The 535,358-nt window shown below is 48.9% G+C and overlaps 6 protein-coding genes and 1 long non-coding RNA gene across 7 annotated transcripts; 3 read left to right on the top strand and 4 right to left on the bottom strand.

Moving 5' to 3' along the window:
* The first annotated feature begins 32,925 nt into the window (after nucleotides 1-32,925).
* Nucleotides 32,926-42,741, top strand: LOC140424146 (uncharacterized). Its single transcript, XM_072507845.1, has 5 exons — nucleotides 32,926-33,028; nucleotides 34,353-34,703; nucleotides 35,796-36,140; nucleotides 37,090-37,431; nucleotides 39,965-42,741. Exons 1-5 carry the CDS (start codon nucleotides 32,926-32,928, stop codon nucleotides 40,069-40,071), a joined length of 1,248 nt encoding a protein of 415 aa, XP_072363946.1. The 3' UTR covers nucleotides 40,072-42,741.
* A 23,527-nt stretch (nucleotides 42,742-66,268) lies between these two features.
* Nucleotides 66,269-73,622, bottom strand: LOC140411526 (neuronal acetylcholine receptor subunit alpha-2-like). Its single transcript, XM_072500641.1, has 2 exons — nucleotides 73,497-73,622; nucleotides 66,269-67,388 (listed from the first exon to the last, which is right to left on the bottom strand). The coding sequence occupies exon 2, from the start codon at nucleotides 67,358-67,360 to the stop codon at nucleotides 66,731-66,733; it is 630 nt and encodes a 209-aa protein (XP_072356742.1). The 5' UTR covers nucleotides 67,361-67,388; nucleotides 73,497-73,622; the 3' UTR covers nucleotides 66,269-66,730.
* Nucleotides 73,623-78,489: 4,867 nt separating this feature from the next.
* LOC140424302 (uncharacterized) lies at nucleotides 78,490-275,030 on the top strand. The gene is made up of 8 exons (XM_072507858.1): nucleotides 78,490-78,580; nucleotides 90,376-90,651; nucleotides 253,415-253,759; nucleotides 257,874-258,218; nucleotides 261,347-261,497; nucleotides 262,899-262,942; nucleotides 264,592-264,644; nucleotides 272,886-275,030. The coding sequence occupies exons 1-8, from the start codon at nucleotides 78,490-78,492 to the stop codon at nucleotides 273,000-273,002; spliced, it is 1,422 nt and encodes a 473-aa protein (XP_072363959.1). The 3' UTR covers nucleotides 273,003-275,030.
* A 54,854-nt stretch (nucleotides 275,031-329,884) lies between these two features.
* On the top strand, nucleotides 329,885-336,622 carry LOC140424459 (neuronal acetylcholine receptor subunit alpha-2-like). The gene is made up of 3 exons (XM_072507871.1): nucleotides 329,885-330,433; nucleotides 335,052-335,127; nucleotides 336,438-336,622. The coding sequence occupies exons 1-3, from the start codon at nucleotides 329,885-329,887 to the stop codon at nucleotides 336,620-336,622; spliced, it is 810 nt and encodes a 269-aa protein (XP_072363972.1).
* Nucleotides 336,623-356,133: 19,511 nt separating this feature from the next.
* Nucleotides 356,134-359,112, bottom strand: LOC140411629 (uncharacterized). The gene is made up of 2 exons (XR_011940948.1): nucleotides 358,791-359,112; nucleotides 356,134-356,265 (listed from the first exon to the last, which is right to left on the bottom strand). It is a non-coding gene; the product is annotated as an uncharacterized lncRNA (long non-coding RNA).
* A 72,810-nt stretch (nucleotides 359,113-431,922) lies between these two features.
* LOC140424615 (titin-like) lies at nucleotides 431,923-451,805 on the bottom strand. The gene is made up of 5 exons (XM_072507899.1): nucleotides 451,693-451,805; nucleotides 437,065-437,432; nucleotides 435,495-435,839; nucleotides 434,198-434,539; nucleotides 431,923-432,054 (listed from the first exon to the last, which is right to left on the bottom strand). Exons 1-5 carry the CDS (start codon nucleotides 451,803-451,805, stop codon nucleotides 431,948-431,950), a joined length of 1,275 nt encoding a protein of 424 aa, XP_072364000.1. The 3' UTR covers nucleotides 431,923-431,947.
* A 15,654-nt stretch (nucleotides 451,806-467,459) lies between these two features.
* Nucleotides 467,460-472,534, bottom strand: LOC140428496 (immunoglobulin kappa light chain-like). The gene is made up of 4 exons (XM_072515046.1): nucleotides 472,405-472,534; nucleotides 471,314-471,658; nucleotides 470,027-470,368; nucleotides 467,460-467,894 (listed from the first exon to the last, which is right to left on the bottom strand). The coding sequence occupies exons 1-4, from the start codon at nucleotides 472,511-472,513 to the stop codon at nucleotides 467,788-467,790; spliced, it is 903 nt and encodes a 300-aa protein (XP_072371147.1). The 5' UTR covers nucleotides 472,514-472,534; the 3' UTR covers nucleotides 467,460-467,787.
* Nucleotides 472,535-535,358: the final 62,824 nt, after the last annotated feature.

Raw genomic sequence — 535,358 nt, forward strand, 5'->3', positions numbered from 1 at the left:
TCTAGTGCGTTGTGTTAACCTTTGAACAGTCGGCATTTTGGCACCCAAGGGAGATTGGAGGGATTCAGCTCGATTGGTTGCTTGGTGGCCAATGAATTGGCAAAAGGCTGTATTCTGCCCGGCGACAGGTGGTGATTGGATCCTATCCGAGAGAGATGGTTCCCAGAGAACCAAGGAAAGGACAGTCAGGCTGTGAACACTCAGAGAAGAAACTGTGTAAGTCTCTCTCTCTCTCCCTTTCCTCAGAAATGCTGCACAGCTGCTGTATTTCTGAATCTACAGAGAACCTGGATGAATCTGCAGTGCAAACCCTTAGAGACTGAAAGCAGAAACCTCGAACTGAAAGCCTGGACTGAAGGAAGGTGGGAGAGAAGACAACCATCTGCAACAAGGACTCTTATCCTTTAACTGTCACCATTACTTATACACCCCTCTTTTCCCTCTGTGTTTGTTTGTCTTGTGTATGTGTGTGTAGAGGGTGGGGTGAATTAAAGTGGGGGGATGAGGAATTATATATTTGTTAGCCTGTTGTACTTGCTGCATATTTAATTATAGTTATTGTCATTGATAAAAATTAATGTTTTGGGATTTACAAACCTGGTGACTGTAATTATTGGGCAGTCAAAAATTTGGGAGTTTTTCGAAGAATTATTGTTTAATTTCAATTGTGTTGCGACTCCAGGTCCAGTGGGGCTGGAATTGACCGCACACTAGCTCAGGGGGTGGTAATACTACATTCCTATTTTCCTGTGTAAATATATTTAATTGTCTGCGAATCGTGTTTGGACACCCTGAAGTTGTGATAGGTGATTTAGAAACAATTGTTTCATTCCTTTTCTGCTCAATGTAATTGTCCTAAAATAACAAGGCAAGGCTGGGACAAGGCAACCCGAATCTGAGAGTAATGTCCAGCTCCCGCATGCACCCTGACTAAAGTGATGGCAGCAGTGTGTGCAGATGGCTGTGCCCAGCACCATGTCCTCAGAGAGACAGGCAGACAATGGGGGAGGCTCGGTGTGATGACACAATCAGATTTTGTCGCACTGGTTAATTTTCAGCAAGAGGGGACATGAGCAAGATTTTTAAATATTTAAAATGGGCTCGAGTAGAGGAGGCAGAATTTCCCAGTGAACAGCTCCCTCCAATTTCAGGAATGTCGGGAAGAGTGAGATGCACAGTGTCAGGTTCCGGGGAATATTGACAGAACGGTGAAATAGGTAGAGTCGGGACAGATGAAATTTATCACAAAGAAGTGGAAAGTGACTCAGTTTGGTAAAGATGAGGAGAGGCAATGTGAATGAGTTGGTACAATTTTAAACAGGGTGCAGGGGCTGAGAGAGCTCGGTCGGTACGGGCACATTCCTTCAAACCTGTAGGACAAGTTAAGAAGGCTGTTTAATAACGTACACAGACCTGATGTTGTTGGGGGTGAACTAGTGATGTATTCGGGGAGGTTATGGTACCTGCATCAGCGATGGTCACTCATGTATTAATGTTTTGCAATGTCCAATTTGTAACTTTTTTGGAATTCTCAAAGCCGACCTGAATAACAGAAATAACGTTTTGGGGTTACCACCTCTATTCAGAGCTGATATGGGGACAGGAGAAAGATTTTACAATGCCATGCTCCCAGGGAGGAGTCACAGTCCCATGGAATATTGGGTTATAACATCACAATGGCAATTCCCCAGCCCATTCTCCTCTTCACTGGGAATGTTTGGTTACAGGATTCCCCTCTATGGAGTGATGTCATTGTGAATGCACTTACTGGTTACATTCAGCTGTGATCCATTCCCACTGATATCTCCCCACACGGAGCAGTAATAGACGGCAGTGTCACTGGGCTGCACGTTGCTGATTGTCAGCATGAAGGTTTTATTGGACGTGTCTCGGGAAGGATGGAAACGCTCAGTGAAACCTGGACTCCGTCGTGTGTTGTTCTTTATATCATGTGTTAAAACCTTCTCCATATCTTTCCCTGGCAGCTCCCGGTTCCAGTGAACATCGGTGTGTGTCACTGCGGCGTGAAAAATGCCAATCCAGGTGCAGTGGTGAGCTTGGTTTTCAGCTCCAACCACTCTGCTTGATGAGCTGCCTGCCACTCAAAGGCAGGAGACTTTTTCACCAGGTGTCTGAGGGCCGTGGTGTGTGAGGCCAGGTTAGGGATGAACTTGCCCAAAAAGTTTACCATGCCTAGGAAGCGCAGCACCGCCTTCTTGTCTTCAGGGGTCTTCATGGCTTCGATGGCCTAGACCTTATCTGTGTCCGGGCGCTCACCCTGCTGAGATATCTGGTCACTTAAGAACTTAAGTGTCGACATGCCAAAGCAACACTTGGCCCTGTTCAGCTTGAGGCCATTGGCATGGACACGGCGGAATACCTGCTGGAGACGAGAGATGTGCTCTTCGGGGGTTGTGGACCATATGATAACGTCGTCCACATACACACGAACCCCTTCAATGCCCTCCATCATCTGCTCCATGATTCTATGGAAGATCTCTGAGGCCGAGACAATGCTGAACAGCATACGGTTATAGCAGTACCTGCCAAAGGGTGTGTTGAAGGTGCAGAGCCTTCTGATGTGTTGGGTGTTCTGGATCACATACAGGTCACCAACACTTGAAATAGTGCAACACTATTTTATTGAATCATTAACTGTTCAAACATACTTAGACTGTGGGTTAATACGATACTAGCTTTAACTAAAGACCTTTGCCTTGTCCCAACCAGTCGATGCACTCAGCACATGGTGAATGTCTGTGTTACAGGCTGTGAGCTCTGTCCTCCTAGCGAGCGGCAACTCGAATGAGCGGAAACTCTGATGGTCCCTGTCTTGACAGTGCGTGTGCTCTCACTGGTGATTGGCTGCTGTGTTGTGTGTGTTGATTGGTCCCACTGTGTGTCCATCAGTGTGTGTCTGCACCATGATATACTGGTGTATATTATGACATCCCCCCTTTTATCAAAATGTACCTGCGTGGCAATAAATAGTGTATGGTGAATGTTCGTGACTACGTGTGTGCGAAATATTTACCGGACTATGTACGTAAAAACTAAGCTATTTACATGGGAAGGTGCCTGGTGCAGAAAAAAACAGTGTGTCACAAGAATAACGAGATGAACACTATATACAAACCAATGAATGATTAAACGGAAGAACAGAACGAATCAGAAAGTCCATAAATCCACAAAGTTCACAAATTAAGTCTCTGAGGTGGGCGACGAATTCTGGTTGACTGTCAGGGTGGCACACCACTCATCGTCTGGGTCGATGCTGTATACCGACAGCGGCTGGTGTCTTTGCTTCGGGGACAGCCTGTTTTTCGTTACGACACCGACTCAAAAAGGCGCCTTCTGGTCCTCGGTGTCACTGCTGTGTGGGAGGTCCGCATCGGACTCGGTGACCGCGGGTTGAATTGCCCGAACAGCACGGTAGCATTGTGGATAGCACAATTGCTTCACAGCTCAAGGGTCCCAGGTTCGATTCTGGCTTGGGTCACTGTTTGTGTGGAGTCTGCACATCCTCCCCGTGTGTGCGTGGGTTTCCTCCGGGTGCTCCGGTTTCCTCCCACAGTCCAAAGATGTGCGGGTTAGGTGGATTGGCCATGATAAACTGCACTTAGTGACCAAAATTGCCCTTAGTGTTGGGTGGGGTTACTGGGTTATGGGGATAGGGTGGCGGTGTTGACCTTGGGTAGGGTGCTCTTTCCAAGAGCCGGTGCAGACTCGATGGGCTGAATGGTCCCCTTCTGCACTGTAAATTCTATGATAATCTATGATAAAAAAAACATTCCTGCGAGGCTGGCTGAAGTGATGAGTTGGCAGGCTGAGCTGCTCGACAGAAGGCAGCATAGTGGCCAAGTCTTCCACATCGTAGACATGGACGAGATTTTGCGGGGCATTGCCGCTTTAAATGGGCAGAGCCACAGTTGCCACACGTTGTGACGTCATCACGTTCGCTGCACCACCGCGCATGCGTGGTGCGGTCGTGCGTGGTGCGCGCCTGCGCATTACGTCCCTCAACGTCGCCGTCACCTCGTTTGGTGCATACAAGCGCGGGAGGCTGTGAAAAGCGCGCGAAATAGACATAGAACATAGAACGATACAGCACAGTACAGGCCCTTCGGCCCACGATGTTGCACCGAAACAAAAGCCATCTAACCTACACTATGCCATTATCATCCATATGCTTATCCAATAAACTTTTAAATGGCCTCAATGTTGGCAAGTTCACTACTGTTGCAGGTAGGGCATTCCACGGCCTCACCACTCTTTGCGTAAAGAACTTACCTCTGACCGCTGTCCTATATCTATTACCCCTCAGTTTAAAGCTATGTCCCCTCGTGCCAGCCATTTCCATCCGCGGGAGAAGGCTCTCACTGTCCACCCTATCTAACCCCCTGATCATTTTGTATGCCTCTATTAAGTCTCCTCTTAACCTTCTTCTCTCCAACGAAAACAACCTCAAGTCCATCAGCCTTTCCTCATAAGATTTTCCCTCCATACCAGGCAACATCCTGGTAAATCTCCTCTGCACCCGCTCCAAAGCCTCCACGTCCTTCCTATAATGCGGTGACCGGAACTGTACGCAATACTCCAAATGCAGCCGTACCAGAGTTTTGTACAGCTGCAACATGACCTCCTGACTCCGGAAATGACCGCCCTCATCCAGGCTGAGGCCTTGGAGGTGCTCAATCACTTGGACCCATTCCGCCTCGCAGGGACCTTGCCGCGCCGTTTCAGTCGCTTGTTTCTGGGAATACCGACTTGTGGCGTTTTCATGTAAGACACAGGTCTCGAGGGCGGTCGCTAGGGTGATTTGCTTTACTTTGAGGAGCTGCTGACATAGGGGGTCCGACTGAACACCGAAAACGATCAGGTCGCATATCATGGAGTCGGACGTGGGCCCTAAGGTTTGAAATCATCAAGCCAGACATGGCCTCCCTGCCCGACGCATGTGCATGCAAGCAGCTAAACCTTGTGCAGCGGGTCTACACAATGCCCTCCCAGTCGTAGCTGCAAGATTGCGTAAGGATGCGGAGGTGCGTGAGAAAAGATTGGAAATGTTCATCCTTATCCTACAAATGCAACTGGAACACGTAGCATTCAAAACTTTCATTCACCTCTACGCTGCAGTGAGTGTCAAACTTGAGGAGGACCGTCTTGAACTTCATCTTATCTTCATCATCTGCAAAGGTGAAAGAGTTGAAAATGTGGGTGGCATAGTCCCCGGCCGTGGAGAGGAGAAGAGCAGTCTTTCTGGTGTCCGAGGCGCCCTCCCTGTCCGTGGCTTCGAGGAAGAGCTGGAAGCGCTGTTTGAAAATCTTCCAGTTGGCCCCAAGGTTGCCGGCGATGCGGAGCGCCGGCGGCGGGCTGATGTTGTCCATGTTGCAGGATGATGGAATGCTGGCGGAAGGCAGTTCACTTGCAGGTTGGTCTAAGAAGTGCTAGTATCCCACCACCCCTGGTATCATGATGTGTTGGGTGTTCTGGATCACATACAGGTCACCAACACTTGAAATAGTGCAACACTATTTTATTGAATCATGAACTGTTTAAACATACTTAGACTGTGGGTTAATAAGATACTAGCTTGAACTAAAAACCTTTGCCTTGTTCTAACCAGTCAATGCACTCAGCACATGGTGAATGTCTGTGTTGCAGGCTGTGAGCTCTGTCCTCCTAGCTAGCTGCAACTCGAATGAGCGGGAACTCTGATGCCCCCTGTCTTTACAGTGCGTGTGCTCTCACTGGTGATTGGCTGCGGTGTTGTGTGTGTTGATTGGTCCCACTGTGTGTCCATCAGTGTGTGTCTGCACCATGATATACTGGTGTATATTATGACACCTTCTGCTGGACTCAGCCAGCTGGATTTGCCAGAATCCATGTGACGCATCTAACTTTGTGAAAAACTGGGCGTGTGCATCTCACCTGTCAGTGTCCTCCCGCTCCGGGATGGGGTAGTGTTCCCGCATTATATTCTGATTGAGATCTTTGGGATCAATGCAGATGCGCAGCTCCCCCGAAGGCTTTTTTACACATATCATCGAGCTGACTCAGTCAGTCGGTTCTGTAACTTTGGAGATGCCGCCCTGGTCCTGAAGATCCTTTAGCTGAGCCTTCAGACGCTCCTTCAGTGGAGCCGGGACCCGGCGTGGTGCGTGGGCCACAGGCGTGGCATCAGGCCGTAGCAGGATCTTGTACCGATGTGGCAGAATGCCCATCCCGTCAAACACACCCGGATACTGAGCGAGGATGTCGTCAATGCCGGCTTGAAGATCCACGTTGGGGGAGGGCATTGTATAGACCCGCTGCCAAGGTTTAGCTGCTTGCATGCACATGCGTCGGGCAGGGAGGCCATGTCTGGCTTGATGATTTCAAACCTTAACCTTGCGCGAATGCTCCTGTTGGAGACGAGCAGATGGCAGGATCCCAGTGCTGTGATGGCATTGCCGTTATAGTCCAGGAGCTGGCAGACTGCTGAAAGGAGCTTGGGTGGCTTCTTGATGCGGTTGAAATCTGCCTGTGAAAGGAGATTGGCAGAAGGACCTGTGTCCAGCTGTAACTGGATAGAGCATTGATTTACTTGCATCACCGCTCGCCATTGGTCCGCAGAATCCGCAGTGAGGATGGGCAGGCACCGTGATGATGTTGGTCAGGCATGTTCACGTGTGGTAATGATGCCCACATGGCAGGGGAACTCGAGGCAATCGTCCCCTGGATCCGTTGGACTGCCAGGATCAGAATCCTGTAAACCTTGTTGGACACTCCGAACGCGCCTGCGTTGGAATTGGGAGTGCTGGCCCTTGACTGGTGGTGCAGACCTGCACAAGGCTGCATAGTGTCCAGGCTCTCCGCAATTTAAACAGCACCTGCTTCTTGCAGGGCAGTGTTTCTTTAAGTGGGCAGTGCTGCAGTTCGGGCACGTCATGACGTTGTTACGCTCCGTGCGTCGTCGCACATGCGCAGTGCGGTCGGCAGACATCAGCACCTGCGCAGTGTGGGTGTCGGCCGCTTCGTTAACCCGTTCGCATCACGCATGCGTGGGGCTCCAGGGAAAGCGCGCGAGATGGCCGCTGTCTTCAATGCTGAGGTGCTGCATCCGGGCGATGACCTGTACACTCTCTGCCTCGTGGGAGGCAAGTTTCTCATTTTCAGCCGATTTGTATTGGGAATACCGATTTTTGGCATGCTCATGCACTGTATATGTTTCAATCGCGACTGACAGGGTCAAATGCTTGATTTTCAAGAGCTGCTCTCTCAGAGGATCAGAGTGAACTCCAAACACGATTTGGTCTCTGATCATGGAGTCGGCAATATCACCAAAGTTGCAGGACAGCGCTAGTAGACGGAGATTAGTTAAGAAGGAGATGAAAGATTCATCTTTACCTTGTAGGCGTTGTTTGAATCTCTAGCGCTCGAAGATTTCATTGGAGTCCACTTCACAATGACTATCAAACTTGTCCAGGATGGTCTGAAACTTTGTCTTGTACTGGCCTTCGGTGAAGTTAAACAAGTTAAAGAGTTGGATGGCTTGATCCCCCGCAGTTGAGAGGAGAAGCGCGATCTTTCTTGTATCAGGCGCACCCTCGAGGTCTGAGGCTTCGATGTACAGCAGAAACCTTTGCTTGAAAGTCCGTCAATTGGCACTGAGATTGCTGGAGGTCCGCAGCTGTTGAGGAGCCTGGATCTTCTCCATGGTGCCGGGATACATTTGCTGGTCGTCACGGAACAGATTGTGGTAAACAACCTAGGGATAGCAGTCTTCTGGTACCATGTTGTGTTAAGCACACTGAGGTAACACGGGCTGCAACTGGTGCAGCTATAACTGAAATATACTCCAGACCTTGAAGTTAGTTCAATTTGATTTATTGAACCTGTCACACAGTTAGCTCAGTTCTCTGTGAGTTCAACTCTCTGCTAACCTAAATGTGATTACTCTGTCTGACTGAACCAGACTGGCTCTTAGCCATGTGCTGTAGGTGTTATGTGATATATACACCTGACTCACTCTATAGATGTCCCCAGTTGAAAGAGGTGGAGTGTGAGTGCCTCGTGCCTTTTATAGTGGGAAACCACCCCCAAGTGTTCTGCCTGCTGATTGGTTATGTCCTGTTCTCTGTGTTCATTAGCTGCCTGTCTGTATCTCATTATGTGCATGTCTGCATATCGTGACAAAGTCCAGCAGTCTGACACACGCCGATAACTGGGCTGGGGACTCAGTCTTATCTCCGACTTTCCCATCGAACCGCGAGGAATCCCAAACTATTACCTTCCAAAACAGAAATATCTGACCCAAATTACACGTCGCCCACCAATAACCAGCAAATCGAATTCCAAAACATAACCACACCAAACAAAGTCAACCCTGGGTGTTTACTTACTGATTGTGAGACCGAGGGCCAGAGTCAGCGCTGAGAGAATCCAGTCAAACATTTCAAACAAGCTGATTTTTCAAAGGTGAAATTCCTGGGGCGTCAGTCTCTGATCCCCCCTCCGGGTTGGAGAATAGCCGGGGGCTGCCGTGAATCCCGCCCCCGCCGGTTGCCGAAGTCTCCGGCACCGGATATTCGGCGGGGGCGGGAATCGGGCCGCGCCGGTTGGCGGGCCCCCCCGCTCGATTCTCCGGCTCGGATGGGCCGAAGTCCCGCCGATAAATTGCCTGTCCCGCCGGCGTGGATTAAACCACCTTTTGAACGGCGGGACAAGGCGGCGTGGGAGGGCTCCGGGGTCCTGGGGGGGGGGCGCGGGGCATTCTGGCCCCGGGGGGTACCCCCACGGTGGCCTGGCCCGCGATCGGGGCCCACCGATCCGCGGGCGGGCCTGTGCCGTGGGGGCACTCTTTCCCTTCCGCCTCCGCCACGGTCTCCACCATGGCGGAGGCGGAAGAGACTCCCTCCACTGCGCATGCGTGGGAAACTGTCAGCGGCCGCCGACGCTCCCGCGCATGCGCTGCCCGTGGATGTGATTTCCGCGCCAGCTGGCGGGGCAACAAAGGCCGTTTCCGCCAGCTGGCGGGTTGGAAATTCCTCCGGCGTCGGCCTAGCCCCTCAATGTTGGGGCTCAGCCCCCAAAGATGCGGAGCATTCCGCACCTTTGGGGCGGCGCGAAGCCCGTCTGATTGGCGCCGTTTTGTGCACCAGTCGGCGGACATCGTCCCGTTTCGGGAGAATTTCTCCCCTGATCTTTCACACTGAGTATAATCTGATACTGCTGAAGTTTCAGATGTAACTGACTCTCACTACGGTTCACGTAACTCGAATACCAGTCACAGAAAGAGGAAGGAATAACAAGAGAAAGAGGGACTGCGCTCTGATATACAATTCACAAATCAGGAACAAGAGGGCAAACAGATTGGCACCAATCAACCTTCAATGTCTCTTTTATTGAATCTAGTGACTCCTACTCAAGTCCAGGTCCACAGGCACTGTGTAAACTTCAGGCTGTGGAACCAATTCACCCAAAACGGGATAGGGCGGGGAGTGGGCCTAGGTAGAGTGATCAGACAGAGGCTAGGTACAGACTCGATGGGCCGAATGGTCTCCTTGTGCACTGCAGCAATTCTATGACAATTTAAAACCTGCCATTGTGATACCGTTGGGTGAAAATGAGCGGCTGAATTTCCTACTTTACTCGGCAGACAGCGGCTGTGATGTACTGGGACAAGTCCAGCTGATGTGAAAGGTGCTACAGAAATGTAACTGTTTTTTTTTGGCTCTTTATTCAGGTACCTTCCTTCCAGAATAGCAACTTTGATATGAAATACATCCGAGTTTGTTGCTGACTCAGTTTTCAGTGCTGGCCGTATATGGAAAGGACACAAACCCCTTCTTGATGGAAATGTCACTGAGGAAGCTGTAAAAGGAGAAGTTGAACTTTAAACAATACCACAGGAGTTTATTTTTGAATAAAGAACAAAGAACAAAGAAAAGTACAGCACAGGAACAGGCCTCACATTTGCCCTGATTAAACTCCACCTGTCATCTCTCCGCCCAAGTCTCCAAACGATTTAAATCCTGCTGTATCCTCTGAAAGTCCTCATCGCTATCCGCAATTCCACCAAACTTTGTGTCGTCTGCAAAGTTACTAATCAGACCAGTTACATTTTCCTCTAAATCATTTATATATGCTACGAACAGCAAAGTTCCCAGCACTGATCCCTGCGAAACACCACTCGTCACAGCCCTCCAATTTGAAAAGCACCCTTCCATTGCTACTCTCTGCCTTCTATGACCTAACCAGTTCTGTACCCATCTTACCAGCTCACCTCTGACCCGTGTGACTTCACCTTTTGTACTAGTCTGCCATGAGGGACCTTGTCAAAGGCCTTACTGAAGTCCATATAGACAACATCCACTGCCCTACCTGCATCAATCATCCTTGTGACCTTCTCGGATTGAACATGTCTCAATGCGCGCTTTTGTTTGTGGAGTTGTGGCCTCTGCACATTTGACTGTCCAATAGCAGGGTGCACAATGCTGCTGGCCTTGTCACTTCTCCACTGAAGTCTGCGTTGAAACATTTAAGGAAGTCATTTAAAAAATATACAATCATTGCAGTCTGTCTGGCAACAGGTTTTTTATTCCACAGGATGTGGGCGGGGCAGGCCGGGCCAGCATTTATTGATTAATTGCCCTTGAGGGGGCAGTAAAGAATCAACCACAGTACTGTGGGTCTGGAGCCACATGTAGGCCAGACCAGGTAAGGACGGCAGATTTCCTTCCCTTGAGGACATTAGTGAACCCAATGGGTTTTTATGATAATCGACAATGGTTTCATAGACATCTTTCGATTTTTAATTCCAGATTTATTTCCTTCAATTCAAATTTCTCCATCTGGTGGGATTCGAACCTGTGTCTCCACAGTATTACTCTGGGTGTCTGGTTTACTAGTCCAGTGACAATACCACTACACCACTGCCTCCTGAAGAGAAATACAAGGACAAATAGGCTTGACAGAGATCCTCTTTTTATTTACAGATTGTCCCAATTGTGGTGCAAAGGAAAATGTGATGTTGTAAACTGAGGACATACTTTGGCTGCCTCCCCCGAATCCCCCAACAACCCCCATCCATCTGAAACCCTCGTCATTGCTCACTTTCAAATAGAACGCCCCTAATGCTCTCCAAGCCAGCCTCACATCTTCCACCCTTCATCAACCTGAACTCACCCGAAACTCAGTCCCGATATTCTACTTCTCACCATGGGGAAGTATGCTTGAAATGAAATGAATGAAATGAAAATGAAATGAAATGAAAATGAAATGAGATTGGGAAGTATGCTTTGGAGCATACCCAAGCCGGGCAGGAAAATCCCTGGCTGGGAAGCCATTATCTCTCTTTGACTGAATAAGCAATCGCTGTTGCTATTTTGAAACTCCTCTCCACGTGAAAACTCCTCGAGTGGAACCATCCTCTCCAAGTCCACTCTATCCAGGCCCCGCAGTATCTTGTAAGTTTCAATGAGATCCTCCCTCATCCTTCTAAACTCTGAGTGTAGACCGAGAGTCCTCAACCATTCTTCATATGACAAGCTCTTCATTCCCGGGAACATTCTTATGAACCTCCGCTGGACCCTTTCCAAGGCCGGCACATCCTTCCTTAGATACGGGGCCCAAAACTGCTCACAATACTCCAAATGGGGTCTGACCAGAGCCTGAGATAGCCTCAGACGAACACCCCTGGTCTTGTATTCTAGCCCTCTTGACATGAATGCTAACATTTTATTTGCCTTCTTAACTGCCAACTGAAGATGCACATTGACCTTAAGAGAATCATGAACAAGGACTCCCAAGTCCCTTTGTGCTTCTGATTTCCGAAGCATCTCCCTATTTCGAAATAGTCTATGCCTCCATTCTTCCTACCAAAATGCATAACCTCTTTTCTAGATTGTTTTCCACCTGCCACTTCTTTGCCCACTCTCCCAGCCTGTCCAAGTCCATCAGCAGCCCCCCTGCTTCCTCAATACGACCTGTCCCTCGACATATCTTTGTATCATCTGCAGACTTGGCAAAAGTGCCTTCAGTTCCTTCTTCCAGATCGTTCATGTATATTGTGATGTCGACTAAAAGCAAGGATGGTCTAGTGAACCTTTATAAATGACGGGTCCAGTCTCAATGGAGGTTTGCGTCTAGCTCTGGGCACCACACTTTAGAAAGGATGTGAAGGCATTGGAGAAAATGCAGAAAAGATTGACAGAAATGGTTTGAGGATGAGGAACTTCACTGGGGGGTGGGGGCAGGGGGGTGTGGGGAAGAGCTTGGGGGCATTGCCCAGATAGGCCCAATGGGGCATAAAGGAGGAGCCCCCTCGCTCGCCAGCAGCCCACCCAATGAAATCTGCACGGCTGCAGGTCAGCTTTGGATTTCTCCTGCTGCTGGTTCAATGCCAGTGGTGGCAAAATGTTTGGCCAATTAATGGCCTCTATTGGCCCAGTGGACAGGTCGGCCTCCCGATATTACCCTTGCCATGGGTACAATTGTGACGGGGTCAGGGTGGGTGGGCAGGTGGTGGGCACGGTGCCCATGGACTACAAACAGAAAATGCTGGATAACCTCAGCAAGTCTGGCAGTGTATTTGGAGAGGGAAACACGTTTCGGATCTAAATGACCTTTTTACAGAACTGGAATGTGGATCTGATTCCAGAGGAGTACATCTCTGTGAGGGCCTCCTCCAGGAACCACAGACAGCACACGCATAACTCTGGATACCAAAGGAGATATGGAAAATGCTCCCTGAACAACCAGCATGGATAAGGCTACCTGCTACGAGACTTTCTGTCTCAAAGCACCCAGCACTTCCGGAAACTCGGAGTCAGGAGAAAATAAGCAGCAATTAATTAGTCAATGATTGTTGAACCCAATCATTGTCTCTGGTGGTGATTGAAGGAGTCTTCCTGTTGTTGAACCCATGTTCAGCACCTCCTGCGGAGGAGGTGGTCCGGATTGGTTCTGCCAGCTGGGCATTGGAGTGGTCCTTCTGGCCTCCGCTGATGACATGTCCTCATGTTCATGAACCCTGCTGACCTGCAGAGGAAGCTGCGTCTCCTCCCTGGATCCACTGGGCCGAGTGCTCCCGACTCCGTGTCAGTCTGGGGCGGATGGACATCCCTCCCAGAGGAGATCAGGCCTTTCACCTGGAGCAGGACCAGCCTCCTCTACTTGGGCGTTCATCTTTGTCCGGCTGAGGAATCCTGGCCGGCTAACTGGCAGGAGCTGGAGGACAAGGCCACCGCTCGCCTGAGAGAGTGGACAGGACTGCTCCGAGTGCTGTCTTACAGGGGCCGAGTTCTGGTCATAAACCAGCTGATTGCCTCCATGTTGTGGTACCGGCTGGTCACATTGGCCCCTCCCCCTGACTCTGTCACAGAAATCCAGAGAATGTTCATACAGTTCCTCTGGGACAAACACTGAGGATTCCCGGACACCTAAATCCCGACTGTATACCACGGCACCACCACCTCTGCTGGGTGTGACCTGTCGGTGAGACAGGTCATATTGAAGGATGGTGACAGTGTCTGGGGTCTGTCAGTATCACCGTGTCAGGCTGCTGTTTGACTAGTCTGTCAATTCCCTCTCCCAATTTTGGCTCCTGAATGTTAGGAAGGGGATTTTGTGGTGCCGGGGTCGATGCCGGGGTCGATGGCGGGTGCCGGGGTCGATGCCGGGTGCCGGGGTCGACGCCGGGTGCCGGGGTCGATGCCGGGTGCCGGGGTCGATGCCGGGTGCCGGGGTCGATGCCGGGTGCCGGGGTCGATGCCGGGTGCCGGGGTCGATGCCGGGTACCGGGGTCGTTGCCGGGTGCCGGGGTCGATGCCAGGTGTCGGGGTCGATGCCGGGTGCCAGAGTCGTTGCCGGGTGCCGGGGTCGATGCCGGGTGCCGGGGTCGATGCCGGGTGCCGGGGTCGATGCCGGGTGCCGGGGTCGATGCCGGCTGCCGGGGTCGATGCCGGGTGCCGGGGTCGTTGCCGGGTGCCGGGGTCGATGCCGCGTGCCGGGGTCGATGCCGGGTGCCGGGGTCGATGCCGGGTGCCGGGGTCCATGCCGGGTGCGGGGGTCCATGCCGGGTGCCGGGGTCGATGCCGGGTGCCGGGGTCCATGCCGGGTGCCGGGGTCCATGCCGGGTGCCGGGGTCGATGCCGGGTGCCGGGGTCGATGCCGGGTGCCGGGGTCGATGCCGGGTGCCGGGGTCGATGCCGGGTGCCGGGGTCGATGCCGGGTGCCGGGGTCGATGCCGTGTGCCGGGGTCGGTGCCGGGTGCCGGGGTGGATGCCGGGTGAATGTTTGGCACCACGTTTACCCCTTTGCGTCTCAGATATGCTGATCAAACACCCAGCTCTCTGAAATCATGTTCACGGTGCTCCACCGACAGATAATTCAACCGGTCCCATTCAACACTGGACACCAGAGGGAGGGCCTCACCTGGCGAGCCGCACTTCACTCACAACTTTGGGGTTGGGGATTTCGATGTTTTTATATTTATTTACGGGGCATCGCTGGTTAGGCCGGCATTTATTGCCCATCCCTAGTTACCCTTCAGAAGGTGGGGGTGAGTTGCCTTCTTGAATCACTGCAGTCCCTGGCATGTAGGTGCACCCACTGTGCTGCTAGGGAGGGAATTCCAGGATGTTACCCCAGTGACAGTGAAGGAACGACGATATATTTCCAAGTCAGGGTGGTGAGTGACTTGGAGGGGAACCTCCAGCTGGTGGGGTTCCCAGGTATTGTGGACATGTTTTGGGGGTCAGGAGGTGAGTTACTCACCATAGGATTCCTAGCCATTGACCTGTCCTGGTAGCCACAATATCAATATGGCTAGTCCAGTTCAGATTCTGATGAATGGTAACCCCCAGGATGTTGACTGTGGGGGATTCAGCGATAGTAATGCCATTGAATGTCCAGGACCGATGGTTAGATCCTCTCTTGTAGGAGACGGTCATTGCCTGGCACTTGTGTAGCGCAAATGTTATTTCCCAATTGTCAGCCCATTTAACCTGAGGATCACCACACCTCAGGCGAGGGCAAGGTTGAGAAGGCGAGGCCTGAATGTATAACCTCAGCTGGTACAGGAATTGAACCCGCGCTGCTGGCCTCGCTTGGGTAAGAGGACCAATCTCTGTCTTACAAAGGAAATTAGGGATAGTATCCGATCCAAGGAAGAAGCACACAGATTGGCCAAGAAAAATAATAAGTCTGAGGATTGGGGGCAGTAAAGAATTCAAGAAAAAAGGATCAAGAGATTGATTAATAAGGGGAAAATACAGTCCGAAAGTAAGCTTGCAGGGAACATAAAGACAGACTATAACTGTTTCTATAATACATAAAGAGAAAGAGATTGGTAAAGACAAATGTCGGCCCCCTACAGACAGAAATGGGGGAATGTATAATTGGTGACAAAGAAATGGCTGAGCAATGGAATACATACTTTGGTTCTATCTTCACAAAAGAGGACAAATTAGATACCAGAAATGTTGGAGATTGAAAGGCTGAGTGAGAGGGAAGAACTGAGGGAGATCAATATTAGGAGAGAAATGGTGTTGGGGAAATTGATGGAACTGAAGGTGGATAAATCCCCAGGGTCTGATAATCTACATCCCAGAATACTGAAGGAAGTGGCTCAGGAAATAGTGGATGCATTGGTGGTCATCTTCCAGGATTCTATAGACTCTGGAGCAGCCCCTGCTGATTGGAGGGTGGCTAATGTCACTCCAATATTCAAAAAGGGAGACAGAGAGAAAGCAGGGAATTATAGACCAGTAATCCTAACATTGGCAGTGGGGAAAATTCTCAATTCCATTATCAAGGACTTTGTAGCGGGACATTTAGAAAGCTGTGGCAGGATCAGTCAGAGTCAGCATGGATTTATGAAGGGGAAATCATGCTTGACAAATCGAATGGAATTCTTTGAAAATGTATGTAGTAGAGTTGACAAGGGGCCTGTCGATGTGGTATATTTGGACTTTCAGAAGACATTTGACAAAGTCCCGCATCAGAAATTATCGTGCAATGTTAAAGTGCATGGAATTGGGGAAGTGTATTGAGGTGGATAGAAAACTGGTTGGGAGAGCAGAAACAAAGAGCACAGATTATTGGGTCCTTTTCAAATTGGCAGGCAGTGTAAGGTTTTCGGGCAATTCGGCCCTTTTTGGACTGCCCAAGGATAAAACCCAGAGACTGTAAACTGGACACTTTTCAGCCAAGGGAACGTAACCAAACTTCCCAGCAGGCTTGGTCCGCTGAGCTGAGTAGGGGCATAGGTATTTACAAACCCCCCCAGGAGCTACAAGGAAGAAGGAGCCAGACAACTAGATGAGATTAAAACACAGACAAAGGGGCATGGTAATGCTGTAAGGGGCCTGCCTGCAAGCAGGACAATGGGATGGTCATAGCCCCATGCAGATGTAAATGACTTGGCCTCCACCAGAGCAGAATCCAATTAACACCCCATCAACATAGCAAGGTGAGAATAGCAGCCATCTCCGGAGCAGCTGGAAGACTTTGAAAATCTTCACTAGAGAGCTTAACCTTGTTATCCCAAAAAGCAGACTGTCTGGGCTCAGTATATTGCGCTGGAAAAGCCCCTTGAAGATAAACGGTAGAAAAAACCAAGTTGGAGGCGGACCTGGGGGAGGTACTCCAATCCTGACAGAAGCCACCGGCAGGAACTCACTGGGTGGAGGGGGCGGAGTCGGCGCCAAATTCAAATCGCGGCAGGTCTGCCTGGCTGGAGGAGCGGACCTGCGAGGAGAACCCGGAAGCGAACAGCTCTGACCGGCTCAAAGGGGGCGGGACCAGCGGGAACTTTAAACTTGGACCGATACAACGCAAAGGGGGAGGAAAACCCGGAAGCGAAAAGCTCTGACCGGCTCAAAGGGGGCGGGACCAGCGGGAACTTTAAGCCTTACCAATTCAATGCAAAAGGGGCTGGCCGAACACAGGAAAAAGCCAGGTAAAACGGATATAAAAGGGGCTGTGTTTCGATTGAGGGTCTCTTGGCTTGACCTCTCCACCTTTGACTTGACCTCCTGCAGCCTGTGACTGTAAGTCCCCTGCAGCAGCTTGCGAAACTCCCTTGACCTTGATAGTGGTTGAGGCTTTGGGGAAGGGGACTTGATTTGTGTTCTGTGTCATTGCTAAAACTGTGTAATAATAAGATTTTTTGTTGTGTCCGTTATAGTACTTTCTGAATAGACTTAGTTTGTGTTAGAGTTTAAGATTTTATTATAATTTCTTCTGTTTGATGATTTTGACCTGGGTTTTGCAATAAACCTTGATTTGCTGATAATTGGAGTCGTTTAAATTCTTCAATCTCTCACCAGCGATCTCTGACCAAGTCATTGTTAAGATATTCCTCACCTTAATTCCGGGTTCAAGAATCTAGGGTCATCTTGAGCGATTCACTCAGGACAGGCTGCTGGTTAGGTAATAAACAGCAGTGTCCTATTCTCTCTCTTGGGAAAGCTACTCCAGCGAAGTAGGAACCGGGTGGGTGTTGCACCACCGGCAAGAGAGAGAATCACCTGGGCATTGGTAGGGGTCTGGATATCTGTGTGATATAAGCCTCAGGCTTCCGGTTAGGGATAAACGGCAGGCTTGATTCAGTGCTCTCTTCCGTGGAGGTGTCCCAGTGCGGCATCCCCTGGCCTCTGAAGTTTCAGTGCCAGCTGGAGAGAGACACACACAGATACTCAAACCCCAGATATCGGCCCAGTAGTGGAGTAGCAGAGATGGCACCCTCTACAATGGCGACCGCGGCAGGACCCCGGTGGCGTGGAGTATGTGACTTGGCAGAGGGGGTGAGGGAACGAAGTAAAATGGAGGAGAGAATCTTCTCGTATATGTGGCAAAAGGTCAACCTCACCAAACCTTGGGTCTCAGAACTAATCAATGCGGAGCAACCGGTAATGGCAGCGGCTGCATGGACAGAAAGTAAGGCGCACAAAAGGCACTTGGAGAAGGCAGTTTGGCTGGTCTGCCTGTCCCAGCAGGTAGTCAAAACAGAGCAAAGGGTCGAAGAATTAGAGCAGGAGTTGGGAGAAGTGAGGGCCAGCGCAGGGGACAGCGCTAGCGCAGCGGAACGACTGCGGGAGGAATTGGCAGAAATTAAACGGGGCAGCCTACAGGAAAGCGAGTCTAACCGGTGCGAGAAGGACTATCTCCACTGCCAGATAGTGGAGGGTAAAGAAAAGGAACGGAGGCTCCAGGAACTCTATGCTCGGAGTACAGAGCAGTGTAGGAAGCTGGAGGGGAAGTCCCGGGACATCCAGGCAGCGTACCGAGTGGCTCGCGAGGAAGTAGGGGACTGTGCTCATGGGCCGTGCCAGGCACGAATAACGGAGTTGGAGGAGACCTTGTCCAAGGTCAGGGGACAGGTACACCTGGTAGGTCCAGGGGGGTTCCCTAGGGGCAAGGTGTTCCTCGCAGCGGATGATTCCCCAAAGGCCAAGGGGAATAGACCGCCTCCTGAGGCACCGGGATCGTGCCCGGGTCGGCAGGCGGGGAACGGGGAGTCCAGGAAGGGACGGGCCCAAGGGGGAGCAGAGAGGGATCCCCAGGTAACAGCATCTCCTGTGTGGGTAGTTAACCCAGGGGTGGTAGGGCGAGAGGACACAGGAGAAGAAGAGTCAGACAGTGGGGAGGAGGAGCAGGAACCCCAGGTAGGGCAGATGTGCCCTGTCAGACAAAGAAGGTATGGTCCCCCGGCGGGGCTGGCGAATAGGGGACCGGTCGAGGGCGACATTATCATTCCTCATGGGGCACCCGCGCTCAGGGGGATGGTGGCCCACGTTCCCAGGCTAACTTCAAAAGGGGATCCGTCGCTTCATTTTATGGAGGTGGAGCAGGCAGCCAGCATTAATGACTGCGACGAGGGGGAGCAAATAAGGATGCTCCTGATGACCCTAGATCCCCAACTATGCAGGGCAGTGACCTCCAGGAATGGGGGACGACCTGACACATGGGTGGCAGCACGGACTGCTGTTCTGGAGGCAATGGGCTTGAATCTGGGTAGCCCTTTCATGAGGGTGGGGGAAACCAAGCAGCAGCTAGGGGAATCGCCAAATATGTTCGCAGACAGGCTGTGGACTGTCTATGTGGAGGCGTGTGGGACTCCCGCGGATAGGCAGAATTTAGATGAGAGAACAGCCCACTGGCTGAAGACCCTCGTAGCTAACTGTCTCCCTCACGTTAGGGCAAAGGCCGAACACTGGTTCGACCCGCAGAGTCCGGACCTTAATGAGGCAGAGGTCCTTAGAAAACTCACCCTTGCATATCGTAATGGGGAGAGGGGTGAGGACAAGCCCCTTAAGGGTAGGGTGCATGAAATCGCGCCAGCAGCCCCTAAGAGAGAGTGGAAGCATGAGGGCACCCGGACCTCCGACAAGAAACCGGTATGCTACGGGTGTGGGAAGGCCGGGCATTTCAAGAGGGAATGTAAAAACCCTAGCAAGCAGGAGAGGGCTCCCGCAGTAGAGAGTCAGACCCCGGCGGCAGGAGCAGCTGCCCCGGAAACCATCGAGGTAAGTAAAATTTTAGCCCTTTTGCAAGGCTCAGGACAGGTGGCAATGGCAACGGGCCAGGGCCTGCCCGCACCCACACCACAAGAACCCGTATGACTACCCAGGGAGCAGCCTCAGGAAAAAGGGAGCGCAGGGGTAGTTCTAGCCCCAGACCCTGGTCCGGTCCAGGTGCAGGGTCCCATTCTGGAGGCTTCCTCAGCGGCTATTTGCAGTTTAAATCCCTTAAGGTGGGACCCATGCGAACGCCACATCAGTCAATTTAAATTGTTCCACCCCATAAGGGCAAGAAAGAGCAAGGTGGGGGGAAGACTGGGGGTGGTAGTGGAGAAACCCCCCGTAGAATTAACGACGGTGGGGGAGGTCCCTGACTCCACGGTCACACAACCGGTGACAAGGTGCTGTCCCGAAGGGAAAGTCCCAAAGAAACCGACAGTGCTGCAAGCACCCAGCCCAGGGACAGTAACGATTCCCAAGCCCTTACCTGTGGGTCAGGTAGCCTGCCTTAGTATAGAGGCTAAGGAGGCGGAGGAAGTGGAGGTATCACCTTGGGCTTGGGAACCAGTCAGGGGACGAAGGAGCAATCTGGTCTCCAAGCCCCCGGTAAGATGGTCCCCATCACACCTCCCTAGAACCCGGTCCCGCAGTAAGGGGGCCCGAGTAGAAGGGAGCGCTGAGGGATCACCGAACCCTGTTGGGGAAGGAGAGGCAAGGGGCAGCCCGAACCCCCAGGAGGGGGAGGTCTGGCCCGAGCCGTTGGTCCAAACAGGTGAACTGCCCCAGTATAGCGGGGCCCAGTTTTAATTTGGCCACCCGGAGACGGGTGGCATTGTATATAGCATTCCCCCCCTGTTAGTTCTAATTAGTGTTTAGTGGTGTGTGGGTTATTTAGGATCGTGGGATCACAGAAGCGCCTAGTGCAATGGTATAATGATGGAGCAGCAGGCACTAGGACCCTGGTGGAGCCGGGCTGTGGACACAGAACCACAGACAGGCTGCGGCAACTTCAAAGCGGGAGCTGCTGCTGCCGCCGGATAGCAGCAGGCACTAGGACCCTGGTGGAGCCGGGCTGTGGACACAGAACCACAGACAGGTTGCGGCAATTTCATGTTGATTTATGCTGTTGCCTCAGTTGGACTGAACCTCTCAGCTGCAGGTATCGACGACGGAGGAAAAATGAAGAGTCTTCAACGGGAAGAAGCGAAGTGCAGCCCAGAAAAGAGGATCCTTAGTGAAATAAATAGAGTCACATGTAAATAGTTGTATGGATTCGCGGGTTTCAGTTACTTGATTGTGATATATGTACAGGGACCCTTACGTTTGGGGTTCCGGTAAAATGTGTGTATGTTACTGTGTGTTTGAATTAAGTATGGTCTTGTCTTTCCCTTTCAATGAAATCAGGGGTAGCCTAGATTAAGGGAACTGTCTTGGGACTTGTAGTTTCGCATGTTGTTGAGGGGGGGCCTACGGTCCACACAAAAGGAAATGATTGCCCTTCACCTGTGTCGATACGGTCCAAGCAGGTAGGGACGTATCGAAGGGGCATCTGTAAGGTTTTCGGGCAATTCGGCCCTTTTTGGACTGCCCAAGGATAAAACCCAGAGACTGTAAACTGGACACTTTTCAGCCAAGGGAACGTAACCAAACTTCCCAGCAGGCTTGGTCCGCTGAGCTGAGTAGGGGCATAGGTATTTACAAACCCCCCCAGGAGCTACAAGGAAGAAGGAGCCAGACAACTAGATGAGATTAAAACACAGACAAAGGGGCATGGTAATGCTGTAAGGGGCCTGCCTGCAAGCAGGACAATGGGATGGTCATAACCCCATGCAGATGTAAATGACTTGGCCTCCACCAGAGCAGAATCCAATTAACACCCCATCAACATAGCAAGGTGAGAATAGCAGCCATCTCCGGAGCAGCTGGAAGACTTTGAAAATCTTCACAAGAGAGCTTAACCTTGTTATCCCAAAAAGCAGACTGTCTGGGCTCAGTATATTGCGCTGGAAAAGCCCCTTGAAGATAAACGGTAGAAAAAACCAAGTTGGAGGCGGACCTGGGGGAGGTACTCCAATCCTGACAGAAGCCACCGGCAGGAACTCACTGGGTGGAGGGGGCGGAGTCGGCGCCAAATTCAAATCGCGGCAGGTCTGCCTGGCTGGAGGAGCGGACCTGCGAGGAGAACCCGGAAGCGAACAGCTCTGACCGGCTCAAAGGGGGCGGGACCAGCGGGAACTTTAAACTTGGACCGATACAACGCAAAGGGGGAGGAAAACCCGGAAGCGAACAGCTCTGACCGGCTCAAAGGGGGCGGGACCAGCGGGAACTTTAAACCTTACCAATTCAATGCAAAAGGGGCTGGCCGAACACAGGAAAAAGCCAGGTAAAACGGATATAAAAGGGGCTGTGTTTCGATTGAGGGTCTCTTGGCTTGACCTCTCCACCTTTGACTTGACCTCCTGCAGCCTGTGACTGTAAGTCCCCTGCAGCAGCTTGCGAAACTCCCTTGACCTTGATAGTGGTTGAGGCTTTGGGGAAGGGGACTTGATTTGTGTTCTGTGTCATTGCTAAAACTGTGTAATAATAAGATTTTTCGTTGTGTCCGTTATAGTACTTTCTGAATAGACTTAGTTTGTGTTAGAGTTTAAGATTTTATTATAATTTCTTCTGTTTGATGATTTTGACCTGGGTTTTGCAATAAACCTTGATTTGCTGATAATTGGAGTCGTTTAAATTCTTCAATCTCTCACCAGCGATCTCTGACCAAGTCATTGTTAAGATATTCCTCACCTTAATTCCGGGTTCAAGAATCTAGGGTCATCTTGAGCGATTCACTCAGGACAGGCTGCTGGTTAGGTAATAAACAGCAGTGTCCTATTCTCTCTCTTGGGAAAGCTACTCCAGCGAAGTAGGAACCGGGTGGGTGTTGCACCACCGGCAAGAGAGAGAATCACCTGGGCATTGGTAGGGGTCTGGATATCTGTGTGATATAAGCCTCAGGCTTCCGGTTAGGGATAAACGGCAGGCTTGATTCAGTGCTCTCATCCGTGGAGGTGTCCCTGTGCGGCATCCCCTGGCCTCTGAAGTTTCAGTGCCAGCTGGAGAGAGACGCACACAGATACTCAAACCCCAGATATCGGCCCAGTAGTGGAGTAGCAGAGATGGCACCCTCTACAGCAGTAACCACACGGATCGATACTGGGACCCCAGCTATTCACAAGAGATATTGATGATTTGGATGAGGGAACAAAATGTAACATCTCAATGTTTGTAGGTGACACCAAGTTGGGTGGGAGGGTGAACTGTGATTAGGATGCAGGGATCCTCCAGCATGATCCGGACAGGTTGGGCGAGTGGGCAAATCATTGGCAGATGCAGGAGCGGGAGATAGAGTACCAGATAGGTAGACAGATTTTGGAAAAGTGTAAAAACAACAGGGTTGTGGTGATGGGAGACTTCAACTTCCCCAATATTGACTGGGACTCACTTAGTGCCAGGGGCTTAGACGGGGCGGAGTTTGTAAGGAGCATCCAGGAGGGCTTCTTAAAACAATATGTAGACAGTCCAACTAGGGAAGGGGCGGTACTGGACCTGGTATTAGGGAATGAGCCCGGCCAGGTGGTAGATGTTTCAGTAGGGGAGCATTTCGGTAACAGTGACCACAATTCAGTAAGTTTTAAAGTACTGGTGGACAAGGATAAGAGTGGTCCTAGAATGAATGTGCTAAATTGGGGGAAGGCTAATTATAACAATATTAGGCGGGAACTGAAGAACATAGATTGGGGGCGGATGTTTGAGGGCAAATCAACATCTGACATGTGGGAGGCTTTCAAGTGGGAGTTGAAAGGAATTCAGGACCGGCATGTTCCTGTGAGGAAGAAGGATAAATACAGCAATTTTCGGGAACCATGGATGACGAGAGATATTGTAGGCCTCGTCAAAAAGAAAAAGGAGGCATTTGTCAGGGCTAAAAGGATGGGAACAGACGAAGCCTGCGTGGAATATAAGGAAAGTAGGAAGGAACTTAAGCAAGGAGTCAGGAGGGCTAGAAGGGGTCACGAAAAGTCATTGGCAAATAGGGTTAAGGAAAATCCCAAGGCTTTTTACACGTACATAAAAAGCAAGAGGGTAGCCAGGGAAAGGGTTGGCCCACTGAAGGATAGGCAAGGGAATCTATGTGTGGAGCCAGAGGAAATGGGCGAGGTACTAAATGAATACTTTGCATCAGTATTCACCAAAGAGAAGAAATTGGTAGATGTTGAGTCTGGAGAAGGGTGTGTAGATAGCCTGGGTCACATTGAGATCCAAAAAGACGAGGTGTTGGGTGTCTTAAAAAATATTAAGGTAGATAAGTCCCCAGGGCCGGATGGAATCTTCCCCAGAATACTGAAGGAGGCTGGAGAGGAAATTGCTGAGGCATTGACAGAAATCTTTGGATCCTCGCTGTCTTCAGGGGATGTCCCGGAGGACTGGAGAATAGCCAATGTTGTTCCTCTGTTTAAGAAGGGTAGCAAGGATAATCCCGGGAACTACAGGCTGGTGAGCCTTACTTCAGTGGTAGGGAAACTACTGGAGAGAATTCTTCGAGACAGGATCTACTCCCATTTGGAAGCAAATGAACGTATTAGTGAGAGGCAGCACGGTTTTGTGAATGGGAGGTTGTGTCTCACTAACTTGATAGAGTTTTTCGAGGAGGTCACTAAGATGATTGATGCAGGTAGGGCAGTGGATGTTGTCTATATGGACTTCAGTAAGGCCTTTGACAAGGTCCCTCATGGTAGACTAGTACAAAAGGTGAAGTCACACGGGATCAGGGGTGAGCTGGCAAGGTGGATACAGAACTGGCTAGGCCATAGAAGGCAGAGAGTAGCAATGGAAGGATGCTTTTCTCATTGGAGGGCTGTGACCAGTGGTGTTCCACAGGGTTCAGTGCTGGGACCTTTGCTCTTTGTAGTATATATAAATGATTTGGAGGAAAATGTAACTAGTCTGATTAGTAAGTTTGCAGACGACACAAAGGTTGGTGGAATTGCGGATAGCGATGAGGACTGTCGGAGGATACAGCAGGATTTAGATTGTTTGGAGACTTGGGCAGAGAGATGGCAGATGGAGTTTAATCCGGACAAATGTGAGGTAGTGCATTTTGGAAGGTCTAATGCAGGCAGGGAATATACAGTGAATGGTAGAACCCTCAAGAGTATTGAAAGTCAAAGAGATCTAGGAGTACAGGTCCACAGGTCATTGAAAGGGGCAACACAGGTGGAGAAGGTAGTCAAGAAGGCATACGGCATGCTTGCCTTCATTGGACGGGGCATTGAGTATAAGAATTGGCAAGTCATGTTGCAGCTGTATAGAACCTTAGTTAGGCCACACTTGGAGTATAGTGTTCAATTCTGGTCGCCACACTACCAGAAGGATGTGGAGGCTTTAGAGAGGGTGCAGAAGAGATTTACCAGAATGTTGCCTGGTATGGAGGGCATTAGCTATGAGGAGCGGTTGAATAAACTCGGTTTGTTCTCACTGGCACGAAGGAGGTTGAGGGGAGACCTGATGGAGGTATACAAAATTATGAGGGGCATAGACAGAGTGGATAGTCAGAGGCTTTTCCCCAGGGTAGAGGGGTCAATTACTAGGACGCATAGGTTTAAGGTGAGAGGGGCAAGGTTTAGAGTAGATGTACGAGGCAAGTTTTTTACGCAGAGGGTAGTGGGTGCCTGGAACTCGCTACCGGAGGAGGTGGTGGAAGCAGGGACGATAGTGACATTTAAGGGGCATCTTGACAAATACATGAATAGGATGGGAATAGAGGGATACGGACCCAGGAAGTGTAGAAGATTGTAGTTTAGTCGGGCAGCATGGCCGGCACGGGCTTGGAAGGCCGAAGGGCCTGTTCCTGTGCTGTACATTTCTTTGTTCTTTGTTCTTTGTTCAGTGGAGTGGCTATTTTGGTCAGTAAATGAGTGGCGGTTGAGACGGGGAGTATCATGGCGGACAAGGGGGGCAGGTATATATTGGTGAGTGGCAAGCTGCAGGGGGCTCGGGTGGTGTTACTGAATATATATGCCCGGAACTGGGTCGATGCGGACTTTATGAGGCACGTACTGGGTAGGATCCCGGACTTGGAGATAAGTCACCTGATTATGGGAGGGGACTTTAAAACGGTCTTGGATCCGGGCTTGGATCGTTCCAAATCCAGAACGGGAAAGAGGCCGGCGGCGGCCAGGGCCTTGTGGGAGTTCATGGACCAGATGGGGGGAGTGGACCCCTGGAGGTTTACACGGCCAAGGATGAAGCAGTTTTCCTTTTTCTCCCATGTCCATAAAGTGTATTCGCGAATAGACTTCTTTGTGTTGAGTTAATCCCGAGGGTGGAGGGGGTAGAAAGATCGGCCATTGCAGTCTCGGACCATGCCCCGCACTGGGTGGACCTGCGACTGTGGCGGAACGGGGTCAGCGCCCTCTCTGGCGATTGGATGTGGGGCTGCTGGTGGACGAAGAGGTGTGCGGGTGGATAAGGAGGAGTATTGAGAATTATGTGGGAACGAATGACACAGGAGTGGTGACGGTGGCAGTGGTTTGGGAGGCTCTGAAGGCGGTCAGTAGGGGAGAGTTAATCTCCATTAGGTCCCACAGAGAGAAGAAGGAGAGGGCGGAGAGGGAGAGACTGGTGGGAGAGATACTCAGGGTAGATAGGAGGTAAGCGGAGGCCCCAGAGGGGGCTGTTGAACGAGCGCCTGAAATTACAGGCGGAGTTTGACTTGCTGTCCACGGGGAAGGCGGAGGTGCAGCTGAGGAAAGCGAAGGGGGCAGTTTATGAGTATGGGGAGAAGGCGAGTAGGATGCTGGCGCACCAGCTGCGCAGGAGGGAGGCGGCCAGAGAGATTGGGGGAGTGCGGGATAGGGAAGGCAACATAGTGCTGAGCCCAGAGAGGGTCAATGAAGTCTTCAGGGAGTTCTACGGAAGGTTATACAAGTCGGAACCCCCCGGGGAGGGGGAAGGGATGAGGCGGTTCATGGACCGGTTGAGGTTCCCAAGGGTGGAAGCAGAGCGGGTGCAGGGACTGGGGGCCCCGATTGGGTTGGAGGAGGTAGTCAGGGGGCTGGCAGGCATGCAGGCAGGCAAGGCCCCGGGCCCGGGCGGCTTCCCCGTAGAAGTTTATAAGAAGTTCTCGGAGCTGTTGAGCCCGCTCCTGATGAGAACCTTCAATGAGGCAAAGGAGAAAGGGATCCTCCCTCCGACAATGTCGCAGGCATTGATCTCGCTTATCCTGAAGAAGGAGAAGGATCCGCTTCAGTGTGGGTCCTACAGGCCGAGATCGCTCCTGAACGTGGGTGCCAAGCTGTTGGCAAAAATTCTGGCCACCAGAATAGAGGACTGTGTCCCGGGAGTGATTGGGGAGGACCAGACAGGGTTTGTTAAGGGCAGGCAGCTGAACGCGAATGTGAGGAGGTTCCTGAATATTATCATGATGCCCTCGGTGGGGGGGGGAGGTGGAGGTGGTGGCTGCGATGGACGCGGACAAGGCCTTTGACAGGGTGGAGTGGGAGTATCTGTGGGAGGCGCTAGGCAGGTTTGGATTTGGGGAGGGATTTATAGGGTGTGTCAAGTTGCTGTATCAGGCCCCTGCAGCGAGTGTGTCCACAAACCGGCTAAGGTCGGAATATTTCAGGCTGCACCGGGGGACGAGACAGGGGTGTCCCCTGTCCCCGTTGCTGTTTGCCCCGGCAACTGAGCCATTGGCCATCGCGCTCAGGACTTTGGGGGTTTGGAGGGTGCTTGTACGCGGAGGGGAGGAGCACCAGGTCTCCCTCTACGTGGATGACCTGCTGTTGTATATTTCGGACCCGTTAGAGGGGATGGGGGATGTCATGCGGATCCTGGGGGACTTCGGGAGGTTCTCGGGGTATAAGTTGAACGTGGGGAAGAGTGAGCTGTTCGTGGTCCACGGTAGGGGCCAGGAGGAGAGACTGAGGGAGCTCCCGCTCAGGTTAGTGGAGAGGAGCTTTCGGTCCTTGGGGATACAAGTGGCCAGGAACTGGGATGCCCTGCACAGTCTCAACTTAACCCGGCTAGTGGAGCAGATGGAGGGAGAGTTTAAAAGGTGGGATATGCTCCCACTTTCCTTGGCGAGATGCGTGCAGACTGTGAAGATGACGGTTCTCCCCAGGTTCCTCTTCGTATTTCAGTGCTACCCCATTTTCATCCCCAAGTCCTTCTTTAAGCGGATGAATAGGATTGTGACGGGATTTGTGTGGGTGAATAAAACCCTGCGAGTCACAAGGGTATTCTTGGAGCGTAGCCGGGGCGGGGGGGGGGGGGGGGCGGGGGGGAGGTGGGGGTGGGTGGGTGGACTGGCTCTGCCAAACTTCTGCAGTTATAACTGGACGGCCAATGTGGCCTTGATCAGGAAATGGATGATGGAAGAGGGGGCGACGTGGGGGCGGTTGGAGGTGGTGTCGTGTAGAGGCACCAGTCTAGGGGCACATGTTACGGTTCCGCTGCCGTTCTCGCCAGCGCGATACACCACTCGTCCGGTGGTGACGGCAGCAATGAGGATCTGGGAGCAGTGGAGGAGACACAGGGGAGAGGAGGGGGCCTCGGTGTGTACCCCGATACGGAATAACCACAGTTTTGCTCTGGGTAGGTTGGATGGGGGATACCAAGGCTGATATAGGGCAGGTATTAGGAGGATGGGGGACCTGTTTATAGATGGGACTTTCCCTAGCATGCAGGTGCTGGAGGAGAAGTTCGGCCTGCCCCCGGGGAATGCGTTCAGGTACCTCCAGGTTCAAGACTTTCTTAGAAAACAGGTGGGGACATTTCCGCTGCTACCCCCTCGTAGGATCCAGGACAGGGTGGTGTCTGGCATCTGGGTAGGGGAGGGGAAGGTGTCGGACATATATCAGGAGCTGCAGGAGGTGGAGGAAGCCTCAGAGGAGGATTTGAAGAGCAAGTGGGAGGAGGAGCTGGGTGAGGGGCTGGATGAGGGTCTGTGGGACGGCGCGCTGAGCAGGGTGAACTCCTCCTCATCATGTACCAGGCTCGGATTATTCCAGTTTAAGGTGGTGCATCGGGCGCATATAAAGGCGGGAAGAATGAGTAAGTTTTTTGGGATGGAGGACAGTTGCTCGAGATGTGCAGGGAGTCCGGCGAACCATGCCCATATGTTTTGGGCATGCCCGGCACTTAAAGAACTCTGGCAGGGGTTTGCGAGGGTGATGTCCAGGATTTTGAACACTCGGGTGAAGGCGAGTCCAACAGTAGCGATATTTGGGGTGTCGGAGGATCCGGGAGTGCAGGAAGCGAAAGAGGCCGAGGTACTGGCCTTTGCCTCCCTGGTAGCCCGGTGACGGATCTTGCTAATGTGGAGGGACTCGAATCCCCCGGGTGTGGAGACCTGGGTTAGCGATATGGCGGGGTTCCTCAGTCTGGAGCGAATAAAGTTCACCTTGAGAGGGTCCTTGATGGGGTTCTCCCGGCGGTGGCAACCTTTCCTTGACTTTCGAGGGGAGCCGTAAGTGTCAGCAGCAGCAGCATCCTGGGGGGGAGGGGCGGGGGGTTCAGGTGGGGGTACTGTTGATACAATGTGAGTTGGGCCTGGAGACAAAACCCACCTTGTTCTGTTTTTTTTTAATTCTGTTGTGTCAGTAGTTTCACTGTAAACTTTGGGATATGTTTCTTGTTATTGTTTATTACTATCTGTATTCCTATTTTTGTAATGTAAAACGTTCATTGGAAAACTTTAATGAAACATTTATTAAATATTGTGTGTAGTTTTGGCCTCCTTTTCTGAGGAAGGATGTTCTTGCTCTCGAGGGTGAGCAGTAAAGGTTTACCAGACTGATTCCAGGGAGTTTTTTTCAAATAAACTTTTAAAACCCACACAAACACAGGAAGAATGTACAAACTCCACACGGACAGTGACCCAGAGTCGGGATCGAACCCGGGTCCTTGGCGCCGTCAGGCAACAGTGCTAACCCACTGTGATACCGTGCTGTCCCTCACCCTGATGGTGTTGACCTCACTGTGGGGAGTGATCCCACAGGTGGCATCAGTCTTCCAATAACTCTTTTCAATAACTGTTCCTCGTCACTGAACCGGGACAATGTGATGTTTTGAACATGAAGACTGAGACAATTGTATCTGTGGATTGCCGCCCGCTTGTGTTTCAGAGCGGGATCACTGGACTGGGGGCTCAGTGTTGTCTCTGACACTGTATTTTCCCATTGAACCATGAGAACCCCAAACTATCCCAACTCTTAAACAGGAAAATCTGACTAAAAATACACATCACCCCCAATATCCAGAAAATCAACTCAAAAACATAACGATGTGCAAGCAGCCCCAGGTTACTTACCCACCGCCATACAGAGGGTGAGAGTCAGAGCTGAGAGAGCTGGGCAAAACATTCCAAACAATGTCCTTTTGCAAATGTACAATTCTATTCATTCTTCCTGTATTCTCGGGTCAGTGGTTCACAGGTAGCTCATTGTCACGCACTTCCTTGTGTTCAAGTTCAAGGTGGACCACAGAAAGGGAAGGTGAGGGGGTAATGGTCGGGTTAAAAGGTCTCGGGTGTTTACTCATTTGCGGACTCTCCGCGCAGAAGTAGTCTTCTTGCAGGAGACATATTTGCCAATTAGGGATCAGACGAGACTGAGGAAAGGGTGGGAGGGGCAGAGGTTCCATTCAAATATTCATTCAAGGTTCAGAGGAGTTCCGATCTCGATCAATAAGATGGCATTTACGGCGACTAGAATTAGATGAATAGAATTTTATAAGTCTCTATGAGATCCCCCCTCATTCGTCTGAACTCCAGCGAAAACAATCCTAACCTAATCAATCTCTCCTCATACGTCAGTCCTGCCATCCCTGGAATCAGGAGGGCAGCACGGTGGCGCAGTGGTTAGCACGTTGCCGAGGTCCCAGGTTCGATCCCGGCTCTGGAGTTTGCACATTCTCCCTGTGTTTGCGTGGGTTTCACTCCCACAACCCAAAGATGTGCAGGGTAGGTGGATTGGCCACACAAAATTGCCCCTTTATTGGAAAAAATGAATTGGGTTCTCGAAATTTATTTTTAAAAAACACCATCAGAGTGAGGGTATGGAGACCATTGTCCATAGAATAAAATGGAGCCATTTCCACTGGTCAGTACTGACGAGCTCTCCGACTATCTGTGGAGACGCAGGGTGAACCTTGCTGAAGTCTGCTGCTGGGGCTCCTGAATTATCATCCCCAAAACCACTTGAATGTCCCTCAGTGACCCAATCTGTCCCATGGGAATGAATCAGAGAATCACAGAAACATTCCCGACAGTGCAGGAGGAGGCCATTGGGCCCATTGAGTCTATACTGACCCTGTGAACGAGCCCCCCGCCAAGGCCCACTCCTCCACACTTAATTTTGTTTTTTAATAATCTTTATTGTCCCAAGTAGGTTTACGTTAACACTAGTCGCCACATTCCGGCACCTGTCCGGGTACACAGAGGGAGAATTCAGAATGTCCAATTCACCAACAACACGTTTTCGCGGCTTGTGGGAGGAAACCGGAGCACCTGGAGGAAACCCACGCAGACACTGGGAAAACGTGCAGACTCCGCACAGTCAGTGACCCAAGCCGGGAATCGAACGTGGGACCCTGGAGCTGTGAAGCAACAGTGCTAACCACTGTGCTACCGTGCCGCCCAACATCTATCCCCATGTCACCATGTAAGCTTTTGAATAGTACGGGCAATTTAGCATGGCCAATCCACCTAACCTGCACATCTTTAGACACTGAGAGATAATTTAGCATGGCCAATCCACCAAAACTGCATAGCCTTGGACACTAAGGGACAATTCAGCATGACCAATCCACCTAACCTGTGCATCTTTTCTCTGTGGAATTAAACCGGAGCACCCGGAAGAAACCCACGCAGACACGGGGAGAATGTACAAATTCCACACAGTCACCCAAGACTGGAATTGAACTTGTGTCCCTGGCGCTGTGAGACAGCCGTGCTGACCCGGGTCCCAGGCACTGTGAGACAGCCGTGCTGACCCGGGTCCATGGCACTGTGAGACAGCAGTCCTGACCCGGGTCCTTGGCACTGTGAGATAGCAGCTGACCCGGGTCCTTGGCACTGTGAGATAGCATTGCTAACCCGGGTGACTGGCGCTGTGAGGCAGCAGTCATAACCTCAATGTTACCGTGCTGTCACACCTCTAGAAGTAAAAATAGGAAGTAATGTTGAGACATCCCGCAATCTTTCACAGCAACATCGAATAGAAGAGTGTGTGAAAGAAACAAGAATTGTGTGTTTGCAAAAGGACTTTGTTTGGAATGTTTTGCCCAGCTCTCTCTGTTCTGACTCTCACCCTCTGTATGGCGGTGGGTAAGTAACCTGGGGCTGCTTGCACATCGTTATGTTTTTGAGTTGATTTTCTGGTTATTGGGGGTGATGTGAATTTTTAGTCAGATTTTCCTGTTTAAGAGTTGGGATAGTTTGGGGTTCTCATGGTTCAATGGGAAAATACAGGGTCAGAGACAACACTGAGCCCCCAGCTCAGTGATCCCACTCTGAAACTCCAGCGGCCGGCAATCCACAGACACAATTGTCTCACTCTTCATGTTTAAAACATCGTTGGACGGCACGGTGGCACAGTGGTTAGCACTGCTGCCTAGGGAGCTGAGGACCTGGGTTAAAACCTGGCCCCGGGTCACTGTCTGTGTGGAGTTTGCTCATTCTCCCCGTGTCTGCGTGGGTTTCACCCCCACAACTCAAAGATTTGCAGGGTAGGTGGATTGTCCATTCCAAATTGCTCCTTGGGTACTCTAAATTTAATTCAAAAATTAACAAAACCTCGTTAATTCTTTAATTCCCATTTCTCCTGATTTGCGTGATGATTTTCATTGGATTATTTTCCATCCTAGAATGTTAAATGGAGGGAATTAATTTGCCAGCGGATTTCTTCCTCAAATCCACCATTCATAAACTGCTCCTGAATTATCATCCCAAAATCCTTCAGACCCCTTTCATGTCCGTGAGGAGCCTGATCCGTCTCATAGGAACAGTCACCCCCTTGAAGCCTTTCCCCCAAACTTGTGTGCCCCTATTTACTGCTGTCTGTGTGAATGGGAATGGGAGGTGTAGGGATAGCTGAGGGGGTCAGCACACTGAGGAGGATGTTTAATGTACAGATGCTGAAGGCTGAAGTGACTCTGACACAACTCCAGGCATTTTTCTGTGTCAATGCTTCAGTCAGGAATTTTGTGAGCATGTTTCCTGATCTAATTAGTGTGAGTGATCCGAGCTTCCCAATGGGAATCCTGTGGTGATGTTGAGGGGGATGTGAAGAGGTCCCACTCGGTGCCTCAGCAGAGTTGACAATCTCAGAAAGCCACCTTGGAATGTTCTGCCCACCAGAGGGTCTGAACCATGCCCCTTGCGTTGAGGCTCCTGAATCCAGTAACGTTGCCGCAGGCTGCAGGGGGCGTTGGGAACTCAAAGGGGTCAGAAATTCTCGAGATCCAGTTTGATTGTTGGACGATCGTTGGGTCAGGAGATCAGTTTACCCAGCGTGCCCAATGGGAGATGATTATTTTATCAGTTTTCATAGACTTTTGGATTTTATCTTTCTCAGCTTCTGATAGGATCCTTGATGCGAAACCACAAGAAGCCAGGAAAGAGAGTGAAGTCAGACAGGAAATGACATCCAACAATGTGATTAGAAATCTCAATTAAAATAAAATTAAGAGAAATGTTGCACTTAAGAAAGGAAATATAACATGTCCTGGGAATTATAGACAAGTTGGTTTCACATAAGTTTTATGAAACATAATGGAATTCCGACTAAAATAATCTAGACTCTAAAAAACAAACAGAAGAATGAATAGTCAACAAGGACTTGAAATGGACGTGTCATTCTTGACCAAATCAATTCATAGACTCAGAGAATCCCCACAGTGCAGAAGGAGGCCATTCAGCCCATCCAGCCTGCACCGACCCTCTGAAAGAGCACATGACACAGGGTCAGGCCCCCACCCTATCCCCGTAACCGAACACTAAGGGGCAATTTTCCATGGTCAATCTATCTAACCTGTATATCTTTATACTGTGGGAGGAAACCGGAGCACCCGGAGGAAACCAAACAGACACGGGGAGATGATGCAAACTCCATACAGACAGTCACCCGAGGCCAAAATTGAACCTGGGTCCCTGGTGCTGTGAGGCAGTAGTGCTAACCTCTGTGTTACCATGCCACTGAACAGAATTCTTTGAAGAGCTAACTAAGAGAATAGACATAGGTAAACTTGTAGATGTTATATATTTAGATTTCCTTTGATAAGGTAATAAACAAATGAATGAGACATGATGGGAATTGGAGCTCGACAATGTTCTGTGCTGGGATGACTCTTGTTTACCATTTATATCAATAATTTAAACTTGGACCACGCTTAACAGAGGAAACTGCACTGCTCCTGGCTGAATACATTCTGTTCCTGGCTCTAAGGCCTGCAGGCAGCCATTCACAACACCAGCACACATTTGGTCAATCTGACCCACCTCCAACACATCGTTCTATCCCTCAAATCCTCCCCACTGTGTCCATCTTGGCTCAGTTCAAATCCCACTTGAGACGCGAGGCTTTGAGCACAAAATGCTGGGCTGACATTATTGGTCAGTACAGTGCGATGTGAGACAGTGAAGTTCAGGGTGTGGATAAAGCAACTGGGCTACAAGTTACTGATGACAATGCACAATATTAATTCCTGATCTACACGGGATTTTATAATAACTTGTGTTTCAGCTTCTATTTTGTATTTTCTTATTTGTTCTGATCTTCAGTTATTTTCTGTTCACAGGTCATGTGACAGGGGCGGTTCTTATCCAATCCCCTCAAGTTGTGAAAGTGGCTGAGGGTGGAACAGTGACGTTTCTGTGTGACTTACAGAGCAAGCATGTAGGGCACACTGTGGATAAATACACTTTACATTGGTACCGCTCACAAAGTAAGGAATGGATTTTGAGTCATGATATAAATGGCGAAGTTTCCCGGGTGACAGGTCTGTATGATCGGTTTCAGCCTTCCAGAGATGTTCCCGGTAACAGCTACATTCTGACAGTCAGAGATGTGAAGCTCGGTGACTCCGCTGTCTATATCTGTGGGATTTGGGGGAAAATCTTTGGGAATGGAACCCGGCTGAATGTAACCAGTGAGTAATGTCTATGCTTTATTACTTTTATTCCAAATAATGTTATTACACATAGACTGAGTTGACCGCCCAGAACTTGAATCAGGTTGCAGGGGGGGGGGCGGGGAGCACAGCACCGGGGTAGGGGGGTAGCAGAGCACCGGGGGGGCGGGTAGAGAATGGGAACGGGTCTGTCGCCCGGCGCCGATCCCAGCGGGTTTCCCGATCTCAGCGGCCTCGAGCGCAGAATACCGGCCGATGTCCCCGTGGATTGATCCTAAAATGAAGGAATTTGGGAAATTTGTAACGAGTGCATTCTCTAAATCTGCAGCGATCTCTTTTAGAATCACAGGGTGTGGGCCATCAGGTGTGTGAGATTTTCCAGCTTGCTGTCTTTGCCCTCCCCTCCCGGAGGTGGGAATTCTTCCTGAGCTTTGTTCCCTGCAGTCCTGGCCACACAGATTGGTGGCATCGACAATGATTTATTAAACTATTGAGCAGCTCAATGCTCACTTTCCAATCATCAATGAGAATTGCTGGAATGTGGACTAAAGAAACAAAGGTTTGTTCTTGAATTGAGCAACTCCTTCAGCTAATAGGACAAGGGCCACAAAATAGTTGCCCCAGACTTTGAATGTGAGTGAGGAACACATTAACTGGCGGCTTCAGTGCGGCCGGGACAATGGGTGGAATCTTGTGGAGGTGATGGGAACTCAGCGGGTGGCTGGAGAGGCAGCAACACCCCCACATCATTTCTTTTTGGGAAGCTCCATTGGATTATGTGAGCATGGAGGGATTGACAGGTCAATAATGGGTCTGACCCTGTGATCGAGGACCCCCGAGTCTCTGATCGGAGGGTGGCACTTCTACTAAAAGCAGAAAGAAAGGCTGCAATTCTCTGGCCGTGGCGATTGCCGCCGGCAGTGCCCCCTCGCCCGGGGCTTTCCCTGTGGCGTGGCTTCAATGGGAAATCCCATTGACAAGCGGGAAGGCAGAATCGCGCTGCCTGGGAACAGCGCGCCACCGAGAAACACGCGGCTGGGGAAGCGGAGAATCAGCCCAGACTGCAACCTCAGCACCTGTTTATAAATTGTTGATATTTTTCTCTTAAAGGTGAGAAACCTCCAGTCCTTATCCAGTCTCCGAGTGTGGAACGTGTCCCAGAGGGTCAGACTGCACGGTTCCACTGCTCCATGCAGAACGCCGCAGTGAGATACACAAACGTTTATTGGTACCGGGAGCTGCCAGGGAAAGAGAGGGAGAGGATTTTAGCACTTGATACAAAGAATTATGTAGACCGGGATTCGGGTTTCTCTGAGCGTTTCCTGCCTGCCAGACACATCAGCTCCAACAGCTTCATCCTGACAATCAGCAACGTGCAGCCCAATGACACTGCCGTCTATTACTGCTCCGTGTGGGGACATATCAGTGGGGATGGGTCACAGCTGAATGTAACCAGTAAGTACAGTTTCCATGATTCTCATTAATCTTCACCACATGTTCTGTCTTGTGGTTCTCAGAAGTCTCAAATGTTCACACTTTTTTGGACACAAAGCCCGCTTCTTGATACAGGTGATGGGGTCTCTCACTCACTGGTCTGAGGTCCAGGGAGAGGCCCATGTTGCTTCCTTTGTGAAGGATCAGGCACATACATAGACATCAGTGGGCCTTCCACATGACCATGGTGCCTGAGACAGGCAGCTGCACATTGCAAACACCAGTCAAACCAGTGGCCCACAACAAGGTCAGGCTGAGGGATTCGGACCAAAGGTGATTGTGGGAGGGTTTGGGGTCATAGGTTGAGATTGTGGGAAGAGGGGTTAGCAACCTGGACATGGTGGTAGCTCTACACAGGCCCCCCTCCCCCTTCCTGATGTCATGGCAACCAGTACTTGACAATGAGGAACTCCCCCAGGTCACCATTAGAAACACGAAGTGGGTTAGTTTTTATCCAAATGGGGAGACCCCCTCCTGATGCTGGTGGTGGAATGCGGTCTTCAAATGGGTATTGGTGCCAATTTAAGGATTTTGTTTGGATGGTGGGGGAGTGGCCGAGGAAGGGTGCTCTTCCAGAGGGTTGGTGCAGACTGGATGGGCTGAATGGCCTCTTTCTCCACTTCAGTGACTCTGTGTTTTTTTTTACAATTTCAAGTACCCAATTCATTTTTTCCAATTAAGGGCCAATTTGGCGTGGCCAATCCACCTACCCTGCACATCTTTGGGTTGTGGGGGTGAAACCCACGCAGACACGGGGAGAATGTACAAACTCCACACGGACAGTGACCCAAAGCTGGGATCGCACCTGGGACCTCGGCGCCGTGAGGCACCAACGATTCTATGTTTAACTACCAGAGCTACTTTGTAAATCCAGATACTCTTTTAAGTTATGAATATTGTTTCTCCAAAGGTGCAGATGCCCCAGTGGTTATCCAGTCTCCTGCTCCAGAATCTATCAGACAGGGTCAGAGTGCACGGTTACAGTGCACCCTGTATAACGCCTCTGTGAGATACGCTGATGTTCATTGGTACCGACAACAACCAGCTTACATCGAGTGGATTTTAACAGATGAGATACTGAACAACACACGATGGGGTCCTGGCTTCTCCGAGCGTTTCCAGTCTTCTCGAAACATGTCCAGTAACAGCTTCATTCTGACAATCAGCAACATTCAGCCCAGTGACGCTGCCATCTACTATTGTGAAGTGAGGGGAGATATCGATTGGAATGGAACCCAGCTCACTGTAATAAGTAAGGACAAGTTACATTATCCAACTTCACAGACTCGAGCACATAATCTAGTGCAGGACACACTGATTGATGGATTTCTAGGTGCCAATGATATTGAGGGTTATGGGGATAATGAGGGAAAATGGTGTTGAGGTCAACACTCAGCCATAGCCCAGTTGAATAACGCAGAGGGCTAGAGGGGCTGAATGGCCTACTCCTGCTGCTCTGCTCTGACAAAGGGAATTGCCCACAATGCCCATACAGAGTGAGTTAGAGTGAACAATGCCTAGTGTCCACCTTGATTCATCGACTTAATAGGCCAGAATTTGCTCGGGGTGGGAGGAGCATCTCACAGAGTGACCCCCCCATGAGATAATTCAATGATATATGAGGTCACTGTGTCCCACATTTCCGGTTACTGGGAACAAATGTCCCTTCCTGTTTTCCTCCACCTCCACCAGTCAGGATGTCAGGATTCATCCTGAAACCAAGAAACCTTTTCTTAAATTGAGGATTCAGCATCCAAATTTCCTTTTTCCTACATCCATGACTCAAATTTGACCATTTGTGATGTGATCATAAAATGTGGCAATGTGGTCCCCGTCCCCCGCGTCTCCCACCCCCCGCCCCCCCGGCCCCACCGCCCAATGCGGGGGGAGTGATTATCCTGAGATGCGGAGTGGATATATGCAAAACCAATGTCGCAAAGTGGTGTGAGAACAGGTGTTAATTTTTCGAGATTCCTTAAGGAGCATTGTGTTATTGTATAAAGAAGGATGTGTGAGAGTGTCCCGAATAGAGCACCAGGCTCGGCAATCTGGTGTCAGGCAGTTTCTGAAGGTCTTTAATTTTCACATTTGAGTGAAACGTGGTTTGAGAGATCATGTGGGATACATTTAGTCAGGTTACAGCAGTTGTGCCTTGGTTAATATTAACTGGATTTTGATAGTTAAACATATATTAGGGAGTATTGCCTGGAAGAATTTTATTTATGAGTCTGATCAATTAGGGAGTCTTTTGGGGGAACATATTGTGAAATCAATTTTAACTGTGTAATTGTAATTGTGTGTGGTTAAATTTTCTTTTCTTCTCAATAAATCTTTGAGGTTTAAATTTAAAAACTCCAAAATCGCCACTGGACTGTCCCTTTCTGGGAACACTGCCACTTACCATCAATGCAGTTCCTGGAACATTGTCTCAGGCACAGTGCTGCAGTACCTCTTACAGCCACTGTAGCGCTGTGCATGGAGGGACTGGGACTTCTTTCCAAATGCGGACCCGAGTTAATTTGAGCAGGAAATGGCAGCAATGCTGTCGAGTCGTCCCCGCCGACTCTCCGAATGATGAGCAAGGTACTCTCACCATCCATAAAATCCAGGCCATAATGACCTTTACTGACATCTCCAGTTGTCCCAAAGTGCTTTACAACCAATTAAACCCTTTGTAAAGCTTGGGCCCTATTTAAATGTAGGAAATGTATCGGCCAATTTGTGCACAGCAAGCTCCCTAAATAGCAATGTGATAATGGCCCGATAATATCTTCTTTGTCGTGTTGAAGAATGAATATCACAAGTCGGAATAGTTTGTCTCAATTTGCTTCAGCAAAATGATTGAGAATTCGGAACAATTCTATCAGAGGATGATCAGACGAGACTTTAAACCAAGCCCTGGTCCACTCTCTCTGGGAGATGCAGGAGGCCACATGACAGTAGCTTAAGAAGAGCAGGAGAGTTCACCCCAGTCAGTAACTCGAGGGAATAAACTAAACAAAACCCATCCCATTAGCTCCCTTTCAGCCTGGCACGCTGCCCATCACAGCCAACATTGGCAATGACCTGAATCAACACAATTACTCTGAACTTTAGTCCCAATCCCACTCACACATTTAAGGCACTTTTTTGAATGGGTTAATTCTCTTTGGAGGGTGTTCCATTAATCTAAAACTCTCTACATTCTTCCTTGTTAATTTTGCAATCACAATCTTTTAGACAAACTCCATCTTGCTAACTGATGTGTCATTGACATTTCCTCTTCCAATATAGAGAACTTTACCTTCATCTCAGTCCCCATTGCTCTGCCTTTCCTCAACTCAACTCCTCCATGTTTAAAAACAAACTTCATCTTGTTTATACGGATCGCCTGGTCACATTAGTGGTATCGGCCACACAATACACACCACCTATCCAAAAGTCACTCCCCTACAGTGTAATGTTGGTGTGGACGGAGGAGGATACAGAACGGAACCCACTGGGGATCTGTTGGTGGTTTTCTTTCCATCTGTGGGACTTTGCTGCACTGTTACCAAGTCAGCCAGAATGGCCAGCAAGTGGTCAGAGTGCGATATAAGATTGGCCTGCCGCATTATCAATAAATCAAATTGATCTGTGTTTAAACTGACATTGTTATTCCAGGTGTCCAGCAGATAGAAATATCTGCTCAGTTTGAATTCCACCTGCTTTCATTTCTCTACTTTACCATTTCAAATGTCACCGACTGACGAGAATCAAATCCATTCCCCGTCCTTTAACCGTAAACATGTGATTTCCTTTCACAGACACGGCTGACGCTGAGAAGATGAAGCTTGTCTGGATCATTGTGGGAACTCTTTCGGGATTTGCAGGACTTAGTTTGCTCATCGGATTCATACTGCTTCGGAAATAACAATCCCGTAATTTTGACAGAATAATTCCGTTTCTCTCGGTTATTGTGTATAGTTTGTTTTGTTTGTTTATGGGATGTGGGCATTGTTGGCAAGAGCAGCATTTATTGCCAATCCCTAATTTCCCTAGCGAGCAATTAACAGTCAACCCCATTGCTGAGGATCTGATGTTACAATCCTGGCCAGACGAAAACAGTGGATGAGATATGCAACAGAAACCCCAATATTTTATTTTAATTTGGTAAAACTGTGATGAAATGACACCTCACTCCAGGAGTGATTTGGGGAAAAATAGGGATATGGTGTATGAAACAAACTTGATTACTTACAGAGTATTAAATTATATTTTACATCACACCAGGAAATATCTGACAATCTCCACGTAAACAATGCTAATCAATACAGTGAATACAGTAACCCTTAACTGCTATCTTTGTTCTCACTCAAACAATTAAAAATCCCATCTCAGCTCTCATTCCACTGTTAAATACAGTTAGCCCTCAAGAATACCTGCTTCACAGAGATGTTCTTTGAAGAAGAGCGATCATTTGAAGACAAGATCTGAAACCTGTCAGAACCATGCAGAAAGTCTGGCTGTATTTCTTCAGAAGATACTTCAGCTTGTTTTAGCTCACCTTCTGATTACACTCTTCTGAACTGCTTGGAAAGAAAGTGCTCATCTAGTCACAGACATAAATCTTTGAACTGAACTGAGATGCTTGCTGCCTGCTCACATCTCCATCTGAAACTCAACTGAACTCTGCTGCTCCGCAAAATGCCTGATATCTTGGCTCCTCCCAGAAATGACATTATTTTACCAAGCTAAAATATAATTACCTCCACAGGGAATCTCCTTAATCCAAACAAAAATCCATTAGCCCAAGGTTTTTATGATGCTTTAATTGCACCCATGGCTCCAAAACCAGGATTTATAAAAACATGACTGCAGCAGTCACACACACTAACCCTTATTGCACCAAATACCCACAGTACAACATGTCTGAAATTCCTACATTCACCACACTGCAGTCACATGTCGGCCAGACTAGGTAAGGACGGCAGACTTCCTTCCCTAAAGGACATCAGAGAATCAGATGGATTTTACAACAGTCACAGATGGTTTCAGGGTCACCACTGAGGAGAATAGCTTTATATTCCAGAGTCTGTATTAATTAAAAACTTGAATTTAAATCTCAACGGAAGCCATGGTGGAATTTGAAACCAATGAGCCTGGGCCTCAGCAATGACTCATCGCTGTGTCAGTGCGTCCCCCACCCCATTATAAAAGGAAAGTAATTGGTGAGGACAGAAATGTTGTCAGCTGATAAATGTGATGAATATTGTGGCTGATGTTGGTGCGAGTTTATAATTCATTTCCCAGCAGCCCCGGGAGCAGCTGATGGTCAGAACACGGCTGCAGATTTTGAGAAAGTTGGACTCACTCGCTGAGTTCAGTTGGTTTTTGAGGATGTTACTTTCTCTCATGTGAAGGATCCTGTGTTTCTAACTCCACATTTAATTGGCTGCTACGTGGGTGTTTATTTCCAATCATTTCACTTCATAAAACCAGTCTTCACAACTTTGCTGAGAAGCACTGTGATAGAACCTGGACTCCATCCACATGTTGCTCCCACCCAGATTGCCGCAACGCCTGGCTCAGTTTGGAGATTACAATAACGAGACTTTTTGGTTTTACGAAACATAACCTGTGAAGGTTTTGACAAACGGGTTCATGAAAAACAAAGGCCCCGAACCCCATGTCTCACAATGTGTTGAATTTCTTCACCTGTATGAGGTGGTTTGCAAAGGTCTCCAATCTAATCCGTCACATCCACAGTTCTGACACATTTGAAGTGACTGACGTTTCCTGTTGTGGTGTGGGTCACAGACTGGGAAAGTGAAATCTGCTCCCAGTCTGCTCCTCCCTCTCTCTGCTGACTGGGTTTTATCTGCAGATGTGAGCACCCTTCTTTCTCAGCTGCGTTTTGACATGTTCCCAGTGACAGGACTGTGTTTCATCAAGTTCAGGATTGTCCTTGATCTTGTGTTTTTTAACATAAACTTTGATTGATTTGCTCTGACTGTGATGTTCCCTGTGAGTCTCTCAAAATGGTTTGAAGTCGTAGTGCTGACAAAGAACATCAAGCTGTGTATTACAAACAAAGCTAGTTTATTTACACTACTTCAAAATGATTCGCACACCTTTCTAAGTGATAGATAAGGAAATAACAGTATTTAATATTTGCTACAGAAATCTAGAATATCTAACTACATTGTCTTATCTCTCACACAATGAACACCCGATCTCAACCTTTCACTAACACCTTCTCCCAGAATCCCAGGAGCCACATTATATTTATATGACTACACTGTGGTGCCACCTAGGGTTGAGATACATGAACATCATCTTGTTAACCCTTTACACTCCCTATACTATGCATATCATTACACTGATTATTTTTCGAAGAATGATTTAAGCAAAATGTGAAAATTACTGAGGTGATAGCTGACGCTGGAACAGTCATGCCAGTGAATTCTTCAACTGACAATATCAATATTTTAGACAATAGCTTCCAATTTATTGCAGTATTCTGAGATGTCAGCTGGGAGATTCCAACGCCATGTACATGGTAAGAAATTCTAATTTCAGGATAATAAAAGATTTCAAACAATATTTCATTCTACCCGTGTGACTAGATTCTGCTCACTAAAACCTCTCTATTTTCTGTTAGACAAGCCAGCCACGTACTCTGTCCATATACTGTGATCTCAATGGTATGTTTCTGTAAGACATATCATGGATTTGGGAAAAGCAGCTGATTTCTGTCACTTTCTGGATAAACGGTGAAACATTCACTCAAAATGGACCAAAAACAGCAACGCTGCATAGAATGTTTTTAGAACATGGAACAAAGAACATAGAACGATACAGCGCAGTACATGCCCTTCAGCCCATGATGTTGCACCGAAACAAAAGCCATCTAACCTACACTATGCCATTATCATCCTTATGCTTATCCAATAAACTTTTAAATGCCCTCAATGTTGGCGAGTTCACTACTGTTGCAGGTAGGGCATTCCACGGCCTCACCACTCTTTGCGTAAAGAACCTACCTCTGACCTCTGTCCTATATCTATTACCTCTCAGTTTAAAGCTATGTCCCCTCGTGCCAGCCATATCCATCCGCGGGAGAAGGCTCTCACCGTCCACCCTATCTAACCCCCTGATCATTTGGTATGCCTCTATTAAGTCTCCTCGAAACCTTCTTCTCTCCAACGAAAACAACCTCAAGTCCATCAGCCTTTCCTCATAAGATTTTCCCTCCATACCAGGCAACATCCTGGTAAATCTCCTCTGCACCCGCTCCAAAGACTCTACGACCTTCCTATGATGCGGCGACCAGAACTGTACGCAATACTCCAAATGCGGCCGTACCAGAGTTTTGTACAGCTGCAACATGACCTCCTGACTCCGGAACTCAATCCCTCTGCCAATAAAGGCCAACACTCCATAGGCCTTCTTCACAATCCTATCAACCTGGGTGGCAACTTTCAGGGATCTATGCACATGGACACCTGGATCCCTCTGCTCATCCACACTTCCAAGAACTGAATCACCTCACACTTCTCTACATTAAACTCCATTTGCCACATCTCAGCCCAGCTCTGCAGCTTATCTATATCCATCTGTAACCTGCTACATCCTTCCACACTATCGACAACACCACCGACTTTAGTATCGTCTGCAAATTTACTCACCCACCCTTCTGCGCCTTCCTCTAAGTCATTGATAAAAATGACAAACAGCAACGGCCCCAGAACAGATCCTTGTGGTACTCCACTTGTAACTGAACTCCATTCTGAACATTTCCCATCAACCACCACCCTCTGTCTTCTTTCAGCTAGCCAATTTCTGATCCACATCTCTAAATCACCCTCAATCCCCAGCCTCCGTATTTTCTGCAATAGTCTACTGTGGGGAACCTTATCAAACGCTTTACTGAAATCCAGATACACCACATCAACTGCTCTACCCTCGTCTACCTGTTCAGTCACCTTCACAAAGAACTCGATAAGGTTTGTGAGGCATGACCTACCCTTTACAAAGCCATGCTGACTATCCCTGATCATATCATTCCTATCTAGATGATTATAAATCTTGTCTCTTATAATCCCCTCCAAGACTTTACCCACTACAGACATGAGGCTCACCGGTCTATAGTTGCCGGGGTTGTCTCTGCTCCCCTTTTTGAACAACGGGACCATATTTGCTATCCTCCAGTCCTCTGGCACTATTCCTGTAGCTAATGATGATATAAAAATCAAAGCCAAAGGTCCAGCAATCTCTTCCCTGGCCTCCCAGAGAATCCTAGGATAAATCCCATCAGGCCCCGGGGACTTATCTATTTTCAGCCTGTCCAGAATTGCCAACACCTCTTCCCTACGTACCTCAATGCCATCTATTCTAATAGCCTGGGTCTCAGCATTCTCCTCCACAACATTATCTTTTTCCTGAGTGAATACTGACGAAAAGTATTCATTTGGTATCTCGCCTATCTCTTCAGACTCCACACACAACTTCCCATCCCTGTCCTTGACTGGTCCTACTCTTACCCTAGTCATTCGCCTATTCCTGACATACCTATAGAAAACTTTTGGGTTTTCCTTGATCCTACCTGTCAAATACTTCTCATGTCCCCTCCTTGCTCGTCTTAGCTCTCTCTTTAGATCATGCCTCGCTACCTTGTAACTATCCATCGCCCCAACCGAAACTTCACACCTCATCTTCACATAGGCCTCCTTCTTCCTCTTAACAAGAGATTCCGCTTCTTTGGTAAACCACGGTTCCCTCGCACTAAGCCTTCCTCCCTGCCTGACCGGTACGTACTTATCAAGAACACGCAGTAGCTGATCCTTGAACAAGCTCCACTTATCCAGTGTGCCCAACACTTGCAGTCTACTTCTCCAACCTATCCCCCCCAAGTCACGTCTAATGGCATCATAATTGCCCTTCCCCCAGCTATAACTCTTGCCCTGCGGTGTATACTTATCCCTTTCCATCACTAGCGTAAAGGTCACCGAATTGTGGTCACTGTCCCCAAAGTGCTCTCCTACCTCCAAATGCAACACCTGGCCAGGTTCATTACCCAAAACCAAATCCAGTGTGGCCTCGCCTCTTGTTGGCCTGTCAACATATTGTGTCAGGAAACCCTCCTGCACACACTGTTCAAAAAATGACCCATCTAATGTACTCGAACTATCTCTTTTCCAGTCAATATTTGGAAAGTTAAAGTCTCCCATAATAACTACCCTGTTACTTTCGCTCTTATCCAGGATCATCCTCGACATCCTTTCCTCTACATCCCTAGAACTATTTGGAGGCCTATAGAAAACTCCCAACAGGGTGACCTCTCCTTACCTGTTTCTAACCTCAGCCCATACTACCTCGGAAGATGAGTCCCCATCTAGCATCCTCTCCGCCACCGTAATACTGCTCTTGACTAGCAGCGCCACACCTCCCCTCTTTTGCCTCCTTCTCTGAGCTTACTAAAACACCTAAACCCCGGAACCTGCAACATCCATTCCTGTCCCTGCTCTATCCATGTCTCCGAAATGGCCACAACATCGAAGTCCCAGGTACCAACCCATGCTGCCAGTTCCCCTACCTTATTTCGTATACTCCTGGCATTGAAGTAGACACACTTCAAACAACCTACCTGCACACTGGCCCCCTCCTGCGACGTCAAATCTGTGCTCCTGACCTCTAAACTCTCATTCTCCCGTACCCTAAAACTACAATCCAGGTTCCCATGCCCTTGCTGCATTAGTTTAAACCCCCCCAGAGAGCACTAACAAATCCCCCCCCCAGGATATTTGTGCCCCTCAGGTTCAGATGTAGACCATCCTGTCTGTAGAGGTCCCACCTTCCCCAGAAAGAGCCCCAGTTATCCAGAAATCTGAATCCCTCCCGCCTGCACCATCCCTGTAGCCACGTGTTTAATTGCTCTCTCTCCCTATTCCTCATCTCATTATCACGTGGCACGGGCAACAACCCAGAGATAACAACTCTGTTTGTTCTCGTTCTGAGCTTCCATCCTTGCTCCCTGAAAGCCTGCCTGACATCCTTGTCCCCTTTCCTACCTATGTCGTTAGTGCCAATGTGGACCACGACTTCGGGCTGCTCCCCCTCCCCCTTAAGGACCCGGAAAACACGATCCGAGACATCACGTACCCTTGCACCTGGGAGGCAACATACCAAACGTGAGTCTCTCACGCTCCCACAAAATCTCCTATCTGTGCCCCTGACTATCGAGTCCCCAATTACTAATGCTCTGCTCCTCTCCCCCCTTCCCTTCTGAGCAACAGGGACAGACTCCGTGCCAGGGGCCCGTACCCCATGGCTTACCCCTGGTAAGTCCCCCCCCCACAAGTATCCAAAGCTGTGTACTTTTTTCTCAGGGGAACGACCGCAGGGGATCCCTGCACTGACGGCTTCTTCCCAGTCCCTCTTACAGTTATCCATCTATCTCCAATCTTTGGTGTAACTAATTCCCTGAAGCTGCTATCTATGACCCCCTCTGCCTCCCGAATGATCCAAAGTTCTTCCAACTCCAGCTCCAGTTCCCTAACTCGGTCTTGGAGGAGCTGGAGATGGCAGCACTTCCTGCAGGTAAAATCAGCAGGGACACTAACGGCATCCCTCACCTCAAACATCCTGCAGGAGGAACATTGCACTCCCTTCCCTGCCATCCCTCTAACTTTCAACCAAGATCTGACTAACAACTAAATTTTTTTTAAAAATAATAATAATAATCATACAATATGGTACTTACCTCACACCAGTGGGTTTTATTATTAGGTTAGAGGAGGAGACACTACACGTGTAGTGTCTCGGATTTCCTCTCCACCAGAATTTATTGGTGAGGGACTTCCCAGAAGTCCGCGGGTCGAACTTCCTGTTCCCGCCTTAAAAAATATAAAATTTAAAAACAATACAACAGCAGCAAAGAGGAACAGAAACGGGACCAGGTAAGTGTTTACTTAAATACTCACCCAGCAGCAGCCCCCGCACTCCACTCCCGCTGAAACTCCAAGAGATGCTCCTGTAAGGTAAGTTACTTGAAACTTAAATACTCACCCAGCAGCAGCCCCCGCTTCCCTGGGATGTTGGTGTCTTCCCTGGGATGTTGGTGTCACTGGCTGGGTCCAGCATTTATTCCCCGTCTATAGTTACTCTGGGACTTAGTGCCTCGCTCGGCCATTTCAGAGGGTGTTTCAGAGTCAACCACATTGCTGTGGGGCCTGGAGTCACATGCAGGCCAGACCGGGAAAAGGTGGCAGATTTCCTTCACGAATAAGTGAACCAGATGGATTTTCAAAATGATCAACAATGGTTTCATGGTGATCATTCGACACACACAAACATTCACAAACACACACACTCAGAAACACACACACACTCATACACACACACACACATAGAAACACATGTACACACACTCAGACAAACACACACACACACACACTCACAGAAACACACACACACACTCCCTCACAGGAACACACACTACAGAGAATAACACGTGCACATACGCTCACAGAAATACATAGCGACGCATATACTCAGGAAAACACACACACTCACAGAAGCACACACCACAGGGAAAAACACGTGCACAATACATTCCCCGCTGTTACCAGACTCCTAAATGACCCTCTTATGGACTGACCTCATTAACACTGCACCCTGTACGCTTCATCTGATGCCGGTGCTTATGTATTTCCATTGTATACCTTGTGTTGCCCTATTATATATTTTCTTTTATTCCCTTTTCTTCCCATGTACTGAATGATCTGTTGAGCTGCTTGCAGAAAAATACTTTGCACTTTACCTCGGTACACATGACATAAACAAATCCAATCCAATCACATCCCCCCAGAAATACACAGAGTGCCTCACAAACACTCAGAGACACACACACACTCATTCTCACTGTTACTAACTTTTGGTTGGTTCTTAATTTGGCTCAGACACAGCAGTAAATGTTGCTCGTTGTGTCTTTACTTAATTTGCTCTGTTTTATATCCTTTGCTCTCGAGTCGCCAGGTAACTTTATGATACCACCACGAGGTTCAGGTTCAAGTACTGATCAATAATTCAATACACCAGTTAGTAAGTTTCAAATCAAAACACATTTATTATACACAGTCAATCACTACTCATGCATAAACTCTATTTCCTAGACTATCTCTAACACTATAGGCCTATACTTAGCTTTGGAACTGGCCCACCAGGTCAGGGGAACAAATGGCCTTTTGTTCGATTCTGAGTCTGCAGGCTTCAAAGCTGGTATGGATTGGTAGCTAGGAGCGCCTATCTCGTAGCGTGTGTTGACTGGAGACTTACTTGGTTGGTGCGGCAGCTAGGCAGGTCACTGTCAAGGGTTGGTTCGAGCTGCTGAGTGACCCTGCCTAGAAGGACGAATTGAACTTGGGGACTCTATTTTATAGTCCCCAGGGGCTTCCTGTCCCTTTGGGCGGACCCCGTACCTGGTTCCAAGTGATTGGACTACGTAACAATCACTTGGATCGATTCCTCCAATACTGGAGCAGTTCCCTTATCGCTGGGCAGTCCCTAGGTGTCCGTTGGCCTTCCTTTGTCTTGGCTCCTGCTGGCGCCGAGGAGTCTGGCTTGACCTTGTTTATTCTAACTGTTTCCAATTGTTCCTGGGGATCGCTCATTAATATGCAGATGGCTGTTAGTTTCAGTGCTGTCTGGGTTTCTGTAACTTCTGATACACAGGAAACTTTGCACCTGCTTGTTGTGCCTGTGTTGACTGAATTACCCTGTAGTCTTTGCGGGTCACCATTTTAAAGTCGGGAAGTGGCCAACCCAGGTGGCTACACACCCTCCTTGTGATCCCCAATGCTAAGTGTGAAGGATCACATAACTGCGTCATCTTCACTCCCTGACCCAGCGAGCACTCTTCCATGGACTCTCCACTGACCATAACTATGTAAGAAAATTTTAACTGACAATTCTAAGTGGCACTATGTCACAACAGGGCATGCAGTACAACATAAAAAAAACGGTACCTCTAATTATCTTTCATAAACTACACTCACTTGAACATCCAATCATACTAACTTCCTAACAATACAAAAATAATAGCAGCATTCACATTTTCCTCTGGCTTGGAGGTCAAGCACAGAGTTGCACAATCTTTCTTTATTCACAAATGACGCAAACGAATGTCCTTTATTGTAGATCCAGGGGTTCGGGGGCCTGGTGAAAACCGAAAATAGGGGATCTTATTCTGTATACCGGGGTGTGAGAGCGGTAGGCTCTCCTTCGCCATTTTCTCATGCGGATAGTCTGCACGATGCTGCAGAATATCGCCAATGCTAAAAGGGATTCAATTACGTATGAAAGGGAGTACCATGTTATAAACCTATCACACCATGATGGTGTGTTGTTACTTGTCACTGGGCTCTGGGTGCTATGGGGAAGTGAATCATTGACGGCCGGTGGGGTTGGGGTCAGGGGGTTCGCGTCCGCATGTAATTGAATATACATTATAACGAAAAACACGTATGCCGTCTTCATTGTTCTCTTCTTTTCCTTTCTTCTCTTCCTTTTTGTCTCTTCTCTTTTTGTCTCCTCTTTTCCTGGAGCTTCTGGAATTCTGGGGATCAAGCATAGTCTCTGTTACCATCTTGTTTAATATCTTGTACGTTAGCATGTCTGTCTTTTCAGTGCCAATTTCCCTTTATAATTTGTCACCATGTGTGACTCCATCATTTTTTTTTTAAACCGAATATTTGGACGAGATATCTGAGAAAATACTGCCGTACTGCGAGCCGTCTCGCAGCCTGTGTGATTTACCACCCCAGTGTTTGAGGATGTAAATAGCATAGGGAAGCAATCCTAAGGGTTGCTAAACCAAACAAAAGAATTTTGAACGTAATCAAGCCAGAATGAGGTGCGTATGGGCCGCGGCGGGTAAGATTTGGATGGAATCCCCGGGTAGGACGGTGATCAATGCTGTATGTGCTCTACCCGAGAGTAGCTGACCAGAGGGGGGTCCTCAGGCAGGGCGGAGACCAATGCCATTTCTCCGCTGCCTGAGCAACCGGCAAGAACGGGTAAGAATGTGGGGGCTGTCTCTCGTGATTACCTTCGAATCAGGAGAGTAGTTATGATTGTTGTCTGCCGACAGACTAGTTCCGCTGAACTATTGTCTGGGACACACTTGTACCTTTACCAATTGTCTGTCAACAGACTTGTTCCTCTGAACTATTGTCTGGGACAAACTACACATAACGATAACATTAACGAACAAACATTGAACAAACATGCTGCAGATTCCATTAAAAAGGACACCGTTTCTCCCAAGCGGTTCCTTTTTAAAACATCATCTGGACACCTCAATTGTCAGTTGCGAACAGGGTCGCAAAGGGGTTCTCGTTTTGGGAGTCAGACTCAATGTCATTATCTTCTCCCGGATGCCATACTCCTGAATGGATGAGGGTTGCTAAAGCTGCGATGTGACTTAGGGTCCATCTCGTCATTTCGGGCGAGCCTGTACGAATTGTCACAGTGCCAAAAAGTGGTGTCTAATTCTGTGGGGACAGTCGTCTTCGTAGGGCGGTGGTCTTTGGTGAGGTTTGTTAAGGAATTTGATCAGGAATTTGATCAGGAAGGGATCACTCGAATCGTGTTCAGATTCACTGGGTGTGGGGTTAGTAGGGAGGCGTGCTGTGGCTATCGTCTGTGTCACAGTCACTGTCGCTGCTGCTGCAGTCTGTGGGCATTCCGGGGCGGAGTCTAGAGTTCGGGGGTGGAGTCGAGGTCGAGTCCGTGGATGGGGTGGACATGTTGGGGGAGGGTAGGGATACGTTGGTTGTGGGCAGGGCATGGTCTGCTGCGTCGAGCATGACGTGGTGTGCGTGGGTAGACTGCGAGCCATATGCCTTGAGCTGGTTAATATGAAACCACGCGGTCTTCCCGTTGGGGTACTTAATCTTATAAACAGAGTGGCTCACTTTGTCCGCAATGGAGTACGGACCCGAATACTTAGGTGACAGGAACGTGCCTGGGTTGTAAATGGAGAGCATGACCTGCTGTCCTACATCAAACTCAGTCGCAGGCACTGTCTTGTCGAAACATGCCTTGCTCTGTTTCTTCCTGGTGCCTAATCTTACTGCGGCTGCTGGCTGAGCCGTTTCTACATTTTCAACCAATTGTTTCACTGCGTTCTCGTGTGTGAGAGCCGTCACTTCGGGGCTGGTCAAGTCAAGTCCTAATAAAAATTCTGTGCCTTTCATGGGGCGTCCGGTCATGAGCGTGTGTGGGGTGTATCCTGTGGATGTCGAAACAGTGTTACGCAAAAACATTAGTGCAAAAGGGAGGACTGAATCCCAAGTGGTGCTGTTCTGTTGGACCATTTTCCTGAGTGTTGCTTTTCGGGTCCGATTCATTCGCTCCACGATACCACTTGACTGGGGGTTGTATGCGATGTGGAATTTTTGGGTAATGCCAAATATCGTGAGGACGTTCTTCATGACACGTCCCATAAAATGGGAACCTTGGTCGGATTCAATGCTGCGGGGGAGTCCCCATCTCGTAAAGATGTGGTGGGTTAACATCTTTGCGGTAGTCTTTGCCGTGTTTGTTCTAGATGGGAATGCTTCTACCCATTTTGTAAACGTGTCTATAATGACTAAGACATACTTGTAACCATTCCTGGAAGGGGGCAATGGTCCTATAAAATCAATCTGGAGGTTAGTCCAGGGGCCATTAACGGGGCGGGTGTGGCTAAGCTGAGCTTTCTTTGCATATCTGTCCGGGTTGTTTTGGGCACAGATAAGGCAATATTCCACATAGTGCGTGACGTCTTCCTTTAAATTCGGCCACCAACAGAGCTGCCTGAGGTGGGCTGTAGTGGGGTCAATTCCCTATTGCCCATGACTGTCATGGAACAAACAGATAAGCTGATTCCTGTCCTGTTCAGGAACCACATAAAGGATGTCTTTTAGGATCACACCGTGATGTGTGGTCAGTGCATTTTTAAACCTATCGTATGGGGCTGGAAATTTTCCTTTTAGAATCTCCCTGAGATTACCATCTTGCTTCTGGGCCTGCTCTAAATCTTCGATGTTGGTCTATGAGACCTGAACTGCATTCACTGGGGCTCTTTCGGGGCGGGGGGAGGGGGGGTCCAAAAATGGGGCTGAAGGGAGGGGTTTTCCGTCCGCGGAAACAAATCCTCTTGCTTTCCACAGGGGTAGGAATTCTGTGAGGCTGTTACAGACAGAGAGGCTGTCCGAGTACATGTCTGCTGGGCTGGGGAATGAATCTGGGTGATCTATGATGTACGCAATGGCTGCTAGTTCTGCCGCCCGCGCGCCTAAGTGTCCTGTTAGTTTTAACGAGATCTCTTCTAGGGCACATCCCTGCCCGTCCTCAACATAGATGCTGCATCCTGTAATGCGCTTCCCGTTTAATATGGTGGAAGAACCATCCACATATGCTCTCAAGGGTGCACACGTGTCTGTGTGCTGGGGGCTCTGGGGTGAACTACCTATCCTTTTGGGGGGGGGGTGGTTTCGCGATAAAGGGGCCTGTGTTGTGGTGCGGTGTGATGATTTCACATTCGTGGGGGGTGCCTGGGTACTGAAGGTTGCCGGCTAGGAAAGTGTGGGTTTTGGTAATTTTAACAGTGATGTCCCGTCCCTGCCAAAGAAGGGTCCATCTGGCTGCTCTGATCTGGCTTACTGTACCGTCCTTAAGTCGTCTGTCTAGTAAAAGTTGGGTGGGGGTGTGTTCCGTGAGAATTGTGATGGGATTTAGTCCGGTGATGTATGAAAAGTATTGCACTGCCCAGAAAGCTGCGAGCAGGTGCCTTTCACAGGTCAAAAATCCCTGCTCCACAGGATCTAAAACTCTGGAGGCATAAGCCACGGGTCTTAACTGTTTGTGCCGTTCCTGGAGGAGCACGGCCGAAAGGGTACGATCTGTGCTAGCTATCTCTTGCATATGGGGGAAAGCGGGTCTGGAACCTGTAGTACGGGGGCTGCAATGACTGTGGGCTTTAAAACATCTACAGCCTCCGTGTGCTCTGGAAGCCATTCCCAAGGGGCTCCTTTCTTTAGGAGTTCCGAGAGGGGTGCTGCTTTGGTGGTGAAACCGTCAATATGGTTTCGGCAGTAGCCAACCAGTCCTAAAAACGACCGGAGGGCTGAAACATTCTGGGGAAGGGGCAATTTGACAATCAAGTCAATTCTTTTATGCTCGATCTCGCGTTTACAATGCGTGATAATCGTTCCCAAATATACCACTTTGTTTTCCAAAATGTGGGCTTTTTGGGGGTTTACTTTGCATCCAATTTGCTGTTGGAGTTCCAGGAGTTCGGACAGAAGCTCGATGTGTTCTGCCTTGGTGTCTGTCTGCAGTAAGAGGTCGTCTACATACTGGACCAGACATTCGGGGCGAGAAAATTTTGATAAACCATTTGCCAGCTGTCGGTGGAAAATGGAGGGGGAGTTGTGGAATCCTTGTGGAAGGCATGTCCACGTGTACTGCTGACCTTTAAAAGTGAAGGCAAATTTGTATTGGCACGCTTTTGCCAATGGAATGGACCAGAATCCGTTACTGATGTCCAAAATCGTAAAATATCGTGAGTTGAGTCCCAGTTTGAGCATGGTCTCGGGACTTGTGGCTACCATGGGGGCTGCTGCGGGGGTGACTTTGTTGAGTTCCCGGTAATCGATGGTCAGTCGCCATGATCCATTGGGCTTTCTCACTGGCCAAATCGGGGCATTATTAGTAGAGGCTACCGATCTAAGTACGCACTGCTATAATAAGCTGTCAGTAACCTTTGAGATTTCTCCCTCTGCCTCTTGGAGAAATCTGGATTGCTTCTGGGGTCTAGGGTCAGGTCCTGTTATTTGAACCGGACCAGCCATCCTGCCACAGTCATGTTTATGGCTTGCAAATGCGGTCCTGTTCTTTTGGAGAACTGCCCTAACCTGTTTGTCTGTGCTAATCGTGGTCGGGTCAAACCAAAATTCGCCAACTGCGCTAATCTTGTTTGCATACTCACCTACTGTGAGCGTTGCGGGGGCTCTTGCTGACTTCATCATTTTCCAGACACATTGATTTACTGGGTCAAAGGACAGGTTGTGGGAGTCCATGAAATCAATGCCCAAAATGTGTTCTGCTGTGTGGGGCAGATCGACAAAAATTATGCGGTGTCTTGTAATATTGCCAATTTGAATGGGTACAGGGGCTGTGATGTGTCCCTGTTGTGAGTGGCCTGTGAAGCCGCTGAGGGTGATTGTGGCTGTAGTGGGCTACGTGTCTTTTTGGAACATTGTGGAGGAATTAATTGTGGTGCAGGACCCTCCTGTGTCCCAGAGAAGTTTGATGGGCTGTCCCCATATTTTCGCTGCAACTACTGGTCGGCCGGACCTAACCCAAAGGGTGTCACAGACCCAAGTGGGGAAGCCTGAACACCGTCAGTCAGTTCCGTTCATGCCTGTCTGGTCTGAACGGGTGCACACACTATGTATGGGCTTTGTCCTGTTCTTATTCAGAGTGCCTGCCTGCTGGGCTCTCTGTGGCTTTCGTGGGGCATTGCACTCTCGTGCAAAGTGACCTAATTGTCCACAGTTGTAACACTCCTGTTGTTTCTGTGGGGGGCTGTTCATGCCTTCGTTCACCCATGCGGGGTTCTGGTGCGCTTTAACTGCTTGAATATCTGCCTCTGCCTGCTGTTCTTCGGGTTTCCTAATTGCGGGTTTGTTGTGGACAGATTGCTCCCAGGGCGGGACAACCTTTTTAAAACACACTTTTCGTTGTGCGTTTCTTCTGAGGGGTCATAATTAGTACAAAGCTTTTAGTCCTGCCTCTGTGGCATGGGAGATAAGGGTGCGGGTCCATTTGGTCACGTTGTCTGGGGACAAATGGGCACGGTCTAAGTTTCCGAAAACGGCTGTAAAATGGATGCACAGGCGTCCAGCAAACGCTGTGGGGTGTTCTGTTTTCTTCTGCTGCACTTATTCAGGCCTTCTACTGGGTCACCTCTGTTATAGCCGATCTGGTCTAGGATTGCCGTGTGCATCTCTGCAAGGGTGCTTCCTCCTACACTCTGTGGGTCAGGAAGGGCTGCTACAACCGAAGGGTCTAAGCTTAAAACTGTGAGCTTCACTTGCTCACGCTCATCCAGGCCGTACATGGTCGCCTGCTGCTTCACTCTCGCAAAGAAGTGGTGGGGGTCTGAGGTGGGCAGGAATCGTGTGATCTTTTCGCACATGTCCCATAATTGGGTCACCGTTAAGGAGGTGGTGTAAAGGAATTCCGCGTCTCCTTCCGATGTGACTGTGCGGTGGGTGGTTACTGGATTCATGGGTGCCTGATCTATCTGTTGTGTGGGGGGTTGGGGTGCTTTTCTCTTGTGGGGCTTTCCTTGCGCACACGTTCCCTGAACATACCTATGCGCGGTTTTGTTTAATTCCTGCCAATCAGGGCCATCTTCCTCATCTAATTGGGATCCAAAGGTTCTCTGAAACCCATTTTGTACTGAAAGCAAAGTCTGCAGTTCCGCAATCTGCTTCCTGCATTTTGAATGACCCACTGAGCTTTGTCTGTGCTCCGTGGTGGCAGCATGGAGTGCTCTTGATGCTGCTTTTAAATCGCTGCACTGCCTTTGCAATGCCTCTTCCTGTTTCTCTGTCTCTTCTCTTACCAGGACTGCATGTTGCATGTCCTGATAGGCCTTTTCATATTGGGTTTGGAAGCTGCTCAGATGCACTAGACAAGACTGGTGTGCCCACTTGGCATCATCCACCTTTCCGTCCTTTGCTGCCAACTTCCTTCTTAATTCAATGTTCTCTCTCTCGATCTCACTAACATCGACCTTGCTCATTTTATGTCTCTCTTCTATCTCTTTGCAGAGCGTCCGAACGACCTCCTCTGTGCCTCGCAATTGTGCCAGACAGGACACGATTGCCATCGGCTTGCGAGCTTTCCCTACGCTCTTCTTATGGATTTCGCTCAGGTTCTCCCACCAAGTATATCCTATACTCCCGGGACCTGTTTCCTCATTATCACAGAATTCACTCCAAAGGGGCCATCCTTTCCCTTTGAGATATTTCCTGATCTCTTCTTCCCAAACGGGACATTGTCCTTCTCTGCTGCTGGTTGCTGCGACCACAAATTCTTGAGGGTTCATGAGGCGTTCCATTGCCTTCATTGCCATTTTTCCTATCTGAATGCTCTTTTAAAATTTGGAACGGGGGTACTAAGGCGGTGCTGTAAACACGGGTATGGCGTTCGCTACTTTCTGGAATACAAACTCCCGACAGTTTTTCGCAACAAAAATCTATCAATTTTACCTTATAGCCCTGTTAGTTACGCATGCATTAACACGCTTCCGAATTATGAGGATTGATCAGAACTGCTTGAACACTTGTGACTGTTTCTGTTCCCAATTGGATTCTTAATTCAAATTTTGGGTTCCCCCGGAGTGGTTAGGCCACCTCTAAGTCGGGTCCCGTCAGATGTCGCCACTAAATGTTGCTAACTTTTGGTTGGTTCTTAATTTGGCTCAGACACAGCAGTAAATGTTGCTCGTTGTGTCTTTACTTAATTTGCTCTGTTTTATAACCTTTGCTCTCGAGTCACCAGGTATCTTTATGATACCACCACGATGTACTAGTTCAAGTACTGATCAATAATTCAATACACCAGTTAGTAAGTTTCAAATCAAAACACATTTATTATACACAGTCAATCACTACTCATGCATAAACTCTACTTACTAGACTATCTCTAACACTATAGGCCTATACTTAGCTTTGGAACTGGCCCACCAGGTCAGGGGAACAAATGGCCTTTTGTTCGATTCTGAGTCTGCAGGCTTCAAAGCTGGTATGGACTGGTAGCTAGGAGCGCCTATCTCGTAGCGTGCGTTGACTGGAGACTTACTTGGTTGATGTAGCAGCTAGGCACGTCACTGTCAAGGGTTGGTTCGAGCTGCTGAGTGACCCTCAGGGAAGAGGGAGTGAGGGAAGAGGGAGTGAGGGAGGGTGGGTGGAGAATGGGAGAGAGTGGGGAGGGAGGGTGGAGGGAGGGAGGGGGAGAGTGAGGGAAGAGGGAGTGAGGGATGTGTGAGCTGATGGGGATCAGACTTGTTCCGTTCAGTAAACGTTGCTGCTCAGAATGTTCATCATATCTTCCAGCTCCCAGAACCGGCATTTCGCTCACTCTCCCCCTCCCTCCCTCCACCCTCACTCCCTCACTCTGTCACCCCTCTCTCACTCCCTCTTCCCTCACTCTCCCCCTCACTCCACTCTCCCTCCCTCACTCCCTCTTTCCTCACTCTCCCCCTCCCTCCGCCCTCCCTCCCTCACTCTCCCCCTCCCTCCCTCCACCCTCCCTCCCTCACTCTCCCCCTCCCTCCCTCCACCCTCCCTCCCTCCATCTGCCCCTCCCACACTCCCACCCTCATTCTCCCCTCCCACACTCCCTCCCTCACTCTCCCCTCCCACACTCCCTCCCTCACTCTACCCCTCCCACACTCCCTCCCTCACTCTGCCCCTCCCACACTCCCTCCCTCACTCTCCCCTTCCACACTCCCTCCCTCACTCTGCCCCTCCCACGCTCCCTCCCTCGCTCTCCCCTCCCACACTCACTCTGTCCCTCCCACACACCCTCCCTCACTTTCCCCTCCCACACTCCCTCCCTCACTCTGCCCATCCAACACTCCCTCCCTCACCCTGCCCTCCCACACTTCCTCCCTCACTCTGCCCTCCCTCACTCTCCCCTCCCACACTCCCTCCGTCACTCTCCCCATCCCACACTCCCTCCCTCACTCTGCCCATCCCACACTTCCTCCCTCACTCTCCCCTCCCACACTCCCTCCCTCATTCTCCCCATCCCTCACTGGTCCCCTCCCACATGCTACCCCTCCCTCACTGAATCCCTCCCACACTCCCTCTCAGACTCTGCCACTCCCACACTCTCCTCCTCCCTCACTCACCCCCTCCCTTCCTCACTCCTTCGCTCACTCTGCTCCTCCATCACTCTCCCCTCCAACACTCCCTCCCTCACTCTCCCCTCCCTCACTCTCCGCTTCCCTCACTGCCTCCCTCACGCTTCCCTCCCACACTCCCTCCCTCACTCTCTCCCTCACTCTCCCTCTCCCTCACTCGCCCCCTCTCTCCCTCCCTCACTCTCTCCCTCACTCTGTCCTTTCCTCACTCTCCCCTCCCTCACTCTCCCCCTCTCCCCCTCCCTCATTCTCTCCGTTCTCCCTCACTCTCTCCCTCCCTCACTCCCCCTCCTTCCTCACTTTCCCCCCCTCACTCTCTCCCACCCTCACTCTCCACCCTCCCTCACTCTCCCCCTCCCTCACTCTCCCCCTCTCTCCTTCCAACACTCCCTCCCTCTCTCCCTCCCTCACTCTCCCCCTCGCTCACTCTCTGCTTCCCTCACTGCCTCCCTCACTTTTCCCTCCCACACTCCCTCCCTCACACTCTCCCTCACTCTCCCCCCTCAATCTCCGCTTCCCTCACTGCCTCCCTCACTCTTCCCTCCCACACTCCCTCCATCACTCTCTCCCTCACTCTCCCCCTCCCTCACTCTCCCCCTCTCTCCCTCCCTCACTCTCTCCCTTCACCCTCACTCTCTCCCTCCCTCACTCCCCCTCCTTCCTCACTTCCCCCCCTCACTCTCTCCCACCCTCACTCTCCACACTCCCTCCCTCTCTTCCTCCCTCACTCTCCCCCTCGCTCACTCTCCGCTTCCCTCACTGCCTCCCTCACGCTTCCCTCCCACACTCCCTCCCTCACTCTCTCCCTCACTCTGTCCTTTCCTCACTCTCCCCCTCTCTCCCTCTCTCACTCCCTCACTCTCCCCCCTCCCTCACTCTCCCCCTCTCTCCCTCCCTCATTCTCTCCCTCACTATGTCCTTTCCTCACTCGCCCCATCCCTCACTGGCCCCCTCCCACACGCTACCCCTTCCTCACTCAATCCCTCCCACACTCCCTCTCACACTCTGCCACTCCCACACTCTCCCCCTCCCTCACTCTCTCTCTCCCTCAGTTTCCCCCTTCCTCACTCTCCCCTTCCACCCTCTCCCTCCCTTACTCTCTACCCTCACTCACTCTCTCCCTCCTCCCTCACTCTGTCCCCTCTCCCTCACTCTCCCCCTCCCTCCACCCTACCTCACTCTCCCCCTCCCTCCCTCCACCCTCTCACTCTCTCCCTCCCTCACTCTCCCCCTCCCTCCCTCTACCCTCCCTCACTCTCCCCCCTCCCTCCCTCCCTCCCCCCCCGGGCAGTCCATCGCAGTAGCCATGGGGGAGTTTTCACAGTGGCTCCGAGAGGGGCACCGAGCCCCTCGCCCTGGGTCTCCCTCCAGGTGCCCCTTCCCCCCCCCCGGAGTCAGACAGGGACCCTCGGGGACACAGAGGGAGGGGGGAGGGACTGTTCCACACAGAGGAGGGTGAGTGAGACCCGGAGATTGGAGATTGTTTCTCTGGATTTCAGCAAAGATCCCACACGACAGACTGACCACAAAAGTAAATGTCCCTGTGATCCCGGACAACAGTGAAAGTTCCAACAGGGACTCCCTCCCCCTCTGTGTTCCTGGCCGTTGAGCCGTTTTGCTTTGCCTTTGGCGATGTGTCATTGTTGTCATTTTGTTGTGTTTTGGGCTGAAAGGTAAAACCTGAACAAACATACTTTTAAAAAAGGAATTAGCAATGGAAGCAATTTTGCAGCCAGCGAATGGGCAGGGTCTGGAATGCAGACCCTTGGATGTGTGGGGGAGGCAGCTTCCAGGAAGCTTTGAAAGGGGAATGATTCCCGTTCTGGGAAAAGGAAGAATATTCCGGGTGGACGGGGAGGAGGTGGGGGAATGGGGGAGTTGCTGATTCGGAGGGACAGCACACACACACAATGGGCCAAATGGCCTCCTGTGTTGTCCCAATTCTGTGATTGCCCCTTCCCCAAACCCCTCCTCCACTCCATTTCTCTGTCCCAGTTGAAGATACTGTTTTCAGCCCCTCCTCTCCCGTCCAGGGATTAAAGGGCAAAGAGAAAAATGCCATTGCGGCGTTGGGGGAAATGTTGATGGTGTAGAATGTGCAGTGTAGCAGCAGAGGGCACTGATGTTCCATGTAGCTCATACTAACAGGCCTTAACCTGCCTGCACTCAGGGTTCCTGGCACCGGCTCACCCAAAACAACCCTGAACACAAGGTGGCTCAGTGAAATATTTCAGGGGGAATCCCATGTGGGGAGAGTGCGGGGGAGGGGTGGGGGGAGGGGGTACAGAGGGAAGGATTGGAGGGGGCTGCGGAGGGGGGTACGAGGGGAGCGGTGGAGGCGGGGAGAGAATATGGGGTAGGGGTGTGTGGGGGAGGGGTGGGGGAGGGGGGAGGAGATGAGGGAGGGGTGGGGAGAGTGGTATGGGGGCGGGTAGGGAGGGGGTGTGGGGGGTAGGGGCAGGTCAAGGAAAAGGGGGGAGGGGTGGATAATGGGAGGTCCGGGGTAGAGGGGTGGGTAAGGGGAGGTCTTGTGGGGAGGGGTGGGGTAAGGGGAGGTCCGGGGGGGAGGGGTTGGGTAAGGGGAAGTCCGGAGGAGTGGGTAAGGGAGGGGGTCGGGGGGAGCGGTGGGTAAGGGGAGGTCCGGGGGGAGGGAGGGGTGGTAAGGCGGGGTCCGGGGGGAGGGGTGGGTAAGGGGGGGGGGTAAGGGGAGGTACGTGGGAGGGGATGAGTAAGGGGAGGTACGGGGGGATGGTGGCTAAGCGGGGTCCGGGGGGGAGGGTGGGTAAGGGGGGTCCGGGGGGAGGGGTGGGTAAGGGGAGGTCCGGGGGGAGGAGTGGGTAAGGGGAGATCCGGGGGAGGGGTGGGGAGAGTGGTGTGGGGAGGGGTGCGGAGGGGTGTGGTGGGTAGGGGCAGGTCAAGGGAGGGGGAGGGTGGGTAAGGGGAGGTCCGGGGTGGAGGAGTGGGTAAGGGGGGTCCGGGGGGGAGGTGGGTAAGGGGAGGTCCGGGGGGGAGGGGGGATAAGGGGAGGTCCGCGGGGAGGGTGGGTAAGGGGGTGTCCGGGGTGGTGGGAGGGTAAGGGGGGGGTCCGGAGGGAGGGGTGGGTAAGGGGGGTCCGAGGGGAGGGGTGGGTAAGGGGGGGTCCGGTGGGAGGGGTGGGTAATGGGAGGTCCGGGGGTTGGGGTGGGTATGGGGGGGGAGGGGGGATAAGGGGAGGGCCGGGGGGGAGGGGTGGGTAAGGGGAAGACCGGAGGAGCGGGAATGTCAGCATGGTTCTGGATGTTGCTCACTGAGTGTTGACTCACTCCCTGACCACAGGCTCACTCTCCTCGAGCAGCCTGAGATTCGCTGGCAGTGAAATATCCTCACTGAGAAATGAAGACAGACTGTATAAAAACCAGGATATATAAATGGAGCGTATGCACCGGGGCATCCTGTGTGTGTTGGGCGAGCGATGATGAACATTGGGGATAAAGACGGTGATGACTGTCATAATGTACATCTACATATATAATGGAGTGCAGACAGGCAATGATTGACACACAGGATGACCAATAAGCACACAGAACAGAGCAGCCAATCACCAGACAGGACACGACCACTATAAAGCAGTTGTCCCGCTCTCTCGGGACCCAGCCTCTGAGACAGTCAGAGTTCGTGAGCTGGCCAGTGCAAATATGATGTGGCAGCTATTAAGTCTGGTTAGGCTAGTATCAGGTCTCCAGTCATGTCAGCATAGTGTCAACCCACAGTTTCATCGATTTCATAGAATTTGCAGTGCAGAAGGAGGCCATTCGGCCCATCGAGTCTGCACCGGCTCTTGGAAAGAGCACCCTACCCAAGGTCCACACCTCCACCCTATCCCTTTAACCCAGTAACCCCATCCAACACTCAGGGCAATTTTGGACACTAAGGCAATTTAGCATGGCCAATCCACCTAACCTGCTCATTTTTGGACTGTGGGAGGAAACCGGAGCACCCGGAGGAAACCCACGCACACACGGGGAGGATGTGCAGACTCCGCACAGACAGTGACCCAAGCCGGGAATCGAACCTGGGACCCTGGAGCTGTGAAGCAATTGTGCTAACCACAATGCTACCGTGCTGCCCGTTGAACATGATGAACATGTATAATAGTTTAGATGTTAAATAAAATCGTGTTGCATCTTATCAAGTGTTGGAGGTCAATCTCTCGCTACACTGCATCAAGTGCAGTCCACATCGACCCAGCCTACCCAACACATCATGGTGCCAGTGAGTGATGCTGAAAATTGACGGATCTACCTTGAGTGAATCAGCGTTAACCAGCAAACAGCGATCCGGTGACGTGGAAAACATCCGCCCTCCTCCGCAGCTCCGCATCGCCGGCAACCTCGGTGCAAATTGGAAGATCTTCAAACAAAAGTTCCAACTCTATCTAGAAGCCACCGACCTCGAGGCCGCATCGGACACCAGGAAGGTCGCACTATTCCTCTCCACAGCCGGGGACCACGCCATCCACATCTACAACTCCCTCACATTCGCTGAAGGCGAAGACAAGACAAAATTTAAAACAGTCCCACTGAAGTTCGACAGCCACTGCGACATTGAGGTGAATGAGAGCTTTGAACGGTACGTTATCCAGCAGAGGCTTCAGGGTAAGGATGAACCTTTTCAATCCTTTCCGACACATCTCCGCATCCTCGTGCAGTCATGTAACGATGACTCGACCACTGATTCCATGATCCTGGATCAGATCGTTTTCGGGGTCCACTCCGTTTCCCTTCGGCAGCAGCTCCTGAAAGTCAAGCAGCTCACCCCCACCATCGCCATTGAAACGTGCGTTCTCCACGAACATGCTAACAATCGGTACTCCCACATCAGGGCTGCAGAAACGGCAAAGCTAACCTCCCACGAGGTGGAACGGGCGCAGGCCATCGCACAAATGCAGGGCCTCAGTATCGACGAGAGTGGCCATTCCGCGCGCTTTTCCCAGGCCCCTGCACATGCGCTCCACGACTGAGGGGACGGCGAGACCGACGACCAGACTGCGCAGGTTCGTACGTCGTTCGACCGCACTGCGCATGCGCGATGGTGCACGGAACGTGCTGACGTTGGCGTCATGACGTGTCCGAATTGTGGCACCGCCCATTTAAAGCGGCAATGTCCGGCAAAATCACGACGGTGTCTACAGTGTGGCAAGCTTGGCCACCACGCAGCCCTTTGCAGATCTGCTCCACTGCCCAGCATCCAGCGATCCCAGCCGCGGCGCAGAAGCATCTGTTCAATACAGCAGGCCATGCCAGACTCTGACCCCGACAGCCCAACTGATCCTGATGCTGCGTGCCTGAAATCTCCATACCGGGTGGGCATCATTACAAAGCATGCACTGCCTTTCTCCAAGACAGCGACGCACCTCCCGATCCTCAGCGTGGATCCCGACGATGAGTGGTGTGCTGTCCTCACAGTCAACAAAACTTGCATCAGGTTCCAACTGGACACCAGCGCATTGGCGAACCTCATCTCCAAATCCGATCTCGACACCATCCGCGTCAGACCAAGCATTCAAAGAACAAAGAACAAAGAAATGTACAGCACAGGAACAGGCCCTTCGGCCCTCCAAGCCCGTGCCGACCATACTGCCCGACTAAACTACAATCTTCTACACTTCCTGGGTCCGTATCCTTCTATTCCCATCCTATTCATATATTTGTCAAGATGCCCCTTAAATGTCCCTATCGTCCCTGCCTCCACTACCTCCTCCGGTAGTGAGTTCCAGGCACCCACTACCCTCTGCGTAAAAAACTTGCCTCGTACATCTACTCTAAACTTTGCCCCTCTCACCTTAAACCTATGCCCCCTAGTAATTGACCCCTCTACCCTGGGGAAAAGCCTCTGACTATCCACTCTGTCTATGCCCCTCATAATTTTGTATACCTCTATCAGGTCGCCCCTCAACCTCCTTCGTTCCAGTGAGAACAAACCGAGTTTATTCAATCGCTCCTCATAGCTTATGCCCTCCATACCAGGCAACATTCTGGTAAATCTCTTCTGCACCCTCTCTAAAGCCTCCACATCCTTCTGGTAGTGTGGCGACCAGAATTGAACACTATACTCCAAGTGTGGCCTAACTAAGGTTCTATACAGCTGCAACCGGCCTGCCAGCTCCTTGACTACAATGGCAATGCCATAGCTGCCAGTGGCTCATGCCAACTGTGATTTTCCAATAAGTAATTTAAAGCGACACTGCGATTTGAGATCGTGGGACCTGACAGAGCATCCCTGCTCGGTGCTCGGGCCTGCAAACTCCTGAACTTGGTTCAATGAGTCCACACCACGTCATCCTCACAGGCGACGGCCTCACCTGATGAGAACTTCCAGGCTGAAATTGATGACATCATCACACAGTACCACAGCGTGTTCGATGGAATGGGCACACTCCCATACCGATACAAAATCCTGCTCAAGCCAAACGCCACCCCTGTGATCCACGCACCATGTAGGGTGCCGGCACCCCTCAAGGACCACCTCAAGCAGCAGTTACAGGACCTCCAGGACCAGGGCATCATATCAAAGGTCACAGTACCCATGGACTGGGTCAGCTCCATGGTCTGCGTCAAGAAGCCGTCAGGGGAGCTTCGAATCTGCATCGACCCCAAGGATTTAAACCGCAACATCATGAGGGAACATTACCCGCTACCAAAACGAGAAGAGTTGACCAGCGAGATGGCTCATGCCAAACTCTTTACGAAGCTGGACGCCTCCAAGGGGTTCTGGCAAATAGAGCTGGAGGCATCCAGTCGCAAGCTGTGCACATTCAATACCCCGCTCGGTCGCTACTGCTACAACCGGATGCCTTTTGGCATCATCCCTGCCTCAGAGGTATTTCACCGCATCATGGAACAGATGATGGAGGGTATTGAGGGGGTGCGCGTGTATGTTGACAATGTCATAATCTGGTCTACAACTCCTCAAGAACACATCGATCGCCTCAAGCAGGTATTCCACAGAACCCATGAGCATGGCCTCCGACTCAACAGAGCAAAGTGCTCGTTCGGTCAATCAGAAATCAAATTCCTTGGTGACCGCATATCGCAGCAAGGCGTGCGGCTAGATGCTGACAAGGTCTCGCCGATCAACGCCATGAAGAACCCAGAGGACAAGAAGGCGGTCCTCCACTTTCTAGGGATGGTCAACTTCCTCGGGAAGTTCATTCCCAACATGGCGGCACACACCACAGCCCTCCGCCATCTTGTCAAAAAGTCGACGGAATTCCAGTGGCTGCCCGCTCATGAGAACGAATGGAGTGAGCTGAGGGCAAAACTCACCACAGCCCCGGTTCTGGCGTTCTTCGACCCTACCAAAGAGACCAAAATATCCACTGACCCGAGCCAGGACCTCACGTAACCTCCAGCCCCCACTACCCGCAGTCAAACGGGAAGGCCGAAAAAGGGGTCCATATCGTCAAGAGATTACTATGCAAGGCTGCAGACTCAGGCTCCGACTTCAACTTGGCGCTGCTGGCATACAGAGCATCCCCTCTGTCCACTGGGTTGTCTCCCGCACAAATGCTCATGAATCGCACTCTGCGAACAACGGTTCTAGACATCCATGTTCCAGACCTTGACCACCTCACGGTCACACAAAAGATGCAGCAGTCTCGGGCCCAACAGAAATCAGCAGACGACGCTCATGCCACGGATCTCCCCGAGCTGGTCCCAACTGATCGTGTTCGTGTGCAGTTGCCTGACGGTGGCTGGTCCACCACAGCTGTGGTGGTCAAGCAAGTGGCCCCGAGATCGTTCCTCGTCCGCATGGCTGGTGGCTCCTTCCTACAACGCAACAGACGGGCGCTGCGCAGAGTTCCACGCCCGCCACCTAACCATGATGTCCCGCCTCACACAATTCTTCCTCCGGACGTGCCCGACCACGAGGCCACCGATCTACCAGCAATTCTGCCGACCCCTGTGACCACCGCATTGGCGGCAGTCTCGCCTATCCAGGTGCAGGCGGCCCCTGCTCCACCCTTGAGGCGGTCAACCAGAATTCGTCGCCCGCCGCAGAGACTAAACTTATAGACTGACCTTTTGCACAACTGTGTTACCTTATCGTTTTGACCTCTGTAAATATCGTTTTTTACCATTTCATCTGCCCTACATCTGCTCTAGCGACACCTTCCTGTGTACATAAGGTCATTTTAGCACATTCTGTATATAGTCACACACATATACACATCCACACGCACAAGCACCTTAATATTTATTATCTCAACACACACAATACAAAAAAAAAGCGGGAAGATGTCATAATATACATCTGTGTATACAATGGAGTGCAGACAGGCTGTGATTGACACACAGGATGACCAGTAAGCACACAGAACAGAGCAGCCAATCACCAGACAGGACACGACCACTATAAAGCCAGAGGGCACCAGTTTTCCCCACTCTCTCGGGACCCAGCCTCTGAGACAGTCAGAGTTTGTGAGCTGGCCAGTGCAAACACCATGTGGTAGCTACTAAGCCTGGTTAGGCTAATATCAGGTCTCCAGTCAAGTCAGCATAGTGTCAACCCACAGTTGAACATCCTATAATAGTTTAGATGTTAAATAAAATCGTGTTGCATCTTATCAAGTGTTGGAGGTCTGTCTCTTGCTACACTGCATCAAGTGCAGTCCACATCGACCCAGCCTACCCAACACATCAATGACAATGGAGAGGGTGACGAGGATCATGGTGAAGAGCAGGTATTTGCCGATTAAAGGGATGAGCAGGGAGGTGGAGGGGATGATCTCTGTTATAAGCAGCAGGAAGACAGTGAGGGAGAGCAACACTGATATACAAAGTGTGATCTCTCCACAGCCCGATGGTGAATAGAAGACCAGAACAGTTAGACAGGAGATGAGCAAACAGGGAATGATGAGGTTAATGATGTAGAAGAGGGGGAGCCTCCGTATAATGAAAGAGTATGTGATATCGACATACACCTCCGAGCAACAGTCAGACTTATTGCTGTTGTAAATCCCCACAGCGTTGACTATTGCCCACTCGCCACTCTCCCAATAGTCCCTAAGATCCACGTTCCTGTCCATGCTCCTCAAATCAGTCTTGGACTTGTCGTGGGTCCAGGAGACAAATTTCATTTTGCAATTCTGCTGGTCGAATGGGAAGAATGTGACGTCAATGCTGCAGGAGCTCTTGTAGATGGCTGGGGGCACCCACTGAACTCTGCCCATGGAGTAGAGGTGAGCCTTTGTCATGTGTGTCACAGCAAACTTCCCGTCTGCACTGAAACAAGCAAACACAACAGGTTTGTGTAGTTGTCAGGACCAGAGAGTACTATCATTAAGACACTGCTGGTACTTTAACTTTCAGAGAATGAATCCTTGCTGAATACAATCTATCCGTCTCCCTCTACGGTGCAATCCTTGCAGTTTATGCAATCAATCTGAATTAATGAGCTGTTAATTTTGCATTGATTAAAATGGATATAACTGAGATAGTTTGCCCTGTGAAATCAGTGCCGATTCGGACTATTGAGCAAGATGTGCCTGGGGTTAATGTGCTGTTTCCACTGAGTCAAATCTCCGCTATCAAAGCTGATCTCTGCATTTCAGCAAAAATGGACCAACAGGATAATAGGTCCATAAAAATGAAATTAAATCTTTCAATCTGTCAAACAAGCATGAAATCTCTTGAGACAAAAGGAAGTAATTGACTTGCAATTCATTTTGAAACCATTCTCAGGGTGTGGGGTTTGGAGAGAAGATTGACATTTCTCATGTGGTTGGACATGTGGTTGACTCTGAAATGGCCGAGCAAGCCGCTCAGTTGTATTCAACCGCTGGGCTCAATATAAGAGAGAGGCATAAAGCGCACACTCAGTAAGCTTTGCGCACATGACGTGGAGACAGCCTGAGTGAGTGAGAGAGCCCGAATGAGGATTGAAATTTGGTAATTTCGAGCAGTGTGGTAATTTGGTGAAAAGTGGGAGGAGGTGCTTTTTCCCTTTCGTTTTGTTTTCTTTCTTCTGGCTTTGTAACTGTTAATCTGCAGGGAGAAATCCAGAGAGCATCCTGGGAAGGTAAGTGATCTAACGACCTTTTCAAATTGTGGGGGGAAAACTGATGTGACATCACAGTAAAGCTGTGACCTGATTGGCTGGTAGGGAATCTGTTAAATTTGAAGAAAAAAAGTTGGAAAAATCTATAAAACTAGTTGATTAATGAGGTAGAGGAGTAACTAAACCTGAGGGCAGAGATTAGTACTTAGCATTTAATTTTGCAGTAAATATCGAGCGCCAGGGCCATGTTGTTAATTGTAACTTATTCTAAAAACAACTTCAAGTGTTTATTTTGAATTAATTAACTAGTGCATAAATGTCACTCAGCTGGGTGCTGTGCTCTAACTGAGAGATGTGGCAGACCTGTGACACTTCCAGCGTTCCAGCCGACTACATTTGCAGCAAGTGTAACCAATGACAGCTCCTTACAGACTGCGTGGTTCGGTTGGAGTGGCAGGTGGGTGCACTTGGAGCATGAAGGTGGCAGAAAGCATCATAGATAGGAGTTATAGAGACATGGTCACACCCAAGATGCAGGCAGACAGAATGGTGACCAATAGAAAGGGCAGGCAGTCAGTACAGGAATCCCCTCTCTAACAGGTATTCCATTTTGGATACTGTTGGTGGGATAGCCTAAGAGGGCAAAACAACAGCCAGAACAGTGGCACTACAACTGCCTCTGTTGCTCAGCAGGGGAGAGCAAAGTGCAGGAGAGTGCTAGTTATAGGGGACTCTATAGTAAGGGGCACAGATAGGCACTTCTGTGGACGTGAAAGAGACTCCAGGATTGTGTGTTGCCTCCCTGGTGCCAGGGTCAAAGATGTCTCTGAATGAACACAGGACATTCTGAAGGGGGAGGGTGAACAGCCAGAGGTCGTAGTACACATAGGTACTAACGGCATAGGAAGGAAGGGTGGTGAGGTCCTGCAGAAGGAGTTCAGGGAGTTAGGCAGCAAACTAAAAAGCAGGACCTCTAGGGTTGTAATCTCAGGATTACTTCCTGTGCCAGGTGCCAGTGAGGCTGGAAATAGGATAGTGCAGCTAAACACATGGCTAAATTGGTGGTGTAGGAGGAAGGATTTCAGATTTTTGTACCATTGGGATCTCTTCCGGGGCAGGTGGGACCTGTACAAGAAGGACGTGTTGCATCTAAACTGGAGCGGCATCAATATCCTGGCTGGGAGGTTTGCAAGTGTCACTCGAGAGGATTTGAACTATGATGGCAGGGGAGTGGGAACCAGAGCGTTAGCGTAGGAGGTGTAATAACTGAAGGGCAAATTGTGAACAAAAATAAGAGAACAACATCACCCTCAGGCAGAGCAAAAAAGGTGACAAGTGTGAGAAGGGAGGTGGTCAATGCAGGACTGAATGTGTTGTACTTAAATGCACACAGTAGACAGAACAAGGTAAAAAAGCTTGTTGCGCACATTGAAATTGGCCGGTACCATGTTGTGGGCATCACAGAGACGTGGCTGCAAGAGGATCAGGGATGGGATCTAAATATCGAAGGATATGTGTCCCATCAAAAGGACAGGCAGATGGGTGAAGGGGGCGGGGTTGCATTGTTAGTAAGGAATGAAGTTAATCGATAGCTAGGAGCAATATAGAATCAGAAGGCAGAGAATGTGGGTAGAGTTGAGGAATCGCCAAGGTACAAAGACCCTGATGGGAGTTATGTACAGACCCCCGAGCAGGAGTCAGGATGTGGGGCAGAAAATAAATCAGGAGATAGAAACGGCTGTAAAAAAGCCAATGTCACAATAATCGTGGGGGACTTTAATATGTGCGTGGACTGGGAAAATCAGGTTGGTAGTGGATCCCAGAAAAAGGAATTTGTGGAATGTCTAAGAGGTGTTTTTTTTTGGAGCAGCTTGTGACAGAGCCGACCAGGGAACATGCAATTCTGGATTTGGTGATGTGCAATGAGGCAGACTTGATTAGGGAACTTAAGGTGAAGGAACCCTTAGGGAGCAGTGGCCACAACATGATAGAATTAACCCTGCAGTTTGAGAGGGAGAAGCTGAATCAGATGTAACGGATTACAATTAAATAAGGGTAACGCAAAAACATGAGGGAGGAGCTGGTCAGAGTTGATTGGAAAAAGCGACTAGCAGGGAAGACAGTGGAACAGCAATGGCAGGAGTTTTGGGGGTTATTCGGGAGGCACAACAGAAATTCATCCCGAGGAGGAGGAAACATGCTGAGGGGAGGACAAGGCATCCATGGCTGACGAGGGATGTCAAGGACAGCATAACATTTTTTAAAAGCATACAAAGTGACGAGGATTAGTGGGAATCCAGAGGATTGGGAAGCCTTTAAAAGCAAGCAGAGGACAACCAAAAAAGCAATAAGGGGGAGAAGATGAAGTATGAGTGCAAGCTAGCTAGTAATATAACGGAAGGTAGGAAGAGTTTTTACAATATATAAAAGGTAGGCGAGAGGCAAAAATAGACATTGGACCGCTAGAAAATGTGGCTGGAGAGGTAATAATAGGAAACAAAGAAATGGCAGAGGAACTGAATAGTTACTTTACATCAGTCTTGACGGTGGAAGACACCAGTGGGATGCCAGAGCTCCAGGAGAATCAGGGGGCAGAGGTGAGTGCAGTGACCATCACTAAGGAGAAGGTTCTGGGGAAACTGAAAGGTCTGAAGGTGGATAAATCACCTGGACTGGATGGACTTCACACCAGGGTTCTAAAAGAGAAGCTGAGGAGATTGTGGAGACATTGGTGGTGATCTTTCAGGAATCACTGGAGGCAGGAAGGGTCCCAGAGGTCTGGAAAGTGGCTAATGTAACACCACTGTTTAAGAAGGGAGGGAGGCAGAAGACGGGAAATTATAGGCCAATTAGCCTGACTTTGGTCATTGGTAAGATTTTAGAGTGCATTATTAACGATGAGGTCGCGGAGTACTTGGGGGTGCAGGATAAAATAGGACTGAGTCAGCACGGCTTCGTCAAGGGGACGTCATGTCTGACAAATCTGTTAGAGTTCTTTGAGGAAGTAACAAGGAAGTTAGACAAAGGAGAACCAGTGGACGTGATTTATTTAGATTTCCAGAAGGCCTTTGACAAGGTGCCACATTGGAGACTGTTAAATAAGATAAGAGCCCATGGTGTGAAGGGTAAGATCCTGGCATGGATAGAGGATTGGCTGACTGGCAGAAGGCAGAGAGTGGGGATAAAGGGGTCTTTTTCAGGATGGCAGCCGGTGACTAGTGGTGTGCCTCAGGGATCTGTGCTGGGTCCACAACATTTCACAATGCACATTAATGATCTGGAAGAAGGAACTGAAGGCACTGTGGTTCAGTTTGCAGGTGATACAAAGATCTGTAGAGGGACTGGTAGTATTGAGGAAGCAAGGGGGCTGCAGAAGGACTTGGACAGGCTAGGAGAGTGGGCAAAGAAGTGACAGATGGAATACAATGTGGAAAGGTGTGAGGTTATGTACTTTGGAAGGAGAAATTGAGACATAGACTATTTACTAAATGGGGCGATGCTGAGGAAATCAGAAGCACAAAGGGACTTGTGAGTCCTTGTTCATGATTCTCCGAAGGTTAACGTGCAGGTTCAGTCGGCAGTTAAGAAGGCAAATGCAATGTTAGCATTCATGTCGTAAGGGCTAGAATACAAGACCAGGGATGTGCTTCTGAGGCTTAATAAGGCTCTGGTCAGACCCCATTTGGAGTATTGTCAGCAGTTTTGGTCCCCGTATCTGAGGAAGGGTGTGCTGGCCTTGGAAAGGGTCCAGAGGTGGGTCACAAGAATGATCCCTAGAATGAAGAGCTTGTTGTATGAGGAACGGTTGAGGACTCAGGGTCTGGACTTGTTGAAGTTTAGAAGGATGAGGGGGATTGTCTTGAAACGTACAGGATACTGCGAGGCCTGGATAGAGTGGACGTGGAGAGGATGTTTCCACTTGTAGGAAAAACTAGAAGCAGAGGACACCATCTCAGACTAAAGGGATGATCCTTTAAAACAGAGATGAGGAGGAATTTCTTCATCCGAGGGCAGTGAATCTGCAGAACTATTTGCCGCAGAAGGCTGTGGAGGCCAAATCACTGAGTGTCTTTAAAACAGAGATAGATAGATTCTTGATTAATGAGGGGATCAGGGGTTATGGGGAGAAGGATGGAGAATGGGGATGAGAAAAATATCAGCCATGATTGAATGGCGGAGCAGATTCGATGGGCCGAGTGGCCTAATTCTGCTCCTATGTCTTATGATCTTATGGAACACCACGACGTACAAGGCACGGATCAAGTTCTGGAGACTGCCTGTGTTTATTGTGTGTTCCTCTGTCAGTGAATGAAGATATATTTTTCCCACCCCCATCTCTACAGGACACTGTGGAGGGCCCACACTCTGCAATCACCCCTGGATCATCACAATATCACAAGGACAGTGAGGCTCCACTTTGATGCAGAAAATGGTGCTTCCCCTTTCTGGCCCGGTTTGCACTTCTTGTTCTGAGAAGGCAGGACTGAACTCTGGAAGATTAACCAATCCCATTCCCGGCAGAGAGCCTGTCCCTTTGATCGGCAGGTTGGGAGATGATGAGGATGTTCCTGACTGTATTCTGTCTGTGAAACAGATCTGGTGAGAGCACAGGCTGACATTCTACAGCAGCAGTGAAGCTCATGTGTCAGCCTGGCTCAGTTTGGGGCACTTGTGTCCCTCAGTCAGAAAGCGGTGGTTTTAGCTGCCTTTTCAGGAAGTTGAGCTCTCAATTAAAGCTGACATTCTGGGAAATGAGAGAGAGAAAAGCATTGTGTCATCATTCAGATGTGTTGCTGCATTGAGACAGCGACATTGAGCTGACCGATTGGGTGATTCAGTCCAATATTAAACACTCCAAACAACAATTTTAAAATGAACAGGACACGCTCTCGATCTCCTGACCATCATTTGTGCTTCAGCTCGATGTATAGATTAATTCAATCCACCCCAAACACACACAATTAATGTACAGATTAATTCAATCCACCCCAAACACACCCACTTAATGTACAGATTAATTCAATCCACCCCAAACACACCCACTTAATGTCCAGACTGTCACTCAAACCCATTGTCACATTAAATGAGTAACAGAGAGGAATGGGAAAACCGAGTTTTCTGACCCGTGTTCCCAGTCTGTGTAACTCTGTGTCAGGTGCACTGAACATTCTCAATGTGGTGATAAATTCTGCTGAAACTCTCATGTCCAGTTTGAATGTTCTAACTCTAGAATTCACACAAGTTACAGGTGCAGAGACACCGCAGCACAAACCAGGGAGAGTTATTTTAGAACAAGTTAAACTTCTCCAAACCAAACTAAAACTTGTACTTACCCCCAGAAACACAGAGTGACAGAGTCACAGCAAAAAGAGTTTTACTGATCATCTCAACAGAATAACAATCCTCTTTATCCACACCGTTTATTGCAGGTCCAGTAAATACATTGAAACACAAAGTGTCCCAGCCGACAGAAGCTGCTTTAATCTCCTTTTTCACAGGAGGTAACGAAGTTAAAGAGGAAGCAGCGACAATGAGCCAATAGCTGCTCCCCTTCTGGGTGGATTTTGATAAGTGACATTTCTGATTCACTGAGTGCAAGTTGCCCACATTAAGTTGGTTTAACATGAAGAGTTCACACAGCGAGGGTCACATTTGCTGCAAAAACGTAAATGGTTGAAACATGTTTTGAAAATCACTGAAACCAAACTATTCTCCTCATGGGGCTCCCACTGGGGTCTGCATGTGGCACTGCACCCCACCAGGGGGCAAGGCCGTGTTCCTCTAACCCCCCCCCCCGTGCTGCCAGAGGGATCCCCTTGACTGCCTCTCACCTGCCCAAACCTAAGGGGAAGCCCATTGACCTGCCATCAGCAAGGTGTGAATATTGACTGAGGGGGGAATCACGTGGTGGGGGGGCCGCTAATAAGATGTAATTGGGTGGAAATGTATTCAACTGTGGTTCAGGCCCCTGGTGAGGGGCTTGGAGAGTCGGGAATCGCCATCTCTCCATGGGAATCGCATTTCCCGATTCCCGCGGGATTTTCAGTTCGTGCCGCTGATCCCACGCACGTGGCTCGTGCAGGCTTCAAATCCCCCCCAGAGACAAAGATGTGACGGACACAAGGCAACGGGACTGTTAGTTTCATCATTCCGGAATAAAAGGAGCTGATAGTGGCACAAAGATAAGACAGCAGAATGTGTTCATATCCGGACAAAGATCAGTGCTCAGTGAAAGCAAAACTGAAGAACAAGTGACAGGTGGCCCTGTGGGGGATGGGAGGGGGGTTTACATTGGGACAGACAAAGTTGTTGAACTCAGTGTTAAGTCCAGAAAGCTGTAAGCTGCCCAATCGGAAGAGGAGGTTCTGTTTCTCCAGTTTGTGTTGGGCTTCACTGGAACATTGCAACAGGCCAAGGACGGACATGTGGACATGAGAGCAAGATGCTGAGCTGAAATGACAAGAGACAGGAAGGTTGGGTCATTCTTGCAGACTGAGTGAAGGTGTTCCGCAAAGCGGTCACCCAGTCTGCATTTAGTCTCTCCAGTGTAGAGGAGACCACATTGGGAGCAGCAAATACAACAAACCAAATTGAAGGGGGTGAAGTGAAAGATTGCTGGACCTGAGAGGAGCGTTTGAGGCCTTGGACAGGGAGCAGGTACAGGGGCAGGGGTTACACCTTCTGTGATTACAAGGGAAGGTGGTGTGGGAAGGGGATGAGGATTTGGGGGTGCTGGAGGAAGGGAGCAGGGTGTCACAGAGGGAGTGGTCCCTGCGGAATGCTGATAGGGGTGTTGGGAAGATGTGTCTCCTGCTGCCATCCTGCTGGAGCTGGTGGAAATGGCGGAGGATGATCCTCTCAATGTTGGGGCTGGTGGGTGTAAAGTTAAGACAAGCAAGACCCTGTCATAGTTCTGGGAGGGAGCGAGGGGAAGGGGTGAGGGCGGGGGTGTGGGGAATGGGTCAGACACAGTTGAGAGCCGTGTCGTGCACAGGGGAAACCTCATTGAGGAAAAAGGCAGAGATGTCCGAAGCGCTGTATTTGAAGGTGGCATCATCCGAACAGATGGAGCGGAGGTGAAGAAACCGGGAGAATGGGATGGAATCCTTACAGGGAGCGGGGTGTGAGGAGCTGTATTCGATGTGGTTCTGGGAGTCACTGGTCCTGTAATGTATTTGTCCCCTTCCGTCCTGACCTCAATGAATCCCGGTCCCAGAATTTTAAATGGATATTACGGGCAGAATTTTCCGATTTTTTGACTGGGTGTGACTTTGGGCTGGAAAAGTGGTGAGTAACCCGGCAGATCCATTGGCGACTTTTCCCGCCATATTTTTCAAAACTTAGTTGAGAAAACTGCAGAAGGCAGATCCCAGGCCATCATGCTGGGGTGGGTGGAGGTGGGGGGGGGGGGGGGGGGGGGGGCGGGGGGGAGGCTCACACTGGCAACGCCGGCCTTCCAGAAATCAGGGAGCCATTTTCAAAAGGAGCCCTGACATAGCAGATCTACAACTTAATCAAGGATTCCCCCCATTTACAAATAACCCCTATCATGTGATACAGGGAACCCCCCCCCCTCCATGGACCTCTCCAATGGAAGACCCCTCCCCAGGCACAGCCGAGCAATGTCCCTTCCCTCCTGGGAGCTGTACCTACCTGTGCACACCGGGCGGGTTCTCGTCGCCAGGTTGACATTGGTGCAGACTGGTTGTAAACCTCTCCAATGTGTCGTGTTGTTGTCAAGGTGGGAAACCCGAATGTGGAGGTGGACAACACAGCGGGAAGGGGACAAACGATGTTTAAATGTATTTAAATGGGGTTCCTGCCATGGCCAGGCAGCAGGGACGATTGCTGGCCGGCCCAAGTCCCGTTTTTCGGCTCTGATGAAATGTTGTTACCCCGTCACCATTTACACCCACGGCAAACGGGGGCACAAAACCGCATCCTACATTTTATGAAGTAAAGATTCCCCCATCTCTCGCTCATAGATCAGGCACTCAGTCAGGCTGAATAGGTGTTTAAAGCACTCCTGATTTCTTTAAGAATTCACTTGGTACATTTGCACAACATTAAATCGAAAAACCTTTCTGTGTGGACATTGAAATGTCCTTGAGACACCGAAGAGTGAAAACAAAAAACTTCAAAATAATAGTGACTCCAGATTTACAAATTAAATGTCATTTCAACAAAAGGCCTTTTTGAAAGTAATTTTCACGAATGCTTCGGGGATCTCGGAAGGCTAAAATTCTTCTCTCTAATCAGCCACCCAGATCACATTCTTAAGGAAATCCTTATCTAGGTTTAGACCCTTACTTCGTTTCATTGTTTCTAATTCTCAGCTGAGGCTTTCTGATTTATTCAATCAACCGTCTGTCACTTGGAACATGATTTGTTATCCAGGCATTGGTCAGTACTTAAAATCCACCAATGTCCATAAAATTAATTAAATGTCCACATGCAACTGCCATGTGTGCTATTTCTACATAGATAAAGTGCTTGAACTAACCTTGCTCTTGATACATTTTTATCGCTAAACGTATTGTGGAACAAAGACCTATTTATTCCGAAGGCCTTATGAAGGTATATTTTGAAACAATATTAGCTTTGACCAGTTCTCATATTTCTACCTGAAACCATGATTTTGGCTTTGTGGATATTCCATTTTCTGTCTAAGTACTAAATAAAAAAATTATACTGCATCAATTCTTAAAGTTCCCAAATAAATCAATGAAGCAATCAGCAAATCAATAAACCTGTAATCTATCACTCCCCCCTTTTTTTATTATTTTAAACTTATTAAAATAAACCAATGAATAGATTGATCAATAATAAGGAATCCGTAAAAGAGCCTGCCATGCCCTGGAAAGGGATTGCTACTTCAGGGTTTACTCACACCCTTTTACAGATACATTTGGTTGTCAGAAATACAAGATATATCACAAAAATAACTGCAAAGAACATACCCAGGCCTTGCACCACTGAAACTCCAAAGGATCCCAACCATTCCGGAGCCCAAATCCAAACAGTTAGACTCAGATTGTTTTAATTTTCCACTTCCTTTTGATGTGATTTGTCAAATTAGTGACTTATTTGGAACTATCTGGAATATAATTACAACGTTTTGATCCAATCAGGGCACATGTCGCAGGACCAGTTTCAAGGCCTGTGTATTGAGTCAGCTTCCATGTGGAGTCCTCCCCTGTGGCTCAACTCAAAACAGAGAGCAACAGACACATCAACAATCTGGATAAGGCGGTTTTATTTTTCCAAGCTTGAGTTTGTGTCCACGGAGATGAGATCTGGATGTTTGCCAAGATCGATCTACTAAACACTGATAAAAACACATCAATTATAGAATTTCCCAAAATCAATAGCCCACCCCAATTCCAGTCCCTGAAGCTGTCATGTTTCAACTTTATCCAATAAAATCTGATCAACCCATGATTGAATTTCATCCTGTTAGCTGTGTTTACAAAAGGCCTAATAATCCGAAATTGTTTTTCCCCATCTTAGCCTCCTGCATTGTTCATGAGGGACAGGATGGCTGAACAGGCATCCTCTTTACTCCATGGAATGTTTCAGAATGACAGGATCTCAGAAGTGACTTCCTTTTCGCTTCCAGAGGATATCGGGGGCCACTGATAAAAACTTGCTGACTATCTCAAAAACATGGGCAAGTTAGCGAGCCTAAATCCCATCATGCCTTGTGGCCACCGCTATGTCCTAAAAAACAGGTTTAATGGTTAATAATGATTATCCTGTTCACTTCCTACAACTAATCTCAATTCTTAAGAAACTAGTTTGTGCAAAACTACTCTCCTGGCATCCTAGCTATTCCGTTTTAAGAGGTCTCACCGCTGGGCCCCCCTCTTTCAATCCCCCCTTTTGGCCCTTGGCTCGCCCCAGAATAGGCAATGAAATAGACATACTGAATTTGTTGGATTCAGGCCGAGGTGTGGACTGCTGAACAAGTAAGAGCTGTAACAGTTCCTTTGTATCGAGGGGGCGACTGTCTTTCTGCCATTCCCTAATGCGGCGTCTGAGGCGACAGAGCGTAATAAAAAAGACGAGCAATATAAACAGCTGCGGAATGTCAATAATGTGCGATATAATGCGTATCCATGGATGGATATTGCTATTTAGTCCCCAATTCCATACTCCAGAGAAAACGTGCTGTGATTTAAACAGTTCCTCATCCTTCTCAGCGTGAGTCTTAATGAGCTACTGCTCCGTGTTCCAGAATTGGTCAGTCTGCGTTGCCGCCTTCTTCAGTCCTTCCCAGTCGGCCCGAAAGTGCGGACTGCGTGGACGTCCCTTCTGGACGTATCGATGAATCTGTCGGTTATCGTCAGTTCGCTCGAGGTCATCTGCTTTCATGATGGACTCATTCCTGTCTGGAGTCAGTTCATGATGGCCATTGGTAATAGACTCAGATAAATTGGTTAGAACAACATTATGCCCCGGCAAATCACACACAATGCCTCGCTTGGTATAGTTGTTATACCACGTAACTCATTAATTGCTGTCTGATATGGCTGCAACTCTTTAAGTGCCTTCCACACAAGCTGATTGACTTGCTGGCTAAGGTCTGTAGCCGTTTCGGCAACTTGGTATATGTCCTTAACTGCAGATCTCATTGGTCCTTTCATAACCTCAACCTCTTCACTTATCTCTGCCATGTCAGGGCATTGACAGTCGAAACTCCTGCCCCATATCCTCCAACCGTCAGTTCCACTGTGTCTCTCTGTTGTCGCTTACGTGTTTCCAATCCACTCCCCTCCAAAATCTCCCACTCCAGGGCTACAAATAATCCCTGACCATAGCATTAAGCTGGTAAATGTAAGCTGGCGAGATTAATCATAACTTTTACATGTTCATATCCTGGTACTATCGTCACTGATTCGTCAGTGAGGGTCAGAACTAACCCGTGACCCACAGTGTGGCCAGTGATATGCTCAGCACATTCGGGCCTGGGGGTCATCCTTGGACTTGTGGTTGTGACCGAGCCGGAGCTCGCCGGTGTTACAGTGGTGGTGGTCGGTTTCTGCCTGGTCCCCACCCTGATCTGGTGGGGTCCTTGCTTCCTACAATAACCCACCCGATTCTCGGGCTCCTGTGCTGACTGGCTGCCTACCTCACTTCCCTGATACAAAACTGTTAATCTATCACATATCATCTCATGATTTTCATTCCGGTGAGGTGCGTGGCAGGGATCCAGACAGTGAATCTCCAGGCGGTTCCCTATAACTTTATATTTCACAATCGGGCGATTCGGGCCATCGAGGGCATTTAACGTTTTCTGATGGGTCATTTTAAAAACCAATGTCAACCTGCCTGGGGGCAAAGGTCCTGCATCCCAGCGTTCCGTATCACCGGGAATTCCCATGATCCTGGGTTCCCAACTGAGAAAGGGCCAAGATATTTCGGAATTGCAATAATTTGTATAAGCTGCCTCCAGGGACGTATAGAATCCCGTTTGTGCAGACATCCTGGGCGAAATTCTCCACCAACGGCGCGATGTCCGCCGACTGGCGCCAAAAACGGCGCCAATCAGACGGGCATCGCGCCGGCCCAAAGGTGCGGAATGCTCCACATCTTTGGCGGCCTAGCCCCAACATTGAGGGGCTAGGCCGACGCCGGAGGGATTTCCGCCCCGCCAGTTGGCGGAAATGGCGTTTGTTGCCCCGCCAGCTGGCGCGGAAATGCGGCGAATGCGCGGGAGCGTCAGCTAGCGCCGACAGTTTCCCGCGCATGCGCAGTGGGGAGAGTCTCTTCCACCTCCGCCATGGTGGAGGCCGTGGCGGAGGCGGAAGGGAAAGAGTGCCCCCACGGCACAGGCCCGCCCGCGGATCGGTGGGCCCCGATCGCGGGCCAGGCCACTGTAGGGGCACCCCCCGGGGTCAGATCGCCACGCGCCCCCCCCCCCCCCAGGACCCGGGAGACCGCCCACGTCACCTGGTCCCGCCGGTAAATACCAGGTTTGATTTTCGCCGGCGAGACAGGCAGTTTCTGGGCGGGACTTCGGCCCATCCGGGCCGGAGAATTGAGCGGGGGGTCATGCCAACCGGCGCGGCCCGATTCCCGCCCCCGCCCAATCTCCAGTACCAGAGACTTCGGCGGGGGCGGGATTCACGGCGGCCAACGGCCATTCTCCGACCCGGCGGGGGGTCGGAGAATGACGCCCCCTGAGTCCCGTCATAATATAAACCTATACCACTCCTTCCCTTGCGTCTCTCTCTTACAGCAGCCCGACACACCCTCGGGACATTAGTATACATGCGATCATTGTTTTTGTGTCAGTGATGTCCGGCTCCTTCCGTGTCCATGGTGAGGAGGTCGATGTCGATGGTCGTAACCAGAGATGAAGTGGGGCCCTAAATGTGCCAGCAATAGAATCCTGTGGGGACAAACAAATGCCTTCCGGCGCTCAATTAGTATTCTATCATTCACATCATTTCCCCTCCTCCCTGGAATACATCCTCTCCGTGCCTTTGTCCCATATCCTGAGACACTCTGGTGGCCCAGCTACAAACCCAGATAATTCCTGTTACAAGTGCAGCAGCTGCCAATGCCATGGCGACCGCCTGCTCCTTGGATCCGCTGACCCACCGGAGGGTTCTCTCAGTCTTTGTGACTATGGGACTACTCATGAGGGGATGGTTTCACTGTGTCCAGTGCCGCCACCGCGGACTGGGTTTCTCGTCTATTAAGGCACATGTTTGTCCAGCAATGATTACTGCATCGGGTCCCTCCCATCGAACCCCGAGTCCCTTTTTACCTGTCATGAGTTTGACCATGACCCTATCCCCTGGTGTTGGTAGTTTTGGGGTAACCGTTCCAGTCAGTTTGGTCCAATCTCTCTGCTGTTGCTGTGCAATTACCTGACCCTTAAGGACATGCAGGCGGTTTACCAGATCTTTCATACATCGCAGTACAGTTCCTTTGTTTATCTCGAGTTCCGCCCCTCCAGTTATCAGCTCCTCCGGGAGGCGCATTGCTCTTCCTGTCATTAGCTGAAAAGGGGCTAGACATGTTCCCCGGGCGGGGGCGGCTCTTTGTCGCAACAATATTGCCGGCAGGGCCCGTACCCAATTATCCCCTTCCTGCAATATAGCTTTGGCCAGGCAGTTTTTAAGGTTCATCCGCTCCACCATTCCCGAGCTCTGAGGATGGGATGGGATGAGGAATCTTTGCTGGATTCCCAAAACTTTACAGTCCTCTTTCATGGCTTTTCCCATGAAATGGGCCCCTGGGTCAGAATCCAGTTGGAGGGGCACCCCCCCCACCCACCTTGGTATTATTCCATTAGCCAATATCAAAGCCACGGTACTAGCGGTGGTGTCCTTACACGGGAATGCTTCCAGCCACCGGGTGGATTGATCTACGATCACCAAACAGTATGTTCTACCCTGTACCTGAGGCTAAGGCCCAGTAAAATTTAAAATCTAGTTGCAACTTTTCCCATGGTCCCTTGGGCCGGGGCTGACTTCCCATTTTTATCCTGCAGGGACGGCCTGCTTCCACCAGGGTGCACTGTGTTCATCGCTGGCAGAATTTGGTCACATCCCTGGCCATTCCCTTCCACCACCAACATTCCTTTAATAGTTTGATCATATTGTCTCTCCCTCTGTGCGCCTGTCCATGGTATATGTCTAACAGGGATTGTTGCACGGCCTCAGGGGCTATTACCTTTCCCTCTCTGCTCCATATTCCATCATGGTCTGTCCGTCCCCGGTTATTTCGCCACCCTTTTCCTCCACTAGTGCTTGTTCTCGCACCTGCCTTCCATCAATATCGGCATTGTCTGTGGCCTTCACGGCTGCTATTCCTGGAGTCTGCATTTCCACCCGTTCCTGCTCTAACAGGTCTTCCGCTGCCTGATCGGCCCAACTATTACCTTACTGTGCGTAATTCTCAATTCTCCGATGGGCTTTGACCTTAATCACGGCTGCTTCTAAGGGCTGTCGGGTGGCCAGGATCAAGGCCTTGATTAAATACTCATGCAGTATGTGTCCTCCACTGGAGGTCACAATCCCTCGATTACTCCAAACTGTCATATAATGATGAACTACACCAAAAGTGTACATAATGTCAGTGTACACATTGATTCGCTTTCCTTTGCCCCTTCCAGGGCCTTCGTTAAAGCTATTAATTCAGCAGTTTGTGCTGAGTGGTTCCCGAGGATCTGTTCTGCCGCAATCAACTCACCTTCACTATCCACTCCAGCCCATGACGCACGGGGCTCTCCACCTATATACTTTGTCATGTGAGAGTACCTTTAAGAAATGGGTATTTATAAATGGGTGTGTATATAAATATCTGTAGTGAGAGTACCTTTAAGAAATGTGTGTTTACTACTGCAGTGATGTCAGAGAGTGGGTGGAGCTGGGCTGTCTGTCAGCTTTTTACTTTCGTTTTAGGCTGTTGCTGCAGGGTGTGATTTAGTTTCGTTTTCGGTGTTGGAGCTGAAGCCAGAGCAGGTGTACTGTTGATCTCTCTGCCATCAAAAGACTATCTCTTGATCATTTGGTGAATTCAGAATTATAAATGTTCTCAGTCGTGAATGTAAACCTGATGTGCTTCTGTTAAAAGGTGTTTCTTTTGTCTTCTGGATTTTGTTTGGGAATATATTAAGGATTACTTAATGTTGTATTATTTGGGGGTTGTATTTGAATTGATGGTTGCTAAGGTGTTCACTGTATGTTTCAAAAAGGTTAACTTGAATTCATAGAATAAACATTGTTTTGCTTTAAAAAATACTTTTCCATTTCTGCTGTACCACTCCTGCAGAGTGAGCCGTGTGCTCCCCATACCACAATCTATTAAAAGTTGTGGGTCAGGTGAACTCCATGATACACTTTGGGGTTCTCTAAACCCTGGCCCATAACAACTTCCTTGCTCCATCCACATATAATCCTCTCACTCCCTCTCCCGCTAGTGGCTCTTCTGCCAAGCCTCCACAAGTGTCCTCCTCTACTCCCACAAGGCTTTCATGCTTCATTCCTTGTATCGTTAAGCCTATTGCAGGATATTCCCTCATATCTTTACAGATTTCCACATGTTTGTCCCCACGTAAGAGATTAGCTTCCCACTTTGAGCGTCTACGATCTGAGACACCCTTCAGTCTTCCAGTCTCTAAGAGTTGAACACGAGTATGAGGGCACAAAAACAGCTTCTTTCCCGCTGTTACCAGACTCCTAAACAACCCTCTTATGGACTGGCCTGATTAACACTACACCCGTGTATGCTTCACCCGATGCCGGCGTTATCTAGTTACATTGTGTTGCCCTGTTATGTATTTTCTTTTTTTCCTTTTCTTTTCATGTACTTAATGATGTTGAGCTGCTCGCAGAAAAATATTTTTCGCTGTACCTCGGTACACGTGACAATAAACAATCCAATCCAATCCAATCCGATATGGGGGATTATTTTACCCATCAGTGTGATGGGTTCTGATGCATTTATTGCCCATGAAGCGCAGGCCGAGGCCCGCACACATCGGTGCATGCCTGCGGTTACCGCATCCATTTGGGCAGAGTAATGTCCCACTGGTCCTAACCTATCCCCATGCCTCTGGGCTACTACAGCGGCCTGCATTCCACTATCCTCCTGGCAGAAGATGTGGAATGGCTTACTGAGGTCCAGGAACCCCAGGGCGGGCGTCTTCACCATCGCTTATCTTAGATTGGAAAAAGCCTACACCTCCTCCTCCCCCCATTCTATCTTGTCTTTGTTAGCCCTTCCCCCCTTTGCTAAATCCTGTAGGGGTTTCGAAATGGCTGCGTATCCCTGCACAAAGTTCCTGCAACAGTTAAATAATCCCAGCACTTGTCTGACCCCTTTCACTGTGCGGGGTCTCTGCATGCAGAGCGTGGCTTTCTTCCTGTCTTCCGGGATTTCTTTCTTTCCCTGAGCTATAATATGTCCGAAGTATATCACTTGACTCTGTCCGAGCTGTGCCTTATTTGGATTCAGTTGAAGTCCAGTGTCCGGGACCGCCTCCGCCACCTGGTGAAGGCCACAGGCAGTGCGATACTGAACTGTCTGAGGCTGTTCAAATATCATCTCCATATTGTAAAACGGTGGTCCCGACACAGTGTAGGGGGTTGATTATCTGGGCCATGTTCTTGTGAAATATCACTGGGCTATTGTGGTACCCATGTGGTAAGTAGGTCCAGGAGTACTGCCCGTTCCCCATGTAAAGTTGATTCCCCATGTATCAACTTCCCAAATATTGAGTGGAAACTCTTTAGATCAAATAGTTTGGATGGGGTGGTGTTTGTGCAGTGTGTCCAGGAAGCTTTTCTAACACAATATGTAGATTGTCCGACCAGAGGGGAGGCCATATTGGATTTGGTACTTGGTAATGAACCAGGGCAAGTGATAGATTTTTTAGTGAGGGAGAATTTTGGAGTTAGTGACCACAATTCTGTGACTTTCACTTTAGTAATGGAGAAGAATAGGTGCGTGCAACAGGGCAAACTTTACAATTGAGGGAAGGGTACATACGATGTTGTCAGGCAAGAACTGAAGTGCATAAGTTGGGAACATTGGCTGTCAGGGAAGGACACAAGTGAAATGTGGAACTTGTTCAAGGAACAGAAACTACGTGTCCTTGATATGTATGTCCCTGTCAGGCAGGGAAGAATTGGTCGAGTGAAGGAACCATGGTTGACAAGAGAGGTTGAATGTCTTGTTGAGAGGAAGAAGGATACTTACGTAAGGCTGAGGAAACAAGGTTCTGACAGGGCGCTGGAGGATACAAGATAGCCAGAAGGGAACTGAAGAAAGGAATTAGGAGAGCTAAGAGAGGGCATGGACAATCTTTGTTGGGTCGGATCAAGGAAAACCCCAAGGCCTTTCACACATATATGAGAAATATGAGTGACTAGAGCAAGGGTAGGTCCGATACAAGGATAGTAGCGGGAGATTGTGTATTGAGTCTGAAGAGATAGGAGTGGTCTTGAACGAGTACTTTTCTTCAGTATTTACAAAAGAGAGGGGCCATATTATTCGAGAGGACACTGTGAAACAGACTGGTAAGCTCGAGGAGATACTTGTTAGGAAGGAAGATGTGTTGGGCATTTTGAAAAACTTGAGGATAGACAAGTCCCCCGGGACTGACGGGATATATCCAAGGATTCTATGGGAAGCAAGAAATGAAATTGCAGAGCCGTTGGCAATGATCTTTTCGTCCTCACTGTCAACAGGGGTGGTACCAGGGGATTGGAGCATGGCGAATGTCGTGCGCCTGGTCAAAAAAGGGAATAGGGATAACGCTGGGAATTACAGGCCAGTTAGTCTTACTTCGGTGGTAGGCAAAGTAATGGAAAGGGTACTGAGGGATAGGATTTCTGAGCATCTGGAAAGACACTGCTTGATTAGGGATAGTCAGCACGGATTTGTGAGGGGTAGGTCTTGCCTCACAAGTCTTATTGAATTCTTTGAGGAGGTGACCAAGCACATGGATCAAGGTAAAGCAGTGGATGCAGTGTACATGGATTTTAGTAAGGCATTTAATAAGGTTCCCCATGGTAGGCTTCTGCAGAAAGTAAGGAGGCAGAGGATAGTGGGGAAGTTGGCCAGTTGGATAATGAACTGGCTAACCGATAGAAGTCAGAGAGTGGTGGTGGATTCAGCCTGGAGCCCAGGTACCAGTGGCATACCATAGGGATCAGTTCTGGGTCCTCTGCTGTTTGTGATTTTAATTAATGACTTGGATGAGGGAGTTGAAGGGTGGGTCAGTAAATTTGCAGACGATACGAAGATTGATGGAGTTGTGGACAGTGAGGGCTGTTGTCGGCTGCAAAGGGACACAGATAGGATGCAGAGCTGGGCTGAGAAGTGGCAGATGGAGTTTAATCCTGAAAAGTGTGAGGTTGTCCATTTTGGAAGGACAAATATGAATGCGGAATACAGGGTTAACAGTAGGGTTCTTGGCAATGTGGAGGAGCAGAGAGATCTTGGGGTCTATGTTCATAGACCTTTGAAAGTTGCCACTCAAGTAGATAGAGCTGTGCAGAAGGCCTATGGTGTGCACGCGTTCATTAGCAGAGTGATTGAATTTAAGAGCTGTGAGGTGATGATGCAGCTGTACAAAACTTTGGTAAGACCACATTTGGAGTACTGTGTGCAGTTCTGGTGGCCTCATTTTAGGAAGGATGTGGAAGCTTTGGAAAAGGTGCAAAGGAGATTTACCAGGATGTTGCCTGGAATGGAGAGTAGGTCTTACGAGGAAAGGTTGAGGGTGCGAGGCCTTTTCTCATTAGAACGGAGAAGAATGAGGGGCGACTTGATAGAGGTTTATAAGATGATCATGGGAATAGATAGAGTAGACAGTCAGAGACTTTTTCCTCAGGTGGAACAAACCATGACAAGAGGACATAAATTTAAGGTGAATGGTGGAAAATATAGGGTGGATGTCAGATGTAGGTTCTTTACCCAGAGAATAGTGGGGCATGGAATGCATTGCCTGTGGAAGTAGTTGAGTCGGAAACATTAGGGATTTTCAAGAAGCTATTGGATAGGTACATGGATTACGGTAGAATGATGGGGTGTAGATTGATTTCTTCTTAACCCAGGACAAAAGTTCGGCACAACATCGTGGGCCGAAGGGCCTGTTCTGTACTGTATTTCTATGTTCTATGTTCAATGTTAAACGCAAACTTGTACTGATGCTCTTCAGCTACGGGGCTAGAATACAGGAGTTGGGACGTCTTATTGAAGTTGTACAAGACATTAGTGAGGCCACACATGGAATACTGTGTTCAGTTCTGATCACCCTATTATAGGAAGGATATTGTTAAACTAGAAAAAGTGCAGAAGAGATTTACGAGGATACTACCAGGACTTGATGGTCTGAGTTATAAGGAGAGGCTGGATAGGCTGGGACTTTTTTCCCTGGAGCGTAGGAGGATTAGGGGTGCTCTTATAGAAGTCTATAAAATAATGAGGAGCATCGATAAGGTAGATAGTCAACATCTTTTTCCAAAGGTAGAGGAGTCTCAAACTAGAGGGCATAGGTTTAAGGTGAGAGGGGAGAGATACAAAAGAGACCAGAGGGGAAATTTCTTCACACGGAGGGTGGTGAGGATCTGGAACGAGCTGCCAGAGGCAGTGGCAGAGGCGGATATAATTTTTTCCTTTAAAAAACAGTTGGATGGTTTCTGAGCCCTCCTCAGATAATGGAATTATGGTCACTGGTCCCAAAGTGATCCCTCACTATCACTTCCGTCATCTGCCCTTCCTTATTCCCCAAGAGGAGGTCAAGTTTTGCCCCCTCTCTGATTGGACCATCCACATATTGAATGAGGAATTTTTCCTGAATACACTCGACAAATTTCTCTCCATCCAAACCCCTTATGCTATGGCTGCCCCAGTTAATGTTGGGAAAGTTAAAGTCCCCAACTATTCCCACCCTGTTATTCCGGCAGCTATCTGTAATCTCTTTACATATTGCCCCCTCAATATCCTGCTGATTATTTGGGGGCCTATAGTACAGTCCTATCAAAGTGATCTCACCCTTCTTATTTTTCAGTTCTACCCATATAGACTCAGTGGGCGAACCCTCGGATATATCCTCTCTCTGTACTGCCGTGATACTGACCCTAATCAAAAACACAATTCCCCCTCCTCTCCTATCTCCTGTTCTATCTTTCCTACAGCATCTGTACCCCAGAACATTGAGCTGCCAGTCCTGCCCCTCCTTTAGCCATGTTTCAGTAACAGCTATAATATCCCAGTCCCATGTACCTATCTATGCCCTGAGTCCATCTGCCTTGCCCGTTAGGCCTCTTGCATTGAAATAAATGGAGTTCAATCTGTTTATCTGCCTTCCACTTTTCTACTGACTGACTTTTGTTTCAATCCTCGCTTTATTACCCTCTGACCTCCTGCATCGGTTCCCATCCCCCTGCCACATTAGTTTAAACCCTTCCCAACAGCACGAGCAAAAAACCCCCCCAGGACTTCGGTTCCAGTCTGCCCAGGTATAGACCGTCCAATTTATAATTGTCCCACCTCCCCCAGAACCCCCCCAGGACCGGTTCCAATGTCCCAAAAATCTGAATCCCTCCCTCCTGCACTATCTCTCAAGCCACACATTCACCCTGCCTATCCTGTCATTCCTACTCTGACTAGCACATGGCACTGGTAGCAATCCCGAGATTACAACCTTTGAGGTCCTACTTTTTAGTTTATTTCTTAACTCCCTAAATTCAGCATGTAGGACCTTATTCCATTTTCTACCTATATCATTGGTGCCTATATGCACCACGACAACTGGCTGTTCACCCTCCTCCTTTGGAATGTCCTGCAGCCGCTCTGAGACATCCAGGAAACTTTCACCCGGGAGGCAACATACCTTCCTGGAGTCTCGTTTGCGTCTGCAGAAACTACCCCCTTACCATTGAGTCCCCTGTCACTATAGCCCTGCCATTCTTCTTCCTGCGGCCCTGCGCAGCAGAGCCAGCCATGGTGCCATGACCCTGGCTACTTCTGCCTTCCCCTGGTGAGCCATCTCCCCCAACAGTATCCAAATCGGTACACCTGTTTTGGAGGGAGAGGACCGCAGGAGACCCCTGCACTGCCTTCCTGCTCTTTCTCTGTCAGATGGTCACCGATTTCCTATCTCCCTCAGTACTCTTAGCTACGGTCTGACCAACTCGCTAAACGTGCTATCCACGACGTCCTCAGCATCGCGGATGTTCCAAAGTGAGTCCATCCGCAGCTCCAGAGCTGTCAAGGTGTCTAACAGGAGCTGAAGCTGGACATGCTTCCTGCACGTGAAGGAGCCAAGGTCAGTGGATGTGACCCTGAGCTCCCACATCGCACACGAGGAGCATGACACGGGTCTGAGATCTCCTGCCATGTCTTAAATCTTAGGTTCATTTATACAACGACAATTCCAAAAATCAAAAGAAATAATAATAGACAAATGAAAAGAAAAGAAAAACTACTGACCAATGACCACTACTTGCCAGATAGATTCAAATTTAGCAGGTCCCCTCTTGGCCAATCTAATCACAGCCCTTCTGTGACCTCACTCTTCAGTTTCTCCCAGTCTGAACCTCAGATTCACCGTCTACCCGCTGACCTTCCCAAGATGCCATTGCTCCAACCACTCGTCTCCGCTCCGCTCCTGAAAAGCCAGAAGAAAGAAAACAAAATGAAAGGGGAAAAGCGCCTCCTCCCACTCTGCACTGAATTACCGCCCTGCTCCAAATGACCAAGTTCCAATCCTCACTCGGGCTCTCTCACTCACTCAGGCTGTCTCAACTTCACCGTGCGCTAAGCTTACTGTGTGCGCACTTTATACCTCTCTTTTATATAGAACCCAGCTAAACTGAAATGACTCACACAGGTTAAGCTTCAAACAGAAGAATCCAATTTACACCGTGGCCTCTAAATCAGGCTTCAGGTGATTGACAGATAACTGCCACTCAGCAATTAGGGTGGGGACAGCTTCAGCCAATCAGACACAAACTTTTAACTGAGAAACAGGACAATTAAATTGAACTCTTACTCCTAGCTATTCAGTTTTAAGGGGTCTCATCTCAGGACAGCCCCTTACCTCTCTTCATCGCTGAACTGTTCTACCCCAGGCAACATCCTGGTGAACCTCCTCTGCACCCCCTCCAGTGCAATCACATCCTTCCTATAATGTGGTGACCAGAATTGCACACAGTGTTCCAGCTGTGGCCTCACCAAAGTTCGAGAAAACTCCAACATGACCTCCCTGCTTTTGTAATCTATGTCACGATTGATAAAGGCAAGTGTCCCGTATTCCTTTTTCACCCCCTGATTAACCTGTCCTTCTGCACGCAGAGATCTATGGACAAACACGCCAAGGTCTCTTTGTTCCTCAGGACTTCCCAGTGTGGGGCCATTCATTGAATATTTACTTGTCAAATTACTCATTCCAAAGTGTAACTCCTCACACTTTCCAGGGTTAAATTCCATCTGCCACTTTTCTCCCCATTTGACCATCCCGTCTACATCTTCCTGTACCTCAAGACCCTCAGCCTCACTGTTAACCCCCCGGGCAATCTTTGTGTCATCCGCAAACTTACTGATCCGAACCCCACATAGTCATCTCAGTCATTTATATAAATGACGAATAATAGGAGACCCAGCACAGATCCCTGTGGTACCCCACTGGACACTGACTTCCAGTCACTAACGCAGCCGTCTGTCATCACCCTCTGTCTCCCACAGCTCAGCCAGATTTCAATCCACTGCATCAAGTTCGCCTGAAATTTGCTGAAATGCATGAAAACGACATCAACTGCACCCTCTGTCACTCTTCCTCTTTAACGTCATTACCTCCTGCGAAAGAGGATATTAAACAAGCTTTTGTCGGCTGGGACACTTTGTGTTTCAATGTATTTACTGGACCTGCAATAAACGGTGTGGATAAAGAGGATTGTTATTCTGTTGAGATGATCAGTAAAACTCTTTTTGCTGTGACTCTGTCACTCTGTGTTTCTGGGGGTAAGTACAAGTTTTAGTTTGGTTTGGAGAAGTTTAACTTGTTCTAAAATAACTCTCCCTGGTTTGTGCTGCGGTGTCTCTGCACCTGTAACTTGTGTGAATTCTAGAGTTAGAACATTCAAACTGGACATGAGAGTTTCAGCAGAATTTATCACCACATTGAGAATGTTCAGTGCACCTGACACAGAGTTACACAGACTGGGAACACGGGTCAGAAAACTCGGTTTTCCCATTCCTCTCTGTTACTCATTTAATGTGACAATGGGTTTGAGTGACAGTCTGGACATTAAGTGGGTGTATTTGGAGTGGATTGAATTAATCTGTACATTAAGTGGATGTATTTGGGGTGGATTGAATTAATCTGTACATTAAGTGGGTGTATTTGGTGTAGATTGAATTAATCTGTACATTAAGTGGGTGTATTTAGGAAGGATTGAATTAATCTGTACATTAAGTGGGTGTATTTGGGATGGATTGAATTAATCTGTACATTGAGTGGGTGTGTTTGGGGTGGATTGAATTAATCTGTTCATTAAGTGGATGTATTTGGGGTGGATTGAATTAATCTGTACATTAAGTGGGTGTATTTAGGGAGGATTGAATTAATCTGTACATTAAGTGGATGTATTTGGGGTGGATTGAATTAATCTGTCCATTAAGTGGGTGTATTTAGGAAGGATTGAATTAATCTGTACATTAAGTGGATGTATTTAGGAAGGATTGAATTAATCTGTACATTAAGTGTCTATATTAGGGATGGATTTGAAGGTTACCTACAGATTTTTTTCAAAGCTGTGTTTATAACTTTGTGATTCAGAGCTGAGTTCTACCAATTGAGACAAGCAGACACACAAAACAATTTTCTTTCATCAATAACATTTAATTTGTCAAAATATAACTCTTCCATTACTCGACAAGCAATGAATCAGTTTGAAGTTCTGGCTCTGTTGTGACACCAAACCCTGTAGCTATTCAATTTCAGTAACTTTCCCCAGAGATTAATGTGTAAATGACAGTTCAGGTGCTGTGTGAGGGTTTTAACTGACGGACAAATGATGGTCAGGAGATCGAGAGCGTGTCCTGTTCATTTTAAAATTGTTGTTTGGGATGCTTCAAATGAAAATTAAATGAAAATCGCTTATTGTCACAAGTAGGCTTCAAATGAAGTTACTGTGAAAAGTCCCTAGTCGCCACATTCCGGCGCCTGTTCGGGGAGGCTGGTACGGGAATTGAACCGTGCTGCTGGCCTGCCTTGGTCTGCTTTAAAAGCCAGCGATTTAGTCCAGTATTGGATTGAATCACCCAATCGGTCAGCTCAATGTCGCTGTCTCAATGCAGCAACACATCTGAACGATGACACAATGCTTTTCTCTCTCTCATTTCCCAGAATGGCAGCTTTAATTGAGAGCTCAACTTCCTGAAAAGGCAGCTAAAACCACCGCTTTCTGACTGAGAGATACAAGTGCCCCAAACTGAGCCAGGCTGACACATGAGCTTCACTGCTGCTGTAGAATGTCGGCCTGTGCTCTCACCGTGGGCGGGATTCTCTGCAGCCGGACGGCAAAATCATGTTTGGCGATTTGGCGGAGAATGGGCTCCGACGCTAAAATCGGGGCCGGTGCCAGTTTGATGCCAGTCACCAACGCTCTGCCCCCTCCGGACTGGCATCACCCTGACGTGCACCGCGCACAGTCGCAAAGCCATTGGTGCCTCATCGGCAGCCCGACCGTGATGCTCTGCCCCTGATGGGCGAAGTTCCCGATGGCGCGGGACACGTGTGATCCCACAAAGCGTGAACCTGGCGTGCCGGCTGCAGACTGTGTCCAGGGCCGCCACACTCTGCCGGGACCCGTGTCGCCGGCCGGGGGGGGGCTTCTGCGAGGGCTGGGGGACTGGTGGGGGGCGGTCATGGGGTGGCCAGGGGGTGGGCAGGGGGTGGGCTGTGGGGTCACGGATGTTGTACGATGCGACAGCTGCAGGTTGTCAGACGTGTGCATGCTCGGCCCGTGACCCGGCCATTCTCCGGACATTTCCGGCGCGGTAGGCGGGAGTTTCAGTCGATGCCGGCGCTCGCCCCTCACCGGTACCGGAATCGGTGAGGGGGTCACGCCAATTTCGGTGACGTGAACCTCCGGCGGATTCTCTGTTTGAGCCGGCGTTTAGCCGCAGGACAATCCAGCCCCATCTCTGTTTCACAGACAGAATACAGTCAGGAACATCCTCATCATCTCCCAAGCTGCCGATCAAAGGGACAGGCTCTCTGCCGGGAATGGGATTGGTTAATCTTCCAGAGTTCAGTCCTGCCTTCTCAGAACAAGAAGTGCAAACCGGGCCAGAAAGGGGAAGCACCATTTTCTGCATCAAAGTGGAGCCTCACTGTCCTTGTGATATTGTGATGATCCAAGGGTGATTGCAGAGTGTGGACCCTCCACAGTGTCCTGTAGAGATGGGGTGGGAAAAATATATCTTCATTCACTGACATTCTGTACTTCCGAGGGTCCGACCATTCATTCGATATTCCCTTGCCTTTCATTAGGAACATGTCTAACAGATAAATGGGAATAATGCTAAAAGGACTCAATGTTTCCGGGGCTTTCTCTCCTAATTGATGCTGCCAGACCTGCTGAATATTTCCGGAATTCTCTGTTCTTGTTTCAGATTCATCACCTTTGTCTCGCAGGTGAACCTCTGACCATATACCTGCCCCATCACTGAGACTGTCTATTTCCACCTCTCACATTGCCCCACTCCACCCCGACCACAGCTGCTCAGCTGCTGGGAGTCTCACCCGTGACTTTGTTAGTTTTAGTTTTGATTATTCCAACACATTCCAGGTTTGTCTCCCACACTCGACCCTCCATGACCTTGAGCTGTTGCCGAATTCTGCTGCCACGATCTTCCTCGCTCCACTCTTGTTCACCAATCACCCTGTGCTCACTCACCTACGTGGTCTCCCAGTCAAGCAACAGCCCCGATCACACGATCACAGAATTGATCACAGCTAAACACGTGGCTAAACAGCTGGTGTAGGAGGGAGGGTTTCCATTATCTGGACCACTGGGAGCTCTTTCGGGGCAGGTGTGACCTGTATAAGAAGGACGGGTTGCATCTAAACCGGAGAGGCATAAATATCCTGGCCGCGAGGTTTGCTAGTGTCACACGGGAGGGTTTAAACTAGTATGGCAGGGGGGTGGGCACGGGAGCAATAGGTCAGAAGGTGAGAGCATTGAGGGAGAACTAGGGAATAGGGACAGTGTGGCTCTGAGGCAGAGCAGACGGGGAGAAGTTGCTGAACACAGCGGGTCTGATGGCCTGAAGTGCATATGTTTTAATGCAAGGAGCATTACGGGTAAGGCAGATGAACTTAGAGCTTGGATTAGTACTTGGAACTATGATGTTGTTGCCATTACAGAGACCTGGTTGAGGGAAGGGCAGGATTGGCAGCTAAACGTTCCAGGATTTAGATGTTTCAGGCGGGATAGAGGGGGATGTAAAAGGGGAGGTGGAGTTGCGCTACTTGTTCGGGAGAATATCACAGCTGTACTGCGAGAGGACACCTCAGAGGGCAGTGAGGCTATATGGGTAGAGATCAGGAATAAGAAGGGTGCAGTCACAATGTTGGGGGTATACTACAGGCCTCCCAACAGCCAGCGGGAGATAGAGGAGCAGATAGGTAGACAGATTTTGGAAAAGAGTAAAAACAACAGGGTTGTGGTGATGGTAGACTTCAACATTCCCAATATTGACTGGGACTCACTTAGTGCCAGGGGCTTAGACGGGGCGGAGTTTGAAAGGAGCATCCAGGAGGGCTTCTTAAAACAATATGTAGACAGTCCAACTAGGGAAGGGGCGGTACTGGACCTGGTATTGGGGAATGAGCCCGGCCATGTGGTAGATGTTTCAGTAGGGGAGCATTTCGGTAACAGTGACCACAATTCAGTAAGTTTTAAAGTACTGGTGGACAAGGATAAGAGTGGTCTGAGGATGAATGTGCTAAATTGGGGGAAGGCTAATTATAACAATATTAGGCGGGAACTGAAGAACATAGATTGGGGGCGGATGTTTGAGGGCAAATCAACATCTGACATGTGGGAGGCTTTCAAGTGGCAGTTGAAAGGAATACAGGGCCGGCATGTTCCTGTGAGGAAGAAAGATAAATACGGCAATTTTCGGGAACCTTGGATGACGAGTGATATTGTCGGCCTCGTCAAAAAGAAAAAGGAGGCATTTGTCAGGGCTAAAAGGCTGGGAACAGACGAAGCCTGCGTGGAATATAAGGAAAGTAGGAAGGAACTTAAGCAAGGAGTCAGGAGGGCTAGAAGGGGTCACGAAAAGTCATTGGCAAATAGGGTTAAGGAAAATCCCAAGGCTTTTTACACGTACATAAAAAGCAAGAGGGTAGCCAGGGAAAGGGTTGGCCCACTGAAGGATAGGCAAGGGAATCTATGTGTGGAGCCAGAGGAAATGGGCGAGGTACTAAATGAATACTTTGCATCAGTATTCACCAAAGAGAAGGAATTGGTAGATGTTGAGTCTGGAGAAGGGGGTGTAGATAGCCTGGGTCACATTGTGATCCAAAAAGACGAGGTGTCTTAAAAAATATTAAGGTAGATAAGTCCCCAGGGCCTGATGGGATCTACCCCAGAATACTGAAGGAGGCTGGAGAGGAAATTGCTGAGGCCTTGACAGAAATCTTTGGATCCTCGCTGTCTTCAGGGGATGCCCCGGAGGACTGGAGAATAGCCAATGTTGTTCCTCTGTTTAAGAAGGGTAGCAAGGATAATCCCGGGAACTACAGGCCGGTGAGCCTTACTTCAGTGGTAGGGAAATTACTGGAGAGAATTCTTCGAGACAGGATCTACTCCCATTTGGAAGCAAATGGACGTATTAGTGAGAGGCAGCACGGTTTTGTGAAGGGGAGGTCGTGTCTCACTAACTTGATAGAGTTTTTCGAGGAGGTCACTAAGATGATTGATGCAGGTAGGGCAGTAGATGTTGTCTATATGGACTTCAGTAAGGCCTTTGACAAGGTCCCTCATGGTAGACTAGTACAAAAGGTGAAGTCACACGGGATCAGGGGTGAGCTGGCAAGGTGGATACAGAACTGGCTAGGCCATAGAAGGCAGAGAGTAGCAATGGAGGGATGCTTTTCTAATTGGAGGGCTGTGACCAGTGGTGTTCCACAGGGATCAGTGCTGGGACCTTTGCTCTTTGTAGTATATATAAATGATTTGGAGGAAAATGTAACTGGTCTGATTAGTAAGTTTGCAGACGACACAAAGGTTGGTGGAATTGCGGATAGCGATGAGGACTGTCGGAGGATACAGCAGGATTTAGATTGTCTGGAGACTTGGGCGGAGAGATGGCAGATGGAGTTTAATGCGCACAAATGTGAGGTAATGCATTTTGGAAGGTCTAATGCAGGTAGGGAATATACAGTGAATGGTAGAACCCTCAAGAGTATTGAAAGTCAAAGAGATCTAGGAGTACAGGTCCACAGGTCATTGAAAGGGGCAACATAGGTGGAGAAGGTAGTCAAGAAGGCATTCGGCATGCTTGCCTTCATTGGCCGGGGCATTGAGTATAAGAATTGGCAAGTCATGTTGCAGCTGTATAGAACCTTAGTTCGGCCACACTTGGAGTATAGTGTTCAATTCTGGTCGCCACACTACCAGAAGGATGTAGAGGCTTTAGAGAGGGTGCAGAAGAGATTTACCAGAATGTTGCCTGGTATGGAGGGCATTAGCTATGAGGAGCGGTTGAATAAACTCGGTTTGTTCTCACTGGAACGAAGGAGGTTGAGGGGAGACCTGATAGAGGTGTACAAAATTATGAGGGGCATAGACAGAGTGGATAGTCAGAGGCTTTTCCCCAGGGTAGAGGGGTCAATTACTAGGGGGCATAGGTTTAAGGTGAGAGGGGCAAGGTTTAGAGTAGATGTACGAGGCAAGTTTTTTACGCAGAGGGTAGTGGGTGCCTGGAACTTGCTACCGGAGGAGGTAGTGGAAGCAGGGACGATAGGGACATTTAAGGGGCACCTTGACAAATATATGAATAGGATGGGAATAGAAGGATACGGACCCAGGAAGTGTAGAAGATTGTAGTTTAGTCGGGCAGCATGGTCGGCACGGGCTTGGAGGGCCGAAGGGCCTGTTCCTGTGCTGTACATTTCTTTGTTCTTTGTTCTTTGTTCTTTGTTGTTACCGTTCAAAAGGAGGCCATTCGGCCCATCGTCTCTGCACCGGCCCTCCAAACGAGCATCGGGACTTAGTGCCGTCCCCCTGTCTTTTCCCCATAACCCTGTACATTGTTTCTATTCAAATAATCATCTAATTCTCCATCGATTGAACCTGCCTCCACCACCCTTCCAGGCCGAACATTCCAGACCACAGACACTCGCTGTGTGAAAAGCTTTTTCTCACATCACATTTGCTCCTTTTTCAAATCTCTTCCCTCTCATTACTGATCCTTTAGCAAGCTGAACAGTTTCTCCCTGTCTACTCTGTCCAAACCCTCATGATTTTGAACGTTTCTATCAAATCTCGTCTTAGTCTTCTTCTCTCCAAGGAGAACAGTGCCAACCTCTCCAATCTATCCTCAGAACTGAAGTTTCCCATCCCAGGAACTATTCTTGTGAACCTCTTCTGCCCTCTCTCCAATGTGTTCACATCCTTCCTGTAGTGTGGTTCCCAGAGCTGTACACAATATTCCAGCTGAGGTTTCGCTCGCATCTTCATATTAAAGCTTTCATCCCTGATTTCATGCTTCACACATTCCTGTCTCTCAGCTCAGTGGGCTGGACAGCTGGTTCGTGATGCAGAGCGAGGCCAGCAGCTTGGGTTCAATTCCCCGTACAGGCTGAGGTTATTCATGAAGACCCCGCCTTCTCAACCTTGCCCCTCGCCTGAGGTGTGGTGACCCTCAGGTTAAATCACCACCAGTCAGCTCTCCCCCTCAAAGGGGAAAGCAGCCTGTGGTCATCTGGGACTGTGGTGACTTTACTTTTACATTTAATCTCCTCCAGAACCACAACCCTCCCAGGTATCTGTGCTGATCTCATTCTGGCTTCTTGACCATTCCTGATTTTATTCTCCTCCACCATTGTTAACTTTATGTTAATTTTGATGAATTGTTGACAGGTAATTGACACAAATTAGGGTGTAACTGGAGAACATACGCAGAGATACTTATTGAAAGTGTGATGTTAGGAGGTACATGCTTGTAATGTTTAACTCTGTAAATAAATATAAGATGGAGGAAGATTGTCTCCAGCGCGATCCTGCCCCTTTTGGCTTTTTTAATTAAAATATCACTGGTTGTGCCCTCATCTGTCTGATTACTAAACTCGGGAATTCACTCCCTGATCCTCGGAATCTCCCTTTCCTTCTTTCAGAGACTCCTTAAAGTCTAATTAATGACCAGTGAATTGGTTTCAGTGAGGCGTAGACAATGATTGGCTGGGCTGGGGTTGGGAGTAAAAGTGAAATCTTCTCAGAATGACAGAGGACATTTCTGAGGCAATGAATGTGCGCTTTGCATTAATCTTCACCAAAGAAGAAGATGATGCTAATGTCACAGCGAACGAGGAGTGAAGAGGGAAATTGGGCTGTGATTGAATAAATGGGGAGACGGTGATTAAAGGGCTGACTGTGCTCAGTGGAGGAAGGGCAGTGTATCCGGGTGGAGAACAGTATCGCTCGTTAAAGCAAGTTATTGTGGATAAACTGGAGATTCTGACCACAATCTCCCGATATTCCATGTTTATGAACTGGTGCCAGAGGAAGTTACACCCTCATTGAAATAGAGAAAGGGAAATAAACCAGGTAAATCCAGGTCAGTCACCCAATGGACATGATGGAAACATGTCCAGAAATCATAATCCAGGAGGGAATTCATCGTCACTTGGATGAATCTGGTGAATAAATGACAGCCAGGATAGATTTGTGAAAGGCAAATGGTGTCTGGTAAACTTGAATCTGTTCCTCAGAGAAATAATGGACAGACTGAATGAGGATTGGAATTGCTTTGTGTGTTGTCATGACCAGCAGGTGGAGTTCCCCAAAAGTTATTGATCGGGGTGAGACCCCTCGATTCATCAGCATCCGGCTGTGATACCCGCTAATTGTCACAAACCCGGGTGAGGGGGGAAGGCTGGTTCCATGTCTTTATCCAACCCACCCTCTGCTGGGAACAACAAAGGTTTAATCTAACAAGGTTCCCTTCCCATCAGCACCTTTTCCAGACCCAATAGATCTGTTTGAAAAGGAGCCAATTCAACCAGCTTTTCTTGAGTTCAGACAGAGTAAGCTAATTAACCAGAAAAGAAGCTCAGTTGAAATGGTGGAAAACATGTATCTACATTCATATCGATTAGAAACAGATAGAAAGAAAACGTTATAGGGAGGTCCTTGAGTTATGAGTTGTCGATGATGTCGCGTGGCAGCCGTGACTAATAGATTTCTGTAAGGTTGTCTTCTGCTGATGAAGAGTTGACTCTTCGGATCAGCTCCCCTGTAGCTCGATAGAGAAGTTTCAGTTCTTTTTCCAGCTGCAATCAATTGTCGGCCCTGCCCTGGTCACTGTCTAACCTCCAGGGTTTGTGGTGAGCTCCAGCTTCTGTTCCCCAGCGTCGCACACAGACCGACCGACCGGCAGACCGAGAGCGAGAGAGAAAATGACAGAATGGCCAACACACAAGCTTTTAACACTCAGATGTGTACTTCAAGGGGCTGGTATGTCTGGGCCATTATAGGCAGGAACCCTGAGATAAGAGAGTCATTAGGACCTTACCTAATTTTAAAGCTTTAAAGCATTTTGTGAAGAGAGGGGGCAGCATGGCAGCACAAGTGGATATCACTGTGACTTCACAGCGCCAGGGTCCCAGGTTCGATTCCTCGCTGGGTTAATGTCTGTGCGGAGTCTGCACGTTCTTCCCGTGTGTGCGTGGGTTTCCTCCGGGTGGTCCGGTTTCCTCCCACAGTCCAAGGATGTGCAGGTTAGGTGGATTGGCCATGATAAATTGCCCTTAGTGACCAAAAAGGTTAGGAGGAGTTATTGTGTGACAGGGATAGGGTGGAAGTGAGGGCTTAAGTGGGTTGGTGCAGACTCGATGTGCCGAATGGCCTCCTTCCGCACTGTATGTTCTATGTTCTATTCTGTCCCTTTGTCTTCCAGGGATGGTAGTCAGCCTGAGAAAGTTTTTTCCAAGAACCTTGATTTGTGTGGGAGCCCAGGAAGACATCCCATTGTTCTGTTGAGACCTCGTGCAGCCATTCTGATCGTGGATAATGGGCTGTTCATCAGCCTCTTCCATGTCTCGTGTCCATTAAAAAAAATATACAACTCAAGTCCTCTTAAAGTCCAATATTTCCATGTATAATCCCAAGTTTTTCTCTCTATCATTGTAACATTGTGATAATACAATCTTTCACCTTTTTGAGCAATGGTTGATTACTTTTCCCACTGGGTTTTTGTGCCTCAAAATAATGGAAATTTCTTACAACCGTGTAATAATTCTTCAAACGGTCATCATTGCTTATTTACTGCCAGACCTTTTACTGTAGTTTTCTAATCCAACACTGCCAATTCCCCCTCATACCTCCACAGTTTCCTTTGTTAAGATCTAAGGCCCTAGTTTCAGAATGAACAACATCACTTTCAAACTTTATGTAAAATTATGGTCACTTTTCCCTGAAGGTTCTTGTACAACAAAATTATTGATTTGTCCTTTCACGAGTGTTTCTACCTTTCATGACACTTGGATATCGTTGTCAGACCAATGTTAATTGTCCATCTCTCTGCCTTTGGGAAGGGGGTGGTGAGCTATATAACTATATAAATACGATGGAGAGTCAGGGGACAGGAATCCTGTGGTGAGTAACTCACCTCCTGACTCCCCAAAGTCTCTCCACCATCTACAAGGCACAAGTCAGGAGTGTGATGGAATACTCTCCACTTGCCTGGGTGAGTGCAGCTCCAACAACACTCAAGAGGTTTGACACCATGAAGGTCAAAGAGGTCCCACTTGGTGGGCACCCACCCCATCCACCACCTTCAATATTCACTCCCTCCACCACCGACACACACTGGCAGCCGAGTGCACCACCGACAAGATGCACTGCACCAACTCACCAAGACTCCTTAAACAGCATCTTCCAAACGCACAATCTCTACCAGCGAATCCCCTTCCTAACCGCACTGTGGGTGTCCCTACCTCAGACAGACTGCAGCGGTTCAAGAAAGCAGCTGACCACCACCTTCTGAAGAAACGGGAAATAAATATTGGCCGAGACAGCGATGCCGACATTATTTTAATTCTATTGCCGTTTTTTATACTTCTCACATTTTGTTTCCCTGGTCTGTGTGTCAGCGTCTTCCTTTCGCTTTATACAAATGGTTGCTTAACTTTGTCAGTGGGCATTCTTGTTGTTACGGTTATCTATTGCATTATATTGTACTGGGCATTTATTTCAACACTTCCCACTGTTATTTCTGTAGGTTTATGAGTCAATAGCTTGACTCAACTTCCCAGTTGAACACATTCTCCTCGTTCCACTTTTCGTCAAAGGCAGACTGACCTAATTTTAAAGCTTTGTTTGTGTGTGACCTTTGTCTCAACCTTAATATGAAACTTTACCATGTTATGGTCAGTGTTTACTGAATGTCCCTTACAGTCAGATGATTAATTAAAGCTGTCCCATTATTCATGACTAAATCCACAGGAAACCCACCCAGACGGACAGCCAGTCTGGCTGCTGGGGGCACAAACAAGTAACCAGGGGGGAAGCTGGAGATTCTGGGAATGGACCCTGACGGTTAGCGACTGTGGGTCAAACCCTGGGGCCTCAATTGCAGGGCTGAGAGGTCAGTGGCGATGTGAAGCAGCAGTGCTAACCACTGTGCCACCGTGCCGGACATTGTTTTTCCTGATGCACATGAATGATCGAGATCTTGGTGTGCAGGGGACAGTTTCAAAGTTTGCGGATGACACAAACACACGGCCGGCACGGTAACACAGTGCTTAGCACTGTTGCTTCACAGTTCCAAGGTCCCAGGTTCGATTCCCGGCTTCGTCACAGTCTGTGCGGAGTCTGCACATTCTCCCCGAGTCTGCATGGGTTTCCTCCGGGTGCTCCGGTTTCCTCCCACAAGTCCCGAAAGATGTGCTGTTAGGTAATTTGGACATTCTGAATTCTTCATTAAGTATGCCCGAACAGGCACCGGATTGTGACAACTCGGGGCTTTTCACACTAACTTTATTGCAGTGTTAATGGAAGCCTTCTTGTAACAATAATAATGATAATCGCTTATTGTCACTAGTAGGCTTCAATGAAGTTCCTGTGAAACGCCCCTAGTCACCACATTCCGGCGCCTGTTCGGGGAGGCCGGTACGGGAATTGAATCGACACTGCTGGCATTGTTCTGTATTACAAGCCAGCTATTTAGCCCACTGTGCTAATCAGGATTATTTTTATTATTATTATAAGTTTATTATTATTATAATTATTATTAACGTGTGACTTTAAACTTCATGCTGATTGGGTTAATTGTAGGCCTCATCAAAAAGAAAAAGGAGGCATTTGTCAGGGCTAGAAGGCTGGGAACAGACGAAGCCTGTGTGGAATATAAGGAATGTAGGAAGAAACTTAAGCAAGGAGTCAGGAGGGCTAGAAGAGGTTCCCAAGGCTTTTTACATGGACATAAAAAGCAAGAGGGTAGCCAGGGAAAGGGTTGGCCCACTGAAGGACAGGCAAGGGAATCTATGTGTGGAGCCAGAGGAAATGGGCGAGAGATTAAATGAATACTTTGCATCACTATTCATCAAAGAGAAGGAGTTGGTGGATGTTGAGTCTGGTGAAGGGTGTGTCGATAGCCTGGGTCACAATGAGATCCAAAAAGATGAGGTGTTTGGCGTCTTGAAAAATATTAAGGTAGATAAGTCCCCAGGGCCTGATGGAATTACCCTAGAATACTGAAGGAGGCTGGAGAGGAAATTGCTGAGGCCTTGACAGAAATCTTTGGATCCTGACTGTCTTCGGGTGATGTCTCGGAGGACTGGAGAATAGCCAATGTTGTTCCTTTGTTTAAGAAGGGTAGTAAGGATAATTCAGGGAACTATAGGCTGGTGAGTCTTCCGTCAGTGGTAGGGAAATTACTGGAGAGTATTCTTCGAGACAGGATCTACTCCCATTTGGAAGCAAATGGACGTATTAGTGAGAGGCAGCATGGTTTTGTGAAGGGGAGGTCGTGTCTCACTAACGTGATAGAGTTTTTCGAGGAGGTCACAAAGATGATTGATGCAGGTAGGGCAGTGGATGTTGTCTATATGGACTTCAGTAAGGCCTTTGACAAGGTCCCTCATGGCAGACTGGTACAAAAGGTGAAGTCACACGGGATCAGAGGTGAGCTGGCAAGATGGATAGAGAACTGGCTAGGTCACAGAAGGCAGAGAGTAGCAATGGAAGGGTGCTTTTCTGATTGGAGGGCTGTGACGAGTGGTGTTTCACAGGGTTCAGTACTAGGGCTTTTGCTGTTCATAGTATATATAATTGATTTGGAGGAAAATGTAACTGGTCTGATTAGTAACACAAAGACGACACAAAGGTTGGTGGAATTGCAGATAGTGATGAAGCCTGTTGAGGATACAGTAGGATTTAGATAATTTGGAGACTTGGGCGGACAGATGGCAGATGGAGTTTAATCCGGACAAATGTGAGGTAATGCATTTTGGAAGGTCTAATACATGTAGGGAATATACAGTGAATGGTAGAACCCTCAAATGTATTGACAGTCAGAAAGGTCTAGCTGTACAGGTCCACAGATCACGGAAAGGGGCAACACACGTGGAGAAGGTAGACAAGAAGGCATACAGCATGCTTGCCTTCATTGGCCGGGGCTTTGAGTATAAAGATTGACAAGTCATGTTGCAGCTGTATAGAAACTTAGTTAGACCACTTGGAATACAGTGTTCAATTCTGGTCGCCACACTACCAGAAGGATGTGGAGGCTTTAGAGAGGGTGTAGAAGAGATTTACCAGGATGTTGCTTGGTATGGAGGGCATTAACTATGAGGAGAGGTTGAACTAACTTGGTTTGTTCTCCCTGGAACGTCGGAGGTTGAGGAGCGACCTGATAGATGTCTACAAAATTATCAGGGGCATAGACAGAGTGGATAGTCAGAGACCTTGTCCCAGGGTAGAGGGCTCGATTACTAGGGGACGTAGGTTTAAGGCGCGAGGAGCAAGGTTTAGAGGAGATGTACAAGGCAAATTTTTTACACCGAGGGTAGTGGGTGCCTGGAACTCGCTGCCGGAGGAGGTGGTGGAAGGAAGGATGATAGTGACATTTAAGGGGCATCTTGACAAATACATGAATAGGATGGGAATAGAGGGCTTCAGATCCCGGAGCTATAGAAGATTTTAGTTTCGATGGGCAGCATGGTCGACGTAGGCTTGGAGGGCCGAACTGCCTGTTCCTGTGCTGTACTTTTCTTTGTTCTTTGTTCTTTTTAATCAAGTTGGAAAGGGTAGTTAGAGCAACAAATTCATAGAGTACATTAGGGATAGATTCGGAGAGCAATATGTCATGGATCAAATCAGGGAATAGGCTTTCTTGGATCTGGTAATGGGTAATGCAGCAGGTTTAATAAATGATCTCAGAGTGAAAGCTCCCCCAGGAAGTAGTGATCATAACACAATACAATTTAATATTCAGTTTGAGAGTGAGAAATGTGGGTCAGAAACAAGTGTGTTCAACTTAAACAAAGGGAATTATAATGAAGTGAGGAGAGAGGGAGCTAAAGTGGACGGGGTGGATAGATTAGCAGGAAAGACAGTAAACAAGCAGTGGCAGACATTGAAAGCAGTAACTCATGACTCTCACAGTGAACAGAAAAGATTTGAAGAGAGGATTAAACCAGTCGTGGCTAACAAAGGGAGTTAAGGAGAGTATTAAGTTGAAAGAAAAAGCATTTCAGGAGAAATCAATTCAGAATCCAGCAAAGGAGGATTAAAAAGATAATAAAGAGAGAAAATAAACTCTGAGGGAAAACTAGCGAGGAATATAAAATAACTGACAATAAGAGCTTCTTTAAATATATATAAAGGAAGAGAGAGGTCAAAGTGTAGACCCCTTAGAAAATGAATCTGGGGAGATAGTTATGGGAACAAGGAAATGACAGAGGAGTTAAACAGATATTTTGCATCAGTCTTTATGGCAGAAGATGCTTCAAACATCCCATTTATACTGAAGAATACGGGGGAGGAATTAAATACCATTACCATTGTTAGAGAAGTACAGTACGAAGTCTTACAACACCAGGTTAAAGTCCAACAGGTTTGTTTCGATGTCACTAGCTTTCGGAGCGCTGCTCCTTCCTCAGGTGAATGAAGAGGTCTGTTCCAGAAACACATATATAGACAAATTCAAAGATGCCAAACAATGCTTGGAATGCAAGCATTAGCAGGTGATTAAATCTTTACAGATCCAGAGATGGGGTAACCCCAGGTTAAAGAGGTGTGAATTGTCTCAAGTCAGGACAGTTGGTAGGATTTTGCAGGCCAGTTGGTGGGGGATGAATGTAATGTGACATGAATCCCAGGTCCCGGTTGAGGCCGCACTCATGTGTGCGGAACTTGGCTATAAGTTTCTGCTCGGCGATTCTGCGTTGTCGCGGGTCCTGAAGGCCGCCTTGGAGAACGCTTACTTGGAGATCAGAGGCTGAATGCCCTTGACTGCTGAAGTGTTCCCCGACTGGAAGGGAACATTCCTGCCTGGTGATTGTTGCGCGATGTCCGTTCATTCGTTGTCGCAGCATCTGCATGGTCTCGCCAATGTACCACGCTTCGGGACATCCTTTCCTGCAGCGTATGAGGTAGACAACGTTGGCCGAGTCGCACGAGTACGTACCGCATACCTGGTGGGTGGTGTTCTCACGTGTAATAGTGGTATCCATGTCGATGATCTGGCACGTCTTGCAGAGATTACCATGACAGGGTTGTGTGGTGAAGTGGTCACTGTTCTGAAGACTGGGTAGTTTGCTGCAAACAATGGTTCGTTTGAGGTTGCGCGGTTGTTTGAAGGCAAGTAGTGGGGGTGTGGGGATGACCTTGGCAAGATGTTCATCGTCATCAATGACGTGTTGAAGGCTGTGAAGAAGATGACGTAGTTTCTCCGCTCCGGGGAAGTACTGGACGACGAAGGGTATTCTGTCGGTTGTGTCCCATGTTTGTCTTCTGAGGAGGTCGGTCCGGTTTTTCGCTGTGGCGCGTTGGAACTGTCGATCGATGAGTCGAGTGCCATATCCCATTCGTACGAGGGCATCTTTCAACGTCTGTAGATGTCTGTTACGCTCCTCCTCGTCTGAGCAGATCCTGTGTATACGGAGCGCTTGTCCATCGGGGATGGCTTCTTTAATGTGTTTAGGGTGGAAGCTGGAGAAGTGGAGCATCATGAGGTTATCCGTGGGTTTGCGGTAAAGCGAAGTGCTGAGGTGACCGTCCTTGATGGAGACGAGTGTGTCCAAGAATGCAACTGATTTTGGAGAGTAGTCCATGGTGAGTCTGATGGTTGTATGGAACTTATTAATGTCATTGTGTAGTCGTTTCAGTGATTCTTCGCCGTGGGTCATCCCCACACACCCACTACTTGCCTTCAAACAATCGCGCAACCTCAAACGAACCATTGTTTGCAGCAAACTACCCAGTCTTCAGAACAGTGACCACGACACCACACAACCCTGTCATGGTAATCTCTGCAAGACGTGCCAGATCATCGACATGGATACCACTATTACACGTGAGAACACCACCCACCAGGTATGCGGTACATACTCGTGCGACTCGGCCAACGTTGTCTACCTCATACGCTGCAGGAAAGGATGTCCCGAAGCGTGGTACATTGGCGAGACCATGCAGACGCTGCGACAACGAATGAACGGACATCGCGCAACAATCACCAGGCAGGAATGTTCCCTTCCAGTCGGGGAACACTTCAGCAGTCAAGGGCATTCAGCCTCTGATCTCCAGGTAAGCGTTCTCCAAGGCGGCCTTCAGGATGCACGACAACGCAGAATCGCCGAGCAGAAACTTATAGTCAAGTTCCGCACACATGAGTGCGGCCTCAACCGGGACCTGGGATTCATGTCACATTACATTCATCCCCCACCAACTGGCCTGCAAAATCCTACCAACTGTCCTGGCTTGAGACAATTCACACCTCTTTAACCTGGGGTTACCCCATCTCTGGATCTGTAAAGATTTAATCACCTGCTAATGCTCGCATTTCTAGCATTGTTTGGCATCTTTGAATTTGTCTATATATGTGTTTCTGGAACAGACCTCTTCATTCACCTGAGGAAGGAGCAGCGCTCCGAAAGCTAGTGACATCGAAACAAACCTGTTGGACTTTAACCTGGTGTTGTAAGACTTCGTACTGTGCTCACCCCAGTCCAACGCCGGCATCTCCACATCATGGTTAGAGAAGTAGTAATAGACAAACTAATGGGGAAAAGGCAGATAAGTCCCTTGGCCGTGACGGCTTGTGTCCTAGGATCCTAAAAGAAGCAACTACAGAGATAGTGGATACATTGGTTGTAAATTTCCAAAAATCTTTGGATTGCGGAGAATTCTCAGAGGATTGGAAAACTGCCAATGAGACTCCTCTACTCAAAAGGTCGGGAAGCAATAAGCGGGTAACTATCGGCCAATTAGCCTAACCCTCTCTGAACCGCCTCCAGTGAATAATCTAAACAGCAGCGTCAGTCTGCCGTCATGAAAGGGAAATCGTGTCTGACTCATTTACTGGGGTTTTTTGAGGACGTCTCAATCTGTGAATAGAGGGGAACCAGTAGATGTTTTTAGTTGGACTTCCAGAAGGTGGTCACAAGGTAACTCACACAAGGTTAAGTTATAAGATAAGAGTCCATGGTATTGGAGGTGGTAGATTGACATGGAGAGAGAATTGGCCAATGGGCAGGAAACAGCGAGTGGGGATAAGGGGATCTTTTTCAGGTTGGTGACCTGTAACCCGTGGGTTCCACAGGGATCAGTGTTGGGACCGACACTGTTTACAATCTATATTAATGACTTGGAGGAAGGAGGCAGGCGGCAGAGAATCCAGCGCCTTTATTCCAGTGGAGGCGGTTCAGAGACGGTTCACCAGGAAGATCCTGGTATGGAGGGACTGTCTTCTGAGCAAAGGTCAAACTGGTTCGAGCTCTACTCATTGGAGATTGGAAGAATGAGAGGTGATCTCAGTGAAACATAGAGGATTCTTCAGTGCCTTGGCAGGGTAAATGCGGAGAGGATGTGTCCCCTCATGGGAGAGTCTCGGACCAGAGGGTTGAGTCTCAGAATAAAGGGGGGCAATTTAAGACTGAGCTGAGGAGGAATTTCTTCTCTCAGAGGGCTGGGAGCCTTTGGAACTCTTTGCCACAGAGACATATGGGGGCAGAGTCCTTGTGTATATTTAACACTGAGTTAGAGAGATTCCTAATCATTCAGAGAATCAGGGGTTACGTGAAGAATATCGAATCAGCCGTGATCCTTTTGGATGGTGGAGCAGGCTCGAGGGGCCGAATGGCCTACTCGTGCTCCTATTTCTCATGGTCTAAAGTTAGCTACAAATTTTCTATAGAACACACACATGCCCAGGAACCTCATAGTCTCCCGTTTCGTTTTGGGATTTGGGAAGGGGAAATCCAGTGACACCCTCACCTTGGCCGTTCTGGGTACCACTCTCCCCTGTCCCACAACGTGCCCGAGGTCTGTCATTTTTGATTTGGCAAACTCGCTTTTGCCCAAATTGATGACTAAATCAGCCAGCTGCAGACGTTTAAATAACTCGTCCAATCCTACAAGCTCCTTCCATGTGTCAGTGTAAACTACCCGTCAACCAAAACGGACCACACAGTCAGGCCCCCGAGTCATTGCTTCATGTCTGAGTCACTGAAATGTGGCTGGTGTGTTTATAAATCTGAACATCACTTTACACTGATACAATCCCCTTGGAGTTACAAAGGTCGATATCTCTTTAACTCTGGGCGTTAAAGAAACCTGCCAATGTCCCTTTAACAAATCTATTTTCCAAAGGCACAAGGCACTGCCTATTCTATCGATCCAGCCTCCAACCCGGGAATGGGATACAAGTCCGTTTTGGTGATGGCATTGACTTTCCGGCTGTCTATTCAGACCGGTTTGTCCCATCCAGCTTGGGGACTAATAAGACCGGCGAACTCCAGCTATTCTTACTCACTCACTGAAATGATTCTCCAACATGTGTTGGATTTCTGCTTCATTCTGAGCCACTTTCTGACAGTTCAGTCGATATGGATGGTGTTTTATCGGGTTGGAGTCACCAACGTCTGTATCATGTTCAGTTAGTGTCGTGCACTCCACTGTGTCCATACAAATCTTCCTATTCTTCTGCAGGATCCTCATGAGGTCTTTTTGTTGCTCTTGTCCAAAGTTTGCAAACTCAGTCTCTAACTGTTCTAGTATTACTGTATACGTTAGTCGTGCCACCGGAGGGTCGCTGTGTGAACTGTCGACCTCCACCCCTGTCTTGCTCTTACTACGTCTGTTATCTTCCCCTGCCTCACTCTTACTATCTCTGTTCTCTTCCCCTGCCTCACTCTTACTATCTCTGTTCTCTTCTTCTGCCTCACTCTTACTATCTCTGTTCTCTTCCCCTGTCTCACTCTTACTATCTCTGTTCTCTTCCCCTGCCTCACTATTACTATCCCTGTTCTCTTCCCCTGCCTCACTCTTACTATCTCTGTTCTCTTCCCCTGCCTCACTCTTACTATCTCTATCCCCTTCCCCTGCCTCACTCTTACTATCTCTGTTCTCTTCCCCTGCCTCACTCTTATTATCTCTGTCCTCTTCCCCTGTCTCACTCTTACTATCTCTGTTCTCTCCCCCTGCCTCACTCTTACTATTTCTGTCCTCTTCCCCTGCCTCACTATTACTATCTCTGTTCTCTTCCTCTGCCTCACTCTTACTATCTCTGTTCTCTTCCCCGTCTCACTCTTACTATCTCTGTCCTCTTCCACTGTCTCACTCTTACTATCTCTGTTCTGTTCCCCTGCCTCACTATTACTATCTCTGTCCTCTTCCCCTGTGTCACTCTTACTATCTCTGTTCTCTTCCCCTGTCTCACTCTTACTATCTCTGTTCTCTTCCCCTGTCTCACTCTTACTATCTCTGTCCTCTTCCCCTGTCTCACTCTTACTATCTCTGTTCTCTTCTCCTGTCTCACTATTACTATCTCTGTTCTCTCCCCTGTCTCACTATTACTATCTCTGTTCTCTTCCCCTGCCTCACTATTACTATCCCTGTTCTCTTCCCCTGCCTCACTCTTACTATCTCTGTTCTCTTCCCCTGCCTCACTATTACTATCTCTGTTCTCTTCCCCTGCCTCACTCTTACTATCTCTATCCCCTTCCCCTGCCTCACTCTTACTATCTCTGTTCTCTTCCCCTGCCTCACTCTTACTATCTCTGTTCTCTTCCCCGTCTCACTCTTACTATCTCTGTCCTCTTCCACTGTCTCACTCTTACTATCTCTGTTCTCTTCCCCTGCCTCACTATTACTATCTCTGTCCTCTTCCCCTGTGTCACTCTTACTATCTCTGTTCTCTTCCCCTGTCTCACTCTTACTATCTCTGTTCTCTTCCCCTGTCTCACTCTTACTATCTTTGTCCTCTTCCCCTGTCTCACTCTTACTATCTCTGTTCTCTTCCCCTGTCTCACTATTACTATCTCTGTTCTCTCCCCTGTCTCACTATTACTATCTCTGTTCTCTTCCCCTGCCTAACTCTTACTATCTCTGTTCTCTTCCCCTGCCTCACTCTTGCTATCTCTGTTCTCTCCCCTGTCTCACTCTTACTATTTCTGTTCTCTCCCCTGTCTCACTATTACTATCTCTGTTCTCTTCCCCTGCCTCACTCTTACTATCTCTGTTCTCTTCTTCTGCCTCACTCTTACTATCTCTGTTCTCTTCCCCTGTCTCACTCTTACTATCTCTGTTCTCTTCCCCTGCCTCACTATTACTATCCCTGTTCTCTTCCCCTGCCACACTCTTACTATCTCTGTTCTCTTCCCCTGCCTCACTCTTACTATCTCTGTTCTCTTCCCCTGCCTCACTATTACTATCTCTGTTCTCTTCCCCTGCCTCACTATTACTATCTCAGTCCTCTTCCCCTGCCTCACTCTTACTATCTCTGTTCTCTTCCGCTGTCTCACTTTTACTATCTCTGTTCTCTTCCCCTCCCTCACTATTACTATCTCTGTTCTCTCCCCTGCCTCACTCTTACTATCTCTGTTCTCTCCCCTGCCTCACTCTTACAATCTCTGTTCTCTCCCCTGACTCACTATTACTATCTATGTTCTCTTCCGCTGTCTCACTCTTATTATCTCTGTTCTCTCCCTTGACTCACTATTACTGTCTCTGTTCTCTCCCCTGCCTCACTCATACTATCTCTGTTCTCTTCCCCTGCCTCACTATTACTATCTCTGTTCACTTCCCTGCCTCACTCTTACTATCTCTGTTCTCTTCCCCTGCCTCACTCTTATTATCTCTGTTCTCTTCCCCTGCCTCACTCTTACTGTCTCTGTTCTCTTCCCCTGTCTCACTCTTACTATCTCTGTTCTCTCTCCTGACTCACTATTATTATCTCTGTTCTCTTCCCCTGCCTCACTCTTACTGTCTCTGTTCTCTTCCCCTTACTCACTCTTACTATCTCTGTTCTCTCCCCTGACTCACGATTACTATCTCTGTTCTCTCCCCCTGCCTCACTATTACTATCTCTGTTCTCTTCCGCTGTCTCACTCTTACTATCTCTGTTCTCTCCCCTGACTCACTATTACTGTCTCTGTTCTCTCCCCTGCCTCACTCATACTATCTCTGTTCTCTACCCCTGCCTCATTCATACTATCTCTGTTCTCTTCCCCTGCCTCACTCTTACTATCTCTGTCCTCTACCCCTGCCTCACTCTTACTATCTCTGTTCTCTTCCCCTGTCTCACTCTTACTATCTCTGTTCTCTTCCCCTTCCTCACTCTTACTATCTCTGTTCTCTTCCCCTGCCTCACTCTTATTATCTCTGTTCACTTCCCCTGCCTCACTCTTACATTCTCTTCCCCTGCCTCACTCTTACTATGTCTGTTCTCTTCCCCTGTCTCACTCTTACTGTCTCTGTTCTCTTCCCCAGTCTCACTATTACTATCTCTATCCCCTTCCCCTGCCTCACTCTTACTATCTCTGTTCTCTTCCCCTGCCTCACTCTTACTATCTCTGTTCTCTTCCCCGTCTCACTCTTACTATCTCTGTCCTCTTCCACTGTCTCACTCTTACTATCTCTGTTCTCTTCCCCTGCCTCACTATTACTATCTCTGTCCTCTTCCCCTGTGTCACTCTTACTATCTCTGTTCTCTTCCCCTGTCTCACTCTTACTATCTCTGTTCTCTTCCCCTGTCTCACTCTTACTATCTCTGTCCTCTTCCCCTGTCTCACTCTTACTATCTCTGTTCTCTTCCCCTGTCTCACTATTACTATCTCTGTTCTCTCCCCTGTCTCACTATTACTATCTCTGTTCTCTTCCCCTGCCTAACTCTTACTATCTCTGTTCTCTTCCCCTGCCTCACTCTTGCTATCTCTGTTCTCTCCCCTGTCTCACTCTTACTATTTCTGTTCTCTCCCCTGTCTCACTATTACTATCTCTGTTCTCTTCCCCTGCCTCACTCTTACTATCTCTGTTCTCTTCTTCTGCCTCACTCTTACTATCTCTGTTCTCTTCCCCTGTCTCACTCTTACTATCTCTGTTCTCTTCCCCTGCCTCACTATTACTATCCCTGTTCTCTTCCCCTGCCACACTCTTACTATCTCTGTTCTCTTCCCCTGCCTCACTCTTACTATCTCTGTTCTCTTCCCCTGCCTCACTATTACTATCTCTGTTCTCTTCCCCTGCCTCACTATTACTATCTCAGTCCTCTTCCCCTGCCTCACTCTTACTATCTCTGTTCTCTTCCGCTGTCTCACTTTTACTATCTCTGTTCTCTTCCCCTCCCTCACTATTACTATCTCTGTTCTCTCCCCTGCCTCACTCTTACTATCTCTGTTCTCTCCCCTGCCTCACTCTTACAATCTCTGTTCTCTCCCCTGACTCACTATTACTATCTATGTTCTCTTCCGCTGTCTCACTCTTATTATCTCTGTTCTCTCCCTTGACTCACTATTACTGTCTCTGTTCTCTCCCCTGCCTCACTCATACTATCTCTGTTCTCTTCCCCTGCCTCACTATTACTATCTCTGTTCACTTCCCTGCCTCACTCTTACTATCTCTGTTCTCTTCCCCTGCCTCACTCTTATTATCTCTGTTCTCTTCCCCTGCCTCACTCTTACTGTCTCTGTTCTCTTCCCCTGTCTCACTCTTACTATCTCTGTTCTCTCCCCTGACTCACTATTATTATCTCTGTTCTCTTCCCCTGCCTCACTCTTACTGTCTCTGTTCTCTTCCCCTTTCTCACTCTTACTATCTCTGTTCTCTCCCCTGACTCACGATTACTATCTCTGTTCTCTCCCCCTGCCTCACTATTACTATCTCTGTTCTCTTCCCCTGTCTCACTCTTACTATCTCTGTTCTCTTCCCCTGCCTCACTCTTACTATCTCTGTTCTCTTCCCCTGCCTCACTCTTATTATCTCTGTTCTCTTCCCCTGTCTCACTCTTACTATCTCTGTTCTCTTCCCCTTCCTCACTCTTACTATCTCTGTTCTCTTCCCCTGCCTCACTCTTATTATCTCTGTTCACTTCCCCTGCCTCACTCTTACATTCTCTTCCCCTGCCTCACTCTTACTATGTCTGTTCTCTTCCCCTGTCTCACTCTTACTGTCTCTGTTCTCTTCCCCAGTCTCACTATTACTATCTCTGTTCTCTTCCCCTGTCTCACTCTTACTATCTTTGTTCCCTTCCCCTGCCTTACTCTTACTATCTCTGTTCTCATCCCCTGCCTCACTCTTACTGTCTCTGTTCTCTTCCCCTGACTCTCTCTTACTTTCACTGTTCTCTTCCCCTGACTCACTCTTACTGACTCTGTTCTCTCCCCCTGCCTCACTATTACTATCTCTGTTCTCTTCCCCTGTCTCACTATTACTATCTCTGTTCTCTTCCCCAGTCTCACTATTACTATCTCTGTTCTCTTCCCCTGTCTCACTCTTACTATCTCTGTTCTCTTCCCCTGCCTCACTCTTACTATCTCTGTTCTCTTCTTCTGCCTCACTCTTACTATCTCTGTTCTCTTCCCCTGCCTGACTCTAACTATCTCTGTTCTCTTCCCCTGCCTCACTCCTATTATCTCTGTTCTCTTCCCCTGCCTCACTCTTACTATCTCTGTTCTCTTCCCCTGCTTCTCTCTTATTATCTCTGTTCTCTTCCCCTGCCTCACTCTTACTTTCTCTGTTCTCTTCCCCTGTCTCACTCTTACTATCTCAGTTCTCTTCCGCTGTCTCACTATTACTATCTCTGTTCTCTTCACCAGTCTCACTAATACTATCTCTGTTCTCTTCCCCTGTCTCACTCTTACTATCTTTGTTCCCTTCACCTGCCTCACTCTTACTATCTCTGTTGTCTTCCCCTGCCTCACTCTTACTGTCTCTGTTCTCTTCCCCTGACTCACTCTTACTGTCACTGTTCTCTTCTCCTGACTTACTCTTACTGTCTCTGTTCTCTCCCCCTGCCTCACTATTACTATCTCTGTTCTCTTCCCCAGTCTCACTATTACTATCTCTGTTCTCTTCCCCTGTCTCACTCTTACTGTCTCTGTTCTCTTCCCCTGCCACACTATTACTATCTCTGTTCTCTTCCCCTGCCTCACTCTTACTATCTCTCTTCTCTCCCCTGCCTCACTCTTACTATCTCTGTCCTCTTCCCCTACCTCACTCTTACTTTCTCTGTTCTCTCCCCTGCCTCACTATTACTATCTCTGTTCTCTTCCCCTGTCTCACTCTTACTATCTCTGTTCTCTTCCCCAGCCTCACTCCTACTATCTCTGTTCTCTTCCCCTGTCTCACTATTACTATCTCTGTTCTCTTCCCCTGCCTCAGTCTTACTATCTCTGTTCTCTCCCCCTGCCTCACTCTTACTATCTCTGTCCTCTTCCCCTGCCTCACTCTTACTATCTCTGTCCTCTTCCCCTGTCTCACTCTTACTATCTCTGTTCTCTTCCCCTGTCTCACTATTACTATCTCTGTTCTCTCCCCTGTCTCACTATTACTATCTCTGTTCTCTTCCCCTGCCTCACTCTTGCTATCTCTGTTCTCTCCCCTGTCTCACTCTTACTATCTCTGTTCTCTCCCCTGTCTCACTATTACTATCTCTGTTCTCTTCCCCTTCCTCACTCTTACTATCTCTGTTCTCTTCTTCTGCCTCACTCTTACTATCTCTGTTCTCTTCCCCTGTCTCACTCTTCCTATCTCTGTTCCCTTCCCCTGCCTCACTATTACTATCCCTGTTCTCTTCCCCTGCCACACTCTTACTATCTCTGTTCTCTTCCGCTGTCTCACTTTTACTATCTCTGTTCTCTTCCCCTCCCTCACTATTACTATCTCTGTTCTCTCCCCTGCCTCACTCTTACTATCTCTGTTCTATCCCCTGCCTCACTCTTACTATCTCTGTTCTCTCCCCTGACTCACTATTACTATCTATTTTCTCTTCCGCTGTCTCACTCTTATTATCTCTGTTCTCTCCCTTGACTCACTATTACTGTCTCTGTTCTCTCCCCTGCCTCACTCATACTATCTCTGTTCTCTTCCCCTGCCTCACTATTACTATCTCTGTTCACTTCCCTGCCTCACTCTTACTATCTCTGTTCTCTTCCCCTGCCTCACTCTTATTATCTCTGTTCTCTTCCCCTGCCTCACTCTTACTGTCTCTGTTCTCTTCCCCTGTCTCACTCTTACTATCTCTGTTCTCTCCCCTGACTCACTATTATTATCTCTGTTCTCTTCCCCTGCCTCACTCTTACTGTCTCTGTTCTCTTCCCCTTTCTCATTCTTACTATCTCTGTTCTCTCCCCTGACTCACGATTACTATCTCTGTTCTCTCCCCCTGCCTCACTATTACTATCTCTGTTCTCTTCCGCTGTCTCACTCTTACTATCTCTGTTCTCTCCCCTGACTCACTATTACTGTCTCTGTTCTCTCCCCTGCCTCACTCATACTATCTCTGTTCTCTACCCCTGCCTCACTCATACTATCTCTGTTCTCTTCCCCTGCCTCACTCTTACTATCTCTGTCCTCTACCCCTGCCTCACTCTTACTATCTCTGTTCTCTTCCCCTGTCTCACTCTTACTATCTCTGTTCTCTTCCCCTTCCTCACTCTTACTATCTCTGTTCTCTTCCCCTGCCTCACTCTTACTATCTCTGTTCACTTCCCCTGCCTCACTCTTACATTCTCTTCCCCTGCCTCACTCTTACTATGTCTGTTCTCTTCCCCTGTCTCACTCTTACTGTCTCTGTTCTCTTCCCCAGTCTCACTATTACTATCTCTGTTCTCTTCCCCTGTCTCACTCTTACTATCTTTGTTCCCTTCCCTTGCCTTACTCTTACTATCTCTGTTCTCATCCCCTGCCTCACTCTTACTGTCTCTGTTCTCTTCCCCAGTCTCACTATTACTATCTCTGTTCTCTTCCCCTGTCTCACTCTTACTGTCTCTGTTCTCTTCCCCTGCCACACTATTACTATCTCTGTTCTCTTCCCCAGCCTCACTCTTACTATCTCTCTTCTCTCCGCTGCCTCACTCTTACTATCTCTGTCCTCTTCCCCTACCTCACTCTTACTTTCTCTGTTCTCTCCCCTGCCTCACTATTACTATCTCTGTTCTCTTCCCCTGTCTGACTCTTACTATCTCTGTTCTCTTCCCCAGCCTCACTCTTACTCTCTCTGTTCTCTTCCCCTGTCTCACTATTACTATCTCTGTTCTCTTCCCCTGCCTCACTCTTACTATCTCTGTTCTCTCCCCCTGCCTCACTCTTACTATCTCTGTCCTCTTCCCCTGCCTCACTCTTACTATTTCTGTTCTCTTCCCCTGCCTCACTCTTACTATCTCTGTCCTCTTCCCCTGCCTCACTCTTACTATCTCTGTTCTCTCCACGGCCTCACTATTACTATCTCTGTTCTCTTCCCCTGTCTCACTCTTACTATCTCTGTTCTCTTCCCCTTTCTCACTCTTACTATCTCTGTTCTCTTCCCCAGCCTCACTCTTACTATCTCTGTTCTCTTCCCCTGTCTCACTATTACTATCTCTGTTCTCTTCCCCTGCCTCACCCTTACTATCTCTGTTCTCTCCCCCTGCCTCACTCTTACTATCTCTGTCCTCTTCCCCTGCCTCACTCTTACTATTTCTGTTCTCTTCCCCTGCCTCACTCTTACTATCTCTGTCCTCTTCCCCTGCCTCACTCTTACTATCTCTGTTCTCTCCACGGCCTCACTATTACTATCTCTGTTCTCTTCACCTGTCTCACTCCTACTATCTCTGTTCTCTTCCCCTTTCTCACTCTTACTATCTATGTTCCCTTCCCCAGCCTCACTCTTACTATCTCTGTTCTCTTGCCCTGCCTCACTCTTACTATCTCTGTTCTCTCCCCCTGCCTACCTCTTACTATCTCTGTCCTCTTCCCCTGCCTCACTCTTACTATCTCTGTTCTCTTCCCCTGCCTCACTCTTACTATCTCTGTCCACTTCCCCTGCCTCACTCTTACTATCTCTGTTTTCTCCTCTGCCTCACTATTACTATCTCTGTTCTCTTCCCCTGTCTCACTCTTACTATCTCTGTTCTCTTCCCCTGTCTCTCTCTTACTATCTCTGTTCTCTTCCCCAGCCTCACTATTACTATCTCTGTTCTCTTCCCCTGTCTCACTCTTACTATCTCTGTTCGCTTCCCCTGTCTCACTCTTACTATCTCTGTTCTCTTCCCCTGCCTCACTCTTACTATCTCTGTCCTCTTCCGGTGCCTCACTCTTACTGTCTCTGTTCTCTCCCCTGCCTCACTATTACTATCTCTGTTCTCTTCCCCTGCCTCACTATTACTATCTCTGTTCTCTTCCCCTGCCTCACTCTTACTATCTCTGTTCTCTTCCCTGCCTCACTCTTACTATCTCTGTTCTCTTCCCCTGCCTCACTATTACTATCTCTGTTCTCTTCCCCTGCCTCGCTATTACTATCTCTGTTCTCTTCCCCTGCCTCACTATTACTATCTCTGTTCTCTTCCCCGTCTCACTCTTATTATCTCTGTTATCTTCCCCTGCCTCACTCTTACTATCTCTGTTCTCTTCCCCTGTCTCACTATTTCTATCACTGTTCTCTTCTTCTGCCTCACTCTTACTATCTCTGTTCTCTTACCCTGCCTCACTCCTATTATATCTGTTCTCTTTCCCTGCCTCACTCTTACTATCTCTGTTCTCTTCCCCTGTCTCTCTCTTCTTATCTCGGTTCTCATCCCCTGCCTCACTCTTACTATCTCTGTTCTCTTCCCCAGCCTCACTCTTACTATCTCTGTTCTCTTCCCAGCCTCACTCTTACTATCTCGGTTCTCTCCCCCTGCCTCACTCTTACTATCTCTGTTCTCTTCCCCTGCCTCACTCTTACTATCTCTGTTCTCTTACCCTGTCTCACTCTTACTATCTCTGTTCTCTTCCTCTGCCTCACTCTTACTATCTCTGTTCTCTTCCCCTGACTCACTCTTACTATCTCTGTTCTCTTCCCCTGCCTCACTATTACTATCTCTGTTCTCTTCCCCTGTCTCACTATTACTATCTCTGTTCTCTTCCCCTGCCTCACTATTACTATCTCTGTTCTCTTCCCCTGCCTCACTCTTACTATCTCTGTTCTCTTCCCCTGCCTCACTCTTACTATATCTGTTCTCTTCCCCTGCCTCACTATTACTATCTCTGTTCTCTTCCCCTGCCTCACTATTACTATCTCTGTTCTCTTCCCCTGTCTCACTCTTATTATCTCTGTTCTCTTCCCCTGCCTCACTCTTACTATCTCTGTTCTCTTCCCCTGCCTCACTCTTACTATCTCTGTTCTCTTACCCTGTCTCACTATTTCTATCACTGTTCTCTTCTTCTGCCTCACTCTTACTATCTCTGTTCTCTTCCCCTGCCTGTCTCTTAGTATCTCTGTTCTCTTCCCCTGCCTCACTCCTATTATCTCTGTTCTCTTCCCCTGCCTCACTCTTTCTATCTCTGTTCTCTTCCCCTGTCTCTCTCTTATTATCTCTGTTCTCATCCCCTGCCTCACTCTTACTATCTCTGTTCTCTTCCCCTGCCTCACTATTACTATTTCTGTTCTCTTCCCTTGTCTCACTCTTACTATCTCTGTTCTCTTCCCCTGTCTCACTCTTACTATCTCTGTTCTCTTCCCCTGCCTCACTATTACTATCTCTGTTCACTTCCCTGCCTCACTCTTACTATCTCTGTTCTCTTCCCCTGCCTCACTCTTATTATCTCTGTTCTCTTCCGCTGCCTCACTCTTACTGTCTCTGTTCTCTTCCCCTGTCTCACTCTTACTATCTCTGTTCTCTCCCCTGACTCACTATTATTTTCTCTGTTCTCTTCCCCTGCCTCACTCTTACTGTCTCTGTTCTCTTCCCCTTTCTCACTCTTACTATCTCTGTTCTCTCGCCTGACTCACTATTACTATCTCTGTTCTCTCCCCCTGCCTCACTATTACTATCTCTGTTCTCTTCCGCTGTCTCACTCTTACTATCTCTGTTCTCTCCCCTGACTCACTATTACTGTCTCTGTTCTCTCCCCTTCCTCACTCATACTATCTCTGTTCTCTACCCCTGCCTCACTCATACTATCACTGTTCTCTTCCCCTGCCTCACTCTTACTATCTCTGTCCTCTACCCCTGCCTCACTCTTACTATCTCTGTTCTCTTCCCCTGTCTCACTCTTACTATCTCTGTTCTCTTCCCCTTTCTCACTCTTACTATCTCTGTTCTCTTCCCCTGCCTCACTCTTACTATCTCTATTCACTTCCCCTGCCTCACTCTTACATTCTCTTCCCCTGCCTCACTCTTACTATCTCTGTTCTCTTCCCCTGTCTCACTCTTACTGTCTCTGTTCTCTTTCCCAGTCTCACTATTACTATCTCTGTTCTCTTCCCCTGTCTCACTCTTACTATCTTTGTTCCCTTCCCCTGCCTTACTCTTACTATCTCTGTTCTCATCCCCTGCCTCACTCTTACTGTCTCTGTTCTCTTCCCCTGACTCACTCTTACTGTCTCTGTTCTCTCCCCCTGCCTCACTATTACTATCTCTGTTCTCTTCCCCTGTCTCACTATTACTATCTCTGTTCTCTTCTCCTGCCTCACTATTACTATCTCTGTTCTCTACCCCTGCCTTACTCTTACTATCTCTGTTCTCATCCCCTGCCTCACTCTTACTGTCTCTGTTCTCTTCCCCTGACTCACTCTTACTGTCTCTGTTCTCTCCGCCTGCCTCACTATTACTATCTCTGTTCTCTTCCCCTGTCTCACTCTTACTATCTCTGTTCTCTTCCCCTGCCTCACTCTTACTATCTCTGTTCTCTTCTCCTGCCTCACTATTACTATCTCTGTTCTCTTCCCCTGCCTCACTATTACTATCTCTGTTCTCTTCCCTTGTCTCACTCTTATAATCTCTGATCTCTTCCCCTGCCTCACTCTTACTATCTCTGTTCTCTTCCCCTGTCTCACTCTTACTATCTCTGTTCTCTTCCCCAGCCTCACTATTACTATCTCTGGTCTCTTCCCCTGTCTCACTCTTACTATCTCTGTTCTCTTCCCCTGTCTCACTCTTACTATCTCTGTTCTCTTCCCCTGTCTCACTCTTACTATCTCAGTTCTCTTCCCCTGTCTCACTATTACTATCTCTGTTCTCTTCACCAGTCTCACTATTACTATCTCTGTTCTCTTCCCCTGTCTCACTCTTAATATCTTTGTTCCCTTCACCTGCCTCACTCTTACTATCTCTGTTCTCTTCCCCTGCCTCACTCTTACTGTCTCTGTTCTCTTCCCCTGACTCACTATTACGATCTCTGTTCTCTTCCCCAGTCTCACTATTACTATCTCTGATCTCTTCCCCTGTCTCACTCTTAATATCTTTGTTCCCTTCACCTGCCTCACTCTTACTATCTCTGTTCTCTCCCCCTGCATCACTATTACTACCTCTGTTCTCTTCCCCTGTCTCACTATTACGATCTCTGTTCTCTTCCCCAGTCTCACTATTACTATCTCTGATCTCTTCCCCTGTCTCACTCTTACTATCTCTGTTCTCTTCCCCTGCCTCACTATTACTATCTCTGTTCTCTTCCCCTGCCTCACTCTTACTATCTCTCTTCTCTCCCCTGCCTCACTCTTACTATCTCTGTCCTCTTCCCCTGCCTCACTCTTACTATCTCTGTTCTCTCCCCTGCCTCACTATTACTATCTCTGTTCTCTTCCCCTGTCTCACTCTTACTATCTCTGTTCTCTTCCCCAGCCTCACTCTTACTATCTCTGTTCTCTTCCCCTGTCTCACTATTACTATCTCTGTTCTCTTCCCCTGCCTCACTCTTACTATCTCTGTTCTCTCCCCCTGCCTCACTCTTACTATCTCTGTCCTCTTCCCCTGCCTCACTCTTACTATTTCTGTTCTCTTCCCCTGCCTCACTCTTACTATCTCTGTCCTATTCCCCAGCCTCACTCTTACTATCTCTGTTCTCTCCACGGCCTCACTATTACTAAATCTGTTCTCTTCCCCTGTCTCACTCTTACTATCTCTGTTCTCTTCCCCTTTCTCACTCTTACTATCTCTGTTCCCTTCCCCAGCCTCACTCTTACTATCTCTGTTCTCTTGCCCTGCCTCACTCTTACTATCTCTGTTCTCTTCCCCTGCCTCACTATTACTCTCTCTGTTCTCTTCCCCTGCCTCACTCTTACTATCTCTGTCCTCTTCCCCTGCCTCACTCTTACAATCTCTGTTCTCTCCCCTGCCTCACTATTACTATCTCTGTTCTCTTCCCCTGTCTCACTCTTACTATCTCTGTTCTCTTCCCCTGTCTCACTCTTGCTATCTCTGTTCTCTTCCCCTGCCTCACTCTTACTGTCTCTGTTCTCTTCCCCTGTCTCACTCTTACTACCTCTGTTCTCTTGCCCTGCCTCACTCTTACTATCTCTGTTCTCTTCCCCTTTCTCACTCTTACTATCTCTGTTCCCTTCCCCAGCCTCACTCTTACTATCTCTGTTCTCTTGCCCTGCCTCACTCTTACTATCTCTGTTCTCTTCCCCTGCCTCACTATTACTCTCTCTGTTCTCTTCCCCTGCCTCACTCTTACTATCTCTGTCCTCTTCCCCTGCCTCACTCTTACAATCTCTGTTCTCTCCCCTGCCTCACTATTACTATCTCTGTTCTCTTCCCCTGTCTCACTCTTACTATCTCTGTTCTCTTCCCCTGTCTCACTCTTGCTATCTCTGTTCTCTTCCCCTGCCTCACTCTTACTGTCTCTGTTCTCTTCCCCTGTCTCACTCTTACTATCTCTGTTCTCTCCCCTGACTCACTATTATTATCTCTGTTCTCTTCCCCTGCCTCACTCTTACTGTCTCTGTTCTCTTCCCCTTTCTCACTCTTACTATCTCTGTTCTCTCCCCTGACTCACTATTACTGTCTCTGTTCTCTCCCCTGCCTCACTCATACAATCTCTGTTCTCTACCCCTGCCTCACTCATACTATCTCTGTTCTCTTCCCCTGCCTCACTCTTACTATCTCTGTTCTCTTCCCCTGTCTCACTCTTACTATCTCTGTTCTCTTCCCCTTTCTCACTCTTACTATCTCTGTTCTCTTCCCCTGCCTCACTCTTACTATCTTTGTTCACTTCCCCTGCCTCAGTCTTACATTCTCTTCCCCTGCCTCACTCTTACTATGTCTGTTCTCTTCCCCTGTCTCACTCTTACTGTCTCCGTTCTCTTCCCCAGTCTCACTATTACTATCTCTGTTCTCTTCCCCTGTCTCACTCTTACTATCTTTGTTCCCTTCCCCTGCCTTACTCTTACTATCTCTGTTCTCATCCCCTGCCTCACTCTTACTGTCTCTGTTCTCTTCCCCTGACTCACTCTTACTTTCACTGTTCTCTTCCCCTGACTCACTCTTACTGTCTCTGTTCTCTCCCCCTGCCTCACTATTACTATCTCTGTTCTCTTCCCCTGTCTCACTATTACTATCTCTGTTCTCTTCCCCAGTCTCACTATTACTATCTCTGTTCTCTTCCCCTGTCTCACTCTTACTATCTCTGTTCTCTTCCCCTGCCTCACTCTTACTATCTCTGTTCTCTTCTCCTGCCTCACTATTACTATCTCTGTTCTCTTCCCCTGCCTCACTATTACTATCTCTGTTCTCTTCCCCTGCCTCACTCTTACTATCTCTGCTACCTTCCCCTGTCTCAATATTTCTATCTCTGTTCTCTTCTTCTGCCTCACTCTTACTATCTCTGTTCTCTTCCCCTGCCTGACTCTAACTATCTCTGTTCTCTTCCCCTGCCTCACTCCTATTATCTCTGTTCTCTTCCCCTGCCTCACTCTTACTATCTCTGTTCTCTTCCCCTGTTTCTCTCTTATTATCTCTGTTCTCTTCCCCTGCCTCACTCTTACTATCTCTGTTCTCTTCCCCTGTCTCACTCTTACTATCTCAGTTCTCTTCCCCGTCTCACTATTACTATCTCTGTTCTCTTCACCAGTCTAACTAATACTATCTCTGTTCTCTTCCCCTGTCTCACTCTTACTATCTTTGTTCCCTTCACCTGCCTCACTCTTACTATCTCTGTTGTCTTCCCCTGCCTCACTCTTACTGTCTCTGTTCTCTTCCCCTGACTCACTCTTACTGTCTCTGTTCTCTTCTCCTGACTTACTCTTACTGTCTCTGTTCTCTCCCCCTGCCTCACTATTACTATCTCTGTTCTCTTCCCCAGTCTCACTATTACTATCTCTGTTCTCTTCCCCTGTCTCACTCTTACTGTCTCTGTTCTCTTCCCCTGCCTCACTATTACTATCTCTGTTCTCTTCCCCTGCCTCACTCTTACTATCTCTCTTCTCTCCCCTGTCTCACTCTTACTGTCTCTGTCCTCTTCCCCTACCTCACTCTTACTTTCTCTGTTCTCTCCCCTGCCTCACTATTACTATCTCTGTTCTCTTCCCCTGTCTCACTCTTACTATCTCTGTTCTCTTCCCCAGCCTCACTCTTACTATCTCTGTTCTCTTCCCCTGTCTCACTATTACTATCTCTGTTCTCTTCCCCTGCCTCACTCTTACTATCTCTGTTCTCTCCCCCTGCCTCACTCTTACTATCTCTGTCCTCTTCCCCTGCCTCACTCTTACCATTTCTGTTCTCTTCCCCTGCCTCACTCTTACTATCTCTGTCCTCTTCCCCTGCCTCACTCTTACTATCTCTGTTCTCTCCACGGCCTCACTATTACTACCTCTGTTCTCTTCCCCTGTCTCACTCTTACTATCTCTGTTCTCTTCCCCTTTCTCACTCTTACTATCTATGTTCCCTTCCCCAGCCTCACTCTTACTATCTCTGTTCTCTTGTCCTGCCTCACTCTTACTATCTCTGTTCTCTCCCCCTGCCTACCTCTTACTATCTCTGTCCTCTTCCCCTGCCTCACTCTTACTATCTCTGTTCTCTTCCCCTGCCTCACTCTTACTATCTCTGTCCACTTCCCCTGCCTCACTCTTACTATCTCTGTTTTCTCCTCTGCCTCACTATTACTATCTCTGTCCTCTTCCCCTGTCTCACTCTTACTATCTCTGTTCTCTTCCCCTGTCTCTCTCTTACTATCTCTGTTCTCTTCCCCAGCCTCACTATTACTATCTCTGTTCTCTTCCCCTGTCTCACTCTTACTATCTCTGTTCGCTTCCCCTGTCTCACTCTTACTATCTCTGTTCTCTTCCCCTGCCTCACTCTTACTATCTCTGTCCTCTTCCGGTGCCTCACTCTTACTATCTCTGTTCTCTCCCCTGCCTCACTATTACTATCTCTGTTCTCTTCCCCTGCCTCACTCTTACTATCTCTGTTCTCTTCCCCTGCCTCACTCTTACTATCTCTGTTCTCTTCCCCTGCCTCACTCTCACTATCTCTGTCCTCTTCCCCTGCCTCACTATTACTAGCTCTGTTCTCTTCCCCAGCCTCCCTCTTACTATCTCTGTTCTCTTCCCCAGCCTCACTCTTACTATCTTGGTTCTATCCCCCTGCCTCACTCTTACTATCTCTGTTCTCTTCCCCTGCCTCACTCTTACTATCTCGGTTCTCTTACCCTGTCTCACTCTTACTATCTCTGTTCTCTTCCTCTGCCTGACTCTTACTATCTCTGTTCTCTTCCCCTGCCTCACTCTTACTATCTCTGTTCTCTTCCCCTGTCTCACTATTACTATCTCTGTTCTCTTCCCCTGCCTCACTATTACTATCTCTGTTCTCTTCCCCTGCCTCACTATTACTATCTCTGTTCTCTTCCCCTGCCTCACTCTTACTATCTCTGTTCTCTTCCCTGCCTCACTCTTACTATCTCTGTTCTCTTCCCCTGCCTCACTATTACTATCTCTGTTCTCTTCCCCTGCCTCGCTATTACTATCTCTGTTCTCTTCCCCTGCCTCACTATTACTATCTCTGTTCTCTTCCCTGCCTCACTCTTACTATCTCTGTTCTCTTCCCCTGCCTCACTCTTACTATCTCTGTCCTCTACCCCTGCCTCACTCTTACTATCTCTGTTCTCTTCCCCTGTCTCTCTCTTACTATCTCTGTTCTCTTCCCCTTCCTCACTCTTACTATCTCTGTTCTCTTCCCCTGCCTCACTCTTACTATCTCTGTTCACTTCCCCTGCCTCACTCTTACATTCTCTTCCCCTGCCTCACTCTTACTATGTCTGTTCTCTTCCCCTGTCTCACGCTTACTGTCTCCGTTCTCTTCCCCAGTCTCACTATTACTATCTCTGTTCTCTTCCCCTGTCTCACTCTTACTATCTTTGTTCCCTTCCCCTGCCTCACTCTTACTATCTCTGTTCTCTTCTCCTGCCTCACTATTACTATCTCTGTTCTCTTCCCCTGCCTCACTATTACTATCTCTATTCTCTTCCCCTGCCTCACTCTTACTATCTCTGCTCTCTTCCCCTGTCTCAATATTTCTATCTCTGTTCTCTTCTTCTGCCTCACTCTTACTATCTATGTTCTCTTCCCCTGCCTGACTCTAACTATCTCTGTTCTCTTCCCCTGACTCACTCCTATTATCTCTGTTCTCTTCCCCTGCCTCACTCTTACTATCTCTGTTCTCTTCCCCTGTTTCTCTCTTATTATCTCTGTTCTCTTCCCCTGCCTCACTCTTACTATCTCTGTTCTCTTCCCCTGTCTCACTCTTACTATCTCAGTTCTCTTCCCCTGTCTCACTATTACTATCTCTGTTCTCTTCACCAGTCTCACTAATACTATCTCTGTTCTCTTCCCCTGTCTCACTCTTACTATCTTTGTTCCCTTCACCTGCCTCACTCTTACTATCTCTGTTGTCTTCCCCTGCCTCACTCTTACTGTCTCTGTTCTCTTCCCCTGACTCACTCTTACTGTCTCTGTTCTCTTCTCCTGACTTACTCTTACTGTCTCTGTTCTCTCCCCCTGCCTCACTATTACTATCTCTGTTCTCTTCCCCAGTCTCACTATTACTATCTCTGTTCTCTTCCCCTGTCTCACTCTTACTGTCTCTGTTCTCTTCCCCTGCCTCACTATTACTATCTCTGTTCTCTTCCCCTGCCTCACTCTTACTATATCTCTTCTCTCCCCTGTCTCACTCTTACTGTCTCTGTCCTCTTCCCCTACCTCACTCTTACTTTCTCTGTTCTCTCCCCTGCCTCACTATTACTATCTCTGTTCTCTTCCCCTGTCTCACTCTTACTATCTCTGTTCTCTTCCCCAGCCTCACTCTTACTATCTCTGTTCTCTTCCCCTGTCTCACTATTACTATCTCTGTTCTCTTCCCCTGCCTCACTCTTACTATCTCTGTTCTCTCCCCCTGCCTCACTCTTACTATCTCTGTCCTCTTCCCCTGCCTCACTCTTACTATTTCTGTTCTCTTCCCCTGCCTCATTCTTACTATCTCTGTCCTCTTCCCCTGCCTCACTCTTACTATCTCTGTTCTCTCCACGGCCTCACTATTACTACCTCTGTTCTCTTCCCCTGTCTCACTCTTACTATCTCTGTTCTCTTCCCCTTTCTCACTCTTACTATCTATGTTCCCTTCCCCAGCCTCACTCTTACTATCTCTGTTCTCTTGTCCTGCTTCACTCTTACTATCTCTGTTCTCTCCCCCTGCCTACCTCTTACTATCTCTGTCCTCTTCCCCTGCCTCACTCTTACTATCTCTGTTCTCTTCCCCTGCCTCACTCTTACTATCTCTGTCCACTTCCCCTGCCTCACTCTTACTATCTCTGTTTTCTCCTCTGCCTCACTATTACTATCTCTGTTCTCTTCCCCTGTCTCACTCTTACTATCTCTGTTCTCTTCCCCTGTCTCTCTCTTACTATCTCTGTTCTCTTCCCCAGCCTCACTATTACTATCTCTGTTCTCTTCCCCTGTCTCACTCTTACTATCTCTGTTCGCTTCCCCTGTCTCACTCTTACTATCTCTGTTCTCTTCCCCTGCCTCACTCTTACTATCTCTGTCCTCTTCCGGTGCCTCACTCTTACTATCTCTGTTCTCTCCCCTGCCTCACTATTACTATCTCTGTTCTCTTCCCCTACCTCACTCTTACTATCTCTGTTCTCTTCCCCTGCCTCACTCTTACTATCTCTGTTCTCTTCCCCTGCCTCACTCTCACTATCTCTGTCCTCTTCCCCTGCCTCACTATTACTATCTCTGTTCTCTTCCCCAGCCTCCCTCTTACTATCTCTGTTCTCTTCCCCAGCCTCACTCTTACTATCTCGGTTCTCTCCCCCTGCCTCACTCTTACTATCTTTGTTCTCTTCCCCTGCCTCACTCTTACTATCTCGGTTCTCTTACCCTGTCTCACTCTTACTATCTCTGTTCTCTTCCTCTGCCTCACTCTTACTATCTCTGTTCTCTTCCCCTGCCTCACTCTTACTATCTCTGTTCTCTTCCCCTTTCTCACTATTTCTATCACTGTTCTCTTCTTCTGCCTCACTCTTACTATCTCTGTTCTCTTCCCCTGCCTGACACTTACTATCTCTGTTCTCTTCCCCTGCCTCACTCCTATTATATCTGTTCTCTTCCCCTGCCTCACTCTTACTATCTCTGTTCTCTTCCCCTGTCTCTCTCTTATTATCTCTGTTCTCATCCCCTGCCTCACTCTTACTATCTCTGTTCTCTTCCCCAGCCTCACTCTTTCTATCTCTGTTCTCTTCCCCAGCCTCACTCTTACTATCTCGGTTCTCTCCCCCTGCCTCACTCTTACTATCTCTGTTCTCTTCCCCTGCCTCACTCTTACTATCTCTGTTCTCTTACCCTGTCTCACTCTTACTATCTCTGTTCTCTTCCTCTGCATCACTCTTACTATCTCTGTTCTCTTCCGCTGCTTCACTCTTACTATCTCTGTTCTCTTCCCCTGCCTCACTATTACTATCTCTGTTCTCTTCCCCTGTCTCACTATTACTATCTCTGTTCTCTTCCCCTGCCTCACTATTACTATCTCTGTTCTCTTCCCCTGCCTCACTCTTACTATCTCTGTTCTCTTCCCCTGCCTCACTCTTACTATCTCTGTTCTCTTCCCCTGCCTCACTATTACTATCTCTGTTCTCTTCCCCTGCCTCACTATTACTATCTCTGTTCTCTTCCCCTGTCTCACTCTTACTATCTCTTGTCTCTTACCCTGCCTGACTCTTAGTATCTCTGTTCTCTTCCCCGGCCTCACTCCTATTATCTCTGTTCTCTTCCCCTGCCTCACTCTTTCTATCTCTGTTCTCTTCCCCTGCCTCACTCTTACTATCTCTGTTCTCTTCCCCTGCCTCACTATTACTATTTCTGTTCTCTTCCCCTGTCTCACTCTTACTATCTCTGTTCTCTTCCCCTGTCTCACTCTTACTATCTCTGTTCTCTTCCCCTGCCTCACTATTACAATCTCTGTTCACTTCCCTGCCTCACTCTTACTATCTCTGTTCTCTTCCCCTGCCTCACTCTTATTATCTCTGTTCTCTTCCCCTGCCTCACTCTTACTGTCTCTGTTCTCTTCCCCTGTCTCACTCTTACTATCTCTGTTCTCTCCCCGACTCACTATTATTATCTCTGTTCTCTTCCCCTGCCTCACTCTTACTGTCTCTGTTCTCTTCCCCTTTCTCACTCTTACTATCTCTGTTCTCTCCCCTGACTCACTATTACTATCTCTGTTCTCTCCCCCTGCCTCACTATTACTATCTCTGTTCTCTTCCGCTGTCTCACTCTTACTATCTCTGTTCTCTCCCCTGACTCACTATTACTGTCTCTGTTCTCTCCCCTTCCTCACTCATACTATCTCTGTTCTCTACCCCTGCCTCACTCATACTATCTCTGTTCTCTTCCCCTGCCTCACTCTTACTATCTCTGTCCTCTACCCCTGCCTCACTCTTACTATCTCTGTTCTCTTCCCCTGTCTCACTCTTACTATCTCTGTTCTCTTCCCCTTTCTCACTCTTACTATCTCTGTTCTCTTCCCCTGCCTCACTCTTACTATCTTTGTTCACTTCCCCTGCCTCACTCTTACATTCTCTTCCCCTGCCTCACTCTTACTATCTCTGTTCTCTTCCCCTGTCTCACTCTTACTGTCTCTGTTCTCTTCCCCAGTCTCACTATTACTATCTCTGTTCTCTTCCCCTGTCTGACTCTTACTATCTTTGTTCCCTTCCCCTGCCTTACTCTTACTATCTCTGTTCTCCTCCCCTGCCTCACTCTTACTGTCTCTGTTCTGTTCCCCTGACTCACTCTTACTGTCTCTGTTCTCTCCCCCTGCCTCACTATTACTATCTCTGTTCTCTTCCCCTGTCTCACTATTACTATCTCTGTTCTCTTCTCCTGCCTCACTATTACTATCTCTGTTCTCTACCCCTGCCTTACTCTTACTATCTCTGTTCTCATCCCCTGCCTTACTCTTACTGTCTCTGTTCTCTTCCCCTGACTCACTCTTACTGTCTCTGTTCTCTCCCCCTGCCTCACTATTACTATCTCTGTTCTCTTCCCCTGTCTCACTCTTACTATCTCTGTTCTCTTCCCCTGCCTCACTCTTACTATCTCTGTTCTCTTCACCTGCCTCACTATTACTATCTCTGTTCTCTTCCCCTGCCTCACTATTACTATCTCTGTTCTCTTCCCTTGTCTCACTCTTATAATCTCTGATCTCTTCCCATGGCTCACTCTTACTATCTCTGTTCTCTTCCCCTGTCTCACTCTTACTATCTCTGTTCTCTTCCCCAGCCTCACTATTACTATCTCTGTTCTCTTCCCCTGTCTCACTCTTACTATCTCTGTTCTCTTCCCCTGTCTCACCCTTACTATCTCTGTTCTCTTCCCCTGCCTCACTCCTATTATCTCTGTTCTCTTCCCCTGCCTCACTCTTACTATCTCTGTTCTCTTCCCCTGTCTCTCTCTTATTATCTCTGTTCTCTTCCCCTGCCTCACTCTTACTATCGCTGTTCTCTTCCCCTGTCTCACTCTTACTATCTCAGTTCTCTTCCCCTGTCTCACTATTACTATCTCTGATCTCTTCACCAGTCTCACTATTACTATCTCTGTTCTCTTCCCCTGTCTCACTCTTACTATCTTTGTTCACTTCACCTGCCTCACTCTTACTATCTCTGTTCTCTTCCCCTGCCTCACTCTTACTGTCTCTGTTCTCTTCCCCTGACTCACTCTTACTGTCTCTGTTCTCTTCCCCTGACTCACTCTTACTGTCCCTGTTCTCTCCCCCTGCATCACTATTACTACCTCTGTTCTCTTCCCCTGTCTCACTATTACGATCTCTGTTCTCTTCCCCAGTCTCACTATTACTATCTCTGATCTCTTCCCCTGTCTCACTCTTACTATCTCTGTTCTCTTCCCCTACCTCACTCTTACTATCTCTGTTCTCTTCCCCTGTCTCACTCTTACTATCTCTGTTCTCTTCCCGTGACTCACTATTAGTATCTCTGTTGTCTCCCCTGTCTCACTCTTACTGTCTCTGTTCTCTTCTCCTGACTTACTCTTACTGTCTCTGTTCTCTCCCCCTGCCTCACTATTACTATCTCTGTTCTCTTCCCCTGTCTCACTATTACTATCTCTGTTCTCTTCCCCAGTCTCACTATTACAATCTCTGTTCTATTCCCCTGTCTCACTCTTACTGTCTCTGTTCTCTTCCCCTGCCTCACTATTACTATCTCTGTTCTCTTCCCCTGCCTCACTCTTACTATCTCTCTTCTCTCCCCTGCCTCACTCTTACTATCTCTGTCCTCTTCCCATGCCTCACTCTTACTATCTCTGTTCTCTCCCCTGCCTCACTATTACTATCTTTGTTCTCTTCCCCTGTCTCACTCTTACTATCTCTGTTCTCTTCCCCAGCCTCACTCTTACTATCTCTGTTCTCTTCCCCTGTCTCACTATTACTATCTCTGTTCTCTTCCCCTGCCTCACTCTTACTATCTCTGTTCTCTCCCCCTGCCTCACTCTTACTATCTCTGTCCTCTTCCCCTGCCTCACTCTTACTATTTCTGTTCTCTTCCCCTGCCTCACTCTTACTATCTCTGTCCTATTCCCCTGCCTCACTCTTACTATCTCTGTTCTCTCCACGGCCTCACTATTACTATCTCTGTTCTCTTCCCCTGTCTCACTCTCACTATCTCTGTTCTCTTCCCCTTTCTCACTCTTACTATCTCTGTTCCCTTCCCCAGCCTCACTCTTACTATCTCTGTTCTCTTGCCCTGCCTCACTCTTACTATCTCTGTTCTCTCCCCCTGCCTGCCTCTTACTATCTCTGTCCTCTTCCCCTGCCTCACTCTTACTATCTCTGTTCTCTTCCCCTGCCTCACTCTTACTATCTCTGTCCTCTTCCCCTGCCTCACTCTTACTATCTCTGTTCTCTCCCCTGCCTCACTATTACTATCTCTGTTCTCTTCCCCTGTCTCACTCTTACTATCTCTGTTCTCTTCCCCGTCTCACTCTTACTATCTCTGTTCTCTTCCCCAGCCTCACTATTACTATCTCTGTTCTCTTCCCCTGTCTCACTCTTACTATCTCTGTTCTCTTCCCCTGTCTCACTCTTACTATCTCTGTTCTCTTCCCCTGCCTCACTCTTACTATCTCTGTCCTCTTCCCGTGCCTCACTCTAACTATCTCTGTTCTCTCCCCTGCCTCACTCTTACTATCTCTGTTCTCTTCCCCTGTCTCACTATTACTATCTCTGTTCTCTTCCCCTGCCTCACTCTTACTATCTCTGTTCTCTCCCCCTGCCTCACTCTTACTATCTCTGTCCTCTTCCCCTGCCTCACTCTTACTATTTCTGTTCTCTTCCCCTGCCTCACTCTTACTATCTCTGTCCTCTTCCCCTGCCTCACTCTTACTATCTCTGTTCTCTCCACGGCCTCACTATTACTACCTCTGTTCTCTTCCCCTGTCTCACTCTTACTATCTCTGTTCTCTTCCCCTTTCTCACTCTTACTATCTATGTTCCCTTCCCCAGCCTCACTCTTACTATCTCTGTTCTCTTGTCCTGCCTCACTCTTCCTATCTCTGTTCTCTCCCCCTGCCTACCTCTTACTATCTCTGTCCTCTTCCCCTGCCTCACTCTTACTATCTCTGTTCTCTTCCCCTGCCTCACTCTTACTATCTCTGTCCACTTCCCCTGCCTCACTCTTACTATCTCTGTTTTCTCCTCTGCCTCACTATTACTATCTCTGTTCTCTTCCCCTGTCTCACTCTTACTATCTCTGTTCTCTTCCCCTGTCTCTCTCTTACTATCTCTGTTCTCTTCCCCAGCCTCACTATTACTATCTCTGTTCTCTTCCCCTGTCTCACTCTTACTATCTCTGTTCGCTTCCCCTGTCTCACTCTTACTATCTCTGTTCTCTTCCCCTGCCTCACTCTTACTATCTCTGTCCTCTTCCGGTGCCTCACTCTTACTATCTCTGTTCTCTCCCCTGCCTCACTATTACTTTCTCTGTTCTCTTCCCCTGCCTCACTCTTACTATCTCTGTTCTCTTCCCCTGCCTCACTCTTACTATCTCTGTTCTCTTCCCCTGCCTCACTCTCACTATCTCTGTCCTCTTCCCCTGCCTCACTATTACTATCTCTGTTCTCTTCCCCAGCCTCCCTCTTACTATCTCTGTTCTCTTCCCCAGCCTCACTCTTACTATCTCGGTTCTCTCCCCCTGCCTCACTCTTACTATCTCTGTTCTCTTCCCCTGCCTCACTCTTACTATCTCGGTTCTCTTACCCTGTCTCACTCTTACTATCTCTGTTCTCTTCCTCTGCCTCACTCTTACTATCTCTGTTCTCTTCCCCTGCCTCACTCTTACTATCTCTGTTCTCTTCCCCTGTCTCACTATTACTATCTCTGTTCTCTTCCCCTGCCTCACTATTACTATCTCTGTTCTCTTCCCCTGCCTCACTATTACTATCTCTGTTCTCTTCCCCTGCCTCACTCTTACTATCTCTGTTCTCTTCCCTGCCTCACTCTTACTATCTCTGTTCTCTTCCCCTGCCTCACTATTACTATCTCTGTTCTCTTCCCCTGCCTCGCTATTACTATCTCTGTTCTCTTCCCCTGCCTCACTATTACTATCTCTGTTCTCTTCCCTGCCTCACTCTTACTATCTCTGTTCTCTTCCCCTGCCTCACTCTTACTATCTCTGTCCTCTACCCCTGCCTCACTCTTACTATCTCTGTTCTCTTCCCCCGTCTCTCTCTTACTATCTCTGTTCTCTTCCCCTTCCTCACTCTTACTATCTCTGTTCTCTTCCCCTGCCTCACTCTTACTATCTCTGTTCACTTCCCCTGCCTCACTCTTACATTCTCTTCCCCTGCCTCACTCTTACTATGTCTGTTCTCTTCCCCTGTCTCACTCTTACTGTCTCCGTTCTCTTCCCCAGTCTCACTATTACTATCTCTGTTCTCTTCCCCTGTCTCACTCTTACTATCTTTGTTCCCTTCCCCTGCCTCACTCTTACTATCTCTGTTCTCTTCTCCTGCCTCACTATTACTATCTCTGTTCTCTTCCCCTGCCTCACTCTTACTATCTCTGTTCTCTTCCCCTGCCTCACTCTTACTATCTCTGCTCTCTTCCCCTGTCTCAATATTTCTATCTCTGTTCTCTTCTTCTGCCTCACTCTTACTATCTCTGTTCTCTTCCCCTGCCTGACTCTAACTATCTCTGTTCTCTTCCCCTGCCTCACTCCTATTATCTCTGTTCTCTTCCCCTGCCTCACTCTTACTATCTCTGTTCTCTTCCCCTGTTTCTCTCTTATTATCTCTGTTCTCTTCCCCTGCCTCACTCTTACTATCTCTGTTCTCTTCCCCTGTCTCACTCTTACTATCTCAGTTCTCTTCCCCTGTCTCACTATTACTATCTCTGTTCTCTTCACCAGTCTCACTAATACTATCTCTGTTCTCTTCCCCTGTCTCACTCTTACTATCTTTGTTCCCTTCACCTGCCTCACTCTTACTATCTCTGTTGTCTTCCCCTGCCTCACTCTTACTGTCTCTGTTCTCTTCCCCTGACTCACTCTTACTGTCTCTGTTCTCTTCTCCTGACTTACTCTTACTGTCTCTGTTCTCTCCCCCTGCCTCAATATTACTATCTCTGTTCTCTTCCCCAGTCTCACTATTACTATCTCTGTTCTCTTCCCCTGTCTCACTCTTACTGTCTCTGTTCTCTTCCCCTGCCTCACTATTACTATCTCTGTTCTCTTCCCCTGCCTCACTCTTACTATATCTCTTCTCTCCCCTGTCTCACTCTTACTGTCTCTGTTCTCTTCCCCTACCTCACTCTTACTTTCTCTGTTCTCTCCCCTGCCTCACTATTACTATCTCTGTTCTCTTCCCCTGTCTCACTCTTACTATCTCTGTTCTCTTCCCCAGCCTCACTCTTACTATCTCTGTTCTCTTCCCCTGTCTCACTATTACTATCTCTGTTGTCTTCCCCTGCCTCACTCTTACTATCTCTGTTCTCTCCCCCTGCCTCACTCTTACTATCTCTGTCCTCTTCCCCTGCCTCACTCTTACTATTTCTGTTCTCTTCCCCTGCCTCACTCTTACTATCTCTGTCCTCTTCCCCTGCCTCACTCTTACTATCTCTGTTCTCTCCACGGCCTCACTATTACTACCTCTGTTCTCTTCCCCTGTCTCACTCTTACTATCTCTGTTCTCTTCCCCTTTCTCACTCTTACTATCTATGTTCCCTTCCCCAGCCTCACTCTTACTATCTCTGTTCTCTTGTCCTGCCTCACTCTTACTATCTCTGTTCTCTCCCCCTGCCTACCTCTTACTATCTCTGTCCTCTTCCCCTGCCTCACTCTTACTATCTCTGTTCTCTTCCCCTGCCTCACTCTTACTATCTCTGTCCACTTCCCCTGCCTCACTCTTACTATCTCTGTTTTCTCCTCTGCCTCACTATTACTATCTCTGTTCTCTTCCCCTGTCTCACTCTTACTATCTCTGTTCTCTTCCCCTGTCTCTCTCTTACTATCTCTGTTCGCTTCCCCTGTCTCACTCTTACTATCTCTGTTCTCTTCCCCTGCCTCACTCTTACTATCTCTGTCCTCTTCCGGCGCCTCACTCTTACTATCTCTGTTCTCTCCCCTGCCTCACTATTACTATCTCTGTTCTCTTCCCCTGCCTCACTCTTACTATCTCTGTTCTCTTCCCCTGCCTCACTCTTACTATCTCTGTTCTCTTCCCCTGCCTCACTCTCACTATCTCTGTCCTCTTCCCCTGCCTCACTATTACTATCTCTGTTCTCTTCCCCAGCCTCCCTCTTACTATCTCTGTTCTCTTCCCCAGCCTCACTCTTACTATCTCGGTTCTCTCCCCCTGCCTCACTCTTACTATCTCTGTTCTCTTCCCCTGCCTCACTCTTACTATCTCGGTTCTCTTACCCTGTCTCACTCTTACTATCTCTGTTCTCTTCCTCTGCCTCACTCTTACTATCTCTGTTCTCTTCCCCTGCCTCACTCTTACTATCTCTGTTCTCTTCCCCTGTCTCACTATTACTATCTCTGTTCTCTTCCCCTGCCTCACTATTACTATCTCTGTTCTCTTCCCCTGCCTCACTATTACTATCTCTGTTCTCTTCCCCTGCCTCACTCTTACTATCTCTGTTCTCTTCCCTGCCTCACTCTTACTATCTCTGTTCTCTTCCCCTGCCTCACTATTACTATCTCTGTTCTCTTCCCCTGCCTCGCTATTACTATCTCTGTTCTCTTCCCCTGCCTCACTATTACTATCTCTGTTCTCTTCCCCTGTCTCACTCTTATTATCTCTGTTCTCTTCCCCTGCCTCACTCTTACTATCTCTGTTCTCTTCCCCTTTCTCACTATTTCTATCACTGTTCTCTTCTTCTGCCTCACTCTTACTATCTCTGTTCTCTTCCCCTGCCTGACACTTACTATCTCTGTTCTCTTCCCCTGCCTCACTCCTATTATATCTGTTCTCTTCCCCTGCCTCACTCTTACTATCTCTGTTCTCTTCCCCTGTCTCTCTCTTATTATCTCTGTTCTCATCCCCTGCCTCACTCTTACTATCTCTGTTCTCTTCCCCAGCCTCACTCTTTCTATCTCTGTTCTCTTCCCCAGCCTCACTCTTACTATCTCGGTTCTCTCCCCCTGCCTCACTCTTACTATCTCTGTTCTCTTCCCCTGCCTCACTCTTACTATCTCTGTTCTCTTACCCTGTCTCATTCTTACTATCTCTGTTCTCTTCCTTTGCCTCACTCTTACTATCTCTGTTCTCTTCCGCTGCTTCACTCTTACTATCTCTGTTCTCTTCCCCTGCCTCACTATTACTATCTCTGTTCTCTTCCCCTGTCTCACTATTACTATCTCTGTTCTCTTCCCCTGCCTCACTATTACTATCTCTGTTCTCTTCCCCTGCCTCACTCTTACTATCTCTGTTCTCTTCCCCTGCCTCACTCTTACTATCTCTGTTCTCTTCCCCTGCCTCACTATTACTATCTCTGTTCTCTTCCCCTGCCTCACTATTACTATCTCTGTTCTCTTCCCCTGTCTCACTCTTACTATCTCTGTTCTCTTACCCTGCCTGACTCTTAGTATCTCTGTTCTCTTCCCCGGCCTCACTCCTATTATCTCTGTTCTCTTCCCCTGCCTCACTCTTTCTATCTCTGTTCTCTTCCCCTGCCTCACTCTTACTATCTCTGTTCTCTTCCCCTGCCTCACTATTACTATTTCTGTTCTCTTCCCCTGTCTCACTCTTACTATCTCTGTTCTCTTCCCCTGTCTCACTCTTACTATCTCTGTTCTCTTCCCCTGCCTCACTATTACTATCTCTGTTCACTTCCCTGCCTCACTCTTACTATCTCTGTTCTCTTCCCCTGCCTCACTCTTATTATCTCTGTTCTCTTCCCCTGCCTCACTCTTACTGTCTCTGTTCTCTTCCCCTGTCTCACTCTTACTATCTCTGTTCTCTCCCCGACTCACTATTATTATCTCTGTTCTCTTCCCCTGCCTCACTCTTACTGTCTCTGTTCTCTTCCCCTTTCTCACTCTTACTATCTCTGTTCTCTCCCCTGACTCACTATTACTATCTCTGTTCTCTCCCCCTGCCTCACTATTACTATCTCTGTTCTCTTCCGCTGTCTCACTCTTACTATCTCTGTTCTCTCCCCTGACTCACTATTACTGTCTCTGTTCTCTCCCCTTCCTCACTCATACTATCTCTGTTCTCTACCCCTGCCTCACTCATACTATCTCTGTTCTCTTCCCCTGCCTCACTCTTACTATCTCTGTCCTCTACCCCTGCCTCACTCTTACTATCTCTGTTCTCTTCCCCTGTCTCACTCTTACTATCTCTGTTCTCTTCCCCTTTCTCACTCTTACTATCTCTGTTCTCTTCCCCTGCCTCACTCTTACTATCTTTGTTCACTTCCCCTGCCTCACTCTTACATTCTCTTCCCCTGCCTCACTCTTACTATCTCTGTTCTCTTCCCCTGTCTCACTCTTACTGTCTCTGTTCTCTTCCCCAGTCTCACTATTACTATCTCTGTTCTCTTCCCCTGTCTCACTCTTACTATCTTTGTTCCCTTCCCCTGCCTTACTCTTACTATCTCTGTTCTCCTCCCCTGCCTCACTCTTACTGTCTCTGTTCTCTTCCCCTGACTCACTCTTACTGTCTCTGTTCTCTCCCCCTGCCTCACTATTACTATCTCTGTTCTCTTCCCCTGTCTCACTATTACTATCTCTGTTCTCTTCTCCTGCCTCACTATTACTATCTCTGTTCTCTACCCCTGCCTTACTCTTACTATCTCTGTTCTCATCCCCTGCCTTACTCTTACTGTCTCTGTTCTCTTCCCCTGACTCACTCTTACTGTCTCTGTTCTCTCCCCCTGCCTCACTATTACTATCTCGGTTCTCTTCCCCTGTCTCACTCTTACTATCTCTGTTCTCTTCCCCTGCCTCACTCTTACTATCTCTGTTCTCTTCTCCTGCCTCACTATTACTATCTCTGTTCTCTTCCCCTGCCTCACTATTACTATCTCTGTTCTCTTCCCTTGTCTCACTCTTATAATCTCTGATCTCTTCCCCTGCCTCACTCTTACTATCTCTGTTCTCTTCCCCTGTCTCACTCTTACTATCTCTGTTCTCTTCCCCAGCCTCACTATTACTATCTCTGTTCTCTTCCCCTGTCTCACTCTTACTATCTCTGTTCTCTTCCCCTGTCTCACCCTTACTATCTCTGTTCTCTTCCCCTGCCTCACTCCTATTATCTCTGTTCTCTTCCCCTGCCTCACTCTTACTATCTCTGTTCTCTTCCCCTGTCTCTCTCTTATTATCTCTGTTCTCTTCCCCTGCCTCACTCTTACTATCGCTGTTCTCTTCCCCTGTCTCACTCTTACTATCTCAGTTCTGTTCCCCTGTCTCACTATTACTATCTCTGTTCTCTTCACCAGTCTCACTATTACTATCTCTGTTCTCTTCCCCTGTCTCACTCTTACTATCTTTGTTCACTTCACCTGCCTCACTCTTACTATCTCTGTTCTCTTCCCCTGCCTCACTCTTACTGTCTCTGTTCTCTTCCCCTGACTCACTCTTACTGTCTCTGTTCTCTTCCCCTGACTCACTCTTACTGTCCCTGTTCTCTCCCCCTGCATCACTATTACTACCTCTGTTCTCTTCCCCTGTCTCACTATTACGATCTCTGTTCTCTTCCCCAGTCTCACTATTACTATCTCTGATCTCTTCCCCTGTCTCACTCTTACTATCTCTGTTCTCTTCCCCTACCTCACTCTTACTATCTCTGTTCTCTTCCCCTGTCTCACTCTTACTATCTCTGTTCTCTTCCCGTGACTCACTATTAGTATCTCTGTTGTCTCCCCTGTCTCACTCTTACTGTCTCTGTTCTCTTCTCCTGACTTACTCTTACTGTCTCTGTTCTCTCCCCCTGCCTCACTATTACTATCTCTGTTCTCTTCCCCTGTCTCACTATTACTATCTCTGTTCTCTTCCCCAGTCTCACTATTACAATCTCTGTTCTATTCCCCTGTCTCACTCTTACTGTCTCTGTTCTCTTCCCCTGCCTCACTATTACTTTCTCTGTTCTCTTCCCCTGCCTCACTCTTACTATCTCTCTTCTCTCCCCTGCCTCACTCTTACTATCTCTGTCCTCTTCCCATGCCTCACTCTTACTATCTCTGTTCTCTCCCCTGCCTCACTATTACTATCTTTGTTCTCTTCCCCTGTCTCACTCTTACTATCTCTGTTCTCTTCCCCAGCCTCACTCTTACTATCTCTGTTCTCTTCCCCTGTCTCACTATTACTATCTCTGTTCTCTTCCCCTGCCTCACTCTTACTATCTCTGTTCTCTCCCCCTGCCTCACTCTTACTATCTCTGTCCTCTTCCCCTGCCTCACTCTTACTATTTCTGTTCTCTTCCCCTGCCTCACTCTTACTATCTCTGTCCTATTCCCCTGCCTCACTCTTACTATCTCTGTTCTCTCCACGGCCTCACTATTACTATCTCTGTTCTCTTCCCCTGTCTCACTCTCACTATCTCTGTTCTCTTCCCCTTTCTCACTCTTACTATCTCTGTTCCCTTCCCCAGCCTCACTCTTACTATCTCTGTTCTCTTGCCCTGCCTCACTCTTACTATCTCTGTTCTCTCCCCCTGCCTGCCTCTTACTATCTCTGTCCTCTTCCCCTGCCTCACTCTTACTATCTCTGTTCTCTTCCCCTGCCTCACTCTTACTATCTCTGTCCTCTTCCCCTGCCTCACTCTTACTATCTCTGTTCTCTCCCCTGCCTCACTATTACTATCTCTGTTCTCTTCCCCTGTCTCACTCTTACTATCTCTGTTCTCTTCCCCGTCTCACTCTTACTATCTCTGTTCTCTTCCCCAGCCTCACTATTACTATCTCTGTTCTCTTCCCCTGTCTCACTCTTACTATCTCTGTTCTCTTCCCCTGTCTCACTCTTACTATCTCTGTTCTCTTCCCCTGCCTCACTCTTACTATCTCTGTCCTCTTCCCGTGCCTCACTCTTACTATCTCTGTTCTCTCCCCTGCCTCACTCTCACTATCTCTGTCCTCTTCCGCTGCCTCACTCTTACTATCTCTGTTCTCTCCCCCAACCTCACTCTTACCATCTCTGTTCTCTTCCCCTGCCTCACTATTGCTATGTCTGTTCTCTTCCCCTGTCTCACTCTTACTGTCTCCGTTCTCTTCCCCAGTCTCACTATTACTATCTCTGTTCTCTTCCCCTGTCTCACTCTTACTACCTTTGTTCCCTTCCCCTGCCTCACTCTTACTATCTCTGTTCTCTTCTCCTGCCTCACTATTACTATCTCTGTTCTCTTCCCCTGCCTCACTCTTACTATCTCTGTTCTCTTCCCCTGCCTCACTCTTACTATCTCTGCTCTCTTCCCCTGTCTCAATATTTCTATCTCTGTTCTCTTCTTCTGCCTCACTCTTACTATCTCTGTTCTCTTCCCCTGCCTGACTCTAACTATCTCTGTTCTCTTCCCCTGCCTCACTCCTATTATCTCTGTTCTCTTCCCCTGCCTCACTCTTACTATCTCTGTTCTCTTCCCCTGTTTCTCTCTTATTATCTCTGTTCTCTTCCCCTGCCTCACTCTTACTATCTCTGTTCTCTTCCCCTGTCTCACTCTTACTATCTCAGTTCTCTTCCCCTGTCTCACTATTACTATCTCTGTTCTCTTCACCAGTCTCACTAATACTATCTCTGTTCTCTTCCCCTGTCTCACTCTTACTATCTTTGTTCCCTTCACCTGCCTCACTCTTACTATCTCTGTTGTCTTCCCCTGCCTCACTCTTACTGTCTCTGTTCTCTTCCCCTGACTCACTCTTACTGTCTCTGTTCTCTTCTCCTGACTTACTCTTACTGTCTCTGTTCTCTCCCCCTGCCTCACTATTACTATCTCTGTTCTCTTCCCCAGTCTCACTATTACTATCTCTGTTCTCTTCCCCTGTCTCACTCTTACTGTCTCTGTTCTCTTCCCCTGCCTCACTATTACTATCTCTGTTCTCTTCCCCTGCCTCACTCTTACTATATCTCTTCTCTCCCCTGTCTCACTCTTACTGTCTCTGTCCTCTTCCCCTACCTCACTCTTACTTTCTCTGTTCTCTCCCCTGCCTCACTATTACTATCTCTGTTCTCTTCCCCTGTCTCACTCTTACTATCTCTGTTCTCTTCCCCAGCCTCACTCTTACTATCTCTGTTCTCTTCCCCTGTCTCACTATTACTATCTCTGTTCTCTTCCCCTGCCTCACTCTTACTATCTCTGTTCTCTCCCCCTGCCTCACTCTTACTATCTCTGTCCTCTTCCCCTGCCTCACTCTTACTATTTCTGTTCTCTTCCCCTGCCTCACTCTTACTATCTCTGTCCTCTTCCCCTGCCTCACTCTTACTATCTCTGTTCTCTCCACGGCCTCACTATTACTACCTCTGTTCTCTTCCCCTGTCTCACTCTTACTATCTCTGTTCTCTTCCCCTTTCTCACTCTTACTATCTATGTTCCCTTCCCCAGCCTCACTCTTACTATCTCTGTTCTCTTGTCCTGCCTCACTCTTACTATCTCTGTTCTCTCCCCCTGCCTACCTCTTACTATCTCTGTCCTCTTCCCCTGCCTCACTCTTACTATCTCTGTTCTCTTCCCCTGCCTCACTCTTACTATCTCTGTCCACTTCCCCTGCCTCACTCTTACTATCTCTGTTTTCTCCTCTGCCTCACTATTACTATCTCTGTTCTCTTCCCCTGTCTCACTCTTACTATCTCTGTTCTCTTCCCCTGTCTCTCTCTTACTATCTCTGTTCTCTTCCCCAGCCTCACTATTACTATCTCTGTTCTCTTCCCCTGTCTCACTCTTACTATCTCTGTTCGCTTCCCCTGTCTCACTCTTACTATCTCTGTTCTCTTCCCCTGCCTCACTCTTACTATCTCTGTCCTCTTCCGGTGCCTCACTCTTACTATCTCTGTTCTCTCCCCTGCCTCACTATTACTATCTCTGTTCTCTTCCCCTGCCTCACTCTTACTATCTCTGTTCTCTTCCCCTGCCTCACTCTTACTATCTCTGTTCTCTTCCCCTGCCTCACTCTCACTATCTCTGTCCTCTTCCCCTGCCTCACTATTACTATCTCTGTTCTCTTCCCCAGCCTCCCTCTTACTATCTCTGTTCTCTTCCCCAGCCTCACTCTTACTATCTCGGTTCTCTCCCCCTGCCTCACTCTTACTATCTCTGTTCTCTTCCCCTGCCTCACTCTTACTATCTCGGTTCTCTTACCCTGTCTCACTCTTACTATCTCTGTTCTCTTCCTCTGCCTCACTCTTACTATCTCTGTTCTCTTCCCCTGCCTCACTCTTACTATCTCTGTTCTCTTCCCCTGTCTCACTATTACTATCTCTGTTCTCTTCCCCTGCCTCACTATTACTATCTCTGTTCTCTTCCCCTGCCTCACTATTACTATCTCTGTTCTCTTCCCCTGCCTCACTCTTACTATCTCTGTTCTCTTCCCTGCCTCACTCTTACTATCTCTGTTCTCTTCCCCTGCCTCACTATTACTATCTCTGTTCTCTTCCCCTGCCTCGCTATTACTATCTCTGTTCTCTTCCCCTGCCTCACTATTACTATCTCTGTTCTCTTCCCCTGTCTCACTCTTATTATCTCTGTTCTCTTCCCCTGCCTCACTCTTACTATCTCTGTTCTCTTCCCCTTTCTCACTATTTCTATCACTGTTCTCTTCTTCTGCCTCACTCTTAATATCTCTGTTCTCTTCCCCTGCCTGACACTTACTATCTCTGTTCTCTTCCCCTGCCTCACTCCTATTATATCTGTTCTCTTCCCCTGCCTCACTCTTACTATCTCTGTTCTCTCCACGGCCTCACTATTACTATCTCTGTTCTCTTCCCCTGTCTCACTCTTACTATCTCTGTTCTCTTCCCCTTTCTCACTCTTACTATCTCTGTTCCCTTCCCCAGCCTCACTCTTGCTATCTCTGTTCTCTTCCCCTGCCTCACTATTACTATCTCTGTTCTCTTCTCCTGCCTCACTCTTACTATCTCTGTTCTCTTCCACTGCCTCACTATTACAATCTCTGTTCTCTTCCCCTGCCTCACTATTACTATCTCTGTTCTCTTCCCCTGCCTCACTATTACTATCTCTGTTCTCTTCCCCGTCTCACTCTTATTATCTCTATTCTCTTCCCATGCCTCACTCTTACTATCTCTGTTCTCTTCCCCGGTCTCACTATTTCTTTCACTGTTCTCTTCTTCTGCCTCACTCTTACTATCTCTGTTCTCTTCCCCTGCCTGACTGTTACTATCTCTGTTCTCTTCCCCTGCCTCACTCCTATTATCTCTGTTCTCTTCCCCTGCCTCACTCTTACTATCTCTGTTCTCTTCCCCTGTCTCTCTCTTATTATCTCTGTTCTCATCCCCTGCCTCACTCTTACTATCTCTGTTCTCTTCCCCAGTCTCACTATTACTATTTCTGTTCTCTTCCCCTGTCTCACTCTTACTATCTCTGTTCTCTTCCCCTGCGTCACTCTTACTATCTCTGTTCTCTTCCCCTGTCTCACTCTTACTATCTCTGTTCTCTTCCCCTGCCTCACTCTTGCTATCTCTGTTCTCTTCCCCTGCCTCACTATTACTATCTCTGTTCTCTTCTCCTGCCTCACTCTTACTATCTCTGTTCTCTTCCACTGCCTCACTATTACTATCTCTGTTCTCTTCCCCTGCCTCACTATTACTATCTCTGTTCTCTTCCCCTGCCTCACTATTACTATCTCTGTTCTCTTCCCCGTCTCACTCTTATTATCTCTATTCTCTTCCCATGCCTCACTCTTACTATCTCTGTTTTCTTCCCCGGTCTCACTATTTCTTTCACTGTTCTCTTCTTCGGCCTCACTCTTACTATCTCTGTTCTCTTCCCCTGCCTGACTGTTACTATCTCTGTTCTCTTCCCCTGCCTCACTCCTATTATCTCTGTTCTCTTCCCCTGCCTCACTCTTACTATCTCTGTTCTCTTCCCCTGTCTCTCTCTTATTATCTCTGTTCTCATCCCCTGCCTCACTCTTACTATCTCTGTTCTCTTCCCCAGTCTCACTATTACTATTTCTGTTCTCTTCCCCTGTCTCACTCTTACTATCTCTGTTCTCTTCCCCTGCGTCACTCTTACTATCTCTGTTCTCTTCCCCTGCCTCACTCTTACTGTCTCTGTTCTCTTCCCCTGACTCACTCTTACTGTCTCTGTTCTCTTCCCCTGACTCACTCTTACTGTCCCTGTTCTCTCCCCCTGCATCACTATTACTACCTCTGTTCTCTTCCCCTGTCTCACTATTACGATCTCTGTTCTCTTCCCCAGTCTCACTATTACTATCGCTGTTCTCTTCCCCTGCCTCACTCTTACTATATCTGTTCTCTTCCCCTGCCTCACTCTTACTATCTCTGTTCTCTCCCCTGCCTCACTCTTACTATCTCTGTCCTCTTCCCCTGCCTCACTATTACTATCTCTGTTCTCTTCCCCAGCCTCACTCTTACTATCTCTGTTCTCTTCCCCAGCCTCACTCTTACTATCTCGGTTCTCTCCCCCTGCCTCACTCTTACTATCTCTGTTCTCTTCCCCTGCCTCACTCTTACTATCTCTGTTCTCTTACCCTGTCTCACTCTTACTATCTCTGTTCTCATCCTCTGCCTCACTCTTACTATCTCTGTTCTCTTCCCCTGCCTCACTATTACTATCTCTGTTCTCTTCCCCTGCCTCACTCTTACTATCTCTCTTCTCTCCCCTGCCTCACTCTTACTATCTCTGTCCTCTTCCCCTGCCTCACTCTTACTATCTCTGTTCTCTCCCCTGCCTCACTATTACTATCTCTGTTCTCTTCCCCTGTCTCACTCTTACTATCTCTGTTCTCTTCCCCAGCCTCACTCTTACTATCTCTGTTCTCTTCCCCTGTCTCACTATTACTATCTCTGTTCTCTTCCCCTGCCTCACTCTTACTATCTCTGTTCTCTCCCCCTGCATCACTCTTACTATCTCTGTCCTTTTCCCCTGCCTCACTCTTACTATTTCTGTTCTCTTCCCCTGCCTCACTCTTACTATCTCTGTCCTATTCCCCTGCCTCACTCTTACTATCTCTGTTCTCTCCACGGCCTCACTATTACTATCTCTGTTCTCTTCCCCTGTCTCACTCTTACTATCACTGTTCTCTTCCCCTTTCTCACTCTTACTATCTCTGTTCCCTTCCCCAGCCTCACTCTTACTATCTCTGTTCTCTTGCCCTGCCTCACTCTTACTATCTCTGTTCTCTCCCCCTGCCTGCCTCTTACTATCTATGTCCTCTTCCCCTGCCTCACTCTTACTATCCCTGTTCTCTTCCCCTGCCTCACTCTTACTATCTCTGTCCTCTTCCCCTGCCTCACTCTTACTATCTCTGTTCTCTCCCCTGCCTCACTATTACTATCTCTGTTCTCTTCCCCTGTCTCACTCTTACTATCTCTGTTCTCTTCCCCTGTCTCACTCTTACTATCTCTGTTCTCTTCCCCAGCCTCACTATTACTATCTCTGTTCTCTTCCCCTGTCTCACTCTTACTATCTGTGTTCTCTTCCCCTGTCTCACTCTTACTATCTCTGTTCTCTTCCCCTGCCTCACTCTTACTATCTCTGTCCTCTTCCCGTGCCTCACTCTTACTATCTCTGTTCTCTCCCCTGCCTCACTCTCACTATCTCTGTCCTCTTCCACTGCCTCACTCTTACTATCTCTGTTCTCTCCCCCAACCTCACTCTTACCATCTCTGTTCTCTTCCCCTGCCTCACTATTACTATCTCTGTTCTCATCCCCTGTATCACTCTTACTATCTCTGTCCTCTTCCCCTGCCTCACTATTACTATCTCTGTTCTCTTCCCCAGCCTCACTCTTACTATGTCTGTTCTCTTCCCCAGCCTCACTCTTACTATCTCGGTTCTCTTACCCTGTCTCACTCTTACTATCTCTGTTCTCTTACTCTGCCTCACTCTTACTATCTCTGTTCTCTTCCCCTGCCTCACTCTTGCTATCTCTGTTCTCTTCCCCTGCCTCACTATTACTATCTCTGTTCTCTTCTCCTGCCTCACTCTTACTATCTCTGTTCTCTTCCACTGCCTCACTATTACTATCTCTGTTCTCTTCCCCTGCCTCACTATTACTATCTCTGTTCTCTTCCCCTGCCTCACTATTACTATCTCTGTTCTCTTCCCCGTCTCACTCTTATTATCTCTATTCTCTTCCCATGCCTCACTCTTACTATCTCTGTTCTCTTCCCCGGTCTCACTATTTCTTTCACTGTTCTCTTCTTCTGCCTCACTCTTACTATCTCTGTTCTCTTCCCCTGCCTGACTGTTACTATCTCTGTTCCCTTCCCCTGCCTCACTCCTATTATCTCTGTTCTCTTCCCCTGCCTCACTCTTACTATCTCTGTTCTCTTCCCCTGTCTCTCTCTTATTATCTCTGTTCTCATCCCCTGCCTCACTCTTACTATCTCTGTTCTCTTCTCCAGTCTCACTATTACTATTTCTGTTCTCTTCCCCTGTCTCACTCTTACTATCTCTGTTCTCTTCCCCTGCGTCACTCTTACTATCTCTGTTCTCTTCCCCTGTCTCACTCTTACTATCTCTGTTCTCTTCCCCTGCCTCACTCTTACTGTCTCTGTTCTCTTCCCCTGCCTCACTATTACTATCTCTGTTCTCTTCCCCTGCATCACTATTACTATCTCTGTTCTCTCCCGTGTCTCACTCTTACTATCTCTGATCTCTTCACCTGCCTCACTCTTACTATCTCTGTTCTCTTCCCCTGACTAACTCTTACTGTCTCTGTTCTCTTCCCCTGCCTCACTATTACTATCTCTGTTCTCTTCCCCTGCCTCGCTATTAGTATCTCTGTTGTCTCCCCTGTCTCACTCTTACTATCTCTGTTCTCTTCCCCTGCCTCACTCTTACTATTTCTGTTCTCTTCCCCTGCCTCACTCTTACTATCTCTGTCCTATTCCCCTGCCTCACTCTTACTATCTCTGTTCTCTCCACGGCCTCACTATTACTATCTCTGTTCTCTTCCCCTGTCTCACTCTTACTATCTCTGTTCTCTTCCCCTTTCTCACTCTTACTATCTCTGTTCTCTCCCCCTGCCTGCCTCTTACTATCTCTGTCCTCTTCCCCTGCCTCACTCTTACTATCTCTGTTCTCTTCCCCTGCCTCACTCTTACTATCTCTGTCCTCTTCCCCTGCCTCACTCTTACTATCTCTGTTCTCTCCCCTGCCTCACTCTTACTATCTCTGTTCTCTCCCCCAACCTCACTCTTACTATCTCTGTTCTCTTCCCCAGCCTCACTCTTACTATCTCGGTTCTCTCCCCCTGCCTCACTCTTCCTATCTCTGTTCTCTTCCCCTGCCTCACTCTTACTATCTCTGTTCTCTTACCCTGTCTCACTCTTACTATCTCTGTTCTCTTACTCTGCCTCACTCTTACTATCTCTGTTCTCTTCCCGTGCCTCACTCTTGCTATCTCTGTTCTCTTCCCCTGCCTCACTATTACTATCTGTGTTCTCTTCCCCTGCCTCACTCTTACTATCTCTGTTCTCTTCCCCTGCCTCACTATTACTATCTCTGTTCTCTTCCCCTGCCTCACTATTACTATCTCTGTTCTCTTCCCCTGCCTCACTATTACTATCTCTGTTCTCTTCCCCGTCTCACTCTTATTATCACTATTCTCTTCCCATGCCTCACTCTTACTATCTCTGTTCTCTTCCCCGGTCTCACTATTTCTTTCACTGTTCTCTTCTTCTGCCTCACTCTTGCTATCTCTGTTCTCTTCCCCTGCCTGACTCTTACTATCTCTGTTCACTTCCCCTGCCTCACTCCTATTATCTCTGTTCTCTTCCCCTGACTCACTCTTACTATCTCTGTTCTCTTCCCCTGTCTCTCTCTTATTATCTCTGTTCTCATCCCCTGCCTCACTCTTTCTATCTCTGTTCTCTTCCCCAGTCTCACTATTACTATTTCTGTTCTCTTCCCCTGTCTCACTCTTACTATCTCTGTTCTCTTCCCCTGCGTCACTCTTACTATCTCTGTCCTCTTCCCCTGCCTCACTCTTACTATCTCTGTTCTCTCCCCTGCCTCACTATTACTATCTCTGTTCTCTTCCCCTGTCTCACTCTTACTAACTCTGTTCTCTTCCCCTGTCTCACTCTTACTATCTCTGTTCTCTTCCCCAGCCTCACTATTACTATCTCTGTTCTCTTCCCCTGTCTCACTCTTACTATCTCTGTTCTCTTGCCCTGCCTCACTCTTACTATCTCTGTTCTCTCCCCCTGCCTGCCTCTTACTATCTCTGTCCTCTTCCCCTGCCTCACTCTTACTATCTCTGTTCTCTTCCCCTGCCTCACTCTTACTATCTCTGTCCTCTTCCCCTGCCTCACTCTTACTATCTCTGTTCTCTCCCCTGCCTCACTATTACTATCTCTGTTCTCTTCCCCTGTCTCACTCTTACTATCTCTGTTCTCTTCCCCTGTCTCACTCTTACTATCTCTGTTCTCTTCCCCAGCCTCACTATTACTATCTCTGTTCTCTTCCCCTGTCTCACTCTTACTATCTCTGTTCTCTTCCCCTGTCTCACTCTTACTATCTCTGTTCTCTTCCCCTGCCTCACTCTTACTATCTCTGTCCTCTTCCCGTGCCTCACTCTTACTATCTCTGTTCTCTCCCCCAACCTCACTCTTACTATCTCTGTTCTCTTCCCCAGCCTCACTCTTACTATCTCGGTTCTCTCCCCCTGCCTCACTCTTCCTATCTCTGTTCTCTTCCCCTGCCTCACTCTTACTATCTCAGTTCTCTTACCCTGTCTCACTCTTACTATCTCTGTTCTCTTACTCTGCCTCACTCTTACTATCTCTGTTCTCTTCCCGTGCCTCACTCTTGCTATCTCTGTTCTCTTCCCCTGCCTCACTATTACTATCTGTGTTCTCTTCCCCTGCCTCACTCTTACTATCTCTGTTCTCTTCCCCTGCCTCACTATTACTATCTCTGTTCTCTTCCCCTGCCTCACTATTACTATCTCTGTTCTCTTCCCCTGCCTCACTATTACTATCTCTGTTCTCTTCCCCGTCTCACTCTTATTATCACTATTCTCTTCCCATGCCTCACTCTTACTATCTCTGTTCTCTTCCCCGGTCTCACTATTTCTTTCACTGTTCTCTTCTTCTGCCTCACTCTTGCTATCTCTGTTCTCTTCCCCTGCCTGACTCTTACTATCTCTGTTCTCTTCCCCTGCCTCACTCCTATTATCTCTGTTCTCTTCCCCTGACTCACTCTTACTATCTCTGTTCTCTTCCCCTGTCTCTCTCTTATTATCTCTGTTCTCATCCCCTGCCTCACTCTTACTATCTCTGTTCTCTTCCCCAGTCTCACTATTACTATTTCTGTTCTCTTCCCCTGTCTCACTCTTACTATCTCTGTTCTCTTCCCCTGCGTCACTCTTACTATCTCTGTCCTCTTCCCCTGCCTCACTCTTACTATCTCTGTTCTCTCCCCTGCCTCACTATTACTATCTCTGTTCTCTTCCCCTGTCTCACTCTTACTATCTCTGTTCTCTTCCCCTGTCTCACTCTTACTATCTCTGTTCTCTTCCCTAGCCTCACTATTACTATCTCTGTTCTCTTCCCCTGTCTCACTCTTACTATCTCTGTTCTCTTGCCCTGCCTCACTCTTACTATCTCTGTTCTCTCCCCCTGCCTGCCTCTTACTATCTCTGTCCTCTTCCCCTGCCTCACTCTTACTATCTCTGTTCTCTTCCCCTGCCTCACTCTTACTATCTCTGTCCTCTTCCCCTGCCTCACTCTTACTATCTCTGTTCTCTCCCCTGCCTCACTATTACTATCTCTGTTCTCTTCCCCTGTCTCACTCTTACTATCTCTGTTCTCTTCCCCTGTCTCACTCTTACTATCTCTGTTCTCTTCCCCAGCCTCACTATTACTATCTCTGTTCTCTTCCCCTGTCTCACTCTTACTATCTCTGTTCTCTTCCCCTGTCTCACTCTTACTATCTCTGTTCTCTTCCCCTGCCTCACTCTTACTATCTCTGTCCTCTTCCCGTGCCTCACTCTTACTATCTCTGTTCTCTCCCCTGCCTCACTCTCACTATCTCTGTCCTCTTCCCCTGCCTCACTCTTACTATCTCTGTTCTCTCCCCCAACCTCACTCTTACCATCTCTGTTCTCTTCCCCTGCCTCACTATTACTATCTCTGTTCTCATCCCCTGTCTCACTCTGACTATCTCTGTTCTCTTCCCCTGTCTCACTCTTACTATCTCTGTTCTCTTCCCCTGCCTCACTCTTACTATCTCTGTCCTCTTCCCGTGCCTCACTCTTACTATCTCTGTTCTCTCCCCTGCCTCACTCTCACTATCTCTGTCCTCTTCCCCTGCCTCACTCTTACTATCTCTGTTCTCTCCCCCAACCTCACTCTTACTATCTCTCTCCTCTTCCCCTGCCTCACTATTACTATCTCTGTTCTCTTCCCCAGCCTCACTCTTACTATCTCTGTTCTCTTCCCCAGCCTCACTCTTACTATCTCGGTTCTCTCCCCCTGCCTCACTCTTACTATCTCTGTTCTCTTCCCCTGCCTCACTCTTACTATCTCGTTCTCTTACCCTGTCTCACTCTTACTATCTCTGTTCTCTTACTCTGCCTCACTCTTACTATCTCTGTTCTCTTCCCCTGCCTCACTCTTGCTATCTCTGTTCTCTTCCCCTGCCTCACTATTACTATCTCTGTTCTCTTCCCCTGCCTCACTCTTACTATCTCTGTTCTCTTCCCCTGCCTCACTATTACTATCTCTGTTCTCTTCCCCTGCCTCACAATTACTATCTCTGTTCTCTTCCCCTGCCTCACTATTACTATCTCTGTTCTCTTCCCCGTCTCACTCTTATTATCTCTATTTTCTTCCCATGCCTCACTCTTACTATCTCTGTTCTCTTCCCCGGTCTCACTATTTCTTTCACTGTTCTCTTCTTCTGCCTCACTCTTACTATCTCTGTTCTCTTCCCCTGCCTGACTCTTACTATCTCTGTTCTCTTCCCCTGCCTCACTCCTATTATCTCTGTTCTCTTCCCCTGCCTCACTCTTACTATCTCTGTTCTCTTCCCCTGTCTCTCTCTTATTATCTCTGTTCTCATCCCCTGCCTCACTCTTACTATCTCTGTTCTCTTCCCCAGTCTCACTATTACTATTTCTGTTCTCTTCCCCTGTCTCACTCTTACTATCTCTGTTCTCTTCCCCTGCGTCACTCTTACTATCTCTGTTCTCTTCCCCTGTCTCACTCTTACTATCTCTGTTCTCTTCCCCTACCTCACTCTTACTGTCTCTGTTCTCTTCTTCTGCCTCACTATTACTATCTCTGTTCTCTTCCCCTGCATCACTATTACTATCTCTGTTCTCTCCCGTGTCTCACTCTTACTATCTCTGATCTCTTCCCCTGCCTCACTCTTACTATCTCTGTTCTCTTCCCCTGACTAACTCTTACTGTCTCTGTTCTCTTCCCCTGCCTCACTATTACTATCTCTGTTCTCTACCCCTGCCTCACTATTAGTATCTCTGTTGTCTCCCCTGTCTCACTCTTACTATCTCTGTTCTCTTCCCCTGCCTCACTCTTACTATTTCTGTTCTCTTCCCCTGCCTCACTCTTACTATCTCTGTCCTATTCCCCTGCCTCACTCTTAGTTTCTCTGTTCTCTCCACGGCCTCACTATTACTATCTCTGTTCTCTTCCCCTGCCTCACTCTTACTATCTCTGTTCTCTTCCCCTGTCTCTCTCTTATTATCTCTGTTCTCATCCCCTGCCTCACTCTTACTATCTCTGTTCTCTTCCCCAGTCTCACTATTACTATTTCTGTTCTCTTCCCCTGTCTCACTCTTACTATCTCTGTTCTCTTCCCCTGCGTCACTCTTACTATCTCTGTTCTCTTCCCCTGTCTCACTCTTACTATCTCTGTTCTCTTCCCCTACCTCACTCTTACTGTCTCTGTTCTCTTCTTCTGCCTCACTATTACTATCTCTGTTCTCTTCCCCTGCATCACTATTACTATCTCTGTTCTCTCCCGTGTCTCACTCTTACTATCTCTGATCTCTTCCCCTGCCTCACTCTTACTATCTCTGTTCTCTTCCCCTGACTAACTCTTACTGTCTCTGTTCTCTTCCCCTGCCTCACTATTACTATCTCTGTTCTCTACCCCTGCCTCACTATTAGTATCTCTGTTGTCTCCCCTGTCTCACTCTTACTATCTCTGTTCTCTTCCCCTGCCTCACTCTTACTATTTCTGTTCTCTTCCCCTGCCTCACTCTTACTATCTCTGTCCTATTCCCCTGCCTCACTCTTAGTTTCTCTGTTCTCTCCACGGCCTCACTATTACTATCTCTGTTCTCTTCCCCTGTCTCACTCTTACTATCTCTGTTCTCTTCCCCAGTCTCACTATTACTATTTCTGTTCTCTTCCCCTGTCTCACTCTTACTATCTCTGTTCTCTTCCCCTCTGTCACTCTTACTATCTCTGTCCTCTTCCCCTGCCTCACTCTTACTATCTCTGTTCTCTCCCCTGCCTCACTATTACTATCTCTGTTCTCTTCCCCTGTCTCTCTCTTATTATCTCTGTTCTCATCCCCTGCCTCACTCTTACTATCTCTGTTCTCTTCCCGAGTCTCACTATTACTATTTCTGTTCTCTTCCCCTGTCTCACTCTTACTATCTCTGTTCTCTTCCCCTGCGTCACTCTTACTATCTCTGTCCTCTTCCCCTGCCTCACTCTTACTATCTCTGTTCTCTCCCCTGCCTCACTATTACTATCTCTGTTCTCTTCCCCTGTCTCACTCTTACTATCTCTGTTCTCTTCCCCTGTCTCACTCTTACTATCTCTGTTCTCTTCCCCAGCCTCACTATTACTATCTCTGTTCTCTTCCCCTGTCTCACTCTTACTATCTCTGTTCTCTTGCCCTGCCTCACTCTTACTATCTCTGTTCTCTCCCCCTGCCTGCCTCTTACTATCTCTGTCCTCTTCCCCTGCCTCACTCTTACTATCTCTGTTCTCTTCCCCTGCCTCACTCTTACTATCTCTGTCCTCTTCCCCTGCCTCACTCTTACTATCTCTGTTCTCTCCCCTGCCTCACTATTACTATCTCTGTTCTCTTCCCCTGTCTCACTCTTACTATCTCTGTTCTCTTCCCCTGTCTCACTCTTACTATCTCTGTTCTCTTCCCCAGCCTCACTATTACTATCTCTGTTCTCTTCCCCTGTCTCACTCTTACTATCTCTGTTCTCTTCCCCTGTCTCACTCTTACTATCTCTGTTCTCTTCCCCTGCCTCACTCTTACTATCTCTGTCCTCTTCCCATGCCTCACTCTTACTATCTCTGTTCTCTCCCCCAACCTCACTCTTACTATCTCTGTTCTCTTCCCCAGCCTCACTCTTACTATCTCGGTTCTCTCCCCCTGCCTCACTATTCCTATCTCTGTTCTCTTCCCCTGCCTCACTCTTACTATCTCTGTTCTCTTACCCTGTCTCACTCTTACTATCTCTGTTCTCTTACTCTGCCTCACTCTTACTATCTCTGTTCTCTTCCCGTGCCTCACTCTTGCTATCTCTGTTCTCTTCCCCTGCCTCACTATTACTATCTGTGTTCTCTTCCCCTGCCTCACTCTTACTATCTCTGTTCTCTTCCCCTGCCTCACTATTACTATCTCTGTTCTCTTCCCCTGCCTCACTATTACTATCTCTGTTCTCTTCCCCTGCCTCACTATTACTATCTCTGTTCTCTTCCCCGTCTCACTCTTATTATCACTATTCTCTTCCCATGCCTCACTCTTACTATCTCTGTTCTCTTCCCCGGTCTCACTATTTCTTTCACTGTTCTCTTCTTCTGCCTCACTCTTGCTATCTCTGTTCTCTTCCCCTGCCTGACTCTTACTATCTCTGTTCTCTTCCCCTGCCTCACTCCTATTATCTCTGTTCTCTTCCCCTGACTCACTCTTACTATCTCTGTTCTCTTCCCCTGTCTCTCTCTTATTATCTCTGTTCTCATCCCCTGCCTCACTCTTACTATCTCTGTTCTCTTCCCCAGTCTCACTATTACTATTTCTGTTATCTTCCCCTGTCTCACTCTTACTATCTCTGTTCTCTTCCCCTGCGTCACTCTTACTATCTCTGTCCTCTTCCCCTGCCTCACTCTTACTATCTCTGTTCTCTCCCCTGCCTCACTATTACTATCTCTGTTCTCTTCCCCTGTCTCACTCTTACTATCTCTGTTCTCTTCCCCTGTCTCACTCTTACTATCTCTGTTCTCTTCCCCAGCCTCACTATTACTATCTCTGTTCTCTTCCCCTGTCTCACTCTTACTATCTCTGTTCTCTTGCCCTGCCTCACTCTTACTATCTCTGTTCTCTCCCCCTGCCTGCCTCTTACTATCTCTGTCCTCTTCCCCTGCCTCACTCTTACTATCTCTGTTCTCTTCCCCTGCCTCACTCTTACTATCTCTGTCCTCTTCCCCTGCCTCACTCTTACTATCTCTGTTCTCTTCCCCTGTCTCACTCTTACTATCTCTGTTCTCTTCCCCTGTCTCACTCTTACTATCTCTGTTCTCTTCCCCAGCCTCACTATTACTATCTCTGTTCTCTTCCCCTGTCTCACTCTTACTATCTCTGTTCTCTTCCCCTGTCTCACTCTTACTATCTCTGTTCTCTTCCCCTGCCTCACTCTTACTATCTCTGTCCTCTTCCCATGCCTCACTCTTACTATCTCTGTTCTCTCCCCCAACCTCACTCTTACTATCTCTGTTCTCTTCCCCAGCCTCACTCTTACTTTCTCGGTTCTCTCCCCCTGCCTCACTCTTCCTATCTCTGTTCTCTTCCCCTGCCTCACTCTTACTATCTCTGTTCTCTTACCCTGTCTCACTCTTACTATCTCTGTTCTCTTACTCTGCCTCACTCTTACTATCTCTGTTCTCTTCCCGTGCCTCACTCTTGCTATCTCTGTTCTCTTCCCCTGCCTCACTATTACTATCTGTGTTCTCTTCCCCTGCCTCACTCTTACTATCTCTGTTCTCTTCCCCTGCCTCACTATTACTATCTCTGTTCTCTTCCCCTGCCTCACTATTACTATCTCTGTTCTCTTCCCCTGCCTCACTATTACTATCTCTGTTCTCTTCCCCGTCTCACTCTTATTATCACTATTCTCTTCCCATGCCTCACTCTTACTATCTCTGTTCTCTTCCCCGGTCTCACTATTTCTTTCACTGTTCTCTTCTTCTGCCTCACTCTTGCTATCTCTGTTCTCTTCCCCTGCCTGACTCTTACTATCTCTGTTCTCTTCCCCTGCCTCACTCCTATTATCTCTGTTCTCTTCCCCTGACTCACTCTTACTATCTCTGTTCTCTTCCCCTGTCTCTCTCTTATTATCTCTGTTCTCATCCCCTGCCTCACTCTTACTATCTCTGTTCTCTTCCCCAGTCTCACTATTACTATTTCTGTTCTCTTCCCCTGTCTCACTCTTACTATCTCTGTTCTCTTCCCCTGCGTCACTCTTACTATCTCTGTCCTCTTCCCCTGCCTCACTCTTACTATCTCTGTTCTCTCCCCTGCCTCACTATTACTATCTCTGTTCTCTTCCCCTGTCTCACTCTTACTATCTCTGTTCTCTTCCCCAGCCTCACTATTACTATCTCTGTTCTCTTCCCCTGTCTCACTCTTACTATCTCTGTTCTCTTGCCCTGCCTCACTCTTACTATCTCTGTTCTCTCCCCCTGCCTGCCTCTTACTATCTCTGTCCTCTTCCCCTGCCTCACTCTTACTATCTCTGTTCTCTTCCCCTGCCTCACTCTTACTATCTCTGTCCTCTTCCCCTGCCTCACTCTTACTATCTCTGTTCTCTCCCCTGCCTCACTATTACTATCTCTGTTCTCTTCCCCTGTCTCACTCTTACTATCTCTGTTCTCTTCCCCTGTCTCACTCTTACTATCTCTGTTCTCTTCCCCAGCCTCACTATTACTATCTCTGTTCTCTTCCCCTGTCTCACTCTTACTATCTCTGTTCTCTTCCCCTGTCTCACTCTTACTATCTCTGTTCTCTTCCCCTGCCTCACTCTTACTATCTCTGTCCTCTTCCCGTGCCTCACTCTTACTATCTCTGTTCTCTCCCCTGCCTCACTCTCACTATCTCTGTCCTCTTCCCCTGCCTCACTCTTACTATCTCTGTTCTCTCCCCCAACCTCACTCTTACCATCTCTGTTCTCTTCCCCTGCCTCACTATTACTATCTCTGTTCTCATCCCCTGTCTCACTCTTACTATCTCTGTCCTCTTCCCCTGCCTCACTATTACTATCTCTGTTCTCTTCCCCAGCCTCACTCTTACTATCTCTGTTCTCTTCCCCAGCCTCACTCTTACTATCTCGGTTCTCTCCCCCTGCCTCACTCTTACTATCTCTGTTCTCTTCCCCTGCCTCACTCTTACTATCTCGTTCTCTTACCCTGTCTCACTCTTACTATCTCTGTTCTCTTACTCTGCCTCACTCTTACTATCTCTGTTCTCTTCCCCTGCCTCACTCTTGCTATCTCTGTTCTCTTCCCCTGCCTCACTATTACTATCTCTGTTCTCTTCCCCTGCCTCACTCTTACTATCTCTGTTCTCTTCCCCTGCCTCACTATTACTATCTCTGTTCTCTTCCCCTGCCTCACAATTACTATCTCTGTTCTCTTCCCCTGCCTCACTCTTACTATCTCTGTTCTCTTCCCCGTCTCACTCTTATTATCTCTATTCTCTTCCCATGCCTCACTCTTACTATCTCTGTTCTCTTCCCCGGTCTCACTATTTCTTTCACTGTTCTCTTCTTCTGCCTCACTCTTACTATCTCTGTTCTCTTCCCCTGTCTCTCTCTTATTATCTCTGTTCTCATCCCCTGTCTCACTCTTACTATCTCTGTCTCTTCCCCTGCCTCACTCTTACTATCTCTGTTCTCTTCCCCTGTCTCACTCTTACTATCTCTGTTCTCTTCCCCTGCCTCACTCTTACTGTCTCTGTTCTCTTCCCCTGTCTCACTATTACTATCTCTGTTCTCTTCCCCTGCATCACTATTACTATCTCTGTTCTCTCCCGTGTCTCACTCTTACTATCTCTGATCTCTTCCCCTGCCTCACTCTTACTATCTCTGTTCTCTTCCCCTGACTAACTCTTACTGTCTCTGTTCTCTTCCCCTGCCTCACTATTACTATCTCTGTTCTCTACCCCTGCCTCACTATTAGTATCTCTGTTGTCTCCCCTGTCTCACTCTTACTATCTCTGTTCTCTTCCCCTGCCTCACTCTTACTATTTCTGTTCTCTTCCCCTGCCTCACTCTTACTATCTCTGTCCTATTCCCCTGCCTCACTCTTACTATCTCTGTTCTCTCCACGGCCTCACTATTACTATCTCTGTTCTCTTCCCCTGTCACACTCTTACTATCTCTGTTCTCTTCCCCTTTCTCACTCTTACTATCTCTGTTCCCTTCCCCAGCCTCACTCTTCCTATCTCTGTTCTCTTGCCCTGCCTCACTCTTACTATCTCTGTTCTCTCCCCCTGCCTGCCTCTTACTATCTCTGTCCTCTTCCCCTGCCTCACTCTTACTATCTCTGTTCTCTTCCCCTGCCTCACTCTTACTATCTCTGTCCTCTTCCCCTGCCTCACTCTTACTATCTCTGTTCTCTTCCCCAGCCTCACTATTACTATCTCTGTTCTCTTCCCCTGTCTCACTCTTACTATCTCTGTTCTCTTCCCCTGTCTCACTCTTACTATCTCTGTTCTCTTCCCCTGCCTCACTCTTACTATCTCTGTCCTCTTCCCGTGCCTCATTCTTACTATCTCTGTTCTCTCCCCTGCCTCACTATTACTATCTCTGTTCTCTTCCCCTGCCTCAGTCTTACTATCTCTGTTCTCTTCCCCTGCCTCACTCTTACTATCTCTGTTCTCTTCCCCTGCCTCACTCTCACTATCTCTGTCCTCTTCCCCTGCCTCACTCTTACTATCTCTGTTCTCTCCCGCAACCTCACTCTTACCATCTCTATTCTCTTCCCCTGCCTCACTATTACTATCTCTGTTCTCATCCCCTGTCTCACTCTTACTATCTCTGATCTCTTCCCCTGCCTCACTCTTACTATCTCTGTTCTCTTCCCCTGACTAACTCTTACTGTCTCTGTTCTCTTCCCCTGCCTCACTATTACTATCTCTGTTCTCTTCCCCTGCCTCACTATTAGTATCTCTGTTGTCTCCCCTGTCTCACTCTTACTATCTCTGTTCTCTTCCCCTGCCTCACTCTTACTATTTCTGTTCTCTTCCCCTGCCTCACTCTTACTATCTCTGTCCTATTCCCCTGCCTCACTCTTACTATCTCTGTTCTCTCCACGGCCTCACTATTACTATCTCTGTTCTCTTCCCCTTTCTCACTCTTACTATCTCTGTTCTCTTCCCCTTTCTCACTCTTACTATCTCTGTTCCCTTCCCCAGCCTCACTCTTACTATCTCTGTTCTCTTGCCCTGCCTCACTCTTACTATCTCTGTTCTCTCCCCCTGCCTGCCTCTTACTATCTCTGTCCTCTTCCCCTGCCTCACTCTTACTATCTCTGTTCTCTTCCCCTGCCTCACTCTTACTATCTCTGTCCTCTTCCCCTGCCTCACTCTTACTATCTCTGTTCTCTCCCCTGCCTCACTATTACTATCTCTGTTCTCTTCCCCTGTCTCACTCTTACTATCTCTGTTCTCTTCCCCTGTCTCACTCTTACTATCTCTGTTCTCTTCCCCAGCCTCACTATTACTATCTCTGTTCTCTTCCCCTGTCTCACTCTTACTATCTCTGTTCTCTTCCCCTGTCTCACTCTTACTATCTCTGTTCTCTTCCCCTGCCTCATTCTTACTATCTCTGTCCTCTTCCCGTGCCTCACTCTTACTATCTCTGTTCTCTCCCCTGCCTCACTATTACTATCTCTGTTCTCTTCCCCTGCCTCACTCTTACTATCTCTGTTCTCTTCCCCTGCCTCACTCTTACTATCTCTGTTCTCTTCCCCTGCCTCACTCTCACTTCTCTGTCCTCTTCCCCTGCCTCACTCTTACTATCTCTGTTCTCTCCCCCAACCTCACTCTTACCATCTCTGTTCTCTTCCCCTGCCTCACTATTACTATCTCTGTTCTCATCCCCTGTCTCACTCTTACTATCTCTGTCCTCTTCCCCTGCCTCACTATTACTATCTCTGTTCTCTTCCCCAGCCTCACTCTTACTATCTCTGTTCTCTTCCCTAGCCTCGCTCTTACTATCTTGGTTCTCTCCCCCTGCCTCACTCTTACTATCTCTGTTCTCTTCCCCTGCCTCACTCTTACTATCTCTGTTCTCTTACCCTGTCTCACTCTTACTATCTCTGTTCTCCTCCCCTGCCTCACTATTACTATCTCTGTTCTCTTCCCCGTCTCACTCTTATTATCTCTATTCTCTTCCCATGCCTCACTCTTACTATCTCTGTTCTCTTCCCCTGTCTCACTATTTCTATCACTGTTCTCTTCTTCTGCCTCACTCTTACTATCTCTGTTCTCTTCCCCTGCCTGACTCTTACTATCTCTGTTCTCTTCCACTGCCTCACTCCTATTATCTCTGTTCTCTTCCCCTGCCTCACTCTTACTATCTCTGTTCTCTTCCCCTGTCTCTCTCTTATTATCTCTGTTCTCATGCCCTGCCTCACTCTTACTATCTCTGTTCTCTTCCCCAGTCTCACTATTACTATTTCTGTTCTCTTCCCCTGTCTCACTCTTACTATCTCTGTTCTCTTCCCCTGCGTCACTCTTACTATCTCTGTTCTCTTCCCGTGTCTCACTCTTACTATCTCTGTTCTCTTCCCCGCCTCACTCTTACTATCTCTGTTCTCTTCCCCTGACAAACTCTTACTGTCTCTGTTCTCTTCCCCTGCCTCACTATTACTATCTCTGTTCTCTTCCCCTGCCTCACTATTAGTATCTCTGTTGTCTCCCCTGTCTCACTCTTACTATCTCTGTTCTCTTCCCCTGCCTCACTCTTACTATCTCTGTTCTCTTCCCCTGCCTCACTCTTACTATCTCTGTTCTCTTCCCCTGCCTCACTCTTACTATCTCTGTTCTCTTCCCCTGCCTCACTCTTACTATCTCTGTCCTCTTCCCCTGCCTCACTCTTACTATCTCTGTACTCTCCCCTGCCTCACTATTACTATCTCTGTTCTCTTCCCCTTTCTCACTCTTACTATCTCTGTTCTCTTCCCCTGTCTCACACCTACTATCTCTGTTCTCTTCCCCAGCCTCACTCTTATTATCTCGGTTCTCTTCCCCTGCCTTACTCTTACTATCTCTGTTCTCTCCCCCTGCCTTACTCTTACTATCTCTGTCCTCTTCCCCTGCCTCACTCTTATTATCTCTGTTCTCTCCCCTGCCTCACTATTACTATCTCTGTTCTCTTCCCGTGTCTCACTCTTACTATCTCTGTTCTCTTCCACTGTCTCACTCTTACTATCTCTGTTCTCTTCCCCAGCCTCACTCTTACTACCTCTGTTCTCTTCCCCTGCCTTACTCTTACTATCTCTGTTCTCTCCCCCTGCCTCACTCTTACTATCTCTGTCCACTTCCCCTGCCTCACTCTTACTATCTCTGTTCTCTTCCCCTGCCTCACTCTTACTATCTCTGTCCTCTTCCCCTGCCTCACTCTTACTATCTCTGTTCTCTCCCCTGCCTCACTATTACTATCTCTGTTCTCTTTCCCTGCCTCACTCTTACTATCTCTGTTCTCTTCCCCTGCCTCACTCTTACTATCTCTGTTCTCTTCCCCTGCCTCACTCTTACTATCTCTGTTGTCTTCCCCTGCCTCACTCGCACTATCTCTGTTCTCTCCCACTGCCTCACTCTTACCATCTCTGTTCTCTTCCACTGCCTCACTATTACTATCTCTGTTCTCTTCCCCAGCCTCACTCTTACATCTCTGTTCTCTTCCCCAGCCTCACTCTTATTATCTCTGTTCTCTTCCCCTGCCTCACTCTTACTATCTCTGTTCTCTCCCCCTGCCTTACTCTTACTATCTCTGTCCTCTTCCCCTGCCTCACGCTTATTATCTCTGTTCTCTTCCCCTGCCTCACTCTTACTATCTCTGTCCTCTTCCCCTGGCTCACTCTTATTATCTCTGTTCTCTCCCCTGCCTCACTATTACTATCTCTGTTCTCTTCCCGTGTCTCACTCTTACTATCTCTGTTCTCTTCCCCTGTCTCACTCTTACTATCTCTGTTCTCTTCCTCAGTCTCACTCTTACTACCTCTATTCTCTTCCCCGCCTTACTCTTACTATCTCTGTTCTCTCCCCCTGCCTCACTCTTACTATCTCTGTCCTCTTCCCCTGCCTCACTCTTTCTATCTCTGTTCTCTTCCCCTGCCTCACTCTTACTATCTCTGTCCTCTTCCCCTGCCTCACTCTTACTATCTCTGTTCTCTCCCCTGCCTCACTATTACTATCTCTGTTCTGTTCCCCTGCCTCACTCTTACTATCTCTGTTCTCTTCCCCTGCCTCACTCTTACTATCTCTGTTCTCTTCCCCTGCCTCACTCTTACTATCTCTGTTCTCTTCCCCTGCCTCACTCTTACTATCTCTGTTCTCTACCCTGCCTCACTCTTACTATCTCTGTCCTCTTCCCCTGCCTCACTATTACTATCTCTGTTCTCTTCCCCAGCCTCACTCTTACTATCTCTGTTCTCTTCCCCAGCCTCACTCTTACTATCTCTGTTCTCTCCCCCTGCCTCACTCTTACTATCTCTGTTCTCTTCCCCTGCCTCACTCTTACTATCTCTGTTCTCTTCACCTGTCTCACTCTTACTATCTCTGTTCTCTTCCCCTGCCTCACTCTTACTATCTCTGTTCTCTTCCCCTGCCTCACAATTACTATCTCTGTCCTCTTCCCCTGTCTCACTATTACTATCTCTGTTCTCTTCCCCTGCCTCACTATTACTGTCTCTGTTCTTTTCCCCTGCCTCACTCTTTCTATCTCTGTTCTCTTCCCCTGCCTCACGCTTACTATCTCTGTTCTCTTCCCCTGCCTCACTATTACTATCTCTGTTCTCTTCCCCTGCCTCACTATTACTATCTCTGTTCTCTTCCCCTGTCTCACTCTAATTATCTCTGTTCTCTTCCCCTGCCTCACTCTTACTATCTCTGTTCTCTTCCCCTGTCTCACTATTTCTATCTCTGTTCTCTTCTGCTGCCTCACTCTTACTATCTCTGTTCTCTTCCCCTGCCTGACTCTTACTATCTCTGTTCTCTTCCCCTGCCTCACTCCTATTATCTATGTTCTCTTCCCCTGCCTCACTCTTACTATCTCTGTTCTCTTCCTCTGTCTCTCCCTTATTATCTCTGTTCTCTTCCCCTGCCTCTCTATTACTATCTCTGTTCTATTCCCCTGTCTCACTCTTACTATCTCTGTTCTCTTCCCCTGCCTCACTCTTACTATCTCTGTTCTCTTCCCCTGTCTCACTCTTACTGTCTCTGTTCTCTTCTCCTGCCTCACTATTACTATCTCTGTTCTCTTCCCCTGCATCACTCTTACTATCTCTGTTCTCTCCCCTGTCTCACGCTTACTAACTCTGTTCTCTTCCCCTGCCTCACTATTACTATCTCTGTTCTCTTCCCCTGCCTCACTATTAGTATCTCTGTTCTCTCCCCTGTCTCACTCTTACTATCTCTGTTCTCTTCCCCTGCCTCACTCTCACTATCTCTGTTCGCTCCCCTGCCTCACTATTACTATCTCTGTTCTCTTCCCCTGTCTCACTCTTACTATCTCTGTTCTCTTCCCTGTCTCACTCTTACTATCTCTGTTCTCTTTCGCAGCCTCACTCTTACTATCACTGTTCTCTTCCCCTGCCTCACTCTTACTATCTCTGTTCTCTCCCCCTGCCTCACTCTTACTATCTCTGTTCTCTTCACCTGCCTCACTATTACTATCTCTGGTCTCTTCTCCTGCCTCACCATTAGTATCTCTGTTCTCTCCCCTGTCTCACTCTTACTATCTCTGTTCTCTTCCCCAGCCTCACTCTTACTATCTCTGTTCTCTCCCCCTGCCTCACTCTTACTATCTCTGTTCTCTTCCCCTGCCTCACTCTTACTATCTCTGTTCTCTTCACCTGTCTCACTCTTACTATCTCTGTTCTCTTCCCCTGCCTCACTCTTACTATCTCTGTTCTCTTCCCCTGCCTCACAATTACTATCTCTGTCCTCTTCCCCTGTCTCACTATTACTATCTCTGTTCTCTTCCCCTGCCTCACTATTACTGTCTCTGTTCTTTTCCCCTGCCTCACTCTTTCTATCTCTGTTCTCTTCCCCTGCCTCACTCTTACTATCTCTGTTCTCTTCCCCTGCCTCACTATTACTATCTCTGTTCTCTTCCCCTGCCTCACTATTACTATCTCTGTTCTCTTCCCCTGTCTCACTCTAATTATCTCTGTTCTCTTCCCCTGCCTCACTCTTACTATCTCTGTTCTCTTCCACTGTCTCACTATTTCTATCTCTGTTCTCTTCTGCTGCCTCACTCTTACTATCTCTGTTCTCTTTCCCTGCCTGACTCTTACTATCTCTGTTCTCTTCCCCTGCCTCTCTCCTATTATCTATGTTCTCTTCCCCTGCCTCACTCTTACTATCTCTGTTCTCTTCCTCTGTCTCTCCCTTATTATCTCTGTTCTCTTCCCCTGCCTCACTATTACTATCTCTGTTCTATTCCCCTGTCTCACTCTTACTATCTCTGTTCTCTTCCCCTGCCTCACTCTTACTATCTCTGTTCTCTTCCCCTGTCTCACTCTTACTGTCTCTGTTCTCTTCTCCTGCCTCACGATTACTATCTCTGTTCTCTTCCCCTGCATCACTCTTACTATCTTTGTTCTCTCCCCTGTCTCACTCTTACTAACTCTGTTCTCTTCCCCTGCCTCACTATTACTATCTCTGTTCTCTTCCCCTGCCTCACTATTAGTATCTCTGTTCTCTCCCCTGTCTCACTCTTACTATCTCTGTCCTCTTCCCCTGCCTCACTATTACTAACTCTGTTCTCTTTCCCTGTCTCACTCTTACTATCTCTGTTCTCTTCCCTGTCTCACTCTTACTATCTCTGTTCTCTTTCGCAGCCTCACTCTTACTATCACTGTTCTCTTCTCCTGCCTCACTCTTACTATCTCTGTTCTCTCCCCCTGCCTCACTCTTACTATCTCTGTTCTCTTCCCCTGCCTCACTATTACTATCTCTGTTCTCTTCCCCTTTCTCACTCTTATTATCTGTGTTCTCTTCCCCAGTCTCACTCTTACTATCTCTGTTCTCTTCCCCGTCTCACTCTTACTATCTTTGTTCTCTTCCCCAGTCTCACTATTACTATCTCTGTTCTCTACCCCTATCTCACTATACTATCTCTGTTCTCTTCCCGTGCCACACTCTTACTATCTCTGTTCTCTTCCCCTGCCTCACTCTTACTGTCTCTGTTCTCTTACCCTGCCTCACTATTACTATCTCTGTTCTCTTCCCCTGCATCACTATTACTATCTTTGTTCTCTCCCCTGTCTCACTCTTACTAACTCTGTTCTCTTCACCTGCCTCACTATTACTATCTCTGGTCTCTTCTCCTGCCTCACCATTAGTATCTCTGTTCTCTCCCCTGTCTCACTCTTACTATCTCTGTTCTCTTCCCCTGCCTCACTCTTACTATCTCTGTTCTCTCCCCTGCCTCACTATTACTATCTCTGTCCTATTCCCCTGTCTCACTCTTACTATCTCTGTTCTCTTCCCCTGTCTCACTCTTACTATCTCTGTTCTCTTTCCCAGCCTCACTCTTACTATCTCTGTTCTCTTCCCCTGCCTCACTCTTACTATCTCTGTTCTCTCCCCCTGCCTCACTCTTACTATCTCTGTCCTCTTCCCCTGCCTCACTCTTACTATCTCTGTTCTCTTCCCCTGCTCACTCTTATTATCACTGTCCTCTTCCCCTGCCTCACTCTTACTATCTCTGTTCTCTCCCCTGCCTCACTATTATTATCTCTGTTCTCTTCACCTGTCTCACTCTTACTATCTCTGTTCTCTTCCCCTGCCTCACTCTTACTATCTCTGTTCTCTCCCCCTGCCTCACTCTTACTATCTCTGTCCTATTCCCCTGCCTCACTCTTACTATCTCTGTCCTCTTCCCCTGCCTCACTCTTACTATCTCTGTTCTCTCCCCTGCCTCACTATTACTATTTCTGTTCTCTTCCCCTGCCTCACTCTTACTATCTCTGTTCTCTTCCCCTGCCTCACTCTTACTATCTCTGTTCTCTTCCCCTGCCTCACTCTCACTATCTCTGTCCTCTTCCCCTGCCTAACTCTTACTATCTCTGTTCTCTCCCCCTGCCTCACTCTTAGTATCTCTGTTCTCTTCCTCTGCCTCACTATTACTTTTTTTGTTCACTTCCCCTGTCTCACTCTTACTATCTCTGTCCTCTTCCCATGCCTCACTATTACTATCTCTGTTCTCTTCCCCTGTCTCACTATTACTCTCTCTGTTCTCTTCCCCTGCCTCACTCTTACTATCTCTGTTCTCTTCCCCTGTCTCACTCTTAATATCTCTGTTCTCTTCCCCTGCCTTACTCTTACTATCTCTGTTCTCTCCCCCTGCCTCACTCTTACTATCTCTGTCCTCTTCCCCTGCCTCACTCTTACTATCTCTGTTCTCTTCCCCTGCCTCACTCTTACTATCTCTGTCCTCTTCCCCTGCCTCACTCTTACTATCTCTGTTCTCTCCCCTGCCTCACTATTACTACCTCTGTTCTCTTCCCCTGCCTCACTCTTACTATCTCTGTTCTCTTCACCGGTCTCACTCTTACTATCTCTGTTCTCTTCACCTGCCTCACTCTCACTATCTCTGTTCTCTTCCTCTGCCTCACTATTACTATCTCTGTTCTCTTCCCCTGTCTCACTATTACTATCTCTGTTCTCTTCCCCTGCCTCACTATTACTATCTCTGTTCTCTTCCCCTGCCTCACTCTTTCTATCTCTGTTCTCTTCCCCTGCCTCACTCTTACTATCTCTGTTCTCTTCCACTGCCTCACTATTACTATCTCTGTTCTCTTCCCCTGCCTCACTATTACTATCTCTGTTCTCTTCCCCTGTCTCACTCTAATTATCTCTGTTCTCTTCCCCTGCCTCACTCCTACTATCTCTGTTCTCTTCCCCTGTCTCACTATTTCTATCTCTGTTCTATTCTTCTGCCTCACTCTTACTATCTCTGTTCTCTTCCCCTGCCTGACTCTTACTATCTCTGTTCTCTTCCCCTGCCTCACTCCTATTATCTCTGTTCTCTTCCCCTGCCTCACTCTTACTATCTCTGTTCTCTTCCTCTGTCTCTCCCTTATTATCTCTGTTCTCTTCCCCTGCCTCACTATTACTATCTCTGTTCTCATCCCCTGTCTCACTCTTACTATCTCTGTTCTCTTCCCCTGCCTCACTCTTACTATCTCTGTTCTCTTCCCCTGTCTCACTATTAGTATCTCTGTTCTCTCCCCTGTCTCACTCTTACTATCTCTGTTCTCTTCCCCTGCCTCACTATTACTATCTCTGTTCTCTTCCCCTGCATCACTCTTACTATCTCTGTTCTCTCCCCTATCTCACTCTTACTAACTCTGTTCTCTTCCCCTGCCTCACTATTACTATCTCTGTTCTCTTCCCCTGCCTCACTATTAGTATCTCTGTTCTCTCCCCGCCTCACTCTTACTATCTCTGTTCTCTTCCCCTGCCTCACTCTCACTATCTCTGTTCTCTCCCCTGCCTCACTATTACTATCTCTGTTCTCTTCCCCTGTCTCACTCTTACTATCTCTGTTCTCTTTCCCAGCCTCACTCTTACTATCTCTGTTCTCTTCCCCTGCCTCACTCTTACTATCTCTGTTCTCTCCCCCTGCCTCACTCTTACTATCTCTGTTCTCTGCCCCTGCCTCACTATTACTATCTGTGTTCTCTTCCCCTGTCTCACTCTTATTATCTCTGTTCTCTTCCCCTGTCTCACTCTTACTCTCTCTGTTCTCTTCCCCGTCTCACTATTACTATCTCTGTTCTCTTCCCCAGTCTCACTATTACTATCTCTGTTCTCTTCCCCTATCTCACTATACTATCTCTGTTCTCTTCCCCTGCCTCACTCTTACTATCTCTGTTCTCTCCCCTGCCTCACTATTACTATCTCTGTTCTCTTCCCCTGTCTCACTCTTACTATCTCTGTTCTCTTCCCCTGTCTCACTCTTACTATCTCTGTTCTCTTTCCCAGCCTCACTCTTACTATCTCTGTTCTCTTCCCCTGTCTCACTATTACTATCTCTGTTCTCTTCCCCTGCCTCACTCTTACTATCTCTGTTCTCTCCCCTGCCTCACTATTACTATCTCTGTTCTCTTCCCCTGTCTCACTCTTACTATCTCTGTTCTCTTCCCCTGTCTCACTCTTACTATCTCTGTTCTCTTTCCCAGCCTCACTCTTACTATCTCTGTTCTCTTCCCCTGCCTCACTCTTACTATCTCTGTTCTCTCTCCCTGCCTCACTCTTACTATCTCTGTCCTCTTCCCCTGCCTCACTCTTACTATCTCTGTTCTCTTCCCCTGCCTCACTCTTATTATCTCTGTCCTCTTCCCCTACCTCACTCTTACTATCTCTGTTCTCTCCCCTGCCTCACTATTACTATCTCTGTTCTCTTCCCCTGTCTCACTCTTACTATCTCTGTTCTCTTCCCCTGCCTCACTCTTACTATCTCTGTTCTCTCCCCCTGCCTCACTCTTACTATCTCTGTCCTATTACCCTGCCTCACTCTTACTATCTCTGTCCTCTTCCCCTGCCTCACTCTTACTATCTCTGTTCTCTCCCATGCCTCACTATTACTATCTCTGTTCTCTTCCCCTGCCTCACTCTTACTATCTCTGTTCTCTTCCCCTGCCTCACTCTTACTATCTCTGTTCTCTTCCCCTTCCTCACTCTCACTATCTCTGTCCTCTTCCCCTGCCTAACTCTTACTATCTCTGTTCTCTCCCCCTGCCTCACTCTTAGTATCTCTGTTCTCTTCCTCTGCCTCACTATTACTTTTTCTGTTCTCTTCCCCTGTCTCACTCTTACTATCTCTGTCCTCTTCCCATGCCTCACTATTACTATCTCTGTTCTCTTCCCCTGTCTCACTATTACTCTCTCTGTTCTCTTCCCCTGCCTCACTCTTACTATCTCTTTTCTCTTTCCCTGTCTCACTCTTACTATCTCTGTTCTCTTCCCCAGCCTCATTCTTACTATCTCTGTTCTCTTCCCCTGCCTTACTCTTACTATCTCTGTTCTCTCTCCCTGCCTCACTCTTACTATCTCTGTCCTCTTCCCCTGCCTCACTCTTACTATCTCTGTTCTCTTGCCCTGCCTCACTCTTATTATCTCTGTCCTCTTCCCCTGCCTCACTCTTACTATCTCTGTTCTCTCCCCTGCCTCACTATTACTATCTCTGTTCTCTTCCCCTGCCTCACTCTTACTATCTCTGTTCTCTTCCCCTGCCTCACTCTTACTATCTCTGTTCTCTTCCCCTGCCTCACTCTTACTATCTCTGTTCTCTTCCCCTGCCTCACTCACACTATCTCTGTCCTCTTCCCCTGCCTCACTCTTACTATCTCTGTTCTCTTCCCCTGCCTCACTCTTACTATCTCTGTTCTCTCCCCTGCCTCACTATTACTATCTCTGTTCTCTTCCCCTGTCTCACTCTTACTATCTCTGTTCTCTTCCCCAGCCTCACTCTTACTATCTCTGTTCTCTTCCCCTGTCTCACTATTACTATCTCTGTTCTCTTCCCCTGCCTCACTCTTACTATCTCTGTTCTCTCCCCCTGCCTCACTCTTACTATCTCTGTCCTCTTCCCCTGCCTCACTCTTACAATCTCTGTTCTCTCCACGGCCTCACTATTACTATCTCTATTCTCTTCCCCTGTCTCACTCTTACGATCTCTGTTCTCTTCCCCTTTCTCACTCTTACTATCTCTGTCCTCTTCCCCTGCCTCACTCTTACTATCTCTGTTCTCTCTCCTGCCTCACTATTACTATCTCTGTTCTCTTCCCCTGTCTCACTCTTACTATCTCTGTTCTCTTCCCCAGCCTCACTATTACTATCTCTGTTCTCTTCCCCTGTCTCACTCTTACTATCTCTGTTCTCTTCCCCTGTCTCACTCTTACTATCTCTGTTCTCTTCCCCTGCCTCACTCTTACTATCTCTGTCCTCTTCCCGTGCCTCACTCTTACTATCTCTGTTCTCTCCCCTGCCTCACTATTACTATCTCTGTTCTCTTCCCCTGCCTCACTCTTACTATATCTGTTCTCTTCCCCTGCCTCACTCTTACTATCTCTGTTCTCTTCCCCGTCTCACTATTACTATCTCTGTTCTCTTCCCCAGTCTCACTATTACTATCTCTGTTCTCTTCCCCTATCTCACTATACTATCTCTGTTCTCTTCCCCTGCCTCACTCTTACTATCTCTGTTCTCTCCCCTGCCTCACTATTACTATCTCTGTTCTCTTCCCCTGTCTCACTCTTACTATCTCTGTTCTCTTCCCCTGTCTCACTCTTACTATCTCTGTTCTCTTTCCCAGCCTCACTCTTACTATCTCTGTTCTCTTCCCCTGTCTCACTATTACTATCTCTGTTCTCTTCCCCTGCCTCACTCTTACTATGTCTGTTCTCTCCCCTGCCTCACTATTACTATCTCTGTTCTCTTCCCCTGTCTCACTCTTACTATCTCTGTTCTCTTCCCCTGTCTCACTCTTACTATCTCTGTTCTCTTTCCCAGCCTCACTCTTACTATCTCTGTTCTCTTCCCCTGCCTCACTCTTACTATCTCTGTTCTCTCTCCCTGCCTCACTCTTACTATCTCTGTCCTCTTCCCCTGCCTCACTCTTACTATCTCTGTTCTCTTCCCCTGCCTCACTCTTATTATCTCTGTCCTCTTCCCCTACCTCACTCTTACTATCTCTGTTCTCTCCCCTGCCTCACTATTACTATCTCTGTTCTCTTCCCCTGTCTCACTCTTACTATCTCTGTTCTCTTCCCCTGCCTCACTCTTACTATCTCTGTTCTCTCCCCCTGCGTCACTCTTACTATCTCTGTCCTATTACCCTGCCTCACTCTTACTATCTCTGTCCTCTTCCCCTGCCTCACTCTTACTATCTCTGTTCTCTCCCATGCCTCACTATTACTATCTCTGTTCTCTTCCCCTGCCTCACTCTTACTATCTCTGTTCTCTTCCCCTGCCTCACTCTTACTATCTCTGTTCTCTTCCCCTTCCTCACTCTCACTATCTCTGTCCTCTTCCCCTGCCTAACTCTTACTATCTCTGTTCTCTCCCCCTGCCTCACTCTTAGTATCTCTGTTCTCTTCCTCTGCCTCACTATTACTTTTTCTGTTCTCTTCCCCTGTCTCACTCTTACTATCTCTGTCCTCTTCCCATGCCTCACTATTACTATCTCTGTTCTCTTCCCCTGTCTCACTATTACTCTCTCTGTTCTCTTCCCCTGCCTCACTCTTACTATCTCTTTTCTCTTTCCCTGTCTCACTCTTACTATCTCTGTTCTCTTCCCCAGCCTCATTCTTACTATCTCTGTTCTCTTCCCCTGCCTTACTCTTACTATCTCTGTTCTCTCCCCCTGCCTCACTCTTACTATCTCTGTCCTCTTCCCCTGCCTCACTCTTACTATCTCTGTTCTCTTGCCCTGCCTCACTCTTATTATCTCTGTCCTCTTCCCCTGCCTCACTCTTACTATCTCTGTTCTCTCCCCTGCCTCACTATTACTATCTCTGTTCTCTTCCCCTGCCTCACTCTTACTATCTCTGTTCTCTTCCCCTGCCTCACTCTTACTATCTCTGTTCTCTTCCCCTGCCTCACTCTTACTATCTCTGTTCTCTTCCCCTGCCTCACTCACACTATCTCTGTCCTCTTCCCCTGCCTCACTCTTACTATCTCTGTTCTCTTCCCCTGCCTCACTCTTACTATCTCTGTTCTCTCCCCTGCCTCACTATTACTATCTCTGTTCTCTTCCCCTGTCTCACTCTTACTATCTCTGTTCTCTTCCCCAGCCTCACTCTTACTATCTCTGTTCTCTTCCCCTGTCTCACTATTACTATCTCTGTTCTCTTCCCCTGCCTCACTCTTACTATCTCTGTTCTCTCCCCCTGCCTCACTCTTACTATCTCTGTCCTCTTCCCCTGCCTCACTCTTACAATCTCTGTTCTCTCCACGGCCTCACTATTACTATCTCTATTCTCTTCCCCTGTCTCACTCTTACGATCTCTGTTCTCTTCCCCTTTCTCACTCTTACTATCTCTGTCCTCTTCCCCTGCCTCACTCTTACTATCTCTGTTCTCTCTCCTGCCTCACTATTACTATCTCTGTTCTCTTCCCCTGTCTCACTCTTACTATCTCTGTTCTCTTCCCCAGCCTCACTATTACTATCTCTGTTCTCTTCCCCTGTCTCACTCTTACTATCTCTGTTCTCTTCCCCTGTCTCACTCTTACTATCTCTGTTCTCTTCCCCTGCCTCACTCTTACTATCTCTGTCCTCTTCCCGTGCCTCACTCTTACTATCTCTGTTCTCTCCCCTGCCTCACTATTACTATCTCTGTTCTCTTCCCCTGCCTCACTCTTACTATATCTGTTCTCTTCCCCTGCCTCACTCTTACTATCTCTGTTCTCTTCCCCTGCCTCACTCTCACTATCTCTGTCCTCTTCCCCTGCCTCACTCTTACTATGTTCTCTCCCCCAACCTCACTCTTACCATCTCTGTTCTCTTCCCCTGCCTCACTATTACTATCTCTGTTCTCATCCCCTGCCTCACTATTACTATCTCTGTTCTCTTCCCCAGTCTCACTATTACTATCTCTGTTCTCTTCCCCTATCTCACTATACTATCTCTGTTCTCTTCCCCTGCCTCACTCTTACTATCTCTGTTCTCTCCCCTGCCTCACTATTACTATCTCTGTTCTCTTCCCCTGTCTCACTCTTACTATCTCTGTTCTCTTTCCCAGCCTCACTCTTACTATCTCTGTTCTCTCCCCTGTCTCACTCTTACTTACTCTGTTCTCTTCCCCTGCCTCACTATTACTATCTCTGTTCTCTTCTCCTGCCTCACTATTAGTATCTCTGTTCTCTCCCCTGTCTCACTCTTACTATCTCTGTTCTCTTCCCCTGCCTCACTCTTACTATCTCTGTTCTCTCCCCTGCCTCACTATTACTATCTCTGTTCTCTTCCCCTGTCTCACTCTTACTATCTCTGTTCTCTTCCCCTGCTCACTCTTATTATCACTGTCCTCTTCCCCTGCCTCACTCTTACTATCTCTGTTCTCTCCCCTGCCTCACTATTACTATCTCTGTTCTCTTCACCTGTCTCACTCTTACTATCTCTGTTCTCTTCCCCTGCGTCACTCTTACTATCTCTGTTCTCTCCCCCTGCCTCACTCTTACTAACTCTGTCCTATTCCCCTGCCTCACTCTTACTATCTCTGTCCTCTTCCCCTGCCTCACTCTTACTATCTCTGTTCTCTCCCCTGCCTCACTATTACTATTTCTGTTCTCTTCCCCTGCCTCACTCTTACTATCTCTGTTCTCTTCCCCTGCCTCACTCTTACTATCTCTGTTCTCTTCCCCTGCCTCACTCTCACTATCTCTGTCCTCTTCCCCTGCCTAACTCTTACTATCTCTGTTCTCTCCCCCTGCCTCACTCTTAGTATCTCTGTTCTCTTCCTCTGCCTCACTATTACTTTTTCTGTTCACTTCCCCTGTCTCACTCTTACTATCTCTGTCCTCTTCCCATGCCTCACTATTACTATCTCTGTTCTCTTCCCCTGTCTCACTATTACTCTCTCTGTTCTCTTCCCCTGCCTCACTCTTACTATCTCTGTTCTCTTCCCCTGTCTCACTCTTAATATCTCTGTTCTCTTCCCCTGCCTTACTCTTACTATCTCTGTTCTCTCCCCCTGCCTCACTCTTACTATCTCTGTCCTCTTCCCCTGCCTCACTCTTACTATCTCTGTTCTCTTCCCCTGCCTCACTCTTACTATCTCTGTCCTCTTCCCCTGCCTCACTCTTACTATCTCTGTTCTCTCCCCTGCCTCACTATTACTACCTCTGTTCTCTTCCCCTGCCTCACTCTTACTATCTCTGTTCTCTTCACCGGTCTCACTCTTACTATCTCTGTTCTCTTCACCTGCCTCACTCTCACTATCTCTGTTCTCTTCCCCTGCCTCACTATTACTATCTCTGTTCACTTCCCCTGTCTCACTATTACTATCTCTGTTCTCTTCCCCTGCCTCACTATTACTATCTCTGTTCTCTTCCCCTGCCTCACTCTTTCTATCTCTGTTCTCTTCCCCTGCCTCACTCTTACTATCTCTGTTCTCTTCCACTGCCTCACTATTACTATCTCTGTTCTCTTCCCCTGCCTCACTATTACTATCTCTGTTCTCTTCCCCTGTCTCACTCTAATTATCTCTGTTCTCTTCCCCTGCCTCACTCCTACTATCTCTGTTCTCTTCCCCTGTCTCACTATTTCTATCTCTGTTCTCTTCTTCTGCCTCACTCTTACTATCTCTGTTCTCTTCCCCTGCCTGACTCTTACTATCTCTGTTCTCTTCCCCTGCCTCACTCCTATTATCTCTGTTCTCTTCCCCTGCCTCACTCTTACTATCTCTGTTCTCTTCCTCTGTCTCTCCCTTATTATCTCTGTTCTCTTCCCCTGCCTCACTATTACTATCTCTGTTCTCATCCCCTGTCTCACTCTTACTATCTCTGTTCTCTTCCCCTGCCTCACTCTTACTATCTCTGTTCTCTTCCCCTGTCTCACTATTAGTATCTCTGTTCTCTCCCCTGTCTCACTCTTACTATCTCTGTTCTCTTCCCCTGCCTCACTATTACTATCTCTGTTCTCTTCCCCTGCATCACTCTTACTATCTCTGTTCTCTCCCCTATCTCACTCTTACTAACTCTGTTCTCTTCCCCTGCCTCACTATTACTATCTCTGTTCTCTTCCCCTGCCTCACTATTAGTATCTCTGTTCTCTCCCCTGCCTCACTCTTACTATCTCTGTTCTCTTCCCCTGCCTCACTCTCACTATCTCTGTTCTCTCCCCTGCCTCACTATTACTATCTCTGTTCTCTTCCCCTGTCTCACTCTTACTATCTCTGTTCTCTTCCCCTGTCTCCCTCTTACTATCTCTGTTCTCTTTCCCAGCCTCACTCTTACTATCTCTGTTCTCTTCCCCTGCCTCACTCTTACTATCTCTGTTCTCTCCCCCTGCCTCACTCTTACTATCTCTGTTCTCTGCCCCTGCCTCACTATTACTATCTGTGTTCTCTTCCCCTGTCTCACTCTTATTATCTCTGTTCTCTTCCCCTGTCTCACTCTTACTCTCTCTGTTCTCTTCCCCGTCTCACTATTACTATCTCTGTTCTCTTCCCCAGTCTCACTATTACTATCTCTGTTCTCTTCCCCTATCTCACTATACTATCTCTGTTCTCTTCCCCTGCCTCACTCTTACTATCTCTGTTCTCTCCCCTGCCTCACTATTACTATCTCTGTTCTCTTCCCCTGTCTCACTCTTACTATCTCTGTTCTGTTCCCCTGTCTCACTCTTACTATCTCTGTTCTCTTTCCCAGCCTCACTCTTACTATCTCTGTTCTCTTCCCCTGTCTCACTATTACTATCTCTGTTCTCTTCCCCTGCCTCACTCTTACTATCTCTGTTCTCTCCCCTGCCTCACTATTACTATCTCTGTTCTCTTCCCCTGTCTCACTCTTACTATCTCTGTTCTCTTCCCCTGTCTCACTCTTACTATCTCTGTTCTCTTTCCCAGCCTCACTCTTACTATCTCTGTTCTCTTCCCCTGCCTCACTCTTACTATCTCTGTTATCTCTCCCTGCCTCACTCTTACTATCTCTGTCCTCTTCCCCTGCCACACTCTTACTATCTCTGTTCTCTTCCCCTGCCTCACTCTTATTATCTCTGTCCTCTTCCCCTGCCTCACTCTTACTATCTCTGTTCTCTCCCCTGCCTCACTATTACTATCTCTGTTCTCTTCCCCTGTCTCACTCTTACTATCTCTGTTCTCTTCCCCTGCCTCACTCTTACTATCTCTGTTCTCTCCCCCTGCCTCACTCTTACTATCTCTGTCCTATTACCCTGCCTCACTCTTACTATCTCTGTCCTCTTCCCCTGCCTCACTCTTACTATCTCTGTTCTCTCCCATGCCTCACTATTACTATCTCTGTTCTCTTCCCCTGCCTCACTCTTACTATCTCTGTTCTCTTCCCCTGCCTCACTCTTACTCTCTCTGTTCTCTTCCCCTGCCTCACTCTTACTATCTCTGTTCTCTTCCCCTGTCTCACTCTTACTATCTCTGTTCTCTTCCCCAGCCTCATTCTTACTATCTCTGTTCTCTTCCCCTGCCTTACTCTTACTATCTCTGTTCTCTCCCCCTGCCTCACTCTTACTATCTCTGTCCTCTTCCCCTGCCTCACTCTTACTATCTCTGTTCTCTTGCCCTGCCTCACTCTTACTATCTCTGTCCTCTTCCCCTGCCTCACTCTTACTATCTCTGTTCTCTCCCCTGCCTCACTATTACTATCTCTGTTCTCTTCCCCTGCCTCACTCTTACTATCTCTGTTCTCTTCCCCTGCCTCACTCTTACTATCTCTGTTCTCTTCCCCTGCCTCACTCTTACTATCTCTGTTCTCTTCCCCTGCCTCACTCGCACTATCTCTGTCCTCTTCCCCTGCCTCACTCTTACTATCTCTGTTCTCTTCCCCTGCCTCACTCTTACTATCTCTGTTCTCTCCCCTGCCTCACTATTACTATCTCTGTTCTCTTCCCCTGTCTCACTCTTACTATCTCTGTTCTCTTCCCCAGCCTCACTCTTACTATCTCTGTTCTCTTCCCCTGTCTCACTATTACTATCTCTGTTCTCTTCCCCTGCCTCACTCTTACTATCTCTGTTCTCTCCCCCTGCCTCACTCTTACTATCTCTGTCCTCTTCCCCTGCCTCACTCTTACAATCTCTGTTCTCTCCACGGCCTCACTATTACTATCTCTATTCTCTTCCCCTGTCTCACTCTTACGATCTCTGTTCTCTTCCCCTTTCTCACTCTTACTATCTCTGTCCTCTTCCCCTGCCTCACTCTTACTATCTCTGTTCTCTCTCCTGCCTCACTATTACTATCTCTGTTCTCTTCCCCTGTCTCACTCTTACTATCTCTGTTCTCTTCCCCAGCCTCACTATTACTATCTCTGTTCTCTTCCCCTGTCTCACTCTTACTATCTCTGTTCTCTTCCCCTGTCTCACTCTTACTATCTCTGTTCTCTTCCCCTGCCTCACTCTTACTATCTCTGTCCTCTTCCCGTGCCTCACTCTTACTATCTCTGTTCTCTCCCCTGCCTCACTATTACTATCTCTGTTCTCTTCCCCTGCCTCACTCTTACTATATCTGTTCTCTTCCCCTGCCTCACTCTTACTATCTCTGTTCTCTTCCCCTGCCTCACTCTCACTATCTCTGTCCTCTTCCCCTGCCTCACTCTTACTATCTCTGTTCTCTCCCCCAACCTCACTCTTACCATCTCTGTTCTCTTCCCCTGCCTCACTATTACTATCTCTGTTCTCATCCCCTGCCTCACTATTACTATCTCTGTTCTCTTCCCCAGTCTCACTATTACTATCTCTGTTCTCTTCCCCTATCTCACTATACTATCTCTGTTCTCTTCCCCTGCCTCACTCTTACTATCTCTGTTCTCTCCCCTGCCTCACTATTACTATCTCTGTTCTCTTCCCCTGTCTCACTCTTACTATCTCTGTTCTCTTTCCCAGCCTCACTCTTACTATCTCTGTTCTCTCCCCTTTCTCACTCTTACTTACTCTGTTCTCTTCCCCTGCCTCACTATTACTATCTCTGTTCTCTTCTCCTGCCTCACTATTAGTATCTCTGTTCTCTCCCCTGTCTCACTCTTACTATCTCTGTTCTCTTCCCCTGCCTCACTCTTACTATCTCTGTTCTCTCCCCTGCCTCACTATTACTATCTCTGTTCTCTTCCCCTGTCTCACTCTTACTATCTCTGTTCTCTTCCCCTGTCTCACTCTTACTATCTCTGTTCTCTTTCCCAGCCTCACTCTTACTATCTCTGTTCTCTTCCCCTGCCTCACTCTTACTATCTCTGTTCTCTCTCCCTGCCTCACTCTTACTATCTCTGTCCTCTTCCCCTGCCTCACTCTTACTATCTCTGTTCTCTCCCCCTGCCTCACTCTTACTATCTCTGTCCTATTACCCTGCCTCACTCTTACTATCTCTGTCCTCTTCCCCTGCCTCACTCTTACTATCTCTGTTCTCTCCCATGCCTCACTATTACTATCTCTGTTCTCTTCCCCTGCCTCACTCTTACTATCTCTGTTCTCTTCCCCTGCCTCACTCTTACTATCTCTGTTCTCTTCCCCTTCCTCACTCTCACTATCTCTGTCCTCTTCCCCTGCCTAACTCTTACTATCTCTGTTCTCTCCCCCTGCCTCACTCTTAGTATCTCTGTTCTCTTCCTCTGCCTCACTATTACTTTTTCTGTTCTCTTCCCCTGTCTCACTCTTACTATCTCTGTCCTCTTCCCATGCCTCACTATTACTATCTCTGTTCTCTTCCCCTGTCTCACTATTACTCTCTCTGTTCTCTTCCCCTGCCTCACTCTTACTATCTCTGTTCTCTTCCCCTGTCTCACTCTTACTATCTCTGTTCTCTTCCCCAGCCTCATTCTTACTATCTCTGTTCTCTTCCCCTGCCTTACTCTTACTATCTCTGTTCTCTCCCCCTGCCTCACTCTTACTATCTCTGTCCTCTTCCCCTGCCTCACTCTTACTATCTCTGTTCTCTTGCCCTGCCTCACTCTTACTATCTCTGTCCTCTTCCCCTGCCTCACTCTTACTATCTCTGTTCTCTCCCCTGCCTCACTATTACTATCTCTGTTCTCTTCCCCTGCCTCACTCTTACTATCTCTGTTCTCTTCCCCTGCCTCACTCTTACTATCTCTGTTCTCTTCCCCTGCCTCACTCTTACTATCTCTGTTCTCTTCCCCTGCCTCACTCGCACTATCTCTGTCCTCTTCCCCTGCCTCACTCTTACTATCTCTGTTCTCTTCCCCTGCCTCACTCTTACTATCTCTGTTCTCTCCCCTGCCTCACTATTACTATCTCTGTTCTCTTCCCCTGTCTCACTCTTACTATCTCTGTTCTCTTCCGCAGCCTCACTCTTACTATCTCTGTTCTCTTCCCCTGTCTCACTATTACTATCTCTGTTCTCTTCCCCTGCCTCACTCTTACTATCTCTGTTCTCTCCCACTGCCTCACTCTTACTATCTCTGTCCTCTTCCCCTGCCTCACTCTTACAATCTCTGTTCTCTCCACGGCCTCACTATTACTATCTCTATTCTCTTCCCCTGTCTCACTCTTACGATCTCTGTTCTCTTCCCCTTTCTCACTCTTACTATCTCAGTCCTCTTCCCCTGCCTCACTCTTACTATCTCTGTTCTCTCTCCTGCCTCACTATTACTATCTCTGTTCTCTTCCCCTGTCTCACTCTTACTATCTCTGTTCTCTTCCCCAGCCTCACTATTACTATCTCTGTTCTCTTCCCCTGTCTCACTCTTACTATCTCTGTTCTCTTCCCCTGTCTCACTCTTACTATCTCTGTTCTCTTCCCCTGCCTCACTCTTACTATCTCTGTCCTCTTCCCGTGCCTCACTCTTACTATCTCTGTTCTCTCCCCTGCCTCACTATTACTATCTCTGTTCTCTTCCCCTGCCTCACTCTTACTATATCTGTTCTCTTCCCCTGCCTCACTCTTACTATCTCTGTTCTCTTCCCCTGCCTCACTCTCACTATCTCTGTCCTCTTCCCCTGCCTCACTCTTACTATCTCTGTTCTCTCCCCCAACCTCACTCTTACCATCTCTGTTCTCTTCCCCTGCCTCACTATTACTATCTCTGTTCTCATCCCCTGCCTCACTATTACTATCTCTGTTCTCTTCCCCAGTCTCACTATTACTATCTCTGTTCTCTTCCCCTATCTCACTATACTATCTCTGTTCTCTTCCCCTGCCTCACTCTTACTATCTCTGTTCTCTCCCCTGCCTCACTATTACTATCTCTGTTCTCTTCCCCTGTCTCACTCTTACTATCTCTGTTCTCTTTCCCAGCCTCACTCTTACTATCTCTGTTCTCTCCCCTTTCTCACTCTTACTTACTCTGTTCTCTTCCCCTGCCTCACTATTACTATCTCTGTTCTCTTCTCCTGCCTCACTATTAGTATCTCTGTTCTCTCCCCTGTCTCAATCTTACTATCTCTGTTCTCTTCCCCTGCCTCACTCTTACTATCTCTGTTCTCTCCCCTGCCTCACTATTACTATCTCTGTTCTCTTCCCCTGTCTCACTCTTACTATCTCTGTTCTCTTCCCCTGTCTCACTCTTACTATCTCTGTTCTCTTTCCCAGCCTCACTCTTACTATCTCTGTTCTCTTCCCCTGCCTCACTCTTACTATCTCTGTTCTCTCTCCCTGCCTCACTCTTACTATCTCTGTCCTCTTCCCCTGCCTCACTCTTACTATCTCTGTTCTCTTCCCCTGCCTCACTCTTACTATCTCTATTCTCTTCCCCTGTCTCTCTCTTATTATCTCTGTTCTCATCCCCTGTTTCACTCTTACTATCTCTGTTCTCTTACCCGTCTCACTCTTACTATCTCTGTCCTCTTCCCCTGACTCACTCTTACTATCTCTGTTCTCTTCCCCTGCCTTACTCATATTATCTCTGTTCTCTTCCCCTGCCTCACTCTTACTATCTCTGTTCACTTCCCCTGCCTCACTATTACTGTCTCTGTTCTCTTCCCCTGCCTCACTCTTACTATCTCTGTTCCCTTCCCCTGTCTCACTCTTACTATCTCTGTTCTCTTCCCCTGTCTCAGTCTTACTATCTCTGTTCTCTTCCCCTGCCTCACCCTTACTATCTCTGTTCTCTTCCCCTGCCTCACTATTACTATCTCTGTTCTCTTCCCCTGCCTCACTCTTACTATCTCTGTTCTCTTACCCGTCTCACTCTTACTATCCCTGACGCCTTCCCCTGCCTCACTATTACTATCTCTGTTCCCTCCCCTGCCTCACTCTTACTATCTCTGTTCTCTTCCCCTGCCTCACTATTACTATCTCTGTTCTCTTCCCCTGTCTCACTCTTACTATCTCTGTTCTCTTCCCCGCCTCACTCTCACTATCTCTGTTCTCTTCCCCTGCCTCACTCTTACTATCTCTGTTCCCTTCCCCTGCCTCACTCTTACTATCTCTGTCCTCTTCCCCTGCCTCACTATTGCTATCCCTGTTCTCTTCCCCTGCCTCACTCTTACTATCTCTGTTCTCTTCCCCTGCCTCACTCTTCCTATCTCTGTTCTCTTCCCCTGACTCACTCTTACTATCTCTGTTCTCTTCCCCTGCCTTACTCATATTATCTCTGTTCTCTTCCCCTGCCTCACTCTTACTATCTCTGTTCACTTCCCCTGCCTCACTCTTACTATCTCTGTTCTCTTCCCCTGCCTCACTCTTCCTATCTCTGTTCTCTTCCCCTGTCTCACTATTACTATCTCTGTTCTCTTCCCCTGTCTCACTCTTACTGTCTCTGTTCTCTTTACCTGCCTCACTCTTCCTATCTCTGTTCTCTTCCCCTGTCTCACTCTTACTATCTCTGTTCTCTTCCACTGTCTCACTCTTACTGTCTCTGTTCTCTTCCCCTGTCTCACTCTTACTATCTCTGTTCTCTTCCCCGTCTCTCTCTTACTATCTCTGTTCTTTTCCCCTGTCTCACTCTTACAATCTCTGTTCTCTTCCCCTGCCTCACTATTACTATCTCTGTTCTCTACCCCTGCCTCACTCTTACAATCTCTGTTCTCTTCCCCTGTCTCACTCTTACTATCTCTGTTCTCTTCCCCTGCCTCACTCTTACTATCTCTGTTCTCCTCCCCTGTCTCACTCTTACTATCTCTGTTCTCTTCCCCTGCCTCACTCTTACTATCTCTGTACTCTTCCCCTGCCTCACTCTTACTATCTCTGTTCTCTCCCCTGCCTCACTTTTACTATCTCTGTTCTCTTCCTCGTCTCACTATTTCTATCTCTGTTCTCTTCCCCTGCCTCACTCTTACTATCTCTGTTCTCTTCCCCTGCCTCAGTCTTACTATCTCTGTCCTCTTCCCCTGACTCACTCTTACTATCTCTGTTCTCTTCCCCTGCCTTACTCATATTATCTCTGTTCTCTTCCCCTGCCTCACTCTTACTATCGCTGTTAACTTCCCCTGCCTCACTCTTACTATCTCTGTTCTCTTCCCCTGCCTCACTCTTCCTATCTCTGTTCTCTTCCCCTGTCTCACTATTACTATCTCTGTTCTCTTCCCCTGTCTCACTCTTACTGTCTCTGTTCTCTTTACCTGCCTCACTCTTCCTATCTCTGTTCTCTTCCCCTGACTCACTCTTACTATCTCTGTTCTCTTCCCCTGCCTTACTCATATTATCTCTGTTCTCTTCCCCTGCCTCACTCTTACTATCTCTGTTCACTTCCCCTGCCTCACTCTTACTATCTCTGTTCTCTTCCCCTGCCTCACTCTTCCTATCTCTGTTCTCTTCCCCTGTCTCACTATTACTATCTCTGTTCTCTTCCCCTGTCTCACTCTTACTGTCTCTGTTCTCTTTACCTGCCTCACTCTTCCTATCTCTGTTCTCTTCCCCTGTCTCACTCTTACTATCTCTGTTCTCTTCCCCTGTCTCACTCTTACTGTCTCTGTTCTCTTCCCCTGTCTCACTCTTACTATCTCTGTTCTCTTCCCCGTCTCACTCTTACTATCTCTGTTCTCTTCCCCTGCCTCACTCTTACTATCTCTGTTCTCTTCCCCTGCCTCACTCTTACTATCTCTGTTCTCTTCCCCTGCCTCACTCTTACTATCTCTGTTCCCTTCCCCTGCCTCACTCTTACTATCTCTGTTCTCTTCCCCTGCCTCACTATTTCTATCTCTGTTCTCTTCCCCTGCCTCACTCTTACTATCTCTGTTCTCTTCCCCTGTCTCACTCTTACTATCTCTGTTCTATTCCCCTGTCTCACTTGTGGTAGTATGTATTGCGGGTCATGTGGGACTGGAAGCCCTAATGTCATTGGCTGACAGATCCCGGGTCCTGGTTGGCCGTTGACCTCATACTCCGCCCTGAAGGCGAAGTATAAGAAGGCGGTGCCTTCCCCCGCAGGCCAGTTTACTATCGGGCTGCTGGGGAACAGATACGCTTAATACAGCCTTATCGACTTCACTCTATTCGTCTCACGGAGTCTTTGTGCGCCACATCACTATTACTATCTTTGTCCCCTTCCCTTGCCTCACTCTTACTATCTCTGTTCTCTCCCCTGCCTCACTCTTACTATCTCTGTTCTCTTCCACTGCCTCACTCTTACTATCTCTGTTCTCTTCCCCTGCCTCAATCTTACTGTCTCTGTTTTCTTCCCCTGCCTCAATCTTACTGTCTCTTTTCTCTCACCTGACTAACTCTTACTATCTGTTCTCTTCCCCTATCTCACTCTTACTATCTCTGTTCTCTTCCCCTGTCTCACTCTAACTATCTCTGTTCTCTTCCCCTGTCTCACTCTTACTATCTCTGTTCTCTTCCCCTGCCTCACTATTACTATCTCTGTTCTCTTCCCCTGTCTCACTCTTACTATCTCTGTTCTCTTCACCGTCTCACTCTTACTATCTCTGTTCTCTTCCCCTGTCTCACTATTACTATCTCGGTTCTCTTCCCCTGTCTCACTCTTACTATCTCTGTCCTCTTCCCCTGCCTCACTCTTACTATCTCTGTTCTCTTCCCCTGCCTCACTCTTACTATCTCTGTCCTCTTCCCCTGCCTCACTATTGCTATCCCTGTTCTCTTCCCCTGCCTCACTCTTACTATCTCTGTTCTCTTCCCCTGCCTCACTCTTACTATCACTGTTCTCTTCCCCTGTCTCACTCTTACTATCTCTGTTCTTTTCCCCTGTCTCACTCTTACAATCTCTGTTCTCTTCCCCTGCCTCACTATTACTATCTCTGTTCTGTACCCCTGCCTCACTCTTACAATCTCTGTTCTCTTCCCCTGTCTCACTCTTACTATCTCTGTTCTCTTCCCCTGCCTCACTCTTACTATCTCTGCTCTCCTCCCCTGTCTCACACTTACTATCTCTGTTCTCTTCCCCTGCCTCACTCTTACTATCTCTGTTCTCTTCCCCTGCCTCACTCTTACTATCTCTGTTCTCTCCCCTGCCTCACTCTTACTATCTCTGTTCTCTCCCCTGCCTCACTTTTACTATCTCTGTTCTCTTCCTCGTCTCACTATTTCTATCTCTGTTCTCTTCCCCTGCCTCACTCTTACTATCTCTGTTCTCTTCCCCTGCCTCAGTCTTACTATCTCTGTCCTCTTCCCCTGACTCACTCTTACTATCTCTGTTCTCTTCCCCTGCCTTACTCATATTATCTCTGTTCTCTTCCCCTGCCTCACTCTTACTATCGCTGTTCACTTCCCCTGCCTCACTCTTACTATCTCTGTTCTCTTCCCCTGCCTCACTCTTCCTATCTCTGTTCTCTTCCCCTGTCTCACTATTACTATCTCTGTTCTCTTCCCCTGTCTCACTCTTACTGTCTCTGTTCTCTTTACCTGCCTCACTCTTCCTATCTCTGTTCTCTTCCCCTGACTCACTCTTACTATCTCTGTTCTCTTCCCCTGCCTTACTCATATTATCTCTGTTCTCTTCCCCTGCCTCACTCTTACTATCTCTGTTCACTTCCCCTGCCTCACTCTGACTATCTCTGTTCTCTTCCCCTGCCTCACTCTTCCTATCTCTGTTCTCTTCCCCTGTCTCACGATTACTATCTCTGTTCTCTTCCCCTGTCTCACTCTTACTGTCTCTGTTCTCTTTACCTGCCTCACTCTTCCTATCTCTGTTCTCTTCCCCTGTCTCACTCTTACTATCTCTGTTCTCTTCCCCTGTCTCACTCTTACTGTCTCTGTTCTCTTCCCCTGTCTCACTCTTACTATCTCTGTTCTCTTCCCCGTCACACTCTTACTATCTCTGTTCTCTTCCCCTGCCTCACTCTTACTATCTCTGTTCTCTTCCCCTGCCTCACTCTTACTATCTCTGTTCTCTTCCCCTGCCTCACTCTTACTATCTCTGTTCCCTTCCCCTGCCTCACTCTTACTATCTCTGTTCTCTTCCCCTGCCTCACTATTTCTATCTCTGTTCTCTTCCCCTGCCTCACTCTTACTATCTCTGTTCTCTTCCCCTGTCTCACTCTTACTATCTCTGTTCTCTTCCCCTGTCTCACTCTAACTATCTCTGTTCTCTTCCCCTGTCTCACTCTTACTATCTCTGTTCTCTTCCGCTGCCTCACTATTACTATCTCTGTTCTCTTCCCCTGTCTCACTCTTACTATCTCTGTTCTCTTCCCCGTCTCACTCTTACTATCTCTGTTCTCTTCCCCTGTCTCACTATTACTATCTCTGTTCTCTTCCCCTGTCTCACTCTTACTATCTCTGTCCTCTTCCCCTGCCTCACTCTTACTATCTCTGTTCTCTTCCCCTGCCTCACTCTTACTATCTCTGTTCTCTTCCCCTGACTCACTATTGCTATCCCTGTTCTCTTCCCCTGCCTCACTCTTACTATCTCTGTTCTCTTCCTCTGCCTCACTCTTACTACCTCTGTTCTCTTCCCCTGTCTCACTCTAACCATCTCTGTTCTCTTCCCCTGTCTCACTCTTACTATCTCTGTTCTCTTCCCCTGCCTCACTATTACTATCTCTGTTCTCTACCCCTGCCTCACCTTACATTCTCTGTTCTCTTCCCCTGTCTCACTCTTACTATCTCTGTTCTCTTCCCCTGCCTCACTCTTACTATCTCTGTTCTCTTCCCCTGTCTCACTCTTACTATCTCTGTTCTCTTCCCCTGGCTCACTCTTACTATCTCTGTTCTCTTCCCCTGCCTCACTCTTACTATCTCTGTTCTCTCCCCTGCCTCACTCTTACTATCTCTGTTCTCTTCCCCGTCTCACTATTACTATCTCTGTTCTCTGCCCCTGCCTCACTCTTACTATCTCTGTTCTCTTCCCCTGCGTCAGTCTTACTATCTCTGTTCTCTTCCCTAGTCTCACTCTTACTATCTCTGTTCTCTTCCCCAGTCTCACTCTTACTATCTCTGTCCTCTTCCCCTGACTCACTCTTACTATCTCTGTTCTCTTCCCCTGCCTTACTCATATTATCTCTTTTCTCTTCCCCTGCCTCGCTCTTACTATCTCTGTTCACTTCCCCTGCCTCACTCTTACTATCTCTGTTCTCTTCCCCTGTCTCACTCTTACTATCTCTGTTCTCTTCCCCTGGCTCACTCTTACTATCTCTGTTCTCTTCCCCTGCCTCACTCTTACTATCTCTGTTCTCTCCCCTGCCTCACTCTTACTATCTCTGTTCTCTTCCCCGTCTCACTATTACTATCTCTGTTCTCTGCCCCTGCCTCACTCTTCCTATCTCTGTTCTCTTCCCCTGTCTCACTATTACTATCTCTGTTCTCTTCCCCTGTCTCACTCTTACTGTCTCTGTTCTCTTTACCTGCCTCACTCTTCCTATCTCTGTTCTCTTCCCCTGACTCACTCTTACTATCTCTGTTCTCTTCCCCTGCCTTACTCATATTATCTCTGTTCTCTTCCCCTGCCTCACTCTTACTATCTCTGTTCACTTCCCCTGCCTCACTCTGACTATCTCTGTTCTCTTCCCCTGCCTCACTCTTCCTATCTCTGTTCTCTTCCCCTGTCTCACGATTACTATCTCTGTTCTCTTCCCCTGTCTCACTCTTACTGTCTCTGTTCTCTTTACCTGCCTCACTCTTCCTATCTCTGTTCTCTTCCCCTGTCTCACTCTTACTATCTCTGTTCTCTTCCCCTGTCTCACTCTTACTGTCTCTGTTCTCTTCCCCTGTCTCACTCTTACTATCTCTGTTCTCTTCCCCGTCACACTCTTACTATCTCTGTTCTCTTCCCCTGCCTCACTCTTACTATCTCTGTTCTCTTCCCCTGCCTCACTCTTACTATCTCTGTTCTCTTCCCCTGCCTCACTCTTACTATCTCTGTTCCCTTCCCCTGCCTCACTCTTACTATCTCTGTTCTCTTCCCCTGCCTCACTATTTCTATCTCTGTTCTCTTCCCCTGCCTCACTCTTACTATCTCTGTTCTCTTCCCCTGTCTCACTCTTACTATCTCTGTTCTCTTCCCCTGTCTCACTCTAACTATCTCTGTTCTCTTCCCCTGTCTCACTCTTACTATCTCTGTTCTCTTCCGCTGCCTCACTATTACTATCTCTGTTCTCTTCCCCTGTCTCACTCTTACTATCTCTGTTCTCTTCCCCGTCTCACTCTTACTATCTCTGTTCTCTTCCCCTGTCTCACTATTACTATCTCTGTTCTCTTCCCCTGTCTCACTCTTACTATCTCTGTCCTCTTCCCCTGCCTCACTCTTACTATCTCTGTTCTCTTCCCCTGCCTCACTCTTACTATCTCTGTTCTCTTCCCCTGACTCACTATTGCTATCCCTGTTCTCTTCCCCTGCCTCACTCTTACTATCTCTGTTCTCTTCCTCTGCCTCACTCTTACTACCTCTGTTCTCTTCCCCTGTCTCACTCTAACCATCTCTGTTCTCTTCCCCTGTCTCACTCTTACTATCTCTGTTCTCTTCCCCTGCCTCACTATTACTATCTCTGTTCTCTACCCCTGCCTCACCTTACATTCTCTGTTCTCTTCCCCTGTCTCACTCTTACTATCTCTGTTCTCTTCCCCTGCCTCACTCTTACTATCTCTGTTCTCTTCCCCTGTCTCACTCTTACTATCTCTGTTCTCTTCCCCTGGCTCACTCTTACTATCTCTGTTCTCTTCCCCTGCCTCACTCTTACTATCTCTGTTCTCTCCCCTGCCTCACTCTTACTATCTCTGTTCTCTTCCCCGTCTCACTATTACTATCTCTGTTCTCTGCCCCTGCCTCACTCTTACTATCTCTGTTCTCTTCCCCTGCGTCAGTCTTACTATCTCTGTTCTCTTCCCTAGTCTCACTCTTACTATCTCTGTTCTCTTCCCCAGTCTCACTCTTACTATCTCTGTCCTCTTCCCCTGACTCACTCTTACTATCTCTGTTCTCTTCCCCTGCCTTACTCATATTATCTCTTTTCTCTTCCCCTGCCTCGCTCTTACTATCTCTGTTCACTTCCCCTGCCTCACTCTTACTGTCTCTGTTCTCTTCCCCGCCTCACTCTTACTATCGCTGTTCCCTTCCCCTGTCTCACTCTTACTATCTCTGTTCCCTTCCCCTGTGTCACTCTTACTATCTCTGTTCTCTTCCCCTGTCTCACTCTTACTATCTCTGTTCTCTTCCCCTGCCTCACTCTTACTATCTCTGTTCTCTTCCCCTGCCTCACTATTACTATCTCTGTTCTCTTCCCCTGCGTCACTCTTACTATCTCTGTTCTCTTACCAGTCTCACTCTTACTATCTCTGTCGCCTTCCCCTGCCTCATTATTACTATCTCTGTTCCCTACCCTGCCTCACTCGTACTATCTCTGTTCTCTTCCCCTGCCTCATTATTACTATCTCTGTTCTCTTCCCCTGTCTCACTCTTACTATCTCTGTTCTCTTCCCCGTCTCACTCTCACTATCTCTGTTCTCTTCCCCTGTCTCACTGTTACTATCTCTGTTCTCTTCCCCGCCTCACTCTTACTATCTCTGTCCTCTTCCCCTGCCTCACTCTTACTATCTCTGTTCTCTTCCCCGCCTCACTCTTACTATCTCTGTTCTCTTCCCCTGCCTCACTATTGCTATCCCTGTTCTCTTCCCCTGCCTCACTCTTACTATCTCTGTTCTCTTCCCCTGCCTCACTCTTACTATCTCTGTTCTCTTCCCCTGTCTCACTCTTGCTATCTCTGTTCTTTTCCCCTGTCTCACGCTTACTATCTCTGTTCTCTTCCCCTGCCTCACTATTACTATCTCTGTTCTCTACCCCTGCCTCACTCTTACAATCTCTGTTCTCTTCCCCTGTCTCACTCTTACTATCTCTGTTCTCTTCCCCTGCCTCACTCTTACTATCTCTGTTCTCCTCCCCTGCCTCACTCTTACTATCTCTGTTCTCTCCCCGCCTCACTTTTACTATCTCTGTTCTCTTCCTCGTCTCACTATTTCTATCTCTGTTCTCTTCCCCTGCCTCACTCTTACTATCTCTGTTCTCTTCCCCTGCCTCAGTCTTACTCTCTCTGTCCTCTTCCCCTGATTCACTCTTACTATCTCTGTTCTCTTCCCCTGCCTTACTCATATTATCTCTGTTCTCTTCCCCTGCCTCACTCTTACTATCTCTGTTCACTTCCCCTGCCTCACTCTAACTATCTCTGTTCTCTTCCCCTGCCTAACTCTTCCTATCTCTGTTCTCTTCCCCTGTCTCACTATTACTATCTCTGTTCTCTTCCCCTGTCTCACTCTTACTGTCTCTGTTCTCTTTACCTGCCTCACTCTTCCTATCTCTTCTCTTCCCCTGACTCACTCTTACTATCTCTGTTCCCTTCCCCTGTGTCACTCTTACTATCTCTGTTCTCTTCCCCTGTCTCACTATTACTATCTCTGTTCTCTTCCCCTGTGTCACTCTTACTATCTCTGTTCTCTTCCCCTGCCTTACTCATATTATCTCTGTTCTCTTCCCCTGCCTCACTCTTACTATCTCTGTTCACTTCCCCTGCCTCACTCTTACTATCTCTGTTCTCTTCCCCTGCCTCACTCTTCCTATCTCTGTTCTCTTCCCCTGTCTCACTATTACTATCTCTGTTCTCTTCCCCTGTCTCACTCTTCCTGTCTCTGTTCTATTCCCCGCCTCACTCTTACTATCTCTGTTCTCTTCCCCTGCCTTACTCATATTATCTCTGTTCTCTTCCCCTGCCTCACTCTTACTATCTCTATTCACTTCCCCTGCCTCACTCTTACTGTCTCTGTTCTCTTCCCCTGCCTCACTCTTACTATCTCTGTTCCCTTCCCCTGTCTCACTCTTACTATCTCTGTTCTCTTCCCCTGTCTCACTCTTACTATATCTGTTCTCTTCCCCTGCCTCACTCTTACTATCTCTGTTCTCATCCCCTGCCTCACTATTACTATCTCTGTTCTGTTCCCCTGCGTCACTCTTACTATCTCTGTTCTCTTACCGGTCTCACTCTTACTATCTCTGTCGCCTTCCCCTGCCTCACTATTACTATCTCTGTTCCCTCCCCTGCCTCACTCTTACTATCTCTGTTCTCTTCCCCTGTCTCACTCTTACTATCTCTGTTCTCTTCCCCGTCTCACTCTCACTATCTCTGTTCTCTTCCCCTGTCTCACTCTTACTATCTCTGTTCTCTTCCCCTGTCTCACTCTTACTATCTCTGTCCTCTTCCCCTGCCTCACTCTTACTATCTCTGTTCTCTTCCCCTGCCTCACTCTTACTATCTCTGTTCTCTTCCCCTGCCTCACTATTGCTATCCCTGTTCTCTTCCCCTGCCTCACTCTTACTATCTCTGTTCTCTTCCCCTGCCTCACTCTTACTATCTCTGTTCTCTTCCCCTGTCTCACTCTTACTATCTCTGTTCTTTTCCCCTGTCTCACTCTTACTATCTCTGTTCTCTTCCCCTGCCTCACTATTACTTTCTCTGTTCTCTACCCCTGCCTCACTCTTACAATCTCTGTTCTCTTCCCCTGTCTCACTCTTACTATCTCTGTTCTCTTCCCCTGCCTCACTCTTACTATCTCTGTTCCCCTCCCCTGTCTCACTCTTACTATCTCTGTTCTCTTCCCCTGCCTCACTCTTGCTATCTCTGTTCTCTTCCCCTGTCTCACTCTAACTATCTCTGTTCTCTTCCCCTGTCTCACTCTTACTATCTCTGTTCTCTTCCGCTGCCTCACTATTACTATCTCTGTTCTCTTCCCCTGTCTCACTCTTACTATCTCTGTTCTCTTCCCCGTCTCACTCTTACTATCTCTGTTCTCTTCCCCTGTCTCACTATTACTATCTCTGTTCTCTTCCCCTGTCTCACTCTTACTATCTCTGTCCTCTTCCCCTGCCTCACTCTTACTATCTCTGTTCTCTTCCCCTGCCTCACTCTTACTATCTCTGTTCTCTTCCCCTGACTCACTATTGCTATCCCTGTTCTCTTAACCCTGCCTCACTCTTACTATCTCTGTTCTCTTCCTCTGCCTCACTCTTACTACCTCTGTTCTCTTCCCCTGTCTCACTCTAACCATCTCTGTTCTCTTCCCCTGTCTCACTCTTACTATCTCTGTTCTCTTCCCCTGCCTCACTATTACTATCTCTGTTCTCTACCCCTGCCTCACCTTACATTCTCTGTTCTCTTCCCCTGTCTCACTCTTACTATCTCTGTTCTCTTCCCCTGCCTCACTCTTACTATCTCTGTTCTCTTCCCCTGTCTCACTCTTACTATCTCTGTTCTCTTCCCCTGGCTCACTCTTACTATCTCTGTTCTCTTCCCCTGCCTCACTCTTACTATCTCTGTTCTCTCCCCTGCCTCTCTCTTACTATCTCTGTTCTCTTCCCCGTCTCACTATTACTATCTCTGTTCTCTTCCCCTGCCTCACTCTTACTATCTCTGTTCTCTTCCCCTGCCTCAGTCTTACTATCTCTGTTCTCTTCTCTAGTCTCACTCTTACTATCTCTGTTCTCTTCCCCAGTCTCACTCTTACTATCTCTGTCCTCTTCCCCTGACTCACTCTTACTATCTCTGTTCTCTTCCCCTGCCTTACTCATATTATCTCTTTTCTCTTCCCCTGCCTCACTCTTACTATCTCTGTTCACTTCCCCTGCCTCACTCTTACTGTCTCTGTTCTCTTCCCCGCCTCACTCTTACTATCGCTGTTCCCTTCCCCTGTCTCACTCTTACTATCTCTGTTCTCTTCCCCTGTCTCACTCTTACTATCTCTGTTTTCTTCCCTAGTCTCACTCTTACTATCTCTGTCCTCTTCCCCTGACTCACTCTTACTATCTCTGTTCTCTTCCCCTGCCTTATTCATATTATCTCTGTTCTCTTCCCCTGCCTCACTCTTACTGTCTCTGTTCACTTTCCCTGCCTCACTCTTACTGTCTCTGTTCTCTTCCCCTGCCTCACCCTTACTATCTCTGTTCCCTTCCCCTGTGTCACTCTTACTATCTCTGTTCTCTTCCCCTGTCTCACTCTTACTATCTCTGTTCTCTTCCCCTGCCTCACTCTTACTATCTCTGTTCTCTTCCCCTGCCTCACTATTACTATCTCTGTTCTCTTCCCCTGCGTCACTCTTACTATCTCTGTTCTCTTACCAGTCTCACTCTTACTATCTCTGTCGCCTTCCCCTGCCTCATTATTACTATCTCTGTTCCCTACCCTGCCTCACTCGTACTATCTCTGTTCTCTTCCCCTGCCTCACTATTACTATCTCTGTTCTCTTCCCCTGTCTCACTCTTACTATCTCTGTTCTCTTCCCCGTCTCACTCTCACTATCTCTGTTCTCTTCCCCTGTCTCACTGTTACTATCTCTGTTCTCTTCCCCTGCCTCACTCTTACTATCTCTGTCCTCTTCCCCTGCCTCACTCTTACTATCTCTGTTCTCTTCCCCGCCTCACTCTTACTATCTCTGTTCTCTTCCCCTGCCTCACTATTGCTATCCCTGTTCTCTTCCCCTGCCTCACTCTTACTATCTCTGTTCTCTTCCCCTGCCTCACTCTTACTATCTCTGTTCTCTTCCCCTGTCTCACTCTTACTATCTCTGTTCTTTTCCCCTGTCTCACGCTTACTATCTCTGTTCTCTTCCCCTGCCTCACTATTACTATCTCTGTTCTCTACCCCTGCCTCACTCTTACAATCTCTGTTCTCTTCCCCTGTCTCACTCTTACTATCTCTGTTCTCTTCCCCTGCCTCACTCTTACTATCTCTGTTCTCCTCCCCTGCCTCACTCTTACTATCTCTGTTCTCTCCCCGCCTCACTTTTACAATCTCTGTTCTCTTCCTCGTCTCACTATTTCTATCTCTGTTCTCTTCCTCTGCCTCACTCTTACTATCTCTGTTCTCTTCCCCTGCCTCAGTCTTACTCTCTCTGTCCTCTTCCCCTGACTCACTCTTACTATCTCTGTTCTCTTCCCCTGCCTTACTCATATTATCTCTGTTCTCTTCCCCTGCCTCACTCTTACTATCTCTGTTCACTTCCCCTGCCTCACTCTAACTATCTCTGTTCTCTTCCCCTGCCTCACTCTTCCTATCTCTGTTCTCTTCCCCTGTCTCACTATTACTATCTCTGTTCTCTTCCCCTGTCTCACTCTTACTGTCTCTGTTCTCTTTACCTGCCTCACTCTTCCTATCTCTTCTCTTCCCCTGACTCACTCTTACTATCTCTGTTCTCTTCCCCTGCCTTACTCATATTATCTCTGTTCTCTTCCCCTGCCTCACTCTTACTATCTCTGTTCACTTCCCCTGCCTCACTCTTACTTTCTCTGTTCTCTTCCCCTGCCTCACTCTTACTATCTCTGTTCTCTTCCCCTGCCTCACTCTTCCTATCTCTGTTCTCTTCCCCTGTCTCACTATTACTATCTCTGTTCTCTTCCCCTGTCTCACTCTTACTGTCTCTGTTCTCTTCCCCGCCTCACTCTTACTATCTCTGTTCTCTTCCCCTGCCTTACTCATATTATCTCTGTTCTCTTCCCCTGCCTCACTCTTACTATCTCTATTCACTTCCCCTGCCTCACTCTTACTGTCTCTGTTCTCTTCCCCTGCCTCACTCTTACTATCTCTGTTCCCTTCCCCTGTCTCACTCTTAATATCTCTGTTCTCTTCCCCTGTCTCACTCTTACTATATCTGTTCTCTTCCCCTGCCTCACTCTTACTATCTCTGTTCTCATCCCCTGCCTCACTATTACTATCTCTGTTCTGTTCCCCTGCGTCACTCTTACTATCTCTGTTCTCTTACCGGTCTCACTCTTACTATCTCTGTCGCCTTCCCCTGCCTCACTATTACTATCTCGGTTCCCTCCCCTGTCTCACTCTTACTATCTCTGTTCTCTTCCCCGTCTCACTCTCACTATCTCTGTTCTCTTCCCCTGCCTCACTATTGCTATCCCTGTTCTCTTCCCCTGCCTCACTCTTACTATCTCTGTTCTCTTCCCCGCCTCACTCTTACTATCTCTGTTATCTTCCCCTGCCTCACTATTGCTATCCCTGTTCTCTTCCTCTGCCTCACTCTTACTATCTCTGTTCTCTTCCCCTGCCTCACTCTTACTATCTCTGTTCTCTTCCCCTGTCTCACTCTTACTATCTCTGTTCTTTTCCCCTGTCTCACGCTTACTATCTCTGTTCTCTTCCCCTGCCTCACTATTACTATCTCTGTTCTCTACCCCTGCCTCACTCTTACAATCTCTGTTCTCTTCCCCTGTCTCACTCTTACTATCTCTGTTCTCTTCCCCTGCCTCACTCTTACTATCTCTGTTCTCTCCCCGCCTCACTTTTACTATCTCTGTTCTCTTCCTCGTCTCACTATTTCTATCTCTGTTCTCTTCCCCTGCCTCACTCTTACTATCTCTGTTCTCTTCCCCTGCCTCAGTCTTACTCTCTCTGTCCTCTTCCCCTGACTCACTCTTACTATCTCTGTTCTCTTCCCCTGCCTTACTCATATTATCTCTGTTCTCTTCCCCTGCCTCACTCTTACTATCTCTGTTCACTTCCCCTGCCTCACTCTAACTATCTCTGTTCTCTTCCCCTGCCTCACTCTTCCTATCTCTGTTCTCTTCCCCTGTCTCACTATTACTATCTCTGTTCTCTTCCCCTGTCTCACTCTTACTGTCTCTGTTCTCTTTACCTGCCTCACTCCTCCTATCTCTTCTCTTCCCCTGACTCACTCTTACTATCTCTGTTCTCTTCCCCTGCCTTACTCATATTATCTCTGTTCTCTTCCCCTGCCTCACTCTTACTATCTCTGTTCTCTTCCCCTGCCTCACTCTTCCTATCTCTGTTCTCTTCCCCTGTCTCACTATTACTATCTCTGTTCTCTTCCCCTGTCTCACTCTTACTGTCTCTGTTCTCTTCCCCGCCTCACTCTTACTATCTCTGTTCTCTTCCCCTGCCTTACTCATATTATCTCTGTTCTCTTCCCCTGCCTCACTCTTACTATCTCTATTCACTTCCCCTTCCTCACTCTTACTGTCTCTGTTCTCTTCCCCTGCCTCACTCTTACTATCTCTGTTCCCTTCCCCTGTCTCACTCTTACTATCTCTGTTCTCTTCCCCTGTCTCACTCTTACTATATCTGTTCTCTTCCCCTGCCTCACTCTTACTATCTCTGTTCTCATCCCCTGCCTCACTATTACTATCTCTGTTCTGTTCCCCTGCGTCACTCTTACTATCTCTGTTCTCTTACCGGTCTCACTCTTACTATCTCTGTCGCCTTCCCCTGCCTCACTATTACTATCTCTGTTCCCTCCCCTGCCTCACTCTTACTATCTCTGTTCTCTTCCCCTTTCTCACTCTTACTATCTCTGTTCTCTTCCCCGTCTCACTCTCACTATCTCTGTTCTCTTCCCCTGTCTCACTCTTACTATCTCTGTTCTCTTCCCCTGTCTCACTCTTACTATCTCTATCCTCTTCCCCTGCCTCACTCTTACTATCTCTGTTTTCTTCCCCTGCCTCACTCTTACTATCTCTGTTCTCTTCCCCTGCCTCACTATTGCTATCCCTGTTCTCTTCCCCTGCCTCACTCTTACTATCTCTGTTCTCTTCCCCTGCCTCACTATTACTATCTCTGTTCTCTTCCCCTGTCTCACTCTTACTATCTCTGTTCTTTTCCCCTGTCTCACTCTTACTATCTCTGTTCTCTTCCCCTGCCTCACTATTACTTTCTCTGTTCTCTACCCCTGCCTCACTCTTACAATCTCTGTTCTCTTCCCCTGTCTCACTCTTACTCTCTCTGTTCTCTTCCCCTGCCTCACTCTTACTATCTCTGTTCCCCTCCCCTGTCTCACTCTTACTATCTCTGTTCTCTTCCCCTGCCTCACTCTTACTATCTCTGTTCTCTTCCCCTGCCTCACTCTTACTATCTCTGTTCTCTCCCCTGTCTCACTCTTACTATCTCTGTTCTCTTCCCCTGTCTCACTCTTACTATCTCTGTTTTCTTCCCCAGTCTCACTCTTACTATCTCTGTCCTCTTCCCCTGACTCACTCTTACTATCTCTGTTCTCTTCCCCTGCTTACTCATATTATCTCTGTTCTCTTCCCCTGCCTCACTCTTACTGTCTCTGTTCACTTCCCCTGCCTCACTCTTACTGTCTCTGTTCTCTTCCCCTGCCTCACTCTTACTATCTCTGTTCCCTTCCCCTGTCTCACTCTTACTATCTGTGTTCTCTTCCCCTGCTTACTCATATTATCTCTGTTCTCTTCCCATGCCTCACTCTTACTGTCTCTGTTCACTTCCCCTGCCTCACTCTTACTGTCTCTGTTCTCTTCCCCTGTCTCACTATTACTGTCTCTGTTCTCTTCCCCTGTCTCACTCTTACTGTCTCTGTTCTCTTTACCTGCCTCACTCTCCCTATCTCTTCTCTTCCCCTGACTCACTCTTACTATCTCTGTTCTCTTCCCCTGCCTTACTCATATTATCTCTGTTCACTTCCCCTGCCTCACTCTTACTATCTCTGTTCACTTCCCCTGACTCACACTTACTATCTCTGTTCTCTTCCCCTGCCTCACTCTTCCTATCTCTGTTCTCTTCCCCTGTCTCACTATTACTATCTCTGTTCTCTTCCCCTGTCTCACTCTTACTGTCTCTGTTCTCTTTACCTGCCTCACTCTTCCTATCTCTGTTCTCTTCCCCTGTCTCACTCTTACTATCTCTGTTCTCTTCCCCTGTCTCACTCTTACTGTCTCTGTTCTCTTCCCCTGCCTCACTATTACTATCTCTGTTCTCTTCCCCTGTCTCACTCTTACTATCTCTGTTCTCTTCCCCTGTCTCACTATTACTATCTCTGTTCTCTTTCCCTGTCTCACTCTTCCTTTCTCTGTCCTCTTCCCCTGCCTCACTCTCTACTATCTCTGTTCTCTTCCCCTGCCTCACTCTTACTATCTCTGTTCTCTTCCCCTGACTCACTATTGCTATCCCTGTTCTCTTCCCCTGCCTCTCTCTTACTATCTCTGTTCTCTTCCTCTGCCTCACTCTTACTATCTCTGTTCTCTACCCCTGTCTCACTCTTACTATCTCTGTTCTCTTCCCCTGCCTCACTATTACTATCTCTGTTCTCTACCCCTGCCTCACCTTACAATCTCTGTTCTCTTCCCCTGTCTCACTCTTACTATCTCTGTTCTCCTCCCCTGCCTCACTCTTACTATCTCTGTTCTCTTCCCCTGTCTCACTCTTACTATCTCTGTTCTCTTCCCCTGGCTCACTCTTACTATCTCTGTTCTCTTCCCCTGCCTCACTCTTACTATCTCTGTTCTCTCCCCTGCCTCACTCTTACTATCTCTGTTCTCTTCCCCGTCTCACTATTACTATCTCTGTACTCTTCCCCTGCCTCACTCTTACTATCTCTGTTCTCTTCCCCTGCCTTCCTCATATTATCTCTGTTCTCTTCCCCTGCCTCACTCTTACTATCTCTGTTCACTTCCCCTGCCTCACTCTTACTGTCTCTGTTCTCTTCCCCGCCTCACTCTTACTATCGCTGTTCCCTTCCCCTGTCTCACTCTTACTATCTCTGTTCTCTTCCCCTGTCTCACTCTTACTATCTCTGTTTTCTTCCCCAGTCTCACTCTTACTATCTCTGTCCTCTTCCCCTGACTCACTCTTACTATCTCTGTTCTCTTCCCCTGCTTACTCATATTATCTCTGTTCTCTTCCCCTGCCTCACTCTTACTGTCTCTGTTCACTTCCCCTGCCTCACTCTTACTGTCTATGTTCTCTTCCCCTGCCTCACTCTTACTATCTCTGTTCCCTTCCCCTGTCTCACTCTTACTATCTCTGTTCTCTTCCCCTGTCTCACTCTTACTATCTCTGTTCTCTTCCCCTGCCTCACTCTTACTGTCTCTGTTCTCTTCCCCTGCCTCACTCTTACTATCTCTGTTCTCTTCCCCTGTCTCACTGTTACTATCTCTGTTCTCTTCCCCTGCCTCACTCTTACTATCTCTGTTCCCTTCCCCTGTCTCACTCTAACTATCTCTGTTCTCTTCCCCTGTCTCACTCTTACTATCTCTGTTCTCTTCCCCTGTCTCACTCTTACTATCTCTGTTCTCTTCCCCGTCTCACTCTCACTATCTCTGTTCTCTTCCCCTGTCTCACTGTTACTATCTCTGTTCTCTTCCCCTGCCTCACTCTTACTATCTCTGTCCTCTTCCCCTGCCTCACTCTTACTATCTCTGTTCTCTTCCCCGCCTCACTCTTACTATCTCTGTTCTCTTCCCCTGCCTCACTATTGCTATCCCTGTTCTCTTCCCCTGCCTCACTCTTACTATCTCTGTTCTCTTCCCCTGCCTCACTCTTACTATCTCTGTTCTCTTCCCCTGTCTCACTCTTACTATCTCTGTTCTTTTCCCCTGTCTCACGCTTACTATCTCTGTTCTCTTCCCCTGCCTCACTATTACTATCTCTGTTCTCTACCCCTGCCTCACTCTTACAATCTCTGTTCTCTTCCCCTGTCTCACTCTTACTATCTCTGTTCTCTTCCCCTGCCTCACTCTTACTATCTCTGTTCTCCTCCCCTGCCTCACTCTTACTATCTCTGTTCTCTCCCCGCCTCACTTTTACAATCTCTGTTCTCTTCCTCGTCTCACTATTTCTATCTCTGTTCTCTTCCTCTGCCTCACTCTTACTATCTCTGTTCTCTTCCCCTGCCTCAGTCTTACTCTCTCTGTCCTCTTCCCCTGACTCACACTTACTATCTCTGTTCTCTTCCCCTGCCTTACTCATATTATCTCTGTTCTCTTCCCCTGCCTCACTCTTACTATCTCTGTTCACTTCCCCTGCCTCACTCTAACTATCTCTGTTCTCTTCCCCTGCCTCACTCTTCCTATCTCTGTTCTCTTCCCCTGTCTCACTATTACTATCTCTGTTCTCTTCCCCTGTCTCACTCTTACTGTCTCTGTTCTCTTTACCTGCCTCACTCTTCCTATCTCTTCTCTTCCCCTGACTCACTCTTACTATCTCTGTTCTCTTCCCCTGCCTTACTCATATTATCTCTGTTCTCTTCCCCTGCCTCACTCTTACTATCTCTGTTCACTTCCCCTGCCTCACTCTTACTTTCTCTGTTCTCTTCCCCTGCCTCACTCTTACTATCTCTGTTCTCTTCCCCTGCCTCACTCTTCCTATCTCTGTTCTCTTCCCCTGTCTCACTATTACTATCTCTGTTCTCTTCCCCTGTCTCACTCTTACTGTCTCTGTTCTCTTCCCCGCCTCACTCTTACTATCTCTGTTCTCTTCCCCTGCCTTACTCATATTATCTCTGTTCTCTTCCCCTGCCTCACTCTTACTATCTCTATTCACTTCCCCTGCCTCACTCTTACTGTCTCTGTTCTCTTCCCCTGCCTCACTCTTACTATCTCTGTTCCCTTCCCCTGTCTCACTCTTAATATCTCTGTTCTCTTCCCCTGTCTCACTCTTACTATATCTGTTCTCTTCCCCTGCCTCACTCTTACTATCTCTGTTCTCATCCCCTGCCTCACTATTACTATCTCTGTTCTGTTCCCCTGCGTCACTCTTACTATCTCTGTTCTCTTACCGGTCTCACTCTTACTATCTCTGTCGCCTTCCCCTGCCTCACTATTACTATCTCGGTTCCCTCCCCTGTCTCACTCTTACTATCTCTGTTCTCTTCCCCGTCTCACTCTCACTATCTCTGTTCTCTTCCCCTGCCTCACTATTGCTATCCCTGTTCTCTTCCCCTGCCTCACTCTTACTATCTCTGTTCTCTTCCCCGCCTCACTCTTACTATCTCTGTTATCTTCCCCTGCCTCACTATTGCTATCCCTGTTCTCTTCCTCTGCCTCACTCTTACTATCTCTGTTCTCTTCCCCTGCCTCACTCTTACTATCTCTGTTCTCTTCCCCTGTCTCACTCTTACTATCTCTGTTCTTTTCCCCTGTCTCACGCTTACTATCTCTGTTCTCTTCCCCTGCCTCACTATTACTATCTCTGTTCTCTACCCCTGCCTCACTCTTACAATCTCTGTTCTCTTCCCCTGTCTCACTCTTACTATCTCTGTTCTCTTCCCCTGCCTCACTCTTACTATCTCTGTTCTCTCCCCGCCTCACTTTTACTATCTCTGTTCTCTTCCTCGTCTCACTATTTCTATCTCTGTTCTCTTCCCCTGCCTCACTCTTACTATCTCTGTTCTCTTCCCCTGCCTCAGTCTTACTCTCTCTGTCCTCTTCCCCTGACTCACTCTTACTATCTCTGTTCTCTTCCCCTGCCTTACTCATATTATCTCTGTTCTCTTCCCCTGCCTCACTCTTACTATCTCTGTTCACTTCCCCTGCCTCACTCTAACTATCTCTGTTCTCTTCCCCTGCCTCACTCTTCCTATCTCTGTTCTCTTCCCCTGTCTCACTATTACTATCTCTGTTCTCTTCCCCTGTCTCACTCTTACTGTCTCTGTTCTCTTTACCTGCCTCACTCCTCCTATCTCTTCTCTTCCCCTGACTCACTCTTACTATCTCTGTTCTCTTCCCCTGCCTTACTCATATTATCTCTGTTCTCTTCCCCTGCCTCACTCTTACTATCTCTGTTCTCTTCCCCTGCCTCACTCTTCCTATCTCTGTTCTCTTCCCCTGTCTCACTATTACTATCTCTGTTCTCTTCCCCTGTCTCACTCTTACTGTCTCTGTTCTCTTCCCCGCCTCACTCTTACTATCTCTGTTCTCTTCCCCTGCCTTACTCATATTATCTCTATTCTCTTCCCCTGCCTCACTCTTACTATCTCTATTCACTTCCCCTTCCTCACTCTTACTGTCTCTGTTCTCTTCCCCTGCCTCACTCTTACTATCTCTGTTCCCTTCCCCTGTCTCACTCTTACTATCTCTGTTCTCTTCCCCTGTCTCACTCTTACTATATCTGTTCTCTTCCCCTGCCTCACTCTTACTATCTCTGTTCTCATCCCCTGCCTCACTATTACTATCTCTGTTCTGTTCCCCTGCGTCACTCTTACTATCTCTGTTCTCTTACCGGTCTCACTCTTACTATCTCTGTCGCCTTCCCCTGCCTCACTATTACTATCTCTGTTCCCTCCCCTGCCTCACTCTTACTATCTCTGTTCTCTTCCCCTTTCTCACTCTTACTATCTCTGTTCTCTTCCCCGTCTCACTCTCACTATCTCTGTTCTCTTCCCCTGTCTCACTCTTACTATCTCTGTTCTCTTCCCCTGTCTCACTCTTACTATCTCTATCCTCTTCCCCTGCCTCACTCTTACTATCTCTGTTTTCTTCCCCTGCCTCACTCTTACTATCTCTGTTCTCTTCCCCTGCCTCACTATTGCTATCCCTGTTCTCTTCCCCTGCCTCACTCTTACTATCTCTGTTCTCTTCCCCTGCCTCACTATTACTATCTCTGTTCTCTTCCCCTGTCTCACTCTTACTATCTCTGTTCTTTTCCCCTGTCTCACTCTTACAATCTCTGTTCTCTTCCCCTGTCTCACTCTTACTCTCTCTGTTCTCTTCCCCTGCCTCACTCTTACTATCTCTGTTCCCCTCCCCTGTCTCACTCTTACTATCTCTGTTCTCTTCCCCTGCCTCACTCTTACTATCTCTGTTCTCTTCCCCTGCCTCACTCTTACTATCTCTGTTCTCTCCCCTGTCTCACTCTTACTATCTCTGTTCTCTTCCCCTGTCTCACTCTTACTATCTCTGTTTTCTTCCCCAGTCTCACTCTTACTATCTCTGTCCTCTTCCCCTGACTCACTCTTACTATCTCTGTTCTCTTCCCCTGCTTACTCATATTATCTCTGTTCTCTTCCCCTGCCTCACTCTTACTGTCTCTGTTCACTTCCCCTGCCTCACTCTTACTGTCTCTGTTCTCTTCCCCTGCCTCACTCTTACTATCTCTGTTCCCTTCCCCTGTCTCACTCTTACTATCTGTGTTCTCTTCCCCTGCTTACTCATATTATCTCTGTTCTCTTCCCATGCCTCACTCTTACTGTCTCTGTTCACTTCCCCTGCCTCACTCTTACTGTCTCTGTTCTCTTCCCCTGTCTCACTATTACTGTCTCTGTTCTCTTCCCCTGTCTCACTCTTACTGTCTCTGTTCTCTTTACCTGCCTCACTCTCCCTATCTCTTCTCTTCCCCTGACTCACTCTTACTATCTCTGTTCTCTTCCCCTGCCTTACTCATATTATCTCTGTTCACTTCCCCTGCCTCACTCTTACTATCTCTGTTCACTTCCCCTGACTCACACTTACTATCTCTGTTCTCTTCCCCTGCCTCACTCTTCCTATCTCTGTTCTCTTCCCCTGTCTCACTATTACTATCTCTGTTCTCTTCCCCTGTCTCACTCTTACTGTCTCTGTTCTCTTTACCTGCCTCACTCTTCCTATCTCTGTTCTCTTCCCCTGTCTCACTCTTACTATCTCTGTTCTCTTCCCCTGTCTCACTCTTACTGTCTCTGTTCTCTTCCCCTGCCTCACTATTACTATCTCTGTTCTCTTCCCCTGTCTCACTCTTACTATCTCTGTTCTCTTCCCCTGTCTCACTATTACTATCTCTGTTCTCTTTCCCTGTCTCACTCTTCCTTTCTCTGTCCTCTTCCCCTGCCTCACTCTCTACTATCTCTGTTCTCTTCCCCTGCCTCACTCTTACTATCTCTGTTCTCTTCCCCTGACTCACTATTGCTATCCCTGTTCTCTTCCCCTGCCTCTCTCTTACTATCTCTGTTCTCTTCCTCTGCCTCACTCTTACTATCTCTGTTCTCTACCCCTGTCTCACTCTTACTATCTCTGTTCTCTTCCCCTGCCTCACTATTACTATCTCTGTTCTCTACCCCTGCCTCACCTTACAATCTCTGTTCTCTTCCCCTGTCTCACTCTTACTATCTCTGTTCTCCTCCCCTGCCTCACTCTTACTATCTCTGTTCTCTTCCCCTGTCTCACTCTTACTATCTCTGTTCTCTTCCCCTGGCTCACTCTTACTATCTCTGTTCTCTTCCCCTGCCTCACTCTTACTATCTCTGTTCTCTCCCCTGCCTCACTCTTACTATCTCTGTTCTCTTCCCCGTCTCACTATTACTATCTCTGTACTCTTCCCCTGCCTCACTCTTACTATCTCTGTTCTCTTCCCCTGCCTTCCTCATATTATCTCTGTTCTCTTCCCCTGCCTCACTCTTACTATCTCTGTTCACTTCCCCTGCCTCACTCTTACTGTCTCTGTTCTCTTCCCCGCCTCACTCTTACTATCGCTGTTCCCTTCCCCTGTCTCACTCTTACTATCTCTGTTCTCTTCCCCTGTCTCACTCTTACTATCTCTGTTTTCTTCCCCAGTCTCACTCTTACTATCTCTGTCCTCTTCCCCTGACTCACTCTTACTATCTCTGTTCTCTTCCCCTGCTTACTCATATTATCTCTGTTCTCTTCCCCTGCCTCACTCTTACTGTCTCTGTTCACTTCCCCTGCCTCACTCTTACTGTCTATGTTCTCTTCCCCTGCCTCACTCTTACTATCTCTGTTCCCTTCCCCTGTCTCACTCTTACTATCTCTGTTCTCTTCCCCTGTCTCACTCTTACTATCTCTGTTCTCTTCCCCTGCCTCACTCTTACTGTCTCTGTTCTCTTCCCCTGCCTCACTCTTACTATCTCTGTTCCCTTCCCCTGTCTCACTCTTACTATCTCTGTTCTCTTCCCCTGTCTCACTCTTACTATCTCTGTTCTCTTCCCCTGCCTCACTCTTACTATCTCTGTTCTCTTCCCCTGCCTCACTATTACTATCTATGTTCTCTTCCCCTGCGTCACTCTTACTATCTCTGTTCTCTTACCAGTCTCACTCTTACTATCTCTGTCGCCTTCCCCTGCCTCACTATTACTATCTCTGTTCCCTCCCCTGCCTCACTCTTACTATCTCTGTTCTCTTCCCCTGCCTCACTATTACTATCTCTGTTCTCTTCCCCTGTCTCACTCTTACTATCTCTGTTCTCTTCCCCGTCTCACTCTCACTATCTCTGTTCTCTTCCCCTGTCTCACTCTTACTATCTCTGTCCTCTTCCCCTGCCTCACTCTTACTATCTCTGTTCTCTTCCTCTGCCTCAGTCTTACTATCTCTGTTCTCTTCCCCTGCTTCACTATTGCTATCCCTGTTCTCTTCCCCTGCCTCACTCTTACTATCTCTATTCTCTTCCCCTGCCTCACTCTTACTATCTCTGATCTCTTCCCCTGTCTCACTCTTACTATCTCTGTTCTTTTCCCCTGTCTCACGCTTACTATCTCTGTTCTCTTCCCCTGCCTCACTATTACTATCCCTGTTCTCTACCCCTGCCTCACTCTTACAATCTCTGTTCTCTTCCCCTGTCTCACTCTTACTATCTCTGTTCTCTTCCCCTGCCTCACTCTTACTATCTCTGTTCTCCTCCCCTGTCTCACTCTTACTATCTCTGTTCTCTTCCCCTGCATCACTCTTACTATCTCTGTTCTCTTCCCCTGCCTCACTCTTACTATCTCTGTTCTCTCCCCTGCCTCACTTTTACTATCTCTGTTCTCTTCCTCGTCTCACTATTTCTATCTCTGTTCTCTTCCCCTGCCTCACTCTTACTATCTCTGTTCTCTTCCCCTGCCTCAGTCTTACTATCTCTGTCCTCTTCCCCTGACTCACTCTTACTATCTCGGTTCTCTTCCCCTGCCTTACTCATATTATCTCTGTTCTCTTCCCCTGCCTCACTCTTACTATCTCTGTTCACTTCCCCTGCCTCAATCTAACTATCTCTGTTCTTTTCCCCTGCCTCACTCTTCCTATCTCTGTTCTCTTCCCCTGTCTCACTATTACTATCTCTGTTCTCTTCCCCTGCCTCACTCTTACTATCTCTGTTCACTTCCCCTGCCTCACTCTTACTATCTCTGTTCTCTTCCCCTGCCTCACTCTTCCTATCTCTGTTCTCTTCCCCAGTCTCACTATTACTATCCCTGTTCTCTTCCCCTGTCTCACTCTTACTGTCTCTGTTCTCTTCCCCGCCTCACTCTTTCTATCGCTGTTCCCTTCCCCTGTCTCACTCTTACTATCTCTGTTCTCTTCCCCTGTCTCACTCTTACTATCTCTGTTTTCTTCCCCAGTCTCACTCTTACTATCTCTGTCCTCTTCCCCTGACTCACTCTTACTATCTCTGTTCTCTTCCCCTGCCTTACTCATATTATCTCTGTTCTCTTCCCCTGCCTCACTCTTACTATCTCTGTTCACTTCCCCTGCCTCACTCTTACTGTCTCTGTTCACTTCCCCTGCCTCACTCTTACTATCTCTGTTCCCTTCCCCTGTCTCACTCTTACTATCTCTGTTCTCTTCCCCTATCTCACTCTTACTATCTCTGTTCCCTTCCCCTGCCTCACTCTTACTATCTCTGTTCTCTTCCCCTGCCTCACTATTACTATCTCTGTTCTGTTCCCCTGCGTCACTCTTACTATCTCTGTTCTCTTACCCGTCTCACTCTTACTATCTCTGTCGCCTTCCCCTGCCTCACTATTACTATCTCTGTTCCCTCCCCTGCCTCACTCTTACTATCTCTGTTCTCTTCCCCTGCCTCACTATTGCTATCCCTGTTCTCTTCCCCTGTCTCACTCTTAATATCTCTGTTCTCTTCCCCTGCCTCACTCTTACTATCTCTGTTCTCTTCCCCTGTCTCACTCTTACTATCTCTGTTCTTTTCCCCTGTCTCACTCTTACTATCTATGTTCTATTCCCATGCCTCACTATTACTATCTCTGTTCTCTACCCCTGCCTCACTCTTACAATCTCTGTTCTCTTCCCCTGTCTCACTCTTACTATCTCTGTTCTCTTCCACTGCCTCACTCTTACTATCTCTGTTCTCCTCCCCTGTCTCACTCTTACTATCTCTGTTCTCTTCCCCTGCCTCTCTCTTACTATCCCTGTTCTCTTCCCCTGCCTCACTCTTACTATCTCTGTTCTCTCCCCTGCCTCACTTTTACTATCACTGTTCTCTTCCTCGTCTCACTATTTCTATCTCTGTTCTCTTCCCCTGCCTCACTCTTACTATCTCTGTTCTCTTCCCCTTCCTCAGTCTTACTATCTCTGTCCTCTTCCCCTGACTCACTCATATTATCTCTGTTCTCTTCCCCTGCCTCACTCTTACTATCTCTGTTCACTTCCCCTGCCTCACTCTTACTATCTCTGTTCTCTTCCCCTGCCTCACTCTTCCTATCTCTGTTCTCTTCCCCTGTCTCACTATTACTGTCTCTGTTCTCTTCCCCTGTCTCACTCTTACTGTCTCTGTTCTCTTTACCTGCCTCACTCTTCCTATCTCTTCTCTTCCCCTGACTCACTCTTACTATCTCTGTTCTCTTCCCCTGCCTTACTCATATTATCTCTGTTCTCTTCCCATGCCTCACTCTTACTATCTCTGTTCACTTCCCCTGCCTCACTCTTACTATCTCTGTTCTCTTCCCCTGCCTCACTCTTCCTATCTCTGTTCTCTTCCCCTGTCTCACTATTACTATCTCTGTTCTCTTCCCCTGTCTCACTCTTACTGTCTCTGTTCTCTTTACATGCCTCACTCTTCCTATCTCTGTTCTCTTCCCCTGTCTCACTCTTACTATCTCTGTTCTCTTCCCCTGCCTCACTCTTCCTGTCTCTGTTCTCTTCCCCTGTCTCACTCTTACTGTCTCTGTTCTCTTCCCCGCCTCACTCTTACTATCGCTGTTCCCTTCCCATGTCTCACTCTTACTATCTCTGTTCTCTTCCCCTGTCTCACTCTTACTATCTCTGTTTTCTTCCCCAGTCTCACTCTTACTATCTCTGTCCTCTTCCCCTGACTCACTCTTACTATCTCTGTTCTCTTCCCCTGTATTACTCATATTATCTCTGTTCTCTTCCCCTGCCTCACTCTTACTATCTCTGTTCACTTCCCCTGCCTCACTCTTACTGTCTCTGTTCTCTTCCCCTGCCTCACTCTTACTATCTCTGTTCCCTTCCCCTGTCTCACTCTTACTATCTCTGTTCTCTTCCCCTGTCTCACTCTTACTATCTCTGTTCTCTTCCCCTGCCTCACTATTACTATCTCTGTTCTGTTCCCCTGCGTCACTCTTACTATCTCTGATCTCTTACCCGTCTCACTCTTACTATCTCTGTCGCCTTCCCCTGCCTCACTATTACTATCTCTGTTCCCTCCCCTGCCTCACTCTTACTATCTCTGTTCTCTTCCCCTGCCTCACTCTTACTATCTCTGTTCTCTTCCCCTGTCTCAGTCTTACTATCTCTGTTCTCTTCCCCGTCTCACTCTCACTATCTCTGTTCTCTTCCCCTGTCTCACTGTTACTATCTCTGTTCTCTTCCCCTGTCTCACTCTTACTATCTCTGTCCTCTTCCCCTGCCTCACTCTTACTATCTCTGTTCTCTTCCTCTGCCTCACTCTTACTATCTCTGTTCTCTTCCCCTGCCTCACTATTGCTATCCCAGTTCTCTTCCCCTGCCTCACTCTTACTATCTCTGTTCTCTTCCCCTGCCTCACTCTTACTATCTCTGCTCTCTTCCCCTGTCTCACTCTTACTATCTCTGTTCTTTTCCCCTGTCTCACGCTTACTATCTCTGTGCTCTTCCCCTGCCTCACTATTACTATCTCTGTTCTCTACCCCTGCCTCACTCTTACAATCTCTGTTCTCTTCCCCTGTCTCACTGTTACTATCTCTGTTCTCTTCCCCTGCCTCACTCTTACTATCTCTGTTCTCCTCCCCTGTCTCACTCTTTCTATCTCTGTTCTCTTCCCCTGCCTCACTCTTACTATCTCTGTTCTCTTCCCCTGCCTCACTCTTATTATCTCTGTTCTCTCCCCTGCCTCACTTTTACTATCTCTGTTCTCTTCCTCGTCTCACTATTTCTATCTCTGTTCTCTTCCCCTGCCTCACTCTTACTATCTCTGTTCTCTTCCCCTGCCTCAGTCTTACTATCTCTGTCCTCTTCCCCTGACTCACTCTTACTATCTCTGTTTCTTCCCCTGCCTTACTCATATTATCTCTGTTCTCTTCCCCTGCCTCACTCTTACTATCTCTGTTCACTTCCCCTGCCTCAATCTAACTATCTCTTTTCTCTTCCCCTGCCTCACTCTTCCTATCTCTGTTCTCTTCCCTGTCTCACTCTCACTATCTCTGTTCTCTTCCCCTGTCTCACTCTTACTATCTCTGTTCTCTTCCCCTGTCTCACTCTTACCATCTCTGTCCTCTTCCCCTGCCTCACTCATACTATCTCTGTTCTCTTCCCCTGCCTCACTCTTACTATCTCTGTTCTCTTCCCCTGCCTCACTATTGCTATCCCTGTTCTCTTCCCCTGCCTCACTCTTACTATCTCTGTTCTCTTCCCCTGCCTCACTATTACTATCTATGTTCTCTTCCCCTGCGTCACTCTTACTATCTCTGTTCTCTTACCAGTCTCACTCTTACTATCTCTGTCGCCTTCCCCTGCCTCACTATTACTATCTCTGTTCCCTCCCCTGCCTCACTCTTACTATCTCTGTTCTCTTCCCCTGCCTCACTATTACTATCTCTGTTCTCTTCCCCTGTCTCACTCTTACTATCTCTGTTCTCTTCCCCGTCTCACTCTCACTATCTCTGTTCTCTTCCCCTGTCTCACTGTTACTATCTCTGTTCTCTTCCCCTGTCTCACTCTTACTATCTCTGTCCTCTTCCCCTGCCTCACTCTTACTATCTCTGTTCTCTTCCTCTGCCTCACTCTTACTATCTCTGTTCTCTTCCCCTGCCTCACTATTGCTATCCCTGTTCTCTTCCTCTGCCTCACTCTTACTATCTCTGTTCTCTTCCCCTGCCTCACTCTTACTATCTCTGTTCTCTTCCCCTGTCTCACTCTTACTATCTCTGTTCTTTTCCCCTGTCTCACACTTACTATCTCTGTGCTCTTCCCCTGCCTCACTATTACTATCTCTGTTCTCTACCCCTGCCTCACTCTTACAATCTCTGTTCTCTTCCCCTGTCTCACTCTTACTATCTCTGTTCTCTTCCCCTGCCTCACTCTTACTATCTCTGTTCTCCTCCCCTGTCTCACTCTTACTATCTCTGTTCTCTTCCCCTGTCTCACTCTTACTATCTCTGTTCTCTTCCCCTGCCTCACTCTTACTATCTCTGTTCTCTCCCCTGCCTCACTTTTACTATCTCTGTTCTCTTCCTCGTCTCACTATTTCTATCTCTGTTCTCTTCCCCTGCCTCACTCTTACTATCTCTGTTCTCTTCCCCTGCCTCAGTCTTACTATCTCTGTCCTCTTCCCCTGACTCACTCTTACTATCTCTGTTCTCTTCCCCTGCCTTACTCTTACTATCTCTGTTCACTTCCCCTGCCTCAATCTAACTATCTCTTTTCTCTTCCCCTGCCTCACTCTTCCTATCTCTGCTCTCTTCCCCTGTCTCACTATTACTATCTCTGTTCTCTTCCCCTGTCTCACTCTTACTGTCTCTGTTCTCTTTACCTGCCTCACTCTTCCTATCTCTTCTCTTCCCCTGACTCACTCTTACTATCTCTGTTCTCTTCCCCTGCCTTACTCATATTATCTCTGTTCTCTTCCCCAGTCTCACTATTACTATCTCTGTTCTCTTCCCCTGTCTCACTCTTACTGTCTCTGTTCTCTTCCCCGCCTCACTCTTTCTATCGTTGTTCCCTTCCCCTGTCTCACTCTTACTATCTCTGTTCTCTTCCCCTGTCTCACTCTTACTATCTCTGTTTTCTTCCCCAGTCTCACTCTTACTATCTCTGTCCTCTTCCCTTAACTCACTCTTACTATCTCTGTTCTCTTCCCCTGCCTTACTCATATTATCTCTGTTCTCTTCCCCTGCCTCACTCTTACTATCTCTGTTCACTTCCCTTGCCTCACTCTTACTGTCTCTGTTCTCTTCCCCTGCCTCACTCTTACTATCTCTGTTCCCTTCCCCTGTCTCACTCTTACTATCTCTGTTCTCTTCCCCTGTCTCACTCTTACTATCTCTGTTCCCTTCCCCTGTCTCACTCTTACTATCTCTGTTCTCTTCCCCTGCCTCACTATTACTATCTCTGTTCTGTTCCCCTGCGTCACTCTTACTATCTCTGTTCTCTTACCCATCTCACTCTTACTATCTCTGTCGCCTTCCCCTGCCTCACTATTACTATCTCTGTTCCCTCCCCTGCCTCACTCTTACTATCTCTGTTCTCTTCCCCTGCCTCACTATTACTATCTCTGTTCTCTTCCCCTGTCTCACTCTTACTATCTCTGTTCTCTTCCCCGTCTCACTCTCACTATCTCTGTTCTCTTCCCCTGTCTCACTCTTACTATCTCTGTTCTCTTCCCCTGTCTCACTCTTACTATCTCTGTCCTCTTCCCCTGCCTCACTCTTACTATCTCTGTTCTCTTCCCCTGCCTCACTCTTACTATCTCTGTTCTCTTCCCCTGCCTCACTATTGCTATCCCTGTTCTCTTCCCCTGTCTCACTCTTAATATCTCTGTTCTCTTCCCCTGCCTCACTCTTACTATCTCTGTTCTCTTCCCCTGTCTCACTCTTACTATCTCTGTTCTTTTCCCCTGTCTCACTCTTACTATCTCTGTTCTCTTCCCCTGCCTCACTATTACTATCTCTGTTCTCTACCCCTGCCTCACTCTTACAATCTCTGTTCTCTTCCCCTGCCTCACTCTTACTATCTCTGTTCTCTTCCCCTGCCTCACTATTACTATCTCTTTTCTCTTACCCTGTCTCAATCTTACTATCTCTGTTCTCTTCCCCGTCTCACTCTCACTATCTCTGTTCTCTTCCCCTGTCTCACTGTTACTATCTCTGTTCTCTTCCCCTGTCTCACTCTTACTATCTCTGTCCTCTTCCCCTGCCTCACTCTTACTATCTCTGTTCTCTTCCTCTGCCTCACTCTTACTATCTCTGTTCTCTTCCCCTGCCTCACTATTGCTATCCCTGTTCTCTTCCCCTGCCTCACTCTTACTATCTCTGTTCTCTTCCCCTGCCTCACTCTTACTATCTCTGTTCTCTTCCCCTGTCTCACTCTTACTATCTCTGTTCTTTTTCCCTGTCTCACGCTTACTATCTCTGTTCTCTTCCCCTGCCTCACTATTACTATCTCTGTTCTCTACCCTTGCCTCACTCTTACAATCTCTGTTCTCTTCCCCTGTCTCACTCTTACTATCTCTGTTCTCTTCCCCTGCCTCACTCTTACTATCTCTGTTCTCCACCCCTGTCTCACTCTTACTATCTCTGTTCTCTTCCCCTGCCTCACTCTTACTATCTCTGTTCTCTTCCCCTGCCTCACTCTTACTATCTCTGTTCTCTCCCCTGCCTCACTTTTACTATCTCTGTTCTCTTCCTCATCTCACTATTTCTATCTCTGTTCTCTTCCCCGCCTCACTCTTACTATCTCTGTTCTCTTCCCCTGCCTCAGTCTTACTATCTCTGTCCTCTTCCCCTGACTCACTCTTACTATCTCTGTTCTCTTCCCCTGCCTTACTCATATTATCTCTGTTCTCTTCCCCTGCCTCACTCTTACTATCTCTGTTCACTTCCCCTGCCTCAATCTAACTATCTCTGTTCTCTTCCCCTGCCTCACTCTTCCTATCTCTGTTCTCTTCCCCTGTCTCACTATTACTATCTCTGTTCTCTTCCCCTGTCTCACTCTTACTGTGTCTGTTCTCTTTACCTGCCTCACTCTTCCTATCTCTTCTCTTCCCCTGACTCACTCTTACTATCTCTGTTCTCTTCCCCTGCCTTACTCATATTATCTCTGTTCTCTTCCCCTGCCTCACTCTTACTATCTCTGTTCACTTCCCCTGCCTCACTCTTACTATCTCTGTTCTCTTCCCCGCCTCACTCTTCCTATCTCTGTTCTCTTCCCCAGTCTCACTATTACTATCTCTGTTCTCTTCCCCTGTCTCACTCTTACTGTCTCTGTTCTCTTCCCCGCCTCACTCTTTCTATCGTTGTTCCCTTCCCCTGTCTCACTCTTACTATCTCTGTTCTCTTCCCCTGTCTCACTCTTACTATCTCTGTTTTCTTCCCCAGTCTCACTCTTACTATCTCTGTCCTCTTCCCCTGACTCACTCTTACTGTCTCTGTTCTCTTCCCCTGCCTCACTCTTACTATCTCTGTTCCCTTCCCCTGTCTCACTCTTACTATCTCTGTTCTCTTCCCCTGTCTCACTCTTACTATCTCTGTTCCCTTCCCCTGCCTCACTCTTACTATCTCTGTTCTCTTCCCCTGCCTCACTATTACTATCTCTGTTCTGTTCCCCTGCGTCACTCTTACTATCTCTGTTCTCTTACCCGTCTCACTCTTACTATCTCTGTCGCCTTCCCCTGCCTCACTATTACTATTTCTGTTCCCTCCCCTGCCTCACTCTTACTATCTCTATTCTCTTCCCCTGCCTCACTATTACTATCTCTGTTCTCTTCCCCTGTCTCACTCTTACTATCTCTGTTCTCTTCCCCGTCTCACTCTCACTGTTCTCTTCCCCTGTCTCACTCTTACTATCTCTGTTCTCTTCCCCTGTCTCACTCTTACTATCTCTGTTCTCTTCCCCTGCCTCACTCTTACTATCTCTGTTCTCTTCCCCTGCCTCACTCATACTATCTCTTTTCTCTTCCCCTGCCTCACTATTGCTATCCCTGTTCTCTTCCCCTGTCTCACTCTTAATATCCCTGTTCTCTTCCCCTGCCTCACTCTTACTATCTCTGTTCTCTTCCCCTGTCTCACTCTTACTATCTCTGTTCTTTTCCCCTGTCTCACTCTTACTATCTCTGTTCTCTTCCCCTGCCTCACTATTACTATCTCTGTTCTCTACCCCTGCCTCACTCTTACAATCTCTGTTCTCTTCCCCTGCCTCACTCTTACTATCTCTGTTCTCTTCCCCTGCCTCACTCTTACTATCTCTGTTCTCCTCCCCTGTCTCACTCTTACTATCTCTGTTCTCTTCCCCTGCCTCACTCTTACTATCTCTGTTCTCTCCCCTGCCTCACTTTTACTATCTCTGTTCTCTTCCTCGTCTCACTATTTCTATCTCTGTTCTCTTCCCCTGCCTCACTCTTACTATCTCTGTTCTCTTCCCCTTCCTCAGTCTTACTATCTCTGTCCTCTTCCCCTGACTCACTCATATTATCTCTGTTCTCTTCCCCTGCCTCACTCTTACTATCTCTGTTCACTTCCCCTGCCTCACTCTTACTATCTCTGTTCTCTTCCCCTGCCTCACTCTTCCTATCTCTGTTCTCTTCCCCTGTCTCACTATTACTGTCTCTGTTCTCTTCCCCTGTCTCACTCTTACTATCTCTGTTCTCTTCCCCTGCCTCACTCTTCCTATCTCTGTTCTCTTCCCCTGTCTCACTATTACTGTCTCTGTTCTCTTCCCCTGTCTCACTCTTACTGTCTCTGTTCTCTTTACATGCCTCACTCTTCCTATCTCTGTTCTCTTCCCCTGTCTCACTCTTACTATCTCTGTTCTCTTCCCCTGCCTCACTCTTCCTGTCTCTGTTCTCTTCCCCTGTCTCACTCTTACTGTCTCTGTTCTCTTCCCCGCCTCACTCTTACTATCGCTGTTCCCTTCCCCTGTCTCACTCTTACTATCTCTGTTCTCTTCCCCTGTCTCACTCTTACTATCTCTGTTTTCTTCCCCAGTCTCACTCTTACTATCTCTGTCCTCTTCCCCTGACTCACTCTTACTATCTCTGTTCTCTTCCCCTGCCTTACTCATATTATCTCTGTTCTCTTCCCCTGCCTCACTCTTACTATCTCTGTTCTTTTCCCCTGTCTCACTCTTACTATCTCTGTTCTCTTCCCCTGCCTCACTATTACTATCTCTGTTCTCTACCCCTGCCTCACTCTTACAATCTCTGTTCTCTTCCCCTGTCTCACTCTTACTATCTCTGTTCTCTTCCCCTGCCTCACTCTTACTATCTCTGTTCTCCTCCCCTGTCTCACTCTTGCTATCTCTGTCCTCTTCCCCTGCCTCACTCTTACTATCTCTGTTCTCTCCCCTGCCTCACTTTTACTATCTCTGTTCTCTTCCTCGTCTCACTATTTCTATCTCTGTTCTCTTCCCCTGCCTCACTCTTACTATCTCTGTTCTCTTCCCCTGCCTCAGTCTTACTATCTCTGTCCTCTTCCCCTGACTCACTCATATTATCTCTGTTCTCTTCCCCTGCCTCACTCTTACTATCTCTGTTCACTTCCCCTGCCTCACTCTTACTATCTCTGTTCTCTTCCCCTGCCTCACTCTTCCTATCTCTGTTCTCTTCCCCTGTCTCACTATTACTGTCTCTGTTCTCTTCCCCTGTCTCACTCTTACTATCTCTGTTCTCTTCCCCTGCCTCACTCTTCCTATCTCTGTTCTCTTCCCCTGTCTCACTATTACTGTCTCTGTTCTCTTCCCCTGTCTCACTCTTACTGTCTCTGTTCTCTTTACATGCCTCACTCTTCCTATCTCTGTTCTCTTCCCCTGTCTCACTCTTACTATCTCTGTTCTCTTCCCCTGCCTCACTCTTCCTGTCTCTGTTCTCTTCCCCTGTCTCACTCTTACTGTCTCTGTTCTCTTCCCCGCCTCACTCTTACTATCGCTGTTCCCTTCCCTTGTCTCACTCTTACTATCTCTGTTCTCTTCCCCTGTCTCACTCTTACTATCTCTGTTTTCTTCCCCAGTCTCACTCTTACTATCTCTGTCCTCTTCCCCTGACTCACTCTTACTATCTCTGTTCTCTTCCCCTGCCTTACGCATATTATCTCTGTTCTCTTCCCCTGCCTCACTCTTACTATCTCTGTTCACTTCCCCTGCCTCACTATTACTGTCTCTGTTCTCTTCCCCTGCCTCACTCTTACTATCTCTGTTCCCTTCCCCTGTCTCACTCTTACTATCTCTGTTCTCTTCCCCTGTCTCACTCTTACTATCTCTGTTCTCTTCCCCTGCCTCACTCTTACTATCTCTGTTCTCTTCCCCTGCCTCACTATTACTATCTCTGTTCTGTTCCCCTGCGTCACTCTTACTATCTCTGATCTCTTACCCGTCTCACTCTTACTATCTCTGTCGCCTTCCCCTGCCTCACTATTACTATCTCTGTTCCCTCCCCTGCCTCACTCTTACTATCTCTGTTCTCTTCCCCTGCCTCACTATTACTATCTCTGTTCTCTTCCCCTGTCTCACTCTTACTATCTCTGTTCTCTTCCCTGTCTCACTCTCACTATCTCTGTTCTCTTCCCCTGTCTCACTCTTACTATCTCTGTTCTCTTCCCCTGTCTCACTCTTACTATCTCTGTCCTCTTCCCCTGCCTCACTCATACTATCTCTGTTCTCTTCCCCTGCTTCACTCTTACTATCTCTGTTCTCTTCCCCTGCCTCACTATTGCTATCCCTGTTCTCTTCCCCTGCCTCACTCTTACTATCTCTGTTCTCTTCCCCTACCTCACTCTTACTATCTCTGTTCTCTTCCCCTGTCTCACTCTTACTATCTCTGTTCTTTTCCCCTGTCTCACTCTTACTATCTCTGTTCTCTTCCCCTGCCTCACTATTACTATCTCTGTTCTCTTCCCCTGTCTCACTCTTACTATCTCTGTTCTCTTCCCCTGCCTCACTCTTACTATCTCTGTTCTCCTCCCCTGTCTCACTCTTACTATCTCTGTCCTCTTCCCCTGCCTCACTCTTACTATCTCTGTTCTCTCCCCTGCCTCACTTTTACTATCTCTGTTCTCTACCTCGTCTCACTATTTCTATCTCTGTTCTCTTCCCCTGCCTCACTCTTACTATCTCTGTTCTCTTCCCCTGCCTCAGTCTTACTATCTCTGTCCTCTTCCCCTGACTCACTCATATTATCTCTGTTCTCTTCCCCTGCCTCACTCTTACTATCTCTGTTCACTTCCCCTGCCTCACTCTTACTATCTCTGTTCTCTTCCCCTGCCTCACTCTTCCTATCTCTGTTCTCTTCCCCTGTCTCACTATTACTGTCTCTGTTCTCTTCCCCTGTCTCACTCTTACTGTCTCTGTTCTCTTTACCTGCCTCACTCTTCCTATCTCTTCTCTTCCCCTGACTCACTCTTACTATCTCTGTTCTCTTCCCCTGCCTTACTCATATTATCTCTGTTCTATTCCCCTGCCTCACTCTTACTATCTCTGTTCACTTCCCCTGACTCACTCTTACTATCTCTGTTCTCTTCCCCTGCCTCACTCTTCCTATCTCTGTTCTCTTCCCCTGTCTCAATATTACTATCTCTGTTCTCTTCCCCTGTCTCACTCTTACTCTCTCTGTTCTCTTTACCTGCCTCACTCTTCCTATCTCTGTTCTCTTCCCCTGTCTCACTCTTACTATCTCTGTTCTCTTCCCCTGTCTCACTCTTACTGTCTCTGTTCTCTTCCCCTGTCTCACTCTTACTATCTCTGTTCTCTTCCCCTGTCTCACTATTACTATCTCTGTTCTCTTCCCTTGTCTCACTCTTACTATCTCTGTTCCCTTCCCCTGTCTCACTCTTACTGTCTCTATTCTCTTCCCCTGCCTCACTATTACTATCTCTGTTCTCTTCCCCTGCCTCACTCTTACTATCTCTGTTCTCTTCCCCGTCTCACTCTTACTATCTCTGTCGCCTTCCCCTGCCTCACTCTTACTATCTCTGTTCTCTTCCCCTGCCTCACTATTACTATCTCTGTTCTCTTCCCCTGTCTCACTCTTAATATCTCTGTTCTCTTCCCCGTCTCACTCTTACTATCTCTGTTCTCTTCCCCTGTCTCACTATTACTATCTCTGTTCTCTTCACCTGTCTCACTCTTACTATCTCTGTCCTCTTCCCCTGCCTCACTCTTACTATCTCTGTTCTCTTCCCCTGCCTCACTATTGCTATCCATGTTCTCTTCCCCTGCCTCACTCTTACTATCTCTGTTCTCTTCTCCTGCTTCAATATTACTATCTCTGTGCTATCCCCTGCCTCACTCTCACTTTCTCTGTTCTCTTCCCCGTCTCACTCTTACTATCTCTGTTCTCTTCCCCTGTCTCACTCTTACTATCTCTGTTCTCTTCCCCTGCCTCACTATTACTATCTCTGTTCTCTTCCCCTGCCTCACTATTACTATCTCTGTCCTCTTCCCCGTTTCACTCTTACTATCTATCGCCTTCCCCTGCCTCACTATTACTATTTTTGTTCCCTCCCCTGCCTCACTCTTACTATCTCTGTTCTCTTCCCCAGCCTCACTATTACTATCTCTGTTCTCTTCCCCTGTCTCACTCTTACTATCTCTGTCCTCTTACCCTGCCTCACTCTTACTATCTCTGTTTTCTTCCCCTGCCTCAATCTTACTGTCTCTGTTCTCTCCCCTGACTCACTCTTACTATCTCTGTTCTCTTCCCCTGTCTCACTCTTACTATCTCTGTTCTCTTCCCCTGTCTCACTCTAACTATCTCCGTTCTCTTCCCCGTCTCACTCTTACTATCTCTGTTCTCTTCCCCTGTCTCACTATTACTATCTCTGTTCTCTTCCCCTGTCTCACTCTTACTATCTCTGTCCTCTTACCCTGCCTCACTCTTACTATCTCTGTTCTCTTCCCCTGCCTCACTCTTACTATCTCTGTTCTCTTCCCCTGCCTCACTATTGCAATCCCTGTTCTCTTCCCCTGCCTCACTCTTACTATCTCTGTTTATTCCCCTGCCTCACAATTACTATCTCTGTTCTCTTCCCCTGCCTCACTCTTACTATCTCTGTTCTCTTCCCCGTCTCACTCTTACTATCTCTGTCGTCTTCCCCTGCCTCACTATTACTATCTCTGCTCCCTCCCCTGCCTCACTCTTACTATCTCTGTTCTCTTCCCCTGCCTCACTATTACTATCTCTGTTCTCTTCCCCTGCCTCACTCTTACTATCTCTGTTCTCTTCCCCTGCCTCACTATTACTTTCTCTGTTCTCTTCCCCGTCTCACTCTTACTATCTCTGTCGCCTTCCCCTGCCTCACTATTACTATCTCTGTTCCCTCCCCTGCCTCACTCTTACTATCTCTGTTCTCTTCCCCTGCCTCACTATTACTATCTCTGTTCTCTTCCCCTGTCTCACTATTACTATCTTTGTTCCCTTCCCCTGCCTCACTCTTACTATCTCTATTCTCTTCCCCTGTCTCACTCTTACTATCTCTGTTCTCTTCCCCTGTCTCACTCTTACTATCTCTGTTCTCTTCCTCTGTCTCACTCTTACTATCTCTGTTCTCTTCCCCTGCCTCACTTTTACTATCTCTGTTCTGTTCCCCTGCCTCACTCTTACTGTCTCTGTTCTCTTCCCCGTCTCACTCTTACTATCTCTGTCGCCTTCCCCTGCCTCACTATTACAATCTTTGTTCCCTCCCCTGCCTCACTCTTACTATCTCTGTTCTCTTCCCCTGCCTCACTATTACTATCTCTGTTCTCTTCCCCTGCCTCACTCTTACTATCTCTGTTCTCTTCCCCGTCTCACTCTTACTATCTCTGTCGTCTTCCCCTGCCTCACTATTACTATCTCTGCTCCCTCCCCTGCCTCACTCTTACTATCTCTGTTCTCTTCCCCTGCCTCACTATTACTATCTCTGTTCTCTTCCCCTGTCTCACTCTTACTATCTCTGTTCTCTTCCCCGTCTCACTCTTACTATCTCTGTTCTCTTCCCCTGCCTCACTCTTACTATCTTTGTTCCCTTCCCCTGCCTCACTCTTACTATCTCTGTTCTCTTCCCCTGTCTCACTCTTACTATCTCTGTTCTCTTCCCCTGCCTCACTATTACTATCTCTGTTCTCTTCCCCTGCCTCACTCTTACTATCTCTGTTCCCTTCCCCTGCCTCACTCTTACTATCTCTGTTCTCTTCCCCTGCCTCACTCTTACTATCTCTGTTCTCTTCCCCTGCCTCACTCTTACTATCTCTGTTCTCTTCCCCTGTCTCACTCTTACTATCTCTGTTCTATTCCCCTGTCTCACTCTTACTATCTCTGTTCTATTCCCCTGTCTCACTTGTGGTAGTATGTATTGCAGGTCATGTGCGACTGGAAGCCCTAATGTCATTGGCTGACAGATCCCGGGTCCTGGTTGGCCGTTGACCTCATACTCCGCCCTGAAGGCGAAGTATAAGAAGCCGGTGCCTTCCCCCGCAGGCCAGTTTACTATCGGGCTGCTGGGGAACATACACGCTGAATACAGCCTCATCGACTTCACTCTATTCGTCTCACGGAGTCTTTGTGCGCCACATCACTATTACTATCTTTGTCCCCTTCCCCTGCCTCACTCTTACTATCTCTGTTCTCTCCCCTGCCTCGCTCTTACTATCTCTGTTCTCTTCCACTGCCTCACTCTTACTATCTCTGTTCTCTTCCCCTGCCTCAATCTTACTGTCTCTGTTTTCTTCCCCTGCCTCAATCTTACTGTCTCTGTTCTCTCACCTGACTCACTCTTACTATCTGTTCTCTTCCCCTGTCTCACTCTTACTATCTCTGTTCTCTTCCCCTGTCTCACGCTATCTCTGTTCTCTTCCCCTGTCTCACATTTACTATCTCTGTTCTCTTCCCCGTCTCACTCTTACTATCTCTGTTCTCTTCCCCTGTCTCACTATTACTATCTCTGTTCTCTTCCCCTGTCTCACTCTTACTATCTCTGTTCTCTTCCCCTGCCTCACTCTTACTATCTCTGTTCTCTTCCCCTGACTCACTATTGCTATCCCTGTTCTTTTCCCCTGCCTCACTCTTACTATCTCTGTTCTCTTCCTCTGCCTCACTCTTACTATCTCTGTTCTCTTCCCCTGTCTCACTCTTACTATCTCTGTTCTCTTCCCCTGTCTCACTCTTACTATCTCTGTTCTCTTCCCCTGCCTCACTATTACTATCTCTGTTCTCTACCCCTGCCTCACCCTTACAATCTCTGTTCTCTTCCCCTGTCTCACTTTAACTATCTCTGTTCTCTTCCCCTGCCTCACTCTTACTATCTCTGTTCTCTTCCCCTGTCTCACTCTTACTATCTCTGTTCTCTTCCCCTGGCTCACTCTTACTATCTCTGTTCTCTTCCCCTGACTCACTATTGCTATCCCTGTTCTCTTCCCCTGCCTCACTCTTACTATCTCTGTTCTCTTCCTCTGCCTCACTCTTACTGTCTCTGTTCTCTTCCCCTGTCTCACTCTTACTATCTCTGTTCTCTTCCCCTGTCTCACTCTTACTATCTCTGTTCTCTTCCCCTGCCTCACTATTACTATCTCTGTTCTCTACCCCTGCCTCACCCTTACAATCTCTGTTCTCTTCCCCTGTCTCACTTTAACTATCTCTGTTCTCTTCCCCTGCCTCACTCTTACTATCTCTGTTCTCTTCCCCTGTCTCACTCTTACTATCTCTGTTCTCTTCCCCTGGCTCACTCTTACTATCTCTGATGTCTTCCCCTGCCTCACTCTTACTATCTCTGTTCTCTCCCCTGCCTCACTCTTACTATCTCTGTTCTCTTCCCCGTCTCACTATTACTATCTCTGTTCTCTTCCCCTGTCTCACTCTTACTATCTCTGTTCTCTTCCCCTGGCTCACTCTTACTATATCTGATCTCTTCCCCTGCCTCACTCTTACTATCTCTGTTCTCTCCCCTGCCTCACTCTTACTATCTCTGTTCTCTTCCCCGTCTCACTATTACTATCTCTGTTCTCTTCCCCTGCCTCACTCTTACTATCTCTGATCTCATCCCCTGCCTCACTCTTACTATCTCTGTTCTCTCCCCTGCCTCACTCTTACTATCTCTGTTCTCTTCCCCGTCTCACTATTACTATCTCTGTTCTCTTCCCCTGCCTCACTCTTACTATCTCTGTTCTCTTCCCCTGCCTCAGTCTTACTATCTCTGTTCTCTTCCCCTGCCTCACTATTACTATCTCTGTTCTCTTCCCCTGCCTCACTCTTACTATCTCTGTTCTCTTCCCCGTCTCACTCTTACTATCTCTGTCGTCTTCCCCTGCCTCACTATTACTATCTCTGCTCCCTCCCCTGCCTCACTCTTACTATCTCTGTTCTCTTCCCCTGCCTCACTATTACTATCTCTGTTCTCTTCCCCTGTCTCACTCTGACTATCTCTGTTCTCTTCCCCGTCTCACTCTTACTATCTCTGTTCTCTTCCCCTGCCTCACTCTTACTATCTTTGTTCCCTTCCCCTGCCTCACTCTTACTATCTCTGTTCTCTTCCCCGTCTCACTCTTACTATCTCTGTTCTCTTCCCCTGCCTCACTCTTACTATCTCTGTTCTCTTCCCCTGCCTCACTCTTACTATCTCTGTTCCCTTCCCCTGCCTCACTCTTACTATCTCTGTTCTCTTCCCCTGCCTCACTATTACTATCTCTGTTCTCTTCCCCTGCCTCACTCTTACTATCTCTGTTCTCTTCCCCTGTCTCACTCTTACTATCTCTGTTCCCTTCCCCTGCCTCACTCTTACTATCTCTGTTCTCTTCCCCTGCCTCACTCTTACTATCTCTGTTCTCTTCCCCTGCCTCACTCTTACTATCTCTGTTCCCTTCCCCTGCCTCACTCTTACTATCTCTGTTCTCTTCCCCTTCCTCACTATTACTATCTCTGTTCTCTTCCCCTGCCTCACTCTTACTATCTCTGTTCTATTCCCCTGTCTCACTTGTGGTAGTATGTATTGCAGGTCATGTGTGACTGGAAGCCCTAATGTCATTGGCTGACAGATCCCGGGTCCTGGTTGGCCGTTGACCTCATACTCCGCCCTGAAGGCGAAGTATTAGAAGCCGGTGCCTTCCCCCGCAGGCCAGTTTACAATCGGGCTGCTGGGGAACAGACACGCCTAATACAGCCTCATCGACTTCACTCTATTCGTCTCACGGAGTCTTTGTGCGCCACATCACTATTACTATCTTTGTCCCCTTCCCCTGCCTCACTCTTACTATCTCTGTTCTCTCCCCTGCCTCGCTCTTACTATCTCTGTTCTCTTCCAATGCCTCACTCTTACTATCTCTGTTCTCTTCCCCTGCCTCAATCTTTCTGTCTCTGTTTTCTTCCCCTGCCTCAATCTTACTGTCTCTGTTCTCTCACCTGACTCACTATTACTATCTGTTCTCTTCCCCTGTCTCACTCTTACTATCTCTGTTCTCTTCCCCTGTCTCACGCTAACTATCTCTGTTCTCTTCCCCTGTCTCACTCTTACTATCTCTGTTCTCTTCCCCTGCCTCACTATTACTATCTCTGTTCTCTTCCCCTGTCTCACTCTTACTATCTCTGTTCTCTTCCCCGTCTCACTCTTACTATCTCTGTTCTCTTCCCCTGTCTCACTATTACTATCTCTGTTCTCTTCCCCTGTCTCACTCTTACTATCTCTGTTCTCTTCCCCTGCCTCACTCTTACTATCTCTGTTCTCTTCCCCTGACTCACTATTGCTATCCCTGTTCTCTTCCCCTGCCTCACTCTTACTATCTCTGTTCTCTTCCTCTGCCTCACTCTTACTATCTCTGTTCTCTTCCCCTGTCTCACTCTTACTATCTCTGTTCTCTTCCCCTGTCTCACTCTTACTATCTCTGTTCTCTTCCCCTGCCTCACTATTACTATCTCTGTTCTCTACCCCTGCCTCACCCTTACAATCTCTGTTCTCTTCCCCTGTCTCACTCTTACTATCTCTGTTCTCTTCCCCTGGCTCACTCTTACTATCTCTGTTCTCTTCCCCTGTCTCACTCTTACTATCTCTGTTCTCTTCCCCTGGCTCACTCTTACTATCTCTGATCTCTTCCCCTGACTCACTCTTACTATCTCTGTTCTCTCCCCTGCCTCACTCTTACTATCTCTGTTCTCTTCCCCGTCTCACTATTACTATCTTTGTTCTCTTCCCCTGTCTCACTCTTACTATCTCTGTTCTCTTCCCCTGGCTCACTCTTACTATCTCTGATCTCTTCCCCTGACTCACTCTTACTATCTCTGTTCTCCCCCCTGCCTCACTCTTACTATCTCTGTTCTCTTCCCCGTCTCCCTATTACTATCTCTGTTCTCTTCCCCTGCCTCACTCTTACTATCTCTGTTCTCTTCCCCTGCCTCAGTCTTACTATCTCTGTTCTCTTCCCCAGTCTCACTCTTACTATCTCTGATCTCTTCCCCAGTCTCACTCTTACTATCTCTGTCCTCTTCCCCTGACTCACTCTTACTATCTCTGTTCTCTTCCCCTGCCTTACTCATATTATCTCTGTTCTCTTCCCCTGCCTCACTCTTACTATCTCTGTTCACTTCCCCTGCCTCACTCTTACTGTATCTGTTCTCTTCCCCGCCTCACTCTTACTATCGCTGTTCCCTTCCCCTGCCTCAATCTTACTGTCTCTGTTCTCTCACCTGACTCACTCTTACTATCTGTTCTCTTCCCCTGTCTCACTCTTACTATCTCTGTTCTCTTCCCCTGTCTCACGCTAACTATCTCTGTTCTCTTCCCCTGTCTCACACTTACTATCTCTGTTCTCTTCCCCTGCCTCACTATTACTATCTCTGTTCCCTTCCCCTGTCTCACTCTTACTATCTCTGTTCTCTTCCCCTGTCTCACTCTTACTATCTCTGTTCTCTTCCCCTGCCTCACTCTTACTATCTCTGTTCTCTTCCCCTGCCTCACCATTACTATCTCTGTTCTCTTCCCCTGCATCACTCTTACTATCTCTGTTCTCTTACCCGTCTCACTCTTACTATCTCTGTCGCCTTCCCCTGCCTCACTATTACTATCTCTGTTCCCTCCCCTGCCTCACTCTTACTATCTCTGTTCTCTTCCCCTGCCTCACTATTACTATCTCTCTTCTCTTCCCCTGTCTCACTCTTACTATCTCTGTTCTCTTCCCCGTCTCACTCTCACTATCTCTGTTCTCTTCCACTGTCTCACTCTTACTATCTCTGTTCTCTTCCCCTGTCTCACTCTTACTATCTCTGTCCTCTTCACCTGCCTCACTCTTACTCTCTCTGTTCTCTTCCCCTGCCTCACTCTTACTATCTCTGTTCTCTTCTCCTGCCTCACTCTTACTATCTCTGTTCTCTTCCCCTGTCTCACTCTTACTATCTCTGTTCTTTTCCCCTGTCTCACTCTTACTATCTCTGTTCTCTTCCCCTGCCTCACTATTACTATCTCTGTTCTCTTCCCTGCCTCACTATTACTATCTCTGTTCTTTTCCCCTGTCTCACTCTTACTATCTCTGTTCTCTTCCCCTGCCTCACTCTTACTATCTCTGTTCTCTTCTCCTGCCTCACTCTTACTATCTCTGTTCTCTTCCCATGTCTCACTCTTACTATCTCTGTTCTTTTCCCCTGTCTCACTCTTACTATCTCTGTTCTCTTCTCCTGCCTCACTCTTACTATCTCTGTTCTCTTCCCCTGTCTCACTCTTACTCTCTCTGTTCTCTTCCCCTGCCTCACTCTTACTATCTCTGTTCTCTTCTCCTGCCTCACTCTTACTATCTCTGTTCTCTTCCCCTGTCTCACTCTTACTATCTCTGTTCTTTTCCCCTGCCTCACTCTTACTATCTCTGTTCTCTCCCCTGCCTCACTCTTACTATCTCTGTTCTCTTCCCCGTCTCACTATTACTATCTCTGTTCTCTTCCCCTGTCTCACTCTTACTATCTCTGTTCTCTTCCCCTGGCTCACTCTTACTATCTCTGATCTCTTCCCCTGCCTCACTCTTACTATCTCTGTTCTCTCCCCTGCCTCACTCTTACTATCTCTGTTCTCTTCCCCGTCTCACTATTACTATCTCTGTTCTCTTCCCCTGCCTCACTCTTACTATCTCTGATCTCTTCCCCTGCCTCACTCTTACTATCTCTGTTCTCTCCCCTGCCTCACTCTTACTATCTCTGTTCTCTTCCCCGTCTCACTATTACTATCTCTGTTCTCTTCCCCTGCCTCACTCTTACTATCTCTTTTCTCTTCCCCTGCCTCAGTCTTACTATCTCTGTTCTCTTCCCCTGCCTCACTATTACTATCTCTGTTCTCTTCCCCTGCCTCACTCTTACTATCTCTGTTCTCTTCCCCGTCTCACTCTTACTATCTCTGTCGTCTTCCCCTGCCTCACTATTACTATCTCTGCTCCCTCCCCTGCCTCACACTTACTATCTCTGTTCTCTTCCCCTGCCTCACTATTACTATCTCTGTTCTCTTCCCCTGTCTCACTCTTACTATCTCTGTTCTCTTCCCCGTCTCACTCTTACTATCTCTGTTCTCTTCCCCTGCCTCACTCTTACTACCTTTGTTCCCTTCCCCTGCCTCACTCTTACTATCTCTGTTCTCTTCCCCGTCTCACTCTTACTATCTCTGTTCTCTTCCCCTGCCTCACTCTTACTATCTCTGTTCTCTTCCCCTGCCTCACTCTTACTATCTCTGTTCCCTTCCCCTGCCTCACTCTTACTATCTCTGTTCTCTTCCCCTTCCTCACTATTACTATCTCTGTTCTCTTCCCCTGCCTCACTCTTACTATCTCTGTTCTCTTCCCCTGTCTCACTCTTACTATCTCTGTTCCCTTCCCCTGCCTCACTCTTACTATCTCTGTTCTCTTCCCCTGCCTCACTCTTACTATCTCTGTTCTCTTCCCCTGCCTCACTCTTACTATCTCTGTTCCCTTCCCCTGCCTCACTCTTACTATCTCTGTTCTCTTCCCCTTCCTCAATATTACTATCTCTGTTCTCTTCCCCTGCCTCACTCTTACTATCTCTGTTCTATTCCCCTGTCTCACTTGTGGTAGTATGTATTGCAGGTCATGTGCGACTGGAAGCCCTAATGTCATTGGCTGACAGATCCCGGGTCCTGGTTGGCCGTTGACCTCATACTCCGCCCTGAAGGCGAAGTATTAGAAGCCGGTGCCTTCCCCCGCAGGCCAGTTTACAATCGGGCTGCTGGGGAACAGACACGCTTAATACAGCCTCATCGACTTCACTCTATTCGTCTCACGGAGTCATTGTGCGCCACATCACTATTACTATCTTTGCCCCCTTCCCCTGCCTCACTCTTACTATCTCTGTTCTCTCCCCTGCCTCGCTCTTACTATCTCTGTTCTCTTCCACTGCCTCACTCTTACTATCTCTGTTCTCTTCCCCTGCCTCAATCTTACTGTCTCTGTTTTCTTCCCCTGCCTCAATCTTACTGTCTCTGTTCTCTCACCTGACTCACTCTTACTATCTGTTCTCTTCCCCTGTCTCACTCTTACTATCTCTGTTCTCTTCCCCTGTCTCACGCTAACTATCTCTGTTCTCTTCCCCTGTCTCACTCTTACTATCTCTGTTCTCTTCCTCTGCCTCACTATTACTATCTCTGTTCTCTTCCCCTGTCTCACTCTTACTATCTCTGTTCTCTTCCCCGTCTCACTCTTACTAACTCTGTTCTCTTCCCCTGTCTCACTATTACTATCTCTGTTCTCTTCCCCTGTCTCACTCTTACTATCTCTGTTCTCTTCCCCTGCCTCACTCTTACTATCTCTGTTCTCATCCCCTGACTCACTATTGCTATCCCTGTTCTCTTCCCCTGCCTCACTCTTACTATCTCTGTTCTCTTCCTCTGCCTCACTCTTACTATCTCTGTTCTCTTCCCCTGTCTCACTCTTACTATCTCTGTTCTCTTCCCCTGTCTCACTCTTACTATCTCTGTTCTCTTCCCCTGCCTCACTATTACTATCTCTGTTCTCTACCCCTGCCTCACCCTTACAATCTCTGTTCTCTTCCCCTGTCTCACTCTTACTATCTCTGTTCTCTTCCCCTGGCTCACTCTTACTATCTCTGTTCTCTTCCCCTGTCTCACTCTTACTATCTCTGTTCTCTTCCCCTGGCTCACTCTTACTATCTCTGATCTCTTCCCCTGCCTCACTCTTACTATCTCTGTTCTCTCCCCTGCCTCACTCTTACTATCTCTGTTCTCTTCCCCGTCTCACTATTACTATCTCTGTTCTCTTCCCCTGTCTCACTCTTACTATCTCTGTTCTCTACCCCTGGCTCACTCTTACTATCTCTGATCTCTTCCCCTGCCTCACTCTTACTAACTCTGTTCTCTCCCCTGCCTCACTCTTACTATCTCTGTTCTCTTCCCCGTCTCCCTATTTCTATCTCTGTTCTCTTCCCCTGCCTCACTCTTACTATCTCTGTTCTCTTCCCCTGCCTCAGTCTTACTATCTCTGTTCTCTTCCCCAGTCTCACTCTTACTATCTCTGTTCTCTTCCCCAGTCTCACTCTTACTATCTCTGTCCTCTTCCCCTGACTCACTCTTACTATCTCTGTTCTCTTCCCCTGCCTTACTCATATTATCTCTGTTCTCTTCCCCTGCCTCACTCTTACTATCTCTGTTCACTTCCCCTGCCTCACTCTTACTGTATCTGTTCTCTTCCCCGCCTCACTCTTACTATCGCTGTTCCCTTCCCCTGTCTCACTCTTACTATCTCTGTTCTCTTCCCCTGCCTCACTCTTACTATCTCTGTTCTCTTCCCCTGCCTCACTCTTACTATCTCTGTTCTCTTACCCGTCTGACTCTTACTATCTCTGTCGCCTTCCCCTGCCTCACTATTACTATCTCTGTTCCCTCCCCTGCCTCACTATTACTATCTCTGTTCCCTCCCCTGCCTCACTCTTACTATCTCTGTTCTCTTCCCCTGCCTCACTATTACTATCTCTGTTCTCTTCCCCTGTCTCACTCTTACTATCTCTGTTCTCTTCCCCGTCTCACTCTTACTATCTCTGTTCTCTTCCACTGTCTCACTCTTACTATCTCTGTTCTCTTCCCCGTCTCACTCTTACTATCTCTGTTCTCTTCCCCTGCCTCACTCTTACTATCTCTGTTCTCTTCCCCTGCCTCACTCTTACTATCTCTGTTCCCTTCCCCTGCCTCACTCTTACTATCTCTGTTCTCTTCCCCTGCCTCACTATTACTATCTCTGTTCTCTTCCCCTGCCTCACTCTTACTATCTCTGTTCTCTTCCCGTCTCACTCTTACTATCTCTGTTCTATTCCCCTGTCTCACTTGTGGTAGGATGTATTGCGGGTCATGTGGGACTGGAAGCCCTAATGTCATTGGCTGACAGATCCCGGGTCCTGGTTGGCCGTTGACCTCATACTCCGCCCTGAAGGCGAAGTATAAGAAGCCGGTGCCTTCCCCCGCAGGCCAGTTTACTATCGGGCTGCTGGGGAACAGACACGCTTAATACAGCCTCATCGACTTCACTCTCTTCGTCTCACGGAGTCTTTGTGCGCCACATCACTATTACTATCTTTGTCCCCTTCCCCTGCCTCACTCTTACTATCTCTGTTCTCTCCCCTGCCTCGCTCTTACTATCTCTGTTCTCTTCCACTGCCTCACTCTTACTATCTCTGTTCTCTCACCTGACTCACTCTTACTATCTGTTCTCTTCCCCTGTCTCACTCTTACTATCTCTGTTCTCTTCCCCTGTCTCACGCTAACTATCTCTGTTCTCTTCCCCTGTCTCACTCTTACTATCTCTGTTCTCTTCCCCTGTCTCACTCTTACTATCTCTGTTCTCTTCCCCGTCTCACTCTTACTATCTCTGTTCTCTTCCCCTGTCTCACTATTACTATCTCTGTTCTCTTCCCCTGTCTCACTCTTACTATCTCTGTTCTCTTCCCCTGCCTCACTCTTACTATCTCTGTTCTCTTCACCTGACTCACTATTGCTATCCCTGTTCTCTTCCCCTGCCTCACTCTTACTATCTCTGTTCTCTTCCTCTGCCTCACTCTTACTATCTCTGTTCTCTTCCCCTGCCTCACTCTTACTGTCTCTGTTCTCTTCCCCTGCCTCACTCTTACTATCTCTGTTCCCTTCCCCTGTCTCACTCTTACTATCTCTGTTCTCTTCCCCTGTCTCACTCTTACTATCTCTGTTCTCTTCCCCTGCCTCACTCTTACTATCTCTGTTCTCTTCTCCTGCCTCACTCTTACTATCTCTGTTCTCTTCCCCTGTCTCACTCTTACTATCTCTGTTCTTTTCCCCTGTCTCACTCTTACTATCTCTGTTCTCTTCTCCTGCCTCACTCTTACTATCTCTGTTCTCTTCCCCTGTCTCACTCTTACTCTCTCTGTTCTCTTCCCCTGCCTCACTCTTACTATCTCTGTTCTCTTCTCCTGCCTCACTCTTACTATCTCTGTTCTCTTCCCCTGTCTCACTCTTACTATCTCTGTTCTTTTCCCCTGCCTCACTCTTACTATCTCTGTTCTCTCCCCTGCCTCACTCTTACTATCTCTGTTCTCTTCCCCGTCTCACTATTACTATCTCTGTTCTCTTCCCCTGTCTCACTCTTACTATCTCTGTTCTCTTCCCCTGGCTCACTCTTACTATCTCTGATCTCTTCCCCTGCCTCACTCTTACTATCTCTGTTCTCTCCCCTGCCTCACTCTTACTATCTCTGTTCTCTTCCCCGTCTCACTATTACTATCTCTGTTCTCTTCCCCTGCCTCACTCTTACTATCTCTGATCTCTTCCCCTGCCTCACTCTTACTATCTCTGTTCTCTCCCCTGCCTCACTCTTACTATCTCTGTTCTCTTCCCCGTCTCACTATTACTATCTCTGTTCTCTTCCCCTGCCTCACTCTTACTATCTCTGTTCTCTTCCCCTGCCTCAGTCTTACTATCTCTGTTCTCTTCCCCTGCCTCACTATTACTATCTCTGTTCTCTTCCCCTGCCTCACTCTTACTATCTCTGTTCTCTTCCCCGTCTCACTCTTACTATCTCTGTCGTCTTCCCCTGCCTCACTATTACTATCTCTGCTCCCTCCCCTGCCTCACTCTTACTATCTCTGTTCTCTTCCCCTGCCTCACTATTACTATCTCTGTTCTCTTCCCCTGTCTCACTCTTACTATCTCTGTTCTCTTCCCCGTCTCACTCTTACTATCTCTGTTCTCTTCCCCTGCCTCACTCTTACTATCTTTGTTCCCTTCCCCTGCCTCACTCTTACTATCTCTGTTCTCTTCCCCGTCTCACTCTTACTATCTCTGTTCTCTTCCCCTGCCTCACTCTTACTATCTCTGTTCTCTTCCCCTGCCTCACTCTTACTATCTCTGTTCCCTTCCCCTGCCTCACTCTTACTATCTCTGTTCTCTTCCCCTTCCTCACTATTACTATCTCTGTTCTCTTCCCCTGCCTCACTCTTACTATCTCTGTTCTCTTCCCCTGTCTCACTCTTACTATCTCTGTTCCCTTCCCCTGCCTCACTCTTACTATCGCTGTTCTCTTCCCCTGCCTCACTCTTACTATCTCTGTTCTCTTCCCCTGCCTCACTCTTACTATCTCTGTTCCCTTCCCCTGCCTCACTCTTACTATCTCTGTTCTCTTCCCCTTCCTCACTATTACTATCTCTGTTCTCTTCCCCTGCCTCACTCTTACTATCTCTGTTCTATTCCCCTGTCTCACTTGTGGTAGTATGTATTGCAGGTCATGTGCGACTGGAAGCCCTAATGTCATTGGCTGACAGATCCCGGGTCCTGGTTGGCCGTTGACCTCATACTCCGCCCTGAAGGCGAAGTATTAGAAGCCGGTGCCTTCCCCCGCAGGCCAGTTTACAATCGGGCTGCTGGGGAACAGACACGCTTAATACAGCCTCATCGACTTCACTCTATTCGTCTCACGGAGTCTTTGTGCGCCACATCACTATTACTATCTTTGTCCCCTTCCCCTGCCTCACTCTTACTATCTCTGTTCTCTCCCCTGCCTCGCTCTTACTATCTCTGTTCTCTTCCACTGCCTCACTCTTACTATCTCTGTTCTCTTCCCCTGCCTCAATCTTACTGTCTCTGTTTTCTTCCCCTGCCTCAATCTTACTGTCTCTGTTCTCTCACCTGACTCACTCTTGCTATCTGTTCTCTTCCCCTGTCTCACTCTAACTATCTCTGTTCTCTTCCCCTGTCTCACGCTAACTATCTCTGTTCTCTTCCCCTGTCTCACTCTTACTATCTCTGTTCTCTTCCTCTGCCTCACTATTACTATCTCTGTTCTCTTCCCCTGTCTCACTCTTACTATCTCTGTTCTCTTCCCCGTCTCACTCTTACTATCTCTGTTCTCTTCCCCTGTCTCACTATTACTATCTCTGTTCTCTTCCCCTGTCTCACTCTTACTATCTCTGTTCTCTTCCCCTGCCTCACTCTTACTATCTCTGTTCTCTTCCCCTGACTCACTATTGCTATCCCTGTTCTCTTCCCCTGCCTCACTCTTACTATCTCTGTTCTCTTCCTCTGCCTCACTCTTACTATCTCTGTTCTCTTGCCCTGTCTCACTCTTACTATCTCTGTTCTCTTCCCCTGTCTCACTCTTACTATCTCTGTTCTCTTCCCCTGCCTCACTATTACTATCTCTGTTCTCTACCCCTGCCTCACCCTTACAATCTCTGTTCTCTTCCCCTGTCTCACTCTTACTATCTCTGTTCTCTTCCCCTGGCTCACTCTTACTATCTCTGTTCTCTTCCCCTGTCTCACTCTTACTATCTCTGTTCTCTTCCCCTGGCTCACTCTTACTATCTCTGATCTCTTCCCCTGCCTCACTCTTACTATCTCTGTTCTCTCCCCTGCCTCACTCTTACTATCTCTGTTCTCTTCCCCGTCTCACTATTACTATCTCTGTTCTCTTCCCCTGTCTCACTCTTACTATCTCTGTTCTCTCCCCTGCCTCACTCTTACTATCTCTGTTCTCTTCCCCGTCTCCCTATTACTATCTCTGTTCTCTTCCCCTGCCTCACTCTTACTATCTCTGTTCTCTTCCCCTGCCTCAATCTTACTGTCTCTGTTTTCTTCCCCTGCCTCAATCTTACTGTCTCTGTTCTCTCACCTGACTCACTCTTACTATCTGTTCTCTTCCCCTGTCTCACTCTTACTATCTCTGTTCTCTTCCCCTGTCTCACGCTAACTATCTCTGTTCTCTTCCCCTGTCTCACTCTTACTATCTCTGTTCTCTTCCTCTGCCTCACTATTACTATCTCTGTTCTCTTCCCCTGTCTCACTCTTACTATCTCTGTTCTCTTCCCCGTCTCACTCTTACTATCTCTGTTCTCTTCCCCTGTCTCACTATTACTATCTCTGTTCTCTTCCCCTGTCTCACTCTTACTATCTCTGTTCTCTTCCCCTGCCTCACTCTTACTATCTCTGTTCTCTTCCCCTGACTCACTATTGCTATCCCTGTTCTCTTCCCCTGCCTCACTCTTACTATCTCTGTTCTCTTCCTCTGCCTCACTCTTACTATCTCTGTTCTCTTCTCCTGCCTCACTCTTACTATCTCTGTTCTCTTCCCCTGTCTCACTCTTACTATCTCTGTTCTTTTCCCCTGTCTCACTCTTACTATCTCTGTTCTCTTCCCCTGCCTCACTATTACTATCTCTGTTCTCTTCCCTGCCTCACTATTACTATCTCTGTTCTTTTCCCCTGTCTCACTCTTACTATCTCTGTTCTCTTCCCCTGCCTCACTCTTACTATCTCTGTTCTCTTCTCCTGCCTCACTCTTACTATCTCTGTTCTCTTCCCCTGTCTCACTCTTACTATCTCTGTTCTTTTCCCCTGTCTCACTCTTACTATCTCTGTTCTCTTCTCCTGCCTCACTCTTACTATCTCTGTTCTCTTCCCCTGTCTCACTCTTACTCTCTCTGTTCTCTTCCCCTGCCTCACTCTTACTATCTCTGTTCTCTTCTCCTGCCTCACTCTTACTATCTCTGTTCTCTTCCCCTGCCTCACTATTACTATCTCTGTTCTCTACCCCTGCCTCACCCTTACAATCTCTGTTCTCTTCCCCTGTCTCACTCTTACTATCTCTGTTCTCTTCCCCTGGCTCACTCTTACTATCTCTGTTCTCTTCCCCTGTCTCACTCTTACTATCTCTGTTCTCTTCCCCTGGCTCACTCTTACTATCTCTGATCTCTTCCCCTGCCTCACTCTTACTATCTCTGTTCTCTCCCCTGCCTCACTCTTACTATCTCTGTTCTCTTCCCCGTCTCACTATTACTATCTCTGTTCTCTTCCCCTGTCTCACTCTTACTATCTCTGTTCTCTCCCCTGCCTCACTCTTACTATCTCTGTTCTCTTCCCCTGGCTCACTCTTACTATCTCTGATCTCTTCCCCTGCCTCACTCTTACTATCTCTGTTCTCTCCCCTGCCTCACTCTTACTATCTCTGTTCTCTTCCCCGTCTCCCTATTACTATCTCTGTTCTCTTCCCCTGCCTCACTCTTACTATCTCTGTTCTCTTCCCCTGCCTCAGTCTTACTATCTCTGTTCTCTTCCCCAGTCTCACTCTTACTACCTCTGTTCTCTTCCCCAGTCTCACTCTTACTATCTCTGTCCTCTTCCCCTGACTCACTCTTACTATCTCTGTTCTCTTCCCCTGCCTTACTCATATTATCTCTGTTCTCTTCCCCTGCCTCACTCTTACTATCTCTGTTCACTTCCCCTGCCTCACTCTTACTGTATCTGTTCTCCTCCCCGCCTCACTCTTACTATCGCTGTTCCCTTCCCCTGTCTCACTCTTACTATCTCTGTTCTCTTCCCCGTCTCACTCTTACTATCTCTGTCCTCTTCCCCTGACTCACTCTTACTATCTCTGTTCTCTTCCCCTGCCTTACTCATATTATCTCTGTTCTCTTCCCCTGCCTCACTCTTACTATCTCTGTTCGCTTCCCCTGCCTCACTCTTACTGTCTCTGTTCTCTTCCCCTGCCTCACTCTTATATCTCTGTTCCCTTCCCCTGTCTCACTCTTACTATCTCTGTTCTCTTCCCCTGTCTCACTCTTACTATCTCTGTTCTCTTCCCCTGCCTCACTCTTACTATCTCTGTTCTCTTCCCCTGCCTCACTCTTACTATCTCTGTTCTCTTACCCGTCTGACTCTTACTATCTCTGTCGCCTTCCCCTGCCTCACTATTACTATCTCTGTTCCCTCCCCTGCCTCACTATTACTATCTCTGTTCCCTCCCCTGCCTCACTCTTACTATCTCTGTTCTCTTCCCCTGCCTCACTATTACTATCTCTGTTCTCTTCCCCTGTCTCACTCTTACTATCTCTGTTCTCTTCCACTGTCTCACTCTTACTATCTCTGTTCTCTTCCCCTGCCTCACTATTACTATCTCTGTTCTCTTCCCCTGCCTCACTCTTACTATCTCTGTTCTCTTCCCCTGTCTCACTCTTACTATCTCTGTTCTATTCCCCTGTCTCACTTGTGGTAGGATGTATTGCGGGTCATGTGGGACTGGAAGCCCTAATGTCATTGGCTGACAGATCCCGGGTCCTGGTTGGCCGTTGACCTCATACTCCGCCCTGAAGGCGAAGTATAAGAAGCCGGTGCCTTCCCCCGCAGGCCAGTTTACTATCGGGCTGCTGGGGAACAGACACGCTTAATACAGCCTCATCGACTTCACTCTCTTCGTCTCACGGAGTCTTTGTGCGCCACATCACTATTACTATCTTTGTCCCCTTCCCCTGCCTCACTCTTACTATTTCTGTTCTCTCCCCTGCCTCGCTCTTACTATCTCTGTTCTCTTCCACTGCCTCACTCTTACTATCTCTGTTCTCTCACCTGACTCACTCTTACTATCTGTTCTCTTCCCCTGTCTCACTCTTACTATCTCTGTTCTCTTCCCCTGTCTCACGCTAACTATCTCTGTTCTCTTCCCCTGTCTCACTCTTACTATCTCTGTTCTCTTCCCCTGCCTCACTATTACTATCTCTGTTCTCTTCCCCTGTCTCACTCTTACTATCTCTGTTCTCTTCCCCGTCTCACTCTTACTATCTCTGTTCTCTTCCCCTGTCTCACTATTACTATCTCTGTTCTCTTCCCCTGTCTCACTCTTACTATCTCTGTTCTCTTCCCCTGCCTCACTCTTACTATCTCTGTTCTCTTCCCCTGACTCACTATTGCTATCCCTGTTCTCTTCCCCTGCCTCACTCTTACTATCTCTGTTCTCTTCCTCTGCCTCACTCTTACTGTCTCTGTTCTCTTCCCCTGCCTCACTCTTACTATCTCTGTTCCCTTCCCCTGTCTCACGCTAACTATCTCTGTTCTCTTCCCCTGTCTCACTCTTACTATCTCTGTTCTCTTCCCCGTCTCACTCTTACTATCTCTGTTCTCTTCCCCTGTCTCACTATTACTATCTCTGTTCTCTTCCCCTGTCTCACTCTTACTATCTCTGTTCTCTTCCCCTGCCTCACTCTTACTATCTCTGTTCTCTTCCCCTGACTCACTATTGCTATCCCTGTTCTCTTCCCCTGCCTCACTCTTACTATCTCTGTTCTCTTCCCCTGCCTCACTCTTACTGTCTCTGTTCTCTTCCCCTGCCTCACTCTTACTATCTCTGTTCCCTTCCCCTGTCTCACTCTTACTATCTCTGTTCTCTTCCCCTGTCTCACTCTTACTATCTCTGTTCTCTTCCCCTGCCTCACTCTTACTATCTCTGTTCTCTTCCCCTGCCTCACCATTACTATCTCTGTTCTCTTCCCCTGCATCACTCTTACTATCTCTGTTCTCTTACCCGTCTCACTCTTACTATCTCTGTCGCCTTCCCCTGCCTCACTATTACTATCTCTGTTCCCTCCCCTGCCTCACTCTTACTATCTCTGTTCTCTTCCCCTGCCTCACTATTACTATCTCTCTTCTCTTCCCCTGTCTCACTCTTACTATCTCTGTTCTCTTCCCCGTCTCACTCTCACTATCTCTGTTCTCTTCCACTGTCTCACTCTTACTATCTCTGTTCTCTTCCCCTGTCTCACTCTTACTATCTCTGTCCTCTTCCCCTGCCTCACTCTTACTCTCTCTGTTCTCTTCCCCTGCCTCACTCTTACTATCTCTGTTCTCTTCTCCTGCCTCACTCTTACTATCTCTGTTCTCTTCCCCTGTCTCACTCTTACTATCTCTGTTCTTTTCCCCTGTCTCACTCTTACTATCTCTGTTCTCTTCCCCTGCCTCACTATTACTATCTCTGTTCTCTTCCCTGCCTCACTATTACTATCTCTGTTCTTTTCCCCTGTCTCACTCTTACTATCTCTGTTCTCTTCCCCTGCCTCACTCTTACTATCTCAGTTCTCTTCTCCTGCCTCACTCTTACTATCTCTGTTCTCTTCCCCTGTCTCACTCTTACTATCTCTGTTCTTTTCCCCTGTCTCACTCTTACTATCTCTGTTCTCTTCTCCTGCCTCACTCTTACTATCTCTGTTCTCTTCCCCTGTCTCACTCTTACTCTCTCTGTTCTCTTCCCCTGCCTCACTCTTACTATCTCTGTTCTCTTCTCCTGCCTCACTCTTACTATCTCTGTTCTCTTCCCCTGCCTCACTCTTACTGTCTCTGTTCTCTTCCCCTGTCTCACTCTTACTGTCTCTATTCTCTTCCCCTGCCTCACTATTACTATCTCTGTTCTGTTCCCCTGCCTCACTATTACTATCTCTGTTCTCTTCCCCTGCCTCACTCTTACTGTCTCTGTTCTCTTCCCCTGTCACACTCTTACTGTCTCTATTCTCTTCCCCTGCCTCACTATTACTATCTCTGTTCTCTTCCCCTGCCTCACTATTACTATCTCTGTTCTCTTCCCCTGCCTCACTCTTACTATCTCTGTTCTCTTCCCCTGCCTCACTATTACTATCTCTGTTCTCTTCCCCTGACTCACTCTTACTATCTCTGTTCTCTTCCCCTGCCTCACTATTACTATCTCTGTTCTCTTCCCCTTTCTCACTCTTACTATCTCTGTTCTCTTCCCCTGCCTCACTATTACTATCTCTGTTCTCTTCCCCTGACTCACTCTTACTATCTCTGTTCTCTTCCCCTGCCTCACTATTACTATCTCTGTTCTCTTCCCCTTTCTCACTCTTACTATCTCTGTTCTCTTCCCCTGCCTCACTATTACTATCTCTGTTCTCTTCCCCTGCCTCACTCTTACTATCTCTGTTCTCTTCCCCTGTCTCACTATTACTATCTCTGTTCTCTTCCACTGACTCACTCTTACTGTCTCTGTTCTCTTCCCCTGCCTCACTATTACTATCTCTGTTCTCTTCCCCTGTCTCACTCTTAGTATCTCTGTTCTCTTCCCCTGCCTCACTATTACTATCTCTGTTCTCTTCCCCTGTCTCACTCTTACTATCTCTGTTCTCTTCCCCTGTCTCACTCTTACTGTCTCTGTTCTCTTCCCCTGTCTCACTCTTACTATCTCTGTTCTCTTCCCCTGCCTCACTATTACTATCTCTGTTCTCTTCCCCTGTCTCACTCTTACTATCTCTGTTCTCTTCCCCTGCCTCACTATTACTATCTCTGTTCTCTTCCCCTGTCTCACTATTACTATCTCTGTTCTCTCCCCCGTCTCACTATTACTATCTCTGTTCTCTTCCCCTGCCTCACTATTACTATCTCTGTTCTCTTCCCCTGTCTCACTCTTACTATCTCTGTTCTCTTCCCCTGTCTCACTCTTACTATCTCTGTTCTCTTCCCCTGTCTCACTCTTACTATCTCTGTTCTCTTCCCCTGCCTCACTATTACTATCTCTGTTCTCTTCCCCTGTCTCACTCTTACTATCTCTGTTCTCTTCCCCTGCCTCACTATTACTATCTCTGTTCTCTTCCCCTGTCTCACTATTACTATCTCTGTTCTCTCCCCTGCCTCACTATTACTATCTCTGTTCTCTTCCCCTGTCTCACTCTTACTATCTCTGTTCTCTCCCCTGCCTCACTATTACTATCTCTGTTCTCTTCCCCTGTCTCACTCTTACTATCTCTGTTCGCTTCCCCGTCTCACTCTCACTATCTCTGTTCTCTTCCCCTGCCTCACTATTACTATCTCTGTTCTCTTCCCCTGTCTCACTATTACTATCTCTGTTCTCTCCCCTGCCTCACTATTACTATCTCTGTTCTCTTCCCCTGTCTCACTCTTACTATCTCTGTTCTCTCCCCTGCCTCACTATTACTATCTCTGTTCTCTCCCCTGCCTCACTATTACTATCTCTGTTCTCTTCCCCTGCCTCACAATTACTATCTCTGATCTCCTACCCTGCCTCACTATTACTATCTCTGTTCTCTTCCCCTGTCTCACTCTTACTATCTCTATTCTCTCCCCTACCTCACTATTACTATCTCTGTTCTCTCCCCTGCCTCACTATTACTATCTCTGTTCTCTCCCCTGCCTCACTATTACTATCTCTGTTCTCTTCCCCTGCCTCACTATTACTATCTCTGTTCTCTCCCCTGCCTCACTCTTACTATCTCTGTTCTCTTCCCCTGTCTCACTCTTACAATCTCTGTTCTCTCCCCTGCCTCACTATTACTATCTCTGTTCTCTTCCCCTGTCTCACTCTTACTATCCCTGTTCTCTTCCCCGTCTCACTCTCACTATCTCTGTTCTCTTCCCCTGCCTCACTATTACTATCTCTGTCCTCTTCCCCTGCCTCACTCTTACTATCTCTGTTATCTTCCCCTGCCTCACTATTACTATCTCTGTTCTCTCCCCCGTCTCACTCTTACTATCTCTGTTCTCTCCCCTGTCTCACTATTACTATCTCTGTTCTCTTCCCCTGTCTCACTATTACTATCTCTGTTCTCTCCCCTGCCTCACTATTACTATCTCTGTTCTCTTCCCCTGTCTCACTATTACTATCTCTGTTCTCTCCCCTGCCTCACTATTACTATCTCTGTTCTCTTCCCCTGTCTCACTCTTACTATCTCTGTTCTCTCCCCTGCCTCACTATTACTATCTCTGTTCTCTTCCCCAGTCTCACTCTTACTATCTCTGTTCTCTCCCCTGCCTCACTATTACTATCTCTGTTCTCTTCCCCTGTCTCACTCTTACTATCTCTGTTCTCTTCCCCTGCCTCACTATTACTATCTCTGTTCTCTTCCCCTGTCTCACTCTTACTATCTCTGTTCTCTCCCCTGCCTCACTATTACTATCTCTGTTCTCTCCCCTGACTCACTCTTACTATCTCTGTTCTCTCCCCCGTCTCACTCTTACTATCTCTGTTCTCTCCCCTGTCTCACTCTTACTATCTCTGTTCTCTTCCCCTGTCTCACTCTTAGTATCTCTGTTCTCTCCCCCGTCTCACTCTTACTATCTCTGTTCTCTTCTCCTGCCTCACTCTTACTATCTCTGTTCTCTCCCCTGTCTCACTCTTACTATCTCTGTTCTCTTCCCCTGTCTCACTCTTACTATCTCTGTTCTCTCCCCCATCTCACTCTTACTATCTCTGTTCTCTTCCCCTGTCTCACTCTTACTATCTCTGTTCTCTCCCCCGTCTCACTCTTACTATCTCTGTTCTCTTCCCCTGCCTCACTATTACTATCTCTGTTCTCTTCCCCTGCCTCACTATTACTATCTCTGTTCTCTTCCCCTGTCTCACTCTTACTGTCTCTGTTCTCTTCCCCTGCCTCCCTATTACTATCTCTGTTCTCTTCCCCTGCCTCACTATTACTATCTCTGTTCTCTCCCCTGCCTCACTATTACTATCTCTGTTCTCTTCCCCTGCCTCAATCTTACTGTCTCTGTTTTCTTCCCCTGCCTCAATCTTACTGTCTCTGTTTTCTTCCCCTGCCTCAATCTTACTGTCTCTGTTCTCTCACCTGACTCACTCTTACTATCTGTTCTCTTCCCCTGTCTCACTCTTACTATCTCTGTTCTCTTCCCCTGTCTCACGCTAACTATCTCTGTTCTCTTCCCCTGTCTCACTCTTACTATCTCTGTTCTCTTCCCCTGCCTCACTATTACTATCTCTGTTCTCTTCCCCTGTCTCACTCTTACTATCTCTGTTCTCTTCCCCTGCCTCACTATTACTATCTCTGTTCTCTTCCCCTGTCTCACTATTACTATCTCTGTTCTCTCCCCCGTCTCACTATTACTATCTCTGTTCTCTTCCCCTGCCTCACTATTACTATCTCTGTTCTCTTCCCCTGTCTCACTCTTACTATCTCTGTTCTCTTCCCCTGTCTCACTCTTACTATCTCTGTTCTCTTCCCCTGTCTCACTCTTACTATCTCTGTTCTCTTCCCCTGCATCACTATTACTATCTCTGTTCTCTTCCCCTGTCTCACTCTTACTATCTCTGTTCTCTTCCCCTGCCTCACTATTACTATCTCTGTTCTCTTCCCCTGTCTCACTATTACTATCTCTGTTCTCTCCCCTGCCTCACTATTACTATCTCTGTTCTCTTCCCCTGTCTCACTCTTACTATCTCTGTTCTCTCCTCTGCCTCACTATTACTATCTCTGTTCTCTTCCCCTGTCTCACTCTTACTATCTCTGTTCTCTTCCCCGTCTCACTCTCACTATCTCTGTTCTCTTCCCCTGCCTCACTATTACTATCTCTGTTCTCTTCCCCTGTCTCACTATTACTATCTCTGTTCTCTCCCCTGCCTCACTATTACTATCTCTGTTCTCTTCCCCTGTCTCACTCTTACTATCTCTGTTCTCTCCCCTGCCTCACTATTACTATCTCTGTTCTCTTCCCCTGTCTCACTCTTACTATCTCTGTTCTCTTCCCCGTCTCACTCTCACTATCTCTGTTCTCTTCCCCTGCCTCACTATTACTATCTCTGTCCTCTTCCCCTCCTCACTCTTAATATCTCTGTTCTCTTCCCCTGCCTCACTATTACTATCTCTGTTCTCTCCCCCGTCTCACTCTTACTATCTCTGTTCTCTCCCCTGTCTCACTATTACTATCTCTGTTCTCTTCCCCTGTCTCACTATTACTATCTCTGTTCTCTCCCCTGCCTCACTATTACTATCTCTGTTCTCTTCCCCTGTCTCACTATTACTATCTCTGTTCTCTCCCCTGCCTCACTATTACTATCTCTGTTCTCTTCCCCTGTCTCACTCTTACTATCTCTGTTCTCTCCCCTGCCTCACTATTACTATCTCTGTTCTCTTCCCCAGTCTCACTCTTACTATCTCTGTTCTCTCCCCTGCCTCACTATTACTATCTCTGTTCTCTTCCCCTGTCTCACTCTTACTATCTCTGTTCTCTTCCCCTGCCTCACTATTACTATCTCTGTTCTCTTCCCCTGTCTCACTCTTACTATCTCTGTTCTCTCCCCTGCCTCACTATTACTATCTCTGTTCTCTTCCCCTGCCTCACTATTACTATCTCTGTTCTCTTCCCCTGCCTCACTATTACTATCTCTGTTCTCTTCCCCTGTCTCACTATTACTATCTCTGTTCTCTTCCCCTGTCTCACTCTTACTATCTCTGTTCTCTCCCCTGCCTCACTATTACTATCTCTGTTCTCTCCCCTGCCTTACTATTACTATCTCTGTTCTCTTCCCCTGTCTCACTCTTACTATCTCTGTTCTCTCCCCTGCCTCACTATTACTATCTCTGTTCTCTTCCCCTGTCTCACTCTTACTATCTCTGTTCTCTTCCCCGTCTCACTCTCACTATCTCTGTTCTCTTCCCCTGCCTCACTATTACTATCTCTGTCCTCTTCCCCTGCCTCACTCTTACTATCTCTGTTCTCTTCCCCTGCCTCACTATTACTATCTCTGTTCTCTCCCCCGTCTCACTCTTACTATCTCTGTTCTCTCCCCTGTCTCACTATTACTATCTCTGTTCTCTTCCCCTGTCTCACTATTACTATCTCTGTTCTCTCCCCTGCCTCACTATTACTATCTCTGTTCTCTTCCCTGTCTCACTATTACTATCTCTGTTCTCTCCCCTGCCTCACTATTACTATCTCTGTTCTCTTCCCCTGTCTCACTCTTACTATCTCTGTTCTCTCCCCTGCCTCACTATTACTATCTCTGTTCTCTTCCCCAGTCTCACTCTTACTATCTCTGTTCTCTCCCCTGCCTCACTATTACTATCTCTGTTCTCTTCCCCTGTCTCACTCTTACTATCTCTGTTCTCTTCCCCTGCCTCACTATTACTATCTCTGTTCTCTTCCCCTGTCTCACTCTTACTATCTCTGTTCTCTCCCCTGCCTCACTATTACTATCTCTGTTCTCTCCCCTGACTCACTCTTACTATCTCTGTTCTCTCCCCCCTCTCACTCTTACTATCTCTGTTCTCTCCCCTGTCTCACTCTTACTATCTCTGTTCTCTTCCCCTGTCTCACTCTTACTATCTCTGTTCTCTCCCCCGTCTCACTCTTACTATCTCTGTTCTCTTCCCCTGCCTCACTCTTACTATCTCTGTTCTCTCCCCTGTCTCACTCTTACTATCTCTGTTCTCTTCCCCTGTCTCACTCTTACTATCTCTGTTCTCTCCCCCGTCTCACTCTTACTATCTCTGTTCTCTTCCCCTGTCTCACTCTTACTATCTCTGTTCTCTCCCCCGTCTCACTCTTACTATCTCTGTTCTCTTCCCCTGACTCACTATTACTATCTCTGTTCTCTTCCCCTGACTCACTATTACTATCTCTGTTCTCTTCCCCTGCCTCACTATTACTATCTCTGTTCTCTTCCCCTGTCTCACTCTTACTATCTCTGTTCTCTCCCCTGCCTCACTATTACTATCTCTGTTCTCTCCCCTGCCTCACTATTACTATCTCTGTTCTCTCCCCTGCCTCACTATTACTATCTCTGTTCTCTTCCCCTGCCTCACTATTACTATCTCTGTTCTCTCCCCTGCCTCACTCTTACTATCTCTGTTCTCTTCCCCTGTCTCACTCTTACTATCTCTGTTCTCTCCCCTGCCTCACTATTACTATCTCTGTTCTCTTCCCCTGTCTCACTCTTACTATCTCTGTTCTCTTCCCCGTCTCACTCTCACTATCTCTGTTCTCTTCCCCTGCCTCACTATTACTATCTCTGTCCTCTTCCCCTGCCTCACTCTTACTATCTCTGTTCTCTTCCCCTGCCTCACTATTACTATCTCTGTTCTCTCCCCCGTCTCACTCTTACTATCTCTGTTCTCTCCCCTGTCTCACTATTACTATCTCTGTTCTCTTCCCCTGTCTCACTATTACTATCTCTGTTCTCTCCCCTGCCTCACTATTACTATCTCTGTTCTCTTCCCTGTCTCACTATTACTATCTCTGTTCTCTCCCCTGCCTCACTATTACTATCTCTGTCCTCTTCCCCTGCCTCACTCTTACTATCTCTGTTCTCTTCCCCTGCCTCACTATTACTATCTCTGTTCTCTCCCCCGTCTCACTCTTACTATCTCTGTTCTCTCCCCTGTCTCACTATTACTATCTCTGTTCTCTTCCCCTGTCTCACTATTACTATCTCTGTTCTCTCCCCTGCCTCACTATTACTATCTCTGTTCTCTTCCCTGTCTCACTATTACTATCTCTGTTCTCTCCCCTGCCTCACTATTACTATCTCTGTTCTCTTCCCCTGTCTCACTCTTACTATCTCTGTTCTCTCCCCTGCCTCACTATTACTATCTCTGTTCTCTTCCCCAGTCTCACTCTTACTATCTCTGTTCTCTCCCCTGCCTCACTATTACTATCTCTGTTCTCTTCCCCTGTCTCACTCTTACTATCTCTGTTCTCTTCCCCTGCCTCACTATTACTATCTCTGTTCTCTTCCCCTGTCTCACTCTTACTATCTCTGTTCTCTCCCCTGCCTCACTATTACTATCTCTGTTCTCTCCCCTGACTCACTCTTACTATCTCTGTTCTCTCCCCCCTCTCACTCTTACTATCTCTGTTCTCTCCCCTGTCTCACTCTTACTATCTCTGTTCTCTTCCCCTGTCTCACTCTTACTATCTCTGTTCTCTCCCCCGTCTCACTCTTACTATCTCTGTTCTCTTCCCCTGCCTCACTCTTACTATCTCTGTTCTCTCCCCTGTCTCACTCTTACTATCTCTGTTCTCTTCCCCTGTCTCACTCTTACTATCTCTGTTCTCTCCCCCGTCTCACTCTTACTATCTCTGTTCTCTTCCCCTGTCTCACTCTTACTATCTCTGTTCTCTCCCCCGTCTCACTCTTACTATCTCTGTTCTCTTCCCCTGACTCACTATTACTATCTCTGTTCTCTTCCCCTGACTCACTATTACTATCTCTGTTCTCTTCCCCTGCCTCACTATTACTATCTCTGTTCTCTTCCCCTGTCTCACTCTTACTATCTCTGTTCTCTCCCCTGCCTCACTATTACTATCTCTGTTCTCTCCCCTGCCTCACTATTACTATCTCTGTTCTCTCCCCTGCCTCACTATTACTATCTCTGTTCTCTTCCCCTGCCTCACTATTACTATCTCTGTTCTCTCCCCTGCCTCACTCTTACTATCTCTGTTCTCTTCCCCTGTCTCACTCTTACTATCTCTGTTCTCTCCCCTGCCTCACTATTACTATCTCTGTTCTCTTCCCCTGTCTCACTCTTACTATCTCTGTTCTCTTCCCCGTCTCACTCTCACTATCTCTGTTCTCTTCCCCTGCCTCACTATTACTATCTCTGTCCTCTTCCCCTGCCTCACTCTTACTATCTCTGTTCTCTTCCCCTGCCTCACTATTACTATCTCTGTTCTCTCCCCCGTCTCACTCTTACTATCTCTGTTCTCTCCCCTGTCTCACTATTACTATCTCTGTTCTCTTCCCCTGTCTCACTATTACTATCTCTGTTCTCTCCCCTGCCTCACTATTACTATCTCTGTTCTCTTCCCTGTCTCACTATTACTATCTCTGTTCTCTCCCCTGCCTCACTATTACTATCTCTGTTCTCTTCCCCTGTCTCACTCTTACTATCTCTGTTCTCTCCCCTGCCTCACTATTACTATCTCTGTTCTCTTCCCCAGTCTCACTCTTACTATCTCTGTTCTCTCCCCTGCCTCACTATTACTATCTCTGTTCTCTTCCCCTGTCTCACTCTTACTATCTCTGTTCTCTTCCCCTGCCTCACTATTACTATCTCTGTTCTCTTCCCCTGTCTCACTCTTACTATCTCTGTTCTCTCCCCTGCCTCACTATTACTATCTCTGTTCTCTCCCCTGACTCACTCTTACTATCTCTGTTCTCTCCCCCGTCTCACTCTTACTATCTCTGTTCTCTCCCCTGTCTTACTCTTACTATCTCTGTTCTCTTCCCCTGTCTCACTCTTACTATCTCTGTTCTCTCCCCCGTCTCACTCTTACTATCTCTGTTCTCTTCCCCTGCCTCACTCTTACTATCTCTGTTCTCTCCCCTGTCTCACTCTTACTATCTCTGTTCTCTTCCCCTGTCTCATTCTTACTATCTCTGTTCTCTCCCCCGTCTCACTCTTACTATCTCTGTTCTCTTCCCCTGTCTCACTCTTACTATCTCTGTTCTCTCCCCCGTCTCACTCTTACTATCTCTGTTCTCTTCCCCTGACTCACTATTACTATCTCTGTTCTCTTCCCCTGACTCACTATTACTATCTCTGTTCTCTTCCCCTGACTCACTATTACTATCTCTGTTCTCTTCCCCTGACTCACTATTACTATCTCTGTTCTCTTCCCCTGACTCACTATTACTATCTCTGTTCTCTCCCCTGCCTCACTATTACTATCTCTGTTCTCTCCCCCGTCTCACTCTTACTATCTCTGTTCTCTTCCCCTGTCTCACTCTTACTATCTCTGTTCTCTCCCCCGTCTCACTCTTACTATCTCTGTTCTCTTCCCCTGTCTCACTCTTACTATCTCTGTTCTCTCCCCCGTCTCACTATTACTATCTTTGTCCTCTTCCCCTGCCTCACTCTTACTATCTCTGTTCTCTTCCCCTGTCTCACTCTTACTGTCTCTGTTCTCTTCCCCTGCCTCACTATTACTATCTCTGTTCTCTCCCCTGCCTCACTCTTACTATCTCTGTTCTCTTCCCCTGTCTCACTATTACTATATCTGTTCTCTTCCCCTGCCTCACTATTACTATCTCTGTTCTCTTCCCCTGTCTCACGATTACTATCTCTGTTCTCTTCCCCTGCCTCACTATTACTATCTCTGTTCTCTTCCCCTGACTCACTATTACTATCTCTGTTCTCTTCCCCTCTCTCACTCTTACTATCTCTGTTCTCTTCCCCTGTCTCACTCTTACTATCTCTGTTCTCTTCCCCTGCCTCACTATTACTATCTCTGTTCTCTTCCCCTGACTCACTATTACTATCTCTGTTCTCTTCCCCTGTCTCACTCTTACTATCTCTGTTCTCTTCCCCTGCCTCACTATTACTATCTCTGTTCTCTTCCCCTGACTCACTATTACTATCTCTGTTCTCTTCCCCTGACTCACTATTACTATCTCTGTTCTCTTCCCCTGACTCACTATTACTATCTCTGTTCTCTTCCCCTGACTCACTATTACTATCTCTGTTCTCTTCACCTGACTCACTATTACTATCTCTGTTCCCTTCCCCTGACTCACTATTACTATCTCTGTTCTCTTCCCCTGCCTCACTATTACTATCTCTGTTCTCTCCCCTGACTCACTATTACTATTTCTGTTCTCGTCCCCTGCCTCACTATTACTATCTCTGTTCTCTCCCCTGACTCACTATTACTATCTCTGTTCTCTTCCCCTGTCTCACTATTACTATCTCTGTTCTCTTACCCGTCTCACTCTTACTATCTCTGTTCTCTTCCCCGTCTCACTCTTACTATCTCTGTTCTCTTCCCCTGCCTCACTATTACTATCTCTGTTCTCTTCCCCTGCCTCACTATTACTATCTCTGTTCTCTCCCCTGACTCACTATTACTATCTCTGTTCTCTTCCCCTGTCTCACTATTACTATCTCTGTTCTCTTACCCGTCTCACTCTTACTATCTCTGTTCTCTCCCCTGACTCACTATTACTATCTCTGTTCTCTTCCCCTGCCTCACTATTACTATCTCTGTTCTCTCCCCTGACTCACTATTACTATCTCTGTTCTCTTCCCATGCCTCACTATTACTATCTCTGTTCTCTCCCCTGACTCACTATTACTATCTCTGTTCTCTTCCCCTGCCTCACTATTACTATCTCTGTTCTCTCCCCTGACTCACTATTACTATCTCTGTTCTCTTCCCCTGCCTCACTATTACTATCTCTGTTCTCTCCCCTGACTCACTATTACTATCTCTGTTCTCTTCCCCTGCCTCACTCTTACTATCTCTGTTCTCTCCCCCTGTCTCACTATTACTATCTCTGTTCTCTTCCCCTGCCTCACTATTACTATCTCTGTTCTCTCCCCTGACTCACTATTACTATCTCTGTTCTCTTCCCCTGTCTCACTATTACTATCTCTGTTCTCTTCCCCGTCTCACTATTACTATCTCTGTTCTCTCCCCTGCCTCACTATTACTATCTCTGTTCTCTTCCCCTGCCTCACTATTACTATCTCTGTCTCTTCCACTACTTTCACCACCTGACACATTGGTACTTTCTTATCTTCTTCCCTAAGATGGTATTTTTTCAACATATTTATGTGGTCTAATCGGTCCTTCTTGTTGCGGTCTGGAGTATCTATTCGATAAGTCACCTCACCCACCCCCCCCCGCCCCCCCGCTAACTGTCTTTTGGGGCCACTGAATTTAACTTTCAGAGGCTCACCCTTCAAAGGTAACAATACCAGCCCCTCATCTCCAGCCGGAATGTTCTGGATCTGGCACGTTTGCCTGTCCACATTGTCATTCTTTCTCCAAAAACTTTCAATGCTCTCGGGCGACCTGACAAACTCCCGTGAGTCTTTCCAGAAACATGGACACAGAATCCAACATTGAGGTTTCATCTTTTTGTTTTGGAAACTTCACTTTCATCAACTCTATCGGACCCCGTACTTCATGGCCATTGACCAATTCAAATTGATTAATCCCAGTAGATTCGCTCAGAGAATCCCTGGGGCAAATAGTAAAAAATCCAAACCCTTGTTGGATATTCATGGCAATCGGCCCCAATCATGGTTTTGGGAGTCTGATGATATCTCTCCTAAGCTCCTGAGTTTGTCTGACCATAAGACCATAAGACACAGGAGCAGAATGAGGCCACTCGGCCCATCGAGAACTTAGCATATGTGGAACGTTTGAGGATTCTGTGTCTGTACTTGTTGGAGTTTAGAAGGATGAGGGGGGATCTTATTGAAACTTACAAGATACTGCGAGGCCTGGATAGAGTGGACGTGGAGAGGATGTTTCCACTTGTAGGAAAAACTAGAAGCAGAGGACACCATCTCAGACTAAAGGGACGATCCTTTAAAACAGAGATGAGGAGGAATTTCTTCAGACAGAGGGTGGTGAATCTGTGGAACTCTTTGCCGCAGAAGTCTGTGGAGGCCAAAGCACCGAGTGTCTTTAACACAGAGATAGATAGGTTCTTGATTAATAAGAGGATCTGGGGTTACGGGGAGAAGGCAGGAGAATGGGGATGAGAAAAATATCAGCCATGATTGAATGGCGGAGCAGACTCGATGGGCCAAGGGGCCTAATTCTGCTCCTGTGTCTTATGTTCTTATGGTAACCCCGCACACGGCCAAGCCACCTAACCTGTACATCTCTGGACTGTGGGAGGAACCCGGAGCTCCCGGAGGAAACCCACACAGACACGGGGAGAATGTACAAACTCCGCACACACAGTCACCCAAGGCCGGAATTGAACCCGGGTCCCTGGCGGAGTGACGCAGCAGTGCTAACCACTTCATATTAAAAATGTCAGTTGGAGGGATAGGGTTTGGCTCCCTCAGGTTTATTTCCAGTCTCTCTCAGTTACCCCCACTCCCATGCCCTCTGTGTTGAAGATGGCAGTAGCAGCTGGTAAAGATCCTGTACCTGAGGAATGGAGGGATAGAGACACCATTCTCCCAATCTGACCCCCCGGACCCTAACCTGGGGAGAGGCCTCAGTTTTCACAAACCCAATAGGCTGTGGCTCTGTTGATCCGAGGGGTGGTCCTTGTATTGTTCTCTGCTTGGCTTTCCCAGGACGGCTTGGATGCGTAGTCTTGAACAAAGAACAACAAGCTCTGTGAATGACTCCGAAAGCTTGTGATTACAAATAAAGCTGTTGGACCCTAACCTGGTGTTGTGAGACTTTTTTACATTAACATTGTATCACTAACTATCAAATCAGTGTAGCTGATCATTAGGAACCAGTTTAAAGGTTACCTATATGAAAATAACCTAGTGGCTAGCAGTCACTATAGGTTTAGAAGAGAGGGTTACTACCGTTTAACTTTGAAAGCCCCATGGTATGCCTGGACTTTGCAAATGCCTGTGATGAAAGTCTTACATTAACGATTGCTACAAAAATTTGGGACATTGGATATGCTTGGTAAAGGAAGTGAGGGAAGAACTGGTTGCACGAAAAGAAGTAGTGACTATCAGGGATATGATTTTGAATGCAAAGGTGTATAGACTCAAGGGTGCGTGGGGCAGCACGGTAGCATTGTGGATAGCACAATTGCTTCACAGCTCCAGGGTCCCAGGTTCGATTCCGGCTTGGGTCACTGTCTGTGCGGAGTCTGCACATCCTCCCCGTGTGTGCGTGGGTTTCCTCCGGGTGCTCCGGTTTCCTCCCACAGTCCAATGATGTGCAGGTTAGGTGGATTGGCCATGTTAAATTGCCCTTAGTGTCCAAAATTGCCCTTAGTGTTGGGTGGGGTTATTGGGTTATGGGGATAGGGTGGAGGTGTAGCCTTGGGTAGGGTGCTCTTTCCAAGAGCCGGTGCAGACTCGATGGGCTGAATGGCCTCCTTCTGCACTGTAAATTCTATGATGAAAACTTAGTTATTAACAATATTAACGAAGGTTCATGTGTATTCCTAAAGTACAATACGAAGTCTTACAACACCAAGTTAAAGTCCAACAGGTTTGTTTCGATGTCACTAGCTTTCGGAGCGCTGCTCCTTCCTCAGGTGAATGAAGAGGTCTGTTCCAGAAACATATATATAGACAAATTCAAAGATGCCAAACAATGCTTGGAATGCGACCATTAGCAGGTGATTAAATCTTTACAGATCCAGAGATGGGGTAACCCCAGGTTAAAGAGGTGTGAATTACATCAAGCCAGGACAGTTGGTAGGATTTCGCAGGCCAGATGGTGGGGGGTGAATGTAATGTGACATGAATCCCAGGTCCCGGTTGAGGCCGCACTCATGTGTGCGGAACTTGGCTATAAGTTTCTGCTCGGCGATTCTGCGTTGTCGCGCGTCCTGAAGGCCGTCTTGGAGAACGCTTACCCAGAGATCAGAGGCTGAATGCCCTTGACTGCTGAAGTGTTCTCCGACTGGAAGGGAACATTCCTGCCTGGTGATTGTTGCGCGATGTCCGTTCATTCGTTGTCGCAGCGTCTGCATGGTCTCGCCAATGTACCACGCTTCGGGACATCCATTCCTGCAGCGTATGAGGTAGACAACGTTGGCCGAGTCGCACGAGAACGTACCGCATACCTGGTGGGTGGTGTTCTCACGTGTAATAGTGGTATCCATGTCAATGATCTGGCACGTCTTGCAGAGATTGCCATGGCAGGGTTGTGTGGTGTCGTGGTCACTGTTCTGAAGACTGGGTAGTTTGCTGCAAACAATGGTTCGTTTGAGGTTGTGCGGTTGTTTGAAGGCAAGTAGTGGGGGTGTGGGGATGACCTTGGCAAGATGTTCATCGTCATCAATGACGTGTTGAAGGCTGTGAAGAAGATGACGTAGTTTCTCCGCTCCGGGGAAGTACTGGATGACGGAGGGTATTCTGTCGGTTGTGTCTCATGTTTGTCTTCTGAGGAGGTCGGTCCGGTTTTTCGCTGTGGCGCGTTGGAACTGTCGATCGATGAGTCGAGTGCCATATCCCATTCGTACGAGTGCATCTTTCAACGTCTGTAGATGTCTGTTACGCTCCTCCTCGTCTGAGCAGATCCTGTGTATACGGAGCGCTTGTCCATAGGGGATGGCTTCTTTAATGTGTTTAGGGTGGAAGCTGGAGAAGTGGAGCATCATGAGGTTATCCGTGGGTTTGCGGTAAAGCGAAGTGCTGAGGTGACCGTCCTTGATGGAGACGAGTGTGTCCAAGAATGCAACTGATTTTGGAGAGTAGTCCATGGTGAGTCTGATGGTTGGATGGAACTTATTAATGTCATCGTGTAGTCGTTTCAGTGATTCTTCGCCGTGGGTCCAAAGGAAAAAAATGTCATCGATGTATCTGGTGTATAACGTCGGTTGAAGGTCCTGTGCGGTGAGTAGGTCCTGTTCAAACTTGTGCATGAAGATGTTGGCGTATTGGGGTGCCAATTTGGTCCCCATGGCTGTTCCGTGCGTCTGGATGAAGAACTTGTTGTCGAAGGTGAAGACGTTGTGATCCAGAATGAAGCGGATGAGTTGCAGAATTGTGTCTGGAGATTGGCAGTTGTCGGTGTTGAGTACTGAGGCTGTTGCAGCAATGCCGTCGTCATGGGGGATGCTGGTGTAAACCGGACCAACCTCCTCAGAAGACAAACATGAGACACAACCGACAGAATACCCTTCGTTGTCCAGTAATTCCCCGGAGCGGAGAAACTACGTCATCTTCTTCACAGCCTTCAACACGTCATTGATGACGATGAACATCTTGCCAAGGTCATCCCCACACCCCCACTACTTGCCTTCAAACAACCGCGCAACCTCAAACGAACCATTGTTTGCAGCAAACTACCCAGTCTTCAGAACAGTGACCACGACACCACACAACCCTGCCATGGCAATCTCTGCAAGACGTGCCAGATCATTGACATGGATACCACTATTACACGTGAGAACACCACCCACCAGGTACGCGGTACGTTCTCCTGCGACTCAGCCAATGTTGTCTACCTCATACGCTGCAGGAAAGGATGTCCCGAAGCGTGGTACATTGGCGAGACCATGCAGACGCTGCGACAACGAATGAATGGACATCGCGCAACAATCACCAGGCAGGAATGTTCCCTTCCAGTCGGAGAACACTTCAGCAGTCAAGGGCATTCAGCCTCTGATCTCCTGGTAAGCGTTCTCCAAGGCGGCCTTCAGGACGCGCGACAACGCAGAATCGCCGAGCAGAAACTTATAGCCAAGTTCCGCACACATGAGTGCGGCCTCAACCGGGACCTGGGATTCATGTCACATTACATTCATCCCCCACCATCTGGCCTGCGAAATCCTACCAACTGTCCTGGCTTGACACAATTCACACCTCTTTAACCTGGGGTTACCCCATCTCTGGATCTGTAAAGATTTAATCACCTGCTAAAGCTCGCATTCCAAGCATTGTTTGGCATCTTTGAATTTGTCTATATATGTGTTTCTGGAACATACATCTTCATTCACCTGAGGAAGGAGCAGCGCTCCGAAAGCTAGTGACATCGAAACAAACCTGTTGGACTTTAACCTGGTGTTGTAAGACTTCATACTGTGCTCACCCCAGTCCAACGCCGGCATCACCACATCATGCCTAAAGTACAAGGTTACTATATTAAACTACGCTATCTCTAACTACAGAACTCTCAAATACACAACTGCTCCTGTGCCTCATCATCTTTCACTTCCTTCTAACTGCCACAAGGCTCAGCATCTTGTCTTATATACTTGTAAGATTAGCTCCCTCTAGTGGCCGTCTTTAGACATTTAATGAACCCTTTGAAGTTCTTGGGCGGAATCTCCCCTACCTGGCGGGGTGGGGGGTCCTGGCGCCGAGGAGTGGCGTGTACCACTTCGGAATCGGGATGCCCCAAAGGTGCAGAATCCTCCGCACATTCAGGGGCCAGGCCGGCCCCGGAGTGGTTTGTGTGTGCTGGCCAGTGGGGAAGGGGCTTGGCACCACGCCAACCGGCGCCGAAGGGCCACCGCCGGCCGGCGCGAGTTGGCACATGCGCGGGAGTGCCAGCGGGTGCTGGCATCATTTCAGCGCATGCGCAGTATGGGTTAATCTCCGCCTCAGCCATCGCGGAGGAGCACAGCGGCCAACGCGGAACAATAGCGTGCCCCCACGGCACAGGCCTGCCCGCAGATCGGTTGGCCCCGCTCGAGGGCCAGGCTACCGTGGAGGCACCCCCCCAGGGCCAGATCCCCCTGCGCCCCCCCCCGTGGATCCCGGAGGCCGCTCGCGCAGCCAGATCCCACCGGCAAATACCTGGTGTAACATACGCCGGTGGGACGGGCCGAAAATGGATGGCCACTCGGTCCATCGCGAGTCGGAGAATCGCCGGGGGGAGGCCGTCGACTGGCGCGGCGTGATTCCTGCTCCCGCCAAATCCACGGCGCCGGAGAAGTTGGCAGCTGACGTGGGCGGGATTCCCGCCGCCCCTCCTTCCGGAGATTCTCCAACTCGGAGGGGGGTCAGAGAATCCCGCCCCTTACATTTATGATAATCCCACATCCCCCTTTCTTTGTAAAATAAAATTATTATAAACTTTGGTTGAGATACTATTCTTTAAACATTACATTCCACGTGGGAACCTTAAAGCTATTATTGATCATGCGCTTGTTATTATTTTTACAACCCAGTCAATATACATATCATGACAGTCCTGTCCCTTTAAATGTCTGACTGCCTCTTCGAATGTTGCAGACACTTCCCATTCTAAATCCCAAACCTACTTCCTATTGTGAGAAACACTCTCCCACTATTGGTTCAGTAAAGATAACTCCAATCTCCATGGACTGCAGCAGTTCAAGAAGGCAGCTCACCACCGCCTCCTTCAGGGCAATTAGGGATGGGTAATAAAAGCTGGCCTAGCCAGCGACACCCACATGCCAGGAATTCATTTAGACACTAACTGGGAGAGGTCAGTGTGTTTGAGAGAGCTGTTCCACAGTGTGAGAACAATATTGCATTTCACAATTATATCAACACATCTGTACTGCTGAGATCAGCACAGAGTAACCCCCAGGATAGAAATCATTCACAAACTAACACAACTAGCTCAGCCTCAGAAGCTGTTTCCTCTCTTTAACACAGAACTTCTACTGCCTGGACTGTCCCTTTAAATACTCACAGGAAACTTTCAGCTCAGAATTTAACTCACTGATTTTGTTTTTCTCTTAAAGGTGCGACTGATCCAGTCCTCATCCAGTCTCCGAGTCTGGAACGTGTCCCAGAGGGTCAGACTGCACGGTTACAGTGCACCATGCGGAAATACGCAGTGAAATACACAAACGTTTATTGGTACCGGGAGCGTCCAGGGAAACAGTGGGAGAGCATTTCAGCACTTAATACAAAGAATTACATATACCGGTCTCCAGGTTTCTCTGAGCGTTTCCTGCCTTCCAGACACATCGACTCCGACAGCTTCATCCTGACAATCAGCAACGTACAGCCCAGTGACACTGCCGTCTATTACTGCTCAGTGTGGGGAAGGGTCTATGGGAATGGAAGCCAGCTGAATGTAACCAGTAAGTAGAGTTTTCATTCCAATTACCCACAGCAATAGCCTCTTCCAGATGAGTGAATTGGAGATGAGTTTGTGATGATGAAGAGCTAGGAGGTGACGTAAAGTGATCTTACTGATGGGTTCACTGTGGGGAAGAAGCTGAGCTCAGCTTCAGCAATTCCCCAAAGTTCCACATCTCTGGCTTTATCCTGAGGGGGTGTCTGGGGAGGTTAGTGCCGTGTGGCTGTTTACTGAGCTGCAGAGAAACTTTGTCTGAGCCGAGTCCGAATGTTGGACAGACATTTGGAGAGTGTGGAAAGAACATTGGGATCAATGGAGGAGGTGGAGAGACTGATCTGAGTGATGGTGAAGTTGGGAATGTTGACCAGGTTTCTGAGGGTGAAATGAGGATGAGGAGGGAGCCAGGGATGGTGCCCTGGGGACACAGCAGAGGCGATCATTCAGACACTGGAGGAGAAATCCTTTGGTGCGGATATAATGTGGATGATGTGAGCAGCAGGAGTGGGACCGTGAGAGAGCAGTGCCAGGGGCTGCAATGTGGATCCGAGACTTTTAAACAGGAACCTGTGCTCAGTGGTGTTAAACAGAGTGGAGAGGTGAAAGATTCTGAGGAGGGATAGACAGTGGCCATCACATTCACACAGATATCAGTTATGATGTTGATCAGTGGAGTGCCAGTGTTGTGGGTGAGAGTGAAGACTGATTGCAGGATCAGGAGCTGGGAGTGGGCAGGAGGTGGCTCCCAATTGCAAACAGCAAGAGTCAGTCGAATGGATGGTTTGATTGTGGAGACAAAGAAATGACTCCGTTGCTGAGAATGTGTGTGTGAAATGAGCATGGATTGTGTGGGGAGGGGTGGACAGACGGTCAGATCTAAGCACAGCTGTCTTTTCACATCCAGGCATGAATGATGGTGGGGAGTTGTGACGGTCCCAGACCAGACCCCAACTTTTGTTAGGATCCCGGACAGGAAACCCCAAACAATTTACAATTCATAAAACTGTGAGGAAAGATATTTCACTCCAGGAGTGGTGAGTCTGACCAATAGGCATCTTTTATGGTAAAACAAACTTTAATTTAAACACAGAATTAACCACATTGTAAGTAATTGTAAAGTCCCCACAGTCCCAGGTGACCACAGGCTGCTTTCCCTTTGAGGGGGAGAGCTGACTGGTGGTGATTTAACCTGAGGGTCACCACACCTCAGGCGAGGGGCAAGGTTGGGAAGGCAGGGCCTTCATGAATAACCGCAGACTGTACAGGAATTGAACCCACGCTGCTGGCCTCGCTCTGAAACCTTCTATACTTCCGGGGGACTTATCCCTCTATTGCCATCCTATTTATGGATTTGTCAAGATGCCCCATAAACGTCACTTTCGTAGCTGAGTTCACCATCTCCTCCGACAGCGAGTTCCAGGCACCCACTACCCTCTGTCTAATAAAACTTCCCTTGCCCATGTCCTCTAAGCTTTGCCCCTTGCACATTAAACCTGTGTCCCCCAGTAATTGACTCTCCCACCCTGGGACAAAGCTTTTGCCTGTTTACGCTGTCCATGCCCCTCATAATTTTGGAGACTTTTATCAGGTTGACCCTCAAACTCCGCCGCTCTCATGATAACAAACCATGTTTCTCCAACCTCTCCTCATAGTTAATGCCCTCCATACCAGGCAACATCCTGGTAAACCTCTGCTACACCCTCTCCAAACCCTCCACATCCTTCTGGTAGTGTGACGACCAGAATTAAACACTGTATTCCAAGTGGCCTAACTAAGGTTCTATACAACTAGAGCATGACATGCCAATTTTTATGCTCAATTGCCGGACCGATGAAGGCAAGCATTCCGTATGACTTCTTGACAACCTTCTTCACCTGTTTTGCCACTTCCACTGACCTGTGTACCTGTACACCCAGATCCCTCTGCCTGTCAATATTCTGAAGGATTCTGGCATTTACTGTATATTTCCCAAATATTTTAAACCTTCCAAAAAGCATAACCTCACATTTAGCCGGATTATAGTCAATCTGCCATCTCTCTGCGCAAGTCTCCAAACGATCTATATCCTGCCGTATCCTCTGACAGTCCTCATCGCTATCCACAATTCCACCAACCTTCATGTCATCTGCAAACTTATTAACACTGTCCTCCAAACAGCAAAGGTCCTCAGCAGGTACCCCTTCACCCTGGGGTGTCCCTCGAAGATGTCGGGGATGTCTGACTGTCCCAGGATGCAGCTGTCGTGCACATTCCCGGGGAAGTGTGCACACACGAGCACGATCTCCATGTGGTGGTCGCTCACAAGTTGGAGGTTCAGAGAGTGGAATCCCTTTTTGTTGGTGAAGGGAACTCCGTGGTACCCGGTGTGTGCAAGTGGACATGTGTGCGATCTATTCCCCCCTGGATCTGGGGCATCCCAGCGATTGCCCCCCCCCCGCCCCGTACAGCTGAGGCAGCCATGGGGCCGTGACCTTGGCTCTGGCAGCTCTCCCAGATCAACCATTATTTTCCTCAGTGTTGGGAACTGAATCCTGATTGGAGAACGGGATACACTCAGTTTGGGGGTGAGGTTGGGAGGGGGGGGTGGTGGCGTGAGGGGTGAGGTGGAGGGGTGAGGTGGGGGTGGGGGGGAGGCTGACTGTACACAGCGGCAGAATGATTGTGAGGATTCAGTGTCAGGGAAAGTGATCATTCCGAGGGAAGCAGTGAGCAGGATGGGGAGGGGATTAGGGATTTTCCTGCAACATTTCTGCAGCACCGGAGCACAGAGCAGAGAAGCAGAGGAGCTGGAATGTGAGAGGAGGGATTGGGAGATGTGTGGCTCCATGAGTGGGGACAGGGTGTGGGGAGAGCCTGAGACTGGGAGGTGTAATCAGGAGCTGCCGTCCATCCAGACGCACATCACTCTGCTCACTGACGTTGCTATTCCTCTTCACATTCCCAGCGGCATTCCTGTTGTTCCCTCAGTTCCTATTTCTATTATTTGGTCTCTACCTTTTTTGGTCCATGACCTTTAATTTGAGCAGAAGTAAGGAACACAAGGGTGGGGGTGCTAGATATTACATAGATATTCCATAATAGTTAACCAGTTGTATTTGTTGCTTATTTAATTATAGTTATTTTTAATAAGAAGTAAATTATGTTTAAATTTTCAAACCTGGTGACTGTAATTATTGGGCAGCTGAAGACCTCGGGTATTGTAAAATAAAAGTTAACATCAACCATGTTGAGACTCCGGGTCAAGTGGGGCTGGAATTGACCGCGCACTGGTCCAGGGTGTTGTAACAATATGTTTCAACTAATTGACATTTAACTCAGATACTTTTAAACATGAGCTAATGTGTGACTCATTTACACTTGCTCAAAGCGAGACAGAGACCGGCTGTCTGCAAACAAAAGGAATATGTTCAAGCCATGCTCCTTTCTTTCAATTCAACAGGAGCTTTGGGAGCCTCTAATTCGGGGTAATTCTCCATGGCAACGTTTCAGCCAATCAGATTTGACTTTCTTTTTAATAATCGTTATTGTCACAAATAGGCTTGCATTAACACTAATGAAGTTACTGTAAAAAGCCCCTAGTCGCCACATTCCAGCACCTGTTCGGGTACACAGAGGGAGAATTCAGAATGTTCAAATTACCTAACAACACGTCTTTCGGGACTTGTGGGAGGAAACCGGAGCGCCCGGAGGAAATCCACGCAGACACGGGGAGAATGTGCAGACTCCGACAGACAGTGACCCAAGCCGGGAATCGAACCAGGGACCCGAGAGAAGTGAAGCAATAGTGCCAACCACTGTGCTACAGTGCCGCCCATTGCCACCATTTCCCCTGTAGAATAAATTATGATTCTTTGAAATTAAACATTCCTGTGTTTTTCTCAATGAGTACAAAATGAAAAACTTCAACAATGTGTCTGTTTTTGACAAGATTCAATCCTAAACAACCAAGCAACTGATTTTTAATTTACTCACACAAATATATTTTGCTTTATTTGAATGAATCAGCCCATCGTTTCAGTCTTAGAATCTGGTTCTCGCTTTTTAACACCGAACATTCCCTTTAAACACTTTGGAACCTTCAGACTGGTGTTTAACTTGATGATATTTTTCTCTTAAAGGTGCGAATACTCCAGTCCTTATCCAGTCTCCGAGTCTGGAACGTGTCACAGAGGGTCAGACTGCACGGTTACAGTGCACCATGCGGAACGCCGCAGTGACACACACCGATGTTCACTGGAACCGGGAGCTGCCAGGGAAAGATATGGAGAGGGTTTTAACACATGATATAAAGAACAACACACAATGGAGTCCAGGTTTCACTGAGCGTTTCCATCCTTCCCGAGACACGTCCAATAAAACCTTCATCCTGACAATCAGCAACGTGCAGCCCAGTGACACTGCCGTCTATTACTGCTCCGTGTGGGGAGATATCAGTGGGAATGGATCACAGCTGAATGTAACCAGTAAGTACAGTTTCCATGATTCTCATGTGGTTTTACTCACAGATAGAATCTTCTTGAACTTATCTTCCAGAACTTAAATTCTTTGTCTCCTTTGTTTACTCGGGTTTTTGCCAATGTGGTGCCTCGAGCTGTTTTGTTTTATATTCATACTTTATTGACAAGATGCCATCCCTAACTGCCCTGGAGAAGGTGGTGGTGAGCTGCCTTCTTGAACCGCTGCACTCCATGTGGTGTAGGTACTGCTGTTAGGGAGGGAGTTCCAGGATTGTGACCCAGCGATAGTGAAGGGACGGCGATACATTTTGTTGCGGCACCCTGGGCCAGCGCACGGTCAGTTCCAGCCACACAGATCCCAGAGTCCCAACAGAAGTGAATTAACCAGTAATTTGTGTATTTTCCTGAGATCTTTGACCCTTGACTTCTCCAATGAGTTACAGGCACCAGATTTGAAAGTAAAACATTAGAACTGTTTATTTATAAAAAGAGTAAAAGGTGAACAGATAATGGAAATAATGTAACACTGATCTACTTGTCTAACTATTCCCCAAACACCGTCCCACCCGCCACCCACATGCACACAAGACAGACACACAGGGGGGAAGGGAAAGGATCAAAATGATGGGGATTAAACTGGGTGTGAGATATTTGAGAATCTTTGCTGCTGAGGTTGAGGTCTTTGAAGGCCGTGATCTCTTCAGAATGCAAGGTGTTGAACCATCGGTTGGTTTGGACCCTCAAGCTGGACCATTCAGGCCGGATTCTCAGGCTGTGGGATCCCCTCTGGGGACGGGCTTCAACTTGTGTTGAGCTGAGCCTTACCCACAGACAGAGAACTTCAAACCTGCTGAGTTTCTGATATGTGGTCAGCTTCAGCAGACTCACCAACAACTTGTCTCAGTTACACAGAATATTAGAGCAGCATTTTCCTGAGGCCTTTGAGAGGTCTGGTACTTCTAATGGAAGAGGAACCGGAAAGATCCCCCTCCCCAGCTCTGTATTCAGGTTTTGAGTACTCACTAACTGCTCTGTGTACCTGAAGGGGGTTCAAACTGAGATTTGAGAGAGAACCCCCCTCTTCTGGGAGAGAGATTCAAGAGGATTCTGCTCAGCTCTGCAGTTTGGAAAAATCTGGGTTGGCCGGCACTGATTCGTCCTCCAACACGGCCGGAGACTTCTCCGCCCACACTCTCCTTGGCATTCCGTGGGCCACAACAGTTTTACGTGTTTCTGTAACATGGCCAACATGCATTGTCCCCCAGTCTCTAACTGAGACAGAATCTGAGGGTTTAGTTGAGAAGGAGGTGGTTTTGGTGGTTGAACAGGTTTGAAGTCCCCACCATGGGTGGTTAACAGACTGCCCCTGGTACTTCCCTCCAACTTGGTCGACACTCCTTGGCATCTTCTCTGTACCTGACTCTGTCTGTCCCTCACCGCTCGCTGTGTGAATCTGTCTCCACCACACTCTCAGACAGTACATTCCAGATCGTAAACACTCGCTGTGTGAATCTGTCTCCACCACACTCTCAGACAGAACATTCCGGATCCTAACCACTCGCTGTGTGAATCTGTCTCCACCACACTCTCAGACAGAACATTCCGGATCCTAACCACTCGCTGTGTGAATCGGTCTCCGTCACACTCTCAGACAGTGCAGTCCAGATCCTAACCACTCCCTGTGTGAATCTGTCTCCACCACACTCTCAGACAGAACATTCCGGATCCTAACCACTCGCTGTGTCAATCTGTCTCCACCACACTCTCAGAGAGAACATTCCAGATCCTAACCACTTGCTGTGTGAATCTGTCTCCACCACACTCTCAGAGAGAACATTCCAGATCCTAACCACTCGCTGTGTGAATCTGCCACCACCACACTCTCAGACAGAACATTCCGGATCCTAACCACTCGCTGTGTGAATCTGTCTCCACCACACTCTCAGAGAGAACATTCCAGATCCTAACCACTTGCTGTGTGAATCTGTCTCCACCACACTCTCAGACAGAACATTCCGGATCCTAACCACTCGCTGTGTGAATCTGTCTCCACCACACTCACAGACAGAATATTCCGGATCCTAACCACTCGCTGTGTGAATCTGTCACGTCCACACTCTCAGACAGTACATTCCGGATCCTAACCACTCGTTGTGTGAATCTATCTCCACCGCACTCACAGACAGTACATTCCGGATCCTAACCACTCGTTGTGTGAATCTGCCTCCACCACACTCTCAGACAGAACATTCCGTATCCTAACCACTCGCTGTGTGAATCTGTCTCCACCACACTCTCAGACAGAACATTCCGGATCCTAACCACTCGCTATTTGAATCTGTCTCCACCACACTCTCAGACAGAACATTCCAGATCCTAACCACTCGCTGTGTGAATCTGTCTCCACCACACTCTCAGACAGAACATTCCGGATCCTAACCACTCGCTATTTGAATCTGTCTCCACCACACTCTCAGACAGAACATTCCAGATCCTAACCACTCGCTGTGTGAATCTGTCTCCACCACACTCACAGACAGAACATTCCGTATCCTAACCACTCGCTGTGTGAATCTGCCTCCACCACGCTCTCAGACAGTACATTCCGGATCCTAACCACTCGTTGTGTGAATCTGCCTCCACCACACTCTCAGACAGAACATTCCGGATCCTAACCACTCGCTGTGTGAATCTGTCTCCACCACACTCTCAGACAGTACATTCCGGATCCTAACCACTCGCTGTGTGGAAGAAGTTTTTTCTTCATTTTGCATTTGCCTTTTTTGCAAATTATTTTTTTGCCCTCTGTCTTAATCTATTCAGAAAGGGGAACAGTTTCTCCCTGTCTGCTCTGGTCAGAACTCCAGTGATTTTGAACATCTCTATCAAATCTCCTCTGATCCTTCTTCTCTCCCAGGAGAATGGTCCAACTTCTCCAATATATCCCCGGAACTGAAGTTCCTCATCCCTGGATCCATTGTCTTGAATCTTTGCTGCTCTCTCTCCGATACCTTCACATCCTTCCGAATGTGCGATTCCCAGAACTGGATGTAATATTCTGATTGAGGCTGAACTAATATCTGAAGCTGAATATACTGAAGCTGCCGTGTGTGTAACATTCTGATACTTTACAGAACAATCATCCGACCAGAATCCCGGGACAGCAGATGCGATTGTTTTAAGCACGGGTATAATCCTGGCCTTTGTTGTCTTGTTCTGCTTCGCTCTGCTCACACGTTATCTTGTAAAAAAGAGGTTGCACTCCGCAAAGAACTCCACACAAGGGTAAATATGACTCGTTTTGTGTCTGATACTGTTACTGCACAGGGTGATTATTTTATAACTTGCTGCTTTTAGTGAGGAGCCACATTCTCCTTGCAGCCTATCATTCAAGTGTGTGACCTGCTACTGTTGAGACCAACACATGTGCCAGTGCTTGACTGGTGCCAGTCATCTCCAACTGTCCTGGCATCACAACCACCCCAGTATTGACCAACAGGCACCTAACTGCTGCTGCTGAGAGCCAGGATGGTTTTAACAGTTGAAGCACTAAACCTCGCCCTTCGGACATTAGTGCTGGATAATTGCCCCCCTCGCCCTGTGTGCTGGTTCAGTGCCCGTGTCCCCTTGTATCCAAAGCTCCTCAATCTTCACCCTCCCTGTAAAAGTCTGCTTCCATCTCTTCTATCCCAAGTTTAAAGAATTTTGAAGACCTTTGATCATATTGCTCTGCAATCTGGGTTCTGCTAATGATAAAAAATGTCTCCCGTCTTTCTTTGTATTTGTTTTGCTGACACCAGACCCAATCCCAGTGAATCTCTCCTGTTTCCTCACTAACGCCTGACAGCTTAATCAGCTTGGAGTGGAGAGCTCTCTAGCATGTCTTCAAAAACTGATATAACTTTCACTGTCAGTGAACAACAGACGTCTCGGTGTTTCGTAACTAACATTCAAAACATTAAAATGTTCCAGGGAATATTGTGCAAAATGGGTGTTGAAATTTCCAGGTTGTAACGAGACAGCAGTGAGTGCATGGCCCAGATAGCGGAAAATCCCAGTATTCATTGTGGATTCACTGGGAGCTCAGGGGAATCCTGACCACTCTGGTTTGGGTGGTGTGACCATGGACATCTGCACAGTTTGCATTGCTTTGATACAAATGAGATGGATCAGATTTCCCAGGAGAAGTCCACACTGTTTCCAGCCCTTTCTCAAAGTGTGACATGCTTTGTGTTTATTGAGTTGGGAGGTTAATAGGGGGGGTGAAAAAGGCAGATGGGACACTTGCCTTTATCAATCGGGGCATCGATTACAAAAGCAGGGAGGTCATGTTGGAGTTTTATAGAACTTTGGTGAGGCCACAGCTGGAGCACTATGTGCAGTTCTGGTCGCCACATTATAGGAAGGATGTGATTGCACTGGAGGGGGTGCAGAGGAGATTCACCAGGATGTTGCCTGGGATGGAACGTTGAAGTTATGAAGCGAGGTTAGATTCCTTTCTTCATTGGACAGCAAATTCTGCTTAGTTAGGAAATGATTCCGGATATCTGGCTCATCCGTGTCATCGTCCTTAAAAACTGGAATCAAAGGCCCATGTTGGAAAATCTGAACTCCGTCTCCGCCAAGAGTGTGACCTGTTGTTCTGCAGTAACGCTGCAATGAAGCTAATGTGTGGCATTTCTTTAGGATCCCTGATGAAGACCAGAACCCTGTGTATGCAACAGTGGACGGTGAGTAAACTAATTCAACCATTGTTGCAACGCTTTCCGGGAATTACGCTCGATCCCAGATACCCCTTTGATGCTGTTAGTTTTGGGATGTAATTAACATGCTAATAATTTGACCAATTTATTTGTCTGATTTGCAAAGATTACCGTTAATTGCAGTAAAGTTACATCGGACAGAATGAAGATGGTTGGAGGCTGTCCCCAGCCCTGTAGCTGCAGAGTGTGAGACATACCCTCAGGGTGGCAATGTTACAGCGAGTGACCCCAAAAAGATAAACTTTCAGACATAGAAAGTCCACGGAACGGCCTCCTATATTTCACCAGCGTCTGGAATATCCTTGTAGAGTGATCACATTGTCAGTTCTCAGAGCAATTCCTGGGAATAGAGATGGTTAAGAGTTGACCGATTAGTTTGATATGAGAGTTTTTGGATTGAATCGAGAGAGAAAAACTATTTGCTCTGGCGAGTGGGTTAACAACTAGAGATCAGAGATTTAAAAACATTGGGTAAAGATCGAGAGGGGAGATGGAGAGAAATGTTTTTAACTCAGAGAATTGTCGGGATCTGAAACGTTCGCCTGGAAAATGTGGAGGAAGCTGATTCCAGAAATCATCTTAGAAGAGAGTTGGGCAGGTACTTGCTGTGGAGGGAGAGCAGCGAAGGTTTACCAGGCTGAATCCTGGATGGTGGGACTGTCCTATGAGGAGAGACTAAGTGGGTTAGGATTATATTCATTGGAGTTTAGAAGAGTGAGAGGGAATCTCTCAGAAACTTACAACATTCTAACAGGATTAGACAGGGTAGATTCAGAAAGAATGTTCCCGATGGTGGGGGAATCCAGAACTAGGGGTCATAGTTTGAGGATAAGGGGTAAACCTTTTAGGACTGAGGTGAGGAGAAATTTCTTCACCCAGAGAGTGGTGAATCTGTGGAATTCGCTACCACAGAAAGTAGTTTGTTAAGTAATGGGTTAAGAGACATTCCAATTAGTTGTCTCATTTATGTTAAGTATCCAATAATTGACACTGATTATGTGAAGAGGCTTCAGGTGGCCTTTGTGTCAGGTGATGTGATGTTAGAGTTTTGTGCAGAGTCTGTTGAAGTAAATTAAAGGTGTTTGTGGAAAAGGAGCAGAACTTTTGACTATACAACAGCAGCTAAACGGCTAACATAGTTGAGGTCAAAACATTGTGTAATTTAAAGAAGGAATTAGATTTCGCTCTTGGGGATAAAGGGATCCAGGGATATGGGGGGGAAGGCGGGATCAGGGTATTGAACTTGATGATCAGCCATGATCATAATGAATGGGGGAGCAGGCTCGAAGGGCCGAATGGCCTCCTCCTGCTTCTATTTTCCATGTTTCTGTGTGTGTCTCAGGAATTTACAGGATTCCGGATAAAAAGCAGGAATGTGGGATTGGGCACAATGGCCCTTGAAAGAACCAGCACAGGTTCAATGGGCCGAATGGCCTCCTTCTGTTCTGTGAGTTGCTGATTTCTCTGATGAACTTTATAACGGAGAGGAAGCCTCATGTCTCCCGGGAAAATTGCCCAAGTCACTCCGGAATTTTCATTTGCTGCCATTCCAAGTTTCCTGAGGTCGACCTTTACATGGATTTATTCTGAAGAAACATCTTTGTGTTTTCTTTCAGATAAAACACGGAGCAGCAATCAAGAGGTTCAAGAAACTCCTTCTGCTCTTTTGGTAAGTGTGGTATTATAGGTATTACGGTACCTGATCGGCTAAAGCACCATTGGTGGAAACTGTATGCTTTCTATTGGTTAGAATGTGTGATAGCTCCGCCCTGCTAGGCGGGGTATAAGAGCCCGTGCCGCCTCAGCAGCCTTCACTCTGTACCTGAGCTGCTGGGGGAAACATCTCGCTTATTAAAGTCTTCAGTTGGACTACAACCTCGCTTTAGTGGTCATTGATCGTGCACCAGTAAGGAAATGGAAATGGGGCTCAGCTGCTGTTCTTTGCTGCATTTTAGATTTGCTGCCATTTCCCAAAATAGGCACCACATCAATTAAAGAGGAGTTTGAATGTTACTGTAAGTTTACAAATCAATCCTTCTGTTGCAGACAGGAGAGTGATAGACAACCTGCTCTGATTTCCCCGCTCCACCTGTCTGTCTGCACAACGTGTTTTCAATTATTTTTAAAGTTGCTGGTGGCATATTTTTCAAATCCATTGGGTTCTGTGAACCAATTTACTGATAAACTGCAGAAAACTGGAGTTAACAGTAACTCAGAAGGTTAGTTTAAACCTGGGAACGAAGTTTCACAACTGCCCACTCCATCACACACACTCATATATAGACACACTCACACACACTCTCTCTCACACACTCACACACACTCTCTCACACACTCACACACACACTCTCACACTCTCTCACACACACACTTTCACACTCACTCTCACGCACACACACACCTTCTCACACACACACAGACACACATCCTCTCACACACACACACACACACACCCTCATACACCCACTCTCGCATTGCCGCCCTCTCCCTCACGCGTGCCACCACCCGCTCTCCATCATTCTGTCGCCATCTCTTTCTCTCTCTCTCTCACACACTCACTGACTTGCATAATCACTGCTTATTTATATATTTCAGACATATTTTGAAAAGTTTCCAGGACCTTCCATGTGAACAGGTTGAAGTTGGGGACAGAGTTTCTGTGGGTTTCCAACCTGAAACTTCAGGGGTGATTTTTTGAGGTGTGATATTTTGAGGATAGTTTTTTGAGGTGTGATTTTTTGAGGGGTGATTTTTGAGGATAATTTTTTTGAGGGGTGATTTTTTGACGGGTGATTTTTTTTGGCACGTGATTTTCTGAGGGGTGATTTTCTGAGGGGTGATTTTTTGAGGGGTGATTTTTTGAGGTGTGATTTTGAGCCCCTCTCCGTCTGTGAGAAAGTCACCGTGGACCCAAACTCTGGAGTGAAGTGAAAAATGTGATTCTCTCCGGCGTGATTGGTGTTTGGAATCTCCCCCCCCCCCGCCCCCCCCCCCCCCCCTCCCCCCACGAGGAGTGAGAATCACACGGTGTGAGATCAGGAACCTCACTGTAATACATCAGCACACCATTACCCAGCACTCTCTCCAGACCTTACCCCCTCCCTCACGGAATCTTGACTCAGCGTGACGTCCCGCCAGCATCATTTCCACCAAGGCTGGCCGGGCGTGAGGCAGTCTCAGAGTCTCCACCTCACCAGAGTGTATCTCACACACACACCCTCTATCCCACACACACACCCTCTATCCCACACACACACCCTCTATCCCACACACACACCCTCTATCCCACACACACACCCTCTATCCCACACACACACCCTCTATCCCACACACACACCCTCTATCCCACACACACACCCTCTATCCCACACACACACCCTCTATCCCACACACACACCCTCTATCTCACACACACACCCTCTATCCCACACACACACCCTCTATCCCACACACGCCCTCTATCCCACACACACCCTCTATCTCACACACACCCTCTATCCCACACACACACCCTCTATCTCACACACACCCTTTGTCTCACACACACCCTCTATCTCACACACACACCCTCTATCCCACACACACACACTCCATCTCACACACACCCTCTATCTCACACACACACCCTCTATCTCACACACACACCCTCTATCTCACACACACACCCTCTATCCCACACACACACCCTCTATCTCACACACACACACCGTCTCTCACACACACCGTCTCACACACACACCCTCTATCTCACACACACAGCCTCTATCTCACACACACACACACTCACACACACCCTCTATCTCACACACACACCCTCTATCTCACACACACACCCTCTATTTCACACACACCCTCTATCTCACACACACCCTCTATCTCTCACACACACACCCTCTATCTCTCACGCACACACCCTCTATCCCACACACACATACCCTCTATCTCACACACACACCCTCTATCTCACACGCACACCCTCTATTTCACACACACCCTCTATCTGACACACACCCTCTATCTCTCACACACACACCCTCTATCTCTCACGCACACACCCTCTATCCCACACACACACACCCTCTATCTCACACACACACCCTCTATCTCACACACACCCTCTATCTCACACACACACTCCCTCTATCCTACACACACACCCTGTATCCCACACACGCCCTCTATCCCACAAACACACCCTCTATCTCACACACACACCCTCTATCTCACACACACACCGTCTATCTTTTCCACACACCCTCTATCCCACACACACACCCTCTATCTCACACACACACCCTCTATCTCACACACACACCCTCTATCTCACACACACACCCTCTCACACACACACACACCATCTCTCACACACACCCTCTATCTCACACACACACCCTCTAACCCACAAACACACCCTCTATCTCACACACACACTCTCTGTCTCACACAAACACCCTCTATCTCACACACACACCCTCTATCTCACACACACACCCTCTATCTCACACACACACCCTCTATCTCACACACACACCCTCTATTTCACACACACACCCTCTATCTCACACACACACACCCTCTATCTCACACACACACCCTCTCACACACACACACACCATCTCTCACACACACCCTCTATCTCACACACACACCCTCTAACCCACAAACACACCCTCTATCTCACACACACACTCTCTGTCTCACACAAACACCCTCTATCTCACACACACACCCTCTATCTCACACACACACCCTCTATCTCACACACACACCCTCTATCTCACACACACACCCTCTCACACACACACACACCATCTCTCACACACACCCTCTATCTCACACACACACCCTCTAACCCACAAACACACCCTCTATCTCACACACACACTCTCTGTCTCACACAAACACCCTCTATCTCACACACACACCATCTATCTCACACACACACACCCTCTATCTCACACACACACACACACACACCCTCTATCTCACACACACACACCCTCTATCTCACACACACACACCCTCTATCTCACACACACACACACACTCTATCTCACACACACACCCTCTATCTCACACACACACCCTCTATCTCACACACACACCCTCTATCTCACACACACCCTCTATCTCACACACACACACCCTCTATCCTACACACACACCCTGTATCCCACACACACACCCTCTATCTCACACACACACCCTCTATCTCACACACACACCCTCTATCTCACACACACACCGTCTATCTCACACACACACCCTCTATCCCACACACACACCCTGTATCTCACACACACACCCTGTATCTCAAACACACACCCTCTATCTCACACACACATCCTCTATCTCACACACACACTCTCTGTCTCACACACACACCCTCTATCTCACACACACACCCTCTATCTCACACACACACCCTCTATCTCACACACACACCCTCTATCTCACACACACACACCCTCTATCTCACACACACACACCCTCTATCTCACACACACACCCTCTATCTCACACACACACCCTCTATCCCACACACACACCCTCTATCTCACACACACACACACTCTATCTCACACACACACCCTCTATCCCACAAACACACACCATCTCACATACACACCGTCTCACACACACCCTCTATCCCACACACACACCCTCTATCTCACACACACACCCTCTATCCCACACACACACCCTCTATCCCACACACACACCCTCTATCCCACACACACACCCTCTATCCCACACACACACCCTCTATCTCACACACACACCCTCTATCTCACACACACACCCTCCATCTCACACACACACCCTCTATCTCACACACACACCCTCTATCTCTCACACACTCTCTATCTCACACACACACCCTCTATCTCTTACACACACACCCTCTATCCCACACACACACCCTCTCACACACACACCCTCTATGTCACACACACACCCTCTATGTCACACACACACCCTCTATGTCACACACACACCCTCTATGTCACACACACACCCTCTATCTCACACACACACCCTCTATCTCACACACACACCCTCTATCCCACACACACACACACCATCTCTCACACACACCGTCTCTCACACACACACCCTCTATCTCACATACACCCTCTATCTCTTCCACACACACTCTATCTCACACACACCATCTCACACACACCCTCTCACACACACACCCTCACACACACTCACACGCATACACCCTCACACACCCTCACACACCCACTCTTGCATCACTGCTCTCTCCCTCACGCGTGCCACCACCCTCTCTCCTTCATTTTGTCGCAAGCTCTTTATTTCTCTTTCTTCCTCTCTCTCTCTCTCTCTCTCTCTCAAACACTGACTTGCATCATCACGGCTTATTTATATTTTCAGATATTTTTTGAAAAGTTTCTAGCACCTTCTATGTGACCAGGTTAAAGTTGGGGACAGTTTCTGTGGGTTTCCAACCTGAAACTTGAGCTGTCATCTTTTGAGGTGTGATTTTTTGAGGTGTGATTTTTTTGAGGTGTGATTTTTTTGAGGTGTGATTTTTTGAGGTGTGATTTTTTTGAGGGGTGATTTTTTGAGGGGTGATTTTTGAGCCTCTCCGTCCGTGAGAAAGTCACCGTGGACCCAAACTCTGGAGTGAAGTGAAAAATGTAATTCTCTCCGGTGTGATTGGTGTTTGGAATCTCCCCCCCCCCCCCGCGCCGGGGGAGGAGTGAGAATCACACGGTGCGAGATCAGGAACCTCACTGTAATATGTGAGAAATATGAGAATGACTAGAGCGAGGGTAGGTCCAAACAAGGACAGTAGCGGGAGATTGTGTATTGAGTCTGAAGAGGTAGGAGAGGTCTTGAACGAGTACTTTTCTTCTGTATTTACAAATGGGAGGGGCGATATTGTTGGAGAGGACAGTGTGAAACAGATTGGTAAGCTCGAGGGAATACTTGTTAGGAAGGAAGATGTGTTGGGCATTTTGAAAAACTTGAGGATAGACAAGTCCCCCGGGCCTGACGGGATATATCCAAGGATTCTATGGGAAGCAAGAGATGAAATTGCAGAGCCGTTGGCAATGATCATTTTGTCCTCACTGTCAACAGGGGTGGTACCAGGGGATTGGAGAGTGGCGAATGTCGTGCCCCTGTTCAAAAAAGGAACTAGGGATAACCCTGGGAATTACAGGCCAGTTAGTCTTACTTCGGTGGTAGGCAAAGTAATGGAAAGGGTACTGAAGGATAGGATTTCTGAGCATCTGGAAAGACACTGCTTGATTAGGGATAGTCAGCACGGATTTGTGAGGGGTAGGTCTTGCCTTACAAATCTTATTGAATTCTTTGAGGAGGTGACAAAGCATGTGGATGAAGGTAAAGCAGTGGATGTAGTGTACATGGATTTTAGTAAGGCATTTGATAAAGTTCCCCATGGTAGGCTTATGCAGAAAGTAAGGAGGCATGGGATAGTGGGAAATTTGGCCAGTTGGATAACAAACTGGCTAACCGATAGAAGTCAGAGAGTGGTGGTGGATGGCAAATATTCAGCCTGCAGCCCAGTTACCAGTGGCGTACCGCAGGGATCAGTTCTGGGTCCTCTGCTGTTTGTGATTTTCATTAATGACTTGGATGAGGGAGTTGAAGGGTGGGTCAGTAAATTTGCAGACGATACAAAGATTGGTGGAGTTGTGGATAGTAAGGAGGGCTGTTGTCGGCTGCAAAGAGACATAGATAGGATGCAGAGCTGGGCTGAGAAGTGGCAGATGGAGTTTAACCCTGAAAAGTGTGAGGTTGTCCATTTTGGAAGGACAAATATGAATGCGGAATACAGGATTAACGGTAGAGTTCTTGGCAATGTGGAGGAGCAGAGAGATCTTGGGGTCTATGTTCATACATCTTTGAAAGTTGCCACTCAAGTGGATAGAGCTGTGAAGAAGGCCTATGATGTGCTCGCGTTCATTAACAGAGGGGTTGAATTTAAGAGCCGTGAGGTGATGATGCAGCTGTACAAAACTTTGGTAAGGCCACATTTGGAGTACTGTGTACAGTTCTGGTCACCTCATTTTAGGAAGGATGTGGAAGCTCTGGAAAAGGTGCAAAGAAGATTTACCAGGATGTTGCCTGGAATGGAGAGTAGGTCTTACGAGGAAAGGTTGAGGGTGCTAGGCCTTTTCTCATTAGAGCGGAGAAGGATGAGGGGCGACTTGATAGAGGTTTATAAGATGATCAGGGGAATAGATAGAGTAGACAGTCAGAGACTTTTTCCCCGGGTGGAACACACCATTACAAGGGGACATAAATTTAAGGTGAAAAGTGGAAGATATAGGAGGGATATCAGAGGTAGGTTCTTTACCCAGAGAGTAGTGGGGGCATGGAATGCACTGCCTGTGGAAGTAGTTGAGTCGGAAACATTAGGGACCTTCAAGCAGCTATTGGATAGGTACATGGATTACGGTAAAATGATATAGTGTAGATTTATTTGTTCTTGAGGGCAGCACGGTAGCATTGTGGATAGCACAATTGCTTCACAGCTCCATGGTCCCAGGTTCGATTCCGGCTTGGGTCATTGGCTGTGCGGAGTCTGCACGTCCTCCCCGTGTCTGCGTGGGTTTCCTCCGGGTGCTCCGGTTTCCTCCCACAGTCCAAAGATGTGCGGGTTAGGTGAATTGGCCAATGATAAATTGCCCTTAATGTCCAAATTGCCCTTGGTGTTGGGTGGAGGTGTTGAGTTTGGGTAGGGTGCTCTTTCCAAGAGCCGGTGCAGACTCAAAGGGCCGAATGGCCTCCTTCTGCACTGTAAATTCAATGATAATCTATGATTAATCTAGGACAAAGGTTCGGCACAACATCGTGGGCCGAAGGGCCTGTTCTGTGCTGTATTTTCTATGTTCTATGTTCTATGTAATACATCAGCACACCATTACCCAGCACTCTCTCCAGACCTTACCCCTCCCTCACGGAATCTTGACTCAGCGTGACGTCCCGCCAGCATCATTTACACCAAGGCTGGCCGGGCATGAGGCAGTCTCAGAGTCTCCACCTCACCAGAGTGACGCCGGTAACTACACCAATCACTTTTATTTCTGAGAGGCACAAGATTCCATGAGGATTAACACCGTTTTTCCCGTTGAGAATGGCACTTTGGAGGCTCGGAATCTAGAAGAGCCTGTGAAGAATATTTCATTCCACAACAAATCAGGTGCAGGATTCCAAATAAAGTGAAGGAGAAAAGAAAGAGAGAGAGGAGGGATAAAGAGACTGAGAGAAAAAGTGAAAAAGACATTTCTGAGAATATTTTTTTCCAAATCTCCAACAATAATCAAAAGCTGAATGAATGAGACATGTCGGAGTTAATTGTCAATTCCAGGGGGGTTCTTTGGCAGCCATTAAGACAGACCATGCCATTAAAAACAATAACTGACATTCCAACACTGGGGGCTGGATTCTCGGGCCCCCCAGACACGTGTTCCTCGGCCGCGCGCTGTTCGCTGGCAGCGGGATTCTATCATTGACGAGGTGGGGGTGAGCTGCCTTCTTGAACCGCTGCAGTCCCTCAGGTATAAGGACATGAAATGTAAAATATTCCCTGGGACTATTTGGAAGATGGGCAGAGGATTCATCCTTTAATGTCCTGGGTGATATTTATCCCGAAAAAAAACATGACAACTGATTGGTCATTGTCACATTGTTATTTGTGGGATCTTGCTGTGTACAAATTCACAGCTGTAGCAGAGCGACCAGAGTCAATAAAAAGCACATCCCAGCGGCCTGTCAGCATCTTCCAGTGAGAAAGGCAAAGAAGAAGAAATCATTCAGTTATAAATAATAACACCGTTTGATCTGTTGACAGACATTCTTCCATTCTGTGTGGAAATAAATACTGATCAATATTTCTATTGGATTACAGTCAGGTGAAGAGGAATGCAAATATGCTGAGCTTCGATTCCATTGCCCAGGCACCAGGCAGCCGGCAGTATCACTGACTGAAAGCACAGCGGAGTATGCTGTTGTTCAACATTCTTAAACCGCAAAACCAGCAACAATTAACCAGTGGGACAAGCAGCAGTCACCAAAACCTCACCCAATCACAATCATCTCTGCCTTTCCTGCACATTTCAACGGCTTCAATCTCTCAACAATATCAGAGTGAGATCGTAAATCCCAGACCCTGATATTACTGGACACTCAGACCCTCCCAGGCCCTGATATTACTGGACACTCAGACCCTGATATTACTGGACACTCAGACCCTGATATTACTGGACACTCAGACCCTCCCAGACCCTGATATTGCTGGACACGCAGACCCTGATATTACTGGACACTCAGACCCTCCCAGACCCTGATATTACTGGACACTCACACCCTGATATTACTGGACACTCACACCCTGATATTACTGGACACTCAGATCCTGATATTACTGGACACTCAGACCCTGATATTACTGGACACTCAGATCCTGATATTACTGGACACTCAGACCCTGATATTACTGGACACTCAGACCCTGATATTACTGGACACTCAGACCCTGATATTACTGGACACTCAGACCCTGATATTACTGGACACTCAGATCCTGATATTACTGGACACTCAACCCTGATATTACTGGACACTCACACCCTGATATTACTGGACACTCACACCCTGATATTACTGGACACTCAGACCCTGATATTACTGGACACTCACACCCTGATATTACTGGACACTCACACCCTGATATTACTGGAGAGACTGAACTTGCCCAAATGCGACACTGTGTTGAGAACATTGTTCATGGAATGAAGTCTGTAATTTGCCTAAGAAGACATTATTTGCTTTGTGAATATTGCTACAACCATTTCTGTCATAAAAGCACATTGCATTGATCATGTCCTTTCATTGAGGGAAGTATTTGTAACGGTTGGTTTTGCTTTGCAGTATTAAGGACTAATAATTGTGAAATATTGGTCAGTGACTAATCCTTTCTCCTGGGTGTCAGTGTGGATTGTGGAGAGATTGCTGAGGTATGGATTAGTCTGGGCTCAATTCTAGAGGCCCCGGTGATGGAGAGAAACCTGTGCTCCGCCTCCTCCTGGATCCCTGGGAAGGGGTTTGAATGGGACACGTTGCTGTGGCGAGTGGCCAGAGATCACTGGAGATTTCGGAGCCGGACTGGGGTTGGTGACCAATTTGAAATCAGCTGAGGATAGCGCCAAGGAGCCTTTGCAGAACGGAATTCAAATGTGGTCAAAGGGCCAATGACCAGAACCCCAGGACATCAGAGTTGTCTCCTAGGCTCAGCCATCTTCCGCTGCTTCAATAATCTCCTGGATCTGTGTCAATAAGGAGGGTATTTGCTGATGATTTCACACTCTCCCTCCACCCCTGCTCATGATGAAGCTGATGCTGGTCTACAATTAGACCTGGTTAGCAGCCATTCATCTGGGACAACTGGTTCACCTTCTAACCCCTCACAGCTTCCTCACAATCTAAAAGGCAGGTTAGATGTGCACTTGAACACTTGCTCCTTGCCTGGATGGGTCAGCCTGCAGCAACATTTGAGAATCTGGGCACCGGTGGGGACAGAGCAGTTCACTGGGGGTTGGTGGTGTTTCCCATTTCCACCAGCAGCGCACTCTGGTGGCTGGTCTACACGATGCACCGCAGCAGCTCGCTGAAGGTTATTTGGGCCACACTGCCCTCCCCTGGTTTCTCTACCACCAAGAAACACAGCAGCAGCATCATTGTGGCAACATCTTCAATTCCAAGTTAGCTCCCAGTCACACACCATCCAGATTGTTTATATCAGCCATTCCTTCATCATCCATTCATTGGAATGTGTCACCTATCGGAACATTGGGAATACTGTCAGTACACAGCCTGCAGTGGGCCCAGTGTCACAGATTCACTCGGATTAGGAAAGAAATAAATTCCAGGAAAAATATTTGGGATAAATTTATCCACATTATTGGAGAAATATTTTTTGAGAGTTTGATATTAAAATGTTGATTGTATACACAGGAAATATTATATACTGATAAATAAAATGGTGGAGAAACTGTTTTGTGTGATTGGCTGGGTTTATTTTTAATTGTTTATTCTTGGCTGGTCTGCAGTGTGAGATGTTTCTGGAGGTTTTTGCCGGTAATTTCCGATTGTTTCTCTCACTTTTGTTTGAAGTGTTACTACATCTCCAACCAGCCAATCAGCAGGATGCGACCATGCAAATAAGGGCCTGGCTTTCACACTGGGGCATTTTTAGTTGAGGGGTGAATGTGAAACAGCACAAATGGACTTCCCGTTGGGTTCCCGCGCACCCTGACCTCTCGGCCATTTTACACTGGGACCGGGGAGCCTCGGACAGGCTGCTCACCCTTTCCCCAAGTCAGGCCCTTAAGTAGCCAATTATTGACCACAAGGGCCATTTAACACCCAGCTTCAATTGGAGGGTTTCGCACCAATGGGAGAAGCCCAAATATGTTTGGGTCTCGGTAGAAAATGGCGGGGTTGGGGGGTGGGTCTCGCGGTGGGGAGGGGCCTCGATCAGAAGCCAACTTTAACATTGGGAGCACTCCCCTTAAGGACAGTTTGCTGCTGAATATTCCTGTACCTACCCCAGCCCCACGTCTCACTCAACACCCCAAAGTGCGGTCGGGGGATGGAACGGTAGGCGCCCTTGATTTTTGAGTAGCAGTGGTCAAGAGTGTTGTCGCCCCTGGTGGGACAGGAGATGTGCTGGTGGTACACTCTTGTGTACAAAGGTTATTGCCATATCACAATTAACCATTAGGTGGAGCTGGATGCAGAACTATATAAAGCACTGACTCACAGATTTCTGGAGAGGGCTGGGAGAGAGCTGGAGGAGAGCTAGAGAGAGCAGTGATGGGGAGGACGGTACAGTTATAGATAGAGTGGAGAGACTAGTGTTAGTTGAGTGCAGATTGTCGATTATTAGACTATTGTTTACTACAGGAGTAAATGGTCAGGCTTAATTAAGTAGTGTAAATAAATGTTAGCTTTGTTAATGAACTTAGCTTCTGTGATCTTTGTGAACATTACAACATCCATCCTGAGAACAAGAATCACAGAGAACACCGCATTCCTCTGGGCCCTTTCCAAGGCCACCACATCCTTCCTTCGATATGGGGCCCACAACTGCTCACAATACTCCAAATGGGGTCTGACCAGAGCCTTATACAGCCTCAGAAGTACATCTCTGCTCTTGTATTCTTGCCCTCTTGACATGAATGTGAACAGTCGATTTCAGCGGGAGCGGGAGTCGATTTTAGCGGGAGCGGAGCAGGCTAGTCAATTTCAGCAGGAGCAGTGCGCAAGTTATTTCTGGGAGGTACGTTTCTCCTTTAAAAACACTTGTCTGGAGCAGGCCAGTCGATTTCAGCGGGAGCGGAGCAGGCTAGTCAATTTCAGCGGGAGCAGTGCGCAAGTGATTTCTGGGAGGTAAGTCTCTCCTTTAAAAACACTTGTCTTTGCAGGAGCAGGCCAGTCGATTTCAGCGGGAGTGGAGCAGGTTAGTCAATTTCAGCGGGAGCAGTGCGCAAGTGATTTCTGGGAGGTAAGTCTCTCCTTTAAAAACACTTGTCTTTGCAGAAGCAGGCCAGTCGATTTCAGCGAGAGCGGAGCAGGCCAGTCAATTTCAGCGGGAGCAGTGCGCAAGTGATTTCTGGGAGGTAAGTTTCTCCTTTCAAAACACTTGTCTTTGCAGGAGCAGGCCAGTCGATTTCAGTGGGAGCGGAGCAGGCTAGTCAATTTCAGCGGGAGCAGTGCGCAAGTGATTTCTGGGAGGTAAGTTTCTCCTTTAAAAACACATCTTTGCAGGAGCAGGCCAGTCGATTTCAGCGGGAGCGGAGCAGGCTAGTCAATTTCAGCGGGAGCAGTGCGCAAGTGATTTCTGGGAGGTAAGTCTCTCCTTTAAAAACACTTGTCTTTGCAGGAGCAGGCCAGTCGATTTCAGCGGGAGCAGAGCAGGTTAGTCAATTTCAGCGGGAGCAGTGCGCAAGTGATTTCTGGGAGGTACGTTTCTCCTTTAAAAACACTTGTCTTTGCAGGAGCAGGCCAGTCGATTTCAGCGGGAGCGGAGCAGGCTAGTCAATTTCAGCGGGAGCAGTGCGCAAGTGATTTCTGGGAGGTAAGTTTCTCCTTTAAAAATACTTGTCTTTGCAGGAGCAGGCCAGTCGATTTCAGCGGGAGCGGAGCAGGCTAGTCAATTTCAGCGGGAGCAGTGCGCAAGTGATTTCTGGGAGGTAAGTTTCTCCTTTAAAAACACTTGTCTTTGCAGGAGCAGGCCAGTCGATTTCAGCGGGAGCGGTGCGTTAGTGATTTCTGGGAGACCTTCACAGGAGCAGGCTAGTCAATTTCAGCGGTAAACACTTACCGGGTCCCGTTTTCAGTCCCTCTTTGCTGTTTTTTTTTTTATTTTAGTGTTTAAGGCGGGAACAGGAAGTTCGACCTGCGGACTTCTGGGAAGACCCTCACCAATAAATTCTGGTGGAGAGGAAACCCGAGACACTACACGTGTAGTGTCTCCCACCCGCCCTCCTCCTCTAACATAATAATAAAACCCATTGGTCTGAGGTAAGTACCATATTTTATTATTATTATTATTTAAAAAAAAATTTTATTTAGTTGTTAGCCAGATCTTGGTAGAAAGTTAGAGGGATGGCAGGGAAGGAAGTGCAATGTTCCTCCTGCAGGATGTTTGAGGTGAGGGATGCCGTTAGTGTCCCTGCTGATTTTACCTGCAGGAAGTGCTGCCATCTCCAGCTCCTCCAAGACCGAGTTAGGGAACTGGAGCTGGAGTTGGAAGAACTTCGGATCATTCGGGAGGCAGAGGGGGTCATAGATAGCAGCTTCAGGGAATTAGTTACACCAAAGATTGGAGATAGATGGGTAACTGTAAGAGGGACTGGGAAGAAGCAGTCAGTGCAGGGATCCCCTGCGGTCGTTCCCCTGAGAAACAAGTATACCGCTTTGGATACTTGTGGGGGGGGGACTTACCAGGGGTAAGCCATGGGGTACGGGCCTCTGGCACGGAGTCTGTCCCTATTGCTCAGAAGGGAAGGGGGGAGAGGAGCAGAGCATTAGTAATTGGGGACTCGATAGTCAGGGGCACAGATAGGAAATTTTGTGGGAGCGTGAGAGACTCACGTTTGGTATGTTGCCTCCCAGGTGCAAGGGTACGTGATATCTCGGATCGTGTTTTCCGGGTCCTTAAGGGGGAGGGGGAGCAGCCCCAAGTCGTGGTCCACATTGGCACTAACGACATAGGTAGGAAAGGGGACAAGGATGTCAGGCAGGCTTTCAGGGAGCTAGGATGGAAGCTCAGAACTAGAACAAACAGAGTTGTTATCTCTGGGTTGTTGCCCGTGCCACGTGATAGTGAGATGAGGAATAGGGAGAGAGAGCAATTAAACACGTGGCTACAGGGATGGTGCAGGCGGGAGGGATTCAGATTTCTGGATAACTGGGGCTCTTTCTGGGGAAGGTGGGACCTCTACAGACAGGATGGTCTACATCTGAACCTGAGGGGCACAAATATCCTGGGGGGGAGATTTGTTAGTGCTCTTTGGGGGGGTTTAAACTAATGCAGCAGGGGCATGGGAACCTGGATTGTAGTTTTAGGGTAAGGGAGAATGAGAGTATAGAGGTCAGGAGCACAGATTTGACGTCGCAGGAGGGGGCCAGTGTTCAGGTAGGTGGTTTGAAGTGTGTCTACTTCAATGCCAGGAGTATACGAAATAAGGTAGGGGAACTGGCAGCATGGGTTGGTACCTGGGACTTCGATGTTGTGGCCATCTCGGAGACATGGATAGAGCAGGGACAGGAATGGATGTTGCAGGTTCCGGGGTTTAGGTGTTTTAGTAAGCTCAGAGAAGGAGGCAAATGAGGGGGAGGTGTGGCGCTGCTAGTCAAGAGCAGTATTACGGTGGCGGAGAGAATGCTAGATGGGGACTCATCTTCCGAGGTAGTATGGGCTGAGGTTAGAAACATGAAAGGAGAGGTCACACTGTTGGGAGTCTCCTATAGGCCTCCAAATAGTTCTAGGGATGTAGAGGAAAGGATGGCGAGGATGATCCTGGATAAGAGCGAAAGTAACAGGGTAGTTATTATGGGAGACTTTAACTTTCCAAATATTGACTGGAAAAGATATAGTTCGAGTACATTAGATGGGTCGATTTTTGTACAGTGTGTGCAGGAAGGTTTCCTGACACTATATGTTGACAGGCCAACAAGAGGCGAGGCCACGTTGGATTTGGTTTTGGGTAATGAACCAGGCCAGGTGTTGGATTTGGAGGTAGGAGAGCACTTTGGGGACAGTGACCACAATTCGGTGACGTTTACGTTAATGATGGAAAGGGAGAAGTATACACCGCAGGGCAAGAGTTATAGCTGGGGGAAGGGCAATTATGATGCCATTAGACGTGACTTGGGGGGGATAAGGTGGAGAGGTAGGCTGCAAGTGTTGGGCACACTGGATAAGTGGAGCTTGTTCAAGGATCAGCTACTGCGTGTTCTTGATAAGTATGTACCGGTCAGGCAGGGAGGAAGGCGTCGAGCAAGGGAACCGTGGTTTACCAAAGAAGTGGAATCTCTTGTTAAGAGGAAGAAGGAGGCCTATGTGAAGATGAGGGGCGTCATTCTCCGCCCCCCCAGAGGGTCGGAGAATGGCCGTTGGCCGCCGTGAATCCCGCCCCCGCCCCCGCCGAAGTCTCCGAAGGGAGAAAAGTCGGCGGGGCGTTAATGGCGCCGCTGCCGCGGAGAATGTCACGGGTCTGCGAAAGGCAGCCGATTTTCGGCCTGCCGATATTCTCCCTCCCGGATGGGCCGAAGTCCCGTCGGCGTGATGAGCGTTCACGTCGACGTGAATCAAACCTCCTTTTCATCGGCGTGACCCAGTGCTCCAGGCTCACGCCGACCAGCGAGGAGTTGAGTGACGGCCTGGGGGGTTGGCTCTGGGCAGGAAATGGCGTGGCCGCAGACTGATTGCGTGAGGAGAGGTGTGTCTCGGCTTGTGTGTGTGTGTGTGCGGCGGGGGGGGGGGGGGGGTGGTTAGAGTAGGCTGGGCTCCGGGGGAGTGCCGGGAGGGGGTCCGTGCCGGGGTGGAGGTTGGGGGTTGGGGGGGGTCCGTGCCGGGGTGGAGTTTGGGGGTTGGGGGGGTCCGTGCTGGGGTGGAGGTTGGGGAGAGGGTCCGTGCTGGGGTGGAGGTTGGGGGTTGGGGGGGGGTCCGTGCTGGGGTGGAGGTTGGGGGTTGGAGGGGGTCCGTGCTGGGGTGGAGGTTGGGGAGGGGGTCCGTGCTGGGGTGGAGGTTGGGGGTTGGGGGGGTCCGTGCCGGGGTGGAGGTTGGGGGTTGGGGGGGTCCGTGCTGGGTGGAGGTTGGGGAGGGGGTCCGTGCTGGGGTGGAGGTTGGGGGGGGGTCCGTGCCGGGGTGGAGGTTGGGGGTTGGGGGGGGGTTCCATGCTGGGGTGGAGGTTGGGGAGGGGGTCCGTGCTGGGGTGGAGGTTGGGGAGGGGGTCCATGCTGGGGTGGAGGTTGGGGAGGGGGTCCGTGCTGGGGTGGAGGTTGGGGAGGGGGTCCGTGCTGGGGTGGAGGTTGGGGAGGGGGTCCGTGCTGGGGTGGAGGTTGGGGAGGGGGTCCGTGCTGGGGTGGAGGTTGGGGGTTGGGGGGAGTCCGTGCCGGGGTGGAGGTTGGGGGTTGGGGGGGGTCCGTTGCGGGGGTGGAGGTTGGGGAGGGGGTCCGTGCTGGGGTGGAAGTTGGGGGTTGGGTTGGGTGGGGTCCGTGCCGGGGTGGATGTTGGGGGTTGGAGGGATTCCGTGCTGGGGTGGAGGTTGGGGAGGGGGTCCATGCTGGGGTGGATGTTGGGGAGGGGGTCCGTGCTGGGGTGGAGGTTGGGGAGGGGGTCCGTGCTGGGGTGGAGGTTGGGGAGGGGGTCCGTGCTGGGGTTGAGGTTGGGGAGTGGGTACGTGCTGGGGTGGAGGTTGGGGGTTGGGGGGGTCCGTGCCGGGGTGGAGATTGGGGGTTTTGGGGGGTCCGTGCTGGGGTGGAGGTTGGGGAGGGGGTCCGTGCTGGGGTGGAGGTTGGGGGTTGGGGGGGTCCGTGCTGGGGTGGAGGTTGGGGAGGGGGTCCGTGCCGAGGAGGGTGATGGGAGGGCAAATGAGTTGGTCCACCTGGCCAGGTGCCAGCCTCCAACAGTTGGACCCATGCGGTCCATGCCACCTGGCTGGGGGGAGGAGGGGATATGGGCAATGATGACATGTCGTCGTTCCCCTCCCCCCCACCAGGCCGTCATGTTTTCAGATCATCCAGCGATGTTGGCCGCCGTGGTGGCAGCCGCTCATGTCTATGTTGCCCTGGATGAGGAGGAGGAGGAGGAGGAGGAGGAGGAGGAGCGTGCCAGAGAGGCGGCGCAGGCTGCCGCAGAGGGGCAGGCGGCAGCCGCCCAGGCTGGAGGGACACCTGACCGACAGGACGAGGAGGGGGAGGAGGATGTCGCGGCCCCACGGCAACGGAGGCACCCGAGGGCGCCCGTGTGTACCGGCCCCGGCAGTCATACCAGGACCTCACGGACCGGGAATGCAGGAGGAGACTCCGGATGGGCCGGGAAACTGTGGCACACATCTGCCACCTGCTGGCACACCTGTCACCGCGTGGCACTGGCGGGGGACACCCTCTCCCCGTGTCTGTCAAGGTTACGGTGGCCCTGAACTTTGATGCAACGGGGTCATTCCAGGCACCGAGTGGGGACCTGTCCGGCATATCGCAGACATCGGTGCACCGGTGCATCCGGGCAGTGACAGATGCCCTTTATGCCATGGCGCACCGCTACATCCGCTTCCCCGTGGACCGGGCCAGCCAAGATGCCCGGGCCGTGGGCTTCTCTGCCGTGGCCGGGTTCCCCATGGTCCAGGACGCGATCGATGGGATGCACGTCGCCGTGCGGCCACCTGCAGATAACAGGACCGTGTTCACTAATAGGAAGGGGACCTATTCGATGAACGTACAGGTGGTCTGCGACCACCGCATGATGATCCTGCACATCTGCGCCCGTCACCCAGGCAGTGTACACGACTCATTCATGTTGTCGCGGTCATCCATCCCCGGCATGTACGAGGGACGCCATCCCCGGATGAGGGGCTGGTTGCTGGTCGACAGGGGCTACCCATTGCGATCGTGGCTGATGACGCCTATACGGAGGCCACGCAATGAGGCGGAGAACCGCTACAATGATGCCCATGTAGCGACAAGGGGAGTGATTGAGAGGTGCTTTGGCGTGCTGAAGATGCGTTTCAGGTGCCTGGACCTCTCTGGGGGCGCCCTCCAGTATCGGTCAGATATGGTCGGCCGCATCATTGTGGTGTGCTGCGTCCTGCACAACATAGCCCAGCAGGGGGGCGATGTGCCGCAGGCAGAGGAGGGCGGAGAGGAGGAGCAGCAGGAAGAGGCACAGTCCTCCCCAGATGAGGGGGATGGGGGCAATGGCAAGGGCAGACGGGGTAGACACAGGCGGGTGGCTGTCCACCGTTACCGGCTGGCCCAGCAGGCACGGGACAGACTGATAGACGCCCGCTTCACTGACTAGATGGGCGTGGGAATCGGGTAGTATGGCCACAGACCGCACACCATGGCAACAGCCGACCACCCACACCCCCCACCCATCCACCCACCCAGCACCCTCACCCCCCTCCCCAACCCCACCCACCCCACCCGCATGCACACCACCCGCCCCCCCCCCCCCTTTGCCGATCCACCTGCGGCACAACGGGCCGGGCTCACACAGTTGCGGGTGGACGCGTGTCTATCGCAGGCCATGGAGGATGATGACAACCCGCCCTGCGGTGAGCTCCTGGCTCTACATCGTTGGACTATGTCTGACCCATGGCCACAGTACCACCATCCACCCAGACCATCCCTGCATGCGGCTGTGACACTGCAGCGCACGGTCCCGTCCTCTGCCCGGGGGATGTTGATGGCGGCCCAGGGGGATGGGGGCAGACTCACCTGGGGCTGAGGTAAGACCACCCCTCACACACACACTTGCGCTCAACGTACATGACACCCCTGCACACATTGGACAGAGCACAAAGGCAGCTTCTGTAGGTGTAACATTGACTTTAATAACCAAACGAGTTCATGCACGTGCCCTAGCCCCTAAAACTCATCTGTGCCCTGCACCCGTGCCAACTTACTCAGTGTCTAATTGTTTGGCCTTACGGGCCCTTTGACTACGTCTACGTGGTTCCCCAGACGGTACAGCAGAACTGGAGGTGGACTCCTGTGATTCCTGCCCTCTGACACTGGATCCCTTTGGCGGCCGTTTCCTGGGGCGTCCTGGCCTAGATGGGCCAGGCTGCGGCCCGGGCGACTGGGATGGCGAGCTGCCAGCCTGGCCTGCCCGTTGCCCACCCGATGCACCTGGGACGGAAGGGGGGGAGTCCGAGGTGTCGCGGTGTACCGGGACCTCCCCTACAGAGGGAGCCGGGACGGACCACACCACATCCTCCTCCCTCGGGGTGCCCGATGGCCCCCAGGCCTCTACATGGGTGGGGGATGCGAACGGACTGGCCATCCGATGCCCCCCCGACATCTGGCGCTGCCAGTCCTGGAGGCCCGTGCTGGTATCGACAGGGGTCTGCAGGTTTGCAGCCATGGAGCCCAGGGGGTTGGCAAACCCTGTCCGTGACAGTGCGACGCCGGCTCGCACATGGCCACTGGCGCCGATGCCCTCAGCGATGGCCTGCAGAGACTGGGCCATGGCCTGCAGAGACTGGGCTATGGCGTTGAGCGCCTCTGCCATCTGGCGCTGGCACTGGCTCATGGCCTCCTGTGAGAGGGCAGCCATTTCCTGGGCCACAGAGTCCGCCTGCACGGAAGGCCCCAGGCCTCGCAAACCGTTCCCCATGTCTGACACCGTCGCACCCATTGCCTCCACCGCGGACGCCACCCGTGCGGTGTCAGCCTGGGTGGCACGCATGACCGGCACCACTCCCAGCTCCTGGACGCGGGTGGACTCCTCCACCTGCGACCGCAGCCGCCGCAAGCCGCCCGTCACCCTCTTCGCTCGTCTCCGGGTCGGTGGTTGCATCGGATCTATGTGTGGGTGTGGTAACTGCAGGAACCCGGGATCCATCTGGGCGGCAGATGTTTGCTTTGGCTGGGCTGCCCTCCGACCGCCCGGCCCCTCTGCTGCTCCTACCTCCACCTGCTGTACCGGGACGGCTGTGTTGTCCGCACCAGTGAGTGTACCAGACGCCTCATCACTAAAGTGCCCAACCGTGGTGAGTGTTTCTGCGATGGTGGAGGGTGTTGGTGACAGCAGTGGCGTTGTGTCGTGCTCTTCGTCCCACTCTGAGTCCATGGCACTTTGGGGTGGGGGTTCGTCTCCACCCATCCACTCTGAGTCACTGTCCGGTATTTCGTCTTCCTGGGTAGTGCTGTCCCGGGTAGGGGTGTCCTGGGTAGTGCTGTCCCGGGTAGGGGTGTCCTGGGTAGTGGTGTCCTGGGTAGTGGTGTCCTGGGTAGTGGTGTCCTGGGTAGTGGTGTCCTGGCTCGGATGTGACGGGGGCCTGTGGCTGCCCTCCTCATCGCTGGGGGGTCGCTCCCGCACGTGACGGGGGTGTCGTCTCCCTGTTGCTCCAGGTCTCTCCGTCTCCCGTGGTGGGCGAGGGGCATCCTGCGGGCGTCGCATGCTGGAGGGTCCGGGTCTCTCCATCTCCCGTGGTCTGCGAGGGGCATCCTGCGGGCGTCGCATGCTGGAGGGTGCGGGTCTCTCCGTCTCCCGTGGTCTCCGAGGGGCATCCTGCGGGCGTCGCATGCTGGAGGGTGCGGGTCTCTCCGTCTCCCGTGGTCTCCGAGGGGCATCCTGCGAGCGTCGCATGCTGGAGGGTGCGGGTCTCTCTGTCTCCTGTGGTCTCCGAGGGGCATCCTGCGGGCGGTCTGCATCTGCGGGGATGGGTGCCTGGACGTTTGGTCCTGCGATACACAATGAAGCATGCATGGTTAGACATCAGGCAGTGATCAGGTGATACGGGGAGGGGGATATGGGGGAGGGGGGATAAGGGGACGGGCTGTCGGTGGCTCACTCGCTAGTACACCCCCGACCTCTGCATCAGCAACCTCCCGGTCCTCAGGTCCGCCAGCCAGTTCCAGGGCCCTTTCCTCGTGTACGGTCAGTGGCCTCTCATCAGCGGGCTCTCCTCCAGTCCTCACATGCTCCCTATTGTTCTGTGCGCGCTTCTCCTGTGGGGGGCGGGGGGCGGTGGTGGCAGGGGTAAAAGGCAACAGTGTTAGGCAGGTATATGAATGCACGCATTCGGTTGCGCGTGCATTGCAGAGGTTAAGGTTAGGGCTGGATTCACTTGGGGATATGGGGGAGGGAGGATATGGGGGAGGGGGATATGGGGGATATGGGGGAGGGGGGATATGGGGAGGAGGGATATGGGGAGGGGGGATATGGGGGATATGGGGGAGGGGGGATATGGGGGAGGGGGGATATGGGGGAGGGGGGATATGGGGGAGGGGGGATATGGGGGAGGGGGGATATGGGGGAGGGGGGATATGGGGGAGGGGGGATATGGGGGAGGGGGGATATGGGGGAGGGGGGATATGGGGGAGGGGGGATATGGGGGATATGGGGAGGGGGGGATATGGGGGATATGTGAAGGGGGGATATGGGGGAGGGGGGATATGGGGGAGGGGGGATATGGGGGAGGGGGGATATGGGGGAGGGGGGATATGGGGGAGGGGGGATATGGGGAGGGGGGATATGGGGAGGCTCACCCTGCCTGCTCTGATGAGGTTGTTCACCTTCTTGTGGCACTGGGTGCCTGTCCGTGGTGTCAGGGCCACAGCGGTGACAGCCTCTGCCACTTCCCTCCACAGACGCCGGCTGTAGCGTGGGGCAACTCTGCGGCCGTGCCCGGGATACAGGGCGTCCCTCCTCTGCTCCACTGCGTCCAGGAGCGCCCCCACATCGCGTGATTCGAACCTCGGGGCTGAGCGACGGCCAGCCATCCAGTCGGGTGTTGCGGTCGGGTGTTCCGGTCGGGTGGGGGGGAGCAGCGCGGCCTTATGAGCCGTCACGCCGTGCAGCGCGTATGACGCTGCACGGCGTGAACCACTGCGCATGCGCGGATCCTGTTACGTCGCTGCTAGCCCATTTCGGGCCGGAGACTATCGACCCATTTTTCCGACGTGACGCAAGTCGGATTTGCGCCGTTTTTTGCGCCGATCGGCGGACCTTCCGCCGATAACGGAGAATTTCGCCCCTGATCTTTCACACTGAGTATAATCTGATGCTGCTGAAGTTTCAGATGTAACTGAATCTCACTACGGTTCACGTAACTCGAATACCAGTCACAGAAAGAGGAAGGAATAACAAGAGAAAGAGGGACTGCGCTCTGATATACAATTCACAAATCAGGAACAAGAGGGCAAACAGATTGGCACCAATCACCCTTCAATGTCTCTTTTATTGAATCCAGTGACTCCCACTCAAGTCCAGGTCCACAGGCACTGTGTAAACTTCAGGCTGTGGAAGCAATTCACCCAAAACGGGATCAACACAGCAGTGATTTCGAAGCAGTTAATTAAGTGAGTTATTATAATGTACTGGCATAAAAAATATCCCAAAACTAAATCGACATGGAAAGCACATGAGCCATGAGAGTTAGAACTGTCAGATAGAGATGGACAGCGCGGAGCGAGTGTTGATCTCTCTCACTTACGGTGGCAGCCTGTACGCTCCAATCGAAGTGTAAAGAAGCTCTTCTCCCCGTCTCCATCACTCTATCCCATCACCCTCACTCTACCCAGAGTCTCCCTCAATCTCCCTCATCCCTCCTCACTCTACCCCGAGTCTCCCTCAGCCTTCCTCACTCTACCCATTCACCCTCACTCTACCCCAAGTCACCCTCAATCTCCCTCAGCCCTCCTCACTCTTAACCCAATGTCACTCTATCTGAGTCTCCCTCACTCTTCCCTGTCTCCCTCACTCTTCCCATCTCCCTCATTTCCCTCATTCTTCCCTCATCTTCCTCACTCTTCACTGACTCCCTCACTCTTCACTCAACTCATTGGGTCACTGTCTGTGCGGAGTCTGCACGTTCTCCCCGTGTCTGCGTGAGTTTCCTCCGGGTGCTCCGGTTTCCGCCCACAGTCCAAGATGTGCAGGTTTGGTGGGGTTACGCTGATAGGGCGGGGAGTGGGCCTAGGTAGGGTGATCAGTCAGAGGCTAGGTGCAGACTCGATGGGCTGAATGGTCTCCTTGTGCACTGTAGCAATTCTGTGACAATTTAAAACCTGCCATTGTGACACTGTCGGGTGAAAATGAGCTGCTGAATTTCCTACTTTACTCGGCAGACACCGGCTGTGATGTACTGGGACAAGTCCAGCTGATGTGAAAGGTGCTACAGAAGAGTAACTGTTCTTTTTTTGGCCCTTTATTCAGGTACCTTCCTTCCAGAATAGCAACTTTGATAAGAAATACATCCGAGTTTGTTGCTAACTCAGTTTTCAGTGCTGGCCGTATATGTAAAGGACACAAACCCCTTCTTGATGGAAAGGTCACTGAGGAAGCTGTAAAAGAGGAAGTTGAACTTTAAACAATACCACAGGAGATTATTTTTGAACAAAGAACAAAGAAAAGTACAGCAAATGAACAGGCCCTTCGGCCCTCCAAGTCTGTGCCGACCATGCTGCCCGTCTGATCTAAAATCTTCTACACTTCCGGGGTCCGTATCCCTCTATTCCCATCCTATTCATATATTTGTCAAGATGCCCCTTAAATGTCACTATCGTCCCTGCTTCCACCACCTCCTCTGGCAGCGAGTTCCAGGCACCCACTACCCTCTGTGTAAAACACTTGCCTCGTACATCTCTTCTAAACCTTGCCCCTCGCACCTTAAACCTATGCCCCCTAGTAATTGATCTCTCTCCCCTGGGGAAAAGTCTCTGACTATCCACACTGTCTATGCCCCTTTTGTAGACCTCTATCAGGTCGCCCTCAACCTCTGTCATTCCACTGAGAACAAACCGAGTTTATTCAACCGTTCCTCATAGCTAATGCACTCCATACCAGGCAACATCCTGGTAAATATCTGCTGCACCCACTCTAAAGCAGCCACATCCTTCTGGTAGTGTGGCGACCAGAATTGAACACTATACTCCAAGTGTGGCCTAAATAAGGTTCTACACAGCTGCAACATGACTTGCCAATTTTCATACTCAATTCCCCAGCTAATAAAGGCAAGCATGCCGTATGCCTTCTTGACTACCTTCTCCACCTGTGTTACCCCTTTCAGTGACCTGTGGACTTGTACACCTAGATCTCTCTGACTTTCAATACTCTTGAGGGTTCTACCGTTCACTGTATATTCTCTACCTGCATTAGACCTTCCAAAATGCATTACCTCACATTTGTCCAGATTAAACGCCATCTGCCATCTCTCCGCCCAAGTCTCCAAACAATCTAAATCCTGCTGTATCCTCTGACAGTCCTCATCGATATCCGCAATTCCACCAACCTTTGTGTCGTCTGCAAAATTACTAATCAGACCAGTTACATTTTCCTCCAAACCATTTATATATACTACAAACCGCAAAGGTCCCAGCACTGATCCCTGTGGAACACCACTGGTCACAGCCCTCCAATTAGAAAAGCATCCTTCCATTGCTACTCTCTGCCTTCTATGACCTAGCCCGTTCTGTATCCACCTTGCCAGCTCACCCCTGATCCCGTGTGACTTCACCTTTTGTACTAGCCTACCATGTGGGACCTTGTCAAAGGCCTTACTGAAGTCCATATAGACAACATCCACTGCCCTACCTGCATCAATCATCCTTGTGACCTCCTCGGACTGAACATGTCTCAATGCGCGCTTTTGTTTGTGGAGTTGTGGACTCTGCACATTTGACTGTCCAATAGCAGGGTGCACAATGCTGCTGGCCTTGTCACTTCTCCACTGAAGTCTGCGTTGAAACATTTCAGGAAGTCATTTAAAAAATATACAATCATTGCAGTCTGTCTGGTTTTTTATTCCACTGGATGTGGGCGGGGCAGGCAGGGCCAGCATTTATTGATTCATTGCCCTTGAGGGGGCAGTAAAGAATCAACCACGGTACTGTGGGTCTGGAGTTCCATGTAGGCCAGACCAGGTAAGGACGGCAGATTTCCTTCCCTCAAGGACAATCGTGAACCAGGTGGGTTTTTATGATAATCGACAATGGTTTCATGGACATCGTTCGATTTTTAATTCTAGATTTATTTCCTTCAATTCAAATTTCTCCATCTGCCCTGGTGGGATTTGAACCTGTGTCTCCACAATATTACCCTGGGTGTCTGGTTTACTAGTCTAGTGACAATACCACTACACCACTGCCTCCTGAAGAGAAATACAAGGACAAATAGGCTTGACAGAGATCCTCTTTTTATTTACATCTTGTCCCAATTGTGGTGCAAAGGAAAATGTGATGTTGTAAACTGAGGACATACTTTGGCTGCCTCCCCCGAATTCCCCAACAACCCCCATCCATCTGAAACCCTCGGCATTGCTCACTTTCAAATAGAACGCCCCTAAAGCTGTCCAGGCCAGCCTCACATCTTCCACCCTTCATCAACCTGAACTCACCCGAAACTCAGTCCCGATGTTCTACTTCTCACCAAGTGCCGTTCAATTTTCAACTGATCAGAGAGATCATAAAACCATAAAACATCGGAGCAGAAGTAGGCCATTCAGCCCATCGAGTCTGCTCCATTCAATGACATCATGACTGATCTGATGTGATAATCCTCAACTCCCCTTTCCCGCCTTTTCCCCAGAACCCTCGATTCCCTTGCTGATTAAAAGTCTGTCTATCTCAGTCTGAAACATACCTTACGACCCAGCCCCTGCAGCTCTCTGTGGGAAAGAATTCCACAGATTCACTCTCCTCTGGGAGGAGAAATTCCCCCTCATCTCTGTGTTAAAATCCGAGACTCTCCCACAGGGGAAAAGAACAAGCGAGTCAGTGTGGATGTGTAAAGGGTTGGTCATGCCTGACAAAAGTGATTGAACTTTTGAAGAAGTGGCTAACACAGTGGAATGTCAGTGGATGGGGGGGAAATTGGGAGGAGAAGGAAAGTCGGAATGATTGGGGACTTGATTTGGCCGAATGTGATGAATGTGTCCCACAATAATCTGTGTTGGGGGCTCAACTATTCACCAAATGTATCAACAACTTAGATGATGGGACGGAAAGCTACAAATTTCCACACGGTTTTGACAAGTAATTGTCTTGTCAACAAGCCCCTGGAATGAAAGGAACAGTCGTGGCATAGGTTTAAGGTGAGAGGGGAGAGATTCAGAAGGGCCCAGAGAGGCAATTTCTTCACTCAGAGGGTAGTGAGTGTCTGGAATGTGCTGCCAGAGGTAGTCGTAGAGGCGGGTACAATTGTGGCTTTCAAAAAGCATTTAGATGGTTACATGGGTAAGATGGGTATAGAGGGTTATGGGCCAAGTGCGGGCAACTGGGACTAGCTTAATGGTAAAAACTGGGCGGCATGGACTGGTTGGGCCGAAGGGCCTGTTTCCATGCTGTAAACTTCTATGATTCTATGATTCTAACACTGGTTTCATGGTCATCATTAGAATTCTCATTCCAGATTCTTTTATTGAATTCACATTTCACCATGGGCCCTGGTGGGGTTGGAACCCGGAACCCCAGAGCATTAACTTGGGTGTCGGGATTACTCATCCAGTGGGAATACCACTGCAACACTGTCTCTCCCCAAAGAGACTGTATAATGTGTCACTGGCGATTGTGGAGATGGGGAAGTATGCTTTGGAGCATGCCCAAGCCGGGCAGGAAAATCCCTGGCTGGGAAGCCATTATCTCTCTTTGACTGAATAAGCAATCGCTGTCGCTATTTTGAAACTCCTCTCCATGTGGAAACTCCTCGAGTGGAACCATCCTCTCCAAGTCCACTCTATCCAGGCCCCGCAGTATCTTGTAAGTTTCAATGAGATCCCCCCTCATCCTTCTAAACTCTGAATGTAGACCAAGAGTCCTCAACCATTCTTCATATGACAAGCTCTTCATTCCAGGGATCATTCTTGTAAACCTCCGCTGGTCCCTTTCCAAGGCCGGCACATCCTTCTTTAGATACGGGGCCCAAAACTGCTCACAATACTCCAAATGGGGTCGGACCAGAACCTTATATAGCCTCAGAAGAACACCCCTGGGCTTGTATTCTAGCCCTCTTGACATGAATGCTAACATTTCATTTGTCTTCTTAACTGCCAACTGAACATGCACATTGACCTTCAGAGAATCGTGAACAAGGGCTCCCAAGTCCCTTTGTGCTTCTGATTTCCTGAGCATCTCCCTATTTCGAAATAGTCTATGCCTCCATTCTTCCTACCAAAATGCATAACCTCTTTTCCAGATTGTTTTCCACCTGCCACTTCTTTGCCCACTCTCCCAGCCTGTCCAAGTCCATCAGCAGCCCCCCTGCTTCCTCAATACGACCTGTCCCTCGACATATCTTTGTATCATCTGCAGACTTGGCAACAGTGCCTTCAGTTCCTTCTTCCAGATCGTTCATGTATATTGTGATGTGGACTAAAAGCAAGGATGGTCTAGTGAACCTTTATAAATGACGGGTCCAGTCTCAATGGAGGTTTGCGTCTAGCTCTGGGCACCACACTTTAGAAAGGATGTGAAGGCATTGGAGAAAATGCAGAAAAGATTGACAGAAATGGTTTGAGGATAAGGAGCTTCACTGGGGGGTGGGGGCAGGGGGGGGGGCGGGGGAGAGCTTGGGGGCATTGCCCAGATAGGCCCAATGGGGCATAAAGGAGGAGCCCCCTCGCTCGACAGCAGCCCACTGAATGAAAGCTGCCCGGCTGCAGGTCAGCTTTGGATTTCTCCTGCTGCTGGTTCAATGCCAGTGGTGGCAAAATGTTTGGCCAATTAATGGCCTCTATTGGCCCAGTGGACAGGTCGGCCTCCCAATATTACCCTTGCCATGGGTACAATTGTGACGGGGTCAGGGTGGGTGGGCAGGTGGTGGGCACGGTGCCCATGGACTATAAACAGAAAATGCTGGATAACCTCAGCAAGTCTGGCAGTGTATTTGGAGATGGAAACACGTTTCAGATCTAGAACAAAGAACAAAGAACAAAGAAAAGTACAGCACAGGAACAGGCCCTTCGGCCCTCCAAGCCCATGCCAACCATGCTGCCCGACTAAACTACAATCTTCTACACTTCCTGGGTCCGTATCCCTCGATTCCCATCTTATTCATGTATTTGTCAAGATGCCCCTTAAATGTCACTATCGTCCCTGCTTCCACCACCTCCTCCGGTAGCGAGTTCCAGGCACCCACTACCCTCTGCGTAAAAAACTTGCCTCGTACATCTACTCTAAACCTTGCCCCTCTCACCTTAAACCTATGCTCCCTAGTAATTGACCCCTCTACCCCGGGGAAAAGTCTCTGACTATCCACTCTGTCTATGCCCCTCATAATTTTGTAGACCTCTATCAGGTCGCCCCTCAAACTCCTTTGTTCCAGTGAGAACAAACCGAGTTTATTCAAACGCTCCTCATAGCTAATGCCCTCCATACCAGGCAACATTCTGGTAAATCTCTTCTGCACCCTCTCTAAAGCCTCCACATCCTTCTGGTAGTGTGGCGACCAGAATTGAACACTATACTCCAAGTGTGGCCTAACTAAGGTTCTATACAGCTGCAACATGACTTGCCAATTCTTATACTCAATGCCCCGGCCAATGAAGGCAAGCATGCCGTATGCCTTCTTGACTACCTTCTCCACCTGTGTTGCCCCTTTCAGTGACCTGTGGAGCTGTACTCCTAGATTTCTTTGACTTTCAATACTCTTGAGGGTTCTAACATTCACTGTATATTCCCTACCTGCAATAGACCTTCCAAAATACATTACCTCACATTTGTCCGGATTAAACTCCATCTGCCATCTCTCCGCCCAAGTCTCCAAACAATCTAAATCCTGCTGTATCCTCTGGCAGTCCTCATCGCTATCCGCATTTCCACCAACCTTTGTGTCGTCTGCAAACTTACTAATGAGACCAGTTACATTTTCCTCCAAATCATTTATATATACTACAAAGAGCAAAGGTCCCAGCACTGATCCCTGTGGAACACCACTGGTCACAGCCCTCCAATTAGAAAAGCATCCTTCCATTGCTACTCTCTGCCTTCTATGACCTAGCCAGTTCTGTATCCACCTTGCCAGCTCACCCCTGATCCCGTGTGACTTCACCTTTTGTACTAGTCTACCATGAGGGACCTTTTCAAAGGCCTTACTGAAGTCCACATAGACAACATCCACTGCCCTACCTGCATCAATCATCTTAGTGACCTCCTCGAATCAAGTTAGTGAGACACGACCTCCCCTTCACAAAACCATGCTGCCTCTCACTAATACGTCCATTTGCTTCCAAATGGGAGTAGATCCTGTCTCGAAGAATTCTCTCCAGTAATTTCCCTACCACTGACGGAAGGCTTACCGGCCTGTAGTTCCCTGGATTATCCTTGCTACCATTCCAAAACAAAGGAACAACATTGGCTATTCTCCAGTCCTCCGAGACCGTGCACCAACAGACAGTGAGGATGCAAAGATTTCTGTCAAGGCCTCAGCAATTTCCTCAGTTGCCTCCTTCAGTATTCTGGGGTAGATCCCATCAGGCTCTGGGGACTTAATATATTTCAAGACTCCCAACACCTCATCTTTTTGGATCTCATTGTGACCCAGGCTATCTGCACACCCTTCTCCAGACTCAACATCCACCAATTCCTTCGCTTTAATGAATAGTGATGCAAAGTATTCATTTAGTATCTCGCCCATTTCCTCTGGCTCCACACATAGATTCCCTTGCCTGTCCTTCAGTGGGCCAACCCTTTCCCTGGCTACCCTCTTGCTTTTTATGTCCATGTAAAAAGCCTTGGGATTTTCCTTAACTCTATTTGCCAATGACTTTTCGTGACCTCTTCTAGCCCTCCTGACTCCTTGCTTAAGTTTCTTCCTACATTCCTTATATTCCACACAGACTTCGTCTGTTCCCAGCCTTCTAGCCCTGACAAATGCCTCCTTTTTCTTTTTGATGAGGCCTACAATTAACCCAATCAGCATGAAGTTTAAAGTCACCCATTAATAATAATAATAATAATAATCTTATAATAATAAAAATAATCTGGTTTAGCACAGTGGGCTAAATAGCTGGCTTGTAATACAGAACAATGCCAGCAGCACCGATTCAATTCCCACATCGGCCTCCCCGAACAGTCGCCGGAATGTGGCGACTAGGGGCGTTTCACAGGAACTTCATTGAAGCCTACTAGTGACAATAAGCGATTATTATTATTATTGTTACAAGAAGGCTTCCATTAACACTGCAATAAAGTTAGTGTGAAAAGCCCCTAGTTGTCACAATCCGGTGCCTGTTCGGGTATACTTAATGAAGAATTCAGAATGTCCAAATTACCTAACAGCATATCTTTCGGGACTTGTGGGAGGAAACCGGAGCACCCGGAGGAAACCCATGCAGACTCGAGGAGAATGTGCAGACTCCGCACAGACTGTGACGAAGCCGGGAATCGAACCTGGGACCCTGGAACTGTGAAGCAACAGTGCTAAGCACTGTGTTACCGTGCCGGCCGTGTGTTTGTGTCATCCGCAAACTTTGAAACTGTCCCCTGCACACCAAGATCTCGATCATTCATGTGCATCAGGAAAAACAATGTCCGGCACGGTGGCACAGTGGTTAGCACTGCTGCTTCACATCGCCACTGACCTCTCAGCTCTGCAATTGAGGCCCCAGGGTTTGACCCACAGTTGCTAACCGTCAGGGTCCATTGCCAGAATCTCCAGCTTCCCCCCTGGTTACTTGTTTGTGCCCCCAGCAGCCAGACTGGCTGTCCGTCTGGGTGGGTTTCCTGTGGATTTAGTCATGAATAATGGGACAGGTCTAATTAATCATCTGACTGTAAGAGACATTCAGTAAACACTGACCATAACATGGTAAAGTTTGATATTAAGTTGAGACAAAGGTCACACACAAACAAAGCTTTAAAATTAGGTCAGGCTGCCTTTGACGAAAAGTGGCAGAAGGAGAATGTGTTCAACTGGGAAGTTGAGTCAAGCTATTGACTCATAAACCTACAGAAATAACAGTGGGAAGTGTTGAAATAAATGCCCAGTACAATATAATGCAATAGATAACCGTAACAACAAGAATGCCCACTGACAAAGTTAAGCAACCATTTGTATAAAGCGAAAGGAAGGAGCTGACACACAGACCAGGGAAACAAAATGTGAGAAGTATAAAAAACAGCAATAGAATTAAAATAATGTCGGCATCGCTGTCTCGGCCAATATTTATTTCCCGTTTCTCATTGTCCTTCAGAAGGTGGTGGTCAGCTGCTTTCTTGAACCGCTGCAGTCTGTCTGAGGTAGGGACACCCACAGTGCGGTTAGGAAGGGGATTCGCTGGTAGAGTTTGTGCGTTTGGAAGATGCTGTTTAAGGAGTCTTGGTGAGTTGGTGCAGTGCATCTTGTCGGTGGTGCACTCGGCTGCCAGTGTGTGTCGGTGGTGGAGGGAGTGAATATTGAAGGTGGTGGATGGGGTGGGTGCCCACCAAGTGGGACCTCTTTGACCTTCATGGTGTCAAACCTCTTGAGTGTTGTTGGAGCTGCACTCACCCAGGCAAGTGGAGAGTATTCCATCACACTCCTGACTTGTGCCTTGTAGATGGTGGAGAGACTTTGGGGAGTCAGGAGGTGAGTTACTCACCACAGGATTCCTGTCCCCTGACTCTCCATAGTATTTAGATAGTTATATAGCTCACCACCCCCTTCCCAAAGGCAGAGAGATGGACAATTAACATTGGTCTGACAACGATGACCCTGTAGCATGAAAGGTAGAAACACTCGTGAAAGGACTAATCAATAATTTTGTTGTACAAGAACCTTCAGGGAAAAGTGACCAAAAGTGACCATAAGGGCAGCACGGTAGCATTGTGGATAGCACAATTGCTTCACTGCTCCAGGGTCCTAGGTTCGATTCCGGCTTGGGTCACTGTCTGGGCGGAGTCTGCACATCCTTCCCGTGTGTGCATGGGTTTCCTCCGGGTACTCCGGTTTCCTCCCACAATCCAAAGATGTGCGGGTTAGGTGGATTGGCCATGATAAATTGCCCTTCGTGACCAAAATTGCCCTTGGTGTTGGGTGGGGTTACTGGGTTATGGGGATAGGGTGGAGGTGTTGACCTTGGGTAGGATGCTCTTTCCAAGAGCCGGTGCAGACTCGATGGGCCGAATGGCCTCCTTCTGCACTGTAAATTCTATGATAAATTCTATGATAATTTTACATAAAGTTTGAAAGTGATGTTGTTCATTCTGAAACTAGGGCGTAAATTCAATGATAATCTATGATTAATCTAGGACAAAGGTTCGGCACAACATCGTGGGCTGAAGGGCCTGTTCTGTGCTGTATTTTCTATGTTCTATGTTCTATGTAGGGCCTTAGATCTTAACAAAGGAAACTATGAAGGTATGAGGGGGAATTGGCAGTGTTGGATGAGAAAACTACATTAAAAGGTCTGGCAGTAAATAAGTAATGATGACCGTTTAATGAATTATTACACGGTTGTAAGAAATTTCCATTATTTTGAGGCACAAAACCCAGTGGGAAATGTAATCAACCATTGCTCAAAAAGGTGAAAGATTGTATTATCACAATGTTACAATGATAGAGAGAAAAACTTGGGATTATACATGGAAATATTGGACTTTAAGAGGACTTGAGTTGTATATTTTTTTAATGGACACGAGACATGGAAGAGGCTGATGAACAGCCCATTATCCACGATCAGAATGGCTGCACGAGGTCTCGACAGAACAATGGGATGTCTTCCTGGGCTCCCACACAACTCAAGGTTCTTGTAAAAAACTTTCTCAGACTGATTACCATCCCTGGAAGACAAAGGGACATAATAGAACATAGAACATACAGTGCGGAAGGAGGCCATTCGGCCCATCGAGTCTGCACCAACCCACTTAAGCCCTCTCTTCCACCCTATCCCCGTCACCCAATAATTCCTCCTAACCTTTTTGGTCACTAAGGGCAATTTATCAAGGACAATCCACCTAACCTGCACGTCTTTGGACTGTGGGAGGAAACCGGACCACCCGGAGGAAACCCACGCACACACGGGGAGAACGTGCACAGACAGTGACCCACCGGGGAATCGAACCTGGGACCCTGGCGCTGTGAAGTCACAGTGCTATCCACCTGTGATACCATGCTGCCCCCTCTCTTCACAAAATGCTTTAAAGCTTTAAAATTAGGTAAGGTCCTAGGGGTTATACAGTGACCAGGGCAGGGCCGACAATTGATTACAGCTGGAAAAAGAACTGAAACTTCTCTATCGAGCTACAGGGGAGCTGATCCGAAGATTCAACTCTTCATCAGCAGAAGACAACCTTACAGAAATCTATTAGTCACGGTTGCCACACGACATCATCGACAACTCATAACTCAAGGACCTTCCTATAACGTTTTCTTTCTATCTGTTTCTAATCGATATGAATGTAGATACATGTGTTCCACCATTTCAACTGAGCTTCTTTTCTGGTTAATTAGCTTACTCTGTCTGAACTCAAGAAAAGCTGGTTGAATTGGCTCCTTTTTAAGCAGATCTATTGGGTCTGGAAAAGGTGCTGACGGGAAGGGAACCTTGTTAGATTAAACCTTTGTTGTTCCCAGCAGAGGGTGGGTTGAATAAAGACATGGAACTAGCCTTCCCCCCTCACCCGGGTTTGTGACAATTAGCGGGTATCACAGCCGGATGGTGATGAATCGAGGGGTCTCACCCCGATCAATAACTTTTGGGGAACTCCACCTGCTGGTCATGACAACACACAAAGCAATTCCAATCCTCATTCAGCCTGTCCATTATTTCTCTGAGGAACAGATTCAGGTTACCAGACACCATTTGCCTTTCACAAATCTATCCTGGCTGTCATTTATTCACCAGATTCATCCAAGTGACGATGAATTCCCTCCTGGATTATGATTTCTGGACATGTTTCCATCATGTCCATTGGGTGACTGACCTGGATTTACCTGGTTTATTTCCCTTTCACTATTTCAATGAGGGTGGAACTTCCTCTGGCACCAGTACCATAAACAAAACAAACAAAGAACAAAGAAATGTACAGCACAGGAACAGGCCCTTCGGCCCTCCAAGCCCGTGCCGACCATACTGCCCGACTAAACTACAATCTTCTACACTTCCTGGGTCCGTATCCTTCTATTCCCATCCTATTCATATATTTGTCAAGATGCCCCTTAAATGTCCCTATCGTCCCTGCTTCCACTACCTCCTCCGGTAGTGAGTTCCAGGCACCCACTACCCTCTGCGTAAAAAACTTGCCTCGTACATCTACTCTAAACCTTGCCCCTCTCACCTTAAACCTATGCCCCCTAGTAATTGACCCCTCTACCCTGGGGAAAAGCCTCTGACTATCCACTCTGTCTATGCCCCTCATAATTTTGTAGACCTCTATCAGGTCGCCCCTCAACCTCCTTCGTTCCAGTGAGAACAAACCGAGTTTATTCAATCGCTCCTCATAGCTTATGCCCTCCATACCAGGCAACATTCTGGTAAATCTCTTCTGCACCCTCTCTAAAGCCTCCACATCCTTCTGGTAGTGTGGCGACCAGAATTGAACACTATACTCCAAGTGTGGCCTAACTAAGGTTCTATACAGCTGCAACATGACTTGCCAATTCTTATACTCAATGCCCCGGCCAATGAAGGCAAGCATGCCGTATGCCTTCTTGACTACCTTCTCCACCTGTGTTGCCCCTTTCAATGACCTGTGGACCTGTACTCCTAGATCTCTTTGACTTTCAATACTCTTGAGGGTTCTACCATTCACTGTATATTCCCTACCTGCATTAGCCCTTCCAAAATGCATTACCTCACATTTGTCCGGATTAAACTCCATCTGCCATCTCTCCGCCCAAGTCTCCAGACAATCTAAATCCTGCTGTATCCTCTGACAGTCCTCATCGCTATCCGCAATTCCACCAACCTTTGTGTCGTCTGCAAACTTACTAATCAGACCAGTTACATTTTCCTCCAAATCATTTATATATACTACAAACAGCAAAGGTCCCAACACTGATCCCTGTGGAACACCACTGGTCACAGCCCTCCAATTAGAAAAGCATCCCTCCATTGCTACCCTCTGCCTTCTATGGCCTAGCCAGTTCTGTATCCACCTTGCCAGTTCACCCCTGATCCCGTGTGACTTCACCTTTTGTACTAGTCTACCATGAGGGACCTTGTCAAAGGCCTTACTGAAGTCCATATAGACAACATCTACTGCCCTACCTGCATCAATCATCTTAGTGACCTCCTCAAAAAACTCTATCAAGTTAGTGAGACACGACCTCCCCTTCACAAAACCGTGCTGCCTCTCACTAATACGTCCATTTGCTTCCAAATGGGAGTAGATCCTGTCTCGAAGAATTCTCTCCAGTAATTTCCCTACCACTGAAGTAAGGCTCACCGGCCTGTAGTTCCCGGGATTATCCTTGCTACCCTTCTTAAACAGAGGAACAACATTGGCTATTCTCCAGTCCTCCGGGACATCCCCTGAAGACAGCGAGGATCCAAAGATTTCTGTCAAGGCCTCAGCAATTTCCTCTCCAGCCTCCTTCAGTATTCTGGGGTAGATCCCATCAGGCCCTGGGGACTTATCTACCTTAATATTTTTTAAGACACCCAACACCTCGTCTTTTTGGATCACAATGTGACCCAGGCTATCTACACCCCCTTCTCCAGACTCAACATCTACCAATTCCTTCTCTTTGGTGAATACTGATGCAAAGTATTCATTTAGTACCTCGCCCATTTCCTCTGGCTCCACACATAGATTCCCTTGCCTATCCTTCAGTGGGCCAACCCTTTCCCTGGCTACCCTCTTGCTTTTTATGTACGTGTAAAAAGCCTTGGGATTTTCCTTAACCCTATTTGCCAATGACTTTTCATGACCCCTTCTAGCCCTCCTGACTCCTTGCTTAAGTTCCTTCCTACTTTCCTTATATGCCACACAGGCTTCGTCTGTTCCCAGCCTTTTAGCCCTGACAAATGCCTCCTTTTTCTTTTTGACGAGGCCTACAATATCACTCGTCATCCAAGGTTCCCGAAAATTGCCGTATTTATCTTTCTTCCTCACAGGAACATGCCTGTCCTGTATTCCTTTCAACTGACACTTGAAAGCCTCCCACATGTCAGATGTTGATTTGCCCTCAAACATCCGCCACCAATCTATGTTCTTCAGTTCCCGCCTAATATTGTTATAATTAGCCTTCCCCCAATTTAGCACATTCATCCTTGGACCACTCTTATCCTTGTCCACCAGTACTTTAAAACTTACTGAATTGTGGTCACTGTTACCGAAATGTTCCCCTACTGAAACATCTACCACCTGGCCGGGCTCATTCCCCAATACCAGGTCCAGTACCGCCCCTTCCCTAGTTGGACTGTTTACATATTGTTTTAAGAAGCCCTCCTGGATGCTCCTTACAAACTCCGCCCCGTCTAAGCCCCTGGCACTAAGTGAGTCCCAGTCAATATTGGGGAAGTTGAAGTCTCCCATCACCACAACCCTGTTGTTTTTACTCTTTTCCAAAATCTGTCTACCTATCTGCTCCTCTATCTCCCGCTGGCTGTTGGGAGGCCTGTAGTATACCCCCAACATTGTGACTGCACCCTTCTTATTCCTGATCTCTACCCATATAGCCTCACTGCCCTCTGAGGTGTCCTCTCGCAGTATATCTGTGATATTCTCCCGAACAAGTAGCGCAACTCCGCCTCCCCTTTTACATCCCCCTCTATCCCGCCTGAAACATCTAAATCCTGGAACGTTTAGCTGCCAATCCTGCCCTTCCCTCAACCAGGTCTCTGTAATGGCAACAACATCATAGTTCCAAGTAGTAATCCAAGCTCTAAGTTCATCTGCCTTACCCGTAATGCTCCTTGCATTAAAACATATGCACTTCAGGCCACCAGACCCGCTGTGTTCAGCAACCTCTCCCCGTCTGCTCTGCCTCAGAGCCACACTGTCCCTATTCCGTGGTTCTCCCTCAATGCTCTCACCTTCTGACCTATTGCTCCCGCGCCCACCCCCCTGCCATACTAGTTTAAACCCTCCCGTGTGACACTAGCAAACCTCGCGGCCAGGATATTTATGCCTCTCCGGTTTAGATGCAACCCGTCCATCTTATACAGGTCACACCTGCCCCGGAAGAGCTCCCAGTGGTCCAGATAACGGAAACCCTCCCTCCTACACCAGCTGTTTAGCCACGTGTTTGTCTGCTCTATCTTCCTCTTTCTAGCCTCACTGGCACGTGGCACAGGGAGTAATCCCGAGATCACAACCCTCGAGGTCCTGTCTTTTAACTTTCTGCCTAGCTCCCTGAACTCCTGCTGCAGGACCTCATGCCCCTTCCTGCCTATGTCGTTAGTACCAATATGTACAACGACCTCTGCCTGTTTGCCCTCCCCCTTCAGGATTCCCTCTACCCGTTCGGAGACATCCTGGACCCTGGAATATCGGGAGATTGTGGTCAGAATCTCCAGTTTATCCACAATAACTTGCTTTAACGAGCGATACTGTTCTCCACCCGGATACACTGCCCTTCCTCCATTGAGCACAGTCAGCCCTTTAATCACCGTCTCCCCATTTATTCAATCACAGCCCAATTTCCCTCTTCACTCCTCGTTCGCTGTGACATTCGCATCATCTTCTTCTTTGGTGAAGATTAATGCAAAGCGCACATTCGTTGCCTCAGAAATGTCCTCTGTCTTTCTGAGAAGATTTCACTTTTACTCCCAACCCCAGCCCAGCCAATCGTTGTCTACCCCTCACTGAAACCAATTCACTCGTCATTAATTAGACTTTAAGGAGTCTCTGAAAGAAGGAAAGGGAGATTCCGAGGATCAGGGAGTGAATTCCCGAGTTTAGTGATCAGACAAATGAGGGCACAACCAGTGATATTTTAATTTAAAAAGCCAAAAGGGGAAGGATCGCGCTGGAGAAAATCTTCCTCCATCTTATATTTATTTACAGAGTTAAACATTACAAACATTACATACGAGTTCTTTGAAGAGATAACAAATAGGTTCGACCAAGGAGAGCCAATGGATGTTATCTATCTTGACTTCCAAAAGGCCTTTGATAAGGTGCCTCACGGGAGACTGCTGAGTAAAATAAGGGCCCATGGTATTCGAGGCAAGGTACTAACATGGATTGACGATTGGCTGTCAGGCAGAAAGCAGAGAGTGGGGATAAAAGGTTCTTTTTCGGAATGGCAACCGGTGACGAGTGGTGTCCCGCAGGGTTCAGTGTTGGGGCCACAGCTGTTCTCCTTTTTATTAATGATCTAGATGACGGGACTGGGGGCATTCTGGCTAAGTTTGCCGATGATACAAAGATAGGTGGAGGGGCAGGTAGTATGGAGGAGGTGGGGAGGCTGCAGAAAGATTTAGACAGTTTAGGAGAGTGGTCCAAGAAATGGCTGATGAAATTCAATGTGGGCAAGTGCGAGGTCTTGCACTTTGGAAAAAAGAATAGAGGCATGGACTATTTTCTACACGGTGACAACATTCATAATGCTGAAATGCAAAGGGACTTGGGAGTCCTAGTCCAGGATTCTCTAAAGGTAAACTTGCAGGTTGAGTCCGTAATTAAGAAAGCAAATACAATGTTGTCATTCATCTCAAGAGGCTTGGAATATAAAAGCAGGGATGTACTTCTGAAGCTTTATAAAGCATTAGTTAGGCCCCATTTAGAATACTGTGAGCAATTTTGGGCCCCACACCTCAGGAAGGACATACTGGCACTGGAGCGGGTCCAGTGGAGATTCACACGGATGATCCCAGGAATGGTAGGCCTAACATACGATGAACGTCTGAGGATCCTGGGATTATATTCATTGGAGTTCAGGAGGTTGAGGGGAGATCTAATAGAAACTTACAAGATAATGAATGGCTTAGATAGGGTGGATGTAGGGAAGTTGTTTCCATTAGCAGGGGAGACTAGGACCCGGGGGCACAGCCTTAGAATAAAAGGGAGTCACTTTAGAACAGAGATGAGGAGAAATTTCTTCAGCCAGAGAGTGGTGGGTCTGTGGAATTCATTGCTTGAGAGGGCGGTGGAGGCCGGGACGTTGAGTGTCTTTAAGACAGAAGTTGATAAATTCTTGATTTCGCGAGGAATTAAGGGCTATGGAGAGAGAGCGGGTAAATGGAGTTGAAATCAGCCATGATTGAATGGCGGTGTGGAATCGATGGGCCGAATGGCCTTACTTCCGCTCTTATGTCTTATGGTCTTATGGTCTAAGCATGCACCTCCTAACGTCACACTTTCAATAAGTATCTCTGTGTATGTTACAAAGATACATAGAATATACAGTGCAGAAGGAGGCCATTCGGCCCATTGAGTCTGCACTGACCCACTTAAGCCCTCACTTCCACCCTATCCCCGTAACCCAATAACCCCTCCTATCCTTTTTAGTCAGTCAGGGCAATTTAGCATGGCCAGTCCATCTAACCTGCACGTCTTTGGACTGTGGGAGGAAACTGGAGAACCCGGAGGAAACCCACGCAGACACGGGGAGGATGTGCAGACTCCGCACGGACAGTGACCCAGCGGGGAATCGAACCTGGGACGCTGGAACTGTAAAGTAACAGTGCTAACCACTGTGTTACTGTGCTGGCCGTGTGTTTGTGTCTACAAGTGTGTACCTCCTAACATCACACTTTCAATAAGTATCTCTGCGTATGTTCTCCAGTTACACCCTAATTTGTGTCAATTACCTGTCAACAATTCATCAAAATTAACATAAAGTTAACAATGGTGGAGGAGAATAAAATCAGGAATGGTCAAGAAGCCAGAATGAGATCAGCACAGATACCTGGGAGGGTTGTGGTTCTGGAGGAGATTAAATGTAAAAATAAAGTCCCCACAGTCCCAGGTGACCACAGGCTGCTTTCCCCTTTGAGGGGGAGAGCTGACTGGTGGTGATTTAACCCGAGGGTCACCACACCTCAGGCGAGGGGCAAAGTTGGGAAGGCAGGGCCTTCATGAATAACCGCAGCCTGTACGGGGAATTGAACCCACGCTGCTGGCCTCGCTCTGCATCACGAACCAGCTGTCCAGCCCACTGAGCTGAGAGACAGGAATGTGTGAAGCATGAAATCAGGGATGAAAGCTTTAATATGAAGATGCGAGCGAAACCTCAGCTGGAATATTGTGTACAGCTCTGGGAGCCACACTACAGGAAGGATGTGAACACATTGGAGAGAGGGCAGAAGAGGTTCACAAGAATAGTTCCTGGGATGGGAAACTTCAGTTCTGAGGATGGATTGGAGAGGTTGGCACTGTTCTCCTTGGAGAGAAGAAGACTAAGACGAGATTTGATAGAAACGTTCAAAATCATGAGGGTTTGGACAGAGTAGACAGGGAGAAACTGTTCAGCTTGCTAAAGGATCAGGAATGAGAGGGCACAGATTTCAAGAGATTTGAAAAAGGAGCAAATGTGATGTGAGAAAAAGCTTTTCACACAGCGAGTGTCTGTGGTCTGGAATGTTCGGCCTGGAAGGGTGGTGGAGGCAGGTTCAATCGATGGAGAATTAGATGATTATTTGAATAGAAACAATGTACAGGGTTACGGGGAAAAGACAGGGGGACGGCACTAAGTCCCGATGCTCGTTTGGAGGGCCGGTGCAGAGACGATGGGCCGAATGGCCTCCTTTTGAACGGTAACAACAAAGAACAAAGAACAAAGAAATGTACAGCACAGGAACAGGCCCTTCGGCCCTCCAAGCCCGTGCCGACCATGCTGCCCGACTAAACTACAATCTTCTACACTTCCTGGGTCCGTATCCTTCTCTTCCCATCCTATTCATATATTTGTCAAGATGCCTCTTAAATGTCCCTATCGTCCCTGCTTCCACTACCTCCTCCGGTAGCGAGTTCCAGGCACCCACTACCCTCTGCGTAAAAAACTTGCCTCGTACATCTACTCTAAACCTTGCCCCTCTCACCTTAAACCTATGCCCCCTAATACTTGACCCCTCTACCCTGGGGAAAAGCCTCTGACTATCCACTCTGTCTATGCCCCTCATAATTTTGTATACCTCTATCAGGTCTCCCCTCAACCTCCTTCGTTCCAGTGAGAACAAACCGAGTTTATTCAACCGCTCCTCATAGCTAATGCCCTCCATACCAGGCAACATTCTGGTAAATCTCTTCTGCACCCTCTCTAAAGCCTCCACATCCTTCTGGTAGTGTGGCGACCAGAATTGAACACTATACTCCAAGTGTGGCCTAACTAAGGTTCTATACAGCTGCAACATGACTTGCCAATTCTTATACTCAATGCCCCGGCCAATGAAGGCAAGCATGCCGAATGCCTTCCTGACTACCTTCTCCACCTGTGTTGCCCCTTTCAATGACCTGTGGACCTGTACTCCTAGATCTCTTTGACTTTCAATACTCTTGAGGGTTCTACCATTCACTGTATATTCCCTACCTGCATTAGACCTTCCAAAATGGGGCAGCATGGTAGCCTTGTGGATAGCACAATTGCTTCACAGCTCCAGGGTCCCAGGTTCGATTCCAGCTTGGGTCACTGTCTGTGCGGAGTCTGCACATCCTCCCCATGTGTGCGTGGGTTTCCTCCGGGTGCTCCGGTTTCCTCCCACAGTCCAAAGATGTGCAGGTTAGGTGGATTGGCCATGATAAATTGCCCTTAGTGTCCAAAATTGCCCTTGGTGTTGGGTGGGGTTACTGGGTTATGGGGATAGGGTGGCGGTGTTGACCTTGGGTAGGGTGCTCTTTCCAAGAGCCGGTGCAGACTCCCACATGTCAGATGTTGATTTGCCCTCAAACATCCGCCCCCAATCTATGTTCTTCAGTTCCCGCCTAATATTGTTATAATTAGCCTTCCCCCAATTTAGCACATTCATCCTCAGACCACTCTTATCCTTGTCCACCAGTACTTTAAAACTTACTGAATTGTGGTCACTGTTACCGAAATGCTCCCCTACTGAAACATCTACCACCTGGCCGGGCTCATTCCCCAATACCAGGTCCAGTACCGCCCCTTCCCTAGTTGGACTGTCTACATATTGTTTTAAGAAGCCCTCCTGGATGCTCCTTACAAACTCCGCCCCGTCTAAGCCCCTGGCACTAAGTGAGTCCCAGTCAATATTGGGGAAGTTGAAGTCTCCCATCACCACAACCCTGTTGTTTTTACTCTTTTCCAAAATCTGTCTACCTATCTGCTCCTCTATCTCCCGCTGGCTGTTGGGAGGCCTGTAGTATACCCCCAACATTGTGACTGCACCCTTCTTATTCCTGATCTCTACCCATATAGCCTCACTGCCCTCTGAGGTGTCCTCTCGCAGTACAGCTGTGATATTCTCCCGAACAAGTAGCGCAACTCCACCTCCCCTTTTACATCCCCCTCTATCCCGCCTGAAACATCTAAATCCTGGAACGTTTAGCTGCCAATCCTGCCCTTCCCTCAACCAGGTCTCTGTAATGGCAACAACATCATAGTTCCAAGTACTAATCCAAGCTCTAAGTTCATCTGCCTTACCCGTAATGCTCCTTGCATTAAAACATATGCACTTCAGGCCACCAGACCCGCTGTGTTCAGCAACTTCTCCCTGTCTGCTCTGCCTCAGAGCCACACTGTCCCTATTCCCTAGTTCTCCCTCAATGCTCTCACCTTCTGACCTATTGCTCCCGTGCCCACCCCCCTGCCAGACTAGTTTAAACCCTCCCGTGTGACACTAGCAAACCTCGCGGCCAGGATATTTATGCCTCTCCGGTTAAGATGCAACCCGTCCTTCTTATACAGGTCACACCTGCCCCGGAAGAGCTCCCATTGGTCCAGATAATGGAAACCCTCCCTCCTACACCAGCTGTTTAGCCACGTGTTTAGCTGTGATCAATTCTGTGATCGTGTGATCGGGGCTGTTGCTTGACTGGGAGACCACGTAGGTGAGTGAGCACAGGGTGATTGGTGAACAAGAGTGGAGCGAGGAAGATCGTGGCAGCAGAATGCGGCAACAGCTCAAGGTCATGGAGGGTCGAGTGTGGGAGACAAACCTGGAATGTGTTGGAATAATCAAAACTAAAACTAACAAAGTCACGGGTGAGACTCCCAGCAGCTGAGCAGCTGTGGTCGGGGTGGAGTGGGGCAATGTGAGAGGTGGAAATAGACAGTCTCAGTGATGGGGCAGGTATATGGTCAGAGGTTCACCTGCGAGACAAAGGTGATGAATCTGAAACAAGAACAGAGAATTCCGGAAATATTCAGCAGGTCTGGCAGCATCAATTAGGAGAGAAAGCCCCGGAAACATTGAGTCCTTTTAGCATTATTCCCATTTATCTGTTAGACACGTTCCTAATGAAAGGCAAGGGAATATCGAATGAATGGTCGGACCCTCGGAAGTACAGAATGTCAGTGAATGAAGGTATATTTTTCCCACCCCCATCTCTACAGGACACTGTGGAGGGTCCACACTCTGCAATCACCCTTGGATCATCACAATATCACAAGGACAGTGAGGCTCCACTTTGATGCAGAAAATGGTGCTTCCCCTTTCTGGCCCGGTTTGCACTTCTTGTTCTGAGAAGGCAGGACTGAACTCTGGAAGATTAACCAATCCCATTCCCGGCAGAGAGCCTGTCCCTTTGATCGGCAGCTTGGGAGATGATGAGGATGTTCCTCACTGTATTCTGTCTGTGAAACAGAGATGGGGCTGGATTGTCCTGCGGCTAAACGCCGGCTCAAACAGAGAATCCGCCGGAGGTTCACGTCACCGAAATTGGCGTGACCCCCTCACCGATTCCGGTACCGGTGAGGGGCGAGCGCCGGCATCGACTGAAACTCCCGCCTACCGCGCCGGAAATGTCCGGAGAATGGCCGGGTCACGGGCCAAGCATGCACACGTCTGACAACCTGCAGCGTTCGCACCGTCCAACATCCGTGACCCCACAGCCCAACCCCTGGCCACCCCATGACCGCCCCCCACCAGTCCCACAGCCCTCGCAGAAGCCCCCCCCCCGGCCGGCGACACGGGTCCCGGCAGAGTGTGGCGGCCCTGGACACAGTCTGCAGCCGGCACGCCAGGTTCACGCTTTGTGGGACCACACGTGTCCCGCGCCATCGGGAACTTCGCCCATCAGGGGCAGAGCATCACGGTCGGGCTGCCGATGAGGCACCAATGGCTTTGTCACTGTGCGCGGTGCACGTCAGGGTGATGCCAGTCCGGAGGGGGCAGAGCATCGGTGACTGGCATCAAACTGGCGCCGGCCCCGATTTCAGCGTCGGAGCCCATCCTCCGCCCAATCGGCAAACATGATTTTGCCGTCCGGCTGCAGAGAATCCCGCCCACGGTGAGAGCACAGGCCGACATTCTACAGCAGCAGTGAAGCTCATGTGTCAGCCTGGCTCAGTTTGGGGCACTTGTATCCCTCAGTCAGAAAGCGGTGGTTTGAGCTGCCTTTTCAGGAAGTTGAGCTCTCAATTAAAGCTGCCATTCTGGGAAATGAGAGAGAGAAAAGCATTGTGTCATCATTCAGATGTGTTGCTGCATTGAGACAGCGACATTGAGCTGACCGATTAGGTGATTCAATCCAATACTGGACTAAATCGCTGGCTTTTAAAGCAGACCAAGGCAGGCCAGCAGCACGGTTCAATTCCCGTACCAGCCTCCCCGAACAGGCGCCGGAATGTGGCGACTAGGGGCTTTTCACAGTAACTTCATTTGAAGCCTACTTGTGACAATAAGCGATTTTCATTTAATTTTCATTTGAAGCATCCCAAACAACAATTTTAAAATGAACAGGACACGCTCTCGATCTCCTGACCATCATTTGTCCGTCAGTTAAAACCCTCACACAGCACCTGAACTGTCATTTAACACATTAATCTCTGGGGAAAGTTACTGAAATTGAATAGCTACAGGGTTTGGTGTCACAACAGAGCCAGAACTTCAAACTGATTCATTGCGTGTCGAGTAATGGAAGAGTTATATTTTGACAAATTAAATGTTATTGATGAAAGAAAATTGTTTTGTGTGTCTGCTTGTCTCAATTGGTAGAACTCAGCTCTGAATCACAACGTTATAAATACAGCTTTGAAAAAAAATCTGTAGGTAACCTTCAAATCCATCCCTAATATAGACACTTAATGTACAGATTATTTCAATCCTTCCTAAATACATCCACTTAATGTACAGATTAATTCAATCCTTCCTAAATACACCCACTTAATGTACAGATTAATTCAATCCACCCCAAATACATCCACTTAATGTGCAGATTAATTCAATCCTTCCTAAATACACCCACTTAATGTACAGATTAATTCAATCCACCCCAAATACATCCAGTTAATGAACAGATTAATTCAATCCACCCCAAACACACCCACTCAATGTACAGATTAATTCAATCCATCCCAAATACACCCACTTAATGTACAGATTAATTCAATCCTTCCTAAATACATCCACTTAATGTACAGATTAATTCAATCCTTCCTAAATACACCCACTTAATGTACAGATTAATTCAACCTACACCAAATACACCCACTTAATGTACAGATTAATTCAATCCACCCCAAATACATCCACTTAATGTACAGATTAATTCAATCCACTCCAAATACATCCACTTAATGTACAGATTAATTCAATCCTTCCTAAATACATCCACTTAATGTACAGATTAATTCAATCCTTCCTAAACACACCCACTTAATGTCCAGACTGTCACTCAAACCCATTGTCACATTAAATGAGTAACAGAGAGGAATGGGAAAACCGAGTTTTCTGACCCGTGTTCCCAGTCTGTGTAACTCTGTGTCAGGTGCACTGAACATTCTCAATGTGGTGATAAATTCTGCTGAAACTCTCATGTCCAGTTTGAATGTTCTAACTCTAGAATTCACACAAGTTACAGGTGCAGAGACACCGCAGCACAAACCAGGGAGAGTTCTTTTATAACAAGTTAAACTTCTCCAAACCAAACTAAAACTTGTACTTACCCCCAGAAACACAGAGTGACAGAGTCACAGCAAAAAGAGTTTTACTGATCATCTCAACAGAATAACAATCCTCTTTATCCACACCGTTTATTGCAAGTCCAGTAAATACATTGAAACACAAAGTGTCCCAGCCGACAAAAGCTTCTTTAATATCCTCTTTCGCAGGAGGTAATGATGTTAAAGAGGAAGAGTGACAGAGGGTGCAGTTGATGTCGTTTTCATGCATTTCAGCAAATTTCAGGGGAACTTGATGCAGTGGATTGAAATCTGGCTGAGCTGTGGGAGACAGAGGGTGATGACAGACGGCTGCGTTAGTGACTGGAAGTCAGTGTCCAGTGGGGTACCACAGGGATCTGTGCTGGGTCTCCTATTATTCGTCATTTATATAAATGACTGAGATGACTATGTGGGGTTCGGATCAGTAAGTTTGCGGATGACACAAAGATTGCCCGGGGGGTTAACAGTGAGGCTGAGGGTCTTGGGGTACAGGAAGCTGTAGACGGGATGGTCAAATGGGCAGAAAAGTGGCAGATGGAATTTAACCCTGGAAAGTGTGAGGAGTTACACTTTGGAATGAGTAATTTGACAAGGAAATATTCAATGAATGGCCCCACACTGGGAAGTCCTGAGGAACAAAGAGACCTTGGCGTGTTTGTCCATAGATCTCTGCGTGCAGAAGGACAGGTTAATCAGGGGGTGAAAAAGGAATACGGGACACTTGCCTTTATCAATCGTGACATAGATTACAAAAGCAGGGAGGTCATGTTGGAGTTTTATAGAACTTTGGTGAGGCCACAGCTGTAGCACTGTGTGCAGTTCTGGTCACCACATTATAGGAAGGATGTGATTGCACTGGAGGGGGTGCAGAGGAGGTTCACCAGGATGGTGCCTGGGGTAGAACAGTTCAGCGATGAAGAGAGTGAAGGGGCTGTCCTGAGATGAGACCCCTTAAAACTGAATAGCTAGGATTAAGAGTTCAATTTAATTGTCCTGTTTCTCAGTTAAAAGTTTGTGTCTGATTGGCTGAAGCTGTCCCCACCCTAATTGCTGAGTGGCAGTTATCTGTCAATCACCTGAAGCCTGATTTAGAGGCCACGGTGTAAATTGGATTCTTCTGTTTGAAGCTGAACCTGTGTGAGTCATCTCAGTTTAGCTGGGTTCTATATAAAGAGAGGTATAAAGTGCGCACACAGTAAGCTTAGCGCACGGTGAAGTTGAGACAGCCTGAGTGAGTGAGAGAGCCCGAGTGAGGATTGGAACTTGGTCATTTGGAGCAGGGCGGTAATTCAGTGCAGAGTGGGAGGAGGCGCTTTTCCCCTTTCATTTTGTTTTCTTTCTTCTGGCTTTTCAGGAGCGGAGCGGAGACGAGTGGTTGGAGCAACGGCATCTTGGGAAGGTCAGCGGGTAGACGGTGAATCTGAGGTTCAGACTGGGAGAAACTGAAGAGTGAGGTCACAGAAGGGCTGTGATTAGATTGGCCAAGAGGGGATCTGCTAAATTTGAATCTATCTGGCAAGTAGTGGTGATTGGTCAGTAGTTTTTCTTTTCTTTTCATTTGTCTATTCTTATTTCTTTTGATTTTTGGAATTGTCGTTGTATAAATGAACCTAAGATTTAAGACATGGCAGGAGATCTCAGACCCGTGTCATGCTCCTCGTGTGCGATGTGGGAGCTCAGGGTCACGTCCACTGACCTTGGCTCCTTCACGTGCAGGAAGTATGTCCAGCTTCAGCTCCTGTTAGACCGCTTGACAGCTCTGGAGCTGCGGATGGACTCACTTTGGAACATCCGCGATGCTGAGGACGTCGTGGATAGCACGTTTAGCGAGTTGGTCAGACCGTAGCTAAGAGTACTGAGGGAGATAGGAAATCGGTGACCACCTGACAGAGAAAGAGCAGGAAGGCAGTGCAGGGGTCTCCTGCGGTCCTCTCCCTCCAAAACAGGTGTACCGATTTGGATACTGTTGGGGGAGATGGCTCACCAGGGGAAGGCAGAAGTAGCCAGGGTCATGGCACCGTGGCTGGCTCTGCTGCGCAGGGCCGCAGGAAGAAGAATGGCAGGGCTATAGTGATAGGGGACTCAATGGTAAGGGGGTAGTTTCTGCAGACGAAAACGAGACTCCAGGAAGGTATGTTGCCTCCCGGGTGAAAGTTTCCTGGATGTCTCAGAGCGGCTGCAGGACATTCCAAAGGAGGAGGGTGAACAGCCAGTTGTCGTGGTGCATATAGGCACCAATGATATAGGTAGAAAATGGGATAAGGTCCTACATGCTGAATTTAGGGAGTTAAGAAATAAACTAAAAAGTAGGACCTCAAAGGTTGTAATCTCGGGATTGCTACCAGTGCCATGTGCTAGTCAGAGTAGGAATGACAGGATAGGCAGGGTGAATGTGTGGCTTGAGAGATAGTGCAGGAGGGAGGGATTCAGATTTTTGGGACATTGGAACCGGTCCTGGGGGGGTTCTGGGGGAGGTGGGACAATTATAAATTGGACGGTCTATACCTGGGCAGACTGGAACCGAAGTCCTGGGGGGGTTTTTTGCTCGTGCTGTTGGGAAGGGTTTAAACTAATGTGGCAGGGGGATGGGAACCGATGCAGGAGGTCAGAGGGTAATAAAGCGAGGATTGAAACAAAAGTCAGTCAGGAGAAAAGTGGAAGGCAGATAAACAGATTGAACTCCATTTATTTCAATGCAAGAGGCCTAATGGGCAAGGCAGATGGACTCAGGGCATAGATAGGTACATGGGACTGGGATATTATAGCTGTTACTGAAACATGGCTAAAGGAGGGGCAGGACTGGCAGCTCAATGTTCTGGGGTACAGATGCTGTAGGAAAGATAGAACAGGAGATAGGAGAGGAGGGGGAATTGTGTTTTTGATTAGGGTCAGTATCACGGCAGTACAGAGAGAGGATATATCCGAGGGTTCGCCCACTGAGTATATATGGGTAGAACTGAAAAATAAGAAGGGTGAGATCACTTTGATAGGACTGTACTATAGGCCCCCAAATAATCAGCAGGATATTGAGGGGGCAATATGTAAAGAGATTACAGATAGCTGCCGGAATAACAGGGTGGGAATAGTTGGGGACTTTAACTTTCCCAACATTAACTGGGGCAGCCATAGCACGAGGGGTTTGGATGGAGAGAAATTTGTCGAGTGTATTCAGGAAGAATTCCTCTTTCAATATGTGGATGGCCCAATCAGAGAGGGGGCAAAACTTGACCTCCTCTTGGGGAATAGGGAAGGGCAGATGACGGAAGTGATAGTGAGGGATCACTTTGGGACCAGTGACCATAATTCCATTATCTGAGGAGGGCTCAGAAACCATCCAACTGTTTTTTAAAGGAAAAAATTATATCCGCCTCTGCCACTGCCTCTGGCAGCTCGTTCCAGATCCTCACCACCCTCCGTGTGAAGAAATTTCCCCTCTGGTCTCTTTTGTATCTCTCCCCTCTCACCCTAAACCTATGCCCTCTAGTTTGAGACTCCTCTACCTTTGGAAAAAGATGTTGACTATCTACCTTATCGATGCTCCTCATTATTTTATAGACTTCTATAAGAGCACCCCTAATCCTCCTACGCTCCAGGGAAAAAAGTCCCAGCCTATCCAGCCTCTCCTTATAACTCAGACCATCAAGTCCTGGTAGTATCCTCGTAAATCTCTTCTGCACTTTTTCTAGTTTAACAATATCCTTCCTATAATAGGGTGATCAGAACTGAACACAGTATTCCATGTGTGGCCTCACTAATGTCTTGTACAACTTCAATAAGACGTCCCAACTCCTGTATTCTATCCCCGTAGCTGAAGAGCATCAGTACAAGTTTGCGTTTAACATTGAACATAGAACATAGAAATACAGTACAGAACAGGCCCTTCGGCCCACGATGTTGTGCCGAACTTTTGTCCTAGGTTAAGAAAAAAATCAATCTACACCCCATCATTCTACCGTAATCCATGTACCTATCCAATAGCTTCTTGAAAATCCCTAATGTTTCCGACTCAACTACTTCCACAGGCAGTGCATTCCATGCCCCCACTATTCTCTGGGTAAAGAACCTACATCTGACATCCACCCTATATTTTCCACCATTCACCTTAAATTTATGTCCTCTTGTCATGGTTTGTTCCACCTGAGGAAAAAGTCTCTGACTCTCTACTCTATCTATTCCCATGATCATCTTATAAACCTCTATCAAGTCGCCCCTCATTCTTCTCCGTTCTAATGAGAAAAGGCCTCGCACCCTCAACCTTTCCTCGTAAGACCTACTCTCCATTCCAGGCAACATCCTGGTAAATCTCCTTTGCACCTTTTCCAAAGCTTCCACATCCTTCCTAAAATGAGGCAACCAGAACTGCACACAGTACTCCAAATGTGGTCTTACCAAAGTTTTGTACAGCTGCATCATCACCTCACAGCTCTTAAATTCAATCACTCTGCTAATGAACGCGTGCACACCATAGGCCTTCTGCACAGCTCTATCTACTTGAGTGGCAACTTTCAAAGATCTATGAAAATAGACCCCAAGATCTCTCTGCTCCTCCACATTGCCAAGAACCCTATTGTTAACCCTGTATTCCGCATTCATATTTGTCCTTCCAAAATGGACAACCTCACACTTTTCAGGATTAAACTCCATCTGCCACTTCTCAGCCCAGCTCTGCATCCTATCTGTGTCCCTTTGCAGCCGACAATAGCCCTCACTGTCCACAACTCCATCAATCTTCGTATCGTCTGCAAATTTACTGACCCACCCTTCAACTCCCTCATCCAAGTCATTAATGAAAATCACAAACAGCAGAGGACCCAGAACAGATCCCCATGGTATGCCACTGGTAACTGGGCTCCAGGCTGAATCCACCACCACTCTCTGACTTCTATCGGTTAGCCAGTTCATTATCCAACTGGCCAACTTCCCCACTATCCTCTGCCTCCTTACTTTCTGCAGAAGCCTACCATGGGGAACCTTATTAAATGCCTTACTAAAATCCATGTACACTGCATCCACTGCTTTACCTTGATCCATGTGCTTGGTCACCTCCTCAAAGAATTCAATAAGACTTGTGAGGCAAGACCTACCCCTCACAAATCCGTGCTGACTATCCCTAATCAAGCAGTGACTTTCCAGATGCTCAGAAATCCTCAGTACCCTTTCCATTACTTTGCCTACCACCGAAGTAAGACTAACTGGCCTGTAATTCCCAGCGTTATCCCTATTCCCTTTTTTGACCAGGCGCACGACATTCGCCATGCTCCAATCCCCTGGTACCACCCCTGTTGACAGTGAGGACGAAAAGATCATTGCCAACGGCTCTGCAATTTCATCTCTTGCTTCCCATAGAATCCTTGGATATATCCCGTCAGTCCCGGGGGACTTGTCTATCCTCAAGTTTTTCAAAATGCCCAACACATCTTCCTTCCTAACAAGTATCTCCTCGAGCTTACCAGTCTGTTTCACACTGTCCTCTCGAATAATATGGCCCCTCTCTTTTGTAAATACTGAAGAAAAGTACTCGTTCAAGACCACTCCTATCTCTTCAGACTCAATACACAATCTCCCGCTACTATCCTTGTATCGGACCTACCCTTGCTCTAGTCACTCATATTTCTCATATATGTGTGAAAGGCCTTGGGGTTTGCCTTGATCCTACCCAACAAAGATTGTCCATGCCCTCTCTTAGCTCTCCTAATTCCTTTCTTCAGTTCCCTTCTGGCTATCTTGTATCCTCCAGTGCCCTGTCAGAACCTTGTTTCCTCAGCCTTACATAAGTATCCTTCTTCCTCTCAACAAGACATTCAACCTCTCTTGTCAACCATGGTTCCTTCACTCGACCAATTCTTCCCTGCCTGACAGGGACATACATATCAAGGACACGTAGTTTCTGTTCCTTGAACAAGTTCCACATTTCACTTGTGTCCTTCCCTGACAGCCAATGTTCCCAACTTATGCACTTCAGTTCTTGCCTGACAACATCATATGTACTCTTCCCTCAATTGTAAAGTTTGCCCTGTTGCACGCACCTATTCTTCTCCAGTACTAAAGTGAAAGTCACAGAATTGTGGTCACTAACTCCAAAATTCTCCCTCACTAAAAAATCTATCACTTGCCCTGGTTCATTACCAATTACCAAATCCAATATGGCCTCCCCTCTGGTCGGACAATCTACATATTGTGTTAGAAAAGCTTCCTGGGCACACTGCACAAACACCACCCCATCCAAACTATTTGATCTAAAGAGTTTCCACTCAATATTTGGGAAGTTGATACATGGGGAATCAACTTTACATGGGGAACGGGCAGTACTCCTGGACCTACTTACCACATGGGTACCACAATAGCCCAGTGATATTTCACAAGAACATGGCCCAGATAATCAACCCCCTACACTGTGTCGGGACCACCGTTTTACAATATGGAGATGATATTTGAACAGCCTCAGACAGTTCAGTATCGCACTGCCTGTGGCCTCCACCAGGTGGCGGAGGCGGTACCGGACACTGGACTTCAACTGAATCCAAATAAGGCACAGCTCGGACAGAGTCAAGTGATATACTTCGGACATATTATAGCTCAGGGAAAGAAAGAAATCCCGGAAGACAGGAAGAAAGCCACGCTCTGCATGCAGAGACCCCGCACAGTGAAAGGGGTCAGACAAGTGCTGGGATTATTTAACTGTTGCAGGAACTTTGTGGAGGGATACGCAGCCATTGCGAAACCCCTACAGGATTTAGCAAAGGGGGGAAGGGCTAACAAAGACAAGATAGAGTGGGGGGAGGAGGAGGTGTAGGCTTTTTCCAATCTAAGATAAGCGATGGTGAAGACGCCCGCCCTGGGGTTCCTGGACCTCAGTAAACCATTCCACATCTTCTGCCAGGAGGATAGTGGAATGCAGGCCGCTGTAGTAGCCCAGAGGCATGGGGATAGGTTAGGACCAGTGGGACATTACTCTGCCCAAATGGATGCGGTAACCACAGGCATGCACCGATGTGTGCAGGCCTCGGCCTGCGCTTCATGGGCAATAAATGCATCAGAACCCATCACACTGATGGGTAAAATAATCCCCCATATCGGATTGGATTGGATTGGATTGTTTATTGTCACGTGTACCGAGGTACAGCGAAAAATATTTTTCTGCGAGCAGCTCAACATCATTCAGTTCATGAAAAGAAAAGGGATAAAATAAAATACATAATAGGGCAACACAATGTAACTAGATAACGCCGGCATCGGGTGAAGCATACACGGGTGTAGTGTTAATCAGGCCAGTCCATAAGAGGTTCGGTTAGGAGTCTGGTAACAGCGGGAAAGAAGCTGTTTTTGTGCCCTCATACTCGTGTTCAACTCTTAGCGACTGGTAGACTGAAGGGTGTCTCAGATCGTAGATGCTCAAAGTGGGAAGCTAATCTCTTACGTGGGGACAAACATGTGGAAATCTGTAAAGATATGAGGGAATATCCTGCAATAGGCTTAACGATACAAGGAATGAAGCATGAATGCCTTGTGGGAGTAGAGGAGGACACTTGTGGAGGCTTGGCAGAAGAGCCACTAGCGGGAGAGGGAGTGAGCGGATTATATGTGGATGGAGCAAGGAAGTTGTTATGGGCCAGGGTTTAGAGAACCCCAAAGTGTATCATGGAGTTCACCTGACCCACAACTTTTAATAGATTGTGGTATGGGGAGCACACGGCTCACTCTGCAGGAGTGGTACAGCAGAAATGGAAAAGTATTTTTTAAAGCAAAACAATGTTTATTCTATGAATTCAAGTTAACCTTTTTGAAACATACAGTGAACACCTTAGCAACCATCAATTCAAATACAACCCCCAAATAATACAACATTAAGTAATCCTTAATATCTTCCCAAACAAAATCCAGAAGACAAAGGAAACACCTTTTAACAGAAGCACATCAGGTTTACATTCACGACTGAGAACATTTATAATTCTGAATTCACCAAATGATCAAGAGATAGTCTTTTGATGGCAGAGAGATCAACAGTACACCTGCTCTGGCTTCAGCTCCAACACCGAAAACGAAACTAAATCACACCCTGCAGCAACAGCCTAAAACGAAAGTAAAAAGCTGACAGACAGCCCAGCTCCACCCACTCTCTGACATCACTGCAGTAGTAAACACACATTTCTTAAAGGTACTCTCACTACAGATATTTATATACACACCCATTTATAAATACCCATTTCTTAAAGGTACTCTCACATGACAAAGTATATAGGTGGAGAGCCCCGTGCGTCATGGGCTGGAGTGGATAGTGAAGGTGAGTTGATTGCGGCAGAACAGATCCTCGGGAACCACTCAGCACAAACTGCTGAATTAATAGCTTTAACGAAGGCCCTGGAAGGGGCAAAGGAAAGCGAATCAATGTGTACACTGACATTATGTACACTTTTGGTGTAGTTCATCATTATATGACAGCTTGGAGTAGGCGAGGGATTGTGACCTCCAGTGGAGGACACATACTGCATGAATATTTAATCAAGGCCTTGATCCTGGCCGCCCGACAGCCCTTAGAAGCAGCCGTGATTAAGGTCAAAGCCCATCGGAGAATTGAGAATTACGCACAGTAAGGTAATAGTTGGGCCGATCAGGCAGCGGAAGACCTGTTAGAGCAGGAACGGGTGGAAATGCAGACTCCAGGAATAGCAGCCGTGAAGGCCACAGACAATGCCGATATTGATGGAAGGCAGGTGCGAAAACAAGCACCAGAGGAGGAAAAGGGTGGCGAAATAACCGGGGACGGATAGACCATGATGGAATATGGAGCAGAGAGGGAAAGGTAATAGCCCCTGAGGCCGTGCAACAATCCCTGTTAGACATATACCATGGACAGGCGCACAGAGGGAGAGACAATATGATCAAACTATTAAAGGAATGTTGGTGGTGGAAGGGAATGGCCAGGGATGTGACCAAATTCTGCCAGCGATGAACACAGTGCACCCTGGTGGAAGCAGGCCGTCCCTGCAGGATAAAAATGGGAAGTCAGCCCCGGCCCAAGGGACCATGGGAAAAGTTGCAACTAGATTTTAAATTTTACTGGGCCTTAGCCTCAGGTACAGGGTAGAACATACCGTTTGGCGATCGTAGATCAATCCACCCGGTGGCTGGAAGCATTCCCGTGTAAGGACACCACCGCTAGTACCGTGGCTTTGATATTGGCTAATGGAATAATACCAAGGTGGGTGGGGGGGGTGCCCCTCCAACTGGATTCTGACCCAGGGGCCCATTTCATGGGAAAAGCCATGAAAGAGGACTGTAAAGTTTTGGGAATCCAGCAAAGATTCCTCATCCCATCCCATCCTCAGAGCTCGGGAATGGTGGAGCGGATGAACCTTAAAAACTGCCTGGCCAAAGCTATATTGCAGGAAGGGGATAATTGGGTACGGGCCCTGCCGGCAATATTGTTGCGACAAAGAGCCGCCCCCGCCCGGGGAACATGTCTAGCCCCTTTTCAGCTAATGACAGGAAGAGCAATGCGCCTCCCGGAGGAGCTGATAACTGGAGGGGCGGAACTCGAGATAAACAAAGGAACTGTACTGCGATGTATGAAAGATCTGGTAAACCGCCTGCATGTCCTTAAGGGTCAGGTAATTGCACAGCAACAGCAGAGAGATTGGACCAAACTGACTGGAACGGTTACCCCAAAACTACCAACACCAGGGGATAGGGTCATGGTCAAACTCATGACAGGTAAAAAGGGACTCGGGGTTCGATGGGAGGGACCCGATGCAGTAATCATTGCTGGACAAACATGTGCCTTAATAGACGAGAAACCCAGTCCGCAGTGGCGGCACTGGACACAGTGAAACCATCCCCTCATGAGTAGTCCCATAGTCACAAAGACTGAGAGAACCCTCCGGTGGGTCAGCGGATCCAAGGAGCAGGCGGTCGCCATGGCATTGGCAGCTGCTGCACTTGTACCAGGAATTATCTGGGTTTGTAGCTGGGCCACCAGAGTGTCTCAGGATATGGGACAAAGGCACGGAGAGGATGTATTCCAGGGAGGAGGGGAAATGATGCGAATGATAGAATACTAATTGAGCGCCGGAAGGCATTTGTTTGTCCCCACAGGATTCTATTGCTAGCACACTTTAGGGCCCCACTTCATCTCTGGTTACGACCATCGACATCGACCTCCTCACCATGGACACGGAAGGAGCCGGACATCACTGACACAAAAACAATGATCGCATGTATACTAATGTCCCGAGGGTGTGTCGGGCTGCTGTAAATGTTGTGAGAGACGCAAGGGAAGGAGTGGTATAGGTTTATATTATGATGGGACTCAGGGGGCGTAATTCTCCGACCCCCCGCCGGGTCGGAGAATGGCCGTTGGCCGCCGTGAATCCCGCCCCCGCCGAAGTCTCCGGTACCGGAGATTGCGCGGGGGCGGGAATCGGGCCGCGCCGGTTGGCGTGACCCCCCGCTCAATTCTCCGGCCCGGATGGGCCGAAGTCCCGCCCAGAAACTGCCTGTCTCGCCGGCGTAAATCAAACCTGGTATTTACCGGCGGGACCAGGTGGCGTGGGCGGGCTCCGGGGTCCTGGGGGGGGGGGGCGCGCGTGGCGATCTGACCCCGGGGGGTGCCCCTACAGTGGCCTGGCCCGCGATCGGGGCCCACCGATCCGCGGGCGGGCCTGTGCCGTGGGGGCACTCTTTCCCTTCCGCCTCCGCCACGGCCTCCACCATGGCGGAGGTGGAAGAGACTCTCCCCACTGCGCATGCGCGGGAAACTGTCGGCGCTAGCTGACGCTCCCGCGCATGCGCCGCATTTCCGCGCCAGTTGGCGGGGCAACAAACGCCATTTCCGCCAACTGGCGGGGTGGAAATCACCCGGCGTCGGCCTAGCCCCTCAATGTTGGGGCTAGGCCGCCAAAGATGCGGTGCATTCCGCACCTTTGGGCCGGCGCGATGCCCGTCTGATTGGCGCCGTTTTTGGCGCCAGTCGGCGGACATCGCGCCATTGGTGGAGAATTTCGCCCAGGATGTCTGCACAAACGGGATTCTATACGTCCCTGGAGGCAGCTTATACAAATTATTGCAATTCCGAAATATCTTGGCCCTTTCTCAGTTGGGAACCCAGGATCATGGGAATTCCCGGTGATACGGAACGCTGGGATGCAGGACCTTTGCCCCCAGGCAGGATGACATTGGTTTTTAAAATGACCCATCAGAAAACGTTAAATGCCCTCGATGGCCCGAATCGCCCGATTGTGAAATATAAAGTTATAGGGAACCGCCTGGAGATTCACTGTCTGGATCCCTGCCACGCACCTCACCGCAATGAAAATCATGAGATGATATGTGATAGATTAACAGTTTTGTATCAGGGAAGTGAGGTAGGCAGCCAGTCAGCGCAGAAGCCCGAGAATCGGGTGGGTTATTGTAGGAAGCAAGGACCCCACCAGATCAGGGTGGGGACCAGGCAGAAACCGACCACCACCACTGTGACACCGGCGAGCTCCGGCTCGGTCACAACCACAAGTCCAAGGATGACCCCCAGGCCCGAATGTGCTGAGCATATCACTGGCCACACTGTGGGACACGGGTTAGTTCTGACCCTCACTGACGAATCAGTGACGATAGTACCAGGATATGAACATGTAAAAGTTATGATTAATCTCCCCCCCACCCCCCCCCCCCACCTCCCCCCCCCCTCACCCCCCCCTTCTCCAGCATGATGGCCTGGGATCTGCCTTCTGCAGTTTTCTCAACTAAGTTTTGAAAAATATGGCGGGAAAAGTCGCCAATGGATCTGCCGGGTTACTCACCACTTTTCCAGCCCAAAGTCATACCCAGTCAAAAAATCGGAAAATTCTGCCCGGAAGATCCATTTAAAATTCTGGGACCGGGATTCATTGAGGTCAGGACGGAAGGGGACAAATACATTACAAGACCAGTGACTCCCAGAACCACATCGAATACAGCTCCTCACACCCCGCTCCCTGTAAGGATTCCATCCCATTCTCCCGGTTTCTTCACCTCCGCTCCATCTGTTCTGATGATGCCACCTTCAAATACAGCGCTTCGGACATCTCTGCCTTTTTCCTCAATGAGGCTTCCCCTGTGCTCAACACGGCTCTCAACTGTGTCTGACCCATTCCCCACACCCCTGCCCTCACCCCTTCCCCTCCCTCCCTCCAGAACTATGACAGGGTCTCGCTTGTCCTCACTTTACACCCACCGGCCCCAACATTGAGAGGATCATCCTCCGCCATTTCCACCAGCTCCAGCAGGATGGCAGCAGGAGACACATCTTCCCAACACCCCCATCAGCATTCCGCAGGGACCACTCCCTCTGTGACACCCTGCTCCCTTCCTCCAGCACCCCTATCAGCATTCCGCAGGGACCACTCCCTCTGTGACACCCTGCTCCCTTCCTCTAGCACCCCCAAATCCTCATCCCCTTCCCACACCACCTTCCCTTGTAATCACAGAAGGTGTAACCCCTGCCCCTGTACCTGCTCCCTGTCCAAGGCCTCAAACGCTCCTCTCAGGTCCAGCAGTCTTTCACTTCACCCCCTTCAATTTGGTTTGTTGTATTTGCTGCTCCCAATGTGGTCTCCTCTACACTGGAGAGACTAAATGCAGACTGGGTGACCGCTTTGCGGAACACCTTCACTCAGTCTGCAAGAATGACCCAACCTTCCTGTCTCTTGTCATTTCAGCTCAGCATCTTGCTCTCATGTCCACATGTCCGTCCTTGGCCTGTTGCAATGTTCCAGTGAAGCCCAACACAAACTGGAGAAACAGAACCTCCTCTTCCGATTGGGCAGGTTGCAGCTTTCTGGTCTTAACACTGAGTTCAACAACTTTGTCTGTCCCAATGTAAACCCCCCTCCCATCCCCCACAGGGCCACCTGTCACTTGTTCTTCAGTTTTGCTTTCACTGAGCACAGATCTTTGTCCGGATATGAACACATTCTGCTGTCTTATCTTTGTGCCACTATCAGCTCCTTTTATTCCGGAATGATGAAACTAACAGTCCCGTTGCCTTGTGTCCGTCACATCTTTGTCTCTGGGGGGGATTTGAAGCCTGCACGAGCCACGTGCGTGGGATCAGCGGCACGAACTGAAAATCCCGCGGGAATCGGGAAATGCGATTCCCATGGAGAGATGGCGATTCCCGACTCTCCAAGCCCCTCACCAGGGGCCTGAACCACAGTTGAATACATTTCCACCCAATTAAATCTTATTAGCGGCCCCCCCACCACGTGATTACCCCCCCAGTCAAAATTCACACCTTGCTGACGGCAGGTCAATGGGCTTCCCCTTAGGTTTGGGCAGGTGAGAGGCAGTCGAGGGGATCCCTCTGGCAGCACGGGGGGGGGGGGGTTAGAGGAACACGGCCTTGCCCCCTGGTGGGGTGCAGTGCCACATGCAGACCCCAGTGGGAGCCCCATGAGGAGAAGAGTTTGGTTTCAGTGATTTTCAAAACATGTTTCAACCATTTACGTTTTTGCAGCAAATGTGTCCCTCGCTGGGTGAACTCTTCATGTTAAACCAACTTAATGTGGGCAACTTGCACTCAGTGAATCAGAAACGTCACTTATCAAAATCCACCCAGAAGGGGAGCAGCTATTGGCTCATTGTCGCTGCTTCCTCTTTAACTTCGTTACCTCCTGTGAAAAAGGAGATTAAAGCAGCTTCTGTCGGCTGGGACACTTTGTGTTTCAATGTATTTACTGGACCTGCAATAAACGGTGTGGATAAAGAGGATTGTTATTCTGTTGAGATGATCAGTAAAACTCTTTTTGTTGTGACTCTGTCACTCTGTGTTTCTGGGGGTAAGTACAAGTTTAAAGTTTGGTTTGGAGAAGTTTAACTTGTTCTAAAAGAACTCTCCCTGGTTTGTGCTGCGGTGTCTCTGCACCTGTAACTTGTGTGAATTCTAGAGTTAGAACATTCAAACTGGACATGAGAGTTTCAGCAGAATTTATCACCACATTGAGAATGTTCAGTGCACCTGACACAGAGTTACACAGACTGGGAACACGGGTCAGAAAACTCGGTTTTCCCATTCCTCTCTGTTACTCATTTAATGTGACAATGGGTTTGAGTGACAGTCTGGACATTAAGTGGGTGTGTTTGGGGTGGATTGAATTAATCTGTACATTAAGTGGGTGTGTTTGGGGTGGATTGAATTAATCTGTACATTAATTGGGTGTGGTTGGGGTGGATTGAATTAATCTATACATCGAGCTGAAGCACAAATGATGGTCAGGAGATCGAGAGCGTGTCCTGTTCATTTTAAAATTGTTGTTTGGAGTGTTTAATATTGGACTGAATCACCCAATCGGTCAGCTCAATGTCGCTGTCTCAATGCAGCAACACATCTGAATGATGACACAATGCTTTTCTCTCTCTCATTTCCCAGAATGTCAGCTTTAATTGAGAGCTCAACTTCCTGAAAAGGCAGCTAAAACCACCGCTTTCTGACTGAGGGACACAAGTGCCCCAAACTGAGCCAGGCTGACACATGAGCTTCACTGCTGCTGTAGAATGTCAGCCTGTGCTCTCACCAGATCTGTTTCACAGACAGAATACAGTCAGGAACATCCTCATCATCTCCCAAGCTGCCGATCAAAGGGACAGGCTCTCTGCCGGGAATGGGATTGGTTAATCTTCCAGAGTTCAGTCCTGCCTTCTCAGAACAAGAAGTGCAAACCGGGCCAGAAAGGGGAAGCACCATTTTCTGCATCAAAGTGGAGCCTCACTGTCCTTGTGATATTGTGATGATCCAAGGGTGATTGCAGAGTGTGGACCCTCCACAGTGTCCTGTAGAGATGGGGGTGGGAAAAATATATCTTCATTCACTGACAGAGGAACACACAATAAACACAGGCAGTCTCCAGAACTTGATCCGAGCCTTGTACGTCGTGGTGTTCCATAAGATCATAAGACATAGGAGCTGAATTAGGCCACTCGGCCCATCGAATCTGCTCCGCCATTCAATCATGGCTGATATTTTTCTCATCCCCATTCTCCATCCTTCTCCCCATAACCCCTGATCCCCTCATTGATCAAGAACCTATCTATCTCTGTCTTAAAGACACTCAGTGATTTGGCCTCCACAGCCTTCTGCGGCAAAGAGTTCCACAGATTCACCACCCTCTGGCTGAAGAAATTCCTCCTCATCTCTGTTTTAAAGGATCGTCCCTTTAGTCTGAGATGGTGTCCTCTGCTTCTAGTTTTTCCTACAAGTGGAAACATCCTCTCCACGTCCACTCTATCCAGGCCTCGCAGTATCCTGTACGTTTCAAGACAATCCCCCTCATCCTTCTAAACTTCAACAAGTCCAGACCCTGAGTCCTCAACCGTTCCTCATACAACAAGCTCTTCATTCTAGGGATCATTCTTGTGAACCACCTCTGGACCCTTTCCAAGGCCAGCACATCCTTCCTCAGATACGGGGACCAAAACTGCTGACAATACTCCAAATGGGGTCTGACCAGAGCCTTATTAAGCCTCAGAAGCACATCCCTGGTCTTGTATTCTAGCCCTTTCGACATGAATGCTAACATTGCATTTGCCTTCTTAACTGCCGACTGAACCTGCACGTTAACCATCGGAGAATCATGAACAAGGACTCACAAGTCCCTTTGTGCTTCTGATTTCCTCAGCATCGCCCCATTTAGTAAATAGTCTATGCCTCAATTTCTCCTTCCAAAGTACATAACCTCACACTTTTCCACATTGTATTCCACTCCTTTGCCCACTCTCATAGCCCGTCCAAATCCTTCTGCAGCCCCCCCTGCTTCCTCAATACCACCTGTCCCTCTACAGATCTTTGTATCATCTGCAAACTGAACAACCGTGCCTTCAGTTCCTTCTTACAGATCATTAATGTGCATTGTGAAATGTTGTGGACCCAGCACCGACCCCTGGGGCACACCACTAGTCACCGGCTGCCATCCTGAAAAAGACCCCTTTATCCCCACTCTCTGCCTTCTGCCAGTCAGCCAATCCTCTATCCGTGCCAGGATCTTACCCTTCACACCATGGGCTCTTATCTTATTTAACAGTCTCCAATGCGGCACCTTGTCAAAGGCCTTCTGGTAATCTAAATAAATCACGTCCACTGGTTCTCTTTTGTCTTCCTTGTTACTTCCTCAAAGAACTCTAACAGATTTGTCAGACATTACCTCCCTTTGACGAAGCCGTGCTGACTCAGTCCTATTTTCTCCTGCACCCCCAAGTACTCCGCGACCTTATCTTTAATAATGCACTCTAAGATCTTACCAATGAGCGAAGTCAGTTAACCAGTCTATAATTTCCTGTCTTCTGCCTCCCTCCCTTCTTAAACAGCGGTGTTACATCAGCCACTTTCCAGTCCTCTGGGACCCTTCCTGCCTCCAGTGATTCCTGAAAGATCACCACCAATGTCTCCACAATCTCCTCAGCTTCTCTTTTAGAACCCTGGGGTGTATTCCATCCAGTCCAGGTGATTTATCCACCTTCAGACCTTTCAGTTTCCCCAGAACCTTCTCCTTAGTAATGGTCACTGCACTCACCTCTGCCCCCTGATTCTCCTGGAGCTCTGGCATCCCACTGGTGTCTTCCACCGTCAGGACTGATGTAAAGTAACTATTCAGTTCCGCTGCCATTTCTTTGTTTCCTATTATTAATTCTCCAGCCACATTTTCTAACGGTCCAATGTCTATTTTTGCCTCTCGCCTACCTTTTATATATTGTAAAAACTCTTCCTACCTTCCTTTATATTACTAGCTAGCTTGCACTCATACTTCATCTTCTCCCCCTTATTGCTTTTTTGGTTGTCCTCTGCTTGCTTTTAAAGGCTTCCCAATCCTCTGGATTCCCACTAATCCTCGTCACTTTGTATGCTTTTTAAAAATGTTATGCTGTCCTTGACATCCCTCGTCAGCCATGGATGCCTTGTCCTCCCCTCAGCATGTTTCCTCCTCGGTATGAATTTCTGTTGTGCCTCCTGAATAACCCCAAAAACTCCTGCCATTGCTGTTCCACTGTCTTCCCTGCTAGTCGCTTTTTCCAATCAACTCTGACCAGCTCCTCCCTCATGTTTTTGCGTTACCCTTATTTAATTGTAATCCGTTACATCTGATTCAGCTTCTCCCTCTCAAACTGCAGGGTAAATTCTATCATGGTGTGGTCACTGCTCCCTAAGGGTTCCTTCATCCTAAGTTCCCTAATCAAGTCTGCCTCATTACACATCACCAAATCCAGAATTGCATGTTCCCTGGTCGGCTCTGTCACAAGCTGCTCCAAAAAATCCATCTCTTAGACATTCCACAAATTCCTTTTTCTGGGATCCACGACCAACCTGATTTTCCCAGTCCACGCACATATTAAAGTCCCCCATGATTATTGTGACATTGGCTTTTTTACAGCCGTTTCTATCGCCTGATTTATTTTCTGCCCCACATCCTGACTCCTGCTAGGGGGCCTGTACATAACTCCCATCAGGGTCTTTTTACCTTGGCGATTCCTCAACTCTACATCGTTCCGGCCAATTTCAATGTGCGCAACAAGCTTATTTAGCTTCTTCTGTCTACTGTGTGCATTTAGGTACAACACGTTCAGTCCTGCATTGACCACCTCCCTTCTCACACTTGTCACCTTTTTTGCTCTGCCTGAGGGTGATATTGTCCTCTTATTTTTGTTCACAATTTGCCCTTCAGTTTTTCACCTCCGACGCTAACGCTCTGGTTCCCACTCCCCTGCCAAAATAGTCCAAATCCCCTCGAGTGACACTTGCAAACCTCCCAGCCAGGATATTGATGCCGCTCCAGTTTAGATGCAACACGTCCTTCTTGTACAGGTCCCACCTGCCCCGGAAGAGATCCCAATGGTACAAAAATCTGAAACCCTTCCTCCTGCCCCACCAACGTAGCCACGTGTTCAGCTGCACTATCCTATTTCCAGCCTCACTGGCACCTGGCACAGGAAGTAATCCTGAGATTACAACTCTAGAGGTCCTGCTTTTTAGTTTGCTGCCTAACTCCCTGAACTCCTTCTGCAGGACATCATCACCCTTCCTGCCTATGCCGTTAGTACCTATGTGTACTACGACCTCTGGCTGTTCACCCTCCCCCTTCAGAATGTCCTGTGTTCATTCAGAGACATCTTTGACTCTGGCACCAGGGAGGCAACACACAATCCTGGAGTCTCTTTCACGTCCACAGAAGTGCCTATCTGTGCCCCTTACTATAGAGTCCCCTTAACTATCACTCTCCTGCACTTTGCTCTCCCCTGCTGAGCAACAGAGGCAGTTGTAGTGCCACTGTTCTGGCTGTTGTTTGCCCTCTTAGGCTATCCCACCAACAGTATCCAAAACGGAATACCTGTTAGAGAGGGGATTCCTGTACTGACTGCCTGCCCTTTCTAATGGTCACCATTCTGTCTGCCTGCACCTTGGGTGTGACCATATCTCTTTAACTCCTATCTATGATGCTTTCTGCCACCTTCATGCTCCAAGTGCACCCACCTGCCACTCCAACCGAACCACGCAGTCTGTGAGGAGCTGCCATTGGTTACACTTGCTGCAGACGTAGTCGACGGGAACGCTGGAAGTGTCACAGGTCTGCCACATCTCACAGTTAGAGCACAGCACCCAGCTGAGTCACATTTATGCACTAGTAATTCATTCAAAATAAACACTTGAACTTGTTTTTAGAATAAGTTACAATTAACAACATGGCCCCGGCGCTCGATATTTACTGCAAAATTAAATGCTAAGTACTAATCTCTGCCCTCAGGTTTAGTTACTCCTCTACCTCATTAATCAAATAGTTTTATAGACTTTTCCAACTTTTTTTCTTCAAATTTAACAGATTCCCTACCAGCCAATCAGGTCACAGCTTTACTGTGATGTGACTTCAATTTTCCCCCCACAATTTGAAAAGGTCGTTAGATCACTTACCTTCCCAGGATGCTCTCTGGATTTCTCCCTGCAGATTAACAGTTACAAAGCCAGAAGAAAGAAAACAAAACGAAAGGGAAAAGCACCTCCTCCCACTTTTCGCCAAATTACCATATTGCACCAAATTACCAAATTTCAAACCTCATTCGGTCTCTCTCACTCACTCAGGCTGTCTCTACGTCACGTGCGCTAAGCTTACTGAGTGTGCGCTTTATGCCTCTCTCTTATATTGAGCCCAGCGGTTGAATACAACTGAGCGGCTTGCTCGGCCATTTCAGAGTCAACCATATGTCCAACCACATGAGAAATGTCAATCTTCTCTCCAAACCCCACACCCTGAGAATGGTTTCAAAATGAATTGCAAGTCAATTATTTCCTCTTGTCTCAAGAGATTTCATGCTTGTTTGACAGATTGAAAGATTTAATTTCATTTTTATGGACCTTTTATCCTGTTGGTCCATTTTTGCTGAAATGCAGAGATCAGCTTTGATAGCGGAGATTTGACTCAGTGGAAACAGCACATTAACCCCAGGCACATCTTGCTCAATAGTCCGAATCGGCACTGATTTCAGAGGGCAAACTATCTCAGTTATATCCATTTTAATCAATGCAAAATTAACAGCTCATTAATTCAGATTGATTGCATAAATTGCAAGGATTGCACCGTGGAGGGAGACGGATAGATTGTATTCAGCAAGGATTCATTCTCTGAAAGTTAAAGTACCAGCTGTGTCTTAATGATATTACTCTCTGGTCCTGACAACTACACAAACCTGTTGCGTTTGCTTGTTTCAGTGCAGACGGGAAGTTTGCTGTGACACACATGACAAAGTCTCACCTCTACACCATGCGCAGATTTCAGTGGGTGCCCCCAGCCATCTACAAGAGCTCCTGCACCATTGACGTCACATTCTTCCCATTCGACCAGCAGAATTGCAAAATGAAATTTGGCTCCTGGACCCACGACAAGTCCAAGATTGATTTGAGGAGCATGGGCAGGAACGTGGATCTCAGGGACTATTGGGAGAGTGGTGAGTGGGCAATAGTCAACGCTGTGGGAATTTACAACAGCAATAAGTCTGACTGTTGCTCTGAGGTGGATGTCGATATCACATACTCTTTCATTATACGGAGGCTCCCCCTCTCCTACATCATTAACCTCATCATTCCCTGTTTGCTCATCTCCTGTCTAACTGTTCTGGTCTTCTATTCACCATCGGGCTGTGGAGAGATCACACTTTGTATATCAGTGTTGCTCTCCCTCACTGTCTTCCTGCTGCTTATAACAGAGATCATCCCCTCCACCTCCCTGCTCATCCCTTTAATCGGCAAATGCCTGCTCTTCACCATGATCTTCGTCACCCTCTCCATTGTCATTGATGTGTTGGGTAGGCTGGGTCGATGTGGACTGCACTTGATGCAGTGTAGCAAGAGACAGACCTCCAACACTTGATAAGATGCAACACGATTTTATTTAACATCTAAACTATTATTGGATGTTCAACTGTGGGTTGACACTATGCTGACTTGACTGGAGACCTGATACTAGCCTAACCAGGCTTAGTAGCTACCACATGGTGTTTGCACTGGCCAGCTCACAAACTCTGACTGTCTCAGATGCTGGGTCCCGAGAGAGTGGGGAAAACTGGTGCCCTCTGGCTTTATAGTGGTCGTGTCCTGTCTGGTGATTGGCTGCTCTGTTCTGTGTGCTTACTGGTCATCCTGTGTGTCAATCACTGCCTGTCTGCACTCCATTGTATACACAGATGTATATTATGACATCTCCCCGCTTTTTTTTTGTATTGTGTGTGTTGAGATAATAAATATTAAGGTGCTTGTGCGTGTGGATGTGTATATGTGTGTGACTATATACAGAATGTGCTAAAATGACCTTATGTACACAGGAAAGTGTCGTGAGAGCAGATATAGGGCAGATGAAACGGTAAAAAACGATATTTACAGAGGTCAAAACGATAAGGTAACACAGCTGTGCAAAAGTTCAGTCTATAAGTTTAGTCTCTGCGGCGGGCGACGAATTCTGGTTGACCGCCTCAAGGGTGGAGCAGGGGCCGCCTGCACCTGGATAGGTGAGACTGCCGCCAATGCGGTGGTCACAGGGGTCGGCAGAATTGCTGGTAGATCGGTGGCCTCGTGGTCGGGCACGTCCGGAGGAAGAATTGTGTGAGGCGGGACATCATGGTTAGGTGGCGGGCGTGGAACTCTGCGCAGCGCCCGTCTGTTGCGTTGTAGGAAGGAACCACCATCCATGCGGACGAGGAACGATCTCAGGGCCACTTGCTTGACCAACACAGCTGTGGTGGACCAGCCGCCGTCAGGCAACTGCACACGAACACGATCAGTTGGGACCAGCTTGTGGAGATCCGTGGCATGAGCGTCGTCTGCTGATTTCTGTTGGGCCCGAGACTGCTGCATCTTTTGTATGACCGTGAGGTGGTCAAGGTCTGGAACATGGATGTCTAGAACCGTTGTTCGCAGAGTGCGATTCATGAGCATTTGTGCGGGAGACAACCCAGTGGACAGAGGGGATGCTCTGTATGCCAGCGGCGCCAAGTTGAAGTCGGAGCCTGAGTCTGCAGCCTTGCATAGTAATCTCTTGACGATATGGACCCCTTTTTCGGCCTTCCCGTTTGACTGCGGGTAGTGGGGGCTGGAGGTTACGTGAGGTCCTGGCTCGGGTCAGTGGATATTTTGGTCTCTTTGGTAGGGTCGAAGAACGCCAGAACCGGGGCTGTGGTGAGTTTTGCCCTCAGCTCACTCCATTCATTCTCATGAGCGGGCAGCCACTGGAATTCCGTCGACTTTTTGACAAGATGGCGGAGGGCTGTGGTGTGTGCCACCATGTTGGGAATGAACTTCCCGAGGAAGTTGACCATCCCTAGAAAGTGGAGGACCGCCTTCTTGTCCTCTGGGTTCTTCATGGCGTTGATCGGCGAGACCTTGTCAGCATCTAGCCGCACGCCTTGCTGCGATATGCGGTCACCAAGGAATTTGATTTCTGATTGACCGAACGAGCACTTTGCTCTGTTGAGTCGGAGGCCATGCTCATGGGTTCTGTGGAATACCTGCTTGAGGCGATCGATGTGTTCTTGAGGAGTTGTAGACCAGATTATGACATTGTCAACATACACGCGCACCCCCTCAATACCCTCCATCATCTGTTCCATGATGCGGTGAAATACCTCTGAGGCAGGGATGATGCCAAAAGGCATCCGGTTGTAGCAGTAGCGACCGAGCGGGGTATTGAATGTGCACAGCTTGCGACTGGATGCCTCCAGCTCTATTTGCCAGAACCCCTTGGAGGCGTCCAGCTTCGTAAAGAGTTTGGCATGAGCCATCTCGCTGGTCAACTCTTCTCGTTTTGGTAGCGGGTAATGTTCCATCATGATGTTGCGGTTTAAATCCTTGGGGTCGATGCAGATTCGAAGCTCCCCTGACGGCTTCTTGACGCAGACCATGGAGCTGACCCAGTCCGTGGGTACTGTGACCTTTGATATGATGCCCTGGTCCTGGAGGTCCTGTAACTGCTGCTTGAGGTGGTCCTTGAGGGGTGCCGGCACCCGACGTGGTGCGTGGATCACAGGGGTGGCGTTTGGCTTGAGCAGGATTTTGTATCGGTGTGGGAGTGTGCCCATTCCATCGAACACGCTGTGGTACTGTGTGATGATGTCATCAATTTCAGCCTGGAAGTTCTCATCAGGTGAGGCCGTCGCCTGTGAGGATGACGTGGTGTGGACTCATTGAACCAAGTTCAGGAGTTTGCAGGCCCGAGCACCGAGCAGGGATGCTCTGTCAGGTCCCACGGTCTCAAATCGCAGTGTCGCTTTAAATTACTTATTGGAAAATCACAGTTGGCATGAGCCACTGGCAGCTATGGCATTGCCATTGTAGTCAAGGAGCTGGCAGGCCGGTGGAAGAATGCTTGGTCTGACGCGGATGGTGTCGAGATCGGATTTGGAGATGAGGTTCGCCAATGCGCTGGTGTCCAGTTGGAACCTGATGCAAGTTTTGTTGACTGTGAGGACAGCACACCACTCATCGTCGGGATCCACGCTGAGGATCGGGAGGTGCGTCACTGTCTTGGAGAAAGGCAGCGCATGCTTTGTAATGATGCCCACCCGGTATGGAGATTTCAGGCACGCAGCATCAGGATCTGTTGGGCTGTCGGGGTCGGAGTCTGGCATGGCCTGCTGTATTGAACGGATGCTTCTGCGCCGCGGCTGGGATCGCTGGATGCTGGGCAGTGGAGCAGATCTGCAAAGGGCTGCGTGGTGGCCAAGCTTGCCACACTGTAGACACCGTCGTGATTTTGCCGGACATTGCCGCTTTAAATGGGCGGTGCCACAATTCGGACACGTCATGACGCCAACGTCAGCACGTTCCGTGCGCCATCGCGCATGCGCAGTGCGGTCGAACGACGTACGAACCTGCGCAGTCTGGTCGTCGGTCTCGCCGTCCCCTCGGTCGTGGAGCGCATGTGCAGGGGCCTGGGAAAAGCGCGCGGAATGGCCACTCTCGTCGATACTGAGGCCCTGCATTTGTGCGATGGCCTGCACCCGTTCCTCCTCGTGGGAGATTAGCTTTGCCGTTTCTGCAGCCCTGATGTGGGAGTACCGATTGTTAGCATGTTCGTGGAGAACGCACGTTTCAATGGCGATGGTGGGGGTGAGCTGCTTGACTTTCAGGAGCTGCTGCCGAAGGGAAACGGAGTGGACCCCGAAAACGATCTGATCCAGGATCATGGAATCAGTGGTCGAGTCATCGTTACATGACTGCACGAGGATGCGGAGATGTGTCAGAAAGGATTGAAAAGGTTCATCCTTACCCTGCAGCCTCTGCTGGATAACGTACCGTTCAAAGCTCTCATTCACCTCAATGTCGCAGTGGCTGTCGAACTTCAGTGGGACTGTTTTAAATTTTGTCTTGTCTTCGCCTTCAGCGAATGTGAGGGAGTTGTAGATGTGGATGGCGTAGTCCCCGGCTGTGGAGAGGAATAGTGCGATCTTCCTGGTGTCCGATGCGGCCTCGAGGTCGGTGGCTTCTAGATAGAGTTGGAACTTTTGTTTGAAGATCTTCCAATTTGCACCGAGGTTGCCGGCGATGCGGAGCTGCGGAGGAGGGCGGATGTTTTCCACGTCACCGGATCGCTGTTTGCTGGTTAACGCTGATTCACTCAAGGTAGATCCGTCAATTTTCAGCATCACTCACTGGCACCATGATGTGTTGGGTAGGCTGGGTCGATGTGGACTGCACTTGATGCATTGTAGCGAGAGATATACCTCCAACACTTGATAAGATGCAACACGATTTTATTTAACATCTATACTATTATACATGTTCAACATGTTCAACGGGCAGCACGGGTAGCATTGTGGATAGCACAATTGCTTCACAGCTCCAGGGTCCCAGGTTCGATTCCCGGCTTGGGTCACTGTCTGTGCGGAGTCGGCACATCCTCCCCGTGTGTGCGTGGGTTTCCTCCGGGTGCTCCGGTTTCCTCCCACAGTCCAAAGATGTGCAGGTTAGGTGGATTGGCCATGCTAAATTGCCTTAGTGTCCAAAATTGCCCTGAGTGTTGGATGGGGTTACTGGGTTAAAGGGATAGGGTGGAGGTGTGGACCTTGGGTAGGGTGCTCTTTCCAAGAGCCGGTGCAGACTCGATGGGCCGAATGGCCTCCTTCTGCACTGCAAATTCTATGAAATCTATGAAACTGTGGGTTGACACTATGCTGACATGACTGGAGACCTGATACTAGCCTAACCAGACTTAATAGCTGCCACATCATATTTGCACTGGCCAGCTCACGAACTCTGACTGTCTCAGAGGCTGGGTCTCGAGAGAGCGGGACAACTGCTGCCCTCTGGCTTTATAGTGGTCGTGTCCTGTCTGGTGATTGGCTGCTCTGTTCTGTGTGCTTATTGGTCATCCTGTGTGTCAATCATTGCCTGTCTGCGCTCCATTATATATGTAGATGTACATTATGACAGTCATCACCGTCTTTATCCCCAATGTTCATCATCGCTCGCCCAACACACACAGGATGCCCGGTGCATACGCTCCATTTATATATCCTGTTATATATCCCCTTACCCACCTACCCCTCCCTTGACCTGCCCCTACCCACCACACCCCTCCGCACCCCTCCCCACACCACTCTCCCCACCCCTCCCCCCTGGATCTACCCTTACCCACTCCTCCCCCCCGGACCTCCCCTTACCCACCCCTCCCCCCGGACCCCTCCTTACCCACCCTCCCCCCGGACCCCGCCTTAGCCACCATCCCCCCCGTACCTCCCCTTACTCATCCCTCCCCACGTACCTCCCCTTACCCACCCCTCCCCCGGACCCCGCCTTACCCCCCCTCCCCCCCCCCCCCCCCGGACCTCCCCTTACCCACCCCTCCCCCCGACCCCTCCCTTACCCACTCCTCCGGACTTCCCCTTACCCACCCCTCCCCCCCGGACCTCCCCTTACCCACCCCTCCCCACAATACCTCCCCTTACCCACCCCTCTACCCCGGACCTCCCATTATCCACCCCTCCCCCCTTCCCTTGACCTGCCCCTACCCCCCACACCCCTCCCTACCCGCCCCCATACCACTCTCCCCACCCCTCCCTCATCTCCTCCCCCTCCCACCCCTCCCCCACACACCCCTACCCATATTCTCTCCCCGCCTCCACCGCTCCCCTCGTACCCCCCTCCGCAGCCCCCTCCCAATCCCTCCCTCTGTACCCCCTCCCCCACCCCCCTCCCAACCCCTCCCCCGCACTCTCCCCACATGGGATTCCCCCTGAAATATTTCACTGAGCCGCCTTGTGTTCAGGGTTGTTTTGGGTGAGCCGGTGCCCAGGAACCCTGAGTGCAGGCAGGGTCAGGCCTGTTAGTGTGAGCTACATGGAACATCAGTGCCCTCTGCTGCTACACTGCACATTCTACACCATCAACATTTCCCCCAACGCCGCAATGGCATTTTTTCTCTTTGCCCTTTAATCCCTGGACGGGTTACAGGACGGGAGAGGAGGGGCTGAAAACAGTATCTTCAACTGGGACAGAGAAATGGAGTGGAGGAGGGGTTTGGGGAAGGGGCAATCACAGAATTGGGACAACACAGGAGGCCATTTGGCCCATTGTGTGTGTGTGCTGTCCCTCCGAATCAGCAACTCCCCCATTCCCCCACCTCCTCCCCGTCCACCCGGAATATTCTTCCTTTTCCCAGAACGGAATCATTCCCCTTTCAAAGCTTCCTGGGAAGCTGCCTCCCCCACACATCCGAGGGTCTGCATTCCAGACCCTGCCCATTCGCTGGCTGCAAAATTGCTTCCATTGCTAATTCCTTTTTTAAAAGTATGTTTGTTCAGGTTTTACCTTTCAGCCCAAAACACAACAAAATGACAACAATGACACATCGCCAAAGGCAAAGCAAAACGGCTCAACGGCCAGGAACACAGAGGGGGAGGGAGTCCCTGTTGGAACTTTCACTGTTGTCCGGGATCACAGGGACATTTACTTTTGTGGCCAGTCTGTCGTGTGGGATCTTTGCTGAAATCCAGAGAAACAATCTCCAATCTCCGGGTCTCACTCACCCTCCTCTGTGTGGAACAGCCCCTCCCCCCTCCCTCTGTGTCCCCGAGGGTCCCTGTCTGACTCCGGGAGGGGAAGGGGCACCTGGAGGGAGACCCAGGGCGAGGGGCTCGGTGCCCCTCTCGGAGCCACTGTGAAAACTCCCCCATGGCTACTGCGATGGACTGCCCGGGGGGGAGGGAGGGAGGGAGGGGGAGAGTGAGGGAGGGTAGAGGGAGGGAGGGGGAGAGTGAGGGAGGGTAGAGGGAGGGAGGGGGAGAGTGAGGGAGGGTAGAGGGAGGGAGGGGGAGAGTGAGGAAAGGACAGATGGAGAGAGGGGGAGAGTGAGGGAGGGGGGAGAGTGAGGGAGAGTGTGAGGGAGGGTGTGTGGGAGGGAAGAGTGAGGGAGGCAGTGAGGGAAGCGGAGAGTGAGGGGGAGAGTGAGGGAGAGTGTGAGGAAGGGAGTGTGGGAGGGAAAAGTGAGGGAGGCAGTGAGGGAAGCAGAGAGTGAGCGAGGGGGAGAGTGAGGGACGGAGAGAGGGAGGGAGGGGGAGAGTGAGGAAAGGACAGAGGGAGAGAGGGGGAGAGTGAGGGAGGGGGGAGAGTGAGGGAGAGTGTGAGGGAGGGAGTGTGGGAGGGAAGAGTGAGGGAGGCAGTGAGGGAAGCAGAGAGTGATGGAGGGGCAGAGTGAGGGAAGGAGTGAGGAAGGGATTGAGTGAGGAAGGGGTAGCGTGTGGGAAGGGGCCAGTGAGGGATGGGGTGTGGGAGGGGAGAGTGAGGGAGGAAGTGTGGGAGGGGCAGAGTGAGGGAGGGAGTGTGGGATGGGGAGAGTGAGGGAGGGAGAGAGTGAGAGGGTGGAGGGAGGGGGAGAGTGAGGTAGGGTGGAGGGAGGGAGGGGGAGAGTGAGGGAGAGGGGACAGAGTGAGGGAGGAGGGAGAGAGTGAGGGAGGGTAGAGAGTAAGGGAGGAGAGGGTGGAAGGGGAGAGTGAGGAAGGGGGAAACTGAGGGAGAGAGAGAGTGAGGGAGGGGGAGAGTGTGGGAGTGGCAGAGTGTGAGAGGGAGTGTGGGAGGGATTGAGTGAGGAAGGGGTAGCGTGTGGGAGGGGGCCAGTGAGGGATGGGGCGAGTGAGGAAAGGACATAGTGAGGGAGAGAATGAGGGAGGGAGAGAGGGGGAGAGTGAGGGAGGGGGGAGAGTGAGGGAGTGTGGGAGGGAAGCGTGAGTGAGGCAGTGAGGGAAGCGGAGAGTGAGCGAGGGGGAGAGTGAGGGAGGGAGAGAGGGAGGGAGTGTTGGCGGGAGAGAGGGGGAGAGTGAGGGAGAGTGGGAGAGTGAGGGAGGGTGGAGAGTGAGGGTGGGAGAGAGTGAGGGGGGGAAAGTGAGGAAGGAGGGGGAGTGAGGGAGGGAGAGAGTGAGGGTGAAGGGAGAGAGTGAGAGAGGGAGAGAGGGGGAGAGTGAGGGAGGGGGAAGGGAGGGGGTGAGTGAGGGAGGAGGAGAGTGTGGGTGTGGCAGAGTCTGAGAGGGAGTGTGGGAGGGATTCAGTGAGGGAGGGGGTAGCGTGTGGGAGGGGGCCAGTGAGGGATGGGGAGAGTGAGGAAAGGACATAGTGAGGGAGAGAATGAGGGAGGGAGAGAGGGGGCGAGTGAGGGAGGGGGAGAGTGAGGGAGAGAGTGAGGGAGGGAGTGTGGGAGGGGCAGAGTGAGGGAGGGGCAGAGTGAGGGAGGAAGTGTGGGAGGGCAGGGTGAGGGATGGAGTGTTGGATGGGCAGAGTGAGGGAGGGAGTGTGGGAGGGGAAGGTGAGGGAGGGTGTGTGGGAGGGGCAGAGTGAGGGAGGGAGTGTGGGAGGTGAGAGCGAGGGAGGGAGCGTGGGAGGGGCAGAGTGAGGGAGGGAGTGTGGAAGGGGAGAGTGAGGGAGGGAGTGTGGAAGGGGCGAGTGAGGGAGGGAGTGTGGGAGGGGAGAATGAGGGAGGGAGTGTGGGAGGGGCAGAGGGAGGGAGGGAGGGTGGAGGGAGGGAGGGGGAGAGTGAGGGAGGGAGGGTTGCGGGAGGGAGGGGGAGAGTGAGGGAGGGTGGAGGGAGGGAGGGGGAGAGTGAGGAAAGAGGGAGTGAGGGAGGGAGGGTGGAGTGAGGGGGAGAGTGTGAGAGAGGGGTGACAGAGTGAGGGAGTGAGGGTGGAGGGAGGGAGGGGGAGAGTGAGCGAAATGCCGGTTCTGGGAGCTGGAAGATATGATGAACATTCTGAGCAGCAACGTTTACTGAACGGAACAAGTCTGATCCCCATCAGCTCACACATCCCTCACTCCCTCTTCCCTCACTCTCCCCTCCCTCCCTCCACCCTCCCTCCCCCACTCTCCCCCATTTTCCACCCACCCTCCCTCACTCCCTCTTCCCTCACTCCCTCTTCCCTGAGGGTCACTCAGCAGCTCGAACCAACCCTTGCCAGTGACCTGCCTAGCTGTTACATCAACCAAGTAAGTCTCCAGTCAACGCACGCTACGAGATAGACGCTCCTAGCTACCAGTCCATACCAGCTTTGAAGCCTGCAGACTCAGAATCGAACAAAAGGCCATTTGTTCCCCTGACCTGGTGGGCCAGTTCCAAAGCTAAGTATAGGCCGATAGTGTTAGAGATAGTCTAGTAAATAGAGTTTATGCATGAGTAGTGATTGACTGTGTATCATAAATGTGTTTTGATTTGAAACTTACTAACTGGTGTATTGAATTATTGATCAGTACTTGAACTAGTACATCGTGGTGGTATCATAAAGTTACCTGGCGACTCGAGAGCAAAGGTTATAAAACAGAGCAAATTAAGTAAAGACACAACGAGCAACATTTACTGCTGTGTCTGAGCCAAATTAAGAACCAACCAAAAGTTAGCAACATTTAGTGGCGACATCTGACGGGACCCGACTTAGAGGTGGCCTAACCACTCCGGGGGAACCCAAAATTTGAATTAAGAATCCAATTGGGAACAGAAACAGTCACAAGTGTTCAAGCAGTTCTGATCAATCCTCATAATTCGGAAGCGTGTTAATGCATGCGTAACTAACAGGGCTATAAGGTAAAATTGATAGATTTTTGTTGCGAAAAACTGTCGGGAGTTTGTATTCCAGAAAGTAGCGAACGCCATACCCGTGTTTACAGCACCGCCTTAGTACCCCCGTTCCAAATTTTAAAAGAGCATTCAGATAGGAAAAATGGCAATGAAGGCAATGGAACGCCTCATGAACCCTCAAGAATTTGTGGTCGCAGCAACCAGCAGCAGAGTAGGACAATGTCCCGTTTGGGAAGAAGAGATCAGGAAATATCTCAAAGGGAAAGGATGGCCCCTTTGGAGTGAATTCTGTGATAATGAGGAAACAGGTCCCGGGAGTATAGGATATACTTGGTGGGAGAACCTGAGCGAAATCCATAAGAAGAGCTTAGGGAAAGCTCGCAAGCCGATGGCAATCGTGTCCTGTCTGGCACAATTGCGAGGCACAGAGGAGGTCGTTCGGACGCTCTGCAAAGAGATAGAAGAGAGACATAAAATGAGCAAGGTCGATGTTAGTGAGATCGAGAGAGAGAACATTGAATTAAGAAGGAAGTTGGCAGCAAAGGACGGAAAGGTGGATGATGCCAAGTGGGCACACCAGTCTTGTCTAGTGCATCTGAGCAGCTTCCAAACCCAATATGAAAAGGCCTATCAGGACATGCAACATGCAGTCCTGGTAAGAGACGAGACAGAGAAACAGGAAGAGGCATTGCAAAGGCAGTGCAGCGATTTAAAAGCAGCATCAAGAGCACTCCATGCTGCCTGATTGGCAGGAATTAAACAAAACCGCGCATAGGTATGTTCAGGGAACGTGTGCGCAAGGAAAGCCCCACAAGAGAAAAGCACCCCAACCCCCCACACAACAGATAGATCAGGCACCCATGAATCCAGTAACCACCCACCGCACAGTCACATCGGAAGGAGATGCAGAATTTCTTTCACCCACCCCCTTAACGGTGACCCAATTATGGGGACGTGTGCGAAAAGATCACACCGTCTTCCCCACCTCAGACCCCCACCACTTCTTTGCGAGAGTGAAGCAGCAGGCGACCATGTACGGCCTGGATGAGCGTGAGCAAGTGAAGCTCACAGTTTTAAGCTTAGACCCTTCGGTTGTAGCAGCCCTTCCTGTCCCACAGAGTGTAGGAGGAGGCACCCTTGCAGAGATGCACACGGCAATCCTAGACCAGATCGGCTATACAGAGGTGACCCAGTAGAAGGCCTGAATAAGTGCAGGCAGAAGAAAACAGAACACCCCACAGCGTTTGCTGGACGCCTGTGCATCCATTTTACAGCCATTTTCGGAAACTTAGACCGCGCCCATTTGTCCCCAGACAACATGACCAAATGGACCCGCACCCTTATCTCCCATGCCACAGAGGCAGGACTAAAAGCTTTGTACTAATTATGACCCCTCAGAAGAAACGCACAACGAAAAGTGTGTTTTAAAAAGGTTGTCCCGCCCTGGGAGCAATCTGTCCACAACAAACCCGCAATTAGGAAACCCGAAGAACAGCAGGCAGAGGCAGATATTCAAGCAGTTAAAGCGCACCAGAACCCCGCATGGGTGAACGAAGGCATGAACAGCCCCCCACAGAAACAACAGGAGTGTTACAACTGTGGACAATTAGGTCACTTTGCACGAGAGTGCAATGCCCCACGAAAGCCACAGAGAGCCCAGCAGGCAGGCACTCTGAATAAGAACAGGACAAAGCCCATACATAGTGTGTGCACCCGTTCAGACCAGACAGGCATGAACGGAACTGACTGACGGTGTTCAGGCTTCCCCACTTGGGTCCTGTGACACCCTTTGGGTTAGGTCCGGCCGACCAGTAGTTGCAGCGAAAATATGGGGACAGCCCATCAAACTTCTCTGGGACACAGGAGGGTCCTGCACCACAATTAATTCCTCCACAATGTTCCAAAAAGACACGTAGCCCACTACAGCCACAATCACCCTCAGCGGCTTCACAGGCCACTCACAACAGGGACACATCACAGCCCCTGTACCCATTCAAATTGGCAATATTACAACAAGACACCCATAGTTTTTGTCGATCTGCCCCCACACAGCAGAACACATTTTGGGCATTGATTTCATGGACTCCCACAACCTGTCCTTTGACCCAGTAAATCAATGTGTCTGGAAAATGATGAAGTCAGCAAGAGCCCCCGCAACGCTCACAGTAGGTGAGTATGCAAACAAGATTAGCGCAGTTGGTGAATTTTGGTTTGACCCGACCACGATTCGCACAGACAAACAGGTTAGGGGCAGTTCTCCCAAAAGAACAGGACCGCATTTGCAAGCCATAAACATGACTGGGCAGGATGGCTGGTCCGGTTCAAATAACAGGACCTGACCCTAGACCCCAGAAGCAATCCAGATTTCTCCAAGAGGCAGAGGGAGAAATCTCAAAGGTTACTGACAGCTTATTAGAACAAGGCGTACTTAGATCGGTAGCCTCTACTAATAATGCCCCGATTTGGCCAGTGAGAAAGCCCGATGGATCATGGCGACTGACCATTCGATTACCGGGAACTCAACAAAGACCATGCTCAAACTGGGACTCAACTCACGAATATTTTCCGATTTTAGACATCAGTAACGGATTCTGGTCCATTCCATTGGCAAAAGCATGCAATACAAATTTGCCTTCACTTTTAAAGGTCAGCAGTACACGTGGACATGCCTTCCACAAGGATTCCACAACTCCCCCTCCATTTTCCACCGACAGCTGGCAAATGGATTATCAAAATTTTCTCGCCCCGAATGTCTGGTCCAGCATGTAGACGACCTTTTACTGCAGACAGACACCAAGGCAGAACACATCGAGCTTCTGTCCGAACTCCTGGAACTCCAACAGCAAATTGGATGCAAAGTAAACCCCCAAAAAGCCCACATTTTGGAAAACAAAGTGGTATATTTAGGAACGATTATCACGCATTGTAAACGCCAGATCGAGCATAAAAGAATTGACTTGATTGTCAAATTGCCCCTTCCCCTGAATGTTTCAGCCCTCCGGTCGTTATTAGGACTGGTTGGCTACTGCCGAAACCATATTGACGGTTTCACCACCAAAGCAGCACCCCTCTCGGAACTCCTAAAGAAAGGAGCCCCTGAGAATGGCTTCCAGAGCACACGGAGGCTGTAGATGTTTTAAAGCCCGACAGTCATTGCAGCCCCCGTACTACAGGTTCCAGACCCGCTTTCCCCCATATGCGAGAGATAGCTAGCACAGATCGTACCCTTTCGGCCGTGCTCCTCCAGGAACGGCACAGAACAGTTAAGACCCGTGGCTTATGCCGCCAGAGTTTTAGATCCTGTGGAGCAGGGATTTTTTGACCTGTGAAAGGCACCTGCTCGCAGCTTTCTGGGCAGTGCAATACTTTTCATACATCACCGGACTAAATCCCATCACAATTCTCACGGAACACACCCCCACCCAACTTTTACTAGACAGACGACTTAAGGACGGTACAGTAAGCCAGATCAGAGCAGCCAGATGGACCCTTCTTTGGCAGGGACGGGACACTCACTGTTAAAATTACCAAAACCCATACTTTCCTAGCCGGCAACCTTCAGTCCCCAGGCACCCCCCACGAATGTGAAATCATCACACCGCACCACAACACAGGCCCCTTTATCGCGAAACCCCCCCCCAAAAAAGATAGGTAGTTCACCCCAGAGCCCCCAGCACACAGACACGTGTGCACCCTTGAGAGCATATGTGGATGGTTCTTCCACCATATTAAACGGGAAGCGCATTACAGGATGCAGCATCTATGTTGAGGACGGGCAGGGATGTGCCCTAGAAGAGATCTCGTTAAAACTAACAGGACACTTAGGCGCGCGGGCGGCAGAACTAGCAGCCATTGCGTACATCATAGATCACCCAGATTCATTCCCCAGCCCAGCAGACATGTACTCGGACAGCCTCTCTGTCTGTAACAGCCTCACAGAATTCCTACCCCTGTGGAAAGCAAGAGGATTTGTTTCCGCGGACGGAAAACCCCTCCCTTCAGCCCCATTGCTCCGGCACATTTTGGACAAAGCACAGGACAGGATATTTGGCATCGTTAAAGTTCAATGTCACCACCGTTCCTCCCCACCTGGAAATGTAAAAGCCGACGCACTGGCTAAAGCAGGTTCCAGACATGGATATTTTTGGACCCCCCCCCCCCCCCCCCCCCCCCCCCACCCCCCCCCCCCCCCCCCCCCCCCCCCCCCCCCCCCCCCCCCCCCCCCCCCCCCCCCCCCCCCCCACCGAAAGAGCCCCAGTGAATGCAGTTCAGGTCTCATAGACCAACATCGAAGATTTAGTGCAGGCCCAGAAGCAAGATAGTAATCTCAGGGAGATTCTAAAAGGAAAATTTCCAGCCCCATATGATAGGTTTAAAAATGCACTGACCACACATCACGGTGTGATCCTAAAAGACACCCTTTATGTGGTTCCTGAACAGGACAGGAATCAGCTTATTTGTTTGTTCCATGATAGTCATGGGCATCAGGGAATTGACCCCCACTACAGCCCACCTCAGGCAGCTCTGTTGGTGGCCGAATTTAAAGGAAGACGTCACGCACTATGTGGAATATTGCCTTATCTGTGCCCAAAACAACCCGGACAGATATGCAAAGAAGGCTCAGCTTAGCCACACCCGCCCCGTTAATGGCCCCTGGACTAACCTCCAGATTGATTTTATAGGACCATTGCCCCCTTCCAGGAATGGTTACAAGTATGTCTTAGTCATTATAGACACGTTTACAAAATGGGTAGAAGCATTCCCATCTAGAACAAACACGGCAAAGACTACCGCAAAGATGTTAACCCACCACATCTTTACGAGATGGGGACTCCCCCGCAGCATTGAATCCGACCAAGGTTCCCATTTTATGGGACGTGTCATGAAGAACGTCCTCACGATATTTGGCATTACCCAAAAATTCCACATCGCATACAACCCCCAGTCAAGTGGTATCGTGGAGCGAATGAATCGGACCCGAAAAGCAACACTCAGGAAAATGGTCCAACAGAACAGCACCACTTGGGATTCAGTCCTCCCTTTTGCACTAATGTTTTTGCGTAACACTGTTTCGACATCCACAGGATACACCCCACACACGCTCATGACCGGACGCCCCATGAAAGGCACAGAATTTTTATTAGGACTTGACTTGACCAGCCCCGAAGTGACGGCTCTCACACAAGAGAACGCAGTGAAACAATTGGTTGAAAATGTAGAAACGGCTCAGCCAGCAGCCGCAGTAAGATTAGGCACCAGGAAGAAACAGAGCAAGGCATGTATCGACAAGACAGTGCCTGCGACTGAGTTTGATGTAGGACAGCAGGTCATGCTCTCCATTTACAACCCAGGCACGTTCCTGTTACCTAAGTATTCGGGTCCGTACTCCATTGCGGACAAAGTGAGCCACTCTGTTTATAAGATTAAGTACCCCAACGGGAAGACCGCGTGGTTTCATATTAACCAGCTCAAGGCATATGGCTCGCAGTCTACCCACGCACACCACGTCATGCTCGACGCAGCAGACCATGCCCTGCCCACAACCAACGTATCCCTACCCTCCCCCAACATGTCCACCCCATCCACGGACTCGACCTCGACTCCACCCCCGAACTCTAGACTCCGCCCCGGAATGCCCACAGACTGCAGCAGCAGCGACAGTGACTGTGACACAGACGATAGCCACAGCACGCCTCCCTACTAACCCCACACCCAGTGAATCTGAACACGATTCGAGTGATCCCTTCCTGATCAAATTCCTGATCAAATTCCTTAACAAACCTCACCAAAGACCACCGCCCTACGAAGACGACTGTCCCCACAGAATTAGACACCACTTTTTGGCACTGTGACAATTCGTACAGGCTCGCCCGAAATGACGAGATGGACCCTAAGTCACATCGCAGCTTTAGCAACCCTCATCCTTTCAGGAGTATGGCATCCGGGAGAAGATAATGACATTGAGTCTGACTCCCAAAACGAGAACCCCTTTGCGACCCTGTTCGCAACTGATAATTGAGGTGTCCAGATGATGTTTTAAAAAGGAACCGCTTGGGAGAAACGGTGTCCTTTTTAATGGAATCTGCAGCATGTTTGTTCAATGTTTGTTCGTTAATGTTATCGTTATGTGTAGTTTGTCCCAGACAATAGTTCAGAGGAACAAGTCTGTTGACAGACAATTGATAAAGGTACAAGTGTGTCCCAGACAATAGTTCAGCGGAACTAGTCTGTCGGCAGACAACAATCATAACTACTCTCCTGATTCGAAGGTAATCACGAGAGACAGCCCCCACATTCTTACCCGTTCTTGCCGGTTGCTCAGGCAGCGGAGAAATGGCATTGGTCTCCGCCCTGCCTGAGGACCCCCCTCTGGTCAGCTACTCTCGGGTAGAGCACATACAGCATTGATCACCGTCCTACCCGGGGATTCCATCCAAATCTTACCCGCCGCGGCCCATACGCACCCCATTCTGGCTTGATTACGTTCAAAATTCTTTTGTTTGGTTTAGCAACCCTTAGGATTGCTTCCCTATGCTATTTACATCCTCAAACACTGGGGTGGTAAATCACACAGGCTGCGAGACGGCTCGCAGTACGGCAGTATTTTCTCAGATATCTCGTCCAAATATTCGGTTTAAAAAAAAATGATGGAGTCACACATGGTGACAAATTATAAAGGGAAATTGGCACTGAAAAGACAGACATGCTAACGTACAAGATATTAAACAAGATGGTAACAGAGACTATGCTTGATCCCCAGAATTCCAGAAGCTCCAGGAAAAGAGGCGACAAAAAGAGAAGAGACAAAAAGGAAGAGAAGAAAGGAAAAGAAGAGAACAATGAAGACGGCATACGTGTTTTTCGTTATAATGGATATTCGATTACATGCGGACGCGAACCCCCTGACCCCAACCCCACCGGCCATCAATGATTCACTTCCCCATAGCACCCAGAGCCCAGTGACAAGTAACAACACACCATCATGGTGTGATAGGTTTATAACATGGTACTCCCTTTCATACGTAATTGAATCCCTTTTAGCATTGGCGATATTCTGCAGCATCGTGCAGACTATCCGCATGAGAAAATGGCGAAGGAGAGCCTACCGCTCTCACACCCCGGTATACAGAATGAGATCCCCTATTTTCGGTTTTCACCAGGCCCCCGAACCCCTGGATCTACAATAAAGGACATTCGTTTGCGTCATTTGTGAATAAAGAAAGATTGTGCAACTCTGTGCTTGACCTCCAAGCCAGAGGAAAATGTGAATGCTGCTATTATTTTTGTATTGTTAGGAAGTTAGTATGATTGGATGTTCAAGTGAGTGTAGTTTATGAAAGATAATTAGAGGTACCGTTTTTTTTATGTTGTACTGCATGCCCCTGTTGTGACATAGTGCCACTTAGAATTGTCAGTTAAAATTTTCTTACATAGTTATGGTCAGTGGAGAGGCCATGGAAGAGTGCTCGCTGGGTCAGGGAGTGAAGATGACGCAATTATGTGATCCTTCACACTTAGCGTTGGGGATCACAAGGAGGGTGTGTAGCCACCTGGGTTGGCCACTTCCCGACTTTAAAATGGTGACCCGCAAAGACTACAGGGTAATTCAGTCAACACAGGCACAACAAGCAGGTGCAAAGTTTCCTGTGTATCAGAAGTTACAGAAACCCAGACAGCACTGAAACTAACAGCCATCTGCATATTAATGAGCGATCCCCAGGAACAATTGGAAACAGTTAGAATAAACAAGGTCAAGCCAGACTCCTCGACGTCAGCAGGGGCCAAGACAAAGGAAGGCCAACGTACACCTAGGGACTGCCCAGCGATAAGGGAACTGCTCCAGTATTGGAGGAATCGATCCAAGTGATTGTTACGTAGTCCAATCACTTGGAACCAGGTACAGGGTCCGCCCAAAGGGACAGGAAGCCCCTGGGGACTATAAAATAGAGTCCCCAAGTTCAATTCGTCCTTCTAGGCAGGGTCACTCAGCAGCTCGAACCAACCCTTGACAGTGACCTGCCTAGCTGCTACATCAACCAAGTAAGTCTCCAGTCAACGCACGCTACGAGATAGGCGCTCCTAGCTACCAATCCATACCAGCTTTGAAGCCTGCAGACTCAGCACCCGAACGAAAGGCCATTTGTTCCCCTGACCTGGTGGGCCAGTTCCAAAGCTAAGTATAGGCCGATAGTGTTAGAGATAGTCTAGTAAATAGAGTTTATGCATGAGTAGTGATTGACTGTGTATAATAAATGTGTTTTGATTTGAAACTTACTAACTGGTGTATTGAATTATTGATCAGTACTTGAACCTGAACCTCGTGGTGGTATCATAAAGTTACCTGGCGACTCGAGAGCAAAGGTTATAAAACAGAGCAAATTAAGTAAAGACACAACGAGCAACATTTACTGCTGTGTCTGAGCCAAATTAAGAACCAACCAAAAGTTAGTAACAGTGAGAATGAGTGTGTGTGTGTCTCTGAGTGTTTGTGAGGCACTCTGTGTATTTCTGGGGGGATGTGATTGGATTGGATTTGTTTTTGTCATGTGTACCGAGGTAAAGTGCAAAGTATTTTTCTGCAAGCAGCTCAACAGATCATTCAGTACATGGGAAGAAAAGGGAATAAAAGAAAATATATAATAGGGCAACACAAGGTATACAATGGAAATACATAAGCACCGGCATCAGATGAAGCGTACAGGGTGCAGTGTTAATGAGGTCAGTCCATAAGAGGGTCATTTGGTCATTTAGGAGTCTGGTAACAGCGGGGAACGTATTGTGCACGTGTTTTTCCCTGTGGTGTGTGCTTCTGTGAGTGTGTGTGTTTTCCTGAGTATATGCGTCGCTATGTATTTCTGTGAGCGTATGTGCACGTGTTATTCTCTGTAGTGTGTGTTCCTGTGAGGGAGTGTGTGTGTGTGTTTCTGTGAGTGTGTGTGTGTGAGTGTGTGTGTGTGTGTGTTTGTCTGTTTGTGTACATGTGTTTCTATGTGTGTGTGTGTATGAGTGTGTAGGTGTGTTTCTGAGTGTGTGTACATGTGTGTGTTTGTGAATGTTTGTGTGTGTCGAATGATCACCATGAAACCATTGTTGATCATTTTGAAAATCCATCTGGTTCACTTATGAGGGAAGGAAATCTGCCACCTTTTCCCGGTCTGGCCTGCATGTGACTCCAGGCCCACAGCAATGTGGTTGACTCTGAAACACCCTCTGAAATGGCCGAGCGAGGCACTAAGTCCCAGAGTAACTATAGACGGGGAATAAATGCTGGAGCCAGCCAGTGACACCAACATCCCAGGGAAGCGGGGGCTGCTGCTGGGTGAGTATTTAACTTTAAAGTAACTTACCTTACAGGAGCATCTCTTGGAGTTTCAGCGGGAGCGGAGTGCGGGGGCTGTTGCTGGGTGAGTATTTAAGTAAACACTTACCTGGTCCCGTTTCTGTTCCTCTTTGCTGCTGTTGTATTGTTTTTTAATTTTATATTTTTTAAGGCGGGAACAGGAAGTTCGACCCGCGGACTTCTGGGAAGTCCCTCACCAATAAATTCTGGTGGAGAGGAAATCTGAGACACTACACGTGTAGTGTCTCCTCCTCTAACCTAATAATAAAACCCACTGGTGTGAGGTAAGTACCATATTGTATGATTATTATTATTATTTTTAAAAAAAATTTAGTTGTTCGCCAGATCTTGGTTGAAAGTTAGAGGGATGGCAGGGAAGGGAGTGCAATGTTCCTCCTGCAGGATGTTTGAGGTGAGGGATGCTGTTAGTGTCCCTGCTGATTTTACCTGCAGGAAGTGCTGCCATCTCCAGCTCCTCCAAGACCGAGTTAGGGAACTGGAGCTGGAGTTGGAAGAACTTCGGATCATTCGGGAGGCAGAGGGGGTCATAGATAGCAGCTTCAGGGAATTAGTTACACCAAAGATTGGAGATAGATGGATAACTGTAAGAGGGACTGGGAAGAAGCCGTCAGTGCAGGGATCCCCTGCGGTCGTTCCCCTGAGAAACAAGTATACCGCTTTGGATACTTGTGGGGGGGACGACTTACCAGGGGTAAGCCATGGGGTACGGGCCTCTGGCACGGAGTCTGTCCCTGTTGCTCAGAAGGGAAGGGGGGAGAGGAGCAGAGTATTAGTAATTGGGGACTCGATAGTCAGGGGCACAGATAGGAGATTTTGTGGGAGCGTGAGAGACTCACGTTTGGTATGTTGCCTCCCAGGTGCAAGGGTACGTGATGTCTCGGATCGTGTTTTCCGGGTCCTTAAGGGGGAGGGGGAGCAGCCCCAAGTCGTGGTCCACATTGGCACTAACGACATAGGTAGGAAAGGGGACAAGGATGTCAGGCAGGCTTTCAGGGAGCAAGGATGGAAGCTCAGAATGAGAACAAACAGAGTTGTTATCTCTGGGTTGTTGCCCGTGCCACGTAATAATGAGATGAGGAATAGGGAGAGAGAGCAATTAAACACGTGGCGACAGGGATGGTGCAGGCGGGAGGGATTCAGATTTCTGGATAACTGGGGCTCTTTCTGGGGAAGGTGGGACAACTACAGACAGGAAGGTCTACATCTGAACCTGAGGGGCACAAATATCCTGGGGGGGGATTTGTTAGTGCTCTCTGGGGGGGTTTAAACTAATGCAGCAGGGGCATGGGAACCTGGATTGTAGTTTTAGGGTACGGGAGAATGAGAGTTTAGAGATCAGGAGCACAGATTTGACGTCGCAGGAGGGGGCCAGTGTGCAGGTAGGTTGTTTGAAGTGTGTCTACTTCAATGCCAGGGGTATACGAAATAAGGTAGGGGAACTGGCAGCATGGGTTGGTACCTGGGACTTCGATGTTGTGGCCATTTCGGAGACATGGATAGAGCAGGGACAGGAATGGATGTTGCAGGTTCCGGGGTTTAGGTGTTTTAGTAAGCTCAGAGAAGGAGGCAAAAGAGGGGAGGTGTGGCGCTGCTAGTCAAGAGCAGTATTACGGTGGCGGAGAGGATGCTAGATGGGGACTCATCTTCCGAGGTAGTATGGGCTGAGGTTAGAAACAGGTAAGGAGAGGTCACCCTGTTGGGAGTTTTCTATAGGCCTCCAAATAGTTCTAGGGATGTAGAGGAAAGGATGGCGAGGATGATCCTGGATAAGAGCGAAAGTAACAGGGTAGTTATTATGGGAGACTTTAACTTTCCAAATATTGACTGGAAAAGAGATAGTTCGAGTACATTAGATGGGTCATTTTTTGAACAGTGTGTGCAGGAGGGTTTCCTGACACAATATGTTGACAGGCCAACAAGAGGCGAGGCCACGTTGGATTTGGTTTTGGGTAATGAACCTGGCCAGGTGTTGCATTTGGAGGTAGGAGAGCACTTTGGGGACAGTGACCACAATTCGGTGACGTTTACGCTAGTGATGGAAAGGGATAAGTATACACCGCAGGGCAAGAGTTATAGCTGGGGGAAGGGCAATTATGATGCCATTAGACGTGACTTGGGGGGGATAGGTTGGAGAAGTAGAATGCAAGTGTTGGGCACACTGGATAAGTGGAGCTTGTTCAAGGATCAGCTAGTGCGTGTTCTTGATAAGTACGTACCGGTCAGGCAGGGAGGAAGGCTTAGTGCGAGGGAACCGTGGTTTACCAAAGAAGCGGAATCTCTTGTTAAGAGGAAGAAGGAGGCCTATGTGAAGATGAGGTGTGAAGTTTCGGTTGGGGCGATGGATAGTTACAAGGTAGCGAGGCATGATATAAAGAGAGAGCTAAGATGAGCAAGGAGGGGACATGAGAAGTATTTGACAGGTAGGATCAAGGAAACCCCAAAAGCTTTCTATAGGTATGTCAGGAATAGGCGAATGACTAGGGTAAGAGTAGGACCAGTCAAGGACAGGGATGGGAAGTTGTGTGTGGAGTCTGAAGAGATAGGCGAGATACCAAATGAATATTTTTCGTCAGTATTCACTCAGGAAAAAGATAATGTTGTGGAGGAGAATGCTGAGACCCAGGCTATTAGAATAGATGGCATTGAGGTACGTAGGGAAGAGGTGTTGGCAATTCTGGACAGGCTGAAAATAGATAAGTCCCCGGGGCCTGATGGGATTTATCCTAGGATTCTCTGGGAGGCCAGGGAAGAGATTGCTGGACCTTTGGCTTTGATTTTTATATCATCATTGGCTACAGGAATAGTGCCAGAGGACTGGAGGACAGCAAATGTGGTCCCGTTGTTCAAAAAGGGGAGCAGAGACAACCCCGGCAACTATAGACCGGTGAGCCTCATGTCTGTAGTGGGTAAAGTCTTGGAGGGGATTATAAGAGACAAGATTTATAATCATCTAGATAGGAATGATATGATCAGGGATAGTCAGCATGGCTTTGTAAAGGGTAGGTCATGCCTCACAAACCTTATCGAGTTCTTTGTGAAGGTGACTGAACAGGTAGACGAGGGTAGAGCAGTTGATGTGCTGTATCTGGATTTCAGTAAAGCGTTTGATAAGGTTCCCCACGGTAGACTATTGCAGAAAATACGGAGGCTGGGGATTGAGGGTGATTTAGAGATGTGGATCAGAAATTGGCTAGCTGAAAGAAGACAGAGGGTGGTGGTTGATGGGAAATGTTCAGAATGGAGTTCAGTTACAAGTGGAGTACCACAAGGATCTGTTCTGGGGCCGTTGCTGTTTGTCATTTTTATCAATGACCTAGAGGAAGGCGCAGAAGGGTGGGTGAGTAAATTTGCAGACGATACTAAAGTCGGTGGTGTTGTCGATAGTGTGGAAGGATGTAGCAGGTTACAGAGGGATATAGATAAGCTGCAGAGCTGGGCTGAGATGTGGCAAATGGAGTTTAATGTAGAGAAGTGTGAGGTGATTCAGTTCTTGGAAGTGTGGATGAGCAGAGGGATCCAGGTGTCCATGTGCATAGATCCCTGAAAGTCGCCACCCAGGTTGATAGGGTTGTGAAGAAGGCCTATGGAGTGTTGGCCTTTATTGGCAGAGGGATTGAGTTCCGGAGTCAGGAGGTCATGTTGCAGCTGTACAAAACTCTGGTACGGCCGCATTTGGAGTATTGCGTACAGTTCTGGTCACCGCATCATAGGAAGGTCGTGGAGTCTTTGGAGCGGGTGCAGAGGAGATTTACCAGGATGTTGCCTGGTATGGAGGGAAAATCTTATGAGGAAAGGCTGATGGACTTGAGGTTGTTTTCGTTGGAGAGAAGAAGGTTTCGAGGAGACTTAATAGAGGCATACCAAATGATCAGGGGGTTAGATAGGGTGGACAGTGAGAGCCTTCTCCCGCGGATGGGAATGGCTAGCACGAGGGGACATAGCTTTAAACTGAGAGGTAATAGATATAGGACAGAGGTCAGAGGTAGGTTCTTTACGCAAAGAGTGGTGAGGCCGTGGAATGCCCTACCGGCAACAGTAGTGAAATCGCCAACATTAAGGGCATTTAAAAGTTTATTGGACAAGCATAAGGATGATAATGGCATAGTGTAGGTTAGATGGCTTTTGTTTTGGTGCAACATCATGGGCTGAAGGGCCTGTACTGCGCTGTATCGTTCTATGTTCTATGTTCCATGTTCTAAAAACATTCTATGCAGCGTTGCTGTTTTTGGTCTATTTTGAGTGAATGTTTCACCGTTTATCCAGAAAGTGACAGAAATCAGCTGCTTTTCCCGAATCCATGATATGTCTTACAGAAACATACCATTGAGATCACAGTATATGGACAGAGTCCGTGGCTGGCTTGTCTAACAGAAAATAGAGAGGTTTTAGTGAGCAGAATCTAGTCACACGGGTAGAATGAAATATTGTTTGAAATCTTTTATTATCCTGAAATTAGAATTTCTTACCATGTACATGGCGTTGGAATCTCCCAGCTGACATCCCAGAATACTGCAATAAATTGGAAGCTATTGTCTAAAATATTGATATTGTCAGTTGAAGAATTCACTGCCATGACTGTTTCAGCGTCAGCTATCACCTCAGTAATTTTCACATTTTGCTTAAATCATTCTTCGAAAAATAATCAGTGTAATGATATGCATAGTATAGGGAGTGTAAAGGGTTAACAAGATGATGTTCATGTATCTCAACCCTAGGTGGCACCACAGTGTAGTCATATAAATATAATGTGGCTCCTGGGATTCTGGGAGAAGGTGTTAGTGAAAGGTTGAGATCGGGTGTTCATTGTGTGAGAGATAAGACAACGTAGTTAGATATTCTAGATTTCTGTAGCAAATATTAAATACTGTTATTTCCTTATCTATCACTTAGAAAGGTGTGCGAATCATTTTGAAGTAGTGTAAATAACTAGCTTTGTTTGTAATACACAGCTTGATGTTCTTTGTCAGCACTACGACTTCTAACCATTTTGAGAGACTCACAGGGAACATCACAGTCAGAGCAAATCAATCAAAGTTTATGTTAAAAAACACAAGATCAAGGACAATCCTGAACTTGATAAAACACAGTCCTGTCACTGGGAACATGTCAAAACGCAGCTGAGAAAGAAGGGTGCTCACATCTGCAGATAAAACCCAGTCAGCAGAGAGAGGGAGGAGCAGTCTGGGAGCAGATTTCACTTTCCCAGTCTGTGACCCACACCACAACAGGAAACGTCAGTCATTTCAAATGTGTCAGAACTGTGGATGTGACGGATTAGATTGGAGACCTTTGCAAACCACCTCATACAGGTGAAGAAATTCAACACATTGTGAGACATGGGGTTCGGGGCCTTTGTTTTTCATGAACCCGTTTGTCAAAACCTTCACAGGTTATGTTTCGTAAAACCAAAAAGTCTTGTTATTGTAATCTCCAAACTGAGCCAGGCGTTGCGGCAATCTGGGTGGGAGCAACATGTGGATGGAGTCCAGGTTCTATCAGAGTGCTTCTCAGCAAAGTTGTGAAGACTGGTTTTATGAAGTGAAATGATTGGAAATAAACACCCACGTAGCAGCCAATTAAATGTGGAGTTAGAAACACAGGATCCTTCACATGAGAGAAAGTAACATCCTCAAAAACCAACTGAACTCAGCCGAGTGAGTCCAACTTTCTCATAATCTGCAGCCGTGTTCTGACCATCAGCTGCTCCCGGGGCTGCTGGGTAATGAATTCTAAACTCGCACCAACATCAGCCACAATATTCATCACATTTATCAGCTGACAACATTTCTGTCCTCACCAATTTCTTTCCTTTTATAATGGGGTGGGGGACGCACTGACACAGCGATGAGTCATTGATGAGGCCCAGGTTCATTGTCTGGTGATAAGGTTTCAAATTCCACCATGGCTTCCGGTGAGATTTAAATTCAAGTTTTTAATTAATACAGACTCTGGAATATAAAGCTATTCTCCTCAATGGCGACCTTGAAACCATCTGTGACTGTTGTAAAATCCATCTGATTCTCTGATGTCCTTTAGGGAAGGAAGTCTGCCGTCCTTACCTGGTCTGGCCGACATGTGACTGCAGTGTGGTGAATGTAGGAATTTCAGACATGTTGTACTGTGGGTATTTGGTGCAATAAGGGTTAGTGTGTGTGACTGCTGCAGTCATGTTTTTATAAATCCTGGTTTTGGAGCCATGGGTGCAATTAAAGCATCATAAAAACCTTGGGCTAATGGATTTTTGTTTGGATTAAGGAGATTCCCTGTGGAGGTAATTATATTTTAGCTTGGTAAAATAATGTCATTTCTGGGAGGAGCCAAGATATCAGGCATTTTGCGGAGCAGCAGAGTTTAGTTGAGTTTCAGATGGAGATGTGAGCAGGCAGCAAGCATCTCAGTTCAGTTCAAAGATTTATGTCTGTGACTAGATGAGCACTTTCTTTCCAAGCAGTTCAGAAGAGTGTAATCAGAAGGTGAGCTAAAACAAGCTGAAGTATCTTCTGAAGAAATACAGCCAGACTTTCTGCACGGTTCTGACAGGTTTCAGATCTTGTCTTCAAATGATCGCTCTTCTTCAAAGAACATCTCTGTGAAGCAGGTATTCTTGAGGGCTAACTGTATTTAACAGTGGAATGAGAGCTGAGATGGGATTTTTAATTGTTTGAGTGGGAACAAAGATAGCAGTTAAGGGTTACTGTATTCACTGTATTGATTAGCATTGTTTACGTGGCGATTGTCAGATATTTCCTGGTGTGATGTAAAATATAATTTAATACTCTGTAAGTAATCAAGTTTGTTTCATACACCATATCCCTATTTTTCCCCAAATCACTCCTGGAGTGAGGTGTCATTTCATCACAGTTTTACCAAATTAAAATAAAACATTGGGTTTCCTGTTGCGTATCTCATCCACTGTTTTAGTCTGGCCAGGATTGTAACATCAGATCCTCAACAATGGGGTTGACTGTTAATTGCTCGCAAGGGAAATTAGGGATTGGTAATAAATGCTGCTCTTGCCAACAATGCCCACATCCCATAAACAAACAAAACAAACTATACACAATAACCAAGAGAAATGGAATTATTCTGTCAAAATTACGGGATTGTTATTTCCGAAGCAGTATGAATCCGATGAGCAAACTAATTCCAGCAAATCCCGTAAGAGTTCCCACAATGATCCAGACAAGCTTCATCTTCTCAGCGTCAGCCGGGTCTGTGAAAGGAAATCACATGTTTACGGTTAAAGGACGGGGAATGGATTTGATTCTCGTCAGTTGGTGACATTTGAAATGGTAAAGTAGAGAAATGAAAGCAGGTGGAATTCAGACTGAGCAGATATTTCTATCTGCTGGAAACCTGGAATAACAATGTCAGTTTAAACACAGATCAATTTGATTTATTGATAATGCGGCAGGCCAATCTTATATCGCACACTGACCACTTGCTGGCCATTCTGGCTGACTTGGTAACAGTGCAGCAAAGTTCCACAGATGAAAAGAAAACCACCAACAGATCCCCAGTGGGTTCCGTTCTGTATCCTCCTCCGTCCACACCAACATTACACTGTAGGGGAGTGACTTTTGGATAGGTGGTGTGTATTGTGTGACCGACACCACTAATGTGACCAGGCGATCCGTATAAACAAGATGAAGTTTGTTTTTAAACATGGAGGAGTTGAGTTGAGGAAAGGCAGAGCAATGGGGACTGAGATGAAGGTAAAGTTCTCTATATTGGAAGAGGAAATGTCAATGACACATCAGTTAGCAAGATGGAGTTTGTCTAAAAGATTGTGATTGCAAAATTAACAAGGAAGAATGTAGAGAGTTTTAGATTAATGGAACACCCTCCAAAGAGAATTAACCCATTCAAAAAAATGCCTTAAATGTGTGAGTGGGATTGGGACTAAAGTTCAGAGTAATTGTGTTGATTCAGGTCATTGCCAATGTTGGCTGTGATGGGCAGCGTGCCAGGCTGAAAGGGAGCTAATGGGATGGGTTTTGTTTAGTTTATTCCCTCGAGTTACTGACTGGGGTGAACTCTCCTGCTCTTCTTAAGCTACTGTCATGTGGCCTCCTGCATCTCCCAGAGAGAGCGGACCTGGGCTTGGTTTAAAGCCTCGTCTGATCATCCTCTGATAGAATTGTTCCGAATTCTCAATCATTTTGCTGAAGCAAATTGAGACAAACTATTCCGACTTGTGATATTCATTCTTCAACACGACAAAGAAGATATTATCGGGCCATTATCACATTGTTATTTAGGGATCTTGCTGTGCACAAATTGGCCGATACATTTCCTACATTTAAATAGGGCCCAAGCTTTACAAAGGGTTCAATTGGCTGTAAAGCACTTTGGGACAACTGGTGATGTCAGTAAAGGTCATTATGGCCTGGATTTTATGGATGGTGAGAGTTCCTTGCTCATCATTCGGAGAGTCGGCGGGGACGACTCGACAGCATTGCTGCCATTTCCTGCTCAAATTAACTCGGGTCCGCATTTGGAAAGAAGTCCCAGTCCCTCCATGCACAGCGCTACAGTGGCTGTAAGAGGTACTGCAGCACTGTGCCTGAGACAATGTTCCAGGAACTGCATTGATGGTAAGTGGCAGTGTTCCCAGAAAGGGACAGTCCAGTGGCGATTTTGGAGTTTTTAAATTTAAACCTCAAAGATTTATTGAGAAGAAAAGAAAATTTAACCACACACAATTACAATTACACAGTTAAAATTGATTTCACAATATGTTCCCCCAAAAGACTCCCTAATTGATCAGACTCATAAATAAAATTCTTCCAGGCAATACTCCCTAATATATGTTTAACTATCAAAATCCAGTTAATATTACAACTGCTGTAACCTGACTAAATGTATCCCACATGATCTCTCAAACCACGTTTCACTCAAATGTGAAAATCAAAGACCTTCAGAAACTGCCTGACACCAGATTGCCGAGCCTGGTGCTCTATTCGGGACACTCTCACACATCCTTCTTTATACAATAACACAATGCTCCTTAAGGAATCTCAAAAAATTAACACCTGTTCTCACACCACTTTGCGACATTGGTTTTGCATATATCCACTCCGCATCTCAGGATAATCACTCCCCCCGCATTGGGCGGTGGGGCCGGGGGGGGCGGGGGGTGGGGGACGCGGGGGACGGGGACCACATTACCACATTTTATGATCACATCACAAATGGTCAAATTTGAGTCATGGATGTAGGAAAAAGGAAATTTGGATGCTGAATCCTCAATTTAAGAAAAAGTTTCTTGGTTTCAGGATGAATCCTGACATCCTGACTGGTGGAGGTGGAGGAAAACAGGAAGGGACATTTGTTCCCAGTAACCGGAAATGTGGGACACAGTGACCTCATATATCATTGAATTATCTCATGGGGGGGTCACTCTGTGAGATGCTCCTCCCACCCCGAGCAAATTCTGGCCTATTCAGTTGATGAGTCACCGTGGACACTAGGCATTGTTCACTCTAACTCACTCTGTATGGGCATTGTGGGCAATTCCCTTTGTCAGAGCAGAGCAGCAGGAGTAGGCCGTTCAGCCCCTCTAGCCCTCTGCGTTATTCAACTGGGCTATGGCTGAGTGTTGACCTCAACACCATTTTCCCTCATTATCCCCATAACCCTCAATATCATTGGCACCTAGAAATCCATCAATCAGTGTGTCCTGCACTAGATTATATGCTCGAGTCTGTGAAGTTGGATAATGTAACTTGTCCTTACTTATTACAGTGAGCTGGGTTCCATTCCAATCGATATCTCCCCTCACTTCACAATAGTAGATGGCAGCGTCACTGGGCTGAATGTTGCTGATTGTCAGAATGAAGCTGTTACTGGACATGTTTCGAGAAGGCTGGAAACGTTCAGAGAAGCCAGGACCCCATCGTGTGTTGTTCAGTATCTCATCTGTTAAAATCCACTCGATGTAAGCTGGTTGTTGTCGGTACCAATGAACATCAGCGTATGTCACAGAGGCGTTATACAGGATGCACTGTAACCGTGCACTCTGACCCTGTCTGATAGATTCTGGAGCAGGAGACTGGATAACCACTGAGGCATCTGCACCTTTGGAGAAACAATATTCATAACTTAAAAGAGTATTTTGGATTTACAAAGTAGCTCTGGTAGTTAACCATAGAATCGTTGGTGCCTCACGGCGCCGAGGTCCCAGGTGCGATCCCAGCTTTGGGTCACTGTCCGTGTGGAGTTTGTACATTCTCCCTGTGTCTGCGTGGGTTTCACCCCCACAACCCAAAGATGTGCAGGGTAGGTGGATTGGCCACGCCAAATTGGCCCTTAATTGGAAAAAATGAATTGGGTACTTGAAATTGTAAAAAAAAAACACAATCACTACAGTGGAGAAAGAGGCCATTCAGCCCATCCAGTCTGCACCAACCCTCTGGAAGAGCACCCTTCGTCGGCCACTCCCCCACCATCCAAACAAAATCCTTAAATTGGCACCAATACCCATTTGAAGACCGCATTCCACCACCAGCATCAGGAGGGGGTCTCCCCATTTGGATAAAAACTAACCCACTTCGTGTTTCTAATGGTGACCTGGGGGAGTTCCTCATTGTCAAGTACTGGTTGCCATGACATCAGGAAGGGGGAGGGGGGCCTGTGTAGAGCTACCACCCTGTCCAGGTTGCTAACCCCTCTTCCCACAATCTCAACCTATGACCCCAAACCTTCCCACAATCACCTTTGGTCCGAGTCCCTCAGCCTGACCTTGTTGTGGGCCACTGGTTTGACTGGTGTTTGCAATGTGCAGCTGCCTGTCTCAGGCACCATGGTCATGTGGAAAGCCCACCGATGGCTATGTATGTGCCTGATCCTTCACAAATGAAGCAACATGGGCCTCTCCCTGGACCTCAGGCCAGTGAGTGAGAGACCCCATCACCTGTATCAAGAAGCGGGCTTTGTGTCCTAAAAAGTGTGAACATTTGAGACTTCTGAGAACCACAAGACAGAACATGTGGTGTGAAGATTAATGAGAATCATGGAAACTGTACTTACTGGTTACATTCAGCTGTGATCCATCCCCACTGATATCTCCCCACACAGAGCAGTAATAGACGGCAGTGTCATTGGGCTGCACGTTGCTGATTGTCAGGATGAAGCTGTTGGAGCTGATGTGTCTGGCAGGCAGGAAACGCTCAGAGAAACCCGAATCCCGGTCTACATAATTCTTTGCATCAAGTGCTAAAATCCTCTCCCTCTCTTTCCCTGGCAGCTCCCGGTACCAATAAACGTTTGTGTATCTCACTGCGGCGTTCTGCATGGTGCACTGGAACCATGCAGTCTGACCCTCTGGGACACGTTCCACACTCGGAGACTGGATAAGGACTGGAGGTTTCTCACCTTTAAGAGAAAAATATCAACAATTTATAAACAGGTGCTGAGGTTGCAGTCTGGGCAGATTCTCCGCTTCCCAGCCGCGTGTTTCTCGGTGGCGCGCTGTTCCCAGGCAGCGCGATTCTGCCTTCCCGCTTGTCAATGGGATTTCCCATTGAAGCCACGCCACAGGGAAAGCCACGGGCGAGGGGGCACTGCCGGCGGCAATCGCAACGGCCAGAGAATTGCAGCCTTTCTTTCTGCTTTTAGTAGAAGTGCCACCCTCCGATCAGAGACTCGGGGGGTCCTCGATCACAGGGTCAGACCCATTATTGACCTGTCAATCCCTTCATGCTCACATAATCCAATGGAGCTTCCCAAAAAGAAATGATGTGAGGGTGTGGCTGCCTCTCCAGCCACCCGCTGAGTTCCCATCACCTCCACAAGATTCCACCCATTGTCCCGGCCGCACTGAAGCCGCCAGTTAATGTGTTCCTCACTCACATTCAAAGTCTGGGGCAACTATTTTGTGGCCCTTGTCCTATTAGCTGAAGGAGTTGCTCAATTCAAGAACAAACCTTTGTTTCTTTAGTCCACATTCCAGCAATTCTCATTGATGATTGGAAAGTGAGCATTGAGCTGCTCAATAGTTTAATAAATCATTGTCGATGCCACCAATCTGTGTGGTCAGGACTGCAGGGAACAAAGCTCAGGAAGAGTTCCCACCTCCGGGAGGGGAGGGCAAAGACAGCAAGCTGGAAAATCTCACACACTTGATGGCCCACACCCTGTGATTCTAAAAGAGGTCACTGCAGATGTAGAGAATGCACTCGTTACAAATTTCCCAAATTCCTTCATTTTAGTATCAATCCACGGGGACATCGGCTGGGATTCTGCGCTCTCGGCCGCTGAGATCGGGAAACCCGCTGGGATTGGCGCCGGGCGACAGACCCGTTCCCATTCTCTACCCGCCCCCCCGGTGCTCTGCTACCCCCCTCCCCCGGTGCTGTGCTCCCCCCCCCCCCCCCCCCCCACCCCCCACACCCTGCAACCTGATTCAAGTTCTGGGCGGTCAACTCAGTCTATGTGTAATAACATTATTTGGAATAAAAGTAATTAAGCATAGACATTACTCACTGGTTACATTCAGACGGGTTCCTTTCCCAAAGATTGTTCCCCAAATCCCACAGATATAGACAGCGGAGTCACCGAGCTTCACATCTCTGACTGTCAGAATGTAGCTGTTACCGCGAACATCTCTGGAAGGCTGAAACCGACCTTACAGACCTGTCGCCCGGGAAACTTCACCATTTACATCATGACTCAAACTCCATTCCTTACTTTGTGAGCGGTACCAATGTAAAGTGTATAAATCCACAGTGTGCTCCACATGCTTGCTCTGTAAGTCACACAGAAACGTCACTGTTTCACCCTCAGGCACTTTCACAACTTGAGGAGATTGGATAAGAAACATTCCTGTCACATGACCTGTGAACAGAAAATAACTGAAGATCAGAACAAATAAGAAAATACAAAATAGAAGCTGAAACACAAGTTATTATAAAATCCCGTGTATTTCAGGAATTAATATTGTGCATTGTCATCAGTAACTTGTAGCCCAGTTGCTTTATCCACACCCTGAACTTCACTGTCTCACATCGCACTGTACTGACCAATAATGTCAGCCCAGCATTTTGTGCTCAAAGCCTCGCGTCTCAAGTGGGATTTGAACTGAGCCAAGATGGACACAGTGGGGAGGATTTGAAGGATAGAGCGATGTCCTGGAGGTGGGTCAGATTGACCAAATGTGTGCTGGAGTTATGAGTGGCTGCCTGCAGGCCTTAGAGCCAGGAACAGAATGTATTCAGCCAGGAGCAGTGCAGTTTCCTCTGTTAAGCGTGGTCCAAGTTTAAATTATTGATATAAATGGTAAACAAGAGTCATCCCAGCACAGAACATTGTAGAGCTCCAATTCCCATCATGTCTCATTCATTTGTTTATTACCTTATCAAAGGAAATCTAAATATATAACATCTACAAGTTTACCTATGTCTACTCTCTTAGTTAGCTCTTCAAAGAATTCTGTTCAGTGGCATGGTAACACAGAGGTTAGCACTACTGCCTCACAGCACCAGGGACCCAGGTTCAATTTTGGCCTCGGGTGACTGTCTGTATGGAGTTTGCATCATCTCCCCGTGTCTGTTTGGTTTCCTCCGGGTGCTCCGGTTTCCTCCCACAGTATAAAGATATACAGGTTAGATAGATTGGCCATGGAAAATTGCCCCTTAGTGTTCGGTTACGGGGATAGGGTGGGGGCCTGACCCATTGTCATGTGCTCTTTCAGAGGGTCGGTGCAGGCTGGATGGGCTGAATGGCCTCCTTCTGCACTGTGGGGATTTTCTGAGTCTATGAATTGATTTGGTCAAGAATGACACGTCCATTTCAAGTCCTTGTTGACTATTCATTCTTCTGTTTGTTTTTTAGAGTCTAGATTATTTTAGTCGGAATTCCATTATGTTTCATACAACTTATGTGATACCAAATTGTCTATAATTCCCAGGACATGTTATATTTCCTTTCTTAAGTGCAACATTTCTCTTAATTTTATTTTAATTGAGATTTCTAATCACATTGTTGGATGTCATTTCCTGTCTGACTTCACTCTCTTTCCTGGCTTCTTGTGGTTTCGAATCAAGGATCCTATCAGAAGCTGAGAAAGATAAAATCCAAAAGTCTATGAAAATTGATAAAATAATCATCTCCCAGTGGGCACGCTGGGTAAACTGATCTCCTGACCCAACGATCGTCCAACAATCAAACTGGATCTCGAGAATTTCTGACCCCTTTGAGTTCCCAACGCCCCCTGCAGCCTACGGCAACGTTACTGGATTCAGGAGCCTCAACGCAAGGGGCAGGGTTCTGACCCTCTGGTGGGCAGAACATTCCAAGGTGGCTTTCTGAGATTGTCAACTCTGCTGAGGCACCGAGTGGGACCTCTTCACATCCCCCTCAACATCACCACAGGATTCCCATTGGGAAGCTCGGATCACTCACACTAATTAGATCAGGAAACATGCTCACAAAATTCCTGACTGAAGCATTGACAAAGAAAAATGCCTGGAGTTGTGTCAGAGTCACTTCAGCCTTCAGCATCTGTACATTAAACATCCTCCTCAGTGTGCTGACCCCCTCAGCTATCCCTACACCTCCCATTCCCATTCACACAGACAGCAGTAAATAGGGGCACACAAGTTTGGGGGAAAGGCTTCAAGGGGGTGACTGTTTCTATGAGACGGATCAGGCTCCTCACGGACATGAAAGGGGTCTGAAGGATTTTGGGATGATAATTCAGGAGCAGTTTATGAATGGTGGATTTGAGGAAGAAATCCGCTGGCAAATTAATTCCCTCCATTTAACATTCTAGGACGGAAAATAATCCAATGAAAATCATCACGCAAATCAGGAGAAATGGGAATTAAAGAATTAACGAGGTTTTGTTAATTTTAAAATTAAATTTAGAGTACCCAAGGAGCAATTTGGAATGGACAATCCACCTACCCTGCAAATCTTTGAATTGTGGGGGTGAAACCCACGCAGACACGGGGAGAATGAGCAAACTCCACACAGACAGTGACCCGGGGCCAGGTTTTAACCCAGGTCCTCAGCTCCCTCGGCAGCAGTGCTAACCACTGTGCCACCGTGCCGTCCAACGATGTTTTAAACATGAAGAGTGAGACAATTGTGTCTGTGGATTGCCGGCCGCTCGAGTTTCAGAGTGGGATCACTGAGCTGGGGGCTCAGTGTTGTCTCTGACGCTGTATTTTCCCATTGAACCATGAGAAGCCCAAACTATCCCAACTCTTAAACAGGAAAATCTGACTAAAAACACACATCACCCCCAATAACCAGAAAATCAACTCAAAAACATAACGATGTGCAAGCAGGTTACTTACCCACCGCCATACAGAGGGTGAGAGTCAGAGCAGAGAGAGCTGGGCAAAACATTCCAAACAAAGTCCTTTTGCAAACACACAATTCTTGTTTCTTTCACACACTCTTCTATTCGATGTTGCTGTGAATGATTGCGGGATGTCTCAATATTACTTCCTATTTTTACTTCTAGAGGTGTGACAGCACGGTGACATTGAGGTTATGACTGCTGCCTCACAGCGCCAGTCACCCGGGTTAGCAATGCTATCTCACAGTGCCAAGGACCCGGGTCAGCTGCTATCTCACAGTGCCAAGGACCCGGGTCAGCACTGCTGTCTCATAGTGCCATGGACCCGGGTCAGCACAGCTGTCTCATAGTGCAGGGGCCCGGGTCAGCACAGCTGTCTCACAGCGCCAGGGACACAAGTTCAATTCCAGTCTTGGGTGACTGTGTGGAATTTGTACATTCTCCCCGTGTCTGCGTGGGTTTCCTCCGGGTGCTCCGGTTTCATTCCACAGAGAAAAGATGCACAGGTTAGGTGGATTGGTCATGCTGAATTGTCCCTCAGTGTCCAAGGCTATGCAGGTTAGGTGGACTGGCCATGCTAAATTGTCCCTCAGTGTCTAAAGATGTGCAGGGTAGGTGGATTGGTCATGCTAAATTGCCCGTACTATTCAAAAGCTTACATGGTGACATGGGGATAGATGTTGGGCGGCACGGTAGCACAGTGGTTAGCACTGTTGTTTCACAGCTCCAGGGTCCCACGTTCGATTCCCGGCTTGGGTCACTGCCTGTGCGGAGTCTGCACGTTTTCCCCCGTGTCTGCGTGGGTTTCCTCCGGGTGCTCCGGTTTCCTCCCACAAGCCGCGAAAGACGTGTTGTTGGTGAATTGGACATTCTGAATTCTCCCTCTGTGTACCCGGACAGGCGCCGGAATGTGGCGACTAGTGTTAACGTAAGCCTACTTGGGACAATAAAGATTATTAAAAAACAAAATTAAGTGTGGAGGAGTGGGCCTTGGCGGGGGGCTCGTTCACAGGGGCAGTATAGACTCAATGGGCCCAATGGCCTCCTCCTGCACTGTCGGGAATGTTTCTGTGATTCTCTGATTCATTCCCATGGAACAGACTGGGTTACTGAGGGACATTTAAGTGGTTTTCGGGATGATAATTCAGGAGCCCCAGCAGCAGACTTCAGCAAGGTTCACCCTGCGTCTCCACAGATACTCGGAGAGCTCGTCAGTACTGACCAGTGGAAATGGCTCCATTTTATTCTATAGACAATGGTCTCCATCCCCTCACTCTGATGGTGTTTTTTAAAAATAAATTTCGAGAACCCAATTCTTTTTTTCCAATAAAGGGGCAATTTTGTGTGGCCAATCCACCTACCCTGCACATCTTTGGGTTGTGGGGGTGAAACCCACGCAAACACAGGGAGAATGTGCAAACTCCAGAGCCGGGATCGAACCTGGGACCTCGGCAACGTGCTAACTACTGCACCACCGTGCTGCCCTCCTGATTCCAGGGATGGCAGGACTGACGTATGAGGAGAGATTGATTAGGTTAGGATTGTTTTCGCTGGAGTTCAGACGAATGAGGGGGGATCTCATAGAGACTTATAAAATTCTATTTATCTAATTCTAGTCGCCGCAAATGCCATCTTATTGATCGAGATCGTAACTCCTCTGAACCTTGAATGAAAATTTGAATGGAACCTCTGCCCGTCCCACCCTTTCCTCAGTCTCGTCTGATCCCTAATTGGCAAATATGTCTCCTGCAAGAAGACTACTTCTGCGCGGAGAGTCCGCAAATGAGTAAACACCCGAGACCTTTTAACCCGACCATTACCCCCTCACCTTCCCTTTCTGTGGTCCACCTTGAACTTGAACACAGGGAAGTGCGTGACAATGAGCTACCTGTGAACCACTGACCCGAGAATACAGGAAGAAAGAATAGAATTGTACATTTGCAAAAGGACTTTGTTTGGAATGTTTTGCCCAGCTCTCTCTGCTCTGACTCTCACCCTCTGTATGGCGGTGGGTAAGTAACCTGGGGCTGCTTGCACATCGTTATGTTTTTTAGTTGATTTTCTGGATATTGGGGGTGATGTTTATTTTTAGTCAGATTTTCCTGTTTAAGAGTTGGGATAGTTTGGGGTTCTCATGGTTCAATGGGAAAATACAGTGTCAGACACAACACTGAGCCCCCAGTCCAGTGATCCCACTCTGAAACTCCAGCGGCCGGCAATCCACAGACACAATTGTCTCAGTCTTCATGTTCAAAACATCACATTGTCCCGGTTCAGTGACGAGGAACAGTTATTGAAAAGAGTTATTGGAAGACTGATGCCACCTGTGGGATCACTCCCCACAGTGAGGTCAACACCATCAGGGTGAGGGACAGCACGGTATCACAGTGGGTTAGCACTGTTGCCTGACGGCGCCAAGGACCCGGGTTCGATCCCGACTCTGGGTCACTGTCCGTGTCAAGTTTGTACATTCTCCCTGTGTTTGTGTGGGTTTTAAAAGTTTATTTGAAAAAAACTCCCTGGAATCAGTCTGGTAAACCTTTACTGCTCACCCTCGAGAGCAAGAACATCCTTCCTCAGAAAAGGAGGCCAAAACTACACAACATTTAATAAATGTTTCATTAAAGTTTTCCAATGAACGTTTTACATAACAAAAATAGGAATACAGATAGTAATAAACAATAACAAGAAACACATCCCAAACTTTACAGTGAAACTACTCACACAACAGAATTAAAAAAAACAGAACAAGGTGGGTTTTGTCTCCATGCCCAACTCACATTGTATCAACAGTACCCCCACCTGAACCCCCCGCCCCTCCCCCCCAGGATGCTGCTGCTGCTGACACTTACGGCTCCCCTCGAAAGTCAAGGAAAGGTTGCCACCGCCGGGAGAACCCCATCAAGGACCCTCTCAAGGTGAACTTTATTCGCTCCACGCTGAGGAACCCCGCCATATCGCTAACCCAGGTCTCCACACCCGGGGGATTCGAGTCCCTCCACATTAGCAAGATCCGTCACCGGGCTACCAGGGAGGCAAAGGCCAGTACCTCGGCCTCTTTCGCTTCCTGCACTCCCGGATCCTCCGACACCCCAAATATCGCTACTGTTGGACTCGCCTTCACCCGAGTGTTCAAAATCCTGGACATCACCCTCGCAAACCCCTGCCAGAGTTCTTTAAGTGCCGGGCATGCCCAAAACATATGGGCATGGTTCGCCGGACTCCCTGCTCATCTCGAGCAACTGTCCTCCACCCCAAAAAACTTACTCATTTTTCCCGCCGTTATATCCGCCCGATGCACCACCTTAAACTGGATTAATCCGAGCCTGGTACATGATGAGGAGGAGTTCACCCTGCTCAGCGCGCCGGCCCATAGACCCTCATCCAGCTCCTCACACAGCTCCTCCTCCCACTTGCCCTTCAAATCCTCCTCTGAGGCTTCCTCCACCTCCTGCAGCTCCTGATATATGTCCGACACCTTCCCCTCCCCTTCCCAGATGCCAGACACCGCCCTGTCCTGGATCCTACGAGGGGGTAGCAGCGGAAATGTCCCCACCTGTTTTCTAAGAAAGTCTTGAACCTGGAGGTACCTGAACGCATTCCCCGGGGGCAGGCCGAACTTCTCCTCCAGCACCTGCATGCTAGGGAAAGACCCGTCTATAAACAGGTCTCCCATCCTCCTAATACCTGCCCTATACCAGCCTTGGTATCCCCCATCCAACCCACCCAGAGCAAATCTGTGGTTATTCCATATCGGTGTCCACACCGAGGCCCCCTCCTCTCCCCTGTGTCTCCTCCACTGCTCCCAGATCCTTATTGCTGCTGTCACCGCCGGACTAGTGGTGTATCGCGCCGGCGAGAACGGCAGCGGAGCCGTAACAAGTGCCCCTAGACTGGTGCCTCTACACGACACCACCTCCAACCGCCCCCACGCCGCCCCCTCCTCCATCATCCATTTCCTGATCATGGCCACATTGGCCGCCCAGTAATAACTGCAGAAGTTCGGCAGAGCCAGTCCACCCAACCCCCCCCCCCCCACTCCGCCCCGGCTACGCTCCAAGAATACCCTTGTGACTCGCGGGGTTTTATTCACCCACACAAATCCCGTCACAATCCTATTTATCCGCTTAAAGAAGGACTTGGGGATGAAAATGGGGAAGCACTGAAATACGAAGAGGAACCTGGGGAGAACGGTCATCTTCACAGTCTGCACCCATCTCGCCAAGGAAAGTGGGAGCATATCCCACCTTTTAAACTCTCCCTCCATCTGCTCCACTAGCCGGGTTAAGTTGAGACTGTGCAGGGCATCCCAGTTCCTGGCCACTTGTATCCCCAAGGACCGAAAGCTCCTCTCCACTAACCTGAGCGGGAGCTCCCTCAGTCTCTCCTCCTGGCCCCTACCATGGACCACGAACAGCTCACTCTTCACCACGTTCAACTTACACCCCGAGAACCTGCCGAAGTCCCCCAGGATCCGCATGACATCCCCCATCCCCTCTAATGGGTCCGAAATATACAACAGCAGGTCATCCACGTAGAGGGAGACCCGGTGCTCCTCCCCTCCAGGCACCAGCACCCTCTAAACCCCCAAAGTCCTGAGCGCGATGGCCAATGGCTCAATTGCCGGGACAAACAGCAATGGGGACAGGGGACACCCCTGTCTCGACCCCCGGTGCAGACTGAAATATTCCGACCTTAGCCGGTTTGTGGACACACTCGCTGCAAGGGCCTGATACAGCAACTTGACACACCCTATAAATCCCTCCCCAAATCCAAACCTGCCTAGCGCCTCCCACAGATACTCCCACTCCACCCTGTCAAAGGCCTTCACCGCATCCATCGCAGCCACCACCTCCACCTCCCCCCCCCCCAAGCCATCATGATAATATTCAGGAACCTCCTCACATTCGCGTTCAGCTGCCTGCCCTTAACAAACCCTGTCTGGTCCTCCCCAATCACTCCCGGGACACAGTCCTCTATTCTGGTGGCCAGAATTTTTGCCAACAGCTTGGCATCCACGTTCAGGAGCGATCTCGGCCTGTAGGACCCACACTGAAGCGGATCCTTCTGCTTCTTCAGGATAAGCAAGATCAATGCCTGCGACATTGTCGGAGGGAGGATCCCTTTCTCCTTTGCCTCATTGAAGGTTCTCACCAAGAGCGGGCTCAACAGCTCCGAGAACTTCTTATAAAATTCTACGGGGAAGCTGTCCGGGCCCGGGGCCTTGCCCGTCTGCCTGCCTGCTGGCCCCCTGACTACCTCCTCCTACCCAATCTGGGCCCCCAGTCCCTGCACTCGCTCTGCTTCCACCCTTTTGAACCTCAACCGGTCCATGAACCGCCTCATCCCTTCCCCCTCCCCGGGGAGGGGGGGGGGGGGGGGGGTGGGCGTTCCGACTTGTATAACCTTCCATAGAACTCCCTGAAGACTTCATTGACCCTCTCTGGGCTCAGCACCATGTTGCCTTCCCTATCCCGCACTCCCCCAATCTCTCTGGCCGCCTCCCTCCTGCGCAGCTGGTGCGCCAGCATCCTACTCGCCTTCTCCCCATACTCATAAACTGCCCCTTTCGCTTTCCTCAGCTCCGCCTCCGCCTTCCCCGTGGACAGCAAGTCAAACTCCGCCTGTAATTTCCGGCGCTCGTTCAACAGCCCCCCTCTGGGGCCTCCGCGTACCTCCTATCTACCCTGAGTATCTCTCCCACCAGTCTCTCCCTCTCCGCCCTCTTCTTCTTCTCTCTGTGGGACCTAATGGAGATTAACTCTCCCCTACTGACCGCCTTCGGAGCCTCCCAAACCACTGCCACTGTCACCTCTCCTGTGTCATTCGTTCCCACATAATTCTCAATACTCCTCCTTATCCACCCGCACACCTCTTCGTCCGCCAGCAGCCCCACATCCAGTCGCCAGCGAGGGCGCTGACCGCGTTCCACCCCAGTCTCAGGTCCACCCAGTGCGGGGCATGGTCCGAGACCGCAATGGCCGATCTTTCTACCCCCTCCACCCTCGGGATTAACGCAACACAAAGAAGTCTATTCGTGAATAGACTTTATGGACATGGGAGAAAAAGGAAAACTGCTTCATCCTTGGCCGTGTAAACCTCCAGGGGTCCACTCCCCCCATCTGGTCCATGAACTCCCACAAGGCCCTGGCCGCCGCCGGCCTCTTTCCAGTTCTGGATTTGGAACGATCCAAGCCCAGATCCAAGACCGTATTAAAGTCCCCTCCCATAATCAGTTGACTTATCTCCAAGTCCGGGATCCTACCCAGTACGCGTGTCATAAAGTCCGCATTGACCCAGTTCGGGGCATATATATTCACTAACACCACCCGAGCCCCCTGCAGCTTGCCACTCACCAATATATACCTGCCCCCCTTGTCCGCCACGATACTCCCCGTCTCAACCGCCACTCATTTACTGACCAAAATATCCACTCCACTGGTCTTTGAGTCTAACCCCGAGTGAAACACCTGTCCAACCCATCCTTTCCTTAGCCTCGTCTGGTCCGCGAGCTTTAAGTGCGTCTCTTGCAACATGGCCACGTCTACCTTCAACCCCTTCAAATACGAGAACACGCGGGACCGCATGACTGGCCCATTCAGGCCCCTCACGTTCCATGTGATCAGCCTGCTTGGTGGGGGGTGGGGGGGTAACCATCCCGCCGACTAGCCATCTCCCTTTTTCGGCCAACCCCGTGCCCCGGCCTCCCTCCTCCAGCTCTCCCCCCTGCCGACTCTCCATCCATACCCCTCACCTGGCTCCCCTTCAGTCAGCAAAGCAGCACCCCTCCCCCTTCCCCCCCCAAACCCCGCTTCCCCCCCCCAAACTCCCCCCCCCCCGACCAAGCATCCGCTTAGCTCTTGTTTCCCCCCCATTTTGCTTCCGTGAGTCAGCTCACCCATGCTGACCCCGGCCGCTCCCGCCTCTATATATCCACCCTTAACTTGTTGCCCCCTTCGGGCCACCCTATCCCCCCCCCTCACCCACAGGGTAGAGGGGCAAGCGCCATCTGGGACCTCCCCGTTCCCTGGACAGCCCGTCCTGTGCGATTCCCACCCCCTAGCACCGAACACCTGTAAAACAAAACACCTGGAAAACAAGCAAAACAAACAACAAACCCCAACCAAACTAGGGCAGACGTGCCCATAAACTTATGCTTTACCCGCAGTCCTCCCCTCGGTCCCACCCCACCCGCACATTTCACCCCCATACAACAGTCCCTTAGTTCAGGTCCGGCTTCTCCTGCCTGATGAACGACCTCGTCTCGTCTGGGGTATCAAAATAGTGTTGCCTGTCCTGGTATGTTACCCACAGTCTCGCCGGGTGCAGGAGCCCAAACCTCACCCCTTTAGCGTGAAGGACCGCCTTTGCCCGGTTAAACACTGCACGCCTCCTCGCCAGCTCAGCTCCCAGGTCCTGGGAAATTCGGATCTCGCCATTCTCCCACTTCCTGCTCCGCTATTTCTTCGTCCACCGCAGGACTCGCTCCCGGTCTGCCAAGCGATGAAACCGTATAACCATCGCCCTCGGTGGCTCGTTTACCCTCGGCTTTCCAGCGAGGACCCTGTGCGCCCCATCCAGCTCCAAGGGCCGTGGGAAGGCCCCCGCGCCCATCAGCGTCCCCAATATTGTGGCCACGTACGTGCTCGCGTCCTCCCCCTCCGCTCCTTCAGGAAGGCCCAGGATCCGCAGATTGTGGCACCGAGATCTGCACTCAAGGCCATCCAGCCTCTCCTGCCATCTGTTATGGAGCGCCTCGTGCGCCTCCACTTTCACCGCCAGGCCCAGGATCTCGTCCTCGTTCTCCGCCACCTTCCTCCTCACCTCCTTGATCTCCTTTTCCTGCGCCTTCTGGGTCACCACAATTCTCTCCATGGAGGCCAGCATCTCCCTTTTCAGCTCCATGAAGCAGTTTTTCAGGAGCTCCTGCTGTTGTCTGGCCCACTGGGCCCACACCTCCCGATATTCTCCGGCCGCCATTTTGTCCTGCCGGACCTTCTCGACCTTCTTCCCCGGGTTCGCGCATCTGCCGGCTCCGCACCTGGTCCTCTCCATGCACCAGCGGGGGGGGGGGGGGGCTCTCCCACATCTGTTCCCATGCCGGTCCCTCCTGTTAATTGCCGCTGCCGCTCCTTTTAGCGGCCCGAAACACCGATCCCGGCGGGAGCTGCCGTTCGCGTGACATAGCAGGTCATGGCCGCTACTGGAAGTCTACACACAATATTTAGGTGTGGCCGCACCAAAGCCCTGTATAATTGCAAAAACACATTCCTGCTCCTGTACTCGAAACCTCTCGCAATGAAGGTCAACATGCCATTCGCCTCCTTTACCACCTGCTGTACCTGCATGCTTACCTTCAGCGAATGGTGCACAAGGACACGCAGGTCCCGCTGCACACTCCCCTCTCCCAATTTACAACCATTCAGGTCGTAATCTGCCTTCCTGTTTTTGCTTCCTCACACTTATCCAAATTATACTGCATCTGCCATTGATTTGCCCACTCGCCCAACCTGTCCGGATCATGCTGTAGGATCCCTGCATCCTCATCACAGTTCACCCGCCCACCCAACTTGGTGTCACCTACAAACATTGAGATGTTATATTTTGTTCCCTCATCCAAATCATCAATATCTCTTGTGAATAGCTGGGGTCCCAGTATCGATCCGTGTGGTACCCCACTAGTTACTGCCTGCCAATTTGAAAAGGACCCAATAATCCGTGCTCTTTGTTTCTGCTCTCCCAACCAGTTTTCTATCCACCTCAATACACTTCCCCAATTCCATGCACTTTAATATTGCACGATAATTTCTGATGTGGGACTTTGTCAAATGTCTTCTGAAAGTCCAAATATATCACATCGACAGGCCCCTTGTCAACTCTACGACATACATTTTCAAAGAATTCCATTTGATTTGTCACGCATGATTTCCCCTTCATAAATCCCTGCTGACTCTGACTGATCCTGCCACAGCTTTCTAAATGTCCCGCTACAAAGTCCTTGATAATGGATTTGAGAATTTTCCCCACTGCCAATGTTAGGCTTACTGGTCTATAATTCCCTGCTTTCTCTCTGTCTCCCTTTTTGAATATTGGAGTGACATTAGCCACCCTCCAATCAGCAGGGACTGCTCCAGAATCTATAGAATCCTGGAAGGTGACCACCAATGCATCCACTATTTCCAGAGCCACTTCCTTCAGTATTCTGGGATGTAGATTATCAGACCCTGGGGATTTATCCGCCTTCAGTTCCATCAATTTCCCCAACACCATTTCTCTCCTAATATTGATCTCCCTCAGTTCTTCCCTCTCACTCAGCCTTTCAATCTCCAACATTTCTGGTATCTAATTTGTCCTCTTTTGTGAAGATAGAACCAAAGTATGTATTCCATTGCTCAGCCATTTCTTTGCCACCAATTATACAATCCCCCATTTCTGTCTGTAGGGGGCCGACATTTGTCTTTACCAATCTCTTTCTCTTTATGTATTATAGAAACTGTTATAGTCTGTCTTTATGTTCCCTGCAAGCTTACTTTCGGACTGTATTTTCCCCTTGTTAATCAATCACTTGATCCTTTTTTGTTGAATTCTTTACTGCTCCCAATCCTCAGACTTATTATTTTTCTTGGCCAATCTGTGTGCTTCTTCCTTGGATCGGATACTATCCCTAATTTCCTTTGTAAGACAGAGATTGGTCTTCTTACCCAAGCAAGACAAGCGAGGCCAGCAGCGCGGGTTCAATTCCTGTACCAGTGACAAATCCCAAATTTCTTTACCCGTCATTCTGGCCTCAATAAAAGTCGAGATGGATTTGCAGGTACAGCATTAGTTATTTTATTTAGCGTGCAAGCTTGTTTCATTTCACAGAAGCATAGGACACATCTAGTCTCCTACATCCCGGAAAGCGAATGAACAAAGAGACAAAGGGATCTCTGCAAATCAATTCAAATGGTATCAAGTTTCACATACACGATTCCCATAGGTCAGCCTATACCCCTCCTGGCCTAGTCAGACATTCTGATTGGCTCACTTCCAATCCCTTCCTCTGGCCCCTATTACCCAGCATCCTTTTCTCCTCCTATGGTGGACACACCTCTTCCTGCTTTGCCATGCGGTCTGAAATCCTTTGTCTGTGAACCCACCAGAATGAGACTGGCCTATCTCTACATTACAGTAACTAATATCTCTAAAGTAACTATTTGATATCACATTCGTCATTTCCTCTTATCATTCCATGATAACCGAACTATCCAATCCATCGCTACGGTCCCTCATCTAAAAAGATCTGTCACTGCATTTCCAATTCCTGGCGTGGCCCCCCTTCATCTGCTGCACCCTCATAGATTTTGACAGCTAAGATTTTATGGGCGTTGATCTGTCCCAGTGTACCCCGCATTCTACCCATCACACATTTAAGGATGGCTGGGCCCACAAACATGCAGCCGATAGCCACCACTAAATACATGACCATATTTATCAACCAGCCCTTTCAACCTCCAAATCCCCAGTTACCCCAAGTGCCAGGATCCTGCATTCCGTCCAGGTGATCCCGTATGTGATCCATTAATTTAGTGATGTTAGCGATCAAGTCCTGAACTCCCATGATACACTTGCCCTGCACTATGGCGCATACCCCACCCTCACGGGCCAGAAGATAGTCAAGAGCATACCGGTTCTGCATTGCAAACAACCGTAGCTGAGACAATTCCTTGGTTATTGCCCGAGGGCTCCCAAGGTTTCATTTCCCAAGATGGTAAGGCCACAAATAAAATAATTCCTATTGCTGACAGCCAAGGAACCCCCCACACCTCCCAGTGTCAAGACGCTCAGAGTCCCCCACCCGGCTGAGTGGCCCCGGTTGGGTGCGAGAACCTGAGGTTTTTTCCAGTTCTCGCAAAATTCAGCCGAGACTGCCCTGCGTGCTAACTGATTATGCAGCTTCCACGCCGCAGGGCAGGGGACTGTGGTAGGGACTAGAGTCCCTGTAGCAATTTGGCGGGGAAATGGGGGTGACAAAACATTGGTCGCTGTGCCATTAAATAAAAAGTAGTATCCTTGTTCCGTGTGCAGGCTAGCATCACAATCAGTATATCGGTTGCGTAAGGATCCCCCAGTAGCCCAGTTTATCCAGCTTCGAAACGCCCATTCGGGCCGCCTAGCAATGCGGAAAGCCCTAGTCCCAACAGTGATATGAGAGACATTCGCCCAGCCACAAAGGAGCTGGAGGCCGGCGTTCAATGGAACGCAAGTGGTGTTGTAACAAACGCATTGGCCAGACGCCTGGGTGATATGGCACCTCCTGTCCGTACAGGTGGGGAACAGACATGTTATATTTGTTTCCACCTCTTCCAGCAAACAGCCGTATCCTTCACTGCTGAAACAATTCTCGTACAACCGGGAATCCCTATTGGGAGTGAAGTGGCTAGGTATATACGCCCTCCACCGTTGCAACCTATCATACTGTGAATGGGAATTATCCCGAGGAAGGGGAAGGCAAATAGCCGGTGGTGCTGAACCCGGATCGTAAGGAAGAGTGACTTGCTCGGGCAGTGGCTCGGAATGCTGACAATGAACCACTGTTTGGGGAGTGCCCCAAAGCGGTGAAACAGAAAATAACCTAGACACTGCTGCGGGGTTCGGATAGCAGACAACCCGTCCGTGGCCATACAAGCGATGGTAAATCTGGTAGAAGAGATTCATACTACCCAGGTTTTCCTCAGTTTGGCCTTTAACTAACTTAAGTGTATCTCCCGGTAACCTACGTTCTAGCTGTACTTCCCTTCTCACACGCCCCGTCCGCTCTCTAGTCCCTCTCTCTTTCTCATAGCCTCTTCCTACGCTCTCCTGACGGCCTGATGTTACCTTTATTGCACCAATCTTAACACATCCAAAATCAAATTTACATGTTTTCCAAAAACAAGGCAATGTTTCCAGAAAATATTCCCTTCCCATCGCCGGGACCGGTGCAATTGCTTCATGAGTCCTGCATTCTCCTTAACTTTGACGACCTTCCATGAGTCGATACCATGTCCTCGTATATGGGGGCAGCGAAGAACATCACCTTTGCATAGGTGATGTATCCTTGTAGATTGGTTGGGGTTACAAATATAGATAATATTCCCCTTTTCCATGTCCGTCGCCAATAACACTCCAAGCGAAGTGAGGCCAAATATCACACAGATGGTGCGTAGCCACCCCATCATGCTCCACACCTGGAAAATAGCATGGGGAATGATTTTCCGCATCAAGACTTTAACCACAGTAGCAGCTTTATTATCGATAGTCGGATACGCCTCGACCCATCTGCTGAACACATCCACAATGACCAAAACATATTTGACACCTTTCCAACTCAATGTAATCCATTTGGAGCGTCTCAAAGGGACCACTGGGCAACGGGGTTTGCCCCATCCCACAAGGGATACCTTTTCCGGTGTTATATTGCTGACAAATCAAACACCGATTACTGATACTCTGGGCCAACCCCTGCATTTTAGCACATTCAATGACCCATTAAGCCAGTACATCAGACATACAAGTCTGATGTGCTGGCGTGGTCCATAAAGAGGAAACAGAATCATATGTACAACCTAACCGTTTCCACATTTGTTTATCACTCTCAGGAGCGTCCTCCTGTAACCTTATGACGTCTTGGATGGTTGGCATTGATTTGTCAGAAGCAGACATATTTATAGTAGATCATTTAGTCTGACTTACCATTTTAGGCACCATCACTTGCTGAATTTGCACGGCTGTCCGCGCTGCACAATCTGCTTGTTCATTACCAACGTCAACTGGGGTCTTACCATTTGTGTGGGCAGCGCATTTAATAACGGAAATCTGTGCGGGCATAAGAAGGGCCTGCAGTAAGTCATTAACTAAACCCCGGTGGGATATTTGACCACACATAATCATGTCAGGTTGTTCTGACGAAATGTCACTCAAATCGCCCCTTATTGTGGTAGTTTCCTGAATCAAGGCTAAACAGTCGTGGCCAGGTGCATCTTCATGGACAGGGGGACCACTAAGAAAACAGGCTGGATTGGTAGTGGTACAGTGGTTAAATGTCGGACGTGGATTGTTCAAAAGGTATACCTCATACCTATTCTGACGAGCTGCGGTAAGATGCTGAGTCTGCAGTTGCCTCAGTAGTGTGATGACCGAGTGGGAGCTATACACCGTAATATCCTGTTGGAGGGTGAGAGCATGTAACGGCTATGTGGTGGCATTGATTGAACGTAAATCCTGTACTAATCGGTACTGGTCTGGTTTGGCTGGTTTAGGCACAGCAAGTATGAGGGTGTTACATTCTGATTGGCAAGGGACCAAAATACCCTGTTGCAACAGCTCTCGGATTAATTTGTCTATCGACGGAGCAGCTTGGGATTTCAGGGGGTATTGCCGAATGGAAGGTAGCTTTACATGATCCTTAATCGTTACCTTTATAGGTGTAACATTTGTCTTTCCCACTTGTGATGGGTATTTCGCCCAGACCTGTGGATTGACATATTCCAAAACATCATGTCCCCAGTGATGCTGCAGTCGAGTGTTAATTGTTTCAGGGACCTCAAAATATGTTATGGCAGTGCCGTCTGGCATGACTTCAAGTGCGTACTCTGTTGGATCTGAATGATCCACTGCCCTCCTTACCATTTGCCCCAGATCCCTGGCATGGTACTGGTCGTGGACCTGACGTGTAATATGAGGGCTTACCGAAGCTGACTGTGGCCATAAATGTGGTGGTATTGTAACAAAATCGGCTGTACCTTCTTTTCCCGTGACTGTGGCTGTAACCTTGACTGGCCATTCGGTCCCAATTAATGGCCGGTATTTGTCCTCCAACTCCCTGTTTTGTCCAGTTCTGTCATAGGCCAGGGTAACGTGATGCAGTGAATGTTCAATGTCTAACGTCCACCACTGGGGGTGATAGAAATATAGCACTGTTGTCTCATCCTCCATGATTTAACCGTTACCCCCTCGTCTCCGCACTCTAGCTGTAGCTGGAAGATACACAGTAAATCTCGGGCCAACAAGTTACAGTCCAATCCAGTCGTCACTACAAACTGATGATCTGCAGACTTATTCTCGTAAGTGACTGTCACAGGTTCAGAAATAGGATACTCACACACCTGTCCTTGGAACCCCGACAATTGCTGCGTGTGGTCGGATAGTGGTAGTCGAAGTTCTGATTGCACAGAAGACATGGCTGCTCCAGTGTCGATTACAAATGAGTGATGTTGATCTCCTATCTGCAGAGAGATAATAGGTTCCCTCTCCGATTGGAGAGTCCTTATGACTAAATTAGCTACTCAATCCTATGTTGGGAAAGGGTTTGCCTGGGAGAAGTCAGTGTATCTCGTCTGTCTTCCCCTTGGTGGGTACTCCCTCCTTTGGGTCGGATAATCTCCTTCTACTGCCTGTCTTTTAAAGGGGCATTCCTGTTGCCAGTGATCTGCACGGCCGCAATTAAAACATGCATTGCTCCCTCTATATCTGCCCCGTCCTCTTCTCCCAGAAGACCAATGGCCCCTCAGAGGGGGCGGCGGTTGTAAAGCTGTTGATGCATACGGTGGGCCATAAAAAGGAGCTGAGGGTCCCTTTGGGTGGGTTTGGTTTCCTCCCTAATCGGCAACTGTCTCCAAATCTCACCAGGGGGCACCCTAGCTATTTCCTCTGGTTCTTCCAAGACTTCGACGTCCCTCCCTGTCACTAGAGGGAGTTCTTTCTCTTCAAAATCATCTGTTGCAGCTCCCTTTGTTCTCGAACCTTGCGGTTTCCCGTTGGTTTGGAGGGATTTAGGCTGTATGCTTAATTGTTTTTGGTTAGGATCAAGCCCTTCTCTCGCTGTCCAAGATCTGGTCCTAGAGCTAACTGGGCTTGCGGAACAGAGCTCCTCTTTCTCTACTGATCGCGAAGATGGTAAATCAGGACCCACACTATCACCCAAAAGGGCTTGAGTTACTGGCATAATTGGAATCTGGGGAGCAGTGACTGGATATCAATTATTATACTCTGGTGGTTCTGGAATTAGTGCAGACAATGCTACAGGTGCAGTCGGAACTTTTAGTGACTTTTCTAAATTATTGAATTTATCATTTTCTGTCAATTCAAGGCCAGCCATTGAACTACGTAGCTCATCTTTTGTTTGACCCGCGCCTTTCCTGTCTATACTTGCGCGTTTTTGGTTTTTTTTCTTGGCAAAACGATTGAAAAGGTTCTAACAGTGTTTTTTTTTTAAACATAAAAATGTTTGAAAATTCAAATTGAATTACTGCAACTTGCAAGCTCAGCTCTGATCTCAACTCAAAACTAAATCTACGATTTGCTTAACACAAACTTGTATAACATTTACAACTTAATTAATTCTTTATCTTAACAATTTTTCTTTTCACAAGTTTTTCTTACATTCACAAAAATGGTGGCAAAGTCAACTATCATCTCCAGATTTACACTTTTTAAAATGGTGTCAGTGATCTTCTTTAACTTTCTATTAATTCACAAATAAAATGAGATAAACATTATTTCAAGTAAGTAAAACTTAAGATTCTGGCAAATTCAATCAATTGCTTTCGAAAATAATAACTTTTATCAAAGAGGTGGAGAAACCCACTGGTTTCCTTTAATTAATTCAAAACGTAACTTTGCTGGAGTTCACTGACTCAAAGGAAAGGTATCCGATTACACGACAGGCTGCTGCTGTTATCTCAAGGCCTGAGTGAGAAGCACAGTCTGTCGTCTTTAACTTTGGCTGCTGCTGTTAACCCTTTGAGAGACTTCTGCTTCAACCAATATGCAGCATTCCCCACAATCTCAACTAGTCCTCAGAACTGCGCCCTTCGCCACCACAGTCCAAGGGTACAATTTTAGCTTAATCAACTATATATTTAAAACACTCACACATGGAATTGAATCATCATCAGATTTAAAAACAGTTATACTGGACTGAACCTTCACTACTGAAGTCCCATCAACCCTTAAACACATATACTCGACCGAACCTCCACTACTGAAGTCTCATCAGCCCTTAAACACATATACTGGACTGAACCTCCACTACTGAAGTCCCATCAGCCATAAAAACACTTATACTTGGAATTGAATCATCATTTTAGATGTCCCATCAACCCAAAAACATAACCCAAGCCGAATCAACAATATGAAATCCCATCAATTAAATTTCTAATCCCCAGACTGACCTTTGATTTCGTCGAGACGATCTTTCCGTACCAACCGCGAGTGACCAGACTAATCAGACGATAAGAAGAGGGGAAAAAGCAATGTGCGGTGATTTTCCAGCTATACATTGTGGGCCCCTTCTTCCCACTCTCCCTGTTCATAATCAGTCTAATTCTGATTTCGCAGTTGGTCAGAACCGTCTTGAGAAATCCCGGGTTTTCGGCACCAATTGATGAATCCTAAATTTCTTTACCCGTCAGTCTGGCCTCAATAAAAGTCGAGATGGATTTGCAGGTACAGCATTAGTTATTTTATTTAGCTTGCAAGATTGTTCCATTTCACAGAAGCATAGGACACATCTAGTCTCCTACATCCCGGAAAGCGAATGAACAAAGAGACAAAGGGATCTCTGCAAATCAATTCAAATGGTATCAAGTTTCACATACACGATTCCCATAGGTCAGCCTATACCCCTCCTGGCCTAGTCAGACATTCTGATTGGCTCACTTCCAATCCCTTCCTCTGGCCCCTATTACCCAGCATTCTTTTCTCCTCCAATGGTGGACACACCTCTTCCTGCTTTGCCATGCGGTCTGAAATCCTTTGTCTGTGAACTCACCAGAATGAGACTGGCCTATCTCTACATTACAGTAACTAATATCTCTAAAGTAACTATTTTATATCACATTCGTCACCAGCTGAGGTTATACATTCAGGCCTCGCCTTCTCAACCTTGCCCCTCGCCTGAGGTGTGGTGATCCTCAGGTTAAATGGGCTGACAATTGGCAAATAACATTTGCGCTACACAAGTGCCAGGCAATGACCGTCTCCTACAAGAGAGGATCTAACCATCGGTCCTGGACATTCAATGGCATTACTATCGCTGAATCCCGCACAGTCAACATCCTGGGGGTTACCATTCATCAGAATCTGAACTGGACTAGCCATATTGATATTGTGGCTACCAGGACAGGTCAATGGCTAGGAATCCTATGGTGAGTAACTCACCTCCTGACCCCCAAAGCCTGTCCACAACCTACAAGGCATAAGTTAGGAGTGTAATGGAATACTCTCCACTTGCCTGGATGAGTGCAGCTCCAACAGCACTCAGGACAAAGCAGCCCGCTTGATTGCTCCTCCTTCCACAGATATTCAAACCCTCCACCACTGACAAACAGTGGCAGCCGTGTGTACCATCAACAAAATGCACTGCAGTAACTCACCAAGGTTCCTTAGACAACACCTTCCAAACCCACAAGCACTACCATCTAGAAGGACAAGTGCTGAAGTACCTGGGAACACCACCAGCTGGAGGTTCCCCTCCAAGTCACTCACCACCCCGACTGGGAAATATATCGCCGTTCTTTCACTGGCACTGGGGCAACATCCTGGAATTCCCTCCCTAGCAGCACAGTGGGTGCACCTACACGCCAGGGACTGCAGCGATTCAAGATGGCAACTCACCCCCACCTTCTGAAGGGTAACTAGGGATGGGCAATAAATGCCGGCCTAACCAGCGATGCCCCGTAAATGAATATAAAAATATTTAAATCCCCAACCCCAAAGTTGTGAGTGAAGTGCAGCTCGCCAGGTGAGGCCCTCCCTCTGGTGTCCAGTGTTGAATGGGACCGGTTGAATTATCTGTCGGTGGAGCACCGTGAACATGATTTCAGAGAGCTGGGTGTTTGATCAGCATATCTGAGACGCAAAGGGGTAAACGTGGTGCCAAACATTCACCCGGCCTCGACCCCGGCACCCAGCATCGACCCCGGCACCCGGCATCGACCCCGGCACCCGGCATCGACCCCGGCACCCGGCATCGACCCCGGCACCCGGCCTCGACCCCGGCACCACAAAATCCCCTTCCTAACATTCAGGAGCCAAAATTGGGAGAGGGAATTGACAGACTAGTCAAACAGCAGCCTGACACGGTGATACTGACAGACCCCAGACACTGTCACCATCCTTCAATATGACCTGTCTCACCGACAGGTCACACCCAGCAGAGGTGGTGGTGCCGTGGTATACAGTCGGGATTTAGGTGTCCGGGAATCCTCAGTGTTTGTCCTAGAGGAACTGTATGAACATTCTCTGGATTTCTGTGACAGAGTCAGGGGGAGGGCCCAATGTGACCAGCCGGTACCACAACATGGAGGCAATCAGCTGGTTTATGACCAGAACTCGGCCCCTGTAAGACAGCACTCGGAGCAGTCCTGTCCACTCTCTCAGGCGAGCGGTGGCCTTGGCCTCCAGCTCCTGCCAGTTAGCCGGCCAGGATTCCTCAGCCGGACAAAGATGGACGCCCAAGTAGAGGAGGCTGGTCCTGCTCCAGGTGAAAGGCCTGATCTCCTCTGGGAGGGATGTCCATCCGCCACGGACTGACCCGGAGTCGCGAGCACTCGGCCCAGTGTATCCAGGGAGGAGACGCAGCTTCCGCTGCAGGTCAGCAGGGTTCATGAACATGAGGACATGTCATCAGCGGAGGCCAGAAGGACCACTCCAATGCCCAGCTGGCACAGAACCAATCCCGACCACCTCCTCCGCAGGAGACGCTGAACATGGGTTCAACAACAGGAAGACTCCTTCAATCACCACCAGAGACAATGATTGGGTTCAACAATCATTGACAAATTACTTGCTGCTTATTTTCTCCTGACTCGGAGTTTCCGGAAGTGCTGTGTGCTTTGAGACAGAAAGTCTCGTAGCAGGTAGCCTTATCCATGCTGGTTGTTCAGGGAGCATTTTCCATATCTCCTGTGGTATCCAGAGTTATGCGTGTGCTGTCTGTGGTTCCTGGAGGAGGCCGTCACAGAGATGTACTCCTCTGGAATCAGATCCACATTCCAGTTCTGTAAAAAGGTCATTTAGATCCGAAACGTGTTTCCCTCTCCAAATACACTGCCAGACTTGCTGAAGTTATCCAGCATCCTTCACATCCTTTCTAAAGTGTGGTACCCAGAGCTAGACGCAAACCTCCATTGAGACTGGACCCGTCATTTATAAAGGTTCACTAGACCATCCTTGCTTTTAGTCGACATCACAATATACATGAACGATCTGGAAGAAGGAACTGAAGGCACTGTTGCCAAGTCTGCAGATGATACAAAGATATGTCGAGGGACAGGTCGCATTGAGGAAGCAGGGGGGCTGCTGGTGGACTTGGACAGGCTGGGAGAGTGGGCAAAGAAGTGGCAGCTGGAAAACAATCTGGAAAAGAGGTTCTGCATTTTGGTAGGAAGAATGGAGGCATAGACCATTTCGAAATAGGGAGATGCTTCGGAAATCAGAAGCACAAAGGGACTTGGGAGTCCTTGTTCACGATTCTCTTAAGGTCAATGTGCATCTTCAGTTGGCAGTTAAGAAGGCAAATGAAATGTTAGCATTCATGTCAAGAGTGCTAGAATACAAGCCCAGGGGTGTTCTTCTGAGGCTATCTCAGGCTCTGGTCAGACCCCATTTGGAGTATTGTGAGCAGTTTTGGGCCCCGTATCTAAGGAAGGATGTGATGGCCTTGGAAAGGGACCAGCTGAGGTTCACAAGAATGTTCCCTGGAATGAAGAGCTTGTCATATGAAGAATGGTTGAGGACTCTCGGACTACACTCAGAGTTTAGAAGGGTGAGGGAGGATCTCATTGAAACATACAAGATACTGCGGGGCCTGGATAGAGTGGACTTGGAGAGGATGGTTCCACTCGAGGAGTTTCCACGTGGAGAGGAGTTCAAAAATAGCGACAGCGATTGCTTATTCAGTCAAAGAGAGATAATGGCTTCCCAGCCAGGGATTTTCCTGCCCGGCTTGGGCATGCTCCAAAGCATACTTCCCCATCTCATTTCATTTTCATTTCATTTCATTTTCATTTCATTCATTTCATTTCAAGCATACTTCCCCATGGTGAGAAGTAGAATATCGGGACTGAGTTTCGGGTGAGTTCAGGTTGATGAAGGGTGGAAGATGTGAGGCTGGCCTGGAGGGCATTAGGGGCGTTCTATTTGAAAGTGAGCAATGACGAGGGTTTCAGATGGATGGGGGTTGCTGGGGGATTCGGGGGAGGCAGCCAAAGTATGTCCTCAGTTTACAACATCACATTTTCCTTTGCACCACAATTGGGACAATCTGTAAATAAAAAGAGGATCTCTGTCAAGCCTATTTGTCCTTGTATTTCTCTTCAGGAGGCAGTGGTGTCGTGGTATTGTCACTGGACTAGTAAACCAGACACCCAGAGTAATACTGTGGAGACACAGGTTCAAATCCCACCACATGGAGAAATTTGAATTGAAGGAAATAAATCTGGAATTAAAAATCGAAAGATGTCCATGAAACCATTGTCGATTATCATAAAAACCCATTGGGTTCACTAATGTCCTCGAGGGAAGGAAATCTGCCGTCCTTACCTGGTCTGGCCTACATGTGACTCCAGACCCACAGTACTGTGGTTGATTCTTTACTGCCCCCTCAAGGGCAATTAATCAATAAATGCTGGCCCGGCCTGCCCCGCCCACATCCTGTGGAATAAAAAACCTGTTGCCAGACAGACTGCAATGATTGTATATTTTTTAAATGACTTCCTTAAATGTTTCAACGCAGACTTCAGTGGAGAAGTGACAAGGCCAGCAGCATTGTGCACCCTGCTATTGGACAGTCAAATGTGCAGAGACCACAACTCCACAAACTGCGCCATTCAGACGGGCATCGCGCCGCCCCAAAGGTGCGGAATGCTCCGAATCTTTGGGGGCCGAGCCCCAACATTGAGGGGCTAGGCCGACGCCGGAGGAATTTCCAACCCGCCAGCTGGCGGAAACGGCCTTTGTTGCCCCGCCAGCTGGCGCGGAAATGACATCCACGCGCATTGAGACATGTTCAATCCGAGGAGGTCACAAGGATGATTGATGCAGGTAGGGCAGTGGATGTTGTCTATATGGACTTCAGTAAGGCCTTTGACAAGGTCCCTCATGGCTGACTAGTACAAAAGGTGAAGTCACACGGGTCAGAGGTGAGCTGGTAAGATGGGTACAGAACTGGTTGGGTCATAGAAGGCAGAGAGTAGCAATGGAAGGGTGCTTTTCTGATTGGAGGGCTGTGACGAGTGGTGTTTCGCAGGGATCAGTGCTGGGAACTTTGCTGCTCGTAGCATATATAAATGATTTAGAGGAAAATGTAACTGGTCTGATTAGTAAGTTTGCAGACGACACAAAGTTTGGTGGAATTGCGGATAGCGATGAGGACTTTCAGAGGATACAGCAGGATTTAAATCGTTTGGAGACTTGGGCGGAGAGATGACAGGTGGAGTTTAATCAGGGCAAATGTGAGGCCTGTTCCTGTGCTGTACTTTTCTTTGTTCTTTGTTCTTTATTCAAAAATAAACTCCTGTGGTATTGTTTAAAGTTCAACTTCTCCTTTTGCAGCTTCCTCAGTGACATTTCCATCAAGAATGGGTTTGTGTCCTTTCCATATACGGCCAGCACTGAAAACTGAGTCAGCAACAAACTCGGATGTATTTCTTATCAAAGTTGCTATTCCGGAAGGAAGGTACCTGAATAAAGAGCCAAAAAAAGAACAGTTTCATTTCTGTAGCACCTTTCACATCAGCTGGACTTGTCCCAGTACATCACAGCCGCTGTCTGCCGAGTAAAGTAGGAAATTCAGCCGCTCATTTTCACCCAACGGTATCACAATGGCAGGTTTTAAATTGTCATAGAATTGCTACAGTGCACAAGGAGACCATTCGGCCCATCGAGTCTGTACCTAGTCTCTGACTGATCACTCTACCTAGGCCCACTCCCCGCCCTATCCCGTTTTGGGTGAATTGGTTCCACAGCCTGAAGTTTACACAGTGCCTGTGGACCTGGACTTGAGTGGGAGTCACTGGATTCAATAAAAGAGACATTGAAGGGTGATTGGTGCCAATCTGTTTGCCCTCTTGTTCCTGATTTGTGAATTGTATATCAGAGCGCAGTCCCTCTTTCTCTTGTTATTCCTTCCTCTTTCTGTGACTGGTATTCGAGTTACGTGAACCGTAGTGAGAGTCAGTTACATCTGAAACTTCAGCAGTATCAGATTATACTCGGTGTGAAAGCTCAGGGGCGAAATTCTCCCGAAACGGGACGATGTCCGCCGACTGGCGCACAAAACTGCGCCATTCAGACGGGCATCGCGCCGCCCCAAAGGTGCAGAATGCTCCGAATCTTTGGGGGCCGAGCCCCAACATTGAGGGGCTAGGCCGACGCCGGAGGAATTTCCAACCCGCCAGCTGGCGGAAACGGCCTTTGTTGCCCCGCCAGCTGGCGCGGAAATGACATCCACGGGCAGCGCATTCGCGGGAGCGTCAGCGGCCGCTGACAGTTTCCCACGCATGCGCAGTGTAGGGAGTCTCTTCCGCCTCCGCCATGGTGGAGACCGTGGCGGAGGCGGAAGGGAAAGAGTGCCCCCACGGCACAGGCCCGCCCGCGGATCGGTGGGCCCCGATCGCGGGCCAGGCCACCGTGGGGGCACCCCCCGGGGCCAGATCGCCATGCGCCCCCCCCAGGACCCCGGAGCCCTCACACGCCGCCTTGTCCCGCCGTTCAAAAGGTGGTTTAATCCACGCCGGCGGGACAGGCAATTTATCGCCGGGACTTCAGCCCATCCGGTGCCGGAGACTTCGGCAACCGGCGGGGGCGGGATTCACGGCGGCCCCCGGCGATTCTCCAACCCGGCGGGGGTCAGAGACTGACGCCCCAGGAATTTCACCTTTGAAAAATCAGCTTGTTTGAAATGTTTGACTGGATTCTCTCAGCGCTGACTCTGGCCCTCGGTCTCACAATCAGTAAGTAAACACCCAGGGTTGACTTTGTTTGGTGTGGTTATGTTTTGGAATTCGATTTGCTGGTTATTGGTGGGCGACGTGTATTTTGGGTCAGATATTTCTGTTTTGGAAGGTGATAGTTTGGGATTCCTCGCGGTTCGATGGGAAAGTCGGAGATAAGACTGAGTCCCCAGCCCAGTTATCGGTGTGTGTCAGACTGCTGGACTTTGTCACGATATGCAGACATGCACATAATGAGATACAGACAGGCAGCTAATGAACACAGAGAACAGGACATAACTAATCAGCAGGCAGAACACTTGGGGGTGGTTTCCCACTATAAAAAGCACGAGGCACTCACACTCCACCTCTTTCAACTGGGGACATCTACAGAGTGAGTCAGGTGTATTTATCACATAACACCTACAGCACATGGCTAAGAGCCAGTCTGGTTCAGTCAGACAGAGTAATCACATTTAGGATAGCAGAGAGTTGAACTCACAGAGAACTGAGCTAACTGTGTGACAGGTTCAATAAATCAAATTGAACTAACTTCAAGGTCTGGAGTATATTTCAGTTATAGCTGCACCAGTTGCAGCCCGTGTTACCTCAGTGTGCTTAACACGACATAGTACCAGAAGACTGCTATCCCTAGGTTGTTTACCTCAATCTGTTCCGTGACGACCAGCAAATGTATCCCGGTACCATGGAGAAGATCCAGGCTCCTCAACAGCTGCGGACCTCCAGCAATCTCAGTGCCAATTGACGGAATTTCAAGCAAAGGTTTCTGCTGTACATCGAAGCCTCAGACCTCGAGGGTGCGCCTGATACAAGAAAGATCGCGCTTCTCCTCTCAACTGCGGGGGATCAAGCCATCCAACTCTTTAACTTGTTTAACTTCACCGAAGGCCAGTACAAGACAAAGTTTCAGACCATCCTGGACAAGTTTGATAGTCATTGTGAAGTGGACTCCAATGAAATCTTCGAGCGCTAGAGATTCAAACAACGCCTACAAGGTAAAGATGAATCTTTCATCTCCTTCTTAACTAATTTCCGTCTACTAGCGCTGTCCTGCAACTTTGGTGATATTGCTGACTCCATGATCAGAGACCAAATCGTGTTTGGAGTTCACTCTCATCCTCTGAGAGAGCAGCTCTTGAAAATCAAGCATTTGACCCTGTCAGTCGCGATTGAAACATATACAGTGCATGAGCATGCCAAAAATCGGTATTCCCAATACAAATCGGCTGAAAATGAGAAACTTGCCTCCCACGAGGCAGAGAGTGTACAGGTGATCGCCCGGATACAGCACCTCAGCATTGAAGACAGCGGCCATCTCGCGCGCTTTTCCTGGAGCCCCACGCATGCGTGATGCGAATGGGTTAACGAAGCGGCCGACACCCACACTGCGCAGGTGCTGATGTCTGCCGACCGCACTGCGCATGTGCGACGACGCACGGAGCGTAACAACGTTATGACGTGCCCGAACTGCAGCACCGCCCACTTAAAGAAACACTGCCCTGCAAGAGGCAGGTGCTGTTTAAATTGCGGAGAGCCTGGACACTATGCAGCCTTGTGCAGGTCTGCACCACCAGTCAAGGGCCAGCACTCCCAATTCCAACGCAGGCGCGTTCGGAGTGTCCAACAAGGTTTACAGGATTCTGATCCTGGCAGTCCAACGGATCCAGGGGACGATTGCCTGGAGTTCCCCTGCCATGTGGGCATCATTACCACACGTGAACATGCCTGACTGACATCATCACGGTGCCTGCCCATCCTCACTGCGGATTCTGCGGACCAATGGCGAGCGGTGATGCAAGTAAATCAATGCTCTATCCAGTTACAGCTGGACACAGGTGCTTCTGCCAATCTCCTTTCACAGGCAGATTTCAACCGCATCAAGAAGCCACCCAAGCTCCTTCCAGCAGTCTGCCAGCTCCTGGATTATAACGGCAATGCCACCACAGCACTGGGATCCTGCCAGCTGCTCGTCTCCAACAGGAGCATTCGCGCAAGGCTAAGGTTTGAAATCATCAAGCCAGACATGGCCTCCCTGCCCGACGCATGTGCATGCAAGCAGCTAAACCTTGGCAGCGGGTCTACACAATGCCCTCCCCCAACGTGGATCTTCAAGCCAGCATTGACGACATCCTCGCTCAGTATCCGGATGTGTTTGACGGGATGGGCATTCTGCCATATCGGTACAAGATCCTGCTACGGCCTGATGCCACGCCTGTGGTCCACGCACCACGACGGGTCCCGGCTCCACTGAAGGAGCGTCTGAAGGCTCAGCTAAAGGATCTTCAGGACCAGGGCAGCATTTCCAAAGTTACAGAACCGACTGACTGGGTCAGCTCGATGGTATGTGTAAAAAAGCCTTTGGGGGAGCTGCGCATCTGCATTGATCCCAAGGACCTCAATCAAAATATAATGCGGGAACACTACCCCATCCCGGAGCGGGAGGACACTGACAAGTGAGATGCACACGCCCAGTTTTTCACAAAGTTAAATGCGTCACATGGATTCTGGCAAATCCAGCTGGCTGAGTCCAGCAGAAGGTGTCATAATATAAACCAGTATATCATGGTGCAGACACACACTGATGGACACACAGTGGGACCAATCAACACACACAACACCGCAGCCAATCACCAGTGAGAGCACATGCACCATAAAGACAGGGGGCATCAGAGTTCCCGCTCATTCGAGTTGCAGCTAGCTAGGAGGACAGAGCTCACAGCCTGCAACACAGACATTCACCATGTGCTGAGTGCATCGACTGGTTAGAACAAGGCAAAGGTTTTTAGTTCAAGCTAGTATCTTATTAACCCACAGTCCAAGTATGTTTAAACAGTTAATGATTCAGTAAAATAGTGGCACTATTTCAAGTGTTGGTGACCTGTATGTGATCCAGAACACCCAACACATCATGATACCAGGGGTGGTGGGATACTAGCACTTCTTAGACCAACCTGCAAGTGATCTGCCTTCCGCCAGCATTCCATCATCCTGCAACATGGACAACATCAGCCCGCCGCCGCCGCTCCGCATCGCCGGCAACCTTGGGGCCAACTGGAAGATTTTCAAACAGTGCTTCCAGCTCTTCCTCGAAGCCACGGACAGGGAGGGCGCCTGGGACACCAGAAAGACTGCTCTTCGCCTCTCCACGGCCGGGGACTATGCCACCCACATTTTCAACTCTCTCACCTTTGCAGATGATGAAGATAAGATGAAGTTCAAGACGGTCCTCCTCAAGTTTGACACTCACTGCAGCGTAGAGGTGAATGAAAGTTTTGAATGCTACGTGTTCCAGTAGCATTTGTAGGATAAGGATGAACCTTTCCAATCTTTTCTCACGCACCTCCGCATCCTTGCGCAATGTTGCAGCTACGACTGGGAGGTCATTGTGTAGACCCGCTGCACAAGGTTTAGCTGCTTGCATGCACATGCGTCGGGCAGGGAGGCCATGTCTGGCTTGATGATTTCAAACCTTAGGGCCCACGTCCGACTCCATGATATGCGACCTGATCGTTTTCGGTGTTCAGTCGGACCCCCTATGTCAGCAGCTCCTCAAAGTAAAGCAAATCACCCTAGCGACCGCCCTCGAGACCTGTGTCTTACATGAAAACGCCACAAGTCGGTATTCCCAGAAACAAGCGACTCAAACGGCGCGGCAAGGTCCCTGCGAGGCGGAATGGGTCCAAGTGATTGAGCACCTCCAAGGCCTCAGCCTGGATGAGGGCGGTCATTTCCGGAGTCAGGAGGTCATGTTGCAGCTGTACAAAACTCTGGTACGGCCGCATTTGGAGTATTGCGTACAGTTCCGGTCACCGCATTATAGGAAGGACGTGGAGGCTTTGGAGCGGGTGCAGAGGAGATTTACCAGGATGTTGCCTGGTATGGAGGGAACATCCTATGAGGAAAGGCTGATGGACTTGAGGTTGTTTTCGTTGGAGAGAAGAAGGTTAAGAGGAGACTTAATAGAGGCATACAAAATGATCAGGGGGTTAGATAGGGTGGACAGTGAGAGCCTTCTCCCGCGGATGGAAATGGCTGGCACGAGGGGACATAGCTTTAAACTGAGGGGAAATAGATATAGGACAGAGGTCAGAGGTAAGTTCTTTACGCAAAGAGTGGTGAGGCCGTGGAATGCCCTACCTGCAACAGTAGTGAACTCGCCAACATTGAGGCCATTTAAAAGTTTATTGGATAAGCATATGTATGATAATGGCATAGTGTAGGTTAGATGGCTTTTGTTTTGGTGCAACATCGTGGGCCGAAGGGCCTGTACTGCGCTGTATCGTTCTATGTTCTATGTTCTATTTTGCGCGCTTTTCACGGCCTCCCGCGCTTGTATGCACCAAACGAGGTGACGGCGACGTTGAGGGACGTAATGCGCAGGCGCGCACCACGCACGACCGCACCACGCATGCGCGGTGGTGCAGCGAACGTGCTGACGTCACAACGTGCGGCAACTGTGGCTCTGCCCATTTAAAGCGGCAATGCCCCGCAAAATCTCGTCCATGTCTACGATGTGGAAGACTTGGCCACTATGCTGCCTTCTGTCGAGCAGCTCAGCCTGCCAACTCATATCACTTCAGCCAGCCTCGCAGGAATGTTTTTTTTATCATAGATTATCATAGAATTTACAGTGCAGAAGGAGACCATCCAGCCCATCAAGTCTGCACCGGCTCTTAGAAAGAGCACCCTACCCAAGGTCAACACCGCCACCCTATCCCCATAACCCAGTAACCCCACCCAACACTAAGGGCAATTTTGGTCACTAAGTGCAATTTATCATGGCCAATCCACCTAACCCGCACATCTTTGGACTGTGGGAGGAAACCGGAGCACCCGGAGGAAACCCACGCACACACGGGGAGAATGTGCAGACTCCGCACAAACAGTGACCCAAGCCAGAATCGAACCTGGGACCCTTGAGCTGTGAAGCAATTGTGCTATCCACAATGCTACCGTGCTGTTCGGGCAATTCAACCCGCGGTCACCGAGTCCGATGCGGACCTCCCACACAGCAGTGACACCGAGGACCAGAAGGCGCCTTTTGAGTCGGTGTCGTAACGAAAAACAGGCTGTCCCCGGAGCAAAGACACCAGCCGCTGTCGGTATACAGCATCGATCCAGACGATGAGTGGTGTGCCACCCTGACAGTCAACCAGAATTTGGTCGCCCACCTCAGACTTAATTTGTGAACTTTGTGGATTTATGGACTTTCTGATTCGTTCTGTTCTTCCGTTTAATCGTTCATTGGTTTGTATATAGTGTTCATCTCGTTATTCTTGTGACACACTGTTTTTTTCTGCACCAGGCACCTTCCCATGTAAATAGCTTAGTTTTTACGTACATAGTCCGGTAAATATTCCACACATACATAGTCATGAACATTCACCACACACTATTTATTTCCACGCAGGTACATTTTTATAAAAGGGGGGATGTCATAATATACACCAGTATATCATGGTGCAGACACACACTGATGGACACACAGTGGGACCAATCAACACACACAACACAGCAGCCAATCACCAGTGAGAGCACACGCACTGTAAAGACAGGGACCATCAGAGTTTCCGCTCATTCGAGTTGCAGCTAGCTAGGAGGACAGAGCTCACAGCCTGCAACACAGACATTCACCATGTGCTGAGTGCATCGACTGGTTGGGACAAGGCAAAGGTCTTTAGTTAAAGCTAGTATTGTATTAACCCACAGTCTAAGTATGTTTGAACAGTTAATGATTCAATAAAATAGTGTTGCACTATTTCAAGTGTTGGTGACCTGTATGTGATCCAGAACACCCAACACATCAGAAGGCTCTGCACCTTCAACACACCCTTTGGCAGGTACTGCTATAACCGTATGCTGTTCAGCATTGTCTCGGCCTCGGAGATCTTCCATAGATTCATGGAGCAGATGATGGAGGGCATTGGAGGGGTTCGTGTGTATGTGGACGCCGTTATCATATGGTCCACAACCCCCGAAGAGCACATCTCTCGTCTCCAGCAGGTATTCCGCCGTGTCCATGCCAATGGCCTCAAGCTGAACAGGGCCAAGTGTTGCTTTGGCATGTCGACACTTAAGTTCTTAAGTGACCAGATATCTCAGCAGGGTGAGCGCCCGGACACAGATAAGGTCTAGGCCATCGAAGCCATGAAGACCCCTGAAGACAAGAAGGATGTGCTGCGCTTCCTAGGCATGGTAAACATTTTGGGTAAGTTCATCCCTAACCTGGCCTCACACACCACGGCCCTCAGACACCTGGTGAAAAAGTCTCCTGCCTTTGAGTGGCAGGCAGCTCATCAAGCAGAGTGGTTGGAGCTGAAAGCCAAGCTCACCACTGCACCTGGATTGGCATTTTTTGACCCTGACAGGGAAACAAAAATCTCAACAGATGCGAGCCAGGACGGCATCGGCGTGGTGTTGCTCCAGCGCGATGACACCTCATCCTGGGCACCGGTTGCCTACGCATCACGGGCGATGACACCCACTGAGCAGCGGTACGCCCAAATTGAAAAGGAATGCCTGGGCCTGCTAACTGGAATTCTCAAGTTCCACGATTATGTCCACGGCCCACCGACGTTCACCGTCGAGATGGACCACAGGCCTCTGCTCCACATTATCCACAAGGACCTGAACATGACACCCCAGCTGCAGCACATCCTCCTCAGACTCAGAAGGTACGACTTGGAACTCGTGTACACGCCTGGCAAGGTGCTCATTATTGCGGATGCCTTGTCCCGCTCCATAACCTTGCCTGTGACCCGCCGGCATTCATCCAACAGATCGAATCACAAGTGCAGCTGTGGGCCAGCAACCTCCTGGCGTCGGATGAAAAGGTGATCCGCATTCGCGAGGAGACAGCCAAAGACCCTCTTCTGCAGCGTGTCATGCACCACCTCGCAATGGCTGGGAAAAGCGCACTGCACTAAATTCTTCAATGTGAAGGACGACCTGACGGTGGTTGATGGTATCCTCCTCAAGCTGGACCGCATTGTCATTCCATTCAGTCTCCAGAGCTTGGTGATCCGGCAAATCCACGAGGGACATCTGGGTGTCGAGGAGTGCAGGCGCAGAGCCAGGCAAGCTGCTACTGGCCTGGGATTAGTCAGGACATCTCAATATGGTCCTCAACTGACCGACCTGTCAATGCTTCCAGACAGCACAGAGCAAGGAGACGCTTCAGCAGCACGGAATCGTGACCTCCCCGTGGTCCAAGGGGCATCGACCTCTTTCACGCTAATGGTCGTGATTATGTATTAATCAGTGATTATTTTTCCAACTACCCAGAAGCTCTCGGACCGCACATCCAAGACCGTCATCAAGGCCTGTAAGGAGACGTTCTCCAGGCATGGTATTCCACTCACTGTCATGAGTGACAACGGTTCTTACTTCAGCAGCCAAGAGTGGTCAAGATTTGCCCAGTTATATCAGTTTCATCACGTCACTTCCAGCCCATATTACCCGCAGTCCAACGGGAAGGTTGAGAAAGGGGTGCACATAGTGAAGCAGCTCACCTGCAAGGCCGCGGATTCTGCTTCTGACATCACCCTTGCGCTGCTTGCATACAGGGTAACCCCTCTGTCTACCAGCATGTCACCGGCTCAACTCCTGATGAACAGGGACCTGCGGACGACTCTTCCAGCCATCCACTTGCCTGACCTGGATCCCGGTGCTGCAGAAGGTGCAGAAACTCAGGGACCGGCAAAAGCAGGGCTCTGATGCTCATGCCACCGATTTGCCTGTGCTATCCCCGGCGGATGCTGTTCGGATCAAGCTACCTGATGGAGGCTGGTGAGTTCCAGCTGTTGTTGTTTGACAGGCGTATGTTGTGCATGTGGCTGATGGCTCTGTTGTGCGGCAAAACAGACGGGCACTGCGCACAGCTGCCCGCCCGCAACCACATTCTTCGTTGTTTCCATCTGTTATTGTGCCACCTCCAGATACCTCGAACCACGAGGCCACCAGTCAGGCTTCAATCCCGCCTATCAAGGTGCCGTAGTCCCCACCACCACCTCTCCAGCGGTCGACGAGGATCAGACGCAAGTCCCAGAGACTGGACTTATGAACATTTGCTTTGTTTGCTCTGTTCTGTTTTCGCACATTAGACACCTATTTTCACATTTACATATGTTCCCATCTGCCATTGTATGTAAATAAGTTAGTTTTTCGGCCTACACATGTAAATACTTTTGTATATGCTACAGAAAAACATTTCAACAGGGGAGATGTCATGATATGCAGACATGCACAGAATGAGAGACAGACAGGCAGCTAATGAACACAGAAAACAGGACATAACCAATCAGCAGGCAGAATTCTTGGGGATGGTTTCCCACTATAAAAGGCAGGGGCACTTACACTCCGCCTCTTTCCACTGGGGACACCTACAGAGTGAGTCAGGTGTATATATCACATAACACCTGCAGCATGTGGCTAAGAGCTAGTCTGGTTCAGTCAGACAGGGTAATCACACTTAGGTTAGCAGAGAGTCGAACTCACAGAGAACTGAACTAACTGTTAGACAGACTCAATAAATCAAATTGAACTAACTTCAAGGTCTGGAGTATATTTCAGTTATAGCTGCATCCAGTTGCAGCCCGTGTTATCTCAGTGTGCTTCACACGACAGACTTGGAGGCCAATCAGCTGCTCTTCGAGCTCGAGAAGCCACCCAGACATTTTCCTGCAGCCTCCCAGAGAACAATCATTTCCACACCAGGGCTGACATCACCTGTCAGCTCAAGCTGATATTAAACTAAAAGGCAGAGACAATAAAAAATGTGAAAAGGAAAGAGATACAGAGAGAGTGAGGGAGAATAGTGAGGAAAGGAATGCAGGAAAAGACTGTGAAGAATGATCGATGAGAAGGAAATGGCAGGTTTGTTCACTGAGAATGTTGCAGTCCTTCAGGAAAACAAATTGGATTTGATACGGGTAAAGGCAGTGACAGTGGAGTAAGTGTTGGGATTTAAGATCGATAAATCTCAAGGACCTGATGGTTTCCATGTCAAGTTATCAAAAGAACAGGTGAGAAAATTGTAAACGTGTTCATCAGAAGTTTCCAAAGCTCGGGAGATCCAGGGGTAGTATTTGCACTGGAGAGTAACAAATGTCACTCTGGGTGGCACGGTGGCACAGTGGTTAGCACTGCTGCCTCACAGTGCCAGGAACACGGGTTCGATTCCGACCTCGGTGACTGTATGGAGTTTGCACGTTCTCCCCGTGTCTGCGTGGGTTTCCTCCGGGTGCTCCGGTTTCCTCCCACATCCAAAGATGTGCAGGTTAGGTGGATTGGCCATAATCACTGCACGGGTTTGCGGGGGAGTGGGCCAAAGGAAACAATTGGAAGTTGTTCAAACTCTCCTCATTTCCTCTGTTGAGGAGGTTCTTCTTTCACAATCCGTATTCCCCGGATCTGCTCCAAAGCTCAGCTTCTCAGCGATTGCCGGGAAATGTAACTGTGAAGCAATTCTTTAGCAAGAGGAAGTTGTGAAACTGAAGCAAGGAGGACATTGTGAATTCCGGCATAACCACAATATACAACCTGGCCAGCACTCAATTTCCTCTCCCGAGCTCAGGTAGCAGTTGGTTGGGTCGATACCAGAGGGTGTTGGGTGTGGGGCTGGGGGTGCCAGAGAGCAGAGTTGACCATTTCACACTACGATATGTGTTAGTTACTAACCCTGCCCTCCCCACCTCTCCCAGGGGTTAAATACATTTTACATTGGTACCGCTCACAAAGTCAGGAATTGACATTAAGTCATGATGTAAATGGCCAAGTTTCCCGGGCGACAGGTCTGTCTGATCGGTTTCAGCCTTCCAGAGATGTTCCCGGTAACAGCTACATTCTGACAGTCCGAGATGTGAAGCTCGGTGACTCCGCTGTCTATATCTGTGGGATTTGGGGGGAAATCTTTGGGAAAGGAACCCGGCTGAATGTAACCAGTGAGTAATGTCTATCTTATACTGATTTTATTCCATATTTGACCATATATTAGAGGAATATGATGGAACCTTGCCAGCCTCGGAGGCTGTGACCCAGAGGGAGGAACGATCTGGGAAGAAGCCTGAAGTCTGTGAAGTAAAAATGTACAATTTAAACACACACACAGACGTAAAGCGACAGCGTGAGTGTAAAGGTGTGACATCAAAGTTTCACCCCTGAAATCTCTCAGAGCTCCAGGGGGTGTTGTCCGGGATTTTCACGTTCAGATTCCCGGTGGGGATTCGGGGTGGATTTTGACAGAACTGAAAGTGTGAATTTCTGTCCTCTCTCTGCCTTTCCCCAGCTGATTGGAATTAAACTTTACCGTGCGGGCAGTGTGGGCACTCTGCTGGTCTATGGGCAGGGAAGCTGCTGATGTGGCACCGGTAGGTGGGCTACAGAACCTCTGGTCAAACAGGGAAGCTCTTCCGCAATGTCCTCCCTGGATGGTTACATCCTGGCCAGCCTCTCTGCCGCTGCCATTGCAAACCCTCTTGTTGACCAGCGTCACATCCCCGCCTCCTGCTCCTGAGGTTACGGGAATATTGGGTGTCTGAGATCCAGAGGTGTTCCAGTGGCCAAACTGTATCTAGAGGGAAGGCCGTGATTGTCACTGTCTACAGAGGCTGCTGGGTCTCCTGAGCATTCATTCCCAGCATTTTCTGAAATCCTCATTGTCAAAACCTGCAGCACTTTGCTTGCGGTTTATTGTAACAAGTTAGTGCGGATAATACACAATATCCAGGCATCAATACACAGGAACTGGACACAATATTCCAAGTGTGGTCTAACCTGTTAATGAAAGCCAACACACCAGACGCCTTCTTCACAACCCTATTAACCTGGGTGGCAACTTTGAGGGAGCTCTGTACGTGGACCCCAAGATCCCTCTCTTCCTCCACGCTTCCAAAAATCCTGCCTTTAACCCTGTATTCAGCATTCAAATTTGACCTTCCAAAATGAATCACTCCACATTTATCTAGGTTGAACTCCATCTCAGCCCAGCTCTGCATCCTGTCAATGTCCTGTTGTAACCTGCAACCACCCTCAACACTATCTACAACTCCCCCAACCTTCGTGTCGTCGGCAAACTTACTAATCCACCCTTCCACTTCCTCATCCAAGTCATTTATAGAAACCACAAAGAGGTGAGGTCCCAGTACATATCCCAACACTTAGCCTCAGGATCAGAGAATCCCGCCCCCTATCTCTCAGAATCCTGAAGCAAAAATACTGAAGCAAAATATTTATTCAGGGCCTCCGCTATTTCCTCTGACTCTAGGCACAAGTAATAATAATAATAATCGCTTATTGTCACAAGTAGGCTTCAGTGAAGTTACTGTGAAAAGCCCCTAGTCGCCATATTCCGGTGCCTGTTTGGGGAGGCCGGTATGGGAATTGAACCCGCGTTGCTGACATTGTTCTGCATTACAAGCCAGCAGTTTAGCCCACGCTGCTAAACAGCCTCTGTTTCCTCCACTATCCCTGTTCGGCCCTAATCTCACTTTGATCATCCTCTTATTTCTCCGAGTCATGTCCTTGCTTGCTCAACCTCACGTAAATTTCCTTCTTCCTCTTGACTAGAAGCTCCACTTCTCTTGTCATCCAAGGCTCCTTCACCTTTCCATTCCTTCCTCGTCTCAGTGGGACAAAACTATTCAGCACTCGCAGCAAGTGCTCCTTAAACAACCCCCACATTACTGTTGTGCATTTCCCACAAACAACTGTTCCCACTTTATGCTCCTCAGTTCCTGCCTAATAGCAGTATAATTTCCCCTCCCCCAATTAAATACTTTCCCATACTGTCTGTCCCTACCTCTCTCCATGTCTGGGGTAAAGGTCAAGGAGTTGTGCTCACTGTCACCGAAATGCTCTCCCACCGAGACATCTGACATCTGTCCTGGTTGTCAAATATTGGGGTTTGCTCCGGGATCCTAACAAATGTTGGGGTCTGGTCCGGGATCCTAACAAATGTTGGGGTCTGCTCCGGGATCCTAACAAATGTTGGGGTCTGCTCCGGGATGCTAACAAATGTTGGGGTTTGCTCCGGGATCCTAACAAATGTTGGGGTCTGCTCCGGGATCCTAACAAATGTTGGGGTTTGCTCCGGGATCCTAACAAATGTTGGGGTCTGCTCCGGGATCCTAACAAATGTTGGGGTCTGCTCTGGGATCCTAACAAATGTTGGGGTCGGGTCCGGGATCCTGACGCTGGATGGAATTGAACAGGTGGGTTTGAGATGGTTTATGGATTGAGATTAGATGAAGAGTCAGCAGTCGAGGGGCAGATATGTCTGGATGGTTTCTATGAAGAGAGGATTGATGACAATGGTTTTGAATATTTGAGGAAAGCCTCCAGTGTGTGACCCGAGAGTAAACAATGACAAAGTGTCAGGGGATGTAAGAAATAGAAATTAATGGGGGAGGGGGGCAATTAGGAAATATGGAGAGAGGGATTGGAAGGGAGAATGGGAAGACTCTGCAGTGATAGGGATCACGGAGGAGGAATAGGGAAGTTGGGAATGGTGGGGGGAGTGGCAGAGACAGCTGAACATGTGACCTTAAACAAATAAATCTTTAGCTTTTTCAGATCAGAGCGTTTGATAATTTCTTCACTTTGTCCCCAAGGTAACATCAGCGGATACATTTCTCATTGAAACATTTGCAGATATTTGCAACCTTCAGACTGGTTATAACTTGTTGATATTTTTGTCTTAAAGAGGTGAATGCTCCAGTCCTTATCCAGTCTCCGAGTCTGGAACGTGTCACAGAGGGTCAGACTGCATGGTTACACTGCACCATGCGGAACGCCGCAGTGACACACACCGATGTTCACTGGAACCGGGAGCTGCCAGGGAATGATATGGAGAGGGTTTTAACACATGATATAAAGAACAACACACGACGGAGTCCAGGTTTCACTGAGCGTTTCCATCCTTCCCGAGACACGTCCAATAAAACCTTCACCCTGACAATCAGCAACGTGCAGCCCAGTGACACTGCCGTCTATTACTGCTCCGTGTGGGGAGATATCAGTGGGAATGGATCACAGCTGAATGTAACCAGTAAGTGCATTCACAATGACATCACTCCATAGAGGGGAATCCTGTAACCAAACATTCCCAGTGAAGAGGAGAATGGGCTGGGGAATTGCCATTGTGATGTTATAACCCAATATTCCATGGGACTGTGACTCCTCCCTGGGAGCATGGCATTGTCAAATCTTTCTCCTGTCCCCATATCAGCTCTGAATAGAGATGGTAACCCCAAAACGTTATTTCTGTTATTCAGGTCGGCTTTGAGAATTCCAAAAAAGTTACAAATTGGACATTGCAAAACATTAATACATGAGTGACCATCGCTGATGCAGGTACCATAACCTCCCCGAATACATCACCAGTTCACCCCCAACAACATCAGGTCTGTGTACGTTATGAAACAGCCTTCTTCACTTGTCCTACAGGTTTGAAGGAATGTGCCCGTACCGACCGAGCTCTCTCAGCCCCTGCACCCTGTTTAAAATTGTACGAACTCATTCACATTGCCTCTCCTCATCTTTACCAAACTGAGTCACTTTCCACTTCTTTGTGATAAATTTCATCTGTCCCGACTCTACCTATTTCACCGTTCTGTCAATATTCCCCGGAACCTGACACTGTGCATCTCACTCTTCCCGACATTCCTGAACTTGGAGGGAGCTGTTCACTGGGAAATTCTGCCTCCTCTACTCGAGCCCATTTTAAATATTTAAAAATCTTGCTCATGTCCCCTCTTGCTGAAAATTAACCAGTGCGACAAAATCTGATTGTGTCATCACACCGAGCCTCCCCCATTGTCTGCCTGTCTCTCTGAGGACATGGTGCTGGGCACAGCCCTCTGCACACACTGCTGCCATCACTTTAGTCAGGGTGCATGCGGGAGCTGGACATTACTCTCGGATTCGGGTTGCCTTGTCCCAGCCTTGCCTTGTTATTTTAGGACAATTACATTGAGCAGAAAAGGAATGAAACAATTGTTTATAAATCACCTATCACAACTTCAGGGTGTCCAAACACGATTCGCAGACAATTAAATATATTTACACAGGAAAATAGGAATGTAGTTTTTCACCCCCTGAGCTAGTGTGCGGTCAATTCCAGCCCCACTGGACCCGGAGTCGCAACACAATTGAAATTAACCAATAATTCTTCGAAAAACTCCCAAATTTTTGACCGCCCAATAATTACAGTCACCAGGTTTGTAAATCCCAAAACATTAATTTTTATCAATGACAATAACTATAATTAAATATGCAGCAAGTACAACAGGCTAACAAATATATAATTCCTCATCCCCCCCACTTTAATTCACCCCACCCTCTACACACACATACACAAGACAAACAAACACAGAGGGAGAAGAGGGGTGTATAAGTAATGGTGACAGTTAAAGGATAAGAGTCCTTGTTGCAGATGGTTGTCTTCTCTCCCACCTTCCTTCACTCCAGGCTTTCAGTTCGAGGTTTCTGCTTTCAGTCTCTAAGGGTTTGCACTGCAAATTCATCCAGGTTCTCTTTAGATTCAGAAATACAGCAGCTGTGCAGCATTTCTGGGGAAAGGGAGAGAGAGAGAGAGACTTACACAGTTTCTTCTCTGAGTGTTCACAGCCTGACTGTCCTTTCCTTGGTTCTCTGGGAACCATCCCACTCGGATAGAATCCAATCACCACCTGTCGCCGGGCAGAATACAGCCTTTTGCCAATTCATTGGCCACCAAGCAACCAATCAAGCTGAATCCCTCCAATCTCCCTTGGGTGCCAAAATGCCTGCTGTTCAAAGGTTAACACAACGCACTAGATTGCAAGCACTTCATCTGCGCGGTTTAAAGGTACATGTCCATTAAACATCCATGGATCGAAAATGATAGTGGCAAAATAAATGAAATGGAAAATAAGGGAATCAACAGGAGTGGCCCTTACAATATGAACAGTAGTAGGCCATTCAGCCCCTCGAGCCTATCCCGCCATTCAATGAGATCATGGCTGATCCGTGCTAACTCCATATCCCTACCTTTGGCCCATTTCCCTTAATAACTTTGCTGAACAGAAATCTATCTCGGATTTAAATTTCACAACTGAGCTAGCTTCAGCTGCTGTGTGTGGGAGAGAGTTCCAAATCTCGACCACACTTTGAGTGAAGAAATGCTTCCTGACATCTCTCCTGAACGGTCTGGCCCGAATGTCTAGACCATGCTCCCTAATTTTAGAGTCTCCAAACGGTGGGAATAGTTTATCTGTCTTTCCCTGCTTTCTCCTGCTATCGGAATCACTGCTGTAGGGAACACACAAATCCCACACAAACGGCAATGATAGAAATGGGCATATCATCTGGTTTAGGGATCTTTAAATAATGGTGTGGGGTATTTCATCTCGAGCTGCAAGGATGGACTTGGCTGAACCCCTCAGTTCAGTGATGGCTCCTCCTAAAGAGCAGCTTCAATACTGTACAGATTGTCTCGATATCTGTGGAATTCTCTGCACTGGAACCAAACCCATGACCTCCTAACTCGGAGGTGTGATCACTTCCACTAAGTCACACCTGACACTCTTCATCATGTCCACTGCAATCTGTTTGGAAACTCATATATTAAACAACAAGTCATCATATAACTTTACTTAATGAATCGTTAAACTTTAAATGATGGAAAATCGATTTCTTTGCATTGAACTCCATCTGTTTGCTATGCACAGGTCGATTGGCTGACCCAGTCCTTATTCAGTATCCAAACATCAGCAAGGTGCCAGAGGGTGAGACTGTGGAATTACAATATGCCATGTACAATGCCAGTGTGAATGACACTGATGTCCACTGGTATCACCAGAGACCCGGGTACGAGAGGCAGTGGACGATGAGCTGGTTTGTAAATGGCACCATCAGGAAGTTCCGGGATCTCCAGGACCGTTTTCAGCATTCCCAAGATTTCAGCAGGAACAGTTACATTCTGACCATTGTGAATGTGACCCTCAATGATACAGCTGTCTATAGCTGCAGTGTGTGGAGCTACATCCATGGAGCAGGGAGCCAGCTCAATGTCACAGGTAAGTCAATACTGACTCACACTGACAGAGTGACAGTAACAATAAGCGGATTGGGAACCTGTTTTACCTCCCACAGCAGAGTAGACACGTGCAAACATACACAGCCACACACAATACTGTAGTGGGCACAGAATGCAGAGTGGCAATGTGGTTTGGAGAGTGAAAGATGCAAGAATTGAAGAGTGGAGATATGAGAATGGATCAATAACTTTTCAATGATCCATGGGAGTGTCTGTCACTGACTAGGTCAGCGTTTATTGCCCATCCCTAAATGCCCTTGAGAAGATGGTGGTGAACTGCTTTGTTGAACTTCTGCAATCAGAGACGTTTGATACATCTGAGTGTCCTGTTGGGCTATTTCAGAGAGCAGTTACTATCAACAACATTGCTGTGGGTCTGGAGTCACCTACAGGCCAGACTGGGTAAGGATGGCAGATTTACTTCACTGCAGGATATCAGCAAACCAGATGGGTCTTTGTAACAATCTGGCAATTTCATTATCACCATTACTGGGAATAACATCTTTATTGCAAATGTATTTAATTAACTGTATTGAAAATCCTCGGGTGCCGTGGTGGGATTTGACCAATGGAAGAAACAAGGACGGGTGTTGGACATACGATGTTCGAAGCTGCTCCAGTATTTAATCTGCTCTTGTCAATCCACTCCATTCCCCCATCCTCTCCCCAACTCCTTTGATTCACTCAGTGAACACAAATTGATCAAATTCAGTCCTGAAAACACCCAACAACAGGACAGAGCTTCCTGTGCTAGTGAATTCCAAAGGTGCACAACTATTTTCCTCCTTATCTCATGGCCGGCCCTTATTCTGAGATGGTGATTCTCCCATTCGAAACTCCCCAGCCAGGGGAAGCAGCTTCCCAGTTCTCCCCTGCCAAATCCCTCAAGGATTATCAATGTTTCAATGAGTTTATCTTTAATTTTTCTCAACTCCAGAGATGATACGCCCTGTCTACTCAATGATAGGCCCTGTCGACTCAATGATAGGCCCTATCTACACAATGATAGGCCCTGTCTACACAATAATAGGCCCTGTCTACTCAATGATAGGCCCTGACTACTCAATGATAGGCCCTGTCTACTCAATGATAGGCCCTGTATACACAATGATTGGCCCTGACTACTCAATGATAGGCCCTGTCTACTCAATGATAGGCTCTGTCTACACAATGATAGGCCCTGTCTACACAATGATAGGCCTTGTCTACTCAATGATAGACTCTGTCTACTCAACGATAGGCCCTGTCTACACAATGATAGGACCTGTCTACACAATGATAGGCCTTGTTTACTCAATGATAGACCCTGTCTACACAATGATAGGCCCTGTCTACACAATGATAGGCCCTGTCTACACAATGATAGGCCCTGTCTACACAATGATAGGCCTTGTCTACACAATGATAGGCCCTGTCTACACAATGATAGGCCCTGTCTACACAATAATAGGCCCTGTCTACTCAATGATAGGCCCTGACTACTCAATGGTAGGCCCTGTCTACTCAATGATAGGCCCTGTATACACAATGATTGGCCCTGACTACTCAATGATAGGCCCTGTCTACTCAATGATAGGCTCTGTCTACACAATGATAAGCCCTGTCTACACAATGATAGGCCTTGTCTCTTCAATGATAGACTCTGTCTACTCAATGATAGGCCCTGTCTACACAATGATAGGCCCTGTCTACACAATGATCGGCCTTGTTTGCTCAATGATAGACCCTGTCTACACAATGATAGGCCCTGTCTACACAATGATAGGCCCTGTCTACTCAATGATAGGCCCTGTCTACACAATGATAGGCCCTGTCTACACAATGATTGGCCCTGTCTACTCAATGATAGGCCCTCTCTACACAATGATAGGCCCTGCCTACTCAATGATAGGCCCTGTCTACACAATGATAGGCTCTGTCTACACAATGATTGGCCCTGTCTACTCAATGATAGACCCTGTCTACCCAATGATAAGCTCTGTCTACACAATGATAGGCTCTGTCTACACAATGATAGGCCTTGTCTACACAATAATAGGCCCTGTCTACACAATGATAGGCCTTGTCTACACAATGATAGGCCCTGTCTACACAATGATAGGCCCTGTCTACTGAACGATAGGCTCTGTCTACACAATGATCGGCCCTGTCTACTCAATGATAGGCACTGTCTACTCAATGATAGGCTCTGTCTACTCAATGATCAGCCCTGTCTACTCAATGATCAGCCCTGTCTACTCAATGATCGGCCCTGTCTACTCAATGATAGGCTCTGTCTCCACAATGATAGGCTCTGTCTACACAATGATCGGCCCTGTCTACTCAATGATAGGCTCTGTCTACACAATGATAGGCCCTGTCTACACAATGATCGGCCCTGTCTACTCAATGATAGGCCCTGTCTACACAATGACAGGCTCTGTCTACACAATGATTGGCCCTGTCTACTCAATGATAGACCCTGTCTACTCAATGATAAGCTCTGTCTACACAATGATAGGCTCTGTCTACACAATGATAGGCCTTGTCTACACAATGATAGGCCCTGTCTACTCAATGATAGGCCCTGTCTACACAATGATAGGCCCTGTCTACACAATGATAGGCCCTGTCTACTCAATGATAGGCTCTGTCTACACAATGATCGGCCCTGTCTACTCAATGATAGGCTCTGTCTACACAATGATCGGCCCTGTCTACACAATGATAGGCTCTGTCTACACAATGATCGGCCCTGTCTACTCAATGATAGGCTCTGTCTACACAATGATCGGCCCTGTCTACACAATGATAGGCTCTGTCTACACAATGATAGGCCCTGTCTACACAATGATAGGCCCTGTCTACTCAATGATAGGCCCTGTCTACGCAATGAACAGGAACTTATGGTGATTGATTAATTTCCGCTGTGAGGACCTTTTCCAGGATCTGATCCATGCGTAGCTGTATTTCACACTCCAGCAACATCTTTTGGGCAGCGTTACTGATGTAGTTTACATTGATTTTAGTAAGACACATGACAGATCGATCAGTAAATTAGAAAGACCCAAGATAACGTATCATAGAATCATCGAATCCCTCCAGCGCAGAAGGAGGCCATTTCGCCCATCGAGTCTGCACCGACCCTTCAAATGGGCACTCTATCCCTGTCCAATCCTATCCCCATAACCTAATTGTCCTTCCATAATTGTCCTTGTGGAGGTGGTGGTGAGCTGCCTTCTTGAACCGCTGCCGTCCCTGTAATGTAGGTACATCCACAGAGCAGTTAGAGAGGAAGCTCCGGGATTTTGACCCAGCGACAGTGAAGGAATGGATATATTTCCAATCAGGATGGTGAGTGACTTGGAGGGGCGCTTGCAGATGGTGGTGTTCCCAAATGCCTGCTGCCTTTGTCCTTCTGGATGGTAGAGTTTTGAAATTACTGCCGAAGGAGGCTTGATGAGTGTGGCGCACAAAGACTCCATGAGACAAATAGAGTGAAGTCGATGAGGCTTTATTAAGCGTGTCTGTTCCCCAGCAGCCCGATAGTAAACTGGCCTGCGGGGGAAGGCACCGGCTTCTTATACTTCGCCTTCAGGGCGGAGTATGAGGTCAACGGCCAACCAGGACCCGGGATCTGTCAGCCAATGACATTAGGGCTTCCAGTCCCACATGACCCCCAATACATACTACCACATTCACCCCTTTTCAAAAATGAACCCGGCGGGGTGATGCTTCGTATGGTGGTAAGGGTTTACAGTACTGGTCCTGGGAGGAGAGAACAGTTACATGGTAGTACCGTATTGGACAGTATCGTCCTGTTACAACTATTTACAGAGGATATAGGAAAACAAAATGTTCATTGGACAGTCCATCTTTGTTTTACATCGACGCCACGAGTCGGTCGGGCGGTCTGGTCGTCCGTGTCGATCGCCTCGGCCCCGGCGGTGGTGGTAGTGCTTGTACCAGCGTTGTCGCCTCCGGGAACCGCACGGTTTTAGCTGTCGGTGCAAAGGGGAGGGGGACTGATCCTCCTGGGAAGGGGGCGGTCGCGGGGTGCGGCGGTGGCAGGAAGGGGGGCGGTTGGGTTGATGGTGCCGGGGGGGTGTGCGTGGTGCCGGCGGGCGCCAGATCCCGCAGGGAGACCGTGTCCTGTCGGCCGTCGGGGTACTCCACGTAGGCGTACTGGGGGTTTGCGTGGAGGAGTTGAACCCTTTCGACCAACGGGTCCGCCTTATGTGCCCGCACGTGCTTTCGGAGCAGGATGGGTCCTGGGGCCGCCAGCCAGGTCGGCAGCGACGTTCCAGAGGAGGACCTCCTAGGGAAGACCAGGAGACGCTCGTGAGGCGTTTGATTAGTGCTCGTACATAATAACGACCGGATGGAATGGAGAGCGTCCGGGAGGACCTCCTGCCACCGTGAAACTGGGAGATCCCTGGACCGTAGGGCCAGTAGGACGGCCTTCCAGACCGTGCCGTTCTCCCTTTCTACTTGCCCGTTCCCCCGGGGGTTGTAGCTGGTCGTCCTGCTTGAAGCTATACCCTTGCTGAGCAGGAACTGGCGCAGCTCGTCACTCATGAAAGAGGACCCCCTGTCGCTGTGGACGTATGCGGGGTAACCGAACAGTGTGAATATGCTGTTCAGGGCTTTAATGACTGTGGCTGCGGTCATGTCGGAGCAGGGAATGGCAAAAGGGAAGCGGGAGTATTCGTCCACTACATTAAGGAAATACGCGTTGCGGTCGGTGGAGGGGAGGGGCCCTTTGAAATCGAGACTGAGGCGTTCAAAGGGACGGGAAGCCTTAATCAGGTGCGCTCCATCTGGCCTGAAAAAATGCGGTTTGCATTCTGCGCAGATGTGGCAGTCTCTTGTGACTGTACGGACCTCCTCTAAGGAGTAGGGGAGATTGCGGGACTTGATGAAGTGGTAAAACCGAGTGACCCCCGGGTGGCAGAGGTCCTCGTGGAGGGCTTGGAGGCGGTCAATTTGTGCGTTGGCACATGTCCCGCGGGATAGGGCATCAGACGGCTCGTTCAGCTTTCCGGGCCGGTACAAGATCTCATAGTTGAAGGTGGAGAGTTCGATCCTCCACCGCAAGATCTTGTCGTTCTTGATCTTGCCCCGCTGTGCATTATCGAACATGAAGGCAACCGACCGTTGGTCAGTGAGGAGAGTGAATCTCCTGCCGGCCAGGTAATGCCTCCAATGTCGCACAGCCTCCACTATGGCTTGGGCTTCCTTTTCCACTGAGGAGTGGCGGATTTCTGAGGCGTGGAGGGTTGGGGAGAAAAAGGCCACGGGTCTGCCCGCTTGGTTAAGGGTAGCCGCGAGAGCTACGTCAGAGGCGTCGCTCTCGACCTGGAAGGGGAGGGACTCGTCGATGGCGCGCATCGTGACCTTTGCGATGTCCGCTTTGATGCGGCTGAAAGCCTGGCAAGCCTCTGTCGACAGCGGGAAAGTCGTGGTCTGTATTAGGGGGCGGGCCTTGTCTGCGTACTGGGGGACCCACTGGGCGTAGTATGAAAAGAACCCCAGGCAGCGTTTCAGGGCTTTGGGCAGTGCGGGAGGGGAATTTCCATGAGTGCGCGCATACGTTCGGGGTCGGGGCCTATTATCCCATTGCGCACTATGTAGCCCAGAATGGCTAGCCGATCGGTGCTAAAAACGCACTTGTCCTCGTTGTACGTTAGGTTCAAGGCTTTGGCAGTCTGGAGGAATTTTTGGAGGTTGGCGTCGTGGTCCTGCTGATCGTGGCCGCAGATGGTTACATTGTCGAGGTACGGGAACGTGGCCCGTAACCCATGTTGATCAACCATTCGGTCCATTTCCCGTTGGAAGACCGAGACGCCGTTTGTGACACCAAAAGGGACCCTTAGGAAGTGGTATAATCGCCCGTCTGCCTCGAAGGCTGTGTACTTGCGGTCACTTGGGCGGATGGGGAGCTGATGATAGGCGGACTTGAGGTCCACGGTGGAGAAGACTTTATACTGGGCAATCCGATTGACCATGTCGGATATGCGGGGGAGAGGGTACGCGTCTAGTTGTGTGTACCTGTTGATGGTCTGGCTATAGTCAATAACCATCCTTTGTTTCTCCCCTGTCTTCACTACTACCACCTGCGCTCTCCAGGGACTATTGCTGGCCTGGATTATGCCCTCCTTTAGTAGCCGCTGGACTTCGGAGCGAATGAAGGTCCGGTCCTGGGCGCTGTACCGTCTGCTCCTAGTGGCGACGGGTTTGCAATCCGGGGTAAGGTTCGCAAACAAGGACGGGGGTTGCACCTTGAGGGTGGCGAGGCCGCAGATAGTGAGTGGGGGTATGGAGTTGGGGAGCGTAGGCGGCGTGCAGGGCTCCCAGTTCTCCCGGGGCCGCGGTGGTCGGGACCCAAAATGGCGGCGCCTGGGGGTCGCACATGGCGTGCTGGGGGGGTTGGGAGGCATAGACTGCCTGTAGGGCTCCCTGTTCTCCCGGGTCGGCGGCGACCACGCGGGACCGGCACACCACCGCATAGTGGCCCTTTTTCCCGCAGCTTTTGCAGATGGCTGCGCGGGTCGGACAGCGTTGTCGGGGATGCTTCGCCTGGCCGCAGAAATAACAGCGGGCGCCCCCGGTGCGACTCGGTGTTTGGACTGCGCAAGCCTGTGGGGTGTCCGGGGGGGGGGGGTTGGGGATTTGCCGCGGCGGGTACGTACGGGGCCCAATGGCCTGCCGCGCGGTCGGGGCCGTAGGCGCGGGTATTACGCGCGGCTACGTCCAGCGAGGCTGCCAGGGCCCGTGCCTCTGAGAGTCCTAGTGACTCTTTTTCTAGAAGTCTTTGGCGGATTTGGGAGGATTGTATACCTGCAACAAAAGCATCGCGCATTAACATGTCCGTGTGTTCGTTTGCGTTCACCGACGGGCAGCTGCAGGCTCGTCCCAAAATCAGCAGCGCGGCGTAGAACTCGTCCATCGATTCTCCGGGAGCTTGCCGTCTTGTCGCGAGTTGGTAGCGAGCGTAGATTTGGTTAACTGGGCGAACGTAGAGACTTCTCAGTGCTGCGAACGCCGTCTGGAAATCGCGGGTGTCTTCAATGAGGGTGAAAATCTCCGTGCTCACCCTCGAGTGCAGGACCTGCAGTTTTTGTTCATCTGAGACTCGGCCTGTGGTCGATGTGATGTAGGCCTCAAAGCAAGTCTGCCAGTGTTTGAAGGCTGCTGCCGCATTCACTGCGTGGGGGCTGATCCTCAGGCATTCTGGAATGATCCTGAGCTCCATAGTCCTTTTTAGGCACGCTTAATAAATTGTGGCGCACAAAGACTCCATGAGACGAATAGAGTGAAGTCGATGAGGCTTTATTAAGCGTGTCTGTTCCCCAGCAGCCCGATAGTAAACTGGCCTGCGGGGGAAGGCACCGGCTTCTTATACTTCGCCTTCAGGGCGGAGTATGAGGTCAACGGCCAACCAGGACCCGGGATCTGTCAGCCAACGACATTAGGGCTTCCAGTCCCACATGACCCCCAATACATACTACCACAATGAGTTTCTGCAGTGTATCTTCTATTGCGATCCTGGACCAGACTGTAACAGTGGCTGGGATATGGGACAGAACCCCCAATATTTTATTTTAATTGTGTAAGAGTTTGAGGAAAGGAGACCTCACTCCAGGAAGGATTTCATGAAGAAATAGGGACATAGTAAATAAACCTCAGTACTAACACAGTATTAAAGTATCTTTCACATCAGACCTGAAAATAGTGTACAATTACGCCTTCAACAATACTACTCAATACAGTGAATACAGCAACCCTTAACTGCTATCTTTGTTCCCACTCAAACTACAAGAAAATACATCTCAGCTCTCAGTCTACCTTCAGTACCTTTAGCTCTCAGGAATACCTGCTCGACAGGGATGCCTGGCTAATCTACTTTGATAAAGAAAGGTGTCTTTACTCCTGTCAGACCCATGCAGAAACTCTGGCTCTATCTCTTCAGAAGCTGTTTCAGCTGGTTTGTTCACCCTTCCAGCCACACAGCTCTCTGTCTGCAGACAGAGCTTTTAACTGAACTGCAGAGAACAAACTGCTTAACTTCTGGTCACAGCTTCAGTTAGAACTCCACTGCCCTGCATTCCCTGCAAAATATCAGATACCACAGCTCCACCCAGTAATGACATCATCTTACCAAGCTGAAATCTAATTAACTCCACAGGGAATCGCCTAAATCCAAACAAAACTGCATTAGCCCAAGCCTTTTACAATAATTTCATCATTGGGAGTGCTGGCTCCCAAACCTGTGTTGCCTTTCAGACTAGGATTTATTTTGAAACATGCTTACAGCAGTCACACATTCTATCCCAGGCTTATAACCCTTACCCCACCAAGTACATATAATACAATATATCAGAAATTCCTACATTCATCACACTTGTAGATGGTACACACAGCTGTTACTTGCTTTGATGGTGGAGGGACTGAATGTTTAAGGAGGTGGATGGGGTGCCGATCAAGTGGGCTGTTTTCTCTTGGATGGTGTTGAGCTCCTTTTGTGTTGTTGGAGCTGCGGTCATTCAGGCAAGTGGAGAGCATTTCTCACCTGACTGAATGGTGGACGGGCTTTGGACAGTCAGGAGGTGAGTTACTTGCCGCAGTTTTCCTCACCTCTGACCTGCTCTCGTAGCCACACTGTTTCTATATTTAATGCAGTTCAGTTTCTGGTTAAGGGTGACCCCCAGGATGGTGATACTGAAGGATTCAGCGATGGTAATGTCCTTGACTGTCAAGGGATGATGGTTAGATTCTCTTTGGTTGGAGATGACCATTGCCTGGCACTTGAGTATCATGAATGTTGCTTTCCACTTGTGAAGCGAGCCTGAATGTTGTGCAGGTCTTGATGCACAGGGACTCAAACTGCTTCAGTACCTGAGGAGTTGTGAATGGTGTTGAACATTGTGCAGTCATTGGTGAACATCCGCATTTCTGACCTTACGATGGAAGGAAGGTCATTGATGAAGTAGCTGGAGATGGTTGGGCCGAGTACACTGCCCTGAGGAATTCCTACAGTGATGTCCTGGCACTGAGATGATTGACCTCCAACAACCACAACCATCTTCCTTTGTGCCGGGTTTGAGCCCAACCATTGGAGATGGAGAGTAACAGTTTTTTACACCAAGAGAACATTTGACTGAGTTTGGCCTCAATGAACCCGAGCAAAACTGGAATCAATCAGAATCAGGAAGAAACGGGTGAGGTGAAAAGCCTGTGATAGATTCATTATGCACGGGCTGTGGAAAGTGATTAACTGAAATGAAAATTGCTTATTGTCATAAGTAGGCTTCAAATGAAGTTACTGTGAAAAGCCCCTAGTCGCCACATTAGGGGAGGCTGGTACGGGAATTGAACCGTGCTGCTGGTCTGCCTTGGTCTGCTTTAAAAGCCAGTGATTTAGCCCAGTCTGCTAAACCAGCCCCTGGCTAGGTGGAGTCAGATTTGGAGGAGAGTGTACACAGGCTGTGGAAGGATGGGTGTGGTAGTATGCATTAGGGGTCATGTGGGACTGTGAAGCCGTGATGCCATTGGCTGACAGATCCCGGGTCCTGGTTGGCTGTTGATCTCTAGCTCCGCCCTGAAGACGGAGTATAAGAACCAGGAGTTCTCCCCGCAGCTCCAGTCTGTTGCTGAACTGCGGGGAACAAGTCACGTTTAATAAAGCCTCATCGACTTCATCTCTATTCGTCTCTCGTAAGTCATTGTGCGATACAATTTATTAAGCGTGCTTAAAGGACTATGGAGCTCAGGATCGTCCCGGAATGCCTGAGGATCAGCCCCCATGCAGTGAACTCAGCAGCAATTTTTAAACACTGGCAGACTTGTTTCGAAGGCTACCTCCGAACGGCCCCCGGCTGGATCACAGAAGACCAGAAACTGCAGGTCCTGCATTCGAGGGTAAGCCCGGAAATTTTCCCTCTCATAGAAGACGCAGAGGATTTCCAGACGGCGTTCGCAGCACTAAAGAGCGTCTACATTCGCCCAGTGAACCAGGTCTACGCACGCTACCAACTCGCAACGAGGCGGCAAAGTCCCGGAGAATCGCTAGACGAATTCTACGCCGCGCTGCTAATTTTGGGACGGGCCTGCAGCTGCCCGCCGGTAAACACGGCTGAACACATGGACATGTTAATTCGCGATGCGTTTGTGGCAGGTATGAACTCTCCCCAAATCCGCCAAAGACTGTTAGAAAAAGAGTCGCTAGGACTCTCAGAGGCACGGGCCCTAGCAGCTTCCCTAGATGTGGCCGCGCAAAACACCCGCGCGTACGGCCCCGACCGCGCGGCAGCCCCTTCGGCTCCGTGGACCCCCGTCGCGACAAACCCCCCCCCTCACAGGCTTGCGCGGTGCAGACGCCAGGTCATTCCGGGGGGCCCGCTGCTATTTCTGCGGCCAGGCGAAACACCCCCGGCAGCGCTGCCCGGCCCGCGCAGCGATTTGCAAGAGCTGCGGCAAAAAGGGCCATTTCGTGGCTGTGTGCCGGTCCCGGGGGGTCGCCGCTGTCCCCGGAGAAGAAAGAGTCCAGCGCATCCCAAACGCTCCCCAACCCCCCCAGCGCCCCATGTGTGACCCGCAGGCGCCGCCATTTTGGGTCCCGGCCAGCACGAGGGGAGGATGGGCGCCGCCATCTTGTGACCCCCCAGCCATGTGCAATGCATGGGGGCAGCCGTTTTGTCCACCCCCGCCACCATCTTGGGACCCCCCAGCCATGTGCGATGCATGGGGACGGCCATTTTGTTCACCCCCGCCGCCATCTCGGATGACAACAATGGACCCCAGCATCGACGGCTCCACGGGGTTCGAAGAAGACGCTGAGACACTGTGACCACGTCTGGCCTCGGTGACGCTGGACCAAGCACGGCCCCGGACGCTCCAGACGACGACAACAACGGTGCTGATCAACAGACACGAGACACCATGCCTGATCGACTCCGGGAGCACAGAAAGCTTCATCCACCCCGACACGGTAAGACGCTGTTTTTTGACCATCCGTCCCAGTACGCAGAAGATTTCCCTAGCTGCAGGATCCCGCTCCGTACAGATCAAAGGGTTCTGCATAGTGACCCTAACGGTGCAAGGGAGGGAGTTTAAAAACTACAGGCGCTACGTCCTTCCCCAACTCTGCGCGCCCACATTACTGGGATTAGACTTCCAGTGCAACCTGCAGAGCCTAACATTCCAATTCGGTGGCCCAATACCCCCACTCACTATCTGCGGCCTCGCAACCCTCAAAGTTGAACCCCCATCCTTGTTTGCAAACCTCACCCCGGATTGCAAACCCGTCGCCACTAGGAGCAGACAGTACAGCGCCCAGGACCGGACATTTATTCGGTCCGAAGTCCAGCGGTTGCTGAAGGAAGGCATAATCCAGGCCAGCAATAGTCCCTGGAAAGCACAGGTGGTCGTAGTAAAGACGGGGGAGAAGCAAAGGATGGTCATAGACTATAGCCAGACCATCAACAGGTACACACAGCTAGATGCGTACCCTCTCCCCCGCATATCCGACATGGTCAATCGGATTGCCCAATATAAGGTCTTCTCCACCGTGGACCTCAAGTCCGCCTACCACCAGCTTCCCATCCGCCCAAGTGACCGCAAGTACACAGCCTTCGAGGCAGACGGGCGACTATACCACTTCCTAAGGGTCCCATTTGGCGTCACAAACGGGGTCTCGGTCTTCCAATGGGAGAGGGACCGAATGGTTGATCAACACGGGTTGCAGGCCACGTTCCCGTATCTCGACAACGTAACCATCTGCGGCCACGATCAGCAGGACCACGACGCCAACCTCCAAAAATTCCTCCAGACCGCTAAAGCCTTGAACCTCACATACAATGAGGACAAGTGCGTGTTTAGCACAAACCGGCGAGCCATCTTGGGATATGTAGTGCGCAATGGGATAATAGGCCCCGACCCCGAACGCATGCGCCCCCTCATGGAATTTCCCCTCCCCCACTGCTCCAAAGCCCTGAAACGCTGCCTGGGGTTCTTTTCATATTACGCCCAGTGGGTCCCCCAGTACGCAGACAAGGCCCGCCCCCTACTACAGACCACTACCTTCCCCCCGTCGACAGAGGCTCGCCAGGCCTTCAGCCGCATCAAAGCGGATATCGCAAAGGTCACGATGCGCGCCATCGACGAGTCCCTCCCCTTCCAAGTCGAGAGCGACGCCTCCGACGTAGCTCTGGCGGCCACCCTTAGCCAAGCGGGCAGACCCGTGGCTTTTTTCTCCCGAACCCTCCACGCCTCAGAAATCCGCCACTCCTCAGTGGAAAAGGAAGCCCAAGCCATAGTGGAAGCTGTGCGACATTGGAGGCATTACCTAGCCGGCAGGAGATTCACTCTCCTCACTGACCAACGGTCGGTCGCTTTCATGTTCGATAATGCACAGCGGGGCAAAATTAAAAATGACAAGATCTTAAGGTGCAGGATCGAGCTCTCCACCTTCAACCACGAGATCTTGTACCGTCCCGGAAAGCTGAACGAGCCGTCCGATGCCCTATCCCGCGGCACATGTGCCAAGCACAAATAAACCATCTCCAAACCCTCCACGAGGACCTCTGCCACCCGGGGGTCACTCGGTTCTACCATTTTATAAAGTCCCGCAACCTCCCCTACTCCGTGGAGGAGGTCCGTACAGTCACCAGGAACTGCCACATCTGCGCAGAGTGCAAACCGCACTTTTTCAGGCCGGATAGAGCGCACCTGATCAAGGCTTCCCGTCCCTTTGAACGCCTTAGTCTGGATTTCAAAGGGCCCCTCCCCTCCACCGACCGCAACACATACTTCCTGAACGTGGTGGACGAGTACTCTCATTTCCCTTTCGCCATCCCCTGCCCCGACATGACAGCGGCCACAGTTATTAAAGCCCTAAACACCATATTCACACTGTTCGGTTGCCCCGCATATATCCATAGCGGCAGGGGGTCCTCCTTCCTGCGTGACGAGCTGCGCCAGTTCCTGCTCAGCAAGGGTATAGCCTCGAGCAGGACGACCAGCTACAATCCCTGGGGGAATGGGCAAGTAGAGAGGGAGAACGGCACGGTCTGGAAGACCGTCCTACTGGCCCTACGGTCCAGGGACCTCCCAGTTTCACGGTGGCAGGAGGTCCCCCCGGACGCTCTCCACTCCATCCGGTCGCTGCTGTGTACTAGCACTAATCAAACGCCTCATGAGCGCCTCCTTGTCTTCCCCAGGAAGTCTTCCTCTGGAACGTCGCTGCCGACCTGGTTGGCGGCCCCAGGACCCATCTTGCTCCGGAAACATGTGCGGGCGCACAAGTCGGACCCGTTGGTCGAGAGGGTTCACCTCCTCCACGCGAACCCGCAGTACGCCTACGTGGCGTACCCCGACGGCCGACAGGACACGGTCTCCCTGCGAGACCTGGCGCCCGCCGGCAACATGCGCACTTCCCCCCCGACACCAATCACCCCCTCCCTGCCACTGGCGCACCCCGCGACTGCCCCCTTCCCGGGAGTATCGGTCCTCCTCCCATGTCCGACCAGGAGTGAAGCAGAAGCAGACACCATAAAGCTCCCGGAGACGACAACGCTGGAACAAGCACCTGCACCACCACCGGGGCTCAGGCGATCGACAAGGAAGACCAGACCGCCTGACCGACTCGTGGCATCGGTGCAACACAAGAATGTTGTGGACTTTAACGAGAATGTTCTTTTTTTCTTCTTACGAATATTGTAAATAGTTCACAAACCCAGTACATAGCCCAGTGTAGGGCAAAGTGTAGGGCACTGTAATGACATGCAAAAGTTTTCCTCCCAGGACCAGCCTTGTAAACCCCTACCACCATGCGAAGCACCACCCCGCCGGGTTCATTTTTAACAAGGGGTGAATGTGGTAGTATGCATTAGGGGTCATGTGTGATGCCATTGGCTGACAGATCCCGGGTCCTGGTTGGCTGTTGATCTCTAGCTCTGCCCTGAAGGCAGAGTATAAGAACCAGGAGTTCTCCCCGCAGCTCCAGACTGTTGCTGAACTGCGGGGAACAAGTCACGCTTAATAAAGCCTCATCGACTTCATCTCTATTCGTCTCTCGTAAGTCATTGTGCGCTACAATGGGTAAATTCCATGATAGATTCTAACCATTGTCGACAGCCCCAGCAGCCCCGGACACACCCATACCCACCGTCACAGCTTCCGAAGTCAGATGGGCTTCGTGAAAGTGAACCCTCGGAAAGCGACGGTTTGGGTCGGGGTCCCTGGTCATGCAGTCACATGCTGCGCAGACTAATGTATTCACAAACATCTTCAACCTCTCCCTACTCCGTTCCAAGGTTCCCACCTGCTTCAAGAAGACCATCATCATACTGGTGTCAAAGAAGAACCAGGCAACGTGCCTCAACAACACGCGAACCCGCCTCTCATCCATTGACCCCCGCTGCCTTGGGAAAGCGGGGAGCATAATCAAAGACCCCTCCCATCCCGCTTATTCACTCTTCCAACTTCTTCCATCGGGCAGGAGATGCAAAGTCTGAGAACACTCACTAACAGATTCAAAGACAGCTTCTTCCCCACTCATACCAGACTCCTAAACGACTCTCTTATGGACTGATCTGACCGCTTCACACATCTTCACTACTGAGTAGTACTGCCCTCCTGTATGCTTCACCCGATGCCTGAGTCTATGTATTTACATTGCGTATTTATACATAGAACAAGAAAATTACAGAGGAGCAGGCCCTTCAGCCCTCCAAGCCTGCACCGACCATGCTGCCCATCTGAACTAAATCCCCCCACTACTCCGGGGACCAAATCCCTCTCTTCCAATCCAATTCATGTATTTGTCAAGACGCCTCTTAAAAGTCGCTATCGTATCTGCTTTCACTACCTCCCCAAACAGCGAGTTCCAGGCTCCCACCACCCTCTGTGTAAAAAAACCTGCCTCATACATCTCCTTTAAACCTTGCCCCTCGCACCTTAAACCTATGCCCCCTAGTAATTGACTCTTCCACCCTGGGAAAAAGCTTCTGACTATTCACTCTGTCCATGCCCCTCATAATCTTGTAGTCTTCTATCAGGTCACCCCTCAACCTATGTCGTTCCAATGAGATAAAACAAAGTTTCTCCAACCTCTCCTCATAACTAATGCCCTCCATACCAGGCAACATCCTGGTAAACCACTTCTGTACCAGCTCCAAACCTCCACATCCTTATGGTAGTGTGGCGACCAGAATTGAACACCAGATTCTCAGTTCAGCCTACCTAAGGTTCTGTAAAGCTGCAACACGGCTTGCCAATTTTTAAACTCAATTCCACGGCCAATGAAGGCAAGCATGCCGTATGCCTTCTTGACTACCTTCTGCACCTGCGTTGCCCCTTTCAGTGACCTATCTACCTGAACACCCAGATCTCTCAGCCTGTCAACACTCTTAAGGATTCTGCCATTTACTGTATATTTCCCATCTGTATTCGTTCTTCCAAACTGCATTACCTCACATTTGTCTGGATTAAACACCATCTGCCATCTCTCCGCCCAAGTCTCCAACCAATCTATATCCTGCTGTATCCTCTGACGGTCCGGTCCTCATCGCTGTCCGCAATTCCACCAACATTGTGTCATCTGCAAACTTACTAATCAGACCAGTTACATTTTCCTCCAAATCATTTATATACATTCCAAATACATGTATGGCCTTTGTATTTTTCATTTACGGAATGATATGTCTGGACTGTAAGCAGAACAATACGTTTCACTGTACCTCGGCACACGTGACAATAAACAAATCCAATCCAATCCAATCCAGTCCAAGATTGGGTCCAGTTTTGCAAAGGAATATAATAGTGGGGTGATCCACAATGGAGTCAACAGGAAATGAATGGCCTCATGTTGTTCAGTGTTTTTATTTCTCTGCTTATCAATGGTCATTTTTTTCAAAATCACCATTGCACGGTTACAGTGCACCATGCGGAACGCCGCAGTGACACACACCGATGTTCACTGGAACCGGGAGCTGCCAGGGAAAGATATGGAGAGGGTTTTAACACATGATATAAAGAACAACACACGACGGAGTCCAGGTTTCACTGAGCGTTTCCATCCTTCCCGAGACACGTCCAATAAAACCTTCATCCTGACAATCAGCAACGTGCAGCCCAGTGACACTGCCGTCTATTACTGCTCCGTGTGGGGAGATATCAGTGGGAATGGATCACAGCTGAATGTAACCAGTAAGTGCAGTTTTCATGATTCTAATTGATCCCCATTGGTGTGAGTGGTGGACAGGTTGGGATTCAGGAAACAGGTTTGTGTGTTTATATTTTGTATTGATGACTTAATCAACAGGCCCCTGACTCTGAACACCAGCCCCCCACCCCCACTGGCCCTGGCAGAGGTTAATAAACCCTCGACTCTGTCAGCCCTGCTACCCACACAGTCAACCCCTCACCGTTCGTAAACCACCTTTCTTAACGTGCACTTGATTTACCTTTATTCTGCGAAAGACAGGTTCTGCAAAATGAAACTCATTAATCTCTAAATATATTACAGCAGTACCATACAATATTCCCGTACCAGCCTCCCCGAACAGGCGCCGGAATGTGGTGACTAGGAGCTTTTCACAGTAACGTCATTTGAAGCCTACTTGTGACAATAAGCGATTTTCATTTCATTTTCATTTCATTTTCATATCCGTGTGGATTTGTTTTTTTGTGTGTGTTCAAACCTCGGCCAATTTCTGTTTCCTGGTATCACGTTAATGATTGTGGTTCACTCAGATCATCAGACTTTTCAGGAACAGCTGTTGTGGTCAACAAGCTTCCCATTGGGAGAGAGTCACTCAGACTGGAAACGTTCGCTCCCTTCTCTCTCCACAGATGCTGCCAGACCTGCTGAGATTGTCCAGTATTTCCTGTTTTTGGGTCAGATTCCAGCATCAGCAGTAATTTGCTTTCATTTTCACTTTCCCATTGGATCCATTCACTTCCCGAGTAACCACTTGTCTCTGCTTAAATACATCTCCTGTTCCATAGAATCTATTCCATGGGCGGAATTCTCCGGAATTTCCCGACGCTGAAATCGAGAATGGCGATTGGGCGGAGAATGACTCCCATCGGCAGAATCGGGGCAGGCGCCGGTTTGACTCCGGCTCGCTATGCTCCTCCCCCTCCGAATCGGCTTCATCGGGACGCATGCCGCGCGCAGTCAGAACGCCGTTGCCATGTCATCAGCCGGCCCACCCGCGATGCTCCGCCTCCGATGGGCCGAGTTCCTGACGGAGCGGGCCGCGTGTGGTCCCAGTGATCAGGAAGCTGGCGTGCTGGCTGCGGACAGCCTCTCACCATTGTCCTTGTCAAGCCCATTCAGAATAAGATTCACTGAGATCACCTTTCATTCTTCCAACTTCCAACAAGTAGCGTCCCAACAACCAGATTAACCTTTGCTGCAAAGACAATCCCTCCAACCCGTGTCAACCTTCCCTGAACCGCCTCCAATGGAATAATATCTTATCTTAAATAATGGACCAAATCTGTTCACAGCTCTCCAGATGTGGTCTCACCAGCACCTTTGGAATGACCTCCAATTGGCAAAAACGAGGTAAACAAAGAACCTTGCGGAGACCAGCTGCCGCACTCGGAGGGTAAGCCTTGCTCTTTCAAAAAAGCCTCTTTTTGGGAAGTTGGATGCATTTGACCCGACTATTGAGGACTGGTCCCAGGATGTGGAGAGAATGTGTTACTTTTTCCAGGCCAATGAGATAACGGAGGATGGAAGGAAACAGGTTCTACTGCTGTCGGCGTGCGGACCCTCAGCCTTCGCCATTATACGTCGTCTAACTTATCCCGATACGCCGGACACGATACCTTTCCAAGAATTAACAAAATTGGTGGAAGAGCACTATGACCCAAAACCACCCCTCATTTTGGGTAGGTACAGATTCTACACAACGAAGCGGGAAGACAGAGAGTCAGTCACAAATTTCTTGACCCGCCTGAGAAGGCTGGCGGAAAAATGTGAGTTCGGTTCGACGCTAAATGAAATGCTTCGGGACCGGTTAGTGTGTGGCATAAATGATCTCCAAATACAGAAGCGCCTGTTGGCAGAAACGCAGCTAGACTGCAGGCGGGCGTTACAGCTCACACTGTCCCTGGAAAAGGCAGCAAGTGGGGCACAGGAACTACAGGGCATGCCAATGGAGGTAGATACCTGGGAGAGAGACTACCACAATGGGTCCAGCTACCAGATAGCCGCCCTCAGGAAAAGCCTGAGGAACAGAGGGCCAAAGAAAAACCCCAGAACTGCCCCCAAGTCTGCTAGGACTAACTGGAGACAGAGGGAACAACCGGCTGAGGCTCCCCCAACAGAGAAGGACCGTTTCTGGCACCAGACAGAGTGGGGTAACAGCGACAGAAACCCTAGAAGGAGGTGGCAAAAGAGGAATAGCAGGTGGGGACGCAGGGAGGTACACAACCTAGATGCCCCATCCTCCTCCGAAGGGGAACAGTTCTATAATATTGCGACAAAGAAAGCAGAACCTATTAAGATTACCCCCTGGGTGGACGGTCGGACGACAATAATGGAAATAGACACGGGTGCGGCCGTATCAGTAATGGGAGTGGCAGCATTTAAAAAAATCAAAGATGGACTCCAGCCACTAACCAGAACAAAAACATCGACAAAACTTAAAACCTGCATGGGGGATCCCCTGGAAGTTCTAGTCACGACTCATGGACCCGTGGAATATGACAAACAATTGCTCAGATTACCATTGACGATAGTAGAGGGCTCCGGACTGAACTTAATAGGACAGAACTGGCTGAAAGACCTAAACTTAGATTGGATGAAAATTTTCCAGAGTGGAAGCGGGCAGTTGAGTGGAGTACTCCAAAAATACCCGGAGGTCTTCCAAGAAGGTTTGGGGGAAATTATAGGCGCCAAAGCAACTTTGCACGTGGACCCAGAAGCCCTTCCGAAATTTTGTAAGGCCAGGCCGGTACCTTTTGCATTAAGGAAGAAAGTAGATGTCGAAATAGAAAGGTTACGGCGCGACGGCATTATCAGACCAGTACAGTTCTCGGAATGGGCAGCGCCGGTGGTACCAATTTTGAAGCCAGACGGCTCGATACGTCTCTGTGGAGATTTCAAACAGACAGTAAACAAATACGCACTGCTGGACAAATACCCGATCCCGAAAATAGACGACCTATATGCCTAATTGGCAGGTGGGCTTTTGTTCACGAAACTGGACATGAGCCACGCCTCCCTGCAGTTAAAACTGGACAAGGACTCCCAGAAGTTCGCTACGATCAACACCCTGAAGGGACTTTTTCGTTATACTAGGCTACCCTTCGGAGTGTCATCAGCCTGCGCTATATTCCAGCGTACGATGGAAAATATTCTGCAGGGACTACCGCAGGTGGCGATTTGTTTGGACGATGTCTTAATCACGGGTAGGACAAACAGGGAACACTTAAGGAACCTGGAGGAAGTGCTCAGGCGTTTCGCAAAGGCAGGCGTACGGCTGAAAAGAGAAACATGTGTTTTTCTGTCCCCACAAGTGACGTACCTGGGATATAAAGTAGACGAGTCGGGCTTACACCCATTGGCAATAAAAGCCCCAGCTCCCACCACAGTCCAGGAGCTACGATCATTTCTAGGATTGGTAACATATTGTGGCAAATTTATTGAAAATAGGGCGTACATCCTAGAACGCCTCCACCAGCTACTAAAAAAGGGACAAGAATGGAAATGGTCCGCCCGCCAAAACCGAGCATTTAGGGACATTAAGGAACAGCTGCCATCCGAAAATGTCCTCGAGCATTATGACCCAAGGAAGGAGTTGGTGGTCACGTGTGACGCATCACCTTACGGGGTAGGAGCCGTCTTAGCCCATCAAGGAAGGAATGGGGAAAAACGGCCAATAGCCTATGCTTCGAGGACCTTGCCGATGGCTGAGAGAAAGTACGCCCAAATCGAGAAGGAAGGACTGGCGGTGATATTTGCAGTAAAAAAATGTCACCAGTATCTGTACGGGCGGAAATTCACCATAGTGACGGACCATAAGCCATTATTAGGGTTATTAAAAGAAGACAAGTCAATACCCCCGATTGCATCAGCTAGAATCCAATATACTGGCACCGTATAGATACGTTCTGGAGCACAGACCGGGAACGCGAGGAGCAAATGCAGATGCTTTGAGCAGACTTCCCCTCCCCGACACCCCACCGCTAATACCGAAAGTAGAGGAGACAGTCATTACTCTAAATTTTTTGGACACCCTACCAGTGGACGCACAACACATTCGGTTGTGGACACAAAAAGACCCAGTTTTAGCCAAGATGAAGCATTTACTGCTAACAGGGGAACTGGAGAGACCAGTGGAGCCCCAGATGCACCCATACTGGAGCAGAAGGGACCAAATAACCGTAGAAGACGGTATCCTATTATGGGGAGCCCGGGTAATAGTCCCAGCTCAGGGCCGTCGGGCAATCTTAACCGAGTTACATCATGGACACCCAGGGGTGTCTAAAATGAAGATGCTCGCTCAAAGCTACGTTTGGTGGCCAGGATTGGACACAGACATAGCAGCCTTGGTACGTCGGTGCCAGGAGTGCCAACAGGGGCAAAGAGTGCCACCAGCTGCACCATTGCACCCGTGGGAATGGCCAGGCAGACCGTGGACCCGCCTGCATATTGACTACACAGGCCCATTAATGGGCTCAATGTTTTGGGTGATAGTGGACGCCCACTCCAAATTGTTGGACGTCCACCGGGTAACGCGGCAAGCACAGCATCGACAATTGAAAAACTCAGGGCCTCGTTTGCAACACATGGACTTCCGGAGGTAGTGGTGTCGGACAATGGAACGGCATTCACAAGTGGGGAATTTGGAAAATTTCTAAAGGGAAACGGAATCCGCCACATCAAAACGGCCCCTTACCATCCAGCGTCCAACGGCATGGCAGAGAGAGCGGTCCAGACACTAAAAGCGGGACTCAAGAAGCAGCCAGCAGCGTCAATGGACACAAAGCTCTCCCGCTGGCTGTTTGATTACAGGACCACACCGCATTCCACAACGGGCATACCGCCAGCTGAACTCTTAATGGGGAGGTGGCTGCGAACGAGGCTGAGTCTCCTTTTCCCAAATTCAACGGGGAAAGTGGAGAAACAACAGGAGGTCCAATGCAGGGGGCATGATAATAGTCGGCAGCAGAGACATTTCCAGGTGGGGGCACCGGTTTGGGTCAAGAATTATGGGAATGGACCAACGTGGGTCAAAGGCACGGTTGAGTCCCAAACAGGGCCCATGTCATATGAAGTTTCAATAGAAGGTAAGGTGCTGAAGAAACACCGAGACCAAATAAGGGCAGGGAACCACACCTGGAGGCCGTCGAAGCAGGACCGCCTCAAGCTGGGATAGCTCAGACGGGAAAGATACCCACACCCCAGCCCCGAGCAATTTCTCCAGACCCCGTCATCCAGGCGTCAGAGTCGGAGATGGACACGTTTGACAAGGCCACCGCGACACCTCTCCCCGAGGAGGAGGAAGTACAACTTCCAAGGAGGTCGTAAAGGAAAAGGCGGGCACCTATAAGGTACACCCCACCCACGTCGGAGAACGCCCCGGCGGACGACATAGAGGTGACAGACCCGGACAGGAGGAGCAGGAAGAAGCTCAGAGGAATGCCAGCTGGCAGGAATTCCTCGGACCTTTGCGGGGGGGGTGGGGTGTAATGACATCCAATTGGCGTTATTGGTTGGCCAATTGGAGTATGAGCTCCCTCAATGATAGCTCATTGAGGGGGCCCATATAAGCACCTGTGTCGGCTTTATGACGCAGTCTTAGGTTGACTGGAATGCTAGTAGCCCTGTTTGGAGCTGCTCTTGTATATAAGTTATTGCAAATCAATACTGGTGTAGTGACGGAACCCCTGCCTCCTGTGGATTATTACAACATCGTACAGTTGCAGCAAGACTTCCCGACACTTATACTCCAACCCCAGTGAAATCAGGGCCAACATTCCATTACCCTTCCTGATTACCTGCTGCCCCTGTGTGCTAGCTTTTTGTGTTTCCTGCACAAGTCCCCCAATGTCCCTTCGTGTTGCAGCTTTATGCAGTATTTTACATTTAAATAATACTCTTTATCCCTTCCAAAATGAGCACATTGTCCCACTTTATACTCCTGTGGTATTATAGGTATTACGGTACCTGATAGGCTAAAGCACCATTGGTGGAAATTGTCTGCTTTCCATTGGTTAGAATGTAAGATAGCTCCACCCTACTTGGCGGGGTATAAGAACCAGTGCCGCCCCAGCAGCCTTCATACTGTACCTGAGCTGCTGGGGGAAACATCTAGCTTATTAAAGCCTTCAGTTGGACTACAACCTCGCTTTAGTGGTCATTGATCGTACATCAATTTAATTAGCTATTTTTTTTAAGTAGAAAGGATGAAAGGTGTGTATGTTTTTGTGAGTGTGTTTGTATGTCATTTGTGTGTGTGTGTATGTGTTTCTGTGAGTGTGTGTTTGTTTTTATAAGTGAGTGTGCGTGTATCTATTTCTGCGTGTCAATTTATGTGTTTCTGTGAGAGTGTGTTTGTCTGTATATGTGTGTTTCCGTGAGTGAGTGTGTTTCTGAGTGTGTGAGGATTTCTGAGTGTGTGTCTGTTTCTGTGAATGAGTGGATGCATTTCTGAGTCCATGTTCCTGTGAATGTCTGTTTTTGTGTTTCTGAGTGTGTGTGGGTTTCTGTGAGTGAGTGTGTGTGTGTGTCTGAGTGTGTCTGTGTTTCTGAATTTGTGTGTGTTTGTGGGAATGAGTGTGTGTGTTTCTGAGTGTTTATGGGTGTTTCTGTGAGTGAGTGTGTTTGTCTGTGTTTGTCTGAGTGTGTGTACATGTGCTTCTGTGTGTGTGTGTGTGTATGAGTGTGTGTGTGTTTCTGAGTGTGTGTGTTTGTGAATGTTTGTGTGTGTCGAATGATCACCATGAAACCATTGTTGATCATTTTGAAAATCCATCTGGTTCACTTATTCGTGAAGGAAATCTGCCACCTTTTCCCGGTCTGGCCTGCATGTGACTCCAGGCCCACAGCAATGTGGTTGACTCTGAAACACCCTCTGAAATGGCCGAGCGAGGCACTAAGTCCCAGGGTAACTATAGACGGGGAATAAATGTTGGACCCAGCCAGTGACACCTACATCCCAGGGAAGAATATGTTTAAAAACATTCTATGCAGCGTTGCTGTTTTGGGTCCATTTTGAGTGAATGTTTCACCGTTTATACAGAAAGTGACAGAAATCAGCTGCTTTTCCCGAATCCATGATATGTGGCAGTGAGTTCTCCCAGTGAGACAGAGAAGACAGCCAGAGTGAGACAGCAAAGAGTGAGTTTGGGAATTTGAATCGAGGTGGGAATTGAATTGAATTAAATTGAATCAGTAAGGCAGCTCCTTTTAAATTTCAGGAGTTTAAATTAATTTAAATTAAGCGAGTATTGTGCAGTGTAGGTTAACAAGGGCTGCCCCACCCACTCACATAACTGGTTGGCAGTTAAGTGTCAGTCACTTTAATCTACTTTGATCTAAAAGCAGGTGGGGGAGGGGAGTCAATTCAGGACAGTTTAAAAAGAGCCACTTGTAAACTCACTCCCAGTGAGTTCTCCCAGTGAGACAGAGAAGACAGCCAGAGTGATGCAGCAAAGAGTGAGTTTGGGAATTTGAATCGAGGTGGGAATTCAAAGCTGGGTGGGGAGGAAGTGCTTTTTGTGACTGGCAAGTAGTGTTTCTGTTTTTCTGTTTATTTTCATTGGTATATTTATTTACTTTTTTCTTCATTGTTTATTTATTTATTTAATTTTTTTTGGGGGGGGAAATTGAAATTGTTGAAGTTAACCAAAGGTTTAAGACATGGCAGGAGATCTCAGACCCGTGTCATGCTCTTCGTGTGCGATGTGGGAGCTCAGGGACACGTCCACTGTCCCTGGCTCCTTCACATGCATGAAGTATGTCCAGTTGCAGCTCCTGTTAGACCGCTTGACGGCTCTGGAGCTGTGGATGGACTCATTTTGGAGCATCCGCGATGCTGAGGACGTCGTGGATAGCACGTTTAGCGAGTTGGTCACACCGCAGGTGAAAGGTACTGAGGGAGATAGTAAATGGGTGACCAAAAGACAGAGCAAGAGTAGGAAGGCAGTGCAGGTGTCCTCTGCGTTCATCTCCCTGCAAAACAGATATACCGCTTTGGATACTGTTGAGGGAGATGGCTCACCAGGGGAAGGCAGCAGCAGCCAGGTTCATGGCACCGTGGCTGGCTCTGCTGCGTAGCTGGGCAGGAAGAAGAATGGCAGGGCTATAGTGATAGGGGACTCAATTGTAAGGGGAATAGACAGGCGGTTCTGCGGACGCAATCGAGACTCCAGGATGGTATGTTGCCTCCCTGGTGCAAGGGTCAAGGATGTCTAGGAGCGGCTGCAGGACATTCTGGGGGGGGGGGGTGAACAGCCAGCTGTCGTGGTGCACATAGGCACCAACGATATAGGTAAAAAACGGGACGAGGTCCTACAAGCTGAATTTAGGGAGCTAGGAGTTAAACTAAAAAGTAGGACCTCAAAGGTAGTAATCTCAGGATTGCTACCAGTGCCACGAGCTAGTCAGAGTAGGAATGTCAGGATAGAGAGGATGAATACGTGGCTCGAGTGATGGTGCAAGAGGGAGGGATTCAAATTCCTGGGACGTTGGAACCGATTCTGGGGGAGGTGGGACCAGTACAAACCGGACGGTCTGCACCTGGGTAGGACTGGAACCGATGTCCTAGGGGGGTGTTTGCTAGAGTTGTTGGGGAGAGTTTAAACTAATGTGGCAGGGGGATGGGAACCAATGCAGGAAGTTGGAAGGTAGTAAAACAGGGACAGAAATAAAAGGCAGTAAGGGGGAAAGTGTAAGGCAGAGAAGCCATAGTCAAAAATCAAAAAGGGCGACAGTACAAGGTACAGTGACTGAGGGGAGCTCAGTGAATAGGACCAGGAATACTAAATGGAATAAAACGGGAAGTGAAAACATTAATGGTAAGCGACACGGCAGGTTGTTACAGGAAGATATGGGTTCGATGACCAGGAAAATTAGGAGAAAGGTTAAGAGGAAATATAACTTAGGAGAGGTTACTGATCGAGGTGTTAAGATTAAGAACAGAGGTAAAAAAAGCCAACATAAGTGTAATTTACCTGAATGCTCGTAGTATTCGGAATAAGGTAAATGAGTTGATGGCGCAAATCATCGTGAATGACTATGATTTAGTGGCCATTACTGAAACATGGTTAAAGGATGGTCACGACTGGGAGTTAAATATCCGAGGGTATCAAACTTTTCGGAGGGACAGAGTGGATGGTAAGGGAGGTGGTGTAGCTCTGTTATTTAAGGATGACATCCGGGCAACAGTAAGGGATGACATCGGTGCTATGGAGGATAAGGTTGAATCCATTTGGGTGGAAATCAGGAATAGTAAGACGAAAAAGTCACTGATAGGAGTAATCTATAGGCCACCAAATAGTAACATTATGGTGGGGCAGGCAATAAACAAAGAAATAACAGATGCATGTAGAAATGGTATAGCAGTTATCATGGGGGATTTTAATCTACATGTTGATTGGTTTAACCAGGTCGGTCAAGGCAGCCTTGAGGAGGAGTTTATAGAATGTATCCGCGATAGTTTCCTCGAACAGTATGCAATGGAACCTACGAGGGAACAAGCGGTCCTAGATCTGGTCCTGTGTAATGAGACAGGATTGATTCAGGATCTCATCGTTAGGGAGCCTCTCGGGAGGAGCGATCACAATATGGTGGAATTTAAAATACAGATGGAGGGTGAGAAGGTAAAATCAAGCACTAGTGTTTTGTGCTTAAACAAAGGAGATTACAATGGGATGAGAGAAGAACTAGCTAAGGTAGACTGGGAGCAAAGACTTTATGGTGAAACAGTTGAGGAACAGTGGAGAACCTTCCAAGTGATTTTTCACAGTGCCCAGCAAAGGTTTATACCAACAAAATGGAAGGACGGTAAAAAGAGGGAAAATCGACCGTGGATATCTAAGGAAATAAGGGAGAGTATCAAATTGATGGAAAAAACATACAAAGTAGCAAAGATCAGTGGGAGACTAGAGGACTGGGAAATCTTTAGGGGGCAACAGAAAGCTACTAAAAAAGCTATAAAGAAGAGTAAGATAGATTATGAGAGTAAACTTGCTCAGAATATAAAAACAGATAGTAAAAGTTTCTACAAATACATAAAACAAAAAAGAGTGTCTAAGGTAAATATTGGTCCTTTAGAGGATGAGAAGGGAGATTTAATAATGGGAGATGAGGAAATGGCTGAGGAACTGAACAGGTTTTTTGGGTCGGTCTTCACAGTGGAAGACACAAATAAAATGCCAGTGACTGATGGAAATGAGGCTATGACAGGTGAGGACCTTGAGAGGATTGATATCACCAAGGAGGTAGTGATGGGCAAGCTAATGGGGCTAAAGTTAGACAAGTCTCCTGGCCCTGATGCAATGTATCCCAGAGTGCTAAAAGAGATGGCTAGGGAAATTGCAAATGCACTAGTGATAATTTACCAAAATTCACTAGACTCTGGGGTGGTCCCGGCGGATTGGAAATTAGCAAACGTGACACCACTGTTTAAAAAAGAAGGTAGGCAGAAAGTGGGTAATTATAGGCCAGTGAGCTTAACTTAGGTAGTAGGGAAGATGCTGGAATCTATCATCAAGGAAGAAATAGCGAGGCATCTGGATGGAAATTGTCTCATTGGACAGACGCAGCATGGGTTCATAAAGGGGCAGGTCGTGCCTAACTAATTTAGTGGAATTTTTTGAGGACATTAACAGTGCGGTAGATAACGGGGAGCCAATGGATGTGGTATATCTGGATTTCCAGAAAGCCTTTGACAAGGTGCCACACAAAAGGTTGTTGCATAAGTTAAAGATGCATGGCATTAAGGGGAAAGTAGTAGCATGGATAGGGGATTGGTTAATTAATTGAAAGCAAAGACTGGGGATTAATGGGTGTTTCTCTGGTTGGCAATCAGTAGCTAGTGGTGTCCCTCAGGGATCAGTGTTGGGCCCACAACTGTTCACAATTTACATCGATGATTTGGAGTTGGGGACCAAGGGCAATGTGTCCAAGTTTGCAGACGACACTAAGATAAGTGGGAAAGCAAAAAGTGCAGAGGATACTGGAAGTCTGCAGAGGGATTTGGATAGGCTAAGTGAATGGGCTAGGGTCTGGCAGATGGAATACAATGTTGACAAATGTGAGGTTATCCATTTTGGTAGGAATAACAGCAAAAGGGATTATTCTTTATATGATAAAATATTAAAACATGCTGCTGTGCAGAGAGACCTGGGTGTGCTAGTGCATGAGTCGCAGAAAGTTGGTTTTCAGGTGCAACAGGTGATTAATGAGGCAAATGGAATTTTGTCCTTCATTGCTAGAGGGATGGAGTTTAAGACGAGGGAGGTTATGCTGCAATTGTATAAGGTGTTAGTGATTTCACACCTGGAGTATTGTGTTCAGTTTTGGTCTCCTTACTTGAGAAAGGACATACTGGCACTGGAGGGTGTGCAGAGGAGATTCACGAGGTAAATCCCAGAGCTGAAGGGGTTGGATTACGAGGAGAGGTTGAGTAGACTGGGACTGTACTCGTTGGAATTTAGAAGGATGAGGGGGGATATTATAGAAACAGATAAGATTATGAAGGGAATAGATAGAATAGATGCGGGCAGGTTGTTTCCACTGGCGGGTGGAAGCAGAACTAGGGGGCATAGCCTCAAAATAAGGGGAAGTAGATTCAGGACTGAGTTTAGGAGGAACTTCTTCACCCAAAGTGTTGTGAATCTATGGAATTCCTTGCCCAGTGAAGCAGTAGAGGCTCCTTCATTAAATGTTTTTAAGATAAAGATAGATAGTTTTTTGAAGAATAAAGGGATTAAGGGTTATGGTGTTCGGGCCGGAAAGTGGAGCTGAGTCCACAAAAGATCAGCCATGATCTCATTGAATGGTGGAGCAGGCTCGAGGGGCCAGATGGCCTACTCCTGCTCCTAGTTCTTATGCTCTTATGAGAGTTGAGATGGGATTTTTAATTGTTTGAGTGGGAACAAAGATAGCAGTTAAGGGTTACTGTATTCACTGTATTGATTTGCATTGTTTACGTGGCGATTGTCAGCTATTTCCTGGTGTGATGTAAAATATAATTTAGTACTCTAAGTAGTCAAGTTTGTTTAATACACCATATCCCTATTTTTCCCCAAATCACTCCTGGTGTGAGGTGTCATTTCATCACAGTTTTACCAAATTAAGATCAAATATTGGGGTTCCTGTCCCGTATCTCATCCACTGTTTTCGTCTGGTCTGGGATTGTACCATCAGATCCTCAGCAATGGGGTTGACTGTTAATTGCTCGCAAGGGAAATTAGAGATTGGCAATAAATGCTGATCTTGCCAACAATGCCCACATCCCATAAACAAACAATACAAACTATACACAATAACCGAGAGAAACTGAATTATTCTGTCAAAATTACGGGATTGTTATTTCCGAAGCACTATGAATCCGATGAGCAAACTAAGTCCTGCAAATCCCGTAAGAGTTCCCACAATGATCCAGACAAGCTTCGTCTTCTCAGCGTCAGCCGGGTCTGTGAAAGGAAATCACATGTTTACGGTTAAAGGACGGGGAATGGATTTGATTCTCGTCAGTCGGTGACATTTGAAATGGTAAAGTAGAGACATGAAAGCAGGTGGAATTCAGACTGAGCAGATATTTCTATCTGCTGGACACCTGGAATAACAATGTCAGTTTAAACTCAGATCAATTTGATTTATTGATAATGCGGCAGGCCAATCTTATATCACACACTGACCACTTGCTGGCCATTCTGGCTGACTTGGTAACAGTGCAGCAAAGTTCCACAGATGGAAAGAAAACCACCAACAGATCCCCAGTGAGTTCCGTTCTGTATCCTCCTCCGTCCACACCAACATTACACTGTAGGGGAGTGACTTTTGGATAGGTGGTGTGTATTGTGTGACCGACACCACTAATGTGACCAGGCGATCCGTATAAACAAGATGAAGTTTGTTTTTACACATGGAGGAGTTGAGTTGAGGAAAGGCAGAGCAATGGGGACTGAGATGAAGGTAAAGTTCTCTATATTGGAAGAGGAAATGTCAATGACACATCAGTTAGCAAGATGGAGTTTGTCTAAAAGATTGTGATTGCAAAATTAACAAGGAAGAATGTAGAGAGTTTTAGATTAATGGAACACCCTCCAAAGAGAATTAACCTATTCAAAAAAGTGACTTAAATGTGTGAGTGGGATTGGGACTAAAGTTCAGAGTAATTGTGTTGATTCAGGCCATTGCCAATGTTGGCTGTGATGGGCAGCGTGCCAGGCTGAAAGGGAGCTAATGGGATGGGTTTTGTTTAGTTTATTCCCTCGAGTTACTGACTGGGGTGAACTCTCCTGCTCTTCTTAAGCTACTGTCATGTGGCCTCCTGCATCTCCCAGAGAGAGCGGACCAGGGCTTGGTTTAAAGTCTCGTCTGATCATCCTGTGATAGAATTGTTCCGAATTCTCAATCATTTTGCTGAAGCAAATTGAGACAAACTATTCCGACTTGTGATATTCATTCTTCAACACGACAAAGATGATATTATCGGGCCATTATCACATTGTTATTTAGGGAGCTTGCTGTGCACAAATTGGCCGATATATTTCCTACATTTAAATAGGGCCCAAGCTTTACAAAGGGTTTAATTGGTTGTAAAGCACTTTGGGACAACTGGAGATGTCAGTAAAGGTCCGTATGGCTTGGATTTTATGGATGGTGAGAGTTCCTTGCTCATCATTCGGAGAGTCGGCGGGGACGACTCGACAACATTGCTGCCATTTCCTGCTCAAATGAACTCCGGTCCGCATTTGGAAAGAAGTCCCAGTCCCTCCATGCACAGCGCTACAGTGGCTGTAAGAGGTACTGCAGCACTGTGCCTGAGACAATGTTCCAGGAACTGCATTGATGGTAAGTAGCAGTGTTCCCAGAAAGGGGCAGTCCAGTGGCGATTTTGGAGTTTTTAAATGTAAACCTCCAAGATTTATTGAGAAGAAAAGAAAATTTAACCACACACAATTACAATTACACAGTTAAAATTGATTTCACAATATGTTCCCCCAAAAGACTCCCTAATTGATCAGACTCATAAATAAAATTCTTCCAGGCAATACTCCCTAATATATGTTTAAATATCAAAATCCAGTTAATATTAACCGAGGCACAACTGCTGTAACTTGACTAAAAGTATCCCACATGATCTCTCAAACCACGTTGCACTCAAATGTGAAAATCAAAGACCTTCAGAAACTGCTTTTCACAGTCCAATACATTTCCAGACTGCCTGGATGGATAATTCAAACATCACCTACTCCCAGCCCAGAGCTGTTTCCAAGGGATCTTTCCCCAACAGCCAATCCCCAACCAGTTCAACAGCTCTCCTCACATATCCTTTTCCCTTTCATCTTCAATTCCAGTGTGTTCACTCTGTATGGACATTGTGGGCAATTCCCTTTGTCAGAGCAGAGCAGCAGGAGTAGGCCATTCAGCCCCTCGAGCCCTCTGTGTTATTCAACTGGGCTATGGCTGAGTGTTGACCTCAGCACCATTTTCCCTCACTATCCCCATAACCCTCAATATCATTGGCACCTAGAAATCCATCAACCAGTATGTCCTGCACTAGATTATGTGCTCGAGTCTGTGAAGTTGGAAAATGTAACTTGTCCTTACTTATTACAGTGAGCTGGGTTCCATTCCAATCGATATCTCCCCTCACTTCACAATAGTAGATGGCAGCGTCACTGGGCTGAATGTTGCTGATTGTCAGAATGAAGCTGTTACTGGACATGTTTCGAGAAGACTGGAAACGCTCAGAGAAGCCAGGACCCCATCGTGTGTTGTTCAGTATCTCATCTGTTAAAATCCACTCGATGTAAGCTGGTTGTTGTCGGTACCAATGAACATCAGAATGTGTCACAGCGGCGTTATGCAGGATGCATTGTAACCGTGCACTCTGACCCTGTCTGATAGGTTCTGGGGCAGGAGACTGGATAACCACTGGGGCATCTGCACCTTTGGAGAAACAATATTCATAATTTAAAAGAGTATTTTGGATTTACAAAGTAGCTCTGGTAGTTAAACATAGAATCGTTGGTGCCTCACGGCGCCGAGGTCCCAGGTGCGATCCCAGCTTTGGGTCACTGTCCGTGTGGAGTTTGTACATTCTCCCCGTGTCTGCGTGGGTTTCACCCCCACAACCCAAAGATGTGCAGGGTAGGTGGATTGGCCACGCCAAATTGGCCCTTAATTGGAAAAAATGAATTGGGTACTTGAAATTGTAAAAAAAAAAAACACAGAATCACTGCAGTGGAGAAAGAGGCCATTCAGCCCATCCAGTATGCACAAACCCTCTGGAAGAGCACCCTTCCTCGGACACTCCCCCACCATCCAAACAAAATCCTTAAATTGGCACCAATACCCATTTGAAGACCGCATTCCACCACCAGCATCAGGAGGGGGACTCCCCATTTGGATAAAAACTAACCCACTTCGTGTTTCTAATGGTGACCTGGGGGAGTTCCTCATTGTTAAGTACTGGCTGCCATGACATCAGGAAGGGGGAGGGGGGCCTGTGAAGAGCTACCACCCTGTCCAGGTTGCTAACCCCTCTTCCCACAATCTCAACCTATGACCCCAAACACTCCCACAATCACCTTTGGTCCGAGTCCCTCAGCCTGAGCTTGTTGTGGGCCACTGGTTTGACTGGTGTTTGCAATGTGCAGCTCCCTGTCTCAGGCACCATGGCCATGTGGAAGGCCCACCGCTGTCTATGTATGTGCCTGATCCTTCACAAAGGAAGCAACATGGGCCTCTCCCTGGATCTCAGGCCAGTGAGTGAGAGACCCCATCACCTGTATCAAGAAGCGGGCTTTGTGTCCAAAAAAGTGTGAACATTTGAGACTTCTGAGAACCACAAGACAGAACACGTGGTGTGAAGATTAATGAGAATAATGGAAACTGTACTTACTGGTTACATTCAGCTGTGATCCATCCCCACTGATATCTCCCCACACTGAGCAGTAATAGACGGCAGTGTCACTGGGCTGCACGTTGCTGATTGTCAGGATGAAGCTGTTGGAGTCGATGTGTCTGGAAGGCTGGAAACGCTCAGAGAAACCTGAATCCCGGTCTACATAATTCTTTGTATCAAGTGCTAAAATCCTCTCCCTCTCTTTCCCTGGCAGCTCCCGGTACCAAGAAACTTTTGTGTATCTCACTGCGGCGTTCTGCATGGAGCAGTGGAACCGTGCAGTCTGACCCTCTGGGACACGTTCCAGACTCTGAGACTGGATAAGGACTGGAGGTTTCTCACCTTTAAGAGAAAAATATCAACAATTTATAAACAGGTGCTGAGGTTGCAGTCTGGGCTGATTCTCCGCTTTCCCAGCCGCGTGTTTCTCGGTGGCGCGCTGTTCCCAGGCAGCGCGATTCTGCCTTCCCGCTTGTCAATGGGATTTCCCATTGAAGCCACGCCACAGGGAAAGCCCCGGGCGAGGGGGCGCTGCCGGCGGCAATCGCAACGGCCAGAGAATTGCAGCCTTTCTTTCTGCTTTTCGTAGAAGTGCCACCCTCCGATCGGAGACTCCGGGGTCCTCGATCACAGGGTCAGACCCATTATTGACCTGTCAATCCCTCCATGCTCACATAATCCAATGGAGCTTCCCAAAAAGAAATGATGTGGGGTGTGGCTGCCTCTCCAGCCACCCGCTGAGTTCCCATCACCTCCACAAGATTCCACCCATTGTCCCGGCCGCACTGAAGCCGCCAGTTAATGTGTTCCTCACTCACATTCAAAGTCTGGGGCAACTATTTTGTGGCCCTTGTCCTATTAGCTGAAGGAGTTGCTCAATTCAAGAACAAACCTTTGTTTCTTTAGTCCACATTCCAGCAATTCTCATTGATGATTGGAAAGTGAGCATTGAGCTGCTCAATGGTTTAATAAATCATTGTCGATGCCACCAATCTGTGTGGCCAGGACTGCAGGGAACAAAGCTCAGGAAGAGTTCCCACCTCCGGGAGGGGAGGGCAAAGACAGCAAGCTGGAAAATCTCCCACACCTGATGGCCCACACCCTGTGATTCTAAAAGAGATCGCTGCAGATTTAGAGAATGCACTCGTTACAAATTTCCCAAATTCCTTCATTTTAGGAACAATCCACGGGGACATCGGCCGGTATTCTGCGCTCGAGGCCGCTGAGATCGGGAAACCCGCTGGGATCGGCGCCGGGCGACAGACCCGTTCCCATTCTACCAGCCCCCCCCCCCCCCCCCCGCCCCGGTGCTGTGCTACCCCGCCCCCCCCCCCCCCCCCTGCAACCGGAAACCTTCTTCCTCACTATTAACCACCAGCTCAATCTTTGTGTCTTTCACAAACTTACTGATCCTCCCTCCACATTCTCATCTGTATCAAACTTCAGCAACATCTCTCTCTTTTCATCAAGATTCAAGTTCTGGGCGGTCAACTCACTGTTTTTAAACTCAGTCTTTGTGCAATAACATTATTTGGAATAAAAGTAATAAAGCATAGACATTACTCACTGGTTACATTCAGCCGGGTTCCATTCCCAAAGATTTTCCCCCAAATCCCACAGATATAGACAGCGGAGTCACCGGGCTTCACATCTCTGACTGTCAGAATGTAGCTGTTACCGGGAACATCTCTGGAAGGCTGAAACCGATCATAAAGACCTGTCGCCCGGGAAACTTCGCCATTTGCATCATGACTCAATATCCATTCCTGACTTTGTGAGCGGTACCAATGTACATGGTATAAATCCACAGTCTGCCATACATTCTTGCTCTGTAAGTCACACAGAAACGTCACTGTTTCACCCTCAGGCACTTTCACAACTTGAGGAGATTGGATAAGGACCGCCCCTGTCACATGACCTGTGAACAGAAAATAACTGAAGATCAGAACAAATAAGAAAATACAAAATAGAAGCTGAAACACAAGTTATTATAAAATCCCGTGTAGATCAGGAATTAATATTGTGCATTGTCATCAGTAACTTGTAGCCCAGTTGCTTTATCCACACCCTGAACTTCACTGTCTCACATCGCACTGTACTGACCAATAATGTCAGCCCAGCATTTTGTGCTCAAAGCCTCGCGTCTCAAGTGGGATTTGAACTGAGCCAAGATGGACACAGTGGGGAGGATTTGAGGGATAGAACGATGTCCTGGAGGTGGGTCAGATTGACCAAATGTGTGCTGGAGTTATGAATGGCTGCTTGCAGGCCTTAGAGCCAGGAACAGAATGTATTCAGCCAGGAGCAGTGCAGTTTCCTCTGTTAAGCGTGGTCCAAGTTTAAATTATTGATATAAATGGTAAACAAGAGTCATCCCAGCACAGAACATTGTAGAGCTCCAATTCCCGTCTTCTCTCATTCATTTGTTTATTACCTTATCAAAGGAAATCTAAATATATTACATCTACAAGTTTACCTATGTCTACTCTCTTAGTTAGCTCTTCAAAGAATTCTGTTCAGTGGCATGGTAACACAGAGGTTAGCACTACTGCCTCACAGCACCAGGGACCCAGGTTCAATTTTGGCCTCGGGTGACTGTCTGTATGGAGTTTGCATCATCTCCCCGTGTCTGTGTGGGTTTCCTCCGGCTGCTCCGGTTTCCTCCCACAGTATAAAGATATACAGGTTAAATAGATTGGCCATGGAAATTTGCCCCTTAGTGTTCGGTTACGGGGATAGGGTGGGGCCCTGACCCTGTGTCATGTGCTCTTTCAGAGGGTCGGTGCAGGCTGGATGGGCTGAATGGCCTCCTTCTGCACTGTGGGGATTCTCTGAGTCTATGAATTGATTTGGTCAAGAATGACACGTCCATTTCAAGTCCATGTTGACTATTCATTCTTCTGTTTGTTTTTTAGAGTCTAGATTTTTTTAGTGGTAATTTCATTATGTTTCATACAACTTATGTGATACCAAATTGTCTATAATTCCCAGGACATGTTATATTTCCTTTCTTAAGTGCAACATTTCTCTTCATTTTATTTTAATTGAGATTTCTAATCACATTGTTGGATGTCATTTCCTGTCTGACTTCACTCTCTTTCCTGGCTTCTTGTGGTTTCACATCAAGGATCCTATCAGAAGCTGAGAAAGATAAAATTCAAAAGTCTATGAAAATTGATAAAATAATCATCTCCCATTGGGCACGCTGGGTGTGGTAGTATGTATTGGGGGTCATGTGGGACTGGAAGCCCTAATGGCATTGGCTGACAGATCCCGGGTCCTGGTTGGCCGTTGACCTCAAGCTCCGCCCTGAAGGCGCAGTATAAGAAGCCGGTGTCTTCCCCCGCATGCCAGTTTACTATCGGGCTGTTGGGGAACAGACACGCTTAATAAAGCCTCATCGACTTCACTCTATTCGTCTCATGGGAGTCTTTGTGCGCTACAATTTATTAAGCGTGTCTGTTCCCCAGCAGCCCGATAGTAAAACTTTCCATTCTCCCGGAGTCGACTAGGCATGGCGTCTCGTGGCCGTTAATTAGGACCGTTGTCGTCGTCGTCTGGAGAGTCCGGGGCCGAGCCTGACAGAGCGTAACCGAAGCGAGCCGTGGTTGTAGTAGTGGGGTGGGGTCCGTTGTTGCCGTCCAAGATGGCGTCGGGGATGGACAAAATGGCTGCCCCCATACATCGCACGTGGCTGAGGGGTCACAAGATGGCGTCGGGGGTGGACAAAATGGCCGCTCCCATGCGTCGTACAGGCCGGGAGCGGTCCAAGATGGCGGCGCCCCTCCTCCCCTCGTGGTGGTCGGGACCCAAAATGGCGGCATCTGCGGGTCGCACATGGTGTGCTGGGGGGTCTGGGGAGCGCTAGGACCGCGCGGAGTTCCTTCACTGCGAGCGCCAGGGCCGCGGGCGCTAGGACCGCGCGGAGCTCCCTCACTGCGAGCGCCAGGGCCGCAGGCGCTAGGACCGCGCGGAGCTCCCTCGCCGGGGACAGCGGGGGTCGGGGCCCAAACCGGCGGCGCCGGCGGGTCAGGCGCGGGGCCGCGAGCGCAAGGAGCACGAGGAGCTCCCTCACCGGGGACAGCGGCGGTCGGGGCCCAGGTAGGCGGCGCCGGCGGGTCAGGCGTGGGGCCGCGAGCGCAAGGAGCTCCCTCACCGGGGACAGCGGCGGTCGGGGCCCAGGTAGGCGGCGCCGGTGGGTCAGGCGTGGGGCCGCGAGCGCAAGGAGCTCCCTCACCGGGGACAGCGGCGGTCGGGGCCCAGGTAGGCGGCGCCGGCGGGTCAGGCGTGGGGCCGCGAGCGCAAGGAGCTCCCTCACCGGGGACAGCGGCGGTCGGGGCCCAGGTAGGCGGCGCCGGCGGGTCAGGCGTGGGGCGCGGGACGGGGGTGAGGGTGGCGTTCGGGACGCGAAAAACCCCTTCCTCTCCGTGGAGAGTGTTGGCCGGCACCCAAGTCGGGAGCGCCGGCGGCGGGTCGTACATGGACTGCGGGGAGGGGGGTTGGGGAGCGTAGGCGGCGTGCAGGGCTCCCAGTTCTCCCGGGGCCGCGGTGGTCGGGACCCAAAATGGCGGCGTCTGCGGGTCGCACATGGCGTGCTGGGGGGGTTGGGAGGCGTAGATTGCTTGTAGGGCTCCCTGTGGCCCCGGGACGGCGGCGACCTCGTGGGATCGGCACACCACCGCATAATGGCCCTTTTTCCCGCAGCTTTTGCAGATGGCTGCGCGGGCCGGACAGCATTGTCGGGGGTGCTTCGCCTGGCCGCAGAAATAACAGCGGGCGCCCCCGGTGCGACTCGGCGTTTGGACTGCTCAAGCCTGTGGGGTGTCCGGGGGGGGGGGGGGGTAGGGAGTTTGCCGCGACGGGTACGTACGGGGCCCAATGGCCTGCCGCGCGGTCGGGGCCGTAGGCGCGGGTATTACGCGCGGCGACGTCTAGGGAGGCTGTTAGGGCCCGTGCCTCTGAGAGTCCTAGCGACTCTTTTTCTAGAAGTCTTTGGCGGATTTGGGAGGATTGCATACCTGCCACAAAAGCGTCGCGCATTAACATGTCCGTGTGTTCGTTTGCATTCACCGACGGGCAGCTGCAGGCTCGTCCCAAAATCAGCAGCGCGGCGTAGAACTCGTCCATCGATTCTCCGGGAGCTGGTAGCGAGCGTAGATTTGGTTAACTGGGCGAACGTAGAGACTTCTCAGTGCTGTGAACGCCGTTTGGAAATCGTCGGTGTCTTCAATGAGGGTGAAAATCTCCGTGCTCACCCTCGAGTGCAGGACCTGCAGTTTTTGTTCGTCTGAGACTCGGCCTGTGGTCGATCTGATGTAGGCCTCGAAGGCTACATCACGCTTAATAAAGCCTCATCGACTTCACTCTATTCGTCTCATGGAGTCTTTGTGAGATACACTGGGTAAACTGATCTCCTGACCCAACGATCGTCCAACAATCAAACTGGATCTCAAGAATTTCTGACCACTTTGAGTTCCCAACGCCCCCTGCAGCCTACGGCAACGTTACTGGATTCAGGACCCTCAACGCAAGGGGCAGGGTTCTGACCCTCTGGTGGGCAGAACATTCCAAGGTGGCTTTCTGAGATTGTCAACTCTGCTGAGGCACCGAGTGGGACCTCTTCACATCCCCCTCAACATCACCACAGGATTCCCATTGGGAAGCTCGGATCACTCACACTAATTAGATCAGGAAACATGCTCACAAAATTCCTGACTGAAGCATAGAGGCAGAAAAATGCCTGGAGTTGTGTCAGAGTCACTTCAGCCTTCAGCATCTGTACATTAAACATCCTCCTCAGTGTGCTGACCCCCTCAGCAATCCCTACACCTCCCATTCCCATTCACACAGACAGCAGTAAATAGGGGCACACAAGTTTGGGGGAAAGGCTTCAATAGGGTGACTGTTCCTATGAGACGGATCAGGCTCCTCACGGACATGAAAGGGGTCTGGAGGATTTTGGGATGATAATTCAGGAGCAGTTTATGAATGGTGGATTTGAGGAAGAAATCCGCTGGCAAATTAATTCCCTCCATTTAACATTCTAGGACGGTAAATAATCCAATGAAAATCATCACGCAAATCAGGAGAAATGGGAATAAATGAATTAACGAGGTTTTGTTAATTTTAAAATTAAATTTAGAGTACCCAAGGAGCAATTTGGAATGGACAATCCACCTACCCTGCACATCTTTGAGTTGTGGGGGTGAAACCCACGCAGACACGGGGAGCATGAGCAAACTCCACACAGACAGTGACCCGGGGCCGGGTTTTAACCCAGGTCCTCAGCTCCCTAGACAGCAGTGCTAACCACTGTGCCACCGTGCCGTCCAACGATGTTTTGAACATGAAGAGTGAGACAATTGTGTCTGTGGATTGCCGGCCGCTGGAGTTTCAGAGTGGGATCCCTGAGCTGGGGGCTCAGTGTTGTCTCTGACGCTGTATTTTCCCATTGAACCATGAACCCCAAACTATCCCAACTCTTAAACAGGAAAATCTGACTAAAAACACACATCACCCCCAATAACCAGAAAATCAACTCAAAAACATAACGATGTGCAAGCAGCCCCAGGTTACTTACCCACCACCATACAGAGGGTGAGAGTCAGAGCAGAGAGAGCTGGGCAAAACATTCCAAACAAAGTCCTATTGCAAACACACAATTCTTGTTTCTTTCTCACACTCTTCTATTCGATGTTGCTGTGAATGATTGCGGGATGTCTCAATATTACTTCCTATTTTTACTTCTAGAGGTGTGACAGCACGGTGACATTGAGGTTATGACTGCTGCCTCACAGCGCCAGTCACCCGGGTTAGCAATGCTATCTCACAGTGCCAAGGACCCGGGTCAGCTGCTATCTCACAGTGCCATGGACCCGGGTCAGCACGGCTGTCTCATAGTGCCAAGGACCCGGGTCAGCACAGCTGTCTCATAGTGCCAGGGACCCGGGTCAGCACAGCTGTCTCACAGCGCCAGGGACACAAGTTCAATTCCAGTCTTGGGTGACTGTGTGGAATTTGTACATTCTCCCCGTGTCTGCGTGGGTTTCCTCCGGGTGCTCCGGTTTCATTCCACAGAGAAAAGATGCACAGGTTAGGTGGATTGGTCATGCTGAATTGTCCCTCAGTGTCCAAGGCTATGCAGGTTAGGTGGACTGGCCATGCTAAATTGTCCCTCAGTGTCTAAAGATGTGCAGGGTAGGTGGATTGGTCATGCTAAATTGCCCGTACTATTCAAAAGCTTACATGGTGACATGGGGATAGATGTTGGGCGGCACGGTAGCACAGTGGTTAGCACTGTTGCTTCACAGCTCCAGGGTCCCACGTTCGATTCCCGGCTTGGGTCACTGTCTGTGCGGAGTCTGCACGTTTTCCCCCGTGTCTGCGTGGGTTTCCTCCGGGTGCTCCGGTTTCCTCCCACAAGCCGCGAAAGACGTGTTGTTGGTGAATTGGACATTCTGAATTCTCCCTCTGTGTACCCGGACAGGCGCCGGAATGTGGCGACTAGTGTTAACGTAAGCCTACTTGGGACAATAAAGATTATTAAAAAACAAAATTAAGTGTGGAGGAGTGGGCCTTGGCGGGGGGCTCATTCACAGGGTCAATATAGACTCAATGGGCCCAATGGCCTCCTCCTGCACTGTCGGGAATGTTTCTGTGATTCTCTGATTCATTCCCATGGAACAGATTGGGTTACTGAGGGACATTAAAGTGGTTTTGGGGATGATAATTCAGGAGCCCCAGCAGCAGACTTCGGCAAGGTTCACCCTGCGTCTCCACAGATACTCGGAGAGCTCGTCAGTACTGAGCAGTGGAAATGGCTCCATTTTATTCTATAGACAATGGTCTCCCTCCCCTCACTCTGATGGTGTTTTTTAAAAATAAATTTCGAGAACCCAATTCATTTTTTCCAATAAAGGGGCAATTTTGTGTGGCCAATCCACCTACCCTGCACATCTTTGGGTTGTGGGGGTGAAACCCACGCAAACACAGGGAGAATGTGCAAACTCCAGGGGCGTCATTCTCCGACCCCCCGCCGGGTCGGAGAATGGCCGTTGGCCGCCGTGAATCCCGCCCCCGCCCCCGCCGAAGTCTCCGAAGGGAGAAAAGTCGGCGGGGCGTTAATGGCGCCGCTGCCGCGGAGAATGTCACGGGTCTGCGCAAGGCAGCCGATTTTCGGCCTGCCGATATTCTCCCTTCCGGATGGGCCGAAGTCCCGTCGACGTGATGACCGTTCACGTCGACGTGAATCAAACCTCCTTTTCATCGGCGTGACCCGGTGCTCCAGGCTCACGCCGACCAGCGAGGAGGTGAGTGACGGCCTGGGGGGTTGGCTCTGGGCAGGAAATGGCGTGGCCGCAGACTGATTGCCTGAGGAGAGGTGTGTCTCGGCTTGTGTGTGTGTGCGGCGGGGGGGGGATGGTTAGAGTAGGCTGGGCTCCGGGGGAGTGCCGGGTGGGGGTCCGTGCCGGGGTGGAGGTTGGGGAGGGGGTCCGTGCCGGGGTGGAAGTTGGGGGGGGGGGTCCGTGCTGGGGTGGAGGTTGGGGGTTGGGGAGGGGAACCGTGCCGGGGTGGAGGTTGGGGGTTGTGGAGGGGGTCCGTGCTGGGGTGGAGGTTGGGGGTTGTGGAGGGGGTCCGTGCCGGGGTGGAGGTTGGGGGGGGGGTCCGTGCCGGGGTGGAGGTTGGGGGTTGGGGGGGGGGTCCGTGCCGGGGTGGAGGTTGGGGGTTGGGGAGGGGGTCCGTGCCGGGGTGGAGGTTGGGGGTTGGGGAGGGGGTCCGTGCCGGGGTGGAGGTTGGGGGTTGGGGAGGGGGTCCGTGCCGGGGTGGAGGTTGGGGGTTGGGGAGGGGGTCCGTGCCGGGGTGGAGGTTGGGGGGGGGTCCATGCCGAGGTGGAGGTTGGGGAGGGGGTCCGTGCTGGGGTGGAGGTTGGGGGTTGGGGAGGGGGTCCGTGCCGGGGTGGAAGTTGGGGGGGGGGGGGGTCCGTGCCGGGGTGGGTGATGGGAGGGCAAATGAGTTGGTCCACCTGGCCAGGTGCCCGCCTCCAACAGTTGGACCCATGCGGTCCATGCCACCTGGCTGGGGGGAGGAGGGGATATGGGCAATGATGACATGTCGTCGTTCCCCTCCCCCCCACCAGGTCGTCATGTTTTCAGATCATCCAGCGATGTTGGCCGCCGTGGTGGCAGCCGCTCATGTCTATGTTGCCCTGGATGAGGAGGAGGAGGAGGAGGAGGAGGAGGAGGAGGAGGAGGAGGAGCGTGCCAGAGAGGCGGCGCAGGCTGCCGCAGAGGGGCAGGCGGCAGCCGCCCAGGCTGGAGGGACACCTGACCGACAGGACGAGGAGGGGGAGGAGGACGTCGCGGCCCCACGGCAACGGAGGCACCCGAGGGCGCCCCGTGTGTACCGGCCCCGGCAGTCATACCAGGACCTCACGGACCGGGAATGCAGGAGGAGACTCCGGATGAGCCGGGAAACCGTGGCACACATCTGCCACCTGCTGGCACACCTGTCACCGCGTGGCACTGGCGGGGGACACCCTCTCCCCGTGTCCGTCAAGGTTACGGTGGCCCTGAACTTTTATGCAACGGGGTCATTCCAGGCACCGAGTGGGGACCTGTCCGGCATATCGCAGACATCGGTGCACCGGTGCATCCGGGCAGTGACAGATGCCCTTTATGCCATGGCGCACCGCTACATCCGCTTCCCCGTGGACCGGGCCAGCCAAGATGCCCGGGCCGTGGGCTTCTCTGCCATTGCCGGGTTCCCCATGGTCCAGGGCGCGATCGATGGGATGCACGTCGCCGTGCGGCCACCTGCAGATAACAGGGCCGTGTTCACTAATAGGAAGGGGACCTATTCGATGAACGTACAGGTGGTCTGCGACCACCGCATGATGATCCTGCACGTCTGCGCCCGTCACCCAGGCAGTGTACACGACTCATTCGTGTTGTCGCGGTCATCCATCCCCGGCATGTACGAGGGACACCATCCCCGGCTGAGGGGCTGGTTGCTGGGCGACAGGGGCTACCCATTGCGATCGTGGCTGATGACGCCTATACGGAGGCCACGCAATGAGGCGGAGAACCGCTACAATGATGCCCATGTAGCGACAAGGGGAGTGATCGAGAGGTGCTTTGGCGTGCTGAAGATGCGTTTCAGGTGCCTGGACCTCTCTGGGGGCGCCCTCCAGTATCGGTCAGATAGGGTCGGCCGCATCATTGTGGTGTGCTGCGTCCTGCACAACATAGCCCAGCAGAGGGGCGATGTGCCGCAGGCAGAGGAGGGCGGAGTGGAGGAGCAGCAGGAAGAGGCCCAGTCCTCCCCAGATGAGGGGGATGGGGGCAATGGTCAGGGCAGACGGGGTAGACACAGACGGGTGGCTGTCCACCATTACCGGCTGGCCCAGCGGGCACGGGACAGACTGATAGCCGCCCGCTTCACTGACTAGATGGGCGTGGGAATCTGGTAGTATGGCCACAGACCGCACACCATGACAACAGCCGACCACCCACACCCCCCACCCATCCACCCACCCAGCACCCTCACCCCCCTCCCCAACCCCACACACCCCACCCGCATGCACACCACCCCCCCCACTCCCAATTGCCGATCCACCGGCGGCACAACGGGCCGGGCTCACACAGTTGCGGGTGGACGCGTGTCTATCGCAGGCCATGGAGAATGATGACAACCCGCCTCCGATGAGCTCCTGGCTCTACATCGTTGGACTATGTCTGACCCATGGCCACAGTACCACCATCCACCCGGATCATCCCTGCATGCGGCTGTGACACTGCAGCGCACGGTCCCGTCCTCTGCCCGGGGGATGTTGATGGCGGCCCAGGGGGAAGGGGGCAGACTCACCTGGGGCTGAGGTAAGACCACCCCTCACACACACACTTGCGCTCAACGTACATGACACCCCCGCACACTTTGGACAGAGCACAAAGGCAGCTTCGGTAGGTGTAACATTGACTTTAATAACCAAAGGAGTTCATGCATGTGCCCTAGCGCCTAAAACTCATCTGTGCCCTGCACCCGTGCCAACTTACTCAGTGTCTAATTGTTTAGCCTTACGGGCCCTTTGACTACGTCTACGTGGTTCCCCAGACGGTACAGCAGAACTGGAGGTGGACTCCTGTGATTCCTGCCCTCTGACACTGGATCCCTTTGGCGGCCGTTTCCTGGGGCGTCCTGGCCTAGATGGGCCAGGCTGCGGCCCGGGCGACTGGGATGGCGAGCTGCCAGCCTGTCCTGCCCGTTGCCCACCCGATGCACCTGGGACGGAAGGGGGGAGTCCGAGGTGTCGCGGTGAACCGGGACCTCCCCTACAGAGGGAGCCGGGACGGACCACACCACCTCCTCCTCCCTCGGGGTGCCCGATGGCCCCCAGGCCTCTACATGGGTGGGGGATGCGAACGGACTGGCCATCCGACGCGCCCCCGACATCTGGCGCTGCCAGTCCTGGAGGCCCGTGCTGGTATCGACAGGGGTCTGCAGGTTTGCAGCCATGGAGCCCAGGGGGTTGTCGAACCCTGTCTGCGACAGTGCGACGCCAGCTCGCACATGGCCACTGGCGCCGATGCCCTCAGCGATGGCCTGCTGAGACTGGGCCATGGCCTGCTGAGACTGGGCCATGGCCTGCTGAGACTGGGCCATGGCCTGCTGAGACTGGGCCATGGCCTGCTGAGACTGGGCCATGGCCTGCTGAGACTGGGCCATGGCCTGCTGAGACTGGGCCATGGCCTGCTGAGACTGGGCCATGGCCTGCTGAGACTGGGCTATGGCGTTGAGCGCCTCTGCCATCTGGCGCTGGCACTGGCTCATGGCCTCCTGTGAGAGGGCAGCCATTTCCTGGGCCACAGACGCCGCCTGCACGGAAGGCCCCAGGCCTCGCAAACCGTTCCCCATGTCTGACACCGTCGCACCCATTGCCTCCACCGCGGACGCCACCCGTGCGGTGTCAGCCTGGGTGGCACGCATGACCGGGACCACTCCCAGCTCCTGGACGCGGGTGGACTCCTCCACCTGCGACCGCAGCCGCCGCAAGCCACCCGTCACCCTATTCGCTCGTCTCCGTGTCGGTGGTTGCATCGGATCTATGTGTGGGTGTGGTAACTGCAGGAACCCGGGATCCATCTGGGCGGCAGATGTTCGCTTGGCCTGGGCTGCCCTCCGACCGCCCGGTCCCTCTGCTGCTCCTACCTCCACCTGCTGTACCGGGACGGCTGTGTTGTGCGCACCAGTGAGTGTACCAGACGCCTCATCACTAAAGTGCCCAACCGTGGTGAGTGTTTCTGCGATGGTGGAGGGTGTTGGTGACAGCAGTGGCGTTGTGTCGTGCTCTTCGTCCCACTCTGAGTCCATGGCACTTTGGGTTGGGGGTTCGTCTCCACCCATCCACTCTGAGTCACTGTCCGGTATTTCGTCTTCCCGGGTAGTGCTGTCCCGGGTAGTGCTGTCCCGGGTAGGGCTGTCCCGGGTAGGGCTGTCCCGGGTAGGGCTGTCCCGGGTAGGGCTGTCCCGGGTAGGGCTGTCCCGGGTAGGGCTGTCCCGGGTAGGGCTGTCCCGGGTAGGGCTGTCCCGGGTAGGGCTGTCCCGGGTAGGGCTGTCCCGGGTAGGGCTGTCCCGGGTAGGGCTGTCCCGGGTAGGGCTGTCCCGGGTAGGGCTGTCCCGGGTAGGGCTGTCCCGGGTAGGGCTGTCCCGGGTAGGGCTGTCCCGGGTAGGGCTGTCCCGGGTAGGGCTGTCCCGGGTAGGGCTGTCCCGGGTAGGGCTGTCCCGGGTAGGGCTGTCCCGGGTAGGGCTGTCCCGGGTAGGGCTGTCCCGGGTAGGGCTGTCCCGGGTAGGGCTGTCCCGGGTAGGGCTGTCCCGGGTAGGGCTGTCCCGGGTAGGGCTGTCCCGGGTAGGGCTGTCCCGGGTAGGGCTGTCCCGGGTAGGGCTGTCCCGGGTAGGGCTGTCCCGGGTAGGGCTGTCCCGGGTAGGGCTGTCCCGGGTAGGGCTGTCCCGGGTAGGGCTGTCCCGGGTAGGGCTGTCCCGGGTAGGGCTGTCCCGGGTAGGGCTGTCCCGGGTAGGGCTGTCCCGGGTAGGGCTGTCCCGGGTAGGGCTGTCCCGGGTAGGGCTGTCCCGGGTAGGGCTGTCCCGGGTAGGGCTGTCCCGGGTAGGGCTGTCCCGGGTAGGGCTGTCCCGGGTAGGGCTGTCCCGGGTAGGGCTGTCCCGGGTAGGGCTGTCCCGGGTAGGGCTGTCCCGGGTAGGGCTGTCCCGGGTAGGGCTGTCCCGGGTAGGGCTGTCCCGGGTAGGGCTGTCCCGGGTAGGGCTGTCCCGGGTAGGGCTGTCCCGGGTAGGGCTGTCCCGGGTAGGGCTGTCCCGGGTAGGGCTGTCCCGGGTAGGGCTGTCCCGGGTAGGGCTGTCCCGGGTAGGGCTGTCCCGGGTAGGGCTGTCCCGGGTAGGGCTGTCCCGGGTAGGGCTGTCCCGGGTAGGGCTGTCCCGGGTAGGGCTGTCCCGGGTAGGGCTGTCCCGGGTAGGGCTGTCCCGGGTAGGGCTGTCCCGGGTAGGGCTGTCCCGGGTAGGGCTGTCCCGGGTAGGGCTGTCCCGGGTAGGGCTGTCCCGGGTAGGGGTGTCCCGGCTCGGATGTGACGGGGGCCTGTGACTGCCCCCCTCATCGCTGGGTGGTCGCTCCCGCACGTGACGGGGGTGTCGTCTCCCTGTTGCTCCAGGTCTCTCCGTCTCCCGTGGTCTCCGAGGGGCATCCTGCGGGCGTCGCATGCTGGAGGGTTCGGGTCTCTCCGTCTCCCGTGGTCTCCGAGGGGCATCCTGCGGGCGTCGCATGCTGGAGGGTTCGGGTCTCTCCGTCTCCCGTGGTCTCCGAGGGGCATCCTGCGGGCGTCGCATGCTGGAGGGTTCGGGTCTCTCCGTCTCCCGTGGTCTCCGAGGGGCATCCTGCGGGCGTCGCATGCTGGAGGGTGCGGGTCTCTCCGTCTCCCGTGGTCTCCGAGGGGCATCCTGCGGGCGGTCTGCATCTGCGGGGATGGGTGCCTGGACGTTTGGTCCTGCGATACACAATGAAGCATGCATGGTGAGACATCAGGCAGTGATCAGGTGATATGGGGGAGGGGGATATAAGGGAGGGGGGATATGGGGACGGGCTGTTGGTGGCTCACTTGCTCGTGGGGCCCCGACCTCTGCATCAGCAACCTCCCGGTCCTCAGGTCCGCCAGCCAGTTCCAGGGCCCTTTCCTCGTGTACGGTCAGTGGCCTCTCATCAGCGGGCCCTCCTCCAGTCCTCACATGCTCCCTATTGTTGTGTGCGCGCTTCTCCAGGGGGGGGGGGTGGTGGCAGGGGTAAAAGGCATATCCCGCACTCCCCCAATCTCTCTGGCTGCCTCCCTCCTGCGCAGCTGGTGCGCCAGCATCCTACTCGCCTTCTCCCCATACTCATAAACTGCCCCCTTCGCTTTCCTCAGCTCCGCCTCCGCCTTCCCCGTGGACAGCAAGACAAACTCCGCCTGTAATTTCCGGCGCTCGTTCAACATCCCCCCTCTGGGGCCTCCGCGTACCTCCTATCTACCCTGAGTATCTCTCCCACCAGTCTCTCCCTCTCCACCCTCTCCTTCTCTCTGTGGGACCTAATGGAGATTAACTCTCCCCTACTGACCGCCTTCGGAGCCTCCCAAACCACTGCCACCGTCACCTCTCCTGTGTCATTCGTTCCCACATAATTCTCAATACTCCTCCTTATCCGCACGCACACCTCTTCGTCCGCCAGCAGCCCCACATCCAGTCGCCAGAGAGGGCGCTGACCCCGTTCCACCCCAGTCGCAGGTCCACCCAGTGCGGGGCATGGTCCGAGACCGCAATGGCCGATCTTTCTACCCCCTCCACCCTCGGGATTAACGCTCTACTCAACACAAAGAAGTCTATTCGTGAATAGACTTTATGGACATGGGAAAAAAAGGAAAACTGCTTCATCCTTGGCCGTGTAAACCTCCAGGGGTCCACTCCCCCCCGCATCTGGCCCATGAACTCCCACAAGGCCCTGGCCGCCGCCGGCCTCTTTCCCGTTCTGGATTTGGAACGATCCAAGACCGTATTAAAGTCCCCTCCCATAATCAGTTGACTTATCTCCAAGTCCGGGATCCTACCCAGTACGCGCCGCATATGGTCCGCATTGACCCAGTTCCGGGCATATATATTCACTAACACCACCCGAGCCCCCTGCAGCTTGCCACTCACCAATATATACCTGCCCCCCTTGTCCGCCACGATACTCCCCGTCTCAAACGCCACTCATTTACTGATCAAAATAGCCACTCCACTGGTCTTTGAGTCTAACCCCGAGTGAAACACCTGTCCAACCCATCCTTTCCTTAGCCTCGTCTGGTCCGCGAGCTTTAAGTGCGTCTCTTGCAACATGGCCACGTCTACCTTCAACCCCTTCAAATACGAGAACACGCGGGACCGCATGACTGGCCCATTCAGGCCCCCATCCCGCCGACTAGCCATCTCCCTTTTTCGGCCAACCGCGTGCCCCGGCCTCCCTCCTCCAGCTCTCCCCCCGGCGACCCCCCCCGCCCGACTCTCCATCCATACCCCTCACCTGGCTCCCCTTCAGTCAGCAAAGCAGCACCCCTCCCCCCCTTCCCCCCCCCCCCCCCCAAACCCCCCCCCCCCCAAACCTCCCCCCCCCCCCCCCCCCCCCCCAGCCAAGCATCCGCTTAGCTCTGGTTTCCCCCCCATTTTGCTTCCGTGAGTCAGCTCACCCATGCTGATCCCAGCCGCTCCCGCCTCTATATATCCACCCTTAACTTGTTGCCCCCTTCGGGCCACCCAATCCCCCCCCTCCCCCACAGGGTAGAGGGAGAAGCGCCATCTGGGACCTCCCCGTGCCCCGGACAGCCCGTCCCGGGCGATTCCCACCCCCTAGCACCGAACACCTGTAAAACAAAACACCTGGAAAACAAGCAAAACAAACAACAAACCCCAACCAAACTAGGGCAGACGTGTCCATAAACTTATGCTTTACCCGCAGTCCTCCCCTCGGCCCCTCCCCACCCGCACATTTCACCCCCATACAACAGTCCCTTAGTTCAGGTCCGGCTTCTCCTGCCTGATGAACGACCTCGTCTCGTCTGGGGTATCAAAATAGTGTTGCCTGTCCTGGTATGTTACCCACAGTCTCGCCGGGTGCAGGAGCCCAAACCTCACCCCTTTAGCGTGAAGGACCGCCTTTGCCCGGTTAAACCCTGCACGCCTCCTCGCCAGCTCATCTCCCAGGTCCTGGGAAATTCGGATCTCGCCACTCTCCCACTTCATGCTCCGCTCTTTCTTCGCCCACCGCAGGACTCGCTCCCGGTCTGCCAAGCGCTGAAACCGTATCACCATCGCCCTCGGTGGCTCGTTTACCCTCGGCTTTCCAGCGAGAACGCTGTGCGCCCCATCCAGCTCCAAGGGCCGTGGGAAGGCCCCCGCGCCCATCAGCGTCCCCAATATTGTGGCCACGTACGTGCTCGCGTCCTCCCCCTCCGCTCCTTCAGGAAGGCCCAGGATCCGCAGATTGTGGCACCGAGATCTGCACTCAAGGCCATCCAGCCTCTCCTGCCATCTGTTATGGAGCGCCTCGTGCGCCTCCACTTTCACCGCCAGGCCCAGGATCTTGTCCTCGTTCTCCGCCACCTTCCTCCTCACCTCCTTGATCTCCTTTTCCTGCGCCTTCTGGGTCACCACAATTCTCTCCATGGAGGCCAGCATCTCCCTTTTCAGCTCCATGAAGCAGTTTTTCAGGAGCTCCTGCTGTTGTCCTGCCCACTGGGCCCACACCTCCCGATATTCTCCGGCGGCCATTTTGTCCTCCCGGACCTTCTCGACCTTCTTCCCCGGGTTCGCGCATCTGCCAGCTCCGCTCCTGGTCCTCTCCATGCACCAGAGGGGGGGGGGCTCTCCCACGTCTGTTCCCATGCCGGTCCCTCCTGTTAATTGCCGCCGCCGCTCCTTTTAGCGGCCCGAAACACCGATCACGGCGGGAGCTGCCGTTCGCGTGACCTAGCAGGTCATGGCCGCTACTGGAAGTCTACACACAATATTTAGGTGTGGCCGCACCAAGGCCCTGTATAATTGCAAAAACACATTCCTGCTCCTGTACTCGAAACCTCTCGCAATGAAGGTCAACATGCCATTCGCCTCCTTTACCACCTGCTGTACCTGCATGCTTACCTTCAGCGAATGGTGCACAAGGACACCCAGGTCCCGCTGCACACTCCCCTCTCCCAATTTACAACCATTCAGGTCGTAATCTGCCTTCCTGTTTTTGCTTCCTCACACTTATCCAAATTCTACTGCATCTGCCAATGATTTGCCCACTCGCCCAACCTGTCCGGATCATGCTGTAGGATCCCTGCATCCTCATCACAATTCACCCTCCCACCCAACTTGGTGTCACCTACAAACATTGAGACGTTACATTTTGTTCCCTCATCCAAATCATCAATATCTCTTGTGAATAGCTGGGGTCCCAGTGTCGGTCCATGTGGTACCCCACTAGTTACTGCCTGCCAATTTGAAAAGGACCCAATAATCTGTGCTCTTTGTTTCTGCTCTCCCAACCAGTTTTCTATCCACCTCAATACACTTCCCCCAATTCCATGCACTTTAATATTGCACGAGAATTTCTGATGCGGGACTTTGTCAAATGTCTTCTGAAAGTCCAAATATACCACATCGACTGGCTCCCCCTTGTCAACTCTACTACATACATTTTCAAAGAATTCCATTCGATTTGTCAAGCATGATTTCCCCTTCATAAATCCCTGCTGACTCTGACTGATCCTGCCACTGCTTTCTAAATGTCCACTACAAAGTTATTGATAATGGATTTGAGAATTTTCCCCACTGCCAATGTTAGGATTACTGGTCTATAATTCCCTGCTTTTTCTCTGTCTCCCTTTTTGAATATTGGAGTGACATTAGCCACCCTCCAATCTGCAGGGGCTGCTCCAGAATGTATAGAATCCTGGAAGATGACCACCAATGCATCCACTATTTCCAGAGCCACTTCCTTCAGTATTCTGGGATGTAGATTATCAGACCCTGGGGATTTATCCGCCTTCAGTTCCATCAATTACCCCAACGCCATTTCTCTCCTAATATTGATCTCCCTCAATTCTTCCCTCTCACTCAGCCTTTCATTCTCCAACATTCCTGGTATCTAATTTGTCCTCTTTTGTGAAGAAAGAACCAAAGTATGTATTCCATTGCTCAGCCATTTCTTTGTCACCAATTATACATTCCCCCATTTCTGTCTGTAGGGGGCCGACATTTGTCTTTACCAATCTCTTTCTCTTTATGTATTATAGAAACAGTTATAGTCTGTCTTTATGTTCCCTGCAAGCTTACTTTCGGACTGTATTTTCCCCTTGTTAATCAATCTCTTGATCCTTTTTTCTTGAATTCTTTACTGCCCCCAATCCTCAGACTTATTATTTTTCTTGGCCAATCTGTGTGCTTCTTCCTTGGATCGGATACTATCCCTAATTTCCTTTGTAAGACAGAGATTGGTCCTCTTACCCAAGCGAGGCCAGCAGCGCGGGTTCAATTCCTGTACCAGCTGAGGTTATACATTCAGGCCTCGCCTTCTCAACCTTGCCCTCGCCTGAGGTGTGGTGATCCTCAGGTTAAATGGGCTGACAATTGGCAAATAACATTTGCGCTACACAAGTGCCAGGCAATGACCGTCTCCTACAAGAGAGGATCTAACCATCGGTCCTGGACATTCAATGGCATTACTATCGCTGAATCCCCCACAGTCAACATCCTGGGGGTTACCATTCATCAGAATCTGAACTGGACTAGCCATATTGATATTGTGGCTACCAGGACAGGTCAATGGCTAGGAATCCTATGGTGAGTAACTCACCTCCTGACCCGCCAAAGCCTGTCCACAACCTACAAGGCATAAGTTAGGAGTGTAATGGAATACTCTCCACTTGCCTGGATGAGTGCAGCTCCAACAGCACTCAGGACAAAGCAGCCCGCTTGATTGCTCCTCCTTCCACAGATATTCAAACCCTCCACCACTGACAAGCAGTGGCAGCCGTGTGTACCATCAACAAAATGCACTGCAGTAACTCACCAAGGTTCCTTAGACAACACCTTCCAAACTCCCAACCACTACCATCTAGAAGGACAAGAGCAGCAGGTACCTGGGAACCCCACCAGCTGGAGGTTCCCCTCCAAGTCACTCACCACCCTGACTTGGAAATATATCGCCGTTCCTTCACTGTCACTGGGGCAACATCCTGGAATTCCCTCCCTAGCAGCACAGTGGGTGCACCTACACGCCAGGGACTGCAGCGATTCAAGAAGGCAACTCACCCCCACCTTCTGAAGGGTAACTAGGGATGGGCAATAAATGCCGGCCTAACCAGCGATGCCCCGTAAATAAATATAAAAACATCTAAATCCCCAACCCCAAAGTTGTGAGTGAAGTGCGGCTCGCCAGGTGAGGCCCTCCCTTTGGTGTCCAGTGTTGAATGGGACCGGTAGAATTATCTGTCGGTGGAGCACCGTGAACATGATTTCAGAGAGCTGGGTGTTTGATCAGCATATCTGAGACGCAAAGGGGTAAACGTGGTGCCAAACATTCACCCGGCATCGACCCTGGCACCCGGCATCGACCCCGGCAGCCGGCACCGACCCCGGCACCCGGCATCGACCCCGGACCCGGCATCGACCCCGGCACCCGGCATCCGAACAGTCGGGATTTAGGTGTCCGGGAATCCTCAGTGTTTGTCCCAGAGGAACTGTATGAACATTCTCTGGATTTCTGTGACAGAGTCAGGGGGAGGGGCCAATGTGACCAGCCGGTACCACAACATGGAGGCATCAGCTGGTTTATGACCAGAACTCGGCCCCTGTAAGACAGCACTCGGAGCAGTCCTGTCCACTCTCTCAGGCGAGCGGTGGCCTTGGCCTCCAGCTCCTGCCAGTTAGCCGGCCAGGATTCCTCAGCCGGACAAAGATGGACGCCCAAGTAGAGGAGGCTGGTCCTGCTCCAGGTGAAAGGCCTGATCTCCTCTAGGAGGGATGTCCATCCGCCCCGGACTGACCCGGAGTCAGGAGCACTCCAGTGGATCCAGGGAGGAGACGCAGCTTCCGCTGCAGGTCAGCAAGGTTCATGAACATGAGGACATGTCATCAGCGGAGGCCAGAAGGACCACTCCAATGCCCAGCTGGCACATAACCAATCCGGACCACCTTCTCCGCAGGAGGCGCTGAACATGGGTTCAACAACAGGAAGACTCCTTCAATCACCACCAGAGACAATGATTGGGTTCAACAATCATTGACAAATTAATTGCTGCTTATTTTCTCCTGACTCCGAGTTTCCGGAGGTGCTGTGTGCTTTGAGACAGAAAGTCTCGTAGCAGGTAGCCTTATCCATGCTGGGTGGTCAGGGAGCATTTTCCATATCTCCTGTAGTATCCAGAGTTATGCGTGTGCTGTCTGTGGTTCCTGGAGGAGGCCCTCACAGAGATGTACTCCTCTGGAATCAGATCCACATTCCAGTTCTGTAAAAGTCATTTAGATCCGAAACGTGTTTCCCTCTCCAAATACACTGCCAGACTTGCTGAGGTTATCCAGCATTTTCTGTTTATAGTCCATGGGCACCGTGCCCACCACCTGCCCACCCATCCTGACCCCGTCACAATTGTACCCATGGCAAGGGTAATATCGGGAGGCCGACCTGTCCACTGGGCCAATAGAGGCCATTAATTGGCCAAACATTTTGCCACCACTGGCATTGAACCAGCAGCAGGAGAAATCCAAAGCTGACCTGCAGCCGGGCAGCTTTCATTGGGTGGGCTGCTGGCGAGCGAGGGGGCTCCTCCTTTATGCCCCCATTGGGCCTATCTGGGCAATGCCCCCAAGCTCTTCCCCACACCCCCCTGCCCCCACCCCCCAGTGAAGTTCCTCATCCTCAAACCATTTCTGTCAATCTTTTCTGCATTTTCTCCAATGCCTTCACATCCTTTCTAAAGTGTGGTGCCCAGAGCTAGACGCAAACCTCCATTGAGACTGGACCCGTCATTTATAAAGGTTCACTAGACCATCCTTGCTTTTAGTCCACATCACAATATACATGAACGATCTGGAAGAAAGAACTGAAGGCACTGTTGCCAAGTCTGCAGATGATACAAAGATATGTCGAGGGACAGGTCGTATTGAGGAAGCAGGGGGGCTGCTGATGGACTTGGACAGGCTGGGAGAGTGGGCAAAGAAGTGGCAGCTGGAAAACAATCTGGAAAAGAGGTTATGCATTTTGGTAGGAAGAATGGAGGCATAGACTATTTCGAAATAGGGAGATGCTTCGGAAATCAGAAGCACAAAGGGACTTGGGAGTCCTTGTTCACAATTCTCTTAAGGTCAATGTGCATCTTCAGTTGGCAGTTAAGAAGGCAAATGAAATGTGAGCATTCATGTCAAGAGGGCTAGAATACAAGACCAGGGATGTTCTCCTGAAGCTATAAAAGGCTCTGGTCAGACCCCATTTGGAGTATTGGGAGCAGTTTTGGGCCCCGTATCTAAGGAAGGATGTGCTGGCCTTGGAAAGGGTCCAGCTGAGGTTCACAAGAATAATCCCTGGAATGAAGAGCTTGTCATATGAAGAATGGTTGAGGACTCTCGGTCTACACTCAGAGTTTAGAAGGATGAGGGCGGATCTCATTGAAACTTACAAGATACTGCGGGGCCTGGATAGAGTGGACTTGGAGAGGATGGTTCCACTCGAGGAGTTTCCACGTGGAGAGGGGTTTCAAAATAGCGACAGCGATTGCTTATTCAGTCAAAGAGAGATAATGGCTTCCCATCCAGGGATTTTCCTGCCCGGCTTGGGAATGCTCCAAAGCATACTTCCCCATCTCATTTCATTTTCATTTCATTTCATTTTCATTTCATTCATTTCATTTCAAGCATACTTCCCCATGGTGAGAAGTAGAATATCGGGACTGAGTTTCGGGTGAGTTCAGGTTGATGAAGGGTGGAAGATGTGAGGCTGGCTTGGAGAGCATTAGGGGCATTCTATTTGAAAGTGAGCAATGACGAGGGTTTCAGATGGATGGGGGTTGTTGAGGGATTCGGGGGAGGCAGCCAAAGTATGTCCTCAGTTTACAACATCACATTTTCCTTTGCACCACAATTGGGACAATATGTAAATAAAAAGAGGATCTCTGTCAAGCCTATTTGTCCTTGTATTTCTCTTCAGGAGGCAGTGGTGTAGTGGTATTGTTACTGGACTAGTAAACCAGACACCCAGAGTAATACTGTGGAGACACAGGTTCAAATCCCACCAGGGCAGATGGAGAAATTTAAATTGAAGGAAATAAATCTGGAATTAAAAATCGAACGATGTCCATGAAACCATTGTCGATTATCATATAAACCCATCTGGTTCACTAATGTCCTCGAGGGAAGGAAATCTGCTGTCCTTACCTGGTCTGGTCTACATGTGACTCCAGACCCACAGTACTGTGGTTGATTCTTTACTGCCCCCTCAAGGGCAATGAATCAATAAATGCTGGCCCGGCCTGCCCCGCCCACATCCCGTGGAATAAAAAACCTGTTGCCAGACAGACTGCAATGATTGTGCATTTTTTAAATGACTTCCTTAAATGTTTCAACGCAGACTTCAGTGGAGAAGTGACAATGCCAGCAGCATTGTTTTGTGCACCCTGCTATTGGACAGTCAAATATGCAGAGGCCACAACTCCACAAACAAAAGCGCGCATTGAGACATGTTCAATCCGAGGAGGTCACAAGGATGATTGATGCAGATAGGGCAGTGGATGTTGTCTATATGGACTTCAGTAAGGCCTTTGACAAGGTCCCTCATGGCAGACTGGTACAAAAGGTGAAGTCACACGGGTCAGAGGTGAGCTGCAAGCTGGATACAGAACTGGTTAGGTCATAGAAGGCAGAGAGTAGCAATGGAAGGGTGCTTTTCTGATTGGAGGGCTGTGACTAGCGGTGTTCCACAGGGATCAGTGCTGGGAACTTTGCTGTTCGTAGCATATATAAATGAATTAGAGCAAAATGTAACTGGTCTGTTTAGTAAGTTTGCAGACGACACAAAGTTTGGTGGAATTGTGGATAGCGATGAGGACTTTCAGAGGCTACAGCAGGATTTAAATCGTTTGGAGACTTGGGCGGAGAGATGACAGGTGGAGTTTAATCCGGGCAAATGTGAGGCCTGTTCCTGTGCTGTACTTTTCTTTGTTCTTTGTTCTTTGTTCAAAAATAAACTCCTGTGGTATTGTTTAAAGTTCAACTTCCCCTTTTACAGCTTCCTCAATAACATTTCCATCAAGAAGGGGTTTGTGTCCTTTGCATATACGGCCAGCACTGAAAACTGAGTCAGCAACAAACTCGGATGTATTTCTTATCAAAGTTGCTATTCTGGAAGGAAGGTACCTGAATAAAGAGCCAAAAAAAAACAGTTACATTTCTGTAGCACCTTTCACATCAGCTGGACTTGTCCTAGTACATCACACCCGCTGTCTGCCGAGTAAAGTAGGAAATTCAGCTGCTCATTTTCACCCAACGGTATCACAATGGCAGGTTTTAAATGGTCACAGAATTGCTACAGTGCACAAGGAGACCATTCGGCCCATCGAGTCTGCACCTAGCCGCTGACTGATCACTCTACCTAGGCCCACTCCCCGCCCTATCCCGTTTTGGGTGTATTGCTTCCACAGCCTGAAGTTTACACAGTGCCTGTGGACCTGGACTTGAGTGGGAGTCACTGGATTCAATAAAAGAGACATTGAAGGGTGATTGGTGCCAATGTGTTTGCCCTCTTGTTCCTGATTTGTGAATTGTATATCAGAGTGCAGTCCCTCTTTCTCTTGTTATTCCTTTCTCTTTCTGTGACTGGTATTCGAGTTACGTGAACCGTAGTGAGAGTCAGTTACATCTGAAACTTCAGCAGTATCAGATTATACTCGGTGTGAAAGATCAGGAATTTCACCTTTGAAAAATCAGCTTGTTTAAAATGTTTGACTGGATTCTCTCAGCGCTGACTCTGGCCCTCGGTCTCACAATCAGTAAGTAAACACCCAGGGTTGACTTTGTTTGGTGTGGTTATGTTTTGGAATTCGATTTGCTGGTTATTGCTGGGTGACGTGTATTTTGGGTCAGATATTTCTGTTTTGGAAGGTGATAGTTTGGGATTCCTCGCGGTTCGATGGGAAAGTCGGAGATAAGACTGAGTCCCCAGCCCAGTTATCGGTGTGTGTCAGACTGCTGGACTTGGAGGCCAATCAGCTGCTCTTCGAGCTCGAGAAGCCACCCAAACGTTTTCCTGCAGCCTCCCAGAGAATAATCATTTCCACACCAGGGCTGACATCACCTGTCAGTTCAAGCTGATATTAAACTAAAAGGCAGATACAATAAAAAATGTGAAAAGGAAAGAGATACAGAGAGAGTGAGAGAGAATAGTGAGGAAAGGAATGCAGGAAAAGACTGTGAAGAATGATCGATGAGAAGGAAATGGCAGGTTTGTTCACTGAGAATGTTGCAGTCCTTCAGGAAAACAAATTGGATTTGATACGGGTAAAGGCAGTGACAGTGGAGTAAGTGTTGGGATTTAAGATCGATAAATCTCAAGGACCTGATGGTTTCCATGTCAAGTTATCAAAAGAACAGATGAGAAAATTGTAAACGTGTTCCTCAGAAGTTTCCAAAGCTCGGGAGACCCAGGGGTAGTATTTGCACTGGAGAGTAACAAATGTCACCCGGGGTGGCACAGTGGCACAGTGGTTAGCACTGCTGCCTCACAGCGCCAGGGACATGGGATCGATTCCAACCTCGGGTGACTGTGTGGAGTTTGCACGTTCTCCCCGTGTCTGCGTGGGTTTCCTCCGGGTGCTCCGGTTTCCTCCCACAGTCCAAAGATGTGCAGGTTAGGTGGATTGGCCATGATCACTGCACGGGCTTGCGGGGGAGTGGGCCAAAGGAAACAATTGGAAGTTGTTCAAACTCTCCTCATTTCCTCTGTTCAGAAGGTTCTTCTTCCATAATCCGTATTCCCCGGATCTGCTCCAAAGCTCAGCTTCTCAGCGATTGCCGGGAAATGTAACTGTGAAGCAATTCTTTAGCAAGAGGAAGTTGTGAAACTGAAGCAAGGAGGACATTGTGAATTCCGGCATAACCACAATATACAACCTGGCCAGCACTCAATTTCCTCTCCCGAGCTCAGATCGCAGTTGGTCGGGTCGATATCAGAGGGTGTTGGGTGTGGGGCTGGGGGTGCTGGAGAGCAGAGTTGACCATTTCACACTACGATATGTGTTAGTTACTAACCCTGCCCTCCCCACCTCTCCCAGGGGTTAAATACACTTTACATTGGTACCGCTCACAAAGTAAGGAATGGATATTGAGTCATGATATACATGGCCAAGTTACCCGGGCGACAGGTCTGTCTGATCGGTTTCAGCCTTCCAGAGATGTTCCCGGTAACAGCTACATTCTGACAGTCCGAGATGTGAAGCTCGGTGACTCCGCTGTCTATATCTGTGGGATTTGGGGGAAAATCTTTGGGAAAGGAACCCGGCTGAATGTAACCAGTGAGTAATGTCTATCTTATATTGCTTTTATTCCATATTTGACCATATATTCGAGGAATATGATGGAACATTGCCAGCCTCGGAGGCTGTGACCCAGAGGGAGGAACGATCTGGGAAGAAGCCTGAAGTCTGTGAAGTAAAAATGTACAATTTAAACACACACACAGACGTAAAGCGACAGCGTGAGTGTAAAGGTGTGACATCAAAGTTTCACCCCTGAAATCTCTCAGAGCTCCAGGGGGTGTTGTCCGGGATTTTCCCGTTCAGATTCCCGGTGGGGATTCGGGGTGGATTTTGACAGAACTGAAAGTGTGAATTTCTGTCCTCTCTCTCTCTCTGCCTTTCCCCAGCTGATTGGAATTAAACTTTACCGTGTGGGCAGTGTGGGCACTCTGCTGTTCTATGGGCAGGGAAGCTGCTGATGTGGCACCGATAGGTGGGCTACAGAACCTCTGGTCAAACAGGGAAGCTCTTCCACAATGTCCTCCCTTGATGGTTACATCCTGGCCAGCGTCTCTGCCGCTGCCATTGCAAACCCTCTTGTTGACCAGCGTCACACCCCCGCCTCCTGCTCCTGAGGTTACGGGAATATTGGGTGTCTGAGATCCAGAGGTGTTCCAGTGGCCAAACTGTGTCTAGAGGGAAGGCCGTGATTGTCACTGTCTACAGAGGCTGCTGGGTCTCCTGAGCATTCATCCCAGCATTTTCTGAAATCCTCATTGTCAAAATCTGCAGCACTTTGCTTGCGGTTTATTGTAACAAGTTAGTGCGGATAATACACAATATCCAGGCATCAATACACAGGAACTGGACACAATATTCCAAGTGTGGTCTAACCAAGGTTTTATAAAGTTGCAGCAAAACCTCGCGGCTGTTAAACTCAATCCCCCTGTTAATGAAAGCCAACACACCAGACGCCTTCTTCACAACCCTATTAACCTGGGTGGCAACTTTGAGGGAGCTCTGTACGTGGAACCCAAGATCCCTCTCTTCCTCCACGCTTCCAAAAATCCTGCCTTTAACCCTGTATTCAGCATTCAAATTTGACCTTCCAAAACAAATCACTCCAGGTTTATCTAGGTTGAACTCCATCTCAGCCCAGCTCTGCATCCTGTCAATGTCCTGTTGTAACCTGCAACCGCCCTCAACACTATCTACAACTCCCCCAACCTTCGTGTCGTCGGCAAACTTACTAACCCACCCTTCCACTTCCTCATCCAAGTCATTTATAGAAACCACAAAGAGCTGAGGTCCCAGTGCATATCCCAACACTTAGCCTCAGGATCAGAGAATCCCGCCCCCTATCTCTCAGAATCCTGAAGCAAAAATACTGAAGCAAAATATTTATTCAGGGCCTCCGCTATTTCCTCTGACTCCAGGCACAAGTAATAATAATAATAATCGCTTATTGTCACAATTCGGCGTCAGTGAAGTTACTGTGAAAAGCCCCTAGTCGCCATATTCCGGTGCCTGTTCGGGGAGGCCGGTATGGGAATTGAACCCGCGTTGCTGACATTGTTCTGCATTACAAGCCAGCAGTTTAGCCCACGCTGCTAAACAGCCTCTGTTTCCTCCACTATCCCTGTTCGGCCCTAATCTCACTTTGATCATCCTCTTATTTCTCACATAAGTGTAGAACGCCTTGGGTTTTTCCCTAATCCTTCCCCCCAGGGCTTTTTCATGCCCCCTTCGAGATCTTCTCAGTCCATTTTTGAGTTCCTTCCAGGCTACCTTATAACACTCTAGAGCGGAGTCATGTCCTTGCTTCCTCAACCTCACGTAAATTTCCTTCTTCCTCTTGACTAGAAGCTCCACTTCTCTTGTCATCCAAGGCTCCTTCACCTTTCCATTCCTTCCTCGTCTCAGTGGGACAAAACTATTCAGCACTCGCAGCAAGTGCTCCTTAAACAACCCCCACATTACTGTTGTGCATTTCCCAACAACAACTGTTCCCACTTTATGCTCCTCAGTTCCTGCCTAATAGCAGTATAATTTCCCCTCCCACAATTAAATACTTTCCCATACTGTCTGTCCCTATCCCTCTCCATGTCTGGGGTAAAGGTCAAGGAGTTGTGGTCACTATCACCGAAATGCTCTCCCACCAAGACATCTGACACCTGGCCTGGTTGTCAAATGTTGGGGTCTGGTCCGGATCCTAACAAATGTTGGGGTTTGCTCCGGGATCCTAACAAATTTTGGGCTCGGGTCCGGGATCCTAACAAATGTTGGGGTTTGCTCCGGGATCCTAACAAATGTTGGGGTCTGCTCCGGGATCCTACCAAATGTTGGGGTCGGGTCCGGGATCCTAACAAATGTTGGGGTTTGCTCCGGGATCCTAACAAATGTTGGGGTTTGCTCCGGGATCCTAACAAATGTTGGGGTTTGCTCCGGGATCCTGATGCCGGATGGATTTGAACAGGTGGATTTGAGATGGTTTATGGATTGAGATTAGATGAAGAGTCAGCAGTCGGGGGGCAGATATGTCTGGATGGTTTCTATGAAGAGAGGATTGATGACAATGGTTTTGAATATTTGAGGAAAGCCCCCAGTGTGTGACCCGAGAGTAAACAATGACAAAGTGTCAGGGGAGGTAAGAAATAGAAATTAACGGGGGAGGGGGGCAATTAGGAAATACGGAGAGAGGGATTGGGAGGGAGAATGGGAAGATTCTGCAGTGATAGGGATCAGGGAGGAGGAATAGGGAAGTTGGGAATGGTGGGGGGAGAGGCAGAGGCAGCTGAACATGTGACCTTAAACAAATAAATCTTTAGCTTTTTCAGATCAGAGCGTTTGATAATTTCTTTACTTTGTCCCCAAGGTAACATCAGCGGATACATTTTTCATTGAAACATTTGCAGATATTCACAACCGTCAGACTGGTGTTTAACTTGTTGATATTTTTCTCTCAAAGGTGCGAATGCTCCAGTCCTTATCCAGTCTCCGAGTCTGGAACGTGTCCCAGAGGGTCAGACTGCACGGTTACAGTGCACCATGCGGAACGCCGCAGTGACACACACCGATGTTCACTGGAACCGGGAGCTGCCAGGGAAAGATATGGAGAGGGTTTTAACACATGATATAAAGAACAACACACAACGGAGTTCAGGTTTCACTGAGCGTTTCCATCCTTCCCGAGACACGTCCAATAAAACCTTCATCCTGACAATCAGCAACGTGCAGCCCAGTGACACTGCCGTCTATTACTGCTCTGTGTGGGGAGGTATCAATGGGAATGGATCACAGCTGAGTGTACCCAGTAAGTGCATTCACAATGACATCACTACATAGAGGGGAGTCCTGTAACCAAACATTCCCAGTGAAGAGGAGAATGGGCTGGGGAATTGCCATTGTGATGTTCTAACCCAATTTTCCATGGGACTGTGACTCCTCCCTGGGAGCACGGCATTGTCAACTCTTTCTCCTGCACACTTATCAGCTCTGAATAGAGGTCGTAACCCCAAAACGTTATTTCTGTTACTCAGCAAAGTTGTGAAGACTGGTTTTATGAAGTGAAATGATTGGAAATAAACACCCACATAGCAGCCAATTAAATGTGGAGTTAGAAACACAGGATTTGGAAATGGGACTGCTGTTTGCCTGGCTGAAATATCCATTATTCCCAGAACTCCAGAGGTACGCCCACTCCTCTGCTTCTGTCCTCTGAAGCGGCCCAATTTTAATAACTCCACCACTGGGAACTTTGCCTCAATGGATGAGGCTGAAGTCTACAATTCCCTCCCTACACCCCTCTACATCTTGACCTATCGCTCCGTTTTAAGGTGCTGTGTATTACCTACGCTTGTTGACCAAGGTTATGGTCACCGGGAGAATATTTCCTTGTGTGGTGCAGTGTCAGACATTTTTTGATCAAGCTCTTACTGAAGCTCTTTGTGTTGTTTCCCATGTTAAAGGCGCTACGTAAATGAAAGTCATTGTTTTAATTGTTAGGCTGTTAGATATCACAGCGGCCTTCAGTCCTGCTTCTCCAAAGTACAGCTCCCTCCCTCTCTCAACCCATTGAACTGCAAACATTCCAATTCTACACAGAATCACAATAAAATCATTGTGAAAATAACTGGGAAAAGTGGGGCCAGAGAGATGTCTCTTTGTGGATACAGAAATGGCAGAAAATGGATTTTATGCTGCAAGATTGAATTTTCTGTGCCTGCGTGACCTCACAATATTGTTCGTCGACCATTTTGCAGGTTAAGAGTGTCTTGGGTCCTGAACCCACCCACACACATCCATTGATGATGGGGTCACCAAAACAAGGCCCATAGGAAAAAAATAATTCCTGTCTCCCAGTGTTTTTGAAATCGGTTTGGTCGGTGTTTGATAGACTTCTAAAACCCAGCAAGTAAGACAGCTTGAGAACCTGGAGGGAAACCTGACGAGGAGCCAGGGACGTTCTGACAGGTAAGTGTCAAATGGTTTGATGGCTTCAAGTGTTCTTGCTCGGTGCTGAATTGCAGGGTAGATGTGTTTTTACTGAAGTGATTGAAAATGGGAGTCTGATTTGCAAAGGGAAGCTTACCATTACCTTGAACAACATTTTATAAGTATTGAGATGCTTTAGAGTACTTTGACCATTTGGAAAAATGCTAGACTGCAATCAAAACTGAAGAAAATGCTGTTTTTGATCCCAGGCGCCATGATATGAAGTTATTTAAATGTCCAGAGCCCTTTTGAATTGAAAAGAAAAACCTTCAGTTTCCTTTGGATTGTCCTGATTTTTGTTAATGTCCATTTTAAAGACGTGGTTCCTGAGGAAGCCCCTTATGGATACTGGAGTGTGTGGCTACATATGAGAATATAGGTAGAGATATAGGGATATAAATTATATAAATGACATGGAGGGGGCAGGTAGGGTGTGGAAGGTGACCAGGGGGTTGATGGGGTCAGGATGAGATGGTATAAAATCATTCTTGGAGAGCTGGCCTGATATCCCAGTGAACTGACACTGGCTTTCTAACCAGCCGGCATCACCAGCTGCCCTGGGCCTCAGGAAACCTGGGCCTTACCAACAGCACCTCCACAAGGTGAAATTCTGTATCTCTGGGCAGAGGTGAGGGGCTCAGGTTTCCAAAGGCAGGAATTGGCCTGGATCACGTTGTCCATCCCAACATGAAAACCCAGTCGGTGGTGTCAGGAAACTCAAACCCACCCTCAGATCCATCACATGAGAGAAAGTAACATCCTCAAAAACCAACTGAACTCAGCCGAGTGAGTCCAACTTTCTCATAATCTGCAGCCGTGTTCTGACCATCAGCTGCTCCCGGGGCTGCTGGGAAATGAATTATAAAATCACACCAACATCAGCCACAATATTCATCACATTTATCAGCTGACAACAACATTTCTGTCCTCACCAATTACTTTCCTTTTATAATGGGGTGGGGGACGCACTGACACAGCGATGAGTCATTGCTGAGGCCCAGGCTCATTGGTTTCAAATTCCAGCATGGCTTCCGGTGAGATTTAAATTCAAGTTTTTAATTAATACAGACTCTGGAATATAAAGCTATTCTCCTCAATGGCGACCTTGAAACCATCTGTGACTGTTGTAAAATCCATTTGATTCTCTGATGTCCTTTAGGGAAGGAAGTCTGCCGTCCTTACCTGGTCTGGCCGACATGTGACTGCAGTGTGGTGAATGTAGGAATTTCAGACATGTTGTACTGTGGGTATTTGGTACAATAAGGGTTAAAATCCGGAGTTAGTGTGTGTGACTGCTGCAGTCATGTTTTTATAAATCCTGGTTTTGGAGCCACGGGTGCAATTAAAGCATAGTAAAAAGCTTGGGCTAATGGAGTTTTGTTTGGATTCAGGGGTTTCCCTGTGGAGTTAATTAAGATTTTAGCTTGGTAAAATAATGTCATTTCTGGGAGGAGCAAAGATGTCAGGCATTTTGCGGAGCAGCAGAGTTCAGTTGAGTTTCAGATGGAGATGTGAGCAGGCAGCAAGCATCTCAGTTCAGTTCAAAGATTTATGCCTGTGACTAGATGAGCACTTTCTTTCCAAGCAGTTCAGAAGAGTGTAATCAGAAGGTGAGCTAAAACAAGCTGAAGTATCTTCTGAAGAAATACAGCCAGACTTTCTGCACGATTCTGACAGGGTTGAGATCTTGTCTTCAAATGATCGCTCTTCTTCAAAGAACATCTCTGTGAAGCAGATATTCTTGAAGGCTAACTGTATTTAACAGTGGATTGAGAGTTGAGATGGGATTTTTAATTGTTTGAGTGGGAACAAAGATAGCAGTTAAGGGTTACTGTATTCACCGTATTGATTAGCATTGTTTACGTGGCGATTGTCAGCTATTTCCTGGTGTGATGTAAAATATAATTTCATACTCTGTAAGTAATCAAGTTTGTTTAATACACCATATCCCTATTTTTCCCCAAATCACTCCTGGAGTGAGGTGTCATTTCATCACAGTTTTACCAAATTAAGATCAAATATTGGGGTTCCTGTCCCGTATTCCATCCACTGTTTTTGTCTGGCCAGGATTGTAACATCAGATCCTCAGCAATGGGGTTGACTGTTAATTGCTCGCAAGAGAAATTAGGGATTGGCAATAAATGCTGCTCTTGCCAACAATGCCCACATCCCACAAACAAACAAAACAAACTACATACAATAACCGAGAGAAACTGAATTATTCTGTCAAAATTACGGGATTGTTATTTCCGAAGCAGTATGAATCCGATGAGCAAACTAATTCCAGCAAATCCCGTAAGAGTTCCCACAATGATCCAGACAAGCTTCATCTTCTCAGCGTCAGCCGGGTCTGTGAAAGGAAATCACATGTTTACGGTTAAAGGGCGGGGAATGGATTTGATTCTCGTCAGTCGGTGACATTTGAAATGGTAAAGTAGAGAAATGAAAGCAGGTGGAATTCAGACTGAGCAGATATTTCTATCCGCTGGACACCTGGAATAACAATGTCAGTTTAAACTCAGATCAATTTGATTTACTGATAATGCGGCAGGCCAATCTTATATCACACACTGACCACTTGCTGGCCATTCTGGCTGACTTGGTAACAGTGCAGCAAAGTTCCACAGATGGAAAGAAAACCACCAACAGATCCCCAGTGGGTTCCGTTCTGTATCCTCCTCCGTCCACACCAACATTACACTGTAGGGGAGTGACTTTTGGATAGGTGGTGTGTATTGTGTGACCGACACCACTAATGTGACCAGGCGATCCGTATAAACAAGATGAAGTTTGTTTTTAAACATGGAGGAGTTGAGTTGAGGAAAGGCAGAGCAATGGGGACTGAGATGAAGGTAAAGTTCTCTATATTGGAAGAGGAAATGTCAATGACACATCAGTTAGCAAGATGGAGTTTGTCTAAAAGATTGTGATTGCAAAATTAACAAGGAAGAATGTAGAGAGTTTTAGATTAATGGAACACCCTCCAAAGAGAATTAACCCATTCAAAAAAGTGACTTAAATGTGTGAGTGGGATTGGGACTAAAGTTCAGAGTAATTGTGTTGATTCAGGTCATTGCCAATGTTGGCTGTGATGGGCAGCGTGCCAGGCTGAAAGGGAGCTAATGGGATGGGTTTTGTTTAGTTTATTCCCTCGAGTTACTGACTGGGGTGAACTCTCCTGCTCTTCTTAAGCTACTGTCATGTGGCCTCCTGCATCTCCCAGAGAGAGCGGACCTGGGCTTGGTTTAAAGTCTCGTCTGATCATCCTCTGATAGAATTGTTCCGAGTTCTCAATCATTTTGCTGAAGCAAATTGAGACAAACTATTCCGACTTGTGATATTCATTCTTCAACACGACAAAGAAGAGATTATCGGGCCATTATCACATTGTTATTTAGGGAGCTTGCTGTGCACAAATTGGCCGATACATTTCCTACATTTAAATAGGGCCCAAGCTTTACAAAGGGTTTAATTGGTTGTAAAGCACTTTGGGACAACTGGAGATGTCAGTAAAGGTCCGTATGGCCTGGATTTTATGGATGGTGAGAGTTCCTTGCTCATCATTTGGAGAGTCGGCGGGGACGACTCGACAGCACTGCTGCCATTTCCTGCTCAAATTAACTCGGGTCCGCATTTGGAAAGAAGTCCCAGTACCTCCATGCACAGCGCTACAGTGGCTGTAAGAGGTACTGCAGCACTGTGCCTGAGACAATGTTCCAGGAACTGCATTGAGGGTAAGTAGCAGTGTTCCCAGAAAGGGGCAGTCCAGTGGCGATTTTGGAGTTTTTAAATTTAAACCTCAAAGATTTATTGAGAAGAAAAGAAAATTTAACCACACACAATTACATAGTTAAAATTGATTTCACAATATTTTCCCCCAAAAGACTCCCTAATTGATCAGACTCATAAATAAAATTCTTCCAGGCAATACTCCCTAATATATGTTTAAATATCAAAATCCAGTTAATATTAACCGAGGCACAACTGCTGTAACTTGACTAAAAGTATCCCACATGATCTCTCAAACCACGTTGCACTCAAATGTGAAAATCAAAGACCTTCAGAAACTGCTTTTCACAGTCCAATACATTTCCAGACTGCCTGGATGGTTAATTCAAACATCACCTACTCCCAGCCCAGAGCTGTTTCCAAGGGATCTTTCCCCAACAGCCAATCCCCAACCAGTTCAACAGCTCTCCTCACATATCCTTTTCCCTTTCATCTTCAATTCCAGTGTGTTCACTCTGCATGGACATTGTGGGCAATTCCCTTTGTCAGAGCAGCAGGAGTAGGCCATTCAGCCCCTCGAGCCCTCTGTGTTATTCAACTGGGCTATGGCTGAGTGTTGACCTCAGCACCATTTTCCCTCACTATCCCCATAACCCTCAATATCATTGGCACCTAGAAATCCATCAATCAGTGTGTCCTGCACTAGATTATGTGCTCGAGTCTGTGAAGTTGGATAATGTAACTTGTCCTTACTTATTACAGTGAGCTGGGTTCCATTCCAATCGATATCTCCCCTCACTTCACAATAGTAGATGGCAGCGTCACTGAGCTGAATGTTGCTGATTGTCAGAATGAAGCTGTTACTGGACATGTTTCGAGAAGACTGGAAACGCTCGGAGAAGCCAGGACCCCATCGTGTGTTGTTCAGTATCTCATCTGTTAAAATCCACTCGATGTAAGCTGGTTGTTGTCGGTACCAATGAACATCAGCGTATGTCACAGCGGCGTTGTACAGGGTGCACTGTAACCGTGCACTCTGACCCTGTATGATAGGTTCTGGGGCAGGAGACTGGATAACCACTGGGGCATCTGCACCTTTGGAGAAACAATATTCATAACTTAAAATAGTATCTGGATTTACAAAGTAGCTCTGGTAGTTAACCATAGAATCGTTGGTGCCTCACGGCGCCGAGGTCCCAGGTGCGATCCCAGCTTTGGGTCACTGTCCGTGTGGAGTTTGTACATTCTCCCCGTGTCTGCGTGGGTTTCACCCCCACAACCCAAAGATGTGCAGGGTAGGTGGATTGGCCACGCCAAATTGGCCCTTAATTGGAAAAAATGAATTGGGTACTTGAAATTGTAAAAAAAAACACAGAATCACTGCAGTGGAGAAAGAGGCCATTCAGCCCATCCAGTCTGCACAAACCCTCTGGAAGAGCACCCTTCCTCGGACACTCCCCCACCATCCAAACAAAATCCTTAAATTGGCACCAATACCCATTTGAAGACCGCATTCCACCACCAGCATCAGGAGGGGGACTCCCCATTTGGATAAAAACTAACCCACTTCGTGTTTCTAATGGTGACCTGGGAGAGTTCCTCATTGTCAAGTACTGGTTGCCATGACATGGGGGAGGGGGGCCTGTGAAGAGCTACCACCCTGTCCAGGTTGCTAACCCCTCTTCCCACAATCTCAACCTATGACCCCAAACCCTCCCACAATCACCTTTGGTCCGATTCCCTCAGCCTGAGCTTGTTGTGGGCCACTGGTTTGACTGGTGTTTGCAATGTGCAGCTCCCTGTCTCAGGCACCATGGCCATGTGGAAGGCCCACCGCTGTCTATGTATGTGCCTGATCCTTCACAAAGGAAGCAACATGGGCCTCTCCCTGGATATCAGGCCAGTGAGTGAGAGACCCCATCACCTGTATCAAGAAGCGGGCTTTGTGTCCAAAAAAGTGTGAACATTTGAGACTTCTGAGAACCACAAGACAGAACACGTGGTGTGAAGATTAATGAGAATAATGGAAACTGTACTTACTGGTTACATTCAGCTGTGTTCCATTCCCACTGATATCTCCCCACACTGAGCAGTAATAGACGGCAGTGTCACTGGGCTGCACGTTGTTGATTGTCAGGATGAAGCTGTTGGAGTCGATGTGTCTGGAAGGCAGGAAACGCTCAGAGAAACCTGAATCCCGGTCTACATAATTCTTTGTATCAAGGGCTAAAATCCTCTCCCTCTCTTTCCCTGGCAGCTCCCGGTGCCAAGAAACTTTTGTGTATCTCACTGCGGCGTTCTGCATGGAGCAGTGGAACCGTGCAGTCTGACCCTCTGGGACACGTTCCACACTCAGAGGCTGGATAAGGACTGGAGGTTTCTTACCTTTAAGAGAAAAATATCAACAATTTATAAACAGGTGCTGAGGTTGCAGTCTGGGCTGATTCTCTGCTTCCCCAGCCGCGTGTTTCTCGGTGGCGCGCTGTTCCCAGGCAGCGCGATTCTGCCTTCCCGCTTGTCAATGGGATTTCCCATTGAAGCCACGCCACAGGGAAAGCCCCGGGCGAGGGGGCGCTGCCGGCGGCAATCGCAACGGCCAGAGAATTGCAGCCTTTCTTTCTGCTTTTAGTAGAAGTGCCACCCTCCGATCAGAGACTCGTGGGTCCTCGATCACAGGGTCAGACCCACTTTTGACCTGTCAATCCCTCCATGCTCACATAATCCAATGGAGCTTCCCAAAAAGAAATGATGTGAGGGTGTGGCTGCCTCTCCAGCCACCCACTGAGTTCCCATCACCTCCACAAGATTCCACCCATTGTCCCGGCCGCACTGAAGCCGCCAGTTAATGTGTTCCTCACTCACATTCAAAGTGTGGGGCAACTATTTTGTGGCCCTTCTCCTATTAGCTGAAGGCGTTGCTCAATTCAAGAACAAACCTTTGTTTCTTTAGTCCACATTCCAGCAATTCTCATTGATGATTGGAAAGTGAGCATTGAGCTGCTCAATAGTTTAATAAATCATTGTCGATGCCACCAATCTGTGTGGCCAGGACTGCAGGGAACAAAGCTCAGGAAGAATTCCCACCTCCGGGAGGGGAGGGCAAAGACAGCAAGCTGGAAAATCTCACACACCTGATGGCCCACACCCTGTGATTCTAAAAGAGATCGCTGCAGATTTAGAGAATGCACTCGTTACAAATTTCCCAAATTCCTTCATTTTAGGAACAATCCACGGGGACATCGGCCGGTATTCTGCGCTCTAGGCCGCTGAGATCGGGAAACCCGCTGGGATCGGCGCCGAGCAACAGACCCGTTCCCATTCTACCAGCCCCCCCCCCCCCGCCCCGGTGCTGTGCTACCCCGCCCCCCCCCCTTCCCCCCCCCCCCCCCCTGCAACCTGAAACCTTCTTCCTCACTATTAACCACCAGCTCCATCTTTGTGTCTTTCACAAACTTACTGATCCTCCCTCCACATTCTCATCTGTATCAAACTTCAGCAACGTCTCTCTCTTTTCATCAAGATTCAAGTTCTGGGCGGTCAAGTCACTGTTTTTAAACTCAGTCTTTGTGCAATAACATTATTTGGAATAAAAGTAATAAAGCATAGACATTACTCACTGGTTACATTCAGCCGGGTTCCATTCCCAAAGAGTTTCCCCCAAATCCCACAGATATAGAGAGTGGAGTCACTGGGCTTCACATCTCTGACTGTCAGAATGTAGCTGTTACCGGGAACATCTCTGGAAGGCTGAAACCGATCAGACAGACCTGTCGCCCGGGAAACTTCGCCATTTGCATCATGACTCAATATCCATTCATGACTTTGTGAGCGGTACCAATGTACATTGTATAAATTCACAGTCTGCTCTACATGCTTGCTCTGTAAGTCACACAGAAACGTCACTGTTTCACCCTCAGGCACTTTCACAACTTGAGGAGATTGGATAAGAACCGCCCCTGTCACATGACCTGTGAACAGAAAATAACTGAAGATCAGAACAAATAAGAAAATATAAAATAGAAGCTGAAACACAAGTTATTATAAAATCCCGTGTAGATCAGGAATTAATATTGTGCATTGTCATCAGTAACTTGTAGCCCAGTTGCTTTATCCACACCCTGAACTTCACTGTCTCACATCACACTGTACTGACCAATAATGTCAGCCCAGCATTTTGTGCTCAAAGTCTCGCGTCTCAAGTGGGATTTGAACTGAGCCAAGATGGACAAAGTGGGGAGGATTTGAGGGATAGAACGATGTCCTGGAGGTGGGTCAGATTGACCAAATGTGTGCTGGAGTTATGAATGGCTGCTTGCAGGCCTTAGAGCCAGGAACAGAATGTATTCAGCCAGGAGCAGTGCAGTTTCCTCTGTTAAGCGTGGTCCAAGTTTAAATTATTGATATAAATGGTAAACAAGAGTCATCCCAGCACAGAACATTGTAGAGCTCCAATTCCCGTCTTCTCTCATTCATTTGTTTATTACCTTATCAAAGGAAATCTAAATATATTACATCTACAAGTTTACCTATGTCTACTCTCTTAGTTAGCTCTTCAAAGAATTCTGGTCAGTGGCATGGTAACACAGAGGTTAGCACTACTGCCTCACAGCACCAGGGACCCAGGTTCAATTTTGGCCTCGGGTGACTGCCTGTATGGAGTTTGCATCATCTCCCCGTGTCTGTGTGGGTTTCCTCCGGGTGCTCCGGTTTCTTCCCACAGGATAAAGATATACAGGTTAAATAGATTGGCAATGGAAAATTGCCCCTTAGTGTTCGGTTACGGGGATAGGATGGGGGCCTGACCCTGTGCCATGTGCTCTTTCAGAGGGTCGGTGCAGGCTGGATGGGCTGAATGGCCTCCTTCTGCACTGTGGGGATTCTCTGAGTCTATGAATTGATTTGGTCAAGAATGACACGTCCATTTCAAGTCCATGTTGACTATTCATTCTTCGATTTGTTTTTTAGAGTCTAGATTTTTTTAGTGGTAATTTCATAATGTTTCATACAACTTATGTGATACCAAATTGTCTATAATTCCCAGGACATGTTATATTTCCTTTCTTAAGTGCAACATTTCTCTTCATTTTATTTTAATTGAGATTTCTAATCACATTGTTGGATGTCATTTCCTGTCTGACTTCACTCTCTTTCCTGGCTTCTTGTGGTTTCACATCAAGGATCCTATCAGAAGCTGAGAAAGATAAAATTCAAAAGTCTATGAAAATTGATAAAATAATCATCTCCCAGTGGGCACGCTGGGTAAACTGATCTCCTGACCCAAACGATCGTCCAACAATCAAACTGGATCTCGAGAATTTCTGACCCCTTTGAGTTCCCAACGCCCCCTGCAGCCTGCGGCAACGTTACTGGAGTCAGGAGCCTCAACGCAAGGGGCAGGGTTCTGACCCTCTGGTGGGCAGAACATTCCAAGGTGGCTTTCTGAGATTGTCAACTCTGCTGAGGCACCGAGTGGGACCTCTTCACATCCCCCTCAACATCACCACAGGATTCCCATTGGGAAGCTCGGATCACTCTCACTAATTAGATCAGGAAACATGCTCACAAAATTCCTGACTGAAGCATTGAGGCAGAAAAATGCCTGGAGTTGTGTCAGAGTCACTTCAGCCTTCAGCATCTGTACATTAAACATCCTCCTCAGTGTGCTGACCCCCTCAGCAATCCCTACACCTCCCATTCCCATTCACACAGACAGCAGTAAATAGGGGCACACAAGTTTGGGGGAAAGGCTTCAATAGGGTGACTGTTCCTATGAGACGGATCAGGCTCCTCACGGACATGAAAGGGGTCTGAAGGATTTTGGGATGATAATTCAGGAGCAGTTTATGAATGGTGGATTTGAGGAAGAAATCCGCTGGCAAATTAATTCCCTCCATTTAACATTCCAGGACGGAAAATAATCCAATGAAAATCATCACGCAAATCAGGAGAAATGGGAATAAAAGAATTAACGAGGTTTTGTTAATTTTAAAATTAAATTTAGAGTACCCAAGGAGCAATTTGGAATGGACAATCCACTTACCCTGCACATCTTTGAGTTGTGGGGGTGAAACCCACGCAGACACGGGGAGAATGAGCAAACTCCACACAGACAGTGACCCGGGGCCGGGTTTTAACCCAGGTCCTCAGCTCCCTAGGCAGCAGTGCTAACCACTGTGCCACCGTGCCGCCCAACGATGTTTTGAACATGAAGAGTGAGACAATTGTGTCTGTGGATTGCCGGCCGCTGGAGTTTCAGAGTGGGATCACTGAGCTGAGGGCTCAGTGTTGTCTCTGACGCTGTATTTTCCCATTGAACCATGAGAACCCCAAACTATCCCAACTCTTAAACAGGAAAATCTGACTAAAACACACATCACCCCCAATAACCAGAAAATCAACTCAAAAACATAACGATGTGCAAGCAGCCCCAGGTTACTTACCCACCGCCATACAGAGGGTGAGAGTCAGAGCAGAGAGAGCTGGGCAAAACATTCCAAACAAAGTCCTTTTGCAAACACACAATTCTTGTTTCTTTCACACACTCTTCTATTCGATGTTGCTGTGAATGATTGCGGGATGTCTCAATATTACTTCCTATGTTTACTTTTCGAGGTGTGACAGCACGGTGACATTGAGGTTATGACTGCTGCCTCACAGCGCCAGTCACCCGGGTTAGCAATGCTGCCTCACAGTGCCAGGGACCCGGGTCAGCTGCTGTCTCACAGTGCCATGGACCCGGGTCAGCACGGCTGTCTCATAGTGCCATGGACCCGGGTCAGCACAGCTGTCTCATAGTGCCAGGGACCCGGGTCAGCACAGCTGTCTCACAGCGCCAGGGACACAAGTTCAATTCCAGTCTTGGGTGACTGTGTGGAATTTGTACATTCTCCCCGTGTCTGCGTGGGTTTCCTCCGGGTGCTCCGGTTTCATTCCACAGAGAAAAGATGCACAGGTTAGGTGGATTGGTCATGCTGAATTGTCCCTTCGTGTCCAAGCCATGCAGGTTAGGTGGACTGGCCATGCTAAATTGTCCCTCAGTGTCTAAAGATGTGCAGGGTAGGTGGATTGGTCATGCTAAATTGCCCGTACTATTCAAAAGCTTACATGGTGACATGGGGATAGATGTTGGGCGGCACGGTAGCACAGTGGTTAGCACTGTTGCTTCACAGCTCCAGGGTCCCTGGTTCAATTCCCGGCTTGGGTCACTGTCTGTGCGGAGTCTGCACGTTTTCCCCCGTGTCTGCGTGGGTTTCCTCCGGGTGCTCCGGTTTCCTCCCACAAGCCGCGAAAGACGTGTTGTTGGTGAATTGGACATTCTGAATTCTCCCTCTGTGTACCCGGACAGGCGCCGGAATGTGGCGACTAGTGTTAACGTAAGCCTACTTGGGACAATAAAGATTATTAAAAAACAAAATTAAGTGTGGAGGAGTGGGCCTTGGCGGGGGGCTCGTTCACAGGGTCAGTATAGACTCAATGGGCCCAATGGCCTCCTCCTGCACTGTCGGGAATGTTTCTGTGATTCTCTGATTCATTCCCATGGAACAGATTGGGTTACTGAGGGACATTAAAGTGGTTTTGGGGATGATAATTCAGGAGCCCCAGCAGCAGACTTCAGCAAGGTTCACCCTGCGTCTCCACAGATACTCGGAGAGCTCGTCAGTACTGACCAGTGGAAATGGCTCCATTTTATTCTATAGACAATGGTCTCGATCCCCTCACTCTGATGGTGTTTTTTAAAAATAAATTTTGAGAACCCAATTCATTTTTTCCAATAAAGGGGCAATTTTGTGTGGCCAATCCACCTACCCTGCACATCTTTGGGTTGTGGGGGTGAAACCCATGCAAACACAGGGAGAATGTGCAAACTCCAGAGCCGGGATCGAACCTGGGACCTCGGCAACGTGCTAACCACTGCGCCACCGTGCTGCCCTCCTGATTCCAGGGATGGCAGGACTGACGTATGAGGAGAGATTGATTAGGTTAGGATTGTTTTCGCTGGAGTTCAGACGAATGAGGGGGGATCTCTTGGAGACTTATAAAATTCTATTTATCTAATTCTAGTCGCCGTAAATGCCATCTTATTGATCGAGATCGTAACTACTCTGAACCTTGAATGAAAATTTGAATGGAACCTCTGCCCCTCCCACCCTTTCCTCATTCTCGTCTGATCCCTAATTGGCAAATATGTCTCCTGCAAGAAGACTACTTCTGCGCGGAGAGTCCGCAAATGAGTAAACACCCGAGACCTTTTAACCCGACCATTACCCCCTCACCTTCCCTTTCTGTGGTCCACCTTGAACTTGAACACAGGGAAGTGCATGACAATGAGCTACCTGTGAACCACTGACCCGAGAATACAGGAAGAATGAATAGAATTGTACATTTGCAAAAGGACATTGTTTGGAATGTTTTGCCCAGCTCTCTCTGCTCTGACTCTCACCCCCTGTATGGCGGTGGGTAAGTAACCTGGGGCTGCTTGCACATCACTATGTTTTTTAGTTGATTTTCTGGATATTGGGGGTGATGTGTATTTTTAGTCAGATTTTCCTGTTTAAGAGTTGGGATAGTTTGGGGTTCTCATGGTCCAATAGGAAAATACAGCGTCAGAGACAACACTGAGCCTCCAGCTCAGTGATCCCACTCTGAAACTCCAGCGGCCGGCAATCCACAGACACAATTGTCTCAGTCTTCATGTTCAAAACATCACATTGTCCCGGTTCAGTGATGAGGAACAGTTATTGAAAAGAGTTATTGGAAGACTGATGCCACCTGTGGGATCACTCCCCACAGTGAGGTCAACACCATCAGGGTGAGGGACAGCACGGTATCACAGTGGGTTAGCACTGTTGCCTGACGGCGCCAAGGACCCGGGTTCGATCCCGACTCTGGGTCACTGTCCGTGTGGAGTTTGTACATTCTCCCTGTGTTTGTGTGGGTTTTAAAAGTTTATTTGAAAAAAACTCCCTGGAATCAGTCTGGTAAACCTTTACTGCTCACCCTCGAGAGCAAGAACATCCTTCCTCAGAAAAGGAGGCCAAAACTACACAACATTTAATAAATGTTTCATTAAAGTTTTCCAATGAACGTTTTACATAACAAAAATAGGAATACAGATAGTAATAAACAATAACAAGAAACATATCCCAAAGTTTACAGTGAAACTACTGACACAACAGAATTAAAAAAAAACAGAACAAGGTGGGTTTTGTCTCCAGGCCCAACTCACATTGTATCAACACTACCCCCACCTGAACCCCCCGCCCCTCCCCCCCAGGATGCTGCTGCTGCTGACACTTACGGCTCCCCTCGAAAGTCAAGGAAAGGTTGCCACCGCCGGGAGAACCCCATCAAGGACCCTCTCAAGGTGAACTTTATTCGCTCCACGCTGAGGAACCCCGCCATATCGCTAACCCAGGTCTCCACACCCGGGGGATTTGAGTCCCTCCACATTAGCAAGATCCGTCACCGGGCTACCAGGGAGGCAAAGGCCAGTACCTCGTCCTCTTTCGCTTCCTGCACTCCCGGATCCTCCGACACCCCAAATATAGCTACTGTTGGACTCGCCTTCACCCGAGTGTTCAAAATCCTGGGCATCACCCTCGCAAACCCCTGCCAGAGTTCTTTAAGTGCCGGGCATGCCCAAAACATATGTGCATGGTTCGCCGGACTCCCTGCTCATCTCGAGCAACTGTCCTCCACCCCAAAAAACTTACTCATTTTTCCCGCCGTTATATCCGCCCGATGCACCACCTTAAACTGGATTAATCCGAGCCTGGTACATGATGAGGAGGAGTTCACCATGCTCAGCGCGCCGGCCCATAGACCCTCATCCAGCTCCTCACACAGCTCCTCCTCCCACTTGCCCTTCAAATCCTCCTCTGAGGCTTCCTCCACCTCCTGCAGCTCCTGATATATGTCCGACACCTTCCCCTCCCCTACCCAGATGCCAGACACCGCCCTGTCCTGGATCCTACGAGGGGGTAGCAGCGGAAATGTCCCCACCTGTTTTCTAAGAAAGTCTTGAACCTGTAGGTACCTGAACGCATTCCCCGGGGGCAGGCCGAACTTCTCCTCCAGCACCTGCATGCTAGGGAAAGACCCGTCTATAAACAGGTCTCCCATCCTCCTAATACCTGCCCTATACCAGCCTTGGTATCCCCCATCCAACCCACCCAGAGCAAATCTGTGGTTATTCCATATCGGGGTCCACACCGAGGCCCCCTCCTCTCCCCTGTGTCTCCTCCACTGCTCCCAGATCCTTATTGCTGCTGTCACCGCCGGACTAATGGTGTATCGCGCCGGCGAGAACGGCAGCGGAGCCGTAACAAGTGCCCCTAGACTGGTGCCTCTACACGACACCACCTCCAACCGCCCCCACGCCGCCCCCTCCTCCATCATCCATTTCCTGATCATGGCCACATTGGCCGCCCAGTAATAACTACAGAAGTTCGGCAGAGCCAGTCCACCCAACCCCCCCCCCCCCACTCCGCCCCGGCTACGCTCCAAGAATACCCTTGTGACTCGCGGGGTTTTATTCACCCACACAAATCCCGTCACAATCCTATTCATCCGCTTAAAGAAGGACTTGGGGATGAAAATGGGGAAGCACTGAAATACGAAGAGGAACCTGGGGAGAACGGTCATCTTCATAGTCTGCACCCATCTCGCCAAGGAAAGTGGGGGCATATCCCACCTTTTAAACTCTCCCTCCATCTGCTCCACTAGCCGGGTTAAGTTGAGACTGTGCAGGGCATCCCAGTTCCTGGCCACTTGTATCCCCAATGACCGAAAACTCCTCTCCACTAACCTGAGCGGGAGCTCCCTCAGTCTCTCCTCCTGGCCCCTACCATGGACCACGAACAGCTCCCTCTTCACCACGTTCAACTTACACCCCGAGAACCTGCCGAAGTCCCCCAGGATCCGCATGACATCCCCCATCCCCTCTAACGGGTCCGAAATATACAACAGCAGGTCATCCACGTAGAGGGAGACCCGGTGCTCCTCCCCTCCAGGCACCAGCACCCTCTAAACCCCCAAAGTCCTGAGCGCGATGGCCAATGGCTCAATTGCCGGGACAAACAGCAATGGGGACAGGGGACACCCCTGTCTCGTCCCCCGGTGCAGACTGAAATATTCCGACCTTAGCCGGTTTGTGGACACACTCGCTGCAAGGGCCTGATACAGCAGCTTGACACACCCTATAAATCCCTCCCCAAATCCAAACCTGCCTAGCGCCTCCCACAGATACTCCCACTCCACCCTGTCAAAGGCCTTGTCCGCGTCCATCGCAGCCACCACCTCCACTTCCCCCCCCCCCCCCGCCCCCCCCTCAAGCCATCATGATAATATTCAGGAACCTCCTCACATTCGCGTTCAGCTGCCTGCCCTTAACAAACCCCGTCTGGTCCTCCCCAATCACTCCCGGGACACAATCCTCTATTCTGGTGGCCAGAATTTTTGCCAACAGCTTGGCATCCACGTTCAGGAGCGATCTCGGCCTGTAGGACCCACACTGAAGCGGATCCTTCTGCTTCTTCAGGATAAGCAAGATCAATGCCTGCGACATTGTCGGAGGGAGGATCCCTTTCTCCTTTGCCTCATTGAAGGTTCTCACCAAGAGCGGGCTCAACAGCTCCGAGAACTTCTTATAAAATTCTACGGGGAAGCTGTCCGGGCCCGGGGCCTTGCCCGTCTGCCTGCCTGCTGGCCCCCTGACTACCTCCTCCAACCCAATCTGGGCCCCCAGTCCCTGCACTCGCTCTGCTTCCACCCTTTTGAACCTCAACCGGTCCATGAACCGCCTCATCCCTTCCCCCTCCCCGGGGGGGGGGGGGGGGGGCGTTCCGACTTGTATAACCTTCCATAGAACTCCCTGAAGACTTCATTGACCCTCTCTGGGCTCAGCACCATGTTGCCTTCCCTATCCCGCACTCCTCCAATCTCTCTGGCCGCCTCCCTCCTGCGCAGCTGGTGCGCCAGCATCCTACTCGCCTTCTCCCCATAATCATAAACTGCCCCCTTCGCTTTCCTCAGCTCCGCCTCCGCCTTCCCCGTGGACAGCAAGTCAAACTCCGCCTGTAATTTCCGGCGCTCGTTCAACAGCCCCCCTCTGGGGCCTCCGCGTACCTCCTATCTACCCTGAGTATCTCTCCCACCAGTCTCTCCCTCTCCGCCCTCTCCTTCTTCTCTCTGTGGGACCTAATGGAGATTAACTCTCCCCTACTGACCGCCTTCAGAGCCTCCCAAACCACTGCCACCGTCACCTCTCCTGTGTCATTCGTTCCCACATAATTCTCAATACTCCTCCTTATCCGCACGCACACCTCTTCGTCCGCCAGCAGCCCCACATCCAGTCGCCAGAGAGGGCGCTGACCCCGTTCCACCCCAGTCGCAGGTCCACCCAGTGCGGGGCATGGTCCGAGACCGCAATGGCCGATCTTTCTACCCCCTCCACCCTCGGGATTAACGCTCTACTCAACACAAAGAAGTCTATTCGTGAATAGACTTTATGGACATGGGAGAAAAAGGAAAACTGCTTCATCCTTGGCCGTGTAAACCTCCAGGGGTCCACTCCCCCCATCTGGTCCATGAACTCCCACAAGGCCCTGGCCGCCGCCGGCCTCTTTCCAGTTCTGGATTTGGAACGATCCAAGCCCAGATCCAAGACCGTATTAAAGTCCCCTCCCATAATCAGTTGACTTATCTCCAAGTCCGGGATCCTACCCAGTACGCGTGTCATAAAGTCCGCATTGACCCAGTTCCGGGCATATATATTCACTAACACCACCCGAGCCCCCTGCAGCTTGCCACTCACCAATATATACCTGCCCCCCTTGTCCGCCACGATACTCCCCGTCTCAACCGCCACTCATTTACTGACCAAAATAGCCACTCCACTGGTCTTTGTGTCTAACCCCGAGTGAAACACCTGTCCAACCCATCCTTTCCTTATCCTCGTCTGGTCCGCGAGCTTTAAGTGCGTCTCTTGCAACATGGCCACGTCTACCTTCAACCCCTTCAAATACGAGAACACGCGGGACCGCATGACTGGCCCATTCAGGCCCCTCACGTTCCATGTGATCAGCCTGCTTGGTGGGGGGGGGGGGGGGGGGTAACCATCCCGCCGACTAGCCATCTCCCTTTTTCGGCCAACCGCGTGCCCCGGCCTCCCTCCTCCAGCTCTCCCCCCTGCCGACTCTCCATCCATACCCCTCACCTGGCTCCCCTTCAGTCAGCAAAGCAGCACCCCTCCCCCTTCCCCCCCCAAACCCCGCTTCCCCCCCCCCCCAAACTCCCCCCCCCCCCCGACCAAGCATCCGCTTAGCTCTTGTTTCCCCCCCATTTTGCTTCCGTGAGTCAGCTCACCCATGCTGACCCCGGCCGCTCCCGCCTCTATATATCCACCCTTAACTTGTTGCCCCCTTCGGGCCACCCTATCCCCCCCCCCTCCCCCACAGGGTAGAGGGGCAAGCGCCATCTGGGACCTCCCCGTGCCCCGGACAGCCCGTCCCGGGCGATTCCCACCCCCTAGCACCGAACACCTGTAAAACAAAACACCTGGAAAACAAGCAAAACAAACAACAAACCCCAACCAAACTAGGGCAGACGTGCCCATAAACTTATGCTTTACCCGCAGTCCTCCCCTCGGTCCCACCCCACCCGCACATTTCACCCCCATACAACAGTCCCTTAGTTCAGGTCCGGCTTCTCCTGCCTGATGAACGACCACGTCTCGTCTGGGGTATCAAAATAGTGTTGCCTGTCCTGGTATGTTACCCACAGTCTCGCCGGGTGCAGGAGCCCAAACCTCACCCCTTTAGCGTGAAGGACCGCCTTTGCCCGGTTAAACCCTGCACGCCTCCTCGCCAGCTCATCTCCCAGGTCCTGGGAAATTCGGATCTCGCCACTCTCCCACTTCCTGCTCCGCTCTTTCTTCGCCCACCGCAGGACTCGCTCCCGGTCTGCCAAGCGCTGAAACCGTATAACCATCGCCCTCGGTGGCTCGATTACCCTCGGCATTCCAGCGAGAACCCTGTGCGCCCCATCCAGCTCCAAGGGCCGTGGTAAGGCCCCCGCGCCCATCAGCGTCCCCAATATTGTGGCAACGTACGTGCTCGCGTCCTCCCCCTCCGCTCCTTCAGGAAGGCCCAGGATCCGCAGATTTTGGCACCGAGATCTGCACTCAAGGCCATCCAGCCTCTCCTGCCATCTCTTATGGAGCGCCTCGTGCGCCTCCACTTTCACCGCCAGGCCCAGGATCTCGTCCTCGTTCTCCGCCACCTTCCTCCTCACCTCCTTGATCTCCTTTTCCTGCGCCTTCTGGGTCACCACAATTCTCTCCATGGAGGCCAGCATCTCCCTTTTCAGCTCCAATGAGCAGTTTTTCAGGAGCTCCTGCTGTTGTCTGGCCCACTGGGCCCACACCTCCCGATATTCTCCGGCCGCTATTTTGTCCTCCCGGACCTTCTCGACCTTCTTCCCCGGATTCGCGCATCTGCCGGCTCCGCTCCTGGTCCTCTCCATGCACCAGCGGGGAGGGGGGCTCTCCCACGTCTGTTCCCATGCCAGTCCCTCCTGTTAATTGCCGCCGCCGCTCCTTTTAGTGGCCCAAAACACCGATCCCGGCGGGAGCTGCCGTTCGCGTGACCTAGCAGGTCATGGCCGCTACTGGAAGTCTACACACAATATTTAGGTGTGGCCGCACCAAGGCCCTGTATAATTGCAAAAACCCATTCCTGCTCCTGTACTCGAAACCTCTCGCAATGAAGGTCAACATGCCATTCGCCTCCTTTACCACCTGCTGTACCTGCATGCTTACCTTCAGCGAATGGTGCACAAGGACACCCAGGTCCCGCTGCACACTCCCCTCTCCCAATTTACAAGCATTCAGGTAGTAATCTGCCTTCCTGTTTTTGCTTCCTCACACTTAACCAAATTATACTGCATCTGTAATTGATTTGCCCACTCGCCCAACCTGTCCGGATCATGCTGTAGGATCGCTGCATCCTCATCACAGTTCACCCTCCCACCCAACTTGGTGTCACCTACAAACATTGAGATGTTACATTTTGTTCCCTCATCCAAATCATCAATATCTCTTGTGAATAGCTGGGGTCCCAGTATCGATCCGTGTGGTACCCCACTAGTTAATGCCTGCCAATTTGAAAAGGACCCAATAATCCGTGCTCTTTGTTTCTGCTCTCCCAACCAGTTTTCTATCCACCTCAATACACTTCCCCCAATTCCATGCACTTTAATATTGCACGATAATTTCTGATGCGGGACTTTGTCAAATGTCTTCTGAAAGTCCAAATATATCACATCGACAGGCCCCTTGTCAACTCTACTACATACATTTTCAAAGAATTCCATTTGATTTGTCAAGCATGATTTCCCCTTCATAAATCCATGCTGACTCTGACTGATCCTGCCACAGCTTTCTAAATGTCCCGCTACAAAGTCCTTGATAATGGATTTGAGAATTTTCCCCACTGCCAATGTTAGGCTTACTGGTCTATAATTCCCTGCTTTCTCTCTGTCTCCCTTTTTGAATATTGGAGTGACATTAGCCACCCTCCAATCAGCAGGGACTGCTCCAGCGTCTATAGAATCCTGGAAGATGACCACCAATGCATCCACTATTTCCAGAGCCACTTCCTTCAGTATTCTGGGATGTAGATTATCAGACCCTGGGAATTTATCCGCCTTCAGTTCCATCAATTTCCCCAACACCATTTCTCTCCTAATATTGATCTCCCTCAGTTCTTCCCTCTCACTCAGCCTTTCAATCTCCAACATTTCTGGTATCTAATTTGTCCTCTTTTGTGAAGATAGAACCAAAGTATGTATTCCATTGCTCAGCCATTTCTTTGTCACCAATTTTACATTCCCCCATTTCTGTCTGTAGGGGGCCGACATTTGTCTTTACCAATCTCTTTCTCTTCATGTATTATAGAAACTGTTATAGTCTGTCTTTATGTTCCCTGCAAGCTTACTTTCGGACTGTATTTTCCCCTTGTTAATCAATCACTTGATCCTTTTTTGTTGAATTCTTTACTGCTCCCAATCCTCAGACTTATTATTTTTCTTGGCCAATCTGTGTGCTTCTTCCTTGGATCGGATACTATCCCTAATTTCCTTTGTAAGACAGAGATTGGTCCTCTTACCCAAGCGAGACAAGCGAGGCCAGCAGCGCGGGTTCAATTCCTGTACCAGTGACAAATCCCAAATTTCTTTACCCGTCAGTCTGGCCTCAATAAAAGTCGAGATGGATTTGCAGGTACAGCATTAGTTATTTTATTTAGCTTGCAAGCATGTTTCATTTCACAGAAGCATAGGACACATCTAGTCTCCTACATCCCGGAAAGCGAATGAACAAAGAGACAAAGGGATCTCTGCAAATCAATTCAAATGGTATCAAGTTTCACATACACGATTCCCATAGGTCAGCCTATACCCCTCCTGGCCTAGTCAGACATTCTGATTGGCTCACTTCCAATCCCTTCCTCTGGCCCCTATTACCCAGCATCCTTTTCTCCTCCTATGGTGGACACACCACTTCTTGCTTTGCCATGCGGTCTGAAATCCTTTGTCTGTTAACTCACCAGAATGAGACTGGCCTATCTCTACATTACAGTAACTAATGTCTCTAAAGTAACTATTTTATATCACATTCGAACTATCCAATCCATAGCTACGGTCCCTCATCTAAAAAGATCTGTCACTGCATTTCCAATTCCTGGCGTGGCCCCCCTTCATCTGCTGCACCCTCATAGATTTTGACAGCTAAGATTTTAGGGGCGTTGATCTGTTCCAGTGTACCCCGCATTCTACCCATCACACATTTAAGGATGGCTGGGCCCACAAAGATGCAGCCGATAGCCACCACTAAATACATGACCATATTTATCAACCAGCCCTTTCAACCTCCAAATCCCCAGTTACCCCAAGTGCCAGGATCCTGCATTCCGTCCAGGTGATCCCGTATGTGATCCATTAATTTAGTGATGTTAGCGGTCAAGTCCTGAACTCCCATGATACACTTGCCCTGCACTATGGCGCATACCCCACCCTCACGGGCCAGAAGATAGTCAAGAGCATACCGGTTCTGCATTGCAAACAACCGTAGCTGAGACAATTCCTTGGTTATTGCCCGAGGGCTCCCAAGGTTTCATTTCCCAAGATGGTAAGGCCACAAATAAAATAATTCCTATTGCTGACAGCCAAGGAACCCCCCACATCTCCCAGTGTCAAGACGCTCAGAATCCCCCACCAGGCTGAGTGGCCCCGGTTGGGTGCGAGAACCTGAGGTTTTTTCCAGTTCTCGCAAAATTCAGCCGAGACTGCCCGGCGTGCTAACTGATTATGCAGCTTCCACGCCGCAGGGCAGGGGACTGTGGTAGGGACTAGAGTCCCTATAGCAATTTGGCGGGGAAATGGGGGTGACAAAACATTGGTCGCTGTGCCATTAAATAAAAAGTAGTATCCTTGTTCCGTGTGCAGGCTAGCATCACAATCAGTATATCGGTTGTGTAAGGATCCCCCAGTAGCCCAGTTTATCCAGCTTCGAAACGCCCATTTGGGCCGCCTAGCAATGCGGAAAGCCCTAGTCCCAACAGTGATATGAGAGACATTCGCCCAGCCACAAAGGAGCTGGAGGCCGGCGTTCAATGGAACGCAAGTGGTGTTGTAACAAACGCATTGGCCAGACGCCTGGGTGATATGGCACCTCCTGTCCGTACAGGTGGGGAACAGACATGTTATATTCGTTTCCACCTCTTCCAGCAAACAGCCGAATCCTTCACTGCTGAAACAATTCTCGTACGACCGGGAATCCCTATTGGGAGTGAAGTGGCTAGGTATATACGCCCTCCACCGTTGCAACCTATCATACTGTGAATGGGAATTATCCCGAGGAAGGGGAAGGCAAATAGCCGGTGGTGCTGAACCCGGATCGTAAGGAAGAGTGACTTGCTCGGGCAGTGGCTCGGAATGCTGACAATGAACCACTGTTTGGGGAGTGCCCCAAAGCGGTGAAACAGAAAATAACCTAGACACTGCTGCGGGGTTCGGATAGCAGACAACCCGTCCGTGGCCATACAAGCGATGGTAAATCTGGTAGAAGAGATTCATACTACCCAGGTTTTCCTCAGTTTGGCCTTTAACTAACTTAAGTGTATCTCCCGGTAACCTACGTTCTAGCTGTACTTCCCTTCTCACACGCCCCGTCCTCTCTCTAGTCCCTCTCTCTTTCTCATAGCCTCTTCCTACGCTCGCCTGACGGCCTGATGTTACCTTTATTGCACCAATCTTAACACATCCAAAATCAAATGTACATGTTTTCCAAAAACAAGGCAATGTTTCTATAAAATATTCCCTTCCCATTGCCGGGACCGGTGCAATTGCTTCATGAGTCCTGCATTCTCCTTAGCTTTGACGACCTTCCATGAGTCGATACCATGTCCTCGTATATGGGGGCAGCGAAGAACGTCACCTTTGCATAGGTGATGTATCCTTGTAGGTTGGTTGGGGTTACAAATATAGATAATATTCCCCTTTTCCATGTCCATCGCCAATAACACTCCAAGCGAAGTGAGGCCAAATATCACACAGACGGTGCGTAGCCACCCCATCATGCTCCACACCTGGAAAATAGCACGGGGAATGATTTTCCGCATCAAGACTTTAACCACAGTAGCAGCTTTATTATCGATAGTCGGATACGTCTTGACCTATCTGCTGAACACATCCACAATGACCAAAACATATTTATAACATTGACACCTTTCCAACTCAATGTAATCCATTTGGAGCGTCTCAAAGGGACCACTGGGCAACGGGGTTTGCCCCATCCCACAAGGGATACCTTTTCCGGTGTTATATTGCTGACAAATCAAACACCAATTACTGATACTCTGGGCCAACCCCTGCATTTTAGCACATTCAATGACCCATTAAGCCAGTACATCAGACATACAAGTCTGATGTGCAGGCGTGGTCCATAAAGAGGAAACAGAATCATATGTACAACCTAACCGTTTCCACATTTGTTTATCACTCTCAGGAGCGTCCTCCTGTAACCTTATGACGTCTTGGATGGTTGGCATTGACTTGTCAGAAGCAGACATATTTATAGTAGATCATTTAGTCTGACTGAACATTTTAGGCACCATCACTTGCTGAATTTGCACGGCTGTCCGCGCTGCACAATCTGCTTGTTCATTACCAACGTCAACTGGGGTCTTACCATTTGTGTGGGCAGCGCATTTAATAACGGAAATCTGTGCGGGCATAAGAAGGGCCTGCAGTAAGTCATTAACTAAACCCCGGTGGGATATTTGACCACACATAATCATGTCAGGTTGTTCTGACGAAATGTCACTCAAATCGCCCCTTATTGTGGTAGTTTCCTGAATCAAGGCTAAACAGTCGTGGCCAGGTGTGTCTTCATGGACAGGGGGACCACTAAGAAAACAGGCTGGATTGATAGTGGTACAGCGGTTAAATGTCGGACGTGGATTGTTCAAAAGGTATACCTCATACCTATTCTGACGAGCTGCGGTAAGATGCTGAGTCTGCAGTTGCCTCAGGAGTGTGATGACCGAGTGGGAGCTATACACCGTAATATCCTGTTGGAGGGCGAGAGCATGTAACGGCTATGTGGTGGCATTGATTGAACGTAAATCCTGTACTAATCGGTACTGGTCTGGTTTGGCTGGTTTAGGCACAGCAAGTATGAGGGTGTTACATTCTGATTGGCAAGGGACCAAAATACCCTGTTGCAACAGCTCTTGAATTAATTTGTCTATAGACGGAGCAGCTTGGGATTTCAGGGGGTATTGCCGAATGGAAGGTAGCTTTACATGATCCTTAATCGTTACCTTTATAGGTGTAACATTTGTCTTTCCCACTTGTGATGGGTATTTCGCCCAGACCTGTGGATTGACATATTCCAAAACATCATGTCCCCAGTGATGCTGCAGTCGAGTGTTAATTGTTTCAGGGACCTCAAAATATGTTATGGCAGTGCCGTCTGGCATGACTTCAAGTGCGTACTCTGTTGGATCTGAATGATCCACTGCCCTCCTTACCATTTGCCCCAGATCCCTGGCATGGTACTGGTCGTGGACCTGACGTGTAATATGAGGGCTTACCGAAGCTGACTGTGGCCATAAATGTGGTGGTATTGTAACAAAATTGGCTGTACCTTCTTTTCCCGTGACTGTGGCTGTAACCTTGACTGGCCATTCGGTCCCAATTAATGGCCGGTATTTGTCCTCCAACTCCCTGTTTTGTCCAGTTCTGTCATAGGCCAGGGTAACGTGATGCAGTGAATGTTCAATGTCTAACGTCCACCACTGGGGGGTGATAGAAATATAGCACTGTTGTCTCATCCTCCATGATTTAACCGTTACCCCCTCGTCTCCGCACTCTAGCTGTAGCTGGAAGATACACAGTAAATCTCGGGCCAACAAGTTACAGTCCAATCCAGTAGTCACTACAAACTGATGATCTGCAGACTTATTCTCGTAAGTGACTGTCACAGGTTCAGAAATAGGATACTCACACACCTGTCCTTGGAACCCCGACAATTGCTGCGTGTGGTCGGACAGTGGTAGTCGAAGATCTGATTGCACAGAAGACATGGCTGCCCCAGTGTCGATTACAAATGCGTGATGTTGATCTCCTATTTGCAGAGAGATAATAGGTTCCCTGTCCGATTGGAGAGTCCTTATGACTAAATTAGCTAGTCAATCCTATGTTGGGAAAGGGTTTGCCTGGGAGAAGTCAGTGTATCTCGTCTGTCTTCCCTTTGGTGGGTACCCCCTCCTTTGGGTCGGATAATCTCTTTCTACTGCCTGTCTTTTAAAGGGGCATTCCTGTTGCCAGTGATCTGCACGGCCGCAATTAAAACATGCATTGCTCCCTCTATATCTGCCCCGTCCTCTTCTCCCAGTAGACCAATGGCCCCTCAGAGGGTCGGCGGTTGTAAAGCTGTTGCTGCATACGGTGGGCCATAAAAAGGAGCTGAGGGTCCCTTTGGGTGGGTTTGGTTTCCTCCCTAATCGGCAACTGTCTCCAAATCTCACCAGGGGGCACTCTAGCTATTTCCTCTGGTTCTTCCAAGACTTCGACGTCCCTCCCTGTCACTAGAGGGAGTTCTTTCTCTTCAAAATCATCTGTTGCAGCTCCCTTTGTTCTCGAACCTTGCAGTTTCCCGTTGGTTTGGAGGGATTTAGGTGGTATGCTTAATTGTTTTTGGTTAGGATCAAGCCCTTCTCTCGCTGTCCAAGATCTGGTCCTAGAGCTAACTGGGCTTGCGGAACAGAGCTCCTCTTTCTCTACTGATCGTGAAGATGGTAAATCAGGACCCACACTATCACCCAAAAGGGCTTGAGTTACTGGCATAATTGGAATCTGGGGAGCAGTGACTGGATATCAATTATTATACTCTGGTGGTTCTGGAATTAGTGCAGACAATGCTACAGGTGCAGTCGGAACTTTTAGTGACTTTTCTAAATTATTGAATTTATCATTTTCTGTCAATTCAAGGCCAGCCATTGAACTACGTAGCTCATCTTTTGTTTGACCCTCGCCTTTCCTGTCTCTACTTGCGTGTTTTTGTTTTTTTTTCTTGGCAAAACGATTGAAAAGGTTCTAACAGTGTTTTTTTTTAAACATAAAAATGTTTGAAAATTCAAATTGAATTACTGCAACTTGCAAGCTTAGCTCTGATCTCAACTCAGAACTAAATCTACGATTTGCTTAACACAAACTTGTATAACATTTACAACTTAATTAATTCTTTATCTTAACAATTTTTCTTTTAACAAGTTTTTCTTACATTCACAAAAATGTTGGCAAAGTCAACTATCATCTCCAGATTTACACTTTTTAAAATGGTGTCAGTGATCTTCTTTAAGTTTCTATTACTTCACAAATAAAATGAGATAAACATTATTTCAAGTAAGTAAAACTTAAGAATCTGGCAATTTCAATCAATTGCTTTCGAAAATAATAACTTTTATCAAAGAGGTGGAGAAACCCACTGGTTTCCTTTAATTAATTCAAAACATAACTTTGCTGGAGTTCACTGACTCAAAGGAAAGGTATCCGATTACACGACAGGCTGCTGCTGTTATCTCAAGGCCTGAGTGAGAAGGACAGTCTGTCATCTTTAACTTTGGCTGCTGCTGGTAACCCTTTGAGAGACTTCTGCTTCAACCAATATGCAGCATTCCCCACAATCTCAACTAGTCCTCAGAACTGCGCCCTTCGCCACCACAGTCCAAGGGTACAATTTTAGCTTAATCAACTATATATTTAAAACACTCACACATGGAATTGAATCATCTTCAAATTTAAAAACAGTTATACTGGACTGAACCTTCACTACTGAAGTCCCATCAACCCTTAAACACATATACTCGACCGAACCTCCACTACTGAAGTCTCATCAGCCCTTAAACACATATACTGGACTGAACCTCCACTACTGAAGTCCCATCAGCCATAAAAACACTTATACTTGGAATTGAATCATCATTGTAGATGTCCCATCAACCCAAAAACATAACCCAAGCCGAATCAACAATATGAAATCCCATCAATTAAATTTCTAATCCCCAGACTGACCTTTGATTTCGTCGAGACGATCTTTCCGTACCAACCGCGAGTGACCAGACTAATCAGACGATAAGAAGAGGGGAAAAAGCAATGCGCGGTGATTTTCCAGCTATACATTGTGGGCCCCTTCTTCCCACTCTCCCTGTTCATAATCAGTCTAATTCTGATTTCGCAGTTGGTCAGAACCGTCTTGAGAAATCCCGGGTTTTCGGCACCAATTGATAAATCCTAAATTTCTTTACCCGTCAGTCTGGCCTCAATAAAAGTCGAGATGGATTTGCAGGTACAGCATTAGTTATTTTATTTAGCTTGCAAGATTGTTCCATTTCACAGAAGCATAGGACACATCTAGTCTCCTACATCCCGGAAAGCGAATGAACAAAGAGACAAAGGGATCTCTGCAAATCAATTCAAATGGTATCAAGTTTCACATACACGATTCCCATAGGTCAGCCTATACCCCTCCTGGCCTAGTCAGACATTCTGATTGGCTCACTTCCAATCCCTTCCTCTGGCCCCTATTACCCAGCATCCTTTTCTCCTCCTATGGTGGACACACCTCTTCCTGCTTTGCCATGCGGTCTGAAATCCTTTGTCTGTGAACTCACCAGAATGAGACTGGCCTATCTCTACATTACAGTAACTAATATCTCTAAAGTAACTATTTTATATCACATTCGTCACCAGCTGAGGTTATACATTCAGGCCTCGCCTTCTCAACCTTGCCCCTCGCCTGAGGTGTGGTGATCCTCAGGTTAAATGGGCTGACAATTGGCAAATAACATTTGCGCTACACAAGTGCCAGGCAATGACCGTCTCCTACAAGAGAGGATCTAACCATCGGTCCTGGACATTCAATGGCATTACTATCGCTGAATCCCCCACAGTCAACATCCTGGGGGTTACCATTCATCAGAATCTGAACTGGACTAGCCATATTGATATTGTGGTTACCAGGACAGGTCAATGGCTAGGAATCCTATGGTGAGTAACTCACCTCCTGACCCCCAAAGCCTGTCCACAACCTACAAGGCATAAGTTAGGAGTGTAATGGAATACTCTCCACTTGCTTGGATGAGTGCAGCTCCAACAGCACTCAGGACAAAGCAGCCCGCTTGATTGCTCCTCCTTCCACAGATATTCAAACCCTCCACCACTGACAAACAGTGGCAGCCGTGTGTACCATCAACAAAATGCACTGCAGTAACTCACCAAGGTTCCTTAGACAACACCTTCCAAACCCACAAGCACTACCATCTAGAAGGACAAGTGCAGCAGATACCTGGGAACACCACCAGCTGGAGGTTCCCCTCCAAGTCACTCACCACCCCGACTGGGAAATATATCGACGTTCCTTCACTGGCTCTGGGGCAACATCCTGGAATTCCCTCCCTAGCAGCACAGTGGGTGCACCTACACGCCAGGGACTGCAGCGATTCAAGAAGGCAACTCACCCCCACCTTCTGAAGGGTAACTAGGGATGGGCAATAAATGCCGGCCTAACCAGCGATGCCCCGTAAATAAATATAAAAACATTTAAATCCCCAACCCCAAAGTTGTGAGTGAAGTGCAGCTCGCCAGGTGAGGCCCTCCCTCTGGTGTCCAGTGTTGAATGGGACCGGTTGAATTATCTGTCGGTGGAGCACCGTGAACATGATTTCAGAGAGCTGGGTGTTTGATCAGCATATCTGAGACGCAAAGGGGTAAACGTGGTGCCAAACATTCACCCGGCACCGACCCCGGCACCCGGCATCGACCCCGGCACACGGCATCGACCCCGGCACCCGGCATCGACCCCGGAACCCGGCATCGACCCCGGCACCCGGCATCGACCCTGGCACCCGGCATCGACCCCGGCACCCGGCATCGACCCCGGCACCCGGCACCATCCCCGGCATCGACCCCGGCACCCGGCACCATCCCCGGCATCGTCCCCGGCACCCGGCATCGACCCCGGCACCCGGGATCGCACCGGCACCCGGCATCGACCCCGGCACCCGGCATCGACCCCGGCACCCGGCATCGACCCCGGCACCCGGCATCGACCCTGGCACCCGGCATCGACCCCGGCACCCGGCATCGACCCCGGCACCACCCCCGGCATCGACCCCGGCAACAGGCATCGACCCCGGCACCTGGCATCGACCCCGGCACCGACCCCGGCACCCGGCATCGACCCCGGCACCCGGCATCGACCCCGGCACCCAGCATCGACCCCGACACCCGGCACCGACCCCGGCACCCGGCACCGACCCTGCCACCACAAAATCCCCTTCCTAACATTCAGGAGCCAAAATTGGGAGAGGGAATTGACAGGGCAGTAGATGTTGTCTATATGGACTTCAGTAAGGCCTTTGACAAGGTCCCTCATGGTAGACTAGTACAAAAGGTGAAGTCACACGGGATCAGGGGTGAACTGGCAAGGTGGATACAGAACTGGCTAGGCCATAGAAGGCAGAGGGTAGCAATGGAGGGATGCTTTTCTAATTGGAGGGCTGTGACCAGTGGTGTTCCACAGGGATCAGTGCTGGGACCTTTGCTCTTTGTAGTATATATAAATGATTTGGAGGAAAATGTAACTGGTCTGATTAGTAAGTTTGCAGACGACACAAAGGTTGGTGGAATTGCGGATAGCGATGAGGACTGTCTGAGGACACAGCAGGATTTAGATTGTCTGGAGACTTGGGCGGAGAGATGGCAGATGGAGTTTAACCTGGACAAATGTGAGGTAATGCATTTTGGAAGGGCTAATGCAGGTAGGGAATATACAGTGAATGGTAGAACCCTCAGGAGTATTGAAAGTCAAAGAGATCTAGGAGTACAGGTCCACAGATCACTGAAAGGGGCTACACAGGTGGAGAAGGTAGTCAAGAAGGCATACGGCATGCTTGCCTTCATTGGCCGGGGCATTGAGTATAAGAATTGGCAAGTCATGTTGCAGCTGTATAGAACCTTAGTTAGGCCACACTTGGAGTATAGTGTTCAATTCTGGTCGCCACACTACCAGAAGGATGTGGAGGCTTTAGAGAGGGTGCAGAAGAGATTTACCAGAATGTTGCCTGGTATGGAGGGCATAAGCTATGAGGAGCGATTGAATAAACTCGGTTTGTTCTCACTGGAACGAAGGAGGTTGAGGGGCGACCTGATAGAGGTATACAAAATTATGAGGGGCATAGACAGAGTGGATAGTCAGAGGCTTTTCCCCAGGGTAGAGGGGTCAATTACTAGGGGGCATAGGTTTAAGGTGAGAGGGGCAAAGTTTAGAGTAGATGTACGAGGCAAGTTTTTTACGCAGAGGGTAGTGGGTGCCTGGAACTCACTACCGGAGGAGGTAGTGGAGGCAGGGACGATAGGGACATTTAAGGGGCATCTTGACAAATATATGAATAGGATGGGAATAGAAGGATACGGACCCAGGAAGTGTAGAAGATTGTAGTTTAGTCGGGCAGTATGGTCGGCACGGGCTTGGAGGGCCGAAGGGCCTGTTCCTGTGCTGTACATTTCTTTGTTCTTTGTTCTTGTACTAGTCAAACAGCAGCCTGACACGGTGATACTGACAGACCCCAGACACTGTCACCATCCTTCAATATGACCTGTCTCACCGACAGGTCACACCCAGCAGAGGTGGTGGTGCCGTGGTATACAGTCGGGATTTAGGTGTCCGGGAATCCTCAGTGTTTGTCCCAGAGGAACTGTATGAACATTCTCTGGATGTCTGTGACAGAGTCAGGGGGAGGGCCCAATGTGACCAGCCGGTACCACAACATGGAGGCAATCAGCTGGTTTATGACCAGAACTCGGCCCCTGTAAGACAGCACTCGGAGCAGTCCTCTCCACTCTCTCAGGCGAGCGGTGGCCTTGGCCTCCAGCTCCTGCCAGTTAGCCGGCCAGGATTCCTCAGCCGGACAAAGATGGACGCCCAAGTAGAGGAGGCTGGTCCTGCTCCAGGTGAAAGGCCTGATCTCCTCTGGGAGGGATGTCCATCCGCCACGGACTGACCCGGAGTCGGGAGCACTCGGCCCAGTGGATCCAGGGAGGAGACGCAGCTTCCTCTGCAGGTCAGCAGGGTTCATGAACATGAGGACATGTCATCAGCGGAGGCCAGAAGGACCACTCCAATGCCCAGCTGGCACAGAACCAATCCCGACCACCTCCTCCGCAGGAGGCGCTGAACATGGGTTCAACAACAGGAAGACTCCTTCAATCACCACCAGAGACAATGATTGGGTTCAACAATCATTGACAAATTAATTGCTGCTTATTTTCTCCTGACTCCGAGTTTCCGGAAGTGCTGTGTGCTTTGAGACAAAGTCTCGTAGCAGGTAGCCTTATCCATGCTGAGTGGTCAGGGAGCATTTTCCATATCTCCTGTAGTATCCAGAGTTATGCGTGTGCTGTCTGTGGTTCCTGGAGGAGGCCGTCACAGAGATGTACTCCTCTGGAATCAGATCCACATTCCAGTTCTGTAAAAAGGTCATTTAGATCCGAAACGTGTTTCCCTCTCCAAATACACTGCCAGACTTGCTGAGGTTATCCAGCATTTTCTGTTTGCAGTCCATGGGCACCGTGCCCACCACCTGCCCACCCACCCTGACCCCGTCACAATTGTACCCATGGCAAGGGTAATATCGGGAGGCCGACCTGTCCACTGGGCCAATAGAGGCCATTAATTGGCCAAACATTTTGCCACCACTGGCATTGAACCAGCAGCAGGAGAAATCCAAAGCTGACCTGCAGCCGGGCAGCTTTCATTGGGTGGGCTGCTGGCGAGCGAGGGGGCTCCTCCTTTATGCCCCATTGGGCCTATCTGGGCAATGCCCCCAAGCTCTTCCCCACACCCCCCTGCCCCCACCCCCCAGTGAAGTTCCTCATCCTCAAACCATTTCTGTCAATCTTTTCTGCATTTTCTCCAATGCCTTCACATCCTTTCTAAAGTGTGGTGCCCAGAGCTAGACGCAAACCTCCATTGAGACTGGACCCGTCATTTATAAAGGTTCACTAGACCATCATTGCTTTTAGTCGACATCACAATATACATGAACGATCTGGAAGAAGGAACTGAAGGCACTTTTGCCAAGTCTGCAGATGATACAAAGATATGTCGAGGGACAGGTCGTATTGAGGAAGCAGGGGGGCTGCTGATGGACTTGGACAGGCTGGGAGAGTGGGCAAAGAAGTGGCAGCTGGAAAACAATCTGGAAAAGAGGTTATGCATTTTGGTAGGAAGAATGGAGGCATGGACTATTTCGAAATAGGGAGATGCTTCGGAAATCAGAGGCACAAAGGGACTTGGGAGTCCTTGTTCACGATTCTCTTAAGGTCAATGTGCATCTTCAGTTGGCAGTTAAGAAGGCAAATGAAATGTTAGCATTCATGTCAAGAGTGCTAGAATACAAGCCCAGGGGTGTTCTTCTGAGGCTATCTCAGGCTCTGGTCAGACCCCATTTGGAATATTGTGAGCAGTTTTGGGCCCCGTATCTAAGGAAGGATGTGCTGGCCTTGGAAAGGGACCAGCGGAGGTTCACAAGAATGTTCCCTGGAATGAAGAGCTTGTCATATGAAGAATGGTTGAGGACTCTCGGTCTACACTCAGAGTTTAGAAGGATGAGGGAGGATCTCATTGAAACGTACAAGATACTGCGGGGCCTGGATAGAGTGGACTTGGAGAGGATGGTTCCACTCGAGGAGTTTCCACGTGGAGAGGAGTTTCAAAATAGCGACAGCGATTGCTTATTCAGTCAAAGAGAGATAATGGCTTCCCAGCCAGGGATTTTCCTGCCCGGCTTGGGCATGCTCCAAAGCATACTTCCCCATCTCATTTCATTTTCTTTTCATTTCATTTCAAGCATACCTCCCCATGGTGAGAAGTAGAACATCGGGACTGAGTTTCGGGTGAGTTCAGGTTGATGAAGGGTGGAAGATGTGAGGCTGGCCTGGAGGGCATTAGGGGCGTTCTATTTGAAAGTGAGCAATGACGAGGGTTTCAGATGGATGGGGGTTGTTGGGGGATTCGGGGGAGGCAGCCAAAGTATGTCCTCAGTTTACAACATCACATTTTCCTTTGCACCACAATTGGGACAATCTGTAAATAAAAAGAGGATCTCTGTCAAGCCTATTTGTCCTTGTATTTCTCTTCAGGAGGCAGTGGTGTAGTGGTATTGTCACTGGACTAGTAAACCAGACACCCAGAGTAATACTGTGGAGACACAGGTTCAAATCCCACCAGATGGAGAAATTTGAATTGAAGGAAATAAATCTGGAATTAAAAATCGAAAGATGTCTATGAAACCATTGTCGATTATCATAAAAACCCATTGGCTTCACTAATGTCCTCGAGGGAAGGAAATCTGCCGTTCTTACCTGGTCTGGCCTACATGTGACTCCAGACCCTCAGTACTGTGGTTGATTCTTTACTGCCCCCTCAAGGGCAATGAATCAATAAATGCAGGCCCGGCCTGCCCCGCCCACATCCCGTGGAATAAAAAACCTGTTGCCAGACAGACTGCAATGATTGTATATTTTTTAAATGACTTCCTTAAATGTTTCAACGCAGACTTCAGTGGAGAAGTGACAAGGCCAGCAGCATTGTGCCCCCTGCTATTGGACAGTCAAATGTGCAGAGGCCACAACTCCACAAACAAAAGCGCGCATTCAGACAAGTTCAATCCGAGGAGGTCACAAGGATGATTGATGCAGGTAGGGCAGTGGATGTTGTCTATATGGACTTCAGTAAGGCCTTTGACAAGGTCCCTCATGGCAGACTAGTACAAAAGGTGAAGTCACACGGGTCAGAGGTGAGCTGGTAAGATGGGTACAGAATTGGTTCGGTCATAGAAGGCAGAGAGTAGCAATGGAAGGATGCTTTTCTGATTGGAGGGCTGTGACTAGCGGCGTTCCACAGGGATCAGTGCTGGGAACTTTGCTGTTCGTAGCATATATAAATGATTTAGAGAAAATGTAACTGGTCTGATTAGTATGTTTGCAGACGACACAAAGTTTGGTGGAATTGCGGATAGCGATGAGGACTTTCAGAGGATACAGCAGGATTTAAATCGTTTGGAGACTTGGGCGGAGAGATGACAGGTGGAGTTTAATCCGGGCAAATGTGAGGCCTGTTCCTGTGCTGTACTTTTCTTTGTTCTTTGTTCTTTATTCAAAAATAAACTCCTGTGGTATTGTTTCAAGTTCAACTTCCCCTTTTACAGCTTCCTCAGTGACATTTCCATCAAGAAGGGGTTTGTGTCCTTTCCATATACGGCCAGCACTGAAAACTGAGTCAGCAACAAACTCGGATGTATTTCTTATCAAAGTTGCTATTCTGGAAGGAAGGTACCTGAATAAAGAGCCAAAAAAAGAACAGTTACATTTCTGTAGCACCTTTCACATCAGCTGGACTTGTCCCAGTACATCACAGCCGCTGTCTGCCGAGTAAAGTAGGAAATTCAGCCGCTCATTTTCACCCAACGGTATCACAATGGCAGGTTTTAAATTGTCATAGAATTGCTACAGTGCACAAGGAGACCATTCGGCACATCGAGACTGTACCTAGCCTCTGATTGATCACTCTACCTAGGCCCACTGAATTGGTTCCACAGCCTGAAGTTTACACAGTGCCTGTGGACCTGGACTTGAGTGGGAGTCACTGGATTCAATAAAAGAGACATTGAAGGGTGATTGGTGCCAATCTGTTTGCCCTCTTGTTCCTGATTTGTGAATTGTATATCAGAGGGCAGTCCCTCTTTCTCTTGTTATTCCTTCCTCTTTCTGTGACTGGTATTCGAGTTACGTGAACCGTAGTGAGAGTCAGTTACATCTGAAACTTCAGCAGTATCAGATTATACTCGGTGTGAAAGATCAGGGGCAAAATTCTCCCGAAACGGGGCGATGTCCGCCTCCTGGCGCACAAAACGGCGCCAATCAGACGGGCATCGCGCCGCCCCATAGGTGCGGAATGTTCCGCATCTTTGGGGGCCGAGCCCCAACATTGAGGGGCTAGGCCGACGCCGGAGGAATTTCCAACCCGCCAGCTGGCGGAAACGGCCTTTGTTGCCCCGCCAGCTGGCGCGGAAATGACATCCACGGGCAGCGCATGCGCGGGAGCGTCAGCGGCCGCTGACAGTTTCCCACGCATGCGCAGTGGCAGGAGTCTCTTCCGCCTCCGCCATGGTGAAGACCGTGGCGGAGGTGGAAGGGAAAGAGTGCCCCCACGGCACAGGCCCGCCCGCGGATCGGTGGGCCCCGATCGCGGGCCAGGCCACCGTGGGGGCACCCCCCGGTGCCAGATCGCCCCGCGCCCACCTCAGGACCCCGGAGCCCTCCCTCGCCGCCTTGTCCCGCCGTTCAAAAGGTGGTTCAATCCACGCCGGCGGGACAGGCAATTTATCGGCGGGACTTCGGCCCATCCGGGCCGGAGAATCGAGCGGGGGGGCCCGCCAACTGGCGCGGCCCGATTCCCGCCCCCGCCGAATATCCGGTGCCGGAGACTTCAGCAACCGGCGGGGGCGGGATTCACGGCAGCCCCCGGCTATTCTCCAACCCGGAGGGGGGATCAGAGAATGACGCCCCAGGAATTTCACCTTTGAAAAATCAGCTTGTTTGAAATGTTTGACTGGATTCTCTCAGAGGTGACTCTGGCCCTCGGTCTCACAATCAGTAAGTAAACACCCAGGGTTGACTTTGTTTGGTGTGGTTATGTTTTGGAATTCGATTTGCTGGTTATTGGTGGGCGACGTGTATTTTGGGTCAGATATTTCTGTTTTGGAAGGTGATAGTTTGGGATTCCTCGCGGTTCGATGGGAAAGTCGGAGATAAGACTTTGTCACGATATGCAGACATGCACATAATGAGATACAGACAGGCAGCTAATGAACACAGAGAACAGGACATAACTAATCAGCAGGCAGAACACTTGGGGATGGTTTCCCACTATAAAAAGCACGAGGCACTCACACTCCACCTCTTTCAACTGGGGACATCTACAGAGTGAGTCAGGTGTATATATCACATAACACCTACAGCACATGGCTAAGAGCCAGTCTGGTTCAGTCAGACAGAGTAATCACATTTAGGTTAGCAGAGTGTTGAACTCACAGAGAACTGAGCTAACTGTGTGACAGGTTCAATAAATCAAATTGAACTAACTTCTAGGTCTGGAGTATATTTCAGTTATAGCTGCACCAGTTGCAGCCCGTGTTACCTCAGTGTGCTTAACACGACATAGTACCAGAAGACTGCTATCCCTAGGTTGTTTACCTCAATCTGTTCCGTGACGACCAGCAAATGTATCCCGGCACCATGGAGAAGATCCAGGTTCCTCAACAGCTGCGGACCTCCAGCAAACTCAGTGCCAATTGACGGACTTTCAAGCAAAGGTTTCTGCTGTACATCGAAGCCTCAGACCTCGAGGGTGCGCCTGATACAAGAAAGATCGCGCTTCTCCTCTCAACTGCGGGGGATCAAGCCATCCAACTCCTTAACTTGTTTAACTTCACCGAAGGCCAGTACAAGACAAAGTTTCAGACCATCCTGGACAATTTTGATAGTCATTGTGAAGTGGACTCCAATGAAATCTTCGAGCGCTAGAGATTCAAACAACGCCTACAAGGTAAAGATGAATCTTTCATCTCCTTCTTAACTAATTTCCGTCTACTAGCGCTGTCCTGCAACTTTGGTGATATTGCTGACTCCATGATCAGAGACCAAATCGTGTTTGGAGTTCACTCTGATCCTCTGAGAGAGCAGCTCTTGAAAATCAAGCATTTGACCCTGTCGGTCGCGATTGAGACATATACAGTGCATGAGCATGCCAAAAATCGGTATTCCCAATACAAATCGGCTGAAAATGAGAAACTTGCCTCCCACGAGGCAGAGAGTGTACAGGTCATCGCCCGGATGCAGCACCTCAGCATTGAAGACAGCGGCCATCTCGCGCGCTTTCCCTGGAGCCCCACGCATGCGTGATGCGAACGGGTTAACGAAGCGGCCGACACCCACACTGCGCAGGTGCTGATGTCTGCCGACCGCACTGCGCATGTGCGACGACGGACGGAGCGTAACAACGTCATGACGTGCCCGAACTGCAGCACTGCCCACTTAAAGAAACACTGCCCTGCAAGAGGCAGGTGCTGTTTAAATTGCGGAGAGCCTGGACACTATGCAGCCTTGTGCAGGTCTGCACCACCAGTCAAGGGCCAGCGCTCCCAATTCCAACGCAGGCGCGTTCGGAGTGTCCAACAAGGTTTACAGGATTCTGATCCTGGCAGTCCAACGGATCCAGAGGACGATTGCCTCGAGTTCCCCTGCCATGTGGGCATCATTACCACACGTGAACATGCCTGACCGACATCATCACGGTGCCTGCCCATCCTCACTGCGGATTCTGCGGACCAATGGCGAGCGGTGATGCAAGTAAATCAATGCTCTATCCAGTTACAGCTGGACACAGGTGCTTCTGCCAATCTCCTTTCACAGGCAGATTTCAACCGCATCAAGAAGCCACCCAAGCTCCTTCCAGCAGTCTGCCAGCTCCTGGACTATAACGGCAATGCCATCACAGCACTGGGATCCTGCCATCTGCTCGTCTCCAACAAGAGCATTCGCGCAAGGTTAAGGTTTGAAATCATCAAGCCAGACATGGCCTCCCTGCCCGACGCATGTGCATGCAAGCAGCTAAACCTTGGCAGCGGGTCTACACAATTCCCTCCCCCAACGTGGATCTTCAAGCCGGCATTGACGACATCCTCGCTCAGTATCCGGATGTGTTTGACGGGATGGGCATTCTGCCATATCGGTACAAGATCCTGCTACGGCCTGATGCCACGCCTGTGGTCCACGCACCACGCCGGGTCCCGGCTCCACTGAAGGAGCGTCTGAAGGCTCAGCTAAAGGATCTTCAGGACCAGAGCAGCATTTCCAAAGTTACAGAACCGACTGACTGGGTCAGCTCGATGGTATGTGTAAAAAAGCCTTCGGGGGAGCTGCGCATCTGCATTGATCCCAAGGACCTCAATCAGAATATAATGCGGGAACACTACCCCATCCCGGAGCGGGATGACACTGACAAGTGAGATGCACACGCCCAGTTTTTCACAAAGTTAGATGCGTCACATGGATTCTGGCAAATCCAGCTGGCTGAGTCCAGCAGAAGGTGTCATAATATAAACCAGTATATCATGGTGCAGACACACACTGATGGACACACAGTGGGACCAATCAACACACACAACACCGCAGCCAATCACCAGTGAGAGCACATGCACCATAAAGACAGGGGGCATCAGAGTTCCCGCTCATTCGAGTTGTAGCTAGCTAGGAGGACAGAGCTCACAGCCTGCAACACAGACATTCACCATGTGCTGAGTGCATCGACTGGTTAGAACAAGGCAAAGGTTTTTAGTTCAAGCTAGTATCTTATTAACCCACAGTCTAAGTATGTTTAAACAGTTAATGATTCAATAAAATAGTGTTGCACTATTTCAAGTGTTGGTGACCTGTATGTGATCCAGAACACCCAACACATCATGATACCAGGGGTGGTGGGATACTAGCACTTCTTAGACCAACCTGCAAGTTATCTGCCTTCCGCCAGCATTCCATCATCCTGCAACATGGACAACATCAGCCCGCCGCCGCCGCTCCGCATCGCCGGCAACCTTGGGGCCAACTGGAAGATTTTCAAACAGTGCTTCCAGCTCTTCCTCGAAGCCACGGACAGGGAGGGCACCTGGGACACCAGAAAGACTGCTCTTCTCCTCTCCACGGCCGGGGACTATGCCACCCACATTTTCAACTCTCTCACCTTTGCAGATGATGAAGATAAGATGAAGTTCAAGACGGTCCTCCTCAAGTTTGACACTCACTGCAGCGTAGAGGTGAATGAAAGTTTTGAATGCTACGTGTTCCAGTAGCATTTGTAGGACAAGGATGAACCTTTCCAATCTTCCAGCACGGTAGCACAAGTGGATAGCACTGTGGCTTCACAGCGCCAGGGTCCCAGGTTCGATTCCCTGCTGGGTCACTGTCTGTGAGGAGTCTGCACGTTCTCCCCGTGTGTGCGTGGGTTTCCTCCGGGTGCTCCGGTTTCCTTCCACAGTCCAAAGACGTGCAGGTTAGGTGGATTGGCCATGCTAAATTGCCCTTCGTGTCCAAAACGGTTAGGAAGGGTTATTGGGTTACGGGGATAGGGTGGAAGTGAGGGCTTAAGTAGGTCGGTGCAGACTCGATGGGCCGAATGGCCTCCTTCTGCACTGTGTGTTCTATGTTCTATGTTTTCTCACGCACCTCCGCATCCTTGCGCAATGTTGCAGCTACGACTGGGAGGTCATTGTGTAGACCCGCTGCACAAGGTTTAGCTGCTTGCATGCACATGCGTCGGGCAGGGAGGCCATGTCTGGCTTGATGATTTCAAACCTTAGGGCCCACGTCCGACTCCATGATATGCGACCTGATCGTTTTCGGTGTTCAGTCGGACCCCCTATGTCAGCAGCTCCTCAAAGTAAAGCAAATCACCCTAGCGACCGCCCTCGAGACCTGTGTCTTACATGAAAACGCCACAAGTCGGTATTCCCAGAAACAAGCGACTCAAACGGCAAGGTCCCTGCGAGGCGGAATGGGTCCAAGTGATTGAGCACCTCCAAGGCCTCAGCCTGGATGAGGGGGGTCATTTCCGGAGTCAGGAGGTCATGTTGCAGCTGTACAAAACTCTGGTACGGCTGCATTTGGAGTATTGCGTACAGTTCCGGTCACCGCATTATAGGAAGGACGTGGAGGCTTTGGAGCGGGTGCAGAGGAGATTTACCAGGATGTTGCCTGGTATGGAGGGAACATCCTATGAGGAAAGGCTGATGGACTTGAGGTTGTTTTCGTTGGAGAGAAGAAGGTTAAGAGGAGACTTAATAGAGGCATACAAAATGATCAGGGGGTTAGATAGGGTGGACAGTGAGAGCCTTCTCCCGCGGATGGAAATGGCTGGCACGAGGGGACATAGCTTTAAACTGAGGGGTAATAGATATAGGACAGCGGTCAGAGGTAAGTTCTTTACGCAAAGAGTGGTGAGGCCGTGGAATGCCCTACCTGCAACAGTAGTGAACTCGCCTACATTGAGGCCATTTAAAAGTTTATTGGATAAGCATATGTATGATAATGGCATAGTGTAGGTTAGATGGCTTTTGTTTTGGTGCAACATCGTGGGCCGAAGGGCCTGTACTGCGCTGTATCGTTCTATGTTCTATGTTCTATTTCGCGCGCTTTTCACGGCCTCCCGCGCTTGTATGCACCAAACGAGGTGACGGCGACGTTGAGGGACGTAATGCGCAGGCGCGCACCACGCACGGCCGCACCACGCATGCGCGGTGGTGCAGCGAACGTGCTGACGTCACAACGTGCGGCAACTGTGGCTCTGCCCATTTAAAGCGGCAATGCCCCGCAAAATCTCGTCCATGTCTACGATGTGGAAGACTTGGCCACTATGCTGCCTTCTGTCGAGCAGCTCAGCCTGCCAACTCATATCACTTCAGCCAGCCTCGCAGGAATGTTTTTTTTATCATAGATTATCATAGAATTTACAGTGCAGAAGGGGACCATTCAGCCCATCGAGTCTGCACCGGCTCTTGGAAAGAGCACCCTACCCAAGGTCAACACCGCCACCCTATCCCCATAACCCAGTAACCCCACCCAACACTAAGGGCAATTTTGGTCACTAAGTGCAATTTATCATGGCCAATCCACCTAACCCGCACATCTTTGGACTGTGGGAGGAAACCGGAGCACCCGGAGGAAACCCACGCACACACGGGGAGAATGTGCAGACTCCGCACAGACAGTGACCCAAGCCAGAATCGAACCTGGGACCCTTGAGCTGTGAAGCAATTGTGCTATCCACAAGGCTACCGTGCTGTTCGGGCAATTCAACCCGCGGTCACCGAGTCCGATGCGGACCTCCCACACAGCAGTGACACCGAGGACCAGAAGGCGCCTTTTGAGTCGGTGTCGTAACGAAAAACAGGCTGTCCCCGAAGCAAAGACACCAGCCGCTGTCGGTATACAGCATCGACCCAGACGATGAGTGGTGTGCCACCCTGACAGTCAACCAGAATTCGTCGCCCACCTCAGACTTAATTTGTGAACTTTGTGGATTTATGGACTTTCTGATTCGTTCTGTTCTTCCGTTTAATCGTTCATTGGTTTGTATATAGTGTTCATCTCGTTATTCTTGTGACACACTGTTTTTTTCTGCACCAGGCACCTTCCCATGTAAATAGCTTAGTTTTTACGTACATAGTCCGGTAAATATTTCGCACATGCGTAGTCACGAACATTCACCACACACTATTTATTGCCACGCAGGTACATTTTTATAAAAGGGGGGATGTCATAATGTACACCAGTATATCATGGTGCAGACACACACTGATGGACACACAGTGGGACCAATCAACACACACAACACAGCAGCCAATCACCAGTGAGAGCACACGCACTGTAAAGACAGGGACCATCAGAGTTTCCGCTCATTCGAGTTGCCGCTCGCTAGGAGGACAGAGCTCACAGCCTGCAACACAGACATTCACCATGTGCTGAGTGCATCGACTGGTTGGGACAAGGCAAAGGTCTTTAGTTAAAGCTAGTATCGTATTAACCCACAGTCTAAGTATGTTTGAACAGTTAATGATTCAATAAAATAGTGTTGCACTATTTCAAGTGTTGGTGACCTGTATGTGATCCAGAACACCCAACACATCAGAAGGCTCTGCACCTTCAACACACCCTTTGGCAGGTACTGCTATAACCGTATGCTGTTCAGCATTGTCTCGGCCTCAGAGATCTTCCATAGAATCATGGAGCAGATGATGGAGGGCATTGAAGGGGTTCGTGTGTATGTGGACGACGTTATCATATGGTCCACAACCCCCGAAGAGCACATCTCTCCTCTCCAGCAGGTATTCCGCCGTGTCCATGCCAATGGCCTCAAGCTGAACAGGGCCAAGTGTTGCTTTGGCATGTCGACACTTAAGTTCTTAAGTGACCAGATATCTCAGCAGGGTGAGCGCCCGGACACAGATAAGGTCTAGGCCATCGAAGCCATGAAGACCCCTGAAGACAAGAAGGCGGTGCTGCGCTTCCTAGGCATGGTAAACTTTTTGGGCAAGTTCATCCCTAACCTGGCCTCACACACCACGGCCCTCAGACACCTGGTGAAAAAGTCTCCTGCCTTTGAGTGGCAGGCAGTTCATCAAGCAGAGTGGTTGGAGCTGAAAACCAAGCTCACCACTGCACCTGGATTGGCATTTTTCACGCCGCAGTGACACACACCGATGTTCACTGGAACCGGGAGCTGCCAGGGAAAGATATGGAGAGGGTTTTAACACATGATATAAAGAACAACACACGACGGAGTCCAGGTTTCACTGAGCGTTTCCATCCTTCCCGAGACACGTCCAATAAAACCTTCATCCTGACAATCAGCAACGTGCAGCCCAGTGACACTGCCGTCTATTACTGCTTCCTGTGGGGAGATATCAGTGGGAATGGATCACAGCTGAATGTAACCAGTAAGTGCATTCACAATGACATCACTCCATCGAGGGGAATCCTGTAACCAAACATTCCCAGTGAAGAGGAGAATGGGCTGGGGAATTGCCATTGTGATGTTATAACCCAATATTCCATGGGACTGTGACTCCTCCCTGGGAGCATGGCATTGTCAAATCTTTCTCCTGTCCCCATATCAGCTCTGAATAGAGGTGGTAACCCCAAAACGTTATTTCTGTTATTCAGGTCGGCTTTGAGAATTCCAAAAAAGTTACAAATTGGACATTGCAAAACATTAATACATGAGTGACCATCGCTGATGCAGGTACCATAACCTCTCCGAATACATCACTAGTTCACCCCCAACAACATCAGGTCTGTGTACGTTATTAAACAGCCTTCTTAACTTGTCCTACAGGTTTGAAGGAATGTGCCCGTACCGACCGAGCTCTCTCAGCCCCTGCACCCTGTTTAAAATTGTACCAACTCATTCACATTGCCTCTCCTCATCTTTACCAAACTGAGTCACTTTCCACTTCTTTGTGATAAATTTCATCTGTCCCGACTCTACCTATTTCACCGTTCTGTCAATATTCCCCGGAACCTGACACTGTTCATCTCACTCTTCCCGACATTCCTGAAATTGGAGGGAGCTGTTCACTGGGAAATTCTGCCTCCTCTACTCGAGCCCATTTTAAACATTTAAAAATCTTGCTCATGTCCCCTCTTGCTGAAAATTAACCAGTGCGACAAAATCTGATTGTGTCATCACACCGAGCCTCCCCCATTGTCTGCCTGTCTCTCTGAGGACATGGTGCTGGGCACAGCCCTCTGCACACACTGCTGCCATCACTTTAGTCAGGGTGCATGCGGGAGCTGGACATTACTCTCAGATTCGGGTTGCCTTGTCCCAGCCTTGCCTTGTTATTTTAGGACAATTAAATTGAGCAGAAAAGGAATGAAACAATTGTTTATAAATCACCTATCACAACTTCAGGGTGTCCAAACACGATTCGCAGACAATTAAATAGATTTACACAGGAAAATAGGAATGTAGTATTACCACCCCCTGAGCTAGTGTGCGGTCAATTCCAGCCCCACTGGACCCGGAGTCGCAACACAATTGAAATTAAACAATAATTCTTCGAAAAACTCCCAAATTTTTGACTGCCCAATAATTACAGTCACCAGTTTTGTAAATCCCAAAACATTAATTTTTATCAATGACAATAACTATAATTAAATATGCAGCAAGTACAACAGGCTAACAAATATATAATTCCTCATCCCCCCACTTTAATTCACCCCACCCTCTACACACACATACACAAGACAAACAAACACAGAGGGAAAAGAGGGGTGTATAAGTAATGGTGACAGTTAAAGGATAAGAGTCCTTGTTGCAGATGGTTGTCTTCTCTCCCACCTTCCTTCAGTCCAGGCTTTCAGTTCGAGGTTTCTGCTTTCAGTCTCTAAGGGTTTGCACTGCAGATTCATCCAGGTTCTCTGTAGATTCAGAAATACAGCAGCTGTGCAGCATTTCTGAGGAAAGGGAGAGAGAGAGAGACTTACACAGTTTCTTCTCTGAGTGTTCACAGCCTGACTGTCCTTTCCTTGGTTCTCTGGGAACCATCTCTCTCGGATAGGATCCAATCACCACCTGTCGCCGGGCAGAATACAGCCTTTTGCCAATTCATTGGCCACCAAGCAACCAATCGAGCTGAATCCCTCCAATCTCCCTTGGGTGCCAAAATGCCGGCTGTTCAAAGGTTAACACAACGCACTAGATTGCAAGTCCTTCATCTGCGCGGTTTAAAGGTACATGTCCATTAAACATCCATGGATCGAAAATGATAGTGGCAAAATAAATGAAATGGAAAATAAGGGAATCAACAGGAGTGGCCCTTACAATATGAACAGTAGTAGGCCATTCAGCCCCTCGAGCCTATCCCGCCATTCAATGAGATCATGGCTGATCCGTGCTAACTCCAGATCCCTACCTTTGGCCCATATCCCTTAATAACTTTGCTGAACAGAAATCTACCTCAGATTTAAATTTCACAACTGAGCTAGCTTCAGCTGCTGTGTGTGGGAGAGAGTTCCAAATCTCGACCACACTTTGAGTGAAGAAATGCTTCCTGACATCTCTCCTGAACGGTCTGGCCCGAATGTCTAGACCATGCTCCCTAATTTTAGAGTCTCCAAACGGTGGGAATAGTTTATCTGTCTTTCCCTGCTTTCTCCTGCTATCGGAATCACTGCTGTAGGGAACACACAAATCCCACACAAACGGCAATGATAGAAATGGGCATATCATCTGGTTTAGGGATCTTGAAATAATGGTGTGGGGTATTTCATCTCGAGCTGCAAGGATGGACTTGGCTGAACCCCTCAGTTCAGTGATGGCTCCTCCTAAAGAGCAGCTTCAATACTGTACAGATTGTCTCGATATCTGTGGAACTCTGCACTGGAACCAAAATCCATGACCTCCTAACTCTGAGGTGTGATCACTTCCACTAAGTCACACCTGACACTCTTCATCATGTCCATTGCAATCTGTTTGGAAACTCATATATTAAACAACAAGTCATCATATAACTTTATTTAATGAATCGTTAAACTTTGAGTGATGGAAAATCTATTTCTTTGCATTGAACTCCATCTGTTTGCCATGCACAGGTCGATTGGCTGACCCAGTCCTTATTCAGTATCCAAACATCAGCAAGGTGCCAGAGGGTGATACTGTGGAGTTACAATGTGCCATGTACAATGCCAGTGTGAATGACACTGATGTCCACTGGTATCACCAGAGACCCGGGTACGAGAGGCAGTGGACGATGAGCTGGTTTGTAAATGGCACCATCAGCAAGTCCCGGGTTTTCCAGGACCGTTTTCAGCATTCCCAGGATTTCAGCAGGAACAGTTACATTCTGACCATTGTGAATGTGACCCTCAATGATACAGCTGTCTATAGCTGCAGTGTGTGGAGCTACATCCATGGAGCAGGGAGCCAGCTCAATGTCACATGTAAGTCAATACTGACTCACACTGACCGAGTGACAGTAACAATAAGCAGATTGGGAACCTGTTTTACCTCCCACAGCAGAGTAGACACGTGCAAACATACACAGCCACACACAATACTGTAGTGGGCACAGAATGCAGAGTGGCAATGTGATTTGGAGAGTGAAAGATGCAAGAATTGAAGAGTGGAGATATGAGAATGGATCAATAACTTTTCAATGATCCATGGGAGTGTCTGTCACTGACTAGGTCAGCGTTTATTGCCCATCCCTAAATGCCCTTGAGAAGATGGTGGTGAACTGCTTTGTTGAACTTCTGCAATCAGAGACGTTTGATACATCTGAGTGTCCTGTTGGGCTATTTCAGAGAGCAGTTACTATCAACAACATTGCTGTGGGTCTGGAGTCACCTACAGGCCAGACTGGGTAAGGATGGCAGATTTACTTCACTGCAGGATATCAGCAAACCAGATGGGTCTTTGTAACAATCTGGCAATTTCATTATCACCATTACTGGGAATAACATTTTTATTGTAAATGTATTTAATTAACTGTATTGAAAATCCTCGGGTGCCGTGGTGGGATTTGACCAATGGAAGAAACAAGGACGGGTGTTGGACATACGACGTTCGAAGCTGCTCCAGTATTTAATCTGCTCTTGTCAATCCACTCCATTCCCCCATCCTCTCCCCAACTCCTTTGATTCACTCAGTGAACACAAATTGATCAAATTCAGTCCTGAAAACACCCAACAACAGGACAGAGCTTCCTGTGCTCGAGAATTCCAAAGGTGCGCAACTATTTTCCTCCTTATCTCATGGCCAAGCCCTTATTCTGAGATGGTGATTCTCCCATCCGAAACTCCCCAGCCAGGGGAAGCAGCTTCCCAGTTCTCCCCTGCCAAATCCCTCAAGGATTTTCAATGTTTCAATGAGTTTATCTTTAATTTTTCTCAACTCCAGAGATGATACGCACTGTCTACTCAATGATAGGCCCTGTTGACTCAATGATAGGCCCTGTCTACACAATGATAGGCCCAGTCTACACAATGATAGGCCCTGTCTACACAATGATAGGCCTTGTCTACTCAATGATAGGCACTGTCTACACAATGATTGGCCCTGTCTACTCAATGATAGGCCCTGTCTACAGAATGATAGGCCCTGTCTACTCAATGATAGGCCCTGTCTACACAATGATAGGCCCTGTCTACTCAATTGATAGGCCCTGTCTACACAATGATAGGCTCTGTCTACACAATGATTGGCCCTGTCTACACAATGATAGGCCCTGTCTACTCAATGATAGGCCCTGTCTACACAATGATAAGCTCTGTCTACACAATGATAGGCCCTGTCTACACAATGATAGGCCCTGTCTACTCAATGATAGGCCCTGTCTACACGATGATAGGGTCTGTCTACACAATGATTGGCCCTGTCTACACAATGTTAGGCCCTGTCTACTCAATGATAGGCCCTGTCGACACAATGATAAGCTCTGTCTACACAATGATAGGCTCTGTCTACACAATGATAGGCCTTGTCTACACAATGATAGGCCCTGTCTACACAATGATAGGCCCTGTCTACACAACGATAGGCCCTGTCTACTCAATGATAGGCTCTGTCTACACAATGATCGGCCCTGTCTACTCAATGATAGGCCCTGTCTACTCAATGATAGGCTCTGTCTACTCAATGATCAGCCCTGTCTACTCAATGATCAGCCCTGTCTACTCAATGATCGGCCTTGTCTACACAATGATAGGCCCTGTCTACACAATGATAGGCCTTGTCTACTCAATGATAGACCCTGTTTACACAATGATAGGCCCTGTCTACAAAATGATAGGCCCTGTCTACACAATGATAGGCCCTGTCTACTCAATGATAGGCCCTGTCTACACAATGATAGGCCCTGTCTACACAATGATAGGCCCTGTCTACACAATGATAGGCCCTGTCTACACAATGAATGGCCCTGTCTACTCAATGATAGGCCCTGTCTACACAATGCTAGGCCCTGTCTACTCAATGATAGGCCATGTATACACAATGATAGGCTCTGTCTACACAATGATTGGCCCTGTCTACTCAATGATAGACCCTGTCTACTCAATGATAAGCTCTGTCTACACAATGATAGGCTCTGTCTACACAATGATAGGCCTTGTCTACACAATGACAGGCCCTGTCTACTCAATGATAGTCTCTGTCTACTCAATGATCAGCCCTGTCTACTCAATGATCAGCCCTGTCTACTCAATGATCGGCCCTGTCTACTCAATGATAGGCCCTGTCTACTCAATGATAGGCTCTGTCTACTCAATGATCAGCCCTGTCTACTCAATGATAGGCCCTGTCGACACAATGATAAGCTCTGTCTACACAATGATAGGCTCTGTCTACACAATGATAGGCCTTGTCTACACAATGATAGGCCCTGTCTACACAATGATAGGCCCTGTCTACACAACGATAGGCCCTGTCTACTCAATGATAGGCTCTGTCTACACAATGATCGGCCCTGTCTACTCAATGATAGGCCCTGTCTACTCAATGATAGGCTCTGTCTACTCAATGATCAGCCCTGTCTACTCAATGATCAGCCCTGTCTACTCAATGATCGGCCTTGTCTACACAATGATAGGCCCTGTCTACACAATGATAGGCCTTGTCTACTCAATGATAGACCCTGTTTACACAATGATAGGCCCTGTCTACAAAATGATAGGCCCTGTCTACACAATGATAGGCCCTGTCTACTCAATGATAGGCCCTGTCTACACAATGATAGGCCCTGTCTACACAATGATAGGCCCTGTCTACACAATGATAGGCCCTGTCTACACAATGATTGGCCCTGTCTACTCAATGATAGGCCCTGTCTACACAATGCTAGGCCCTGTCTACTCAATGATAGGCCCTGTATACACAATGATAGGCTCTGTCTACACAATGATTGGCCCTGTCTACTCAATGATAGACCCTGTCTACTCAATGATAAGCTCTGTCTACACAATGATAGGCTCTGTCTACACAATGATAGGCCTTGTCTACACAATGATAGGCCCTGTCTACACAATGACAGGCCCTGTCTACTCAATGATAGGCTCTGTCTACTCAATGATCAGCCCTGTCTACTCAATGATCAGCCCTGTCTACTCAATGATCGGCCCTGTCTACTCAATGATAGGCCCTGTCTACTCAATGATAGGCTCTGTCTACTCAATGATCAGCCCTGTCTACTCAATGATAGGCCCTGTCTACTCAATGATCGGCCCTGTCTACACAATGATCGGCCCTGTCTACTCAATGATAGGCCGTGTCTACACAATGATAGGCCTTGTCTACTCAATGATAGACCCTGTTTACACAATGATAGGCCCTGTCTACACAATGATAGGACCTGTCTACACAATAATAGGCCCTGTCTACTCAATGATAGGCCCTGTCTACACAATGATAGCCCCTGTCTACACAATGATAGGCCCTGTCTACACAATGATTGGCCCTGTCTACTCAATGATAGGCCCTGTCTACACAATGATAGGCCCTGTCTACTCAATGATAGGCCCTGTCTACACAATGATAGGCTCTGTCTACACAATGATTGGCCTTGTCTACACAAGATAGGCCCTGTCTACTCAATGATAGGCCCTGGCTACACAATGATAAGCTCTGTCTACACAATGATAGGCTCTGTCTACACAATGATAGGCCCTGTCTACTCAATGATAGGCCCTGTCTACACAATGATAGGCTCTGTCTACACAATGATTGGCCCTGTCTACACAATGATAGGCCCTGTCTACTCAATGATAGGCCCTGTCTACACAATGATAAGCTCTGTCTACACAATGATAGGCTCTGTCTACACAATGATAGGCCTTGTCTACACAATGATAGGCCCTGTCTACACAATGATAGGCCCTGTCTACACAATGATAGGCCCTGTCTACTCAATGATAGGCTCTGTCTACTCAATGATCAGCCCTGTCTACTCAATGATCAGCCCTGTCTACTCAATGATCGGCCCTGTCTACACAATGATAGGCCCTGTCTACACAATGATAGGCCTTGTCTACTCAATGATAGACCCTGTTTACACAATGATAGGCCCTGTCTACTCAATGATAGGCCCTGTCTACACAATGATAGGCCCTGTCTACACAATGATAGGCCCTGTCTACACAATGATTGGCCCTGTCTACTCAATGATAGGCCCTGTCTACACAATGATAGGCCCTGTCTACTCAATGATAGGCCCTGTCTACACAATGATAGGCTCTGTCTACACAATGATTGGCCCTGTCTACTCAATGATAGACACTTTCTACTCAATGATAAACTCTGTCTACACAATGATAGGCTCTGTCTACACAATGATAGGCCTTGTCTACACAATGATAGGCCCTGTCTACACAATGATCAGCCCTGACTACTCAATGATCGGCCCTGTCTACTCAATGATAGGCCCTGTCTACTCAATGATAGGCTCTGTCTACTCAATGATCAGCCCTGTCTACTCAATGATCAGCCCTGTCTACTCAATGATCGGCCCTGTCTACACAATGATAGGCCCTGTCTACACAATGATAGGCCCTGTCTACACAATGATAGGCCCTGTCTACTCAATGATAGGCCCTGTCTACACAATGATAGGCCCTGTCTACACAATGATAGGCCCTGTCTACACAATGATAGGCCCTGTCTACACAATGATTGGCCCTGTCTACTCAATGATAGGCCCTGTCTACACAATGATAGGCCCTGTCTACTCAATGATAGGCCCTGTCTACACAATGATATGCTCTGTCTACACAATGATTGGCCCTGTCTACTCAATGATAGACACTGTCTACTCAATGATAAACTCTGTCTACACAATGATAGGCTCTGTCTACACAATGATAGGCCTTGTCTACACAATGATAGGCCCTGTCTACACAATGATAGGCCCTGTCTACTCAATGATAGGCTCTGTCTACTCAATGATCAGCCCTGTCTACTCAATGATCAGCCCTGTCTACTCAATGATCGGCACTGTCTACTCAATGATAGGCCCTGTCTACTCAATGATAGGCTCTGTCTACTCAATGATCAGCCCTGTCTACTCAATGATCGGCCCTGTCTACTCAATGATCGGCCCTGTCTACACAATGATCGGCCCTGTCTACTCAATGATAGGCTCTGTCTACACAATGAACAAGAACTTACGATGATTGTTTACTTTCCGCTGTGAGGACCTTTTCCAGGATCTGATCCATGCGGAGCTGTATTTCACACTCCAGCAACATCTTTTGGGCAGCATTACTGATGTAGATTACATTGATTTTAGTAAGACACATGACAGATCGATCAGTAAATTAGAAAGACCCAAGATAACGTATTATAGAATCATCGAATCCCTCCAGCGCAGAAGGAGGCCATTTCACCCATCGAGTCTGCACCGACCCTTCAAATGGGCACTCTATCCCTGTCCAATCCTATCCCCATAACCTAATTGTCCTTCCATAATTGTCCTAGTGGAGGTGGTGGTGAGCTGCCTTCTTGAACCGCTGCCGTCCCTGTAATGTAGGTACATCCATAGAGCAGTTAGAGAGGAAGCTCCGGGATTTTGACCCAGCGACAGTGAAGGAACGGATATATTTCCAATCAGGATGGTGAGTGACTTGGAGGGGGGCTTGCAGATGGTGGTGTTCCCAAATGCCTGCTGCCTTTGTCCTTCTGGATGGTAGAGTTTTGAAATAACTGCCAAAGGAGGCTTGATGAGTTTCTGCAGTGTATCTTCTATTGCGATCCTGGACCAGACTGTAACAGTGGCTGGGATATGGGACAGAACCCCCAATATTTTATTTTAATTGTGTAAGAGTTTGAGGAAAGGAGACCTCACTCCAGGAAGGATTTCATGAAGAAATAGGGACATAGTAAACAAACCTCAGTACTAACACAGTATTAAAGTATCTTTCACATCAGACCTGAAAATAGTTTACAATTACGCCTTCAACAATACTACTCAATACAGTGAATACAGCAACCCTTAACTGCTATCTTTGTTCCCACTCAAACTACAAGAAAATACATCTCAGCTCTCAGTCTACCTTCAGTACCTTTAGCTCTCAGGAATACCTGCTCGACAGGGATGCCTGGCTAATCTACTTTCATAAAGAAAGGTGGCTTGACACTGCTTTCAAGGTAAGATCTGACTCCTGTCAGACCCATGCAGAAACTTTGGCCCTATCTCTTCAGAAGCTGTTTCAGCTGGTTTGTTCACCCTTCCAGCCACACTGCTCTCTGTCTGCAGACAGAGCTTTTAACTGAACTGCAGAGAACAAACTGCTTAACTTCTGGTCACAGCTTCAGTTCGAACTCCACTGACCTGCATTCCCTGCAAAATGTCAGATACCCTAGGTCCACCCAGTAATGACATCATCTTACCAAGCTGAAATCTAATTAACTCCACAGGGAATCGCCTTAGTCCAAACAAAGCTGCATTAGCCCAAGCGTTTTACAATAATTTCATCATTGGGAGCACTGGCTCCCAAACCTGTGTTGCCCTTCAAACTAGGATTTATTTTGAAACATGCTTACAGCAGTCACACATTCTATCCCAGGCTTATAACCCTTACCCCACCAAGTACATATAATACAATATATCAGAAATTCCTACATTCATCACACTTGTAGGTGGTACACACAGCTGTTACTTGCTTTGATGGTGGAGGGACTGAATGTTTAAGGAGGTGGATGGGGTGCCGATCAAGTGGGCTGTTTTCTCCTGGATGGTGTTGAGCTTCTTTTGTGTTGTTGGAGCTGCGGTCATTCAGGCAAGTGGAGAGCATTTCTCACCTGACTGAATGGTGGACGGGCTTTGGAGAGTCAGGAGGTGAGTTACTTACCGCAGGTTTCCTCACCTCTGACCTGCTCTCGTAGCCACACTGTTTCTATATATTTAATGCAGTTCAGTTTCTGGTTAAGGGTAACCCCCAGGATGGTGATACTGAAGGATTCAGCGATGGTAATGTCCTTGACTGTCAAGGGATGATGGTTAGATTCTCTTTGGTCGGAGATGACCATTGCCTGGCACTTGAGTATCATGAATGTTGCTTTCCACTTGTAAAGCGAGCCTGAATGTTGTGCAGGTCTTGATGCACAGGGACTCAAACTGCTCCAGTATCTGAGGAGTTGTGAATGGTGTTGAACATTGTGCAGTCATTGGTGAACATCCGCATTTCTGACCTTACGATGGAAGGAAGGTCATTGATGAAGTAGCTGGAGATGGTTGGGCCGAGGACACTGCCCTGAGGAATTCCTACAGTGATGTCCTGGCACTGAGATGATTGACCTCCAACAACCACAACCATCTTCCTTTGTGCCGGGTTTGAGCCCAACCAATGGAGATGGAGAATAACAGTTTTTACACCAAGAGAACATTTGACTGAGTTTGGCCTCAATGAACCCGAGCAAAACTGGAATCAATCAGAATCAGGAAGAAACGGGTGAGGTGAAAAGTCTGTGATAGATTCATTATGCACGGGCTGTGGAAAGTGATTAACTGAAATGAAAATTGCTTATTGTCACAAGTAGGCTTCAAATGAAGTTCCTGTGAAAAGCCCCTAGTCGCCACATTCGGGGAGGCTGGTACGGGAATTGAACCGTGCTGCTGGTCTGCCTTGGTCTGCTTTAAAAGTCAGTGATTAAGCCCAGTCTGCTAAACCAGCCCCTGGCTAGGTGGAGTCAGATTTGGAGGAGAGTGTACATCGGCTGTGGAAGGATGGGTGTGGTAGTATGCATTAGGGGTCATGTGGGACAGTGAAGCCGTGATGCCATTGGCTGACAGATCCCGGGTCCTGGTTGGCTGTTGATCTCTGGCTCCGCCCTGAAGGCGGAGTATAAGAACCAGGAGTTCTCCCCGCAGCTCCAGTCTGTTGCTGAACTGCGGGGAACAAGTCACGCTTAATAAAGCCTCATCGACTTCATCTCTATTCGTCTCTCGTAAGTCATTGTGCGATACAATTTATTAAGTGTGCTTAAAGGACTATGGAGCTCAGGATCGTCCCGGAATGCCTGAGGATCAGCCCCCACGCAGTGAACTCAGCAGCAATTTTTAAACACTGGCAGACTTGTTTCGAAGGCTACCTCCGAACGGCCCCCGGCTGGATCACAGAAGACCAGAAACTGCAGGTCTTGCATTCGAGGGTAAGCCCGGAAATTTTCCCTCTCATAGAAGACGCAGAGGATTTCCAGACGGCGTTCGCAGCACTAAAGAGCGTCTACATTCGCCCAGTGAACCAGGTCTACGCACGCTACCAACTCGCAACGAGGCGGCAAAGTCCCGGAGAATCGCTAGACGAATTCTACGCCGCGCTGCTAATTTTGGGACGGGCCTGCAGCTGCCCGCCGGTAAACACGGCTGAACACATGGACATGTTAATTCGCGATGCGTTTGTGGCAGGTATGAACTCTCCCCAAATCCGCCAAAGACTGTTAGAAAAAGAGTCGCTAGGACTCTCAGAGGCACGGGCCCTAGCAGCTTCCCTAGATGTGGCCGCGCAAAACGCCCGCGCGTACGGCCCCGACCGCGCGGCAGCCCCTTCAGCTCCGTGGACCTCCGTCGCGACAAACCCCCCCCTCACAGGCTTGCGCGGTGCAGACGCCAGGTCATTCCGGGGGGCCCGCTGCTATTTCTGCTGCCAGGCGAAACACCCCCGGCAGCGCTGCCCGGCCCGCGCAGCGATTTACAAGAGCTGCGGCAAAAAGGGCCATTTTGCGGCTGTGTGCCGGTCCCGGGGGGGTCGCCACTGTCCCCGGAGAAGAAAGAGTCCAGCGCATCCCAAACGCTCCCCAACCCCCCCAGCGCCCCATGTGCGACCCGCAGGCACCGCCATTTTGGGTCCCGGCCAGCACGAGGGGAGGATGGGCGCCGCCATCTTGTGACCCCCCCAGCCATGTGCGATGCATGGGGGCAGCCATTTTTTCCACCCCCGCCGCCATCTTGGGACCCCCCAGCCATGTGCGATGCATGGGGACGGCCATTTTGTTCACCCCCGCCGCCAACTCGGACGACAACAATGGACCCCAGCATCGACGGCTCCACGGGGTTCGAAGAAGACGCTGAGACACTATGACCACGTCTGGCCTCGGTGACGCTGGACCAAGCACGGCCCCGGACGCTCCAGACGACGACAACAACGGTGCTGATCAACGGACACGAGACACCATGCCTGATCGACTCCGGGAGCACAGAAAGCTTCATCCACCCCGACACGGTAAGACGCTGTTTTTTGACCATCCGTCCCAGTACGCAGAAGATTTCCCTAGCTGCAGGATCCCACTCCGTACAGATCAAAGGGTTCTGCATAGTGACCCTAACGGTGCAAGGGAGGGAGTTTAAAAACTACAGGCTCTACGTCCTTCCCCAACTCTGCGCGCCCACATTACTGGGATTAGACTTCCAGTGCAACCTGCAGAGCCTAACATTCCAATTCGGCGGCCCAATACCCCCACTCACTATCTGCGGCCTCGCAACCCTCAAAGTTGAACCCCCATCCTTGTTTGCAAACCTCACCCCGGATTGCAAACCTGTCGCCACTAGGAGCAGACGGTACAGCGCCCAGGACCGGATATTTATTCGGTCCGAAGTCCAGCGGTTGCTGAAGGAAGGCATAATCCAGGCCAGCAATAGTCCCTGGAAAGCACAGGTGGTAGTAGTAAAGACAGGGGAGAAGCAAAGGATGGTCATAGACTATAGCCAGACCATCAACAGGTACACACAGCTAGATGCGTACCCTCTCCCCCGCATATCCGACATGGTCAATCGGATTGCCCAATATAAGGTCTTCTCCACCGTGGACCTCAAGTCCGCCTACCATCAGCTCCCCATCCGCCCAAGTGACCGCACGTACACAGCCTTCGAGGCAGACGGGCGACTATACCACTTCCTAAGGGTCCCATTTGGCGTCACAAACGGGGTCTCGGTCTTCCAACGAGAGATGGACCGAATGGTTGATCAACACGGGTTGCAGGCCACGTTCCCGTATCTCGACAACGTAACTATCTGCGGCCATGATCAGCAGGACCACGACGCCAACCTCCAAAAATTCCTCCAGACCGCTAAAGCCTTGAACCTCACATACAACGAGGACAAGTGCGTGTTTAGCACAAACCGGCTAGCCATCTTGGGATATGTAGTGCGCAATGGGATAATAGGCCCCGACCCCGAACGCATGCGCCCCCTCATGGAATTTCCCCTCCCCCACTGCTCCAAAGCCCTGAAACGCTGCCTGGGGTTCTTTTCATATTACGCCCAGTGGGTCCCCCAGTACGCAGACAAGGCCCGCCCCCTACTACAGTCCACTACCTTCCCCCCGTCGACAGAGGCTTGCCAGGCCTTCAGCCGCATCAAAGCGGATATCGCAAAGGCCACGATGCGCGCCATCGACGAGTCCCTCCCCTTCCAAGTCGAGAGCGACGCCTCCGACGTAGCTCTGGCGGCCACCCTTAACCAAGCGGGCAGACCCGTGGCTTTTTTCTCCCGAACCCTCCACGCCTCAGAAATCCGCCACTCCTCAGTGGAAAAGGAAGCCCAAACCATAGTGGAAGCTGTGCGACATTGGAGGCATTACCTAGCCGGCAGGAGATTCACTCTCCTCACTGACCAACGGTCGGTCGCTTTCATGTTCGATAATGCACAGCGGGGCAAAATTAAAAATGACAAGATCTTAAGGTGGAGGATCGAGCTCTCCACCTTCAACCACGAGATCTTGTACCGTCCCGGAAAGCTGAACGAGCCGTCCGATGCCCTATCCCGCGGCACATGTGCCAAGCACAAATAAACCATCTCCAAACCCTCCACGAGGACCTCTGCCACCCGGGGGTCACTCGGTTCTACTATTTTCTAAAGTCCCGCAACCTCCCCTACTCCGTGGAGGAGGTCCGTACAGTCACCAGGAACTGCCACATCTGCGCAGAGTGCAAACCGCACTTTTTCAGGCCGGATAGAGCGCACCTGATCAAGGCTTCCCGTCCCTTTGAAAGCCTTAGTCTGGATTTCAAAGGGCCCCTCCCCTCCACCGACCGCAACACATACTTCCTGAACGTGGTGGACGAGTACTCTCGTTTCCCTTTCGCCATCCCCTGCCCCGACATGACAGCGGTCACAGTTATTAAAGCCCTTAACACCATATTCACACTGTTCGGTTGCCCCGCATATATCCATAGCGGCAGGGGGTCCTCCTTCATGAGTGACGAGCTGCGCCAGTTCCTGCTCAGCAAGGGTATAGCCTCGAGCAGGACGACCAGCTACAATCCCCGGGGGAATGGGCAAGTAGAGAGGGAGAACGGCACGGTCTGGAAGACCGTCCTACTGGCCCTACGGTCCAGGGACCTCCCAGTTTCACGGTGGCAGGAGGTCCTCCCGGACGCTCTCCACTCCATCCGGTCGCTGCTGTGTACTAGCACTAATCAAACGCCTCATGAGCGCCTCCTTGTCTTCCCCAGGAAGTCTTCCTCTGGAACGTCGCTGCTGACCTGGTTGGCGGCCCCAGGACCCATCTTGCTCCGGAAACATGTGCGGGCGCACAAGTCGGACCCGTTGGTCGAGAGGGTTCACCTCCTCCACGCGAACCCGCAGTACGCCTACGTGGCGTACCCCGACGGCCGACAGGACACGGTCTCCCTGCGAGACCTGGCGCCCGCCGGCAACATGCGCACCCCCCCCCCCCCGACACCAATCACCCCCTCCCTGCCACTGGCGCACCCCGCGACCGCCCCCTTCCCGGGAGTATCGGTCCTCCTCCCATGTCCGACCAGGAGTGAAGCAGAAGCAGGCACCATAAAGCTCCCGGAGACGACAACGCTGGAACAAGCACCTGCACCACCACCGGGGCTCAGGCGATCGACAAGGAAGACCAGACCGCCCGACCGACTCGTGGCATCGGTGCAACACAAGAATGTTGTGGACTTTAACGAGAATGTTCTTTTTTTCTTCTTACGAATATTGTAAATAGTTCACAAACCCAGTACATAGCCCAGTGTAGGGCAAAGTGTAGGGCACTGTAATGACATGCAAAAGTTTTCCTCCCAGGACCAGCCTTGTAAACCCCTACCACCATGCGAAGCACCACCCCGCCGGGTTCATTTTTAACAAGGGGTGAATGTGGTAGTATGCATTAGGGGTCATGTGTGATGCCATTGGCTGACAGATCCCGGGTCCTGGTTGGCTGTTGATCTCTAGCTCTGCCCTGAAGGCGGAGTATAAGAACCAGGAGTTCTCCCCGCAGCTCCAGACTGTTGCTGAACTGCGGGGAACAAGTCACGCTTAATAAAGCCTCATCGACTTCATCTCTATTCGTCTCTCGTAAGTCATTGTGCGCTACAATGGGTAAATTCCATGATAGATTCTAACCATTGTCGACAGCCCCAGCAGCCCCGGACACACCCATACCCACCGTCACAGCTTCCGAAGTCAGATGGGCTTCGTGAAAGTGAACCCTCGGAAAGCGACGGTTTGGGTCGGGGTCCCTGGTCATGCAGTCACATGCTGCACGGACTAATGTATTCACAAACATCTTCAACCTCTCCCTACTCCGTTCCAAGGTTCCCACCTGCTTCAAGAAGACCATCATCATACTGGTGTCAAAGAAGAACCAGGCAACGTGCCTCAACAACACGCGAACCCGCCTCTCATCCATTGACCCCCGCTGCCTTGGGAAAGCGGGGAGCATAATCAAAGACCCCTCCCATCCCGCTTATTCACTCTTCCAACTTCTTCCATCGGGCAGGAGATGCAAAGTCTGAGAACACTCACTAACAGATTCAAAGACAGCTTCTTCCCCACTCATACCAGACTCCTAAACGACTCTCTTATGGACTGATCTGACCGCTTCACACATCTTCACTACTGAGTAGTACTGCCCTCCTGTATGCTTCACCCGATGCCTGAGTCTATGTATTTACATTGCGTATTTATACATAGAACAAGAAAATTACAGTAGAGGAGCAGGCCCTTCAGCCCTCCAAGCCTGCACCGACCATGCTGCCCATCTGAACTAAATCCCCCCACTGCTCCGGGGACCAAATCCCTCTCTTCCAATCCAATTCATGTATTTGTCAAGGCGCCTCTTAAAAGTCGCTATCATATCTGCTTTCACTACCTCCCCAAACAGCGAGTTCCAGGCTCCCACCACCCTCTGTGTAAAAAAACCTGCCTCATACATCTCCTTTAAACCTTGCCCCTCGCACCTTAAACCTATGCCCCCTAGTAATTGACTCTTCCACCCTGGGAAAAAGCTTCTGACTATCCACTCTGTCCATGCCCCTCATAATCTTGTAGTCTTCTATCAGGTCACCCCTCAATCTATGTCGTTCCAATGAGATAAAACAAAGTTTCTCCAACCTCTCCTCATAACTAATGCCCTCCATACCAGGCAACATCCTGGTCAACCACTTCTGTACCAGCTCCAAACCTCCACATCCTTATGGTAGTGTGGCGACCAGAATTGAACACCAGATTCTCAGTTCAGCCTACCTAAGGTTCTGTAAAGCTGCAACACGGCTTGCCAATTTTTAAACGCAATTCCACGGCCAATGAAGGCAAGCATGCCGTATGCCTTCTTGACTACCTTCTGCACCTGCGTTGCCCCTTTCAGTGACCTATCTACCTGAACACCCAGATCTCTCAGCCTGTCAACACTCTTAAGGATTCTGCCATTTACTGTATATTTCCCATCTGTATTCGTTCTTCCAAACTGCATTACCTCACATTTGTCTGGATTAAACACCATCTGCCATCTCTCCGCCCAAGTCTCCAACCAATCTATATCCTGCTGTATCCTCTGACGGTCCGGTCCTCATCGCTGTCCGCAATTCCACCAACATTGTGTCATCTGCAAACTTACTAATCAGACCAGTTACATTTTCCTCCAAATCATTTATATACATTCCAAATACATGTATGGCCTTTGTATTTTTCATGTACGGAATGATATGTCTGGACTGTAAGCAGAACAATACGTTTCACTGTACCTCGGCACACGTGACAATAAACAAATCCAATCCAGTCCAAGATTGGGTCCAGTTTTGCAAAGGAATATAATAGTGGGGTGATCCATAATGGAGTCAACAGGAAATGAATGGCCTCATGTTGTTCAGTGTTTTTATTTCTCTGCTTATCAATGGTCATTTTTTTCAAAATCACCATTGCACGGTTACAGTGCACCATGCGGAACGCCGCAGTGACACACACCGATGTTCACTGGAACCGGGAGCTGCCAGGGAAAGATATGGAGAGGGTTTTAACACATGATATAAAGAACAACACACAACGGAGTCCAGGTTTCACTGAGCGTTTCCATCCTTCCCGAGACACGTCCAATAAAACCTTCATCCTGACAATCAGCAACGTGCAGCCCAGTGACGCTGCCGTCTATTACTGCTCCGTGTGGGGAGATATCAGTGGGAATGGATCACAGCTGAGTGTAACCAGTAAGTGCAGTTTTCATGATTCTAATTGATCCCCATTGGTGTGAGTGGTGGACAGGCTGGGATTCGGGAAACAGGTTTGTGTGTTTATATTTTGTATTGATGACTTAATCAACAGGCCCCTGACTCTGAACACCAGCCCCCCACCCCCACTGGCCCTGGCAGAGGTTAATAAACCCTCGACTCTGTCAGCCCTGCTACCCACACAGTCAACCCCTCACCGTTCGTAAACCACCTTTCTTAACGTGCACTTGATTTACTTTTATTCTGCGAAAGACAGGTTCTGCAAAATGAAACTCATTAATCTCTAAATATATTACAGCAGTACCATACAATATTCCCGTACCAGCCTCCCCGAACAGGTGCCGGAATGTGGTGACTAGGAGCTTTTCACAGTAACGTCATTTGAAGCCTACTTGTGACAATAAGCGATTTTCATTTCATTTTCATTTCATTTTCATATCCGTGTGGATTTGTTTTTTTGTGTGTGTTCAAACCTCGGCCAATTTCTGTTTCCTGGTATCACGTTAATGATTGTGGTTCAATCAGATCATCAGACTTTTCAGGAACAGCTGTTGTGGTCAACAAGCTTCCCATTGGGAGAGAGTCACTCAGACTGGAAACGTTCGCTCCCTTCTCTCTCCACAGATGCTGCCAGACCTGCTGAGATTGTCCAGTATTTCCTGTTTTTGTCTCAGATTCCAGCATCCGCAGTAATTTGCTTTCATTTTCACTTTCCCATTGGATCCATTCACTTCCCGAGTAACCACTTGTCTCTGCTTAAATACATCTCCTGTTCCACAGAATCTATTCCATGGGCGGAATTCTCCGGAATTTCCCGACGCTGAAATCGAGAATGGCGATTGGGCGGAGAATGACTCCCGCGGCAGAATCGGGGCAGGCGCCGGTTTGACTCCGGCTCGCTATGCTCCTCCCCCTCCGAATCGGCTTCATCGGGACGCATGCCGCGCGCAGTCAGAACGCCGTTGCCATGTCATCAGCCGGCCCACCCGCGATGCTCCACCTCCGATGGGCCGAGTTCCTGACGGAGCGGGCCGCGTGTGGTCCCAGCGATCAGGAAGCTGGCGTGCTGGCTGCGGACAGCCTCCCACCATTGTCCTTGTCAAGCCCATTCAGAATAAGATTCACTGAGATCACCTTTCATTCTTCCAACTTCCAACAAGTAGCGTCCCAACAACCAGATTAACCTTTGCTGCAAAGACAATCCCTCCAACCCGTGTCAACCTTCCCTGAACCGCCTCCAATGGAATAATATCTTATCTTAAATAAGGGAGCAAAACTGTTCACAGCTCTCCAGATGTGGTCTCACCAGTACCTTTGGAATGACCTCCAATTGGCAAAAACGAGGTAAACAAAGAACCTTGCGGAGACCAGCTGCCGCACTCGAAGGGTAAGCTTGCTCTTTCAAAAATGCCTCTTTTTGGGAAGTTGGATGCATTTGACCCGACGATTGAGGACTGGTCCCAGGATGTGGAGAGAATGTGTTACTTTTTCCAGGCCAATGAGATAACGGAGGATGGAAGGAAACAGGTTCTACTGCTGTCGGCGTGCGGACCCTCAGCCTTCGCCATTATACGTAGTCTAACTTATCCCGATACGCCGGACACGATACCTTTCCAAGAATTAACAAAATTGGTGGAAGAGCACTATGACCCAAAACCACCCCTCATTTTGGGTAGGTACAGATTCTACACAACGAAGCGGGAAGACAGAGAGTCAGTCACAAATTTCTTGACCCGCCTGAGAAGGCTGGCGGAAAAATGTGAGTTTAGCTCGACGCTAAATGAAATGCTTCGGGACCGGTTAGTGTGTGGCATAAATTACCTCCAAATACAGAATCGCCTGTTGGCAGAAACGCAGCTAGACTGCAGGCGGGCGTTACAGCTCGCACTGTCCCTAGAAAAGGCAGCAAGTGGGGCACAGGAACTACAGGGCATGCCAATGGAGGTAGATACCTGGGAGAGGGACTACCACAATGGGTCCAGCTACCAGATAGCCACCCTCAGGAAAAGCCTGAGGAACAGAGGGCCAAAGGAAAACCCCAGAACTGCCCCCAAGTCTGCTAGGAATAACTGTAGACAGAGGGAACAACCGGCTGAGGCTCCCCCAACAGAGAAGGACCGTTTCTGGCACCAGACAGAGTGGGGTAACAGCGACAGAAACCCTAGAAGGAGGTGGCAAAAGAGGAATAGCAGGTGGGGACGCAGGGAAGTACACAACCTAGATGCCCCATCCTCCTCCGAAGGGGAACAGTTCTATAATATTGCGACAAAGAAAGCAGAACCTATTAAGATTACCCCCCGGGTGGACGGTCGGACGACAATAATGGAAATAGACACGGGTGCGGCCGTATCAGTAATGGGAGTGGCAGCATTTTTAAAAATCAAAGATGGACTCCAGCCACTAACCCGAACAAAAACATCGACAAAACTTAAAACCTGCATGGGGGATCCCCTGGAAGTTCTAGTCACGACTCATGGACCCGTGGAATATGACAAACAATTGCTCAGATTACCATTGACGATAGTAGAGGGCTCCGGACTGAACTTAATAGGACAGAACTGGCTGAAAGACCTAAACTTAGATTGGATGAAAATTTTCCAGAGTGGAAGCGGGCAGTTGAGTGGAGTACTCCAAAAATACCCAGAGGTCTTCCAAGAAGGTTTGGGGGAAATTATAGGCGCCAAAGCAACTTTGCACATGGACCCAGAAGCCCTTCCGAAATTTTGTGAGGCCAGGCCGGTACCTTTTGCATTAAGGAAGAAAGTAGATGTGGAAATAGAAAGGTTACGGCGCGACGGCATTATCAGACCAGTACAGTTCTCGGAATGGGCAGCGCCGGTGGTACCAATTTTGAAGCCAGACGGCTCGATACGTCTCTGTGGAGATTTCAAACAGACAGTAAACAAATACGCACTGCTGGACAAATATCCGATCCCGAAAATAGACGACCTATATGCCAAATTGGCAGGTGGACTTTTGTTCACGAAACTGGACATGAGCCACGCCTCCCTGCAGTTAAAACTGGACAAGGACTCCCAGAAGTTCGCTACGATCAACACCCTGAAGGGACTTTTTCGTTATACTAGGCTACCCTTCGGAGTGTCATCAGCCTGCGCTATATTCCAGCGTACGATGGAAAATATTCTGCAGGGACTACCGCAGGTGGCGATTTATTTGGACGATGTCTTAATCACGGGTAGGACAAACAGGGAACACTTAAGGAACCTGGAGGAAGTGCTCAGGCGTTTCGCAAAGGCAGGCGTACGGCTGAAAAGAGAAACATGTGTTTTTCTGTCCCCACAAGTGACGTACCTGGGATATAAAGTAGACGAGTCGGGCTTACACCCATTGGCAATAAAAGAAGCCCCAGCTCCCACCACAGTCCAGGAGCTACGATCATTTCTAGGATTGGTAACATATTATGGCAAATTTATTGAAAATAGGGCGTACATCCTAGAACGCCTCCACCAGCTACTAAAAAAGGGACAAGAATGGAAATGGTCCGCCCGCCAAAACCGAGCATTTAGGGACATTAAGGAACAGCTGCCATCCGAAAATGTCCTCGAGCATTATGACCCAAGGAAGGAGTTGGTGGTCACGTGTGACGCATCACCTTACGGGGTAGGAGCCGTCTTAGCCCAGCAAGGAAGGAATGGGGAAAAACGGCCAATAGCCTATGCTTCGAGGACCTTGGCGATGGCTGAGAGAAAGTACGCCCAAATCGAGAAGGAAGGACTGGCGGTGATATTTGCAGTAAAAAATTGTCACCAGTATCTGTACGGGCGGAAATTCACCAGAGTGACGGACCATAAGCCGTTATTAGGGTTATTAAAAGAAGACAAGTCAATACCCCCGATTGCATCAGCTAGAATCCAATATACTGGCACCGTATAGATACGTTCTGGAGCACAGACCGGGAACGCGAGGAGCAAATGCAGATGCTTTGAGCAGACTTCCCCTCCCCGACACCCCGCCGCTAATACCGAAAGTAGAGGAGACAGTCATTACTCTAAACTTTTTGGACACCCTACCAGTGGACGCACAACACATTCGGTTGTGGACACAAAAAGACCCAGTTTTAGCCAAAATGAAGCATTTACTGCTAACAGGGGAACTGGAGAGACCAGTGGAGCCCCAGATGCACCCATACTGGAGCAGAAGGGACCAAATAACCGTAGAAGACGGTATCCTATTATGGGGAGCCCGGGTAATAGTCCCAGCTCAGGGCCGTCGGGCAATCTTAACCGAGTTACACCATGGACACCCAGGGGTGTCTAAAATGAAGATGCTCGCTCAAAGCTACGTTTGGTGGCCAGGATTGGACACAGACATAGCAGCCTTGGTACGTCGGTGCCAGGAGTGCCAACAGGGGCAAAGAGTGCCACCAGCTGCACCATTGCACCCGTGGGAATGGCCAGGCAGACCGTGGACCCGCCTGCATATTGACTACACAGGCCCATTAATGGGCTCAATGTTTTGGGTAATAGTGGACGCCCACTCCAAATGGTTGGACGTCCACCGGGCAAGCACAGCATCGACAATTGAAAAACTCAGGGCCTCGTTTGCAACACATGGACTTCCGGAGGTAGTGGTGTCGGACAACGGAACGGCATTCACAAGTGGGGAATTTGGAAAATTTCTAAAGGGAAATGGAGTCCGCCACATCAAAACGGCCCCTTACCATCCAGCGTCCAACGGCATGGCAGAGAGAGCGGTCCAGACACTAAAAACGGGACTCAAGAAGCAGCCAGCAGCGTCAATGGACACAAAGCTCTCCCGCTGGCTGTTTGATTACAGGACAACACCGCATTCCACAACGGGCATACCGCCAGCTGAACTCTTAATGGGGAGGTGGCTGCGAACGAGACTGAGTCTCCTTTTCCCAAATTCAACGGGGAAAGTGGAGAAACAACAGGAGGTCCAACGCAGGGGGCATGATAATAGTCGGCAGCAGAGACATTTCCAGGTGGGGGCACCGGTTTGGGTCAAGAATTATGGGAATGGACCAACGTGGGTCAAAGGCACGGTTGAGTCCCAAACAGGGCCCATGTCATATGAAGTTTCAATAGAAGGTAAGGTGCTGAAGAAACACCGAGACCAAATAAGGGCAGCGGAACCACACCTGGAGGCCGTCGAAGCAGGACCGCCTCAAGCTGGGATAGCTCAGACGGGAAAGATACCCACACCCCAGCCCCGAGCAATTTCTCCAGACCCCGTCATCCAGGCGTCAGAGTCGGAGATGGACACGTTTGACAAGGCCGCCGCGACACCTCTCCCCGAGGAGGAGGAAGTACAACTTCCAAGGAGGTCGTAAAGGAAAAGGCGGGCACCTATAAGGTACACCCCACCCACGTCGGAGAACGCCCCGGCGGACGACATAGAGGTGACAGACCCGGACAGGAGGAGCAGGAAGATGCTCAGAGGAATGCCAGCTGGCAGGAATTCCTCGGACCTTTGCGGGGGGGGTGGGGTGTAATGACCTCCAATTGGCGTTATTGGTTGGCCAATTGGAGTATGAGCTCCCTCAATGATAGCTCATTGAGGGGGCCCATATAAGCACCTGTGTCGGCTTTATGACGCAGTCTTAGGTTGACTGGAATGCTAGTAGCCCTGTTTGGAGCTGCTCTTGTATATAAGTTATTGCAAATCAATACTGGTGTAGTGACGGAACCCCTGCCTCCTGTGGATTATTACAACCTTGTACAGTTGCAGCAAGACTTCCCGACACTTATACTCCAACCCCAGTGAAATCAGGGCCAACATTCCATTACCCTTCCTGATTACCTGCTGCCCCTGTGTGCTAGCTTTTTGTGTTTCCTGCACAAGTCCCCCAATGTCCCTTCGTGTTGCAGCTTTATGCAGTATTTTACATTTAAATAATACTCTTTATGCCTTCCAAAATGAGCACATTGTCCCACTTTATACTCCTGTGGTATTATAGGTATTACGGTACCTGATAGGCTAAAGCACCATTGGTGGAAATTGTCTGCTTTCTATTGGTTAGAATGTTAGATAGCTCCACCCTACACGGCGGGGTATAAGAACCAGTGCCGCCCCAGCAGCCTTCATACTGTTCCTGAGCTGCTGGGGGAAACATCTAGCTTATTAAAGCCTTCAGTTGGACTACAACCTCGCTTTAGTGGTCATTGATTGTGCATCAATTTAATTAGCTATTTTTTTTAAGTAGAAAGGATGAAAGGTGTGTATGTTTTTGTGAGTGTGTTTGTATGTCATTTGTGTGTGTGTGTATGTGTTTCTGTGAGTGTGTGTTTGTTTTTATAAGTGAGTGTGCGTGTATCTATTTCTGCGTGTCAATTTATGTGTTTCTGTGAGAGTGTGTTTGTCTGTATATGTGTGTTTCCGTGAGTGAGTGTGTTTCTGAGTGTGTGAGGATTTCTGAGTGTGTGTCTGTTTCTGTGAATGAGTGGATGCATTTCTGAGTCCATGTTCCTGTGAATGTCTGTTTTTGTGTTTCTGAGTGTGTGTGGGTTTCTGTGAGTGAGTGTGTGTGTGTGTCTGAGTGTGTCTGTGTTTCTGAATTTGTGTGTGTTTGTGGGAATGAGTGTGTGTGTTTCTGAGTGTTTATGGGTGTTTCTGTGAGTGAGTGTGTTTGTCTGTGTTTGTCTGAGTGTGTGTACATGTGCTTCTGTGTGTGTGTGTGTATGAGTGTGTGTGTGTTTGTGAATGTTTGTGTGTGTCGAATGATCACCATGAAACCATTGTTGATCATTTTGAAAATCCATCTGGTTCACTTATTCGTGAAGGAAATCTGCCACCTTTTCCCGGTCTGGCCTGCATGTGACTCCAGGCCCACAGCAATGTGGTTGACTCTGAAACACCCTCTGAAATGGCCGAGCGAGGCACTAAGTCCCAGGGTAACTATAGACGGGGAATAAATATTGGACCCAGCCAGTGACACCTACATCCCAGGGAAGAATATGTTTAAAAACATTCTATGCAGCGTTGCTGTTTTGGGTCCATTTTGAGTGAATGTTTCACCGTTTATACAGAAAGTGACAGAAATCAGCTGCTTTTCCCGAATCCATGATATGTGGCAGTGAGTTCTCCCAGTGAGACAGAGAAGACAGCCAGAGTGAGACAGCAAAGAGTGAGTTTGGGAATTTGAATCGAGGTGGGAATTGAATTGAATTAAATTGAATCAGTAAGGCAGCTCCTTTCAAATTTCAGGAGTTTAAATTAATTTAAATTAAGCGAATATTGTGCAGTGTAGGTTAACAAGGGCTGCCCCACCCACTCACATAACTGGTTGGCAGTTAAGTGTCAGTCACTTTAATCTACTTTGATCTAAAAGCAGGTGGGGGAGGGGAGTCAATTCAGGACAGTTTAAAAAGAGCCACTTGTAAACTCACTCCCAGTGAGTTCTCCCAGTGAGACAGAGAAGACAGCCAGAGTGATGCAGCAAAGAGTGAGTTTGGGAATTTGAATCGAGGTGGGAATTCAAAGCTGGGTGGGGAGGAAGTGCTTTTTGTGACTGGTAAGTAGTGTTTCTGTTTTTCTGTTTATTTTCATTGGTATATTTATTTACTTTTTTCTTCATTGTTTATTTATTTATTTAATTTTTTTGGGGGGGGAAATTGAAATTGTTGAAGTTAACCGAAGGTTTAAGACATGGCAGGAGATCTCAGACCCGTGTCATGCTCTTCGTGTGCGATGTGGGAGCTCAGGGACACGTCCACTGTCCCTGGCTCCTTCACATGCATGAAGTATGTCCAGTTGCAGCTCCTGTTAGACCGCTTGACGGCTCTGGAGCTGTGGATGGACTCATTTTGGAGCATCCGCGATGCTGAGGACGTCGTGGATAGCACGTTTAGCGAGTTGGTCACACCGCAGGTGAAAGGTACTGAGGGAGATAGTAAATGGGTGACCAAAAGACAGAGCAAGAGTAGGAAGGCAGTGCAGGTGTCCTCTGCGTTCATCTCCCTGCAAAACAGATATACCGCTTTGGATACTGTTGAGGGAGATGGCTCACCAGGGGAAGGCAGCAGCAGCCAGGTTCATGGCACCGTGGCTGGCTCTGCTGCATAGCTGGGCAGGAAGAAGAATGGCAGGGCTATAGTGATAGGGGACTCAATTGTAAGGGGAATAGACAGGCGGTTCTGCGGACGCAATCGAGACTCCAGGATGGTATGTTGCCTCCCTGGTGCAAGGGTCAAGGATGTCTCGGAGCGGCTGCAGGACATTCTGGGGGGGGGTGAACAGCCAGCTGTCGTGGTGCACATAGGCACCAACGATATAGGTAAAAAACGGGACGAGGTCCTACAAGCTGAATTTAGGGAGCTAGGAGTTAAACTAAAAGGTAGGACCTCAAAGGTAGTAATCTCAGGATTGCTACCAATGCCACGAGCTAGTCAGAGTAGGAATGTCAGGATAGAGAGGATGAATACGTGGCTCGAGTGATGGTGCAAGAGGGAGGGATTCAAATTCCTGGGACGTTGGAACCGATTCTGGGGGAGGTGGGACCAGTACAAACCGGACGGTCTGCACCTGGGCAGGACTGGAACCGATGTCCTAGGGGGGTGTTTGCTAGAGCTGTTGGGGAAAGTTTAAACTAATGTGGCAGGGGGATGGGAACCAATGCAGGAAGTTGGAAGGTAGTAAAACAGGGACAGAAATAAAAGGCAGTAAGGGGGAAAGTGTAAGGCAGAGAAGCCATAGTCAAAAATCAAAAAGGGCGACAGTACAAGGTACAGTGACTGAGGGGAGCTCAGTGAATAGGACCAGGAATACTAAAAGGAATAAAACGGGAAGTGAAAACATTAATGGTAAGCGGCGCAGCAGGTTGTTACAGGAAGATATGGGTTCGATGACCAGGAAAATTAGGAGACAGGTTAAGAGGAAATATAACTTAGGAGAGGTTACTGATCGAGGTGTTAAGATTAAGAACAGAGGTAAAAAAAGCCAACATAAGTGTAATTTACCTGAATGCTCGTAGTATTCGGAATAAGGTAAATGAGTTGATGGCGCAAATCATCGTGAATGACTATGATTTAGTGGCCATTACTGAAACATGGTTAAAGGATGGTCACGACTGGGAGTTAAATATCCGAGGGTATCAAACTTTTCGGAGGGACAGAGTGGATGGTAAGGGAGGTGGTGTAGCTCTGTTATTTAAGGATGACATCCGGGCAACAGTAAGGGATGACATCGGTGCTCTGGAGGATAAGGTTGAATCCATTTGGGTGGAAATCAGGAATAGTAAGACGAAAAAGTCACTGATAGGAGTAATCTATAGGCCACCAAATAGTAACATTATGGTGGGGCAGGCAATAAACAAAGAAATAACAGATGCATGTAGAAATGGTACAGCAGTTATCATGGGGGATTTTAATCTACATGTTGATTGGTTTAACCAGGTCGGTCAAGGCAGCCTTGAGGAGGAGTTTATAGAATGTATCCGCGATAGTTTCCTCAAACAGTATGCAATGGAACCTACGAGGGAACAAGCGGTCCTAGATCTGGTCCTGTGTAATGAGACAGGATTGATTCAGGATCTCATCGTTAGGGAGCCTCTCTGGAGGAGCGATCACAATATGGTGGAATTTAAAATACAGATGGAGGGTGAGAAGGTAAAATCAAGCACTAGTGTTTTGTGCTTAAACAAAGGAGATTACAATGGGATGAGAGAAGAACTAGCTAAGGGAGACTGGGAGCAAAGACTTTATGGTGAAACAGTTGAGGAACAGTGGAGAACCTTCCAAGTGATTTTTCACAGTGCCCAGCAAAGGTTTATACCAACAAAATGGAAGGACGGTAAAAAGAGGGAAAATCGACCGTGGATATCTAAGGAAATAAGGGAGAGTATCAAATTGAAGGAAAAAACATACAAAGTAGCAAAGATCAGTGGGAGACTAGAGGACTGGGAAATCTTTAGGGGGCAACAGAAAGCTACTAAAAAAGCTATAAAGAAGAGTAAGATAGATTATGAGAGTAAACTTGCTCAGAATATAAAAACAGATAGTAAAAGTTTCTACAAATACATAAAACAAAAAAGAGTGTCTAAGGTAAATATTGGTCCTTTAGAGGATGAGAAGGGAGATTTAATAATGGGAGATGAGGAAATGGCTGAGGAACTGAACAGGTTTTTTGGGTCGGTCTTCACAGTGGAAGACACAAATAACATGCCAGTGACTGATGGAAATGAGGCTATGACAGGTGAGGACCTTGAGAGGATTGATATCACCAAGGAGGTAGTTATGGGCAAGCTAATGGGGCTAAAGTTAGACAAGTCTCCTGGCCCTGATGCAATGCATCCCAGAGTGCTAAAAGAGATGGCTAGGGAAATTGCAAATGCACTAGTGATAATTTACCAAAATTCACTAGACTCTGGGGTGGTCCCGGCGGATTGGAAATTAGCAAACGTGACACCACTGTTTAAAA

The sequence above is a fragment of the Scyliorhinus torazame genome, chromosome 1, assembly GCF_047496885.1.
Source record: "Scyliorhinus torazame isolate Kashiwa2021f chromosome 1, sScyTor2.1, whole genome shotgun sequence".
In the NCBI taxonomy this organism is placed as follows: domain Eukaryota; kingdom Metazoa; phylum Chordata; class Chondrichthyes; order Carcharhiniformes; family Scyliorhinidae; genus Scyliorhinus; species Scyliorhinus torazame.

What these genes read in the sequence shown, in the direction of transcription:
- LOC140424459 (XM_072507871.1), top strand. Translation starts at nt 329,885, where the DNA reads ATGACAAAGTCTCACCTCTACACCATGCGCAGATTTCAGTGGGTGCCC. An exon ending in TCTTCGTCACCCTCTCCATT is followed by an intron (nt 330,434 to 335,051) that starts GTCATTGATGTG and finishes TTATATATGTAG; the next exon opens with ATGTACATTATGACAGTCAT. An exon ending in CAACACACACAGGATGCCCG is followed by an intron (nt 335,128 to 336,437) that starts GTGCATACGCTC and finishes ATGTTTGTTCAG; the next exon opens with GTTTTACCTTTCAGCCCAAA.
- LOC140424302 (XM_072507858.1), top strand. Translation starts at nt 78,490, where the DNA reads ATGAATCTGTCGGTTATCGTCAGTTCGCTCGAGGTCATCTGCTTTCAT. An exon ending in GTCACTCTGTGTTTCTGGGG is followed by an intron (nt 90,652 to 253,414) that starts GTAAGTACAAGT and finishes TTTCTCTTAAAG; the next exon opens with GTGCGACTGATCCAGTCCTC. An exon ending in AAGCCAGCTGAATGTAACCA is followed by an intron (nt 253,760 to 257,873) that starts GTAAGTAGAGTT and finishes TTTCTCTTAAAG; the next exon opens with GTGCGAATACTCCAGTCCTT.
- LOC140424146 (XM_072507845.1), top strand. Translation starts at nt 32,926, where the DNA reads ATGCCCCTTGCGTTGAGGCTCCTGAATCCAGTAACGTTGCCGCAGGCT. An exon ending in GTCACAGCTGAATGTAACCA is followed by an intron (nt 36,141 to 37,089) that starts GTAAGTACAGTT and finishes GTTTCTCCAAAG; the next exon opens with GTGCAGATGCCCCAGTGGTT. An exon ending in AACCCAGCTCACTGTAATAA is followed by an intron (nt 37,432 to 39,964) that starts GTAAGGACAAGT and finishes TTCCTTTCACAG; the next exon opens with ACACGGCTGACGCTGAGAAG.
- LOC140428496 (XM_072515046.1), bottom strand. Translation starts at nt 472,513, where the DNA reads ATGTCCCCGTGGATTGTTCCTAAAATGAAGGAATTTGGGAAATTTGTA. An exon ending in CACAGGGTGTGGGCCATCAG is followed by an intron (nt 471,659 to 472,404) that starts GTGTGTGAGATT and finishes TTTCTCTTAAAG; the next exon opens with GTAAGAAACCTCCAGTCCTT. An exon ending in AACACAGCTGAATGTAACCA is followed by an intron (nt 470,369 to 471,313) that starts GTAAGTACAGTT and finishes GTTTCTCCAAAG; the next exon opens with GTGCAGATGCCCCAGTGGTT.
- LOC140424615 (XM_072507899.1), bottom strand. Translation starts at nt 451,805, where the DNA reads ATGAAGTGGGAGAGTGGCGAGATCCGAATTTCCCAGGACCTGGGAGAT. An exon ending in CTTCACGCTAAAGGGGTGAG is followed by an intron (nt 437,433 to 451,692) that starts GTTTGGGCTCCT and finishes TCTGATCTTCAG; the next exon opens with TTATTTTCTGTTCACAGGTC. An exon ending in ATCACAGCTGAATGTAACCA is followed by an intron (nt 434,540 to 435,494) that starts GTAAGTACAGTT and finishes GTTTCTCCAAAG; the next exon opens with GTGCAGATGCCCCAGTGGTT.
- LOC140411526 (XM_072500641.1), bottom strand. Translation starts at nt 67,360, where the DNA reads ATGACAAAGGCTCACCTCTACTCCATGGGCAGAGTTCAGTGGGTGCCC.